Below are 476,772 nucleotides of genomic sequence, written 5' to 3' on the forward strand. Positions count from 1 at the left end.
CCAACATCTGGCTTATATCTGAGTCCATTTCTGTTGACTGCTTTATCTCCTGAAAGTGGGTTTTTAAATTTGTTTCTTTGTTTCCTGTGTCTAATGGGGTTCCAATGAATGCTGGACATTGTGTGTAGCGCAGTACTGTTTTCAGGTTAAGTTGTGCCCACACGTTGCAATGAACGCACCTCTTCTTCTGTCACGTTCTTAATGTGGCGGGGTGAGGGGGGCGGCTCAATCTAATTTAGGAGTTGAGCTGGGCTGAGGCTTTGTTGTTGCTATAGTTACTTTCATTACAGCACAGACTTCACATTCCTTTAGGAGGAAGGTGCTGTGCCCTTGTGCTTACTTAGTGTGCGGCTCGTGTGCCAGAGAGTTTTTCTGTGTTCCTGCTTTCAATTGTCCCTGCATTCTTATGCCACAGCCCTCTTTCTCTCCACTCTCAGCATTAGACTGCATGTGTGTGGAGATTCTGTGGTCCTGGTCCAGTCTCAGTCTTAGGCAGGCCCTGTGTGCCTGGGCCTTGGGAGGTGGGACTTTTTCAGTCTCTCTTGAGCCACCTCAGCCTTTTATCTATGGTCGGTCTTGGGCAAGAGTTTCCTGCTTTTTCCTCAGCAGTAGTAGAACTCAGCTTGTTATCAGTGTAGGATTCAGGGTCCAAGAGGGTTTCCTGCCTCTCCCGCAAGAATAGAGGGTTGTCTTATAGTTTCTCCACCCACAAGGAATCTTCAACCTGTGCCCTGGGAGCCAAAGGGTTTGCTGCCACTTACGCAGTGGCTTAAGGCTTTTGCTTTGTAAGATAGAAGAGCCTGAGGAAAAAGGTTTGGGGGGAGGTTTTATGTCCAACTACTAGCTGCTGCCAATTTCCTCCTTTACTCCTTCCTATACCATCCAGTGGAGCTCTATGATCTCCTGCCCTGTTCCCAGCCTTTCATCTGAGCACCACTAAGCTTGTGGGAAGAACTAGTGAGTACAATCTCCCTTTGTGCCTGAGGCACCCAACTGACAATACTTGGATTTCAACAGTTTGTTAAAATTTTTCCTGAGTTTTTTCTTACTCTGCAAAGGTCTAAACTTTGTGTTCCATTTCTCCTTGGAACTCAGGTTACTCGGTTGCCTTGCAACCTCAGCTGTCTGATATGCTCAAGAACATTTATGATTTTGTAGATTATCTGCCTTTTTTCCATTGTAAACGTGGAAGCAAAATTCCTTTCAGTTTTTTACATCCTAAGCAGAAGTACAAGTCACACTGAAATTGAAAGGCTGGGCATTTTGGGAAGTCTTAATAAGGTTGGTAAAGGGAGGAATGAATACTAGGTAGACATCCCACAGTGTCCGTTCCAGGTAAAAATATAATTAATAAATACAATTTTAGTAATAGGTTTTGTAAAGGGAAAGGTTGGCTTGCTTGTTTAAGCAGTATGTATTGATAGGTTAAGAGAGGCTAGGTAATGCTACGGTTATAAACAACTCTAACTTTTAGTAAGTTTACATTATAGAAGTTTATTTTTCACTCAAGCTGCATATCCAGTGGAGACTGTCAAAGCAGTGGAGAGTTTAGGCCTCTGTTCATTGTAGGAACTCAGAGACCTGGACTGATGAAGATTTCATCTTGATACAGGCTTCCAGGGTAACTGCAACAGTGGGAAGGGAACATGGTGCAACACATTCTGGCTTTCAAACATGTTGCTTTCATTGGCCAAAGCAAGTTAGCCACAACTAAGTTCAAAGACAGTGAAGAGCAGACCTTTCTGTCTGGGAAGAGAAAAGCCCTAGAATTATTTGGTGAACAACACTAATGAATGCCATGGGGAGGTAACTTTACCTTCCCAACCAACAGCAGAAAGATATGTGCAGTTAATGTGTGGTTGACTCAAGTTGAGCAGAATTAAATCTAAAGAAATCACAGATTAATTTTAAATTAGAACTGCAAGTAGATAGAAAGTCAGAATTTTAGCCCTTATATCAGTTCCTGTAGTGATGTGGAAATCTGCTTAATATTGACAAACTGGTTATTAATTGGCAGAGTAAGTCTGTAGCCTATGATGGTCCCTGCCACTTCAAATCCATTAAGATTCAGAATCAAATTCTTTAGTTTCTCTACAAATTCAGCTCACTTTCCCAACTTCCTTATTTGGGTTGTTGTTACCACTATTTGGCCAGTTTTCCAAACTAAAGACCCTGGCACAATTTTTATGTAGCTCCTATGTCCTGCCTCATGAGGGTACAAGATGAGGAATTCGCATGCCTTTTAATATTAAAATTAATACTTAATTTTAATACTTCTATTGTGCTTATTGAGAGAAGATCTTTCTTCCTCTCTAGAGTCCTCTTCCTCAGACAATTCCCATGATTTTAAGAATGCTTATCTGGTGTGAAGGGTCTGTCCTAATAACTACATTCACCTCTAGGAGAGAACAGTGGGAAATTTACTCAGACCCTTGAGAAATGTCATAGTCTTCAGCCACTGTTTCAATCGTGATCATATACGTAAGTGTATCAGCTTCTTATTGCTGCTATGACAAATTACCACAAACCTGCTGGCTTAAACAATACAAATTTATTATCTTACAGTTCTGTAGGTCAGAACTCTGACAGTGGTCTCATTGGGCTAAAATCAAAAGTATTGTCAGGGCTGCATTCCTTTCTGGAGGCTCTAGAGGAGAATCCAATTCTTTGCCTTTTCCACTTTCTAGAGGCTTCCCATGTTCCTTGGCTTATGGTGCCCCTCTCTCCATCTTCACGTCAGCAACATATCAAATATCTCACTTTGCTTCCATCCTCGCATCTTTCTCTGATCAGAGCCAGGAAAGGTTCTTAGCTTTAAAAAATCCATTTAATCAGATTGGGCCCACCTGGATAATCCAGGCTAATCTCCCCATATAAAGGTCCTCAATTTAATTATACCTGAAAAGTTCTTTTGCCATGTAAGGTGACATATTCACAGGTTCTAGGGATTAGGATGTGGCCATTGAGGGGCCATTATTCTGCCTGCTACAGTGAGTGTCCCTATTGAGGCCACATGATGGAGGTGGTCTGGCTACCCCATTGCAGCTGCTTTCCTCAGTGCCACAGCGACAGGATATTAGTGACTGGAATGGTTTCTAGTCTCAGCTACATTCTAGAATACCTCATCTCTTGACTTTCGTGTCCTTACTCATGATTAAAAGTAAGTCCCTATCACTCCTAGTTCTAAGACCCATCCCGTGTTAACTGACATGGAAAACTCATATTTTTTTACATTGTGTTTTTACTTTGTTAACAACAAATAACGTAATTTTACTTCACTGTTTAAAATACCTCAGTGCCTTCCCATTGTACTTGTTACAGTACTAAGCAGGCCCGGCTGACTGAGCCTTCACATACCGATCATACCAGTTTCTCCCTTGCTTATTGCACTACAATCACACTGAATTTCTTTTAGCTTCTCAAATGCACCAAGCATTTTCCTGTCACACGATTCTCACACATTGTCTTCTCTCTCTTTAGATTGTTCTTATTCACACACTTCGGCTGGCTAACACAGGTCTCAGTTTATGTCAGTTCTTCAGAGACACTTTCCCTCTGTTATGAATCTAAATTATGTCCTTCCTATTATTCTTTTTCATAGCATCTTGTCATTTTCCTTTGTCACATTTGTTTATTTACTTATTTATTTATTTAAGTGTATTGTCGGTTTCCGTAAAAGGACTCCAAGTTCTGTGACAGCAGGAAACATGCCCAGCATTTAGCATTATTTGGGTCATATAGGGAAGTATTTATTGGGTGAATGAACTCCCACTGCCACAAATGTAGGTTTTAACTCTATCCAATAAGTTTATAAATGCTTTAAAATCAGAGACTGTCTAATTAAAGTTTGATCTTCCACAGCCCAGTAGGCAGTGTCTTGGACACAGTGGTAAGCCTTCCATAAATATTTATTCAATGAATCGTGAATTACTAATCTAGATGCCACTGTCTTCTAATTCACATAGCATAATATTTCTAAAATACTGGCTCCATCATCTTAATCCCCTGGTAAAAAACCTATCCACCATTACCTATTTCATCAAATTTAGCTTTATTCACTCTCCTCACTATCAAGTTTATTTTATTTTAATTAATTAATTAATTAATTTCCAGAGAAGGAAGGATTTATTAATATTACTTGCAGCAAGTAAGGAGAACACTTGCTTTCCCAAAGCAGTGTCTCCAAGTATGTAGTATTTTATAATCCTCACAACACATTCAACACTTATACACTCTCTCAAATAATTTCTAATTGTTTCGTATGTATGAGTGCCTTCAATAAAAGGGTCTATGTCTTCTGTTTTTGCTGCCTTTTTAGTTGGGCACACAACAAAAGTGCTCAATGTCAAGGGAAGAAACCATCATTCAAAATGTGAAATAAAACGTTGATTTATTACTTTCTATGTGTAGAAAAGCACTATGCTTGTTTGACTGTCCCTCTGCTGATCTTATCTTGTTTTTGTGAAAGACAGAGTTCAGGGATTGGCTGACTTTCAAAGGTGAAAGTGGGTTGATGTCCGCTGTGGAAGCATGATTACTCTGCTGGCGAGACTGTTGACAATTGGCTGAATTTCAGAGATGTGCTACTAGAGTAAAGCTGTTGCTGTTTTGGCTAACTTTAAAAAGTGGGAGGCTGTCACTGACTGGCTGGTTTTTCAGAAGATTGTTCATAGGGTTGAGTGGCCATTTATCTATTAATTGAGTTTAAAATCACTTCTGCTCATTAGTTGTTACTGTGGCTACATAATAGGCTTTTCCTAAGAATATAGGACTTTCAATATTTCTTAAAGATATATTTATTGATTGATTAATTTTTCAGATGTAAAAGAAGAGATTTAATGGTGGTTTACCTCCACTCTAATGTTTGACCATTCAGAGGGGAGTCATGTCATTCTTTTTTTACTCCCCAAGGTATTTGTCATCTTCATTCTAACTAAGCAGGGATGATTGGGTTGAGTAGTCATATGTAGATTTGATATGAAGTGTCCTTTTTGGGCAACCAAATGATATTGATAGGGATAGGTTAGAAGTTTCTTTCAGCTTCACAACTCATGATTGATAATGTCACGTAAATTTTTAGGATTGTTGTCACATTTGGGAAAATTTCAAATAATTTTATTTGTATGACTTAATAGAGTTCAGGGCACATCAGTTTTCTTTAAACTGATGACATTCTAACCAGTTTGTTGTGGATAGCCTCATTAAATTCTGACAAAAAAGGACTTACTTTTATTGGCTAAGCATTGATAAGCACTAAACCTTTAATTTTAAAATGTATACATCCAATAATTGGAAGAATTTCTCACAGATTAGCTTTAGGTTCCCAAAGTTTCAACTTAGCTTCTCCACCACTATCCATATATTTTTGATGCTAGAACACAGGACACATTCAAATAGCTATATGGTGTCTGGCCCTGTACCTTTGTTTTATAGTGCTGGGTGGGTCAGTACAGTGGGTGGTAGGAGTATTCTTGGATGCCACTCCTACACTGGGACAGCTGAATATATCTTAACTATACCTGGGAATGACTGTGAATTACAAAAATATATCCCACTAAACTCAAGCCAAATGTATTCTTACTCAAGTTCCCTACAGTTAAATTATAAAAATGCCGTCTAGTCACTCCAACACCACTACACAAGGGGAAGTGTGATGTAGGGAAAATCAGTGAGGAAAGAATTAGAAGTCTAAAGATTGCCATTAAAATTTTTACTTTCACAAATTTTACAAAAGCATATGACCGTGTGAGCGTATTGTTAGGGCCTCTTCCAGGGTCTTGGAAAGGGCCAGTGCAAATGAAGCCCCCTGAAAATGAAGCTTTCTTAGCTTCACAGTAAATCTGCCTCAAGTTCTGGAGCCATTTTATTTACAGGGTAAAATGCAATTTTCAGAGTCTGCTCTATATAGGGCCAGTGGATACGTTGATTATAGCTCCACTTGAGACCAAGATTTAAAGAAGAGATCTTTGCCCCTTTTGTGTCAAGGGCTCCCTGCTATTTGTTTAGACTAGTGGTTCTCAAACTCTTTGGTCTCATAACCATTTCACACTCCTAAAAAGCATTGAGGACTCCAAAAAGCTTTTATGTGGATCATACCTATCAAAATTTACTGTATTAGGAGTTAAAACAAACATGTAAAATATTTATTTATTCATTTAAAAACAATAATAAATCTGTTACATGTTAAATAACATACTTTTTAATGAAAAATAACTATTTTCCAGAGCAAAAATAATTTAGTGAGAAGAGTGGTGTTATTTTACATTTCTGCAAATCTCTTTAATATCTGGCCTAATAGAAGATTCTCATTCTTATGCGTGCAATATCTTTAGAGTGAAAAAGGCAAATAAATTTTTAGTATGAAATAATTTTGCCCTGTGAACCCCCTGACCACACTCTGAGAACTGCTGATTAGCGGTTCACTATATTTATCACTGTATTTAATTTCTGGTTGCCTACTCTTCCCCAAGTACCCTCTCTATGACTATTTCTGTATCTGTATAATTAACTCCACCTCCTAGATAAGAGTTAAATTTTAATTATTGCTGTGCTTTAGAGCATTCATGGAAAACTTTAGAAACAATTTTTTTTTTCACACACACACACTGTATTTTATTTTTACAAGAGATAAATAAACTGACACCAAGCATTGTAAATGGATGACCGCAACAAAAGCAACAATGATTGCAATTACCAAACACAAAACACACTCATACTATGTCATAATATTGACATTCAGTCCAGTAATCCTCCACTGTAACAGCTCCTTTACTTTGCAGTGAAAATTGATTTGTATATTTTTTGCCTCTGAGTCCTTGTGGGATTTTTTTTTTTTTTATTCAAACAGAAAGTCACAAAAATTATACTCATCCTCATCAGTTCACTCAGTCCCATGTAATTAATTTTTTTTTTCATCTTGATCTTTTGTTAGCACTTTTATGAATTCATCAGTTTTCCATTAGAGTTCTGAAAATGCTTATTCATTCAGTTCAGCAGTATAGTCAGTTACCAGAAACCTGTACTTGTCAGAGTCTTTTCCATAAATTCCTTGAAGATGAAACCCTTTTATAGGAACATTTTTGCAAAAGCATCAGAGTACACCCAGAACTGTCTGTAAATGACAAAAGACTTAAAAATGACCACGGTTAAAGATTTGATGAAAGTTCATAATAATGCAATTGACAAGGAAATTTAGTTACTTCTGAGATATACATTTTAAAGTAATAACTAGAATTATGACTTATAACATTTTAATGATTAACAAGTCTTAGAGAAGTCTTTCTTCCCCTTCGCTGACAAGGGAAAAAATATCTCCTACATTGTCTGCTCCCTGATAGTAAGGCTTTCTTCTTTCAGAATTATAATGACTAAGGCAAATATTAGACTAAACACAACACTGGGTTCCTTATATGCTACAACACCATCTAATGCTTACCAAGCCCTTTCTGTGTGCTAGGCATGGGCTAAGTGCTTTACATACATTATCTCATTTAATTCTCACAACAATGAGGTAGGTACTGTGAGGTACCTACCGTCATTTTCATTTTGCAGATGACATACGGAGAGGTTAATGCCCAAAGTTTTACGGGACTGAGCCGTAAATTGAACCCAGAAAATCTCTGGAGCACGCAGTCTATTATCTACTGATTAAAGTATAAAAATGGGCGATAGGGCGAGATTCACATAAAAAGAGTGTAGGTAAGAGAGGGAGGTTAGTAAAGCAAAAAGCCTCAGGGCCAAGACAGCTGAGATATCAATACAGGATGTAGTGTTATTTTCCACCCGATACGTCTTTTCTGCTTTATTTCCTACGCTTCCATGTTCCTCTTCTCAAATTTAAGATATTTCCTCGCTGGTGGTTTCGTCGTTCAGGCTGACTGGGGCTGATCCCAAAATTCAGGCGCTAAACAACCTGTTGAAAGAAGCGGGGCAAATCCGAGGTAACCACGGTGACGGTGGCGTGGTGAGAACCCCGCGCAGGCGCGTTACATCCCAGGCGCGCCCGCCGGCCCCTCCTCTGGGCCTCAGACTCCACCAGCTGGTGCGGAGTCCTGGGCGTGGGGCGTGGGCCGCGGGTAGGGGTGGAGAGGGCCCGGGCTGGGCGCCTGCGCAGACGCCGGGACGCTGGTGTGATCGAGCTCACGTAGCGAGGGCTGCAGTCGCCTCCTCCTCAGCGCAGCCGTCGCAGCCTGGAGGTTATAAAAGGGCTAACTGGCTCCCTCTGCTGCCCAGTCGCGCCGCCAGCGGGCTGAGGGAAGGGATTAGTTAGCCGGCCGAGCGCAGGCGACCGGGGACTGAAGAACGCGCAGCCCTCCCGTGCCACTTCCCAGGTGAGACGCTCCTCCGACCTTGGGGACTGACGCTGAAGTCCTTGGGCAGCCGTGGCCCTTCTCGGATGGCTCTGGTGGTCTGTCCCTGCCCCCTTTCGTGTTAGGGCTCGGGCTCCCCCAGTTTACTACTACTGGCTCAGTACCTTCTTCCCTGGAGACTCGGCCCCTCGTCCTGCGCCCCGCGTCTCCTGGGTGCCCCAGAGGTCCTTCTGCCCTCCTCCGTGCTCCTCTTCCCACCGCCTCCCAGGTTGGCGCCCCCGACTGTTGGGGCTGCGGCAACATCAGTCTCCGCCCCGGGGACCAGCACTTTCTTGAATATTCCTTCCTGGGGAGGAATCACCCTGTTAAGTTTTCCGAGCTCCTCTCCTACCTGGTCCTGCCTAAAAAGCTGAGGAGTACGCGAGGGTTTTCGGCCTCCACAGCAGCAGATGGTTAGCGTGTGGCAATGGAGAGCGGTTTTTAAAGCTTATAGCTGATGGGGAAGTGCTCGGGCATTTTTATCCTGCCGAAGAGTCGTGGGGTCTGGGAAGTGGACCTACGCGGGGAAGTTCAGGCTTTACTCATCTGTTGCGCGCAGCGTTGCTGCCGGAGCAGCTGGAGGTAGCCCCGGGCGGCGAGTTTCGGGCGGCTTGGTTGAGGAAGTCGGCTGTCAGATCCTCCAGTCAACTGGGAAGCTAATCTTCTTCCTTCCTTCTTCTGCCACATAAATTTTTTAAAGGCACATGAGCTTCTCCCCTCCCCCTCTCTTTCTCTCCGCCAAGTTTGCTGCTTTTAAAAGTCCACATCAGTAAATGGAATTCTTTGGCTGTGTGAGAACTTTGAGTTACGTGGATGGCCCCCAGCTGTATGTTTTAAGGGGGAGGAAGAATGGTTCCATAAGTATGGGACCATTTCTCCTAAATAATCTATTGTATTAAATACAATCAGTTTTTAGACACTAACAATTTAGGCGTTCCGGCTAGAGTGGTGAAGACTTGGAATTTTGCACTGTTTGCTTTAAGAAAGGGATGAAGAAGAAACTAGATCTCCTTTTAGGAATTGATCGAAAAGGCCAAAGCGGCTTGCCAATTTCGACTTAACTGTTTCTGGTTTCTCTGAGAGCTATGGACTTTCCCTTGGAATGCACTCTGAAGGGATGAAATAGCCACTACTGAGTGGGGGAAGGGAAAAGACGTGGCAGCAGTGTTCTTTCATCAACTTTTGCCTTTTTTTTTTTTTTTATAGGTTCGGGGAAGAAACTTATTTCCCTTTTTAGATTTAGATGTAGCTTATGAATGAGGCTAGTCTTTTCCTAAAATAATCTGATGAAATATTCATTCCTCATAGCAGGAACACTGGAATTTAATTTATAAAACATTTAGAAGGGATTTTTCTGATCAAGTATCTATGGAAAAAATGGATACGTTAAGGAGGAAATATTTAAGAAGCTGAAAGTGAACAACCGTGAATAAGGTTTTTTGCCTTGATTTAAAATTTAGACATTCAGCGATTTTTCTTTAACTTTGACACTTAGCCTGTGAATATGATTTCTAAATCTTAACGATGAATTTCAAATTTTATCTTTTCTTTCTGTGGGAAGCATAGAAAGTTTTATCACTTACCTTTGAAAGTCATGTCAGTTTTGGTTTTGGTACATTATGCTTTAAGTCCTGCCAGTATTTTAGATGGCTGATGGCAAATGACTCTTTTTTTTAAAAAATCTATTTTATTTTGTTTATTTATTTTTGGCTGCCTTGGGTCTTCGTTGCTGTGCGCGGGCTTTTCTCTAGTTGCGGCGAGCTGGGGCTACTCTTCGTTGCGGTGCGTGGGCTTCTCACTGCGGTGGCTTCTCTTGCTGTGGAGCACGGGCTCTAGGCGCGCGGGCTTCAGTAGTTGTGGCTCACGGGCTTTGTTGCTCCGCGGCATGTGGGATCTTCCCAGACCAGGGCTCAAACCCGTGTCCCCTGCAGTGGCAGGCAGATTCTTAACCACTGCGCCACCAGGGAAGCCCAGAAATGATTCTTATAGATTTAACACAGTTATTAGGAAAAGGACTACTCTGTGTCTTTAGGTGAATAATGCTTTGATATCTTAAAATGAGTTTTCTTTTGAAGTACTGAAAATCAAGGATTTTGGTAAGCGGATAATAGTTATTGGCCATTTTGTATTTTGGTAACTAAGGTAGTAACCAAAAAAAAAAGATGAAAAAATGTGTACAACTTTAATTTATTGCAGAAAAGTTTAGACAGTGTAAAAGACTATTGAAAAAAGAAAGCTTTGTATTACCAGGGTAGTCCAGGTTGTTGCAGGGGAATCTTGGCTTTTTGGTAAGGAGGTGTTAACCTTTTCTAATAGTGCAGAGTGGGTTGTATACTGACAAGCAGTATCTTTCATAGGGCAAATGTGTTCAAGCTCCTGCTTTTATTCCAGGGATGCAGCCATAAAGCTTGTGAGCCTTCACTTCTGTGGAAGGAATGCCTTATTTTACTTAGCAGTTATTAACTGGGAGGGATGTAATTACATCTCTTAGATTTGGAAAGTGTCCCTATGAGATACATAGTAGTAGTTCTCAACCTATTTTGAGGTCATGAAGTCCATTGAGAATCTGACAGAAGGTGTGGACCCTGGGTCCGAGAATGCAAGTACACACATCTGTGTTGAATTTTAATTAGCATTTACAGATACTCTCTCCCTCCACAAGTGCATCTATAAACTGCAAAACCCTAACCCTACAAGAACCAAAAAGTAAAACGTATGGAGTAAGGGCATCTAGGTATCTTGAGGCAGGGTTTCTTGAATATTTTTGAAAATTGAGCTGGGCTTGTAAGTCTGACTGGACTTGACTGTATAGATGACCCTAATAAACTTTTGCTAAAAGGGTTTTAACAAAAGTGAGTAAGTTGGAGAATTGTTGAATTGCTAAATTACCTAGGCAGTCGTACATCATACTGGCCTACCCCAACCCCTTATATGTTGTAACATATCTTTGGTTCTACTCTGAAAGTGGAAAATACTTTAAGGTAAAGAAAAGTAAATTGCACAGGCCCTTGGCATTACACTTTATTGCTCTTCTGACAGTGAGATCTTGAATCTTATAATTACATAATGGGTGTGTGTGTGTGTGTGTGTGTGTGTGTGCATAAAAAATGAATGTGTAAGAGACAAGCCAAATAAAGTGTGTATGTGTATTTGTGAAAGCTTCATTAGTTAAAGTTTCATTTGTGTTTCTACTCAGTGAAATTTATTTGTATAAATTAAAGGTATCCTCTCATTAGTTTTCTTCTAGCCAAATATTGTGCCTCAATAAAAACTAATGACTCTCAAAGGACTTCATTAAGGTTACTCCAGCGGTTTCGAACTTGATATAATGAAAAACATTCCTTTCCCTGATGTTGCTTTGGATGATCAGTATGACTATTAGTATATTTGGTTGTGTATTGGCAAAAAATACAATATAGAGATTCATGCTTCTTACATAGTTGTCATCAGTGAATGAGTACTATCTTGGACTTCTTCCCCTTCCTGCTTAGTGTTTTATATAAATGTGTTCATGTTTTGGTTTACATATTTTTCACTTAAATAGTGATATTATATCAAAGTAGTATACTCAGCCTTTCTTGTTGAGCATTTGAGCTATTTCTTCATTATAAGTAGTGTGAAGAGAAGGCTGTAATTTAGTGCTTTATTTTATCTACCTGTTTAGCTACAGTAAACTTTAACCAGTTTTCTTTCTAGCTGTACTTTTTTTTTTTTTTAGGAAAAGAAAGAACATGACAATAAAATTCTTATATCAGTACTTTTTTCTTCCCACTAAGTGAATTTTCTAGGGGATTGGATTGGGCTCTGAGAAGATTTTTTAATCAACCTGATAACAACTAAAGCACTTTACAATTTATAAAGTGTTGTTTCATAATATTATATAATTTAATCTTTAAAATAATTCTGTGAGGTGGTTTTATATCATCCCCATTTTACAAATAAAGAAACTGAGATTCCAAGTCAAGTAATTTGCCCAAGAATTAGTAGTCAAAATTAGTAGTCAACAGTGAACATTGAGATGAAGCATCAAATGGAAGAATCTTCTGTTATGTCTATAGCAGTGAAGAAATGGATTCTATAAGCATGTTGTAAAAATTTTGGGAGAAGATGCTTTTGTAAAGTTTCTGGGGAGTAAGTAATAGAAATAGAAACTTGTAAAGTATTAATCACTAATTTTCAGATGTCTATTTTAATCTATTTTCTGTTTTTCTGAATCTATATTTTTTAAGGTTTTTCACCTCAGTACCTCGCACTATTGCCCTTATAATTTCTCAAGCTTTTCAACCATGAACTGTTTTCTGAAAAATTTTAAGAATTTCTGTTACAAAGGGAAATTTGTGTACAAAGAATGTTTAGTTTTAGAGACTGAGAGAAAAAGGTGTTTTCCTTGATTCAATATTGTGATCATTAAGTATTAGCATCTGTTACTATGTTCTGAACATTGTGCTGGAAGAATCATGATAACAACATGTTTGAATTAACATACAGAATAGAGGACAGCTACATAGATTTATATGCTTGTTTTATTTGAGAGTGTTTAGTAAATATTGATTAACTGGTTTTAAGTAGGCTCAAGACTTCTCTTACACTCTAATCTTATATTAACTGGATTTTCAGGTCTGATTCTTTCAAACAATGATCAATAAATGATCATTTTAATGCTTCTTAAACCTAGTTGTTGAATTTAGGTCCTCAAAGCATTACTTGCTGTATACATATGGCCTTTGTTCTTGCCCTCTTGTTCCAACAACCTCCCCCCTTTTTTTAAACCCAGACAAGAGTTTATTCATATTCAAAAGTTGCTTGAAGACATTCTCAAATTTGCATACTCTCAAATTTACCAGTCTTTAAACCTCAAAGATATTTTGAGAATAGATCTCAATTTACTGTTTGAATAAAAAAATCTTAAATAATGATATTTGTGAACAGTAATCATAGCTACCAAGTGATAACGTTTTATAGGTAAATAAAAACACTAACGTATGACATAATAAGGGTGATTACTAATAAAGTAATTGGTATACTGTAACAACTTTATCCAGGTATAATGGATATACAGTAAACTGCACACATTTACAGTGTGCAATTGGTATGTTTTGACAAAAGTATATACCCATGAGATTGTCAACACTGTCAAGATAAGGAACATTTTCAACACCTTCAAGAGTTTCCTCATGACTCTTTGTAATCCCTCCCTCCTGCTCCTTCCTGCCCTTTCCTCATCCCCAGGTAACCATTGATCTTTTTCTGACACTTAAGATTTGTTTGTATTTTTGAGAGTTTTCTGTAAATGGACTCATATAGTATGTACTTTGTGCAGTGGGGAGGAGGGTGTCCAGCTTCTTAAACTCAGCATAATTATTTTGAAATTCATCCACGTTGTTATGTGTTCGTTCCTTTTTATTGTTGAGTAGTATTATATTGTATGGATATACCACAAAACTTTTTTTTTTCCGTGTACGAATTGATGGACATTTGGGTTGTTTCCAGCTTTTAATTATTATAAACAGAGTTGCAATGAGCATTCGCAATTCGCAGATAAGTCTTTGGAGGAATATATACTTTCTTTTCTCTTGCATAAATATCTAGTAGTGGAATAGTAACATATGTTATAGGGAAATATTTCTTCCCAGATTGTGGCTTGTATTCATTGTTTTAACAGTGTGTTTCAAAGAGCAGGAACTGTCTCTAATCATGGACAGAATGTCTATGCAGAAAATCGGAAAGATTGTTCAGAAAGCTCCAGCCCTAATAAGTGAATTCTGCAAGGTTGAAGGACAGAATGTCAATACATAACAATCAGTTGTATTTCTATATAATAACAATGAACAATTGGAAATTAAAATTTAAAAGTACCATCTTAATAGCACCAAAACCTATGAAATATTTAGTATTAGCTTTACAAGACATGTGCAAGATTTGTATAATGAAAATTATAAGACACTGGTGGAAGAAACCAAAGAAGACCTAAATAAATGGAGAGATATGCCATATTCATGGATTGGAAGACAATATTGTTAAGACAACCATTCGTCCAAGCTGATCTATAGATTCAATGCAATTCCAGTCCAAATCCCAGCAGGGTTTCTTACAGAAAGTAATAAGCTGATTCTAAAATTGATATGGAAAAACAAAGGAACTAGAAAAAGGTAAAATAATGTTGAAAAAGAACAAAAAAGTTGGGAAACTCCTGATTTCAACTTACGTTGCTGCGGTACTCAAGGGTAAAGATAGAGAAAAGATAGATCATTGGAACAAAACAGAGAATTCAGACACACAAAATGGTCAGTTCGTTTTTGACAAGGGTATTAAGGCAATTCAATAGAGAAAGGATAATCTGGAATAGTTAGACGTTCATATGCAAAAACTGTCTTATTTGGGCGTCTGATATCCTCTGTTGGACACTGGGCAGCCCCCTGCCCAGAAATTTATATAAATCTTGGGACAGATGACATAAAGGCACCAATGGATATGAAATATGAAATAAAGTTTACTCACACAGTCAACTGAAAAAGGATTCCTCACGGAGAAGTCTTAGGTTTAGTCCAGAATGAAGCAAAAGTGAAGAAGGGCGGTTGGGTTTAATTTTTATTGTGGCCAGAAGGAGTGTGATAGTTCCCATGTGTGGGATTTACATGGTTTTAGCTTCCCACTGACGCCCAAGGAGGCAATGGCTGGGCTTTCTTACTGACTTATCCAGATGTGGGGCAAAAGGGAGAGGGAAGTGGGGCTTTAAGGCAATGAGCACTCAAACGTCAAAATAGAATACTTTTCTTTATTATAGCCTCAGTGCAAAAATTCCTCACTGTCTGTGCAAAAACTAGTTCAAAGTCGTTCGTAGACCTCGAGATATGACCTAAAGCTAGAAAATAACTTGAAGAAAATATAAGACAAAATCTTTTTGAGACCTTGGATCAGGCAAAGATTTTTTTTTTTAATCACCAAAAAATTAGACACCAAAAGCGTGATCCATAAATGAATAAATTGATAAATTCAACTTCATCAAAATTAAGAACTTCTGCTGTTTGAAACAGTGTTATGAGAATGAAAAGACAAGTCACAGACTGGGAGTTAATATTCCCCTAACACATATCTGACAAAAGACTTGTATCCAGAATATATAAAGAACTCACAAAATTCAGTAGTAAGTGAACAACCTAATAAAAATTTGACAGAAGATTTAAGTAGAAACTTTACCGAAAAGACCTATGGACAGCAAATAAATATACCAGAAGATATTAAACATCATTAGTAATTGCAGAATTGCAAATTAAAACCACACTGAGATACCAGTATACACTTAAGTGAGAAAATTAATTGAGACATTAAGAAGAATGAAAGAAAAAAGGAAAAATAACAATACCAAATGCTGATAAGAATGTGGAGCGGGCTTCCCTGGTGGCGCAGTGGTTAAGAATCTGCCTGCCAATGCAGGGGACATGGGTTCGAGCCCTGGTCTGGGAAGTTCCCACATGCCACGGAGCAACTAAGCCCGTGAGCCACAACTACTGAGCCTGCGCATCTGGAGCCTGTGCTCCGCAACGGGAGAGGCCGAGACAGTGAGAGGCCCGCGCACCGCGATGAAGAGTGGCCCCCACTCGCCGAAACTGGAGAAAGCCCTCGCACAGAAACGAAGACCCAACACAGCCAAAAATAAATAAATAAATTTAAAAATTAAAAAAAAAAAAAAAAAAAAAAGAATGTGGAGCAGTTGGAGCTTTCATCCGTTGCTGATGGCAGTGCAAATGGTATAGTGACTTTAACATTTGGCAGTTCTTTATAAAGGTAAACATATGCTTACCATACAACCCAGCATCCCTACTCCTGGATTTACCAGGAGTTTTTTAAGCTGTTTTTTAAATAGCTTTATTGAGATACAGTTCACATACCATACAATTTACCTCTTAAAGTGCTTTTAATACATGCACAGAGTTGGTGTAACCATCATAACAATCAATTTTAGTACTTCTTTTTTTATCACTCCAAAAAGAAACATCAGATCCATTAGCAATCACTCTCCTCCCCCTCCCCCAGCCCTAGGCAACCACTAATGTACTTTTTATGTCTGTAGATTTTTTTCACTTAACATAATGTTTTCGAGGTTCATTTGCGTTATACCATGTATCAGTACTTCATTTCTTTTTATGACCAAATAACATTCCATTGTATGAATATATCATATTTTATTTATTCATCATTTGATGGACATTTGGGTTGCTTCCACCTTTTTGGCTATTATTAATAATGCTGCTATGAACATTCATATACATATATTTCTGTGGATATGTGCTTTCATTTGTTTTGGGTATAGACTTAGGAGTGGAATTGTTGGGTCATATGGTAACTCTATGTTTTTAGGAACTGAAAAACTGTTTTCCAAAGTAGCTACACCATTTTACATTCCCATCAGCAGTGTATGAGAGTTCCAGTTTCTTCACATCCTTGTCAACACTTATTTTCTTTTTTACTACAGCTGTCCTAGGGGCTGTGAAGTGATATCTCATTGTGGTATTTGATTTGCATTTCCATAATGATTAATGATGTTGAGTGTTTTTTCATGTACTTATTGGCCATTTGTATCTTCTTTGGAGAAATGTCTCTTCAAATCCTTTTCCCATTTAAAAAGTGGAGCATTTTAAATTATTTTTACTGTTGGGTTCTAAGAGTTCTGTATATATTCTGGGTATTAAACTTTTGTTAGAGATATGATTTATAATTTTTTTCCCATTCTGTAGGTTGTCTTTTCACTTTCCTGAAGAATGAAAGTTTTAAATTTTGATGAAGTCCAATTTAATTTTTTCCTTGGCTTCTTGTGCTTTAGGTGTTATATCTAAGAAATTGTTGTCTAGGTGTATGTATAATTGCCTAATCAAGGTTATGAAGATTTACACCTCTTTTTTTCCTAAGAGGTTTATAGTTTTAAATTTCATAATAATCTTTGCTACATTTTGAGTTAATTTTAGGGTCAATTTAAAGTTTTCTTAGTTTATTCCCAGGTAATTAACATATTTGTTGCTGTTGCAAATGAGATAATTTTTCTGTTGCTTCCTGTGATTGGTTCTTGTTTGTGTGAAAAGGTCCTTTTCTAAACGGAATGCTCTTTCTTTCTAAATGATAATTTTTCAAGTAGTATAGCTTGCTTTAAAAATTCAGTCTTTAATGAAGTTTCATTGAAAGCTATGCTTTTGGAATAGTTTGCTTCACCACATATTCCTTACTTAAGCTTAAAAAATCTAAAATGTATATTGTACGAGATTTTATTTTCCACTTGTATCCTAAGGGTGGTGGCGAAGACACTACAGTTGCCTTTTCAGGACTTCCTCTGAAAATCAAAAATAGATGCAATTTGTTTTAGGAGCAAAAGGGATTGATGGTGGTATTATGCCAACTAGTAGAGGTGTGGTTGATCATTTGGATTTTGCTATCTCTGTCTATGATTTGAATTTGTCTCTTCACTTCAGTGCTACTTTGACTTCGTTTTTTAGCTCGCTTATTTATTTATAGAAATACAAATTTTCTATTAAAAATGTTTATTAAAATGCAGAAGTTGAGTGAATAGAATTGACTGTGATCCCAACTCTCAGATAGTTAAAATTTTTTGAGTTCTTTTAATTACTATATAAAGTTTTAAGCTTTTTACATATATATCCAAGTATATTCTAAATTAGGCTTTAAACTTTCCCATATTTATGTTTAGCACTCTCCAAATTAGAAAACAAACCTAGTTTTAAGAGTTTAGGTCTCTATCCGTGGTGGCACAGTGGTTAAGAATCCGCTGCCAATGCAGGGGACACCAGTTCGAGCCCTGGTCCGGGAAGATCCCACGTGCTGCGGAGCAACTAAGCCCATGCGCCACAACTACTGAGCCTGTGCTCTAGAGCCCGCAAGCCACAACTACAGAAGCCTGTGCGCCTAGAGCCCGTGCTCTGCAACCACAGAGCCACCACAATGAGAAGCCTGCACACTGCAACGAAGAGTAGCCCTCACGTGCCGCGACTAGAGAAAACCTGCGTGCAACAACGAAGACCCAGTGCAGCCAAAAATAATAAATAAATTAAAAAAAAAAAACAGTTTAAGTCTCTAAAGAATAGCTGCTTTTTATATTACTGCTGTTTTTTAAATATTCTAACCAATATTTATTGATATTCATGTTACGAAATACATAGTTTCATTAATATAACCAGTTTATACAACCAAGAGAAAATACTGTAAATTATTCAAATGAGAAATGTATAGACTTTGTTAATATTTGGAAATACCAGCATTTATAAGCAACAAGGAAAGCATGTATAATTTAATGTTTACTTCTTTTCCTTCTTCCCTTCCACTGCCTCTGTCCACTTTCTTCTCCCACTCAAATTCCTAAATTACAAAGACTGTGCATTTGTTTGCTAGTAGATTGGGCTGCTTGGTCCTTCTCACTGCCTTAGCCCAGGGTTGAGGTTGCCTGGGCTTCCCACAACTCTCCAGGTCTTTTCTTTTTCCATGTCCCTTGAGACACTCTTGGCAACATATCCAGCTATTCTTGAGCTCTTGCCCCACATTCAAAAGTAACATGTCTTAAGTGTCTTCGATGTGTCAGGCATCCTCCAAGGCACTTTCATCTGAAGTACTGCTGTTTTTTTGGCCGCGCCGCGCAGCATGCGGGATCCTAGTTCCCTGACCAGGGATCAAACCCGTGCCCCCTGCAGTGGAAGCACAGAGTCTTAACCACTGGACCACCAGGGAAGTCCCTGCTGATCTTTTATTACTGGCTGGCGGTCAAGTTTAGCCTCATATTTGATACCTTACCTTTTTGCTTATTCTGCTTCTAGTTAAAGGGACCACCAAATAAAAGTGGACATTATTGATGAATTTTACTAAATTGCAGGACTCTTAGTATCACTTATGGTAAATTGTTTTTCTACCCTGGGAACAAGAATCCTGAACTTTTATCCTGTATTGGGAAATGTATGCATTACTAACTAAAGTGTTTGAAATAGTTGAGAGGTATACTATACAGTTTAAAATACACAGTTTAAAAGTCAGTGAAGAATGGCACCGCTTTAATTATAAATAAGATTCATTTCTTTCTCAAATCTTCCCCTCAGCCTACATTTATTTTTAAAATGTTTCTGGTTTAGGGAAACTTGACTTTCCTAGTTGAAACAGAAACTTTAAACATTGAGTTTAACTTCAATTGTGAATCCAATTTAAATCTTTTTTTTTAATGGATTAAAATCATATTTATTCTTAAACTTTGTATCTCAGATATAGAAGTAGCATGTATTGGATCTCCAAAATTAAGAAAAACATTTAAAAGATCATTGAAAAATATCGCTTTCTAGTGCTAGGGAATAGAGAGGGGTAAATATATGAGAATTATTTACCTTATTATTTAGTTTGCCTCTAAAAATATTAACTACAGGGTTGATGAGAGAAACTGTATTAATTAGGACTCTGGCTTAAACAGAAATCCAACTCATACTAGTCCATAATGGAATTTATTTAAGTGTTGTGGGGATAGGGAGTTGTCTTAACAACAGAGGTCAGGAGTGTGATTAAACTTCAAGAATAATTGGAACATGAGAATATTTTTTTCTGTCTCTTGTCTGTCTTCTCTGCGTTATTTGCTTCATTTTAAAACCTTTCCAGATAAGCTTCATTCACTTGGTCCCTAACTTCTCCTGAGCTTTATTTATAAAATAGTTGAGGCATTCAAAGAGTGCCTGCCACTTCTTTCTCAGTTTCATTTTCAAATTTTCCAGCAAAGAACTTTGAATGGCTACTTAGGCAGGGAGAAGTATCATGCTATATACCATGACTGGTAAAACTATGGGGATGAATTAAAGATAGACTGGGGGAGTAAAAAAAGGTAGAAGGGGGCAGTTTCCAGAAGAAAGAGTAGGGGTGGTTGAGGTGCCATATAGGGAGAAACGGGTATGTGTTTTTGAAATGATCTTATCTTCAGATTACTTCTGACAGGGAAGACTTTGAACTTTGGAAGAACCTCCAAAAGAAAGCCTATGTAGCACTTTCAGTTAAGGGCAATATCTTGATTTAGAGGTTCTTTTCAACTAAATCCTGAACTGTTTTTCCATTGGAATGATGCCAAAGACTGGGTTCACTGCTCAGTTACAGAAAGTTGTGGCAAAGAGGCTAGTATAATTTCTGAGTTTTTTGTTTGTTTTTTTGTTTTTTTTTAATAACAACTCTATTTAAAAAAAATTTATTTATTTTTGGCTGTGTTGGGTCTTCATTGCTGCACGCTGGCTTTCTCTAGTTGCGGCGAGTGGGGGCTACTCTTCGTTGCGGTGCACAGCTTCTTACTGTGGTGGCTTCTCTTGTTGTGGAGCATGGGCTCTAGGCGCATGGGCTTCAGTAGTTGCAGCACACAGGCTCAGTAGTTGTAGCTCGCGGGCTCTAGAGCACAGGCTCAGTAGTTGCGGAGCACGGGCTTAGTTGCTCCGTGACCTGCGGGATCTTCCCGGACCAGGGATCGAACCCGTGTCCCCTGCATTGGCAGGCGGATTCTCAACCACTGCGCCACCAGGGAAGCCCTGATTTCTGAGTTTTTGATCAAAAGGTTGCTCATACCATTAAAGCACTCATCCATCGTATTTTAAGTGTGTACTAGAGATGCATCTCACTCTCTTTAGGAGCAGATGTATGACTAGAATTCATAGAGTTAAAACAAATGGCAATTTACAGAGGGATAATAGGGAAGAACAGAAACATAACTAGTTCTATTAGTAATCACTCTTAGTTGTCTTGGAAAATCCATCCTGCTTATATGGTAGAGACATGCTGTCTTGATGTATATACTACATTGCAGTGGCCTGAATTAGAAGCCTGAATGTGTGTTGGTCTTTTGTGTTGACCAAAAACTGTCAGAAAGATTAAAGTCTAACACAGATGTCAGGAAAACCAACAGTTGAATATGGAATTTGTATGAGGAAAAATAAACTTAAAGCTGGAGCCCTCTAAAAGAAGGCTTGGAACAGTTGTGGAAGGTGTGGAGAGACTGACTGTTAGAAAGAGCCCTGTGGAAAATTTTTTGTGTCAGAGAAAGTTTAGATTAGAATAACAAGCATTTTTTAGTCCGCCTTATTAATTTTTGAGTGATTTGTGTGGGAAAGACAAACTTTTAAATGTTGCAACTTTTTTCTTGGAAGGAAAATGTTAGACCAAAAGGCTAATAGAATTATTTGCCAGATGCCCTGTTCTAGTAATACATTGAATAACTTGAACATACAATTCAGTGAATCCTGATAACTCAAAGTCGTAAACATTTAGAATGTAGCAGAACTGTTTTAAAATCTGTTCCCAGGTTTGATTGATCTGTGAGTATGTGGGACTGGACTTTCCTGGAAGAGAAGGACTGTAGGAAAGTTTCAGATAAATAGTACACTTTGCAATTTATTTTTGTCCAGGTCTACCTGAGAATATGTTTCCCAGGTTGTTGTTGTTGTTGTTGTTTCTTTATAGTTTTAAAAATATTATATTCATGTATGTCAAACATTACATGTAATATACATGTGTGTTATAAAAATTAGATAAAAAACACTCACGAACCTACCATCTAGCCAAGAACCAAAATATTATCAGTAATTTATCTGTACTGTTTTAGCACTAAATTTTATATCAGTATAAATTTGTCTTTGTATCTTTGACTCTTCTTTGGCTTTGTTTTCTTTCCCCTTTCCTCCCCTCCCTCCCTTTCTTTCATCAGGTCCTCTCAGGGATCTGAGATTTACCTTTCTTTTAAAGGAGATTGCATCCTCTTTAACCCATTTAAATTCTATTTCAAGCTTGTTTGAGGGTTTAGAAAGAAGGTGTCTTACTTTTTTTTAATTAATTTTTATTGGAGTATAGTTGCTTTACAGTGTTGTGTTAGCTTCTACTGCACAGTATATCTTACTATTTTTATTTTATTTTATTTTATTTATTTATTTATTTATTTATTTTTGGCCGTGTTGGGTCTTCGTTTCTGTGTGAGGGCTTTCTCTAGTTGCGGCAAGCCGGGGCCACTCTTCATCGCGGTGCGCGGGCCTCTCACTGTCGCGGCCCCTCTTGTTGCGGAGCACAGGCTCCAGACGCGCAGGCTCAGTAGTTGTGGCTCACGGGCCTAGTTGCTCCGTGGCATGTGGGATCCTCCCAGACCAGGGCTCAAACCCGTATCCCCTGCATTGGCAGGCAGATTCTCAACCACTGCGCCACCAGGGAAGCCCTATCTTACTATTTTTAATAAAACCCTAATGTCTTTTGGGATGCTTTACTCTTAGTTGCATATAATGATTTGCTTTGCAAGCTGGTAACTGAATGAAGGTGGTAATAAGTGGAAGTGAGACATCATAAGTAAAGAAACCATTATGTTTTAAAAACCTGTGATTGATAGATATGCTTGCCTATTAACATGTCACTTAAGGTTTCTGAAAGAATGTGGATTAGACATAGTATTAAAACAGATTAGAGAAAGCATTCCCTAGATTAATTAGAAATTCAATGACATGTTCCAAAAAATAAGTTAAAGTAAAATGTATTTTAAAGGCAGAGAGCACCTGTTGTGTGATTTCAAGGGGTGGTTGTATCCTGTGGTTCTCAAAGTGTGATCCCCAGAGCAGTAGCAGCAGCAGCATCACCTGAGAACTTGCATAAATGATCTAGGTACCTCAACCTTTAGGTGATCTGATACAGCTAAAGTTTAGAACCACTGCTGTATAGGCTACCTTCATTTTTATTAACTAGCTTACGTTGGCATGGTAATTTGGAGTAATGCTGTGAGGGTCTGAACTTTCTATTGCAAGTGACAGAAATCCAACATGAACTAGTTTAAGAAAAAGAGAATTTACAGGCTCCCTTAGCTGAGTTGGAAGATTATTGGGATAGCTCACAGATTCAAAGCAGTAATTGTAAGAATCAGGACTGTGGAGCTTGTAAAGCTGTTCGTCTCTGCATAACTTTGTCCTGTTTATAGATTAGGTTCCTATCTATCCTTGTCAAGTGGGAAAGATGGTCACAGGCAGCTCCAGATTCACATCCTCTGAACTTAGCAATTCAGAAAGAGCTGCTTTTTACCATTTCACAAGCCCACTCCTCAACTGTTACGTTCGTGGGAATGAGAGTCAATGACTGCCTTAGCCTGGGTCATTTGTCTGTTTCTGGGAGGAAGGAGAATAGAAAAGTATGCTACTCTGACAATGTACAATAGTTCACTACTTGATACCTGGGTTGCTTTCAAATAAGCTTAACAGTCTTTGAAGCAGAGAAATCTAGAGGTTTATAGAGTTAGAAAATGGGACATGCTCAAACGTGTTAGCCACTTTATTGTGTTAGAGTGTAGTTAAGCATTTCATTAAAGGCTTACAGTGCCATAATATGGAAGTTGATGTTTTAGGTTTATTATTTTGAATAGAGTTAATTTTTGTCATTATAAAAGTAAATATAATTAGAGAAATGCAAATCAAAACTACAATGAGGTACCACCTCACACCGGTCAGAATGGCCATCATTAAAAAGTCTACAGGGCTTCCCTGGTGGCGCAGTGGTTAAGAATCTGCCTGCCAATGCAGGGGACACGGGTTCGAGCCCTAATCTGGGAAGATCCCACATGTCGCGGAGCAACTAAGCCCATGCACCACAACTACTGAGCCTGCGCTCTAAAGCCCGTGAGCCACAACTACTGAGCCCACGTGCCACAACTACTGAAGTCCACGTACCTAGAGCCTGTGCTCTGCAACAAGAGAAGCCACCGCAGTGAGAAGCCCACGCACCACAACAAAGAGTAACCTCCACTCGCCACAACTAGAAAAAGCCTGCATGCAGCAACGAAGACCCAACGCAGCCAAAAATAAATAAAAAACAAATTAAAAAAAAAGTCTACAAATAACAGATGCTGGAGAGGATGTGGAGAAAAGGGAATCCTCCTACACTGTTGGTGGGAATGTAAGTTGGTGCAGCCACTATGGAGAACAGTGTGGAGGTTCCTCAGAAAACTAAAAATATTGTAGAATTAGCATATGATCCAGCAGTCCCACTCCTGGGCATATACCTGGACAAAACTATAATTAAAAAAGATAATGCACCCCTGTGTTCATAGCAGCACTGTTCACAATAGCTAAGACACGGAAACAACCTAAATGTCCATCAACAGATGAATGGATAAAGAAGATTGGTACATATATACAATGGAATACTACTCAGCCATAAAAAAATAAAGAAATAGGATTTCCCTGGTGGCTCAGTGGTTAAGAATCTGCCTGCCAATTCAGGGGACACGGGTTAGAGCCCTGGTCCGGGAAGATCCCACATGCTGTGGAGCAACTAAGCCCGTGCGCCACAACTACTGAGCCTGCGCTCTAGAGCCCACGAGCCACAACTACTGAGCCCACATGCCTAGAGCCTGTGCTCTGCAACAAGAGAAGCCACTGCAATGAGAAGCCCATGCACTGTGACAAAGAATAGCCCCCGCTCGCTGCAACTAGAGAAAGCCCGCACACAGCAACAAAGACCCAGTGCAGCCAAAAAGAAAGGAAGGGAGGGAGAGAGGAAGGAAGGAATTTCTGCTTAAAGAAAGAAAAAAAACAACGAAATAATGCCATTGCAGCAACATGGATGCAACTAGGGGTTATCATACTAAGTGAAGTGAAGTCAAAAAGAGAAAGACAAATACCATATGATGTCACTTATATGTGGAATCTAAAATATGACACAAATGAGCCTATCTACAAAACAGAACACAGACATAGAGAGCAGACTTGTGGTTGCCAAGGGGTAGGGGGCTGGGGGAGGGAAGGACTGGGAGTTTCGGATTAGCAGACGTAAACTATTAAATATAGGATGGATAAACAACAAAGTCCTACTGTATAGCATAGGGAACTATATTCAATATTCTGTAATAAACCATAATGGAAAAGAATATTAAAAAAAGAGAGTCTACATACAAGTGAGTCACTTTGCTGTACAGCAGAGATTGGCACAACATTGTAAATCAACTATACTTCAATTAAAAAAAATAAAAACCTATTACATGATGAGAAAAAAAATAAACATTGAATATAAAAGTAAATATACCCTATGATATCTGGAAAATGCAGAGAAATAGGAAAAAATCACCTAATGTTCTCCTCTCCAGAGACAACTACATTTTGGTGAATTTCCTCTGCATATTTTCTTGCATAGTTATGATCACATTATAATGTTAATTTTTTTTTGAATTTTATTTTATTTTTTTATACAGCAGGTTCTTATTAGTCATCCATTTTATACACATCAGTGTATACATGTCAATCCCAATCTCCCAATTCATCACACCACCACCACCACCCCTGCCACTTTCCCCCCTTGGTGTCCATACATTTGTTCTCTACATCTGTGTCTCAGTTTCTGCCCTGCAAACCGGTTCATCTGTACCATTTTTCTAGGTTCCACATATATGCATTAATACGCGATATTTGTTTTTCTCTTTCTGACTCACTTCACTCTGTATGACAGTCTCTAGATTCATCCACGTCTCTACAAATGACCCAATTTCGTTCCTTTTTATGGCTGAGTAATATTCCATTGTATATATGTACCACATCTTCTTTATCCATTTGTCTGTCTGTGGGCATTTAGGTTGCTTCCATGACCTGGCTATTGTAAATAGTGCTGCAGTGAACACTGAGGTGCATGTGTCTCTTTGAATTATGCTTTTCTCAGGGTATATGCCCAGTAGTGGGATTGCTGGGTCATATGGTAATTCTATTTTTAGTTTTTTTTTTTTTATAAAGGACTTTTAGAAACCCTCTCGCAGGGTTTCTTTTTTTTCTTTTTTCTTTTTTTTAAAGAAATTCACGTTCTTTTATTTATTTATTTATTTATTTATGACTGTGTTGGGTCTTCGTTTCTCTGCGAGGGCTTTCTCTAATTGTGGCAAGTGGGGAACACTCTTCATCGCGCTGCGCGGGCCTCTCACCATCGCGGCCTCTCTTGTTGCGGAGCACAGGCTCCAGACCGCGCAGGCTCAGTAGTTGTGGCTCACAGGCCCAGCTGCTCTGTGGCATGTGGGATCTTCCCAGACCAGGGCTCGAACCCGTGTCCCCTGCATTGGCAGGCAGATTCTCAACCACTGCGCCACCAGGGAAGCCCTATTTTTAGGTTTTTAAGGAACCTCCATACTGTTCTCCATAGTGGCTGTATCAATTTACATTCCCACCAACAATGCAAGAGGGTTCCCTTTTCTCCACACCCTCTCCAGCATTTGTGGTTTGTAGATTTCCTGATGATGGCCATTTTAACTGGTGTGAGGTGATACCTCATTGTAGTTTTGATTTGCATTTCTCTAATAATTAGTGATGTTGAGCAGCTTTTCATGTGCTTCTCAGCCATCTGTATGTCTTCTTTGGAGAAATGTCTATTTAGGTCTTCTGCCCATTTTTTGATTGGGTTGTTTGTTTTTTTAATATTGAGCTGCATGAGCTGTTTATATATTTTGGAGATTAATCCTTTGTCCGTTGATTTGATTGCAAATATTTTTTCCAATTCTGAGGGTCATCTTTTTGTCTTGTTTGTAGTTTCCTTTGCTTTGCAAAAGCTTTTAAGTTTCATTAGGTCCCATTTGTTTATTTTTGTTTTTATTTCCATTACTCTAGGAGGTGGATCAAAAAAGATCTTGCTGTGGTTTATGTCAAAGAGTGTTCTTCCTATGTTTTCCTCTAAGAGTTTTATGGTGTACGGTCTTACATTTAGGTCTCTAATCCATTTTGAGTTTATTTTTGTGTATGGTGTTAGGGAGTATTCTAATTTCATTCTTTTACATGTAGCTGTCTATTTTTCCCAGCACCACTTATTGAAGAGACTGTCTTTACTCCATTGTATATCCTTGCCTCCTTTGTCATAGATTAGTTGACCATAGGTTTGTGGGTTTATCTCTGGGCTTTCTCTCCTGTTCCATTGATCTATGTTTCTGTTTTTGTGCCAGTACCATATTGTCTTGATTACTGTAGGTTTGTAGTATAGTTTGAAGTCAAGGAGTCTGATTCCTCCAGCTCTGTTTTTTTCCCTCAAGACTGCTTTGGCTATTTGGGGTCTTTTGTGTCTCCATACAAATTTTAGGATTTTTTGTTCTAGTTCTGTAAAAAATGCCATTGGTAATTTGATAGGGATTGCATTGAATCTGTAGATTGTTTTGGGTAGTATAGTTATTTTCACAGTATTGATTCTTCCAATCCAAGAACATGGTATATCTCTCCATCTGTTGGTATCATCTTTAATTTCTTTCATCAGTGTCTTTTTTTTTTTTTTTATCATACTTAAGGGCTCATCAGTGTCTTATAGTTTTGTGCATACAGGTCTTTTGTCTCCCTAGGTAGGTTTATTCCTAGGTATTTTATTCTTTTTGTTGCAACAGTAAATGGGAGTGTTTCCTTAATTTCTCTTTCAGATTTTTCATCATTAGTGTATAGGAATGCAAGAGATTTCTGTGCATTAATTTTGTATCCTGCAACTTTACCAAATTCATTGATTAGCTCTAGTAGTTTTCTGGTGGCATCTTTAGGATTCTCTATGTATAGTATCATGTCATCTGCAAACAGTGACAGTTTTACTTCTTTTCCAATTTGTATTCCTTTTATTTCTTTTTTTTCTCTGATTGTTGTGGCTAGGACTTCCAAAACTATGTTGAATAATAATGGCGAGAGTGGACATCCCTGTCTTGTTCTTGATCCTAGAAGAAATGCTTTTGGTTTTTCACCATTGAGAATGATATTTGCTGTGGGTTTGTCGTATATGGCCTTTATTATGTTGAGGTAGGTTCCCTCTACGCCCACTTTCTGGAGAGTTTTTATCATAAATGGGTGTTGAATTTTGTCAGAAGCTTTTTCTGCATCTATTGAGATGATCATATGGTTTTTCTTCTTCAATTTGTTAATATGGTGTATCGCATTGATTGATTTGTGTATATTGAAGAATCCTTGCATCCCTGGGATAAATCCCACTTGATCATGGTGTAGGATCCTTTTAACGTGTTGTTGGATTCCGTTTGCTAGTATTTTGTTGAGGATTTTTGCATCTATATTCATCAGTGATATTGGTCTGTAATTTTCTTTTTTTGTAGTGTCTTTGTCTGGTTTTGGTATCAGGGTGATGGTGGCCTCATAGAATGAGTTTGGGAGTGTTCCTCCCTCTGCAGTTTTTTGGAAGAGTTTGAAAAGGATGGGTGTTAGCTCTTCTCTAAATGTTTGATAGAATTCACCTGTGAAGCCATCTGGTCCTGGACTTTTGTTTGTTGGAAGATTTTTAATCACAGTTTCAATTTCATTACTTGTGATTGGTCTGTTCATATTTTCTATTTCTTCCTAGTTCAGTCTTGAAAGGTTATACCTTTCTAAGAATTTGTCCATTTCTTCCAGGTTGTCCATTTTATTGGCATAGGGTTGCTTGTAGTAGTCTCTTAGGATGCTTTGTATTTCTGCGGTGTCTGTTGTAACTTCTCCTTTTTCATTTCTGATTTTATTGATTTGAGACCTATCCCTCTTTTTCTTGATGAGTGTGGCTAATGGTTTATCAATTTTGTTTATCTTCTCAAAGAACCAGCTTTTAGTTTTATTGATCTGTGCTATTGTTTTCTTTGTTTCTATTTCATTTATTTCTGCTCTGATCTTTGTGATTTCTTTCCTTCTGCTAAGTTTAGGTTTTGTTTTTTCTTCTTTCTTTAGTTCCTTTAGGTGTAAGGTTAGATTGTTTATATGAGATTTTTCTTGGTTCTTGAGGTAGGCTTGTATTGCTATAAACTTCCCTCTTAGAACTGCTTTTGCTGCATCCCATAGGTTTTGGATCGTCGTGTTTTCATTATCATTTGTCTCTAGGTATTTTTTGATTTCCTCTTTGATTTCTTCAGTGATCTCTTGGTTATTTAGTAACATATTGTTTAGCCTCCATGTGTTTGTGTTTTTTACGTTTTTTCCCCTGTAATTGATTTCTAATCTCATAGTGTTGTGGTCAGAAAAGATGCTTGATATGACTTCAATTTTCTTAAATTTACTGAGGCTTGATTTTTGACTCAAGATGTGATCTATCCTGGAGAATGTTCCGTGCACACTTGAGAAGAAAGTGTAATCTGCTGTTTTTGGATGGAATGTCCTATAAATATCAATTAAATCTATCTGGTCTATTGTGTCATTTAAAGCTTGTATTTCCTTATTTATTTTCATTTTGGATGATCTGTCCATTGGTGTAAATGAGGTGTTAAAGTCCCCCACAATTATTGTGTTACTGTCGATTTCCTCTTTTATAGCTGCTAGCAGTTGCCTTATGTATTGAGGTGCTCCTATGTTGGGTCCATATATATTTATAATTGTTATATCTTCTTCTTGGATTGATCCCTTGATCATTATGTAGTGTCCTTCTTTGTCTCTTGTAACATTCTTTATTTTAAAGTCTATTTTATCTGATATGCATATTGCTACTCCAGCTTTCTTTTGATTTCCATTTGCATGGAATATCTTTTTCCATCCCCTCACTTTCAGACTGAATGTGTCCCTAGGTCTGAAGTGGGTCTCTTGTAGACAGCATATATATGGGTCTTGTTTTTGTATCTATTCAGCAAGCCTGTGTCTTTTGGTTGGAGCATTTAATCCATTCACGTTTAAGATAATTATCGATATGTATGTTCCTATTACCATTTTCCTAATTGTTTTGGGTTTGTTTTTGCAGGTCCTTTTCTTCTCTTGTGATTCCCATTTAGAGAAGTTCCTTTAGCATTTGTTGTAGATCTGGTTTGGTGGTGCTGAATTCTCTTAGCTTTTTCTTGTCTGTAAAGCTTTTGATTTCTCCATCGAATCTTAATGAGATCCTTGCCGGGTAGAGTAATCTTGGTTGTAGGTTCTTCCCTTTCATCACTTTAAGTATATCATGCCACTCCCTTCTGGCTTGTAGAGTTTCTGCTGAGAAATCAGCTGTTAACCTTATGGGAGTTCCCTTGTATGTTATTTGTCATTTTTCCCTTGCTGCTTTTAGTAATATTTCTTTGTCTTTAATTTTTGCCAGTTTGATTACTATGTGTCTCGGCATGTTTCTCCTTGGGTTTATCCTATATGGGACTCTCTGTACTTCCTGGACTTGGGTGGCTATTTCCTTTCCCATGTTAGGGAAGTTTTTGACTATAATCTCTTCAAATATTCTCTCAGGTCCTTTCTCTCTCTCCTCCTTCTGGGACCCCTATAATGCAAATGTTGTTGCATTTAATGTTGTCCCAGAGGTCTCCTAGGCTGTCTTCATTTCTTTTCATTCTTTTTTTAAATTCTGTTCCACAGCAGTGAATTCCATCATTCTATCTTCCAGGTCACTTATCCGTTCTTCTGCCTCAGTTATTCTGCTGTTGATATCTTCTAGTGTATGTTTCATTTCAGTTATTGTATTCTTCATCTCTGTTTGTTCGTTCTTTAATTCTTCTAGGTCTTTGTTAAACATTTCTTGCATCTTCTTGATCTTTGCCTCCATTCTTTTTCTGAGGTCCTGGATCATCTTCACTGGCATTATTCTGAATTCTTTTTCTGGAAGGTTGCCTATCTCCACTTCATTTAGTTGTTTTTCTGGGGTATTATCTTGTTCCTTCATCTGGTACATAGCCCTCTGCCTTTTCATCTTGTCTGTCTTTCTGTGAATATGGTTTTTGTTCCACAGGCTGCAGGATTGTAGTTCTTCTTGCTTCTGCTGTCTGCCCTCTAATGTTAATTTTTTTCTTTTTCTTTTTTGGCTGCGTTGGGTCTTCAATGCTGCATGTGGGCTTTCTCTAGTTGTGGCGAGTGGGGCCTACTCTTCATTGTGGTGCGTGAGCTTCTCATTGCGGTGGCTTCTCTTGTTGTGGAGCACGGGCTCTGGGCGCGCGGGCTTCAGTAGTTGCAACAAGCGGGCCCTAGAGCGCGTGGGCTTCAGTAGTTGTGGCTTGCAGGCTCTAGAGCACAGGCTCAGTAGTTGTGGCACACGGGCTTAGTTGTTCTGTGGCATGTGGGATCTTCCCAGCCCAGGGATCGAACCCCGTGTCCCCTGTATTGGCAGGTGGATTCTCAACCCGTGGATCACCAGGGAAGTCCCTCTTTGTTTTTTGTTTTTTTTTTTTTTTAATTTATTTTATTTATGGCTGTGTTGGGTCTTCGTTTCTGTGCGAGGGCTTTCTCCAGTTGTGTCAAGTGGGGGCCACTCTTCATCGCGGTGCGCAGGCCTCTCGCTATCGCGGCCTCTCTTGTTGCGGAGCACAGGCTCCAGACGCGTAGGCTCAGCAATTGTGGCTCACGGGCCCAGCCGCTCCGCGGCATGTGGGATCTTCCCAGACCAGGGCTCGAACCCGTGTCCCCTGCATTGGCAGGCGGATTCTCAACCACTGCGCCACCAGGGAAGCCCCCCTCTTTGTTTTGATTAGTATTTATTTATAACTTTCTGTCAGAGTGTAGTAGAAACAATCTCATTCAATACAGATTCCAGCAGGGTTGTATGATGTTTATTTTTTTCAGGAGTTCATTTTTTTACAGCAAAATTGTGAGGATGGTACAGAGATGTCCCATGTACTCCCTGCCCCAACACATGCATAGTCCCTCACCAGAATGGCATATTTGTTAAAATTGATGAATCTACATTGACATGTCATAATTGCCCAAAGTCCATAGTTTAACATTACCCCTTTACTCTTGGTGTTGTAAATTCTATGAATTTGAACTAATGTATAATGACACATATTCATGATTATGATATTGTAGAATATTTTCACTGCCCTAAAATTCCTGTATGCTCCGTCTGTTTATCCGCCCTCCTTCCATCAACCACTGATCTTTTTACTCTCTTCATAGTTTTATTTCTTCCAGAGTGTCATATAGTTGGAATCATGCAGTATATAGTAGCCTTTTCAGATTGACTTCTTTCACTTAGTAATACGCATTTGTTTCCTCCATGTTTTTTTTTTAATGGTTTGATAGCTCATTTCTTTTTAGCATTGAATAATATTCTGTTGTCTAGATGTATCACAGTGTATCCATTCACCTACTAAAGGAAATCTTGGTTGCTTCCAAGTTTTGGCTATTATAAATAAAGGTGCTATAAATATACATGTGCAGGTTTTTGTGGGGACATAAATTTTCAGCTCCATTGGGTAAATACTAAGGAGCATGATTGCTGGATCATATCGTAAGAGTATGTTTAATTTTTTAAGAAACTGTCAAACTGTCTTCCAAAGTGGCTGTACCATTTTGCAATCCCACCAGCAATGAATGAGAGTTGATGTTAATTTTTAAATCTTGTTTTTCATTTAAATTTACAAGTAAGGAATATGTTCACTTTAAGTTTCTTGACATATAACAGTATCATTAGATATTTTAAATTAAGTTGTTAAATTTGTTTAGTTGTTCATTTGATAGGCAAAAACTGGCCATCTTATTTCAATTTTTTGTGTCATTGAATACCAATGAGTGAGTTTTTATTTTTGTTTTTTGGCGGTTTAGTTAACTATAGTTCCTCTTTTGTGGCTTTCTGGGTTCTTAATCCACTTATCTACTAACATCTTAGTAGTTTTCTTACTGATTTTTAGGAGTTCCTTAAATGAGCTCTGTTTTCTTTAGTTTCCTAGTTTGTAGTTTAGTTTTTTAAAAACATACATAAACCTAAATTATTTTGTGTATATAATTCCATCTGGCTTTTGATAGGTTGTCTTATCATTTTTTTTTTTTAAAAGAACTGTTATTTATTTATTTATTTTATTATTTTTGGCTGTGTTGGGTCTTCGGTTCGTGCGAGGGCTTTCTTCAGTTACGGCAAGTGGGGGCCACTCTTCATCGCGGTGCGGGGACCGCTCCTCATCGCGGTGCGCGGGCCTTTTCACTATCGCGGCCCCTCCCGTTGCGGGGCACAGGCTCCAGACGCGCAGGCTCAGTGTTGTGGCTCACGGGCCCAGCCGCTCCGCGGCATGTGGGATCCTCCCAGACCAGGGCTCGAACCCGTGTCCCCTGCATTAGCAGGCAGATTCTCAACCACTGTGCCACCAGGGAAGCCCCTCTTATCATTTTTAAGTGTAAAAATTCTACTCTCCTTTCAGAGATCCAATAACTTTTCCTTTTGTTGTTTTTTTTTTGTTGATTATAACTCTTTATTCCATCTAGAATAAAGCAGTTTTCAAGCTGCTTTTTTGTAATTTCTGTAGGCTAATGGTTCTTGATTCATTGTGAGGTTTAAGGATGATAAAAGATGACAGAAACTTTAGGGACAAAATATATTTTAGCAATGAAAAAAATGATAAGCTCTTATCTGACAAATGTAAAGTTTCTCATCAGAGTTAAACGTTTAGACAACATTTCTGATTAGCCTTCTGTTAGTACAGCAAAAGCATTTGTATTTGCTGGAAATAACATTGATTTATGAAGAAATTATGGCAGAAATCTGTTTAAACAGTGAGAAAATTCTAGACTGTTCAGACAGCCCAGGATTTTGAAAAAGTCTTGTGCTTTGGCAGGAACCCAGGAGAGGAAGTGTCTGCATCTGCTGCACGCTAGACGCCTTCCCAAAGAGTTACTGTAAAATAGCCAAGAGAACAGTGTATTTCACTACTGTGTGGTTCTGGAAGTAACTGGAAGTTTGCAGACTTGAGGGAGGAGACTTAGGAGTACTTCCAGGATGTCAGTGTCAGTTTCTGTGGTGATCTATTTTTATTGATTCAAGTTAAGGGAAAGTGTTTTGTGTGTGTATGTGTGTAATAGGGAGTTTTCCAATGTGGACTTGAACCTGTTGCTTTAGGAGAAGTCACTTGGGAAGAGTCAGAGGTGCCTGTACAAAAGAGGAATAGGGTGACAAGTCAGAATAACCAATGGGTGTCTGTTATTGGGGCAAATGGTACTGCAGTTGTAATTTATTTTCCTGTAAGGTAATAAGGGAGAAGGACTTAAAGTCCATGTATGTTGTGGAGAAAGGAGCAAGAGAAGAGTGCTAACAGGGCCTTTGGGAAAGCAGGGTAAAAATCTTTCTGCTGGTTAGTTGATAATCTGCATCTGCCATGAAGAATCCATTCCAGAAAAGACAGCACTACGGGGGACAAAGCAAAAAAGACAGAAGGACTTTGCTGCCAGGTTTTAGAAAAAAATGCCACAGCTTTGTACTGGGCTAAGGATTTTTTACATAGAACACAGTAGATAAGAGAAAAAGCTCAGCATTGGGCCCTTTGAGAAAAATTGCTAGCTTAAATCGACAGGGTTGGTTGGTATTTTTTTTTTTAATTCTGTACAACTTTTAAAAAATAAAACAGCTTTATTGAGATATAATTCATATACCACACTGTTAACCCATGTTCATGCTTGCGTAGTTTTTAGTACTTTCACAGTGTTCTTCACCAGTTGATCGCCACAGTATATTTTAGAACGTTTTCATCACCCCAAAATCTGCAACTTTTAATTGAACTTATTTTAAAATTTAAAGCCATTGTAGGGAAAAGATGGAACAAGTTAGGAATTCAGAGGATTAATCAGAAAGCTCTGAAACCATTTTTCCCTTTAAGCATATTCTAACATTTTAGTTTATTTTACATTTATTTATTTATTTATTTATTTTTGGTTGAGTTGGATCTTTGTTGCTGTGTGCTGGCTTTCTGTAGTTGTGGCGAGCGGAGGCTACTCTTCGTTGCAGTGCGTGGGCTTCTCACTAAGGTGGCTTCTCTTGTTGTGGATCACGGGCTCTAGGCGCGTGAGCTTCAGTAGCTGTGGCTCTTGGGCTCTAGAGCACAGGCTCAGTAGTTGTGGTGCATGGGCTTAGTTGCTCTGCGGCATGCGGGATCTTCCCGGACCAGGGCTCGAACCCATGTCCCTTGCATTGGCAGGCGGATTCTTAACCACTGTGCCACCAGGGAAGTCCTCCTTTTTTAAAATAATGGCCATATTTCTCTTGTAGGTGTGCGATCCTGTAAAAGTAAGCCTCTGAAGATGATCTGGTGTATTTTAGTTGTAGGGTTTCTACTTCCCCAGTCTTTGGCTGATCCAGGCTTTTTTACTTCAATTGGTAAGTCTTAATTATTTTTTGTTGTTTTTGCATTTAAAAATTTCCATTTTTTAGTGTTTTTAGATCAGTAAAAAAAATACATTGTGTTCCCAGAGGCTGAAACATTACTTCAGTCCCTGCCCCTCTAAAAGTCTCTCTCGTTTTTAAATTCAATTTTTTTCTTTAAATTATTTTCTCTGATTACAAAAGGAATACATTTTCAGATTAGAAACTTATGAAAATTTAGAAGAGCATACCAAAGAAAATTCTCTGGTAATGAATCCACCCAGCAAATCATTTAATGTATATACTTAGTCTTTTATGTTTTCCTATATGCATACTTCATATGTCTTAAAAGAGAAGTTTTCTGTCATCCTGTTAACCAGTTCTACCCTCACATGATTGTGGAGCTAAATAAAACACAAACAAGTATTATAGTTATGAACCTAATTTTGGGATGTAAAATGATGAGTTCTCTTTTACCATTATGAATAACTAAATATGGATATTTGAATTGCAGTTGAGAAGTATACTTTTTGTTCGTGTGGTCTTTGTTTATTGAATAAAAATTTAGTTCTAAGTAGTCTCAAAACCACAAAAAGGTGAGGGGGGAGGTAGGGAAGAAGAAACATTGATCCCTGGAAAGTAAGGTTTTGAAATTAAAAAATAAATTTTTAGTTGAAAAGACAATTTGTCGATATGGTCCAAGCTTGCAGAATTAAGTAGCTTGAAAATTTGAATTGGAACACATGATTAGAAGAGTTTTTGGCTTTATTTTTATTTATCTGGTTTGAAAAAAAGGAAAAAAAGAAAAAAAAAATGATGCTCTCTCCAACATATCTGATTCATGCCAGGTAAATCCTCTGAGAATGAAGCGTTCTCAATCATTCTTAAATTATTCTAAAATACTTGTTTTGACCAGTATGGGTATTTGATTACTTTCTTCCCTTTTTCTCCTTCTAGGTCAGATGACTGATTTGATCCGTACTGAAAAAGATCTGGTGACTTCCCTGAAAGACTATATTAAGGCAGAAGAGGACAAATTAGAACAAATAAAAAAGTAAGCGAAGTGTTTTACTTATTATGACTCTGATTCCACCTTAATGTTTTCTTCATAGAGCTAAAACATTCTTTGAGTGAAAATGAAAGCCCTCTGTCTTAAAAAGCCAGTTGAAATGGCTAAAGTAGGAGCACAGAAAACAGAAGTTAGGCCCAGGCTAAGACTTCACTTGAAGAATATGGATTGAGATAAGAATATAAATGGGTATGGGTCATTGACTGACAAATTTTTTTCAATGGTTGCTAATATCTTCTATCCTCTTCTAACCTCCCTAATCAAGCCACCTTCTGGAGCAATTTTCCGCTGCTATTTATCCTTCAGTCCTATGGTTCCATTCTAGAGATTACAGTGATAAGTATAGTATTATTTAATTGATATAGTTTTTCCTTAAATGCTTATTTATTTATTTAAATTTATTTATTTATTTATTTATTTATTTATTTATGGCTGCGTTGGGTCTTTGTTGCTGTGTGCGGGCTTTCTCTTGTTGCGGTGAGTGGGAGCTACTGTTAGTTGTGTGCGTGGGCTTCTCATTGCAGTGGCTTCTCTTGTTGCAGAGCACAGGCTCTAGGCGTGCGGGCTTCAGTAGCTGTGGCACGTGGGCTCAGTAGTTGTGGCTTTGCAGGCTCTAGAGCGCAGGCTCAGTAGTTGTGGTGCACGGGCTTAGTTGCTCCGTGGCATGTGGGAATCTTCCCAGACCAGGGCTCGAACCCATGTCCGCTGCATTGGCAGGCAGATTCTTAACCACTGCGCCACCAGGGAAGTCCCCTAATTTATTTTTAATTGACTCAGGTTCATATTTAATTGACCTGAGAGTTCCAAGCCTTTGTTTAATGAGTAGCTAAGTATTCAGTTTTTTTGTTTTAAAATACAGTTTCTAGATACTGAATATAAAATTTTGCTGTAAGTTTGATTTAAATGAACATGTAACTGAAATTGGATTGGGCTGATTACTTTGTAATAATCAATTATTTGGCTTTAAGGGCCTGTAGGGAAATGAATTTTTAGATTCTTACTAGAGGGATCCAATCACAACTTTTACTAAGATAGGTAGCGTTTACTGTAACCATTTGGGAGAAACAAAACTAAAACAAAAAGTCTTGTAGTTATATTTTGATTTTGCCAAGCTAGATCTTATCTGTAAGAGAATCTTGCTTTTTAAAAATCCTTTATAATTTTACTTTTAAAAGGATTTTAAGTATAGTTTTAACTCAAAACCCTCTAATCTTTTTTGAGTGCTTTACTAGTGTTCTTCCTCATTGAGTGTGTATATGCTTTATGTAGATTCCACTTATGTCTTACATTTTTAGATGGGCAGAGAAGTTAGATCAGTTAACCAGCACAGCAACAAAAGATCCAGAAGGATTTGTTGGACACCCTGTAAATGCATTTAAGTTAATGAAACGTCTGAACACTGAGTGGAGTGAGTTGGAGAATCTGGTCCTTAAGGATATGTCGGATGGTAAGTCAGATGGTAAGACTAATGAGCCAAAAAAAAGTAGGGCTTTTTTGCGACCACCTGTAGACATGCCAGAAGAAGTGATAAATTCAGTTCCCAGAACATCAGGTGTTCAGCCTTGTAACTGAATTATTGCTGAGATGTATTTGATTTGACTAGAGTTAATTTAGTCTACATCCTGAATTCTTGATTTAAAAAAAAAGATGAATAAAAACTGGAAGTAAAGAAAAATAAAACTGTATTGTTAAAATGTAATTTCTGCTCTTCATTTAACATGGTCCTTTTTGCTTTGAAATCTAAAAAAGTGAATCAATTATTTGGCATACAGCTTCATTTCTGAGGGTAATTGTTTTCATTTTAGGATTACCTTCAGATTTAAAAAATTTTATGGGTAAGTCTTTATCTTCTAATCAATTTTTAATGTACTGGCAGTGATACTAATAAGGAAAAATGTTAGCTGTGTTTTACATAGTACTTTGAAGCTTAGGATTCTTTTGTTTAACATAGACAATAAATTTAAAAATTGAGGCTGCAAACAGTAATAATGAATGTCTTTCTAACTGAAACAATAAAATTGTAGTTGGAGTATTGAGATATTTTAGATATTTCAGTAACAGACACGGAAAACTAAGGCCAGAGTTTAATGAAGTAGAGGTATTATGCTTTAGTACATAGTGGTTATTTGTTGAATGATTGAAGGTGGCAAAAAAAAAAAAAAAGAGACAGAGAACTGAGCCAACTGTGTAGATGAAGCACTCCAAGGGTGCTTTCAGGTATTTGTGAGCAGTAAACTAAACTATTACGCATAAGACAGGAAACCTTGAAAAGAAAAATTAAGGCAAGCATTTGTGAATACTTCTTTGAGATGAGAAGGAAATAGTACCTGTGATTATTTGTTGTCATATAACACCATGAGAACATTTTTAAGGTCATATATGTATGCATTTGTATACATATATACATATGCACACACATTTATTTATTATATTTTTAAAAAATCTCAAGTATGAACTAAGTTTTTTTATAAAGTAAACCTTAAGACTTAGGCGTTTTAATCTGTGGCAGTCATCCCATAATGCTATAGTAGATATACGTTTTTTCTTTTTATTAGAGAGGATTTAAATTTAGATTTAGATTTTGTTTTGGGGCATAAAAACGTTCCAGTCTTCTGTAAAACTTGCTTGTAAAATTCCATGTGGATATTGTGACTAGGAGTTGGTCTTAAAACTAATGCTTAATATGGACTTAGGCCTCTTCCAGCTAGTTGTTCATTTGTACATTTCAATTAACATAAAAATGCCTGGCCTTTTGATGATCAAAGTATGCATAGTTGATTATAAGTAAATGAGAATGGAGGGAAGTCTTGTACCTAACTTTGATTTGCAAATGATGACACATGTTATTAAAATTTTAAATCACTTTTTTTTTTTTTGTATTGATTTCTTAAGGAGTATTTAGCATACGTTCTCCTTAGGAGTTACATAGTTATCAGTAATTAGTTTCTTAGTTTTATTTTTGCTGTATTTTATGTAAAACCTTTTAAAATTAATGTTAGGATTTATAGAGTGCAAACCTTGATTGATGAACACTATATTTAATCATTAAACAGATCTAAATATATTTTAATAAACTAGCTTACCTGATACTCTTAAATATATAATAAATGTCTCTTCCTTCTCCTTAAAGAATTCCACCAAACTTTATATATTTACACATTTATGTGATACGTGGCACATGGAAGAAGAAAACATAACTTTAAGAGCATACATTTTACTTACTGTTATCTGAAAGTATAATTGGTTGCCAATGAACGTTGTTTTCAAATCTTTAAATGTTCACTTTTCAAGCTTAGTGGAGGCTGTGTTGTGTAATTTCAAACTCTATTATGTTAGTTGATCTTTACCTACTAATACAGATATAATTTATGCAATGACCTCAGATTACTTAAGCAACATTAAAAATGGTTTGGGAAGATGAACAACTTAGAGGTATGTCAAGTCTCGTTCAGTGTATTTAATTTTTTCTTGTTACACGTGGTATGGTGGAAAATTATAATAAAATAGATTTTGAAAAATCCTTTTAAGACTCTATATTGGAAATTGGAAGTCTGTGAGTTTCTAGAGTCTTTTTTCTTCTTCCAATTTTATTGAGATATTAGTGATATACAGTACTGTATAAAGTGTACAGCACAAATTTGACTTACACACATCATGTAATGATTATCACAGTAAATTTAGTGAACATCCATCACCTCACATAGATACAAAATTAAAAAAATAGAAAAAAATGCTTTTCCTTGTGATGAGAACTCTTAGGATGTACTCTCTTAACAACTTTCATATATAACATACAGCAGTGTTAATTATTTTTATTGTGTTGTACATTACATCCCTAGTACTTACTTATCTTATAGCTGGAACTTTGTACCTTTTGACAGCCTTCCTTCAGTTACCCCGCACATCCACCTCCTGCCTCTGATAACCATAAATCTGATCTCTTTTTGTATGAGTTTGTTTTTGAAATATAATTGACCTACAACACTATGTTAGTTCCTGTTATACAACATATTGATCCTATATTTCTATACATTTCAAAATGATCACCGTGATAAGTCTAGTTCTGATATGTCATCCCCATACAAAGATATTACATAGTTATTGACTATATTTCCCACACTGTACATTTCATACCCGTGTCTAGACTCTTTTTTTTTTCCCCCCTATTTTAAGGTTTTATCTCTAACCTAACCATTCAGAGACAGTACTTCCCTAATGATGAAGATCAGGTTGGGGCAGCCAAAGCTCTGTTGCGTCTCCAGGATACCTACAATTTGGATACAGATACCATCTCAAAGGGTGATCTTCCAGGTAAGAATTATTCTGGTCTATAAAAAATCCTATCACCTGGCTTTTCCGTTCAGTCCATTAGGACAATGTTAATATAAAAAGACTTCCGTATTTTAAGATTTTTAACTTTAATTTGTTTCACAGCCTTTGAGGACAAAACAACCCTTTGTCTAGGACTGAATAGTTGTGGATAAGCTGCTAGCTTGTTACTGTGAAATCTTACAATTATAGGGACTAACTTAAGTAGGCAATTTTAGCATGTAAGAAAAAGAAACAACCAGTTTTCCAAATGTCTTTCTTTAGAATACCCAGTGTTTGTATGTTAAGTTATAAGGAAATTGATAATCAAAGTTTATATATTCAATAATTTAAAACCAAGACATGTTGAGTATGTACTGATTTTTAGTGTTCTACAGTGTGAAGCATCCTGCTTTCTGACCTATTTTTGGCAAAACCCCCTTTTTTTAAGTTACAGCTGATTTCATGGTAATTTGCTTAAATTTATTTTTATTGTGGAAAAAACATAAAACAAAATTTACCATCTTAACCAATTTTAAATGTGCAGTTTATGGTATTAAGTACATTTACATTATTATGCAACCATCATTACCATCCATCTGCATAGCTCTTTTCATCTTGTGAAACTGAAGCGCTATACTTGTTAAACGATAACTCCCCAGTTCCCACTTACACAGTCCCTGGCAACCATCATTCTAATTTCTGTCTCTATGACTTTGACTACTCTTAAGTACCTCATATAAGTAGAATCATATAGCGTTTGTCTTTTTGTGACTGGCTTATTTCACTTAGTATAATGTCCTCAAGGGTTGTAGTATACGTCGGAACTTCCTTCATTTTTAAGGCTGAATAATAATCCATTGTATGTATATACCATATTTTGCTTATCCATTCATCTGTTGATGGACACTTGGGTTCCTTCCACACATCAGCTATTGTGAATAATGCTGCTGTGAACATGGGTGTGCAAATAGCTCTTCAAGACACTCTTTCATTCTTTGAGTATATACCCAGAAGTGGAATTGCTGGGTCGTATGATAATTCTGTTTTTAATTTTTGAGGAGCCAACATACTCTTTTCCATAGTAGATATACCATTTTACATTCCCACCAACAGTGCATAAGGGTTCCAGTTTCTCCACATCCTTGCCAACACTTGTTATTTTCTTTTTTTTTTTTTTCTGATAGTAGCCACTCTAGTGGGTGGTATCTCATTGCAGTTTTGCATTTCCCCAATTATCAGTGATATTGAGCATCTTTTCATGTACTTATTAGCAGCCGCCTGTACATCTTCTTTGAAGAAATATCTATTCGAGTCCTTTGTCTATTTTTTAATTGGGCTATTCATTCTTTATTGTTGAGTTTTAGAGGTTCTCTATATATTCTGGATATTAATTCCTTATGAGATGTATGATTTGCAAATATTTTCTCCTATTCTGTGGGTTGCCTTTTTACTCCGTTGATATTGTGCTTTGTATCCAAATTTTAAAATTTTTACCAAGTCCAATTTGTTTATTTTTTCTTTTGTTGCCTGTGCCTTTAGGGTCATATACAAGAAATCATTGCCCAATCCAATGTTATAAAGCTTTTGTCCTATGTTTTCTTCTAAGAGTTTTATTGTTTTAGGTCTTATATTTAGGTCCTTGATTTATTTTGAGTTAATTTTTACATGTGGTATTAGGTAAGGGTTCAACTTCATTCTTTTGCATGTGGATATTTGGTTCTCCCAGCACCATTTGTTGAAAAGACCATCCTTTCCCCATTGAATGGTCTTGCCATGCTTGTCAAAAATCATTTGACCATATATACAAAGGTTTTTTCTGGCTCTGTATTCCATTAGTCTGTAAGTCTGTTTTTATGCTGATACACACTATTTGATTATTGTAGCTTTGTAGTAAGTTTTGAAATTAGGAGGTGTGAGTCTTCCGGTTTTGTTCTTCTTTTTTAAGATTGTTTTGGTTATTCTGGGTCCCTTGAGATTCCGTATGAATTTTAGGATGGGTTTTTCTGTTTCTGTTTTTAGTATTTTGATAGAGATTGTGTTGAATCTGTAGATTGCTTTGGGTAGTATTAACATTTTAATAATGTTAAGTCTTCCAATCCATGAACATGGGATGTGTTTTCCATTTATTTATGTTGTCTTTCAGCAGTTTTTTTGTAGTTTTCACTGTATGTCTTTCACTTCCTTGGTTAAGTTAATTCCTAAGTATGTTATGCTTAGACTTGTTTTAGTAATTTTCTTTTAGATTGTTCATTGGTACATAGAAATGCAACTAATTTTTCTGTGTTGTCTTTGCATCCTGCTACTTGGCTGAATTCATTTATTAGTTCTAACAGTTTTTTTGTGGAATCCGTAGGATTTTCTAACATAAGATAATGTTATCTGCTGGGTATTCCCTGGCAGTCCAGTGCTTAGGACTCCATGCTTTCACTGCCGAGGGTGCAGGTTCAATCCCTGGTTGGGGAACTAAGATCCCGCAAGCTGCTCAGTGTGGCAAAAAAAAAGATAATGTTATCTGTGAACAGAGATCATTTTACTTCTTCCTTTCCAGTTTGGGCACCTTTGAGCTTGTTCTTGCCTAGTTGCCCTGGCTAGAACTTCAAGTACTAAGTTGAATAGAAGTGGCAAAAGTGGGCATCCTTGTTCTTGTTCTTGATCTCAAAGGAAAAGCTTTCAGTCTTTGACCATTGAGTGGGTTTTTCAAATATATCTTTTATTATGTTAAGGTAGTTTCCTTCTATTCCTAGTTTGTTGAGTGTTTTTTATCATGAAAGAATACTGAATTTTGTCAATTGCTTTTTCTGCATCAATTGAGATGATCGTATTATTTTCCTTTATTCCGTTAATGTGGTGTATTACATTGATCGATATTCATATGTTGAAACATCCTTGCATTCCAGGAATAAGTTCTACTTGGTCATGGTGTATAATCATTTTAATATTATATGCTGCTGAATTCTGTTTGCTAGTACTTTGTTGAGGATTTTTACATCAGTGTTCATAAGTGATATTGGTCTGTAGTTTTCTTGTAGTGTCTTTTTCTGGCTTTGGTATAAAGGATAATGCTGGCCTCATAGGATGAGATAGGAAGTGTTCTTTCCTCTCTTTTTGAAAAGTTTGAGAAGGATTAATATTAGTTCTTCTTTAAATGTTTGGTAGAATTCTCTAGTGAAGCCATTAGGTCCAGGGCTTTTCTTTTGTCAGGAGACTTTTGATTACTGATTGTCTCCTTACTAGCTATAGGTCTATTCAGATTTTCTATTTTTTTCTTAGTCTTGGTAGGTTTTGTGTTTTTAGAAATTTGTCCATTTCATCTAGGTTATTCAATTTGTTGGTGTACAATTTTTCATAGAACTCTCTTATAATCCTTTGTATTTCTGTAGAATCAATAGTAGTATCCCCACTTTTATTTCTGATTTTAGTAATTTGTATCTCTTTTTTTTCTTAGTCCATGTAGCTAAAGGATTGTCAATTTTGTTGACAAAATTCTTTTCAAAGAACCAACTTTTGTTTTCATTAATTTTCTCTATTGTTTTTCTATTCTGTAATTTACTTCTCCTTTAATATTTCCTTTCTTCTGCTAGCTTTAGGTTAAGTTTGTTCTTGTTTTTCTAGCTTTTAGGTTGTTGATTTGAGATCTTTCTTGTTTTTTAATGTGAGTGTTATAACTATAAATTTCTCCCTTAGCTCTGCTTTCATTGTGTCCCATAAGTTTTGGTATGTTGTGTTTTCATTTTCATTTGTCTTTAAGTATTTTCTAATTTTCCCTGTGATTTCTTCTTTGATCCATTAGTTGTTAAAGAGTGTGTTGTTTAATTTCTGCAAAATTTGAAATTTTCCAGTTTTACTTGTGTTACTAATATCTAACTTCACATGATAATTTACTTTTGCCATCTCTCTTTTTCTGTGAGTGTGTGGCTTACCCCATTACTATCTTCTTGTCATTATCAACTGGAGAAATAAAACATATTACCTCTATCGTCATACTGAAATTGATTTTCTCCTTAAGAAAATATAGTGGGATGAGTTACTTGTTAAGATGTTTTTCTTGCTCATCTTCCTAAATTTGGAGTGAAGTATCAAGTGGAAAAACTGACCATGATATAATATTATATAAAATTTCCTTTAAGCTGGAATGTAATTTCATCAAGTTGGACTTCCAAAAAAGTACAAATTTGCACATTTTATTTTCTGTTTCTACTAATATGGTACATTATAACACTTCTGAAGATCACAGCTTTGTTTTGTTTTGTTTTTTAGATTAATTAATTAATTAATTTGGTTGCACCGGGTCTTAGTTGCGGTAAGCAGCTCCTTAGTTGTGGCATGTGGGCTCCTTAGTTGCAGCTCGCAGGCTCCTTAGTTGTGGCTTGCCAGCTCCTTAGTTGTGGTATGTGAACTCTTAGTTGAAGCATGCATGTGGGATCTAGTTCCCTGACCAGGGATTGAACCTGGGCCCCCTGCATTGGGAGCGTGGAGTCTTATCCACTGCGCCATGAGGGAAGTCCTGCCTTATGTTTTTTAGTTCACTTCTGGTTTAAAACATCAATTTGTTTAATAGATATTAACTATTTAATGTTTATTTAATATCTACTTAACATAGTAACCATTATGTTAAGTACTAGGGATGCGATAATGAATAACACTGCTTTTTCCCTTAGGGTACTTATATTATGATATGGTATGATGAATGCCTAGATGCAGATAACTTAGGATACTGTGGGAGCACATAGGAGAAAACCCAATTCTGGACTTGATAAGAGAGAGGCATAAAGTAAGACTTCCTGGAAGACAGGATATTTTTAAAAATCGAGATGTAATGGACAAGGAATTAGCTAGGAAATTGGGGGAGGGGGGAAATATAGTGGGCATGAGAAAAATATTCCAAACAGAACATGTATATAGGCCAGAGAGGAGAGAACATTTAAATCAGATATCTTACAAGTAGTTTGTTCAAGGGGTGAGTGCATGAACAGTGGGAGGGAGTTGGTTTTGTGAGAGTAGTGAGAGATGAGGCTAGATAGGTAAGCAGAAGCCATCTCCTGATGAACTTTGTAAGTCATGTGGAGGAGTTTGAAGTGTTCTGAGTGCAATGAGAAGCTATTGAAAAGTTTCAAACAGGGAGGTTATATGATTTTTGTTTTAGAAATATCATTCTGGCTGCAGAATGGATTCAGATCTGGGGGTAGGGACAAAGAAATGAGGGAGGAGGCTGTTGTAAAAATTAAGTAAGAGGTGATAGTGGTAGCTTAGGTTATTTCCAGTTTTTTGCAGGTTTCAACAGACATCTTTATGTCTTCTTGTGTCTATTCCACACATAAAAGAGTTTCTCTTGGATATAAGCTTCTCAAACTTTACTAGATGTGGCCAGATTGTTCTCCAGAGCAGATGTACCAATTAATACTCTCACCAGCAATGTGTGGGAGTTCCCATTTCTTCATATCCTTGCCAACACTTGGCTTTGTCAGATTTAAAATTATAGCAGTTGAGGTGTGACACGATAGGGATGAGGGTTGGGGGAAGGATGATTTGTTTTTTTTAATTGCCCTCCCCCCAAAATCAGAGAAATGCTTATTTCAGTGGATTTATATTGATGCCATGTAACTCCTTGATTAATTTTGTCTGTTTCTTTCTCCTTTTTGGGCCTACCTTTTGAAATGCTTTCTTGATATTTTAATATAAAATCTGATAAGTTATATGGATTTTGGCATTAATGATGCCTTTACCGTTCATATAGACTGTTCCTTTAGTTTCAGGTTGTTCCTAACCCTGATTTGTTGAGTAGATTTTTAGCTTCTGAAGATATTACACTTTTGGTGGGGGAGTGAAGTAGAAAAGAATAGCTTTATTGCTTTGCCAGAAAAAAGGGGGGACCACAGCGGGCTAATGCCCTCAAAACTGTGTGCCCCCTACACTTTTTTTTTTGGATAGAAAATGTCTTATATCTAAAATTTGATTTACTTCAGGTGGAAGTTGAATGTTCTTCTTGGTCATTTGCATCACTGTCTTGGTTAGCTGATAAGGTTAACTACACCAAGCAGTAGATTCTCTGCACATCTCTGGAGCACACTCAGCTATGAGTGTACCATAGTGCCTCTGATGCAAGATATCAACTTCCCAAGTGTATGCATTTTAAACATATTTGTCCCTTACAAATCAAGTTTTTGTCCACTAAGTGTTCCTATAAAGTGTAAGAATTTTTAAATCTCCCAGTTTATGGATGAGCCACAAAAAATGTATTTCTAAGTAAATTTTCCTATACTGTCATATAATATTATAGTTTATATTGTGATAATAAATTAAAAGGACTCTTTTTGATGTTAGTTTTAACTGTAAATTTGGGTTACTACATTCGGTTTGACGTGCTAACATCAGTCATCCATGCCACTTCCTTTGAACCAAAGGAATTTGCAGCTTATTCTTTTTTCTCGTCAAATTCTAACTATTTGTGCTTTGCATGAAAGTTTTTTATAGTCTTTTTCTGCCAGCATCACTTTCCTTATCTCATTTTCTTTGTCTTCTTGTCCATTTACTTTTTCTTCTCATGTTCTCTATTTTGCAGGCAGCCTTCCCTTTCAAATGCTACATCACTTCATTTTCATTTTCTTCTTTAATACAATTCCTAGGCATTTTGCCTTTGATAATTGTGAATAGATCAATAGGTAAGATAACCAGAGATACTTTAACTACCAAGGCAGAATAGCTAAAGATACTCTACTATCCCCATTGTGCTTTCAGATAATGTTGCCAGGATATCAGGTCATGTAAAAAATATTTCTGGTGCTCTCTACGGGTATTAATGGCATACTCTCCTCTTGTGTCTTTTGCATGTCCCTGAGAAAAAACATTCTTAATTACTGCTTTGTAAGCTCATCTTAGAACTGTATTCCAGTTCTCATAACTGAAAAATAATAGGAGAGTCAAAATTCAGTATGTTTCTTTTGTTTCTGAAATTGTGTCATGTTAAACTATTAATAAGTTAGTTTCTTGGTATCCTTTTCTAGATTAGAGTGTGGAGTAGAGAGTTAGTAACTGTCAAAATATGGATCTTCATCTTCATTTTAGTAGTACACTGATAATCAGTTACTATCCATAAGTGACTAACAGGAGGCAAAAAAAAAAAAAAGTGAATGGAGGTAGTTGTATGATTTGAATATTTAATTGTATTGGTCCATGTGATCCTCCAATGCATACATCTCCATGCTAGGACTGTGCTTGGTACTAGAATGTAACAGGTCATATCCTCAGACCAGGGCATGCTATGCCCTAGACAGTGAATGTCTGATCACTAGCAAAATGTGCCCATGATTTTATTTCCTCTTAATTTATTTCTCATGAACTCCTTTTCTGCTAGCATTAAGAACAAAACAAAACAAAACATGTTGACACCATTGGATAGGTTATAGCTAAGTCTGGTTTTAGCCAATTTACTGCCTTGTTGAAGTATAGTCAATCAAAAGTTAAGGAAAACACCATTGTATTCCTTTTTCTACCAGTTTCCTTCGTGATGTTATCAGACATATGTTTCTTTTGGTTAAATAACTAGAAGTGAATTCTCTGGGTTGCATGGTAGGTATATATTTAATTTTTAAGAAACCACCAAATTGTTGTACCATTTTATTCTCCTGTCATCACTGTATGAGAGTTTCAGTTCCTTCACATACTTGCAAACACTGTGAATAAGTCCTCCAACTATGTTCTTTGTTAAAATTGCTTTGGCTATTCTAAATTCTTTGGATTTCCATATAAATCTTAGGATCAGCTTGTCAGTTTCTACAAAAATGCCTGTAGGAATTTTTATTAGGGTTGTTTTGAATCTTGGGGAGAATTTGGGCAGCACTGTCACTTTAAAAAGATAATTTTCTAATCCATGAACATGCTATCTCTGTTTATTTAGGTCAGAAAACTTCGTATAGGAGATAAGATATTTTGACATTAACATTAAACCACTGTGAGTCTCACATTTATTGTTTGAACGTTGGTATCAAAAGTTGGAAAAAATTTTCTTTTTCTTTCTCCCCTCCTCCTTTTCCTCCTCCTCCTTCTTCTTCTACATCTTTTTCACTGAAAGCAAATTTGTCACAGGCTCAGTTTTTAATTCATATCCTATCTTTGTCCTCTTCTGTTGTTCAAAAACTTTATATTGTTTTGGTTTCTGTTATATTTAGAAATGTGTTGACAAATGAAACATGATAACACATTGTCCAATAGAGGAACATGAAACTGTAACTAGCATAGTGGGCAGTATCCATTTTGGGGTCTGACATAATACCTTTTTCATTGGATTGCCATGAGAATCAAATGAGCTAAAGCATGTGAGAACTAAAACTGAAAAATGCTGTTATTAATGTTTTATTTAAAAGCGGTGCCCAAATAAACTTTTTTAAAATTGAGACATAATTGACATATAACACTGTATTAGTTTTGGGTGTACAACATGACGCGGATATGTACGTATTGTGAGATGATCACCACAAGATGTTAACATCCACCATCACACGTAGTTACAAAAAAATTTTTTCTTGTGATGAGGACTTTTAAGATCTACTCTTCCAGCAACTTTTAAATATACAATACAGTATTATTAACCATAGTCACCATGCTATACATTACATCCCCAGGACTTATTTATCATATAACTGGGAGTTTGTACCTTTTGACCACCTTCACCATTTCTCTCATATTAGTTTTAGTTATGCAGAACTTTTTATATTCTTTCAAAGTCCAAACTATACTAATAAGGTCCACTGACAGAAGTCTTACTTTCATTTCTGTACTCCTCAACCTGTTCCTTTCTTCTTCCTATATGTAACTACCACTTTATTAGCTTTTTCATTTCCACTGTTTCTTTTTGAAAATATAAGCAAATGTATATATATTCCTATTTCCTCTCAACATCAGCAGAGAAGGCAGCATGGTATAAATACTTCGTGTACTTTGGCATTTTAATTTATTGATATGTTCTAGATAGTACTTCATATCCTATATAGAAATCTTCCTCATTTCTTTTTACAGCTGCATGTTACTCCATTTTGTGGAGTTACCATAGTTCATTTAACTGGGCACCTATTGATGGACATCTGGTTTGTTTGCAGTCTTTTGCTTTTATAAAAATAATACTTCCATTAACCTTGTGCATATATTATTTTGTTTTTTTGCTAAGTGATCTTTGGGATATTTTTTCTAGAAGTGATGCCACTGAATCAAAGAGGAAATGCATAGGAAATTTTGCTAATATTGTCCCAGTTTCCCCCCATAATGGTTCTGTCATTTTGTATTTCTAGCAGCAATATATGAGAGTGCCTATTTCCCCACAGCATCACAAAAAAAATTTCAAACTTTGAGATTTTTGCGAATCTGATGGCTCACTTTTCTTTAAATGTATACCAATTTCTTTGGTTATCTTTTTTTTTTTGGTACCTCAGACTTTTCTTTTGGAATTGTTTTCTTCCTCCTTGAAACAAATCTTTAAGAAGCCCGTGCATGTACTTTGTTTGGCTTATTATTCTCTATGCTTCCTGAATCTGAAGTTTCATGTATTCTAATTCTAGAAAATTGTCCACCAATATTTCTTTAAATAGTGCCTTTTCCACATTCTGTTGTCTTCTTCTGACACATGCTGTTGTCTTCTGTCTTCTTCTTTTTTTTTTTTTAATTAATTAATTTATTTTTGGCTGCATTGGGTCTTCATTGCTGCGCGCAGGCTTTCTCTACGCGCGCAGGCTTCAGTAGTTGTGGTTCGCAGGCTCTAGAGTGCAGGGTCAATAGTTGTGGCACATGGGCCCAGTTGCTCCACGGCATGTGGGATCCTCCTGGACCAGGGCTCGAACCCGTGTCCCCCGCACTGGCAGGCAGACTCCGAACCACTGCGCCACCAGGGAAGCCCTGTCTTCTTATTTTTTCTTTCTTGTCTTTTAACTAGAACTTCATGTGTATTCCTCCTCTCTGCTGCATCCTGGGTAGTTTATCCCATGGTAATTTATTCAGTTCTCGCTTCTAGGTTTATTATTCTCTTTTTTGTTGTGTCTAACTTGCTGTTTAACCTGACCAAGATGTCTTTATTTCATTGATAATATTTTTAATTTCTGGAAGTTCTATTTCTTCCCCCCACTCAAATCTGCCTGGTCTTTTTTAGGGTATCTTACATGTTCATATTTTCTATTTTTAAAAAATTCTTTAAACATTTTAATCATAGTTTTTTTGTATTCTTAATCTGATAACACCAACATCTGAAGACCTTGGGGGATGTCTAATACTGGTTTTTAATAGTTTCTGCTAATTTTGCTCATAGTGGCTTGTTTCATCATGTGCTTTGTGATTTTGGATTGTATGCATTTCTTCAGATTGTGTGTTGGAATATTGCAAAACCTGAGGTGAGGGAGCATTTTGCAGAGTTTAAATGTTGCTTCTGCCAGTTGTCCTATTACATTACCAACCTACGACTACTTTAAGTTAAATTCTTGGCTTTAGTTTCCCAGACCATGGAGACAGCATATGTTTGAAATGAAAACCTCCCTGAAAGTGTGCCTGTGGAGTTCTAAGGGATTGTTTTTCCCCTACCTGCAGTGAAGACTGAGGAAAAATAAGTTCTTTTGTTGTTTCTCTTTGCCAGCTGACAGAGTTTTTTTTCTAGTTCATTCTTCCATTCAAGATGTAGTTCTTCAAGGGTCTGCTTTGTCACTTTGCGTGGGCCTGAGGCTTTATCTCCTGTCCCTTTCTTGGTGGTTAAAAATCAAGCTTCTAGTATTCTGATCTGGTGCCTGCCTCCAGAGGAGACGCAGCTTCATCCTCTGCTTACCTCCCTAGGTTTCAAGTTCCTTTTGGGTTTTGGCCCCAAGAAATTTGCTTAATTCCTGCGAACTTGGCCATAGTACAAATGGATAATTGTTACATTTAATTCAGCATTTCTAGGTAGAGTCGACCCTTGAACAATGCTGGGGTTAGGGGTGCTGACCCCCTGAGCAGTTGAAAATCTGCGTGTCTTATTTTGACTCTCCCAAAACTTAACTACCAGTAGACTACTGCTGACCGGAAGCCTTACTGATAATTTAAACAGTTGATTAACACATATTTTGTATGTTACATGTATTATATACTGTATTTTTACAATTAAGTAAGCTAGAGAAAAGAAAATGTTATTAATAAAATCATAAGGAAGAGAAAATACATTTACAGTACATATGTGTACTTATTGAAAAAAATCCACATATAAGTGGACTTGTGTAGTTCAAACCCTTGTTCAGGGATCAACTGTGTTTTATATCAGAAGCAGTTCCCTCTGGGCCACCCCAGAATATGTGGTCCAGATGTAATTTTCTCTCTGTTGCTTACTTAACATGGTATACACAAAAAACAACATAAAATACTCAGACTTTTAAAGTCTCCTCTTAACTCACCTGATTTACTGTTTATAAAAATGCAGTGTTATATGGTTGCTATCATTCAGAGTATATTTTTTACATTTATTTCTTTCTATAGTTCTTTCTCTATTTTTCCTTATTCTTATGAAAGTAATGGTAATTGTACAATATTTGAAACAAATAATTAGTCAATAATAAAAAGACAAGTAACCAAATTTTTAAATGGGCAAAAGGATTTGAATAGACATTTTTCCAAAGATGATATACAAATGGCCAATAAGCATGTGAAAAGATGGTCAACATCATTTAGGGAAATAAAATTTAAAAACCACAATGAAATACTACATCATACCCACAATGGCTATAATAAAGGTGGAGAATAACAAGTATTGGTGAGGATGTAGAGAAATTAGAACCCTCATACATTGCTGGTAGGATTGTAAAAAGGTGCAGCCACTTTAGAAAAAAGTTTGGCGGTTTCTGAAAATGTTAAGCATAGAGTTGCCATAAGACCCAGCAATTCCAGTGCTACATATACTCAAGAGTAATGAAAAAATGTGTCCACAGAAAAACTTGTACATGAATGTTCACAGTAGCATTATTAATAAAAGCCAAAAAAGTAGAAACAACTCAAATGTCCATCAACTGATAAGCAAAATGTAGTCTATCCCAATGGACTAGTATTTGGCAATAAAAAGAACCTTGAAAACATTATGCTGAGTGAAGGAGTCCAATCATGGAAGACCATATGTTGTGTGATTCCATTTATGTGAGATAGCCAGAATAGGCAAATCTACAGATACAGAAAGTAGATTAGTGGTGTCTAGGGTTAGGGCAGGAAAGGGGAGATGATGGGTAGTGACTGCTTATGGTTACAGAGTTTCTTTTTGGGGTGATGAAAATGATCTAAAATTAGATTACGGTGATGGTTGTACAACTCTGTGAATATACTAAAAACTATTGGATTCTTTAACTGGGTAAACTTTATGGTATGTAAATTACATACCATTAGTGCTTTTGAAAAGGATTACTGTAGGGGAAGGGAAGAGGGGAAAGAATCAATTGAAAGGTTTGTCTCTCTTCCTGTCCATTTATCCCTTGCCCAGATTGTTGGTTAAGAGTTAGATATATCTCATATGGTGATTCCCGCTGTGTTGGAAAATTGCATGCTTCAACTTAATTGATGCTTCATTTTGGTATGATGGCTGATAATTGAAGTCTCGGGTTCTATAGGTCCCACGTTACCTATTAGCTGTGTGATCCTTGCCATGTTTCATTACCTTGTAGATTGTTCCTTTGTTTATAAACTTAGGATAATTCCTGCTTTTCCTACTTCAGAAGGTTGTTGTGAGGTTCAAATGAGAGCGAGAGAGTACTTTGAAAGCTGTGTAGTCCTAAATAAATATATAATAGTATTAAGATTCCTAAAGTTCTCTGTATTTTGTTTCCGTAGGAGTAAAACACAAATCGTTTCTAACAGTTGAGGACTGTTTTGAGTTGGGCAAAGTGGCCTACACAGAAGCAGATTATTACCATACAGAACTGTGGATGGAACAAGCACTAAGGCAGCTGGATGAAGGCGAGGTTTCTACCATTGATGAAGTCTCTGTTCTAGATTATTTGAGCTATGCGGTGTACCAGCAGGGAGACATGGATAAGGCACTTTTGCTCACAAAGAAGCTTCTTGAACTAGGTATGTTAATTTGGCCTAATTCAAGGTTAAAGATGTATTGGTGGATATATAGATATACTAATTATAATTATGTGTGACTGTATATATTTGTCATATAGCTTTGTTACTTTTTATTTGTCATAAGTCAGGAGCTCATCTGTCAGATGTACTTTATCTTTCTGTTTATCCTCTAAATAAATGGCAACTGGTCTTTCTCACCTAACAGTACTACAACAGTAGCTGTGTTTCTCTGCTCTGTACTCTTCAGGAATTTCAAAATTGGATCTAACCTAGCTAACTCAGTCAAAAATATTTGTTTACCCTGTTGCCATATTAAATATAGACTGGTGTCCTTTGAAGGAAGTTTTTGGTTTATTGCATTTCATATTCAGAAATAGTGATTTGAAATGTCAACCTTAAATAAAAAGGTAAAATGAGGCACACTCAAAATTGTCGAAAAGATGAGTTCAGTCAGTAATAGCAGAGGAATTGCATTCAGGACCTGCAAAATGTAGGAAGCTACAGGTGAGACCATTGAGGGATTGGGGTAGGCTATGTTTATGGGCAGGGAATGTAAAGAGGGGAGAGTTCAGTTAGAGTCTGTTCAAATCAAAAACAAATGGGGACTAGCGTTGAACATTCCCTAAGCAGACAAAAGCAGTCCAGTCATACAAACAAAGCTCAGTTCAGCTTACTTTTAAGACTAACTCAACCTGGGTGATTTCTTGTTCATGCCCCTGGAAACCATAAGCAACATTTCCTAAGATTGATATGAGGCAACCCCTGACCAATTCCCTATAATTTAAGAAAATTCCAATATTATCAGTTTTCTGAAAATCAGGCATTTATGGGAAATCAGTCTCTCAGTCCTTAAGTTTTGTGGTCCTGAGGGCACATGCATGAGATTTTCCATTTTATATCCTCTGGTTGAAATTCTTTCATAGAAGTAAATAGACTGGAAATATATTTGATTGTCATATTCAAATGTTAGGAAAATATGATATCTTATGAAGATTTTACCACTAGTATTTTGAACAGAGATGTAGTGTTTCTGTAAGTATGAGGCAGGGGCCACATGCATCAGAATTACTTGGATACTTATTAGAAATGAAAATTCCTTGATTTCCATGCCAGACCTACTAACTCAGAATCTGTGGTGGAGTTGTATGCTAAAAAAATTCATGTGGTCTTTTGTGTATAATGAAGCTCTAAAACTTAAAAAAAATTCTTTTTATGAATAGGTAAATATGTGTATGTTAGGAGAGTCGAACAGTTCAAAAACATTGGTCATCTGAAAATAAGCTTTTGATAATTAGGTTATTTCTTAGTTGAGTGAATTAATAAATTGAGATATTTATTCAATTACCCTTTTTTTCCCAGTATTTTTTAGTGATATTTTTCCTCCTGACTTAAAAAATACTTCATTCATTGTAGAAAAAATTTTAAAGTAGAAACAGATACAGAAGAGTCATCACTCAGAGCCAATCACTCGGAGATACCCACCAATTTTTTTTGTTTCCTCATAGTATACCCCCTCCCCCCTTTTCCCTTTCTTTTACAAAAGTAGACTCATATTGTGTGTATCACAACATATATTATGAGCAGTTTCTCAAAGACAAGAAGTATTTTACAAATCTAAGGCTAGATTTTTTAAACACTTCAATTAATGTCACAAGTGAAGTTTCTGTGTTCTGTTCTGTCTTTTTCATTTGTGTGTGCGTGGTTGTTTGGATTTTTTTTCTCCTGGATGGGTGGAGTAGTCCTCCTTTCCCCTACTAAAAGATAGCTAACAATTATGACTAGCAATTCCAAGGCAGTTAGTGGATTCTGGCTTATTTGAAAATCATATTTTTAGTTTCTCTTTTCCGTCTCACTTAGAATTTTGGGATGGAAGTCCACTCAGCCCTCAGAAGTAGACTGTGTTCTGTGTTTATAGTGTGTCTGTGGTAAAGGTTGCTTTTGAAATGTATACCTTGTCTTCCCCATGGTCATTACATTTCAATCTCAGAAAAATCTTTTCCATTGCCTCAAATAAGTGTAATAAGTAATACTTGAAAATTCATTTGACATCAAAGCTGATTAGTAACTTCTCACATGGAACATTCTCAAAGTAGAAGCGGTAATTGCTACTTTGAAATAAATGGCTGATTTCCATCTCCAGAACTCTTTTTGTATAGGGTGACTATATGTCTTGATGTGCTTGGGGCAGTACAGGTTTACACCTATTGTTTTGGTATAATAATTTTCATTAGTGCCTCCTTTCACTCTCAAAAGCATCCTGGTTTGGAAGGTAAATTTATATATTCCTCCACTTGTATATTGTTGTATTCTGATGCTTGAACAACTGTAAGCTTACTCATGGACATGCTTTCTTTCTTTTCTAATAGATCCTGAACATCAGAGAGCTAATGGTAACTTAAAATATTTTGAGTATATAATGGCTAAAGAAAAAGATGCCAATAAGTCTGCTTCAGATGATCAATCTGATCAGAAAACCACACCGAAGAAAAAAGGGGTTGCTGCGGATTACCTGCCAGAGAGACAGAAGTACGAAATGCTGTGCCGTGGGGAGGGTATCAAAATGGTAAAGTGGAAAAGCCAATTGTGTGTGTGTGGAAGTGCATGTGTGTGCGTGTTTGTACATAGTTCTAGAGAGATTTCAGAATTCTTTTATTTTTAAACTTTTGTGATAAAAATCAGAATTATTGATAAAGTATTACAGTATGCCACATCACTTTATTGAGGTGTCACACTTAATATGCTCCAACTCTTAGCAAAATAGCTTTAAAACAAAACTTGTGAATCATATACCATTACAATGCATTTTTGGTAATTATTACCCTTTTCATAGATTAAAACAGGCTTTTTAAGGTGAAGAATCAGATAATTTAAGGGAAGTGATAAAGTTTTTTCTTATATCTTAATGCAAAAAAGATTTCAGCAATCTTAAATAGAAATAATATACCATTCTAACCCACCCTGTGAAACAATGGATTTATCTATACAGTGATCTCTTTTGGTTCTGCTCCTAGTCAACCTAGACAAGATTGCCTAGTGAAATGTTTTCATCTATTTAAGAAATATTAAAACTGCACAAAGACTTTAAACAGATTTTGGCTTTAACATTTATTCTTTAAAATACTAAAATGTGTCTATAAATATCGCTTTGTTTATTGTATACCTATATTTATGTATTTGTACTCAGATTACCAGTGCTTCAGGATACTTAGTAGGTAATAGGCCAAAAATAATAAAGTTCAAGCGTGGGGAACATAGTTTTTGTTCAGCCTTAGGACTTTTCAGATCCTTTTTATGATAATGTGCATTATGAATAGGATATACTTTGTTTCTCAACATTAATTGATCATGGAATCCTTATTTAAGGAATATCATGTGGTACTAGTGTTCAGTTGAAAGCAGGCATACGTAGAAGGAGTTAGTGAATTTTTGAAGTGAGTACTTTTAAGTGAAAACATTTGAATAGTGTGTATCTTTTTCTCTACTACTGTTAAACTGAAGCTGGGTTTTATGTTTTTATGTTGATGACTTCCTGGTATTTGATGACTCACTGTTGACAGCCTAACCTCTAACAGCAAATAAGTAGATCATATTTATGTTGACATTTTTGATAAGTTTGTGGATTCCCAGAAGAACATGTTTACTTTCGCTTTGGGAGCTAATAAGTAAATACAAATTAGACTCATGAAACATTTTTTTAAAATTTCACATCTAAATATTTTAGTGTGTATCTTTTAAAGATAAGGACTCAAAAAATAACCACAATACCATTATCATGGTATTTCCAGTATCACAGTATTCATAGTAGTTCCATAGTATCATCAAATATCTAGTCAGTGTTCAGATTTCCAATAGTAAGCAGATATTTTTTATTGCCCTTAGAATCTCTTAAAGAAGAGAGCAAAATAGAACTACAGATATAAAAACAGAAGTCTGTTAATTTGCCAGTTTGTTGATGTAACACACACATGTCAACTCTGCCCCAGATCAAAAGAGCATCCTTTTTCTCAGAATAGTTAAATTCATCTCATCATCATATAAAAAACTTATTTGATATAAAACCTTGGATTTGATTCTAGGTAAATAAAGTACAAGAATAAACATGAATCATTATTTGTTTTTGTATAGTTAATAATTAAAACCAAAACTAATATTATTCCTACCTCATAATATGAAATACTTGTTTCATCAAGAGAAGAATCAGCAATGGAATAACTTACTTAGTTAATATAATACATAGATGATTGAAAGGAACATTTATTTGTTTTGTTGACCACTCTGTCTTTAATACCTGCTAGTAAAAGCACCTGGCTTCTTTAATAACTTATTTTCTCTTTTTCAGAGCTACCCATTTTCTTCTTTACTTTAAAAAAAAAATCCCTTAAATTTTTTTAAAATTGGGAGGTATTTGGGAAAACCTGGTTAGGTTTTGTTTTGTTTTCTTTTTTTTTTCTTTTAGAAACTTTCTGAGTGCTTCCCAGTTACTTTGTGAAGTTTGGAGCAGTGCTGGTCATTCATTTCATATTTCTATAAATATTTTATTATTTCTTTCATATTTACAATGCCTGAACTTTATTTTGATGAGAGAAGGGGTTAAAGAGAAACCTCACCTTTTAAAAATTTAAGGCCTACCATCTCTTCCAGAAAATAATCATTAATAAAACTTTTAAAATCCTGAAGGTCCCATTTGATGCAGAATATTTGCAGGGTACTGTTTTCTTTTGTGTGTTCTTCCTCAGATACTCTGTGTATACAGTAGCATGATTATTGTTTCTTATCTTCATAGGAACAAGCATTAAAAATACTATTACTCTAATATATTTATAATTTTTTTAACTTTATGTTTAGACTCCTCGGAGACAGAAAAAACTCTTTTGCCGCTACCATGATGGAAACCGGAATCCTAAATTTATTCTGGCTCCAGCCAAACAGGAGGATGAGTGGGACAAGCCTCGTATTATTCGCTTCCATGATATTATTTCTGATGCAGAAATTGAAATTGTTAAAGATCTAGCAAAACCAAGGGTAAATAATTTTTTTCTTTTTTTCTCTCCTCAATTTACTCTACCGGTGTTTCAGTTTTTTCCTTTGCAAGATTATAAAAATGATAATTGACGTGGCAATAAGCCCATAGATAGTTTTAGATATTGTTGTTGCAAACTAATGGAATTAACTAAGCTCTGTACCAGTTGTTCTCTGTTATCAATACAAATAACATACCTTGCAACTGGGTTTTAAGCCCTTATTTATGAAAATCATAGATGAGATTTTTTATTCACACTTGACAAATTTGTGTTTCAGCATCTTCCTGAAAAAGTTTTCTATGTACTTTGGGGTCCTTTAATCTCAGAGACTAATCAAAGACCAGCTTTTTATATCTTCTATAGTTTTATCTGAAATAATACTTGAAGTATTTTTATTCCTGTTTAGGTACATTATTACTAGAAGGATATAACTAGGTACAAACATCTTGCTAATCTGAAATAACGACATCATAGTTTTCTGACTTCAACCCACATCATTTATCTTAATAAGAAAAACAATTTATTGTAAACACAATCCTATAAACTTAGTGTTTAGCATAGAAATTCTTCTTTTGCGAGAGTGTGAGAAAGATTGCCCTTTATGCTCTTGCCTTTTTTCCCATCAGCTTGTTCTTAAAATCTGTTTGGTCTTATTGATAGTAAAATACAAACCGCCATCATTTTCATAAAGAGATTGTTAAATAAACACTAGGAATATTTTTGCTTGATTATTACACAGGAATTGGCAAATTTTTCTGTAAAGGTCCAGGTAGTGAATATTTTTTTAGGTTTTGCAGACTGTATAGCCTGTTATATAACTACTCACCTCTGCTGTTGCAGTGCAAAAGCAGCCATAGAAAATACATAAATGAATGTGGCTATATTCCAATGAAAGTTTATTTTTAAAAGCAGGTGGCTGGATGAATTTGGCCCATGGACCACAGTTTGCTGTTCCGTGTTATATCATAAAAGTTGAGTTGTCTGGATATCTGTACTGTAGAATAAACTTGAAGTCAGAATTTTTGTTGTTGTTGTTGTTAAGTTTTACTACTTTTCCAAATGGGTACTTTTTGTTTTTTACTAAAGATTACATTTTAAATGGAAAAGGCCAGTCTAATATGTATGGATGTTGTCCAAGGGAGTTCTTATAAATCTCTTAAGCAGAATGCCACTTATAATCACGTCATATTCTGTCATTCTCTTTTGGATTGTACTTCACTATTTGTGGTCAGTAAACCAAAATTACCTTGGTAGAATATTTATTAGGAATTCATTTCAGCTTGGAGATCAAGTCTTATATTTCTGGGTTTGGAGGCCTCAATCTTCAAAGTGGATGCCTCAGTTGGATTATTTGATCAAGAAATTCAATGGCAATAAAAATTTTATACTCTTTTGTTAACATCTGAATCATCCTTCATTTTTAGAAAAAAGTTTAAAATCATTATCTTGGCTGTCTTCTCTTTCTGTTTTTTAACATTTATGAGTTCCTTTCATCTGTCTTTGTGCTCATCCAAGATTATTTCACTGTTTATTTACATCTTGAAGGAAGAAAAGATGACCTTGAAACAAATTTTGAACATTATCTTTGCAAACATTTCCATCACCGAGAAAATTAAAACAAAAAGTTTGGAATGGATTATTAACTGCAAATAGCCATTCTTATAACTATAAATTAGACTTCAAATTTTAGAAATTTCTTTTCCTCACTTCACGTCCTCTAACCGTTGAAAGAAATTTAATTTCCAGTCTCTTTTGTTTGTGTACCCTCCATTCATGTGAAACAAAAACAAAAAATTTTAAAGAACTTTAAAAAATATAAAAAATTTAAAAATCAACAGGCTTTCAAGGCTAAACACAGGTGACTGGAAGTCTATGGAATTATTTTCTCTTTTTAGCCTCCTTTGTAAAAAAAAAATCCCAGAATTCTGACTGATTGGATAAATGTGATTCATTTTTTTTTTTTTGTTTTATAATGCAACTATTTTGATGGTTGGCTTCACAGCTGAGGCGAGCCACCATTTCAAACCCAATAACAGGAGACTTGGAGACGGTACATTACAGAATTAGCAAAAGGTAAGAGATGTGTATGCTGCATATTCTGCCCTCTAATGAGTGTTTTGTACATCCTACAGGAATTATTCATTTAAGGGAAGTAGGTCATTTTCAGTCTCCAGTCAAGTCACCACCTATTTTTATGCATGGATAAACTGCTTTGTGTTTCACAGGTCTTTCCCTTTAACTAGAAGTTCTGTTTTTAATATTTAATTGGTCTGTTATTTTTAGGGAGTTAATATGCTTTGCATCGCTCTTCAGGTTAGGAATCAAATATCCAGGAAATGGCTTTTATACTTGTTTTCTTTTTCTTGCCAAAGATGGGGGGAAAGAAAGCAGCAGCCTGGATTAATCTGGGAGTAGTCTTTGTTTATGTAGTTCTCTCATATTCATAAATGCTGTGGTGAATTCACATCATTCTTCATGATGATTGTATTGGCATTTGTTCATGCATCTTATAAAATAACATTGTCATTTTGGAGTAATCTATTTCTCCTGTTGGAGTTTTTATTTTAAAAAACTTGCTGACTTAAAAGCTGGCAATGGAAAGAACAGAGTTATGCTTCAGATCTCAGTCTTCCAAATGCTATTGCTTCTGAGTTTAGTTGCCTTTTACTTCACCAGAGAGATTTAACAACAGTTATAGCTTGGTGAGAGTTTTAAAAAATGAATTTAAAGAGACTAAAGAGACCACTAGTTATTCTTTTGTCAAATAATTTAAAGAACATTAAACTTCTAGATCTGAGAAAGCACCTGTGAAACCCAGTGCTATAAAAAATTTACATAGAGCTTCAAATGATTTTTTTAAAAAAAAGTGAAAGGACAATCTACAACAAAAATCTGTCAACCCATTTTCTCTTGATTTGGAAGTGGCTTTTCGTATTGCCACCTTTCTAAATGTTTTTGCTGATTCGAAACCATTACCTACCATCCAGACCAATCTGAACCCTTCCAATCACCTGTGGCTTGGCAAAACAAAACAAAACAAAAGCCCCAAATTGCCTGCTACTTGAGTAAGTCCTTGTCCTTTCTCTTTTTTTGTAGCTGAGCCGAGCTACAGTACATGACCCTGAGACTGGAAAATTGACCACAGCACAGTACAGAGTATCTAAGAGGTAAGGGAGTAATGGGAAGAATTTTAGTCATATTTGGACTGTTTTCTTTCTTTAGAATCTAATTTTCATAAAACCCATCATATGATTTCTAAGACCTAGGCTATTAGGCATAGGTATTGGATGACACCCGTGCCTGACTTTTCATGATGGATGTGGTTATGGGGCAGTTAATAGAAATTACTAGATTTTTAAATGCCTGCTGAGATATCCCAAACCCTATCTGATAAGTGAAGTTGTGTTCTCATATTAAAGTAAGGGAAGTTCCCAAAGAGTCTTCATTGAACAAGGCCTAATTTGGTCTTTGTAGTAAAGCAGGGGTTGAAAAATCTCTGGGTTACTCAGTAGCTGTAGGTAGTGAGAAAATGAATGCCTTGAAGGATTACCTAACAAATCCTCTGCAAGTCAGTTGGTTTCAAATTCTTTACTTTTAACAATATTTAAGAGAATCTCCTTAAGTTATTGGCTGATAGATCACTGAAATAATTTTTAGTAAAAGGTCACTATATAACTTATAAGTGTATATAACATATAGGAGCTCACAAAATAAGTGACATTATTTCAACAGAACTCCTTTTCCATCTACTTATTTACATAAAGGTTTCTCAGCTCTCATAAAAATGAAAATAGAAGTATCATTGAGCTGAATTCCGTCTCATTGTAGCAATATTTATTCACAGATATAATACCTAATTGAAAATAACAAAATGAGCTTTATCCATCTCATTAGGAATATTTTAATATATTTTCACTTTTTATATTTAATGATGATTGTTTAATCATGTTCTTTAGATTAATGTATACTAATTATAATTGTAATAAACCATTCTAGGAGACACTTTTTTTTTTTTTTTAACACTTAGGCCTTTATGTTATAGGAAATTTATATTTTTATCAGTTTACATAAATATTTTTCTTGTATAGAAGTATAATGTGATGAATAAAAGACTTTTGGTCATAGAAATATATCACTCTAGGACAGGCCTTCTCAACCTCAACACTATTGACATTTTGGATCAGATGATTGTTGTTTGTTGACTGACCTGAGCCTCATAGGATGTTTAGCAGCATCTCTAGTGCCCACTGGATGCCAGAAGCACCCATCATCCCAGTTGTGACAATCAAAAATGTCTTCAGACATGGCCAAATGTCCCCTGGTAGGCAAAATTCCCACCACCATGCCTGGGAACTCTACCTCTCTACCCCTGTTGAGAACCACTGTTTTAAGATAAGAATGGAATGAAAATGCAAGTTCAAGGAAAAAAAGAAAAGAATAATGTAAAATTTCCAAGTTTTTAAAAAATGCTTCATTAATGTATTCTTTATAAAGTGGATGATGGTGGGCATAAAATCATTATGGTATTTAGAGTCCACTGGATACATAAAACAAGTAATCATTTTTCAGAAATTACCACTGTTTTCAGAATGACAGAATTAAATCCTCTGAAACTCTTACGATGAAAAATTTCATTTGTCAACTAAAAATTGTGCAAAGGAGTACATAGATTTTAACAACTATCTTAGGTACTCAAACAAAAAAAGTTAACATTGTTGCTATAAGTCATAGCAAAAGTACTATAAAGGCTAGACAGAATGCATTGATTTCATTTCCTTAATTACTCTTTTTAGGCAAAGCTTTATGTCCTTCACATATTAACCTTCAGCATCCCCACACACATACTCTGATCTCCTAACTGTTTGCCCTATACCACTACCTGTCCCCTTGCCCCTAATCACATTCCTATAATGTGATTTTGATTTTAGTAACACTAATACAAGGTAAGGATTTGCAGTAACTAATTTGGATAGACATATTGAGCCATGGTTTATAATGCTTCTGTGCATAGTAAGTAACCCTCGTTTTGAGTAAGCTAATTTTCCATTTACAGAACCTTATTCATGTCTAAAAAAATGAAGCCGTTATCTATTTTTAAAAAAATAACTAAATCCATTATATATTTTATCAGATTACATGGTGTTAGGCATTTTTACTGTCATAAAGCTAGTAAGTATCTAAATTCTCCAGATTTTGCTGTTTTTAGGAATCGTTTTAAAACAAAATTTTATGAACTTAGTGTTCTAGAAGTCATTTTTGGAAATTTTCTATATATACAGTAGACCTTTTGACAAAATATTCAGCCCACAGAGTCATTGGGCTTTTACCAACAATTCAAAATAAATTACTCTCAGAAAGGTGGTCTACAAACATTTTTTCTCTGTTAGGAACTAAATACCTCTAAATATTTTGAACTTATTTTTTAAATATTATAATTTTATAGCTCTGAGAAGCAATTTTATTGGATTTTTGAGAAAGGCCCAATGATACTTCATATTATTTATAATAGCAGAAGATATTTAGCCAGTAGCATTAGAAGCATTAGAAGACTGAGTAACACTACAATAAATTCACCCAGGCTTGGCAAAGTATGCAGTGTGGGTGTGTGTTTGTGTTCAAAACAACATAGTAAAGTAGTAAAAAAAAAAGAGTTCCACAGCACAGTGATTTTCATCTTTACTCTTAAGGAAAATTGTTCATCAGCCCTTTTAAAAATAAAATATTTATGTTGAGAGAGAGCTCTTAACTGTTAAGGAAGGAATTTGCTCCATAAAATATCTAATACATTTCATATTTTAACAAATTAAAAGTTTCTACTATTTTGGAAATTTGATAGCTATGTCAAGACATTTTCTACCCATCACTGTAAATCTGAATTTGAAGATTTTACAAGTGTAATAAATGAGTGTTTTCTGTTTCCTTCGTATTTTATGCCTCTGAAGAAGGCATCTCAAATGCAAAATAGCAGAAAGAGTTTATGTGTACTGATGTCAGTTAATGTGATCCCTTTTACTCTGGGAACATCTGTATTTTGAAAGGCTCAGAAGGGAATTTCAAATATCTGTATTTTGAGAAATTTCTTAAGTGATTGCATCATCATCTGTGGAAGTAAAAATATGTTCCAGTGTTCTAGCAAATAGAATTTTCTTTGGGCAAAGTATGTGTGGAAATCCATTACTGTTTAAAAACATAAAGTTTTTTTTTTTTTTTTTTTTTAAACATAAAGTTTTAATTTACTTTATTGACTATCTGTGAACTTTTGGCAAATCATTTTCTGTCTTTTCCAATATTAAAAAAAAAGAAATTTACTACAACTTGTTAATGGAGAAGCTAATAATTTTGGCTAAATCAGAGAAATGGAATTTTAGTTTTTGAGAGGTAAACGTTCAGTTGTATGCTCTGAGAAGACAGTTTAGTTATTTGAGCTCATAAGTCCAGTTAAAGCAATATAAATAATGAGATATGCAAATAAACAGTCTATTTAGTATGATAGAAAAAGCTTCTTTGATTTTGGTGGAATCAGAATCACTTCTTGGAAGTGATTTCATTTTTTTTACTTTCAAGTACAGATTCCTACACTATGATATTTTATTATGCTTAAGATTTAATTTTCCCCATGTTAATAAGGAGCAAATACAGTGTAAAAATATATTAATATTTTTACAATATAGAGGGCAATGCAAATAGCTTTGTTTTTTTAAATTTTATTTTATTTTTTATACAGCAGGTTCTTATTAGTTATCTATTTTATACATATTAGTGTATAGATGTCAATCCCAATCTCCCAATTCATCCCACTGCCACCCGCCCCGCAAATAGCTTTGAATGATATCAGATTTTTTTTTTTAAGTGGCATAATTTTTTTTAATGAATAATTTTTTAAAATAAATTTATTTATTTATTTTTGGCTGTGTAGGGTCTTTGTTGCTGCACACAGGCTTTTCTCTAGTTGTGGCGAGCAGGGTCTACTTTTTGTTGCGGTGCACAGGCTTCTCATTGCAGTGGCTTCTCTTGTTGTGGAGCACGGGCTCTAGGCGTGCGGGCTTCAGTAATTGTGACACGCGGGCTCAGTAGTTGTGGCTTGTGGGCTCTAGAGCGCAGGCTCACTAGTTGTGGTGCACGGGCTTAGTTGCTCAGCGGCATGTGGGATCTTCCCAGACCAGGGCTGAAACCCGTGTCCCCTGCATTGGCAGGTGGATTCTTAACCACTGCGCCACCAGGGAAGTCCAAATTGGCATAACTCTTTTTTTTTTTTTTTAATTTTTATTTTTTATTTATTTTTTATTTTTTTAATGCTATTCTTGTCTGCTTACATTCTTTTTTTAATGTATGTATGTATGTATGGCTGTGTTGGGTCTTCGTTTCTGTGCGAGGGCTTTCTCTAGTTGTGGCAAGCGGGGGCCAGTCTTCATCGAGGTGCGGGGGCCACTCTTCATCACGGTGCGCGGGCCTCTCACTATCGCGGCCTCTCGTTGCCGAGCACAGGCTCCAGACGCGCAGGCTCAGCAACCGTGGCTCACGGGCCAAGCTGCTCCGCGGCATGTGGGATCCTCCCAGACCAGGGCTCGAACCCGCGTCCCCTGCATTGGCAGGCATACTCTCAACCACTGCACCACCAGGGAAGCCCTGGCATAACTCTTAACAACAGCATTGCCTTCTATTGGGTAGAACAGTGGTTCTCAGATTGAGATAACTGAAATGGATAGATCTATAGTGTTGTATAATGGTCCCACTAAGAACCAAAGGGACTGGATAAATTCCCAGTCTGGATGATTAGCCTTTCTTTGTTAACTATTAAGCACTTAGAGAAGAATTATTGAAAGTTTTGCCCTCTGTAATTGGCACTTTGGGCCCTGCATTATCTTTTGCCTTTGCAAAAAATCACATAGTGGCATTCAAGTTATATTAATCATATTTCCTTTGGAGGTTTTATAACAGTCTTCAAAACCTCCAAAATGGTGTTGTCTATTTACTTGAGCATGCCTTCCTTAGTATTAGAAATACAGTCATGCAGTGTGAGAATGTTTCTCCTTACTTAAATAAAGCATTCCAGTGATATTTTTAAAAAGCATATATTAAAAGAATAATAAAGATTTTTCAACAGTAGAAATTCATTAGAAATGAAAAAAAAAATATTGCAGTGTTACTCTGCATGTACAACTTAGCTCTCACTTTCCTGTCATTAAGAACAAAATAAATATATTTTGGGTTATCTAGTTATTAATGGAAAAAAGGGACACATACAAAATTATCTGGAGAAAGAATTCTGTTTTTCTCCTGGCACTAAATTATGTTTTGTGGAAAAAACACTGTAAAACTTAGTTGACATTTTCAATTATAATTGTACAAAAGATAAAGAATGTTATTCAAATGATTTTTTTCCTGTTACAGTAAATACTATAACTTTACATTCTAACTCAGTTAAAGCACTGGGTACTAGAAGAAAGAATGTTGATTTCTGATTACTTAATTTAATGTAGGAGTAAGACTTCCAGATCCTAAAGAATTGACAGTTAACATATTATAGTATCATTGTCTCCACTGAATTTTTAAATTTTTAAAACAACTCAGAGCTAATTTCTTCAACTACCCGATAGGTCTACAATAATGTTGCTGAAGATGGATTAGCAGTAATGCTTTAAGGGTGGGATCTAGATGAATAAAATGTTTTAAACATATGGAGTTCTCCAGCTTAGGAAAATCTTAGTATATTTTGGAGAGGTTTTCATGTAAAAGTCAAATTAAGTGAAATAACTTCCTATGTAGAACTCATTTTCCTCTCTAATGACTATGGCAGAACCACAATTAAGATAAGTTTATTTTTAAGTTGCAGTTATCAATGACTTTCTCTCATCTGAGGCTTAACTGCTAAGCCTCAAACCTTCTATTGAGATCATTTGTGATATAACAAGAAGTGCAGATTAAAACTTTTTTTAAAAAGTAAAAAAATTAAAATATTTTTGCCTCTAAGATTGGCAAAGATTGAAAAGATTGATACTGGCAAGGATTTTATGAAATGGGCACTCTCATAAACAGTTGATAGAAGTATAAATCACTGAAACTTTTTTGGAGGGCAATTTGACATCATTTATCAAATTGTAAACGTCATCTAGCAGTTCCACATCTAGGAATTTGTCCTACAGAGATATTCCCATAAGTACGCAAAGATATACAGAAATTTCTGTTACAATATTGTTTGTACTAGAGAAAAATTAGAAACAACCTTATTTAACCAGTGCTTTATTGACTGACCTTCATGGTCATTTTGAAATTAAAGGTATTTTATTTTAAAAAGAAAAGCAGTAATTTAAAAAACAATGAGGAATGGAAATGTAAAGTGTTACAGTTGCTGTGGAAAACAGGCTGGCAGTTCCTCACAAAGTCAAACATAGGATTATGATATGATGCAGAAATTCCACTTCTAGGTATATACCCCCAAAAATTGAAAGAAGGGACTCAAACAGATTACTTGTACACCCATGTTCATAACAGCGTTATTCACAGTAGTCAACAGGTGGAGGCAACCCACGTATCCATTAATGGATGAATGGTTAAACAAAATGTGGTATAAACAAATTATGGACTATATTCAGCCTTAAAAAGGAATGAAATTCTGATACATGCTATATAACATGGATGAACTTTGAGGACATTATACTAAGTGAAATAAGCCAGGTACAAAAGGACAAATATGGTATGATTCTACTTACAGGGGGTACCTAGAATAGGCAAATTCATACAGACAAAAAGTGTATAAGAGGTTACCAGGGGCTGGGAGGAGAGGGAAATGGCAAATTACTGTTTAATGGGTACAGAGTTTCAGTTTGGGATGAAGAAAAAGTTTTGGAAATAGATAGTGGTGATGGTTGCATGACTTTGTGAGTGTACTTAACACCACTGAATTGTACACTTAAAAATGGTTAAAGTGGTTAATTTTATGTGTATTTTACCATATTTTTAAAAAAATGGTTAAAGTGGTTAATTTTATGTTGTGTATTTTTTAACCACAATAATTTTTAAAAAATGAGGCAGTGCTATGTGTATTGACTAGGAAAGATGTCAGAAGTATTTTCAGGGGGAAAAAGTGTATGTGTATATTATGGTGGAAGATTGAAGGGTGGATTCTTTTTTTTTTAATTCTCTCTGTATGTTTGTTTATACACGGGGTAGAACTGTTGAGAGGATACATATCTATTTGTTAATAGTGTTTACCTGTGGGGAGTGGGACTAGGAAAGGAACTTCATACACTTTTATACTGTTTGAAAAATTTTTAATTTTGTTTATTTATTTATTTAATTTTATTTTTGGCTGCGTTGGGTCTTAGTTGCGGCACGTGGAATCTTTCGTTGCAGCGCGGGGGCTCTTCGTTGTGGTGTGTGGGCTTCTCTCTAGTTGTGGTGCATGGGCACCAGAGCATGCAGGCTCAATAGTTGTTGCACGCAGGCTCTCCAGTTGTGGTGTGTGGGCTCCAGAGAGCGTGGGTTCTGTATTTGCAGCACGCGGGCTTCTCTGTAGTTGTGGCGCACAGGCTCAGTAGTTGCAGTGCGCGGGCTTAGTTGCCCCGCGGCATGTGGGATCTTAGTTCTCTGACCAGGGATTGAACCCGTGTCCCCAGCATTGGAAGGTGGATTCTTAACCACTGCGCCACCGTGTTTGAAATTTTTATAATAAGTATTTCTTTAAAAAATAGCTTTATTGATTCACCCATTTGAAGTGTACAAGTCAGTGGTTTTTAGTATATTCAGAGACTTGTGCATCCATCACCACAATTAATTTTAGAACATTTTCATTATACTCCTTAGCCATAACCCCTCAATCCTTAGTCCTCTCCCTGCCCCAGCCCTGGGCAACCACTAATCTGCTTTCTGTCTTTATGGATTTGCCTCTTCTGGATATTTTTTATATACTACATGGACTTTTAGTGTCTGGCTTCTCACTTGGCATGTTTTCAAGGTATGGCTGAACAACATTCTTTTGTATGGATATGCCACCTTTTATCTATCTTATCTGTTGATAGATATTTGGGTTATTTCTACTTTTTTGGCTATTATGAATAATGCTGTTCTGAAATTCATGTCTTTTGAGGCACAAACGTTTATTTTGATGATGTCCTGTTTATTTTTGTTGTTGCTGCTTGTACTTTTGAGGTCATAGGTAAACCATATGCCAATTTTTTTTCTAAAAGTTTTGTAATGTTAGCTTATATATTTAGGTCTTTAATCCCTTCTGAGTTAATTTTTTTATTATGGTGTGAGGTAGGGGTCCATCTTCTTTGTTTTGCATATGGTTATCCAGTGTCCCAGAACCATTTGTTGAATATAACAAGCATTTCTTGCTTCCATAATTTTAAAACTATAAAAGTAAAAGACTGGAATGATAATTTGCTAAAATGGCAAAAGTAAATGTGTTCTTGGTAACAGGGGACTTCAGTCTGAAGAGTTAGTAAGCAAGGAAAAGATTAAAGATAGAAAGGGAGCCAATAACTGCTGGAGTAAGGCCTATGGAAAAGGTAGATTCAAAAGTATGGATAGACGCTCCAGCCTCTGAAAGGCTGAAGTACAATGCTTCTACCAAAGTACAAGAGAAAAATGTAAGAATAGATGCTTAAGAATTGGTGGTAGCAGAAAAGAGAGTTGAAGATGTCAGAAGACAGGTTCTCTTGGGTGATAGGTTCCAGGATGAAATAGGAACAGTTATTTTATCAAGATGTATTTAGTTTGAAACTTTATTAGAACACTTGCCAATCTTGTGTTGCAGTTATCTATAAAAATCAAGTCAGTAGTTGGTTGCTTATAAAATTCAAAAATCTATGAAATTGTTGCTAGGCAAAAAAGGTACATTGACATACGAGATTAGTTCTACCAGGAACTTGGTCAGAATTGGAAGAAATAAGTTCTTAGTATATTTATCAGCTACATCCTTTATAAAAATAAAATTCTTGGATTCTTCCTATTTCTGTGACACAGAGGAATTCTACTTGGCCAATCCCTATAAATTTGCATGAGATCATCAGACAAATACTTATGGTAAAGTAAAATAAATCTTGGATTAGTTCTAAGACGTCTTCAGGATTCATTCATTCAGCAAATATTTATTGAGCATCTACTATGTGCCAGGCACTATGGATATAGTGGTGAGCAAAACCAGGCAGAATTTATATGTATTTGGAACTAGTAGTTGAATGAAGATGTCTTACCTTAATCAAATAACAAATTAATGTACAATTGTTATAAATGCCACAAAGGAAGGATATGTAGTACTATAAAAACATACTGGGGTGGCTGCCTTCTCCACTTCCAGATGCATGGAGGTAGCGTCTCCCTGATGTGCTTCGGGTTGCAGGTAGTTGCCAACCCTGAGATTAATGGAGGGCTGTGAGATGCCCACGATGGTTCTGCAGGCACAGGTGCCACTACCCTCCCACCTCCCAATCTAGGGTGATTCTCATAGTAGCATCCAGTAGGTGCCCACCAAAGTCACCGTGATCCATTAGATATTAAAGGTACCACAAGCTTGATTAGTTTTGTGACGAACACTTAAGTTCTTTACATCAAAGAAAACATTGAGTATCTTAACAAAGAGACAAAGATACTTCTTTCCTCTTGGAAAGAAGAGTGTCAGCAGGACCTCAATCTTTTTTTTTTTTTAATATTTATTTATTTTGGCTGTGCTGGGTCTTAGTTGCAGCATGTGGGATCTTTAGTTGTGGCATGTGGGATCTTTAGTTGCGCCATGCGCGCTTCTTAGTTGCAGCATGCAGACTCTTAGTTGCTTCATGTGGACTTCTTAGTTGTGGCATGCAAACTCTTAGTTGCAGCATGCATGTGGGATCTAGTTCCCCAACCAGGGATCAAACCTGGGCCTCCTGCATTGGGAGTGTGGAGTCTTACCCACTGGACCATGAGGGAAGTCCCAGGACCTCAGTCTTTTGAGGAAACAGGCTGAAGAGGATTCCCATGGGGTTGGGGTATTCTGATCCCTGCAGCATCAGGGAAATGGAGTGGATGACGCAAAATAGATGGTCTGTGCTGTGGTAGATAATGTGTGCTGGCAAATGTCTCTGGACAGAAAGACCTTGGTACTGAAATAACTTCAGGGCTACGTGGCGAGCAGCATTCACAGCTGGGTGCATGAAAGTAGCATTCTTTGAAGATGTAGTTCCAGCAGTTAAGAATGGAGAAGCTGGAATGAACGTGTATATCTATTCTTCAGGGAGTGTGGGAGCACAGAAACTAGTACTTGGGCAGTGTACAGAGGAAGATATTGGTGAGTTGTCAATGTTACTTTGATACCAAGATTGGGCAAAGTGGAGAATGAGTTGCTGAATGATTGTGAACAGTATTGAGTGCTCGGTCAACAATGTCCTGTTTACGATAGACATTACCCTCGAGGCTAGTGCTACTGAGGAAGTGGACATGTATGTAGCTGTGGTGATAAGACATGACAGTGTGGGATTGACACATGATGAAAAGACTAGAGGTACATCAAATCCTTCAGCAAATTGTACTTGCCCTTCTCAACCTAGAAAAGGATTTCTAAGGAAGACAAACTGTTCCTCGAAGTTACCCCTGTTGTCTAGCTTTAATGGTAAAAGCGACTTACTTTAAAAAATGTATATGTATACACACAAATATGTATGCAAATATGTGTGTGCTCAAATTACCTTCCACAGGTATATGAGTGGAAAAAACTCAGTTCGGTGAAATGAAAACTTACTCTATTATATGTAAAAATTGTTTGAAACCACAACACTAACACTTATTGAAGGCAAAGTGTAGATATTAGAAGAAATGACTAAAATACAGATCAAATATGTCAGGTATCAGGTCACGCACCAAAATGGAAAGCTAGTTTTGAGAAGTTATTCAGAAGCCTTGCTGTTTTAAAAGCTGGCAGTGTTTCAAAGGCTTATTCCTAATAATAATAATTGCCCCCGTTTAATTGTGAAGGAATAAAATTTAGATCACAATAGCTGCATTTCACAATATTTGCTTAACTGTATACAAAAGACAAAGATATTTGCTTGTTCTCCAAAAGAGGGCAACATTAGAAAGAAAACTCACTTCAGTTTTGAACAATTGAATGTCTATTACTTAAGAAGAAGCTCTTTAAATCAGTGCACCTTTTCTCTGGTACAGTAAACAATTGCTTTACCAGTGAAAAGGTGCATTGATTTAACAGCCAAAAAAGAGATATAGTTCTTAATATTTCATGAAACAGCCCTAATCCTGTCAGTTGTTTTCATTATAGATTTTATAGTTGCCTTTCTGACCACTTCTTAGCAGTCTGAGAAAATATACTGTTATTTACTATTAAAAAAAATGATTTTACTGAAATCAGCCCATCAGATCAAGAGGAATCCTGATGCATTTTCCTCTGAAATGGATGTGAGAAATGTAAATTTTGTAATGAGAAATGTAAATTTTGTAACAGTATTATTTATCTTCGTTCACTTCTAATAGCATGTCATGTCAATTTCATGTGATTACTTAAAAACTTTTTCCTCTTACTGTTCCAAAAACAAAACAAAACAAAAACCTGGTCTGGCACAGGAGGAGTCAAGGAAGGCTCCTCTGAAGAAGAGATGACTAAAATGATAATCCAAAGGCTTAAATTTGCAAAGTTAAGCAGAAGAGTACTCTGGGTAGAGATGAGCATGTGCACTAGCCTTTGGGCAAGAAGAAACATTGTTGAATAAGTGCTACTGGGGCACTGGGAGAAAGGCAAAATACAGTGTGAGAGGCTGAGGGAGACCAGGAGGGAACATCCAGAGAGACTAAAGGAATACCTGGAGAATGAATGAGTCAGGGGGAGAGTTTCAAGAAGGATGAACATTCTGAAATGTTACTAAAAGAGCAAATACTATGAGAATGGGAAAATCTTGTTAGATTTAGTAGCATAGTAGGGTTATGGGTGAGATATTAGCAAGAGCAGTTTTGATGGGAGTGATGGGGACTAAAGCTAAATTGGAATGGATTGAGAAGTGAGGAGTCAGTGAAAAGGTTGACTTGAAGATGGAGGAGAAAGAAGTTGGTGGCTGGAGAGAGAAAGAATTGAGGGAAAGAATTTAAATTTAATTAATTTAAATTAATTTAAATTTAAATTTTTGCTTATTTATTTAATGGGAGAGTCTAAAGCCCCGTTAAAAGCTGTGGGAGGAATTATTGAGAAGAGATATTGATTATATGAGAGAGAGAAGGGCTCATCAATGATTTATGGTTCCTAAAATGGCAGGAGATAATAGAATTTAAGGCAGAGGATTGGCCTTAGATAATGGAGAGAAATCTCCTCTTGGAACTGGAATGAACTAGAATGAACTATGTATAAGGAAAAGATTGTATGGTTTCTATTTTATCTGTGACATAGGAGATGTGTAATCCACTGAGTAAAGGAGTCTGAGGTGGGTTGGGGTTCAGAATAGAGGCGAGAGAAAGAGTAAGGCCCATTTGGAGTTAGTGTTCATGATTGTTTTGTTTTTTGTTTTTTTTGGCTGCGTTGGGTCTCGTTGCTGCACGTGGGCTTTCTCTAGTTGCTTCAAGCGGGGGCTGCTGTTCGTTGTGGTGCGCGGGCTTCTCATTGCAGTGGCTTCTCTTGTTGTGGAGCACGGGCTCTAGGTGCACGGGCTTCAGTAGTTGCAGGCTGCGGGTTCAGTGCTTGTGGTTCGCGGGCTCTAGAGTGCAGGCTCAGTAGCTGTGGCACACAGGGCTTAGTTGCTCTGCGGCATGTGGGATCTTCCTGGACCAGGGCTTGAACCCATGTCCCCTGCATTGGCAGGCGGATTCTTAACCACTGCGCCACCAAGGAGGTCCCAGTGTTCATGAATTTTTAGTGGAACATATCTGCCCTATCTCATGACTTTTTCCAATACGATTTGGTGATATAGGTATAAGCTTGGAGAAAAGAAATTCATCAGGCTTGTGTTTTTTGCCAGACAGGTGAGTTTAGGCTTTTAATCAAGAATGCTGTTGAGGAATTCTCCGGCGGTCCAGTGGTTAGGACTCCACGCTTCCACTGCAGGGGCACACGTTTCATCCCTGGTTGGGGAACGAAGATCCTGCAAGCTGCGTGGCGCGGCCCAAAAAAAAAAAAAAAGAATACTGTTGAAATGATGGACCAAAGCTTGATGAGAGAAGTGAAGAAAGAAAAAGTCTGATAGACTGGGAAAAAGCATATGTAAAGGAGAGAGTTGAATTTTGCTGTGCCATGTTATTGAGCTATAGTTCCCATACCGTAAAATTCACCCTTTAAAGTATACAGTTCGGTGGTTTTTAGTCTTTTTTAGCTGTGCAGTCATCACCATTATCTAATTCCAGAACATTTTCACCACCCCAAAAGAAAATCCTGTACCCATTAGGAGTCATTCCTTAATACCGCCTTCTCGTGGCAACCACTAATCTACTTTCTGTATTGATTTGCCTGTTCTGGACATTTCATATTAATGGAATCATAATGTGTGACCTTTTGTGTCTGACTTATCTTTCTTAACATAATGGTTTCAAGGTTCATCCATGTGGTGGCATGTATCATTACTTCCTTTTCATGACACAATAATCTGTCTTATGGATATATAACATTTTATGTATCTGTCCATCAGTTGATGGACATTTGTATTATCTCCACTTTTTGGCCATTATTAATAATGCTACTATGAATACTTATGTACAAGTTTTGGTATGACCACACGTTTTAATTTCTCTTGGGTATACACCTAGGAGTGGAATTGCTAGGTCATATGGTAACTCTGTGTTTAACAATTTGAGGAACTGCCAAAGTGTTTTCCAAAGTGGCTGCACCATTTTACATTCCTACCAGCAATATATGAGGGTTCTAATTTCTTCACATCATCACCAACACTTATTATTGTACACCTTTTTGGTTATAGCCATCCTACTGGGTGTGTTGGGTACCTTTTAAAACTTTTTTATTTAGGCAAGTAATACATGAATTTTTCTTATAAAACATTAACATTATATAAATCAGGCTAAAACCCCTATGACCTTCACCCTGGCCAGTTCCTATACCTTATCTAAAAGGAACAGTTGTTTTCATTTTGATGTATGTATTTTCCAGAATTAAAAAAATTCTCAGTGTAGATAGTCCTATATAGTCTTCTTACATTAATCCATCTGTTTTCATAAAAACTCAGTAATAAATGATATTAGTTTTTTTCCCTTTCCAACCTCTAACTGTAGAATGTAACATATTTTAAAAATTATAACATCATTAGTAAAAATCGTATCAAAGAAGTAAATGAAGTAAATGCCTATAGATAAAGCCTTAATGTCCTGTATATTATGGCTTTTTAAATGACAGCTATTGGTCCTCATGTATTGAAACTTTATCAGTAAAACTAATAATTTTCTTCTTGTTTTTAGTGCCTGGCTCTCTGGCTATGAAAACCCTGTGGTATCTCGAATTAATATGAGAATACAAGATCTAACAGGACTAGATGTCTCCACAGCAGAGGAATTACAGGTAGGTAATCACATCCTACACTTCTTCAAAAGATGCTTCAGATGAGATTTTTTCTGTCACTATACAGGCAGTACTCAATTTGCATGATACTTTGAGACTGTAAAAGTGAATATATAAGCTGAAACCATATACAGTGATCTTAATAATCAGTAGGAAAAATTGTTCTGTGACCTTTAAAATTTTTTATCAAGACATTAAAAACTCTTACTGTTGAGTATAAACTTATAGGGAAATGAAAAATATGTAAAACTAGTATTTATTAAGTACACTGTGATTTTTTTTTTCATTCCTAGGCCTGTCAGGTGGCCATGGCAGTTTTTTTTTTTAATTATTTTTATTTTATTTATTTATTTTTGGCTGTGTTGGGTCTTCGTTGCTATGCACAGGCTTTCTCTAGTTGGGGCGAGCGGGGGCCGCTCTTCATTGCGGTGCGCGGGCCTCTCGTGGTGGCTTCTCTTGTTGCGGAGCACGGTCTCCAGGCGCGGGGGCCTCAGTAGTTGTGGCACGTGGGCTCTGGAGCGCAGGCTCAGTAGCTGTGGCGCACGGGCCCAGCCGCTCCATGGCATGTGGGACCTTCCCAGACGGGGGCCCAAACCCGTGTCCCCTGCATTGGCAGACGGACTCCCAACCACTGCGCCACCAGGGAAGCCCAGTTTTTTTTTTTTAAAATAAATTATTTTTTTCTGTTTTCTAGTAAGAAATAATTTACATACCATAAAATTTACCCTGGTTTTAATATTCACATGGTTGTACAATCATCACCACTATTTTCATCACCTCCAAAGAAACCCCAGTTAACTAGTCACTCTCCATTCCCCCTCCCTAGTGCCCCTGGCAACTGCTTCTCTACCTTCTGTATGTAAGTTTGCCTATTCTAAATATTTCATGTAAATGGAGTAATACAATATATGGCCTAGTGTATCTGGCTTATTTCACTTGACAGTGTTTTTAAGGTATATCCATGTTGTAGCATGTATCAGCACTTTATTCTTTTTCATGGCTGAATAACATTAACATTCTCTTGTTTGGATATACCACGTTTTATTTATTTATCAGTTGGAGGGCTTTTGGATTGTTTCCACTCTTTGGCTATTAAGACTAATGCTATTTGTCTACAAATTTTCGTACCAATGTCATTTAAATTTCTCTTGGATATAAACCTACATATGTAATTGCTGGGTCTTGTGGTAACTTTAATATTTGAGGAACTGCCAAACTGTTTTCCAGAATGGCTGCACCATTTTACAATCCCATTGGCAGTGTATGAGGGTTCCATTTTCTTCACATCCTTGGCAACACTTGTTCTTGTCCAGTTTTTTTATTAAGGTCATTCTAATACATTTGAAGTGCTATCTCATCATGGTTCTTATTTGCATTTCCCTGATGGCTAATGATGTTGAGTATCTTTTCATGAGTTATTGGCCATGTTTTTAAAAATTTATTTAATTTTATTTTTGGCTCTGTTCAGTCTTTGTTGCTGCGTGTAGGCTTTCTCTAGTTGCAGCGAGCAGGGGCTACTCTTTGTCGTGGTGCATGGGCTTCTCATTGCAGTGGCTTCTCTTGTTGCGGAGTGTGGGCTCTAGGCGCGTGGGGCTCAGTAGTTGTGGCTCGCGGGTTCTAGAGCACGGGCTCAGCAATTGTGGCGCACGGGCTCTAGAGCCAGGCTTAGTAGTTGTGGTGCACGGGCTTAGTTGCTACGCAGCATGTGGGATCCTCCCGGACCAGTGATTGAACCCATGTCCCCTGCACTGGCAGGCGGACTCTCAACCACAGTGCCACCAGGGAAGCCCCAGCCATTTTTATATCTTAGGCAAAGGATTTGAATAGAAATTTTTCAATTTTTTATTGGGTTGTTTTTCTTTTTATTGCTGAGTTGTGTTATTTATATGTTCTGAATACTTGACCCATATTAGGTGTATGGGTTGCAAATATTTTCTCCCATTCTGTGGTGTGTCTTTCACTTTCTTGATGGTGTCCTTTGGCAAAAAGTTTTTAATTTCTATGAAGTCTGATAGGTCTTTTTTTGGTTGCTTTTGCTTAAGGTGTCTAAGAAACCATTGCCTAATCCAAGGACATAAAGATTTACACCTATGGTTTTTCCTACAATTCTTATGGTTTTATTTCTTACATTCAGGTCTTTGATCCATTTTGAGTCAATTTTTTAATATCGTATAAGATAGAGGTCCAACTTCATTCTTTTCATGTGGTTAGCCAATCGTCCAGCATAATTTGTTGAAAACTAATCTTCCCTATTGAATTGTCTCAGTAATATAAAAGATTAGAAATATTGAGGATTACAGTGTTTTATTTCTTTGTAAACACTTACCAAGAATAGTTTATGTTCCTTCATCTCATTGTGAAACTTACGATACAGAGTGAGCATCTTTTCTCTTCCTTTGCAAATTGTCATACTTCTAAGTTTGGATCAGCTTTCAACATTTTATTCCTTTGTGCTTTCAATGTTGTTAAATATCTCTGAGGGATCTTTTATTGTTGATTTTTTTCCAGTCACTTCCTCTAAGACATCTTCTTCATCCTTTTCATCATGATCACTTTCCTTATGTTAGTAAGTTTACCTTCACCAAATTCCTCTGACTGCATATCTAGAGTTTCTCAAACAGCAAAAGTTAGAAGCATTTTCCTTGTCAGTCTTTTCTTCTGTGTCTCCATTTAAGTTTGATTTCTTTTTTGGCAGGGGGAGGGGGGCTCAGCATGAGGTTTTTTTTTAGTATTGGAGTATAGTTGATTTACAATGTTGTGTTAGTTTCAGGTGTACAGCAAAGTGATTTAGTTATACATATATGTATATCTATTCTTTTTTAGATTCTTTTCCCATATAGGTTATCACAGAGTACCAAGTAGATTTCCCTGTGCTATACAGTATGTCCTTATTAGTTATCTATTTTATATATAGTAGTGTGTATATGTTAATCCCAAGTTCCTAATTTATCCCCCCCCCCACCTTTCCCCTTTGGTAACCATAAGTTTGTTTTTGAAGTCTGCCAGTCTGTTTCTATTTTGTAAATAAGTTCATTTGTATCATTTTTAGATTCCATGTACAGTGATCGTATGATGTTTGTCTTTCTCTGTCTGACTTTATTTAGTATGACAATCTCTAGGTCCGTCCGTGTTGCTGCAAGTGGCATTATTTCATGCTTTTTTTTATGGCTGAGTAAAATTCCACTGATATATGTACCACATCTTCTTTATCTATTCCTCTGTTGATGGACATTTAGGTTGCTTCCTAAATGCCCAGGAGTGGGATTGCTGGCTCATACGGTAGCTCTATTTTTAGTTTTTTAAGGACCCTCCATACTGTTCTCCATAGTGGCACCACCAATTTACATTCCCACCAACAGCATAGGAGGGTTCCCTTTTCTGCACACCCTCTTTAGCATTTATTGTTTGTAGACTTTTTGATGATGGCCATTCTGACCAGTGTGAGGTGATACCTTCGTAATTTTCTTGTTTCTAGTTGTGGCCCTTTGTTTTCTTCCTAGAGAAGTTCCTTTAGCATTTGTTGTAAAGCTGTTTTGGTGTTGCTGAATTCTCTTTAGCTTTTGCTTATCTGTAAATCTGGTGATTTCTCCATTGAATCTGAACAAGAGCCTTGCTGGGTAGAGTGTTTTTGACTGTAGTTCTTTCCTTTTCATCACTTTAGATATATTGTGCCACTCCCTTCTGGCCTGAAGAGTTTCTGCTGAAAAATCAGCTGATAACCTTATGGGGATTCCTTTGTATGTTATTTGTTGCTTTCCCCTTGTTGCTTTTAATATTTTCTCTTTAATTTTTGTCAATATGATTAATACATGTCTCAGCATGTCCCTCCTTGGGTTCATCCTGTATGGGACCTTCTGCTTCCTGGACTTGGGTGACTGTTTCCTTTCCCATATTAGGGAAGTCTTCAGCTACTATCTCCTCAAATATTTCCTAAGGCCCTTTCTCTCTCTCTTCTCTTTCTGGGACCCCTATAATGTGAATGTTGGTGCATTTAATGTTGTCCCAGAGGTCTTTTATACTGTCTTCATTTCTTTTCATTCTTTATTCCTTTCCACAGCAGTGATTTCCACCATTCTGTCTTCCAGCTCACTTATCCATTCTTCTGCCTCATTTATTTGGCTATCGATTCCTTCTAGTGTAGTTTTCATTTCAGTTATTGTATTGTTCATCTCTGTTTGTTTGTTCTTTATATCTTCTAGCTCTTGTATCTTCTTGGTCTGTGCCTCCATTCTTTTCCTGAGATCTCGGATCATCTTTACTATTAATTACTCTGAATTCTTTTTCAGGTAGATTGCCTGTCTCCACTTCACTTAGTTGTTCTTCTGGGGTTTTATCTTGTTCCTTCATCTGGAACATTGTCCTCTGCCATCTCATTTTGTCTAACTCTCTGTGTTTGAGGTCCCACAGGCTGCAGGATTGTAGTTTCTCTTGCTTCTGGTGTCTGCCCCCTAGTGGATAAGACTGGTCTAAGAGGGTTGTGCAGGCTTCTTGGTGAGAAGGACTGGTCCCTGCCCACTGGTGGGTGGAGCTGGGTCTTGTCCCTCTGGTGGGCAGGGCCGTGTCAAGGGATGTGTTTAGAGGCGGCTGTGGGCTCAGGAAGACTTAAGCAGCCTGTCTGCCTGTGTTCCTGCCCTGTTGGTTTTTTGGCCTGAGGCGTCCCAGCACTGGAGCCTAAGGGCTGTTGGGTGGGGCCAGGTCTTGGCGTCAAAGTGGCAGCCTATAGGGCAGCTCACGCCAGTGAGTACTCCCCAGTGTCTCCGCCACTGGTGTCCTTGTCCCCATAGTGAGCCACAGCCACCCCCACCTCGCCAGGAGACCCTCCAAGTCCAGCAGATAGGTCTGACCCTGGCTCATATGAAGTCACTGCTTTTTCCCCTGGGTCCCCGTGCACACAAGACCTTGTGTGTGCCCTCCAAGAGTGGAGTTTCTGTTTCCCGCAGTACTGGGGAATTCCTGTGATCAAGCCCCATTGGCCTTCAAAGCCAAATGCTCTGGGGGCTCCTCCTCCCAATGCCAGACCCCCAGACTGGGGAGCCTGACGTGGGGCTCAGAACTTTCACTCCTGTGGGAGAACCTCTGTGATATAAATATTTTGCACTTTGTGGGTCACCCACCCAACACTTATGGGATTTGTTTGGATCATGAATGCATCCCTCCTACTGTCTTGTTGTGGCTTCTTCTTTGGAAGTAGAATATCTTTTTTGGTAGGTTCCAGTCTTTTTTGTTGATGGTTGTTCAGCCATTAGTTGTGATTTTGGTGTTTTCACGAGAGGAAAGGTGAGCTCAGGTCCTTCTACTCCCCCATCTTGTCCTGGAACCAAGCCCATTTAAATTTGATTTGAATTTCACTTACAGCATTATTGCTTTCCATTTCTCTGCTGTACTGTATCTTGTTGGCCAATTTCTTCTTCTAATTGTCTGTTTTTGTAAAATATCACATAGGTTTTTACTGGGAAATAAGGAAGCAGCATAACTACATGCTTTGCTGTCTGTGCATGAACTGAGTAACAGATATGCAGTGACCAATCACTGATTGATTGATAGACTTTGAAAGAAGTGACATGACTGGTCATTGATCATGATATGTAGCTGTTATTTGTATAGTAATTTGTGGACTGGAGAGCTAGTAGCAATATTTGCACTTTATGCGATTACTCACAGTTAATGTAACATGGTAACTGAATGTCCACTGTGTCGTTGGGGGTCTGGTGTTAAGGGTTAGCTAAACCATGGTATCTGAGATTTGTGCATTTTGGAAATGTGCAAAACAGGACTTCCTGAATTTAAATTTGCTTATATTAAGTTATTTACTCCATGGTCATCTACAACTTCCTTGGTACTCATTTGTTATTAAAAAAACTATGATGTGTCTTTTTCTTTCCTAATTTGTATTTATTCTCACCTGCCAAACCTTCACAGGCTCTTTCAGGCTACTTGATCTAACTTAATAGTCTGATCCAACCCAACGAAGGCATCTACAACATAAGAAGTAAAATATCCACAGTAATAATAATTTACATAGGACTTGGACTTTGCTGTGGGCAACACTTTTAATTATGTACTCATTTCATTTCATCAATAATGCTCTTTAAATTACATTCTCCTTTCATTTTCTGAGCATTTTGTCATATTGAGGTGGAAGGAGGGAGTTAAGGAAGGTATCATTATCCTTATTTTACAAATAAGAAAACTGAGGTTGTATCCAAAGTTACATTTACTGTATTGTAACTAAGAAATCTGGAACTTGAACTCAGACCAAATATTTCTCATACTTTCTTTTGCTGCTTCATGCTGGGGCATTGTCACATCCAAATGAAGTTGTCAGGGCCTTCCAACAGGAATAATTAAATTGGTGTTAACTTCTTCCCTTTTTTACCTAAGTAGAGAAAAAAAAAATATGTAGGAAACTGGATTTCATTAAAGTAGATTGGGAGTTTGCCAGCATTTTGGGCTTTGGAAAACATGAGTCTTGATTTAAATTCCCAAGGAAAGTATTTAGTGAAAATTAATAATAAAAATATTGAAATTCTAATTCTAGAAATTTTTAATTCTAAAATTCTAATTCAGATTTTAGTTTCTTATGTATTAAGGAAAACCATGTCCCCCAAACATTTGCTAAAGAAAAGCATATTAACTAAGGTTCTATAATAGCATATAGTAGCTATCCTTAGTTTTTCATCCTTGGTTTTTTAGGAACTCTTTATTGATTTAAAAAATGCTTTGCTTCTCATTTATTTAGAAGTACCTAACCATGATATATAAGAGGCCAAAATGGGACTCATAGATGTTTTTGAATAGTAATCTTGATAGTTCTTTCATTGATGTTTTGTTTCTCTCCTTCAGGTAGCTAATTATGGAGTTGGAGGACAGTATGAACCCCATTTTGATTTTGCACGGGTAAGTAAAAAAAAAGGCGAATGAAGGAGTTCCACTGAAGCTTAGGCATGACATGTTAATTCTCTTCTTTTAGTATTAAAAATTCATAGCTTATTTGGAATTTGTGGAAGCATGGTGGAATAGATATTCTGTAAAGCCTTTTAAAGCAGTGAAAAATACCTAGAGACACGGTAAAAGAACTTAGGATACTTTTAAATGCATCGCTGAGCTTTGAAGAAAGTAAAGGAAATTCTCAAAGGCAAACTGAACAGAGATAAACCTAGAGACTAAAATTAGAGTGTTTAAAGGGAGCAAAAAAGCTGAGACTGGAGGCATGTACCTCCAGGAATCTAGAGCTTTGGGGATTAACAGCTCTGTGAGAGGACCTGCTATAGTGTAGGCTACTGAACTGAGATCCCTGAATGAAACCTAAATCTCCAAAAGGATTACACCTTCAGAGAAAGAAAGAATGGCCTAGAAAATCATCTGCTTTGAGTCAAGACCCTTCAAAAGAGTTTCCTCTTGCATCCTAGCTGGAGTATGATGTGTTATGGGGAGCTTTTTCTGGCAGTTGGAAAGCAGAGGCCTGCCAACAGATACAGATGCCCCCAGGATGTTAGATACTTCAGTTATCAGATACAGAATGTAAAATAACTATATAGGTCCAGCCTAGCCTCCTCTGGGAGCGGGCAGTTGGCGAGCCCACACTAACCTGCGCAACTCTGTCCCGATCCCCGAGTTCTCACATGGTGCCCAGACAGATCGGATTGAAGCCATGGCCATTCTTTTTGCTGTTGTTGCCAGGGGAACCACTATCCTTGCCAAACATGCTTGGTGTGGAGGCAACTTCCTGGAGGTGACAGAGCAGATTCTGGCTAAGATACCTTTTGAAAATAACAAGCTAACGTACTCACATGGCAATTATTTGTTTCATTACATCTGCCAAGACAGGATTATATATCTTTGTATCACTGATGATGATTTTGAGCATTCCCGAGCCTTTAATTTCCTGAATGAGATAAAAAAGAGGTTCCAGACTACGTATGGTTCGAGAGCACAAACAGGGCTCCCATATGCCATGAATAGTGAATTCTCAAGTGTCTTGGCTGCACAGCTGAAGCATCACTCCGAGAATAAGGGCCTAGATAAAGTGACGGGGACTCAAGCCCAAGTGGGTGAACTTAAAGGAATCATGGTCAGAAACATAGATCTGGGAGCTCAGCAAGGCGAAAGATTGGAATTATTGATAGATAAAACAGAAAATCTCGTGGATTCGTCACCTTCAAAACAACCAACAGAAATCTTGCCCGAGCCATGTGTATGAAGAATCTCAAGCTCACCATCATCATCATCATCATCATATCAGTCGTATTCATCTATATTATTGTGTCACCTCTCTGTGGTAGATTTACATGGCCAAGCTGTGTGAAGAAATAAAAAAGTTATCATTAACCAAGGGTACGAGAGAACAAGGAGTTAAAAGCAATCCGTTTGATTCAAGCCTTTTAATACTGACAGACGGTGTCTGCCAGTCTCTTCAACCCTCTTCTTTCTCTTTTTTGTTTTTAATATTGTTCTGTGCCTCCAGATTTATCTTTGTCCTATCAACCAGTTTATTCCAGTGCACTTCAGACCGAACCATTTATTGCAGCAGTAGCCTTAAAAAGGCATTTTGTTTCTTTGGTTTTTTAACTAGTGTCATCTACTTATACATACATTTTTGTTTATAATTGCACAAAGCTATCACCAAGGTAGAAACCACCTGTCTTTTGAGCTGTCTGCTGAAATTATGGATGACCTTTGTGCACACAAAAGTTCAAGAGACAGATAGTATTGCTAACATCTCATCTTAATGTCCTTTGATTTTGAAGAGTTTTAAGTGCTTGGAAACAATATACATGGAGAATTGTTGTTATTTGGGGAATTGTAATTAATTGATGGTGTTTCTAGGAGCCCAAGCAGGTAAAGTATTAAACGTTTTATCTCAGGGAGATGGGGAACGTTTTGCTAGCCTCTTAGAAGCAAACAGAATTATCCTTGTCTGCCTATTATTAACTTTTAGGAAGAAAGTTTTGATCTTTCACAAACCTCGCAGAGCTTGATATCCTCTGTTTCCCCATTGCAGTTGATTTGAGAAGACAGTGGTTTAAATATTGTTGAAGGTTGTGGTTTTTTACATATTCCTTTTTCTTTGGTGGATATTTAGGGCAATTGTATAGATAATAGAATGGGTAGTGGACGGAGTGGGGAGGCACATTCCTCTGGCTCACCAAAGAAAAAGAAGAGAACCACAGTGGAAAAGCCCAAACTGAATATAGTCAGCAGTCAACTCCAGGATTTGGGTTTGACTGGTGTTGAATAATAGTTTGAGCATCCTTTGCGGTTTAGTTAAGTTCTTTAATCTGCCTAGTTTTGAAGAATTCTTTTGTGAAACTTGAGAGTAGACAGTATGATACATAGAAAGGATACAAGACATTTTAGCTAACATCCATGTAACTGCAGTGTGAAAAAACTGGAGTGTAATCATACTGCTTTGGCTACTCTGGCATCTGTTAGCTACTGTGAACTTCTAGTGTGTATCTGAAAGGACAACATTTGCTGCCCTAGATCTAATTGCATTTATTTATCAATAAATGCCGGTAAATGGACATTACATTACATTTGACTATTTTCCCAATGAAAGAACAAATTGGTCTGTAAAACCTAGTCACCTGTTTAGCCTAGTCATGTGCCTTCAATATTTATATGTGTCACATAATCTGGCACCTGCAACCTATTCTTCCATCTATACCTTTCAATTCATGCTGATTCATTTATTTGACATATATTTTCAATCCCCTGGAACTCTTTTCCTGGTGATCATGTATAGTGCAAATGTTTTTTCAGTCCTTTTTATCAACACTAATGCCTTTTAATTACATCAGCACTTCCTGTTGGAAAACACATTTGTTCCATGAAAACATTTAGCATTCCTTAATAATAATTTCCAAATGTCTTTAATCCCAAGAAAAAGACTTAAAGCTTATTTCCCTTTCTTATACACACGTGAATAAAAATGATGTGCATGTTTTAGGGATAAATTGCTTAACCATCTCTTGATCTATTTATGTATAAAGTGCTTTTTAAAGCACATACCTTGTTTTAAATGATGCACAAACTGAAGGCATTAATAAAATTTAAGAGTAGTAGAAAAAAATAACTATATAATACTTTAAAAATAAAAGAGGATAAAAATTAATGAATTCTCAAAATGATTTAACATATTTGAAAAATAAACAGAAGCTTTAGGTCAAAAAAATTGTTGAAATTTAAAATTTAGTGTATAAGTTAAACATATTAGAGACAGCTGCAGTGAATTAGTGAATTGGGCAATAAATCTGAAGAAATTACAGGACTACATTTTGAAAGACAGGAAGATAAAAAACATAAAATAGATGCAGAGGCTAGAGAATAAATAATATTAAAGCAGTTTGTTAAAAAGTTGTCCTTGCCCAAGTACTCTTGCTTAAGATCAATAAACATTTAGCGTTTTTAATAAAAAAGTTAAGTAATTTTAACATATCAAGCTATAAATTGTCATTACCAAATCTTAATTTAAGCTTTATCATAATTACATGAATTCTAAGGAATGTGCCATGTATTCTAATAAACTTCTTGATCTATTACCATTTTTTAATAAGAGTATATTCTTTGGAAAGAAAACAGTCTGTATTGTATTAAATTCCTTGACTGGTTTAATCCCAGAATCCTAGACTCTTTCTCTGGGCAGGCTAGCAAAGAATATATTTTTAGTCTCTTTTCCATCTGTTTTCAATTATAGAAAAATGTCTGAGGATCTTGGATGATGTGAAAGACTACAGTTTAAGTCCTCACATTAATGTAACTAAATTTTTTTTCTTAGCTTTTTATTTTGAAATAATTGTAGATTCCTAGGAAGTTTCCCCCCAAATATACAGGGAGATCCCATGCACCCTTCACTCAGCACCTTTAGTGTTAACATCTTGCATAACTATAGTACACTATCAAAACCAGAAAATTGGTGTTGGCACAAGCAACAGAGCTTATTCATATTTCACCAGTTATGCTCGCACTCATGTCTGTCTGTCTATACAGTTTTATTACATGTGTAGCTTTATGTAACTACCACCACAGTAAAGATACATAACTGCACCATCACTGTAAGACTCCCTTGCAGTACTGCTCTGTAGCTACATATACCCTTCTGCCTCCCATCCATAACTGCTGGTAACCACTAACCTGTTCGTCACTAAAATTATTTCAGAAATGTTATGTAAATGTTACATACGGCATGTATCCTTTAAGATTGTCTCTTTTCACTCAGCATAATTCCCTTGAGGTTCATCCATGTTTTTGCAGAACATATCAACAGGGTGTTCCTTTTTTTTGCTGCGTAGTATTCTGTGGTATAGGTATACGACAATTTTAGTTATTCATCCTTTGAAGGACATTAACGGACAATTTGAGGATATGACAAATCGATGTGTATAAATTTCTGTGTGAAAAATACATGATTTTCATTTTCCTGGAAAAATGCCAAGAGACTATACTATATTTTAATTTAGCTTTAAATAGCCAGACGTGAATTCTCCAGCCAGATTAAAGTGCTGACAGCCCAAAAGACAGTCAAGAATAGTAGCAGTGACATTTGAATGGATCATGAGTTCAAAGTAAATCTCAAGGTAAATTTTTTTTTACCCACAGAGAATTGACTTTATGAATGTAGCTGAGAGACTCATGTCTTGCTTTTTTGGAAGCTAAAACTATAGGTATTAATTTTTAAAATAATCTGTGGATAGTAGATATTGGTTCTCATTATATAGGCTAACAAATCTGTTTTTTCCCCCCAAATGGTCTTATCAAAAGTATTCAGTGTACTAGTTGAATCAACAACCAACAAATATCTGAGTGCCTGTTGTATATAGTGCACTGAACATCATAAAGGAACCTTTTGGGGCTGTTTTTAGCATACTTTTCAGCATATTAATGATGTTAGTTGCCATTGGAGAATTTGCATTACTGAATTTTATACCACTGAGTTGTGTTTTATTCACAGAAAGATGAACCAGATGCTTTCAAAGAGCTGGGGACAGGAAATAGAATTGCTACATGGCTGTTTTATGTAAGTTATAGCTAAAATTTTTAAGTTGGGATTTGATCACATGACTCATTTATTTTGATGTGTTCAGATGTTTGTTCTGTTTAGCTCTTGATTAACATCCTAGTTTAATGTTTTTTTACAACTGAGTAAAGGGAGTTAAGAATTTTTTCTTTGCATTTATAACTTTTTCAGATTCTACTTATTACAACCTGAAGAAGAAAGTTAAAATTATACCTAGTCCCACTATTTGGAGGCAGTGTGATATTTTGGAGTATGCACTGTCATCTATAGTCATCTATAATGTGTATATAAGCAACTCCATGTATTTGTAGGAATTTATGTGTATATATACACATTATCTTAATAAAATTTTATTTTGAATTTATTGATAAATATCATATCAGAAAAGTGTACAAATTTTCACAAAGTGAACACTAGCATAATCAGCACCCAGATCAAGAAATAGTGCATTAGAGCATGCTAGAAGCCCTTTCCTCAAGGGTAACCATTCTCACATTGTTCATTAGTTTCAAAACAGTATGATCTTTATTTTTTTAATTGTTTATATATTCATACATATAGAAAAAATTAAGCTTTGATCATAATATTTGCCCCAGTTATCTATTGCTGCATAACAAATCACCCCAAAACTGAATGGTTTAAAGTAACAGTTTGATTCTTATCTTTCATGGTTGTGAGGTTGATTGGGCTTCATTTATGGTTCTTGCTCTGGATCTCTCATGCATTTACAATCAGATGATGGCTGGCACTGGGGTCACCTTAAAGGCTGAGGTTGAGGCTGGTTTTTGGCCAGAATACCAGCATGTGGACTGGGCTTCCTCATAGCATGAGACTGGATTCTAAGAGCAAGTATCCCCCAAAAGGCAGTACATAACTTTTTTTTTTTCTTTTGGCTGTGTTGGGTCTTCGTTGCTGCACACAGGCTTTCTCTAGTTGCAACGAGCGGGGGCTACTCTTCATTGCGGTGTGCAGGCTTCTCATTGCAGTGGCTTCTCTTGTTGCGGAGCACGGGCTCTAGGTGCACAGGCTTCAGTAGTTGTGGCTTATGGGCTCTAGAGCACAGGCTCAGTAGTTGTGGCACACCGGTCGCTGCAACTAGGGAAGGCCTACATGCAGCAACGAAGACCCATGGCAGCCAAAAATAAATACATAAAGTAAATAAACTAAAAAAAAAAAAAAGCAGGGCTTCCCTGGTGGCGCAGTGGTTGAGAATCTGCCTGCTAATGCAGGGGACACGGGTTCGAGCCCTGGTCTGGGAAGATCCCACATGCCGCAGAGCAGCTAGGCCCCTGAGCCACAATCACTGAGCCTGCGCGTCTGGAGCCTGTGCTCCACAACAAGAGAGGCCGCGATAGTGAGAGGCCTGCGCACTGCAATGAAGAGTGGCCCCTGCTTGCCACAACTAGAGAAAGCCCTTGCACAGAAACGAAGACCCAACACAGCCATAAATTAATTAATTAATTAATTAATTAATTTTTAAAAAAAGCAAAGAAATACAAGAAAATTGATGCTATATTATTTGGTCCAATATCCATAAATGTTAGATTATTTGTGACTATTAGACTATATATTAGATAATTATATCCCCTTTTAGTTATATATAGCATTTTTATTAGATTAGTATTCATTTTTTTCATTATTTGAATGCTTTTCTCAGATGGGCCACATAGCACAACTTTTAAATTTCTTTAAAGTTAATTTTTTCATTGCTTAAGAGCTATTAGCTCTTTGATATCGATTATATATTTATCATGGTAAAATACACTTCTTTATATCACTGAATGCCTTTAGCTTTAAACTGTGGTTGATACTAAGATCAAACTCTTCTTTGGTACAGCATTTGCCTATAAATCACTTGTTTTAGATGTGACTCTTGAATATAGCATATAGTTGGATTTTGCTTTGTGATACATTAGTCTGACTCTACATTCTACTTACGTTGTTTTTGAAAAAAATCTTCACTATATGATCTGTGTTTCCCTTTGCCTCATTTTATGCATGTGCTTCTTCAGTTAATTTGGAAGGTTTGTGTTTTTATTCTAATTCACCATTAAGAATATAACTTAAAAAAAAAAGAATATAACTTTATAAATCTTTTAATCTTATATTTTTTAGTTAATATGTGTTGCTACCCTACCATGAGAAATGACAAAACTGGTTTTAGTTTATTACTTTACTCTTGGTGTTTACTTCTATTTTGTTTGAATTCACTTATTTAAATATTTATTGAATACCTACTGTTTTGAGGCTATTCTCAGCAATAAACAAAACAGATGAAAATTCCTGCCCCCGTGGAGATGATATTCTAGTGCTATAGAATACATATTTATACCCCATGTTACTTGATTTGTCAGTTTTAAATCATCTCTTTTTACCTCTGGCTATAAAAGAAATAGCTATCCCAAATTATACCCCAATCTCCCTTGCTAACTTCGTCTTTCCTTTGCTTTTATATATCTATGTAAACCTAAATAGCATCGTATTTTTTAGAAACTGACTATCATGCACAAACCCATTTATGTAAGTAGAAGTCCAGATATTCTCATTCTAGTATTTAGTATCAAATCTACCTCACAGTGGCATGTTTAACTTTATTCTACCAGCACTTTCGATAATACTCTCATCTCTTATTAGATGAGTGATGTGTCAGCAGGAGGAGCCACTGTTTTTCCTGAAGTAGGAGCTAGTGTTTGGCCCAAAAAGGTAAGCTTAGTTTGTTATTTTAATTTGGGAGGGGGGGGGTCCTCTGTATTTTTTTCCTGAGGAATATATGCACCTATATTTCATAGTCTAAGTAGTAAATAACATTTTTAAAGGTAGTATACTTAAAGACTACATTATGTCTAGGGAAAATTTTAGATATTGTACAATTTACCATGAGTACCTAAAGGTATGAACAACGAGGGATTAGTATTTAGAAGTTTTCATTTCTAAAATGGGTTCCATATGATACTTGCTATTGTAAGATGTGTTAGCTTTGGCAAATACACTTTTTTATTAAGTAACGCTGATATTAATGCTTTCATGTGATCACCAAAATTTTGTAGATTATATGATACCTTCAGAACTATATTAGAGGAAGATATAGTGCTGCCATAGAGAATTATTTCCATAGAACAGAGGAAAATTTAGTTACTATAAAAAGCAATAACCTGATACTTTGTTTGGGGATAATTTTGTATTTTCCACAGGGAACTGCTGTTTTCTGGTATAATCTGTTTGCCAGTGGAGAAGGAGATTATAGTACACGGCATGCAGCCTGTCCAGTGCTGGTTGGAAACAAATGGGGTAAATATTTCCTATATTCTCTTAATAGAATTTGTGATTTTTGTCTCTTATTTAAAAATAATTATAATTTACATCTTAAAAGAAAGTAAAAAAAAAAATCCTGACAGATTTGCCTACTATGACTTTAACACTGAAAGGGATTCAACCAAGCAAGTTTCTGATCTTAATATAAATTTGCTTTCAGCAGATCAGATTTTTTATGACATTTTTAACACTATTTCCACTTATTATTTAAGAAATGTTAATTTACTCAAAGTTGAATCTTCCTCTCATGGGGTTCACAGTTGTCTCTTGTAGTAGATACTAATACAAAGATATAAACAGAAGACAGTAACTACTTACATTTAGGGAGGCTTCTTCGAAGTTTAATTTTTATATTTAGTCTTGAAGATAGAGCAGTAGTTTTCCAGGCATGTTAGGGACCAGGGCCAGGAATCATATGAGGCTAGAGAGGTACTCTCCGGTTCATGCAAGTATAGGACTGGCCACATTAAAAAAAAAAAAAAAAAAAGAAAGAAATGGGTGAACTTGTTTTTATATAGATTTATTTAACCCCATGTATCTATTTCCGTATGTGTCACTTGGCCACATTCCACACTTCAAGTGCTTAGTAGCTACATGTGTCTAGAGGCTACCGTATTGGACATAGCAAGATTAAGGAGTGATACCTGACCATCAGGATTTAAAAGAACTCCCCTGATGATTACTAATGTTTGAGAACCACTGGACTAGAATGAAGAGAGGCTAGTGGAGGAGAGATGAGTTTAGAAGGCTGTTTTCTGTTGTCTAAATGGGTGATGATAAAAGCCTGGACTAAGGCAGCAGCAAAAGGTTTGGAGAGCAAAGAATAGATTGAAGAGATCATAGAAGTAAAATCAGCAGGGTTTGATGAATAAAAGATTGGATACACGGGTTAAGAAAGGTAACAAAGTAGTTAAGAATTAATGAGTGCTAGTTTAAATATCTTATACATGTTGATGCCATTGATTGGGTTCTATGATATAGAAGGAGGAGGAGAAAGAAATTAATTCCTTTTGGGGTATATTAAAAAACAGTATCTTGGAACAAAGGAAACTTGATGAGCACATAATATGAGAGATTAATCATAGAGTTGTGTTCACTTTTAAAATGTCTTTGTATTAGAAGTGGTATTTTGCAAACAAGTAAAACAGTGTTTTGTTCTGTCTGTACCTACATCTCAAGTCTTACATTGAACATTAGAAACTTTAGGAAATACACATGCACAGATTCTCAAATGTACATACATATATATAAAATCTTTTTTATTTCCAGCATTTAGTGAAGTTCTTAAAAAGACAGCCTAAGTAGCATCTGTCTTTGTCTGGTTTTGGTCTTGAACTTTTTTAGCCCCTGTAGAAACTTCATTATAGTCCTAGCTCCTAGGAGTTAATTAAATACTAGTTAGATAGTGGGGGACATTAATATATTATTTTCTTTCACAGTATCCAATAAATGGCTCCATGAACGTGGACAGGAATTTCGAAGACCATGCACCTTGTCGGAATTGGAATGACAAACAGACTTCTCTTTTTCTCCTGTTGTACTCTAATGTGTCTGATACACACATGTCCCAGTCTTAACTTTGAAGAGTTTACAATTGACTAACACTCCATGATTGATTCAGTCATGAACCTCATCCCATGTTTCATCTGTGGACAATCACTAACTTTGTGGGTTTTTTTTTTCTTTTAAAAGTAACACTTAAAACACCACATCTTACATATGAAACCTTAAAGTTCATTTGGTATCACAGAGGACAAAGCAAGGCAGGGTAAAAAAAAAATGAGGAATTTTTACATTTATGGTATATTTTAAAGAACTTTTTTTGGTTGGATAAAAAATACTATTTAAGCATCTGATTATAGTATTTCAGTACATCTCAGTTGGTGGGTGGTAGGCTAGAATGGTCCGTGTGATTAAGGAACAGATGCCGTATAGTATGTACCTAGGTATTATGTTTACCTAGTCTTAACTCCCTTCTGGATCTGCCTGAAGACTAGGAATAAATTAGCCCTGTAAACTGGGTTCCATACAATGTTTGCCCCTCCATATGCTATTCTAATTTGATTTTTTTTCTCCCAAGTCATTTTTAAAGTATGCTTTACTTTACCAATCCCCTTCTTTCCTAGCTCCTCTGTGGTGAATTAAATCTGAGTTACAATACTTTGATTTAAAAAAAAAATTTTAACAGAAGGTCCTACATTAAAAGACTGGGCCTTCTTAACTAAAATGATCATGACTTAGTCTGTTTCTTGTTTTTCTTAAATGACTGATGATTTTGTCCAAAAAATTTTACTGTTTTTCTTAGTGCTAATTCCTTGCCTCTTATTTCAGCTACCTACAGCGGGGGATGATGATGTTGGCATTCGGATTAAAAAAATATCGTGCCTTAGGAGACTGGAAATTTTAAAATGTACAAGTCCTTTCAATGATGAGGGAATTGATAAAAAAGGAGTTTTTCCTAAAAAGCCAAAATGTTTGTTTTTTCAATTCTGAAATGTGTTGTGACAACAGTGACCTATTTATGATCTTAAATCTTTTTTTTTTTAAATGTTTCCGTTTTCTGTGTGGTATTTTTCGTATTTAAATGTGAATGTGTGCTATAGCAATAACAGATTATTTCTTTAGAATTAGGACTTAGATTTATCCTCCTGATTTTCATTCACTCTAAAGTCACATTGTTATGGTAGAAAATTAAGGCTCTTTTCACTTTCAGATATTTAATCAATCAAAATATGTTACCTTCAAAGGGAGCTCTACAACTTTATTACTATGGTTATGGAGCTTTTACAGTAATGCTACTTAAGATTTTCTGTTGTTCAAATACATGGTATGGTAGTAGAAAGCTCTGAACCTAATGAAGTATGTTAATTGACCCTTTAACCTTTATATTTCTTATGGTGAATCATAGTTCACATAAGGGCTCTTTATCCTTTATGCAGTATTTAAATAAGGAAGAATTTGGTTAATTCTCTGGGAAAGAGGGTATTACTTCACCATTTTTTTAAAAAAGTGAACTGTGAACTTTATTTCTCCGAACTATCCTTTGTTCCACTACAAGTATTTTAGTAAGAAATATTGAGAATTAAGTTCATTAATCTAATCAGATTTTGTGACCACAGATTTTTTAAAAATCTTTTTTAGATGGAAGCAATGTAAATTCAAAATTGAAGAAATAAAATGGGTGTTCAAAGAAAGGATACTAATCCTTAATTGCCACGTGTTTTAGAAAGTAGAATAAAAAATATCTATTTCACACGGAAATAACATATTCCATAATCTTACAAATTTCATTATATTCAACCCCAAACCCCACACAGGGATTGGTAAACTCTTGTCAGTGTTAGGTCTTACAGAACCCTCCTAAGTTTCATAATTACCAACTATTTTTCTTTCCAAATGAAAAGGAGAAAAATATTCCAGTATCAAACTTTGCAATCCTTTTTTTTTATGCTGAACTTTAAAATAAATGAGGGCTAGAGCTATCATTGGAAAATGTGGAAACTGTGGTTTCCTCACCAACCCTAAGTGTCCATCCTTTAAGATTGGAAGTTTCATCATTCATTAACTTTAACCATGAGTTATCACCAGTATCACCAAGTTAACTGAAGTTAACTGGAGTTAACTGAAGTATCCACCAGAACACTCAATCAGCAGGGTAAGTAAATGTCATAACTATGTAATAACCTACTAGGATTATTTAAAAAAATAATGAAGTGACTTTAAGATTCTTCAGAAAGCTAGATGGTAAACGCAGTAATGAAAGACACAACCAACCATATACTTTGGTGAATTTATAATAAAATGGTTACTGCAATATAAAAGGATTGAGAAGAGTTGTTGTAAGCAGTAAACACACACACATATAAAAATATAATACCTTATATATGTGTGTGTATATAAGATATATATTATTGCTGCTGAGAAGAATCTAAATATCCTTACAGAGTCATGTGTTGCTGGTTATATGTAAATTCCATGCCAGGTTTCCACTTAAGTCCATATAGCTGAAAAATGAACAACCCATGTGTAGGGCCTAATGAGCTAAACAATTGAATGACTAGATGGCTGCCATTAAGAAACTTACAGTGTAATACCAAAATAACAACAACAACAAATACCCAATCATGATTAAATAACTAAATCACTTGAGAAGGAATAAACAGAATTATGAAATGGAGATTGCTAGGAGAAAGCGGAAGGAAAAATGACATCTTAGTCTGGATGCCCAGCAGCACGAGAACCAATCCCTTCTCTTGGCAGCACTTACTTCACTGGGGTAAAAGTTTGTTATTTAGCAGGAGCAGTATTGGGTAACTTAGAGAAATAAGAATGAATTGTCAGCACTAGAGAGTACTGTTTATTAAATTATCAGATTTATCAGAATGAAATAGATTTCATATTCCAATTTCCTAATGTCCTTGGATATTTTTCTACCACACTAATGAGTTTTGCAAAAGTAACTGTAGTAGAACTATAAATTTCTTGGCTGCCTGCTTTATTGACTTTTATTTGAGGACTTGGAAGTTTACTTTCTGTGTGAATGTAGCCTTCAATTAAATATACATTTTGATGCAGGAAGACTAAGTTGTAAAAAAAAAAAATTAATAGGTAGTTTTATCAAATGTGAAAGTTTAAATAAAAGGAACCACTGAAAAGGAGTGGTAGTCTTTATATCCTTCTTTTTGAGGCCTTGTTGAATTCCCATTGCAGCACTGTTCTATTGAACTCAGTTGTACAAAACAAGATAATCACAGATAAAATGAGCTCTAAAATCTGAAAAAAGAAAATCCTTAAATTTTGTCATTTGGTTGTTCCAATTCCTAACAGGCTTGTTTATAATACAAATCTGTTTTAGGCTAAGCACTTTAAAAGATTCAGAATAGAACATTTTAAAGAGAATATGTAGAGTGATGTACACCTTGACATTTCATGGCTTTTTAGGGAGATGAATTTTATCTTTAGTCAATTTCTTCTAGAAAAGGCATTCACTTATTTAAGTCTACAAAGAGCCAAAATTATTATTTTAATATCTACCTTAAAGTCATAAACGTAATTAAGCTCCATTGCAATATAGGTTTTACATGGGTTTGGATATCTCATGGGTTAAATCATATTATGTAAATAACCTTATAGTTGTTAACTCTTAGAAGATGAAATAATTAAATTCACCTATAAAGTAAGTTATGTTCTATTTTTACTTTACATTCAAAAGGCACAAAAGTTAAGGCTCTGTAACATGAAACACCTTTCAGATTTTTATCATGAGATTGGAAAAAAGTTCTTACTAAAAATAATCAGTGTTATCTTTCCCACATTCCCTTTTTAATTCTGCAACTATAGGAAAATAGTCTATGGAAAAGTTGAAGTAAGGCAATCATTAAAAGTGCTCTGAAACAGTCCTACTTAGAGTGTGGCTTGCAAAAGAGTTGCCATGGGGTTTGTTACTTACTGTTCCACAATGAGATAAGGAGATTACATCAAAATGTAAATACAGTACATCCATAACTACATGGTTTTGTTCAGTTGACTTTTTTCATAGCAAGATTATCAAGATGAAGAAAGCAGTGTGTTATTTACATTGTGGTACAAGCTCCTTATATCTCAGTGAGAACTGGCTTTAAATAGCATTGCTCTAGAACAGTACAAATTTTGTTTGATTCTACATTTTTAACAGCACTAAAGAGCTTCATATCTGTGGTTTGGATCTTGGTGGGGTAGTGGGAGCAGACTTTTTATGTCATGGCATAATGGCAAAAACAATTCAGAATATTAATTAGCTTAGCATATAATGTATCAAGGAATCAACATACTGTCCTTAGGGTGATAGATGTGGATCAACATTTCCTCTAGTTCTAAGACCACTTAAACTTAATGTGACTTATTCTTGTTGGTATAAGACATATTTAAGAACATCGGTTCTAGAGGAAGCTAGTGGACTAGGAAGCTCCAGACCTTTGTTCCCCCATGGAAACATGAAACCAGCAACTAGAGCCTGGATGAAGTAACTTTATAGAGGTCTGGAAAACAGCCAAAGGTTTAAATTAACCAAGTGAAAGCCAAGTTAAGAAAAAGCCATGTTCAAAGTGGTAGGAAATTTCACAGTGTTTTTACTTAACCTTGCCTCACCCCAAACCTGGTACAGCACAGGTGGGAGGAAGTAGCTGCCCCATTCCCAGTTTTTATCTTTAACCAGAAGGAGCAGAGCAGATCTTGTTTGTAACCTTTTAATCTGTCTGGAAGCTGCATGAAGGACTGGTCTTTTTCACTTAATTCAGAGCTCAGAAGGAAAAGGGTATAGCTGGGAAAAGCCCTGGGAAGCATCAGACACTGCTTGTTAAAGCTGCAGAGGAACGACAGACCTGGAGTAGCCTGATGCAAGAGATTACAGGTAGTGGAATACAATAGAAGGCCCTGAAAAGTGGCTGGATGAGACTTCCAGGGAAAACAAGACTTTAAAAAGCAGCCATGTATATGGGGAGATGGAGAAAAGCATCAACAAAGGTCCAGGCAAGATGCATGCCAAGAAAAGACCTTGAACCCCATGCTGATCCCAAGGATTCAAATATGCTCTTCTGCAAAGACTGGGAGAGGCTACTCTTTCAAGTACCTAACTTTCAGCACCCCCCCCCCCCACCACACACACACAAATCACAAAGCATACATAGAAACAGGAAAACATTTCTCATTTCTCCCATTCAGAGGGAAAAAATTAATTGGAAGAAACCATCCCTGAAGAAACACAGACACTGGATGTACTAAACTAAGAGTTTAAAACACCTGTTTTAAATATGCTCAAAGAGCTGAAGAAGAACATAGACAAAGAGCTAAAAGAAGCCAGAAAACGATATATGAACAAAATAAGAATATCAACAAAAGGATAAAAATTATGAAATTAGTTTAAAAGAACCAACAATAATTCTAGAGCTGAAAAATAAATAAGTGAATTGAAAAATTCACTAGAGGGGTTCAACAGCAGGTTCAAATAGGCAGAGGAATAAATCAGCAAACTTGGGGACAGGTCATTTCAAATTATCAAGTCCAAGGAGCAGAAAGAATGAAGAAAAGTGAACAGAGCCAATGGGACTTACATGACACTATCAAACAGCCCAGTATATACATTATGTGAATCCCTGAGGAAGAAAGAAAATTTCTGAGAGATCATTTGAAAAAATAATTGTCAATTATTTCCCAAATTTGTAGTCATGGATTGACAAATTCCAGAAGTTTATAAAGAATTCCAAGTAGGATAAACTCAGAGAAAACCCTGAGACATAATCATAGTACATAGTAAATCTATTCTACAAAAATGAGGGAGAAATTAAGACATTTCCAGATAAATAAAAGCTGAGGGAGTTCATTACCTCTTGACCTGCCCTACAAGAAATGCTTCAAGTTAAAAGGACTCTGGACATTGACTGGAAATCATATGAAAATATAAATATCTATAATAAAGGTAAATACATGGAACAACAGAAAAATCAACATTGTGATTTTGGTTTACAACTCCACTCTTTTTTCCTAGAGGATTTAGAAGACAAATGCATAAAAAATTATAAATATGTTAATGAGTACAATATATAAAGCTGAATTTGTGACTTCATTAACATAAAGGGGAGTGGATCTGTAAAGGGGTAGAGTTTTTGTGTGGGGTTGCAGAAACTGGTATTACTTCAGATTAGATTGTTATAACTTTAGGATGTTATGTGTAGTCCACGTGCTAACCATAAAGAAAGTATCTATAGAATATACACAAAAGGAAATGAAAAGTAATCAAAACGTGTCATTACAAAGAAAGTAAACAGAAAAGAAGGCAGTAATAGAGGAAATATAAGATATAAAGAAAGATATAAAGAAAAAATGGCAAAAGTAATTTTGCCATCCCTAGCAGTAATTACTTTAAATGTAAATGGATTAAACTCCCCGATCAAAAGACGTAAATTGACATAATGGATAAAAAACACGACCTAAGTATATGCTGTCTTAAAGAGACTCACTTTATCTAAAGACATGCATAAGTTGGAAGCAAAAGGATGGGAAAATATATTCCCTATCAAAATCCCAATGATTTTTTTTTACCCATCATAAAATTAATATGTGGGTATAGAGGGAGCAGATCTCAAGACAAAAGCTATTTATGACAAATCCACATCCAATATAATACTCACTGGTGAAAAGCTGAAATCCTTCCTGATAAAACCTGAAACAAGACAAGTATCCCCACTCTCACCTCTTCTATTCAACATAGTATTGGAAGTCCTAACCACAGCAGTCAGACAAGAAAAAGAAATAAAAGATATCCAAATTGGAAGGGAAGAGGTAAAATTATCATTATATGCAGCTGGTATGATATTGTATGTAGAAAACCCTAAAGACTCCACACAAAAACTACTAGAACTGATAAACGAATTCAGCAAGGTAGCAGAATACAAGATTAACATACAGAAATTGGCTGCATTTCTTTATGCCAACAATGAAATATCAGAAAGGGAATGTAAAAAAAAATACCTTTTAAAATCACACCCCCAAAAATAAAATACTTAGGAATAAAGCTGACCAAGGAGGTGAAAGACTTATATGCTGAGAACTATAAAACATTAATAGAAGAATTTGAAGATGATTCAAGGAAATGGAAAGATATCTCATGCTTTTGGATTGGAAGAATATTATTAAAATGGCCATACTACCCAAAGCAATCTACAGATTTAATGCAATCCCTATCAAATTACTCATGACCTTTTTCATGGAACTAGAAAAAATAATCCTAAAATTCATATAAACCAAAAAAGACACAGAATCACCAAAGCAATCCTGAAGAAAAATAACAAAGCCAGAGGCATAACCCTCCCAGACTTCAGAAGATACTACAAATCTACAGTAATCCAAACAGCGTGGTACTGGCACAAAAACAGACATACAGATCAATGGAACAGAATAGAGAGAGAGCCCTGAAATAAACCCACACACCTACAGTCAATTAATCTTTGACAAAGGAGGCAAGAATATACAATGGGAAAAAAACAGTCTCTTCAGCAAGTGGTGCTGGGAAAGTTGGACAGCCACATGTAAATCAATGAAGTTAGAATACACCCTCTCACCATACACAAAAATAAACTCAAAATGGCTTAAAGGCTTAAACATAAGGCACGACACCATAAAACTCCTAGAAGAGAAAACAGGCAAAACATTCTCTGATGTAAATCATACCAATGTTTTCTTAGGTCAGTCTCCCAAGGCAATAGAAATGAAAATGAAAATAAACAAATGGGACTTAAACTTACAAGCTTTTGCACAGCAAAGGAAACCATAAGCAAAATGAAAAGACAACTCACAGAATGGGAGAAAATAATTTGCAGATGATGCAATCAACAAGGGCTTAATTTCCAAAATACACAAACAGTTCATACAACTCAATAACAAAATAAACAACCCTATCCAAAAATGGGCAGAAGATTTAAATAGACATTTCTCCAAAGAAAACATAAAGATGGCCAATAGGCACATGAAAAGATGCTCAACGTTGCTAATTATTAGACAAATGCAAGTCAAAACTACAATGAGCAGAAGGGCCCCCCTTGTGCACACCACCTCCACAGACAACCGTCACCACATGATGGCCCAATTACAGCAGCACCGGCCACTGCTCTCTCCCCCATTCTACCTCTCCTCGACCCAACCCAGAGGGGTCAGAAACTGCTGCTAGTTTTCCAGCCTGAAGTAGGCCCAAGCTCAGAAAGGGGGGAAATTTAGAATTTAAATTAATTTGGATTTAAAAAAAAAAAAAACTACAATGAGGTACCACCTCACACCAGTCAGAATGGCCATCATTAAAGAGTCTACAAATAACAAATGCTGAAGAGGGTGAGGAAAAAAGGGAACCCTCCTACACTGTTGGTGGGAATGTAAGTTGGTGCAGCCACTGTGGAAAATAGTATGGCGGTTCCTCAGAAAACTAAAAATAGAATTACCATATGATCCAGCAATCCCACTCCTGGGCATATAGCCAGACAAAACTATAATTCTAAAGGATACATGCACGCCTATGTTCATAGCAGCACTATTCACAATAGCCAAGACATGGAAACAAGCTAAATGTCCACCAACAGATGAATGGATCAAGAAGATGTGGTACATATATACAGTGGAATACTACTCAGCCATAAAAAGAACAAAATAATGCCATTTGCAGCAACATGGATACAACTAGAGATTATCATACTAAGTGAAGTAAGTCAGACAGAGAAAGACAAATACCATGTGATATCACTTATATGTGGAATCTAAAATACGGCACAAATGAACCTATCTATGAAACAGAATCACGGACATTGAGAACAGACTGGTGGTTGTCAAGGGGGAGAGGGTTGTGGGAGGGATGGATTGGAAGATTGGGGTTAGCACATGTAGGCTTTTATATATGGGATAAGCAGCAAGGTCCTACTACTGTATGGCACAGAGAACTATGTACAAAATCCTATGATAAACCATAATGGAAAACAATATGAAAAAAAGAATGTATATATTGTATAACTGAATCACTTTGCTGTACAACAGTAATTAACACAACATTGTAAATCAACTATACTTCAAAAAAATAAATAAAATTAATATGGAATCAAAAGGGACCCTAAATAGCCAAAATAATCTTGAAAAGGAGTAACAATAGAAGTCTCACACTTCCTGATTTCAAAACTTACTACAAAGCTACAGTAATCAAAATAGTGTGATACTGGCATAAAGACATAGACAATTAGTATAGAATAGAGAGCCTAGAAATAAATCCACATAACTCAACAAAATATAACCCAATTTAAAAAAAAAGATCAAGGACTTGAATAGACATTTCTCCAAAGAAGAAATATAAATGTCTAATCAACACATGAAAAGATGCTCAACATCACTAATGACTAGGGAAATGCAACTCAAAACCACAATGAGATAAACTCTCACACTCTTTAAGATGACTATTATCATAAAAAATAAAAAATAACAAGTGTTGGTGAGGCTGTGGAGAAATTGGAATCTTCACACATCGCTGGTGGGAATGTAAAATAGTTTAGCCACTATATAGTCCTCTTCTGGGTATATATCCTAAAGTAAGGAAAGCAGAGACTCAAAGAGATATTTATTTGTACACTCACTTTAATAGCAGCAGTATTTACAAGAGCCAAAAGGTGGAAGCAGCCCAAGTGTCCATCAACAGATAAATGGATAAATAAAAGATAAAAAGGAGGACAGTTTTTAAAATAAAAAAGAAATTAATAAAACAATCCAAAAGAAAATGAAACTGAAAATAAGCAAAGAAGATCTAACAGAGATAATGGGAATCCCTAAATAAACAACAAAACCAAGTAAAGAGAATCATGCTTAAAAGTTATATTTCAAGAAAATTGTCTGTAGTATGCCTGACATTAAGCTTTTGAGTGCTGAGACATCCATTTCAAAGGCATCCATCTTGAATAACCATATTGCCAGCTATATGACACAGCTACAAGCAAAACAACTAGATAAGGAATCAGGCTTCCCCACACATGAAGTTTCCCTTTTAGAAAGCCCTGTGTCCTAGATAAATGACCACTGGAGCATACCTGCTTTTCACTTCCCATGCCCTATTCCCACTCTTATACTTGAAGCTTGCCAATAAAGAGTGAACCCACAAAATCTCAGGCACCCCACCCTCAGAACTTAATAAAGGCAGACCACCAGGTTTGTGCTCCCTCCCTCCCACTCTACCCGTGACCTACTGTGTGGCCCTTGGTAGTGCTGTGTACCCTCTAGGATATTTGAGTAATCTTGTTCTTCAAAGTTCCCTGATGGTTTTGGCTGAGGTGCTCCCTGCAATCATAGTAAGAACCACAAGGGCTGGTCCAGCCACAACATTGGCTCCAGTCCAGAAAACATCTGCAGGGGCTCCCACAAGTAATAGGGACCCAGGCAAGTGTCTCAGGCATTCCTACCCAATAGCGTCACTATCAGTAGGCTGGGACGGACACAATACTTTCTTAAGATAAAAACGTTTAAAACTATATATTGAAAGAGCACATTGTGTACCAGAGAATAACAACTCAGAATGACCAACATCAATACATACTCGTAAAATGACCAGATTTTAAAGAGCAAAAAAATTTCTTTTGAGCATTTTGGCAAAAAGACCACATTACTTATAAGGGAGAGAGAATTAGATCATTAGTAGATGTCGACAGCAACACTTTATCCCAGAAGAAAATGGATATAAAATATATTTAAGGTAGTCAAGGAAAGAAAATGTGAACGAAAGGTTTTATATCCAGCATAACTACCCTTTAAGTATAAACGGCACAGACAAATCTATCAATATGCAAGAACTCAGAAAATATTGTTCCTGTGACACTTTCCCAAGAAATCTAGAGAATGAACATCTGACACCAGAATGGAAATTAGTTAGATATGAAAGATGATGAAAATACTAATTATCAAACCCATAGGATATAGCAGCAACTACAGAAAAATATTTAACTTTTAACATTTACAGTATAAAACAAAAAAAAAGATTTAAAATTAGTGTATTTATGGTGCAGCTACTATGAAAAACAGTATCGAGGTTCTTCAAAATATTAAAAATAGAACTACCATATGATCCAGCAATTCCACTTCTGGCTATTTATCTGCAGGAAATGAAAGCACTAACTCGGAAAGATATAGGCACCCTCATGTTCTTTGCAGCATTGAACACGAAAGCAATGTAAGTGTCCATCAGTGGATGAATGGACAAAGAAAATGTGATATATACACACAATGGAATATTAATCATCCATAAAAACGTAAATTTTGCCATTTGTGACACCAGAGATGGACCTTCAGGATGTTATGTCAAGTGAAATAAGTCAGACAGAGAAAGATAACTACTATATGATCTTACTTATATGTGGAACCTAGAAAGATAAAACAACAACAAAATACCTAAACTCATAGATACAGAGGACAGAGTTAGTGGTTTCCAAAGGTGAGGGATGGGGGTGGGGGTCAAAATAGGTGAAGGAGGTCAGGAAGTACAAACTTCCAGTTATAAGATAAAGAAGTCACATGGAAAAAGTGTAACTCTGTGTGGTGATGGATGTTAATGACTTACTGTGGTGATCATTTTGCAATATATATAAGTATTGAATGATTATGTTGTACACCTAAAACTAATATAATGTTATGTGAGTTACATCTCAAAAAAAATTTATTAGTCCCAAGTGTCAGTAGTGCCAAGGTTGAGAAACCCTGATCTAAGTCACTTCACCAAGAACAGCTGAAAGAAATGTACTCATTGTGATGAAGTGCTGGTTTGAAGAACTTGTCTTTAAAATCTTCAGGTGGTATAACAGTTGAGCCTGCTAGATGTATTCATCAGATATCATGTTCTTCATCCTATTCCTTTTTTTCTTGGAACATTAAAGGTATTATAAAAACCAAAAAAAGTAATAATAAAATAAATGTATTCAACTAGAAAAATAGAGAAAATCTTTAGTAAGTATGATGGAAATAATTCGTGCTTAGATGCAAGTTTACAGCACCAAATATCTACATTAGAAAGAAGAAAGGTCCAAATTTAATAACCTGGTTTCCACTTTAAGAAGCTGGAAAAGCTATACAATGGGGAATATTACTCAGCAAGAAAAAGAAATGAAGTAGTTTCTCTGGTGGCGCAGTGGTTAAGAATACGCCTGCCAATGCAGAGGACACAGGTTTGATCCCTTCTCCGGGAAGATCCCACATGCCACGGAGCAACTAAGCCCGTGCACCTGTGCTTTTGAGCCTGCGAGCCACAACTACTGAGCTTGGGTGCTGCAACTACTGAAGCCTGCGTGCCTAGAGCCTGTGCTCTGCAACAAGAGAAGCCACTGCAATGAGAAGCCTGCGCACCACAATGAAGAGTAGCCCCTGCTCGATGCAACTAGAGCAAGCCCACGCACAGCAGCAAAGACCCAACACAGCCATAAATAAATAAATAAATAAATAAATAAATAAATAAATAAATAAATAAATAGGAAATAGATTTTTTTAAGAAAAGAAATGAAGTAGTGATACATGCTACAAGATGGATGAACCCTAAAAATATACTAAGCGAAAGAAATTCATCACCGAGGACTGTATATTGTATGATTCCATATATATGAATGTCCAGAATAGACAAATCTAAAAAAGAAAGCAGATTAGTGGTTGCCTGGGGTGGGGAAATTAGGGAGTGATGGCATTAGGTTTCTTTTTGGGTTAATGAAAGTGTTCTCAAGTTGACTGTGATGATGAAAACACAATTCTTTGAATATACCTAAAGTCATTAAATAGTACATTTTAAGTTGTTCACTTGTATGGTATGTGAATTCTGTTTCAATAAAAGTGTTGTTTTTTTTTTTAAAGACTAGAAAGGAAGAACAAATTAAACCAAAAGTAAGCAGAAGAAAACTAAGAGCAAAAGTAAATGAAAGGAAAATAGACAAACTGTAGAGAAATTCAGTGAAACCAAAAGCTATTTTCTTAAATCCATCAATAAAAATTGATAAATCTTTAGACTGATAAAGAGCCAAAAGAAAAGGAACAAATTACCAATATCAGGCATCAAAAAAGGGACATTACTACAGTTTTTACAAGCATTAAAAGGATAATGGAGGGACATCCCTGGCGGTCCAGTTGCTAAGACTTCACCTTCCAATGCAGGGGGTGAGTGTTCAATCCCTGGTCAGGGAGCTAAGATCCCACATGCCTCGGGGCCAAAAAAACAAAACATAAAGCAGAAGCAATATTGTAACAAATTCAATAAAGACTTTAAAAATGGTCCACATCAAAAAAAAATGATAATGGAAAATTATGAACATCTTTATATCAAAAATTAGACAATTTATTGACAAATTGACAAATTTATTTTATTTATTGAAATTGACAAATTTATTGAAAGAGAAAAATTACCAAAATTTACTCAAGTAGAAACAGTCTGGATAGCACCATTTCAAGTAAAGAAATTGAATTAATAATTAAAAACATTACCACATTATCCCAAGAATGTAAAGATGGTTCAATATTTTAAAAATCTGATGGCCAAAAAGCACATGAAGAGATGTTCAACATCACTAATTATCAGAGAAATGCAAATCAGAACTACAATGAGGTATCACCTCACACCAGTCAGAATGGTCATCATCAAAAAGTCTACAAACAATAAATGATGGAGAGGGTGTGGAGAAAAGAGAACCCTCCTACACTGTTGGTGGGATGTAAATTGGTACAGCCACTATGGAGAACAGTATGCAGGCTCCTTAAAAAACTAAAAATAGGGCTTCCCTGGTGGTGCAGTGGTTAAGAATCTGCCTGCCAATGCAGGGGACACGGGTTGAAGCTGTGGTGCAGGAAGATCCCACATGCCACAGAATAACTGAGCCCGTGAGCCACAACTACCGAGCCTGCGCTCTAGAGCCCGTGAGCCACAACTACTGAAGCCTGCGTGCCACAACTACTGAAGCCCACGTGCCTAGAGCCTGTGCTCTGCAATGAGAGAAGCCACCACAATGAGAAGCCCACGCACTGCAATGAAGAGTAGCCCCTGCTCAGCGCAACTAGAGAAAGCCTGCGCGCAGCAATGAAGACCCAACACAGCCAAAAATAAAATAAATAAAATAAATAAATTTTTTAAAAAGAGACTTGAAAAAAAAACCTGAAAGTAGAAATACCATATGATCCAGCAATTCCACTACTGGGCATATATCTAGAGAAAAGCGTGATTCGAAAACATACATGCACCCCAATGTTCACTGCATCATTATTTACAATAGCCAAGACATGGAAGCAACCTAAATGTCCATCAACAGAGGAATGGATAAAGAAGATGTGGTACATATATACAACGCAATATTACTCAGCCATAAAAAGAACAAAATAATGCCATTTGCAGCAACATGGATGGACCTAAGAGATTATCATACTAAGTGAAGTAAGTCAGACAAAGACAAATATATGATTTCATTCATATGTGGAATCTAATTTTAAAAAATGATATAAATGAACTCATTTACAAAACAGAAACAGACTCACAGATTTCAAAAACAAACTTATGGTTACCAAAGAGGAAACGTGGAGAGGGGGGATAAATTAGGAGCTTGTGATTAACATACACACACTACTATATATAAAATAGATAACCAACAAGGACCTAAAATAGATAACCAACAAGGACCTAATGTATAGCACAAAGAACGATACTCAATGTTCTGTAATAACCAATATGGGAAAAGAATCTGAAAAAGAATGAATATATGCATATGTATAACTGAATCACTTTGCTGTACACCTGAAACTAACATAACATTGTAAATCAACTATACTCCAATAAAATTAAAAAATAAAAATAAAATAAAATCTGTTAATTGAATCCACAGCCTTAATAAAGGTAATATTAATTGTTGGGGAAGGTGTTTGTCATCCATACATGATTTAAAAAAAAAAAACTTGGAAACTGGAAGTAGAAGGGAACCTCCTTAATCTGATTATGGGTATCTACTATAAACTTCTAATAAATATCACACTTGATTATGAAACTTGTGTTTTGTTTTGTTTTTTTTAAAAGAGAATTTAATCTTAAATCAGTATATTTACCAATATCCAGATGTGTGGTAACAAATACCAACATTTCAACTGCACATGCTATTTTCTTCCCTATATTTGACATTTTATAGTTAGCTGGAGCAGTATAAGAAGCACTGGTGGGCACTAAGGAGGCTTGGTTTCTTTTCTTTTTTAAAAAAAATTTTTTATTTATTTATTTATGGCTGTGTTTGGTCTTCATTTCTGTGCGAGGGCTTTCTCTAGTTGTGGCAAGTGGGGGCCGCCCTTCATCGCGGTGCGCGGGCCTCTCACTATCGCGGCCTCTCTTGTTGCGGAGCACAGGCTCCAGATGCGCAGGCTCAGTAATTGTGGCTCACGGGCCTAGCTGCTCTGCGGCATGTGGGATCTTCCCAGATCAGGGCTCGAACCCGTGTCCCCTGCATTAGCAAGCAGATTCTCAACCATTGCACCACCAGGGAAGCCCTGAAACTTGTTTTTAAGAATTTCAGTTAACACCACAAGTAATGTCAAATGCTTGCTAGTACTTCTTCCATTCAAAATGGTGTCAAGGTTCTGGTAAATATAACAAGAAAAAGAAAAGAGGTACGTGGCAGATAGTTCAGAAGGACTCACTCTACCTGTTTAAATTCTTATTTTGCTATACTAAATAGACTGAAAGCTACAATATTTTTAAGACTTCCTGTCTGTAGGAATCCAGGTATGTTTTACCACGCAAACACACTTGACAGCAAGGTATGGCAGTATTTGCACGTGCTAAAACTGGATCTTTTTGCAAGCTTCATGGTGGTGGCAGCTAGTTTTTCTGGCCCTTCTATGGCAGAGTTTCATAAATATTGAGTGGCAGCATTTTTCCTTGCTATGTTAGCATCCAAGCTCAGCATCTCCTACCTCTGTAGTTTTAGTGACCTAATTCATATCATTTTAAATAATCTTTTTGCTTAAATTAGACACAACTACTTATAACATACCAGTTACAAGTCTTGGCCAAGGAAAGAAATTATGATAAAAAGGAAAAAAAATTTCTCATTATTTGCAGATTATATGATTGAATATAGAGGAAAATCTGAGAAACATACTATATACAAATAACTGTAATACCAAGTTGAAATGGTATTATGAAAGTAGAGATAAAGTGCTACTTATGTTCAAAAGTAAAATTTAATTTCTAGCTTTGAGAGCCCAGTGGTGGTGGAATGATGCTAAGAGGTGGCATGCACATGGTTATGATGTATAATCTTTTAAAATGATGATGAATTCAATTAGATAGTATTTTGATGAAGACATTTGCATCAATATTTATAAGAGATATTTGCCTGTAGTTTTCTGATCTTGTAGTATTATTGTCTCGCATTGGTATCAGGGTGATACTGGACTCTTTTTTTTTTTTTTTGGCTGTGTTGGGTCGTTGTTGCTGCACACAGGTTTTCTCTAGTTGTGGCGAGCAGGGGCTACTCTTTATTGTGGTGCACAGGCTTCTCACTGCAGTGGCTTCTCTTGTTGCAGAGCACGGGTTCTAGGTGCGTGGGCTTCAGTAGTTGTCACACATGGGCTCAGTAGTTGTGACTCACAGGCTCTAGAGTGCAGGCTCAGTAGTTGTGGCATATGGGCTTAGTTGTTCCACGGCATGTGGGATCTTCCCGGACCAGGGCTCGAACCCATGTCTCCTGCATTGGCAGGCGGATTCTTAACCACTGCGCCACCAGGGAAGCCCTGGACTCTTAAAATGAGTTAAAAGTGTTCTTTCCTTTTCATTTTTGGGAAGAATTTGAGAAGGATTGGTGCTAGTTCCTTTTTACATATTTTATAGAATTCAACAGTGAAGCATCTGGTCCAGGGCTTTTCTTTGTTGGGAGGGTTTTGATTATAGATTCAATCCCAAACTAGTCATAAGTCTATTCAGATTTTCCATTTCTTTATTATCCAGTCTTCTAGATTGTGCATTTTAAGGAATTTGTCCCTTTCATCTAGGTTATGCAATTATTGGTGTACAATTGTTCATAGTACTCTTACAACCCTTTTTATTTTTGTAAAATTGGTAGTAATGCTCCCCCTTTCATTTCTGATTTAGTAGTTGAATCCTGTCTTTTTTTCTTGGTCATTTATGGCTAAAGATTTATCAATTTTGTTCTTCTAAAGTGGGATTTATTCTTGAAATGCAAGGATGGTACAATGTATGAAGTGTAATACACCACATTAATAGAATGGACGAAAAACCCACATGATAATTTCAAATGTTATAGAAAATCCATTTGACAAATTTTAACACACTTTCATGGTAAAAACTTAACAAACTAGGAATTAAAAGGGAACTTTCTCAACATGATTTTAGAAGACCCCACAGTTAACAGCATACTCAAAGGTGAAAGACTGAAAGGTTTTTCCTAAGACCAAGATACTTCTACCACTTCTATTCCCCACAGTATTGGAAGTCCTGGCCTGAGCAATTCAGCAAGGACAAGCAACAAAAGGCATTCAAATGGGAAGAGAAGAAGTTAAATCATCTCTATTCACATGTGACATGACCTTATATGTAGAAAATCCTAAGTATTACACAAAAAACCCCACTAGAACCAATAAATGGATTAAACAAAGTTGCAGGATATAAACTCAATTTTAAAAAATAGTTGCAATTATATACAATAATAATTGACAGTTGAGAGAGGAAAATAAGAAAAAATCCATTTCCAAAATCATCAAAGAGAATAAAATACTTAGGAATAAATTTACCCAAGGAGGTAAAAGACTTTCAACTGAAAATTACAAAATATTGCTAAAAGAAATTAAAGACATAAATAAATGGAAAACATCCTTTAATCATGGCCTAGAAGACAATGTTATTGAGATAATAATATTACATAAAGGGATATATATATTCAATACAATTTCTACTAAAAACCCAAAACATTTTTTGCAGAAATAAAAAACCCATTCTAAAATTCATGTGGAATTTTAAGGGGCCCCAAATAGCCAAAATAATTTTTAAAAAGAGCAAAGCTAGAGGATTCATACTTCCTGATTTCAAAGTTTACTACAAAGCTGAAGTAATCAAAATATTGTGTTATTGGCTTAAGGAAAGAAATATAGACCAGAATAGACTAGAATAAAGAGCCCACAGTAAACCCCCTCTTACATAGTCAAATGATTTTGACAAAGGTGCTAAAGCCATTGAGAGGTAGAAAGGACTCTCTTTTCAAAAAATAGTCCTGGAAAAACTGGCTATCTACATGCAAAAGAATGAAATTGGTCCTTTACCTTATACCACATGTAAAAATTAATGCAGAATGGGATTTCCCTGGTGGCACAGGGGTTAAGAATCTGCCTGCCAATGCAGGGGACATGGGTTCGAGCCCTGGTCCAGGAAGATCCCACATGCAGGGCTTCCCTGGTGGCACAACGGTTAAGAATCCATCTGCCAATGCAGGGGACACGGGTTCGAGCCCTGGTCTGGGAAGATCCCACATGCCGCAGAGCAACTAAGCCTGTGCACCACAACTACTGAGCCTGCGCTCTAGAGCCTGCAAGCCACAACTTCTGAACCCCATGTGCCTAGAGCCCATGCTCTACAACAAGAGAAGCCACTGCATGGGAAGCCCGTGCACCACAATGAAGAGTAGCCCCCACTTGCTGCAACTAGAGAAAAGTCTGCATGCAGCAACGAAGACCCAATGCAGCCAAAAATAAAATAAATAAATAAAAATTAATTAATTAATTAATTAAAAAAATATCTGGTCTTTAAAAAAAAAAAAGATCCCACATGCTGTGGAGCAACTAAGCCTGTGTGCCACAACTACTAAGCCTGCGCTCTAGAGCCCGTGAGCCACAAGTACTGAGCCCATGTGCCGCAACTACTGAAGCCCATGCGCCCAGAGCCCGTGCTCCGCAACAAGAGAAGCCACCGCAACGAGAAGCCCATGCACCGTAATGAAGAGTAGCCCCCGCTCCCTGCAACTAGAGAAAGCCTATGTGCAGCAATGAAGACCCAATGCAGCCAAAAATAAATAAATAAAATAAATAAATTTAAAAGAAATTAATGCAAAATGGATCAAAGATCTAAATGTAACAGCTAAAACTATAAAACTATTGACAAAAACATAGAGGAATATCTTCACGACATTGGATATGGCAATGCTTTCTTGGATATGACACAAAAAGCACAGTCAACAAAAGAAAAACACAAATCAATTGGACATTACCAAAATTTAAACTTTTCTGCAAAATTTAAAACTATCAAGAGAGTGAAAAGGCAATCCATAGGATGGGATGAAGTATTTGCAAATCCTATAAGAGACTAATATCAAGAGTATACAAAAACTCCTAAAACTCAACAACTACCACTGCAATTAAAAACTGGGCAAAGAAGCTTTACCCAGCTGTACAGGATACAGCCAATGAGGCCCATTTATCTCTTACTTCATCCAGAGTACTGAGTTATCAGCTGTATCACTGGGGGGGCAGGAAGAGGCCGGGAGAGTGACAAATAGGACTCTTGGATAGCATAAAAGGGATGCAAATCCTAGCCACATCAGGGACTGCATCAAGAAGCCCACCCACGAGTCACTGGGGATGCCTCCTTGCCCACTGATCCCCCCAACTCCAGCACTCTGCATGCCTCACCCATTATATCCCCACAATTTGTGGCTGGCTCTTGATGCATGTTCCTGATGATGCCTGGAATGAGCTTCGGCAGATGGCTAGTGGGGACTCACAGAAAGCCAGCCTGACTCTGCAGGCCAGGGAGAGACCAGAAGCTTAAGTTTTAAGTCTGCCCTTGGTTAAGCAAAAGGGAGGCTGTGAGCACCAGGCCTAGTGTACTGCAGGATTGAGAGAAGACATATGAGCTTAAGAATTCAGCCAAAAGAGGGAGCAGGTAGCATGGAGCAGATGCATTCAAATAATCTGATAAATGCTGAGAATTTCTAGCAGAGCTGATGGAAGGTACTTCTCTCCTGAAGCCAGTTATTAAAGACAAGAGGAGGTAACTCCTGCTTTAAATGTAAAGAGAACAATGCAAGATTTAAGGAACATAAAAAAATCAGGAAACATGACAACACTAAAGGATCACAGTAATTTTTTAGTAACTGAACCCAAAGACGTGGAGATCGGCAATTTACCAAATAAAGAATTCAAAAGAATTGTTTTAAGGAACCCCAATGACCCACAAGAAAACACAGAAAATCAATTCAATGAAATCAGGAAACAATACATGAACAAAATGAGAAGCTTAACGAAGAGGTAGAAATCATAAAAAAGAATCAAACAGAAAATCTGAAGAATGCAGTAAGTAAAAGAAAAATGCAGTAGAGAGCACCAACAGCAGGATGGATCAAGCAGAAGAAAAATAGGTATGAATTAGAAGATAGGACCTTTGAAATTATCCAGTAAGAGGAGAAAAAAGAATAGAAAAAGCTAACTTGATCTATGGGACAACATCAAAAGAAAGTCTGTGAATTATTGGAGTCCCAGAAAGGACAAGAGAAGGAGAAAGAAAGCTTATTTAAAGAAATAATGGCTGATGGACTTCCCTTGTGGCACAGTGGTTAAGAATCTGTCTGCCAGTGCAGAGGACATGGGTTTGATCCCTGGTCCAGGATGTTCCCACATGCCGTGGAGCAACTGAGCCTGTGTGCCACAACTACTGAGCCCACGTGCCACAACTACTGAGCCCGTGTGCCACAACTACTCAAGCCCGCGCACCCTAGAGCCCACGCACTGCAACTACTGAGCCCATGCGCTGCAACTACTGAAACCCATGCACTCTAGGGCATATGTGTCACAACTACTGAGCCTGCGTGCTGCAACTACTGAAGCCCACGCAGCTAGAGCCCATGCTCTGCATCAAGAGAGGCCACTGCAATGAGAAGCCCGTGCACTGCAACGAAGAGTAACCCTCGCTCGCCGCAACTAGAGAAAGCCTGTGCACAGCAACGAAGATCCAACGCAGCCAAAATAATTAATTAATTAATTTAAAAAACCGAAATAATGGCTGAGAACTTCTCAAATCTGAAGAGAGATTTGGATATCCAAGTTCATGAAGCTCATAGGACACCAAACTCTTTCAATGTGAACAGATCTTCACCCTGAAATGATACATTAAATTAAAGGAACTTAATAGATACATACAGAACATTCCACCCCAAGGTAACAATGCATATTTTCCTCAAAGTGCACATATCTAGGATATAACATATATTAGGCAAAAAAATACATCTTAATAATTTTAAGAATATTGAAATCAGATCAAGCATTTTTTTCTGACATGAATGGTATAACTGGAAATCAATTACAAGAACAAAACTGAAAAATTCATAAATATGTGGGGATTAAACATTCTACTGAAGAACCAATGGGTCAAGGAATAAGTCAAAAGAGAAATTTTAAAAATACCTTGACACAAATGAAAATGGCAATACAACATACCAAAATTATGTAATGCAGCAAAAGAAGTTCTATGAGGGAAGTTCATAGTGATAAATGCCTACACTAAGAAATAAGATAGATCTCAAATAAACAACCTAACTTTACACTTCAAGGAACTAGAAAAAGAACAAAGAACGCCCAAAATTAGTAGAAGGAAGGAAATAAAGATCAAAATGAAAATGAATGAAATAGAGACTAGAAAGACTACAGAAAAGATCACTAAAATTAAGGGCTGTTGTTTTTCTAAAGATAACAAAATTGGTAAATCTTTAGCTGGATTCACCTAGAAAAAAAGAAAGGACTCAAATAAAATTAGAAAGGAAAGAGACATTACAACTGATACCATAGAAATACAAAGGATCATAAAAGACTACTATCAACAATTATTCACCAACAAATTGGACAACCTAGAAGAAATTGATAAATTCTTAAAACATACAATCTACCAAAACTGAATCAGGAAGAAATAGAAAATATGAAAAAAGAAAACAAAAAACAAACAGTTACTAGTTGGAGATTGAATAATTAGTCGAAAACGCCCCAACAAAAATCCAGGACCAGATAGCTTCATTGGTGAATTCTACCAAACATTTAATGAAGAATGTCAATCTTTCTCAAACTCTTCCAAAAAGTCAAAGAGGAGGAAACACTTCCAAACTCATTTTACGAGGCCAGCATTACTGTGATACCAAAAACAGACAAGAACACTACAAGAAAATAACAGTACTGGCCAATATCCCTGATGAATATAGATGCAAAAATCCTCAACAAAGTATCAGCAGACAGAATTCAACAATACATTAAAAGGATCATACACCAGGGAGGTGTGGCCAAGATGGCAGAGTAGGAAGACCCTGAGCACACTTACTCCCACAGGCACAGGAAAATTACAACTATCTACAGAGCAACTATCTATAAGAACGACCTGAGGCCTAGCAGAAAAGGTTTTCCACAACTAAAGATATAAAGAAGGTACTACAAGATGATGCTGTATAGTCAAGAACCACATCCCCAGAGTAGGCGACCACAAATGGGAGGATAATCACCACATCCCCAGGGCAGGCAACCACAAATGAGAGGATAATCACAACTGCAGAAGTTCTCCTTGATGAGCGGGGAGACCGAGCCCCATGTTCTGCTCTGTAGCCTGGGGGTCCTGCACCAAGAAAACAAGCCCCAAGAATGTCTTGCTTTGAAGGCCAGTGGAGCTTGTGTATAGGAAAGCCAGAGGGCTGTACAAAGCAGAGACTCTGCTCTTAAAGGGCATGCATATAATCACACACACTCTGAGTTCCAGTGCAGAGGTAGTAATTTGAAAGGAGCCTGGGTCAGACCCACTTACTGATCTTGGAGAGCATCCTTGAGATTCAGGAGCCAACTGGAACTCCCTCTGGGGACATAGATGCCGATAGCACCATTTTGGGGGGAGCTTATTCTACTACAAGGATGCTTGTGCTGGCAAGCATCATTTTGGAGTCCTCTCTGTAGCCTATTAGCGCCAGGGGCTTACACATCCACCAACAGGCTGGCACCAGCCCTGTGACTCCCTTGACTATGCAACCAGCCATGCTGGGACATGGCCCCACCCACCAGCAGGCTGAATCCAGCCCTATGACTACACATACTGGGAAGCCAGCTGTGGTGGCACCTGCCCACCAGCAGGCCATCACCAACCCCAGGACCCTCCAGGCCACATAGGCACCTGAACTACGCCTTGACCCCATCCACCAGTGAGCTGGCAGCCACTGCATGAGTGGCTGCAGACCTGGGGCCAGCCATGCCTACCAGGACTCCCACATTAGTTGGCCTCACCACAACAGAAGGGCCCATGCAGCCCATATAGGGGGCACCCTAGAGTGTACAGCCCTGGAAACAAGAGGCAAGTGTGCTGCTGGGCCCCATAGGACATCTACATAAGGCTACTTTTCCAAGATCAGGAAAAGTAACTGACCTACATAATATATAGAAGTATACAGATAATTAGGCAAAATGAAGTGACAGAGGAATATTTTCCACATGAAGGAACAAGACAAAACCCCAGAAGAAGAACTAAGTGGAAATAAGGAATCTATCCAATAAAGAGTTCAAGGTGGGACTTCCCTGGTGGCACAGTGGTTAAGAATCCACCTGCCAATGCAGGGGACACGGGTTCGAGCCCTGGTCCGGGAGGATCCCACATGCCGTAGAGCAACCAAGCCTGTGCACCACAACTACTGAGCCTGTGCTCTAGAGCCTGCGAGCCACAACTACTGAAGCCCGCGTGCCTAGAGCCCATGTTCCGCAACAAGAGGAGCCACCACAATGAGAAGCCCACGCACCGCAATGCGTAGCCCCCACTTGCCACAACTAGAGAAAGCCCACGCACAGCAACAAAGACCCAACGCAGCCAAATATAAATAAATAAGTAAGTAAATTTAAAAAAAAAAGAGTTCAAGGTGATGATCATGAAGATACTCAATGAACTCGGGTGAAAAATGGATGAACACAATGAGAAGTTTAACAAAGAGCTAGAAATATGAAGAAGAAACAAACAGAGCTGAAAGATACAATAACGGACATAAAAAATATACTAGAAGACATCAACAATAGATTAAAGGAAGAGATCAGCAAATTGGAGAACAGAGTAGTGGAAATCAGCCAAGCTGAACAGACAAAAGAAAATAAATTTTTTTATGAGGATAGTTTAAGAGACCTCTGAGACAACATCAAGGTTACTAACAAAATAACTAGATGTTAAATATTATGCCAAATGTGTGTGTGTTGGGGGGAAGGAGTAAAACTGCAGGGTTGTTAGAATGTGTTTGAACTTAAGATAACCATATATATTTTTATATATAGTTATACTTTTATATTTGAAGCTCATGGTAACCACAAACCAAAAATATATAATAGATACATACACACAAAAGACAAAGGAATTCAAACATAACACTAAAGATAGTCAAATCACAGAGAGCAACAGATGAAGAAAGAAACAAAAGAAAAATACAAAAACAACCAGAAAACAATTAACAAAATGGCAATAAGTATATACCTCGCAATAATTGCTTTAAAGGTAAATGAACTAAATGCTCCAATCAAAACCATAGAGTGGCCAAATGGATACAAAAACAAGACCCATATATATGCTGCCTAGAGACTCACTTCAGATCTGAAGACACACACAGAAAGTGAGGGGGATGGAAAAAGGTATTCCATGTAAATGGAAATGAAAAGAAATCTGGGGTATCAATGAGACAAAATAAACGTTAAAACAAAGAATGTAACAGGAGACAAAGGATATTACATAATGATAAAGGGATAAATCCTACAGGAAGATATAACAATTGTAAATTTATATGCACTAAACATAGGAGCACCTACATATACATAAAGCAAATATTAACAAACCAAAAGGGACAAATTGATAGTAACACAATAATAATAGGGGACTTTAACACCCCACTTACATGAATGGACAGATCATCCGGACAGAAAATCAATAAGGAAACACAGGCCTTAAACAACAGCTTAGATCAGATGAACTCAAGATATATATACAGAACATTCCTTCAAAAAGCAGCAGAAAACACATTCTTTTCAAATGGGCATGGGACATTCTCCACGATAGATCACATACTCAGCCACAAAAAAAGTCTCAGTAAATTTAAGAAAATTGAAATCATATCAAGCATCTTTTCCGACCACGACACTATGAGACTGGAAATAAACTACAAGAAAAAATTTGCAAAAAACAGGCATGTGGAGGCTAAAATATATGCTACTAAACAACCAATGTGTCATTGAAGAAATCAAGGAGGAAATTAAAAAAATACTCAGAAACAAATGAAAATAGAAACAATGATCCAAAAATCTATGGGATGCAGCAAAAGCAGTTCTAAAAGGGCAGTTTATAGCAGTACAAGCCTACCTCAGGAAACAAGAAAAATCTCCCATTAACAATCTAACTTTACACCTAAATGAACTAGAAAAAGAAGAAAAAGCAAAACCCAAAGTTAGTAGAAGGAAAAAAATAATAAATATCAGAGCAGAAATAAATGAATCTGAGACTAAAAAATAATAATAATAATGATTAATGAAACTAAGAACTAGTTATTTGAAAATATAAGCAAAAGTGATAAACTTTTAGCCAAACTCATCAAGAAAAAGAGAGGTCCCAAATAAATAAAATCAGAAATGGAAGAGAAGAAGTTATAACCAAACCATAGAAATACAGACGATCATAAAAGACTACCACAAACAATTATATATCAATAAAATGGACAATCTAGAAGAAATAGATCAACTCCTAGAAACACACAATCTCCCAAGACTGAATCAGGATGAAACAAAATATGAAGAGACTGATTACCAATAATGAAAATAAACCAGTAATAAAAAAACAAAAACAAAACAAAAAATCTCCTAACAAAAGTCCTAGACCAGACAGATTCACAGGTAAATTCTGTCAGATATTTAAGAAGAGTTCACACATATCCTTCTGAAACTATTCCAAAAAAACTGAAGAGGAAGGAATACTTCCAAACTCATCCTATGAGGCCAGCATCACCCTGATACCAAAACCAGACAAAGACACCCCCAAAAAAGAAAACTACAGTCCAGTAACACTGACGAACATAGACGCAAAAATCCTCAACAAAATATTAGCAAACCAAATTCAACAATACACTAAAAGGATCATACACCATGATCAAGTAGCATTTATTCCAGAAATGCAAGGATGGCCCCATATCCACACAAAAAAAATCAATGTGATACATCACATCAACAAATTGAAGAATAGAAATCACATGATCATCTCAATAGATGCAAAAAAAAGCTTCTGACAAAATAGAACACCCATTTATGATAAAAAAAAACACCTTAACAAAGTGAGTATAGAGGGAACATACCTCAACATAATAAAGTCTATGTGTGACAAGCATACAGCCAACATCATACTCAAGGGTGAAAAGCTGAAAGCATTTCCTCTAAGATTAGGAACAAGACAAGGATGCCCACTCTGACCACTTTTATTCAACATAGTATTGGAAATTCTAGCCATAGCAATCAGAAAAGAAAAAGAAACATAAGGAATCCAAATTGGAAAGAAAGAAGTAAAACTGTCATTGTTTGCAGATGACATGATACTATATATATAAAAAAATCTTAAAGACACCACCAAAAAAAAAATTAGAATAAATGAATTCAGTAATGTTGCAGGATATTAAATTAAAATACAGAAATCTGTTTCATTTCTATACACTAACAACAAATATCAGAGGAGTTAAGAAAACAATCCCATTTACAATTGTGCAAAAAAGAATAAAATACCTAGGAATAAATCTAACCAAGAAGGTATAAGGCTTGTATTCAGAAAACTATCATACAATGATGAAAGAAATTGAAAATGACACAAGCAAATTCACATGGATTGGAAGAATTAATATTTTTAAAATAACCATACTACTCAAGGCAATCTACAGATTCAGTGCAATTTCTATCAAAATACCAATAGCATTTTTCATGGAACTAGAGCAAGTAATTCTGAAGTTTGTATGAAAACAGAAAAGATCTCAAATAGGCAAAATAATGTTGAGAAAGAACAAAGGTGGAGACATCACTGTCCCTGATTTCAACCTATGCTACATAGCTACAGTAACCAAAACAGTGTGGTACTGGCACAAAAACAGACACAGATCAGTGGAACAAAATAGAGAGCCTAGAAATAAACCCACATTATATGGTCAATTAATCTACAACAAAGGAAGCTGGGAAAAGACAGCTTCTTTAATAAATGGTGCTGGGAAAACTGGACAGTTACATGCAAAGAATCAAACTGAACTACTTTCTCACACTATATCACACAAAAATAAACTCAGAATGAACTAGATTCAGAGGTAAAACCTGAAAACATAAAATTCCTAAAGGAAAATATAAGCAGTATGCTCTCTGACATCAGTCTTAGCAATACTTTTTTGGATATGTCTCCTCAGACAAAGGAAACAAAAGCAAAATAAACAAATGGGACTATATTAAACTAAAAATTTTTGCACAGCAAAGGGAACTATCAACAAAACAAAAAGGCACCCTACTGAATGGGAGAAGATATTTGCAAATGATTTATCTTATAAGGGTTAATATCCAAAATATACAAAGAAGTCATACAACTCAACATCAAAATAAAAAACAAACAAACAAAAAACCCAGAAAACATGATTTAAAAAATGGGCACAGAAAAACAAACAAACAAACAAAAACAAAAATGAGCAGAGAACCTGAATAGACACTTTTCCAAAGAAGACATACAGATGGTCAACAGACACATGAAAAGATGTTCAACATCACTCATCATCAGGGAAATGCAAATCAAAACCATAATAAGATACCATCTCACACCTATCAGAATGGCTATTATCAAAAAGACAACAAATAACAAGTGTTGGCAAGGATGTGGAGAAAAGGGAACTCTTGTGCACTGTTGGTGGGAATGTAAATTGGTACAGCCACTATGAAAAAGAGTACAGCAGTTCCTCAAAAAATTAAAAATAAAACTACCTTACAATCCACCAATTCTACTTCTGGGAATTTTTCTAAAGAAAACAAAATCACTAATTTGAAAATATATATGCACCCCTATGTTCACTGTGTGAACATTATTTACAATAGCTAAGATGTGGAAGCAACCTAAGTGTCAGTGTATAGATAAATGGATAAAGAAGAGGTAGTATGTGTGTGTATATATACACACACACAATGGACTATTAGTCAGTCACTAAAAAGAATGAAATCTTGCCATTTGAGACAAGAAAGATGGACCTAGAGGGTATTTACGCTAAGCGAAATTTAAATCAGACAGAAAAAGACAAATATCATATGCTTTCACTTATATGTAGAATCTAAAAAACAAAACAAATGAACAGACATAACAAAATGGAAACAGAGTCATGGATACAGAGAACAAACAGGTGGTTGCCAGAGGGGAGGGGGTAGAGCTATGAGTGAAAAAGGTAAGGGAGATTAAGAGACACAAGCCTCCAGTTGCAAAAATAAATGAGTCATGGAGATGAAATGTACAACATGGGGAATAAAGTCAATAATATTGTAATAACTTTGTATGGTGACAGATGGTAACCAGACTTATCATAGTGATCATTTTGTAATGTATAAAAATATCAAATCACTATGTTGTACATGTGAGACTAACATAATATTGTAAGTCAATTATACTTCAATAAAAAAAGAAAAAGAAGAAAGAAAAAATACATAATTACTCAGAAGCTGGAATCAAATGTTTAATCTGTTGACAAAAACTGATTCTCTGATACCACTTAATGAGAACATCAGTCACGCCATTTTAAAACTTTCATATGTAAGGAAAAACAGGTGGCTAATCAGGTATAAATGAAGAATTGTAGAAAAAAAAGTTTGCTTTGAATTTGCCGGGGGTTTTTTGCTTACAAAAATTGAATTTTGATTATCAAGAGACATGTGTCTTTTATCTGTTGGTGACATATATTGATTTGTAATGCTGTCTCTTGCATTAACCTAGAAGGAGTTGCCTTCATTATTTCTTCATTTCAGCAGAAATAAATGTGGAATCTAGCGTCCTATTAAACCTCAAAAAAAAAAAAAAAAAGGATCATACACCATGATCAAGTGGGATTTATTCCAGAGATGCAAGGATGGTTAAATATCTGCAAATCAAGCAATGTGATACAGCATATCGACAAAATGAAGGATGAATATCATATAACCATCTCAATAAATATAGCAAAACAGTTGACAAAACCCAACATCCATTTATGATTAAAAACTCTCAACAAAATGGGTACAGAGGGAATGTACCTCAACATAATAAAGGCCACATACAACAAACCCACAGCTAACATCATACTCAATGGAGAAAATCTGAACGCTTTCCTCTAAGATTAAGAGTAAGACAAGGATGCTGACTATTACCACTTTTATTAACATAGCATTGGAAGTCCTAGCCAGAGCAATTAGGCAAGAAAGTGAAATAATGGCATCCAAATTGGAAAGGAGGAAGTAAAACTATCACTATTTGCAGATGATGTGATATTATATGTAGAAACTCCTAGAGACTCCACAAAAAAACTATTAGAACTAAAGACAAATCCAGTAAATTTGTAGGATACAAAAATCAATGTACAAAAATGTTGCCTTTCTATATGCTAATAATAAACTATCAGAGTAATTAAGAAAACAAACTCATTTACAATTGCATCAAAAAGAATAAAATACCTAGGAATAAATTTAACCAAGGCAGTAAAAGACCTATACACTGAAACCTGGAAGACGCTGACGAATGAAATTGAAGATGACATAAATAAATGGAAAGATATTCCATGGTCATGGATTGGAAGGATGTTAATATGTCCATACTATGCAAAGAGACCTCTAGATTCAATACAGTCTCTATGAAAATTCCAATGGCATTTTACACAGAAAGAGTACAAACAGTCCTAAATTTTGTATAGAACCAAAACAGACCTGAAAAGCCAAAGCAATCCTGAGAAAGAGGACCAATGCTGGAGGCATCACATTTTCTGATTCCAAGCTATATTACAAAGCTACAGTTATCAAAACAGTATAGTATTGGGCATAAAAACAGACACATAGATCAATGGAACAGAATAGAGAGCCTACACGTGAACCCACATATATATGATCAATTAATTTACAACAAAGGAGTCATGAATATACAATGGGGAAAGGGCAGTCTCTTCAGTAAATGGTGCTAGGAAAACTGTATAGCCACATTCGAAATAATGAAACTGTACCACTATCTTACACCATACACAAAAATCAACTCAAAATGCATTAAAGGCTTGAGCCTAAAACCTGAAACCATAAACCTCCTAGAAGAAAATATAGGCAGTAAGCTCCTTGACACTGGTCTTGGTGATGATTTTTTTGGATTTGACACCAAAAGCAAAGGCAACAAATGCAAAAATAAACAAGTGGGACTACATCAAACTAAAAAGCTCTGAACAGCAAAGAAAATGATCAACACAATAAAAAGGCAACCTACAGAATGGGAGAAAATATTTGCAAATCATGTATCTGATAAGGGTTTACTATCCAAAATATACAAGGAACTCATATAACTCAGTAACAAGAACACCTAAACAGATTAAAGAATGGATAGACAACTTGAATAGACAGTTTTCCAAAAACAATATACAGATGGCCGACAGGCATATGAAAAGATTTTCAACATAACTAATCATCGGGGAAAAGCAAATCAAAATTACATGAGATAAACTCACACCTGTCAGAATGGCTATCATCAAAAAGACAAGAGTTAAGTGTGGGCAAGGATATAGAGAAAGGGAGACCCTTATGCACTGTTGGTGGGTAAATAAATTGGTTCAGCCACTATGGAGAACAGTATAGAGGTTCCACAAAAAGTTAAAAGTAGAACTACCATATGATTACCAATCCCACTTCTGGGCATATATTCAAGGAAATATAATCATGATCAAAGAGATATCTGCATCCCCATGTTCACTGTAGCATTATTCACAATAGCCAGTATATGGAAACACCCTAATAAAAAATTATATGTATGCAACCATGAGAAAGAAAGAAATCCTGTCATTTGCCACAACATGGATAGACCTTGAGGGCATTACGTTAAGTGAAATAAGTCAAAAAGAGAAAGACATACACTTTATGATATCACTTATATGTGGAATCTAAAAAAGCAGAACTCATAGAAACAGAGAATAGAAAAGTGGTTGCCAGGGGTTGAGGGCTGGGAAAATTGGGGAGATGTCAGTCAAAGAATACAAACTTTCAGTTACAAAGTGAGTAAGTTCTGGAACTGAGGTGTTGACAGAGCCATTTCACACCAGGAGCTCTGTTCTGAAGGGCCGGGTGACAGGTCTCTGGATGTAGTACCCTTAAGCAAGTGAAACTACACTGAGCACAAAGGAAAAGAAAAAGAACTGCAATGTGTTCCACCTGAATGAAAGGAAGTTGGGTTGTGATAATATAATTCTGGATTCCATGGACTATTGTGTCTCAGAGGTAAGAGATAAAAGGAAGAGAAACAATATAGTGACTGGGCCCCACCCAACAACCTGCAGGCTCCAGCACTGGAACTCCTCAGGCCAAACAACCAGCAAGATAGGAACACAGCCTGACCCATCAGCAGACAGGCTGCCTAAAGTCATACTGAGCTCACAGCCACCTCAAAACGCACCCCTTAACACAGCCCTGACCACCAGAGGGACAAGACCCAGCTCCACCCACCAGAGGGCAGGCACCAGTCCTTCCCACCAGGAAGACTGCACAAGCCCCTGAACAAACCTCACCCACCAGGGGGCAGACACCAGAAGTAAGAGGAACTACGACTCTGCAGCCTGCAGAAAGGAGACCACAAACACAGAAAGTTAGAGAAATATGTTGTAGATGGAGGAACAAGATAAAAACCCATGAGAACAACTAAATGAAGAGGAGATAGACAATCTATCTGAAAAAGAATTCAGAGAAATGATAGTAAAGATGATCCAAAATCTCAGAAAAGAATGGAGGCGTAGACTGAAAAGGTACAAGAAATGTTTAACGAGGAGCTTGAAGATTTAAAGAACAAATAAACAGAGATGAACAATACAATAACTGAAATGAAAAATACACTAGAAGGAATCAACAGCAGAATAACTGAGGAAGAAGAACGAATAAGTGAGCTGGAAGACATAGTGGTGGAAATCACTGTCACAGAACAGAATAAAGAAAAAAGAATGAAAAGAAATAGGGACAGTCTCAGAGACCTCTGTGACAATATTGAATGCACCAACATTTGCATTATAGGGGTCCCAGAAGGAGAAGAGAAAGAGAAAGGGCCTAAGAAAATATTTGCAGAGATTATAGCCAAAAACTTCCCTAACATGAGAAAGGACACATTCACTCAAGTCCAGGAAGTGCAGAGATTCCCATACAGAATAAACCGAAGGAGGAACATGCTGAGAAACATATAACCAAACTGACAAAAATTAAATACAAAGAAAAAATATTAAAAGCAACAAGGGAAAAGCAACAAACAACATACAAGGGAATCCCCATAAAGTTATCAGCTGATTTTTCAGCAGAAACTCTACAGGCCAGAAAGGAGCAGTGTGATATATTTAAAGTGATGAAAGGGGAAAAACTACAACCAAGAATACTCTACCCCAGCAAGGCTCTCATTCAGATTCGACAGAAATATCAAAAACTTTACAGACAAGCAAAAGCTAAGAGAATTCAGCACCACCAAATCAGCTTTACAACACATGCTAAAGGAACTTCTCTAAGAGGGAAAGAGACCAGCAACTTAAAACAACCATATTATATATATATATATATATATATATATACATATATATATATATAAATAAATATAAATATATATATAAAACCTCATGGGAACTGCAAAGCAAAAAACTACAATAGATACACACACAAAAAAGAAAAAGCAACCTAAACACAACACTAAAGATAGTCATCAAATCACAAAAGAGGAAGGGAAGAAAAAAAACCTACAAAAACAAATCCAAAACAATTAAGAAAATGGCAATAGGAACATACATATTGATAATTACCTTAAATGTAAGTGGATTAAATGCTCCAACCAAAAGACATAGACTGGCTGAATGGATACAAAAACAAGACCCATATATATGCTGTCTACAAGAGACCCACTTCAGACCTAGGGACACATACAGACTGAAAGTGAGGGGATGGAAAAAGATAGCCCATGCAAATGGAAATCAAAAGAAAGCTGGAGTAGCAATTCTCATATCAGACAAAATAGCCTTTAAAATAGACTCTTACAAGAGACAAAGAAGGACACTACATAATGATCAAGGGATCAATCCAAGAAGAAGATATAACAATTGTAAATATATATGCACCCAACATAGGAGCACCTCAATATATAAGGCAAATGTTAACAGCCGTAAAAGGGGAAAATGACAGTAACACAGTAAGAGTGGAGGACCCTAACACCCCACTTACACCAATGGACACATCATCCAGACAGAAAATCCATAAGGAAACAGAGGACTTAAATGACACATTAAACCAGATGGACTTAATTGATAGTTATAGAGCATTCCATCCGAAAGCAGCAGAATACACATTCTTTTCAAGTGCACACACAACATTCTCCAGATAGATCACATGCTGGACCATAAAGGAAGCCTCAGTAAATATAAGAAAACTGAAATCATTATCAAGCATCTTTTCCAACCAAAACACTTTGAGATTAGAAATAAATTACAGGAAAAAAAACTGTAGAAAACACAAACACGTGGAGACTAAACAACCAATGGGTCACTGAAGAAATCAAAGAGGACATCAAAACATACCTACAGACTAATGACAACAAAAATACAACGATCCAAAACCTATGGGATGCAGCAAAGAGGGAAGTTTATAGCAAAACAATCTTACCTCAGGAAACAAGAAAAATCTCAAATAAACAACCTAAACTTACACCAAAATCAACCAGAGAAAGAAGAACAAACAAAACCCAAAGTTAGAAGGAAAGAAATTATAAAGATCAGAGCAGAAATAAATGAAATAGAGATGAAGAAAACAATAGATCAGTGAAACTAAAACCTGGTTCTATGAAAAGATAAACAAAATTGATAAACCTTTAGCCAGACTTATCAAGAAAAAAAGGAGACAGCTCAAATCAATAAAATTAGAAACGAAAAAGAAGTTATAACGGACACCACAGAAATACAAAGCATCCTAAGAGACTACTACAAGCAACTATATGACAATAAAATGGACAACCTAGAAGAAATGGACAAATTCTTAGAAAGCTGCAACCTTCCAAGACTGACTGGGAGGAAATAGAAAATATGAACAGACCAATCACAAGCACTGAAATTGAAACTGTGATTAAAAATCTTCAACAAAGAGAAGTCTAGGACCAGATGGCTTCACAGGCAAATTCTACCATACATTTAGAGAAGAGTTAACAACTACACTTCTGAAATTATTGCAAAAAATTGCAGAGGAAGAAACACTCCCAAGCTCATTCTGATACCAGAACCAGACAAAGATATCACCAAAAAAGAAAATTATAGGCCAATATCACTAATGAACACAGATGCAAAAAATCCTCAACAAAATACTAGCAAATCTAATCCAACAACACATTAAAAGGATCATACACCATGATTTAAGTGGGATTTATCCCAGGGATGCAAGGATTCTTCAATATATGCAAATCAATCAATGTGATACACCATACTAACAAATTGAAGAATAAAAACCATATGATCATCCCAATAGATGCAGAAAAAGCCTTTGACAAAATTCAACACCCATTTCTGATAAAAACTCTCCAGTAAGTGGGCATAGAGAGAAACTACCTCAACATAATAAAGGTCAAATATGACAAACCCACAGCAAACATCATTCTCAATGGTGAAAAACTGAAAGCATTTCCTCTAAGAACAGGAAGGAGATGAAGTTGTCTACTCTTGCCACTCTTATTCAACATAGTTTTTGAAGTCCAAGCCATGGCAATCACAGAAGAAAAAGAAATAAAGGGAATCCAAATTGGAAAACAAGAAGTAAAATGGTCACTGTTTGCAGATGACATGATACTATACATAGAAAATCCTAAAGATGGTACCAGAAAACTACTACAGATCATCAGTGAATTTGGTAAAGTTGCAGGATACAAAATTAATACACAAAAATCTCTTGCATTCCTCTACACTAACAACAAAAGATCAGAAAAGGAAATTAAGGAAACAATCCCATTGGCCATTGCATCAAAAAGAATAAAATACCTAGGAATAAACCTACCTAAGGAGGCAAAAGACCTCGACTCAGAAAACTATAAGATACTGATGAAAGAAATAAAAGATGACAGAAACAGATGGAGAGATATACCATGTTCTTAGATTGGAAGAATCAATACTGTGAAAATGACCCAAAGCAATCTACAGATTCAATGCAATCCCTATTGAATTACCAATGGCATTTTTAACAGAATTAGAACAAAAAATTTTATAATTTGTATGGAAACACAAAAGATCCTGAATGGCCAAAGAAATTTTGAGAAAGAAAAACAGAGCTGGAGGAATCAGGCTCCCTGACTTCAGACTATACTACAAAGATATAGTAATCAAAACAGTATGGTACTGGAACAAAAAGAGAAATATAGGTCAATGGAACAGGATAGAAAGTCCAGAGATAAACCCATGCACCTATGATTACCTAATCTATGACAAAGGAGGCAAGAATATACTAGATTGGCCCAAAAGTTCGTTCGGTTTTTTCCCATACGATTACTCTAGTAGTGCTTAGTTGTCTTTAACTTCATTCGAAACAATTTTGTATTGTGACAGGTGTCATATCAGCATGCATTTAAAAAAAAACTTAAAATTGGTGAATTTTAATATTGAAGATGGAAGAAAAAACACAACATTTTCTGCATATTATGCTTTTACTATTTCAAGGAAGGTAAAAATGCAACTGAAATGCAAGAAAAGATTTGTGCAGTGTATGGAGAAGGTGCTGGGATGGATCGAACGTGTCAAAAGTGGTTTGTGAAGTTTTGCGTTGCAGATTTCTGGCTGGACGATGCTCCACGGTCAGGTAGACCAGTTGAAGTTGACAGTGATCAAACCAAGACATTAACTGAGAACAATCAATGTTATACCACGCAGGAGATAGCCGACATACTCAAAACATCCAAATCATTTGCACAAGCTTCGTTATGTTAATGGCTTTGATGGTTGGGTTCACATAAGTTAAGCGAAAAAAACCTTCTTGCCCGTATTTCTACTTAAATGTAATGAAAATCTTCAGTTTTTAAAGCAAATTGTGACAGGTGATGAAAAGTGGATACTGTTCAATAATGTGGAACAGAAGAGATCATGGGGCAAGCAAAATGAACCACCACCAACCACACCAAAGGCCAGTCTTCATCCAAAGAAGGTGATGTTGTGTATATGGTGGGATTGGAAGGGAGTCCTCTATTATGAGCTCCTTCTGGAAAACCAAATGATTAATTCCAACAAGCACTGCTCCCAATTAGACCAACTGAAAGCAGCACTCATGAAAGCATCCGAAGTTAGTAAACAGAAAACACATAATCTTCCATCAGGATGATACAAGACTGTATGTTTTTTTGATGACCAGGCAAAAACTGTCACAGCTTGGCTGGGAAATTCTGATTCATCTGCCTTATTCACCAGACATTGCACCTTTGGATTTCCATTTATTTTGGTCTTTACAAAATTCTCTTAATGGAAAAATTTCAATTCCCTGGAAGACTGTAAATGGCAGCTGGAACAGTTCTTTGATCAAAAAGATAAAAGGTTTTGAGAAGATGGAATTATGAAGTTGCCTGAAAAGTGGCAGAAGGTAGTGGGAAAAAACGGTGAATATGTTGTTCAATAAAGTTCTTGGTGAAAATGAAAAATGTGTCTTTTATTTTTACTTAAAAACCAAAGGAACTTTTAGGCCAACCTAATACAATGGAGAAAAGACAGTCTCTTCAATAAGTGGTGCTGGGAAAACTGACAGCTACATGTAAAAGAATGAAATTAGAACACTCCCTAACACTACACACAAAAATAAACTCAAAATAGATTAAAGAACTAAATGTAAGGATGGATACTATAAAACTCTTAGAGGAAAACATAGGCAGAACACTCTCTGACATAAGTCGCAGCAATATCTTTTTTGATCCACCTCCTAGATTACAATGAAAATAAAAACAAACAAAAAAAACAAATGGGACCTAATTAAATGTAAAAGCTTTTGCACAGAAAAGGAAACCATAAACAAAATGAAAAGACAGCCCACAGAATGGGAGAAAATATTTGCAAATGATGCAAGTGACATGGGATTAATCTCCAAAATATACAAACAGCTCATGCAGCTCAATATCAAAAAAACAAACAACCCTATCAAAAAATGGGAAGATCTAAATAGACATTTCTCCAAAGAAGACATACACATGGCCAAAAAGCACATGAAAAGATGCTCAACATCACTAATTATTAGAGAAACGCAAATCAAAACTACAATGAGGTATCACCTCACACTGGTCAGAATGGCCATCATCAAAAAATCTACAAACAATAAATGCTGGAGATGGTGTGGAGAAAAGGGAATCCTCCTACACTGTTGGCGGGAATATAAATTGGTGGAGCCACTATAGAGAACAGTAGCCAAGACATGGAAGCAACCTAAATATTCATCAACAGAGGAATGGATAAAGAAGATGTGGTACATATATACAATGGAATATTATTCAGCCATAAAAAAGAACAAAATAATGCCATTTGCAGCAACACGGATGGACCTAGAGATTGTCATACTGAGTGAAGTAAGTCAGACACAGAAAGACAAATATGTGATTTCATTCATATGTGGAATCTAATTTTAAAAAATGATATAAATGAACTTATTTGCAAAACAGAAACAGATTCACACATTTTGAAAACAAACTTCTGGTTACCAAAGAGGAAACGTGGAGGGGGAGGGATAAATTAGGAGCTTGTGATTAACATACATACACTACTATATATAAAATAGATAACCAACAAGGACCTACTGTACAGCACAAGGAACTCTACTCAGTATTCTGTAATAACCTATATGGGAACAGAATCTGAAAAAGAATGAATATATGTATCTGTATAACTGAATCACTTTGCTGTACAGCTGAACTAACACAACATTGTAAATCAACTATACTCCAATAAAAGTTTTTTAAACATCTGAAAAAGAATGTGTATCTATATGTCTCATTCACTTTGCTGTACACCTGAAACTAACACATTGTAAATCAACTATACTCCAATAAAAATTTTTTTTAAAACGTTCTGAGGATGTAGTCTATAGCACATTGACTACAGTTCACAACATTTTATTATATATTTGAAAGTTGCTAAGAAAATTGATCTTAAATGTTCCCACCACCAAAAGGAATGATAATTATGTGAAGTGATGGAGGTGTTAACTAACCTTACTGTGGTAATCCTTGCACAATATATAAGTATCAAATCATCATGATGTACACCTTAAATTTACATAATGTTATATTCCAGTTATATCTCAAAAACACTGAGGAAAAAAACTAGGCAAAGAGGGACTTGAATAGACACTTCTCCGAAGATGACATACAAATGACCAAAAAGCTCCTGAAAAGGTATTCATTATCTATGACTAATCATTAGAGAATGCAAATCAAAACTGCAATGAGATACTACCTCATACCCATTAGGATGGCTGTTGTCAAAAAAAAAGGAAAATAACAAGCATTGGTAAGGATGTGGAGAAACTGGAACCCTTGTGCATTGCTGGCGGCAATGTAACTGGTGCAGCCACAGTGGAAAACAATATGATGACTCCTCAAAAAGTTAAATGTAGAATTACCATATGATCTAGCAAATCCAATTCTAGGTATGCACCCAAAAGAATTGAAAGTAGGGACTCAAACAGGTATTTGCATACTAATTTCACAGCAGCATTATTCACAATAATGAGTACTGACACATACTTCAGCATGGATGAACCTTGACAACATTATGCTCAGTGAAACAAGCCAGACACAAAAGGACAAATATCGTATGAGCCATTTCTATGAGGTACCTTGTATAGACAAATTCATATGGACAGAAAGGAGAATAGTGGTTGCCAGAGGCTGAAGGAAAAGAATGCGGAATTATGTTTAATATGCATAGAGTTTCAATCTGGGATGATGAAGAATTTCTGGAGATGTAAAGTGACGACAGCTGAACAACATTGTGAATGTACCTAATGTAAAGACACTGCACTGTCCATTTAAAAAGTTAAAATAGTAAGTATGAATAGTTTACTGCAATTACAAAAAAATTTAAGGTATCAAGAAATGGGGGAAAAATACTATTACTAGCTCCAGTAAGAGCTGGGTCAGCAGAGCCTTCTCAAAATTAAAGATTATCAAATATTATTTGTGACCTTGCATTTGCCAAGAGCAACTGACATTGCTTTCAGTTGTACGAACTGAAAATGAAGTTATTAAAAGTACAAATTTTAATGACCTAATAGATGAATTTACAGAAAAGCAAGTCAGAAAAATGATCAATCACATCATATATTAATGAAGTATTATATATCGCATTATATAAAATTATGACACCAAAAATATTTTTGCAGTTTATAAGCTTACATTGTTACTCAGTTATCACTATTACCCAATTATATTTTACAACAGTGATAACACAGTAAAACATTTTTAAAGGAAAACTTTATATTTTAGGTCCTTTAATGGCTCTTTTTCCCTGCTTTTTGAAAAGGAGCTCCGCATTCTCATTTTGACTGGGCACCCCAGATTATGTGACAGCTGGTTCTGACCCTCAGCTCTTATCCTTGATAGCCTGTTTATATTTGACTGAGTCATTTAACCTTTGTATCTCAGTTTTCTCACCTCTCAAACAGGAATGGTATTTACCCTCCTTCGTAGAATTGATGTGAAATTTTAAAATATATATATACACACACACACAGTGGTTTGAAAAATTTTATGTACTTTAAAATATTGGTGGCATTGTTGCTGTTCATATGATATATTTTATAACTACTACCCTTCCTGGAGTCTGAGTCTTTAGACAAATACATTTCTTATCTAAAATGAAGAAATTTAATTCATTATTTTCTCTGGGGCTTTCCAGACTTTTGAGAGAGAAGCTAAGTGACTCATTTGGTCCATAAAGCCATCGTTTTTTAGCTTAGTGATTTCATGGATGGAATTTATTTCTTCACATGACTAAAAGCAAAGTATAAACTGAAGATGATGCCAAAACACTAGACTTCGGTCAACACTTTTAAAGCCTAAAATTTCAAATAGCGATTCTGATAAACTCTCTGACTTTTAAGCAACTCAATGGAAGAACAACACTAGGAGCGCTGAGTTACCCCAGCTCTATCTCAGGGCAATCTGTAGATACCAGACGCTGCTGAGCGTAAATAAAAATACTGCTGTAAATACAGAGGCAAAAATGCCCCAGCACCAGGATGGCTTTGATGAGGAGCTCTGCCAGATTAGAGGACTGAGTCTGAGAGCCAAGCATTGACCGACGCAGAAGCTGGGGTCCTAAATCTGAACCCTCCCATCATGCACACTTACAGCAAACTCTGACAATATCCGGATCATTGGTACAGGTGACACTGTTGACCCGCCATCACTGGGGGTTTCCTGAGTCCTTTATACATCTTCCTGCATCTCCCTACCTCTCCCTAGTTACCATACGTAGGTGACTGGCTTAGGGGTGTGGCTAGGTCCTTTGTGTCAAGAGGCCTGTCCTAGGGGACCAAACTTGTAACTAATCCATAGGTTAACCAGCTGGTTGGGGATAGAATTCCAGTTGCTCCACAACTCATGCCTCTGAAAAGTTGGCTAACATCCCCCTGCTCCAGGGCCGGGGAATCCGCTCTGAAGTGTTCTCTCCCTCACTGGCCATCCCTCAGATAGGCCCTCCTACTGCTTAACCTTTGCCCTTTCTAATTGCCCTGATCTCATCCCAACCTCCAGAGCTGGGTTTAAAGTCCACCTCTGGGGAACACACAGATTGAGTGCTCCAGATAATCCCTTTCCCAGTCCTGCCTGGCATCTGGCCGGTGGGCCGTGTACCCAGACTTCCTGGGACACTGGCTGGGGTTTGAGGAGGGACCTCAGTACCTACCTGGCTACAGGATGACGCTAGCCACCAGCTTCTTGATTTTGTGGCTCAGCCTGGGGGGTGGCCTGGCTCAGAGTGACACCAGCCCTGACGCAGAGGAGTCCTATTCAGACTGGGGCCTTCGGCACATCCGGGGCAGCTTTGAATCTGTCAACAGCTACTTCGATTCCTTTCTGGAACTGCTGGGAGGGAAAAATGGAGTCTGTCAGTACAGATGCCGATATGGTGAGTGCACGGCTTCTCTTCCGGTGAGACTCTCACTGGTGGACCTGTGAACAGCCTGAGCAGGGCCACAATCTGTCATGCGCTTTTTCCTGTTATCCACCTCTTAGAGGGGTGCCAGATTCAGCAACTAAAAATATAGGACACCCAGTGAAATCTGAATTTCAAATAAACAACCAAGACTTTGTTAAAATATGTGAGATATTTGGGACACACTTATAGTGACAAATTACTGGTTGTTTATCTGAAATGTAAATTTCACTGAACTTCCTGTGTTTTACCTGGCAAACCTATTCCAAGGAGTTTTGCGAGAATTGTTTCCCTGTGGACAGTTTAATGGGTTTATTGTGAGGCAGGTAGGTACTTAGGAAAAGGTGGCAAGGGTGGGGAGAAAGAATAAGAGATGTCTTTGGGAGGTGTTCCTAGGGATGGAAACTAAGCTGAACATTCAGGGAAAATTCTGCCAGAAAACTCTGAGCTTCCTCAGTTACTCTGCTCCTAGCTTGGAAATGGATTCGCCTCTCCCCCTGAATGCAGTTCACACCTTCCTTCCAGATCTGTCAGTCTCTGATCAATTTGCCTGACCCCGCCCCTCCCCCAAGAGAGCTGTCCCTGCCTCAGTCAGCAATGGCAGTCCTTTGGTGGGTAGGATGGGTGTCTGCCAGCTGCCTCTGTCCACCAGGCATCAGGCACCAAGCAGGCCTGGGACTGTCCCTCAGGCCTGGTGTGGGATGTGGAACTGAATGGGTAGGACCTCACCTGAGTTGTAAAGAGGGTACACGGGAGCCTGCGTGCAGGCCTGGCTGCAGAAGAGCAGACCCTGTGGCCTGTCCTTCCTTCACCTCGCACTGGAATTCAGTGTAACGGGAGCAGAATGTGGAGCCCTGGACCTTGCAGCTGGGAGGCAAGGGGTAACTTCAAACGCAAACGAGAATGTTTCTGAAAGCATACACAGCCTCATACAGCATTTGCTTCACTGTTTAGTTTACCAGATGTTTCATCATGGGATTAAGAGATGAAAATGGTGAGTTTAGCCTAGCAGGAAAACACTTGAGAAATATTTTCTCCAGATGCTCAACAGATAAAACTCAGCTTGGAGAGAGACTCAAAAGAGCTACACACTTGCTGGACTCACCCAGTCTCGCAGTCCCTTTTTAACCTTTGAGCGGGGGAAATCCCTTCCTTATAAACGGGGAGTGATTAAGAGACCATGGTTAAGCCTCCAGAACCAAAAGTTTTACAGCACAGGGGCTTCCCTGGTGGCGCAGTGATTGAGAATCTGCCTGCCAATGCAGGGGACACGGGTTCGAGCCCTGGTTCTGGGAAGATCCCACATGCCGTGGAGCAACTGGGCCCGTGAGCCACAATTACTGAGCCTGCGCGTCTGGAGCCTGTGCTCCGCAACAAGAGAGGCCGCGATAGTGACAGGCCCGCGCACCGCGATGAAGAGTGGCCCCCGCTTGCCACAACTAGAGAAAGCCCTCGCACAGAAACGAAGACCCAACACAGCCATAAATAAATAAATAAAGAGGATGCATTTCAAATAGTAAAAAAAAAAAGTTTTACAGCACAGAAGCTTTCATCTCAGAGGGGAATGTTGAAAAAAGGAAGCTGCAGCGTCTTTGTGAAGATTCCATAGGGTAAATCTGTGCTAGGACCCACCTGGACCGCTAGCAATGTCTTCGTCCAAGGTGTGTTAGACTAATGCAGAGATGCCTTGCCACAGGGACTGTTCTCACCTAGTTTGCATGGATAGGGCAGGAAACGGTTAACTCACTTCAGATATTTGATCAACACTGGTGCTATTTTCCTTCCTGGAGGCAACACAAGACTTAGGTCTGTGGCTGAGCAAATAGATAACAGAAGGATTTTTTTTTTTTTAAGGGAAACGAGAACCAAACCCTCTTTTTTCTCTAGAAAAACGGCATTAAAAGATTTTAGCAAATTTTGGTTGCAAGCCTGCACCTGGGTCGGTCGATGCATCAGCCACGGGTGGGGGATGGGAATAGTCAACAGAGAGATTGCAGGAACACAAATAACTCCACTCACTCTACAAAACAGGACCTGTCTGACCAGGGGTCTGAAAAACACGCAGGAAATAGGGGGTTAAGCCTTGTTACCTCTGGAACGCAGCAGAGCCAAGAACCTGGAGGCTGTGCCCAAGCAGTACAGAACTTCTTCTTAAGTTGATTGTGGATCAAGCAGGCTTTTGAACAGATAACGCCTAATAACTAACTGAGTCTCTCTGTTTGCCTTGTGATACACTTCTTGTGCACAATGCTTCTCTTTCTCTAAAAGAAACTTGCCGTGCTGCAAATCCCCTGAAGGGCTTGTTTAAACAGACTGCTGGCCCTCACCCCTCTTATACTGATTGGGTAGGTCTGGGGTGGGACCAGAAAATTTGCATTCTTAAGTGTTCGCAGGTGATCCTGCTGCTGGTGGTCCTGGGACCACGCTTTGAGGAAAAAACTGCTTTAAAAACTGCAATTTTTTTTTTTTTTTTTTGTCAGAAGGAAAAAGTTAGCAACAGTTAGTCTACAAGAAAAAAAATTGTCATTTGGTAGGTACTTACCACTGCTTAAAACAGTGGTTCCTACCTTGCTCTGCACTTAGAATCACCTGGGGAGGGGGGGGCTTTAAAAAATGCCTGCTGCCCGAATCAATTAAATGGGAATCTCCATGGGCTGGACCTAGACATCGTTATTTTTAACGTTTCCCAGGTGATTGCAAGGTGCGACCAAGGTAGAGAGCACTATTTAAGGCGTCATTCAGCCCATAGGTTGTTCAGACAGGCAAAGGTGTATTTGTATCCTGCTAGCCTACACTAGCGTATCAATATTGCTTTCCACACTTCTTGTATCTACAATTCGTTTTCAGGTCAACACACAACATCTGAACTTGCCAAATGATGGGGCTGTAAATATAACGAGATTCAGCACGGATCAATAGCATACATGGTACAATTGGTTTAAGGTGTCTGCACTAATGTGAACACAATTCCCTCTCCCACCTCAGGAATTCTGATTCAGTAGGTCTGTGCTAGGAACTGCACACGTGGTCCTCAAACCAGACTTTGAGAAATACTAGTAATGGAAAAATCAGGGGTTTGTACTGGGGGGGCGGGCGGGGGAGTCTCATTGCTGATGACCTTGGGCAACTTACGTCTCTCAACCTTTGTTTCCTCATGTTTATAACTAATGTTAATAATACCTACCTTACAAGGTTGTTGTAAGAATTAAAGATAATATATATAAAGAATTAGTGCCATATGGAACATGGCAGGTACCAAACAAATTTTATAAATGTTATGAGAAAATCTGGTGAACAGGTTAACTATGCATTCTGATTCTTCAGATTCCCTTTCAAAATAAAATTAAAAAACATGAAATCCCAGTGGCTGGACAACACCCTCTCAGCTTCTGGAAGAGATCATCAAATGATGATTTAGGTGTTCTGTGCCTTTATGAAGGTCTCTGAGGCAGAGTTTCTGTGTCTTGTAAATCATGATTGAAGCTATTATCCACACTGTCACACTTCGATAAAAGGACCTCATGATGATTTTCTTCTTGGGTTTAGTTCTAGGAAGAAAGGTATCCTTAAATATCAGCGTTCTTATTTTCAGGAGAACTTTTTATCTGTTTGAAATCTTACAGCAAAATTTTATGAACCTGTGAGTTTATACATTTTTCTAGACAAAGAATTCACAGCCTTCATCAGATTCTTAGAGGACCTGTGGCCCCCAAAAAGAAAACAGCTACTGACTTAGAGAGCAAAGGTTGTTCTCGAGAAGGGTGAGGAAATGTCCAGGTTTGCTGGTGATGGAGGGAAGGGGTGCGGGTTCCTGAAATGTGGGACTTTAAGTACTAAAACAAGGATGGTCCCAGGCAAACCAGGACAAGTAGCTCGCCTTACCTCATGCAGTAACTTAATGTGTTTTAGTGACTGAAATAGAGTTTATTGCTTCAGTTAAATTGTCACAGTTCTGTTTTGTTCCCTTGTTGTGTTCCTCATGCTGTATTTGAGGGTTTCTGGCAGGAAGCAGGATGTGCCCTTCAAATACGGCCCTTGGACTCCTAGGTAGACCTCTAGTGGAGCACACAGAGCCACTTCTGCAGGAACCAGCTGGGTGGGGCGAAGGGCCACACCTTCCTAGGAGGCTTAACCCTTGACCTGGGTGATAAAGCCCCAGACATTTTTACTGTTGTTTTCAGTGACAAAACAGAGAGAAAAACGGTGGGGCCCGGGAGGCAGCGGACCTTCCTGCTGGTAGAACTTTCGGGTTTCATGCCTAACTCCCTCATTGGTCTTTTAAGTGTTTTGTGGTGTTTCACTTTATGCAGAAGTTTTAAATTTTCTTAAGAACCAGTCTATCAGTCCTTTTCTTTATAGCTTCTGCATCTTTTGTCTTGCTTAAAAGACCATCCTCACATCAAGATCATAACGACATTCGGCTCTTTTTTCTGTGAAAGCAGCTGTAGCTAATACGTAAGGAATGAGTGTTCCTGTGTTCTGAAAAAAACTTTTTTGTGAGCACTAAAATTTTAATTTCAAATAACTTTCATATGTCACACAATACTATCCTTGTTTTGACTTTTCCCCCAATCATTTAAAAATATAAAAATCATTTTTATCTGGCAGGTTATACAAGAACAGGCAATGGGCTGGACTTGGGCCGGTGTTTGCCAAGCCCTGATCCAGAAGATCAGATGGTCAGCCTCCCACTCCTATAAATAGCCAAAACCAAAAAATAAAATTAGTTTGTGGACATTGTACATTATTGATGCCTAGACTCAAAACATCAAACTGAAAAGACTCAACGCAACTCAAATCTGCTCCAACTGTAATATGAGGATATAGTACCTTATTTCTGTCTGGACTCAAACCATCACCTTTTTTCTTAGAACTTTTAATTCAAGCTTCAAACAGAATTTCTCCAGCTTTCGTAAAAAAAAAAAAAAAAAAAAAACTGTCATCAATATCAGGCCAGGTGGGGCGTGTCTATAGTTGGTGTCCCATTAGCTTTCAAACTGGGATATCAGAGTTTTATCTTCTGTGAGTTACCAACTGCAAAAAGGGCAGAGGGTAACTCAGGGAACTGGACTGAGTCTGCTGCAGAAGCCCTTTATCAGAGAAATTATTAAAGAGTTAAATTTCACCATCAAATTTAGACATTTGTTTCTTCATTGAAATTTTTTTCCTGATTTCTATAAAGCTAGTATAGGTAGAACATTCGTAAAAGAACAATCTGAAGAAAAAATAAAATCACCATAGTCTCACCTCCAAGAGACAATACGCTTTAATTGTATCATAGTGTGATTATTTTCATATGTGTAATTTGATTACTAATATTATTTAATACACTTTACCCATTCCCCTATTCCCAGTGCTACACACACACACACACACACATACACACACACACACACACACACACACACATGGCAGGTTAGTAGAGTATCAATGCTAAGTTATATTTCTCAAGACCTTTGAAAAGTAATGCAGGGATTACTGGTGGGCTGGTGGACTCTGTCAACAAGTACAGGACCTCTCCATTACAAATAACAAGAAAGACGAGGTGGAAATAAAATATTAAAACAAAAAACACACACTCAACCTAGAATGAAATAAAGGGAAAACTTCAAGTTCCAGAAATGAACGGGAAACAAAAAGCCAAAGTGGTAGCAGGAGCTGATGCTGCCATGGCCCTTGGGGGTGTCAGTCTGGAACACATATAGACTCCAGGGGCTGAGGAATGGGCTTTATTGCTCATACAGACAGAGGAAAAGTAAATTTCACCTGTAAGAATCGGGAAGTTGGAACTGAACAGTCTGCATAAAGCTTAGAGCCTGAGAAACTGTCTAGTCTGTTTAAAAGGGATTAGATTATTGGATTATCCAATATTCCAAGAAGTAGCAAGAATGCTTTCTGTCCACCTGGGGCTGGAGCTTGGAGGAGGAATAAAGAACATCCACTAAGAAAAATCACTACCTGGGCTCCCCTGGTGGTGCAGTGGTTAAGAATCCACCTGCCAATGCAGGGGACACGGGTTCAATCCCTGGTCTGGAAGATACCACATGCCGCGGAACAACTAAGCCTGTGCGCCACAACTACTGAGCCTGCGCTCTAGAGCCCGTGAGCCACAACTACTGAGCCCACACACATAGAGCCTGTGGTCCGCAACCAGAGAAGCCACTGCAATGAGAAGCCTGCGTACCACAAGGAAGAGTAGCCCCTGCTTGCTGCAACTGGAAAAGGTCCACACACAGCAATGAAGACTCAATGCAGCCAAAAAAAAAAAATCACTCCTGAAGCATACACTATGCATAGGTGAGGAATCTGAATCTATACAGCTGGCCTCGTGTGAGTATCCCAAGCTGAGAAATTAACATAAAGACATGTGTCTCACTTATCTTGGGACTCCTAGAGCCACAGCAAAAGCAATTAGGGACTACTCTGTAGTATGTGACACAGGGCACAGGAATTCATTTAGAAAAACAAGCCCTCCCGAAAACAATTACATACCCTTCGAAGAGATAATCCACCATGCGGGAGAGTCAGTAGACATTAAGAAATGAAACGGCATCCCAAGGACTGGAGATAATAAAAAAATAACAACATTTGAAATTATTAAAGAAATAAAAGAAGGAATAGAAAACATAATTAAAAAACAGAACTCAATGAAAACGAATACACAGATTTAAAGAAGATTTACATAGAACTCCAAGAAATGAAAATTATAGTCATCAGAAGAAAAAAACTCAGTGGATGGGTTACATAGCAGATAACCTAGCAGTTAGTCAACCTAGAGATAATTAGTAAAATGGAAAATAAATTTGACGAAGCTAGTAAAAATTCAGTACAGAGAGAAAAAGATAGAAAATATGAAAGAGAGATTAAGATATATGAAGGACAGGATTAAAAAGACTCACCATTCAGTAATAAGAGGCCCAGAAGGAGAAACTATAGAGAATGAAGAAAATAAAAAATTCAGACAAGGGCTGTGAATTCTCCAGAGGTGAAAGACACCCGAGACTTCAGCTTGTTCCAAGTCGGGTAAGGATACACAGTCCACCTATAGATACATTGTAGTGAAACTGTGAGGATTGAGGAAATTGGAATTTTTGTGCATTTCTGGCGGGAATGCAAAATGGTACAGCTGCTGAAGAAAGCCTGCTGATAGTTCCTCAAAAAGTTAAACAGAATTACTATGTGACCCAGCAATTCCACTCCTCGGGTATGTATACCCAAAAGAACTGAAAACAGATATTCAAACAAATACTTGTACACAATTATTCATAGCAGCACTCTTCACAATAGCCAAAAGATGGAAATGACCACCACGTCCATCAATGGTGGATGAATAAACAAACTGGGGTAGATCCAGAGAATGGAATATTATTCAGCCATAAAAATAATATGGATGAACTGTGAAAGATGGAGCGTGACTGCTAAAGATGGGTACGGGGATGATAAAAATGTTCTAAAATTAGATTGTGGTGATGGTCTCACAACTCTGTGAAAAGCTAAAACCCATTGAATTACACACATTAAATGGGTGAACGTATAATATATTAATTACATCTCAATAAAGCTGTCGTAGAAAAAAATGTAATGAAAAAGAGATGCAAATCATAATGGCAACTGCAATAGTTAAGTATTGTTGAGTAGCAGGTGACCCCCAAACTTAGAAGCAGAAAATAACAAACATTTATTGTATCACACAGTTTCTGAGTGTCAGGAATCTAGGGGCTCTGCTGGGTGTTTCTGGCTCTGAGTTTCTCATAAAGTTTTAGTCACACTGCCTGTTGATATTACAGTCTCTGAAGATATGACTGAAGCAGGAGATCTCCTTCCAAACTCATGTGGCTGTTAGCAGGAAGCTTTAGTTCTTTACCAATGGACATTTCCATGACAGAAGTTGTAGCCTTTTTTTTTTTTTTGACATCTTTATTGGAGTATAATTGCTTTACAATGTTGTTAGTTTCTGCTGTATAACATAGTGAATCAGCTATATGTATACATATATCCCCATATCCCCTCCGTCTTGCGTCTCCCTCCCACCCTCCCTATCCCACCCCTCTAGGTGGTCACAAAGCACCAAGCTGATCTCCCTGTGCTATGCAGCTGCTTCCCACTAGCTATCTATTTTACATTTGGTAGTGTACATATGTCAATGCTGCTCTCTCGCTTTGTCCCAGCTTACCCTTCCCAGAAGTTGTAGTTTTTTATACTGTAATCTTGGAAGCAACAAAGCTCCACTTCTGCCATATTCTGTTGATCACACAGACCAACCCTAGGACAATACACAAGGTTATGAATACCAGGAGATGGGGATCACTGAGGGCCATCTTGAAACACCATCATATACACATGTTGTACCACAGCAACAAATACCCAAACAGACTGTGGCAGAGACTGCTTATTGCCCCCCTTTTCTACATTCATAAGCCCTCCTCCCAACTTCCAGCAGGGCTCATGGCTGCCTCCATTGAAGAAAAACTTCATTTCCTAGCCCACCTTTGCAACTAGGTGTTGCCATTTGATTAAGGTCTGGTCAAAGGGAAGTAAGATGAAGTGATGTGTGTAACATTCTGGAGTGTGTTTATTAAAGAGAGGAGCTCTGACCTTTCCACCTCCTTCTTCCATCCTGCTGCTTGTAATATGGATGTGTTGGCTGAAGCTCCATCTTGGACCATGAGAGTCAGGGCTAAATTCCAGGGCTGGTAGAGCTGAAGGCTAGAAGCAGCCTGGGTTCCAGAAAGGGTCAGATTTATCATTCCAGCCTTCTGAGCCTTAATTCTGGATCTTGATGAGATATCCTATCTTGTTTAAGCATCTGAATAATACAGTATTTGGAGGTATAATAAATATATGGAGAGGGCTTCCCTGGTGGTGCAGTGGTTGAGAGTCCGCCTGCCAATGCAGGGGACACGGGTTCGAGCCCTGGTCTGGGAGGATCCCACATGCCGCGGAGCAACTGGGCCCATGAGCCACAACTACTGAGCTTGCGCGTCTGGAGCCTGTGCTCCGCAACAAGAGAGGCCGCGGTAGTGAGAGGCCCGCGCACTGCGATGAAGAGTGGCCCCCACTCACCGCAACTAGAGAAAGCCCTCTCACAGAAACAAAGGCCCAACACAGCCAAAAATAAATAAAAATTAAAAAAAATATATATGGAGAAAATTATAACTCTGTTGAAAGACATAAAGGAAGACCTAAGTAAATGGAAAGCTATATTGGGCCCATGTTTGGGAATTCAGAATATTATAAGAAAGTCAGTTGTCTCCAAATTAATCTATAAATTCAATGTATTTTAAATAAAAATCCTCATTTCATCTCTTGTAGACATAATCTACATGTCTCATATAGACTAATTTGACTCTCAAATTCATATGCAAGAGTAAAAGTCCAAGAGTAATGAAGGCAGTTTTTAAGAATAATAAGGAGGGAGGGCTCTAAAGCATAGACTTCGTACCTAAAAATTAAAACAGAAAGATGGGGTGCAAAGGGGCTTCAACTGTACTTACACCATTTAATTAAACAGAAGAAATATTTACAGCACATTTGGCAAGTTAACATTCATTGTGTTTGTGTAGTGGGTACATGGGTATTTGTTTCTTTGACTTCAGTTTTGAAATATTTCATAATGCAAAATAATTGAAAATAAAATACCTGGTAGGAGAAGACTAAAGAAAAGAAAGAGGAAATGCCATATGTCTCACTTGGAGGATTAATTCTTAGCTTATTTCCTCCGTCTTTTGTTATGTCTTGCATCTCCTACATGAGGCAAAGGAACTGGGGAAAGAACATGGGCTTTGGAGACAAACAGGATATCTGGATTTATATCCCAATTCCCCCCACTTTCTATATGACTCAGGCAAGTCACAAAACCTCTTAGCCCCATATTCCTTGTCTGGATAATGGGATAAAAATACTCACTGCAGATGACTGTCCTGAGGTCATCTCAGGTCAAGGTTATCTTTATCTATAATGACTACCCTTGACACACTGACAAAGCTTCTCTGTATGTATTTGCAAGATTATAAAATTACCCAAAAGCCATGTAGGAGAAACCAAGAAATCCAAAGCTTTTCAGATAGTTTTGCCTTAGTTCTGTGACACAGATACCTAAAATGTTTCATTGGGGTGTTTTCTTTGCCCTTTGGTAAACAATGCTTTGTCTGCATTTATGGAATCTTGCAAAATTTCCTTCACGTTATTCTAAAAAAGTTTGTGGTACTGTTTTAATTCTGATCCCTTAAGTGTATGATCAGGTCTTTGTACATAGTATGTGGTCTTACAGTGGATAAAAGAATGAGAAACCTTGAGTTTTAGTTTGGTTTTGCCACAGACCTTATCTTCAAGGTCATGCATGTAAGAAACATTAGAATTGTTAGTAAATAAGTGCTCATAAAATTCTTCAATATTAGGAGAAAAATGCCAACCTGGTCTGAAGGTTATTACTCTTTTATGATATCATCATAATCATCATCACCACCTAATTTAAGTCTGGTGAGGAGCAGTGACTTTTTCTTTTAATTAAAAAAAATTTTTTTATTTATTTATTTTATTTTCGGCTGTGTTGGGTCTTTGCTGCTGTGCGCGGGCTTTCTCTAGTTGTGGCGAGTGGGGGCTACTCTTTGTAGCAGTGCGCGGGCTTCTCATTGCAGTGGCTTCTCTTGTTGCAGAGCACGGGCTCTAGGTGTGTGGGCTTCAGTAGTTGCGACATGCAGGCTCAGTAGTTGTGATTCGCGGGCTCTAGAGCGCAGGCTCAGTAGTTGTGGCACACGGGCTTAGTTGCTCCGCAGCACGTGGGATCTTCCCGGACCAGGGATTGAACCTGTGTCCCCTGCATTGGCTGGCGGATTCTTCACTGCGCCACCAGGGAAGTCCCAGGAGCACTGACTTTTAAAGGAAAAACTGAACATGCTTTTTAGATCATTTTTATTTGATGAATGTTCCCAAATGCTTAATTTCTAAACATTTCTTCCCGCTTCTTTCCTCTCTTTCCCCTGCTAGGAAAGGCACCAATGCCCAGACCTGGATACAAGCCTCAGGAGCCCAACGGCTGCAGTTCCTATTTCCTGGGTCTCAAGGTACCAGAAAGTGTATGTACACCACCATTGTTTTCTTAGGTGATTGGTTTTAACTAAAACTAATCCAAGAGTTACCACTGATGGAACTCAACACTTATGGAATATGATTGAGAAATACGATTAGTATTTTAAATTGGATACAGAGAAAGGGAGGTAATTTTCAAGGAAAGTTTCTGATTTCCTTTTCTCAGAGGCAGCTATCCCCCAGATAAGCCGTTGTGTAGTGAACTCTGAAAGCACCAATGCAAATATCAGCTGAGCCTTAGTGACCCAAACATAACTTAATTTGAAATACATCTGACAAGTTTGACTTATTTAAATTGGTGAGACTTTCCAGTGATGTACTGGAGCAAACTGGTACTGACCAGTACCAGTGAGGGCTGATTGCTGTATCCTCAGCACTTTTGCAAGCGGCTGACTTGGTGACGGTACCGTCCAACCAACTATGTTTGGAGTATTAACATCATAGAAACCGGCAAACACACCTCCACCCATCCACATGCCCACACACACAACCAGCCACTGGCTAAACATTTATCATTTTGCCTCTGACCGTTTCTCAAACTGTCGACTTCCTCTAAAAACAAGGAATAATTAATTTCTTTTAAGACCCCTTGGAAGCCCTTTTACCTTTTTCACTTTAGAAAAGAGGTTTCATGTAAAATGTAGGTAGAAGGATTTCATATCTAAAATCATAGTTTAGCTATGTCTTTAGTTGGTGTCTTAATCAGGCTAAACGTCACTTTTCTGCTGGTTCAAAAGATTTTTGTAGTAATTTTCTAAGCAGCATAATGTTTATTCTTCTAACTAAAATGCTGCTCACCCATGTGGCATTTTTGTGCAAATTGAAAAAAAGTTCCCTTTCCTCAAGATGGTTTTCTTCCATTTGTCAGAAACTAAGCTTAATATACTGATTTTGTAAGAAAAGGAAATGCCTGCCACTGGCTGGATATTTTTCTTAATAAATATATAAATCTATGATGTCTTGTGGGAAGGTGCACCCTTAGATATGACACTCTTGTTCACTGCACAACCTGCACAGCTGTATGCCTAACCTGGTCCACAATCATCAATATGTGAATGGACACAGAAGAAAGACAATCCTTCCAAATATACATTAGAGAAACAGAGTATTTTTGGCTAATATCTTTTACTTGATATCAATTTAGTAGCTAAGGAAGTGGTGTGCACTCTATTTTGGGAGTAATGTCATTTTGTTTACTGGTACAAATATTATTTAGAACTAGTTCAAGAATTTCCAATTGAGTTGAATTGAATGATAGCCACTGTACTCATCTAATTCTGTTACCTCTGTTGTGATGTATTCTTAGGTTTAGGGGTGAGGTGCAAGCAAAGTAGTTTGCTTCAGGTATCAGATGATGGGAATTTACCCAGAATTGCTGAGTCCAGGCCTTTGCCTAGTCTAATGAGTTAGATTATCTCTTAATGTAATAATGCTTTGTTTTGGTTTTTGCTTAAAAGGGCATTTTAAACTACCAAAGTCCATATTCTGCTCTAGGTGGTCTTGTAGTAAAAGTTCAAACAAGAGAACACTTAAGGAGACCCAAGAGGAAAGGATCTATGGTAGCTGGTTAATCAATCCCCACCCATACCTCGAAACCAGATTTTCACAGCTTCCACCCAAGTCCAAGTCTATATTATGAGAAGCACTGCAAAAGATCCATGTCTATGGAAGCAACCTAAGTGTCCATCACCAGATGAATGGATAAAGAAATGTGGCACATATATACAATGGAATATTACTCAGCCATAAAAAGAAACGAAATTGAGTTATCTGTAGTGAGGTGGATGGACCTAGAGTCTGTCATACAGAGTGAAGTAAGTTAGAAAGAGAAAAACAAATACTGTATGCTAACACATATATATGGAATCTAAAAAAAAAAAAAAAGAACCTAGGGCCAGGACAGGAGTAAAGATGCAGACCTACTAGAGAATGGGCTTGAGGACACGGGGAGAGGGAAGGGTAAGCTGGGACGAAGTGAGAGAGTGGCATGGACATATATACACTACCAAATGTAAAACCGATAGCTAGTGGGAAGCAGCTGCAGAGCACAGGGAGATCAGCCCGGTGCTTTGTGACCACCTAGAGGGGTGGGATAGGGAGGGAGGGAGGGAGACGCAAGACGGAAGAGATACGGGGATATATGTATATGTATAGCTGATTCACTTTGTTATACAGCAGAAACTAACACAACTTTGTAAAGCAATTATACTCCAATAAAGATGTTAAAAAAAAAAAAAAAAGATCCATGTCTAAACTCACCCTGTTCTCATCTGTTTTACAAACCACAGAATGATTACTCCTCTTTAATCACTTATTGTATCATGTCCCTTCCTTCCTCAAGAGTCTTTATCAAATCTAACTTGCTATTTTGGATGTCAAGGCCATCTATCAACTTGCCTTTCTCCTTAATAAATCACCCTGCTAAGACCCTTGAAAGACTAAACAAACTAATTGACTTGCTCACATATGATTTGCTTATTATTTCCTTTCTTTATCTGCTGTATCTTAAGTCTACCGTCATCTCTAATAATCCTCTCAAAAAAACTCCTGTTTGATAACTCTACATGTGGCAGTCTATGAACTTAGTTTATGACACATTTGTAATTGTTTATAGGATGCTTTATAAATGTGTGTGTGTGTGTGTGTGTGTGTGTGTGTTACATTGTTGTTTGATCATAGTCCCCTTGTGGTCAGGAACTATGTCCTATCCCCACTCTACTCCTCAATACATACAAACACATATACACATACTTAAAACAGTGCTGCATGGGATGGATCCCTGATAAATGCTGGTGACCTCTTCATGAACTGAGGCTTAATTTTTCATACTTCTGAGCCTTGGAATCTTTTGTTTAAACAAAATCTCATATAGCATAGGTTTTAGTTGAATTTGCAAGTCTTGAAGCTATGCCCTCTTGCCTAACTTTCTGATTTCTATTTTTAGCACTATAGTGGCCTGTGAATTACTAAATTACTAAACCCTAAAAGAAAAAGAAGTGGGCCATTCAAAGTTATTAAACTAATAACTATATCATGATCAAAACTTAGCATCCTGTGACTGTCAACCTGATGTATTCTTTCCAGTCATCGGTGCTTCTGAATTGATCTGAATCTGTAACAGGAACTTGAGAACAAGGTAGGCAAGGTTGCCTAAGGTCCTTGGTCTAAACGTGGCATTTTCTTCCTTCACTTTTCTTCCTTCACTTTTCCTCAGATGGACTTGGGCATTCCAGCAATGACCAAGTGCTGCAACCAGCTGGACGTCTGTTATGACACTTGCGGTGCCAACAAGTATCGCTGTGATGCAAAATTCCGATGGTGTCTCCACTCTATCTGCTCTGACCTTAAGCGGAGTCTGGGCTTTGTCTCCAACGTAGAAGGTAGGAATCTTAAGTGCATCTACCCGTGAGCAGGGACTTTTGTTCCTGTTTTCACACAGAAATGTAGCCAGAGCCTTTTTACTCAAAGAGACTCAGAGCTCACTGATCTTTCTTTATAGAACTCTGTGACCAATGCAAGCAAGGGGGAAGGAAGATTCTGGGCAATCCTTCACTTAAGTTCTTGCTGTCCTGCCCAGGAGCTGCTGGCACCACTCCTGATGGACAGGGCCATACCAAAGCCTTCCCAAAGAAATAAAAATCTATCCTCTAAGGACAGAGCAAGAGTTGCCCAACTGGCTTTCGTTATCCATTCCACTGTTAAATAATTTTCCATATCAGGAATTATTCTGTATAGGACTACGTGGTTGGGTTTAAGCCTTTTTTTTTTTTTTTTCCTTATTTTGTTCTCATCAGGGAAATAATTTTAATTTAAAAATCTATCTTTTTTGTGTAAAGGTCTCTATATCTTTGAGGATAATTATTTTCAAACAACTGCTTACCTACCTAATTTCTAGCACTGATTCTGTAATTTCTTTTTCCTAATTTACCTTAGGAAAAGTTGTAATCCTTTAGTTTCTGAAGCCCGAACATTACATCCAGGTATTAGCATTGTATATTTTTAGATAGTGAAGTTTGAAATTCAGGCTTATGAAGAGCTGGCCCCACGCCACCGAGAAAGTCAGCCACAGGAAGAATCTCGGATCTTGTTATAGATCAATGTCTAGAGTGTCGTCCTGAAGTGAATGTGGGAGGGCTTGAAAATATGAATAATTAATTAGGCCCTGTAAAAGGGAGTATCAATCTATCTGTACCTACAAAAGGTGAAAAAGTGCCTGCTGCTAATCTAGGGTCAGGTCAAGTTACTCCCTCCAAGCAACATCCTATTGATTCTTTCTCCTAAATATCTCTTTGATATATCACTTGCCTGGTTACTACAGATTAACCCAATCTCTGGGTCCCATCCAATCTATTGACCCCATAGAAACCAGGTATATTTTCATACCAGACGAATCTGATCATCTCCACCCTCCGTGTAAGTCCTTCAATAGGTTCCTCTTCCTAAGGATTAAATCCAAGTCCTTAGCATGACATTCATAGCCCTTTCTGATTCAGTCTTAGCCTACCTCTCCAGCATCATCTTGCTTATTTCTGATTTCTTTCCTGACTTCTGCTATTCCAAACTATGTGGGTTGATGGCGCAAATTTTTCTGCCTCTTCAGTTCCCTCTGCTTGAAATACTCTGATCATTCATTTTTTTGTTGTTGTTCAGTTTTATTGACATATAACTCACATACTATACAATTCAACCATTTAAATGCTTTTTAAAATATGTTCACAGAGGTATGCAATCAGCCCCACAATTAACTTTAGAACATTTTCATCACTCCAAAAAGAAACTCTAGAGCCATTAGCAGTCCCACTACATCGTTCCCCTGGCTAGCTCTAGGCAACCATTAGTCTGCTTCTGCTTTCTACCTCTATAAATTTGCCTATTCTGGACAATTCATATAAATGGTATCATAAAATATGTGGTCTTCTGTGACTGGATTCTTTCACTTGGCAAGGTTTATCCATATTGTAGCATGTATCAGTATTTCATTCCTTTTTATTGCTGAATAACATTCCATTGTATGGATATAATATGTTTTCTTTATCCATTCATCAATTGATGGACATTTGGGTTGTTTCCACTTTTGGGCTATTATGAATAATTCTGGTATGAACATTTATGTACAAGTTTTTATGGTGACATGTTTTCATTTCTCTTGGATATATATCTAGGAGGGGAATTTCTGGGTTATATGGTAATTTTATGACAAACTGATTTCCAAAACAGCTATACCATTTCACATTCCCACCAGCAATGTATTATGGTTCCAATTTCTCCACATCCTTGCCAACACTTGTTATTATCTATCTTATTACAGACCCTAGTGGGTGTGAAGTTATATCTCATCGTGGTTTTGATTTGCATTTCCCTGATGGCTAATGATGTTGAGCATCTTTTTATGTGCTTATTGGCCATTAAATAACTGCTTTGGAGAGATGTCTATTCATTTGCCCCCTTTTAAATTGGGTTATTTATCTTTTTATTATTGAGTCATAAGACTTGTATATATTCTGGATGCAAATCTTTTATCAGATATATGACTTGCAAATGTTTTCTCTCATTTTATGAGTTGATTTTTCACTTTCTTGATGATATAATTTTCAGCCCAAAAGTTTTACATTTTGATTGAGTACATTTTATCCTTTTAAAAAATTTTTCTTGTACTTTTGGTGTCATATGTAAAAAGGCTTAGCCTAACTCAAGGTCAAAGATTTACTCCTAAGTTTTCTTCTAAGAGTTTTGTTTTAGCTCATATATTTAGACCTATGATACATTTTAGTTAATTTTTGTGTAAGAAAGGGGTCCAACTTCATTCTTTTGTATGTGGACATACACCATTTGTTGAAAAAGACTATTCTTTCCCACCATTTGTTCCTGCACCATTTGTTGAAAGAGACTATTCTTTCCCACAATAAATTGTCTTTGCACCCTTGCCAAAAATCAATTTGCCATAATTGCAGTGTTTATTTCTAGACTTTCAATTCTATTCCATTGATCTATGCCAGTACCACACTGTTCCTATTATTGTAATTTCGTAGTAAATTTTGAAATCAGGAAGTGTCCTTCAACTTTGTTCTTTTTCAAGATTTCTTCAGATATTCTGAATCTCTTGCATTTCCATATGAATTTTAGGTTCAGCTTGTCAATTTCTTCAAGAAATGGCAGGTGGAATTTTGATAGGACTTTTGTTGACTCTGTAAATCCATTTGAGGAGTATTGCCATCTTTTTTTTTTTTTAAGATTTATTTATTATTTATTTTATTTATTTTTGGCTGCTTTGGGTCTTAGTTGCAGCACACGGGATCTTTGTTGAGGCATGCGGGATCTTTCATTGCAGCGCGTGGGCTCTTTGTCATGGTATGCAGGCTTCTCTCTAGTTGTGGCGTGAGGGTTTTCTCATCTCTAGTTGTGGCGCGCAGGCTCCAGGGCACATGGGCTCTGTAGTTGTGGTGCACGGGTTCCAGAGCATGTGGGCTCTGTAGTTTGCAGCATGCAGGCTCTCTAGTTGAGGTGTGCAAGCTCAGTAGTTGTGGTGCATGGGCTTAGGTGCCCTGCAGCATGTGGGATCTTAGTTCCCTGACCAGGGATCGAACCCGCGTCCCTTGCATTGTAAGGTGGATTCTTTTGCACTGGACCACCAGGGAAATCCCTAGGAGTATTGCCATCTTAACAAAATTATGTTTTCTGATCGATGAACATGAATGTCTTTCCACTTATTTGGGTCTTCTTTAATTTCTTTTAACAATGTTTTATAGTTTTCAGAGCACAGGTCTTATACTCCTTTGTTTAGTTTGTTCCTAAGTATTTTATCCTTTTTGATGCTTTTTTTTCTTTTTTTTCCTGATATTTGTGACTTTATTCTTCCATTTGAAATAGCACTTGATAAGAAGACTTATGGATAGCTTTCTGACTTTACTAATGTTGTACTGTGTGAAATTGAGTAAGCTATAAATCTTTACACTTTAGTGTGTTATACATTAACTAAAACTAACATCAATCTCAGAGGGAAATCATATATATGTAGAAATCTACAAATAATGTATAAAATTATGCATTATAAAAGCAACATTAGGCCTTTAGACTGTGTTGTGTCTTTGTTGCTGCATGCAGGCTTTCTCTAGTTGCAGCAAGTGGGGGCTACTCTTCATTGCAGTGCGCATGCTTCTCATTGCAGTGGCTTCTCTTGTTGCAGAGCATGGGCTCTAGGCATGTGAGCTCCAATAGTTGCAGCATGCAGGCTCAGTAGTTGTGGCACAAGGGCTTAGTTGCTCCACAGCATGTGGGATCTTTCTGGACCAGGGATCGAACCTGTGTCCCCTGCATTGGCAGGCGGATTCTTAACCACTGTGCCACCAGGGAAATCCCTTGATGCTATTATAAAGGGAATTGTTTTCTTAATTGTATTTTCAGATAATTTGCTGATAATGTATACAACTACAATTGATTTTTGTATACTGATCTTTTATCTTGCAACCTTACTGAACTCATTTATTAGTTCCAATAAATTTTTAGTAGATTCCTTAGGCTTTTCTGTACACAAGATAATGTCATCTGCATATTGTCTTCCTTTTCAATTTAGATGCCTTTTATTTCTTTCTCTTGCCAATTGCCCTGGCTAGAACTTCTAGTACAGTATTGAATAGAAGTGGTGAGAACAATGTGGAGATTAAACAACATGCTACTGAACAACCAATATGCCAAAGAAGAAATCAGAAGAGAATATAACACACCAAGGCTTATGAGATGCAATAAAAGCAGTCCTAAGAGGGAAGTTTATAACAATAAATGTCAACATCAAAAAAAAGAAGGATCTCACATCAACAACCTAACTTTATACCTCAAAGAACTAGAAAAAGAAAAGCAAATGAAGCCCAAAGTTTGTAGAAGGAAGGAAATAAGAAAGATCAGAGTGGAAATAAATGAAATAGAGACTAAAAGGACAATAGAAAAGATCAATTAAACTGAGAGCTGTTTTTTAAAATAGTTAAAAAAAAAAGAGGATGCAAATAAATAAAATCAGAGATGAAAGAGGAAACATTAAAACTAATATCACAGAAATACAAAGAACCATAAAAGACTACCATGAAAAATTATACACCAAGTTAGACAGCCTAGAAGAAATGGATAAATTCCTAGAAACATACAACCTACCAAGAATGAATCATGAGGAAATAGAAAATCTTATCAGAACTGTTACTAGTAAGGAGATTGAATCAGTAATCAAAAATCTCCCAACAAACAAAAATTTAGGACCAGGTGGCTTCACTTTTAAAGTGGCTTCAACATTCAAAAAAGAATTAATCAGCCATTTAAATGGCTTCAACATTTAAAGAAGAATTAATACCAATCCTTCTTTCAAAAAGTAGAAGAGGAGGGAACACTTCCAAAGACATTTTAAGAGGCCAGCACTACCCTATTCCAAAACCAGATTAAGGACACCACAAGAAAATAAAATTACAGGCCAATATCCCTGATGAATACAGATGCAAAAATCCTCCACGAAATATTAGCAACCTGGTTATTCATCCCACACTTGAATAGGGAAAGCTATAGGAAACATAGTAGTGTTATTTGAGGGAGTATTCTGAAAAAAAAAAAAAAGGTAAATTTTCCATGGAGTGAGCACAGTGATGAGGGGCATTCTGATTGCTAATCATGGTATCTACCTGGAGGCCCGTAAAAGGAGGGCATCCCAAAGTGTGTTCTGCTTTACTAGATTGGATAGAAGCTCCTCTGAAAAAGCTTCTCTTAAATCTATTTTTTCATTTAAATTCTGTATTTGGATCACTGCCTCTACTTTCCTCTGGGTATCATGTTATCCTTAGAAATACGCTGCCTCTTCGAAATTACTCAGACTACTTGGGGTAGTCTTGTATATTAACCTTTCTATTTCTCTTAATCTTTTTCAAGTAGCCTGTGATTCTCTGGCTGATACTGTGTTCAACACTGTCTGGACCCTGGGCTGCCGGCCCTTTATGAACAGTCAGCGGGCAGCCTGCATCTGTGCAGAAGAGGAGAAAGAAGACTTATGAGGAAGAGGTGATTCCTTTCCCGTTTTGAGTGACACCACAGCCGTCAGTCTGGGAGATGGTAGTACGGCAGATGTGTCTCATTCTTTTTTCCAAAAGTTTGGATACCGCAAAGCAGGAGAAAGGAAACACTATTCTACAGCTGAAAAGTGAGTCATCGTTTGAGGAGAATTGGAAAAAAGACATGGAGTGATTTGAAGACTACGCTTCACTTTAACACTGGTCTCCCCAGCCAAGACATATTTGCCCGGAAATTCAGTTCTTAGTTTAAAGACTAAAACACCAGGATTCCTGGAATTAATAATTATATTCATAAGTGAAATTTTGGAGAGTCCAACCATTTGGGAGGCAATGACTTACTCTGGTCCATGTTTCAGTTGCCAGTAGGCACCTCACATTTAATAAAGTGTACTTTTTAGAAAATTTGAAAAGAGATGAATGAATTCCATTATCACCAATATGCTTCCATTTCACTTAGAAGAGAACAGAACCCAACCTGGTAAGTTCCATCAATGATAACAGTTATTCCCACTGGTGCTGAAGAGATAAGAACAAGGCAAGGTCAGAGGCTTACCTGATTAAAGCCAACGGAGGTAGAGGTCAGATGGCGTTAGGCCTCTAAGGTTCCATTTTTTTTCCTTCATTGAACTATTCCTGTTGAAATTCCCAATTACTAAGTGGTATTAGTGTCCTGTTAACATCTGAGAAGCCCTTGGTAAAAACTGCCACTGAAGACAGCTAGGAAAATCCCTGAAAACTGAGGGGAGTGAGAGACTGAGAGCCATTCCCTCAACTATGGTTCTCAGCCCTGATTGCAGATTAGAGTCACCTGAGGAGCATTAAAAAACCAAAGAATCTCTGTGGGGTGTGGTACCTAGTATTTGTATTTTAAAAACACTCCCCAGTAATTCTGATGCACCTGTGAGGCCTGAGGGCCACTAAAGTCAGGGATTGACAAATGAAGGCCCATGGGCCAGATCAGGCCCAACACCTGTTTTGGTAAAGTTTTACTGGAACGCAGCCAGGCTCACATTTGTTTACGGCTGTTCCTGTGCTAGGACAACAGAGTTGAGTAGTTGTGACAGGGCCTGTATGGCCCAGGAAGCCTAAACTAGTTACCCTTTGGCCCTTTACAGAAAAAGTTTGCCAACCTTTGATCTACATCATTTTCTCCTTTCCCTTCCTTTTGTTAATTAATTTCACTGGTTCCAATACGATGTGTTTGTTGCAGTTGTTTCTAAAAAAAAAAAAAAGAAGAAAAACTGTTTTCTGATCTTATGTAAAGCCATAAAATGAATAGGCATATTAAGAAAGCAGATTTAACTGCAGATAACATTAATCTCTGTGGTTTAGGATATTTATCTCAATAAAATTTATTAAGCACCTACAAAATAGAGTATGGTATAGTTTTATACCTTTTTCTATTGTCTTATCAGTCTGAGGGCATGGAATGCCAAATAACAGGGCATATGGTACCACATTTTAATTCTGTCTGCAGTTCAGTCATTGAACCACTTAAATGCAAGTTAGTGAATGTATTAACATTTATTAATTGAAAATAGTTTACTTAAGACAGCATAAAAACCTCAGAGGAAAATATTGTGCAGGAGAAAATCCAAATAGTATTTTTTTAGTACACACTTACAGTGATAAACTTCCAAATCTTCTATAACTACTCTGTCTTTGAATGGAAATTTCAGGGTATAATTATTGTTTACATATTTAAGGAGTCAGCGGGTATTTAAGTCATAATTTCAAGCAACTATTTAATTTTTTTAAGTTCCTAATTTGAAATACTATACCCAACTTCTGATTTTAGTCATGCTACTGCATCCAACACTAGGTGTTTTATTGCAGGAAAGAAATGGGGGGCATGGGGTGAGCTGCTTTCTTGGTGCACAGCGCAGCTTTCCACATTAGGAAGATGAAGCCCCACCTGAGACAGGTTGGTCAGCAGTGAGGTGATCTTTCCCGACACAGTGGGCTAGAGTCAGAGTGAGTCAGTTCTGGGAGTTTGTCTAAACCCACAGTATAAGGTTTAAAGCAGCGCTGTGTTCTAGGGTGTCGGCTGATGTTCTCAGAGGGCGAGGGGAGAATTCCATAGAGATAGGCAGCCAGAAGTAGGACTCGGGTGCTGGGTCACCCTAGTCCTCCCAGTCAATGCTGATGGGGCCGCCTGTCAGCACCTGGCTCTGTGGACCACTGTCATTCTCTCCTCCTACTGCCTCACGACGCATTCGCTGGTGGCAGCCCTGGGCACAGCGGGAACGCTCGTCCAGCATCCCGCAGACAAGGACCCGGCAGTGCAGGAACACTTCCTAGAAAGATCATAATGATAATGAACAAAAACAGTGAAAAGAGCTGCCACTTGGGGGCTGCTTACTAGGAGCCAGACACAATACCAAACGTTTCATATGTATTATCTCATTTCATCTAAACAACCACCCTTTGAGATAGATATCGTCATCCCCATTTTACAGATGAGGAAACTGAGACTTAGGAGGTTAACGAACTTGCCCATATTCACACATTTAGTAACGTGGCAAACACAATGAGTCATGTGGGTGATTTAAAACCCCACATCCATAACTTCTGCCTTTGTGCGGGGACACAAGAGACCTCTGTGAAGACAACATCTAATAACGTTAACATCTTGGTTCTTCACATCAAGGTCTGGGCATAACATGGGCTCCCACGCACTTCTGTGTAAAATAACAAGTTCTTTCTCCAAGCTTCTTCCTATAAGTAACTTCCCCATGCATGCTGCCTAGCTGAGGAGGAAGATCAGGGTTAGTCATCATGGTTAACAATTGTTCTAGAATAATGATGTAGCGGGACAGGACATAAATACACTTAAATGCAGTATGGAAAAGACTGTTGGTCTCTTAAACTTCCTTTTGTTTATGTGTTTCGACAACTCTACTAAAACAAAAAACAAAAACCTTCTACCTTACAGAGTATACATAGCCTCTTATAACCTCTATCCATGTATATACATTAAAAAAAAAACTATCACATTCAATTTGCATGTAAATTTTTATGACAATAGTTTTTTCATATCTCCTTTTTCTGTATTTCATTCTGCATTAACTGCTTAATATTGCATTAATTGATACACTGTTTGGTTTAAACAACACCTCTCTCATAACAGTGCTCTATAAACACATTCAACAAGTCATGTTTTACTTTTTGTTTTTGAGAAGCTGTCAGAATTGAAATTTTTAGACGATGATAATTTTATGGTTATTACACATTGTCAGACCACTTTCCAGAAAGTATACCAATTTATACTGCCACTGTATACATCGCCCTCTAGCCTTGCAAGTTGGGATTTATAATTTTTATAAATTTAATATGTATAAAATAGTCTTATAATAATTATTTTAATTGGCACGTAAGTACTATTTTCACTGAACATTTCACTATTTGTCTTTTCTGCAAATATTCTGTCCATATACTTTGCCACGTGACCACTACACAGGCTTTTTCAACCACATCTGCTCACAAGGATTTTATATTATAATCACATAGTACTTTCTTTGAACAAGCCCAGTTATTTTACTGGGGGGAGGGGCAGGTAATTGTGACATTCATGGAGGTGTTAAGCTTCTAGATGGCCAGTTTTATAGTATTTTTCATAGAGGTGATGCAGATCCTAACTGTGGGCTTGTAGAATGTGAACAAACTGGGACACCATGAAGGAAGGCTGGAGAGGAGAGATACCTTTACAAGGTAAAGGTGTTCAGCTCACCTTGTGGTCTTTGCCCACAAACTTGAAGACAGGGACCTGGAAGTGTTTTGCGAGGTGATCCCGTGATGTGTACTGCTTTACTGAGTCATCTGAAACACAGCTGGAAGTAGGGCAGGATAGCACGTAAGACTTGATTGTTTAAACAGAGGTGGAAAAACAATCCAGTCCAACGTGTTTGTTCCAAGGAGAGGCAAACTGGGTGGAGGAGGCTGGGCTGCACTCAAGATTTTTGAGAATGAAAGAAAAATGAAATCCCCTCCCTGTGAAGGCATCTTCAGACACAGGCCTGCTCATTAACGCTGTCGGTCCCGTCTCTCATTCTCTGTACCCACAAACTGGGCACAAGGACCTCCTGTTAAGTCAGTGTATTGAAGTATTAGCAACAGCAGCAACATTTGTTTCAGAGATATCTTTTGAAATCAAGGTATCTTTTTAAGGCTGTATTTTCATTTGTAATATATTGCAGGAATTCTGCATTTACGTACTTTATTATTGATTTGAGAAGGGTTTTCTTTAACTAGATTTCACTGTATTCATAGACACTCGCCCCTGAAGGGGATCCAAAGGTGAGCAAACCCCAATTTGTACAACAAAGAGCTGCATAAAGATGTCAGTTTCTTAGAGAATAACTGGATCTACTGGGGAAAATCATTCACCTCCAAAATGTTTTAATTCCTCTTTTCCCAGATTTAATGCTAAATTTTAGTTTGATAGGGCTTTGGGGTTTTAATCTCAGGTCTACCGCTTAAAGTGAAACTCCTAGGCTCGCCTCAGGATTAGTTGAGGGTAAAGAAGGGTTAGTAATGCTCCACTTTGAGGCGAAGGTTTAGTACTGATGAACCGTTTCTCCTAAAGGCCAGGACTCACACATGTATTGTCTTTTCCATTCTGAATTCAAAAGGAACTTTTTTCCTGACTGTTTTCCTTTTATGGATACTTAATAGTTCCCGTCTACCAGGCCAGTAAAAAAGTGGGATCAAATATAAAAGCCTATAAAAGTTGATACTTGGCTCCACATGCTTACAGACCACTTTCTAGTTCATTGTTAATTGCTGTTTCAGGGCAGTTGAAAAATCCAATAAAATTATTTAAAAATAAGACATCTTGACTTGTATTACCACTACTACCTTATTCCCCTAAACTGAAGAGGATCTAAACGTATAATGTGGTTTCTGTTATTTCCTGTATTTATGTACGCATTTTCATTTTCCTGAGGTTAAATGAATTTATACCATCTTCTGATTATGTTCTCTAATAAATACCTAATGCATATCTAATCTGTGTGACACACTCTGCTGGGGGCTGCACAGGAGATAGAGATGACCAATATGGTCTGTGACGTCAGGGAGCTTAAAGCCCAGTACCTATGATAACAATAGTAATGTGACATTAAAATGGCACTTTTCATGTGAATGCCTCAGCATCTTCAATTTATCTTTACCTAAAAATACTATTTTTAAAAAATTGAAGTATAGTTGATTTACAGTGTTGTGTTAGTTTCTGGTTATACATATATATTCTTTTTCGTATTCTTTTCCATTATAGGTTATTACAAGATAGTGAATATAGTTCCCTGTGCTATACAGTAGGACCTTGCAGTTTATCTATTTTATATATAGTAGTTTGTATCTGTTAATCCCAAACTCCTAACTTTTCCCCCCATTTCCCCTTCGTTAACCATAAGTTCGTTTTCTATGTCTGTGAGTCTGTTTTTGTTTTGTAAATAAGTTCATTTCTATCATATTTCAGATTCCACATATAAGTGATATCATATGAGATGTGTCTTTCTCTGTCTGACTTACTTCACTTAGTATGATAATCTCTAGGTCCATCCATGTTGCTGTAAATGGCATTATTTCATTCTTTTCTATGGCTGAGTAGTAAAAATACTATTTTTTTTTAAAGGGAAGATGTGGCAGAAAGAGTTGTTGCAGGGCAACACGTTACAGAATAGAACCCAAGACAAATTCTGGCTCTTGATTTGGTGTTTGCTGTGATTAGACAATGCTAGTTCATCAACTCCAAGTTCATGTGCTAAAAGAAAGTAACAATGGTATAGGAAAATCCAAAATAACTGATTACCCAAAAGTTGTCCAATATTTGATTTTGGAATTCAATGTTTCTTTTTTCTGGAGATAAACTTTCTAATTCTACTTTGCTTAGGTTTGCATTAAATTATTTTGCATTCTCAGAGCATATGCCAACTAAACTAGAGGGAGGTGAATCAGATGTGTTAAATATCAGCCTGAATTAAATTTAAGCTGAGGACAGTGAATAATCAAACAATTTAGAAATATAAGTAAACTGCATTATGTTTATTTTGGGGCTCTGAACTAGCCCCAGATTAGTATTATGATAAATACTCATTCAATAGTTCATTAGACAAATATTTAATGACTTACTGTAGGCAAGGCATTGAGGAGGAAGAAGAAAGGAAGATATCTAGTTCAGGTCAGAAAGAATCAGGGAAGGCTTCATGGAGGAAAGAACTCCCAATGTGTCTCGAAGGACCAGTAAGAATCAAACAGGAAGAAAAAGGGAAGAAGATTTCAGGCAGTGGAAACAGCAGGTGCAGAGTCAGGAGGGTGTAAGGAACAACAGAATTTGGGAATTGCCCATGGTTCCCTTTGGCAGGAGCAGAAACTGGAGAAGGTAGAGGTCAGAGGGCGAGGAAGAGCAAGCCAAGCTGAGAGTTGGATTTTATCTTGAGGGATTATCTCAAATGCACCATTATTGTCCTAGCCAATATTGTACTATCTAATATTGCACCGGAAATGGGACTGTTTTCCTGTGAATAGTGGAAACAGGCCCACACAGCAGTGTTTTTGAGTTCCGTCTATGCTTTTTAACAATTTTAATATCTTCCATAGCATTTTCTTGTTGTTCTGTGCGTACTAACGGCTGGAAAATTAAACATCACAGCTTCTTAGAACTGTCTAAAATAAAAATATATAGTCAGTCCTAACTGAGGGTCTGAATAACAAGCTTTATTGAGATTGCAGGTTACATGTTTTCCCAGTAAATGAGTTAAGACTATACGTTTATGTTTGCAAAAAGTAAATACGAGGGGCAGGAGAAAACTTGGGGTAAGTGAAATATTCACTGTCTTGATTGTAGTGATAGCTTCACCAGGGTGTATACGTCAGAACTTATCAAACTGTACACTTTAAATATGTACATTTATTGTATGCAAATAGCACTGCAATAAAGCTGTAAAAAAATTTGAAAGGAACCCAAATCCATTCTCCCCCAAAAGTAAATCCATTCCCTAATCTACTTAGCACTAATTATGTGACTAAAAAAAAGACATAAAAATTGATGCTTCTACGTTTCATTTTAAAACTTTGTGGAGAACCCTTTAAGATGGTAAGAAGTCTAAAGGGCTTCAGCCCCCTATGAGACTTACTCTTAGCCATCTAAAGCAGCTCAGAATGATGCAGTTTCCAGATTCTGAAAACAAGCTAAGGAGGCTACAGGAATCTGAAACTAGAAGTACTCCCGCTGATAAACAGTTAAATTTACCAACCAAAGGAAATCAAGAGGCATCAAAATGTTTTCAGCAGGGATCTGACTATATATATAATATTTTTTCTTTTGGCTGGATACCCAGGGCTCTGTGGAGCTGAGACTTGAGAGCTGGGATTTAGGAGGCTGTTAGAAAGCGTTTTACCTGTCCGGGTGAAAGATAATGAGAGCTGGAATTAAGGCAATAAGAGTGGAGAACCAGGTTGGAGTATTGCTACTTTTAGAAAGGCTTCTCAGTTGATCCTAATGTGCATCAAGGGTTGAAAATCATTGTGCAGGAGAATGATAGCAGCAGGTGAAGCTTGCCTGTGGTGAGAGATCTGGGGAGTTAAAAGCAAAGGAGAAATTTCAGTCTATCAGGCCAATTAGCAAAGGGCATGAACTGGGGCACACCTATGGTGCTCTGACTAGACTATTTGCCTTTTCTTAAGCTGCAGGTCCTGATCTGCCTGAGATATGTCCCATCTGACGTTGAGAATGAGGAAGAAACTGATGAGATACTACTATGAGTTTGGGATGTGAGTGTAATTTTCCTGGGAATGTAAGCAGTGGGCGTGGTAACTGCAGGCTTCCAGTGATACACGGAGACAAGCAAAGTTCTCAATCCAAGCATCCTCAGGGAATACGGAAATCGCCTTTGTATAAAACAAGCAAACAGAAACAAACTTCACCTGATCCTTCTTCTCCTAAAACTGACCAAGTATTTCTTCTCTCCCTTTCACTACCAAACTTCTTAAAAGAGGGGCCTGCATTTGCTGCTCCCACTTCCTAACCCTCTTGCATTTCTCAGCCCCCACTTGCCACCCATGCTCTACAATCTCTCTGGGCAGGTTAATCCTATAGTTTTGACTATAAACAGGGGCAATTCTCTGTCCTTTGTCTCTAGTCTTGACCTTGTTCCTGGGTCTGACACGCATTTCCAACTGCCCACTGAACTTCTCTGCCTTAGTATCCTGCAGGTATTTACAATACAATATTATTATTCGGAATTATCATATTCGATATTTTCACAGCAAATCTGCTTTTCGACCTGTGTCCTTTCATCTTGGTTAAGGTCATCTAGTCAGTCATACGAGCTAGACCCCTTGGAGTCATTTTGGACTCCCCTCTCCTTCACCAGTTTTTACCACCAAAATGCGCACAAATGGTTTCTGAACTAATTAAGAGCTGGCGAGAGTGCTGCGGTGGTTTTAGGAAATGACTGAGTTTGCTCTCGCGCCCAGAGGTCGGATGTGAACTGGGGCTAATCCATCGTCCAAGCAGCCTACTTACCCATCCCGGATGAGGTAGTACTTCAGGATCTCGTCGATCTTGGACGTAGGGGTGGCAAAGCAGCTCTCCACCAGGCTTTCTAAGCCATTCACGTGCACCAGGGGCTCAATGCCAAAGTAGAGGGAGTCTCGCAGCTTGAGGGTGGGAAGAGCTTCCCGGTAAGGCTCTTCGAACTCATGGTCCTTGAAGATCTCCAGAGTGAAAGGGAAGATCCCGTGACTGCGGCTCATGATTTCCAGCGGGGTGTTGCGAAGGTTGGGAACGTAGCCTTCGGAAATGGTGTACAGGCGCGGGAACTCACACGTCACAGGGATCAGCAGTTTGCTGGTCCGGATGATGATGTCGCCGCTGCTCCCTGGGGTCTGCTTGGGTAGACCTGTCACAAGGTTGCTAGCCACGATTTTGTCGTTCACCACCTGAGCCAGGCCAGGGCCAGGAGAGGAGAGTCTATGTTTATTTCCACAGAGCGCCTCAGCCCCCGCCCACCGTAACGTTCTCCAAATTTCTTTTGACATCAAAGCACGTGAGAGATTTGGTTGCTGAAGCCTGAAGCTTTTGTTTTTTTTTTTAATTGCTTCTCCTCCTTTTAGCAAGATATTTTGACTGTTAAAGAGTTTTACATACCACTTCATGGTCAACCCACACATCCCTTTGGAGTATTAGTCATAAAAACCTGAGCTATGCAGAATCAGCCAATTCAAAGCTCTGATATTTTAGAAAAGAACAGCTTCTGTCCATTATTCTTTTTCTGGAATCCTAGACCTGGTGATGGTGCTGCAGCATGACCTTGTGCTGAGCTCAACCCCACGCAGACTTCAGCTGTCGCATCTACCCAGATGATTTTTTAGTTCTTCATCTCCAGCCTTCTCTGCTCTCCTGTGCGCCAGAACCCCTGGCTCATCGTAGGGCATTTCCATTTGATTATCCACAGATACAACAAACACAATTTGCCTAAAGTGGGACCTTCTCCTCATATATCTCCCCCATGTCTCACCCCAAATCTCATTAGCTCTCTGATTTTCTCTAAGTTGGATTCAATAAATAAGTATTTGGTTGCAAGGGCCTCTACACTGATCTCCTGGGTCCAGGTCCTCATTTTTCTATCCATCTTGCCCACTTCTGATTTCATCATGACAGTGCCTGCTTAACCCCGTTCCTATGGGAAAAAGCCCAAATGTCTCACCACAGCACACAAAGCAGATGTCTGGAAGCATAGTCTCCCCCCATCTACTTTTCCAGTCTCCTTTTCCAATCAGGCTGTGTTGCCCATTCACTCAGCATAAGCCTCAAGAATTCCCGTCTCAGAGACTGGCTCACTTGTTTCCCATCTGAAATGCCCTTTCCTTTCGTCTCTGCCTGTATAAACCACACACATGCTTCCACCCCAATTCAAGTCCCACTTGTCTTGACTGTTCCAGTGTTTGTCCCTTTCTGGACTCCTATACCACCCGTCAACTGTATCACTGTCTCTTATTTATAATTTGTGTGTGTTTTTATCTCAATACTACTGTGTATGTTCCTAAAAGTCAGGAATCTTATTTCACATATCCCTCAGGCTCCCAGCACAGGGCTGTGCACAGATTCTTGTAGGAAAGTACAAACCTTTTACCTCTAACTGGTTCAATCCCTGAACTCATTTGCTACCTCATAAATGAACCATCATCTATATCAGTCACTATCTTCAAGTACAATAATTGGTCAGAGGAGACATAGCCAGCCTCCTGGTACTGGTGCTGATGCACTTAGAAAAATGTCTGCACATACTGGAGAGATGGTACTATTTGAGAACAGAAAGAGCAGAATTCTTTTTAAGCCGCTGTCCTTCCAGTGTTGGGACCACAGCACAGCAGATGCTGAATAACACATTTGTTAAATGAATGGAATATGATTTTTTGAACTCCATTCTTTTATGTGGAAATATTTCATCTATGACACAAGCCACACTGCACACCTCTGTCAACAACTTCCCAAATAACTGGATTTGGTCATTCCCCAAGGGTCCTTCAGGAAGAACCTACCTCGACCACTGTGCCACATGTCTTGAGGGAGAAGAGGATGTTGACGTGGGTGCCATTGGACACGCCTCGGCAGGAGGTGTTGGTTAGGAAGAGCTCCAGACCGCCGACCAGGTCCCTGGGGATGCTCACTTCAATGGTGTTCGACTTGCAGAACACGGGGACTGCAGGGGCAGAAACTGCTGTAAGAACCGGAAAAGTGGAACTGGGAGAAGGGAAGGAGGATTCTAGGAGAAATAACTTCTCCCTCCCACACCTTGAGCTTTTTGTTCTATCCTCAAGGAACTCTCTGAGGCTCAAAACAAATTGGTGAATAAAACCTGGACTCCTAACTCCCAAGGTTGTGGTCAAATAATGCTCCTCAAATACTATATTGTTTCCCAAATGAGAAAATACTGTATCAAAATTTCAATCCAACGAACATTTATTTCCAAGTGTGTCTAGCATAACTCCATGCACTGAAACACCTAAAGGATGAACTTTTAGCACAAACACAATTTATTGGCAACACAGAAAAAGCACTGCTTTGATATAGGCTTAAATTACATAACGCCACCGCTTTGACTTTACCATTAATTACTGCCCCATAAAACAGAGGTAAGAAAAACAGCGTTAGCGCACTTGGGGAAGAGTTCTAAATTGTCCTTGCATTGCTCAATAAACCATAAACTATAAAATTCACTTTAATTTAATATAAAAAGATTGCTCTTCCTTAGCGTTCACTTCTCTAGACTGTACAAATATTCTAAAAGGAGTACAAAGGGTACTGTCAGACAATATGTGAGGGCAGTATCAGTATATGAGGGCATATCACAGCAACGGCTTAGTATAAAGAAGTCACATATAGGTGCTCATTAAATACTTGCTGGATGAGTGAATTAATTTTCTGGACATAAATAACTAGATTTCCAGAAAATCGTTCTCAGAGGATTGTTGATGATCAGATTGTACATGTAGGGGGAAGGATCAGTTCCCAGGGCTTTCAACTTTTCATAAGCCAATTATCTGTTAGAAAAGAGAGGAACTCCATCTAAATTAAGTATTAGTTATACAACTAATAATAGAAATTAGAGAAAGAAATCAAAAGTAAAAAGCAAAGGAAACTGTATGATCTAGCAATCCTGTTTCTGGGTATAGGTCCAAAAGAATTGAAAGCAGGACCTCAAAGAGATATTTGCACACCCGTGTTCATAGCAGCATTATTGACAAGCAATCCAAATGTCCATCAACGGATGAATGGATAAACAAAGTGTGGTATACCCATGCAGTGGAACAGCTTTATAAAGGGAAGGAATCTTGTCATATGCTGCAACATGGATGAACCTTGTGGACAATTTGCTAAGTGAAATTAAGTCAACCACAAAAAGACAAATACTGTAGGAGTCCACTTATATGAGGTACCTAAAGTAGCTGACTTCATGGAAATTGAAAGTAGAATGGTGGTTGCCAGGGGCTGGAGGGAGGAAGGAATGAGGAGTCCTTGTTTTAATGGGTATAGAGTTTCAGTTTCGCAAGATGAAAAAGTTCTGAAGATTCGTTGCACAAAAATGTGGATATATATAACACTACTGAACTATACACTTAAGATTGGTTTAGATGGTAAATTTTATGTTATATTTTTTTACCACAATTTTTGAATGGTTCCAGAGTGAACACACGCTGCTAAAAGAGGTGGTGTTCTAAAAGATGAGAATCTTGACACAGTTGGTTGAGGAAGGCAGGGAGATTAAGAGGGAGGAATTAAGAGCAGAGGTTGAGCGTGTACTACCTTGGCAAGTGTGGTTATCCTCAGACAGCACCAAGCCCCGGGGACATTCACACTGATAGCCCTTCTCAGACATAAGGCAAGAATGGCTGCAGCCGCCATTGTTATTGTGGCATCCCTCAATGTCTGCAATAAAAACCAAAAGAAAAGGGAATGATATTGTAGCCCTCTTCCCCAAGAATTCTGGTTCTTGGACTGGTACTTTGCATCAGGCATTGTACTTGACTTATCACAGTATCACTGGGGCCCAACTCAGTCACTGAGACATGACATCCACAAAGAAGTTTATTAAATGTTAAAGCTACAAAGAGCAATCTTACAACACACATAGCTCTAACCATTTAAGCTGGTCATTTTGTAGAATGCCCTTCAATCCGGCTTTGTCTGTTTTTCTCATGGTTAGACTACAATTTTGGGGAGGAAGACCCGAAAGTCATTTCTTAATTTCTGTAACATTTAGTCCACCCACTTTGAAATTTTATAGAGCATTATTGATGTAAAAGGGACTGATAGAATATAAATTCACCTAGAGCAGCTAAATGGATCAGAGTTAGTCAGAGCTATTACCAATGGTTGGATCACCAGCCCCTCTCCTCAAATCTCTAGGAATAATAGCACTGGAGATATGTTTCTTGGGCTGACAGCACATTATAAAAATGAAACCTGGACAACACACTGAAAGATTCCACTCAACTGAGCTCTTTGTGACATTCCTCTTACGAGGTAGTTTTTTTAAAGTTTTCTTTTTAAAAGTTTTCCATTTTCAAAAAGCATACTCATCAAATGTGCAAAAAGGAAAAATATTCAGTTGAAAAATGAAGAAACTACCACATAATGTCATAGTTAGCGAGGAAAAATAATGACCTTTGTGGGCTCTGGATATGATCTTCTAGATCATGGGTCATCAAACTATGGCCTCCTTAAAAAAAAAAAAAAAAAAGACTATGGCCTGCTACATGTTGTTGTAAGTAAAGTTTTATTGGCACACAGTCATACCCATTTATTTCCCTATTGTCTATGGGTGCTTTCTTATTACAAGGGCAGAGTTGAGTAGTTTCAACAGATTCCATATGGTCCGCAAAGCCTTAAATATCTACTATTGTGTTTATGCGGAAAAAGTTTGCTGGCCCCTGTTTTAGAGGTAAGATAATAAAAGGGAATACGTTCAGGAATCCCCTGGTGGTCCAGTTGTTAGGACTCCACACTCTCACTGTCAAGGGCCTGGGTTCGATCCCTAGTTGGGGAAATAAGATCCTACATGCCACATGGCGTGGCCAAAAAAAAAAAAAAGGGAATGCTTTCAAATCATGTAAGATGTTCACGGAAAGATATGAGCCAATTTCCAGTTATAGTTAAAAGTCTCACTTCATTAATAATAAAAATATTAGTCCTCAGTAAATTAACTTGAGATGAATCAATTTTTGTGAAACAGGGAGAGAGAATAAATTTGCAATGAATTAACCTTTGCAAAATTTAGGAGAGATTAGGCTATCACCTGTTTATAAATCTGTACAGTTAAAAAGGATAAGAGTATTCCTATGGGTTTTTGAAATAGCTGAAAATGATATATAATGGTATAGAAGAAAGCATAAAATATGCTATAAAATGTTAAAGTCAACATTAATAGGAAATTTTTTTCTTAAAAATGGTCTTCCTTAAGTCAGTTAATTTCCCTGGGCCTCAATTTCAATATATGTAAAATGAAAGGGTTGGATTAAATGTTCACTCAGGATATTTCCAGGTCTAAAATTGCAAAGCACAAAATAAATTGAAATTCTTATTTGGTTTGAAGGATTTTAAGTCTCTTCCAAGGACATACCAAAATGTTCAGAATGGCTATATCTGCAAGTGGGATTGTGGTTAGTTATCGTTCTTTTACTCCTTTGTATTTTCTTCTATGAACATAACTCTTTCATAATAAAACAAAACAATAAAAGTTACTTTAAAATTAAAAAGAGCTTTTTATTTTAAAAAAGAAGATATGCTAATCTAACAGACTAGCTAAAGAAACAAATATGTTTGGACTCCCAATAAAATGTAAGGGTTTCCATAAAAACAAATAAACAAAAAACAAAACCAAAAAAAAAAAAAGTAGGGTTTCAAATATGAATCTTAGTCCTAAAGTGTAATTCATATTCAAATTTTATCTTCTGCTAAAATACTTTTCAGTTATGATTATTAGGTTTTAAAATTATATGAGGATTAACTTAATATTTCCAATAAAATACTCATGAGTAATTATAAATGTTCCTCATGGAACATTTCATTAATATTTAAATATTTAAAGATTATTGCATAAAATAAGATTTAAGGAGGATTCAGGACATCACTCTTATTCAATAAAATTTAAAGTACATTTAGTCTTTTTCCAAGGGACAGTAGTTTGATATCCTGGTTAATGGTCCCTGAGTTAATAATGCAAACTTTGTTGCATGAAATGAATTGTGAGTACTAGCTATGATTTTTCCTTTTGGGGTAGTATTTTATTATTTTGAATATAACTAGAATAAAGTGAAATCGTAAGCAGTATTATAATCTGTTATGCCACAAATTCAATTATCCTCTGGGACAAATCATATGTCCTCTGTAAATAATGATAATTAAGCCATTTATCTCTTCATATAATCTGCAGAATTTTTTTCTTTTTTCGTCTCTCAACTCCCAATATCATGAGATTCAGACTTATTAAAGTGGGAGTGATGAAATTTTAGTTGGGATAATTTGCAAGGGCCTTAGAGAAGGGACATTATCTAAGTTTCATGTCGTAATAGTAGACAATTTCCATTTCAATTATTTGACATACATTACAAATTCTTTTTAGTACTTAATTATATAAAATGTATACAGCATTTCTACTATCAAAAATAGATAAGTTTATATACAAATATGTTCAGAAATTATGTGAATAAAATGCGCAATAGGCTTTAAAAAAATAGATAAGTTTACTTATCTCTAAAAATGTATTAATCTCTAATAAATTCAAAGCATATGAGTAAAAAAAAATGGCTTCATGTTTTCCCAAACTTCCAAGATGGTAAGATTCACCTAGGAACTTGGTAAAAACACAAACTGTAAGGCCCCTCCCGCCCCACTGAACCAGAGTTTCCAGGAGAGAGGCCTGGGAAAGGCCAGCTTTAAAAGCACCCAGGTGGGGCTTCCCTGGTGGCGCAGTGGTTGAGAATCTGCCTGCCAATGCAGGGGACACGGGTTCGAGCCCTGGTCTGGGAAGATCCCACATGCCGCGGAGCAACTGGGCCCGTGAGCCACAACTACTGAGCCTGAGCGTCTGGAGCCTCTGCTCCGCAACAAGAGAGGCCGCGATAGTGAGAGGCCCGCGCACCGCGATGAAGAGCGGCCCCCACTCGCCGCAACTGGAGAAAGCCCTCACACAGAAACGAAGACCCAACACAGCCAAAAATAAACATAATAAATAAATAATAAATAAAAAATTTAAAAAAGAAAAAAAAAGCACCCAGGTGATTCTCAGCAGGGAAGTTTGAGAAACACTGCTGTAAACCATTTGTTATGCTACCTACCTCCATTATCTTGCTACTCCAGATGTGCCCCCTGGATGTGCAGCATAGGTGTCACCTAGAAGTTATTTAGAAACGCAGTATCTTCACCTGACCCCAGACCTACTGAATCAGAACCTGTACTTTAACAAGATCCCAGGTGATTCGTGGGCACATTAAAGTTTGAGAAACACGGAATACCCTATTTTTATACCCCAAATTAAAATGCAGCTCTTTGCCTCTTGCAAAACGCAACAGCTCCCTCCTGCTAAAGCTTGGAGACAAAATCAACACTGCATTCTGTCTGCAACATGAGCATCCTGCAATGATGCTCAGTGATGATGATTTGTGGTTTCTTTACACAGCCAGATTGTTACTCTCTTCTGACGTTGGCCAGTTTTATGAACATCAAAGAATAAGCCAATGGCTTACTGGGGGCTCCTGATGTGAATCCCTTCTTGCCCATCTCACCTTCACATGTCTTGCCATCACTTCTTAGCACACGGCCAACCCCACACTCACAGCGATATGAATTTTTGAGGTTTACACAGATCTCGCTGCAGCCACCATTGTTTTGTTCACATTCATTTTCATCTGTAGAAGAGAGACCACACCATTTACATACTGCTGAGCCATGCAGTCTTTTCCCAAGCCCCTTAGCAGAAACTCCACATCTTTTCAGATCCTGTCCATAGACTTTCTACAAACCAACTCCAATATAATCAGTTTTATTAACCTCATCTCCCCACCAAGTTATTTGTCCCTCTGCCCTCTGCTGGAGCGGGAGGCAGTTAGTTGGTTGCTTGCCAGTTCCCTCCTCAGGGCAAAACTGTTGGGGAAATGAAGTCCCCTTTGTTATTTGGGTTCACCTGCTTGTTTGTATTGGAGAGTCTCACTTTCTCCAATTCCTGAAGATTTGCTAAATAAATAAAACATAAATCAAACTGTGTTTTAAATGCATTAGAGGAATTTGCATCGCAGAAGGATATGTTGGACAGAATTTTTTGCGAAGCAGTCTTCTTTATAACATGAACAACTGCCCTCAAAATCTATTTTAAATATTGGAATATTCCCACATTGTACTTAAGCAATGATTGCTAACATTTTTGAGAATCTGATGAAGGACATGGACTCTTGCTATAAAAAAAAAAATGCACAGTTGGCAACAAATGTCAACCCCATTCCTTCTACAAACAAAAAAAGGGGAGCCTGAGGAGCTAAATTTGTCATGGCTTGGATATAGGTTATAAACCAGGGACTGGGGTTTAAATACCCACAAGGTGACAGAAGGCATGGCCTTGGGCCCACGAGAGGAGATGAGCTGGAACTGAAACCCTGCTCAAGTCTAGGACCCTGGAAAAGGTATCCCCACAATGAAAGGGGGAGGAGAAGGACTCTGCTCCGAGGCCCAGGAGAGAAGTAAGGAGCTCTCTGCCTGAGGCTCTAGGAAGGAGAAGAGCCTTCATAAACCCCAAGTTGGGCCCTGCCACGGTTGAAGTATGAACTCATAATTCCCACCTGGCATGGGGATCTTGAAACTGAGAAACTGATGTAAAATTTGGCCTGGACTGGTGAAGCTTCTGTGACAAAAGCAATCGAAAAACTCTCTGTAGTAAAAAAAAAAAAAGCTCCTCAAACCAGGTAATAAGAATGGAGTATCAGAGAAAAACAATTACAACAGAAGGTGGTTTATCATAAAACACTATGCAGGAGGAGATGATCCACTATGAGAAAGCTGACAAGATAACAAATGGGAGGCTTTGAACTGGAGAGGACAGAATAATCCAGAAAAATCCATAATACAAGGGTTTAAAAAATTACTAAACAGATAAAAGAAAGGCCAGTAACCAAAATAAAATTGTGTAGGAAGACAAGGCAGAATTGAAACAAAACAAACATACAGAACTCTTAGAAATGAAAAATATAGTTGATAAGATTAGACCCTTCATCAGAGCCCCTACTGCCTGGACAGTGGATGGTTAGAGGTGCTCGCAGCCCTCCTGGGAGTGGCCACACTGGTGCTTGGGTTCACCCTCTGTCGAAAGCCTGGATTGCTTACCTCGAGACTGATTTTCTTACCTGAGAGAGAAACACGCTTCTACTTATTGAAGCCATTGTTATCTGGGAGTTTATTGTCACTTAACAGCCTTAGATACTCTATGCCCCAGCAATTCCACTTTTATGGGTATACTCTAGAGAAAATCTCACACGTGAGGTAAGGTATCATTTTTATGTTAATTTTAAGAACACACAAAACAATGCTATATATTGTTATTGTTATATTATGTTTTTATTGTTATTTATTACATAAATAATAAAAGCATAAAAACAGGGACCAGGAGGACACACACTAACTTCAGAACAGTGCCTACCCCTGGAGGGTGAGAGAGGTAAAAGAGATGGAGTGAGATGGCTTTATTTGTATCTGTAAAATTTTATTTTAAAAAAAGGAAGAGGGACTTTCCTGGTGGTGCAGTGGTTAAGAATCCACCTGCCAATGTAGGGGACATGGGTTTGAGCCCTAGTCCGGGAAGGTCCCACATGCCGCGGAGCAACTAAGTCGTGAGCCACAACTACTGAGCCTGCGCTCTAGAGCCCACGAGCCACAACTACTGAGCCTGCATGCTGCAGCTACTAAAGCCCGTGCACCTAGAGCCTGCGCTTCGCAACAAGAGAAGTCACCACAATGAGAAGCCCATGCACCGCAACGAAGAGTAGCCCCTGCTCGCCACAACTAGAGAAAGCCCACATGCAGCAATGAAGACCCAACGCAGCCAAAAATAAACAAATAAATTTTTTAAAAAAATTTTAAAAATTAAAAAAGGAAGAAAAATTTAGCTATAAATCTGGGTACATGAGTGTCTGTTATATTATTTTCCTATACTCTCTGCCTGAAAAAAATAATTTATAATAAATAATTATAATTGTTATATGTTTTTTAAAAAACTAAAGTAACATTGACACATGCACATAAACACAAAACTTTGCCTCTAATTTCAGGGAATTCATGATCTCCCTGAAACCAACAGACAGGCCCCAGGCAGAAACTGGGGGCTTTTCCCTATGTCCCGATAGGCAGAGATGTCCAAGATAAATTGTTAAGCAAGAGATGTGTATGGTGTGTATAATATGCAACCTTTGGTTTAAAAAACGGCAAAAAATAAATAAATATGTATATTTTTATTTTTATATCTGCCTGAAGAAACCCTGGAAGCATATGTAAGTAAATAATGTAAGAGTTTACTTGGGGGACTTCCCTGGTGGTCCAGTGGTAAAGAATCTACCTTCCAATGCAGGGGACGTGGGTTTGATCCCTGGTCAGTGAACTAAGATCCCACATGCCATGGGGCAACTAAGCCTGCGCACCAAAACTACTGAGCTCACGCGCCTCAACAAGAGAGCCCGTGAGCCACCACAACTATAGAGCCCACGTGCCCAGGAGTGCATGTGCCACAACTAGAGAGAAGCCCGTGCTCCACAACGAAAGATCCCGTGTGCTGCAGCTAAGACCCGACACAGCCAAAAAAATAAAGAAAAATAAAGAAATAAAATAAATATTAAAAAAAAAAAAGTTTACTTGGGATGGAGTTGGAGGAGAGGGAAATGGAGCAAATGGGGGACAGAGAGCTAGATATTTCACTGTATACCTTCATGCTGTTTAACTTGGGAGCCATTTAAATACATTACCTATTCAAAAGTTATATTAAAACAAAAGAAGAGATGAATGAACAACTCGTGCCTTAAGAGGAAGCCAAATATTTTCCAACAGATGCGCGCGTGCACGCGCGCGCGCGTGCGTGTGTGTGTGTGTGTGTGTGTGTGTGTAGTGTGAGGGGGGTTGAGGGGAATTGTAGGAACCATCGTCCCCCACACCCCGAACCTGTTTACATTAAATCACATAGTCAAAATCAACCAGGCAAGAGCCCTAACAACTGTTATGGGAGTGCCTAACCATGCTCCATGGGATGGCCAGTGGAGTTCATTAAAGAGACTGAGGAACAAAAGCTTTTCTAAAATAAGAACCCTTTGATATCCCTTTCATCCTGATGCCCTATCCCATCCTGATCTTGTTACTCTTCTTCTGGAGGAGGCAGCTGTGGGGTAGTCCTCCCCTTTCTCTCTAGACTTGTTTTAACTCTATTTGAGTCTGAATACAAAAAGCTTCATAACACTAAACAGAAAACAGATGATCTTCAGTCCTGGGTTTTTCAACTCTATTTTCTCCCTGCTGTAGACAACAAAACATGTATACAATTGGACAACTCTGGATTTCTTACAAATAATCTGACTCCCCTTTCTTGCTACTCAGACAAACCAAAATTATATTAGTGAAGCTATAGGAGTATGTCCTTAGATAATTCTAGACCAACGCTATCCAACAGAAATACAAAGCAAGACACACATGTAATGTAAAATTTCTTAGTAGTCACATTAAAAATTTTGTTAAAAGACATTGGTAAAATTAATCTTAATAAATTTCAGGGACTTCCCTGGTTGTCCAGTGGTAGAGAATCTGCCTTCCAATGCAGGGGACGCAGGTTCAATCCCTGGTTGGGGAACTAAGATCCCACACACTGTGGGGCAACTAAGCTGGCGCGTCACAACTACTGAGCGAACGTCCCTCAACTAGAGAGCCCTCGTGCCACAAACTACAGAGCCCACACACTCTGGAGCCTGTGTGCCACAACCAGAGAGAAACCCACGCGCCTCAACGAAAGATCCCGCATGCCACAACTGAAGATCCCACATGCCTCAACGAAGATCCCACGTGCCGGGCTTCCCTGGTGGCACAGTGGTTGAGAGTCCACCTGCCAATGCAGGGGACACGGGTTCGAGCCCTGGTCTGGGAAGATCACACATGCCGCGGAGCAACTAAGCCCGTGAGCCACAGCTGCTGAGCCTGCGCGTCTGGAGCCTGTGCCCCGCAACGGGAGGGGTCGCGATAGTGAAAGGCCCGCGCACCGCGATGAAGAGTGGCCCCCGCTTGCCGCAACTAGAGAAAGCCCTCGCATGAAACGAAGACCCAACACAGCCAAAAATAAATAAATAAATAAATAAATAAATAAATAAATAAATAAATAAAGTAGTTATTAATTAAAAAAAAAAAAAGGGATCCCACGTGCCGCAACTAAGACCCAATACAGCCAAAAGATAATACATAAATAAATAAAATAAACTAAAAAAAATAGATTTCATTTAATCCAGTATGTCTAAAATATTTCATTTCAATATATAATCAATATTAAAATTATTGATATCTTTTATTCTTTTTTTGAACTAATCTTCAAAATCTGGTGTGTATTTTATACTTATAGCATGTCTCAATTTGGATGATAAATTTTCATCAGAAATGCTTGAGCTGTATTTTAGAGTCATAAAATTTACAGTTCACTCAAGTTGTCCCACACATTTTTAGTTTTCCAATGACTGAATCAAATATTAGCTTTTAAATTAAAATTAAGTAAAATTACAATTCAGTTTTTCAGTCACACAAGCCACATTTCAAGAGCTTCATAGCCACACATGGCTCGTGGCTAGTGTATTGGACAATGCAATCCCTGACTGTCCCGACACATGATATAAATTTGGCTTGAGGCTTTAGTTATGAACTAAAAAGTCAAACTCCATTCTGAGTTTTCAGAGACACAAACTGGAAAAATGATGGCGCTCTGAGTCAGGAAGAGTTTTTGATTTGTCTTTTACTCCTAATAGCCTGTTTCTACCGCAAGATGGGTTTCTTACCAAAGCATGTCTGTCTGTCGGGGCCTAGCACGGTTCCTGGAGAGCACGTGCACCCACTGGTATCCAGGCAGCTGCCGTGGCAGTCCTCATCACAGATGTCATAAAAATCTATGGAACATAAAGAGGACCTTTCATGAAGGGCGAGGACCAGAGGACACTCTCATCCATGAGAAAGCCTCATGAGTTCAAGAATGGGGTATGAATTCCTAGCCAACATCAAGAGAATTCTTCATTGATCAGGGTTTATATAACCCAATGGCAAGAGATGCTGCCTAGGGACATGTTCTGTCATTGAGACCAATGAGTCCCAACTTCAGATCCACAGGCCCTTGGGTGACCATGGACCTTCTGCAAATCTAAAACCTCAGCAAACATGAGCTGTAGATTAGATAAGCATTATGTCCTACTCTTCTATGCAGTCTATTTTTTAAATGTATACAGATTTTTATGGGATTAATAACATGAAAATTCATTTAAAAGTATTACTGATCTCAAGTGGCTTCTTCCCATTATACATCATTTAAAAAATCAATGGGCACTAAGCACAATGCTACCATATGGATGTCTGAAATATATATTAAGAAGGGGTCTTCCATGCTCAAAAAGGCTGGAAATCCACACTAAATAACGTAAGTCAACATTTCACTTTCTACTGTTCTGTTTGAATGGAGTGGAAGACAAAGTAAAACTGATCAAAGTCATAGCTCCTTTCCCTTTCTAGTCTTCAGGAATTTTTCAGAAATCTAAGAACAGACCTCAGAAATCATGATCTGGAGGTATCCATGGCCCTAAATCAATGTTCTTCAGACTCTGAGATACTACCATAACCAAATTTCTTACAGCGTTTTTCTCTTTGATGCCATATGTGGCCTTGTGGGGGAGGGAAAAGAGCCCAGGGGAAGGTACTCACAACCACAGTAGACATGAAAGCAGACGCTGGGCTTGGCCAGACGATACACATAGTAGCCTCCAGGGCAAGCCTTGACCTCCACCGTGGTGTTCCAGAGGCAGCAGTTCCCACTGAAGCTCGCACAGGCCTGGCGTTGCACAATGCCATCACCTTCCAGAGGGTGGCTGCCATTGAGCCAGACAGGTGCATGGGTTCCGCAGTGGTTTTCTGGTATGCAGAAGGTGGGCATGGCATCTCCTGCCATGCCTGTGAAGCGGTACCACTCCCCATCCACATTGTTGTCACACAGAGGGGAACCTTGAGACTCATCAAATTGGTGGTCAGTGTTCCTCCACGGCTCATTCAGGCTGATGTAAGCAGAACAAGGATCTAGGGCTGGGAATGAAAAGGACACCTCAGAGGCACCTTATGATGTTTCAGATCACAGTGGCAATAGCCTGAGTCCACCTTCGTGGTCTTACATTTTGGCTTCTTAGTTCAAGAAAGAGATAATCTAAAGTCACCAAAAGTAGCTGTTTAAGATTCCTCAAGTTGACGTAAACATATTTCATAAATGCCTTTTACATTTGAAAAATTATTTCAAATCTATTTAAGGTTTTGTGTTTGCATTGAACTAAACCTTTTATCCAGAGTAATCATCTGATAGGATAGTTGTTCAGACCAAGGGAGGTTATAGTCTCACTGAAATCTGCACTGGTCAGACTATATTTTGAGTACTGTGTTCACACCTGGAGGCTATATTTTAGGAAAGTAATGGACAAACTTGATGTCCAGAGGAAGGTGACCAGATTTAGAAGGGAGCCTAACAATTATTTACTGGGGAAGAAGCTGAGAACTACTGTTCGGAGGAAAAAAACCCAAACAAACCAACCCTGAAGAATATGCATCAGTCTTCAAAAATCTGGAACGGCTTGCGAAAGAGGAATTAGCTTTCTGTTACAATGACAAGAACAAATTGTTATGAGGAAGTGCATTTCAGTTCAGTTATCTAGTAATGGAGAGGCTGTATCACAGTGTGGTAAGCTCTTCATCTTTGGAAATTTTCAAAAAGTAGTTGGATGGTCATTTGTAAGCAAGATTTTGGATGGAATTTTGCATTAGCAGGCAGTTTGGCTTGATAATGAATGTGTAAAGCTCATTCCACCTTAGAAGGAATAGGCCTCTGGCATATGTCAGCTGCTTTGAAATACACAGTATAGTGTCAAGTAATTACCAAAGATACTCTCCATGTGAATGTTGGTACATGTTCCATCACCTTATTGAAAACACCATGAACTTTGTGTCTTCACAATTAGCCAGGGCATCACTGTCTAGAATACAGCAACATTTCAAGCATGCATTTTTAGTGCATAACTAACATGGACAAATATCTCATCAAAAACATTTTAATGACTGAATACACCAATATCCCCAGTTCACTGCTTCTCTCAATTTCAGGAAAAGATTGAATTAACACAGGCAAATTGTTCTTACAAAGAATCTATAAAATCAAGAAATTCTAGAAAGGAGTCCTAGCCAGAGTACCATCCTTCTTAATGCATGTGAGGCTGACTTAATAGATATTGTAGGCAGGGAATTCATATTAAGGCTGATATACTTTGTGGGCAGGAAATTCAGCTTCAGCAAATACTGCACAATAATTAAGTGTGGATAGGCCATGATCATAAAATCTAAATTGTCTAGAAAATATTTTGGGTTTTCCCAGTCTACATTTCAAATTCAAGTTTACTCTCAAAACTTCAGTCACATGTAGAGGAGGGTGTAGCCTAGTGCTTATGGCCCCACTGAGAGTATAATAACCGTTTGGGACAAGAAATAAGTAGGATATTGCATATTCTGGAAGTAACACTTTTGCAGAGTTACACATGCCAGGAGCAACCCTCTCCTTATAATGTCCCTGCGGTTTCCCGACTGTGCCCTAGACCATGGTTTGATGTCCCTTGAGAGGAAGAAATGTCCTCATACAGACTCTCTACCCTCTGAAAAGGGAAAAATTCCCTTCTCTGCTCTCCCAGCTGTGGTTCTCTTATGAAGACAGATTTCCAGGGCAATTTCACAGGTGATTATAAATTCATAGAAATATTTGGTTCATCTCCTTGGCTCTAATTTTATAAGACATGGTTAAGTACTCAACTTTTAATAGCTTTTACAGAAATTCCTAAACCTCCCTCAATAACTATTTCATGATTTATAAAGTTTTTCCTTAAATTTAACTATCATTTCTTGTGCTATTTGTTGAAAGTTTACTTCCTCTCGTTGTAGGTGATACATGGCACAAATAAGAGAAATTTACTATCTTCTGTAAACTAAATACATATTTTAAAAGTTACCCATGCAATATTTCCTAACATTAAATAAACCCATTCCACTCACCCCCTTTAAAGGGAGTAATTTAATCCTTTAATAATCTGGCCGCTGGCGTTAATTCCTTTTTTCAGTCTCTCAATGTGGAGCCTGGAATTCGGTATTATGCATGTTGCGTCCTGAATTGCTGACGTATATATACACACGCACACATAATTCACCCCTCAAATGAGAGAGCTTCAGAGAACAGCCTGGTGGGCAAAGTTCGAGTCAGGGGGCCCCAGCTGGCAGACAGCCGGTCAGCCTTTATTTACCAGGATGTTCGCTCGTCAGCCCGGACGTCCGTGCGCCCCCAGGGCCGGCACCTCGCCGTGGCCGAAAGCAGAGAGCAAATGTCAGCATCCCCGCCCTTTCGTCCCGGGGACCAGGCGTCCCTCACCCTCCAGGTCCGCATCCCGGGCACCGCCCCTCGGATAGTACCGGTCGCCAGATTCTGCCCCCGCACGCTCGGGCCGGAAGCCCCTCCTCTACTTCCTTCCCTCTCCCCCTTCGCTTCCCTCCGTCCCCTCTCCCCATTTCGCTTGCCCCTTCCCCCCTCCGCTCTTCTCCTTTTCTCTCACTTACCCTTTCCTCTCAGGCAACCGCACCCCCACCCAATCCCTAGCCCCCAAAGCTCTCCCTTTATCTTGCTTATGGCATTGAGTCAAACGTCCTAGAAGGTCTGGAAAAGAAATTAATAAAATAAAAAAGATCTGGGAAGGGAGAAGGTGTCTGGTGGGAGGGTACAGGAGGTACTAGAGGGAGGAGTAAGCCAGGGAAGAGAGTGGGGAGAAAGCGGAGAGGAAGTTGAGGGCAGGACCACTTTGACTCAAGCGACTCTTGGTTACTTACTGGCAGCAAATACAGGGTGATTAAACTTAGCTCAAACCTATCTTTAAGACTTTTTTAGACCAGTTTTAGATTTAGAGAATAATTGAGGAGATTGTACAAAAAGTTCCCATTTTCTGGCACCCAGTTTCCTCTATTATGAAACAATCGTACACTAGTATGGTATCTTTGCCACAATTAATGAACCAGTGTTGATACATTATTATTATTATTATTATTTTTTGATACATTATTATTAACTCAAGTCCATAGTTTAGATTTCTTTAGTTTTTGCCTGTTTTTGTCTATTCTGGCATCCCATCCAGGATACCACATGACATTTAGTCTTACATGTCTCCTTAGGGTCTCAAGCCTATTTTTAATGTTTATTCTTAAAGGTACTAGAGCAAGGCCTTAGTTACCCCGAAGAAATAGGGACAATTAAACACTGAGATTCTCAGAGGTGCCAAGAAGGATGGTTCTCGCCATCTCACTCTCTCTTCTAGTTAGAACTTAAATTCTAATGGGAAAAGGAGAGAGAAATTTGTTACAAACTGGAATTAACACTTTGCTTTGTTGGCCAGTTTTGTATCAAGTCTGGAGGTACCAAGGGGGGAGACAGTTTAAGATTCACTCAGTCTCTGCAAAAAGTCATATTTTCAGATGTCAAGACTAAGAAGTCTGATTTATCCAGATCTGTGCCTTTAGGGTCACACTCAGTCCCTTGTATTAATGAAAAAAAAAACTCTCTCCTCTGCTCTAAAAAAATTTTTTTTTCCCTCTTAAAGTTGGGACTATACAAGTGCCTAGAATATAAAGAGGTTAGGATTCCTTTTACAGATACTCCAAGAAATATTTAGCTCATGGAAAGTTGTTTGGATTTGGCAGATCCATGGAAATTTTGGATGCCCAGGCAAAAGGCTAAATGGAACATAAAATGAAATTCTCTGAAAATATATCTCCATAGGTTTTCAATGACTTTTCTTCTCCTATTCTAGAACCAGTATTTAAGATACTGGAATCTTGCTCTTAATAACCTGTACATAACAGCAAATTACTCCAACAAAAAGTACATCGTGCCAAGTACTTGACACAAGACTTACCCACTGGTGACCCAAGTGTTACTGTGATGAAGAGGCAGGTGAAGAGCAGGAACTGAAGCATCCTTTTGGACCAGCCTCCAGAGACAGACTGGAAAATCCTCTTCATTTCAGTTTTCCTTTGTCCGCTTCTTTTTCAAACACTTTTAAAAAAGGCCTCTAGGCTGTTGTGAAGAAGACTTTTCAGTACTGGTTGGGGCTTTATCAGAGGAAGAGGATGAGTGGGATAAGGTGTCCATTGCTCTGGCCTTGACCCCAGATAGAAGCACTGCTTTACACCGTCAACAGAGTTATTTTATTGATATTTTTCTTTAGGGGAAAAAAAAGAAAAACCCTCACAATCCCTCATCCTCCTATTGTTTTTTTCTCAAGACTTCCCTGCAATGAGACCTCCAGTATCTTATCCAGAAGGGAATTCTAAAAGAGGGACATCCCCTCACATCAAAATCTTGTTTTGTGACTTCAAGGAACTGATTTCATAATATTGCAGCCATAGCATTGCACATTACATGAGAATGAGATAAAGCCTAATTTTTGGAAATGATCTTTAGAAAATGTCTTGGTCAGGTGGTCAAGGAGTTTAAAATAGCACACAAAAGAGTAGTAAGGACAGGTGTGGAATGAGGACAATATTCTCTTGAAGCAAGCATCCAAGTCTGTTTTATTATGGTCTTTGGTATCAAAACTTCCTAAAGAAACAAGGTTTAAGTTGTGTTTGAGCAGCAGTATCTCATGTTTTCATAGTGCCTTTCTTCTGCAAATTTAAAATGGTTAAGTGTTATTTATTTCACTAATTCTCACACTAAGATAGGGGTAGGGGCTTCAGATTAGGAACTATTCATTAAATTGACGACACTGAAAAGTAAGTGACAAAGTTTACTAGAGTTTCATTTTTAGACAAGAGAGGGACAATGTAGGGTCCTGTATATTACATGTCACTAGACATAACCTTAATAATTACAGGTTTGGAGTTTGCCAGCTTCCTGACATCCTACAGTGCGTAGAATGAGAATTGGCAAGCACTATTACTGAAGATAATGTGAAGGGGAAGGATAGAAAGAAGGGTAGAGAATAGGTTTTTGTTTGTTGTTTGTTTTTAAATATGATATTAAACAAGGATCCACGTGAAACCAAAATTTTTCTCTCCTAATCTTACCTTGACCTGATGCTTTGGGCTTCTGTTATTCCTAAACTTTCCTCATCTATGCTTCTTTTCCTAATAACTGAATTTCTAGTGCCTGGGAAAGAAATATTATTGTCTTTTAGGAAGTAGTCCCTAAATTTGTCTTCATAATCTTTTAGCACATTTTCTTACTACACTAAGTAGCATTCAAATTACTGTGGCCCCTTTCCTCTAGGGTTTCGGTTCAGTTAAACAGTAGTGCTTACTAGGGGCCAGGTAACATGCTGGTCACGGGTATTTGACAGTGATTAAGGTAAAAGAGGTTCCCACAAGCAGACTTTACAGTCTAGCAAGGGGTTTCCACTGATTTAACTTGTACTCAGCTACTTTATCACTAATGCTAGTGGGACACAGGCAACTTGATCATTATTAGCTTATTAAGTTGCAATCTGATGGCAGCAATGGATGACTCTGGGACTAAGGAACTGTTTCATTGCAGGGTAGTGCTGCTAAGTGGCAATGGTCTTAACAGAAATAACAAAACCCTGCAATTTCCTGTCCCTGAGAAGCCATCTGACTGCTTCATATGTGTTGCAGAGAAACGGAGGACGTGTGCATGAGATAAACCCAGATTTGCTGCCAGGATTGATTGCCAGAGTCAAGGACTTTTACCAGATAGTCCTTTGGTTCTGTAAACAAGCCTTCCCAGGATGGTAGGATATTTTTCTTATTCCTATTTTTTCCTTTTTAGTTGACCAGCCCTTTCATTTTAATTTTTTACGCTGAAAAATTTCAAATATATACAAAGTAGAAAAAACAATAATGAGTACCCAGCTGCAATAATAGTTAACATTTTGTCAATCATTTATACAGCAGTATGCATTTCCAACAAATGACCTTTTTTTTTTTTTTTTTAAAGGTAACTATTTTGTTTATTGTGCATGATCTGCCATGTTAACTGCTTTATTTTTCTTTTTTTTAAGTTTATTTTTATTTATTTATTGGCTGTGTTGGGTCTTCGTTTCTGTGCGAGGGTTTTCTCCAGTTGCGGCAAGCGGGGGCCACTCCTCATCGCGGTGCGCGGGCCTCTCACTATCGCAGCCCCTCCCATTGCGGAGCACAGGCTCCAGACGCGCAGGCTCAGTAGTTGTGGCTCACGGGCCCAGCTGCTCCGTGGCATGTGGGATCCTCCCAGACCAGGGCTCGAACCCGTGTCCCCTGCATTGGCAGGCAGATTCTCAACCACTGCGCCACCAGGGAAGCCCGGCCTTTCTTTTTTATATAATCATATTGTCATTATTACAACTATGGAAAGTAGCAGTAATTCCTTAGTATCATCTAATAACTCATTCCATATTTAAATTTCCCCAGTTGTTTCAAAAATTTCTTTGTATTGCTAGTTTGAGTCAGGATTCAAACAAGAGCTATAGGGGCTTCCCTGGTGGCACAGTGGTTAAGAATCCACCTGTCAATGCAGGGGACACGGGTTCAATCCCTGGTCCGGGAAGATCCCACATGCCACAGAGCAACTAAGCCCGTGCGCCACAACTACTGCGCTCTAGAGCCCGTGAGCCACAACTACTGGAGCCCGCGCACCAAGAGAAGCCACCGCAATGAGAAGCCACCGCAATGAGAAGCCCGCGCACCACAACGAAGAGTAGACCCCGCTCACCGCAACTAGAGAAAGCCTGCATGCAGCAACAAAGACCCAATGCAGCCAAAAATAAATAAATAAAATAAATAAATTTATAAAAAAGCAAAACAAACAAGAGCTATACATTGCTTGTGGTTGGGTCTCTTAAATTCTTTTAATCTATAACAGTCCCTCCACCTCCCATGATACTTGTTGAAGAAACCCAGTCTTTTGTCCTACAGAATGTCTCACATCCTGGGTTTCACTGACCACTTCGTGTGGTGTCTTTTAGCTTCCCTTCTCTCACATTTATTTTTTATTTTTTAATTTTTTTGATAAGTCATTTTTATTATACATTATAAAAGTAGTGTTCCATAACACATTGGAACAACGTTTTTTTAAACTGGTTTTCACCACAGACAGTTTGAGAAGCACTGATTTGGATGACTTGCTTCTCATCTGTACCACTGTGATTTGACAACAAAGGTTACTTTCCCACATTAAAAAATTTTTTTTCTTGCCAATATTCTAGACAAAAGCAAGAATCACCCATACAGCACTCTAGCCTCACAATTTCTTGACTCATTTATTCCAATAAAATATACCTTCAAACAATAACCCTAGCCATATCTTGTCCTTAGTCCTCTTTAATTCTTAACTCTGAAACTCTGCTCTTGGATCACAAACTTTCATTCTCCTACCTTCTTACTAAAACTGCTCTTTACTGTTCCTACTGGAATAAACACTTTGCCTGGATATGGACTTGCTTCCCTGAATGCAATGCTTGTGCAAAAACAGCCATCCATGGACTTATAGAATGCCTTACATATCACCATGAGATTCCACACAGCATTGTTCTGATCAAGGAACTCACTTCATAGCACATGAAGTGTGGCAATGGGCTCATGCTTATGAACACTGATCTTACAAAGTTCTGCATCATCCTGACACAGCTAGCTTGATAAAACAGTGGAATGGATTTTTGAAGACTTGATTATAGTGCCAGATATGTGGCAATACCTGGTGGGGCTAGGACAAGGTTCTCCATGACAGTGTATATGCTCTAAACCAGAATCCAGTATATGGTACTTTTTCATCTACAGCCAATATTCACGGGTCCAGGAATCAAGGGGTTGAAATGGGAGTGGCTTCATTCATTATCACCCATAGTAATCCAATACTAAGATTTTTGCTTCCCATCTCTGCAAACTGAGATTCTGCTAATCCAGAGGTCTTATTAGTTCCAAAGGGAGAAAAACTTCCACCTGAGACAAAGCAGCATCCCGTTCTTCTATCACTGCATTAATTTCTTCTGCAGTTATTCTCTTTTTACATTCCTTGGTCTTGTAGATTCTATCCACAATTATAGCTCCATTCTTCTGAATAGCTATCCCTGTGTCTGCACTGTTTATTCTGTTCAGTAATTCCTGTAATTTCATGTCATTTTCTTCAGGGATAATATTTTCTAGCAGTTTTAGAGACATTTCCATATGCTTGGCTCGTGCAATTGCTTCATTTCTCTCCTCATTGGCTAACTGCTGTCGAGACATAATAGCTTCATCACGTTCCCTCTGCAAAATACACCTCTTCAACCAGAGGTGCTGTTTTTTCAGCAATTTGAGCTTCTGTTGCTTTTTCTTGGAGTTCCAGTTTAAGCTTTAGTTTTCTCTGTTCTTTATCTTCTTTAGTCAGTTTTTCTTGAAGCTTTTTATTGCTTGCTTTGCGAATGTCCAATTCTTTTAGAAGCAATGCTATTGTCTCCTCTTTAAGTCTGAAGTAACTTGACAAGGAATCATACATTTGTAACGCAAATCATTATTTCTATGTTCCATAATGTTGGATTTTTCTGTGGTGCAGTGAGCTGTCTCATCACCTAGATGAGGACTGATGACTTGAAAATTCCTTGATTTCTGCTCTGGCAGTTCTATGCCCTCATATGTAGCTTCATTAACTAATTCATTGGATTTCTGTTGCATGCTTCCCTTAGAATTCACAGGCAGTTGCTCATCTGGCTGTGTACTTTTATTTCTCCCAGTGGTCTCTTGTTCAAGATAACTATGGGTTATGTCTGGACTAATGCAACACTGTCCTGGTGTTAAAATATACTGGTTGATTATAAAATACAGGCAATGAAGGTTTCTTTCACAGCTGGATGGAAGAACAATAACAACCACCACTTATCTAGGCCCTTTTGACCAGTCGTCCATTTGTACTTCTGTTCTTTGCTCTGGCAAGGTCTCTGGGTTTTGCGCCAAGATTTGAAGCTTTGTATAGCATGGCTCAGCGTGCCTCAAGAAGCACCGCATTCTTTGCCGAAACTTACAAGTGTGAGACCTGAGACGCGCCCCGCACCGCCCCAGGAGCCGACTGCGCACTCGCCCAGAACTTCTCAGGCCCCACGCGCAGGCACCACGTCCACCAACCGACGCTCACTCGGAGCCTCCCTGCCCGCCTGGGGCTCCTCTGCGCGGGGAAGTGCGCTCGCCTGCGAAAATTCCCGCGGGCCACAACGGGAGAGCGAGCCAGCCGCCGGTGGCGCACGGGGCCCACGGGGAGCAGAGGCCTGTCACATTTAATGTTAACTCTTGTTCGTATTTTCCTACTTTTCTAAAGTATGTGCTATTAGAAATTAAAACAAAAATACTCCGGTGACAGTGAACGAATTTAATGCACAGGCAGGAGTGGGGGAAATAGATCAGTTAGGAGATAAATTAACCACTCTTCAGGAGAAATCTGAGCTAGGATAACAATTTGAGAGAGCTACCAGCGTATAAATGGTAACTGAAATTGGGGGAGGGGAATGGATGAGATCATTCATGGAAAATGGGGTCCAAGATGGAACCTTGGAGAAGCCTAATATAAAGATGTGGGCAGAGGAAGAGGATGCTGCGAAATAGGCTGAGAAGTAGTCAGAGATTTACAGAGAAGTAGTCATCACAAGAGCTGAGGGCAGTTTCAAGGCGGAAGGATTGCTCAGTGGATGATGCATTTATAAAACATACATAAATGAATATTTATAAAGCGGGTCATTTTATATTCAGTAGGGCTTGTTAAAATTAACCTATACATTTATCCTAAGGAAATAACCACATAGTGCATTTTGGAAGACAAGGAGTTTGGACTTATTTGGGGAGCAACAAACTAAAGGTTGTTGGCAGTGACAAAAATGAACGACAACCCTTAACAGTTTTGGTGAAACTGAGTTCCAAAATCTAAGAAGTTCCACATTTCTGTGAAATCTTTCCAGACAGATTTTAAAAATTCAACCTATTTGTATTTGTTTTTGTAAGCATCTACTGTGTGCTTACCACTACACCCTTACAAGCAAGATACAATAGTATGTACATGTGACATGATCTCTATCCTTTCCATTTACCATAGTCACCATACTCACCAATCCTCACTCAGTCTGGTTGTTTGATCATAGAATTCGCTGATGAGTTATGACACAGATGCCCTCTCTATGCCTCAGTTTCCTTCTCTTTAAAGCCACAGTTTGATGAGGTCAGTGGTTCGCATCAGAATCACCAGGAGCGCTTGTTGAACACAGATTGCTGGTTCCACTCCTAGTTTGATTCAGTAGGGAGTGGAGAACTTGCATTTCTGGAGAGGTAAGTTGCTGTTCCGGGAACCATACTCTGAGAACCCTTTTACTTTCTCCAGCTCTAAAAGTCTATGATCCCTTAGCAAAACTGCATTACCTATGCTCACTAATGGATTTAACACTCTCCGTTATTCACCAGAGCCTAAGAGGATGTTGTGGAATATGTAGTTATTATTTGCCTTAAAAAAAATTTTTTTTTTTATTGGAATATAGTTGACTTAGAATGTTGTGCTAGTTTCAGGTGTACAGCAAAGTGAATAAGTTATACATATACATAGATCCATTCTTTTTCAGATTCTTTTCCCATGTATGTTATTACAGAATATTGAGTAGAGTTCCCTGTGCTATACAGTAGGTCCTTATTAGTTATCTATTTTATATATAGTAGTGTGTATATATTAATCCCAAGCTCCTAATTTATCACTTCCCCCCTGTTTCCCCTCTGGCAACCAGAAGTTTGATTTCGTGATGTGAGTCTGTTTCTGTTTTGTAAATAAGTTCATATGTATCACTTTTTTATTAGATTCCACATATAAGTGATATCATATGATATTTGTCTTTCTCTGTCTGACTTACTTCACTTAGGATGATAATCTCTAGGTCCATCCATGTTGCTGCAAATGGCATTATTTCATTCTTTTTTATGGCTGAGTAATATTCCACTGTACGTATGTACCACATCTTCTTTACCCATTCCTCTGTCAATGGACATTTACGTTGCTTCCACATCTTTGCTATTGTAAATAATGCTGCAATGAACATTGGGGTGCATGTATCTTTTTGAATTATGGTTTTCTCCAGATATATGCCTAGGAGTAGGATTGCTGGACCATATGGTAGTTCTATATTTAGTTTTTAAGGAACCTCCATACTGTTTTGTTCTCCATAATGGTTGTATCAATTTACATTCCCACCAACAGTGTAGGAGGGTTCCCTTTTCTCCACACCTTCTCCAGCATTTATTGTTTGTAGGTTTTTGGATGATGGCCATTCTGACTGGTGTGAGGTGATACCTCATTGTAGTTTTGATATGCATTTCTCTAATAATTAGTGATGTTGAGCATCTTTTCATGTGCTTTTTGGCCATCTGTATGTCTTCTTTGGAGAAATGCCTATTTAAATCTGCCCATTTTTTGATAGGATTGTTTGTTTTTTTGATACTGAGCTGCATGAGCTGTTCGTATATTTTGGAGATTAATCCCTTGTCAGTTGCTTTGCAAATATTTTCTCCCATTCTGTGGGTTGTCTTTTCATTTTGTTTATAGTTTCCTTTGCTGTGCAAAAGCTTTTAAGCTTAATTAGGTCTCATTTATTTTCGTTACTCTAGGAGGTGGATCAAAAAAGATATTGCTGTGATTTATGTCAGAGAGTGTTCTGCCTGTTTTCCTTTAAGAGCTTTATAGTATCCGGCCTTACGTTTAGGTCTTTAATCCATTTTGAGTTTATTTTTGTGTATGGTGTTAAGAAGTGTTCTAATTTCATTCTTTTACATGTAGCTGTCCAGTCTTCCCAGCACCACTTATTGAAGAGACTCTTTTCTCCATTGTATATTCTTGCCTCCTTTGTCATAGACTAGTTGACCATAGGTGCATGGGTGTAGTTATTATTTGTTGAATGCAAACAACGGCTTAATATTTTCAATCTTATCTTCTTAAACCTTACATATCTTAGGGGTGTTTGTGTTCGGTTGCTGTGAGCTGCCAGGAGGCAGGACCGTAGCTGTGGAGGCTCTTAGTACATCTCACACTGCACTTAATGCAGACATTTAATACATGCTTTTTGAAATGACTTCGATAGTCTAGGTGGCATGTGATATTTTCCCATTTGGTGATCATTATAAATTTGATACAAACTCTTAAAATAATGAGTATTTGATCTTAGTTCATCCTTGAACAAGTTTCTGGAGTCCAGGAGACCACATTGGGCAATCTGGTGATCTGATATAATGGAGATATTTCCTGTTAATCAGGAGATAAGGATATTAGTGTCAGTGCTGTCCTTGGCTCTATCACGGTTGCAGAGGTCACTGAACCTCTAGTGGCTCTGGAAAACTAGGAAAATACTGACCATCTTAAGTTCAGGAAGAATTCATGAAATGCCTTGTAAAAATATAGGCTCCAGGAACAAAACTTAATTTCAAAATGGTATTTTAAAAAAATTTTTAATTAATTAATTAATTAATTAATTTTGGCTGTGTTGGGTCTTCGTTTCTGTGCGAGGGCTTTCTCCAGTTGCGGTGAGCGGGGGCCACTCTTCATCGTGGTGCATGGGCCTCTCACTGTCGTGGCCTCTCCCGTTGTGGAGCACAGGCTCCAGACGCACAGGCTCAGTAGTTGTGGCTCACGGGCCTAGCTGCTCCGCGGCATGTGAGATCTTCCCAGACCGGGGCACGAACCCGTGTCCCTGAATTGGCAGGTGGATTCTTAACCACTGTGCCACCAGGGAAGCCCCCAAAATGGTATTTTTATAAAAATTAATTTTAGAGGTAAAAATCTTTCCACCTTGAATCAGAATAAGCTTGTTTTTGTTTCTGATCTTGGTTGTTTTGCTTTAAAGAATGAGATGCTATAGTTCAAAAATTGAATAAGTATTTATTGTTCCAGAAGGTACATTGCTTTTTATACATATTTCATAAATGATACAGGATTTTACACATGTTCAATATTTTGCTATTTGTTTAAAGGACTTTTCTCCATGTCCTCCCTCCCCTTGCCTCCCACACACCCTGAAAGGATTTGCTCATTGCACTGTGCTGTTTCTTCTTAAAAACCCTGTGTACAAACAGGATAAATGGTTTAAAAATAATTCATACAACTTAACAGAAATAAATGAGGGAAGGGGGTTGAACGACTGGGGGTGGCGGGTGGGGAAGGAAGTGGGAGGAGAGATGAGAAGTGGAGACATGCATCCTTTCATTCCATCATGCCAGTGGAAGGGGTGGTGGCAGAAGCAGCAGCAGCAATCCTGGCTGGCCTTCAACCTCTGCAAGGCACCTGGAGTCTGGGTTTGTCATTTAAAGTGTTTCTCTTCATACACAATGATCCCAAAGGAGGAAGAAAAAGAGAAAGAAACCCCTTGCCACAATGAAGAGGGATGAATCATGTGAAAGAAAAAAGCCAATCAATCAGCTGTGTGGCAAGCCCCATCATCCTTTCCATCCTGCCCCCGCAGTAGTTAAAAACAGGATAGTAGACACAGATTCCTTTGACTCTTCAAGTGTGATGTCATCTGGAAATATGGTAGAAAATATTTTGATAGAGTATAAGATTAACTCCTTTTTCTCTCAATTTAAGATAAGAAAAAATAGGGTGAAGAGGGTAGGCTGAAAGAAGCCATAGAAATGTATTCCTGTACAAAGATAAATTGCACCCTTTGAGATCCACACACTTGATTTACAACTACTGAAGTGGTGGAGGTGGGAGGGCTCACAAACAGTGTGGGAGTGTGTGTCCTTCGAGATTAACAAGGCCTCCAGACAAGGTAGTGACATCTGGGTGGCCGGGAATGCTGTCACACAAACAGATTAACAGCAGTGAAACTATTCTGGTTCTGAAATGGCTACAGAGCCATGATTTTTAGCCAATTTGTAAACCTTACATCTTCCTGATTTGGTAATACAGCTGAACACTCCGCCTCTGGCTTGAGCTGTGGAGGGAGAGGGGAGTATCAATGGGATAGTTAAATAAAGGAGGGAAATCTGTCCTCCTCTTAAAGATTAATTAGTAAAAAACAAAACAAAACAAAAAAACCTCATGCAGTGTTGCCAATTATTTCTAGACAGTGATCCAGAGAACTGGAATATTGAGACATTTAAGAAGGTATGAAGGGATAATCCAAAGTGTCAATTATCAGTCATAAGTTGCTTCCAATTATCATATGGATAAAATTAGTGTACCAACAGGTGTGGGTGGTCAGAAATGGGACACAAACGGGAGAGATTCCTGGTAACTTTGCAGAGACTGGGTCCAATCTAAAATAAATGCTAATGACATGGGCTCAGACTCTGTTTGCCACCCACATATCTCGAGGGTTTGCTTTTCTGGTATATTTATTTACTGCTATGTCAAAAATAAGAAAAGTTAAATTAAAAAAAAATTTAGAGCTGAGTGGGGTGCTGGTGTGTTACTATTTTGCTGACCCTGAAAAGAAGATGCAAGAAACAACACCCCTAGCATCATTTTCTCTCAACTATAATAATAATGCATTATTTTCATCCAGAAACTGAGATTCTTGATTAAGACAGTATTCACTAAGCCCTTTGAGCTTATATTCCACAAAGCCTGATGGTCAGATTTTAACATTCCTTTCTTCCCTAAGATCCTTTTGTTTTTGTTTTTTAATTAAAGGTAAAAACCCTCTACCCCGACATGGCTCCCAGCTTCCACCTGCAATGCTTTAATTAAAAAGGCCATAGTTATAAACAGGTGTTCTTTCTGCTGGGATTCAGAGGCTCTCCGCAGATCAATCTTCCTCACCAATCTGTCGGAGGGGCAGATGTACTTGTAGTGGGTCTCTCAGTCTCTTAAGGTCCATTTCTGCCTAAAATAGAAACAAAAGGTGAGAAAACTGGCTAGTCAAGCTTTCAATGATATTACTGTCTCCTGAGAAGAGGAAATTGTCTTCCCTCCATCACTATGAGTCAGAGAAATCATCTCAATCACTCTCAAAGTAAGAGTGCCTCAGAGGCAAAGAATGTTAAAAGCACAGGACAACAAAGCGGACAGAAACAGAAGTCTGTCCTGGCAGTTTCAGCTATCAACAGAGCCTCCAGAAAAGACTGTGCAATCAACAGGGCAGGACTCAGGGGCTCAAGAATGTGGGAGCATCTGATGCACCTTGATGGCATTTCTCCAGAGAGAAGCCCTTTTACAAACTTTTTGCCTGGAGCCAGAATTCAAATTTATGCTCCTCAAGACTTTAGTTATTTGTCTAGTAGTTGTTTAAGTTTTTCACTAATCAGTAATTTTTAAAACAGGGATGTGCAGTCAACTGCAGCACTTTCAAAACTCACATGTGCTTGGGCCTCACCCCTGAGGAGTTGGATTAATAGGTTTAGGGCGGGGCTGAAGCACCTGTATTTTTAACAGCTCCAGAGATGATTCTGACGCATTCCCTTCAGTTGAGAACCACCACACAGAGCAACAGAAGGTAAGAATTCACTTAGGCCAAGGCAGGGAGATGAAATAAGCCTATTCAAAGCACAACCCCGTCACCAAAAAGGGACAGAGAAGGCGGAGAAGGTCCAGAGAAGAGTAATTAAACATTAAAGAGAATGGAAGGGCTTCCAGAGGTTTTTAAAAAATCTCTAAAGTCATGAAAGACTGCAGAGAAAAGGAATGAGGATTTCTTCACCAAAATCAAAGATATCAGAGTGAGAGGGAGGCACGATCAGAAATGTGAAAGAGGTAGCTGTTATGAAAAATAAGATATCAGTCTTTTAAAAAAGCATTTCTGGCTCAATAATCTCTGACCTGCACCTAGCAAACATTTCTAGTAGTCTCTCTCTGACCTGGATTTTATTTTGGCTCCATTGCTACCACACATCTTAGGTGAGAGATCTTTGGGTCAATTGCAGAAAGATTAAAAAAAGAGAGAAAAGTAAAAACAGACCTCTCTAAAGAAACAAAATGAAAAATATAAAAATAGGTTTAAAAATTTCAATATGCTAGTTATAAAAGGATAGATAGGACCCATTATCTTTTCACCTGCTTGTGTTATGAAACTTCCTGGAGTGGTGACCATGCTAAAATAGTCATTTTTATCAATTGAGGAATAATTTACATAGGAAGAAGAGGATTGGATCATTCTTTCAGAGTTTACCCATCTAAGTACTTGATTGTAGATGATGATGATGATAATAATGCCATACAAGATGGGGCTGGGATTTATTTTAATTTTTGTAAAACTTACCTGAGCAATTGCATCTTTGAGTTGATTGTATTTCTCTAGGTCAAAACGTGACTTTTTGGCTCCTTTATGGAAAAATAACAAGTATTGTCTGTCTCTGGCTTCTGGATAAACATATTCCTACAAAAATAAAGAAGAAATTAAATTATACTCCTTAGCACACTATCTTCACAAAATAAGCATTTACTATTGATTAGATTCAGTACACATGAGCACATATAAAGATATACTACTGACATGTGCTGTATTACATATTTATTTCTTAAACATTTTTTATTGCAAAACACACACAGAAGAGTACACACACAAAAAATGTACGTCATAAAGAATCATCATCATGTAATAAATGTTAATCATCACCAGAGAAAATAGAATACCACCAGTAACTCACAAGCCCCCTTCCTGCCCCTTTCCAATTACTAACCCCTCCTTCCCCACCAAAGTAATCACTACCTTGACTTTTATGGTAACTGTTTTCCTGCTCTCTTTACAGCTTTCTTACTTAAGCATGCATTCCCCTGAGCTCTACAGCTGAGTTTTACCTGTTTATTGAATTTTATAAAAATGGAGTCAGATAGTATGCATTGTGTATGGCTACTTTCACTCAATATCGTGTTTGTGATATTCATCTTTTGCATGTACCTGTAGTCTGTTCATTTCCATTGATATGTTATATTCTATTGTGTGGCTACATCACAATTTATCTGTTGTACTACTGATAGATTTTTGGGTTGTTTCTAGGTTTTAGCTGTTGTAAATAATGCTGTCAAGATCATCTCTGGACTTATCTTCTGTTGGGTATAAACCTATGAATGGAAATTCTGGACCACAGGGTATGCTTGTGTTCAAATTTAAGGAGTAACATCAAAACGGTTGTACCAGTTATACTCCCATAAGCAGGACATGAGTTGCCATCACTTCACCTCCTTGCCAATACTTAGTATTGTCAGTTAAAAAACGAGTTAGGCAGAAATACTACCTCAGATTCTGTTCCCTTATAGGTTATTTCAAAATATTGAGTATAGTTCCCTGTGCTATACTATAGGTCCTTGTTGGTTATCTATTTTATATAGTTTGTATATGTTAATCCCAAACTCCTAATTTATATTATTTATTTTACTACCTCATATTTTAAAAACAACTTTACTTGAGAAACCATAAAATTTACCCATTTAAAGTATAATAGTCAATGCTTTTTAGCATAGTCACAGAATTGTACAACCATTACTACAATAATTTTTAGAATATTTTCATCATCCCCCAAAGAAACCCCATACCCTTTAACATCACTTCCTATTTCCCTCTGTACTTCCAGTTCTAAGTTAACTACTAGCCTATTTTCTGTCTCTATAGATTTGCCTCTTCTGGATATTTCATAAGTGGAATTATAAAAAAGCCTGTTGTGTCTGGCTTCTTTCAAGGCTCATCTATTTGTAGCATGTATCAGTACATTATTTCTTTTTATTGACAAATAATATTCCATTAAATGGATATGCTACATCAGGGGTCCCCAATCTCCCGGCTGCGGACCGGTAGCGGTCCGCGGCCTGTTAGGAACTGGGCCGCACAGCAGGATGTGAGCAGTGGGCGAGCCAGCGAAGCTTCATCTGCCGCTCCCCATCACTCGCATTACCACCTGAACCATCCCCCGCCATCTCCTCCCCCGGGGAAAAATCGTCTTCCACGAAACTGGTCCCTGGTGCCAAAAAGGTTGGGGACCACTGTGCTACATTTTATTTATCTATTTGTTAACTGACAGACATTTGGGTTTTTTCCACTTTTTGGCTATTATGAATAATCTTGCTATGAACATTTGTGTACACATTTTTGTGTGGACACGTTTTTATTTCTCTTGAAAAGATATAGCATTTTCCTGATCACTCATGAGGCTGAGGCCTTTTCATATCCTCTTTTATATTATTGGCCATTTGCATATCCTCTTTTAGAAGTGCCTGTACAAACCTCTTGCCATTTTTTTCCTACTGGATTGTGTGTCTTTTTCTTACTGATTTGTAGGATTTGTTAATATATTATGGATATGGATCCTTTGTTGGATATACATACTGGAAACATCTCCTCCCAGCCCACTCTCCCTCTTCATGGTGCTCTTTAATAAATAGATATCCTTAATGTTAATATAGCCTAATTTATCATTCCTATTCTTTATGGTTAGCACTTTTCATTCTGTGTAAAAAGTCGTTCCCTCTTCCACAGTAACTAACATATTCTTCTATATTATTATCTGCCAGGAGCTTCATCGTGTTACCTTTTATATTTAGATCAACAATCTGTGTGGAATTAATTTTTGTTTATAGTGTAAGGATGGGGTCATTTCTTTTTTCTATATGGATATTCAATTGTCCTAGCACCATTTATCAAAAAACTCTTTCCCTGCAGTGCCAGTTTTTTAAAATCAAAAGTTCATTTATACTAGGTCTATTTCTACTTCTCTCTTTTATTCCACTGGACTATTTGTCCATCCCTGTGTCACTGTCTTACACTGCAGTACTGTAACTAAAGCTGCAGTCTTCATATCTGATAGAGTAAATCCTCTTACCTAGTTTTTCTTCAAGTGTTTATTGCTTTTCTTAGTCCTCTGTATTTCCATATACATTTTAGAATCAGTTTATTAAAATCTCTTCCCCCAACTCCAAATCTGTTGGGATTCTGACTGGGACTGCACTGAATCTAATAGATCAATGTGGATAAAACCGACATTTTTGCACTATTTACTTTTCTAGTCCATGAACATGCTATATCATTATATTTATTAACTCTCCTATAATTTTATGTTTCTCTACATAGAGGTCTTGTACATCTTTTGCATGATTTATTTATTTATTTGGTTATTTATTTATTTTTTAAACTTTATTGGAGTGTAATTGCTTTACAACAGTGTGTTAGTTTCTGCTTTATAACAAAGTGAATCAGCTAAACATAAACATATATCCCCATATCTCCTCCCTCTTACGCCTCCCTCCCACCCTCCCTATTCCTCCCCTCTAGGTGGACACAAAGCACTGAGCTGATCTCCCTGTGCTATGTGGCTGCTTCCCACTAGCTATTTTACATTTGGTAGTGTACATATGTCCATGACACTCTCTCACTTCGTCCCAGCTTCCCCTTCCCCGTGTCCTCAAGTCCATTCTCTACGTCTGCGTCTTTATTCCTGTCCTGCCACTAAGTTCTTCAGAACCATTTTTTTTTTGGATTCCATATATATGTGTTATCATACAGCATTTTTCTCTTTCTGACTTACTTCACTCTGTATGACAGTCTCTAGGTCCATCCACCTCACTATAAATAACTCAGTTTTGTTTCTTTTTATGGCTGAGTAATAGTCCATTGTATATATGTGCCACATCTTTTTTATCCATTCATCTGTTGATGGACACTTAGGTTGCTTCCATGTCCTGGCTATTGTAAATAGAGATGCAATGAACATTGTGGTACATGACTCTTTTTGAATTGTGGTTTTCTCAGGGTATATGCCCAGTAGTGGGATTGCTGGGTCATATGGTAGTTGTATTTTCAGTTCTTTAAGGAGCCTCCATACTGTTCTCCATAGTGGCTGTATCAATTTACATTCCCACCAGCATTTATTGTTTGTAGATTTTTTGATGATGGCCATTCTGACTGGTGTGAGGTGATACCTCATTGTAGTTTTCATTTGCATTTCTCTAATGATTAGCGATGTTGAGCATCCTTTCATGTGTTTGTTGGCAATCTGTATATCTTCTTTGGAGAAATGTCTATTTAGGTCTTCTGCCCATTTTTGGATTGGGTTGTTTGTTTTTTTTGATATTGAGCTGCATGAGCTGCTTGTATATTTTGGAGATTAATCCTTTGTCAGTTGCTTCGTTTGCAAATATTTTCTCCCATTCTGAGGGTTGTCTTTTCATCTTGTTAATGGTTTCCTTTGCTGTGCAAAAGCTTTTAAGTTTCATTAGGTCCCATTTGTTTATTTTTGTTTTTATTTCCATTTCTCTAAGAGGGGGGTCAAAAAGGATCTAGCTGTGATGTATGTCATAGAGTGTTCTGCCTATATTTTCCTCTAAGAGTTTTATAGTGTCTGGCCTTACATTTAGGTCTTTAATCCATTTTGAGTTTATTTTTGTGTATGGTGTTAGGGAGTGTTCTAATTTCATTCTTTTACATGTAGCTGTCCAGTTTTCCCAGCACCACTTATTGAAGAGGCTGTCTTCTCTCCATTGTATATTCTTCCCTCCTTTATCAAAGATAAGGTGACCATATGTGTGTGGGTTTATCTCTGGGCTCTCTATCCTGTTCCATTGATCTATATTTCTGTTTTTGTGCCAGTACCATACTGTCTTGATTACTGTAGCTTTGTAGTATAGTCTGAAGTCAGGGAGCCTGATTGCTCCAGCTCTGTTTTTCTTTCTCAAGATTGCTTTGGCTATTCGGGGTCTTTTGTGTTTCCATACAAATTGTGAAATTTTTTGTTCTAGTTCTGTGAAAAATGCCATTGGTAGTTGGATAGGGATTGCATTGGATGTGTAGATTGCTTTGGGTAGTATAGTCATTTTCACAATGTTGATTCTTCCAATTCAAGAACATGGTATATCTCTCCATCTGTTTGTATCATCTTTAATTTCTTTCATCAGTGTCTTATAGTTTTCTGCATATAGGTCTTTTGCCTCCTTAGGTAGGTTATTCCTAGGTATTTTATTCTTTTTGTTGCAATGGTAATGGGAGTGTTTCCTTAATTTTTCTTTCAGATTTTTCATCATTCGTGTATAGGAATGCAAGAGATTTCTGTGCATTAATTTTATATCCTGCTACTTTACCAAATTCATTGATTAGCTCTAGTAGTTTTCTGGTAGCATCTGTAGGATTCTCTATGTATAGTATCATGTCATCTGCAAACAGTGACAGCTTTACTTCTTTTCCAATTTGTATTCCTTTTATTTCTTTTTCTTCTCTGATTGCTGTGGCTAAAACGTCCAAAACTACGTTGAATAATAGTGGTGAGAGTGGGCAACCTTGTCTTGTTCCTGATCTTAGTGGAAATGGTTTCAGTTTTTCACCATTGAGAACGATGTTGACTGTGGGTTTGTCATATATGGCCTTTATTATGTTGACATAAGTTCCCTCTATGCCTACGTTCTGGAGAGTTTTTATCATAAATGGGTGTTGAATTTTGTCGAAAGCTTCTTCTGCATCTATTGAGATGATCATATGGTTTTTCTCCTTCAGTTTGTTAATATGGTTTATCACACTGATTGATTTGCATATATTGAAGAATCCTTGCATTCCTGGGATAAACCCACTGGGTCATGGTGTATGATCCTTTTAATGTGCTGTTGGATTCTGTTTGCTAGTATTTTCTTGAGGATTTTTGCATCTATGTTCATCAATGATATTGGTCTGTAGTTTTCATTTTTTGTGTACGTTTGTCTGGTTTTGCTATGAGGGTGATGGTGGCTTTGTAGAGGGAGTTTGGGAGTGTTCCTCCCTCTGCTGTATTTTGGAAGAGTTTGAGAAGGATAGGTGTTAGCTCTTTAAATGTTTGATAGAATTCGCCTGTGAAGCCATCTGGTCCTGGGCTTTTGTTTGTTGGAAGATTTTTAATCACAATTTCAGTTTCAGTGCTTGTGATTGGTCTGTTTATATTTTCTATTTTTCCTGGTTCAGTCTCAGAAGGTTGTGCATTTCTAAGAATTTGTCCATTTCTTCCAGGTTGTCCATTTTATTGGCATATAGTTGCTTGTAGTAATCTCTCATGATTCTTTGTATTTCTGCAGTGTCAGTTGTTACTTCTCATTTTTCATTTCTAATTCTATTGATTTGAGTCTTCTCCCTTTTTCTCTTGATGAGTCTGGCTAATGGTTTATCAATTTTGTTTATTTTCTCAAAGAACCAGCTTTTAGTTTTATTGATGTTAGCTACTGTTTCCTTCATTTCTTTTTCATTTATTTCTGATCTGATCTTTATGGTTTCTTTCCTTCTGCTAACTTTGGGGTCTTTTTGTTCTTCTTTCTCTAATTGCTTTAGGTGTAAGGTTAGGTTGTTTATTTGAGATGTTTCTTGTTTCTTGAGGTAAGATTGCATTGCCATAAACTTCCCTCTTAGAACTGCTTTAGCTGCATCCCATAGGTTTTGGGTCATCGTGTTTTCATTGTCATTTGTTTCTAGGTATTTTAAAATTTCCTCTTTGATTTCTTTAGTGATCTCTTAGTTATTTAGTAGTGTACTGTTTAGCCTCCATGTGTTTGTATTTTTCACAGATTTTTTCCTGTTATTGATATCTAGTCTCATAGCATTTTAGTTGGAAAAAATACTGATATGTTTTCAATTTTCTTAAATTTACGAAGGCTTGATTTGTGACCAAAGGTATGATCTATCCTGGAGAATGTTCCATGAGCACTTGAGAAGAAAGTATATTCTGTTGTTTTTGGATGGAATGTCCTATAAAGATCAATTAAGTCCATCTTGTTTAATGTATCATTTAAAGCTTGTGTTTATTTATTTTCATTTTGGATGATCTGTCCATTGGTGAAAGTGCGGTGTTAAAGTCCCCTACTATGATTGTGTTACTGTTGATTTCCCCTTTTATGGCTGTTAGCATTCGCCTTATGTAGAGGTGCTCCTATGCTGGGTGCATAAATATTTATAATTGTTATATCTTTTTTTTGGATTGATCCCTTGATCATTATGTAGTGCCCTTCTTTGTCCCTGTAATAGTCTTTATTTTAGTCTATTTTGTCTGATATGAGAATTGCTACTTCAGCTTTCTTCTGATTTCCATTTGCATGGAATATCTTTTTCCATCCCCTCACTTTCAGTCTGTATGTGTCCCTAGGTCTGAAGTGGATCTCTTGTAGACAGCATATATATGGGTATTGTTTTTATATCCATTCAGCCAGTCTATGTCTTTTGGTTGTAGCATTTAATCCATTTACATTTAAGGTAGTTATCGATACATGTGTTCATATTACTATTTTCTTAATAGTTTTGGGTTTGTTATTGTAGGTCTTTTCCTTCTCTTGTGTTTCCTGCCTAGAGAAGTTCCTTTAGCATTTGTTGTAAAGCTGGTTTGGTGGTGCTGAATTTGCTTAGCTTTTGCTTGTGTGTAAAGGTTTTAACTTCTCTGTCGAATCTGAATGACATCCTTGCTGGGTAGAGTAATCTTGGTTGTAGGTTTTTCCCTTTCATCACTTTAAATATGTCCTCTCACTCCCTTCTGGCTTGCAGAGTTTCTGCTGAAAGATCAGCTGTTTACCTTATGGGGATTCCCTTGTATGTTATTTGTTGTTTTTCCCTTGCTGCGTTTAATATTTTTTCTTTGTATTTAATTTTTGATAGTTTGATTAATATGTGTTTTGGCATGTTTCTCCTTGGATTTATCCTGTATGGGACTCTCTGTGCTTCCTGGACTTGATTGCCTATTTCCTTTCCCATATTAGGGAAGTTTTCAACTATAATCTCTTCAAATATTTTCTCAGTCCCTTTTTTTTTTCTCTTCTTCTTCTGGGACCCCTTTAGTTCGAATGTTGGTGTGTTTAATGTTGTCTCAGAGGTCTCTGAGACTGTCCTCAATTTTTTTCATTCTTTTTTCTTTATTCTGCTCTGTGGTAGTTATTTCCACTATTTTATCTTCCAGATCACTTATCTGTTCTTCTGCCTCAGTTATTCTGCTATTGATTCCTTCTAGAGAATTTTAAATTTCATTTATTGTGTTGTTCATCATTGTTCGTTTGCTCTTTAGTTCTTCTAGGTCCTTGTTAAACGTTTCTTGTATTTTCTCCATTCTATTTCCAAGATTTTGGATCATCTTTACTATCATTACTCTGAATTCTTTTTCATGTAGGTTGCCTATTTCCTCTTCATTTGCTTGGTCTGGTGGGTTTTTACCTTGCTCCTTCATCTGCTGTGTATTTCTCTGTGTTCTCATTTTGCTTAACTTACTGTGTTTGGGGGGTCTCCTTTTTGCAGGCTGCAGGTTCATAGTTCCCGTTGTTTTTGGTGTCTGCCCCCAGTGGCTAAGATTGGTTCAGTGGACTGTTTAGGCTTCCTGGTGGAGGGAACTGGAGCCTATGTTCTGGTGGGTGAGGCTGGATCTTCTCTTTCTGGTGGGCAGGACCATGTCTGGTGGTGTGTTTTGGGGTGTCTGTAAACTTATTATGATTTTAGGCAGCCTCTCTGCTAACGGGTGGGGTTGTGTTCCTGTCTTGCTAGTTGTTTGGCATAGGGTGCCCAGCACTGTAGCTTGCTGGTCGTTGTTGGAGCTGGGTCTTCGTGTTGAAATGGAGATCTCTGAGATAGCTTTCGCCATTTGATATTATGTGGGGCCGGGACGTCTCTGGTGGACCAGTGTCCTGAACTCGGCTCTCCCACCTCAGAGGCTCAGGCCTGACACCTGGCCAGAGCACCAAGACCCTGTCAGCCACACGGCTCAGAGGAAAAGGGAGAAAAAGAAAGAAAGAAAGAAAGAAAACTAAAATAAAATAAAATAAAAATAAAATAAATTAAATTAAAATTAAATTAAAAAGTTATTAAAATAAAAAATATATTATTAAAAATAAAAAAATAAAAAAGCAATTAAAAAAAAGAAAGAAAGAAAGAAGAGAGCAACCAAACCTAAAAACAAATCCACCAATGATAACAAGCACTAAAAACTATACTAAAAAAGAAAACAAAAAAAACCCACAAAAAAATGGACAGACAGAACCCTAGGACAAATGGTAAAAGCAAAGCTATACAGACAAAATCACACAAAGAAGCATACACACACACACACACACACACACACACACTCACAAAAGGAGAAAAAGGAAAAATATATATATATTTAAAAAAAAAAAAGAAGAGAGCAAGCAAATCAATAAACATATCTACCAATGATAATAAGCTCTAAATACTAAACTAAGATAAACATAAAACCAGAAACAAATTAGATGCAGAAAGCAAACTCCAAGTCTACAGTTGCTCCCAAAGTCCACTGCCTCAATTTTGGGATGATTCGTTGTCTATTCAGGTATTCCACAGATTCAGGGTACATCAAGTTGATTGTGGAGATTTAATCCTCTGCTCCTGAGGCTGCATGGAGAGATTTCCCTGCTCTTCTTTGTTCACACAGCTCCTGGGGTTCCGCTTTGGATTTGGCCCCACCTCCATGTAGGTCGCCTGAGGGCGTCTGTTCCCTGCCCAGATAGGACAGGGTTAAAGTAGCAGCTGATTAGGGGGCTCTGGCTCCCTCAGGCCAGGGGGAGGGAGGGGTAAGGAATGTGGGGCGAGCCTGCAGTGGCAGAGGCCAGCGTGACGTTGCAACAGTCTGAGGCATGATGTGTGTTCTCCCTGGGAAGTTGTCCCTGGATCACGGGACCCTGGCAGTGGCGGGCTGCACAGGCTCCCAGGAGGGGAGGTGTGGATAGTGACCTGTGCTTGCACACAGGCTTCTTGGTGGCTGCAGCAGCAGCCTTAGCGTTTCACGCCCATCTCTGGGGTCCGCACTGATAGCCATGACCCGCACCCGTCCCTGGAGCTTGTTTAGGCGGTGCTCTGAATCCCCTCTCCTCGCGCACCCCAAAACAATGGTCTCTTGCCTCTTAGGAAGTTCCAGACTTCTTCTCGGACTCCCTCCAGCTAGCTGTGGCGCACTAGCCCCCTTCAGGCTGTGTTCACGCAGCCAACCCCAGTCCTCTCCCTGGGATCTGACCTCCGAAGCCTGAGCCTCAGCTCCCAGACCCCATCCGCTCAGGTGGGTGAGCAAAGCCTCTCAGGCTGGTGAGTGCTGGTCATCAGTGATCCTCTGTGTGGGAATCTCTCCGCTTTGCCCTATGCACCCCTGTTGCTGCGCTCTCCTCCGTGGCTACGAAGCTTCCCCCCTGCTCACCTGCCGTCTCTGCCAGTGAAGGGGCTTCCTAGTGTGTGGAAACTTTTCCTCCTTCACAGCTCCCTCCCAGAGGTGCAGGTCCCATCCCTATTCTTTTGTCTCTGTTTTTTCTTTTCTCTTTTGCCCTACCCATGTACGTGGGGAGTTTTTTGCCTTTTGGGAGGTCTGAGGTCTTCTGCCAGCATTCAGTAGGTGTTCTGTAGGAGCTGTTCCTCATGTAGATGTATTTTTGATGTATTTGTGGGGAGGAAGGTGATCTCTACGTCTTACTCCTCCACCTTCTTGAAGCTATCTCTTGCATGATTTATTTTTAAAAGTCATTTTGAGTTTCATCTCTTAAAAAGTTTCATTTTCTAACTATTTGTGGCTGGCATATAGATATGCAATTCATTTATATATATTGACCTTGTATCTAGTAACCTTATAAAGCTCACTTATGAATTCTAACCAATTATCTATATACGCTCTTTAAATTTTTCTATGTACAATATCTATGAATCATGCCAATTGTTTTTCTTTCCAATATTTTCATCCTCTGTATCTTTTTCTTGCCTTCTGTACTGGCTAGGACTTCTCATTCAAAGTTGAATGCAAGTGGTACTTTTACCCTCTTCCCAGACAATGAAGGAACATTAGAACATTTCAAGTTCACTTGCCCCCTCCAGACGTATATGCTACTGTCGTATGTTTTAGTTTTTTCTGTATTTTAAATTCTATAAGAGTTTATTATAATTATTTTATACATTTAATATTCATTTAGATTCACTCACAGATTTACCATTTTCATTGCTCTTCATTCCTTCCTGCTTTTTTTTTTACTTTCCACTTGTGATAATCTTCTTTCTGCACAAAGAACACTCTCTAGTATTTCCTTTTGTACAGATCTACTGGTGACAAGTTCTCTATTCGTTTGTCTGGAAGCATCTTTATTTCACCTTTATTTTGGAAGGATATTTTTGCTGAGTATAGAATTCTAAGTTGACAGTTATTTTCTTTCAACACATTGAAGGTACCATTCCATTACCTCTGGCTTTCATTTCTGCTGTTGAGAAGTCAGCTATCTAACGGTGACTCCTTTGAAGGCAAGCCTTTCTTTTTCTTCTTTGGCTACTTTTAAGATTTCTTCTTTGTCTTTGTCTTTTGCAGTTTTACTACTGATGTGTCTAGATGTGGATTTCTTTTCCTTTATATTGGTTGTATTTGATGGAATTCTTAAATCTATAAATTAATGTCTTTCATCATTTTGGAAAATTCTCAGTCAACATCTCTGCAAATATTGTTTCTTCCCATTCTCTCTCACCCTCTCCTATATTTTACTTCTTTTTGTCTTTCCATACTTTATTTTGAATGGTTTCTCTTCTGATTTATTTCCAGGTCACTCTATCTCTCTTATGTCTAATCTGCAGTTAAATCCATCCATTAAATTTTATTTCTAGAATTTTCATTTGTTTTTTAAAGAATCAAGTTATCTGCCAATATTCTCAACCTTACCTTTTATCTCCCTGAATCTAGTAAGTATAATTATTTTAAAGGCTATGTCTGATAAATCCAGTAACTAGATCTCCTATCTGTGTCTGTTTCAAATGTCTATTGTTTCTGTAGGTGTTTTCCTGTGTATCTGCTTATTTTTTATTGTATGCCTAACTTTGTATTTGCAAAATTATTTGTAGTAATAATGTAAGGCTTAGGATATTATTATTATTATTATTATTATTATTATTATTATTATTATTATTATTAGGATAATGTTATCTCCTCCCAGGGATGATTAATGTTTTCTTTGGCCTGGAACCAGTGATATCAGCACTCTGGGATCACCAGCATTCTAGGACTACCTCAATCCAATTTACAAGATTGGGATGATCGAAAGATGAGCTACAGTCTCTGAGAGAGCCTACAACAGGTTCTTCTGTTCTACAGTAGTGGCCTTTAAAATTCCACACCAAAGCAAAAATATTTCAACCTACTTTAGCAATCCCTGGACATGAATCTCTGTGACTTGAATAGAGATATTGAATCTTGAATCTTGAATCTCTATCTCTATCTCAATGCTTCCAAGGGAGCATTGTTCTGATTACCTAGGATGCCATAACTAGAAACAGAAGTAAATATTTAATTATTGATGATGACAGATAATGAATGAATAGCGGTTGAAGGGACTGTGGAAGCTTTTTAAAAATGGATAGAATCATGGTCTGAATCAAGTAATATTGACCTAAGGGATAACTGTTGGATTAAAAACTTGAGGGAATGCCCTCTAGGTTTCATCTAAGTTGCTATTACTAGGCCACTTACCTATGTTTGCTGAGGATGTAAATGTACACACTAACTCAATTTATTCAGATCTATTCTATGCTTCCTCTTTTGGGCAACAAGCATTTACTAAGCAACTACATGCTAGACTCTCTTCTAGAAATTTGGTAATTTGGTAATAAGTGAGAAGAGATACACATAGAGCTTGGTTATGAAGGAAAGGGAGTCAGAGAGGGAGAGTTTGATAACATAGGGAACACAAAAAATATACTGGCATAAGATTCTGGAAGGGGGTAATGGGATTAAGAACAGGTGGAAGAGCTAGCCCTGAGCAGGAAAATGCCACCTCTTATTTGAATTTAAGGAAATAGTGTGAAGGTAGGTATGGTACTATTAAACTCACAGGGTTTAGGAATTTGCAAGCTTGTATCTGTTAAGCTCAATTTTCCAGGAGAGGTAGGAGGCAAAGTTAAAGGTGGGATGAGGAGCTTGATGTGAAGTCTTAGAATAACTAATGAGAGGGTTATGGCGGAAGAAAATCTAATTAGAAACACAAGCAGTGGTCCAATCCACACTATTACATGATTTTTCTCTAGCAATGTTCAGTAGCCTGGATATAGGATAAATAGCTAAATTTATCCAAGATTAGGAGTTTATAGAGTATATATGGTGGAAAGACAATGGAGCAGAGATTGAACAGAATGACAATATGGTCTAATTTGGACAGAAAAGGAAGCAACACACGAGGAAGGTGACAGAAAAAAGTTAAGAGAGATGTCAGGAGCCTAAAGGTTTAGGCATACTAAATTATTAGGCATGCTAATTTTTATTCTAAGTAGGTCCTGAATGGCCACTGAAGTAGTTTGCTGGAGTAGAATATAAATGCTGGATGTTGGAATTGAGATGACAAAGGGTATTAAAGGCTAGGTCAGTGTTTCTTAACCTTTATTCATCATTGTTCCCTTAAGTTGCCTTTTTAGATATTTTTTCCTTAATTGCCCCTCCTCCCCAAAGAAGTTTTTTTTAAAAAAATATTTAAATATTTATTTATTTATTTTGGCTGTGCCAGGTCTTAGCTGCAGCACGTGGGATCTTTGTTGCGGCATGCGGGCTTTTTAGTTGCAGCATGCATGTAGGATCTAGTTCCCCCACTAGGGATCGAACACGGGCCCCCTGCATTGGGAGCGTGTAGCCTTACCCACTGGACCACCAAGGAAGTCCCTCAAAGAAGTTTTAATACCACAAATGTACTGTGTATCTGTTTATCTGTTGTAATATCTAAGATGTTTTACTCCCCCAGAACCAATTTTCACCCCCTTGAGAGTGACCTCCCCTTTGTAGAAAACGCCTGGGCTAGGGGGCTGAATGGTGGTTCACATGCCTGCTGAAGTAACTTTGCTGAATGGCAATTCTTATTGTCAGGCTCCTTTTTCACATGATAGAAAATGGTACTCAGGTCTCACTGAAATATTAGTCAGTAAAAGTCAATATTTCACTTGATTTTATGATGTCAAGGAACCTATCTTTTGAAAATTCTTTGGAACTTAATATACTTTTGGAATATATTTAGGTTGCTAATAAATGCTCATTGAACAGTTTAAATGCTGTTGAACAGGCATTTTGTTTCATGGGTGTTAATTATGGATACTGATATGGGGAAGAATATTTAACATGAGAAACTCTATTTACATTTTATTTGGTCAATGTTTTCCTATTCACAAAAGACTAAATTGTTTACTACTGCTATTTTACAACTTGTCACTTGGGGGCAGCAAAAACATTTAGGAATCACAGAAGTAGGACAGCATTTAAATAGTAGGACAGATAGGCACTGTATTAGGCATGGTAAGGAAATAAAAATTGAAAAAAACACCTGAACGCCTTGCCTCAAAAGATATCATAGTCTAGTAGAGGGGAAAAGACATTGAACATGAATAATTATAATACAAGATGGCATAGGATAAGTGAAATGAGAGGCACAATGTGCTATAGGAATTCAGAAGAGGGACAGATCAAAGTCGGCTGCAGGGAAGTAGTCAAAGGTTCATGAAAAATAAGCATTTAAGTAAACCTTGAAATATGACAGGTAGCGATCTACAGGGAAAACCTTCCCAGTTAATAGAATGGTATGAAGTAAGGAAGGAAGTGGTGAAAAACTCAGGGCATTTTGGGGGAAATACAGACTACACAGTTGACCCTTGAACAACATGGGTTTGAACTGCACAGGTCCACTTATATGCGGATTTTTTTCAATAGTAAATACTACAGCACTACACGATCTGCAGTTGGGTGAATCCCCAGATGTGGAATCATGGATATGGAAAAACTATGGATACAGAGGAACCATGATATGGAGGGCTGACTTTAAGTTATACATGGATTTTTTTACTTCACAGAGGGTTGACGCCCCTAACCCCTGTTGTTCAAGGGTCAACTGTAATTTGATGTGTTTAAAATACCTAGTACATACACAGAGGAGCTGAGAGACATTTGGAAAGGACAGCAACCAGTTATGAATATTGGGCTAAGGAGTCTGGATTTCAGTCGATAAAAAGGATCCATTAAAGGGGTATATGAAGGACAGTGACAGGGCAGAGGAAGAGGGAAGGAAACATAGACAGACACATACACATATGTAAGCCATGTCCAGAGGTGTGGTTAGATAAGATTGATTTGGCTGTCAGCTCTGTTCAGGTAGCGTGACGAACATGAGCCAGACATGGGATTAGGTGCTAGAGACACTGGGCAAACAATAGCAGGACACGAACAGTTTACTGTCTCTTCTCCACTAGACATATTTGGGAGGCCCAGAAAGGTTAAATAACACCCTTGGGCTTTCATTTTCCCACACAAAAATAGGCCTATGACCATTGGTCTAATGACAACAGAAACAAAATGCCTATGTTCAACAGTGGCCATATAAAAATATAAGAGAAGCAACTCTCAGCTTTCTTCTGATACCTAAGAAAATAGAAAAGGTTTCTCATATCTCTCAGCTATTTCAAATACTTTTTATTCAAGGGAGCCTGGATCTGTGGTTGTATCACATATAGCAATAATAAATAAGTAATAATAAATCCTTCATACTTCCTAAAGTGACCATTATGGATTTCCAAGCTACTAAAAATACAGCACTAACAATAAAAATTAGTTCTAGACACTGATATTTAAAATATGAGCCTTGGTTGATAAAGAATAGAATAGTGATTAGATATCTAATTTTCACCTGTCTTCCATGAAGTAAAAACAACAACAAACACCTATACTCCTAATATATTTAGAAGTAGCCCAGAATTTAGTTTAACTATTTGATTAGTTATCACCAATTCTCCATTCCAAACATTCAATAAAGACCAAAAGCTTGGGACTACACCATCTGACTGCTAAATTAATCACACAGTACATAAAAAGCCAAGCCAACTGAGCAAGTTATCCTACAGCTGACCACTCTTCTCCTTTGCCTTCTTATTCTGTAGCTTACTATGATAATTTTATGAATTTAATGGTTTATATGGCTCTCTTAATAGTCTGTTTGCTCCATGAGGGCCAAAGCCATGTCATATCTATCTCTCTATCTCTAGCACTTAGACTAGTGCCTGATACATAATTGTCATGCACGTCCATGTGCACATATGTGTGTTTGTGTGAGTGATTATGTATAAAGGATAAATGATTACTTCAAGGGAACTGGCCTTAGAAAGAATATGAGAGAAAAGAGAACTACTTTGACAACCAACATTGTACTATCTCATGGAAAGTTACTTGAAGAGGAATTCTTACCTGGCGTGTCATTACAAAATATGCATACATTGCCATGGCACTTCCATAAGTGATGAAGTAGGTAACTGGCTCCATGATGTCCCAGGAATATTCCCACCAGGTAAGCCGGGCCAAAATGCCAAACTGTGTGGCCATGTAGGCAAGTCCACCCCATAGCACCAAAGTGGTCCTCTTCTCAGCTTTTCTGCTAATCTCAATTCGTACCTACAGGGCACACATGACTGGTCAACTGTAAAGCATTTTGACATAGAACCAATCTTAAACTCTTATTTAAACTGTTCAATGTTCACTAAAGAAACGGCTTGTAATCAAGATATAAGTTAGTCTCAATTCTAGGAAATATAGTTTGTCTTCCTAAATAATATCTGTAGTTTTTACTGAGTACTATTTTATAGGAATAACATTTTTGATACACTTGTGTTTCATGTTTCATCCTAGAAGTAGCTGAAAATATGGTGAAATTATGGGAGTGAATAAGCAAGTTTCAGCGGGTCTTTATCCAACCACAAGATTGCTTTCTTTGAAAGAGAGAAATAAAAACATGCCAATATTCTCTCACTGCAGCGTACAAGATTTAATCTATCATTAGTTTTTTACTCAAAAGGTCTACTAGGGGCAAAACAGCACAGTGGGTCAGAGCATGGACTCTGGATTCAGAACGGCTGAGTTCAGGCCCTGATCTGCTCATTACCATAACTTCATTAATGAGTTGTTCTGAGGATTAAATAAGAGAATACAAGTAAAATACTTAGGACAATTCCTAGCACATAGTAAATATTCAATAAGGGATGATAATTATTTTGCTATAGTTGGTACATTAAAAAATGCTTTACATTTTGAAATACCAGATTTAAATTTCATCCCCCTTCACAACAGTTCCTCAAATTTAATTTATCCAACATTTCTAATGGTCTTAAATTTAATGAAAACAACCTTGAGATATGTGTTCCTTACTTTTAAAGAAATCAGAAAAAGCACAGTATTAAGAGTATTTGTTCCCTTCCTTAATCTCTAATATAGTCTGGTTTCTTAAAATGGAAATACTTGTATTTTTATTTAAAAAAAAAGGATGACACATGTTCATTGTAAAACACTTAGGAAAGTGTAAAGAAGAAAAATCATTCATAATCCTACTATTCTATTAGCATTTGGGAATATGTTCCTTCTAATTTTTTTCTTTGTATATATGTGTGTGTGTGTGTGTTGTGTGTATGGCTATATGCATAATACACTTAAAAACTGGATCATAGTATGCACTAATATACACATTGTTTTGTAATTTACTTTTCATAAAATACCATGAAGTGTTTTCTATAGAATATTAGATCTACACGATTGTTTTTAACAGTTGCATAATATTCCATATAATATTAATTCTTAAGTTGGCTAAAATGATTATCCACCTCACTTAGAACCCTTCTTGATCAGCAATTATTCCAATCTTTGTTGTAAAAGTAGTAAGTCTGGTTAAGGGCAGTATATTTAGATCTCAAAGCTCTATGTCCATTATCAAGGCTCCAAACTATTCCTTTTTAAGTCCTTTCTTAGCTTTAATCAGAAGCTTTGTATGATTCAGTTCCCAAAACTACTGGACTAGTTTGATTGACACAATGCAATCACACAAAACTCGGAGGGAAAAAAAGCAAACATATACGCTCTGGAAAAAATACTGGTGAAAAGAAAAGTGTGAAATTTGAATCTGCACCTTTTCCAGGGGCGCCAGTTGTTCTTTGAGATCTTCTAATCTTTCGATAAGCTCCCTTTCCTTGTTTAACTGGTGCTGCTCGATGCACAAAGTAGTGTATAACTGCTGGACCAGTGTCTTTACATCATTCAGTGTTGCTGCGTTTTCATAGCTTAAGAGGTCTGAAAGAAAAATATTACATTTTTAAAAAAATGTATGCCTTAAATGAAGAGTTGCTATTCCTAGGGCTATTAATGATAAGAACAAGGCAGATTCATCCACTATAGGGGTCCCACCTTCAATGTTAAACTGAAGGAAAGGGATAGTTCCTTTTTAAAAAGCAAGAGTCTATAAATCCTAGAAAGTAAGCTCATATTTGGGCAACTTGAAAATTTTGAAGCCAACATCCACCATTATATTCTTGGAAGTATAAGTGCTACAAATGAGGCTACAAGTAATAATAATCTTCATTAGATAAAGACAAAAAATTTAAAGTAATATGTCAAAAACTAGTAGAGAGGTTTAGAATTAATCTGATTATCATGCTTATTAAAATTCTGATCTATAATTTATCTGTGGTCTTGCCATTTTAATTGGTCATTTTTTCCCTTTAGTAACTAACACTTAAGGAAAAAATATACAGTAGTTCAAATTTGCAAATACAAGGGTATAAATAAAACTATCATTATCCTAATAATCTTAGCCCCTATATATCTTCCCCCTAGCATATCAATTTTTATTTATTCCCGTTGGGCAAAGACAGAATAGCTGTATGGGTCTCAATATCAAGCTTGAAAGGGCATGAAGTTATGAGAATAACTGAAAAGGTAAAAGATTAAATAATTCTTTGATTCAATATCCTCTTCTGTGAGTAGCATGTGCTTCCAGAAATCTAAAAATTGTTTTGAAAATTTAATAAAAAGTCAGCTGATCTCAGCTGTCAAATAACTTTTTAAAAAGCACCAGAAGTAAAGCTTTTGTTTCAGAATCTTATTAGCCTTAAATGTGACATTTTGTTAGCTACAGCAGAAGGTCAGCCTTTTTCTAAATCAAAATAAGCCACAGTCAGAATTAGAAATGTGTGTATTTCAAATATTCTTCAAGGATGTCTTTTAGTACAGTTATCACAGAAATTCAATCAATAAAAAAATTCAAATAAGGGTAGCAAATTGGATTAGAGAAGAGCTGATATAGTAAAATGGGATATAGCACCTAGCATAGTATCTTGCATGCTTCAATGAATGTGTGCTGCATTAATGGCAACAGATAAAAGAACACTTTGAGTTCTAGAAGTCATCTATGTCAACAGAGTCTGCTTTGCACTGAAGTTGCAGCTCACATTCACATATGGTTCTACACTTTCCAAAGTTACAAAAAGAGAAAACTGCACTCTAGAATGTCATAGTGAAGTGGTAGAGTCCATGCCTCCTGACCCCCAGGCCTGGAACTGAGTTATGAGGCTTTTACTATATCAATATTAATATTTCTCATGCAAGCTCAGTCCTCTTTCTTTTTTTTTATTATTTATTTTATTTTTTGCTGCGTTGGGTCTTCGCTGCTGCACGCAGGCTTTCTCTGGTTGCAGCAAGCGGGGGCTACTCTTCGTTGCGGTGCGCGGGCTTCTCACTGCGGTGGTTTCTCCTGTCGTGGAGCAGAGGCTCTAGGCTCACGGGCTTCAGTAGTTGCAGCACGGAGGCTCAGTAGCTGTGGCTCATGGGCTCTAGAGCGCAGGCTCAGTAGTTGTGATGCATGGGCTTAGTTGCTCCGCAGCATGTGGGATCTTCCCGGACCAGGGCTCAAACCTGTGTCCCCTGCATTGGCAGGCAGATTCTTGACCACTGCGCCACCAGGGAAGTCCTCAGTCCTCTTTCAAAAAGATAATTTTTTAGGTAGGTATAAATTACCTATGGTAAACAAAATCCTCTCACATATATTATCCCATATTTATCCTCATGGCAGCATATAATCCACAATTTATAAATGAGGAATTTTGAGTCCTAGAGAGATAAGATTAACAAACATTTTTGTATTAGGTACTGATCTATTCACTACAGAGCGGAAAAAAAATCAAATATGAGGTGGTTTCTCTCCTTAATGAGGTCTAATAATGATATTCACAAAGCTGCACGGCTAGCAGAGAGTGGGAAAAGGTCTTCTGACTGGTAGTCCAATGACTTTTCTATTCCATGTCCTTTCTTTTTCCATTTCCACTTTCAATACCATAGTTACACTGTATTTGCTTAGAAATCCAAGGAGGGAGAAAAGGAGGGAGGAAGGGAGGAAAGAAGGAAGGGAGGAAAGAAGGAAGCAAGCAAACAAACTAAACAGACCCTCTCCTCTTCCTTTTCTTAATGAAGCACACACATGTTAATGATCAAATATGTATAGACAATCATAACCTGAAAATCTATAAAATCTGAAATCAGGCTTGGTATTTGTTTTATAAAAGAGTTTCTATTAGAATGTCATTCATTGAAGACTTATTATTTTAAAATTAATATTCATATTACGGGTTCTACTGTGTAGAAAATTTATTTTTTATATCAGTCTTTTCTTTCATGGCTTCTTCTGTGTTTTATGTTATAGGTAGAAACATATTTTTCACTCCAAGTTTGCAAAAATATTTCTCTTTTGATTTTTTTCACTATGATAAATTATAAAATCAGCAGCTAAGTGAATGATAATATACATTCATACAATGTAACACATAGCAGCTGTGAAAAAGAATAAGGAATTCTTTATGTTCTGGTATTTTAAGATCTTCAGAATACACTGTTAGGTAAGAAAAGTGGTTTTATACCTTGACATCTAGTTAAACTAGAATTATGTTTCCCCATATATCCCAAATTCCCCCAAATTCCCTGTATGGTTCTGAATTAGAGTTAGCCAAAAGAGAGATTCAAGTGAGGTTTTAGAAGGCAGAAGTGAAGCAGAAGCCATCAGGCTCTGAAGGTTGTCGTTAGTAGTGAGAGACAGATGCAGAGGTGCCTGGAGATGCCGGTGTGTGCCTGCTCTCCTTGGCTCTGCATCCACCTCTTTTTTCTCAACTGCCACCTCTGATGATTAACAGCAAATCCACGCCCACAGCCAGATGCAGCTTTCTAGAGCTGTGCTGTCCAAAACAGTAACTGCTTGCTGTGTGTGGCTATTTAAATTTAAATTATTTAAAATGAAATAAAATTTAAAATTCAGTTTCTCAGCCATACTAGCCACATTTCAAGTGCTCAGTAGGCACATGTGACTGATGGCTACCATATTGGACAGTGCGGAAATGGAACATTTTCATCATCACAGAAAGTTCCATTTGATAACACTGTCCTAGGGATCTCTCTACCAGCCCTCCTTTGCTAATTCTTCTTATCCTACTAGTTGGACGCACTTGAATTTCCAGGTTCCCTGGCAAGCTTTGATTTGTCCACATGTGCCATCACTTCAAAATTAGTAACTTTTCTCTGATCTTCCAAGCTCCCCTTTACAGACTCTTACTTCTTTACCTTCATCTACAACTGTACAAAGTCTCATTCCTATAAAAAATCTTTTATCCCACTTTATTCACATGCTTCTGCTTCCCCAATTGAACCCTGACCGACGTGAACAGTATATGTATGATATGCTATTATTTGCATAAAAAGGGAAAAAAGATTTTGCATTCACATTTGCTTATGAATGCACTGACTCTCTGATAGGAAACAAGAAACTAAGAACAATGCTTGCTGGTAAGAGGAGAAAAGGGTGGCTGTGAAACAGGGATGAGAAAATCTTTTCCCATATACTCTTTGACTCTGGGAGTTGAACATTGTGAATGCATTATCATTCAAAGCAAATAAAATTTAATGTGCTACAACATACCTTCAAACAGCAATGAAAAGACTATAAAATGATAATTCATAGGAGATCAATCTCACAGATGTCCAGTTCTAGACCTGGCTGAACACAGAGTTGTTATCTTTCTGATCAGTAAAGCCCTGGCAAACTCAAGAGACAGCTTTATTTTGTTAGATTTTCTTGACAGGAAGAATATGCTTCCAAGGTATTGTCATGGTGGAGGAAAACAACCTCAAACCCTTGACCCTGAAAAATGTGCCCACCTATTTGGAGATGAAATTATAGGAAGAGAGAAGGTAAATCTGCTAATGGCTTAACAAAAACACTTCTGGAATGATCCGTGTATGCTTCACTAAAAATGCAATTAAGATGTTTATTAATGTTTCTGCACATGCCATCAGTGCCAGGATAATTAAGGTACACAAAGACAGGGAGATGTGCAAAAATAATGGGGATTAAAAAGTCTTTTCAGCTACTATAATGGTTTGGGAAGGATTCTGGCTATCTGAGTCTCTGATAAGGTATTCATTATAGTTGGTATTTGGTTTGCCTGTTCAACATTTTCTCTCAATTACTTACATTATTAGGAGAGAAGCAAGGTCTCCAATATCCTCTGGATGGATAAATGGGGGAAAGGGCTTAGTGTTGCCAATCAAGATGAGTCTCCTTAGCACAAAAACTTTCAACGACCAGTGCTCACAGGGGAATCCAGCCATATACAGCTTTGGTAACCAAAAGAATGCAATGGAACTTGCAGCTAGCCTTGCTGCTATGACCTGCCCCCTTGTTCCATTTCAGTTTTTTCCTGCCTCTTCCCTCCAATTTTGGCATTAGGTACAAGGGTTGTCAGTACTTAGGTATTCGTAATACCTATGACTGCCAATCCCACATAAACATCAAACGTGGCTATATTAGATCCTATATGAATAAGCCCTCTATCCTCAGTGCCTGCTGAAGTATGTGAAGTTAAGGTTTACTGGTGCACAACATTCATAGAGCATTTTTAGCTCTAAAGTGCTATCCATGTACAGGGAAAAGAAAAATAGGAGAGAAAAGCGAAAATTAAAGGGGCGTAAGGAATGAGTAGAAAAAAACTGTCAAAACTTAAAAAACTATTCTGGAAAAGTTTTCCATCATTAACTATTTTAACTTTTATTAGATAAAGTATATTTGTTCCATCTGCTCCATGTATATATAAAATCCTAGTGTTCTTCTCATTATCTAACACCCAAAACCTAGTGCCTTCAACTTCTTTTCTCCATTTAGCTTTTTCACTAAAAACAGTGACAGTGTGGGGAAGAGGAGTATGTTTACTCATCTGCATGATCGGCATCCCTCCTCAAATACAGAAATTCAACTGTTCTCTTACTCACTGCAGCTGACAAACAGTGGTGACTGGGAGGAAGATAATATGATGGAAACAAAATGAAAACCTATCTTACGTTTATTTCAAAAGAAAAAAAGATTTTTTTTTACTATGTTTTAAAAATTGAGGGAGGGCTTCCCTGGTGGCGCAGTGGTTGAGAATCCGCCTGCCAATGCAGGGGACATGGGTTCGAGCCCTGGTCTGGGAAGATCCCACATGCCGCGGAGCAACTGGGCCCGTGAGCCACAACTACTGAGCCTGTGCGTCTGGAGCCTGTGCTCCGTGACAAGAGAGGCCGCGACAGTGAGAGGCCTGCGCACCGCGATGAAGAGTGGCCCCCGCTCGCCGCAACTAGAGAAAGCCCTCGCACAGAAACGAAGACCCAACACAGCCAAAAATAAATAAATAAATAAATAAATAAATAAAAATTGAGGGAAAAGTGTTTACGAACTTAAAACAGTATTATTTAAGCTTCTGTGAAAAAAGTATATAATGACATAATCACTCATTGACTAATAATAACAGAGCTGAGAGAGATTTGATGTCTAAATTTAAATATTAAAATGGTCTTTTAAAGTTTTATACTAATGTTACTATTGAGCTTATGAAATTTCATACTTCAAATAACAATTATCCCATGAATTATAGACTTCTGACCCTTGCAAACTTCACATTCTAATTGACTTCTAGGGAAGGTGGATAGATATCCCACAGTTCTGAGATACAGATAAAACAAAGAGTTGTAAGGCAGCCAAACTGATTACCAGAGAATCAAATATAATTTCTCCCCTTTTCAGTTTCTACCTTTACTTTCCTTATTCAACTTGAGAATAGACCTATTTAAAAAATTAAAACTTTCATTTCTCTTTTAAAAACACAGTATTAGACAAGATGGTTGGAATTATTCATTGATTAAAATACCTCTAGTTTTTGGTTTTTTTTTTTAATTTATTTATTTATTTTATTTTTGGCTGCGTTGGGTCTTCATTGCTGCGCCGGCTTTCTCTAGTTGTGATGAGAGGGGGCTACTCTTCGTTGTCCTGCGCGGGCTTCTCATTGCGGTGGCTTCCTTGTTGCAGAGCACAGGCTCTAGGCGCACGGGCTTCAGTAGTTGTGGCACGTGGGCTCAGTAGTTGTGGCTCGTGGGCTCTAGAGCGCAGGCTCAGTAGCTGTGGCGCACGGGCTATGTTGCTCCACGGCATGTGGGATCCTCCCAGACCACGGCTCGAACCTGTGTCCCCTGCATTGGCAGGCAGGTTCTTAACCACTGCGCCACCTGGGAAGTCCCAATACCTCTAGTTTTTGACAACATAAATCTTTACTTTCCAGATTGTTATACTTTATATAAGAATATATTAGTCAACTTTTAATATTTTACTAATGCAGTAGAAAATCAAAATAGAATGAACTCTCTAGGAAATTCACATACACACACAAAAATTGAATATAATGCCCTTTTAAGGTCTATCCATGTTGTTGCAAATGGCAGGGTTTCCTTCTCTCTCATGGCCGAATAATATTTTAGATATACACACACACACACACACGCCACATCTTCTTTATCCATTCATCTGTAGATGGACACTTAGGTTGTTTCCATAGCTTGGCTATTGTGAATAATGCTGCAATGAACACGGGAGTGTAGATATCTCTTTGAGATTCTGATTTCATTTCCTTTGGATATATACACCAAAGTGGAATTGCTGGATCATACAGTAGTTCTATGTTGGTCAAAGGGTACCAATTTTCCAATTATAAGATGAATAAGTTCTGGGGATCTAATGTACAGCATGGTGACTATAGTTAACAAAACTGTAATGTATACTTGAAAGTGGCTAAGAAAGTAGATCTCAAGTGTTCTCATCAAAAAGAAATGGTAATTACGTGAGATGATGGAGGTATTAACTAATCCTGTTGTGGTAATCATTTCTCAACATATATGTGTATCAAATCATCACACTGTATACTTTAAACTACACAGTGTTATATGTCAATTATATGTCAATAAAGCCAGAAAAAAATAAAGAGCAAATTTAAAGAACAACAACAACAACAAAACTGAGTAAAATAAGGCCTGTACTTCTGTTATTTTAAAGAGAACGTCTAGTCCAAGAATCAGGCAATAAAGAAGAAAAACATATTAGTATAGCTAATATATAGCTAACAATCCTTGGTCTACATGTTCAATTATTCCAACTTAATAAGATCTGATTCAGTAATGTCTTACTATTTAAAGGATTCTTTAACTCATTTAACTCGCTCAATATAGGATGACTACCTAAGTCAATGGGGTATACAAAAATCACAGTGCCTTCCCTCTCTGATCATTTGAAAAGAAAAGGAATGAAGAATTCAGAGAAAAGAATAATCACTTCTGGTTGGCTGGGAGTAAGAAAAAGAAAGAATGGGATCATGAAAGGCTTCATGGAAGAGCTGACATTGATGATTTTGACCTGAGGAAATAGGAGGTTAGGAAGAAAAGAAAAAGGCATCTTAGAGGAAAGGTGAGAAAACACTGAGATGGCAAAGGAAAGAGCAAAGGAACTAGAGGGTGGAGGAAAAGTAGGCATCTTTTAAGAGGAAAAGAGAAAAACTTTAAAGGTAGATGTGGACCAGATTTTGGAGGCATTCAATACTTAGGCTTTTACTTAGAACTTTTTCTACATTAGACACAATTCTCAAAAGCAGAATGGAAAATAACAAATGTCCTAGGAAGCTGATGGAGGGGGTGGTGGTGGTGGAAGGGGAATTAACGACAGCAGTGAGTGACAATGAATATCAAGGGCAAAGAGAGAAAGATGACCAAAAGAGACACACTTCAAAATGTTATTTTAGAGGGCTATTTAGTAGCATCAGTACTGTGCAAAGCCATATCGGAGTGTGGGGTGAAAAGAAAAATCAGTAAAACGAACTTTGTCTTTATTTAAATTTTTGATATTTTGTTTATCATGGATTTTTTGCATTAACTTTGGTTTTTAAAAGTAGTTCATGAAAATATTTGATTACTGAGTTTTTTGGCACCGGAGGCAAATATCCCATTTTTTCGCCTAAAAGCATATTCTTGTCCGAAGTTCCCAAGGACTACTATTGTACAATAATTGACTTTCAAACTGCTAACCTTGAGCCATCAAAAAAAAGGGGTTAATTCCTGTTACAAATGTTTAAGAGGACAGGGAATTCCCTAATTTTTAAGAAAGATTGCCCCAATAACATTATTAAAATAATAAAACTTTTAGCTTGTATGGAAGGAAGGAGTTTAAGTTATGTAGAACACTCATTTATGTGAAACAGTGACAAGAGCTGATAATAAAGCATTCTGGTGTCTATGTTTTAGTCAGTGTACTAGCGAAGTGCTACCTATATGTAAAACTTTGACTGCTCTTTGAATACTGTCTGTTTCTCAAGTTTACCCAGGGGAAAAAAAGTTCTTTCCAAAAGCTGTTCTCACATTTCTCTGGCCTTATCAAGGTTACTTGTTACCTCTCTTTGGTGGTCGTACATGATACGTTAAGTCATTAATGACCAGTTTAAAGTCGTCAAGGAGGAGGAGGTCTATCCCTGTTGAGGCAGCAACTCGAACGCCATCTGTGAAAATTTAAATGTGAAAATTTGAAGGTCATATGTCCAAAATTATTCAAGAATGGTCAGGAAAAAAGCAATCCTCAAAACAGATTTTAAAATTATGTCTTCTCTTTTAAATTTCAGTTAACTTTTTGCCTTATCCCTAAGTTCTATGCTAAACAAAGTTTATACTATCTGAGGCTTTCTGTTTTCATGGCAATCTTCTTGGTGAAGATTTAACAACGTGTTTTTCTGGAAGAACTTTATGAACAAGTGAAATAATTACATAGATGTATAGGTGTCAGCTGGAAATCTAGGGTCACCGGGAGAGGTGCATGGATGTCTATGATGGAAGTTGGTTGAGTAAAACACCCCATGTTTTCTAATATATGGTACTTTGCAGTATAGTTACTGATTAGTTGCCAATAATCCAGCAGGGGCAGATGCTAGGGTTAGCAAAGTACACCAAGCTGATCTATTATTTATATTACAAGATGAGTTGAGAATTAAGAATATTTAAAATACTTAAACTACAGAAATGTGGCAAATTAGCAACAACTGAGTAAATCCAAGGGTAAATAGGTACTTACTGTACTAGGCTTTTACATTTTCTGTAGGTTTAAAAATTTTCAAAGTGAAAGTGGGAAAAATGTAAGGCACTTAAAAAAAAATAAATGAAATGGATATCATGTCAAATGGGAATTTTTAGTGCCTTATATTATTTTCAAACCATATGTCTATTTTGTAAACATTTATGTGAAAGACCTAAGAAGATTTAAAAAGAAGGCCTAATATTTCATATCTTCAGAGATGATGGCTCAACTATTAGAAAAGTTTAGTCTACACCTAAGGTAATGACAAAAGGTCTCAAAAGTATAAATGTGATTGATGGTTCATCTTTGCCCATGGCATTATATGTGAGGTGCTTTTGAATGAGATCCCTGTGTATATACCCTTGCTAAAACTGAGCAATCATATTCTGAAAATTGGGAGAGAAATCACTGTCTCTCTTGACATTTGCTAAGCAAAAGATTGTGTCCTAAAGTTAAGAGCATGGGATTCTTTTGCAGTGGTGTGTGTGTGTGTGTGTGTGTAAAAACAATTTGGAGTGAAATGATGGGTGGGTGGGAATTAATAATGAAGGTGTATGCCCAGTAGTGGGATTGCTGGGTGGTATGGTAGTTCTATTTTTAGTTTTTTAAGGAACCTCCATACTGTTCTCCATAGTGGCTGTATCAATTTATATTCCCACCAACAGCATGGGAGGGTCCCCTTTTCTCCACACCCTCTCCAGCATTTATTGTTTCTTGATTTTTTGATAATGGCCATTCTGACTGGCGTGAGGTGATACCTCATTGTAGTTTTGACTTGCATTTCTCTAATGATTGGTTATGTCGAGCATCTTTTCATGTGCCTCTTGTCCATCTGTATGTCTTCCTTGGTGAAATGTCTGTTTAATGGCCTATGTGGGAAAAGAACCTAAAAAAGAGTGGATATATGTAAATGTATAACTGATTCACTTTGCCGTACAGCAGAAACTAACAAAACATTGTAAAGCAACTAGGCTCCAATAAAAATTAAAAAAAAAAAATAATGAAGGTGACTATACCTGGTGAATAGATTGCAACTCTGTCAATTCCCCGATCCTCTTCTTGTAGTTGTCGTAAAAACACACCAACAGAGTCTGAGATAGGTTTGAGTGTAAACTGGCAGCGTTCACGCCGGGATGGTAGCCTCACAGATATCACAGGTAACCCATTTTGATACACCACTGTCACATCTGAATGAAAAAGACCCATAACCATATGATAATTAGATTTCATTATAAGTTAAAGTGACATTATTAATCTTCTTAAATGGGGGTTTATTATTATTAGTGTGGCTTAAAATGTTTTCTAAGGTTCAAGAATATGCCCTTTAGCTTTAGTTGAAGGTTATTCCAGGAAATGGCTTATGGAAGATCATATCTATCACACAATTCACTTTGCAGAAAAAAGAAAATATGCAAAGGATTATCTTTTAAGTGGGTCAAGGAGAGGCTTTCCCAGGAATTTAAGGTAAAGTTCTTGGTATTGGTGAATACAAACCCTGAATCCATTTAGGAAAATTTTATTAAGTAGCCAGAGATTGCTGGGCCAAATTCTATACCCTGTAGAAGGTGGCTCTTGGGAGCCAGAGCTTTTTTAAGAATCTGTGGGGAATGACATGTGAAAATACACTAATAAGTGAGACTTACTCAAGGACAATCAACTCATATTTCTGTAGTACATATAATATTATATCCAAGGTGCTTGATAAGTAAGCATTCTCTTATACAATTTGGACATATTATGATATAATAAAAAACAATTCCTTTTAAGTTCTCTTGAACATTTTCCTGAGGTTAGCAAGAGGCCAAAGCTCAACTTTTGGGATTTACTAACAAAACGTTATTAAGGGAACCATTATCATAAGCTACACAACTGAAAGGATTTTCTACAACAGAACGGCACAGAATTCCTTATTTCCTTATCTTGTTCCTTAACAGTCTTGATTTATAGAACCTTAGTCCCTAAAACAAATGTCAGAATAACTCTTTCAAAATAATTTTCAAATGAATCTTTTAATAAATAAATTTTGAACCAGAATTTTTTACACAAGCAACCAAGCATTTAAAGATGATAATTTAGGAATTTCCCTGATGGCACAGTGGATAAGACTTCGCGCTCCCAATGCAGGGGGCCTGGGTTCAATTCCTGGTCAGGGAGCTAGATCCCACATGCATGCTGCAACTAAGAGTTCACATGCCACAACTAAGGAGCCCACGTGCTGCAATTAAGGAGCCCACCTGCCACAAATAAGACCTGGTGCAACCAAATAAATATTAAAAAATAAATAAATAAAGATGATAATTTATCACTAGTCTGTGAAAGGAAAACAGGGTTTGGAATCAAATCTGGTATGGAATCCAGCCAAAAATAATTAATTAATTAATTAATTTAAAAAAACCCACTTAGCATACTGCTTTAAGATGAGTGATGTTTCTTTTTTAAAAATATTTTCTAAATTAATTAATTAATTTTTGGCTGCGTTGGGTCTTCCTTGCAGCACGCGGGCTTTCTCTAGTTGCGGCGAGCGGGGGCTACTCTTCATTGCGGTGTGCAGGCTGCTCATTGCGGTGGCTTCTCTTGTTGCGGAGCACGGGCTCTAGGCACCCGGGCTTCAGTAGTTGTGGCTCGTGGGCTCTAGAGCGCAGGCTTAGTAGTTGTGGCACACGGGCTTGGTTGCTCTGCAGCATGTGGGATCTTCCCGGACCAGGGCTCAAACCCTTGTCCCCTGCGTTGGCAGGCGGATTCTTAACCACTGTGCCACCAGGGAAGTCCCTGATAATGTTTCTTTATTAGCTTTTTTTAAGAATCAAAAGATACACTCCATAAAGTTTTTAAGGATTCGTATCCCTCAAAATTGAAGAGCTGAGAGGAAATATACATAGAATAATGTTCTGGAGATTCTAAATGCCTCAAACTTTTCATAGTTGTAGTCATTTACATCTTATTTCCTCACCTGGTCTAGTAAATTATAATGCCTACAATGAATACAAAAGCCTCACACTACATTGTTTCGTGACTTAAATTTTAGAAGTAACCCTTATTGAAGCATAGTTTATAAATAACAATATACACTCTTATTTTAAATGAACATTTGATGAATTTTGACATAATAATCAAGATAAAGAACATTTCCATTAGCCCCCCCAAATTCTCTTGATCCTGATTCAAGTTAACCCCTGGGCAACTACTGATTGGATTTTTTCACCACAGATTATATTTAGTTTTTCTAGAGTTTTATACTACTGGAATCATACAGCATGTACTCTTTTGTATCTGGCTTCTTTCTTTCAGCATAATGATTCTGAGATTCACCAGTGTTGCTGCATGCATTAGTAGTTAATTTGTTTTTATTGCTGAGTAGCATTTAAAATTGTGGATACACCACAATTTGTTCAATCATTCACCTGTTGATTGACATGTGGATTGTTTCCAGTTTTGGACTGCTATGAATAAACCCTTTACGATTATTTACTCACAAGTCTTTGTGTGGACATATGGTATACCTTTTCTCATCCTTTTACGTTTAACCTACCCACGTCTTTATATTTCAAGTGGGTTTCCTGCAGGCAGCATATGGTTGAGTCTTCCTATTTTATCCAATCTGACAATCTCTGTCTTTTAATTAAAGTGTGTATATCATTAGCATTTAATAAATTATAAATATTGTTGTGTATATCTGCCATCTTGCTACTTTTCTTGACTCTACTCTTCTTCCACTTTTCTTTGATTCATGCCCTCTTTTAGATTAACTGAGTATTTTTTTATTACATTTAATCTCTACTATTGACTTATTAACTGTACCTTTTCATGTTTTGGGGTTACTCTATAGCAGGTATTGCCAAACTTTTTCTGTAAAGGGGTAGAAGACATTAAGTACTTTAGGCTTTGTAGGCCATAAGATCTCTGCTGCAACTTTAGACTCTGCACTGTGGTGCAAAAGCAGCCCTAGGCAATATGTAAACGAATATGCATGGCTGTGTTTCAACAAACTTTATTTACAAAAATAAGGAGTGCACTGGACTTGGCCTATTGGGTTTGCTGAACCCTACTCAAGGGTTTACAATATACATCTTTAACTTATCACAGTTAACCTTCAAGTAATATCATACCACTTTAGGTATAGTGTAGAGAACCTTACAACAATATACTTCCATTCCCCCTGTATTGTTCTGTATTTTATTTCTACATGTTATAAACCACACAATACATTATTTTTACTTTGATAACTGATTATACTTTAAAGAAATTTTAAAATGAGAAAAATGTCTTTTATATTTATACACATATTTACCCTCTGGTGTTCCTCATTGTTTCTGGTATAGATCCATATTTCCATTTGGTATCATTTTCCTTTTGTCTCAAGAGCTTCCTTAAACATTTCTTGTTGTGCAGATACGTTCACAATAAATTCTCTCAGTTTTGGTAAAGTGAGAAAAAGTCTTTATTTCATCTTCAATTTTGAAAGACATTTTTGCTATGTAAAAAATTCTAGGTTGGCTCTTTTTTTTTTTTCCTTTTAGTGCTCTAAAGAACTTGCCTTCTGGTTTGCACAGTATATGATAAATTTGTGTACATTCTTATCTTTGTTCCTTTGTATGTAATATGTCTTTTTTCCTCTGGCTGCTTTTAATATTTTCTCTTTATCATTGGTTTTCAGCAATCTGATTATAATGTTCCTTTCTATGGTTTTCTTTATGATTACTCTGTTTGGGAATTGTTAAATTTCTTAGCTCTGTGGGCTCATCGTTCTCATCAAATTTGGAAAAATTTTGGCCATTATTCAAATATTTTTTATGTCTCCCACCCCTCTCCTTATGGGATTCCAATTACACTTATATTACACCATGTGGTACTATCACACAGGGCACTAAAACTCTTTTCATATTATTTTAGGAGTTTTCCCCTCTCAGATTCATTCTGGATAGTTTTAATTGCTATGTATGTCAATGTCACTGATCTTTTCCTCTGTAGTGTTTAATCTGCTATTAATTCCATTTATATTGGTTTTCATTTCAGATTATTTTTCACCTCTAGAAGTTCCCTTTGTTTATTGTTCTATTTTCTATTTTTCTTCATATCATGCTTATGTTTTCTTCTCTCTCTCTGAATATAAGGGTCACATTTATAATAACTATTTTAAAATCCTTGTCTGTTAATTCCATCATTTCTGTCATTTGTAGGTCTGGTTCTGTTGACTGATTCTGGCCCCCCCACCCCCCACCCTGCAGCTTCTTCACATGCCTAGTAATTTTTGATGGGAGATTAGACATTGTGACTTTTACACTGCTGAATACCGGATCTTGTTGTATAGTTAAGTTACTTGCATATTAGCTTGATCCTCTCAGGTCTTTTAAGACAGGTCTAGAGAATTCTTTATTCTAGGGCCAATTTGGCCCCACTTCCAAGTTATGGTTCTTCTGGGAGTCTCTGCTGAATGTTCATGTATTCAGTGATGTCTCTCCTCTCTAGCTGGTGGGAAGTCAAATTATTTCTGGCTCTGAGTGAGCACTAAGAGTTATTCATTTTACAGCTTCTGGTAATTGCTATTTCCTTGGAAGTTGGTATAGCCTGGCCTTGTGGTTTAGAATTTAACCAAAGCCTCAGGCTGCAAGCTGAAGCAATGTAAGGTTAATTTCATTTGCTTCTCTTTTCTCAGAGATCAAAGTCCTGTCTTGCCTACTGTCCAATGTTTAGAAACAGCATTTTCATGTATTCTGTCTGGTGTTCTAGCTGTTGACAGCAGGACAGTAATTCCCACAGCAGTTAATCCTTTGTGGATAAATGATTTGAATTTTTACATAAAAACTAAAAAGAAGCAAAGTCAGAAATCTCTGTTTATTCCTTCCAAAAGGAGAGTCTGAGTTTCCTAAGGAAAAAGAGGCCAAAAATAGTAATATGAACTTAATACATAGCATGTACCACCTAAAGTTTTCAATATCTAAAGTAACTTGAAATTTTTGTCATTTTCTTTCTCATTTTTAAAAGAATCCTTAGCAATCTATTGTTTCCGTAAAGTCAAAGCCAGCAACATAAATATTCCTATTTGTTCTATAAGCAGTAATGATGATGGGGTCATAAAATTAGGTGATTAACTTGTCTACCTGGTGTTTTCTTCCCCCCAATCCAGTCTTCTTTCTATTGATATATGCAAAAGTATTCACACACAGATTTCAAGAAGTAGACAGAGTTGGATTTAAATAAAAGATAGGAATCTGTGAATCTTAAACACATAAAGTATGGAAGATTTCACTAATACATCAGTTTCACAGGAAAGTGCTTAGGGGTTACTGTTTTTAAATAACTGAGACAAAGTCAACAGATAAAATTAAGGTCTTTATCACTCAGTTTAACTTTTTCCTTTAAAGATTATAAAGCCTTTAAAAGGAATTATATATGAAAGCTTTGAGAAACTCTGCACGGATAGCACATTTCAGAACTGACAAACCTTTATTACAATACTGCTTTTGAAATAAATCCCCAGGTCTCCTTCTTTCCCACACACTAGATTGTAATGCAAATGTTAGATTTCTTGTTGTGCAACCAAAGAATAACAATTACCATAGTTCCTCAAGTTTAACAATATACAAAATTGCTGTTGGTTGTAGTGAAGTCACAACGGGAATTTACAAGCTAATGACAGCTGTCAGCTACTATTCTCTAGAGATAAATACTCTTTTTAAGTGTAAATTGCATCAAGTAACTTTTTGGTTGGTTAAAAAAAATCTTTTGCTTTGATTTCCATTTCAATAAATAAGAAATAATCTAAGTATGTTCTATAGCAGTGTGGTTCAAAGAAACCTAGAAATTACGGGGCATCCCATACAAATACTGAGAGACAGAATATGACAACTGATTTAGGAATAAAAATTAAAAGGCCAGGAATTTTCCAGAGTAAGAAGAGAAGTGCAAGGACAACAGACACATGGGGTTGAAGAAGTATTTAAAAAAAAAAAAAGGCTTTGGAGCATTAGGTGTAGAAAAAATCATATAATACAAATGCTTGTTATTTAGCCAACTGTTAAAAATTTATAGTAGGAAAATTAGTTGGTGTTCAAAATAATTAGTAAAATCTCCTCTAAAATATATCATTTTATGAACACTGTTACTGAACACAAGTTCGTGTGCCTGATGCACAGTGAAGCCAAACAAACCAAAACATCAGAGTATGAAGCAGAGAAAGGTTTATTGCAGGGTCAATCAAGGAGAATGGGTGGCTTGTGCTCAAAAATCCCAAACTCCCCAATGGTTTTGGGGGAGAAGTTTTTATAGGCAAAGTTTGGGGTGAGGGCTGCAGGGTTTGTGACTTTCTTCTGATTGGTTGGTGGTGAGGTAACAGGGCGGTGCCCCAGGAATCATGCGCCCAGCCTGAAGTTACCATCTTCCACCTGGGTGGGGGCCTTAGTTCCTGCAGAAGAACTCAAAGATACTGTCATGTATATTCCTTGAGGAGGAACCAGGACCCTGCCCCAAGGCTGCACTATTGCTTAACTGTTCCTCCCTTGTTTCTGCATTCCCTCCCCTCCCTGATTAGCAACAGTGTGAATCAGCCCTTTGGAACTCAGGGAAGGCTGAGGCTGAATGAAGCCCATTTTCTACAAACAAGAAACAGGGACACAGAAAGGACTTGTACCCAGGAGCCCCACAGGGTCCTGCTTGGTTTCAACATGACTGTGTATCTCTTAAGGACTTATTATGAAAGGGAACTGGTACAATAAGGAAGCACATTTAGGGTGTTTTCTGCAGAGATACTTTGAACTGAACTTTATATTATATGATGGATGATTCCAGTGGTTTATGATCTTGCCATCACCTGTTTCTTTTCTTTCCCCTTTCTGTACTATTCTGCATCAAGAATGTGAAATACAATCATAGAATTTTAGTGTTGGAAGGGTCAGAGAAATCATACAGACTAATGCCCTTCTTCTACAGCTAAGAACAATAAAGCCCAGCAAGGTTAGATGAAGTTCCTAAGGTCCATCCATGTTGTCCCAAATGGCAAGACGTCCTCCTTTTTTATGGCTGAGTAATATGCTCTTGTACATATATACCACCTCTTGTTTATCCATTCATCTATCTATGGACACTTAGGCTGCGTCAATATCTTGGATATTGTAAATAATGCTACAATGAACACAGGGAAAAAATACCTGGAAGTAGAATTGCTTAATCATATAGTAGTTCTATTTTTAATTTTTTGAGGAACCTCCATACTGTTTTCCATAGTGGCTACACCAGTTTATCAATACATTCCCACCAACAGTGCATGAGGGTTCCCTTTTCTTCACATCCTCCCCAAAACTTGTTATTTCTAGTCTTTTTGATAATAGCCATTCTGACAGGTGTGAGTGATATCTCATTGTAGTTTTGATTTGCATTTTCCTGATGATTAGTGATATTGAGCATATTTTCATGTGTCTGTTGGTCATCTGTTTGTCTTCTTTGGAAAAATGTCTCTTCAGGTCCTTTGCCCATTTTTTAATCAGGTTGTTTGTTTCTTTGATGTTGAGTTGTATGAGTTCTTTATATAATTTGGACGTTAACCTCTTATCAGATATATCATTTGCAAATATCTTCTCCTATTCAGTAGGGTGCCTTTTCATTTTGTTGATAGTTTCCTTTGCTGTGCAAAAGCTTTTTAGTTTGATGTGGCCCCATTTGTTTAGTTTTGCTTTTGTTTACCTTGCCTGAGATGTATCCAAAAAATATTGCTAAGACCTATGTCAAAGAGTGTACTGCCTATGTTTTCTCCTAGGAGTTTTATGGTTTCAGGTCTTACATTTAAGTCTTTAACCCATTTTGAGTTTATTTTTGTATATGGTGTGAGAAAGTAGTCCATTTTGATTCTTTGGCATGTAGCTGTCCAGTTTTTCCAACATCATTTATTGAAGAGGCTGTCTTTTCCCCATTGTATATTCTTGCCTCCTTTGTTTTAGATTAATTGACCATGTAAGTGTGGGTTTATTTCTGCAATCTCGATTCTGGTCCATTGATCTATGTGTCTGTTTTTGTGCCAGTACCACACTATTTTGATGTGGTAGCTTTGTAGTATAGTCTGAAACCAGGGAATATGATACCTCCAGCTTTGTTCTTCTTTCTCAAGATTCTTTTGGCTATTCGGGGTCTTTTGTGTTTCCATACAAAGTTTGGGGTTATTTGTTCTAGTTCTGTGAAAAATGCCGTTGGTATTTTGATAGGGATTGCGCTGAATTTGTAGATTGCCTTGGGGAGTATGATCATTTTAACAAGATTAATTTTTCCAATACATGAGCATGGTATATCTTTCCATTTGTTCGTGTCATCTTGGATTTCTTTCATCAATGTCTTACAGTTTTCTGAGTACAAGTATTTACCACCTTGGTTAGATTTATTCCTAGGTATTTTATTGTTTTTGATGCAATTGTAAATGAGATTGTTTTCTTAATTTCTCTTCCTGATAGTTCATTGTTAGTTTATAGAAACATAACAGTTTTTTTTTTTTTTTTTTTTTTGGCTGCACCACGTGCCATCCAGGATCTTAGTTCCCCAACCAGGGATCGAACCTGTGCCCCCTGCAGTGGAAGTGCAGAGTCCTAACCACTGGAGCACCAGAGAATTCCTGCAACAGATTTCTATATATTAATTTTGTACACTGAAATTTAACTGAATTCATTTATTAGTTCTAATAGCTTTCTGGAGGCATGTTTTAGTTTCTGATATAAATTAGGCTAACTTTTTTTTTTCTTTTAGAGCTGTTTCACATTTTACTCCTTATGCCATCTGAAATATACTTTTGTGAAATAAGAAATCAACTGTAACAGAACCATTGACTCTGCCCCTTCTCCTGATTTACAAAGCTAATTCTATCACATGTCAAATTTCCATATATGCAAGGTTTCTCTAATCTGGTCCTACAATCTTTCCTGCACCAATACTTCACTGTTTTGAGTATTATGGTTTTAAAAATACATCTTAATATGTGGTTTAGGTAAACCTTTCCCTCCCCTTTCTACTCCAAATTTATCTTAAGTATTTGTATAGTTTTATTCTTTCATATGAATTTTTGAATAAGTTCATCAGTTCCTATTGAGGTTCATATTAACACTGTAGTGAGTTTATAAATTTGTGTGAGAGAAACTGACAATTGTTACAATGTTGTTCTCGTATTCATTAACATATTATAACTCTGCATTTATTTCTATCTTTTTTTAGGTCCTTCAATAAAGTTTATTCTTCTCAATAAATGCTGTACAGATTTTTTAATTAGTTTTCATTCATAGATACTTTCAAATAATTTATTTTTAATATTCACTTCTCTGTTCATAAATATAATTCCAAAAGTCCATATCATTAAATTATGATATATTAGACAAAACATAAGATTATCATTTTAAAAGAATAAATTAAATATTATTTAGGTGATAGTAAGGCCCTTCCTTATACATTAGGGCAAAAACATCCTCAGATTTACTTAGATATGTAAAATAATTTAAAATTTCTTTAAATTATTCATAGTATATTAAAAATGCTAAATCTGTCACATGCTATCATTTGAAGAATACTCATTTTGAAAAGCAGGTAAATATTTATGTAAAAAAATCTTTTCATATCAGTATAAGAAAGCCCAATTATAGAATCATAACTTTAGTAGTTTGATAAATCCAGTCATTTGGGTCCTTCCAACTGGTAGTATAAATTAACTTAGTGAAATCAGCTATATATTTCATTGTGAACCTAAGGTGAATTAGTATTTGTACAACTGAACCTCTCTCTTTAGAACTATGTAAAAACATTTGTGTGAAGTTATTACGAGGCTTAAATGATAAAAGTTGTGAAAACACTTAAAGTTATAAATCTTTTAAAAATACATGGTATTATTGGTTTTATGTTAAATAGTAGTACAACCTATGTACCTTTCATTAAATCTGGTTCTTTTAAAATCTGTTTATGAAGATAATTAATCTCTCATAAATGTCAAAAGCATTTGTGCTAAGTAAAAGGTCATCCTCTTCCTTCCTTCCATTCATCTACTCATTCTACTGAGAATTAACTATTTTATTTTGCTTTTGTAAAAATAAAATCCTGTCCTAATATAGTGCTCTAACATATTTTTCTTTTTACGAATAATGCTTTTGGGACTTCCCTGGTGGTGCAGTGGTTAAGAATCCGCCTGCCAACACAGGGGGCATGGGTTCGAGCCCTGGTCTGGGAAGATCCCACATGCCGCGGAGCAACTAAGCCCATGCACCACAACTACTGAGCCTGCGCTCTAGAGACCACGAGCCACAACTACTGAGCCTGAGTGCCACAACTACTGAAGCCCGCATGCCTAGAACCTGTGCTCCGCAGCAAGAGAAGCCACCACAACGAGAAGCCCACGCATCGCAACGAAGAATAGCCCCCTGCTCACTACAACTACAGAAAGCCTGCGTGCAGCAATGAAGACCCAATGCAGCCAAAATAAATAAATAAATAATATTTAAACAAACAAACAAAAAAGAATAATGCTTTATATGGTGCTGCTTTGAAAGTAACTTCATTAAACCTTGACCCTTGGTCCACTTTAATTTCTGGGTGGTAAAAAGTGGAATATAATCCTGAAGTACAGAGAGTCAAGTGCAGTAGAAGAATGATGGATTTTGGAATCTCAGATTTGGTAGTACTGAATTTCTACCACAGGAGATACCTTGAATGCATGAGCCCATTACTGAATATAACTTTACCTCCGTTTCCTTACCTATAATGCAGAGTCTAATACCTCAGAAGGCTGCTTAGGAGATTCAATGAGAATATGGAAAAACGCTTGCCTTAATAGTTTTTCTTGCTTTTTCTAAAATCTACAGTCTTAAAACCCAAAGCCTAAAATCATATAAGTTTCCATGAGAAAATTTCCAATCATGCCTTTAAACCCCAAGAGAACAAAAATGACTTGTTCCACTGAGGGCAACAAGGGGAAAGAAAAAAAGCTTAAGTTATACAAACAAATTCCATGTGCCTAGGTATTTTTGGATAATAGACCTCCTTGAGAACCTGAAGAAGGTATGGATTCCCTTCTTAGACCTACTTCCTGAAAAAATTCAAAGTGATTTATACATAAAAATTTTAGATACCATCATTTTGTTGCATTGGAAAATGACTTCCTTCATATTACCTGCTATGGACTGAATTGTGATCTCCCAAAATTTGTATTTTGAAGCTCGAATTCCCCATGTGACTATCTGGAGATAGTGTCTTTAAGAGGTGATTAAGGTTAAAGGAGAAGATAAGGGTGGGGCTCTAATCTGATAGGACAATGGCTTTATATGAAGAGTAAGAGCTTTCCCCACCCCCCACCATGTGGGGACACAGTGAGAAGGTGGTCATCTGGAAGCTAGGAATAGTTCTTACCAGAGCCTAACCATGCTGGCACCCTGATCTTGGACTTCTAGTCTCCAAAACTGTGAGAAAATAAAATTTTGTTGTTTAAGCCACCCAGTCTACAGTATTTTGTTATGAGCAGACTACTGCATTGCAGTATTTTAAAAATAAATGTTTACAAAAACTGAAGCATTTTACCTCATTTTAAATCAAAATTAACAGCCATTTTCTGTTCTTTTTTTTTTAAGAAATAAAACAAAAATTTACAAATTAAAACAGAAAATAAACTTTAATTCTATATAAAAGAACATTTCAATTACAAGGCTGCTATTGTTTGGCTTGAATAAAGAAGTCACACAGTGGCCTGGTTTGGGAACATGATAACTTGGACATTATCTTTGATATCTAAAAAGGTTGTACCTTTCTGTTTTGACGAAAAGAAGTTGTAAAAACTCTGAGACTCTGGGAGAGGTATGTGGTAACAAACATAATCACAGCTCTCATAGTTCACTTCACCAGATGATGCTTGGCTAGGCATGTGCAAGGAACCTAAGATTTCTCTAAGACTCTTAGAATTGAATTCATATCACTCACTGTTTTGATGCAATATCAATAGTGAAACGATTGGAAATCCGAGTTCCAGTTTTAAGGTTTCTGAGTGGAGGTAATCTTCAAGAGCTCTAAGGTTTTTCTAATTCTTGTAGAGAAACTGACAAACCTCTCCATTCATGACTAGCCTAGAGAGAAACTTCCTACAGCAGCTGGAAAATTCACAAGGTTGTCTATTTCTACCTACTTCACAGCTACAGCTTGGTTGAAAGGGTTCATGATTTTTCTACCAAATCCATAATAATGACTGTAAGGTCTTGAATTGGAAGATTATGCTCATTCATAAAGGCCCAAATATCCCCAAGTAAATCAAGCCACAACTAAACACTTCCTTGTGATAAACTTTCTCTTCTCTTAAAAAGCAAACTCCTCTCCAAAGTTTAATCTAACAAAGGAAAAATTTCTATTTTGATTCTTTTTCTCATAAAATCTTGTTCTCATAATAGTGATTACTTCTGTGGTAGCAGGCAGGCCTTCTTTTAGGGCTGTTCAAAGTCTTCACTGCCAGTATGTGCCAATGAAAAAAACCAATGTATTATTGCAATGGGTAGAGCTCCTTTCTTCTCTGAGGCCGTATACGTATGCATGTCTCTAAGTTTGGAAGATGTGCCATCTGTTCGTAGAGTACCAAGATCTTCCTTAGAGTAAAAAAAAATTTTTTTTCCTGGTAGTTATTTTGGAAAAGAAATTTAACACTATTTCAAAGATGGTGATAGCCATTAATGTTAACAGCTTTTCTAATTTCCACAAGAAATCACATATTTGGGATTTTTCTTTGTATCAACATGCATATTAACAGACAAAAACTAGAAACTAACTCCTTAGAGCAATATCAGTAGTTTCATGAAGTCGCATGCATTCTGGACAAAAATTGGATAGTTTCCAATTCCCTCAAAACTTACTTCAAAATATTGAAACAAGTGACAGCAATCCTAGAATGGATAACATCATCTGAAATTTGACATAAATTTACTTCTGCTCCACACTAAGCCAGTTTAAATACTGTCAGCACATAAAGCTTAAACGTCTTTCCATGTTCATGTGGCTGTTTTTCTTAGCAATGTGAAAGTCAATTTTATACAAGCCTTCAAAAAAAGACTTTTGTGATGGAACACGTTCAACCATATTTTGGTATTTTCAAAATATGAAACTTCTACTTACAAAAAAAAATTCAAACTGTAGGATATATTTTTAAAATGGAAAAATAAAATGGTGTTTCAGCTTTCCCAACTTCACATTTAGGTTGATGAGAACTCTGCCCACATTAAAACACTGTGGCTTTCTCTTCTATCATTTTTCATGATTTCATTACTTTCATTTCTTTTTTGTTGTCAAGTTTTTAAAAGTTGGAATGAAAGACAGTGGTGGGGTATGTTTATGTCCTCAATATAATGATGACAATAAATATAGAATCTCCAACTGTATATGAGCAGCTATTAATAATAAAACATGATTTAAAAAGTCCACCCTTTCCCACAAATTTATTTTAAAAGTAACAGGAAAAATTCTAGAATATAAAAAGAACTCTTACAAATCAATACTAAGAAGACAGTCCATTTTTTTAAATGGGCAAAAAGTTTGGGCACTTCATCAAAGAAAATATTTGAATGGTTAATGAGTATATTAACAGATGCCCAACATCTTGGTCATCAGTGAAATGCAAATTAAAACCACAATGAAATAATACTACAAATCCACTACAATGTCTATAATCAAGAAGACTGACCATACCAAGTGTTGGGGAGGATACGGGGAAACTGGAACACTTAAACACTGTTGGTAGGAATGCAAAGTGGGACAGCTACTTTGGAAAACAATTTTGCAGTTTCTTAAAAAGTTAAGCACATGATGAAAGAAACTGAAGACCACACAAACAGTTGGAAAGATATACCGTGTTCTTGGATTGGAAGAATCAATATTGTTAAAATGACCACACTACTCAAGGCAGTGTAAAGATTTAATGCAATCCCTGTCAAATTACCAATGGCATTTTTCACAGAACTGGAACCAAAAAATTTTAAGTTTGTATGGAAACACAAAAGACCCTGAATAGCCAAAACAATCTTGAGAAAGAAGAACGGAGCTGGAGGAATCATGCTCCCTGACTTCAGACCATACTATGAAGCTACAGTCATCAAAACAGTATGGTACTGGCACAAAAACAGACACATAGATCAATGGAACAGGACAGAAGGCCCAGAAATAAACCCACGCACTTACGGTCAATTAATCTATGACAAAGGAGGCAAGAATACAATGGAGAAAAGAAAGTCTCTTCAATAAGTGGTGCTGGGAAAACTGGGCAGCTACATGTAAAAGAATGAAATCAGAAGATTCTCTAACACCATATACAAAAATAAACTAAAAATGGATTAAAGACCTAAATGTAAGACTGGATACTATAAAACTCCTAGAGGAAAACATAAGCAGAACACTCTTTGACATAAATCATAGCAATAATTTTTGGCTCTGTCTCCTAGAATAATAGAAACAAAAGCAAAAATAAACAAATGGGACCTAATTAAACTTAAAAGGTTTTGCACAGCAAAGGAAACCATAAACAAAACAAAATGAAAAGATAACATACAGAATGGGAGAAAATATTTGCAAATGAATTGACCGACAAGGGCTTACTTTCCAAAATATACAAACAGTTTGTACAGCTCAATACTAAAAAAAACCCAACCCAATTAAAAAAATGGGCAGAAGACCTAAATAGACATTTCTCCAAAGGAGACATACATGAGACACATGGAAAGATGTTCAACATCACTAATTATTAGAGAAATGCAAATCAAAACTACAATGAGGTACCACCTAACACCAGTCAGAATGGCCATCATCAAAAAGTCTACAAATAATAAATGCTGGAAAGGGTGTGGAGAAAAGGGAACCCTCCTACACTGTTGGTGGGAATGTAAACTGATGTAGTCACTATGGAGAAAAGTATGGAGTTTCCTTAAAAAACTAAAGATAGAGTTACCATATGATCCAGCAATCCCACTCCTGGGCATATATATGGAAAAGACGAAAACTCTAATTTGAAAAGATACATGCATCCCAATGTTCATAGCAGCAAGACATGGAACCAATCTAAATGTTCATCGACAGATGAATGGATAAAGAAGTGGTATATATATACAATGGAAATAATGCCATTTGCAGCAATAATGGATGGACCTGGAGATTATCATACTAAGTGAAGTCAGAGAGACAAATATTATATGATATCATTCATATATGGAATCTAAAAAAAAATACAAATGAACTTATTTACAAAACAGAAATAGAGTCAACCGTAAGATGGCGGAAGAGTAAGACGCGGAGATCACCTTCCTTCCCACAGATACAGTAGAAATACATCTACACGTGGAACTGCTCCTACAGAACACCCACTGAACGCTGGCAGAAGACGTCAGACCTCCCAAAAGGCAAGAAACTCCCCACGTACCTGGGTAGGGCAAAAGAAAAAAGAAATAACAGAGACAAAAGAATAGGGACGGCACCTGCACCAGTGGGAGGGAGCTGTGAAGGAGGAAAGATTTCCACGCACTAGGAGCCCCTTCGCGGGCAGAGACTGCGGGTGGCAGAGGGGGGAAGCTTCAGAGCCACGGAGGAGAGCGCAGCCACAGTGGTGAGGAGGGCACAGCAGAGAGATTCCCGCACTTCCCGCACGGAGGCTCGGCGCTGACCAGCACTCACCAGCCCGAGAGACTTGTCTGCTCAGCCGCCGGGGCGGGCGGGGCTGGGAGCTGAGGCTCGGGCTTCGGTCGCAGGGAGAGGACTGGGGCTGGCTGCGTGAACACAGCCTGAAGGGGTTAGTGCACCACAACTAGCCGGGAGGGAGTCCGGGAAAAAGTCTGCAGCTGCCGAAGAGGCAGGAGACTTTTTCTTCCCTGTTTCCTGGTGCGCGAGGAGAGGGGATTCAGAGCGCCGCCTAAACGAACTTCAGAGACGGGCGCGAGCCGCAGCTAACAGCGCGGACCCCATAGCAACAGGGGCGCAGAGGGAAAAACGGAGAGACTCCCGCACGGAGGCTCGGCGCCGAGCAGCGCTCACCAGCCCGAGAGGCTTGTCTGCTCCCCCGCCGGGGCGGGCGGGGCTGGGAGCGGAGGCTCGGGCTTCGGTAGGATCACAGGGAGAGGACTGGGGTTGGCGGCGTGAACACAGCCTGAAGGGGTTAGCGCACCACAGCTGGCTGGGAGGGAGACTGGGAAAAAGTCTGCAGCTGCCGAAGAGGCAAGAGACTTTTTCTTGCCTCTTTGTTTCGCGGCGCGCAAGGAGAGGGGATTCAGAGCGCCGCCTAAACGAACTCCAGAGACTGGCGCGAGCCGCGGCTATCAGCGCGGACCCCAGAGACGGGCGTGAGACGCTGGGGCTGCTGCTGCCGCCTCCAAGAAGCCTGTGTGCGAGCACAGGTCACTCTCCACACCGCCCCTCCCGGGAGCCCGTGCAGCCCGCCACTGCCAGCGTCCCGTGATCCAGGGACAACATCCCCCGGGAGAACGCACTGCGCGCCTCAGGCTGCTGCAACGTCACGCCGGCCTCTGACGCCGCAGGCTCGCCCCGCCTCCTCTGTACCCTCCCTCCCCGCGGCCTGGGTGAGCCAGAGTCCCCGAAGCAGCTGCTCCTTTAACCCCGTCCTGTCTGGGCGGGGAACAGACGCCCTCAGGCGACCTACACGCAGAGGCGGGTCCAAATCCAAAGCTGATCCCCAGGAGCTGTGCGAACAGAGAAGAGGAGGGGAAATCTGTCCCAGCAGCCTCAGAAGAAGCGGATTAAAACTCCACAAACAACTTGATGTGCCTGCATCTGTTGAATACCTGAATAGACAACGAATCATCCCAAATTCAGGAGGTGGACTTTGGGAGCAGGATATATTAATTTTTCCCCTTTTCCTTTTTTTTTTTGTGAGTGTATATGTATATGCTTCTGGGGTAGATTTTGTCTGTATAGCTTTGCTTTACAATAGCTTTATTTTACTTCACTATATTATAGCTTTCTTTCTTTTCTTTCTTTCTTTCTTTCCTTCCTTCCTTCCTTCCTTCCTTCCTTCCTTCCTCCTTCCTTCCTTCCTTCCTTCCTTCCTTCCTTCCTTTCTTTCTTTCTTTCTATTTTTTCTCCCTTTTACTCTGAGCCATGTGGACGAAAGGCTCTTGGTGCTTCAGCCAGGCATCAGGGCCGTACCTCGGAGGTGGGAGAGCCAACTTCAGGACACTGGTCCACAAGAGACCTCCCAGCTCCACGTAATACCAAACGGCAAAAATCTCTCAGAGATCTCCATCTCAACATCAAGACCCAGCATCACTCAATGACCAGCAAGCTACAGTGCTGAACACCCTATGCCAAACAACTAGCAAGACAGGAACACAGCCTCATCCATTAGCAGAGAGGCTGCCTAAAATCATAATAAGGCCACAGACACCCCAAAATACACCACCAGACGTGGACGTGCCCACCAGAAAGACAAGATCCAGCCTCATCCACCAGAGCTCAGGCACTAGTTCCCTCCACCAGGAAGCCTACACAACCCACTGAACCAACCTTAGCCACTGGGGACAGATACCAAAAACAACGGGAACTACAAACCTGCAACCTGTGATAAGGAGACCCCAAACACAGTAAGATAAGCAAAATGAGACGACAGAAAAACACACAGCAGATGAAGGAGCAGGGTCAAAACACACTAGACTTAACAAATGAAGAGGAAATAGGTAGTCTACCTGAAAAAGAATTCAGAATAATGATAGTAAGGATGATCCAAAATCTTGGAAATAGAATAGACAAAATGCAAGAAGCATTTAACAAGGACGTAGAAGAACTAAAGAGGAATCAAGCAATGATGAAAAACACAATAAATGAAATTAAAAATACTCTAGATGGGATCAATAGCAGAATAACTGAGGCAGAAGAAAGGATAAGTGACCTGGAAGATAAAATGGTGGAAATAACTACTGCAGAGCAGGATAAAGAAAAAAGAATGAAAAGAACTGAGGACAGTCTCAGAGACCTCTGGGACAGCATTAAACGCACCAACATTCGAATTATAGGGGTCCCAGAAGAAGAAGAGAAAAAGAAAGGGACTGAGAAAATATTTGAAGAGATTATAGTTGAAAACTTCCCTAATATGGGAAAGGAAATAGTTAATCAAGTCCTGGAAGCACAGAGAGTCCCATACAGGATAAACCCAAGGAGAAACACGCCAAGACACATATTAATCAAACTGTCAAAAATTAAATATAAGGAAAACATATTAAAGGCAGCAAGGGAAAAAAAACAAATAACACACAAGGGAATCCCCATAAGGTTAACATCTGATCTTTCAGCAGAAACTCTGCAAGCCAGAAGGGAGTGGCAGGATATACTTAAAGTGATGAAGGAGAAGAACCTACAACCAAGATTACTCTACCCAGCAAGGATCTCATTCAAATGTGATGGAGAAATTAAAACCTTTACAGACAAGCAAAAGCTGAGAGAGTTCAGCACTACCAAACCAGCTTTACAACAAATGCTAAAGGAACTTCTCTAGGCAAGAAACACAAGAGGAGGAAAACACCTACAATAACAAACCCAAAACATTTAAGAAAATGGGAATAGGAACATACATATCGATAATTACCTTGAATGTAAATGGATTAAATGCTCCCACCAAAAGACACAGGCTGGCTGAATGGATACAAAAACAAGACCCATATATATGCTGTCTACAAGAGACCCACTTCAGACCTAGAAACACATACAGACTGAAAGTGAGGGGATGGAAAAAGATATTCCATGCAAATGGAAATCAAAAGAAAGCTGGAGTAGCAATTCTCATATCAGACAAAATAGACTTTAAAATAAAGACTATTACAAGAGACAAAGAAGGACACTATATAATGATCAAGGGATCGATCCAAGAGGAAGGTATAACAATTGTAAATATTTATGCACCCAACATAGGAGCACCTCAATACATAAGGCAAGTACTAACAGCCATAAAAGGGGAAATCGACAGCAACACAATCATAGTAGGGGACTTTAACACCCCACTTTCACCAATGGACAGATCATCCAAAATGAAAATAAATAAGGAAACACAAGCTTTAAATGATACATTAAACAAGATGGACTTAATCGATATTTATAGGACATTCCACCCAAAAACAACAGAATACACATTTTTCTCAAGTGCTCATGGAACATTCTCCAGGATAGATCATATCTTGGGTCACAAATCAAACCTTGGTAAATTTAAGAAAATTGAAATCGTATCAAGTATCTTTTCCGACCACAACGCTATGAGACTAGATATCAATTACAGGAAAAGATCTGTAAAGTATACAAACACATGGAGGCTACACAATACATTACTTAATAATGAAGTGATTACTGAAGAAATCAAAGGGGAAATCAAAAAATACCTAGAAATAAATGACAATGGAGATACGACGACCCAAAACCTATGGGACGCAGCAAAAGCAGTGCTAAGAGGGAAGTTTATAGCAATACAAGCCTACCTCAAGAAACAGGAAACATCTCGAATAAACAACCTAACCTTGCACCTAAAGCAATTAGAGAAAGAAGAACAAAAAAACCCCAAAGCCAGCAGAAGGAAAGAAATTATAAAGATCAGGTCAGAAATAAATGAAAAAGAAATGAAGGAAACAATAGCAAAAATCAATGAAACTAAAAGCTGGTTCTTTGAGAAGATAAACAAAATTGATAAACCATTAGCCAGACTCATCAAGAGAAAAAGGGAGAAGACTCAGATCAATAGAATTAGAAATGAAAAAGGAGAAATAACCACTGACACTGCAGAAATACAAAAGATCATGAGAGATTACTACAAGCAACTCTATGCCAATAAAATGGACAACCTGGAAGAAATGGACAGATTCTTAGAAATGCACAAACTGCCGAGACTGAACCAGGAAGAACTAGAAAATATGAACAGACCAATCACAAGCACTGAAATTGAAACTGTGATTAAAAACCTTCCAACAAACAAAAGCCCAGGACCAGATGGCTTCACAGGTGAATTCTATCAAACATTTAGAGAAGAGCTAACACCTATCCTTCTCAAACTCTTCCAAAATATTGCAGAGGGAGGAACACTCCCAAACTCATTCTACGAGGCCACCATCACCCTGATACCAAAACCAGACAAAGATGTCACAAAGAAAGAAAACTACAGGCCAATATCACTGATGAACATAGATGCAAAAATCCTCAACAAAATACTCGCAAACAGAATCCAACAGCACATTAAAAGGATCATACACCATGATCAAGTGGGGTTTATCCCAGGAATGCAAGGATTCTTCAATATACGCAAATCAATCAATGTGATACACCATATTAACAAATTGAAGGAGAAAAACCATATGATCATCTCAATAGATGCAGAGAAAGCTTTCGACAAAATTCAACACCCATTTATGATAAAAGCCCTGCAGAAAGTAGGCATAGAGGGAACTTTCCTCAACATAATAAAGACCATATATGACAAACCCACAGCCAACATTGTCCTCAATGGTGAAAAACTGAAACCATTTCCACTAAGATCAGGAACAAGACAAGGTTGCCCACTCTCACCACTATTATTCAACATAGTTTTGGAAGTCCTAGCCACAGCAATCAGAGAAGACAAAGAAATAAAAGGAATCCAAATCGGAAAAGAAGAAGTAAAGCTGTCACTATTTGCAGATGACATGATACTATACATAGAGAATCCTAAAGAGGCTACCAGAAAACTCCTAGAGCTAATCAATGAATTTGGTAAAGTAGCAGGATACAAAATTAATGCACAGAAATCGCTTGCATTTCTATACACTAATGACGAAAAATCTGAAAGTGAAATTAAGAAAACACTCCCGTTTACCATTGCAACAAAAAGAATAAGATATCTAGGAATAAACCTACCTAAGGAGACAAAAGACCTGTATGCAGAAAATTATAAGACACTGATGAAAGAAATTAAAGATGATACAAATAGATGGAGAGATATACCATGTTCCTGGATTGGAAGAATCAACATTGTGAAAATGACTCTACTACCCAAAGCAATCTACAGATTCAATGCAATTCCTATCAAACTACCACTGGCATTTTTCACAGAACTAGAACAAAAAATTTCACAATTTGTATGGAAACACAAAAGACCCCGAATAGCCAAAGCAATCTTGAGAACGAAAAATGGAGCTGGGGGAATCAGGCTCCCTGACTTCAGACTATACTACAAAGCTTCAGTAATCAAGACAGTTTGGTACTGGCACAAAAACAGAAATATAGACCAATGGAACAGGATAGAAAGCCCAGAGATAAACCCACACACATATGGTCACCTTATCTTTGATAAAGGAGGCAAGCATATACAGTGGAGAAAAGACAGCCTCTTCAATAAGTGGTGCTGGGAAAATTGGACAGGTACATGTAAAAGTATGAAATTAGAACACTCCCTGACACCATGCACAAAAATAAACTCCAAATGGATTAAAGACCTAAGTGTAAGGCCAGACACTATCAAACTCTTAGAGGAAAACATAGGCAGAACACTCTATGACATACATCACAGCAAGATTCTTTTTGACCCAGCTCCCAGAGAAATGGAAATAAGAACACAAATAAACAAATGGGACCTAATGAAACTTAAAAGCTTTTGCACAGCAAAGGAAACCATAAACAAGACCAAAAGACAACCCTTAGAATGGGAGAAAATATTTGCAAATGAAGCAACTGACAAAGGATTAATCTCCAAGATTTACAAGCAGCTCATGCAGCTCAATAACAAAAAAACGAACAACCCAATCCAAAAATGGGCAGAAGACCTAAATAGACATTTCTCCAAAGAAGATATACAGATGGCCTACAGACACATGAAAGAATGCTCAACATCATTAATCATTAGAGAAATGCAAATCAAAACTACAATGAGATATCATCTCACACCGGTCAGAATGGCCATCATCAAAAAATCTAGAAACAATAAATGCTGGAGAGGATGTGGAGGAAAGGGAACACTCTTGCACTGTTGGTGGGAATGTAAATTGATACAGCCACTATGGAGAACAGTATGGAGGTTCCTTAAAAAACTACAAATAGAACTACCATACGACCCAGCAATCCCACTACTGGGCATATACCCTGAGAAAACCATAGGTCAAAAAGTGTCATGTACCACAATGTTCATTGCAGCTCTATTTACAATAGCCAGGACCTGGAAGCAACCTAAATGTCCATCGACAGATGAATGGATAAAGAAGATGTGGCACATATATACAATGGAATATTACTCAGCCATAAAAAGAAATGAAATGGAGGTATTTGTAATGAGGTGGATGGAGTTAGAGTCTGTCATACAGAGTGAAGTAAGTCAGAAAGAGAAAAACAAATACAGTATGCTAACACATATATACGGAATCTAAGGAAAAAAAAAAAAGGCCATGAAGAACCTAGTGGCAAGACGGGAATAAAGACACAGACCTACTAGAGAATGGACTTGAGGATATGGGGAGGGGGTGGGGTGAGATGTGACAGGGTAAGAGAGTGTCATGGACATATATACACTACCAAATGTAAAATAGATAGCTAGTGGGAAGCAGCCGCGTAGCACAGGGAGATCAGCTCGGTGCTTTGTGACCACCTAGAGGGGTGGGATGGGGAGGGTGGGAGGGAGGGAGATGCAAGAGGGAAGAGAAATGGGAACATATTGTATATGTATAACTGATTCACTTTGTTATAAAGCAGAAGCTAACACACTATTGTAAGGCAATTATACTTCAATAAAGATGTTTAAAAAAAAAAAAAAAAACAGAAATAGACTCACAGACATAGAGAACAAACTTATGGTCACCCAAAGGAAAAGGGGGTAAGGATAAATTGGGAATTTGGTATTAAGAGATACACACTACTGTATATAAAATAGTTAAAAAACAAGGACCTATTGTATAGCACAGGGAATTATATTAAATATCTTGTAATAACATATAATGGGAAAAAAATCTGAAAAAGAATATATATATGTATGTAAACTGAATCACTTTGTTGTACACCTGAAACATTATAAATCAACTGCACTTCAATTAAAAAATATTACGCACATACTTACCATATGACCCAGTCATTCTACTCCTAAGTATCTACCCAAGAGATATGAAAACATATATCCATACAGGATATGTAAAAGAAGCTAGATGCAAAAGACTACATATTGAATGAGTCCATTTATATGACATTTTTAGAAAAGGTTTAACTACAGAGAGAAAAAGCAGACTAGTGTTTGCCTCAGGTTTAGGGTAGAAGCAGGGATTGGTTGCAAAACGGGAACAAGAGAACTTTTAGGGGTGAAGGAAATAGTCTAAAGCTGGATTGTTACTATGCTTGCATGATGATAGGTGAATTTTATGATATATAAAATATACATCAATAAAGTTTTTAAAAAAAGGAATGGGACAAAAACCAAAGAAAAAACTGGGGCATATATCCAGTTCCCCAAACCATCCACAGACTTTACTTAGGTTAAGAATTTATATATATTATCTATATTTGGGTTAGTTAAACAGATGATTGTTTATTATTAAACAGGAATTTCAATAACTGTTCAATGCTAACATTATTTGTCCTCAAACAATTTTTGTAAGGAAATCCTACATTTTTTGTTAACTACAAAAAAGACACAGCTTTCTACTGCAATTCCCAATACAAGGCTAATTGAGTAACATTACATTTCTGGATAGAGAAATGAAGGCAGCCAGAGAGACTGTTTTTCTTGCTCTTACTCTAGCTTACCTACAGTGAAGACGTGTCCTGGTTTACCATATTTAAAATTGTCAGGACAACTCTGGGTGTCCTCCTTTTACTCTCAAAAGTGTCCTGGGTTGAATGATAAATTATACAGTCAACCTGTCTCTAACAGAATTACTTTCATCATTAATCCTTAATTTTCATTACCATGAAGGGGAACCCCTGAAAGATTTGAAAGACTTTAAATAGGCTATAAGCCATACAATCATAAAAATTTCAGTTAGTCATTTTACAATTGAGGATATGGGGCACAGAAAAATTAAAACAAGAAGCCCCAAACCACATTTTTTTGATTAAGGGTCTTTAACACTACCACAGCACTTTTTATAGAATAAGAGTTTCTGGGAACTTCCCTGGTAGAGCAGCAGTTAAGACTCCGAGCTCCCAATGCAGGGGGCCTGGGTTTGATCCCTGGTCAGGGAACTAGATCCCACATGCATATCGCAACTAAGAGTTTGCATGCCACAACTAAGGAGCCCGCAAGCCGCAACTAAGGAACACACGTGCCGCAACTAAAAGAGCCAGTGAGCTGCAACTAAGGAGCCCACCGGCCTCAACTAAGGAGCCCACGTACTGCAACTAAGGAGCCGGTGAGCCACAACTAAGGTGCCCGTGAGCCGCAACTGAGAAGGCCGCCGGCCGCAACTAAGAAGCACATGTGTTGCAACTAAAGGAGCTGGCAAGTTGCAACTAAGGAGCCCGCCTACCACAACTAAGACCCGGTGCAACTAAGACCAAATAAATAAATAAATATATATATATTAAAAAAAGAAAAGAATAAGAGTTTCTGATGGGTAAGTACTATTTCTGTACGGTAAGTACATTTTTCTCTTGGAGGTGGTAATTATTACTATCTCCGTTTCACACATGAGGAAGGAGGTTTTAAGAAGTTCATTGCTTTGCCTAAGGTTACAAGGTGGTCGAGTGGTGGAATTGGGATGCAAACCTTGATTCCAAAGCTTGACACTTAACCTCTAAGCATAATGCCTCTCATGAAAGGGAACACGGGCATGGGTACAGGGATGTGCATGTGCACCTGTGTGCAGTGTAGCCAAAGCAGTTCTTCTGAGGTTCAGTTCTTTTGAGCAGTTCAGTTGAGGTTCACGAGACTAGGGATTCCATGAGCTGGTTTGAGAGCCTGTATCATTAAGAAATTATATATAACATTTCCTATGTGTATATAACATTTTTTTTCTAGAGAGAGAATCTAGAGCTTTCACCAGATCCTCAAAAGTATTTATGACACAAGAAAAATTAAGAACCTTTTAGATTGCTTTGGTAGGGAGGTTAAACTTTTAAGATAACCTATATATTTTACATCGGCTATCATAGTCATAACTAGAAGATTTTGTCAAACAACAAAACTAACAAGCAATTATCGAGAGGCAGTATATATTAGGTATATATATTATATACTAGGTATATAAATATCACAATTATATAATGTGGTATTTTAGATTTTGTATTTTTAAAAAAAAAGGGTCAAGCCCTCACTTGCTATAGAATATGACCCAGTAGTCATAACAAGAAGCAATGAATGATGGTAGAGATGTTTACTAATGGTGGCTAAATTCTGTTGAAGTAGCTGTGTATTAAGCAGAGTTTTCATATATGCTATACCAGCCTAAGGTAAGATTAATTTAGAAGTACAACATAAGAAAGGTATATGATTTGGGAGTAGTAAGGACACTGAGTTGCATTAAATCAAATCATTTTCTGCTTCTGTTTCTTGATAATTAATACGAGTTGATTTTCTTAAGAAGGGCAATAGTATTGGTAGGAATTTTGGGAGCATCTCTTTCTCTTTTTTTCTTTTTGAAGTATGTATCCTTTTACCTCTGTAAAAATATTGTCTTCAACCCCTCACACAACATAGAGGCAACATACTAGCATTTTTGTCCTGGGGTAACATTCAGCCAGATACCCCAGTACAACTGTACATTGTTACATTACTGAAAGACTTCCATACAGATTGTTATTAGGATAATAGTAACTGTATTACATGGTAAAATTCATAATAAAAATTTCAGTATGAATTCATTAGTTCAAATTATTTGCCACTGAATATCGTAACAACTACTGGCACAAGTGTCCTGTTGTAGTGTGACTTAGTTGCCACTGAATATATATAACTTAATGAATATATATAAATACTGACCCTGAATATTTAAGTTTTCGACAACATTATAAAAACAAGAAATTTTTAAATGAATTGCTGCTAGTTCAGCAAAAGCTGAGAGGATTCAGCACTATGAACAATATTTTTATATTGGAGAAATTCTCCCTTTATTGAAACTATCCAATGATGTAATCCTGCAGTGGCAATGGAGGACAGTAATAAGACCTTGGAGTGGTGCTGGTATAGATGTGGACAGCCCCCATTTGGCTGTTTAATGGGCCAAGACAGTTCTAAGGGCAAGAGTGATACCCACCTACTGCTTTTTAATTTATATACTAATATCACTTTATCAACTCTCTATGTCTCTAAGAGATAGGAAAAAGAAAGCCAGCTACCATTTTTCATTATTTTGATTCTGGCCTATTTTTCCTTTTAACCTTTCCACACTACAAATGAGTAACCAAAAATGGATACTTCCTCCAAGTTTAGGGAATATGAGCACACTGTCTGTGTATTCCGATAACTAAACAGCTTTGGGACGGGTTCTGATAACACTGCAAATATCTATACTGATTAAATACAGGGGATCCTAGGAGTTTCAAATGGTTCATCTGAGGTTTCTTCAACTTCAGGTTTCCTTGTACATTTGCAGGATGCTCTTTCAATGGTTGCTACGCCTATGAATTAATGTTTATAAGGTTGAAGTTAGAGTTCTATCACACTAAACTTTACAAAGAGAAAATATATTTAACAGTCAACTCTAAGCAAATAGTCTGAACTGTAAATGTGTAATGCCGGGTAAAAGAAATGACAAGAAGAGTTGTAAACTTATCTCCTCCACTACTGTAAATAAAATCAAAGCTTAGATCCTCTTGCCAATTTGCATCATCATGGACTTTTCCAAAGGACTGTGGTCCCCAAGCATCTTTTTTCAATTTTTTCTCACAACAGAGAAGAGTATCACAGCCCTGAGCGTAAGGGAAGAAAAAGACAAGAAAGGACAGGAGGTTTCAGACTTTGAATTGCTTCTGTCTAGGCTCTGATACCCTGAAGGAGCTGGAGTGTTTGATCATTATCCATAGTATGAAGACTCAATGGTTAGGAAACTGCAAAGGTGGTCCTTCTGCAATCTTCACATTAACTATGTTCCCAGTTTTAAAACATAAATGGAAAGAGTTGACAGTATTATTCCATGATCTATGAAAACTTAAGTCTATTAGTTTTTCTTCCTGATCTCTCTTCTAAATTTACTATATCCTCATTCAAATTTTATTTCTCTTCTTTAGTCCCTCCCAACACCTTCTCCCTCTGACTCCAAGCCCACCTCAAGTGAAAGAGTAGGGTTTATAAATCTATATGTCAGTTTGAGAATGGGAAACAGAGTTGAAGAAAAAAAAGCATTGGACATAAAAATGGATTTGCCGAAACTCACCATCAGAGGGCACAACAGTACTGCAATAAACAACTCCACTAGGCCAAGAAGAGAGCCTCTGGTGCACCTAGAAAATACAAAAAGACACATCCATTGTCAGGACACAACAACAAATGTTATATGCATATGTGTATGTATATAATAAATAATAGCTTTTTAATTACTTAAATAGTATGTATTCTTTGAGAAAAATTTAAAAATACAGATAAAAGAAAAGTCTCTCAAACTCCTATCATCCTAAGATGATAGTGATGAACATTTTGGTTTATTTCAAGATAAACCAGTATTTCACCATAATTGTAATTTGCATTTTTTGTACTAAGAGTGATAATCTATACATGTTTTAATCTAAGAGTTAGTTGTATTTGCTTTTCTATGCACTGAGTATTTACATCTTTTGCCATTTTTTAAGTTTGGATCTTGGTCTTTGAATATTATTTTGTAGAAGTTCTTTAAATATTAAGAAAATTATCCCTTGGTCAACAAAATATGTTACAAAAATTTCCCTGTTTTTATTTTTACTTTGCTAATGGTGTTTTTGTATGCACACAATTTTCAAGTTTTAAGAGTCAAACTTTTCAATCTTTTCTGTGTGGTTTAACGGTCCTGTGTCATATATCAGCGGCTTTCCCTACTTCGAGAATACTATAAAACTCTTCCATGGCTTCTAGTTTGATTTTTCAAGTTTAAATCTTTGATTTATTAGGAATTAATTTTAGTCAGTTAAGAAGCAGCAATCCAACTAACCTCTAATGATAACACAGCTATCCCTTATATTTAATAATTCATTTTCCCCTCTTATTTGAAATGCTACCTTTATAATTTTCCAAACACCTATATGAATTTGGATCTTTTTCTGTCCAATGATCTATATGCTCATGTCATAGTAGCCACACTGTTTTAAATATCCTAGCTTTATATTTTTACATCTGGTAGGGTGGGATAGTTTCCCTTATTACTTTCCTTTAAGAATTTTCCTCGCTATTTTTGCTTATTTGTACCTCCATATGAACTTCAGAGTCAGTATTTCTAGTTACACACAGACACACACACACACACAATCAGCTTCAAAAATAACACAGCATTGTGATTAAGAGCATAGAATCTATAATCACTCCTGAGTTCATATTCTGATTCTGTAACTTACTCTAACTGCAACCTTTGCAAGTTCATTAGCCTCTTTGTGCCTCAAGTTTCTTCACTGAAAAATGGACAAAACGTAATACTAGCACCTGCCACATAAAGTTGCTGTAAGGACTAAATGATGAATACACATAAAGCACTTAGAACAGTGCCTGGCATAGAATAAGTATTCAATAAATGTTAGTTTTTTTTGTTTGTTTGTTTGTTTTGAAGTTGAGATCTTATTAACTCAATGGATTAACATAAGGAAACTGACATCTATGTGATTTTTGAGTCATTCTTAATCAGGAACCTTGTAAGCCTTTCTATTTTAGTCTTTGTGTTCCTGAGAAGCATTTAAAGGTTTTCTTTATTCAGATCTTATATGTCCCCTTTAATCTAATGTAATTCTTTTTGTACTAAGTCTTGTCCAATACTAGGATCATGACCCCTGAATTTTTTCCTTTTAGTTTGCAAATGCCTGTTAATGCTCTACCTGTCCTTTAATTTTGTTACTTTTCCTGAGTTTCTTTGTTTTAGGAATGATTCTATAGCTTTCTTTGTGATCTAATCTGGCATTCTTTTAATAGAAAAGTTTAGCCTATTTATATTTATTAATATAACGTATATTTAATGTCCTTTCAGTCGTCAAATTTTATGCTATAAAATTTTTATGTTTTTTGTTTTTATTGCTGCTCTTTCTTCTTAAAAATAGTTTACTAAATGGTCTATGTTTGCTTTGTTTTAGTTAAACACGTACTTCTAATATTAATATGGAAAGTTTTTTTTTTCTTGGATTAGTAGTCATTTTAGAGTAAGATCTAAGTTCTTTGAACTGCCTTTAAGGCCCAATATTATCTGATACCCAATTATCTCTCTGACTTCACCTCATACCACTCTCTCAATCATTCTGCTTTAGCCCCTAGGCTCTTTTCTGGTTTTTGTACGTACCAGCTATACTCTTGTTCCAGAACCTTTGCAATAGCTATTACCTCTACTTAGAATACCATTTCTCCAGAAAACTATCAAGCTCCCTCACTTCCTTCAAATCTTTGTTCACATTTCACTTTCTGAGTGAGGTCTACTCTAGCCAACCCAATTAAAAATGGCAATTCCATCAGTTGGTACTCCTGATATATATATGTATATATATATATTTTCTCTTATTATGAGCAATGATGAACTTATAGTTACGTGTCTTTTTCCCTCCCTTCTACTATCCAGTTTATTTTATTTATTATGTAACTTTTCTTAGTGTTTATCTATCTATCATCTATCTACCTATATACCTCCCCCCAACCCCACACACTTCTTTTATTGAATTTATTGATTTTAGATGACATATTTTGACAGCTTGTTAAAAAACTGGGGTTTCTACCACTTTACATCATTTGTCCTGCACCCTTCCAACTTTCGTTAGAAAACTGTCAACATTGTCAAAATTTTAAACATTCATACTCTGCTCTGCAAAACCTAATCTTCACATTTGTTTTAATCTTAATTTTATAGATTGATGGACTCTGGGCTTACTAACAATACTTTAACTGTCATTTTTCCTTTCATTTCTTGATTGGCTGAACTTCATCTTATAGAGGTAGGACTCATGGAGCTAAATTCCCTAAAGCTTGGCATGTTAAAAAATGTTTGTCTTTGCCTTTATATTGAATGATTATTTGGATTGGCACAAGATTCCTAAATTAATCTTTCCTTGAGGACTTCGTGGGTAAAGTGTTAGTGTTGATTGCTGCTTTGGAGAAGTCTGAGGCCAGCCACTTATTTTGGAGAACCAAGCTCTCTCAGCTTTGCTGGGGATCTGCAACCATATCATACGCATCCTCTCTTGGGGTCTTCTCACACACTCCCTTTACTAGATCTGGCAGCCGTTCTTCAGTATTGTGCTTTGGGATTGCAGAGAGCTCTCTGGTTGTACTGAAGATGGAGCTTGTATTTCTGTTTCTTATTCTCCTTTCTATTTCAAAGTGATTCCAAGAGAAGGAAGAAACTGCTGCCTTTACTGGGCCATTATTTATTTAAGTGGTAACTTTTTAATATGGACTTTTTCAAACTTACATAGAAGTAGAGAAAACAGTGTAATGAATTTCTTCCATTCACCCATCATCTGCTTCTATATTTACCAACATTTGGTCAAATCCGGTTCATCTATATGAACCAGGTCTTTTCCACAGAGTATCTTAAAGGAAATTCCAAACATCATATTGCTTTACCTGAAAATATTTCAGTATACATCTACTAGGCCATTTTAAAACAGGAAATCCTCTGTCTTCTATGATTTTACAGATTATCCTCAACATTAATAAAAGATGTGTTTCTGGGGCAGAGAACTAAATAAACACATGGCTGTTTATGAATATTATTTGTTAGAATGCTATAGAACATGGGTTGGCAGGCCAGCCACCAGTTACACCAGTTACAAAAGTAAATGAAGTTTTATTAGAACACAAACAAACTCATTTATTTACTTACTATCTAGAGCTCATTCATCTACTTTGACACTACAACAGCAGAATTGAGTAGTTGTGTAGTTGCAGGAGAGTTGAGTAGCTGCAACAGAGACCATATGGCCCACAAAGCCCGAAATATTTACCATATGGCCCTTTAAGAAAATGTTTGCTGATCTTTGCTGTAGAACCCCTCTGTTGTTTTGAGATAATTCACTTTCCCACTTTCCCAAAGTCTTCCCAGTCACTTCTACAATGACATTGGCAATTACAAAATATTACTTAGTAAGTGTCCACAAACACACATATAGGTCCTTTTCTTTCTTTAACCCTTCTAATAGCCTATAGTCTAATAAGGCCAATGGGAACAAAAATGATTTTGCTCTTGCCTTTTTTCTTTGAAATATGGCAACAATAACAACAACAAACAAAAGCAAAACAAAGACAAAAAAATATAAGGAAAGGAATATAAGTGTTCAAGACCAAAGAGGCACTGGCATTCTAAATTGTATTCCATGACTCTCCTAGACTGAAATATATTTTGTTGTTTAAATTGTACGTTCTTAATAAATCACAAGAAAATAGGAAGAGTTTAATATAAATACTTGACTGATGCTGAACGTTTTAAAAATATGTCAAGAAGTAAAAAAAGAAAAACATTCAGGCAAATGGCATGTATTATTCACATATTTAAATTTCATAGGCAGAGAACAAGATTAAGGTTAAGAAAGTAAATATTCAGAATGAGCAGAAATCATCAGAGAAAGAGTAAACCTCTAGGCAATCAATGCCAACTGAACAAGGTGATTTGGTGCCTACTCGGTCCCTTGAAAAGAAAATACAAGTTTATACTTTTGGTATGAGATAGTCCACATCTTTGATAAGTAACTTGAGAACCTCTAGGAAAAACAGGGCTTTGAGTGAAAGTAAAGGAAAGTATTAACAACTGCCCTGGTATTATAACCATTACCCTTAAATCTTAACCCCAGGAGAAGAAAAATGCTAGCATTATCAAGTTAAGAGTCTGAGTACAAAGCACTGTAACTTTATTTTCCTAAGTCATAAGATTCAAGATAATTTTAAAAATCAAACTTTATTATTATAAAAAGACATTCCATGACCCCAGAGAAAATTATTAAATTCAAGTCAAAACTAACTTTAAAATCCTTTAGTTCTATCATAAATTATGCAATTTCCCCTACATGCACCATTCACTGTTCAGAAGAGCAAACTCAGCAATGTATTCCTGCCAGCAACTTGGGAAGACTGTCAAGTCTAAATAACCTGTCAATACCCTGCAAATATTCACAGCCAGTTGTACATTAAACCAGAGGCGGGGAAATAGAAAAAAATAGAGAAAAAAAGAAAGAGGAAAAAGGTATTTCCATATTAACACAGTTCCCTTTATTTACGAAAATTTTGGGACCTAATTTCATTAGGAAACAAATATCTGTTACCTATGTTAAACTGTATAAAAAAATATATTAATTATGTCAAAAAAGCTTTAGATGGAATAATTATATACACTTGTCCATGGCTAAAACCTTGTTATAAATAGCCTTACTATATCATGAGTTTAGATGTCAAATGATATTCCTGTTACATTTCCCGTAGTATAACAAGGAATGCTTATGAGAATGGATCCTTTCAATACATGTTCCAAAAGTTTCTCTTCTTTAAGACCAGGGTACCCAGGTTTCAACAACTTTGCCAAACTTACCTTTAGAATCCAGTGCTTACAAGCATACTAGGATTAACAGTGTAAAACTATTTCAGGTGTTCTAAAGCAGGACACACCTATAACAGCTTCTACAATTTGGCATCAGTTTTATCCGTACCCTTGACGTAATAAAACTGTTGAAGCATTACATCAGTAATAATTTTTCACTACTTCAACTCTACCAATATACTAAAATAAGCACCATGACTTCAAACCCACAAGATATAGGAGATCTGCAGTTAGAAGAGTTGGGGCCAGCTGAAATCTTGAATTTCAACCCCAAAGTCTCAGTTTCCCCAGCTGTTAAATTAAAGACAGCAATGACAACAAAACTATTTCACAAGGCTGATTTCATTTAAGGATAAGTGACAGTATAAATGTGACAACATGTGAATGACCAACATCCTACCAAAATTTAAGATATTCAGAAATATAAACTCAAAACAAGGACTTCCCTGGAGGTCCAGTGGTTTCCACTGCAGGGGGCACAAGTTCGATCCCTGGTCTGGGAACTAAGATCCTGCATGCTGCGTGGCGCAGCCAAAAAAAACCCCCCAGAACTCAAAACAAATCAATCTCTTTAAGGGCCTCTTATTAAAAAGAATTTAGTAAGTTTAACACATTTCAAAAGCCACAACCATCTCTAAACAAAGAGATATTATACAATATAAACACCTTGTGATGTTAAAGCTAGAAACCTGAAGGTTTAAACGAGAATCTCTTCAGAAAGTACTGTAAAAAACACTTAAAGGTTTAGACTAACTACAGGGCATATTTTATTCTTCTTTCAATAACTCACCAAGGAAACAAAGTTTCTGATACAGTTTAAGTGAAAGTGGTATATTTTGTGAGTTAAATTATATAATACAGTTTAATATTGGAAAATTATTTTCTCCTTGATTATATTATTTTAAATGGTTCCTACATTTTATTATAACATTGGCAACATTTCCCCATTAGAATATATTGTTACTTCATAATGGAAGTCATGACTGAGTTTATATACCTTTGATTTTCAAGAGAATTTCACATCTACAAAACAAGGCAATATGAAGGACTTTTCGTTGTATCTTTCAATATCAGTTTTCTAATTAGGAAATGAAATCTAGCTCCCAAATTATCAATAAGGTATTTAAAAAGTAATACTTGTTCAACAACTCACAGTGCTTTGAGGATCGAACGTATATAAAGACATATGTATATAATAGCATACATGTATATAAAAGCATACAAAGCAAGACCTTAGCCACACAATCTTCACTGCTGATCGAACAACAGACTAAAATAATCAGAGCATTCAAACCTTAACCATAACTAGCTGTATATCATATCATTTAACATAATATGAATTGACATAAAGGTCATTTTAAAATCCAAGTAAATACAAATATCTATCCATTTAATAGTATCAAGAAATGCTCATTAAAGCAAATTCTCTTAAATTAGGTTTTGAAATCAATATCTAGGCTCTAAGATTGAAAATATTACCAATATTTCTAGTATATCACTACTTATTAAGTTAATTTGGTATAAATTCATTGATAAACAATGTTTCTATTTAAGATTTTGATATTACCCCAAAATTACAACCTATCGTTTATACTGCATAAGAACTAGAGTCCAATATCTATTAAAATTTCATTGTGTAGTCGAAACCCCTAGTATCTGAGGCAATTCTACACCTACGTTTGGAATGTCCTCACACCCTGATGGTTGCTACATTTTCCTTAATGGATGCACTTTTACTCTCTTGGGTCTCAGGACAGACACGTTCATGATACCAGTGCAAGGCATTTCTGCTTTACTTAAGTGACAACCTGCCTTCCCCACTGTGAACTGGTAAGTTCTCTTCTATTTTGTTCCTTTCCTTCTATTTATTAAGAACCTACACTCACTCACAAGAAAAGTAAAAATTGTGGCCCCTCTATATCATACTATCTGTTTTTTTATAACTATTATTTTATCCAACATTTTATTATGAAACTTCAAACAAACAGCAAAGTTGAATTTTACAGTCAAAACTCTTTTTACACCTTTCACCTAGACTCTATATTATCATGTTATGTATCCATCCTCTTTTATAGAAATTCTGAATTCTCGTAGTTTCTTTAATCATTTAAAAAATATATTACATTCTCTAACTCCATTTCCTCTGCAACTTTCCTGCACTGCTCCTAGATTTTGTCCATACCTGTTTTCATTTGTCACACTGTATTCTAATTATCTGTTTGGATGCCTGCCTCCCCTTCAGAGCAATGATCACCTTGAAGACTGCCTTCGTTTCTTTTTATATTGGTACCCCACCCCACTACACTAGGAGAAAGTAGAAGCTTAATTAATATTTATCTGAGTTGTCTTCCTCCTTATACCTCACTATCCTTGACATGTTTTATGACTTTGCCTTGTTATTTTACTGCTAAAACTACTCTGAGTAACAATGAAGTAATTATTACTTCTATAAGCATTTTGGGAGATATTCAGAGAACAAATTTCTTCATATATATGAAATGTCTTTTATTTTTAGTTGCTCCAGTTACAAATGTATTCCATGTTGTATTGAGATGGCCACTAAGTATACTGCTAGTTATTCTTTTTAAACAACAACAAAAAACCCAAATGCAAAATCCTTAAAACCTAGCATTTGTACCTTTCAATAATCATTTAGACAATTCAAAACAGCATACAGACTTAGATATAAAGGAATGAAATCAGAATGTAAACTACATGGGAGTGTGAACTCTCAGTATTTGTTAACTGAATAAAGGTAGCTGGTTTAAAAGATCTTTTTATTGAGAGTAAAAATGGAACTTCATTGGTTGTGCTTTTTGACTGACAGTTCAGTTTGACTATGGTTCTTTTCATCACCTGAATTAATATTTCCTTCCTTAGTATCATTAAAGTCTGTGGAATCTCAGTATATAACAATATTGGGGAAATAGGTAGTTGCATCTATAAATTAATATATTGGGATAAAACTCCCTTCTCTAAAGTGACATAAAAGTTAGGAAAACAAGAACTCTAAAAAAAAATTTTCTTTTGCAGGTTCTTATTAGTTATCTATTTTATACATATTAGTGTATATATGTCAATCTCAATCTCCCAAATCATCCCACCCGCCCCCCGCCCCGCTTTCCCCCCTTGGTGTCCATATGTTTGTTCTCTACATCTGTGTCTCTGTTTCTGCCTTGCAAACCAGTTCATCTGTACCTTTTTTCTAGATTCCGTATATATGCGTTAATACACGATATTTGAGGAAAACAAGAACTTTTAAAAGTATTTTATTTTGGCTTGATGATGAGTAAATAGGTATTAGTTATATTATTCTCTATACTTTACATAACCTAAGTATTTTGTAGTTTTTTCTACTTTGCTGGTGTCCGGAGGCTATGAGATTTCTGTGCTGGTTCTAGATAACTGCTACTCAACACGTAGTTCACGGATCTGCAGCATCAGCATCGGATGAACATGTTAGAAATGCAGGTTCTCAGGCCCTATCTCAGACTTACTGATTCATAATTTGCATTTCAACAACATGACTAGGAAATTCACATGCACATTAAAGTCTGAGAAGCATGGCTGTAGTTCATCCAGATGAGATTACATTAGTTATTACATTAGGGATACATTAGTTAGTTAGGTGTCGTAGTCTCAGACATTTTACCTTTCGCATTTATCAAGACCCCAACACAAGCAACAAGGGCTCATGGGGAGGCAACATGACATAAAAGAAAGAATACTGCATTAAGAGTTTGAAAAGCCAGATTCTAATCTCATCTCTGGTGTGTGACCTTGAACTTCAGTTCTTCTCATCTGTAAAATGAATGAGTTATACAACATACATTGTAAGGCCCTTCCAACTCTGAAAGTCTATGAATATATGAAAATAAATACTAATAGGTATTTGTGGAAATGATTCAACTGTATGTGATATCTTACGAAATTGGGCTTACTTTTAATGCTACAGGGGCCTTGTCCATCAATTACTTTATATTTATTTAGGTTTGAAAATCAACCTCTATCTTTCATTTTCACACTTGGTTTCTGAAAGATGCATAGTGGTGAATAACTTAGGAAGTGGGTGGCTGCTATTAATAATTCCCCTCACTACTTCCTTTGTTCTTGAATGCTGATAAAACACAGGTAATAGACAGGATTCATGAAAAAGTAAAATCAGATTCTGTATTTTGAACAAGAGCAGGAGAATATTTTTGTTCTTAGGAAAAACATGGCTGAAGCATTTAGAGCTGAAGGATTAGGATGTGTGACACTATCAAATAAAGCAGAAAATAATAAATAATAGTATGCCTGTATACATATATACACGTGTGTGTAAAGAGAGAGAAATAAAGCAAATGTGGCAAAGTATTAATAATTGATGAATCTAGGTAAAGGGTGTAAGACTGTAATATTGTAATCTCTCTGCAACTTTTCTGTAGGTTTGAAATTTTTTCCAAATAAAAGTTGAGAAAGAAAAATAATTAACATAAATATAATATTTACTGACCCCCAAATATCTTGTTGTATTATTCTCTCTTTTTTAAAGTATAGTGGATTTATTTATTTTTCTGAAACCTTTAAAATGCATGAGAAAAGCTAGGATGGAAGGGGAAAAAAAAATCATTATATATAAAATTTCAGTAACGTATACCCCCATATTGCTCCTATATTTTGTCTTTTAGTTACAGACTTGCTTAATTTTTTATTAGCTTAGGATAAAATAAAAGGGGAGAAAGAAGTGGTAGTGAGAAGTTGTGTCACATCTTCCTTACATTAATGAAGTAAACGATTTCAAGCCAAAAGTAGGCCTTCTGTGATTTTTATTTTCACTCTAGCTTCAGCTAATAATGAAAAAGAATGTAGTTACCACTCATGAATATAAGTAACTACAGGCTCTTTTTATTCCTCTGCAACGAGAGGGACACAACAGCTGCTATAAAAATCACTCTCTACCCTCCCGTGTATTGTGTAAGTGTAACAGACTTATACCATGAGAAGAGCAAAACATAATATGGGAAAGTAGCTATTTTGTTTCAGAATTCCTTTTTCATTTATTGTAAGTTATTGTACCTAATTAAAAACAAAATAAACATGCTGCCTACATTTCTAATGTAACTGTCCTGTGTAATTGTAAATCTCAATTTGGAATACGAGCAAAAGAATCATGTACTAGCTGACTGGTGTTCTTCCTTCATTCCTTCCAGAATTTATCCAACAGGAACACCATAAGAACAACAAATCCAGCTTCAACTAATAGGAAATTTTAAAACATTCATAAGTCTTATTTGTCTTTAACACTCTGGCCTCATATAGATACACAGATTTTGGTTAACTTTCCTCCTTTTACTATCTTTAGTGAAGGGGATTTATTTTAATTTGCTTGATCTTTAAATATATTCTTAACAAAGCTGTTCCAGGGTGTAACTTCAGATTATAAATATATTACTTAAAATTAAAACAAAGGAATAATAGTCATTAAAGGTTTTAGTAAGTACAAAGGGTAAGACCAAATATGATAGTTAAGATGATTTTCATATATAATTCAAAGCTGAAAACACTCAACCCAGAATGTTCCTCAGCCCACTCTGACTCCAGCTGACCTCTCCATCTGTTTAGGAATCACATGGGGGCCAATCTCTTAGCTAACAATTCTTTTTTTTCTTTCTTTAAAAAAATTTTTTTTTGAAGTATAGTTGATTTACAATGTTGTGTTTAAGTTCTGTTGTACAGCAAAGTGACTCAGTTATACATATATATATTCTTTTTCATATTCTTTTCCATTATGGCTTATCACAGGATACTGAATAGCTCCCTATGCTATACAGTAGGACCGTGTTGTTTATCCATCCTATGTATAATAGTTTGTATATCCTAATCCCAAACTCCCAATCCTTCCCTCCCCCAACCCCCTCCCCCTTGGCTACCACAAGTCTGTTCCCTATGTCTGTGAGTCTGTTTTTGTTTCTCAGATATGTTCAACTGTGTTGTATTTTAGATTCCACATATAAGCGATATCATATGGTATTTGTCTTTCTCTTTCTGACTTACTTCTTTTAGTATGATAATCTCTAGGTCCATCCATGTTGCTGCAAATGGCATTATTTCATTTTTAATTTTTAAAATTTTTTAAATTTTTGGCTGCATTGGGTCTTCGTTGCTGCGTGCGGGCTTTCTCTAGTGGTGGCGAGTGGGGGCTTATATTCATTGCGGTGCAAGGGCTTCTCATCGCAGTGTCTTGTTGCAGAGCACGGGCTCTAGGTGCATGGGCTTCAGTAGTTGTAGCTTGTGGGCTCTGCAGCGCAGGCTCAGTAGTTGTGGCTCACGGGCCTAGTTGCTCCGCAGCATGTGGGATCTTCCCGGACCAGGGCTCGAACCCATGTCCCCTGCATTGGCAGGTGGATTCTTAACCACTGCACCACCAGGGAAGCCCCTATTCTTTTTAATGGCTAAGTAATATTCCATTGTATATAAATACCACATTTTTTTTTTTTTTGTGGCTGCGTGGGGTCTTTGTTGCTGTGTGCAGGGGCTACTCTTCATTGTAGCGTGTGGGCCTCTCATTGCAGTGGCTTCTCTTGTTGCAGAGCACTGGCTCTAGGCATGCGGGCTTCAGTAGTTATAGCACACGGGCTCAGTAGTTGTGGCTCACGGGCTCTAGAGCGCAGGCTCAGTAGTTGTGGCGCACAGGCTTAGTTGCTCTGCGGCATGTGGGATCTTCCCGGACCAGGGCTCGAACCTGCGTCCCTTACATTGGCAGGTGGATTCTCAACCATTGAGCCACCAGGGAAGCCCAAATACCACATTTTCTTTATCCATTCATCTGTTGATGGACATTTAGGTTGTTTCTGTGTCTTGGCTAACATGTGAATAGTGTGCTGTCTTAGCTAACAATTCTGGTCACAACTTTACACAATTGAGACTGAGATTGAGAGACTAGCAGATCCTTATCTATATACAGAGAGAGGTCATTACCACTATCATTACCATCATCTTCATCTTCTAAGCATGCACAAGGTCTAAGTTTTCAAATTATTTTATTTATCCTTCGTCTGTTGTACAAAGAATTTGAGGCAACTATAATATAAACACACCACAAAATGGTGGTAAATTTTTTTAGAATTCTGAAATTGAAATTAAAAAACCAGGACCAAGAAAAATAAAAATATTAGAAAATAAAAATTGGGAGAAAAGAAGTTTTGATGTGGCCCATCAAAATCTTCAATGAGGTCAAGACTTCCCTGGTGGCACAGTGGTTAAGACTATGCTCCCAATGCAGGGGGCCCGGGTTCGATCCCTGGTCGGGAAACTAGATCCCACGTGCATGCTGCAACTAAGAGTTTGCACGTCACAACCAGAAAGTCCGCATGCTGCAACTAAGAGTCTGCATGCCGCAACAAAGATCCTGTGTGCTGCAACTAAGACTCAGTGTGCCTAAATAAATAAATATTAAAAACAAAAACAAAAACCTTCAACAAGGCTAAATTAAGTTCCATACTTGGCTCTAAGTCTCTGCAGTAGCCAGGATAACACCCTTCCCCTGCTGCCCCCCTGCCCCACAAGATGTCCATGTCCCGATCTCTGGATTTTGTTGGCATGTTTACTTAGGCAAGGGAAAATTAAGGCTGCAGATGGGATTAAGGTTGCCAATAAACTGAGTTTAAAATAGGGAGATTATCTGGATAGGACAAATGTTATCACAGGGACCTTCAAATAGAGGAAGGTGTCGCTATAGAGAACCAGAAAGATGTAAGTGTGACAAAGACCAAGAAGGACTCTCCCCAGTGTTGCTAGAGGAAGAGGCCATGGCAAGGGTATAGCCTCTGGAAGCTGGAAAAGGCAAGTAAACAGAGTCTCCCTTAGAGCCTCCATAAAGGAACACAGACTTGCTGACACCTTGGTTTTAGCCCAGTGAGACTTGTATTGGACTTCTAACCTACTGAACTATATAAGATAATACATTTATGCTGTTTTAAGCCACAAAGTTTGTTGTAATTTGTTAGAGAAATAATAAAAAACTATTACGGCCTCCTAGCCTCCAAGACAAAAAGGCGACATAATCAGTGATAATTCTCATTAATAGAAGGGACAAAGCATAGCAATTTGTCAGGAAAGGCAAATATTTTCTAGCACAAAGTTCTAAAAGAAATTTTTGATGCAGCGCTTGATATAGTAAGCTCTGAGTAATAATAGTGGATATAAGGATTCCCCCCAAATTCTGGATATTAAATAAGAAATTTCACAAGGTTGTTTCTTATATCACTTTTTGATAAAAGATGAGACTGTGTCATCTCAAAATATAATTGAGTAAAGGCAATCTTTGAGAGAGTACAATAATACAAATCAAGTTGTTTTTTTTTTTTTGGCAGAGTCAGCTTGATTTCAAAAGATTATAATTTAGAACAGCATAACATATTATGGACAATTAAGTGCAATAATTCATATAGTAAAGTTCATTTAGAATTAAGAGCTATTAATAGATCTGTAAGTTGATAAATCTCAAGATTTAAAAATTATAGAAAGATAAGCAAGTTAGAGTACTCTGTATGTTAAGTTTAAAAGAAACAAATATATACATACATATTATTGTTTTCCTTTTCACATGTATTTATATATAGTATATACAATAATATATTTAAATATTAACTATTAAAATAAATGGGAAAGATATCATTTTTATGGTAATACGCTCTGGGGAAAAAGGGTTTTGGAATTGGGGATGGGAACAAAGGTAGCATTGACTTTATTGTATTGTACTGTATATTTATTATTTATTTTCTTAGTAAAAAAGATCTGATACAAATATATCAAAATACAAATATTTAGATTAAGGGTAACTGTTTTTGTATAATTCTCCATAATCTTCTGTGTTAAAAATTTCCAAATTATTAAAAAGAAAGAAAAAAAAAAGAACAGTTTATCCTTTAAACAGTCTTTGACAAACACCATTTCTCCAGTTAGGCTTTTCAGCCTGGAAAAAAGGTAGATTTTGTTTTCTGATAAAGGCCTGGACTTTATATTAATGGAACCATACAGAATTTATTAATTTGAATTTGGCTTTTGTTATCAACATTATATGTATTACATTCATCCATGTTGTTGAGTACAGCAGTAGTTAGTTCTTTTTCATCGTTGCATATCTATGTATCCATTATATGAATCCATTGTATGAATATTCCAAAAGGGACATTTGGGCTATTTCCAGATTTGGCTAATAATGCTCTGATGAACATTCTTTACTTCTTTTGGTGCACTTATGTATGCACATCCTCTGTCTGGGTATATAGCTAGGAGTAGAATTGCTCAGTCATAGGATATTCATATGTTCAGTTTTAACAGATATAGCCAGTTTTGCAAAATAGCAGGTAACAACTTAGACACCTACTAGCGTTAAAGAGTTCCAGATATTCCATATTCTTTTTTTTTTAAATTTATTTAATTTATTTATTTATTTATTTTTGGCTGTGTTGGGTCTTTGTTGCTGTGCGCAGGTTTTCTTTAGTTGTGGTGAGCGGGGGCTACTCTTCGTTGCGATGCGCAGGCTTCTCATTGCGGTGGCTTCTCTTGTTGCAGAACACGGGCTCTAGGCACACAGGCTTCAGTAGTTGCAGCATGTGGGCTCAGTAGTTGTGGCTCATGGGCTCTAGAGCGCAGGCTCAGTAGTTGTGGCGAACGGGCTTAGTTGCTCCGTGGCATGTGGGACCTTCCCGGACCAGGGTTCGAACCGATGTCCCCTGCATTGGCAGGCAGGTTCTTAACCACTGTGCCACTAGGGAAGCCCAACTCCACATTCTTGTGAATACCTGGTATTGTCAGTTTTGTTAAATTGTGGCCATTCTGGTAGGTGTGTATGTTATCTCCGAGTAGTTTTACTCCTTGATGATTAATGAGGTTGAGATCCTTTTCCTATATTTAGTGAACATTTAGATACCCTCTTGTGAGTATCCATTCAAGACTCTCACTCAGTTTTTTGTCAGATAACCTTTTTTTCTTATTGATTATTAAATTTCTTAATATAGTTGGGATATGAGCCCTTTGTCAGATACACATATCGTTAGTATCTTTTCTCAGTCTGTAGCTTGCTGCTTCTCTCTTAATGGTACCTTGATGAACAAAAATTTTTAATGTTAATCCAATTAGCAATCTTTTCCTTTATCATTAGTACTTTTTGTATCTTATTTAAGATATGTTTTCCTACTCCAAGGTCATAAGGATATTCTGTGTTTTAACAAGTTTTATTATTTTACTTTTCACATTTATATCTATATTTTACCAGGAAGGTTTTTTTTAACTGCTGTGAGGTGAAGCCAAGATTAAATTTATTTTTTCTATATGGCATCAAATTGACCCAGCACCATGTATTGAAAGGACCATCCTCTCTCCACTGAATTGAGATGGAGGATTTGCCATAATCAGGTGTGTGGGTCTATCTCTGTGTTTTCTACTTTGTTCCATTTGTCTATTCATCTATTCTTGCACCAGTTCTACATGATCTTATTTACTATAGCTTTACTAAGTCTTAATATTTGATATTGTAAATACTTCAATTTTGTTTTTCTTAATGATAGTCTTGACTATTCTTAGCCCTCTGCATTTCCTTATACATTTAAAAATCAGTTTATTAATTCCCACAAAAATTTTTCCTGGGTTGTATACTGGATACATAGATCAATTTAGGGAGAAGTGACAATTAAACAATGTTTAGTCTTCCAAGATTTGTTTTATGGCCTAGCTTATGGTCAATTTTGGAAAACGTTCAATGTACATTTGAAAATAGCCAAGTACCTACAGTTGTTGGATGTGGTGTTGCCAGAGGCTTTTAATACCACTGAGTTAAAGCTGACAATTTTTGGTGACAATTAAAGGGCTTAACTTTGTTTGTTGCTTGACTAGAAAGCAATTCTACTCCTGCAAAGAAACATGCTGTTTCAAGAAACTGTTGTGAGGAACTTTCCAAACAGAATAAACTGCTTCCCTAAACATGGTGGGGTTAAATTCAAGCAGAAAAGCATGTTCGTTTCCTTCTGATGATTAGATAGATTTCATGTTAAGAACTCAGACATGCACATTAATCTTATTAAGGACGGAAGCAAAGGTTGGACTGGTTGTTTTACTCTTTAGAGCTACATGACTAATTGGTTTTTAAACCAGTTTTCTAGAAAGAATATACATTCTTCAAAAAGCTTATCACATATAACGGATAATACTTAAATACCAGATGAAGTTTAAAATTAGCTGATTACTTCACTATATTTTACATGAAGGGAACACTTAATTAGGAAAATATCTATCTTGTATTTCATGCAGGCTTTGGGGACCAAATGTTTTGATGAAAAAGAATTTTTTAAGCCCTTATAAACTTTTGCTCTTTGAGTTTCATAACAGATCGTTCCCTTTCTAGTCTGTTTCCTGCAATACAGAAGCCTATTGCTTCTCCTAGACAAGAGTAATGATCACAAGGGAGTTAGAAAGTTAAAAATGGGACAACGCTTTAGAGATAAAGTAAAAATTAATTTCAGTTGGCAGAATGGGCACTGAATTGAGGAATAGAATTTGATGTACAAAGTTCAAATCCTGGTGTCAAAACTGAGTTGAAAGCAGATGACTGTGTGGAATCTAGTATCATGTCAACATTTGCGGAAAAACAAACAAACAGACAGAACACATACAGGATGTGGTAGGGAATAACTACTGACCAAAACACTGTGAAACTTCATGTTATTATTGCATTAAAAAAATCCTTGTCAAATGGATGAATAAGAAGTCCAAAAGGAGACATCTACTTGACCATTTGCCAGTAAAATATCAAATAATTCCTTATTATGCCTCTCTTTCAAAGCAAAGAATGAGTAATTGTGACAATCAGCTAAACATTTGCCCTCCAGCTAATATAAGCATGAAGGCAAAGCAGCACCGAGATACCAAAAATATTTATTTCCTTCCAACAATGAAGCTGGGCAGTTCATGAGTATAGCTTGTCTAAGAGGAGAATGAGAAAAATTATTAAGAATCAAATCTAACAGTCCTTATGATACATGGCACATAATATCTTATTTCTTACTGACAAATTCTCTACAAATGTTAGCAAGCAACAGCAATAAAAACACAAAGTTTGTAAATATATATTACACACATGCACAGCACAGATGAAATATTCTTTGAAGCACAAATGTAAGGCAAATGGATCGCGCCTTTCAACAGATATTCATGGATGAAAGATGCCCACTTCAAGCACAATTATTACTTCCTGCACTGTAACGGATATATACTACTCAAATTCATAGAATAAATGGCAAACACTTTCCCTTCAAACTGATTTTCTTTTTTTTCAATATAATTTTTTAAAAATTTATTGATTTAGGGGGATTGGTTCAAGATGGCAGAGTAGAAGGACATGCTCTCACTCTCTCTTGCGAGAACACTGGAAGCACAACTAACTGCTGAAAAATCACCAACAGGAAGACACTGGAACTCACCAAAAAAGATACCCCACATCCAAAGACAAAGGAGAAGCCACAATGAGATGGTAGGAGGGGTGCAATCACAATAAAATCAAAACCCATAACTGCTGGGTGGGTGACTCAAACTGGAGAACACTTATACCACAGAAGTCCACCCACTGGAGTGAAGGTTCTGAGCTCCATGTCAGGCTTCCGAACCTGGGGGGTCCGGCAACGGGAGGAGGAATTCCTAGAGAATCAGACTTTGAAGGCTAGCGGGATTTGATTGCAGGACTTCGATAGGACTGGGGGAAAGAGAAACTCCACTCTTGGAGGGCACACACAAAGAAGTGTGCACATCGGGACCCAGGGGAATGAGCAGTGACCCCACAGGAGACTGAACCAGACTGACCTGCTGGTGTTGGAGGGACTCCTGCAGAGGTGGGGGTGGCTGTGGCTCACCATGAGGACAAGGACACTGGCAGCAGAAGTTCTGGGAAGTACTCCTTGGCGGGAGCCCTCCCAGAGTCCGCCATTACCCCCAACAAAGAGCCCACATAGGCTCCAGTGTTGGGTCCCCTCAGACCAAACAACCAACAGGGAGGGAACACAGCCCCACCTATCAGCACACAAGTGGATTAAAGTTTTACTGAGCTCTGCGCACCAGAGCAACAGCCAGCTCTATCCACCACCAGTCCCTCCCATCAGGAAACTTGCCTCTTAAATAGCCTCATCCACCAGAGGGCAGACAGCAGAAGCAAGAAGAACTACAATCCTGCAGCCTGTGGAACAAGAACCACATTCACAGAAAGACAGACAAGATGAAAAGGCAGAGGGCTATGTACCAGATGAAGGAACAAGATAAAACCCAAGAAAAACAACTAAATGAAGTGGAGATAGGCAACCTTCCAGAAAAAGAATTCAGAATAATGATAGTGAAGATGATCCAGGACCTCAGAAAAAGAATGGAGGCAAAGATCGAGAAGATGCAAGAAATGTTTAACAACGATCTAGAAGAATTAAAGAATAAAAAACAGAGATGAACAATACAGTAACTGAAATGAAAACTACACTAGAAGGAATCAATAGCAGAATAACTGAGGCAGAAGAACGGATAAGTGACCTGGAAGACAGAATGGTGGAATTCACTGCTGTGGAAAAGATTAAGGAAAAAAGAATGAAAAGAAATGAAGACAGCCTAAGAGACCACTGGGACAACATTAAACGCAACAACATTCGCATTATAAGGGTCCCAGAAGGAGAAGAGAGGAGGAAGGACCAGAGAAAATATTTGAAGAGATTATAGTTGAAAACTTCCCTAACATGGGAAAGGAAAGAGCCACCCAAGTCCAGGAAGCTCAGAGACTCCCATACAGGATAAACGCAAGGAGAAACATACCGAGACATATAGTAATCAAATTGGGAAAAATTAAAGACAAACCAAAATTATTGAAAGCAGCAAGGGAAAAACGACAAATAACATACAAGGGAACTCCCATAAGGTTAACAGCTGATTTCTCAGCAGAAACTCTACAAACCAGAAGGGAGTGGCATGATATACTTAAAGTGATGAAAGGGAAGAACCTACAACCAAGATTACTCTACCCAGCAAGGATCTCATTCAGATTTGATGGAGAAATCAAAAGCTTTACAGACAAGCAAAAGCTAAGAGAATTCAGCACCACCAAACCAGCTCTACAACAAATGCTAAAGGAACTTCTCTAAGTGGGAAACACAAGAGAAGAAAAGGACCTACAAAAACAAACCCAAAACAATTAAGAAAATAGTAATAGGAACATACATATCGATAATTACCTTAAACATGAATAGATTAAATGCTCCAACCGAAAGACACAGGCTCACTGAATGGATAGAAAAACAAGACCCATATATATGCTGTGTACAAGAGACCCACTTCAGACCTAGGGACACATACCGACTGAAAGTGAGGGGATGGAAAAAGATATTCCATGCAAATGGAAATCCAAAGAAAGCTGGAGTAGCAATACTCATATCAGATAAAATAGACTTTAAAATAAAGAATGTTATGAGAGACAAGAAAGGACACTATATAATGATAAAGGGATCAATCCAAGAAGAAGATATAACAATTATAAATATATATGCACCCAACATAGGAGCACCTTTTTACATAACACAACTGCTAACAGCTATAAAAGAGGAAACCGACAGTAACGCAATAATAGTGGGGGACTTTAACACCTCACTCACAACAATGGACAGATTATCAGGACAGAAAATTAATAAGGAAACACAAGCCTTAAATGACACAAGAGACCAGATAGATTTAATTGATATTTATAGGACATTCCATCCAAAAACAGTAGATTACACTTTCTTCTCAAGTGCGCACGGAACATTCTCCAGGATAGATCACATCTTGGGTCACAAATCAAGCCTCAGTAAATTTAAGAAAATTGAAATCACATTAAGCATCTTTCCTGACCACAATGCTATGAGATTAGAAATCAATTACAGGGAAAAAAACGCAAAAAACACAAACACATGGAGCTAAACAATACGTTACTAAATAACCAAGAGATCACTGAAGAAATCAAAGAGGAAATCAAAAAATACCTAGAGACAAATGATAATGAAAACACGACGATCCAAAACCTATGGGATGCAGCAAAAGCAGTTCTAAGAGGGAAGTTTATAGCAATACAAGCCTACCTCAAGAAACAAGGAAAATCTCAAATAAACAATCTAACCTTACACCTAAAGGAACTAGAGAAAGAAGAACAAACAAAACCCAAAGTTAGCAGAAGGAAAGAAATCATCAAGATCAGAGCAGAAATAAATGAAATAGAAACAAAGAAAACAATAGCAAAGATCAATAAAACTAAAAGCTGGTTCTTTGAGAAGATAAACAAAATTGATAAACCATTAGCCAGACTCATCAAGAAAAAGAGGGAGAGGACTCAAATCAATAAAATTAGAAATGAAAAAGGAGAAGTTACAACAGACACCACAGAAATACAAAGCATCTTAAGAGACTATTACAAGCAACCCTATGCCAATAAAATGGACAACCTGGAAGAAATGGACAAATTCTTAGAAAGGTATAACCTTCCAAGACTGAACCAGGAAGAAATAGAAAATACGAACAGACCAATCACAAGTAATGAAATTGAAACTGTGATTAAAAATCTTCCAACAAACAAAAGTCCAGGACCAGATGGCTTCACAGGTGAATTCTAGCAAACATTTAGAGAAGAGCTAACACCCATCCTTCTCAAACTCTTCCAAAAAATTGCAGAGGGAGAAACACTCCCAAATGCATTCTACGAGGCCACCATCATGCTGATACCAAAACCAGACAGAGATACTACAAAAAAAGAAAATTACAGACCAATATCACTGGTGAATATAGATGCAAAAATCCTCAACAAAATACTAGCAAACAGAATCCAACAACACATTGAAAGGATCATACACCATGATCAAGTGGGATTTATCCCAGGGATGCAAGGATTCTTCAATATATGCAAATCAATCAATGTGATACACCATATTAACAAATTGAAGAATAAAAACCATATGATCATCTCAATAGATGCAGAAAAAGCTTCTGACAAAATTCAACACTCATTTATGATAAAGACTCTCCAGAAAGTGGGCATAGAGGGAACCTACCTCAACATAATAAAGGCCATATATGACAAACCCACGGCAAAACATCATTCTCAATGGTGAAAAACTGAAAGCATTTCCTCTAAGATCAGGAACGAGACAAGGATGTCCACTCTCACCACTATTATTCAACATAGTTTTGGAAGTCCTAGCCATGGCAATCAGAGAAGAAAAAGAAATAAAAGGAATACAAATTGGAAAAGAAGAAATAAAATTGCCACTGTTTGCAGATGACATGACACTGTACATAGAGAATCCTAAAGATGCCACCAGAAAACTACTAGAGCTAATCAATGAATTTGGTAAAGTTGCAGGATACAAAATTAATGCACAGAAATCTCTTGCTTTCCTATACACTAATGATGAAAAATCTGAAAGAGAAATTAAGGATACACTCCCATTTACCACTGCAACAAAAAGAATAAAATACCTAGGAATAAACCTACCTAGGGAGACAAAAGACCTGTATGCAGAATACTATAAGACACTGATGAAAGAAATTAAAGATGATACCAACAGATGGGGAGATATACCATGTTCTTGGATTGGAAGAATCAATACTGTGAAAATGACTATACTACCCAAAGCAATCTCAGATTCAATGCAATCCCTATCAAATTACCAATGGCAGTTTTTACAGAACTAGAACAAAAAATCTTAAAATTTGTATGGAGACACAATAGACCCCAAATAGCCAAAGCAGTCTTGGGGGGAAAAAAATGGAGCACGAGGAATCAGGCTCCCTGACTTCAGACTACATTACAAAGCTACAGTAATCAAGACAGTATGGTACCGGCACAAGAACAAAAATATAGATCAATGGAACAGGATAGAAAGCCCAGAGATAAACCCATGTACCTACGGTCAACTAATCTATGACAAAGGAGGCAAGGATATATAATGGAGAAAAGACAGTCTCTTCAATAAGTGGTGCCGGGAAAACTGGACAGCTACATGTAAAAGAATGAAATTAGAACACTCCTAAACACCATACACAAAAATAAACTCAAAATAGATTAGAGACCTAAATGTAAGACCGTACACCATAAAACTCTTAGAGGAAAACATAGGCAGAACACTCTTTGACATAAATCACAGCAATATCTTTTTTGATCCACTTCCTAGAGTAATGGAAATAAAAACAAAAATAAACAAATGGGACCTAATGAAACTTAAAAGCTTTTGCACAGCAAAGGAAACCATAAACAAGACGAAAAGACAACCCTCAGGATGGGAGAAAATATTTGCAAACGAATTAATGGACAAAGGATTAATCTTCAAAATATATAAACAGCTCATGCAGCTCAATATTAAAAAAACAAACAACCCAATCCAAAAATGGGCAGAAGACCTAAATAGACATTTCTCCAAAGAAGACATACAGATGGCCAAGAAGCACATGAAAAGTTGCTCAACATCACTATTAGAGAAATGTAAATCAAAACTACAATGAGGTGTCACCTCACACCAGTTAGAATGGGCATCATCAGAAAATCTACAAACAACAAATGCTGGAGTGGGTGTCAAGAAAAGGGAACCCTCTTGCACTGTTGGTGGGAATGTAAATTGATACAGCCACTATGGAGAACACTATGGAGGTTTCTTAAAAAACTAAAAATAGAATTACCATATGACCCAGCAATCCCACTACTGGGCATATACCCAGAGAAAACCATAATTCAAAAAGACACATGCACCCCAATGTTCACTGCAGCATTATTTACAATAGCCAGGACATGGAAACAACCTAAATGCCCATCGACAGACGAATGGATAAAGAAGTTGTGCTACATATATACAATGGAATATTACTCAGCCATAAAAAGGAACGAAATTGGGTGATTTGTAGAGACATGGATGGATCTAGAGACTGTCATACAGAGTGAAGTAAGTCAGAAAGAGAAAAACAAATATTGTATATTAACACATATATGTGGAACCTAGAAAAATGGTACAGATGAACCTGTTTGCAGGGCAGAAACTGAGACACAGATGTAGAGAACAAACGTATGGACACCAAGGGGGGAAAGCGGTGGGAGGTGGGGGTGGTGGTGTGATGAATTGGGAGATTGGGATTGACATGTAAACACTGATGTGTATATAATGGATGACTAATAAGAACCTGCTGCATAAAAAAATAAATAAAATAAAAAATTTTTTTAATTAATTAATTAATTTATTTATTTTTGGCTGTGTTGGGTCTTAGTTGATGCGTGCGGGCTTTCTCTAGTTGCAGCGACAAGGGATTACTCTTCGTTGCGGTGTGCGGGCTTCTTATTGCAGTGGCTTCTCTTGTTGCGGAGCACAGGCTCTAGGCGCACAGGCTTCAGTAGTTGTGGCAGGTGGGCTCAGCAGTTGTGGCTCGTGGGCTCTAGAGTGCAGGCTCAGTAGCTGTGGCGCACAGGGCTTAGTTGCTCTGCAGCCTGTGGGATCTTCCTGGAACCCATGTTGCCTGCATGGGCAGGCAGATTCTTAACCACTGTGCCACCAGGGAAGTCCCCAAACTGATTTTCAAGGGGGAAAATGTATTTATCTTTGAGGTGGGCAGAAAAAAACATGTTTCCTTGAGTCAACAATACCATCTAATTATGATATGTTTCAATACACTATTAGTTAATAGCATTGTTTCAATGTTAAATTTCTTGAGTAATAATTATATTATGGTTACACAGAAAAATGTTCTTCCTCCTGGAAAACACAGGCTGCACTTTTTTATGGATGAAGTGTTAATGATGTCTCAAAAGCCTCAGTAGGGGAAAAAAATCATAATTTGGCAAAATGTTAACAATTAGTGAATCTATATAAAAGGAATTTGGATGTCCACTATACTATTCTTTCAACTTTTCTGTAGATTTAAAATTTTTCTACATAAAAAGTTAAAAAGGAAAGCATTTACTAAAAATCCACAAGTGCAAAGGCTGATAGGCTATTATAGACTAGAGAACTGCAAGTACTAAATACTTATACTATTCTAAGCTCCTTGAATGAAAAAACTTTCTTCTCTGACTGCTTCTTATATATATCTTGATATTTTAAACTTAGTGTGCTGATATCTAAACTTCCTGATGAGTATTTAACATGTTGGGGTGAAGCAAACAGTGGGAAATAGGAGTAGCAACAAGTGATGAAAGGACTAACAACTTGCCTTAACATTGTGCACGTGCATGCATGTGTGTCTTAGTTCTTCCTTGAAACCCTTGCCTAAAAAAATACTCTTAATTTTAGGATACATTAAGATCTTCAATATCCCAAAGCTAATCTAAGCAGAAGAGAAGGAAGGTAATAAATTCCTCTATTAATAAGTCAAATAGGAGCTGCTACAGTCATGATGGGCTATTTTGTTAGTCAAAAACACTTTGCAATATCTAAATGGAGGCCTAATGGTGACAGACTGGCAGTGGTTCAGGAGATTTACTCCTGCCCTCACTACTCTCCAATGGGAGGGTCTCAGTAATGCCTCCTTTAGTGTTTCTATATGAAATGCAGTGTCAATCCCTAAAGCCCATCTTTCATTAAATAAACATGCAAACATGTTTTCTCCTCTCTTTTCTTTCTCTATTACCACTCTCCCTTCTCACCAAAATGTCGGACTTGCACTGAAAGCTATTTCCTCAAAGCAGCTTTTCAGTTGAACTATGCAAGTTATAAGGCCTATCCTGGTTCACCCCAATTTGTCAAAATAATAAAAATTGACCTAAATCTCTCTTGCCTATTGATTTTTAGAGATGCTGGTTAGGATCCAGAAACCATTCTCTATGAGGTTCACCCACCAAATTTTCAAATGGCACTCAATATCTCAAATCCTTTCCTATCATACGGAGCAGAAAAAAGTATTTTAGATATACAACAATCAAAACTGACATCTGTTTATATACTGAATTAATGTTCTTATAAAAGGAGGAGTAAGAGCATTAAGAGCTAAAAGTTACTTTTGGGACTTCCTGGTGGTTTAGTGGTTAAGAACCTGTTTTGCAACGCAGGGGACGCGGGTTCGATCCCTGGTCAGGGAATTAAGATCCTGCATGCAACGGGGCAACTAAGCCCGTGCGCTGCAACTACTGAGCCCATGCGCCACAACAAGAGAGCCTGTGTGCTGCAACTAGAGAGAAGCCCGTGCGCCGCAAACAAAAGATCCCGTGTGCTGCAACTAAGACCTGACGCAGCCAATAAATACATACATAATACATACATACCTGACCTGATTTTTAAAAAAAAAAAAAGTTGAAAGTTATTTTTATTTCCAGTGTATAAGAACATCCAGTGCCAATATGTTTAATGTCTCTGAATAGCATCATTTAAACAATGCTGAGTCAATGCTGTCTTTACATACCTTGACATCACAAGCTCTTTGAGGATGGCCACAATATTAAATTCTCTCTCTTTTAATTCAACACTACTAAATAATTCAATAGTTGATCTTCAGTAACAATTGCAATAAATAGAAGCTAGTTGATTCTTTAATCAGGGTGTGTTAAAGGAGTTCAAGGTTCTAAAATAGAAATAATCACAGAAGTCAGAAAGGCCAAAGGAAACTTAAGTGGCTTCCCTGAACAGTACCTTCTGTTTTAATTTCATAGAGTAAGTTAGCAAAAACACTGTGAACATCATTATTACCACAACAGACCAATCATGACTTGCTCACACTTAGTCCACCCCTCCCATTAATCATTCTACATTTGAAGCACATGAAAATCTGAGAAGTCACAGAAGAGGACAAAGACCTATATTACCAAGTGAAACTTTACATTCAAAATCACATTTTTTCCATCCTATAATACAGCTAGAACAGTTGTTCAATTATAAGCTGTTTAAGTCTTTTAGGTTTTCTACTCTATTATTGCCCTATCATCTAATTCCTTTCCAAGAAGGAAGCTGAACACTGTTGATTTTGCCTATTTTCAAACAGCTATTTTCCATTTTAAATAATTGTAAAAGAATAAAACAAGTCAAAATATTATCCACATTTAGAGATTAGAATTACTACTTGATTGAATTTTTGAAGTACTTAGTACATGCAAGGCACTCAATAAACGTTAATTTCCTTTGGGATAACATTTCAGAGTCCTCTGGGTCACTCAAGTTCACTAAGTCTCCACTACTCTCCCTCTATCACTTTACTAATACAAAATAAGATACTTCCAGCTTTTACTGACATTTGTAATACTTTTCCCAAATAGATTGCAAGCCCTTTGAAAACAGAAACAGTGTCATGTACTTCTCTTAATACTAATTTATAGTAGCCACTTAGTAACTGTCATGTTAAAGACAATAATAATTCTAATACTAAGGCCATTGGCCGCTGCAAGCAACACCTAAAGAACAGATTCAAATGCTTATCCAAAATAAAATAACATTACGTTTCCTTATAAAGTATTAGCAAGCCAGCATACCTCAGGCTACTATCAAGAAGGTGGTAAGGCTGGGACTTCCCTGGTGGAAGTGGTTAAGAATCCTCCTGCCAATGCAGGGGACACGGGTTTGAGCTGTGGTCTGGGAAGATCCCACATGCTGCGGAACAACTAAGCCCCTGCACCACAACTACTGAGCCTGCACTCTAGAGCCCGTGAGCCACTACTACTGAAGCCCATGCACCTAGAGCCCGTGCTCCACAACAAGAGAAGCCACTACAACGAGAAGCCCGTGCACCGCAACAAAGAGTAGCCCCCGCTCGCCGCAACTAGAGAAAGCCCCCATGCAGCAACGAAGACCCAACGCAGCCAAAAATAAATAAATAAATAAAGATAAATTTATATATTAAAAAAAAGAAGGTGGTAAGGTCAATAAAACCAAATAATATTGGCACTCCGCAGGGAAAGGATATGTGATGAGATGAAACTAGCTAAGACTAAACGGTTTATTACTGTATTGTGTAAATGCTGCCAGGTAGAAGAGTAAGAAACAAACATACCTGAGGAGAGTCTACCTTCCAAAGTAAAAGCTTACTTACATAATCATGTTATTTGAAATGTATATATACAAGGCAACAGAGTAATAGAGGTTATAAGGAGAGAACCAACCAAACACTATTTTCTGAATCCTTCTGGATTAAACGGATTTTAGAGTGTATGCCAGGGGAGGAGTATGAAGGAAACCAACTCCAATAAGTAACTATAAATTCACAGCAATGAAAAGAAATAGAAAAAAAAAAAAGATTGACAAAAAGTTTGCTGCATAACACTTTTTGTTAATCAATCAAACTGTTAAATTCGACTATTTAAATTATGACATTATGCTACCAACTCCTCATCCTGCTTATATGGACTTGCTTGTTAGCCTGGTTTCTCAGAAGACTTTTTATAATGAAGCTCAGTAACTTCACCAGGTTATGTCTTAGGTTATGCCTTATAATTATATCCTGTATTAGCTACTCGAAAGCACACACCAACTGGAATACTTTTCAGTGACTAAAGTACAGGAAGCAAGAGGAAATTTCATTTTATTTAAATGACTACTAAAAACTCTACTATACAACCAAATGAATTCTTATTTTTGGCCCCTTCCAACACATTCTTACATGTTATTCTTAGAGTACTTAAAAGTTTTCATTGAATTATCTGAAGAAAAAGGATCTGGTGTAAAACTGAAGAATTGCTAATGAGTGATGCATCACATGACATTCTTAAAAGATCCCTCTAGATTAAAGAAAAAAATTATGAAAAATATTAAGAGCCCAGAGCAATTTTTTACCTATGTTCAACTTTAAGGAGTATTTATTGATTACATGCTATGAAAGATGAAGAAAGGAGCACATTTATACTTCCTTTTATCCCCCTTCCCCACCTGATTTGTTAATTTTATTATTTTTATAATATCATAGTTTATAAATTTATAATCTATTCTAAAAGTATAATTTCCACTGAGGGATATAAGTTCTGTAATGAAATGAATTTAATTTCTCACTGTTACACTATTTTGTCATGGTTTACTTCTGAATATTTTGATTCATCTTCTGATTATATCGTATTTTATTACGATATAATTTTTTTATTTTTAAAATTTTTAAAATCAATTTATTTATTTATTTTTGGCTGCGTTGGGTCTTCGTTGTTGTGAGTGGGCTTTCTCTAGTTGCGATGAGTGGGGGCTACTATTCATTGCGGTGCGCAGGCTTCTCATCGAGGTGGCTTCTCTTGTTGCAGAGCACTGGCTCTAGGCACGTGGGCTTCAGTAGTTGCGGCACACGGGCTCAGTAGTTGTGGCTTGTGGGCTCTAGAGCACAGGCTCAGTAGTTGTGGCACACGGGCTTAGTTGCTCTGCAGCATGTGGGATCTTCCTGGACCAGGGCTCGAACCCATGTCCCCTGCATTGGCAGGCGGATTCTTAACCACTGCGCTACCAGGGAGATCCTATAATTTGTTTTAAAAAGGTCTTATGGGTATTATGTTTGTTGAGCTTTTCCATGCTCGAGTACATTTATGTGTTGTAGTCATGCTTAAAGTATTTGGCTGGTTGAAAAATACTAGATAAACCTCAGGACATGGTAGACATTCCCCTGTTGTTTTCTAACCTTGTTTCTTGTTGAGGAAAAAGCTAAAGTTCTGTCCCCCACCCCACTATCTAGATGTCCACAGAACTCTTTCTTTGTCCTTCAAGTTCAGTAATTTGGCCAAAACATGCCTTGATATCAGCTCATCTATATTAATTATTCCCAGGCCAAAGGGTAGTCGTTTTGATTCAAGGTTTTGATTATTTCAGGAAAGTTTTTCTTCTATTATAGTTCTAAATATTTTTTCAGTTCCATTTGTTGTTTTCATTAAGAACAGAGGTTGGCAAACAGAGCAGGCAAGATCCAGCCTACCACTTGTTTCTGTACATAATTTTTTATTGGAACAAAGCCATACATAGCATCTATGGTTTCTTTTGCACTATAAGAGACAGAGCTGAATGGCTGCAACAGAAGCTGTACTGACCACAGAGGCCTAAAATATTTACTGTCTCTTTACAGAATAAGTTTGCTGACCCCATATAGATGTTAGATCTCCTTTATTTTCCCTTATCATCTTGTCTATAATTTTTATATCTTATATTTTCTTATTTAACGTTATTAAATTTCTTCAAGCCTTTCAGCCATGTCTCTGACTACATTTACTCTCTCTTAAAATTTCTAATATGATTTTCATTATTCTAATGATTTTCCTTTTCTCTTATACTTCTTTCCTGAGGTTTACCCACTGATATTTCATCTCCTTCTATTGTCCTAATATCTCTTAACATTTGTGTTGGTGAGGTTTTAAAAAAATTGTTACTATATTTTCTGTTACAGATCATAACTATAATTTCTTCGAGTCTATGAACAATGACATGTCACAACTCCAATAAAGGCTCACTGGTTAGACCTTTAAAGTATTACAACACTTACTTTTAGCGAAATCAGTATATTGCTTGGGATTCCAAGGAGGGGTTCAGACATCCTCCTGCATGTGGTCTAGATTTTATAGTATTTACAGTATGTTTCTTTCCTTTTTAAATTATTTATTTATTTATCTGTCTATCTATCTATCTATCTATCTGTCTGCACCGGGTCTTAGTTGTGGCACACGGGATCTCTGTTGCCGCATGCGGGATGTTCCTCGTGGCATGCGGGCCCTTTTAGTTGCGGCATGCAGGCCCTTTTAGTTGCGGCATGCGGGCTCTAGTTCCCCGACCAGGGATCAAACCCGGGTCCCCTGCATTAGGAGTGCAGTCTTAACTAATGGACCACCAGGGAAGTCCCAGCAAATTATGTTTCATTGTTTGTATTTTGGGGCTTAGCCTTATGCCTCGTTTCTCTAATGATGGACTTCTTTTCTATTTTCCTGTCTTCTTATTTTTAGTGAGTTTCAAAGGAGAAGGGAAGAGTAAGACTTTCTTCACTCTGCTACCTTTAACTGAAGTCTTCTCCTCACACACTATACTTTAAAATGAGTTAATCTTTTAAAGCAATAAATTATAGGCTTGATAGGTTTTAATGCATAGGGGAATGGAAGATAAAAATCCAACATCAGCAGTGTGAAAGAACTGCTTAGAAGAAACCTGTGCCAGGAACAACATTTGTTTGGAGATCTGTTCGAGCAGCTGTGCCAAATCAGTTGTATCACTTGGATTAAAAGTAGTTGCAGAATGCTGTACTCTAAAAGACTTCCATAGCATGCTTACAATTAGGTTTAGGGTTACTATTAGCAGTTTCACCTGAGCATCCCTGAAATCCCTTGTTGTACTCTTTTATTTGATTTGGCCCTCATTTGTTGACACATATGTATATAATTGCTTTCACTTTTCCATCTTCTGCCACTCTGGTTCAAATATCTCCTCCAATTTTAGAAGGTTAGATTAAGTGATTTCTAATGCTTAAAATTCTTTGGGTCTAGGTCATGCTATTAGTTATAATACACATTGTGCAGTATGAAGCTGAATTATGTTTTAAAAACGTCTATGTATTGACTTGAAGGACATGTGCCAAACAGATTTTAGGTGATTATATCTGTATAGTTCCCAAATTATTTACAGTAATCATGTATTATTTCACAATCAGAAAAAAAAATCACAAAAATATGCTGTCCATAGTGCAGATTTCAAAAGATATGGTATTCACATTAACAAACCCTCTTACATTCTTTCCCAAATTTTGCCTGATTTTTTTTTTTTTTTAAACATGCCTGATTTTTTAAAATCACCGTCTATAATTGAAGGTTTGGGTTTCTGCAGTCTTCAGAGTTGTTTACATGTAGCTCTTGAGTCTTACATCACATTGCTGGTTGATGCCTTTGCTCACAAAAGGATCCTCTGTCCCTAAGTGTTAATTTCCAAGTTGGCTGGTCAGCAGCTCTCACCAGCAGTGTATGGCTGACTATATCATTTGAATTTGTGTTCCAGTGGGTTCTATTCATCTTGCTAAAAGCTTGCCTCATTTCAGCTTCCTTCTGGGAATCTGTTTGGATGACATGAGTCATCCTCAATATATGAAATTCCAGAACACTGGGTTGGGCTACTGGACTAACAAATAGACTGTGTTCCAAGTGCTGGCAGCAGTGCGTCCTCATGCTACTTAATGTTTATTACAGCTTAGAAATGACACTGATGAAAGTGATCCGGGAATAAGATGTGACAGTTAAAGCACATTTTCAGTCTCCAAGCCACAGAGATGACTAAACTGTCAAGCTGTAGATCTTATGTTTACTCAAGGGCTGGATGTCCCGCTCCACCAATCTCCCGCAGGACACTAATAAACAGACGACATAAAACCTAAGTATTTGATAAAAAATTATTTAAAGCAGTAATGGGAAGAAAGCTCACTTCCTCTTTATATTGCTTTGCAAAAATTTGCTTCATATTGCAACAATAATACGTTTTGTTAGGTATTGTCAGAAAACAGCCCCTCACTTCAAATGCTATTTTAGAGCATATCTTCAATAATGAATACTAAAGATTATCCACTAGAGACCACCCCTGAAGCTCCTTTGCCCCTTCACATCCTGTATTCAACCTTTAAATCTCTTTATAGAATTCTGTTCTCTCTGGTCACTGATCAGAGGTCCTTTTGTCTCTTGCTCTGCCCACTGTCTCCACCTCACATCGATAATGAAGTATAAGAAACCCTGAAATTACAATTAAAAGCATTATACTTTCCATATTTTAAAAAATCACTATACACATCCAAAATGAATAGAGATAATATCGTTTCCTAAAATATAAAAAAATATATCTAATATATATAAAATATTAAATATATAAAATATAGGAAATTGCCTTCAAGTGTATCTAGCATATAAATGACAAGGAACACAGGCTTGGCTGAGGGAAATTTGTTTTTCTCCTGAAATGTAAGGAAGACACAGGGAAATGTTTTAGGTTATACCTGTAATGAAAGAAAAGACATCATTTAGAATTCTACAGGTACCAAAATTAGACTGAAAAAGCAAGTAAGGTCTTTTGGTAAAATTCTTTTAAAAAAATATTCATGCTGTCTTGAGAAATTATCATTTATCTTCAAGGATAAGTTGGTTAATATGAAATTTATTTTTCAAATATTTAAAGAGTCTCATTACTCAGTCTCTGAATACAGAGATAAAAGGAAATCATTAAACGATAAGCTCAAAGACAACTTACGCATTTTTATAACAGTGTGCCTTTTCTATCAAATTAAACCGAGTTTGAAAGATTCCTTTCCTCCTGCTCTGAAATTCAAATGCACTGGTTGAAAGAAAAGCAAACAAGGATTGGGTGGCTGCCTAATCAGGAAAAGGAAATTCAATTGTAAAAATAATCTGAATGAGTCCCACTGATCTTACAGTACAAATCTTATTAAACGGATTTATAGAAGATCAAGTTTATTGGTTGCTACCCGAATAACTACAAAAGGCACAAGAAAATGCTTATTTCATAAAAATGCCAATTCAGTTCAACAAAAAACATATATGAACACATCAACGAGATATCAACAAATGTTATTTTGGCTCATCGACACTACAACGTGAGTTTCCTTTAACATCAATAACCTTTTTCTCAAAACAACAACTATTACAAAAAAAACTGAAAGGCAGTGTGTACTTAAGTCTGATCATCTATTTTATAGTCTGTTTTTCTTACATTATAAATTATGCATTTTCATTTAAAGAAACTGGCAGTACAAGATCTGAGTTTAAACTCCTATCATAGGATGAGGCAAGGACTATTAAAAAAGGCAATATAATTGTCTTAACAGATATTGTTACAAATTCACATTGTCCAACCTTAGCTAGATGATGAAGTTTGCTCAGTAAATGCTTTCACACGTTTCTAGTAGACACTCAGACTTTTTCCCTAAAGAGCCTTACAGAAGTGCTTCCTATACCTCTCAGTAAATGACCTCACCTCTTACTATACCAAGGTCAAGATCTTCTGAAATTCACTCCCAAGACTTCTTTCTTTTCCATAGAAAAGCTTCTAAATTTTCTTTCTTTCTTCCTCTCTATCTACCTCCTTATCTATCTATCCATCTATCTATCTAATCTATCTATCTATCTATCTATCTAATAGTTGAATTACAATGTTGTATTAGTTTCTCTCTTAATCTATATCAGGAGATGAAGCATCTGTATTCCTTTTCAAAGTTAATCTCTTTACTCCTTCAGTTTTGGCTCTTTTTCCCAACCTTAAACATGTTTATTTATGTATTATACACATTCATCCATCCAACAAACTCTACCTTCACTGATACTACTGTCGACCCAAACTAGTTTTTTCACTGTCAAATTTTCCATCACCTTTTCCTCATTTCTCATATATTAATACCTTTTGGCAACATTTGACACTACTGACTACCTCCTCCCTCTTGAAATTCTTTTCTTTGAATTTTATGACGCTATAAGAATTCCTGAATTTACTTCTTGTCCTACTGTGTCTTTGATTAGTTGTCTCCTTCAATGACTATCGCTCTTTCAGCTATCCCCAAAATACTCCTTATTTAGGTCTCTTCTTTGCCTTTCTCTTGTCACACTTCATTATGCCTAGAGAGCACAATCTTTTTTAGAACTTCAAGTTATTATCACAATGAAAATAATAACTTGAGTCCTTTCTGTACTGATTTTCGGATCCAAATTTCCAATTGCTAGATATCTCTATCAAATATACCTACATTTTCTTGAACTATATGTTCCCAAACCTGTTCCACTCCTGTGTTTCCCATTTTGATTAATTAACTCCAATCTTCTGGTTATTCCCTCAGGCTTTAAGCCTCACAGCCATCTTAGAATCTTCACTTCCTACTCCTAGCCAATTCCATAGCTTATTAAGTTCACCACCACCCTTTTAGCTCCTTTTTTACTCCTTTTAAATCTTTTTTTTTTTTAAACCAACATTGGTATAATTCGGAGGTTAAGAGCACAGGCCCTGAAGTTACAAATGGATTTGATTCTCACCTCCCCCATTTACTAGCTTTGTGATTTCGAGCAAGTTTTGCTTTTGTTTTTAACTACCTCAAACCTTAGTTTCTGCATCTGTAAGTCCAGAGGTGAGGTATCAAAGGGCTAATGTATAAAAGCACTGACACTGACAGTCAAAAACACTAAAAAAAAAAAAATTTTGCTATTGTTAACTACTCCTGCAATAGCCCCCATCCTTCTAATATATTCATCAGAGTGGTACCAGTCACACCCCTAAATAAAGACAGGATGATACCATCCCCTCTTCAAAACACTTTCATTCGCTTCTCTTTGCTTAAAGGATAACACCAAAACTTCTTATAATTTTCAATGTTTTCCACAAAATAAACGAACCCAACTCTTCCTCAAAGTACTAGAAGGATACTTCCTTCTAAATCATGACCTTAAAAATGTGTGTTATTAGAGGCTTATTGTTTCCTTTATCTAACAGCTGTCTATCCCATGAATATGAAGAATTCACCTGAAAATTTAACAATTTTTTTTTCTTTGGGAAACTTTGTTCTTGTGTCAAATTGTAAAATATTTTCTTGGGATTATATAAGCCTTCTGAAGTTAGTATTTCAGATGCCCATGACTGTTCCTATCTCACAAAAAATTTCTACAGTAGATTCATCTAATTTCAGGGCAAACATTAACTTGAATCCTTTTTTTATTTGGCTGGTCATGAGCTCTGCATCAGAGCCAAAGACAAGAGGATCTGGCTGAGTTTCAGAGATAGCAGGTGGGAGAAAAGGTAAGCCAACTGCTAAATACAATGACAAAAGAAACCTAATATCCATTAGGGATATGTTGTTGTAAAATATATCTATTTTTTAAATTCATGTTATTCTTTTCCTAAGTATTTCTTACAGAAATCATTTATAATCAAGCAAAATAAAATAAGTGTGTCTAAAAATTATCATAAAGTTTCCTATTTCATCTTGCTTACTGACTAGATTGTATCTAAGTGACTGTTTCTATTTGGAAAAGTAATTAGATGTTTAAATAAGTAAATAGAATCTGGACAGAAATCAGTGATTGCTTTTCAAGTTTTTTCTTTCATTAGTTTATCTTGCTAATAATTTATAAATACACATTAACAGAATATGTTATTTTACAAATAATACATGTTCCTGGGTGAGAAAAGGGAAGAGATTCTCAGCGCCCTGCCTTCTGTTGGCCACCCCTTAGTATAGCCAGTAAACACTTAAAAGTCCAATATCAGGGACTTCCCTGCTGGCGCAGTAGTTAAGAATCTGCCTGCCGCACTTCCCTGGTGGTGCAGTGGTTAAGAATCTGCCTGCCAATGCAGGGGACAGGGGTTCGATCCCTGGTGTAGGAAGATCCCACATGCTGTGGAGCAACTAAACCCGTGCGTCACAACTACTGAGCCTGTGCTCTAGAGCCCGCAAGCCACACTACTGAGCCCGCGAGCCACAACTACTGAGCCCGCATGTCACAACTACTGAAGCCTGTGCTCCTAAAGCCCATGCTCTGCAACAAGAGAAGCCACTGCAATGAGAAGCCCACGAACCACAATGAAGAGTAGCCCCCACTCGCCACAAGTAGAGAAAGCCCGCACACAGCAACGAAGACACAACGCAGCCAAAATTAATAAATAAATAAATTAAAAAAAAAAAAAGAATCTGTCTGCCAATGCAGGGGACACAGGTTCAATCCCTGGTCCAGGAAGATCCCACATGCCGCAGAGCAACTAAGCCCGTGCGCCACAACTACTGAGCCTGCACTCTAGAGCCCACGTGGCACAACTACTGAAGCCTGCGTGCCTAGAGCCCGCGCTCCGCAACAAGAGAAGCCACTACAATGAGAAGCCCGTGCACCACAATGAAGAGTGGCTCCCGCTCGCCGCAACTAGAGAAAGCCTGCATGCAGCAACAAAGACCCAATGCAGCCATAAATAAATAAATAAATAAATAAATAAATAAATAAATAAATAAATTTTAAAAATATGGAGAAGGAAAAGGAGGTAGAAAAATCAAAGCATTAGATTCACTGTTCCAATAAACAATTTAGAATTTAGTTAAAATCTGGGCTTTGATTATTACATGATGACTAGCCTCCCTTGCTAATAAAAATGACAAAAAAAGAACTCATTTAACTTGAGCAAATTTCATTAGCTTTCTTGACTTAGACCACATTAAAAGTTACTGGCTCCAAGGAGAAGCACCTCAGTGTATATAAAAAATTGTTTTTTTCAGAAGAAGCACACTTGGCCTAATGAAAAGTCATTAAAATACTAACATTAGGTAACATCTCCCTCAAGATTCTCCTTTAGGTTTTACTTCAGCTGATTGTGTTGTTAATGAGGAACTATTAAATTACTGTTGGCACCTCCCTGGTGGCGCAGTGGTTAAGAATCCGCCTGTCAATGCCAGGGACACGGGTTCCAGCCCCAGTCCGGGAAGATCCTACATGCCGCAGAGCAACTAAGCCCATGTGCCACAACTGCTGAGCCTGTGCTGCAGAGCCCACAAGCTACAACTACTAAGCCTGCGTGCCACAACTACTGAAGCCCGCGTGCCTAAAGCCCATGCTCTGCAACAAGAGAAGCCACTGCAATGAGAAGCCTACACACTGCAACGAAGAGTAGCCAACACTCGCCGCAACTAGAGAAAGCCCATGCACAGCAACGAAGACCCAAAGCAGTCAAAAATTTAAAAAACTAATTAATTAAAAAATATAGGGCTTCCCTGGTGGTGCAGTCGTTGAGAATCTGCCTGCCAATGCAGGGGACACGGGTTCGAGCCCTGGTCTGGGAAGATCCCACATGCTGCGGAGCAACTAGGCCCGTGAGCCACAGCTACTGAGCCTGCGCGTCTGGAGCCTGTGCTCCACAACAAGAGAGGCCGTGACAGTGAGAGGCCCGCGCACCGCGATGAAGAGTGGCCCCCACTTGCCGCAACTAGAGAAAGCCCTCGCACAGAAACGAAGACCCAACACAGCCAAAAATAAATTAATTAATTAATTAATTTAAAAAAAATTAAAAATATATATATATATTATTAAAATAAATAAATAAATTACTGTCAAAGAGTCTTTCCCCCCGTCTCTAAGGATGAATCACTTTGTAATGGTATTTATGTATGGCTAAAGTCAGGTTTTTAAACTTACCTAGGTATCCAAATAATAAATGAAAATGCTGCTCCTGTGGGTGGAAAGCAGCACAATAATTCTTGTTTCTCAAGGACTTAAGAAACCACATTAATTACTAAAGCAATTGTCACTCTGTATAGCTGTGCCACACAGACTGTAAAAAAGTAAAACCTAGATAAACTGGAGTAATGCTATGAAATTCACTTCCACATTTGTGTTTTATACTGTGTTAGTGAAAAGAAGTTCTATGCAGCCAAGTGAGATCATGATAGATTATATAAAGCTCCTGTATAATTTCAGAAAGAAAAAATGGTAGAATTGAGACATCACACCACACTCAGTGATGTATGTATGATTGACTCAAAAGAATCCGAGCAGTGGTAATCAGTACCATAATCATATTTCATGTTGGCCATTTAATGTTAGCAAAACATTATCACGTAAAACCAAGGCCACTTGAATTTTACTAGTCTCGTAATATGGTTTTACAGCTGTATAGGAGTTATATCCCTCTTTAAGCTTATTTTGTACCTCTGTTACCCTTATTCCATAGATCCCAGCCCAGTGCTTTCTTACAGTTCCTTGAACTCACCAACCTTGTTCTGGTCTCATGGCCTTACATAATTTCTCTGCCTAGAATGTTCCTCATGGATTGGTTCCTTCTTGTCATTCAGGTTTCATTAAATATCCCCTACTCAGATGGGTCCTCTCTTTCTGGTCACTCAGAAGTGGCTCAACAGTCACTGTGACCACAAAAGTCTGCTTTATTTTATTCTTGGTGCTTCTCACTATGTGATTCTTATTGATTTATTTGTTTTTGTTCCCTTCCCTTCTGCCTACACCACTACTAGAGCACAAAGTTAATGACTGGTTCAACTATATGTTCCTGGCAACAAGAGGAATGTACCTAACACATAGTGGACACGTTCATTCAAATACTATCTGCAAATTTGAATGAATTATTGAATTAAAGACCTCCACATAGCTCCCTGTAAAGCCCTTCATGACCTATTGCCGACCTATGTCTCATACCAGACTTCTCCCCACTCTCTGTAAGTCAGTATACACCGCTTTTGCACTTACTTACATTCTACATTCTCCTCCTTGGGCATGGGGGTCTTTCCTCATTCAGTCCATTCAAAGAAAGACCCCAGTTTATTCCTTCAGCTGATTAATGACTATTCATTTTTGCAGATCTCAATCACTACTTCCTTGATAACCAAACTAGGACAATCCCCTTAAAATATGCTCTCAGAGTTCTCCATAGCTCTATTCTAAGCACTTAAAAATTATAACTTTATATTTAATTGCTAGATTATTTGATTAATATCTGTTCCTTTACTAGACTGTAAGCTCCATGAAAGCAGGAACCATGTTACTTTTACAGCGCCTGGCACATAGCAGGCTCTCAATAAGTATTTATCATATGTATAAATACTTGTGGAATGAAGAAGGAAAACAGGGCTTCCTTGATGGCGCAGTGGTTAAGAATCTGCCTGCCAATGCAGGGGACACTGGTTCGAGCCCTGGTCTGGGAAGATCCCACATGCCATGGAGCAACTAAGCCCGTGAGCCACAACTACTGAGCCTGCGCGTCTGGAGCCGGTGCTCTGCAAAGGGAGAGGCCGCGACAGTGAGAGGCCTGCACACCGCGATGAAGAGTGGCCCCCGCTCGCCGCAACTGGAGAAAGCCCTCACACAGAAACGAAGACCCAACACAGCCAAAAATAAATAAATAAAAATTTAAAAAAAAAAAGGAAAACAAAACTTAAGAGAATCTTCCTTAATGTAACTAAGTAGCTTTTACACTGTATAGTTTTCATTTAAGAAAATCTATTCTGAAGAAAAAAGAATGAAAAGAATCGAGGACAGTCTCAGAGACCTCTGGAACAACATTAAATGGACCAACATTCAAATTATAGGGGTCCCAGAAGAAGAAGAGAAAAAGAAAGGGATTGAGAAAACATTTGAAGAGATTATAGTTGAAAACTTCCCTAATATGGGAACGGAATTAGTTAATCAAGTCCAGGAAGTGCAGAGAGTCCCATATAGGATAAATCCAAGGAGAAACATGCCAAGATACATATTAATCAAACTATCAAAAATTAAATACAAAGAAAAAATATTAAAAGCAGCAAGGGAAAAACAACAACTAACATACAAGGCAATCCCCATAAGGTTAACAGCTGATCTTTCAGCAGAAACTCTGCAAGCCAGAAGGGAGTGGCAGGACATATTTAAAGTGATGAAAGGGAAAAACCTACAACCAAGATTACTCTTAGTTGACATCCCAGCAAGGATGTCATTCAGATTCGACAGAGAAATTAAAACCTTTACAGACAAGCAAAAGCTAAGAGAATTCAGCACCACCAAACCAGCTTTACAACAAATCCTAAAGGAATTTCTCTAGGCAGGAAACACAAGAGAAGGAAAAGACCTATAATAACAAACCCAAAACAATTAAGAAAATGGTCATAGGAACATACATATCAATAATTAACTTAAATGTAAATGGATTAAATGCTCCAACCAAAAGACACAGACTGGCTGAATGGATACAAAAACAAGACCCAGGGCTTCCCTGGTGGCGCAGTGGTTGAGAATCTGCCTGCCAATGCAGGGGACACGGGTTCGAGCCCTGGTCTGGGAAGATCCCACATGCCGCGGAGCAACTGGGCCTGTGAGCCACAACTACTGAGCCTGCGTGTCTAGAGCCTGTGCTCCGCAACAAGAGAGGCTGCGATAGTGAGAGGCCCACGCACCGCGATGAAGAGTGGCCCCCGCTTGCCACAACTAGAGAAACCCCTCGCGCAGAAACGAAGACCCAACACAGCCAAAAACAAATTAATTAATTAATTAATTAATTAATTAAAAAAAAAAACAAGACCCATATATACGTTGTCTACAAGAGACCCACTTCAGACCTACGGACACATACAGACTTAAAGTGAGGGAATGGAAGAAGATTCCACGGAAATGGAAATCAAAAGAAAGCTGGCAGAGCAATTCTCATATCAGACAAAATAGACTTTAAAAGAGAGACTATTACCAGAGACAAAGAAGGAAACTACATAATTATCAAGGGATCAATCCAAGAAGAGGATATAACAATTGTAAATATTTATGCACCCAACATAGGAGCACCTCAATACATAAGGCAAATGCTAACAACCATAAAAGGGGAAATCAACAGTAACACAATCACAGTAGGGGTCTTTAACACCCCACTTTCACCAATGGACAGATCATCCAAAATGGAAATAAATAAGGAAACACAAGCTTTACATGATACATTAAACAAGATGGACTTAATTGATATTTATAGGACAGTCCATCCAAAAACAACAGAATACACTTTCTTCTCAAGTGCTCATGGAACATTCTCCAGGATAGATCATATCTTGGGTCACAAATCAAGTCCTGGTAAATTTAAGAAAACTGAAATTGTATCAAGTATCTTTTCTGACCACAACGCTATGAGACTAGATATCAATTACAGGAAAAAATCTGTAAAAAATACAAACACATGGAAGCTAAACAATACACTACTTAATAACCAAGAGATCACTGAAGAAATCAAAGAGGAAATCAAAAAATACCTAGAAACAAATGACAATGAAAACACGATGACCCAAAACCTATGGGATACAGCAAAGGCAGTTCTAAGAGGGAAGTTTATAGCAATATAATCCTACCTCAAGAAACAAGAAACATCTCAAATAAACAACCTAACCTTACACCTAAAGCAATTAGAGAAAGAAGAACAAAAAAACCCCAAAGTTAGCAGAAGGAAAGAAATCATAAAGATCAGATCAGAAGTAAATGAAAAAGAAATGAAGGAAATGATAGCAAAGATCAATAAAACTAAAAGCTGGTTCTTTGAGAAAATAAACAAAATTGATAAACCATTAGCCAGACTCATCAAGAAAAAAAGGGAGAAGACTCAAATCAGTAGAATTAGAAATGAAAAAGGAGAAGTAACAACTGACACTGCAGAAATACGAAGAATCATGAGAGATTACTACAAGCAACTAAAGGTCAATAAAATGGACAACCTGGAAGAAAGAGACAAATTTTTAGAAAAGCACAACCTTCCAAGATGGGACAAGGAAGAAATAGAAAATATAAACAGACCAATCACAAGCACTGAAATTGAGGCTGTGATTAAAAATCCTCCAACAAACAAAAGCCCAGGACCAGATGGCTTCACAGGTGAATTCTATCAAACATTTAGAGAAGAGCTAACACCTATCCTTCTCAAACTCTTCCAAAATATAGCAGAGGGAGGAACACTCCCAAACTCATTCTATGGACCACCATCATCACCCTGATACCAAAACCAGACAAAGATGTCACAAAGAAAGAAAACTACAGGCCAATATCACTGATGAATATAGATGCAAAAATCCTCAACAAAATACTGGCAAGCAGAATCCAACAGCACATTAAAAGGATCATACACCATGATCAATGGGGTTTATCCCAGGAATGCAAGCATTCTTCAGTATATGCAAATCAATGTGATACACCATATTAACAAACTGAAGGAGAAAAACCAGATGATCATCTCAATAGATGCAGAAAAAGCTTTTAACAAAATTCAACACCCATTTATGATAAAAACCTTCCAGAAAGTAGGCATAGAGGGAACATTCCTCAACTTAATAAAGGCCATATATGACAAACCCAAAGCCAACATCGTTCTCACTGGTGAAAAACTGAAACCATTTCCACTGAGATCAGGAACAAGACAAGGTTGCCCACTCTCACCACTATTATTCAATATAGTTTTGGAAGTTTTAGCCACAGTAATCAGAGGAGAAAAAAAAATAAAAGGAATCCAAATTGGAAAAGAAGAAGTAAAGCTGTCACTGTTTGCAGATGACATGATACTATACGTAGAGAATCCTACAGATGCTACCAGAAAACTTCTAGAGCTAATCAATGAATTTGGTAAAGTAGCAGGATACAAAATTAATGCACAGAAATCTCTTGCTTTCCTATACACTAACAATGAAGAATCTGAAACAGAAATTAAGAAAACACTCCCATTTACCATTACAACAAAAACAATAAAATACCTAGGAATAATCCTATCTAAGGAGACAGAAGACCTGTATGCAGAAAACTATAAGACACTGATGAAAGAAATTAAAGATGATACAAACAGATGGAGAGATATACCATGTTCTTGGATTGGAAGAATCAACATTGTGAAAATGACTATACTACCCAAAGCAATCTACAGATTCAATGCAATCCCTATCAAACTACCACTGGTAGTTTTCATAGAACTAGAACAAAAAATTTCACAATTTGTATGGAAACACAAAAGATCCCAAATAACAAAAGCAATCTTGAGAAAGAAAAACGGAGCACGAGGAATCAGGCTCCCTGACTTCAGACTATATTACAAAGCTACAGTAATCAAGACAGTATGGTACTGGCACAAAAACAGAAATATAGATCAATGGAACAGGATAGAAAGCACAGAGATAAACCCACGCACAAGTGGACACCTTATTTTTAAAATATTTATTTATTTATTTATTTTATTTTTGGCTGCATTGGGTCTTCGTTGCTGCGTGTGGGCTTCCTCTAGTTGCGGTGAGTGGGGGCTGCTCTTCATTGTGGTGCACGGGCTTCTCATTGCGGTAGCTTCTCTTGTTGTGAAGCACGGGCTCTAGGAGTGCGGGCTCCAGTAGTTGTGGCATGCAGGTTCATAAGTTGCGGCCCATGGGCTCTAGAGCCCAGGCTCAGTACTTGTGGCTCATGGGCTTTGTTGCTCCGCAGCATGTGGGATCTTCCCGGACCAGGGCTTGAAGCATTTCCTTGCATTGGCAGGCAGATTCTTAAGCACTGTGCCACCAGGGAAGCCCCTGGTCACCTTATTTTTGATAAAGGAGGGAAGAATATACAATGGAGAAAAGACAGCCGCTTCAATAAGTGGTGCTGGGAAAACTGGACAGCTACATGTAAAAGAATGAAATTACAACACTCCCTAACACCACACACAAAAATAAACTCAAAATGGATTAAAGACCTAAATGTAAGGCCAGACACTATAAAACTCTTAGAGGAAAACATAGGCAGAACACTCTATGACATACATCACAGCAAGATACTTTTTGACCCACCTCCTAGAGAAATGGAAATAAAAACAAAAATAAACAAATGGGACCTGATGAAACTTAAGAGCTTTTGCACAGCAAAGGAAACCATAAACAAAACGAGAAGACAACCCTCAGAATGGGAGAAAATATTTGCAAATGAAGCAACTGACAAAGGATTAATCTCCAAAATATACAAGCAGCTCATGCAGCTCAATATCAAAAAAAACAAACAACCCAATCCAAAAATGGGCAGAAGACCTAAATAGACATTTCTCCAAATAAGATATACAGATTGCCAGCAAACACATGAAAGAATGCTCAACATCACTAATCATTAGAGAAATGCAAGTCAAAACTACAATGAGGTATCATCTTACACCAGTCAGAATGGCCATCATCAAAAAATCTACAAACAATAAATGCTGGAGAGGGTGTGAAGATAAGGGAATCCTCTTCCACTGTTGGTGGGAATGTAAATTGATAAAGGCACTATGGAGAACAGTATGGAGGTTCCTTAAAAAACTAAAAATAGAACTACCATACAACCCAGCAATCCCACTACTGGGCATATACCCTGAGAAAACCACATTTCAAAAACAGTCATGTACCACAATGTTCATTGCAGCTCTATTTACAATAGCCAGGACATGGAAGCAACCTAAGTGTCCATCGACAGATGAATGGACAAAGATGTGGCACATATATACGATGGAATATTACTCAGCCATAAAAAGAAACGAAATTGAGTTATTTGTAGTGAGGTGGATGGACCTAGAGTCTGTCATACGGAGTGAAGTAAGTCAGAAAGAGAAAAACAAATGCTGTATGCTAACACATAAATACGGAATCCAAAAAAAAATGTTTCTGAAGAACCTACAGGCAGGACAGGAATAAAGACGCAGACGTAGAGAATGGACTTGAGGACATGGGGAGGGGGAAAGGTAAGCTGGGACGAAGTGAGAGAGTGGCATGGACTTATATATACTACCAAATGTAAAATAGATAGCTAGTGGGAAGCAGCCGCATAGCACTGGGAGATCAACTCAGTGCTTTGTGACCACCTAGAGGGGTGGGATAGCGAGGGTGGGAGGGAGACACAAGAGGGGGAGATATGGGGTTATATGTAAATGTATAGCTGATTCACTATGTTATAAAGCAGAAACTAACACACCGTTGTAAAGCAATTATACTCCAATTAAGAAGTTAAAAAAAAAAAAAAAGAAGGTCTATTCTGGGAATTCGAATTGACCTGAGTCTTTTTTTTTTTGTTAAGAAAACATTACATGTCTAATATTAGAAAAGAAAAACATAAATTTGTTTTGGGATGTTAAAAGTTCCAAACTGATATATTAAAGCAAAGTTTCAACATCAGGTTTTTAGACTGCTTAAAAAAGTTAAACTGAAAATTGGGGGTAGTGCTAATATGTCTTAACAAAAGGAGAGATATATAAACATTGTGCCCTCTGATATGACGCAACAGGAAGTATACAGAATCACCTGAGATGTATTCTTGCCAAAAAATTGAACTAGAATGTGATTGCACCTCTACATTTAATTAACAATATGTAGGAATACAGGTGAGAGGAAAATATGTTAAAAGATATCACAAGGATTAGCAAAGTTTATAGGGAATTTCTACAGCACAAGTGATCTGATTTGTCTCAAGAAATAAATGACAAGGGGAAAAAATTTAAGTGGAAGATTCAGTTCTCAATCATACCTAGCCAAAATGATGTTCTCTTTTGTCAGATATATATTTGATAACACATGCATACAATTATAATGCACCATACCTTTTTTTCATTTTTGTTGGAAATAGCACAAAACAGAATTACTTGGTACTCCTATTTGTAGTAATACTATAAACAATGAGTGCATCTGTGTGTCAATTTGCTCTTTTTTTGCACCCAAACTTTTGACAATAAAAAACAAATTTCAATCAACCATGCTAGAGAAAAGGCTGAATTAGTTTTTGCCCTCTATAGAAAAATACCTTAAAAAACTGTTGTCATATGAAGAAGTGATAAAAGAGTATGAAGACAAAAATATGTAGGCATCAAAAAGTACTATAAAAGTGTTTCAGGAAGTTAATTAATTAAAAAATTTGTTATTATTCTGGAATATGTATTTGTTGGCTTTTGAAATGTACAAATTGTTAGAGCTCTTTTCTCATTCTAAATAAATATTCACTTATATTGCTAAAAAAAAAAGGTGAGGGAATAGGAACCTATAGATTAAAAGAGAATATAATGTATGGTCCTTGTTTGGATTCTGTTTTAAATGAACCAACTGTAATAAAACATGTATGGGACAATTAGGAAAATTTGAACAATTACTAGTTATTTGATGATATGAAGGAAATATGTTGATATTTCTAGATGTGATGATGGTACTGTGGCTACCCTTATATGTCAGAGAAATATACTGAAGTATTTTTTTTGAAAATGATATGATAAATGATTTGCATAAAACAATCCAGTATCTGTTTGTGTGTGTGCAAGGAAATAGGTGAGGGTAAAGATGAAATATCGGCCATATGGTTGATAACTGATGACGTTAGGTAATGGATACATGGGATTCATTAAGCTATTCTTCCAACTTTCACAAAAGTTTAAAATTTTCATAATAAAATACTAAGAATACAAAATGGAAGCTTAAAGTTATTGATTACAAAAAAACTAGGAGGATTGGAATTCAGTACCTACTGGGATTCTCCAAGAAAAGCCTTCAAAGACAAGCCCCCTTTCCTGAGTTTTCAGTGTGCATAGATAAATTAATAGTAGAGGATGCTACTCAGGAACAAACAGAACAATCCAGGTTCACAGGTTTGGATTTTTCTTTGTGGCAAGTATTTTTTCATTCTTTCCACTATCGCATCATTAAATGAAAGTTCTGCAGTGTCCTTAGGCTCACTGAGTCTTTATTACAATAAGCAAGCAGAAGGCAGGGGAAAATGAAAGCCAATTGGATGAAAAAATACAGGAAAAATTAGAACTGCTGCTGATTTTGTGAAGAAATGGTTTCTAAAGCAAACACACAAGCAGGAAAAAAATAACCATCTACTCTGTGAGCTATATTCTCCTCCACAATAACATAAAACAGATTATCCAGATGGAAAAACCCACCTAATTTTGCTCCTGGAAAGTATTCTAAGACTATCTTCTCTGACAATAAATCTCACAAAGAAGAATGGGGCAGGGTATTATTCTATTATAAGAGAAATAGAGAAACAATGAGTCATGAATAACACAAATGAAATACGATACAATTCTTTTGGTACATGACCTGAAGGTTGTACGGGGAATGAAACCACGTAGATTAAGCTGTAGTGAAAAGCTACTCAACGCAATTACATGGGAGTTACAAATATTTCAAAAGAAGTTTGAGTGGTGATGTTTTTGTAAAGGATTGTACAGATTTACCAGCTCACTTTTTATAGGCATTTATAGAATAAGAAGAAATATACAAACAAATATTATTTTAATGTTGAAATAAAGGCATAAAACAGAAAACAGAAGGTGAATCTTTAAAGATTATGCAAAGAAATTAACGTTCTGTTTGCTTTTAAAAACAAAGGCTGAGGGCTTCCGTGGTGGTGCAGTGGTTAAGAGTCTGCTCCGCCTGCCAATGCAGGGGACGCGGATTCGAACCCTGGTCCGGGAAGATCTCACATGCCGCGGAACAACTAGTCCCGTGCGCCACAGCTACTGGGCCTGCGCTCTGGAGCCGGTGAGCCACAACTATTGAAGCCTGCGTGCCTAGAGCCTGTGCTCCGCAACAGGAGAAGCCACCGCAATGGGAAGCCCGTGCACCGCAACAGAGAGTTGACCCAGCTCACCGCAACTGGAGAAAGCCTGCGTGCAGCCCTGAAGACCCAACGCAGCCTAAACAAACAAACAAACAAATAAATAAAAACAAAGGCTGACTATTTTGAAGATATATACATACTGAATACAGTGGCACAAGGCTGTCTCTGAGAGCAGCGGCTATCCAACAGCCTAAAGCATCTAAGTATTTGCCTTCACCATAATTTTCCTTTTTCACTCAGTTTCTGATGAAATTACAAATTTGTAGGCCTCATTTATAGGTCCCTGCCAGTTTCACTAAAGGACTTTTAAGACATTCAGAAGCCCTGACCAGAGCTATTAGCTTTGGGTCACTCATTAACCTTTATTTTCTTTTTTAAAGAAAACTCAAATAGGCTTGATTTGTATTTCAATTAAATACAAAATTATTTTTAAATGGAAATGGGGTTAACAAAATTTCTTTGTCTTGTTTATCTTTTATGCTTGCTAAACTCACTGAAAATGCTGAAGTTACTGAAGCAAAGGATAGATGATTGTCTCAAAGGAGGCAAGGAAAATCCTCAGAATACACTAAGAGTCTGCCTCTAGAACCATTTGAATCAGGAAATGCCTTTTGGCCTTCAGGATAGTACGGGCTGACCTCTCAACTGTGGAAGTTTCCATTTTTCAGTTGAGCACTTGGTATCACAACTCCTCAAAGGCCACATATGTATTCTTAAAGGAAATCTTACACGAATGTGGAAAACATGCTTAATTGAGGGTTACCTTGAATTAATTACCTAGAACCCTCAAGAAACAAGATATGTTTCCTATTTTCTTTTAGAATATTGTAGCAATTTTCAAGAAAACAAGCTGGCAAAGAATTACCAAAGATAATCTTCTAAGAAATCTGTGGGTCAGAGTCAGTCCAAGCCTCTCAAAAAGAAATTGGGCTTGTGGGAAGAACACGTGACTCGAGTCAGAAGGCCAGAGTTCTAATGTTAGCTCCATTACTGTCTAAGACCATGACCTCTCTCAAGTCCCTCACCTTTCTCTGAACTTTGGTTTTTCCATCTGTGACGTGAGGACTGGATTAGATGATTTTTAAGGTCCTGACTATAAAATTCTATCAAATCATTTTGATCCTACAGCTTCTATAATACAATCCTAGAAGATGAAAAATAAATTTATATTCAAAATAATGTCCCTGAAGTTATTATACCTGGCATTATAATCATTCAAGAAAGAGTCATATTAACACACTGTATACCTATAAAATCAACAGAATAGATCTTCTGAAAATACTTGCAGCAAAAAGGACTAGAAGTGTCCAGTTAATACTAATTATCTAGAAAATTATTTAATCAATTTGAACCCCTCACCACCTCTATTTTTAAAGCATTTTAAATTTCTACCACACAGTAATAGTTACCTAGCTTAATAGACAATATTGTATTATAACACTAGAAGTACTACAAATTTTTTAGAGGGCAGTCTTCAAAGCACTATGGATATGGTCTCTGCCTACCCCCACCTCCCCAAGTTAATGATAATATGCTAAACTTTTTGGTTTCTCCCTTCACTGAAACAGTTTTTTAAAAATCCAACACCTTGGGCTTCCCTGGTGGCGCAGTGGTTGAGAATCTGCCTGCTAATGCAGGGCACACAGGTTCGAGCACTGGTCTGGGAGGATCCCACATGCCACGGAGCAGCTGGACCCGTGAGCCACAACTGCTGAGCCTGCGCGTCTGGAGCCTGTGCCCCGCAACGGGAGGGGCCGCGATAGTGAAAAGGCCCGCGCACCGCAATGAAGAGCGGTCCCCGCACCGCGATGAAGAGTGGCCCCCGCTTGCCGCAACTAGAGAAAGCCCTCGCACGAACCGAAGACCCAAACACAGCCAAAAATAAATAAATAAATAAATAATAAAGTAGCTATTAAAAAAAAAAAAATCCAACACCTAAAATTTGTGTGCTTAATTGGATGTAAATTATATTTCAGTTAAAAAAATGTTTTAGTGCTTGCTGGCAAGATTAAAAAATCATCCAAACACAATTCAATTCAAAGATTTTCTTTAGGAAAGTACAACTTTCTCTTTTTTCAGTATTCTGTTAGAGGATGTTTGCCTTTATTTTCAGTGATTTTCAGGCTTTCAAATGAAGAGACTAACTCAGAGGACATAATTTCTAGACAGGGTAAGTCATTCAGTAAGAAAATTTTTACTTGCTGATAGATGAAAAAGAGGCTTTTCCATCTTTTTGCATTATTTGTCAGATTCACTATAAAAAAAAAAAATAGAAACTATAATGATCCAACCGTTAGATGTCTAATATATTTCAAAAGTAATTTATGACACACTTATCATATATTATTTACAATCCTTAAGATACAAATAAGCAATTCATAAAAGAATACAAATGGCCAAATAACCAGAAAAAATGTTCAATCTTAATAATGACAGTTATGAAAAACAATGAAATGAGTTGGGCTTTTCTTTAGAATAAAGAGATTTAGTAGTATCTAACAGGTGCTCTTTGCCCCAACAATTCTGCTTTCATTTTTAATACTGAACTTGTCACAAGTATATAGATATGAGTGTTCACTGGAGAATAACTTCATGAAGGCTCCAAATTTAGTTTTGTTTACCACCATGTTTTCAAAACCAAAAACAGTGCTTAGCACACAGAGGGTGCTCATTAAATATTTACTGAATGAATGAATGTTCACTATAGCACTGTTTATTATAGTGAATATTTGGAAACAATCTAAATAAATTATGATATAGCAATACAATGAAACACTATATAGTTGTTAAAAAAGAATGAGGTTGATCCACATACAAATCTTTGAAAAGAATGTATCATGGACCTCTTATGTACAAAAATTAAGTTATAAAATTAAATACAGTATGATTTTATATTTGTGTTAAAATATATAATATGATTCTGTATTTGCGCTTAAAATATATCCACACATTTGTATATGCATAGAGAAGTCTGGAATCTACATCAAACTGTTAATGGTTTTATCTCTTAGGAGAGATGACTCGCTTTTTACTCTATAACACTTTTGTATTTTCTGACTTACTTACAAATATCACATATTACTCTAATAAGAAAAGATTCCTAAAATTAAAAAAAAAATTTTTTTAATGCACATAGAAAAAAGTTCTGGGAGGATGCAATAAAAATACATTGGTTACCTGTGGATGCTGGGATAATGGGTAGCTATTTTTTCCCTTTAATGCATTTAGTTTAATAAGAAATAATGCCACACTGGGTAGTTTTCTTACTCCTTTATTCATTTCTATAAAAATCAAATTGAAACCTGCTGTATAGCACAGGGAGCTCAGCTCAGTGCTCTGTGATGACCTAGATGGGTGGGATGGAGGTGGGGAGGGAGGTCCAAGAGGGAGGGGATATATGTATACCTATAGCCGATTCACTTCATTGTACAGCAGAAACTAACAAAACATTGTAAAGCAATTACACTCCAATTAAAAAAAAAAAATCAAATTGGGAGAGTTCCCCAGTGGCCTAACGGTTAGTATATCAGGCTTTCACTGCCATGGCCCAGGTTCAATCCCTGGTTGGGGAACTGAGATCCTGCAAGCTACACTGCGTGGCCAAAAAAAAAAAAAAAAAAAAAATCAAATTGTATGTATCAAGAATATGAATTATTTTTGTAATTAGGGAAAAATAACAATAAAAAATGTCAAAACCTCAAGTTATTTAATTATGTTAATACTGTTTTGCCATCAAACTGAAGCTCATAGAGGTTAGATAACATTTACAAGGTCACATAGCTAGAAAGAGATATCTAAGGCAGTTCCCTAAGAGTTATGATTCACAACAAAAATATAACAATTATGAACATCTGTGCACCAAATAGCACAGAAGCTATTTATCATAAAGTAGAGAGAAGAGATACAAGATGAAACACACAGAAATATATTAGTAACAGGAGACTTTCACTTCTTAGACCAACATGATCAGGTAGACAAAAATAATAGGGAAAAGGCTAGTTAATCTAGTTAATAAGCTAGAATATGTATGTATATAGGTATGTGGGTATATTCTGTACCTATCAAATGTCCATGGAACATTTATGAAAACTGACCACATTAAGTCACAATGAAAATATCAATAAATTCCAAAACGTAGCAAAAATAAAGGAAACATTCTGTAATCATAGTGCAATAAAACTAGAAATTTGTAGCAAAACCAGAAAATAAAAAAGTCCTTCTGCCTGGAAGTTCAAAAACTTTTTGTTAAACAATTCTTGGTCAAAGAGGAAATAAGGATTGTTTAAATTTCCCTTTTAAGGCTTTGGCCTTGCCTTATATAGGATGCAATATCTCTATAACTGTTTTAAATGTTTCTATTCGAGAAATGTTAAGGCACTTGCGTGTAGTTTAGGGCAAAGGTAATCAGAGCATGGACCTGGCTTTCCTGGTGTTTTGTGGAAACCCCTGGTGGATCAATGAGCTCTAACAGTTACAAAGTAGCATTATTTTAAACCAATCTGTTCACTTGGGCCAAGAAACAGATACCACATCATAGGCACCTTATCAGAAGCCAGCATCTCCAGTCACCAGGATCTGTGATCCAACTGAGGGATGAATAAGTTAACAGTGTGTCCAGGTGTTATTTGGTGTTAGAGGAAAACTTGGCACAACTCCCTAGAGTTTATTTGTCTTGGAGTCTGATAGAAAGTATTTTGATATTTCCCCACTTTTTGAAAGTTTGCTTTACCTACTTCACTTTTATGGAAGACTTACATTAGTACCTGGTTTCACTAACCAAAAGAAATCTGAAGATGATTTTCATCTTTATGAAAAAAGGCAAAAAGAAAAAATAGCATTCAGTATTTGTTTTGCAATGAGCCGTGGTAGAGGCAGTGCACAACCCGAGCGATGAGAGTGGCACTGCCAACCTCCTTCCCTGGGAACCACACTCAGCATCTTGGCATCAAGCCACCAGAGCTTTCAACTGTGTCTGTGAGAATCTGTGCTTTACTTAGATTTACTTTGTGCATCCATTAGCAAGAGCTGTCCTAAAGTAATTGCTTCTTTGTTTTATGCCATTTCTGCTTACAAAGTTTCATAGGAATGCTCTACTTTTGGATACCAGTGAAACCTTATACATAAAAAGATAGGGCTTCCCTGGTAGCGCAGTGATTAAGAATCTGCCTGCCAGTGCGGGAGACACAGGTTCGAGCCCTGGTCTGGGAAGTTCCTATGTGCCATGGAGCAACTAAGCCTGTGTGCCGCAACTACTGAGCCTGCACTCTAGGGCCTGCGAGCCACAACTACTGAGCCCACGTGCCACAACTACTGAAGCCTGCACGCCTAATAAATTATTTATTTAAAAAAAAGATATACATACTTAGTACATAGTAGAATTTTAAAATGTATGCAAGCTTCAAATGGGAATTTGAAAATGGGATTTCAAAGAAACTTCATACCTGCCAAAGATACCCTAGGGTCCTGAGGGGGTCTATTTCTCACTCTCTGTAGTTAGGGGTACTGCAGGAGAATAGCTTGAAAATCACCTGGTATAGTAACTTTTTTGGTTACAATGCCAGGCAAGATCCAGTAAAGTAAACAATGAGGTAGCTTTTGTGGATAAACAAAGTAATCATAAAATTTAAAAAAAAAAAAAAAGGAAAAAATTGAGAACAAAAGTTTCAGTGCACAACTGTAGGTAACCAAAAGCACCATATAATAATGCCTCATTTGCTTGGCACAATCAGAAAATTGAGTATCCCACATAAGTGACTTTTCCATGAAACTAAAGCTTACCCTTTTAAGTATAAAATCTTTTTAAGTTTTAATTTTCCTCTGAAGAACTCCCAAAGTATTTTTACTTTAACTTTTTATTTTATTTTACGCAAATATATTGTACAATGAATCCCCATGTACCTGTCACCCAGATTCAACAATTGCTAACTTATGGTTGATCTTATTTCATCTGCCCCACACTCCATTTCCCCCACTTATATATTATTTTGAAGCAAGTTCCCAGAAGCTATATCATTTTATACACTAATATTTCAATATCTCTAAAAGATAAAATTATTTTAAAATATAATCACAATTATCATACACACACATTTTCAATTTTTAAGCAGTTTTAATGGAAATTTTTCTTAAATTTACTCATTTTAGTTATGGATTATGAAACAACTTTTATTTGACAATCCAAAGTCAATATTCCTGGAAGTGGGGTGCTGCTATATCAAAAACCTAAAACATGTGGTGCTGACTCTGAAATGGGGTGGCAGGTGGAGGCACGATAGGCCTCAAGGAGACTGCTGTTGAGAGCTTAAAGGAAAATGAGGAAAATTTCATCAGAAGCTAGAGGAAGTATATGTAGTGGTGGAAATTTTGGCAATATTGTCACCTGCGGTAATGTGGAAAAAAGGAAATGTACCTAATGAACTCAATGTTCTAGCTAAGGAGATTTTGAGGCAGAGTTTTAAAGGTGCTACCTACCTTCTTGTAGCTATCTATAGTAAAATACAAGTGGAAGAGAGAAGCTATTAAAAAAAAAAATCTACCTTTTTTCTTTTCAAAAAAATTTTAGAGGATATATAAATAACCTGGGATTTTCTGGGTTTGAAAATAACTTTTTCTCATTTCAAAACTTATCTCTACAGAAGTCAAACTATTCTCAAATTAAGAAATAGGTTCTAATGGAAATAAAAACAAAAATAAACAAATGGGACCTGATGAAACTTAAAAGCTTTTGCACAGCAAAGGAAACCATAAACAAGATGAAAAGACAACCCTCAGAATGGCAGAAAATATTTGCAAATGAAGCAACTGACAAAGGATTAATCTCCAAAATATACAAGCAGCTCATGCAGCTCAATATCAAAAAAACAAACAACCCAATCCAAAAATGGGCAGAAGACCTAAATAGACATTTCTCCAAAGAAGATATACAGATTGCCAACAAACACATGAAAGAATGTTCAACATCACTAATCATTAGAGAAATGCAAATCAAAACTACAATGAAGTATCACCTCACACCAGTCAGAATGGCCATCATCAAAAAATCTACAAACAATAAACGCTGGAGAGGGTGTGGAGAAAAGGGAACCCTCTTGCACTGTTGGTTGGAATGTAAATTGATACAGCCACTATGGAGAACAGTATGGAGGCTCCTCAAAAAACTAAAAATAGAACTACCATACGACCCAGCAATCCCACTACTGGGCATATACCCTGAGAAAACCATAATTCAAAAAGAGTCATGTACCACAATGTTCATTGCGGCTCTATTTACAATAGCCAGGACATGGAAGCAACCTAAGTGTCCATCGACAGATGAATGGATAAAGAAGATGTGGCACATATATACAATGGAATATTACTCAGCCATAGAAAGAAACGAAATTGAGTGAGGTGGATGGACCTAGGGTCTGTCATACAGAGTGAAGTAAGTCAGAAAGAGAAAAACAAATACCGTATGCTAACACATATATATGTAATCTAAAAAAAAAAAAAGATTATGAAGAACCTAGGGGCAGGACAGGAATAGAGATGCAGACGTAGAGAATAGACTTGAGGACATGCGGAGGGGGAAGGGTAAGCTGGGACGAAGTGAGAGAGTGGCATGGACTTATATATACTACCAAATGTAAAATAGCTAGTGGGAAGCAGCCGCATAACACAGGGAGATCAACTCGGTGCTTTGTGACCACCTAGAGGGGTGGGATAGGGAGGGTGGGAGGGAGACGCAAGAGGAAGGAGATATGGGGATAGATGTATATGTATAGCTGATTCACTTTGTTATAAAGCAGAAACTAACACACCATTGTAAAGCAATTATACTCCAATAAAGATGTTAAAAAAAAAAAAGAAATAGGTTCTAGGCAAACATCAAATTGAAAATGAACCTTTAAGATCCTTCATTAAGACCTTGACAAGACTTAAGGTGATGCCTTATAGATCCTTTCAAACAGAAAAAAAAAAAGGCTATCAATAAGGGCATGCCTCACAGATACTCTCCGTTAAACAACAGGGTTTCTAAGAATCTGAAGGGTCTTGTCCCGCTGCAGTCTCACTGGGAGCTCGAGGTTGAGAAGGGCTTACCTTGAAGAAATTTTTGGTGCGGGTTTGTCTAATGGAGTGAATTTATAAGCTGATTTAATAAGAAGCTCACAGAAGTTGGGATGCAGAAACTGTACCGACATGGACAGAAAAGGTCAGAAACAAAACAAAATGAAGGGAGGCTTTGGACCTCCCAAACTTCTATAAGGTTACTCAAGAGCAAAAAAAAAAAAGAAAAAAAAAAGAAGGAAAGAGACTAATAGAGACTAATTTTTTTTTTAAAGATTTATTTATTTTATTGATTGATTGATTGATTGCTATGTTGGGTCTTCGTTTCTGTGCTATGGTTTTCTCCAGTTGCGGCAAGCGGGGGCCACTCTTCATCGCGGTGCACGGGCCTCTCACTATCGCGGCCTCTCTTGTTGCGGAGCACAGGCTCCAGACGTGCAGGCTCAGTAGTTGTGGCCCACGGGCCCAGTTGCTCCGCAGCATGTGGGATCTTCCCAGACCAGGGATCGAACCCATGTCCCCTGCATTAGCAGGCAGACTCTCAACCACTGCGCCACCAGGGAAGCCCGAGACTAATTTTTAATGCAAAAGCAAGGATGACTCAGCAGAATCAAGAGCCCAGAGGGCAGAGTCAAGAATTTTAGCAAACAACCCCAAAGACACAAAGATTGAGCCTAATCAAGCAACTGGCAATATGTGTTTGGCTAGATTCCAGAACTGCTATCAATACGTGACTGCTATGTATCGCTTGTTTTTCCCTCTTTTTCAATGGGAGCATCTATCATGGTTATCCTATAGTACCTGTCCTGCCATTATATGTTGCAATGTATGTGGAGCAGATAACTTATCTCTTTAGTCACAGGCCTTCAAATAAAGAAGGGATGGTTCTCAAGGAGCTGTATGCAGGGAACTGTACCTGTGGTGCCTCATTCACACCTGGACTTGATATAGATAAGATCCTAGACTTGGAGTTGCTGCTGTAATGGAATGTGAATTGAGGATCTTGGTAGAGGAGTTGAATGTATTTTGCATGTGGAAAATGAATGCTTATGGATAGAGGGCAGACTGGAAAACTGTGTTTACTAAAGATGGCCACCACAACATATCCTATCCCACAGGTTTTTCTCACAATATGATGAAGCCAATAATTCTTTCCATCAAGAGGAGGATCTATGATTCTTCAAATCTGGGTAGACCAGTGAATATGGAAGAAGTAATGATACGACTTCTGAAACTAAGTCATAAAAGGCAACAAAGCTTCCACCTGGCTCCTTTGAGAGATTCACTCTTGAAAGCCAGTCACCATGTGCTTAGAAATTCTAGGTCACATAGAGAGGCCATATATAGATATTCCATAATACAGCCCCAGCTGAGGTACAAGCTAACAGCCAGCCCAGCCAGACATGTGTGAGGAAGACCCCATCATCATCTGACTGTAACCACATGAAAGACACCCCAAGCATGAACTATCTCGCTGCACCCAATCAACCCACAAAACCATGAGAGATAATAATATAATAACTGTTGTTGTTTTAGGTCACTAAATTTCAAGGTGATTTGTTACAAAGTAATATATAACATGAACCCAGTCTACCCCTCCTGAATAAATTAAACCCTCATGGCCACAAAAGGATACAGGACTGTTTACCTATATATTAAGTGGCCCAAGACTACTGAGCTTCTATAAAAATTTTCTGATAGTTCTTCCTTTTTCTGGTTATTCTCTTTTTGAGTGGTTTCAATAGCTGTTGCTCCTACTCAGATTACTGCAGTAAACCTTGAAAAGCAGCATAATCATCATTGCCACCAGCATCTATTGGGCACTAACCATGTAACACACTATACCTTACATGCACTGATGTCATTTAATCTTCAAAAGAAACTCCTGAGGTGGTACTACCATTATTCCCATATTTACATGGAGAAACTGAATGACTTTATCCAAGGTCACACAGCTAGGAAGCGGAATAGCCAGGATTCAAACTTGACTTCAAAGGCCCCACACTTTATTATTCATATGGTTCCTACTGATAAAGGGAACTGAGGTAGCAATCTCCTCTGGATAAAGTCATTTAAAAATGTCTGTTGCTTTTCAGCATTTAGAAAGAATTTCCCACACATAAGAAAACATGTTCAGAAGCGGAAAATTTTTTAATAAATTAATAGAATTTCATATTCTTACATAAATACGCAGAGATCAACTTACAAGTAATATACCTGCACTCAAACAGTAATTATTCAGATTAGTCGTACTTGGTGATTCATGGAATTTCAATAACTAAGGGAAAGCAAATTGGCTGAAAGCCTTCCTGATACAAACAAAAGTAATTTATCCTATATCTAAATAGGCTATATAATTAAGCAGAAACTTCAAAGAAAGAGAAAGAGAAAGAGTATAACTTTTTCAGCACTGTTTTAAAGAGAAAAACATTCTCTAAAGAGAATCCATCTAAGGACTAGCATAAAAAAACTTTGATACCCTTTCCCCTAGACTAGGTGTATAGATGGTATGGTAAAGAGAGTAATAATACAGAAAGGAGTGAAAATAATAAATACTAATGATTACAGTTTGCAGTCCATACATGGCATTAAACGAAAATTCTCTTTTGTCCATTTTGCACAACTTTAAGAGACAGGCCAGCAGCTGAGTTTTATAGACTTAAATTTGACTTGAAAACATTATAGTCATTTAATAATATAAAGATACTTAAGACACAAGACCCATCACTAATTTTAAATTGTTGGGAACAAGTAGGGCAACAAAGACAAAAAGTGCCACCCACCACTTCTTAGCCCTCAACAATGAGAAGATCATTTCTCTTAAAATACTTTCAACCCCTCCCCCATCTACAAAGACTATCAAGAGTATATCATATGAGGGCTTCCCTGGTGGCGCAGTGGCTAAGAATCTGCCTGCCAATACAGGGGACATGGGTTCGAGCCCTGGTCCAGGAAGATCCCACATGCCGCAGGGCAACTAAGCCCATGTGCCACAACTACTAAGCCTGCGCTCTACAGCCTGCAAGCCACAACTACTGAGCCCGCATGCCACAACTACTGAGCCCACGTGCCACAACTACTGAAGCCTGCGTGCCACAACTACTGAAGCCTGCGTGCCTAGAGCTCATGCTCCACAACAAAGAGAAGCCACCGCAATGAGAAGCCCACGCACCACAATGAAGAGTAGCCCCTACTCGCCACAACTAGAAAAAGCCCGCGCACAGCAACGAAGACCCAATGCACCCAAAAATAAATAAATAAAATAAATAAATTTATTAAAAAAAAAAAAGAGTATATCAATATGAACACTATTCCTTCCAGGGAGAATCAATCACTCTGAAGAATATCCACTAAACATATACCAATAGAGCAAGGCTTTCACGATTTTGAAATGCCTCTAAAATATCTGATCTATCTTTGTCAGGCCACAATATATTTCTTTGTTCCTTATTTCTCTATAATCAAAATGAAAAGCACTATTATGATTTAAATTATATACTGGATATGAGATCCTAGGAGATTACATTTCAAATGAAGTGCTATTATTCACAAAACTACTTCTGCAATCAAAGCTTTCTGAGCATAGTGGCATATAGCATGCCTAGCAGCTCTTACTGTGTAGCCAGAGCCTTCCCTAGACACAAACTTATAAATAATAAGGACCAGGGAATCCCAGGAATACCCAGGGTTATTATTTTATCAAGCAAAAAGAGATTCAATTTAACAGGAGATGGGGACTTCCCTGGCGGTCCGGTGGTTAAGACTCCGCGCTTCCACTGCAGGGGTGCAGGTTCAATCCCTGGTCGGGGAATTAAGATCCCATATACTGCACGGCGCAGCCGAAAATAAACAAATCAAACCAAATCAAACCCAACAGGAGATGTGTATTTCAACTCCACACTTACTATACTTTCATCTGCATTTACTTACAAAATAATAGAATTTGAAAATAAAACACATCAGAATTATCTTGCAGAGTTTTCTTTTTAATACCACAGTTTCTAAGAGGAGTATATATGATTCACCTTAGACCTCATTCAGGTAACAATCTTCGTATGTTTGTTTAGGCTGCTGGGAAGTATATGACACATACAACTTCCTGTGTATCTTACCCGCCACACCCAACCCCAAAGGGGGGTGGAAGAAGGGGGACAGAAAGTACTGAAAATAGACAAGTCTGGAACTAGCCTAAAGGTTACTGCCCTTCTCATTCTATTGAAAAAAGCCAACATTCACTTGATACAGATTCAGGGAACAGCTTTTCCTTCCTCTCCTTTGCTAAATTTTGCAACATGAAAGACACACACTAGAACCAGACCAAAATGCTGGACTGTAATGCTGTAGGGGTAAGAAAGATCTACAGAATTCAGAATTCTGATGTATATGTCTACAGTTTCAGTGGTCTATGACAATGCATGGCACAGAACAGGTTCCCACAAAGTCTCCTGAATTGAGCCACTGTTCAAACCAGAACCAAAGCCAGTAAATATATCAGAAGTGGCTGGTGGGCCATGTAGTGAGAAGAGGAACTGACATCCTTTTGAGGATCTCTGATCATGCTAGCTGGTCTTCAAATTTCTTTTCTAGTACTCCATATTTTATTGTGTGACTTAGATGGCTTGATGAAGTCTGAAATGCCTTTGAAAGAGGATAACTGCTTTAGTACCATGATTAGAAATATGAATCTAATTTCAGAAGCCCAGAAGGGTCACAAAGATTAATGTAGTGATAGTCTATCTTTTTCTTGGATGCAAATTTGATGGAGAATTCTGAGAGAACAGGACTCAATAGGGGTTAATAGGAACAGAAAGGGAAAGCTAGAAGCCTTGGAGATGAACTTCACCGATCTTACATTTGAATGAAGGGATGAGAGGAAGAGCTAATCCTGTGTGTCAAACATGGTTTAACCTTATTTTATCTGGATGTAGTATGAAAATGGAACAATTTCCCCATAAAACAAAATCAGAGAGAGAAAGCTCAAATAAGATGATTAGACTATAAAATAATATAAAGCTAGCATTATAAATTCTTATAGCTTCAACACTTGCTTGACATCAAGCTAAAGCTAATGTAGTTCTAAATACATCACAGAAGCTATAGACATTTGAGGAATGCCGTAATATAATGAATATGCATTAGCAATCACTCAAATTCCAGCCATTTGACTCTGTTATGTATTAAATGGTACTCATACTACCAACGACAGAATGTGAATTACATAATATTATTTAAATCTAAAACATCTTACTGCCTATTGTGCTAAGATTACACTCTTAAGTACCCTGTTTCCAAAATTGCTAGCCATTCAATCCCATTTTTGGAACTGGTCAAGTTATCCAGCATGTCAGTTCTGCTCACTTGACTGTGATAGGTTTTAAGGTCCCTAGAGTGTACCTGAGCATTGGTGAACTTAGAGATAGTCAATGGGAGGACCCAAAGAAAAGAAGTGAGAAATTACAAGCCTGCCCTCTACTTTTTACTCATCTAATACCCCAATCTCACCCCTTATAATAAGCCTCAAGGAGTAGACACAGTAGTCATTCGAGACAGGCGCACATGAACCAGTTACAGGACTCAAGGACTCTAAGCACCGTCTTATTCTTCCACTTAAGGAAAGAGATAACAAGACATAAAAGATTCAGGAAAACAGCAAAACTGGCTCCAAGACATCATGCCCCATTCTAGACTGTTGCCAGAGGAAGAAATTCAGACATACCCAATGCTTATTCTCTCGAGTCCCTACTTAGCAAATGTGAGGTTTATTCCAACAAACCACCTGGTCCGTTACAGCAGCTTTTAAAACAGGGGATGTTATAGACTACCAAGCGAGCACTCTGTTGAGTCAACTACTCAAGATGTACTACTAGGTGACAATGCAAAAATACAAAATGATTTTTTAAACACATCTTATTTACCTATCCCTTAGCAATATGGTGTGGTGTAACATTTCTAAATAGAACGCATTAGATGAAATTTACTCATCACTAGTTTGTATGTGCAACTATTTATACAGCCTACTACCTATGTGGTTTCACTACAATCCCATCATTTCAGTGCTACATTGGAAAGCAGTAACTGAGTTGTTTAACTAGCTGGAGTCATATACTCAAAGTCAACAACTACTTGTTTTGGTAATGGCCTAGATACCTATTAAATGAACAGGCCAGAATTCCCTCCACAGACTAGAGTACAGAATAGACTCTGTTCTTGTTTCCTGACAATTGTTATCACTTTCCTCAAGAAAAAGGTATCAATTCAGTATGTATTATGTACGGAGCAACACTGGGGTGCTGTGAAGAAAATAGAGAGGATTAAGCCAAGGTCTGTGATGGCTAAGAGGTTACAATCTAATTAGCAACACATGAAACAATCATAAAATGCACATACACTGGTTTATAACAATGTTTAAGTGCCAAATCAGAGGAAACTCAATGAAATTTAAATAACCAAGAGAAACTGAATTTTCAGTGAGTCAAGATTATTGTGGGCAGGGGTGACCAGAGAAGCTTTCTTGGAGGTGGGACCTCAGCTGGGTCCAGCAAGATATTTTATAAGGTGCAGGGGGCAGCAGGTTTGTCTTTCAAATTATGTTTTGTTTGGCTTAATACTAAAATCTTTTTATATTACATTATAAAGCTGATAGGAAGTTTACCCTTTTAAGTTTGAGATTAAAATATGGTCCCTGAAAAATCTTTCCCTCTCTCTATAGAAATTTTCTTGGCTATTTTGCTGTTTGAAGTTCAGAAGGTATAGATTTATAAGAGAGGGTAGGAGAGCACTAATTTGATGGTTTGCATAAGAACAAGTACTGTAGGAAATACCTAAAGCTTCAAACTCACATTTTCTACCAGTGTTGGCATGTTTCCAGGAGGACTGAATTCAGTGAGAAAACTGGAGAAACAATGTTTGTGTTACAAAATAATTTAATCCCAACAAATCTGTGAATTAGTAACTATTATCCTAATCCTTCAAATGAGAAAACTGAGGTGCAGGGAAGTTATACAGCTAAGAATCAGCACAGCTAGGATTTGAAATCAGATGTATCCGATTCTAAAAACTCATCTCTTTCTGCCATACGTGACTTGTTTTTAGGTAGCAAAAAGAATGGCTGCTCACTCCAGGCTGATGTGTTCAAATACAGCATAAAACAGTTATGTGTGTGTGTGTGTATGTCTGTGTGTATAAACCTAGCCAGAATTCCACCAACAGCTACCCTGAACTACATTAACTAAACGGGGTGACATCTCTGAACACTAATCTCATGTCTAATGAAAATATTTCTATGGCAAATCAGTCCATTATGTATCATTCTATTCTTGAACTTCTACTGCATTGCTTAATACCTTATTTAAAACAGTCTTGTTCACTTACTGTTCCATAGGCAACTTTCATCTCCTCAAATTGGTAAGAAACACCTTGTAGACAAGGACATATTCTTCTTCTTTAGAATCTGTAAAGTGCTCAATATGTTCCCATAGTATATATTCGATAAACATCTATTAATTAAGAGTTTCTGAGCAACACCCCTTTAATTTCTATAAAAAAAAAATCTCCTTTCCAAAAGGATTCCTTCAACCACTTCTACTATTAGATAACTAACACTAAATTAAAATAAGTGGCTACACATATAATGGCTTTTTTTTCTTTTTTACAAATTATACTAAGGTGAATATTGCTGCTCTTGTAGGATCTTACTTGTAATAAGACAAGGGTCAGAGATAAAGTGAGCCCTTACTTCCATGAAAGGAGCCAACAAAAATTACATAAACACTAAAAAGTGAATACAATTGCAATTCTGGAATATATGCCAACACACAAAAGAAGCTCATTTCAATTTGTCGGATAAATGCCTACTCAACAAGCGTGACTTCCTAGAATATAGTCTATTTTATATTCTGTTTCCTTAATCTGCCACTAACTGTGACAATTAGAGAATGTTTTTGGACATTGAAATATATTTCTGTAATACACTGTTTAAAAAACTCTAAAATGTATTTTTTAAATGCACATCTAGTCCCTGCATACCATCTGCAAGTTTATAAACCTAAGTGGTAGGGGGTGGTAGCAGGAGGGGAGGTGGGGAAATGTGTGGAAGCAGAGAGAGAAGAGAAAAAGAAAGTTGTAGCTTCAGTAAATACACAGCCACTAACCTTGCTGCAGAGACACCAAGGTTACTGGAAACCTGCTAGCAGTAGGACTGCCAGGTTTGTGTGGAGCTGCCACTATAATCATTTGCTTCGCTGACCGTGTGATATATGTGGAAATTGGGGAGATTCTCCTGCTGGATCGTGAAACTATATCTGCATGCTAAATATCTAAAGGAAGGAGGAGCCCTGGGGAATGGAAAAGAAGGGCAATCCCTTAACTATGTGGAATCCCAACTCCCCTGACAACAAGTTAAGACTCTGCTTGAACAGCTCTATCAAGCAAGTAAAAGACATACACTAGGAATTGGTTGATTCATGTTTTAAAATCATCCCCTATGTGCTTTTTGCTCCTCACTCCGACAAGGGCATTATCACTTTAGAGCTGAAAATATATCAGCATTTAGGAATCTCCCCAAATTCACTGGGTAGCAGGAATTCCTCACACCAGTGCCCTGAAAAGGCAAGGTCGCTCTGCAATCTACTTCAGCCAGGGAGGCAGATCGCCCAGCAGCCCTCTCACACTCACCCACGCCTACCCAGGGACAGGCTTTTCCCCAGCACTGGCTCCCTGCATAGTGCCACATTAACATTTATGGGAGCTGCTGGGTGCACAGAGGGCTTTTCCTGACAAACAAGGGCATCCAGAGATCTAATCCCTGCCGACAACTGCTTTGCAGGACTTTCTGCCCTTCTTAGACATGCCAGCAGGCAGCCAGCTTACTTAAATCTATTCTTTAACCTCTCCTAAAACTATATGTACCCAGTTAAAAAGTGTAACTACCTTCAACAAAATGCTCAAGAAAATTATGCATGGCTACAAGACAGCTTGATTTTAAGTAAGTAACTTACGCACATTAGCTTTTAAAAACCACAATTACTATCTGCATAAGACACATGCTTCTAAGAGATCTATTAAGAAAACAGAGCCACATTTTCCCAAATTTGACAGTGTTAATTTGATAAGATCTGAAAAAACAAAAGTAAAGAAAACAAAAGCCTATGTACTTCCTTTTAGTCAAATTCAAAGCAAGCAATCTCTCTCTCTCTCTCTCTGAATTAGGCATTCTCTTCACTGGTTTTCAAGAGGGAGTAGAAGGAAATATCTTAATGCAACCCCTCACAGATCCAAGTAAATGGGCTATTCAACCTTGCAGCACAACATGAAGGGTTAAGCAAGGAGCTACATCATCCAACAGTGCCTGGTCTTCCCCTGGCTTCCCTTGGATCAAGCAGCAGGGTTAATTATGTGGAAAGGCCAAAAAGGTACAGTAATTAGATATTGACTTTTGGGGGCTGGTAAATTTCAATAATGCCTATGGTTCTAGACTTCATAATAAGCTTCTATTTAACCTGCTTTTGAAACCAAAAACTCAAAGACAAAGTAAAAGAATTTTTTAAAAAAGAAAAGAAGAAAATAAAAAACAATACTGCTTTTTTTTTTTTTTTTTTGAATTTGTAGTTAATTATGAAGAAGATCCTTCCCACATGCATCTGATTTTAGGGACTTACATTTTGTTCTCCACCTCACTCCACTCTTGTGTTTTTCTTGGTATGATCTCTGCTCTCTCCCTTCCTCTGATAACACTTTGGATACTACAGCTCTCCCCATGCCCCTGCCCCAAAAGCCTCTATTCATCCTGCAATGTTTAACTTGACATGTTTTTCCCTCAGCAGAAAATGGGCTAGAAATCCCAACACTGTTCCACTAACCAAGCTCTCCTAGGGAAGAAGAAAGTGTTCACACAGTACATGCAAAAGTCTCTCAGATGCCAAAGACAGGCCCAAAGTAGTAGCATGTGGCAATTCCATATCTGAGTCCAAAACACACTCCTTCAAGGAGCCACTAGTTTGCTTTTATCACACCTTTTGTCCTAAATAATATTCTAAAATGAATAGCATCACACTTGTTTTGGACATGAGGGTAGGGGTGAAGGAACGGCAGGGAATTAAAAACCATAATCTAATCCTTCGAAATATCTAGAAGTTTCACTAGATGCACCCAGATGGCATACCTTTGTCAGGTAATAAAATCCAACTTGAAAACAATCTACACAATGACATTCTCTAGCCAAGGTGGAGCACGAGCAATGCAGTGGTTTCATTTGAACTGTTCAGTGAAGTACTTAGGGTGGATATTGATTATGCTTGAAGTGCATTCAGCAAAAAAATTCAAACCACTTGAGTTACTGTTTCTTTTTTTTTTTTGTCTGGGAATTCCCTTCACACTTTCCTGTAGAACTATAGGCTATAAATTACTCAGGTTTGCCTTAGCAGAAGAAGGGTCCAGTGAGAGACACCACCAGTCACAAACATTTCTAAATTCTCTGCATTCTTGATCATTTATCTTTTGATAAATGGGCTAGTCCCTGATATACTACTGTAGGATGTTGGCTCATGGTTAGACAGCTACACTAGAATCACAATAACCTCTGTTGTTCCTGGCTTTGCTAACTACCAGCCAAGATACAAATAAAGCATGAGTCCTACATATAAGGGACTTAAAAAACTAGTAAGGGAAACTAGACACACATCCTTGCAACGTTAAATAAGAAAACAAAAGTTAAAACTGGGTTCCTCAGAAGAGGTTGAAATTCAGTTAGACTTTTAAAAATAAGTAGGATTTAGAGAAAGAATAAAGAACATTTGGGAGTGCATGGGCTAAGGAATACATATGGTATGAAGGTGAGAATGTACCAGGCACACTATAAGTGGAAATGGACCAGTTCAAGTACTGCTACACCTCTATAACCACTTCATAACGGAGATTTTTGGGTAAACTGAGAAGGGATATGCATTCCTCTGTATTGCCAATTCTTGAGTTCCTCCCACTGAATGTGTGGTTAGGGTATATTTTGTGGAATCAGCAATGGTGAAGAACGGATCCAGGACAGAGTATGGAGAATCACGATCCAAGGACTACAGAGGGGAGTCTGTAGTCTCGGCAACAACCACTGGTTTCCCTCATGGAAGTGACCCCCCACTCTGATGAGAGTGAAAAGGAGTCTCCCCTTTTTGTGGCCTATGCATGACCACAGATCACAGTGTCCTCATTTCATTAGAACTGACCATTTGGATCATCTACAGATCCTCTCACTAAAATGGGTTCCAGGATCACTGGCCCTTCGGCCAAGCCACAAAGACTTTAACTATATCAGAGCAACCACAGGAAGGAAAAAAAAAAAAAGAAAGGAACTGACATGAAAAGTAGATAGCTATTTTTCTAAAGTATGTTTGGGAACTAAGCAACTTGTCTTTCTCATCCTTCCCTAAGAATTAGCTCAGGTTAAGCTTTCACACTTAAGTCTCAATCAATTCCCAGAAAAACAAAACATCTGCTTCTAGTACAACCACACAACCATCTGTTTCTGAAAACAGACATAAACACCCCAACTCCCAAAGCCTTGTTTTAATCAAAAATGGAATGAATGGATGATGTTTCACACACAGTATACTTTGTGTATATTTTGCCTTTGAGAATACTCACAACCTAAAACCTGGCTGGTCTTAAGATGAATTTAACCCCACAATTCATTTAAAATTATTAAATCTAAGAAACTGAAGAGGCTGTATCAAAAAGCAAAGTGTCAGCAGCAAAAAGTAACACATGGGGAGAAATTTTAAAAGCTGGCAGCCCAGGCTGAGGATATGATCAGTTTATACATCTAAACAAAGAGGTCCCTACTGGCTCCGAGTAGCCTCAGCCTCAACAACTTCTTATCCCCAAACTCCTTGCCTGACAAATTCAAACCATCAAATCTTTCCTGATTACCAATAACAAGACACCAAATTCTACAGCAAAAAGCTCTCTAACATTCCCTCCATAGTATCATCCCCCTTCACCCCATTCCAGTGTTCCAATTCTTAAAATTAAATTAAGATGGCAAAAATATCCAGAAATAAATGAATAAACTATTCATTGAATTACTATCTCTACGTGCCTGTCAGACCAATTAAATGGGCATCACAATATCACCAAATTAAAAGAACATTCTGGGGACTTCCCTGGTGGCACAGTGGTTAAGAATCCGCCTGCCAATGCAGGGGGCCCGGGTTCGAGCCCTGGTCCGGGAAGATCCCACATGCCGCAGAGCAACTAAGCCCGTGTGCCACAACTACTGAGCCTGCACTCTGCAGCTCACAAGCCACATCTACTGAGCCCGCGTGCTACAACTACTGAAGCCTGTGCACCTAGAGCTCGTGCTCCACAACAAAGAGAAGCTACCGCAATGAGAAGCCCGCGAACCGCAACGAAGAGTAGCTCCTGCTCGCCACCAACTAGAGAAAGCCTGTGCGCAGCAACGAAGACCCAATGCAGCCAAAAATAAATAAATAAATAAATACATTTAAAAAAAAACCCTATTTTCCTTCAAAATTTAGAGGTCATTTCTCCAATATTTAGTAGATTTCACTGTTGAGAAGCTTGAGCTTTGAATTCTGATCTTTTGTAGTAAAACCTGTTTTTCTCTTGATTCTGTATGATTTTCTTTTTTAAAATCATTACTATGAAATTTAAGAGGTCCTTTGATGTGGATCTCACTATGCTTGGCAACTGTTGGATTATTTCAATATAGAAACTTGTATTTCAGTTATGGAAAGTTTCTTGGAATGGCTTCTTTGATGATTTCTTCTCCTCCATTTCTACTATTCTCTATTTCTGGAACTCCTATTACTTGAACCTCTTTTGGTTATTGAATCTCTTGGACGGGTCCTCTAATTTTCTTACTCTTCTCTCCTAAATTATATTTCTTTCTTTTAGTTCTAGTTTCTTGGTCACTTCAAAACTTTTATGGAATACTCTGTTATGTTTTTAATTTCTAAAATCTGGTTTTCTGAAAGTTCCTTTTTTAGAGCACCATATACTAGATGCATTACTTTTTTTCTGAGGATTATTAGTGATATATTAAAATTTTTTTTTCCTTCTTCCTGCATAAGCTCTGTTCCCTTTAAACTGCTGTTTCCTATTTGCTTTGGCTTTGCTCATATTAAAACTGTTTCTCAAATATCTAGTGATCTTTCACTGATTCCTCATATTTAGGAGTGGGGAGTGATGGCTAAAAAGCTGATTGGAAACTTTATGAAAATAGTGGTCTTCACTGCAAAAGTGATCTGGTTGTGCTATTTCCCTGGGGATACCCACATGATTAGTATCTTTAAGTCTTTTCTTTCAGATTATGTCAGGTTCTCCAGAGAAAATTACCAATCTCTTACTTTGAAGGTAAAAGCTTGTCTGCCAATGTTCTCAGAGCCAAATGAGGGAAGCAGGCTAGAAATACCAATATTCAATACATCAATTTCCATTTATTCCTCCTCTTTCAGTACATTACCCCTGCCCTCATGGTGTCCAGGGTTCCTCATTCCAGAAAATCTCTGTTTCATTTTTTTGGGGGGATTAAATTTTCAGTTTTCTTCCAGGATGGGGGAAGAGAATCTGGGGGACTAAGTACCATGTAAAGAGATTTTCAATGAATCCTTCAACTAATTTCTCCTGTTGTCTCATTCCCATTTCACAAAGGTATTGGAAGATGTTTCAGGGTAAGCCAGGTTCCTTTTCAATTTACACCATTACTAATTTCAGGATTCAGTAAAGAAGTACTCATTCTTCTTCTCTTCAGATTTCTGAATCTAAAATTTCCAGTCCCTTCCATTTCCCTCCCCTTTCCTTTGTCTTTTGTTCCCATTGTGGATTTATGCCTAAAAAACCAAAAACCTTTGTAATTTTAGTGGAGTTTTGAGAAAGAGTGAAGGTAAATCTGTGTTCAATGAACCATCTGACTATAGTTAACGATCTAACAGTAGTCCCCCCTTATCTGCAGGGTATATGTTCCAAGACCCCCAATGGATGCCTGAAACTGTGGATAGGACCGAATCCTAGATATACTATGCTCTTTCCCATACATACATACCTATGATGAGGTTTAATTTATAAATTAGGCACAGTAAGAGAATATCCAAATTTCCAGCATCACTACTCTTGTGCTTTGGGACATTATTAAGTAAAATAAGGGTTACTTGAACACAAGCACTATGTTACCAAGACAGTCCATCTGATAACCTGGATGGCTATTAAATGACTAATGGGAGAGATATGCTGGACAAAGGGATGACTCACATCCTGGACAGGACAGAGCAGGATGGCAAGCACACTACTCAGAACAGCTCACAATTTAAAAATTATGAATTGTTTATTTCTGGAATTTTTCATTTAATATTTTCTGACCGTGATTGACCATGGGTAACTGAAACTGCAGAAAGCAAAACCATGAATAAGGGTATACTTATAAGAAAGTTGTTAACAGAATACATCCTAAGAGTTCTCACCAAAAAGAGAATTTTTTTTCTTCTTTTCTTTTTACTCTATCTATATGAAATGATGGATGTTAACCAAACCTACTGTGATAATCATTTCACAACATATGTAAATCAAACTGTACATCATGCTCTACACCTTACATTTATACAGTGATGTATGTCAATTATTTCTCAATAAAGCTGGAAAAAAATCTACCATCTTTAACTGGAAGCACCCACATTTCTTTAGATCATATCTGAAATCCAATACTAAAATCCAGGGGCAGATCAAGCCACAGAATTCCAAAAAGCTATCTTGGTGATAATAGTAACAGTAAAGTTAAGGTACACTGTCTACTATACTTTCCCCCAGCCTTTAAAATTTGCCACAAAGCCGAGAAAGAAAAAAGTATAATATTCTAATAACCATTAGGTGTTGATGGCCAAAGGTAGCTCGAAGGTTAACTTCAAGGTTTTGCGATGTTTGTTATGGTTTTAAAGAATGATAAGAGTAATGGAGGTGGCACTCATTGAAATGCATTAGCATATGCTAAATGACACACCCACAGGCACCAGGACAGTTCCAAGGCTAACCATAAAAGGCCAAAAAGTGGGCAGCGGCCCATATCCTGGAAATCCCCACCCCTTCTCCAAAATAGTTGGAATAATCCTCCCACTTGTTGGTCTATGAAATTACCCAGCCCATAAAAACTAACCACCCCGTATTTTGGGGCCACTCTTGACTTTTGAGATGGACCGCATTCTGTCTATGGAATGTGAATCTCTCTAAATAAATCCACGTCTTACCTATCAAAAAAAAAAAAAAAAAGAGTAATGGAGGTGGGGAGACATAGGGATGGACTTGAGAAGCAAATCACTTCTTTTCAAAATTTATTTTTCTAAATGTTTTCCACTGGGTACCATTTTCCTTACTGTCTTTAAGTTTCATAAAGAAAATCTATTCTGTCCCGCCCCTCAGGCTCCTTTTGGGTGGTGGGGCTGGTTGGGTTTCTGCTGTGCTGAGGCTGCTGGCTTTTGCTTTACTCCCAGCCTCTCTGGCTCTGCTGGCAGAGTCCCTGCTGACAGCCAGATTCCTAGACCCTGGGCTGCTACATTCCATATATAGGAATTTTACTCCCTGGAGTTATGCAGTACAGAGTTTGAAGGACTGTATGAATTGGTCCTTCCCAGAAATAAGCAGCTAAACATTTACTAGTTTGGAGTTTAAAGCATGTCATCATCGAAGTTTCAAAAAAGGACTTGTATCATTTTGTCACTTTCTATTCTATTTATTTTCTCTCTGATGATAGGTTTAAAAATGGGAAGACCAAATAAAGCTACTTCTGGAGATCCTTTTGGACTTGATCTTCTTCCAGAACTTCACTGATGAACTACTCACTTGGGGGAAAATTTTGATTCCCCAAAGAGTGACACAATCAGCAGTGAAACAAATATCAAGAATTTAAAGCTGTTGAGATCACTATGAAACCCTCCAAAACCTCTGAACCTTACCTGGGAGAATTGTCACTTCTGAATTATGAGTTACATGTATTTTATTACAGTTGGTACAGAAATCTACAATTTGGTGGAATCATCTTGTCTTGGAGCTTTGGGAACCCAGAATAGCCAGGAATTATCCACAAGGGAGACCCAGCCCCCGAGATGACACTGGCTCCAGCTTTTACCCTGAGAGGTTCTCAGTGTCCTTTGGTCATAGAAACTCACATGAAACAAATGCACTCAGCTGCAATTAGTGTACTAGTATTAGCCCTATCTTGGTACCCACCTGATTCAAATGATGAGAATGATGAAACTACTGATGACTTAGTACCAACTATTTTGGATAAAGATCATATATATAATCTGAAGCAGAAAAGAAAGAGGAGTAAAATGTTCTTTTGTGAAGATAATACAGAAATTAGTGAAGATTTACACACTAAATTTCTTAGGCGTCTACTAAAAACAAGAGTTGTTAATTATGAGAATTTAAGTATTTATAAAGAAGTTAATAAATAAACTGCTCCAAAGAAGGAAGGAAGGAAGGAAAGAAAGGGAGGGAGGGAGAGAGGGAGGGAGGGAGGGAGGGAGGGAGGAAGGAAGGAAGAAATCTATCTTAACTAATGAATAAATGAAACTTTTGAAAGTTTCTTAATACATATATTACACTGACCCTTCACCAGGCAAAGAAAATTCTACGATGGAACAGTATTCTAAGAAAGTAAGCTTAGGGGTGCATGGAACAAGGAAAATCTGGGGTCACTTTCCCTCAGGACTTGGGCTTCTATCACCAGTGTGAATCAAACATCTAGTGGCCTCTAAGTTATAAAAGACAACTAAGTAAAGAATGGATGGGGGATTGGAGGATTCCCTTATAACATGTTCCCAACTTTCATTGTTATTTCTCTTGTCTACCACCTCTGGCATGTGACTGTCAGGTAACAAGTGTTGGTCCAGATAATGACTACACAAAACTTGCATGCCGTGAAGAAATGGGAATACAAGCAGCCCAGCAGATTTTCTTCTCATAAACTAGTTTAAAAGCATGAATGAAATCACAGTACTGCTCAAGTAAAACAATTCTCGTTTCACTAGAACACCATACTGAGAGTCAAGAGAAGATTCTTCCCCCGCGCCACTCACCAAATTAGGAAATCACATAGAAGAATATTTTCCCCACAAATCTGCTCTCTCCCTTGTACTCCTCCTTTCAGAAAATGGTACTATCATTTAGTTGTTGAAATTATAAACTTGGCTATCATTCTTAACTTCTTCCTCCCACCTTCCTTCCTTCAGTCACCAAAAACTGTGAGTTCTAGCTTTTATATAGCTGTTAAATCCATCTGTTTCTATATCTCCAAGTCCCTGTCTCCCATCTATCCTCCACAACATAACCAAAATTATCTTTCTAAAATGCTAATCTTTTCATGTCACTCTCTTGCTTAAAACCCATTTCACTAGCTTTAAGAATTTTTAAAAGTGCAAATATTTAAGGGGAAGAACAAAAGCTGTAACAGATTTCCAAGAGTTCACTGTCATGAGCATATACTTGGGAAAGGGTCAAAAGAAAAGATATGGATTAGTAAAATGCCAGGAGGAAAGAGAGGAGCAGCAGTGGGGGCCAGGCTGTGATTAAAGCCAATGCTAAAATTAAAGGCGGCATAAAAACTATTTTTAAAAATGAGTAAATTGCCTTTGTGGCACATTAAAATTGTAATATTACTTCACACAATAACTTAGATTTTTCAATTCAATAAATATTTAATAGAGCTTCTACTACATGGAAGGCTTTGGGTTATCCACTTATTTGCAGTAGCCACCATTCCAAACACTTGCCACAATTCCACTTCCCCCATAGCCTACCCACAAGATAACACCTTCTCTGACTTCACTTAAAAACAGAGTTACAAAGTATTTATGGATGGAATAATATGTTGTCTGTAATGTGATTTAAAATAATTCTGGGAAGGGAGCTAGTGGGGGGAGGGGAAAGATATAACAAGATTAGCAAAATGTTCATATGCTGAAGTTGAATAATGGGCATGTTGGGGTTCATGGATTAATTATATTATTCTCCTCACCTTGTGTATTTTGAAATTTTTCTATGATAAGAAGTAAAACTAAACCAAAAAATATTAAAAGAAAAAGTGACCCTAGTGCTAAAACACAATGCTTTTTTCATTCAGCAAGGTTTCATACAGGATAGGTAGGTAGATTTTCGTATTTCAGGCATCGCTTTGATATGATTTTGAACCACAATTAGAAAGGCTATTCTTTCAAATTCAATTGTGTAACATAAAGACTTATACCAAAAATTAAAGAGAAAGTGTATGAGAAATCAAAGTTTATTTTCTTAGGTAACAGCTTCTGCAACTGACATATAGAAACCACATTTGCTTTAAGAAAACCTGAGTAGTGGGCTTTCCCTGTGGCGCAGTGGTTAGGAATCCGCCTGTCAATGCAGGGGACACAGGTTTGAGCCCTGGTCCAGAAAGATCCCACGTGCCGCAGAGCAACTAAGCCCGTGTGTCAAAACTACTGAGCCTGCACTCTAGAGCCCGCGAGCCAGAACTATTGAACCTGCGTGCCACAACTACTGAAGCCCGCACACCTAGAGCCCATGCTCTGCAACAAGAGAAGCCACCGCAATAAGAAGCCTGTGCACCGCAACTAAGAGTAGCCCCCACTCACCGCAACTAGAGAAAGCCTGCGTGCAGCAAGAAAGACCCAACACGGGCAAAAAAAAACACCAAAAAAAAAAAACCCGAGTAGCACCATACTTCCATTCTTTTGTTCCTTGATCCATTACAGAAAAAAAAATTTTTCTTAAAGTTAGTATCTATTTCACAAATACTTGATTTTAAGTAGTTCTGGTTGATATTATAGGATAGGCTACAGGACGTTTTGTACTTCCAATAATGAAGTTTCTATGAATATGATCATGCTGTTCTCTTTATCTCTAAAACTACCCTTGGTGTTGGTTATAATGCCCTACAGCAGCAGTGGGGGCGGGGGAGCATGGTTCAGGTGGTAATGTGAGCGATGGGGAGCAATAGGGAGCGGCAGATGAAGCTTCGCTCACTTGCCCACCACTCACCTCTTGCTGTGCAGCCCGGTTCCCAACAGGACCAGTACCAATCTGGGGCCCAGGGGTTGGGGACCCTTGGCCTACAGCAGGGTTTCTTAACTTCAGTACTAGTGACATTTTGGGCTGGATAATTCTTTGTTGTAGGGGGCTGTCCTGTGCACTGTAGTATGTTTAGAATCATCCTTGGCCTCTAGCCACTGATGCCAGAATCAATGCTGCCCCCAATCAGTTTTTGACAACCAAAAATGTCTCCAAATATCTCCGTGGGGGGTGGGAGGGTGGCAAAATTACCTCCTCTTGAGAACCACTGCCCTCCAGCAATTACACAATATAATTTTTGCTTACTTAAAAAATACCCGGGACTTCCCCAGTGGTGCAGTGGATAAGAATCCGCCTGCCAATGCAGGGGACATGCGTTCGATTCCTGGTCCGGGAAGATCTCACATGCCATGGAGCAACTAAGCCTGTGCGCCACAACTACTGAGCCCATGTGCCGCAACTACTGAAACCCGTGTGCCTACAGCCTGTGCTCCGCAACAAGAGAAGCCACTGCAAGAAGAAGTCCGTGCACAGCAATGAAGAGTAGCCCCCGCTCGCCACAACTAGAGAAAGCACCACGCAGCAATGAAGACCCAATGCAGCCAAAATAAATAAAATTAAATCTTTAAAAAAAAAATAACCTTACTTCAAAAATACATTTTCCTAATCTAAGACAGTAAGACACCCTGGAATGTGTGTATATGTTGCCATCATTACTTACAGGAACAGCTTCCTAGTCGCAGAATCATAGAAGTGTCTTAATGATCTAGTTTGATGTTCTCAATATGGACCACAGCCCAAATCTGTGGCTGTATATTCAAGAATTTAGGAGTTTTCTATAAAACATTTAAAATTTTCTGCGTTTACCACTGATGATCTTTGAAAATTTGGGTCATCTGAATGAATACTTTATAATTAAGTGTTGCCAGGATATTTGTGCCCATATTTGTATTTACCAACACAGGAAATCATCAGTTTCCCTCACTATCCTAGGCTAATGAGAAAAGTAGAGAGGCAGGCAATACAGTTGAGCCAGTAAAGGCCAAATGATATCACGATACACTAAATCAAAGATTTATAATAGTTTTAACAAAAACAACACGTCAGGAGAATTAAATTATCATCTCATGCACTGTAGTCTAGGTAGCCCAATGCAAAAGAACCTACAGTGTAGCAAGGAATAACATATTCACATGGGAAGCAGCATTTTAGTTTCAGCAAACCATTATCATTCATCATGCTGATGTTGTTAATACATTGGTTTTGTAGTTTTGTTTGTACTACACTTGTTTTGGTTTTGTAGCTCTACATGGATGTAGCAGAGGGAACTTCTATTTAGCTTCATGTTTGTCTACACTAAAGCTGAGTACATAATTAAGAACAACAACAATATAGTTTAAGTCAAGAGTTTGGATATTCCTTTGAAAGGATCTGCACAATACTCAAGTTTGAAAATTGCTGATCTAGTCCACTGTCTTCATTTTACTCAGAAGAAACTATAGTCCAATGGTATTAGTAACTTGTCCAAAAATCACACACCTAACCACTGGCAAAGAGAGCATTACAACTATAGGTCATCTCATGCACCAATTGTTATTGTATACCTCAGTGTCCTGTTTAAACAACATACTTAAGTAAACATAACTGGAAGTCTTTTCTTTTCGCATACCACATTCTAAATTGAACTTATAAACAGTGAAATAGGGCTTCCCTGGTGGCGCAGTGGTTGAGAGTCTGCCTGCCAATGCAGGGGACACGGGTTCGAGCCCTGGTCTGGGAGGATCCCACATGCCACGGAGCGATTGGGCCCGTGACCCACAATTGCTGGGCCTGCGCGTCTGGAGCCTGTGCTTCGCAACAAGAGAGGCCGCGATAGTGAGGGGCCCGCGCACCGCGGTGAAGAGTGGCCCCCGCCTGCCGCAACTGGAGAGGGCCCTCGCACAGAAACGAGGACCCAACACAGCCATAAATAAATAAATAAATTTAAAAAAAAAAACAGTGAAATAACTCAGTATTAGAGATACAGTATAAACAGACTATAGCAGTACATTATTTTACATATATTTGCCTACAAAATAAGACTGAGCTATCATTCTATTAAAAAATAAAAAAGAGTATATGGATGTTACTCTTGATCATGAGCCATCCCAAAATTCAATCCTCCAATCCCACACCTCATAAGGCTTCTTGGCATTTTAGAGGTTGCTTAAATGTTGCATTTTTTTTTTTAACAACTGTGAAACATTAGAAAAAGTTTTCTAACAATAAGGAATTGTTACATTACCAATAGTATGTTCATGTAACAGAACACTTGAATAAAGATAGTGACCATTTATTAAATGATACTGTGTATCAGATTTTGTGTTAAATGCTTCACATGACCTCATTTAATCTTTACAACAATCCTATAATTTATCTCCATTTTACAAATGAGGTTTATTTTCCAAGTCATGTGTTAAGCTGAAAAGTCCAGAATCAAAGTCTGATTCCAGATTCTGAACTTAAGCTTTATGAAAAACTGCCACGTATTAAAATTCTCATGTCAGTGTCACATGAAAATATATTCAATGTAATGCTATGTGATAAAAACAGCTTAGAAATAACATATACAGGAAAAGTCAGAAAGGTTCTATACCAAACTGTTAACAGTGAATGTATCACTAGGTCTTATTTTCACACAATTGCATTTTCTAATTTATTTGTAGTGAATAAATATCACTTGCTAAACAACAACAGAGTTTTAAATAATAAAAATCAAACCAGCCAACAGACTTAGGCTGGGCAACCTAGTCATTCAGGGCAGTCTTGGCAACAAGACCCCCATGCTCTAGTTACAAATTATGACTTAGGCTCCAAGCAGCTTAAAAATAAAAAATCTTCCTTTCCCTGTTTCTTATACTAGGTAGTCTCAGTGAGGATTTACCTATAAATAAGAAAAAAAAAAAAAAAAAGAAGAAGAAGAGAAAAGAAAAAAAGAAAGCATGTCATTTTACAAATTTTTTTCTCACATCACTGTTGAACATCTTTCATGTGATAATTACTTAATACATGGCAGTTTTCATACAGCTTCCCAATGACACAATTTGAGAATTATGCAGGAAATTTTATAACTGCATTAAATGTTAATCAGTTTCAAAAATAATACTGTATTTGTGAAACTTACTAGCTAACCATTTAAATGGAACATTCCTTTCACTGTGCTTTTAAAATCCATTTACTTCTGAAAAAAGCCTGTATTTGCTCAAAACAGAAGTCTTAGATAAGCCTGTGATGATAGAACTTATTAGCCTTTAATAGTTAATTTTAAGTCTTGGTTTTGAGGCAACAATGTAAGCAATCATATTAGTAATACAGAACAAAAAGGAAAGCATTAATTTGGTAATGTATAATAATAACCTATGGGATTATTTGTGTGAATTTAATTAAACCTTTCTGCTCTGATCTACTTCTCATTTCACTTTTAGAAACAGAAGAAAGGTGACATCAGATAATCTTAGTGCAGTCTAACTGCTAGGATATAAAACTATGAAGATGCCTAAACCTTTAAAAGTCAGACAAGTTTTTCCTGAAACAAAAATCAAAGTACTCAGAAAATACAAATATTTTATTAGCACTAGACTACCTTCACCACAGAGTTACAGTAAGTCAGGTCTTCCTTGTTTTATTAGTTTCCTATTCTTTCTGTAATAAATTACCACAAAATTAGTGTTTTAAAATAACACATATTTATTCTCTTATAGTTCTGGAGGTCAGAAATTCGAAATGAGTCTCACTGGGCTAAATAAAGTCAAGGTTTCAGTAAGGCTAGTTTCTTCTAGAGGCTCTGAGACAAGAATCTGTTTCCTTACCCTTTTCCACTTCTAGAGGCCTCCTCCATTCCCTGGCTCATGACCCCTTCCTTCCTCACATCACATCTACCACTAACTTTCATCTCCTGTTTCCCTATTATAAGGACCCTTGTGATTATATCAGACCCATCTATATATTCCAAAATAATCTTCCCAAAGAGTTTAAGAGTAGCAAAGATTTGTCACTCAGCAGTGAGGTGTGTAACTATACTGCATCAAGTCTCTGGAACTAATGAAACTAAGTATTTCACCTTCTGCTAGCTAATGCCTAAAGGCATTTTTCTATTTGATAACAAGTAACAGCAATGAAAGGCAACCTCATGGCTTAATGCTGTTATGAGCTAATCACAGATACCCTAGATCCAAAAACTACTTCACTGCATTCAACATCCAATAAGGCCCAAGGACAAATGGTTATACATTTTCAATATTTTCAACTGTTTAGGCATAATAGAAAACAGTAAACAATATATCCTCTCATGTGTGTGCTGCATGTTCTTCACTAGCTTGTAACATATATAACATATAAAAACCCCATGTAAAAAAATTACTGCAACTTTTGCTATTTTAAGCCATCTTGATATTACTACACTTTTGTATGAGTGTTAAAGACATTATTAGAGCAACATTATGCAGCTTACAAATAGATATTGTTTTCTAAATTTGTAAATAAGTTGTAAGGAAATTTAGATACTATCAAGCCACAGTTGCTATTTCAGATGAGAGCAACCAAGAAGGTAGGCCTTCCTCTACACCCAAATCCCAATTGAGGATTATGATATCTGCTAGGAGGGGCAGTCCACCTGCATTTCTCCTACTTCCACCTCTTTGTTGCAGAAGCTCTGTAAGAGACAAGAGCAGCTGAGAGGTCTGGTCCTCACTTCTTCCAGCCAGCCCCCACTTGTGGGACAAAAGTTATACCACAGCAGGCAAGTCAGGAACACTGGGATCCCAACTGCCCTTGCCCCAGCTTGCTCATTCGGTTAAAGTTTCTGCAACAGAAGACGCCCAGAAGACCAAGCAGCAGTGTCATTTCCAAGAGAAGGGGCCACTAGCTCACTCCCTACTCCAGGCAGTGGCAGAGGTTTAGCCCAGGGGTAAAGGCAGGACAGAAAAAGAGAGAAAGCTCCAAAGTGTTCCCCAAGGGAAATGACTTTATTTGGAACACAGTGTGTGAAAGTTAATAGTGAGGACACTGCAGAAGATAATAGAGATTTTGGTGGTAAGCAATTAAGAGACTGGTAAATCTTTGAGAGTAACAAGCTAGAACAGCTAGAATTTTACTAGGGAGAACCAGGGAAAGAAGCAGCTAAGAAGAGTCCTCCTGACAAAAAAACCTCACAGGGTGGCTGCAAAATTACACCTGCAGTGAGGCCCAATATTAATTGCATCAGCCTGTGGAAGAATTTATGTTACAGGCATTACTGATAATGAGCTAATTATAATGATAATGAGCAATTAGCGGAAGCTAACAGATGGGTGTGATACCTATAAAGACAGACAGCTAAACAAAGAGAACAGAGAAAGAGACAGCCAAAGAGAGCCCTGCTAAAACCACCATCATCCTAGGATGATTCTGTGCATGCCAAAGACTGTGACTTCTGAGGAACAATATCAGTAGCTACACACTATAGGGAAAACAGACTTCACTAAAATGGTCCAGACAAGCCACTAAACAAATAAACAAGTAAACAACAACATCCAATTTGGTGAATGTGTGGGAATTGGGGGTGGAATCATATCCTCAGTTGCTACAATATGTTATCTAAAATATCCAGTTTTTACTATATATAAAATAGATAACTGGGGCTTCCCTGGTGGTGCAGTGGTTGAGAATCTGCCTGCCAATGCAGGGAACACGGGTTCGAGCCCTGGTCTGGGAAGATCCCACATGCCGCAGAGCAACTGGGCCCGTGAGCCACACCTACAGAGCCTGTGCGTCTGGAGCCTGTGCTCCGCAACAAGAGAGGCCGCGACAGTGAGAGGCCTGCGCACCGCGATGAAGAATGGCCCCCGCTTGCCGCAACTAGAGAAAGCCCTCGCACAGAAACGAAGACCCAACACAGCCAAAAATAAATAAATAAATAAAATTAAATTAAAAAAAAAAAAAGAATTTATGCGCCACAGCTAAAGCCATGCTTAGATGGAAATTTTTTTTAAAAATCTGGAAAAATCTATATAAAAAAAATGGATAACTAATAAGGACCTACTGTAGGGCATAGGGAACTCTACTCAATCCTCTGTAATGACCTATATGGGAAAAGAATCTAAAAAAGAGTGAATATATGAATATGCATAAATGATTCATTTTGCTGTTCAACAGAAACTAACACAACACTGTAAATCAACTATACTCCAATAAAAATTAATTTAAAAAAATAATTAAAATAAAATGTCCAGTTTTTGGTAAGAAATTATGAAACACGCAAAGAAACAGAAAAGTATGGGCCCTACATAAGAAAAAAGAGCAAGCAACAGAAATTGCCTTTGAAAGAGTTCAGATGTTGGACTTAGCAGGCAAAGACTTTAAAACAACTATTATAAATATGTCTAAAGAATTCAAGGGGCTTCCCTGGTGGCACAGTGGTTGAGAGTCTGCCTGCCGGTGCAGGGGACATGGGTTCGAGCCCTGGTCCGGGAAGATCCCACATGCCGCGGAGCAACTGGGCCCGTGAGCCACAGCTACTGAGCCTGCGTGTCTGGAGCCTGTGCTCTGCAACAAGAGAGGCCGCGATAATGAGAGGCCCGCGCACCGCGATGAAGAGTGGCCCCCACTTGCCGCAACTGGAGAAAGCCCTCGCACAGAAACGAAGATCCAACACAGCCATAAATAATAAATAAATAAATAAGTAATAAAAAGAAACGTCAATCTTTTAAAAAAAAAGAATTAAAGGAAAAAATGCTTTAAAAAAGTAAAGGAAGCCATGATAATTTCTTGTCAAATAGACAATATCATTAAGATATAGAAATTATTTTAAATAATGGAAATTCAGGAGTTGAAAAGTATAATAACCAAGAAGAAAAATGCATTCCAGGGACTGAACAGTAAATATCAATTAGCAGAAATATCAGCAAACTTGAATATAGATGGATAGACATTGTACAATCTGAAGAACATAGAGAAAAAAGAATGAACACATATGAACAGTCTCAGAGAAAAGCGGAAAACCATAAAGCACTGCAACATATGCATGGTGAGAAGAGAGAAGAAAACTTTTTTCACAGAAGTAGAGAAAGGAAGAGAAAAAATACTCAAAGAAATAATGGCTAAAACCTTACCAAATTTGATTAAAACAATCTACACTTCCAAGAAGCTCAACAAATTCCAAGTAGAAAAGCACAAAGAGATATCATACATATACAAGACATATCATAGTAAATATCCTGAAAGCAGCAAGAGAAAAACAACTTCTCACTCACAAGGAAATCCCAAAAAGATTACACCAGATTTTTCATCAGAAATAATGAAGGCTAAAAGGCAGTGTGATGACATATTCAAAGTGCTGAAACCCAAAAAATACGTCAACCAAGAATCTTATATTCAGGGGACTTCCCTGGCGGTCCAGTGGTTGAGACTCTGTGCTTCCACTGCGGGGGGCATGGGTTCAATCCCTGGTTGGGGAACTAAGATCCAACATGCCATGCGCTGCAGCCCCAAAAAAAAAAAAAAGAATCTTATATTCGGTAAAACCATAAACCATCTTTCAAAATGAAGACAGATAAAGACATTCCCAGATAAACAAACATTGAAAGAATTAATTGCTGAGAATTCATTGCTAGCAGACCTACCTTACAAGAAATAGTAAAGGAAACTATTCAGGTTGAAAGCATATGACCCCAAAAGTAATTCAAATCCACTTTAAAAAATCAAAGATATACTATAAATGCACATTTCTTCACCTCTCAACTATTTAAAAAGCAATTATTGAATATATAAAACAATATGTATATAGTTGTATTATTGAGCCTGCAACATTTAGGAATGTAATATATTTGATAATAACAGATAAGATAAGTAAGAAGAAGCAAAGTTGTATAGGAGTAAGGAAATGACACCAAAAAGTTACTTGAATTCACAGAAAGGAAGATAACAAATGATAAATAAGAAGATTTAGTATAAGAAACTCTATAACAAAAACTTGCTTCCATTCTTCTCTCTGCTTCTTTAAAAAGCATAAAATTATATAAAGTAATTATTATTACACTATTAGGTTTTTAACATACATAGCTATAATATATATAATAACAATAGCACAGAAGGGGAGGAGGAAATAGAGCTAATTTGGAGTATATTTTGATGTTTCACTGGAATTTAGTATAAATCTTAAGTAGATGTTGGCAAGTTATCTGTGGTGAGCCCTGAGCACTCAGTAAGAAAATAATTCAAAAAAAAAATTAGTGAGAATAATCATCAAAGGAATTAAAATGTTACCCTAGAAAATATTCACGTAATGCAAAAGAAAGCAGTAAAGAATAAACAGAAGAATAGGAACATAAGACATCACATGCTGGGCCATAAAACTAGCATCAATAAATTTAAAAGGACTGAAACCATAGAAAGTACATTCTCTGACCATAAAAAATACAATCAGAAATCAATAACAGAAGGAAATTTGGGAAATTCACAAATTCGTGGAAATTAAAAAAACTTCTAAATAACCAATGGAACAAAGAAGAAATCACAAGGAAAATGAGAAGATACTTTGACATGAATGAAAATGAAGACACAACATAACAAACTTATGGAATGTAGTAGCTAAAGTGGTGCTCAGATGGAAACTCTCAAATCAATAACCTAATCTTCCACCTTAAGACCACACAGTGTACGATTCTATTCGAGAAATGTCCAAAGTAAGTAAATCCATACAGGAAGTATACTACTGGTTACCTAGAAGTGGGAGGATTGAGGGGGAAATGGGTATGCGGTTTCTTTTTGAGGTGATGTAAATATCTGAAAACTGATTGTGGTGATGGCTGTACAACTCTATGAATATACTAAAAAATAATTATATACTTTAAATGAGTGAATTGTATGGTTTTAAATTATAACTCAATAGGCTGTTAAACACACTCAAAGAAATAAACAAATAAATACAGATACTACATTACATCAATACAAACTTTTTTTTTCACATGTTAACATCTGTGAAATCAAAATGCATCTACCTTCAATGGAATCTCTCACAGCAAAGCAACAACTGGACACAGATGTCATTGCCTGTGCAAGCAAGAACTTAGTTTTCATGGAGTATCTGCAACTTCAACCTCTTTACTTCCTTCAACAAATCACTTAATGTTCATTTTAGAAAGAAATATGAGTCCTTCTGTTGAATGGACATTCCACTGACACTAAAATCAAGAAAGTGCCAACCTAGAGATTATCATACTAAGTGAAGTTAAGTCAGACAGAGAAAGACAAATACTATATGATATCACGTATATGTGGAATCTAAAAAATGGTACAAATGAACTTATTTACAAAACAGAAACAGACTCAAAGACATAGAAAACAAACTTTACCAAAGGGGAAGGAGGGAAGGATAAATTAGGAGTATGGGATTAACAGATACACAGTACCATATGTTAAATAGGTAAACAACAAGGATTTACTATATAGCACAGGGACCGATATTCAGTATCCTGTAATAACATATAATGGAAAAGAATCGAAAAAAAGATTATGTATATAACTGAATCACTTTGCTGCACACTTGAAACTAATACAATATTGTAAATCAACTATACTTCAATTAAAAAAAAGAAAAGAAAGTGCCAGCATCAAAAGGTATAGAACATATGTCAGGAGCTTGGAAGAAAACTCCAGAGACAATAGTGGAACATTTTCTAAAAACACAGGATGACACCGTATAGAAAAATATGGATATCCACAACTCTGGGTAAAAAAAAAATGATTCCCAAGACCTGGGCTCTGAATATTAAGAAGTTTTAAGGTTACCTTAAGCAATTTATTTCACTTATGTATTCCTTTTTATGTGTGTTATGTAATTTTTATATATCTAAAGAAAATTTTCAATGAGCATGAAATTTTGCATGATGAAGCATTATGTCATAGTTCAATCATTTTTTAAAATGCTACATAAAATAATGGTGTATTTTACAACTAATGGCATCTTAGAGGCAATTAAATACAGTATATTAGTAACAACAATCAATGTGAGTGGACCAAAATTGATCATTTAAGAGGCTAAAATTATCACCTTGCTAACTGAGTTCCTATAATGCACAGAGTTCAAGGTTGATTTGCCTAATTCTAATTTACTGGAATTCTAAAATGAATATTAAAGCCTAGATTTATTGAAAGGTTTTTAAATCAAGAAATGAATTACCAGAATCCCTAGTAGAGAAATTCTTCAGAACCTATTATTACTGACTATAAAGCAGATTTTTTTAAAACCTATTTTTTTTGTTTGTTTTTTAAAATTTATTTATTTATTTATTTTTGGCTGCGTTGGGTCTTTGTTGCTGCGTGCAGGCTTTCTCTAGTTGTGGCAAGCGGGGGCTACTCTTCGTTGCGGTGCTCAGGCTTCTCATTTGTGGTGGCTTCTCGTTGTGGAGCCCAGGCTCTAGGCGTGCGGGCTTCAGTAGTTGCGGCTCGCGGGCTCTAGAGCGCAGGCTCAGTAGTTGTGGCGCACAGGCTTAGTTGCTCCACGGCATGTGGGATCTTCCTAGACCAGGGATGGAACCCGTGTCCCCTGCACTGGCAGGCGGATTCTTAACCACTGCACCGCTGGGGAAGTCCCTATAAAGCAGATTTTTAAAGAGAACATGTCTATCTTGCAACCTGGACAAGAGGGGTGAATTTTTATAATACCAAAATGACGTCAGAGTCAAGTAGTTTCATTTAAGAGGATTCTAGGATGCCAGAGATAGAATGTATGAAAGATTCTATGCTAATTTTATTTTGAGCAGAAATAAATGCAATTTTAAAAAAGAAAATTATAAGTCATTTTTTTCTTATTTTCTTCTCAGGATCAAAAATTGACTACTCTTTATTTCCAATCTTCTTCTTTCCCCTTAGAAAATTTTCACTCTAACAGATAGTACATGTCATTTTAAGAGTCTTAGCATTCTCTATGTTCCCTTAGAGGTTGTTGTTTTAAGTTGATCTGATCATCTAGCATGTGCCTAAATTAAAAGAACCTAACAAGAAGAAGACAAAACAACCAGTACAATCTCTCCCAAAATGAAATAGACTTCTGTCCATTCATACACTCTGTTTTAATTCCTATGACAACTCTGAATTTTAATTTTAATTTTGCAGATAAGAAAACTAAACTTCAGAAACCTGGTGATTTGATCAAAGTCACTTAAAAAGTGGGGCAGGGGGAGAGACTCAGCACAAATCCTAAACCCTTATTTTCATTCTTTATAAATTCATCAGAACCGGGACTTTCCTGGTGGAGCAATGGTTAAGAATCCACCTGCCAACACAGGGGACACAGGTTCGAGCCCTGGTCCCAGACGATTCCACATGCTGCCGAGCAACTGAGCCCATGTGCCACAGCTACTGAGCCAGCGCTCTAGAGCCTGCGAGCCACAACTACTGAGCCTGAGTGCTGCAACTACTGAAGCCCGCACGCCTAGAGCCTGTGCTCCACAACGAGAAGCCACCACAAATGAGAAGCCTGAGCACCGCAACGAAGAGTAGCCCCCGCTTGCCTCAACTAGAGAAAGCCCACATGCAGCAACAAAGACCCAATGCAGCCAAAAATAAATAAAATAAAATAAATTAATTTTTTAAAAAAATCAGAACTTAATGTGCTAGAGACAAAAGAGGTAAAAAGAACTGATTTGAAACAAAAATGCACAGACACAGTCAAATCAAAATAGATATTTTCATTCCCTTCATAAAACTTCCAACTGAGCTCCTTTTTCAACAAGCAAGAATTCACACTGTCCTATACTATCTCTGGGTCTCTATATCCGTGTCTCAGTTTTCTTATCTGTAAATTGCAGGTAATATCTTTCCTAGGAAACCTCAGTGCTAAGAGGACCACCATAAACAGCAGAAGGAAAACTGTTTTAATTTGGAAACCCCTGAAGTCCTAAACCAACGTAATCCATTAAAATAGTTTTAAAAAACATAAAATAATCCGAATTTCAAAAAAATAATACTTTTTAATACAGAATCTATAACTAATCTGTAATGTCAGAAGCAGGTTAACTGCCATTCTGTGGCCAGAAGCAGAAAGAGATTAACTGCAAAGAGGCACAAGGGAACTTTTGGAGCAATGGAAATATTCTGTGTGACTGTGGTGGTGGTTACATAGATTTATATGCTTGTCAAAACTCAGTAATTGTACACTTAGGCTTAGTTCATTGCATGGTAAATTATACCTCAAAACAATTGATTTAAAAAGGAAAAGAAGCCACAGAATCAAGGCCAGGTGCTTTAGAAGAGTTCCCCCCCAACAAGGAACAATCTCCTGAGTAACACTTTCACATCTACTGGTTTTTGGAAAAGTATTTGATGAGCATATTTAAATCGTAAGAAATAAAGAATCGTTAATTCATAGACGTTCATTTGAAGAACCACAGAATGTTAAACAACTTGGTTTTCAATCATAATTGATTAATAAGTATCAGAAATACAGGATGAGAAGGCCATGAAGTAGTGTCTTACCAATTTTACAGAGAATCAGAAGTACTGGGAAATGGACTATAATCCTGAATGTTCAGTTTTAATACCCTAGCTATAAGATTCTGCAATCTTCTAAAAGCACATTTGAAAAAAGACAATTATTTTTTAAATTATTTAAGGGTAAGATTGAAAAGTACTTAAGGGTTTTAGGAGTCCAAGCAGCCCTAAGCTACAGATTGCTAGTTTATGACTTCAATTATCTAAATGTAATGATTAATGCAGATGATCTTCTGCTTCTTGCATATTTTGGACCTAGCAATACAGAGAGGTCATCAAAAAATAAAAGCTCATATTTGAACTTCAGAGACTGTGGCAAGCCTTGATTTTACCGTAAATTAGTAATGCTAATTAACAGGTGAGACTGCATTTAAGCTATCTGACATCCAAGAAAATCTAGTCTTGTTGGACCTTTCCTATAAGTACAAAAATTTTTTAAAGGGAAAAGAGCTACGAAAAAGGTACTTTTAATTTCAAACCTTCTCTTAATTTTATTCCAATTGATATAAACTTCAAGAAATGAAAAATATTAGTCTGGATTGTTTTTATGCTGGAAAGTTTTAGAGCTTCTGTAACTCACTGGTGAGAAAAAAGATTACTTATCCTTGATGAAGATATTTGCCTCTGATACCTGCAATACAAAGCCCTACAGGTTATTAAAATAATAATCTTTGAAACATAAGACATGTCCCAGGAAATAATAACTTTCCAGGAGGAACTGACATAAAGCAGAACAAAAGGCTAACAAACTTTTCCCTCCCTCTTACTCATTACCCTCTCCCATTATCTCTCATTTTTTATGAGTAGCTCTAATGAAACCATTTGTAGATTTTGCAACATTGTATAGACAAAACTTTTAAATAATACCTTTCTAAACTATGAGATAGTCAAATTAACTATCCTATGCTATCAACCACTGAAATTTTTATAGACTCATTTCATTTGGGCAAAGCACAGTATTTTCACTAAGACCTTTGTTCTCTGTGCCCTAATATCTAATTGTTCCTAAAGGCAAAAATCACATCAATGTAAGTCTCAGTTTTATCTCATTCTATAACTTTGTGGTCATTAATGAATCTATATTGTGGCTACTAGTCAAAGAATTTACAGTGAACTTGTGCTATATAGAAATTCAGAACCACCCTGATAAACCCCATTCTCTTCATGTAGCCAAAAAGTAACATTAATCAACTTTGAACTTCATGGCAATTACATTTCTTAGTTACTCTATGTAGACTGTGCCCCATTTTTCAATTAGAAATATTAAAAATATAACCCCAAATCTATTTAAGGGAATGCAAACCATTTAAATTCAAATTATAATTATTCCCTACTGCATACTCTTCCTCATGATAAGGTACAATTTACTGCTTAAACATTTTATAGTTTAAGCAGTGTATGTAAGAACTATTAGCCCAGTTGGTGAGCAGAAAATATTTGGACACATGTGCTATAGCATGTTATGCTACCTTTCAGCTACCAGACCAAGCGCAGACTCAACTTTCCAAATAACTAGAATTCCTAGCTATGTAATACATTAAATTGCTGTATTACAACAAGGAAAAAATACTATGTCTACATGTAAATTCCACTCTTAATCAGCAACCACCTCCCCTGAAGTTTTTTTATATCCTGAAGTAACAAGTTCCATCCGTGGTCACGATTATACTGTCCATTAAACTGAATAATGGACTACTTGGCAAGCCAGAAACTGGTTCAATCACTACAACATAACAAAGGAAAGAGAAAGTAAACTAGAATAGACTTCTACAATGCCCTGACTCCTTAAATCATTTAGTGGAAGTGAAAGCCACAGGGCAGGGAAAGGCAAAATATGTGGCCAGTCAACATTATGTATATGTGAGGTAGATGTCAAAGGGAAACAAGATTGCTCTTAAGGACAGAAAAATCTAACAGTTCAACCTCAACTGTTTTGCTTACTTACTGATGGTAAATGGCTAATTTTAGAGAAGGAAATTAAGAATTTAGGTTAACTCTCTAAAAGGCTCTTCTTTTACTTTGCATATGTGTATGAGGGGGAGAGTATTATTATTACCTTAACATATCTCAAGTTTTTCTTTCTGTACTCTTCTATGTCATATGGTATGACCCAGTCACCTAGGCCAAAAACTCAATCAACTGAATTATATATAAAGATACCTGAACAAAAGTAACAGCCTTTTCACTGCCTCTTTACCTCCAGTCTTATTCTCCCTCAAGACAGCTGAGAATGATCCATCGAAAGTGAAATCTGATGTCAACCCCCTCCTCCCCGTTTCAAATTCTTCACTGTCATGCCGTTGCCTATAAGATAAACCAAAGCTCTGAAGCATAATGTGCAAAGTCCCATTGTAATCAAATCTCTCTCCCCAGCCCTATTTCTCCCTATTCCACCATCACATACATCTTGAATTTGTGGTTCCTTGAAAATAAATACATAAATAAACAGGCCATGCTATTTCACAATTCCATATACAATATACTCATATAGCTTCCCTTAACTCAAATGGTTCTCCCCCGTTGAGACCGAACAAGCAGCCACCTCTCTATATGCCTCCTTCACCCAATTCAAGACTCAGCTGATCTCCTCCCGGAAGTTTTTCCTGGATCCCTAAAATGGGTTAGGTGCCCAACTTTTATTCTTCCTTGTGTGGTAGGCAAAATAATGCTCCCAAAATATGTCCACACTTTAATCCTGAAAAATCCATGAATATGTTACATGGTAAAAGGGACTGTATAGATACGGTTAAGGACTTCTGAGATGAGGATTTAAAATAATCATCCAGCACATATATACAATGGAATATTACTCAGCCATAAAAAGAAACAAAATTGAGTTATTTGTAGTGAGGTGGATGGACCTAGAGTCTGTCCTACAGAGTGAAGTTAAGTCAGAAAGAGAATAACAAATACCATATGCTAACACATATATATGGAATCTAAAAAAAAAAAAAAAGGTTCTGAAGAACCTAGGGGCAGGACAGGAATAAAGACGCAGACCTAGAGAATGGACTTGAGGACACGGGGAGGGGTAAGGGTAAACTGGGATGAAGTGAGACAGTGGCATGGACATATATACACTACCAAATGTAAAATAGATAGCTAGTGGGAAGCAGCCGCATAGCACAGGGAGATCAGCTCTGTGCTTTGTGACCACCTAGAGGAGTGGGATAGGGAGGATGGGAGGGAGACGCAAGAGGGAGGAGATATGGGGATATATGTATATGTATAGCTGATTCACTTTGTTATAGAGCAGAAACTAACACACCATTGTAAAGCAATTACACTCCAATAAAGATGATAAAAATAAATAAATAAAATAATCATCCAGGATTATCCAGGTGGGTCCAATCTAATCACATGAGTCCTTAAAATCAGAACACCATTCCCAGCTACAGAGACCCAAAGAGATGGCAGTGTGAAAAGAACTGGACCCCCATTGCTGCTGATTTTGAAGATGGAGGAAAGGATTATGAGCCAAAGAACATGGGTGGCTTCTAGAAACTAGAAAAGGCAAGGAAACGAATTCTCCTGTAAAGTGTCCGGAAAGGAACACAGCCCTCCTGACACCCTGATTTTAACCCAGTGAGATCCACATAAGATTTCTGACCTACAGAACTGAAGCTAATAAATTTGTGTTCTTTTAAGCCACTAAGTTTACAGTAATTTCTTACTGCAGCAATACAATCTAATATACTTAGGGACTTTTTCTATTACTGTCTGTGTCTGCTTGAGGGTGGGAACTTTATCTTACTTTAAATTGTATTCTCAGTAACCTAGCACTGTTCTTGTCTGTAGAGATGCTCAGTAGTATTTTAGAACTGATACATGTTCATTATTTAATTCCAGAGATCCTACTACTATAATTAAAACATTTTTCTTCAATTCAGAATTGGCAGCATGAACTGCTTTCATTCCTCACCAGTCATTTCAGGCACAGAGATCTATTAATACTTGTTTACTTCTTTTGACTTGTCTCCTTTTATTAACAGGATAAGTACTCACTCACTATGACACAGTCTTCTCATGGAACTTCAGGTATGCAGCTTTTTTTATCCATGTTCCTGTGTCCTACCACCTATATCAATATTTTAAAATTCGTATATATTGTCATTAGGAACATATTTTTAGTTCTATCTATCCCAATATCCATTAAGAACTACAGTTAACCCTTAAACAACATGAGTTTGAACTGCACAGGTCCACTTACACATGGACTTTTTTCAATAGTAAATACGACAGTTCTACACTATCCAAGGTTAGTTGAATCCGAGGATGCAGAACCACAGATAAGGAGGAACTGCGTACATGGAAGGCTAACTAACTACTAAGTTATACAGGGATTTTCCACTGCATAGAGGATCAGCGCCCCTAACCCCAACTTGTTCAAGGGTCAACTGTATTTTATTTATCCACAGTGTTTTTAATTTAGGTCTCCTGAGTATCTGACAAAATAAATTAGTACTGGAAGTTCATCTCCTGGATCAAGGTTTTAGAAATATTCAGAAGGTACAAAGTACCATTTTATAACCCTCTAAAATTGATGTTATTGTCCCCTCTTCAGAGGCATGGTCAATACCATAGTTCACAATGATATCAGCTAACATTTTTGAGGACATAATATGTGCCCGTCTCTGTGGTAATTGTTTCACAAGCATTCTTTCTTAAAAAATATTTATTTATTTTTTGGCTGCATCGGGTCTTAGTTGTGACACGCGGGATCTTTCGTTGTGGCATGAAGGCTCTTCGTTGCAGTGCGCAGGCTTCTCTCTAGCTGTGGCACGCAGGCTCATGAGCTGTGCCATGTGGGCTTAGTTGCCGGGTGGCATGTGGGATCTTAGCTTCCTGACCAGGGATTGAACCAACGTCCACTGCATTGCAAGATGGATTCTTAACCACTGGACCCCCAGGGAAGTCCCAAGAATTCTTAATCTTCACAATGACCCTTTGAATGTGATTCTATTACCCTCAGTGGGTTGGGGGTGGGAGCTCAGAGGTATTAAGTATCTTGCCCAAGATTAATTATACAGCTCAAAAGTCGTGGAGTTGGGAATTCAAATCCAAAGTCAATTAAAGAGTAAAAAGAAGTGAACTTTTTAGATCAATACCTATATAGCTTATTCTACTACTCAAAAATGGAATTTGGGAAAAGTCAACCTTCACACTTGACAAAGAGTTTTCAGAGTGACAGGTACCCATGAAGGTATTGCAGTGGTTATCATAAAATACCAAAAAGTACCATCATTTGAAAGTGAGAAAAGGTATCTGGCCATAACTTCATTATCTTTGTACCTTAGAATCTGTTTTCTAGGATGAAGACAGGTCAGTAAATCACATGTCAGTACTATCCATCTTTCTTATCAACTGTTACTTCCATTCTTTGAGAGATAAAAAGTAGAAAGATTCTAAATTTCAGGCTCATTTTATGGTTTAAGATTGGTTCCATATGCAACTCATTTTGTTCAACATCTTCTGATATTTCTCATGACTAATGGTTAGCACTTACACAGGCTTAAAAATGGACTGCAAAACGTTAGCAATATTGATCTTCACTTCTCTAATTAGCTCTGCAATCTTAAGTCACTTCACTAAGTTTCTGGTCTTTGCACTCTGCCTGGCATTCTACTGAGTGCAGTACAGTAGCAGAAACACAGAAGGAATTAGAGTGTAATTTAAAAGCTTCAGAGGGACTCTGAATCTCATTCCTATCACTTAACTAACTATACAACCTTGGGTAAGTCTTAGTTGCCTTATCTGTAAAATAGGGACAAAAATATCTACCACCTACAGTTCTTCTGAGGATTAAATTATTAAATACATTTTTTAAAATGCACCTAAAACAATGCCTGGTGCTAAGTAAGTACTCCTTAAATATTCCTTTCTTTCTCTTTTAAAATATATTTTATTGAAGTATAGTTGATTTACAATGTTGTGTTAGTATTATTCCTTTCTCTTAAAGTGTGACTTTTAAGTGTTAAAACCAGGATTTTCAGCGAGCCATTTCTTGAATGAAGATTTAAAAGTTTTGTAGGATTTAAAGATAATGTAATGTCAAGGGTATCTTAATCTACATGGGCTGCCGTAACAAAAATACCATAGACTGGGTGGCTTAAACAAAAGACTTATTTTTCACAGTTCTGGAGGCTAGAAGTCCCAGATAAAGGTCTGATGGGGTTGGTTTCTGGTGGTAACTTTCTTCCTGTAGACAGCCATCCTCGTGCTGTGAATTATAGTGTTCCTTCCACTTCTTATAAGGGCGCCAACCCTGCTGGATTGAGGCCCGACCCTTATGACTTCATTTAATTTTTATCGCCTCCCCACGGGGCCTGACTCCAAATACGGTCACATTAGAGGTTAGAGCTCCAACGTACGAATTTTGGGAGGACACAAACATTCAGTCCATAACAAAGAGTATTACTGTATTTTTGTACTGAGGGGCTTTTATTTTAAAGCAAATTTTATAGACCTCATTCAAACCTCATGTAAAGTTTCTGCAATGAATAGAAATACTATTATCCTACATGGAGACTCGAGGAACAGACATGGAAAGGTTAAGGAATATAACCTTAATGATACAACTGAATAGAGACAGAGTTACAAATAGAATTTGAGCCTTTTAACTTTGATGCTCATCCTATTAAATAACATTGCATTTTTCAAACTTCTATTTCTAAATGTTTTATCATTGTCCTCTCTCACATTACTTCTAAAATCTGTCTTAAAATTCTTTCAACAGAAATTTTAAGTAATATTAAAGAAACAGAAGAGTTGAAAAAAATGACTGAAGTTCTCAAAGCCAAGGAAATAGATTAAACAGAGCCACGAAAATCAGAGTTTAATTAACCTTATGGTTTTGTGATTTCTTCTTTTAGAGAAAGCCAAAAAACTGGCACATTCAGCAAAGTCATTGGCTTGTTTCTTGACCAACACTCATCAAGGATGCTAATCCACCCACGGGCAAGTTGGAGTTAGATAATTATTTCCAGAAGCTGAAAGCTGCCTATTCATGCTTGCAGAAAAAAGGAATGTATTACTTTAATAACTATATTTCACTTCCTCTGAGTGGCAGAGATTTTATAAACCATCTCTTTGAGAATCAAATACTAGAAGACACCTTTGGTCATGATACAGCATAAAGGTTACTTCAAAGAACATTCTCATGGGGTGGGGGTACACACTTCTTTAGTGGGGAAAAACACTGGCTTATATGTGATCGGTATCACTCCTCAGACTACTTTGGCTACGCATTAAGTTCCTTCCCTCTTTTTAGAGATTTTTTAAAAACCCATAAAACTAGGTGATGTTATTACAGTTTTTATGGCTTTTTAAAAATACTTTTACCCTTTAGCATTGACATGCAGGCTGGCACATCCTAGAAGAAGTGAGAAGCTTCCTCTTCAAAAATAGCAATTTTTACAGGGCTTTCTGTGCTTATGGGGGGCAGGGGAAAAAGAAATAGAGAGTTGAATCACATTGTACTTGTCTCTACCTAACCAAATTAAATAATATTTCTTTTTTTTTTTTTCAGAATCGATGTTTGTACTCTGTGCAATAATGTTGTACCTCCCTGAGTTTATTCAGCTGGAAGGGGTGGCGGTGGTAGTAGTGACTTTTTTCTTTCTAACATCCTGATTGGAGTATAATTGCTTTACAATGGTGTGATAGTTTCTGCTGTATAAAAAAGTGAATAAGCTATACATACACATATATCCCCATATCTCCTTCCTCTTGCGTCTCCCTCCCACCCTCCCTATCCAACCCCTCTAGGTGGTCACAAAGCACAGAGCTGATCTCCCTGTGCCATGGAGCTGCTTCCCACTAGCTATCTATTTTACATTTGGTAGTGTATATATGTCAATGCTATACTCTCACTTCATCCCAGCATACCCTTCCCCCTTCCCATGTCCTCAAGTCCATTCCCTACGTCTGCATCTTTATTCCTGTCCTGCCCCTAGATTCTTCAGAACCCTTTTTTTTTTTTTTTAGATTCCATATATATGTGTTAGCATACGGTATTTGTTTTTCTCTTTCTGACTCACTTCACTCTGTATGACAGACTCCAGGTCCATCCACCTCACTACAAATAACTCAATTTCGTTTCTTCTTATGGCTGAGTAATATTCCATTGTATATGTGTGCCACATCTTCTTTATCCATTCATCTGTCAATGGACACTTAGGCTGCTTCCATGTCCTGGCTATTGTAAATAGAGCTGCAATGAACATTGTGGTACATGACTCTTTTTGAATTGTGGTTTTCGCAGGGTATATGCCCAGTGTGGGATTGCTGGGTCGCATGGTAGTTCTATTTTTAGTTTTTTAAGGAACTTCCATACTGTTCTCCATAGTGGCTGTATCAATTTACATTACCATCAACAGTGAAAGAGGATTCCCTTATCTCCACACAGTCTCCAGCATTTATTGTTTGTAGATTTTTTGATGATGACCATTCTGACTGGTGTGAGGTGATACCTCACTGTAGTTTTGATTTGCATTTCTCTGATGATTAGTGATGTTGAGCATCCTTTCATGTGTTTGCTGGCAATCTGTATATCTTCTTTGAAGAAATTTCTATTTAGGTCTTCTGCCCATTTTTGGATTGGGTTGTTTGTTTTTTTGATATTGAGCTGCATGAGCTGCTTGTATATTTTGGAGATTAATCCTTTGTCTGTTGATTCGTTTGCAAATATTTTCTCCCATTCTGAGGGTTGTCTTTTCGTCTTGTTTATGGTTTCCTTTGCTGTGCAAAAGCTTTTAAGTTTCATTAGGTCCCATTTGTTCATTTTTGTTTGTATTTCCATTTCTCTAGGCGGTGGGTCAAAAAGGATTTAGCTGTGCTTTATGTCACAGAGTGTTCTGCTTACGTTTTCCTCTAAGAGTTTTATAGTGTCTGGCCTTACATTTATGTTTTTTTTTGTTTGTTTATTTTTCTTTTTAACATCTTTATTGGAGTATAATAGCTTTACAATGGTGTGTTAGTTTCTGCTTTATAACAAAGTGAATCAGTTATACATATACATATGTTCCCATATCTCTTCCCTCTTGCGTCTCCCTCCCTCCCACCCTCCCTATCCCACCCCTCTAGGTGGTCACAGAGCACCGAGCTGATCTCCCTGTGCTATGCGGCTGCTTCCCACTAGCTATCTATTTTACATTTGGTAGTGTATATATGTCCATGCCACTCTCTCACCCTGTCACATCTTACCCCTCCTCCTCCCCATATCCTCAAGTCCATTCTCTAGTAGGTCTGTGTCTTTATTCCTGTCTTGCCACTAGGTTCTTCATGACTTTTTTTTTTTTCTCCTTACATTCCATATATATGTGTTAGCATACTGTAATTTTCTCTTTCTGACTTACCTCACTCTGTATGACAGACTCTAACTCCATCTACCTGACTACAAATACCTCCATTTCGTTTCTTTTTATGGCTGAGTAATATTCCATTGTATATATGTGCCACATCTTCTTTATCCATTCATCCGATGATGGACACTTAGGTTGCTTCCATGTCCTGGCTATTGTAAATAGAGCTGCAATGAATATTTTGGTACATGACTCTTTTTGTATTATGGTTTTCTCAGGGTATATGCCCAGTAGTGGGATTGCTGGGTCGTATGGTAGTTCTATTTTTAGTTTTTTAAGGAACCTCCATACTGTTCTCCATAGTGGCTGTATCAATTTACATTCCAACCAACAGTGCAAGAGGGTTCCCTTTTCTCCATACCATCTCCAGCGTTTTTAATCCATTTTGAGTTTATTTTTGTGTATGGTGTTAGAGAGTGTTCTAATTTCATTCTTTTATATGGAGCTGTCCAGTTTTCCCAGCACCACTTATTGAAGAAGCTGTCTTTTCTCCATGGAATATTCGTGCCTCCTTTATCAAAGATAAGGTGACCATATGTGCGTGGGTTAATCTCTGGGCTTTCTATCTTGTTCCATTGAGCTATATTTCTGTTTTTGTGCCAGTACCGTACTGTCTTGATTACTGTAGCTTTGTAATATAGTCTGAAGTCAGGGAGCCTGATTCCTCCAGCTCCGTTGTTCTTTCTCAAGATTGCTTTGGCCATTCAGGATCTTTTGTGTTTCCATACAAATTGTGAAATTTTTTTGTTCTAGTTCTGTGAAAAATCCTATTGGTAGTTTGATAGAGATTGCATTGGATCTGTAGATTGCTTTGGGTAGTATAGTCATTTTCACAATGTTGAGTCTTCCAATCCAAGAACATGGTATATCTCTCCATCTGTTTGTATCATCTTTAATTTCTTTCATCAGTGTCTTATAGTTTTCTGCATACAGGTCTTTTGTCTCCTTAGGTAGGTTTATTCCTAGGTATTTTATTCTTTTTGTTGCAATGGTAAATGGGAGTGTTTCCTTAATTTCTCTTTCAGATTTTTCATCATTAGTGTACAGAAATGCAAGAGATTTCTGTGCATTAATTTTGTAACCTGCTATGTTACCAAATTCATTGATTAGTTCTAGTAGTTTTCTGGTAGCATCTGTAGGATTCTCTAAGTATAGTATCATGTCATCGGCAAACAGTGACAGATTTATTTCTGCTTGTCTGATTTGGATTCCTTTTATTTCTTTTTCTTCTCTGATTGCTGTGGCTAAAACTTCCAAAACTATGTTGAATAATCATGGTGAGAGTGGGCAACCTTGTCTTGTTCCTGATCTTAGTGGAAATGGTTTCAGTTTTTCACCACTGAGAACGATCCTGGCTGTAGTTTGTCATATACAGCCTTTACTGTGTTGAGGTAAGTTCCCTCTATGCCTACTTTCTGGAGGGTTTTTATCATAAATGGGTGTTGAATTTTGTCAAAAGCTTCTTCTGCATCTATTGAGATGATCATCTGGTTTTTCTCCTTCAGTTTGTTAATATGGTGTATCACATTGATTTGCATATATTGAAGAATGCTTGCATTCCTCGGATAAACCCCACTTGATCATGGTGTACGATCCCTTTAATGTGCTGTTGAATTCTGTTTCCTAGTATTCTATTGAGGATTTTTGCATCTACGTTCATCAGTGATATTGGCCTGTAGTTTTCTTGGTTTGTGACATCTTTGTCTGGTTTTGGTATCAGGGTGATGGTGGTCTCATAGAATGAGTTTGGGAGTGTTCCTCCTTCTGCTATATTTTGGAAGAGTTTGAGAAGGATAGGTGTTAGCTCTTCTCTAAATGTTTGATAGAATTCGCCTGTGAAGCCATCTGGTCCTGGGCTTTTGTTTGTTGGAAGATTTTTTTTTTTTTTTGGAAGATTTTTAATCACAGTTTCAATTTTAGGACTTGTGATTGGTCTGTTTATATTTTCTATTTCTTCCTGGTTCAGTCTCAGAAGGCTGTGCTTTTCTAAGAATTTATGTATTTCTTCCAGGTTGTCCATTTTATTGGCATATAGTTGCTTGTAGTAAACTCTCATGAACCTTTGTATTTCTGCAGTGTCAGTTGTTACTTCTCCTTTTTCATTTCTAATTCTATTGATTTGAGTCTTCTCCCTTTTGTTCTTGACGAGTCTGGCTAATGGTTTATCAATTTTGTTTTGTTTAGGCTTCCCAAGAACAAGCTTTTAGTTTTATTGATCTTTGCTATTGTTTCCTTCATTTCTTTTTCATTTATTTCTGATCTGATCTTTATGATTTCTTTCCTTCTGCTAACATTGGGGTTTTTTTGTTCTTCTTTCTCTAATTGCTTTAGGTGTAAGGTTAGGTTGTTTATTTGAGATGTTTCTTGAGGAAGGATTGTATTGCTATAAACTTCCCTCTTAGAACTGCCTTTGCTGTGTCCCATAAATTTTGGGTCATCGTGTTTTCATTGTCATTTGTTTCTAGGTATTTTTTGATTTCCTCTTTGATTTCTTCAGTGATCTCATGGTTATTAAGTAGTGTATTGTTTAGCTTGCATGTGTTTGTATTTTTTACAGATTTTTTCCTGTAATTGATATCTAGTCTCATAGCATTGTGGTCGAAAAAGATACTTGATACGATTTGAATTTTCTTAAAATACCAAGGCTTGATTTGTGACCCAAGATATGATCTATCCTGGAGAATGTTCCATGAGCACTTGAGAAGAAAGTGTATTCTGTTGTTTTTGGATGGAATGTCCTATAAATATCAATTAAGTCCATCTTGTTTAATGTATCATTTAAAGATTGTGTTTCCTTATCTATTTTCATTTTGGATGATACGTCCATTGGTGAAAGTGGGGTGTTAAAGTCCCTTACTATTATTGTGTTACTGTCGATTTCCCCTTTTATGGTTGTTAGCATTTGCCTTATATATTGAGGTGCTCCTATGTTGGGTGCATAAATATTTACAATTGTTATATCTTGTTCTTAGATTGATCCCTTGATCATTATGTAGTGTCCTTCTTTGTCTCTTGTAATAGTCTTTATTTTAAAGTCTATTTTGTCTGATATGAGAATTGTTACTTCAGCTTTCTTTTGATTTCCATTTGCCTGGAATATCTTTTTCCATCCCCTCACTTTCAGTCTGTATGTGTCCCTAGGTCTGAAGTGGGTCTCTTGTAGACAACATATATATGGGTCTTGTTTTTGTATCCATTCAGCCAGTCTGTGTCTTTTGGTTGGAGCATTTAATCCATTTACAGTTAAGGTAATTATCGATAAGTGTGTTCCTATTACCAATTTCTTAATTGTTTTGGGTTTGTTATTGTAGGTCTTTTCCTTCTCTTGTGTTTCCTGCCTAGAGAAGTTCCTTTAGCATTTGTTGTAAAGCTGGTTTGGTGGTGCTGAATTCGCTTAGCTTTTGCTTGTGTGTAAAGGTTTTAATTTCTCTGTCGAATCTGAATGACATCCTTGCTGGGTAGAGTAATCTTGGTTGTAGGTTCTTCCCTTTCCTCACTTTAAATATGTCTGCCACTCCCTCCTGGCTTGCAGAGTTTCTGCTGTAAGATCAGCTGTTAACCATATGGAGATCCCCTTGTATGTTATTTGTTCCTTTTCCCTTGCTGCTTTTAATATTTTTTCTTTGTATTTAATTTTTGATAGTTTGATTAATATGTGTCTTGGCGTGTTTCTCCTTGGATTTATCCTGTATGGGACTCTCTGCACTTCCTGGACTTGATTGCCTATTTCCTTTCCCATATTAGGGAAGTTTTCAACTATAATCTCTTCAAATATTTTCTCAGTCCTTTTTTTTTCTCTTCTTCTTCTGGGACCCCTATAATTTGAATGTTGGTGCATTTAATGTTGTCCCAGAGGTCTCTGAGATTGTCCTCAATTCTTTTCATTCTTTTTTCTTTAATGTGTTCTGTGGTAGTTATTTCCACTATTTTATCTTCCAGGTCACTTAACCGTTCTTCTGCCTCAGTTATTCTGCTATTGATTCCTTCTAGAGAATTTTTAATTTCATTTATTGTGTTGTTCATCATTGTTCGCTTGCTCTTTTAGTTCTTCTAGGTCCTTGTTAAACGTTTCTTGTATTTTCTCCATTCTATTTCCAAGATTTTGGATCATCTTTACTATCATTACTCTGAATTCTTTTTCATGTAGGTTGCCTATTTCCTCTTCATTTGCTTGGTCTGGTGGTTTTTTACCTTGCTCCTTCATCTGCTGTGTATTTCTCTGTGTTCTCATTTTGCTTAATTTACTGTGTTTGGCGTCTCCTTTTCGCAGGCTGCAGGTTTGTAGTTCCCGTTGTTTTTGGTGTCTGCCCCCAGTGGGTAAGGTTGGATCAGTGGGTTGTTTAGGCTTCCTGGTGGAGGGGACTGGTGCCTGTGTTCTGGTGGATGAGGCTGGATCTTGTCTTTCTGGTGGGCAGGACCACATCCAGTGGTGTGTTTTGGGGTGTCTGTGAACTTACTATGATTTTAGCCAGCCTCTCTGCTAATGGGTGGGGTTGTGTTCCTGTCTTGCTAGTTGTTTGGCATTGGGTGTGTCCATCACTGTAGCTTGCTGGTCGTTGAGTGCAGCTAGGTCTTAGCGTTGAGATGGAGATCTCTGGGAGAGCTTTCGCCATTTGATATTACATGGAGCCGGGAGGTCTCTGGTGGACCAATGTCCTGAACTCAGCTCTCCCACCTCAGAGGCACAGGCCCGACACCCGGCCGGAGCACCAAGACTCTGTCAGCCACTCGGCTCAGAAGAAAACGGAGAAAAAAAAGAAAGAAAGAAAGAAAGAAAAATATAAAATAAAATAATTTTAAAAAATGAAAGAAAATATTATTAAAAATAAAGAAAAATTTTAAGTAATAAAAAAAAAAGGAAGAGAGCAACCAAACCAAAAAAAAAAAAAATGGACAGACAGAACCCTAGGACAAATGGTAGAAGCAAAGCTATACAGAAAGAATCACACAAAGAAGCAGACACATACACACTCAAAACAAGAAGAAAAGGAAAAATAAAATATATATATATATATATATATAAAAAGGAAGAGAGCAACCAAATCAATAAACAATCTACCAATGATAATAAGCTCTAAATACTAAACTAAAATAAACATAAAACCAGAAACAAATTAGATGCAGAAAGCAAACCCCAAGTCCACAGTTGCTCCCAAAGTCCACTGCCTCAATTTTGGGATGATTCGTTGTCTATTCAGGTTTCACAGATACAGGGTACATCAAGTTGATTGTGGAGATTTAATCCACTGCTGCTGAGGCTGCTGGGAGAAATTTCCCTTTCTCTTCTTTGTTCGCACACCTCCTGGGGTTCAGCTTTGGATTTAGCCCCGCCTCTGCGTGTAGGTCACCTGAGGGCGTCTGTTCTTCGCCCAGACAGGACGGGGTTAAAGTAGCAGCTGATCAGGGGACTCTGGCTCACTCAGGCCGGGGGAGGGAGGGGTACTGAACGCGGGGCGAGCCTGCGGCGGCAGAGGCCAGCATGACGTTGCAACAGCCTGAGGCGCGCTGTGTGTTCTCTCAGGGGAAGTTGTCCCTGGATCACGGGACCCTGGCAGTGGCGGGCTGCACAGGCTCCCGGGAGGGGAGGTGTGGATAGTGACCTGTGCTTGCACACAGGCTTCCTGTTGGCTGCAGCAGCAGCCTTAGTGTCTCATGCCCGTCTCTCGTGTCTGCACTGATAGCCACGGCTCGCACCCATCTCTGGAGCTCGTTTAGGCGGTGCTCTGAATCCCCTCTCCTCGCGCACCCTGAAACAATGGTCCCTTGCCTCTTAGGCAGTTCCAGACTTTTTCCCGGACTCCCTCCCGGCTAGCTGTGGCACACTAGCCCCCTTCAGGCTGTGTTTACACAGCCAACCCCAGTCCTCTCCCTGGGATCTGACCTCCGAAGCCCGAGCCTCAGCTCCCAGCTCCCACCCACCCCGGCGCGTAAGCAGACAAGCCTCTCGGGCTGGTGAGTGCCTGTCGGCACTGATCCTCTGTGTGGGAATCTCTCCACTTTGCCCTCTGCACCCCTGTTGCTGCGCTCTCCTCCGTGGCTCCGAAGCTGCCCCTCCCCGCCCACCCCGTCTCTGCCAGTGAAGGGGCTTCCTACTGTGTGGAAACTTTTCCTCCTTCACAGCTCCCTCCCAGAGGTGCAGGTCCCATCCCTATTCTTTTGTCTGTTTTTTCTCTTTTCTTTTGCCCTACCCAGGTACGTGGGGAGTTTCTTGCCTTTTGGGAAGTCTGAGGTCTTCTGCCAGCATTCAGTAGGTGTTCTGTAGGAGTTGTTCCACATGTAGATGAATTTTTGATGTACTTATGGGGAGGAAAGTGATCTCCACGTCTTACTCCTACACCATCTTGAAGGTCCCTCCTAGTAGTGACTTCTTGTTGCTAATCTCTAGATTATTTCACCATCTCTTATTTGGTTCTCAGCTCCTCCATTACCAGTGTTACAATTTTCCTGCATAAAATTCCTTGTGTTGTAAATACCTGAGAATAGCTGAGATGGTTTCTGTCTCCCTAGTGAGATTTTGACTGATAAAACCACTTACTGGCAATTTGTATCATTTATTGCTTTTTGAAATGTTAATTAGCTTTTTCATATAGTCTGTGCTTTAATACTGAATATAACTCCTCAAGTAAAAATCTTAAGCTTGAATTTATGGATTCTGAGATCAAAATTTCTCAGGGCCCATGCTGAAATAAGGACGGAGAGTGGAGAGGGGAGAAAAGGCAGACGGTGAAGGTCAGTGAACAGAATGGATGGCAAAAGCTTCTCAGGTAATATGCTGGGTGTGCCAAAGTAATGTCAACCAGGGAGTCTCTATGGTTGAGCTATTCTTTGAATACAGCAAAAGTACCATTAAAAACAGGTAAGGGGGGCTTCCCTGGTGGCACAGTGGTTGAGAATCTGCCTGTCAATGCAGGGCACATGGGTTCAAGCCCTGGTCTGGGAAGATCCCACATGCCGTGGAGCAACTAGGCCCATGAGCCACAACTACTGAGCCTGCATGTCTGGAGCCTGTGCTCCGCAACAAGAGAGGCCGCGACAGTGAGAGGCCCGCGCACCGCGATGAAGAGTGGCCCCCACTTGCCGCAACTAGAGAAAGCCCTCGCACAGAAACGAAGACCCAACACAGCCAAATAAATAAATTAAATAAATTTAAAAAAAAAAGAATATCAGAATATATGGGTATATTGTAAAATTCCTTTAAAAAAAAAACCAAAAAAAAAACAGGTAAAAAAAACAGGTAAGGGGGACTTCCCTGGAGATCCAGTGGTTAAGACTCTGCACTTACAAAACAGGGGGTGCAGGTTCAATCCCTGATAAGGGAACTAGGGTCTCACATGTCACACGGCGCTGCCAAAAAACAAAACAAAAAACAAAAACAACCAAACAAAAAACAAAAAGCTAAGTATACCAACAATGAATGCAGCAAGCGATGATAATGCTATTATAACCTCTAAGAACCTCCACTGAATTATGAAGTTTCTTCAGAAAGGCTCCCCAAACTGGCTAATGATCCAAAAGAAATTTTTTATGTATGAGTAATTGTTAGTGGCTATAACCTAGAGCAATCTACTAAAAATGCAATTCTTAAAGCACAACACAGTACAAACATTATTTTTTTCAGAAAAAATGAATGGAGAATACTATATGGCTATGCAAACCTCTTTTAGGAATTGGTCTAGTATCCCTAAAGCAAGCACTTTGACACAATCTTTGAAAACTCCTGTCTGGCAGGGAAAAGTCCCAAGAGACCATATTGATTTTTGTTTTGTTTTTGGGTTTTTTTTTGGCCACACCACGCAGCATGCAGGATCTTAGTTCCCAGACCAGGGATCGAACCCATGCCCCCTGCAGTGGAAGCACAGAGTCCTAACCACTGGACCACCAGGGAATTCCCCCAAGAGACCATATTTAGATGACCATTGATGTTTCAGCAAATCAAACTGCTTTGACTTATAGACACAAACTCATAATGATGTAATACTAATAACAATAATAACAACAAAATATAAACTAGCACTTAAATAGTACTTACTATATTTATGTGCCAGGCATTGTTCTAAGTACTTTATATATTTAACTCATACAGTAATTCTCACAACTCATTGGGATGGGAACTATTGTTCCCCACTCCACCTCAAATTATAGACAAGGCTTAAAGACATAAAGTAAATTTCCCAAGTTCACACAGTAAGTAACAGCTAGAATCTGATCCCAGGTAGTCAGAGTCCAGAATCCGTGCTCTTAACCATTATACTATATTTTTTCCCTAACATGGTCAAGGTCATACAGCTAAGTAGGTGGTGAAGCCAGGAATTCAGTATAAGTCACACTTTGTTATGAGACATGTGGGTTATAACTCTTTAGCTCTTCCCTGCTAAACCCTCAGAAGTCTTTACCATCACACCAACAAACAATGCCTGTGAAACTGGGCAATGGGCATAACATAGTATGGGAACTCCAGTGTCATTTGTAACTCAGCCAACCTGCATGGTATACAACAGAAAGAGTAAAGTGTTTATGGTCAGAAAAACTGGGTTGAAGGTAACTTTGCAATTAATTGGCAGTATGCTATTAAACAGACTACGGGCTCTGGAGTCAGATAGACATGTTAGGTTGGCCAAAAAGCTCGCTCCATAACATCTTATGGAAAAACCCGAACGAACTATTTGGCCAACCCAATAGATTGAAATCCTGGCTTTGAGACCATTATGTAGGGTGATAAAGTTTATGCATAGAACAAAGGCACCTGGTCAAGAAAGCAAAATGGGGATGAAATTCTGCCCATGTTCAGCTCACCAAGCCATCCACCCTGGAAGGGGAGCTCCATTTTCTAGAAGAGGTGGCACCTAACCCAGGCCCTAAGCTGCTGACTAGTGTGGCAGCCCAGAAGAAGTTTCAGTTATTTTACTGGTTCACCACAGGGGGTGCCTTTTTCTATTTCAAAAGTGTCTCATAAGCTAGTGGTGACTTCCTACTCCAGTACTTACTACTAGTTAGGTAATGTGGGGCAAGTTACTTAACCACTCTAAACTTCAGTTTCCTTGTGTGGAAAAAGTGTTTGAAAATAGTACTTCCCTCATAGTGAGGTTTTGAGGATTACATAAAATGATGCAAGTAAAGTGTGTGGTACAGTGCCAGGCACTGAATAAGTGGTCAATAAATTGTAACCAATAAATTATAACAACCATGTGTAGTATCACACCTCTCTTGAGCCTCAGATTCCTCGTCTGTTCAAATGAATACCATCTACTTCATAAGCCATTTCCATGAATGTTGAATTGTGACAATAAGAAAGCATTTTATAAACTACTTCATATTTACTTATAATTTTTATCTAAAGCATTAGCAAATATAGAAAGTTCTTGGTACCTAGTGCTTAGTAAGTGCACGATGAACGTTAAACAATACTGTTGCTGTTAGAATTGACCATTTATTTAACAGTTTTACACCATATATTCATGTTTTGGGTATTACTTATTTTAGGGAGAATACTCATGCTCATGGATCATTTTAAATTGTGAGAGGAAAATTAACTCATTAGAGAGCTCTGTAAACAACACAAATTTAAGGGGTCTAAGACTAAGTGGTATCCGGTCCAAAAAAAAAAAAAAGCCACAAATCCTACAATCTATCAGGTTTGAAATAACTTCTAAAAAAAAAAAAAAGGAAAAATCATCTCAAAGAACACTAAACCTTCTTGCTTAATATTAGAACCTCTCAATAGGAAAGACTGTGTTTTATATCCACATGACACACATAAATCACCAGATTTACACATAGTGGCAAAGTTGCAGTTTCTCTGAACTTGGAAACAGTGTTCCTTAGAAACTGCCTGTTGATCCCTTTCAACTTCAAAATAGATATTTGATCCTGCTCCCTTAAGAAAAGAGCTCTTTCCACCCCTATGGCAATGTTTGGGATATTTAAAGCTTCTATAACCGTAAATTCCAAGCTTATAGTCTCACAGCAGCCATAATTCAGCTACAAGGAACATACACCACAGGCCTACAAACCAGTGGATTTAACAGGCCTCCAATTCTGCAACTGAATGATGCTAACTGTGACCATACAGCAGGAAAAACGCAAAATAAAACGAAGATTTAGATTGCTATCAGATCTAAGATTGCTATCAGATCTTATCCTTCCTCCATGTCTCTCTATCTTCCAAATGTGCTCACAAGTTTTGTTGTCATTTTGTTGCTATTCAAGGTTATTAACACCACCAGAATGCTTGCTACACATTTGCTGATACAGTATTAAAGAACGAAAAGAATGTTTTCCCAACTTTATGCCTGTATCTTCTTGGCACTCTAACAAAAAGCACATTCTATATTTACTGTGGATTATTCTCCCCATCAAGACACATTTTGATAGGACAGAGACCAAGAAGCTCTGTATTCAAATCTGAATCTGTCACTAAATAGTGTTATGTCCTCAGTAAATCATTTAACCTCTGTGAGTTTCCTCTGACATAATGTATGAAAAAGATTTTTTCTATTATAAAATGATATACATATGGAAATAATTATTTCTGCCAATACTATGTCATACAAATAGGTATAAAAATTCCTGTTTTATGCATATGTATGGCTGAGTCGCTTTGCTGTGCACCTGAAGCTATCACAACATTGTTAATTGGCTATACTCCAATATAAAATAAAAAGTTAAAAAGAAAAGAAAGTAGAATGTCCAGTGAGGAAAAAAAAAGAATCCCTGTTTTAGTTATTTCAATGCACGATAAAAGAAAAGTGAAAGTGCTTCTCAAGAATAGAAACATTCTACAAATGCAAGCCTTATGAATTCCATCATCTTTTAATTCTTTGGAATCTTATTAGAGCACCTGCTACAGGTACTACACACAAATGGCTCAATCAAAAGGTAATCATAATTTGGAAACTTCTGGAAGCATAAGTATTGACAGTTGGGATAATCAGCTTCATCAGCAATACAATCTGTTTGCCAAAACCTGCTGCATTCTTTTGGCTTGTTTAGTAGCATTTCATGTGGCGCATGCTATCCCACAAGGGCAGTAAAAGTAGAGCTTCAAATATGCCTATCCTCACATCTCTCAGGGTTACTCAGGGCATGGGATACCTCCAGTTAATAAATGAGGAAAGTCTGAGCAATCACCTAAACATATGAAATAAAAGATAAAGCCAGAAGTGGAGCAATAAATAGGCTTAATTCACTGTTATTTTTCCTAGAATGCACTGCCTTCCTTGGGGCAGGACAAACCTCCAAACTGAAAACAACAAAAAACCTCCCTGTTCTTTCTCCCAAGCTTCTTTACTACCTGAGAATCATGCACAACAGAGCACAGAAGCAAAAAAGTTTGTCCTATGAGGCATTTCAAGGGATTAACTTCATGTAATCTTTGGTTTCTACTTGGCAGCTCTACAAACTATATATAAACTGACCTCCAATAAGATCAAGGCCAGACTCATGTGACTCAAGCTTCTCCATTTGGGAAGGAAACACTAGACATCCAGCAAAATAATCTGTCAAAGGACAAGTCTCCCTGTGTCATGAACAGGCAGATGAACACGGCTGCCAAACGTCAAGTATAATACTGAACTGCTATTGCTAATGTGCACTTTCCACATCTAGAGAGGAATTATTTTCTTTACTTAATGTGCATTAATTATTACTAAAGCACAACATCTCTAATCTCACATATAAACATACCACGAAGAAATAAAACAACCACCTCAAATGGCTTTAAAAGACGACTTAGCTAGAAGCCAGAAACACAATAGTTCCAAAATTATATTCCAAAACGAAATACTTGTGTGCTAAATAGTGTACAAATATGTTGTCATTGGTACAATATTTTGCTAACAATGTACGGCAACACTGATATCACATATCACAAGTTTAAAATGGCTGCTCATCTAGACCTGAGGTCCACAGATGAAGTAAATGCTGATTTGGTTTTAAAACACTAAATATGTTTCAGCTGCTGAAATGCATCACCAATTTGAACTTATACAGAGAACATAGTCCATAAAACATAACAAAACAGTGTGCAAATTTTCACAAGGCAGAAATGAGCAATGATTTTTTTTTTTAAACTAGACGTGTGTTTAAAGTTGAAACACATAGGTTTTGACACAGAGGTTGTTATTGAAGATTTGCATCTGATAGATGATCTATGCTCCTGTGGCCATAATTTATATGAAATGTATTTAAAAACCATTTAAAGTCAAATTTAAATTTTGAAACTTTTCAAGGTATAGTCTATTCACTTTAATTTTTCTCTCTTTCATGAAAACTGTGTTATGGTTTCTGAGGAGCTGGCTGGCTGACTCTGATGGTTCACAGATGCTCCAAACCTCATCTGGGATTGTTCTCCTGTGCCATCTTCCCTTTCCTGACACGTAACAACTATTTTGGGTTCCAGGACTCAATTCCAACATATGTGCGTGGAGGGTTTTCCCACACCACCAACAAGCAATCTTGAACACTAGCAGGGTGTCCGAGAATTCAACTGAATTCTGACACTATCTACCTGGAGAGAGAGTCAGAAACTTAGGAATAGCCAGATGGAACAGATGCACAGGGCAAGGTGTGTGGGCAGGAGGGCCTCTCCAGGCAGACCATTTCCCCTGCATCTCCACATGTTCACCAACCTGGAAGCTCCAAGCAATGATCTCTGAAGCAGAAGATCTGAAAAGACAAACTAAGGACCACTGATTTCATATCAGAGGCCATTAAAAGGGCTTTTCTGATGTAATGACATTTAAAACAGTGTAATTACACAGAAAGCATTTAAAATTGATCCTGAGAGCTGATTTTAAATAGGAAATGGATTAAAGGTATAAATGGGCAACTCACAGTGGGAAAAACATGAATAGCTAACAAATATTTTTAAAATACTCTACCTCACTTGTAATCAGGAAAATGATTTAAAAGACTTTTAAGATTCCATTTCATATCCATCATATAGGCAAAAAATAAAAAGCCTGACAATAACGAGTGTTGAAAGGATATGGAACAATGTGAACTCTTAAACACTGCTGGTGAAAAAGTAAATAGCTATGACCACTTTGGGCAGCATCTGTAAAGAAAAATATGTAAACCTGTATCCCAGCAATCCTAATCACAGGCAAACCACAGAGATAGCCTGGCACATGTACCCAAGGAGACTTGTACAATAATGTTCACAGCCACATTTTTATTAGAAAAAAAACTGGAAATAGCTGCATGACTATCAATAGGTGAATAATGTTCAAAAACTGCTTGCTGAATGAATGACACTGAGGGATGAATGGCAATGTTCTCAAAGGAGGTCAGAGCCTCAGGAATCTGTAGGACAATACCAAAAAGCACAACATCCATGTCATCAGAGAGGAGAAAACGATATGGTACACAAAAATGGAAGACAAACTGTGGTACATCCATACAATCGAATACTATTCAGCAATAAAAAAGAACAAACCATTGGAACAACATGGAATATGTTGTTGGAACCACTGGAACAACATGGATGAATCTCAAAGGCATTATGCTGAGTAAAAGAAGCCAATCTCCAAATGTTACAAACCATTTTATTCCATTTATATGAAAATCTGAAAAAGGCAAAAGTATAGGAACAGAAAACAAATCAAAGGTTGCCAGGGATTAGGGATGAGAGGAGGGTTTGAGTATAACTGAGAGCACAAGAGAATTTTAGAGGTGATGAAACTGTTTTGCACTCTGACTGTTGAGGTGGTTACACAAATCTCCATGTGTGTAAAATTCATATAAATGTATACCCAAAAAAGCCAATTTTATTATATATAAACTTTAAAAGTCTGAAAAAAATCAAGATCTCCTCCAGAGATATGTATATCTGAGATTTACGATACCATATATCATATAACTTTTATACATAATACTTACGTATAAATACATAAATCATAGATCATATACTTTTATACATAATATAAAAGGCCATCATGCAGTTAGATGACGATCCACATAAATACTATGACATCTCCCTCAAAGATGGTTAACAAAAAGCCTAAACAAGGGCACTGAACAATAAAAATCAAATATGTAATCAGTCTTACAACAAAATTTTCTTAGGAGGGAAGTGCTCAGTTTTTTGTACTTGTTTTATGAAGTTAATTTGGAATTTAAAGACAATAACTTTGCACAATTAAAAGGAAACATTTTTCTGTCACAATGGTTTCATGCCTGCAAAACTTTCTTGCGGGAATGGGAGAAATTGCCAGTCTGTTAAATTAAAATTCCCTATCTTTTCCTTCTCATTCAACTTCTCAATTTCAGTGTTCCCTGAATAAAAAGTTATCTAAATCCTGAGACGAAGGAGACCCCACCCACAGATCAGGACATTAATGGTGAAAACTTCCAGAAGTTCACTTTCCACAGCCTACTAGGATTGCCTAAAGAAAAGGTAGCAAAGCTAAAACAGTGCCCTTTAACTCAGGTGACCATGTGTCCTAGTCTGTCTGGGACAGCCCTGGTTTAACACCTTCTGTGCTGACATAAGTTTTAACAGCACCTTCTTTCACCCTAAAGGTACTGAGGTTTAGACAATGAATTATATGCCCATTCTACCCTTAACCTATTTCCCTTTAGAAACCTAACTCACAAACCCTATCACCGAGACATACAAAGTAGTCCTACAAAGTGAAGTCCTTGTACTAGTTTTTTTAAAAAATGGCAGGAAAAATGAATTTAATCTAATGTGTTGTACTTACTTATTTTGTGAATTATAGCTAATAAAATTCTCTTCTTGGGATTCTATAAATAACCTGAAACTCTAGTTAATCCATACCCATAGGGTTAATACTTTAGGAGAAACTCTCCTATGAGTCACGTTGAAGAAAAACAAATCACCCATTTAAAATCTCTACCCATGTCTCCATTCTTGTTTTAAAGCCATTGAATGTGTAGAGAAGCCGGTGCTTTTTTTAAAAAATTGGAGTATAGTTGACTCACACGTTTATATTAGTTTCAGGTGTACAACATAGTAATTTGATATTTTTATAGATCATACTCCATACAAAGTTATTATAAAATATTGACTATATTCCCTGTTCTGTCCATTACATCTTTGTAATTTATGTATTTTAATACCTGATAGTTTTTACTTCTTACTCCCCTTCACCTATTTTACCCCTCCCCCATCCTTCTTCCCTCTGGTAACCACTGGTTTGCTCTCTGTATCTGTCTGTTTTTGTTTTGTTATATTTGTTCGTTTGTTTTAATTTTTAGATACTATATACAAGTGAAAACATACAGTATTTGTTTTCCTCTGTCTGACTTATTTTTCTAAGCAGAATACCCTCCAGGTCCATCCACGTTGCTCCAAATGGCAAAATTTCATCCTTTTTTATGGTTGAGTAATATTCCATTGTGTATATATACCACACCTTCTTTATCCAAGGCCAGTGCTTTTAGGGTGCTATTTGCCAAATTCTAAGGAAGCTAAATGACTCTAATATGTTATACCTCCAGATGGAAAGTTTACCTCTGTTTCTTTGATGTGCTATCATTATCAAAGAAAGGACAGGTTTCAAATTACAATTATTTCTTGAGACTATAACAAACATGGACCAGGATGAATTTCTTTTAAAGTCTATCTAAAACAATGAACTTAACTTCCTCAGGGAATGAACTACCCAGACTCCTTATATCTCCTTATCATCCACCCTTTGGACAGGTCACTGGACAGGAAAAAGTTAATACTTGCTATCATTCCTTGGTAATAGATGTGATGGGATAAAGAGAATAAAACAATAGACCTACACTGTAATGTTACGACAGCCATTAGTCACATGATAATTGAGATGTGTGGTAAGATTTTGAGGACTTAGTACCAAAAAAATGTAAAATAACTCAATTTTTTTCACCTGTTTCTTTTTACCTTTTCTAATGCGGCTACTAAAAAGTTTTAAATTACATATATGGCTGCATTATATTTCTATTGAACAGTCCTGTAATAGACTATGTTTTGATGTGTTTCCATAATTTTCATAATAACAATAGCAGTCATAATACTGAGTTAGTTAAAAAGTCTTTGCAATTGCACCAAAAGTTCCAAAGCAACAATATTATCTGTAACAAGAACAGTCCTTGTTAACTCTATAGTAACAAGCACTATACTCTCTTTAACAGATTTTAAAAAGAAGAAAATGAAAACCAAAGCAAAACTTGGAATATTTTTGAAATGTAATGCTCCTCACTTTTTTGGTTCTTTTTTTTTTTTTTCTTTTTAAAAATTTCTGGTTCAAGGAGTATTCTTAACTATTTGTCTAGGCACTGTGCAATCTCTGAAATATCTCAAAGCAACCAACCATAGATTTAAGACCACAATGGCAGCTTAGGAAACCCACATCTACAGAAGAGTGCTACGCAAGATGAGGAAGCAGAACCTCGGCCCTGTACACAGACTAAATCAGGGGTCCCCAACCCCTGGGCTGTGGACCAGTACCGGTCCGTGGCCTGTTAGGAACTGGGCTGCACAGCAGGAGGTGAGTGGCAGGCGAGCGAATGAAGCTTCATCTGCCGCTCCCCATGGCTCACCATGGCTTGTATTACCGCCTGAACCATCAATTGCATTACTGCCTGAACAATACCGCCCCCATCCCGCCCCCGTCTGTGGAAATACTGTCTTCCACGAAACCAGTCCCTGGTGCCAAAAAGGTTGGGGACCGCTGGACTAAATGTAGCAAATAGGAGACAACCTAAGTTCAAACAAAAATAAGCTCAAACTATTACTCCATAACACTTTGTCCTGCATCTCCTCCTAAACTTTTCCTTTTTTTTTTAGTTTATATTTTTAGCCACTTTTGGTCACATCTCCAGATTTAGGCTGAAAAGGCCTAAACAGTTTCATTGTTGGGTTCAGAATTCCCTTTTTTTTTTTTTTTTTTTTTTATGGATGTTTTCTGTTCCTCTTTTTTTTTTTTTTTGCTTTACTTTTATATCTATATCTATATCTATATCTATATATATGTATGTATGTCGTTATGTTTGGCTGCGTTGGGTCTTCGTTGCTGCCCGCAGGCTTTCTCTAGTTGTGACAAGCGGGGGCTACTCTTCGTTGTGGTGCGTGGGCTTCTCATTGCAGTGACTTCTCTTGTTGCAGAGCACGGGCTCTAGGCACACAGGCTTCAGTAGTTGTGGCATGTGGGCTCAGTAGTTGTGGCTTGCGGGCTCTAGAGTGCAGGCTCAGTAGTTATGGCACACAGGCTTAGTTGCTCCGCGGCATGTGGGATCTTCCTGGACCAGGGCTCGAACCCGTGTCCCCTGCATTGGCAGGCGGATTCTTAACCACTGCGCCACCAGGGAAGCCCCAGAATTCCCTTTTTATTTCCAAATTTCAAATAAAGTAACTTCATGCTTCACAACCTACCATGAAGTGTTTACCAAACTCCTAAGTAAGAGATAATAAATCAGGCCCTGCCCGATCCCCCTATATACTGACAAGTCTTGATATCTCAGAGTTGGCATTAGAAGAACCAAATAAATTCTTTCTCCTATATCCTGGCTTACCTTACATGGTAGCAATTGTGACAAATCCGCATTAATTTCAGATAGCTCCTGACATTACAATTATAAAAATAGCATAAAATCTCCAAACACAAAGCAGCTAGTATAATCTCTGTTTGGAGGCAATTTCAGATATTTCAAGCACTGAATCTTATTACATATCCTAGAAGGAATAGGAGACCTAAAAATAATGGACCTTAGACTTACTGCTTAGGACAGACAGAGCTTCAATAAATACAATTCAAATGATATATCTCTCTAGAGCCAGATTTATCCAATTTAAAAAGGAGGTAATATTTATATAGAGAGCAGGTGACATTTATGCCTCTTTGACACTTAAAGTTAACTAAAAATCTACTGTACAAAGGTTTTTTTTTTTTTTTTTTTTTTTTACAACCACAAAAAATCTTTTGGATTCTCAGGTATGTGCTATGACTTGGAGCTTCTGATCAAGTATTTTTTCCTTTTAAGTATTTTTCCTTTAAAATCTGGCCATATTCAAATATTTTATGGAGGCTTCTTCTTTTTGATTTTTGAAAAATTACAGCAGTGCTAGTGTGGTTGGTAACAGTCCTGTATTTGACTATTATAGCTAACGGTTACACCACTAGGTTCCATGCCTTACTCTATACACAGAAGGTGCTCAATAAATATTTGTTGAGTGAATAAACGAGAAGACAGAAGTATGCAAAGAAAAACCTGATGCAAGGAAACAAAATACAAGCAGAACCAGGTGGGATGCCCGTCCACTAGAAACATTAAAAATAGCTTCTCAGTATGGAATGATGAAAGAGTACTGTAGATGGATAGTGGTGACAGTTCACAACAATGTCAGTGTATTTAATGTCACTGAACTGTACACTTAAATATGGTTAAAATGGTAAATTTTTTAATATGTATATTGTAACACAATTAAAAAAAAATTAATAGCTACTCAGCCAAGTGTGACTACAGGCTTTCACAGGAAGATACTGAGCCTACGGTGAGAAATTCTGGCCATGTAAAATATTATGGTACATGGTACAGTAAAAAAAACCTTCAAGATAAGCAAAAAGGTTCTCACTGAAAAAGTTGTACTGTGAGGATACTCTGTTTTACAAAATGTCTGTGTTTGCTAAGTCCTTGTGACAAAAAGTAACATACTATGGTAGCTGTTTATGTATAAAATATTAAATACTATTTGCTCCATTGGAAGAAAAACTAAGTATACCTTTAGGTAGACAGAATTTGAGCCTTTAGATATAAACCTGCTTGCTTAAAAAACTGAATTAAACTATTCTAAGTTGTCCATAAGCTTTTCAATTTTATATATATCTTTAACTCACGTAAACTAACCACATAAACAATTTATAATATTAATATGAAGTACTTATTTGCAGATCTTATTACACAAATCCAAAAGAAGAGGGGCAGGTCAATTTAAGGAGAGAAAACTCTTAAACCAAACACCCAGTGGCTGAAAGAAAATATGAAATCTCAACTGGTGATATGGGGACTATCTGCTGACTCAGAGGTCTATGTGAACATTCTTGCAATACTCTCCAATAAAACTCAGGAACAGGTCTGGCAGAAGGAAATCTGCCCTGTAGCTCAAAGAAATCTGGTATGAACCAGATGTTTTTAAGAAAGGAGAGGGGGCCTGTGACTTTGAACAACCACCAGCCTTGCAGTTTTATGTTCTGTCTCAAAGCTGTGACCTGTCAGCCAAAAATTCTAGTATTTTCTCCTCCTCACCAAACTCTTCTGGTTTTAAGGAGCTAGTTGGCAAAATGAAATCAGTCCATTGATCAAGTCTGCACTCAGTCTGTCACTAAGTAGGAACATCATATTATGGCTAACATTAACCATCCAAAAACAAAAACAAACAAAAAAACCCTGCTTTAGATCTAGGATAGGAAAAATGAAGCCAAAAGACAGTTATTACATAATACAAAGACAAAATTTATAAAATATATAGAAAATACTTCCTATATTAAGGGTGGGTTTAAAAGGAATTGGGTTAAAATAATTTTCAAATAATAGAACAAAACAAAACAAAAAATATGTGAAGAAGATGAGTTACAGCATAATTTACGAAAAACAAATGGCTGGATTACTGGAAAGATCCCCAGAGCGTAATTATACTATAGAACGGTATCCTGCTCAGCATCTCAGAATCAGCTGCCATCATGGACCAAGAGAACTTCAAGTAGGGGTAAAGCTACTATATAGAACAAGGGTTATTTTCAAGTACAATTAGTTGTCTCAAACTCTACCATGCATATACTAATCTTTCACAGTTTCTTCACAGCTACTCTTCCAATAAGAGCCCTTCCAGCTGATAATGCAAGATCAATCTTTTTTGTTAAAGTTTCTTTCATTTGCCTCTAAGTTCATAATAAACTAATTTACATCATAAAGCTTATACTGCAAGCTTCTGGAAGTAGAAATATGACTTATATAGCACCTTAAATGAACAAGTACAAAAGAAGAAAAGTTTCCAATGATAGAACAGTGCCTGACATACAGAAGGTACTAAGTATAAATATTTGCTGAATGACTAAAGGAATGAATTATGGATAAGTTGACCATCTCCCCCTCATAATGATGTTTATGTCAAAGGGGATCGAGAAACCCTTCTCTAGACAGCTGATCTGCAGGCAAGGCCGTGAAACATAATGTGGTGACCAAGTGGCTCGTTCTCACGCTCACACTCTCTCTTGCCCCCTCACCCCCACCCCCGCCACTCACACACACATATGCATTTGATACGAAAGCCAAATATCAAGTACTTGTTTCCCCCCTTTCCCTGACTTCATGCCTTGCATAAAATTCCTAGTAGTATTTACAGCTTTGCACCCCCTAAAAATCAGCTCAGGGTTGTCCAAAGAGCAAGCAGCCATTCTAACTCTGTCTTCGGGAGAAAGACCTTTCCTAACTCAGGTTCTCTGGTGCTTTCTATCTCCTCCAATGGGTAAAATCATTCCCTGAAAATTAGCCATAGTCCTGCCCATGGTCAACAGATTCCTTTTATAATTAATGACTCTTCCTTATCCGTCATACCCATATGTGTGAAAGTTGTTGGGCAAGACATATGTCTGCCTATCTTCCACTGTGTCCTACATGAATCCTACTAGCTACAGTTTTCACACAGTGACTTTAGTCAATGAATAGGCAAGCACTCAATGTACACATGAAAATGATGGCTCTTAATTTATAAGTAACTTTTTTTATTATTTATTTATGGCTGTGTTGGGTCTTCGTTTCTGTGTGAGGGCTTTCTGTAGTTGTAGCAAGCGGGGGCCACTCTTCATCGCGGTGCGCAGGCCTCTCACTATCGCGGCCTCTCTTGTTGCAGAGCACAGGCTCCAGACGCGCAGGCTCAGTAATTGTGGCTCACGGGCCCAGTTGCTCCGCGGCATGTGGGATCTTCCCAGACCAGGGCTCGAACCCGTGTTCCCTGCATTGGCAGGCAGATTCTCAACCACTGCACCACCAGGGAAGCCCATGATGGCTCTTAATTTATAAATAAAAACACTGACCAGTGGTGACCAGTAGGTTGTGACTATAAGAGTTGTATTCATTTCTGAGCACTATTTACTTAATCAAAGGCCTAGAAGTCTAAAAAGTGGCTGAAATGTATCTAAAAATGCTGAAAAGCTCTAAAGAAAAATGGTAATGCAACAGAGTATAAATTAAATAGAACTGCAAGCCTGAAGAAACCCCCATGTTGACAAAGACGGACAGAGTACACAGAAAAAACAGAAACAAGTGGAATCAAGAACACTAATCAAACAGAAGTTTTAGATATAAATAATCCACAAGCCACAGTCAACTTGGAAGCATGGCACAGGAAACGTCAACAGTGGTGACCACTGACCGCAGGGAACATGGACACTCTTCTCACAGTACAGATGTCTTTCATTCCACCTGGTATGAAAATACCTTCCACTTTCAAAAGAAGACTGTTTCTATATGTTTATCTTTTGCAGTGAATGTCTATAAATTACAGGGGCATATTTTTGACATAATTTGCCTATGTGTATTGAAACCTATATTCAGTCATGGCCAGTTAAATGCTGCTCTCTCAAGAGTTCGATTATTAAACTCATGAACTGTTGTATCTGAGGGGGAAAAAAAGATAGTTAATTGTGTTTATAATTAAATATATGAATACATGCATTAATATTTTATTAACAATTACTGAAATATGCTGGATCAGCCCACATTATGCCAAACACAGCTAGAAACTTTTTACACATCCAGTAAGTCTTTGCCTATCAGACTTAGAAACCCTTCTCTCTCAGAACCACGCTCTCATCTCCCCACCGCCACAACTGGATTAAAGTATCTGTCCTGACAGATAGTTCATTAAGAGATACGACCACACCTGAGAGCAACACACTGGCTATCCGGGCAAAGGAGCAAATGACTCAAAGTACCTTTTGGTTTGAATTATACCAGCTTTTATGACCTCACTGGAGTCAGTCAGAAATCAAGAAAACAAATAACACCTAGGATATGCATACAGAAAGGTGTCAGAAGGCAGAAAGAAATGCAGAACTAAAAATCACACTTCTGGGCTTCCCTGGTGGCGCAGTGGTTGAGAATCTGCCTGCCAATGCAGGGGACGCGGGTTCGAGCCCTGGTCTGGGAAGATCCCACATGCCGCGGAGCGACTGGGCCCGTGAGCCACAATTACTGAGCCTGCGCGTCTGGAGCCTGTGCTCCGCAACAAGAGAGGCTGCGACAGTGAGAGGCCCGCGCACCGCGATGAAGAGTGGCCCCCGCTCGCCGCAACTAGAGAAAGCCCTCACACAGAAACGAAGACCCACACAGCCAAAAATAAATAAATAAAATAAATAAATTAAAAAAAAAAAAAAAAATCACACTTCTGAAGCTTGGTTGTTCAAGAAATTCCAAGAAGACCGATAAATAAGAAGTTTTGTTTTGGGAAAATCACTCCTAATAGGATAGTTTGACATTTCACTGTCATGATCAGCCATGAACTATGGAGCTTCCTATTTTGAGGTAAGAGAATAAAAAGCTTCACACTAGAAGGGAAAAAATCATGATGAGAGAGAATACACTTTTCCAGCTATTATTAAGTAAAATACAGCAAGGTGAAAAAAAACACTGACTGACAGGTTCAAAGCAGAGTACCATTAAAAGTCTTAATTTTCTTCACTGGTTAACTTCATATACTAAGCCTACTTTAAGGAGAAAGAGGCTGAATAACCACAGCTGCCCCCTGCCCCCAGCCCTACTCCAGCAAAAAGTCAGACTACAGGAGCATAAGAAGTTGGCTTTCTTTAAAATGAAATTTTCCCCTCTATCTCATAAACAGAGCAGCCTGAAGGACTGCTGCAAGGAAGGCTATTAAAATGCTAAATTTGTCTAGAACTGAAATTAACACTTTTTAGCTAGAATTCAAAGAAAACAGGCATATATATATCTAGTCTGACTTTATCATCTTTCCAATTCCCAGCACTTCTGATTTGTGAAAACCCTATTTGACACAATGTAATTTTACAAGATTCAAATTATGCTAAACATAATCTCAAATGTTATTTTTAAAGTGTATAAAAGGGAATGGTCTATCTCAAATCTTAATATGGACTACAATGTATACTCATTATTCCAGCCTTTTCTTTTTCGGCAGCTAGTCACTAGTAGTCAAAAAAATTTTAAGGAAAGTTACTCCTAGACACTCCAATTTACAGTTCAGACTTCAGTAATTCAAACAATTTCCTGTGCCTCTACTATGAGCAGCATATCCCTGTGGCACAACATTTAAGCCTAGGTATTTATACTAAGTGCACATATTACTTGCCTTCTAATACATATCCAAATATACTTTTGTCTCTAGCTGAATACAATAATAAGGGGGTATTCAAATAATAGTACAAATTACTGGGGCCTTGAATAAAGAGCTGGGGTCTTGAAGGACGAACAGCATTTTGACCAATAGAAAGGGTCAGGAGGACAGCCGACATAAAAAGAGGCCATGAACAAAGACAGAACCACAAGGCGTGTCTCAGGAATCTAGCACAGCAAAAGCCTGAGTTGCTAAAGGGAGAGAAGAAAAAAGAAGAACCTGGAAGGTTAGACTGGGTTCAAACAATGAAGGACTTTCAATACCAAAGCCCACGAATTTTAAGCTTTATTCTCCAGGCAACAGGCAGAAGAGTTTAAGCAGAAGGGTGACCATTAAAAACTGTGTACCAAATACAGAATTTCCACAGATAAGAAATTACAAGTTTCATATAACATTTCCTCACGTTCTGTTATTTCTAACCCTGAACTACTGAAATATGAAGGAACGTCAACACTATAGCTATCAGTACTCAACATTTCTTTTTTCAAGACAAAAATCCACATTCCCTTGCTTAGGATAAACTTTCTAGGAAGGCTTTGTCTTTTTGTCCCATTTTACCTGAAACAAACAGCACAAACCAGAGGAAAAAGTAGAGGCTTTTCTAACATTTGCTCAGTCTGAAAGCTAAATCTGGCACATAGGGTACACACTACTTTATTACTATATATGACTGGTGCTATTCCCCACTCCATGAGGCTATTTTTGATTTGTTGAACATATAACTAAGGGAGGGATGAGTGGGAGGAATTTCTCAGTGCCTCCAGAGAACTTACCCATAAAACTTTACTCCTTTCCTCCCCCTTTATCTTCCTCAGAAAAACTTTTTGATGACTATAATTATAAGCTTTATTCCATTAAGAGAGCTAGAAAGCTTTCCAGTGGTTTTATATAACAGACTATAACTCTGTACCCAGTTCTAGTCTAACTTTTCTCATTCTTTTAAATTATTACAGGATGTCTCCAGCTGCACTAACTCCCAGAAGCCTGCAAGTCCTCATGACTACTAAAGCAGCAACTGTACCTACAATTGTACCTACCCCATCTATACCACCGCTTATCCCTACTCCTATGCCAACTTACAAGTATTAGACAAAGAATTGTTAGCGTGTAATCAACAGCCTGTTGCACCTGAAGCCTATATAAAGGAATTGCCCACTCTTGAAAATCAGATAAAAAGTTAAGAAGCAGAAAAGGGGGAAACACTGACAACTTTCCTCTTGTGGAGTTCATACAGGGTTGCTTCCCTTATCCCCTCCTTTTAAGCTTTAAATTATAAAACCTCTTACAATTAGGTTATGTGTTGTTTGAGGTCTGGGGCCATGGCCTAGCAATGTGGGTCTTTTACATGGAAGGTACAGAATAAGTCAGTTTTTTCTTAAGTATTTTTCTTGAATAAGTATTTCTTGAATTGAGGTTTCTGCTCATCTGTTTTACCACTTTTGTTCCTATCCTGCTCTAACAGAAAGCTCCTACTATTACATTCGTGATCACCCTTCTTTGTTTTCTTACTTCCAAGACACAGTTACTCCTTAACATCTCTGAGACCCAAATCATGAGTGGAAAGTTGGACTTTTCATTTGGACATTTCACTATTATGGTACTAACTGAAGAATTCCTAAAGTTTGGAAAAAGCAAGTTATTTTCAAGAAAAATGTTTGTGGCCATTTAGAGTTTAAGCCACAAGTCACATGCCCTGTATGCTTCACTAACAAGACTAAGAAGCTTTACATAATACTGTAGTGAATTATAAATAGGTTCTTATAGAAACTTTTGATAAACATTGAAAGCAACCAATCTGTGAAAGCACTTTGATCAAATGCTAACACAACCATTTCTTCTTGTACTACAGTTTCTAACACCAAACAACTTCATGTTGACATCAAGCAACAATGTCCAAGATCATCCACCACTTAACTGCTAAATTCTTGGCCTAAAAATCATCAAAAGGGTACTGTTAAGCTAAGGCAAAGGAGTATGGTAATAAATCTCTTCCCTGACAAATGTTACGGATTTTAAAATACATGAGAGAACTGCAGCATTTAAATCATTAAAATCCAAAGCTAAGGGGCTTCCCTGGTGGCGCAGTGGTTAAGAATCCACTTGCCAATGCAGGGCACATGGGTTCGAGCCCTGGTCCAGGAAGATCCCACATGCCGTGGAACAACTAGGCCCGTGCGCCACAACTACTGAGCCCGCGAGCCACAACTACTGAAGCCCGCATGACTAGAACCTGTGCTCCGCAACAAGAGAAGCCACCGCAATGAGAAGCCCGCACACTGCAACAAAGAGTAGCCTCTGCTCGTTGCAACTAGAGAAAGCCCACGCACAGCAACAAAGACCCAACACAGCCAAAAATAAAATTAAAAAAAAAAACAAAACCAAAGCTAAAATTTACTAAGATAATAATGAGGGGGAGGAGATGTGGCTCAGAGTTTTTGTTTACAACCTATTTACTAAGGCAGCTTAGCAACATTTCTCCTAATACCTCCCGGAGGCAAATGTTGGTCATAACCCATCTTTCCCAACAAGAATAAAGGGCCAACACTCGGTCTCCAGGGGATAAAATAGAACCATCTGAGAGAAAACAAAAGATGTCTCTGTTGGAAGGAAACATTTTCCTAAGAGAATGCAACAATTTTTTCCCCTCTCATTTCTTTTTAGAACTATCAGCCTTTGCAACTACAGGGGTACTAGGCAGCAGTCAATGGGGGAGAAAATGAATCACAGAAATTAGTCAGAATCTTACTATTTAGTTATCTAATAATCCAGACCTGAGGTTGGAGGTAAATCTGAGCATGCAGAATGATCTGCCAAAGCCCAACCAACTTTCACTGTCACCATCCAGAGAACTACTAAAAGGAACAAAGGCAAGCATTAAGCAAAGTACTCTCCCAAAGGCATAAAAAAAATCATGTACCCAACCTCCATGTGTACACACACCTCTCAATATACATAAAGGGTTTTAAACACTAAAAATGCTTATACTAATTTACTGTTACATTTGAAACTTTAAAAATTAAAGTATTAAGTTGTGCTGATTTGCAAAACAAGAACATTTATGGCTGTCCTTGCTTTTTTAAAAAATGGTATAATACATAATAATTGTAAAAACTGAAATTAAATACAGAAATACATAACATGGAAAGTGACAGTCCCCTGCAACTCATCCCCCAAAGACAGCAATCATTAAAAGTTTAAACCTCAGGTTCTTATAATGTTCTATACTTACAAAATCTCAAGGTTGAGGATCCATATAGGTTGTATGTATAATGGAGCACCTCCTCCACTCCCAACAGAGATACTAAAATACACTACAATATCCCTGGACAGTGTTCAACCAGCCTCTGCTTGAACAAATCTTTTGACAAGGACCTGATTACCTCCCAAGGCATTTCACAACAGCCTTTATTCTAATACTGAGTGGCTATTACCTTCCTGTCAGATCATTCTGATTTCTCTCTTGAGTACGTGTGCTGTTAATGTGCAACCATAAAATAAGGTACCCAGAAATGAACACAGTACTCTGGAACAATCATAGTCCTTATTCTGGACACTTTACTTCTATTAACAGAGCTCAAATCACACTGTGGACTCATATTGAACATTCTGTCAAATGAAACCCCCCCTGGTATTTTTCATGTTATTTGCTGTTAAACCACATCACATCTAGCTACAATTACACTTATTTTTTGAATCATACGTGGATTTTTACACTTATTGATGTTCAACACATCTTGATCATTTAGTCCATCCTTTTAGTCTAATAACTATTTTCAATCTCTATTTTGAAAAAACACATTAGCTATACAACTTATTGCCAGCTATACGGATTTGCAAAGCAAGTCATCAATAGTTCATCCATGTTAATAAAAATGTTGAATGCGAAAATACTTTTCACCTATTAAAAAAGGACTGAAATCCTGATAAATGCTACAACATGGATGGACCCTGAGAACATTATGCTTAATGAAATAAGCCAGACACAGAAGGAAAAATATTGTATGATTACACTTATATGAGGTACCTAGAATAGGCAAATTCATAGGAACAGAAAGAAGAGTAGAGATTACAAGGGGCTGGGGTAAGGGAAAGCTATTGTTTAATTGTTAGAGTATTTGGAGGGATGATGAAAAAGTTTTAGGTATAGTGATGACGTATTTAATGTTTCTGAATTGTACACTTACAAATGGTCAAAATAAATACTATGTTATGTATATTTTACCACAATAAAGAAAAAAAGGAATGAAGTATTGATACATGCTGAGTGAAAAAAAGTCCATTTTGAAAGGTTACATACCTCATAAGCCCATTTATACAACATTCCTGAAATGACAAACCTCTAGAAATGGATAACAGATTAGTCATTGCCAGGGGTTAGGGAGTGGGGAGCAAAAAGATGGGTAGGATTTTAAAAGGACAAGAGGAAGGATCCTTATGGTGATGGAACTGTTCTGTATCTTGACTGTGGTGGCAGATACAGAAGCCTACACACGTAATAAAATTCCATAGAACTAACGCACAGACACACAAATGAGTAGAAGTAAAACAGAAAATCTAATAAAATCCCGGGATTGTACTGATGTTAATATACTGGTTGGGATATAGTACTACACTTTTGCAAAATGTTACCACTGGGGGGAAATGGGTAAAGGGCACGCTGGATCTCTCTGCAGTATTTCTTACAACTGCATGTGAACCTATAATTATCTCAAAATTAAAAGTTTAATTTGAAAAAATAAGTAAATTTTAAAATGCTGAACAGAAGATGAAAAGTATAGTGTCTGCCTATTGCTACCATGTTCCCACTGTCTGTTCTTATCATGGTCAGTACAACTAGAACATCCCACCATTAGACATATGCATTCTTTTTATCAGAATTCTTTGGGTTTAACTAGTTATAAGTCCACTTAATTATAAGAATGTAAAGTCCTCATTTTTTCCCATCTTGTTTACAAAGAAATTATTATAACTTTGGTTCAATATCCAATACCTTAACTTTAAATTTTTCAAAAATAACTTAGTAACTATACTATGTCTAAAGCACAGTGCTATCCAATATATTTCCAAGAGAAATATGTGAGCCACGTATACAATTTTAAATAGTCTAGAAGCTACATTAACAAAAGAAAGAAAACAGGTAAAATTAATTTTAATAAAATATTTTAACACAATATATCCAAAATGTTATCATTTCAACATCTAAATAATCTGATGTGTATTTTATACTTACAGCACATCTCAATTTGAACTAGGCAAATTTCAAGTAACCTGTGGCTAGTTACTACCACAATGGACAGCACAGACAAAGCATTTCACTCAACTACTAGTTTCACAACTCTATTTAGAAAGAACATTAGGGTACTCTGCAACTATTACTTCCTTCTTTAAAAAATATTTACAATTTTTTTTTTTTTTTGCCACACCGTGCGGCATGTGGGATCTTAGTTCCCCGACCAGGGATCGAACCCGTGCCCCCTGCAGTGGAAGCACGGACTCCTAATCACTGGACCACCAGGGAAGTCCCTAATATATTTACAATTTTTTAAATCCATTTTTAATCATCTATTCTAGAATTCTGCCTATGTCACTAATCTCTCTTTGGTCTGCAAATCTACTTTCTTCTCTTTCTCAGAAGAACCATCTTCAATTTTCAAGTATTTCTCTCATTTTCTAAGATTTCTCAGATAATTTCACATGTAAGTTATCTGTACCACAGATAACTTCATATGTAAGTTCTTCATATATATAAGAACTTCATGTAAGTTCTGACTACCATGTAGTTTATTTTTTTCTGGGATAACTCTATGCGCTCCTACAGGCTCTTCACTATCCTCAGACTATCTTTTATTAGTGTCATTTTCATCCTTCAAGTCAAAGGAGGTTCTTTATCTGAAATGTGAATAAGAGGTAAGAAATCATGCTTTCATTGTCATCTGTTTTAACATCATTAAATATAAATAGCAATCCTATACTTACTTTTTCCTATTATTCCACAGTTTAAAAAATGTTTTTGTTGTTTTTGTCTGTTTAGACGCATCATCTCATTTTGAGCTCATTCTGATAACAATCTAAAGTCACTCTTGATTGAATATCCTCCCCACTGGTCTTTTGTAAATGTCTGTTTTAGATCTGGGTAAAGCAAGAAATTTCTTTTGTAGTATGCATCAGTCTTTAAAGAGTCCTCTTCCAGTTCTTACTCATAATTTCCAATTAACATTGCTATTATTTACTTTTGAGGGATTCTTCTTTCCTTCTTGTACCACATTCTCATTTTAAGCCTCTGTTCACAGATTCCTATTTTTGAGTTATTTAAATGTAACTTTCAAAATAATTTCCCAAGTTTTCTTCAACAAGCACATTTTACCATTATAATAAAAAGTTAATTAAAAAAAAAAAGTACGTCCAGATTTGCTTTGTCTACCTTCTGTGAAATTATATTATCAGAAAGTCTTGTCAAGATTGAGCTAAATAAGACTAAGACCATCTAAATCGAAACATATTATATAGCAGGTACCATCAACTGAGCACTAGCTTATATGCTTTTCATACGTTGCCTCAACAACCTTACCAGGTAGATTTTATCCATCCCTTTTTATAGATGAGAAGACCAATGTTTAGTGAGATTAAGGTGGCTTGTCCAAGGTCAACCAAGGAGAAAATGGTAGATTTTGAAACTCAGTCTGGCACCAAAGCCTGTGTGAGCTCTCTCTACCTTTCTTTCAGTACTCTTTACAGATATTCTATTTATTTTTTCCCATTTAATACTAATCAGGCATAAGAGCTCTTACTGAAAGATTACACTCATTAAACCCACTAAATGTAGAGAAAAAAAAATCAAAAGGACGTTTTTGGTCTCATGGATGCTCTCTCCTGTAATTTAATCAAGCTGAGAATACACTTAACAGTCTCCATTTGCTACTACAAAAGATGGTACATATGATAGCTATGTAAATCATTCTTACGGTCCAGTTAAACCAGTTATGAATTCTTTGAATACCCAAATTCATTTTGAGGGAGAGCAAAACAAACATAATCTAAATGTTACACACAAAACCTTGCAATACTAGGTACAAATGTTTCTTATATTCCTGGTAAGGGAATGTGCTGAAGGAGTGTGCCAGAAACCAACAGCATTTGTTTGACACATTTAGTAGTCATGCCTTCCTTGCTCAGTCAGATTCCCACAGGAATTAATGGGATTTAATTCAATTCACCAGATCCTATAACACTTGATCAAAATTTATAGTGCTTTATAATTTCTTCCATTTATCTGTCTGTACATCAACAATCTCCATTTTACTTTTTAAAAAACATGACTTACTCTCTTTATGACCAACACTTTAAAAAACTGAAAGACACTGAAAAGGACACATGACTGCCTTCTTTGAGAAAAGATTCTCTGAGTTATCAGTTTGAAAAATGAATGGATGATAGATTCATAATGAAGAAAAGCTTTAAAAAGGCATTCCTACTATTATGACTCAACAAGAGAAAGACAAACAACCCAAAGTAAAATTGTGCTAAGGATTGAATAGGCATTTCTCCAAAGAAGACATACAAATGGTTAATAAGCAAATGAAAGTATGTTCAACATCATTAAGTATTAGGGAAATGCAGATCAAAACCACAAAGAGATACCACTTCACACCCACGAGCATGGCTAAAATAAAAAAGTCAATAACGAGTGTTGGTAAAGATGCAGAGAAATTAGAACCTTCATAAATTGCTGTTGGGATTGTAAAATGGTGCAGCCTCTTTAGCAAATAGTTTGGCAGTTCCTCAGAAAATTAAACATAAAATTATCCTATGACCCTGCAATTCTATTCCCAAGTATATACCGAAATGAAAACATACATCCACAAAAAAACCTGTACAGGAATGGTCATAGCAGCATTATTCGTACTAGTCAAAAATGGAGGGCTTCCCTGGTGGCGCAGTGGTTGAGAATCTGCCAACACAGGGGACACGGGTTCGAGCCCTGGTCTGGGAAGATCCCACATGCCCCGGAGCAGCTAGGCCCGTGAGCCACAATTACTGAGCCTGCGCGTCTGGAGCCTGTGCTCCGCAACAAGAGAGGCCACGGTAGTGAGAGGCCCGCGCACCACGATGAAGAGGGGCCCCCACTTGCCACAACTAGAGAAAGCCCTCGCACAGAAACAAAGACCCAACACAGCCATAAATAAATAAATTAAAAAAAAAAAAAAGAAATACAACCAAATTAATTAAGAAAAAAAAAAATGGAAACAACCCAAACATCATTTAACTGATGGATAAATAAAATATGTATGTCCACACAATGAAATATTATGGATTATATTATGCAATAAAAAGAATGAAGTATTGAAGTATGCTATAACGTGGATGAACTTTAAAAACATTATGTTAAGTGAAAGAAATCAGTTACAAAAGCCCATGCATTGTGTGATTTCATTTAAGTGAAATGTTCAGATTAGGAAAATCCGTAGATATAAGAACGTAAATTAGTGATTACCAGGGGATGGATATAGGAGGGAATGGTCAGTGACTGCGAATGAGTACAAGATTTCTTTCTGTGGTGATGAAAATGTTCTGGAATTGGATAGTGCCGAACTCTGTGAATATACTTAAAACCACTGAACTGTATACAAAAGGTGAAAACTATGGTACGTAAATTATATCTCAAAAAAGCTGTCACTTAAAAAAAAAAGAGAGATTCCTATCATTTGACACTGAAGTTAAGGACAGCCATAGCCTCCCAATATCCATTCCATGGGTGCTCACTGACAAGAATACCAGACTGGAATAAAAGACTCTAAGTCTAAACGAGGTAGTAACTTTTGTTTTCTCACAGGCTTGTTCTCTGTACATCTTTAATTATTAACATTTTTGGCCATTTAAAAAGGATGAGACAAATGATTTTTTTTTCCTTTTAAATACTCTGAAGAGAAATAAATACAACCAAACATACCAGAAAAAAAAAAAAATCACAGCTGTTTTTTGAGCTCAGAAAAATGTCTTTAGACATTCTGCTCTAACTATATCTTTTCTGCCTTCTTTTAGACTGTATTCTTCTAATTGTCATTTCTAATAATGTCTGCTGGCCATATCCTGCAGGTACTTTCCAGAGAATGCATCCTTGTACAGTTTCTGAATATGACCTCCTTATCCTAAATATGCAGAAAGTTTTAACATAGTTTCAAAATGAGAAGATAAAATCTCTTTTCCTTGTGTGCATATCCCTTGGATTTTTCCAGTACTACTTTTGTAAGATCATACAAGATAATGCATGTGAAAGTTCACGGTGGGCAATGTTAATTGCTGTAATGGCTGATGCCTCAATAACTATTTCACCTTTTCCCCATTGTGCAGTAGCAGTACCGTTTTTGAATTTGACCCTTGTCTCACATGTGAGCTGTGATTAGCCTAAGCTAGTAGTTTTGAAACTGCCAGACATGACCTATTCAACTGTCAAAAAATCAGTTTAGTAGAGGGAGAACCAATTTAAAAAAAAAATAAGTGTAATACAAAAAATATCAGAGTTCATTGTGCAAAGTAAGGATGAGTACTATTTCATAGAATGATTGTTAACTTGTCTGTGTATGTGTATATGTGTGTGTACTGAATTTTGATGTAAAATATATTTCTTGTGGCTTGTAGTTGATTTCTTTTTAAAAAGGAGTCTAAAAAGCCGTTTTCTATCACTTCATTATATAATGCAATTCTTTAATAGGAAAGATCTGTCAGTACTATTTGGGGTTGGAGACTTTTGCTAATCTGAAGCAGTCACTAGAGCTAGCGCATTACAAGTAACTGTAACCACAAAACACTGTTCCTGTACATCAAGGGAAGAGGGATAAAGAAGCAATTTATTTCAAGGCCCACCGGCTTGGGGCACTGGAATGAAAACAGAAGGCTTAATCCCAATACCTACTGGCACATAGTCTTTCTAGTATTTGTTATCTTTGCTGGAAACCTCATGCTGTTCTCCTCCTAAACAGTATATAAATGATTTCAGTCACTCCATGATATCCAACAGCTTATGGGGTTTAATAACACAGAAATCTCTTTCTTTTCTCCACATCTATAATTATAGCCCTACTCTCAACAGGACATCTCAGGGGAAGAAAAAGGAAGTAAGATGAGCATCTTCAAACTTCCATTAAAACAAAACCATCTCTCCATAATCTCACACTATAATCCCTCACAGTCAACACACTCCAGCAATATCAGCCATCCTTCTGTTCCTCTAATAGGCCAACCTCATTCACTATCTTGTGCCCCAGCCCCTCAACCTGATCCCAAACCAGGGTCTTTTCATTGTTCCCTCTACTGAAATATTCTTCACCCTTATCATTACATGGATTTCTTCTTGTCATTTAGGTCTCAGCTTAAGTACCTTGACCCCAGAAAGACCTTCACTGTACTCAAATATAAATTAAACCTGCAACCCTCTCTACCATATCAGATTCCCCGTGGTTTTTAACTACCTAGCACCTTTAAACAGCTTCCATGTTTGGAGAATTTCTCATCTCATAAGTCCTGCCTCTCCACGTCAGAAGTCAGAAATTCACTTTCCCAGCCTCTCTTGCAAACAGGAAGCAGGTATGTGACCTATGTTCTGTCCATCAAACACATCCACATGACATTCCAATCACAAATATGATACAATGGAGACACCATGTTTTGGAATCCATTCTGAAGAACATTTCAGAGAAATATCAGCTTTCTTTCAGACACAGAATTGGCAAAGGTCCTGGCAGTTGCATCTCATACTCAGCATAGACAATGCAAATTCAAATACCTGTTCTCAGTGGCAAAAGTGGTAGAGTCACCAGTGGTATAATTTGGGCAATGTTCCTAGCTAAGTAGCGTCCCTCAACAGATGAATGGATAAAGAAGATGTAGTGTACACACACACACACACACACACACACACACACACACACAATCAATGGAATATTACTCTGCCATAGAAAAGAATGAAATAATGCCATTTGCAGCAACATGGGTGGACCTAGAGATTGTCATACGAAGTGAAGTAAGTCAGACAAAGAAAGACAAATATTGTATGTTATCACTTAGATGTGGAATCTAAAAATATGATACAAAGGAACTTATTTACAAAATAGAAATAGACTCACAGACATAGAAACTTATGGTTACCCAAGGGGAAAGGGGGGAATAAATTTAGGGATTTGGGATTAACAGATACAAGCTACTATATATAAAATAAACAGCAAGGACTTACCATAGGGAACTATATTCAATATCTTATAATAACCTATAATGAAAAAGAGTCTGAAAAAGAATATATACATAGCTGAATCACTTTGCTATACACCTGAAGCACTGTAAATCAACTATACTTCAATTTTTAAAAATGGGAAAAAAATTTTTTTTCTGTTTTAAATAACTAGAGGGGGTTCTGCCATTTGCAACTAAGGTATCAGATTCATTCTTCGTAAATGTTTTCATCAGATTCTTACTGTCTGCTATTTTCTTATTAATTATTTTATTTATTGGCTGCCTCTCCCCACAAGAATATAAACTCCATGAGGACAGGGACATCGTCTAGCTTGTTCATCTCCATATATCTAGTATTTAGAATAGTGCTGCACATACAAGAGGCATTCAATAAAAACTAAAAAACAAAACAAAACAAAAAACAAAAAAAACCTCTTTACTGCTACATAAATGCATAGTACTTGGGAATCAGTTTGAAGAAATTCAAAATATCAGTGCTATAGGAGTTAAGAGGTAAAAAGGATCAGTGTGGATTGGAGATGTCAGAGGCTTCATGAAGGAGCTGGCACCTGAGTACTGAAAAGATGGACTGTATCCATCTTTCTACAGTGGTGTAGAAGGGGAGATATATGACTTCTAAAGGATGAGAACAAATGAATAGCACTGGGAATGAGTGTGGCAAACATGAAATATGGAATTAAGGAAAAGTGTGTTGAGCTGGGTGGAAAAAATCTTAGATATGCAAGATAGGCAATATTATGAATGGCTCTGAATGCCAGGCTTGGGGAATGGTATATTTGATGATGTTTCAAGAACATTAATCCTCAATGAGCATTTTCATCTATTCTTTATTCTAGATGTTATCAGCTGTGTAAAACTACAACAGCTACCCACACATTTTCTACAGCATTCCCTTTATGAACATTGGTGCTCTATATTTATCTGTTCAAGCTGAGAGACTACCAGAGAAAGAGATTCTTTAATTAATCCTCCTGTAACCAAGCGAATACCCAATTTAAAGATAAAAATCTATTACCAAAATGGCCTTTATTTCCCAACCTCATCCCCAAAGTTAGATTTTAAAAACTGTCTCAATTCCATTTACTCTCTAGTCTATTAGACTATTACACTGGTACCAAGTACATGAACTAGAGCTTTGAGTAGGGAATTTTATTTTGTATTAAAGCAACACAGCCACCCAGAACACAGAAAGACAGTTTTATAAGGATAACTCTTCAGATAAAGTCTTTTAAGAATCCAGCAAATCCTGTAACTAACAACTACAAAAAGGCTACATAATTATATTTTACGGTCTTCCATGAATCAGCAGGGACCTTAGAAAGACTCTCTTACGTAGTTGGTTTTAGAAAACAATCTGACAGTAATAATTAAATATTACTAAATATACATATATCATACGTATACATCCTTTAAACCAGCAATCCCACTCCTGATTGCTGAGGAGTGGGAAGTCCTGAATGTGGGACTTCCCTGGTGGCGCAGTGGTTAAGAATCCGCCTGCCACTCTAGAGCCCGCGAGCCACAACTACTGAGCCCGTGTTCCACAACTACTGAAGCTCACGCACCTAGAGCCTGTGCTCCACAACAAGAGAACCCACCGCAATGAGAAGCCCGCGCACCACAATGAAGAGTAACCCCTGTTTGCCACAACTAGAGAAAGCCCAAGTGCAGCAACGAAGACCCAATGCAGCCAAAAATAAATAAATTTATTTAAAAAAAAAAAAAAGAGGGCTTCCCTGGTGGCGCAGTGGTTGAGAATCTGCCTGCCAATGCAGGGGACACGGGTTCGAGCCCTGGTCTGGGAAGATCCCACATGCCGCGGAGCAACTAGGCCTGTGAGCCACAATTACTGAGCCTGCGCGTCTGGAGCCTGTACTCCGCAACAAGGCCACGATAATGAGAGGCCTGCGCACCGCGATGAAGAATGGCCCCCACTTGCCGCAACTAGAGAAAGCCCTTGCACAGAAACGAAGACCCAACACAGCCATAAATAAATAAACCCAAAGTTTAAAAAAAAAAAAAAAGGGCTTCCCTGGTGGCGCAGTGGTTGAGAATCTGCCTGCCAATGCAGCGGACACGGGTTCGAGCCCTGGTCTGGGAAGATCCCACATGCCACGGAGCAACTGGGCCCGTGAGCCACGATTACTGAGCCTGCGCGTCTGGAGCCTGTGCTCCGCAACAAGAGAGGCGGCGATAGTGAGAGGCCCGCACACCGCGATGAAGAGTGGCTCCTGCTTGCCACAACTAGAGAAAGCCCTCGCACAGAAACGAAGACCCAACACAGCCAAAAATAAATAAATAAATAAATTTTCAAAATGGGAGGAGTCATTGTATGCATTTCATAGAGTTATTGTGAAGTGGATGTGAGTTACTGCATGTAGATTTCTTAAAAAAAAAAAAAAAAAAAAAAGAATAATTGTGCCACAAAAGATGAATACTACAATGTTCACAGCAACAAAAATGGGAAACAAAGTAAATGTTCACGGGCAAGGAATTAACTAAATAAACAATGGTACCAGCTGCACCAGGGAGTAATCTCATATATAATGCCATATTTTATATACCCATTAAATGAATGACTTAGAGCCACACTAATTGACTTAGAGGAAGTTCTACTAATTATTACTGAGCGAGAAAAACAAGATACAGAAAAGAAGGCATAATATGATCCAATTTTATAAAACAAAGTTAAATGAAAAACACTAAATACATGCATGTAGGAGAGTGTGTGTGTATGGATAGGTAGGTAGACAAGAAAGAGATAGGATAAAGATTCAAGTATGGAGAAAAATAAGGAAGGATAAATACTCATGGTTACCTTGGAGCAAAATGGAACAAAAAGAGAGAAAGGAAATTAGGCAAGAAAGGAGAAAAGAAATAAATTCACAGTTATATAAAAATATATGTAGACATTGAAATTAATATCTTTAAAATAAAAACAATATGGAAATTTAAAAGAAGCGTTTTTAGAAAGCAGCTAATCTAACCTTCCTGATCATCCAAACATTCATTTATTCAACACTAAGTGCCTATTTTGTGCAATGAACAGGAACAAGGGTTGGTATCTCCTTTCCAGTAACAGATCTAATAACAAAGAATCCATCTAGTCCCAAGGATACCCATTCAGTGTTAAAGCTGACATAATCAAAGAAAATTCTTGCATGTGTTTAGCTGAAATTTGCTTCTCCATAAGGAGAAGGAATGAATCTAATCTAACCTCCATGCACATAATTGTCTTCAGATATTTTAAGGACTAATATTTTATTCACTCAGCAACTACAGGTAGCTCCCTACTTTCATACATAATACAGCCCTTAAAATGTGCCTAGAAGTTGAATGTGTAGATTCAGACTTAAGGGATTTAAATGATAAAAAAAAAAAAAAGGAGCTCCTATTAAATCACAAAGAAAAAGACCAATATCACTATAATACTTAATAAATTGGAGATCTGGTGCACAGAGAAACAAACAAACAAAAAACAGTTCTTTAAATAATGCTCAACTTCACTTACTTAATGCAAATTAAATATACATTGAGGTACCATTTTTTCACCAAAGAGCTCCTGTTAAATCACAAAGAAAAAGACCAACATCACTATAAGACTTAAGAAATAGGATACGTGGTGCACAGACAAAAACAAAAACATAAACAGTTCTTTAAATAGATGTTCAGGAACTTCCCTGGCAGTCCAGTGGTTAAGACTTTGCCTTCCAATGCAGGGGATGCAGGTTCAATCTCTGGTCAGGGAGCTAAGATCCCACATGCCTCACAGCCAAAACACCAAAACATAAAACAGAAGCAATATTGTAACAAATTCAATAAAGACTTTAAAAGTGGTCTATGTCAAAAAAAAAAAAAAAAGTGGTCTATGTCAAACCAATCTTTAAAAAAAAAAAATAGATGTTCAACTTCAGTCACTTGATGCAAATTAAATATACACTGAGGTACCGATGTATATTTAGACACAGTTTGGTGTTGTTATCGAAAGTTGGTAACACTTTACAGGGGCAAAGATGTAAGCAGACAGTAATTCTCATACCTTCTGCTTTTAGGAACACATTCTATAATCTCACACAGGAGCAATGATGAATGCACAAAGTTATTTACTATAGCAATGCAAATAATAGCAAAAAAACTGGAAACAAATGTATAACAGAGGGAACTAATTTTTTTTTTAGTACAAGTACACACCTACATGAAAGAATCCCAAGCTATAAAAACACCAGATAGGGCTTCCCTGGTGGCGCAGTGGTTGAGAGTCTGCCTGCCAATGCAGGGGACGCGGGTTCAAGCCCTGGTCTGGGAAGATCCCATATGCCGCGGAGCAACTAGGCCCGTGAGCCACAATTACTGAGCCTGCGCACCTGGAGCCTGTGCTCCGCAACAAGAGAGGCCGCGATAGTGAGAGGCCCGCGCACCGCGATGAAGAGTGGCCCCCCCTTGCCGCAACTGGAGAAAGCCCCCGCACAGAAACGAAGACCCAACACAGCCATAAATAAATAAATAAATTTAAAAAAAAAAAAAAAAAAAAAAAAAAAAAAAAAAACACACCAGATAGCAATTCTAAAAGAAGAGTTTATATGATGATTATTTCTTTTTTTTCTTTTTTTTTAAAATTTATTTGGTTGCACCGGGTCTTAGTTGCGGCAGGCAGGTGCCTTAGTTGCAGCACGTGGGCTCCTTAATTGTGGCACATGGGCTCCTTAGTTGTGGCATGCAAACTCCCAGTTGTGGCATGCATGTGGGATCCAGTTCCCTGACCAGGGATCGAACTCCGGCTCCCTGCATTGGGAGCGCAGAGTCCTATCCACTGCACCACCAGGGAAGTCCCTATACAATGATTATTTCTTAATATTCTTTTTTTTTTAATATAGTCAATTTACAATATTGTGTCAGTTTCAGGTGTACAGCAGAGTGATTTGTTTGTAGATTATATTCCATTATAGGTTATTACATGATATTGAGCATAATTCCCTGTGCTATACAGTAAATCCTTGTTGCTTATCTATTTTATGTACAGTAGTTTGTATCTGTTAATCCCATACTCCTAATTTGTCCCTTCCTGCCCCTCCCGTTTGGTAACTATAAATTTGTTTTCTATGTCTGTGAGTCTATTTCTGTTTTGTAAATAAGTTCCTTTGTATCATATTTTTAGATTCCTCATCTAAGTGATATCATATATTTGTCTTTCTCTGTCTGACTTACTTCCTTAGTCTGATAATCCCTAGACCCATCCATGTTGCTGCAAATGGCATTATTTCATTCTTTTCTATGGCAGAGTAATATTCCATTGATGTGTGTGTGCGTGTGTGTGTGTATGTGTGTGTATCACATCTTTATCGGTTCATCTGTCAGTGGATGCTTAGGTTGCTTCCATGTCTTGGCTATTGTAAACAGTGCTGCTATGAACACTGGGGTGCATATATCTTTTCAAATGGTTTTCATTTTTTCTGTTTATATACCCAGGAGTGGGATTGCTGGATCATATGGTAGTTCTATTTTCAGTTTTGTAAGGAGCCTCCATACTGTTTTCCACGGTGGCTGCACCAATTTACATTCCCACTAACAGTGTTTGAGCGTTCCCTTTTCTCCACATCTTCTCCAGCATTTATTATTTGCAGATTTTTTTTTAATTTTTTATTTATTATTTATTTATTATTTTTATTTTTGGCTGTGTTGGGTCTTCGTTTCTGTGTGAGGGCTTTCTCCAGTTGCGGCAAGTGGGGGCCACTCTTCATCGCGGTGCGTGGGCCTCTCACTATCGCGGCCTCTCTTGTTGCGGAGCAGAGGCTCCAGATGCTCAGGCTCAGTAGTTGTGGCTCACGGGCCCAGTTGCTCCGCGGCATGTGGGATCCTCCCAGACCAGGGCCCGAACCCATGTCCCCTGCACCGGCAGGCAGATTCTCAACCACTGCGCCACCAGGGAAGCCCTATGTGCAGATTTTTTGATGACAGCCATCCTGACTGGTATGTGCGGCTTTGCTTTGCATTTCTCTAATTAGCAATGTTGAGGATCTTTTCATGTGCCTGCTGGCCATCTGTACGACTTCTTTGGAAAATGTCTATTCAGGTCTTCTGTCCATTTTTTGATTGGGTTGTTTGTCTCTTTTGAGTTGTATGAGCTGTTTGTATATTTTGGATATTAACCCCTTGTTGGTCGCATCATTTGCAAACATTTTCTCCCATTCCATAGGCTGTCTTTTCCTTTTATTGATAGTTTCCTTTGCAGTGCAAAAGCTGTTAAGTTTAATTAGGCCCCATTTGTTTATTTTTGCTTTTATTTCTTTTGCCTTGGAGGCTGATCTAAGAAAATATTGCTATGATTTATGGTAAAGAATGTTTTGCCTATGTTCTCTTCTAGCAGTTTTATGGTGTCATGTCTTACATTTAGGTCTTTAAACCATTCTGAGTTTATTTACAAAGTATACTGTGTGAGGGGATGTTCTAATTTCATTGTTTTACATGCAGCTGTACACCTTTCCCAACACCACTTGCTGAAGAGATTGTCTTTTCTCCATCGTATATTCTTGCCCCCTTTGTCATAGATTAATTGATCATAGATGTGTGGGTTTATTTCTGGGATCTCTATTCTATTCCATTGATCTTTGTGCCTGTTTTTGTATCAATACCACATTGTTCTGATTACTGTAGCTCTGTAGTATAGTCTGAAGTCTGGAAGGGTTATACCTCCAGGTTTGCTCTTTTTTCTCAGGATTGCTTTAGCAATTCTGGGTCTTTTGTGGTTCCACATAAATTTCAGAATTATTTGTTCTAGTTCTGTGAAAAATGTCATGGGAAATTTGATAGAGATTGCATTAAATCTGTAGATTGCTTTGGATAGTATGGCCATTTTAACAATGTTAATTCTTCCAAGCCAAGAGCACTGGATATCTTTCCATTTCTTTGAATCATCTTCAGTTCCCTTTATCAGTGTTTTATAGTTTTCAGCATATAGGCCTTTCACCTCCTCGGTTAAGTTTATTCCTAAGTTTTTTGTTTTGTTTTGTTTTGTCTTGTTTTGATGCAATTTTAAATGGGATGGTTTTTTCACTTTTTCTTTTCTGCTACCTTGTTGAAATCATTTATTAGTTCTAATAGTTTCTGTACGGAAATTTTAGGGTTATCTATATTGAGTATCATGTCATCTGCAAATAGTGACAGTTTTACCTCTTGCTCTCAGTTTGGATACCTTTTATTTCTTTCTCTTGTCTGACTGTTGTGCCCAGACTTCCAACACTATGTTAAATAGAAGCAGTGAGAGTGGGCATCCTTGTCTTATTCCTGAATTTAGTGGGGAGGCTTTCAGTTTTTCACCATTGAGTGTGACGTTGGCTGTGGGTTTGTCATAAATGGCCTTTATTATTATGTTGAGATACGTTCTCTCCATACCCACTTTGAGTTTATTTCTTAATGTTCTTGATTACCAAATCTATAGACAGAAGGATAAGCTTTCCAAAAGCCACAGAGGAACCTGACAGTCTTTTTTTTTTTTTTTTTTTTTAACCTGACAGTCTTTACTAAAATAGCGAAAGGTTTCAGAAGACAGCATCTCAAACAGATGAACTTTTAAAGATGCTTTAAATAACTTTATTGTAATTTGTGGCTGTTACTTTTGAGTGTATAAGAATGTGGTCAGGACAGTAACCAATTCTGTTCACACAGTAACACACAACAGAAGGATCATCACAGGGGTGTTTTTGTTGTTATTGTTTTCAATTTTCCTGAAACTTTTTTCAAGGGGAAAGAATGTTTATTCTTTAAAATTCTCAGTGTCTTACAGTTTTCTGCATACAGGTCTTTTGTCTCCTTAGGCAGGTTTATTCCTAGGTATCTTATTCTTCTTGTTGCAATGGTAATGGGAGTGTTTCCTTAATTTCTCTTTCAGATTTTTCATCATTAGTGTATAGGAATGCAGGAGATTTCTGTGCATTAATTTTGTATCCTGCTACTTTACCAAATTCATTGATTAGCTCTAGTAGTTTTCTGGTAGCATCTTTAGGATTCTCTGTGTATAGTATCATGTCATCTGCAAACAGTGACAGTTTTACTTCTTCTCCGATTTGGATTCCTTTTATTTCTTTTTCTTCTCTGATTGCTGTGGCTAAAACTTCCAAAACTATGTTGAATAATAGTGGCGAGAGTGGACAACCTTGTCTTATTCCTGATCTTAGAGGAAATGGTTTCAGTTTTTCACCACTGAGAATGATGCTGGCTGTGGGTTTGTCATATACGGCCTTTATTATGTTGAGGTAAGTTCCCTCTATTCCTACTTTCTGGAGAGTTTCTATCATAAATGGGTGTTGAATTTTGTCAGAAGCTTTTTCTGCATCTATAGAGATGATCATATGGTTTTTCTCCTTCAATTTGTTAATATGGTGTATCACATTGATTGATTTGCGTATATTGAAGAATCCTTGCATTTCTGGAATAATCCCCACTTGATCATGGTGTATGATCCTTTCAATGTGCTGTTGGATTCTGTTTGCTAATATTTTGTTGAGGAGTTTTGCATCTATGTTCATCAGTGATATTGGCCTGTAGTTTTCTTGTTTTGTGACATCTCTGTCTCGTTTTGGTAACAGGGTGATGGTGGCCTCATAGAATGAGTTTGGGAGTGTTCCTCCCTCTGCTATATTTTGGAAGAGTTTGAGAAGGATAGGTGTTAGCTCTTCTCTAAATGTTTGATAGAATTCACCTGTGAAGCCATCTGGTCCTGGGCTTTTGTTTGTTGGAGGATTTTTAATCCCAGCCTCAATTTCAGTGCTTGTGATTGGTCTGTTTATATTTTCTATTTTTTCCTGGTTCAGTCTCAGAAGGTTGTGCTTTTCTAAGAATTTGTCCATTTCTTCCAGGTTGTCCATTTTATTGGCATATAGTTGCTTGTAGTAATCTCTCATGATCCTTGTGTTTCTGCAGTGTCAGTTGTTACTTCTTTTTCATTTCTAATTCTGCTGATTTGAGTCTTCTCCCTCTTTTTCTTGATAAGTCTGGCTAATGGTTTAACAATTTTGTTTACCTTCTCAAAGAACCAGCTTTTAGTTTTACTGACCTTTGCTATCGTTTCCTTCATTTATTTTTCATTTATTTCTGATATGATCTTTATGATTTCTTTCCTTCTCCTAACTTTGGGGGTTTTTTGTTCTTCTTTCTCTAATTGCTTTAGGTGTAAGGTTAGGTTGTTTGAGATGTTTCTTGTTTCTTGAGGTAGGATTGTATTGCTATAAACTTCCTTCTTGGAACTGCTTTTGTTGCATCCCATAGGTTTTGGGTCATCGTGTTCAAACTGTCATTTGTTTCTAGGTATTTTTTAATTTCCTCTGATTTCTTCAGTGACCTCTTGGTTATTTAGTAGCATATTGTTTAGCCTGTGTTTGTATTTTTTACAGATTTTTTCCTGTAATTGATATCTAGTCTCATAGCGTTGTGGTCGGAAAAGATACTTGATATGATTTCAATTTTCTTAAATTTACCAAGGCTTGATTTGTGACCCAAGATATGATCTATCCTGGAGAATGTTCCATGAGCACTTGAGAAGAAAGTGTATTCTGCTGTTTTTGGATGGAATGCCCTAGAAATATCAGTTAAGTCCGTCTTGTTTAAGGTACCATTTAAAGCTTGTGTTTCCTTATTTATTTTCATTTTAGATGATCTGTCCATTGGTGAAACTGGGGTGTTAGAGTCCCCTACTATGATTGTGTTACTGTCGATTTCCTTTTTTATGGTTGTTAGCACTTGCCTTATGTATTGAGGTGCTCCTATGTTGGGTGCATAAATATTTACAATTGTTATATCATCTTCTTGGATTGATCCCTTGATCATTATGTTGTGTCCTTCTTTGTCTCTTGTAATAGTCTTTATTTTAAAGTATATTTTGTCTGATATGAGAATTGCGACTCCAGCTTTCTTTTGATTTCCATTTGCATGGAATATCTTTTTCCATCCCCTCACTTTCAGTCTGTATACGTCCCTAGGTCTGAAGTGGGTCTCTTGTAGACAGCATATATATAGGTCTTGTTTTTGTATCCATTCAGCCAGTCTATATAGTACCAAATGTAAAATAGATAGCTAGTGGGAAGCAGCTGCATAGCACAGGGAGATCAGCTCGGTGCTTTGCGACCACCTAGAGAGGTGGGATAGGGAGGGTGGGAGGGAGACTCAAGAGGGAGGAAATATGGGGATATATGTATATGTATAGCTGATACACTTTGTTATAAAGCAGAAACTAACTAACTCCATTGTAAAGCAATTATACTCCAATAAAGATGTTAAAAAATAATAATAATAAAATTCTCAAATGTGCCATCAACAAAGTCTATTTGGAAATTGTATTATAAACACAAGCAATGTACAGCCACTCTTTGGAGTATTATGCTGTCATTAAATGTTCATGACAAGTTTGTTAAATATTTGGTAAAAGGCTAAGCAAAGGAAGCAGAATATAGTTACATACTTTTATGTTGTATATAAAGATCAATGATTCTTTTATCAGAGTCAAGATGAACTCCATGAAAAAATGTGTGGGAGCTTCCCTGGTGGCGCAGTGGTTAAGAATCCGCCTGCCAATGCAGGAGACACAGGTTAGAGCCCTGGTCCAGGAAGATCCCACCTGCTGCAGAGCAACTAAGCCTGTGCACCACAACTACTGAGCTTGCGCTCTAGAGCCCGCAAGCCACAACTACTGAGTCCTCATGCCACAACTACTGAAGCCCGTGCAACTAGAGCTCATGCTCCGCAATAAGAGAAGCCACCACCATGAGAAGCCTGCGCACCGCAACGAAGAGTAGCCCCCACTTGCCACAACTAGAGAAAAACCTGCACGCAGCAATGAAGACCCAATGCAGCCAAAAATTAAAAAAAAAAAAAAAGTCTGGAAGGAAATACATAAAAATGTTAACAGTGATTGTCTCTCAGTAGTATTTTCTTCTTCCTCCCATTTTTCTGTATATCTCAATTGTTATATAATAGATACAAGCTTTTAAAATGGATAATAATTCTGACTGTGTTAGAAAAAATAAGAATCACAGCATCAGACACAGGAACAGAAAACTAAGTTTATCTCTGTTCTCTCTGACAAATTTGGTAATTATTAAAAATGTTGTTATTAAAAAAATCTGTATCTCTGTACCTTTCCCTCAATTTTGCTATGAATCTTAAACTGCTCTAAAAACAGTCTTAATTTTTTTTAAAAACTCCAGAAGATAAACATTTTCTGAAGACAAAAGTGACAGAACAAAGGAAGTTAAGCATTCATAAAAGAAAGGGGGCTTTTTCTCCAATGTTCAAAAGTCTGTAGGAAAGAAATACTGCAAATTTTATTTGGTGTCACTCAAGAAAGTAACACATACACTCATAAAGAAAACCAGACTTTTTCTTCATTTCTTAATTGTCTGCCAAGAAGCGACAGCTTTTAGTTCAAGTCATCCTTTTCTCTGACCTTTGTGAATCAAACCCCAAAACAAAAATGGGTTAATATGGTTACACCCAAAAGATTAATTTGAAAAAAATAACTCTGGTTATCATGTTTTCAATTCTTACTGCACTGGAATTTTACTTGTAAAAATACTTAAGTGTAAAAGAAAGAAAGAAAGAAAACTCTGGTTAGTAACTACAGTTCAATCTTGCCACCTCAATGTAATGTTTGTCTATGCCTAGACTAAGTCAAGTGGTAGGTTGAATTCCACTTCAGCATAAAAAAACAGGCAGCAACTGACATCAAGAGGAACAGGCAGCATCTAGTTCATGAGAAGTCATACACCTGCTAAATTATAATAAACTCAGTATGCTAAACTGGTCTATAAATCAATATTTATACATAAAAATGTCCCCATAAACCCATTTTAATCTTTGAATAAAGTGTACAAATTCCATTTTCTCATTACTTATCACAGATATTCAAACTCACAATGATGTTGTTATGAGATTAACACACTACCAAATATACAGTTTTCCATAAATATTGTTGCATTCCTCATAAGGAGCTTAAGTAAACAGTAATTTCAAGTTGCAATTACCAGTGACAGGCCCAAACTGATTTGTTTATATGTATTTCAGATATTTTCATTTCAACCAAAATGAAATGCTTCATTTTCAGTCTCAACAGCAAATATAACCATTATCCCCACCTACAGAAAACACTGCTTAGAAAAAGCAATAATGCATCACTACAGGATGGCATCAGACAGGTACAGAAACACTGCAGTGTATTTTGGAAATCATCTCAGGACAACCAATAAAATAAAAATTAAAAATTCGTTCCATACAAAGGATGTTCCCAGATGGGAAAATACACACACTCAATTTACATCTTTAAAAGAAGTACATATTAACTCATTCAACAACTTTTTGAGTGCCTATGTGTTAGGCATTCTTTTGGGTGCTAACGATTATATAGTGACGAAAATGCTCCTGCTCTAATGAAAGGTATAGGAAGGGAAAGCAAGTAATACATAAACATATTATATGTTGGAAGTGCTAAGAAAAATAAAGCAGAGTAGTGGAGAAAGAGAGTGGTGAGTAGATGTAGGGGAAAGACTACACATTTACATAGGAAGATCACAGAAAATATCTGAGTACACTTGAGAGAGAAAAAAAAAACAAGCAAACCTGCATGTATTCAGGAGAAGAGCATTCTAACTAAGAAAACTACAAATTCAAAGATCCTGTGAGGTGGGTGCATGTCTGGCATGTTTGAGGAACAGTAAGGAGGGCAGTATCACAAGAATGGAGTGGGTAAGGGGGAAAGAAACAGCAGCTGGGGATGAGACGGGGAACCAAATGTTCAGCAGTGGTAAGATGGAGCTTGCTGGAACCAGCTGAAGAGCAGACTGTTATACATTCTAGAACTTTGAATCCCATAGTGGGAACAATTATAGCACAGAAATAGGCGTATGCTACAAATCAGAAGCTTTGCCTTCTCCAGAGATCCATTTTATCAGCACACTCCTGCCTGGAGGCCACTTAACATACTTTGTCTTTCACTCTGAGTGAGATCTGAAGCTGTTGGAATGGTTGTCTTCTGCCTGATGTCATCACTTCCACTGCCTGAGTTCTGACCACGGAAAACAAAAGGCAAAAGCAGGGAGGCTAATTTGGAGGCTGTTGTTATAATCTAGGTGAGATATTTTGGTGGTCTAAAACAAAATGCCAGTGGTGAGACAATGAGAAGAAGTCAACCTAAGTGTTCATCAACAAATGAATAAAGAAGATATGGCATATACATACAATGGAATATCATTCAGCCATAAAAGAATGAAATTTTCCCATTTGCAACAACATGGATAGACCTAGAGGCTAGTATGCTTAGTGAAGTAAGTCAGACAGAGAAAGACAAATACTGTATGTTTTCACTTATAAGTGGAATCTAAAAAAGAAAACAAATGAACAATTATAACAAAACAGAAATAGACTAACAGATACAGAGAACAAACTTGTGGTTACTAGTGGGGAGAGGGTTGGGGTGAGGGGCAAAATAGGGGTAGGGAGTTAAGAGGTACAATTATTAAGTATAAAATAAATAAGATATAATGATGTAATGTACAGAACAGGGAATATAGCCCATATTTTATAATAACTCCAATCACAATGAATGAATTCCAAACAATGAATCACTATGAATCACTATGTTGTACACCTGAAACTAATATAATATTGTAAGGCAACTACACTTCAATTAAAAAAAAAAAAAGTCAGGGCTTCCCTGGTGGCGCAGTGGTTAAGAATCCGCCTGCTGATGCGGGGGACACGGGTTTGAGCCCTGGTCCCGGAAGGCCCCACATGCCACGGAGCAGCTGGGCCCGTGAGCCACAATTACTGAGCCTGCGTGTCTGGAGCCTGTGCTCCGCAACAAGAGAGGCCACGATAGTGAGGCCCGCGCACTGCGATGAAGAGTGGCCCCCACTTGCCACAACTGGAGAAAGCCCTCACACAGAAATGAAGACCCAACACAGCCATAAATAAATAAATAAATAAAATTTAAAAAAAAAAAGTCAAACTCTTGATATAAAGAGCAGTTCTGATGTGAATCAGCATGTGACAATAGTTATCAAGCTTCCTGCTTACAAATCAGTGATACGTAGCTCTAAGTTAAACACGTCATTCCTGGTTCTGAATTAAGAAGCACAAAGAACTAAGACAGAGTCTTAGATTAGATGTACATTATATATCTTCAGCTATTAACAATTCTATTATCATTTCAAATGATCAACACATACACTTATTGTTATATACTGCAGGGGATATAAAAAACCCTATAATCCAAGCCCTCAACCTCAAGGAGGTTAAAAATCTAAAGACTAAACTAAATCATTCATATATTAAAAAATACAGATTCAAGGCAATAAAAGTAAAACAATATGTGGTCAGGCTAGTGAGTATTCTATAAACTGCAGGGAGGAGGCAGGGAGGGAAAAAAAAAAATCACTGAACAGATGGAACTTGAGCTAGGCACTGAAGGATGAATAGAATGAGACTGTGAGAGAGGGAAGAAAGGAACAAGCAAGGGCCTTCCAAGCTGTGGATCTGCAAAGTGAAAGAGCTAGGATGAAGGTGGAAATGTACTTGGTGGTTAGGCATGGGTCTACTCAAGGCATTCAGGAGACAGAAGTTACAACTATAACTTGTACTAGCTTGGGCATGTTATTTGGAACCCTCCACCTCTATTTCCTCAACAGTGGTAATTACAGTACCTACTTTATAGGAATAAATTAAATAAAACTATGTATGTATGGTGCATCACACAACCTGGAAGTTAATAAGCAATCACTGGTTATCAAAACAACATTATTATTAAAGGTGGAAAGATAGACTGGAACTCAATTTTAGAAGGTCCTGAATATCAGACTAAGGAATTTGTACTAAATCCTAAAGGTGGTGTCAACCAAAAGTTTTGTGGGAGGAAATGCTGATTGACTGCAGAGGAAACACTGAAAGTTTAGATGCTATTTAGACAAAAGTCCAGACTCACGATAAGAGTTTAAATGCAAGTAAGGATAGTGATAATGGGAACACAAAGTACAAGATAAGTGAGATGAGAAAGGTAGACTCCAACTAAGATTTAGTTACCAAATAAAAGGGTGGGATACAGATATAGATATTACAGGTTTAGTTCCAGACCACCACAATAAAGCAAACATTGCAATAAAGTGAGTCACATGAATTTTCTGGTTTCCCAGTGCATCTGAAAGTTCTCTTTACTGTACTGTTCAGTGTGCAATAGCTTTATGTCTAAAAAAAATGGACATACCTTACTTTAAATATACTTTATTGCTAAAAAATGCTAACCATCATCTGAGCCTTCAGCCAGTCATAGTAGTAACATCAAAGATCACTGATCACAGATCACCATAACAAATATAATAATGAAAAAGTTTGAAATATTGCAAGAATTACCAAAAAGTGACACAGAGACATGAAGTGAGCAAACGCTCTCAGAAAAATGGTGCTGATAGACTTGCTCAACGCAGGGTTGCCACAGACCTTCAATTTGTAAAACACGCAATATCTATGAAGCACAATAAAGCAAGGTAAAATGAGGTATGTAGTACTGAACTGCACACTTAAGAAACAGTTAAGAAGGTAAATTGTGTGTTATGTGCATTTCAACCACAATTTTCTTAAGAGTAAGAAAGGGGTGCAAAGGAAAAAGGAAGAGCCAAAAAATAATTGTAATTCAACAAACTGGAAGAACAAAAGGTACCAATAAGAAAAAAACAGTAAAGTCAAGAAAAGGGGTGCCATTTGGGAAAAGGACTCTACATTCTGTTTAGGTTTGAAAGCTCACTCACTGATCTAACGACAATCAGAGAGAAGGAGAAATTCCAGCATATATAAACACACCAATACACCCAAGTCACAACTACTTGGCTTATAAGTTTTTTCCATAATAAAGAATGGACGGACAAGCCTCATCCAGCAGAGGGCAGACAGCAGAAGCAAGAAGAACTACAATTCTGCAGCCTGTGGAACGAAAACCACATTCACCCCAGAAAAACAAGTGAATGAAGTGGAGATAGGCAACCCTCCAAAAAAAGAATTCAGAATAATGATAGTGAAGATGATCCAGGACCTCGGAAAAAGAATGGAGGCAAAGATCGAGAAGATGCAAGAAATGTTTAACAAAGACCTAGAAGAATTAAAGAACAAACAAACAGAGATGAACAATACAATAACTGAAATGAAAAATACACTAGAAGGAATCAATAGCATTATAACTGAGGCAGAAGAATGGATAAGTGAACTGGAAGACAGAATGGTAGAATTCACTGCCATGGAACAGAATAAAGAAAAAAGAATGAAAAGAAATGAAGACAGCCTAAGAGACCTCTGGGACAACATTAAACGCAGCAACATTTGCGTTACACGGGTCCCAGAAGGAGAAGAGAGAGAGGAAGGACCTGAGAAAATATTTGAAGAGATTATAGTCAAAAACTTCCCTAACATGGGAAAGGAAATAGCCACCCAAGTCCAGGAAGTGCAGAGTCCCAGGCAGGATAAACCCAAGGAGAAACACACCAAGACAGAAAGTAATCAAACTGACAAAAATTAAAGACAAAGAAAAATTATTAAAAGCAACAAGGGAAAAACGACCAGTAACATACAAGGGAACTCCCATAAGATTAACAGCCGATTTCTCAGCAGAAGCTCTACAAGCCAGAAGGGAGTGGCACGATATATTTAAAGTGATGAATGGGAAGAACCTACAACCAAGATTACTCTACCTGGCAAGGATCTCACTCAGATTTGACAGAGAAATCAAAAGCTTTACAGATAAGCAAAAGCTAAGAGAATTCAGCACCACCAAACCAGCTCTACAACAAATGCAAAAGGAACTTCTCTAAGTGGGAAACACAAGAGAAGAAAAGGACCTACAAAAACAAACCCAAAACAATTAAGAAAATGGTAACAGGAACATACATATGGATAATTACCTTAAATGTAAGTGGATTAAATGCTCCAACCAAAAGACACAGGCTTGCTGAATGGATACAAAAACAAGACCCATATATATGCTGTCTACAAGAGACCCACTTCAGACCTAGGGACACATACCGACTGAAAGTGAGGGGATGGAAAAAGATATTCCATGCCAATGGAAATCAAAAGAAAGCTGGAGCAGCAATACTCATATCAGATAAAATAGACTTTAAAATAAAGAATCTTATGAGAGACAAGGAAGGACACTACATAATGATCAAGGGATCAATCCAAGAAGAAGATATAGCAATTATAAATATATATGCACCCAACATAGGAGCATCTCAATACATAAGGCAACTGCTAACAGCTATAAAAGAGGGAACCAACAGTAACACAATAATAGGGGGGACTTTAACACCTTACTTACACCAATGGACAGATCATCCAGACAGAAAATTAATATGGACACACAAGCTTTAAATGACACAATAGAGCAGATAGATTTAATTGATATTTATAGGACATTCCATCCAAGAACAGCAGATTACACTTTCTTCTCAATTGCACACGGAACATTCTCCAGGATAGATCACATCTTGGGTCACAAATCAAGCCTCGGTAAATTTAAGAAAACTGAAATCATATCAAGCATCTTTTCCAACCACAGCACTATGAGATTAGAAATCAATTACAGGGAAAAAAACGTAAAAAACACAAACACATGGAGGATAAACAATACATTATTAAATAACCAAAAGATCAGTGAAGAAATCAAAGAGGAAATCAAAAAATACCTAGAGACAAATTACTACAAAACCCTGATGATCCAAAACCTACAGGATGCAGCAAAAGCAGTTCTGAGAGGGAAGTTCATAGCAATACAATTCTACCTCAAGAAACAAGAAAAATCTCAAATAAACAATCTAACCTTACACCTAAAGGAACTAGAGAAAGAAGAACAAACAAAACCCAAAGTTAGTAGAAGGAAAGAAATCACAGAGATCAGACCAGAAATAAATGAAATAGAAACAAAGAAAACAATAGCAAAGATCAATAAAACTAAAAGCTGGTTCTTTGAGAAGATAAAAAAAAATGGATAAAGCTTTACCCAGACTCATCAAGAAAAAGAGGGAGAGGACTCAAATCAATAAAATTAGAAATGAAAAAGGAGAAGTTACAACAGACACCAGAGAAATACAAAGCATCCTAAGAGACTACTACAAGCAACTCTATGCCAATAAAAAGGACAACCGGAAGAAATGGACAAATTCTTAGAAAGGTATAACCTTCCAAGACTGAACCAGGAAGAAATAGAAAATATGAAGAGACCAATCACAAGTAATGAAATCGAAACTGTGATTAAAAATCTTCCAACAAACAAAAGTCCAGGACCTTCCAGGCTTCACAGGTGAATTCTATCAAACATTTAGAGAAGAGCTAACACCAATCCTTCTCAAACTCTTCCAAAATATTGCAGAGGAAGGAACACTCCCAAACTCATTCTATGAGGCCACCATCACCCTGATGCCAAAACCAGACAAAGATGTCACAAAAAGAGAAAACTATAGGCCAATATCACTGATGAACGTAGATGCAAAACTCCTCAACAAAATACTAGCAAACAAAATCCAACAACACATTAAAAGGATCATACACCATGATCAAGTGGGATTTATCCCAGGGATGCAAGGATTCTTCAGTATATGCAAATCAATCAATCTGATACACCATATTAACAAATTGAAGAATAAAAACCATATGATCATCTCAATAGATGCAGAAAAATTTTTGACAAAATTCAACATCCATTTATGATAAAAACTCTCCAGAAAGTGGGCATAGAGGGAACCTACCGCAACATAATATAGGCCGAATAAGACAAACCCACAGCAAACATCATTCTCAATGGTGAAAAACTGAAAGCATTTCCTCTAAGATCAGGAACAACACAAGGATGTCCACTCTTGCCACTATTATTCAACATAGTTTTGGAAGTCCTAGCCACAGCAATCAGAGAAGAAAAAGAAATAAAAGGAATACAAACTGGAAAAGAAGAAGTAAAACTGTCACTGTTTGCAGATGACATGATACCATACATAGAGAATCCTAAAGATGGCACCAGAAAACTACTAGAGGTAATCAATGAATTTGGTAAGCTGTAGGATACAAAATTAATGCACAGAAATCTCCTGTATTCCTATACACTAACAATGAAATATCAGAAAGAGAAATTAAGGACACAGTCCCATTTACCACTGCAACAAAAAGAATAAAATACCTAGGAATAAACCTACCTAAGGAGGTAAAAGACCTGTACTCAGAAAACTATAAGACACTGATGAAAGAAATCAAAGATGACACAGACGGAGAGATATACCATGTTCTTGGATTGGAAGAATCGATAATGTGAAAATGACTATACTATCCAAAGCAATCTACAGATTCAATGCAATCCCCAGCAAATTACCAGTGGCATTTTTTACAGAACTAAAACAAAAAATCTTAAAATTTGTATGGAGACAAAAAAGACCGCAAATAGCCAAAGCAGTCTTGAGGGAAAAAAACGGAGCTGGAGGAATCAGACTCCCTGACTTCAGACTATACTGCAAAGCTACAGTAATCAAGACAATATGGTACTGGCACAAAAACAGAAATACAGATCAGTGGAACAGGACAGAAAGCCCAGAGATAAACCCATACACCTATGGTCAACTAATCTATGACAAAGGAGGCAAGGATATACAATGGAGAAAAGACAGTCTCTTCAATAAGTGGTGCTGGGAAAACTGGACAGCTACATGTCAAAGAATGAAATTAGAACACTCCCTAACACCATACACAAAATTAAACTCAAAATAGATTAGAGAGCTAAATGTAAGACCGGACACTATAAAACTCTTAGAGGAAAACATAGGCAGAACACTTTATGACATAAATCACAGCAAGATCTTTTTTGATCCACCTCCTAGAGTAATGGAAATAAAATCAAAAATAAACAAATGGGACCTAATGAAACTTCAAAGCTTTTGCACAGCAAAAGAAACCATAAACAAGATGAAAAGACAACCCTCAGAATGGGAAAAAATATTTGCAAACAAATCAATGGACAAAGGATTAATCTCCAAAATATATAAACAGCTCATGCAGCTCAACATTAAAAAAACAAAAAACCCAATCAAAAATAGGCAGAAGACATAAATAGACATTTCTCCAAAGACATACAGATGGCCAAGAAGGACATGAAAAGCTGTTCAACATCACTAATTATTAGAGAAATGCAAATCAAAACTACAATGAGGTATCACCTCACACCGGTTAGAATGGACATCGTCAGAAAATCTACAAACAACAAATGCTGGAGAGGGTGTGGAGAAAAGGAACCCTCTTGCACTGTTGGTGGGAATGTAAATTGATACAGCCACTATGGAGAACAGTATGGAGGTTCCTTGAAAAACTAAAAATAGAATTACCATATGACCCAGCAATCCCACTACTGGGCATACACCCAGAGAAAACCATAATTCAAAAAGACACATGCACCCCAATGTGCACTGCAGCACTATTTACAATAGCCAGGACATGGAAACAACCTAAATGCCCATCGACAGATGAATGGATAAAGAAGAAGTGGTACATGCATACAATGGAATATTACTCAGCCATAAAAAGGAACGAAATTGGGTCATTTGCAGAGACATGGATGGGTCTAGAGACTGTTATACAGAGTGAAATAAGTCAGAAAGAAAAAAACAAATATCATATATTAACGCTTATATGTGGAACCTAGAAAAATGGTACAGATGAACTGCTCTGCAAGGCAGAAATAGAGACACAGATGTAGAGAACAAACGTATGGACACCAAGGGGGGAAAGTGGCAGGGGTGGTGGTGGTGGTGGGGTGAACTGGGAGATTGGGATTGACATGTATACACTAATATGTATAAAACAGATAACTAATAAGAACCTGCTGTATAAAAAATAAATAAAATAAAATTCAAAAATTCAAAAAACAAAAAAAAGAATTGATAGACATTGTGACTTGGTTTCTCTATCTAATACAGACTAAAAAGAAAAGATGTCTTTTCTGAGGCATTCCCCAAACCTTGTTACAATAAAGAGCGGCCATTAACACCTACTTTATTCATCTCATTATACAAAGAGGACTATAACAGCTCCAGTAACACAATGGCACTTTGATAACCCTATAATTCAGACACCATATATTCTAGGATATAAGGTTAATTTGTTCAGTTTTTTTCTCCATATAACCCGCAAATGTTAGCAGTGAATTTTCTGTGTGTGTTTTTCAGAGTTGCTATTACTTTTGTACACTTTTTTCTTTGAAGAATAACATAAATACAGAAAAATATATAAGCTTGGTGAATTTTCACAAAGTGAACACACCCACGTAACCAGTACTCAAAACAAGAAACAGAACATTACTAGCACCTCAGGAAGCCCCTTCATATCCCAATCCAAACACTTTCGCCATCTCCCACAAGGGTATTCAATCTCCTGACACCAAATAGTTTTACCTGTTTTTGAAATTTATGTAAATGGACACTCTTTAGTGTCTGGGTTCTTCTGCTCAATATTATATTTGTGAAATTGACACCTTATTATATATAGCTGTTCTTTGTTCACTGTGATCAGTGTTTAACATTCATTGTGTGATTATGCCAGAAACTTACCTACCCATTCTACTGTTGATAGGCATTAGGAAAATTCCAGTTTGGACTACTACAATTAGGCCCACTATGAACATTTTGTCCATCTCTTCTGGTGACTATATGCACACAATTTTGTTGTATATAAATCTAGAAGTGGAACTGCTAAGTCACAGAACATCCATGTGTTTAACTTTGATAAATAACTAATAAACTTAAGGAAGAAAATAGTTTAAGGTCTTTACAGAGAAATTTGAATGATTAATGATTCATCAGAAGGTGCTGACTTCAAAAACTACTTTCAGAAGGATACACATACTGAAATAGGACAGTTGACCCACACTGCTTCCAAAGAAAGCAATTTACTTTTGAATATTTTCACCAGCAATTCTGCATGTGACAATAACAGAAATAACCAAGTCTGTCTTATCCTTTCTGGAATTGATGATGCTAAAAATTTAGGATCAACAACTGAAAAGCCATTATTACCAATAAGGTCAAGTAACCACCTTCTCGACAAGTTACAGAATATAAATGTTACAAGTCAGAACTCTGCAGCAGTTAAGCCTGTACTCATTTAATCACACTCCTGGAAATTAAAAGAGACTTCAAAACTAGTTTAACCTTTAGGTGGTCATATAAATGCCTTCTACATCAGTGAACACACTAATAAAAATTCATTTAATCCCGGAACAGAAAAAGAATATTATGCAAAGACTAAGAGAATCTGAATAAAGCATGGACTTTAGTTAATAATAATGTATCAATATTGGTTCATTACAAAAAATATGTATATATAGGTTCATTAATTATAACAAATGTACCATACTAATGTAAAATGTTAATAATAGGGGAAATGGGGATGGGGTATATATGGGAATTCTGTGTACAATCTTAGCCATTTTCCTGTAAACTCAAAACTGTTTTAAAATAAAATTTATTTTTAAAACTCCATTTAAAACTCTGTAACGTAATCTGCAGATTGTAATACACCTGCTAAACTCTTCTCAGAATGTAATCCAAATGCACTTTGAGAGCTGAAAGACACCCATACAGACATACATACACACACGCATACATACAATCCTGCTATCTGTGAGCTTAGACACATAGATACATGCAGGAAGCATTCTATCTGTGCCAATTTTAGTTTTGCTCCTAGCTATAAAATTATTATCAAGGCTCAGACTTCTTTTTATTCCAACTAACCTAACCTTTTTTGAGTATACACTATAAGCACTTAGTGATTCATTAAGAAGCAATTCCCCAGTTATCGTCAAATGATACAAGTATCTAAACTCCAAGTAAGGTCAATTCTCCAATATATCATTTCTTTGTGGTTTAAATCATTGAGTCTTTGCTTTTACTTCACGGAAAATAAAGGAAAAAGACTGTGCCTTACAGCTAGTAAGGAAAACAAGTAGCCCTAACATGGTATAAGGCCTAGTAGAAGGAACCCTGGGCAACGAGGCAGGAGACCTAGCTTCTAGCTTCAGTTCTATGTCTAATCTGCGACCTAATGAATTCAACTGCGGTTCTACCAAGTTTATATCTAAATACAAATTGAAGTTTGGTTCTTTTATAGCAGAAATCAAACTTTTTCTTTAAGAGCCAGGTATTTTAGGCTTTGTGGGTCACATGGGCTCTGTTGCAACTCAACTCTGTTGCTGTAGTGCAAAAGCAGTCATAGACAACATGTAAATGACAAATGTATCTATTCCAATAAAACTTTATTTACAAAAACAAGCAGTGGTCTCGGCTGTAGTTTGCCAATCCCTATTCTGTAATATCAGGGGCAAGAAAATCAATTGGCAAGATTGATTTTGTAAAACTACATCATGAATGCACACTGAAATAAACTGTGTTTTGTTGGCAGGGAGAAAATGCTTATGAATCAGGATCTTCACATACCTGAGAATGTTCAAGTTTCCCCTGCGTGAACAGGTCACATCACCAATACCTAAGACAGAGCAGGAAAACACTCTCCCTTACATGGTTGTTAATGACATAACAGGGGGTGTGTTAATTTACATAGGCAAAATTTACAAGGTGACCTGCAAAAGTAAAATACCAGGTTTTAGCAACTTCAGCAATAAATACAGAAACCCAAACCTCATTAACACCAACAGTCACTTCTTCCTTACAGTAAGCTAAATAAATTCAGAAAATTGCCAAGGTCATTGGCTTCCCTGGGAGAGCTGTTCAGTTTCCATGCAACTCAAGTGGTTTAGACCAGCAGACGCTTGGTCATCCATAACCTGTTAAATTTCCAGGAGGCCAGAGTAACTAACTGTTTGTGCTAACGCAGAAGCTCTGATTCATTCTGGGATGGGACAGGGGTTGCTCATCGCTATAAATGGTCTAATCAAGCCAAGATCAGATCTATCCTCCCTTAGGGTCTACCTTAGTAAAAATGTTCCATTCTGTGATAGTCACCTTGCTAAATGCAGCATCATGTTAGCTACCAGGTATTCAATAGCAGGCTGGAGCAAAGAGCCGGCCCACAAGGATCAAGCAAGTGCCTTTTTAAAAACTAATCTTAAGGAGTTCGAGTTCCTCTCCATGGCTTTGCAAAGTAAGCAAAAACCATGCCAAATAGTAAAAAAGGCACTTACTTGACTCCCACAGTCCAGCTCCACACTCTAGCAGCTAAGATGTCACTGGCATGGTACATGGAGAGTGAGGTGGAAACGATATCTTGCCAACCACTGTAGGAATGGTAGTGAAAGACCTAAAAGAATAGAAAAAAGTAAAGTCAATGTCAAAGGTAAAGGCCTTCCTGAGCCTGCTGACATGGGTACCTCAGCATATAATGCCGAAAAAGAAAAGAAAGTCTGAAAAGCTCTTGTTTAAGTCATTCTTAGCTGCTGCTTATTACAAGTTACCCTTAGGACAAGAGGGCACTTTTAAAAGAATATGAGTTATAACCTAGAATAAATCCAGACTGGTTATGAGAAACTCTGAAATAATACTTTTTTTCTTCAGAGAAAGAAAGTATTAAATCTTAGATAACCACATAGTAGGCTCATAGAGAAATAAAAACAGAGAATCTGAAGCAACAACTCATAAATCAATACTTCTAGAAATAATATTAAGGGGAAACTTTTTTTCACCCCACCTGTACCCTTCCAGCATTTGAAAAACAGATAGAACCCTGATAAACTATGAAGAAATAAGAAATAGTTTTAAAAACTTAAGGGGTCCCTGGCAATAGAAGTCTCAGGCTACCCAGGTTCGTTCAGCAACTTTCATTAATTTCAGAAACAAGTTTACAAAACTTAGAAATCTTGGTACAGTTAAAAAAAAAAAAAATCCAATTCAATTGCCTAGCTATACAACTCTCTGGTTTAGGAGTCCTGTTTTAAAATGCTTGACTCTTGGCCAATTAGTCAGAGATCATTCAAAAACAAGAATAGCAATTTTTAAAAGCCTGTTTACATACCTATCTCCTCTCTCCATACCTACACTATTTATGGGTGAAATAATTTGTGGAAAAAAATTAGTGTAATTTGCAAGAAAAATAGCAACAGTGATACAACAAAAATCATTCTTAATTAGCAATATCCTCTCTCCTCTTTCCATCTAATTATTCCTACCAAAACAAAACAAACAAAAAACACTCTTCTTTTACTTGGAGGTCCATTCAGCACCCTTTCCATCAGAACCACAATGGAAAAAACAGACAGTTGAGTTTAATCATTCTTGAGGCATCAGAATCCATCCAATAAGAAAAAGCAAATAATTTAAGTTTTCATTCTAAATAAATTATAGCCAAAAGACTATTCTTGCACTAGCCCTTAATTCTAATATGCTTAAAGTTGGGTCACTTTTTTAATAGATAGTCTGGTGATTCAAATTGCCTAGGCCTCAATTAATTTAACTAGAATGAGATATTCACTGTTAATAGCATATCTGACCACACTACATCTTGGGTGCCTAACTAATGTTTTCTTCTTAATTTTGGCTTGTGTTTGCTTTGCCTTAGCTACAGTCCCTGGAAAGCATCCCATTTATTAGTGTTTCCCTCGCTGCATCAGCATTTCTGGTTAATGCATTATAGCAAATCATTTGGAGGGAAACCTGAATGAAGTTCTGTATTGTGTATTCTGCAAAATTGTTCAAACCATATCAAATATATTGCAAATAAAAGACAGCATGAAACTGGGAAGAAAAAATATTTATCAGAGATTTTTTAAATCAATGACTACAAAGAAAGAATATACACTGACATATATATATATGATTTATTACTAAAACAAATACTTATTTCACACCAACTACCTTCCTCAAAAAGAAGTACTTCCCCTCAGACCCACACCTTGTTTTTCCCTTACGTCATCAAAACCATGACACAATCCAAGAACAGTTTTGTTTTTAACCATATAAGTGACATATCCTTTTACAAAATAAAGCAGGTAGTTCCAAATTGCAAATTATTCCAAACACAGAAAAGAAACAATGAATAAATACCAATAAGTTTTCATCCACAGCTTGTCTGCGCTTGAAAAATCTGAGAATTTTAATAGAACTAACCAAGCTTTTGCTGCAGCTCAGTCCCTCATGAGCTCACTGTAATATAGCAGATGCTGTTCTGCATTTCGTACAAGATACGTTCATCTGTGTAATGAAACATTACTCTTCTCCGCCTTCTCTGGGGAAGTATAAAGGGTTTTCCCAGGAAAACGATAAATGAGGACATTCCACACCAAAAGAGGAAACTGGCTTTTTTGAAAGTCAAAACAACATTCCTAATCTAACTTTTAAAATGACATAACATATTTCTCTTTCCTCTCCCCCTAAAACATTCAGCTAAAAAGGCTTTCAGTCAACAGGAGAATAGTTAAACATGTGCACTAGAGAAAGAAACACCACATAGTTAAAAATGAATGAATCAGAACCACAGGTATCAACTACATAATTAAAGTATTAAGCAAAAAAGAACAAATTGCATAAGGATATTATACAGTATAATATCTTCTAAATAAGGTTTAAAACATGTTTACAATATTGTATGAGATATATGTGGCATAAACACATGCACGGGAAACACCGAACTGGAGAGAATGTTACTTTTGGGAAAAGGGGAGAGGAAATAGGATTGAGGAAGGAAGCTTGGGGTAGCAATTACAGTTGTATTGTTTAATTTCTCAAGCTAAAGGAAATACATTATTCTACTTGTTTTTATAGATATTACATACTTCATAATTTAAAAAGAAAAGACTTTCCCCTTATATGTTTGACTGAACACAACATAATTTCCTTATGAAGGACATCCACCTTCCCCAGCCCCACCCCAAAAAAACAACAACCCTCTGTGTTGCTATGGCCTTTCCAAGTGAGCTTCTCTGAGAGCCTGCTCCCCAGTAGTTACTTTCTGTCTATTCTTCTGTTAGTGCTGCTACTTTCTGATGCTGGCTGTGATGTGACCTCCGATCCGTAACTCAGAGCCTCAGCTTGTCTCTACTTTTAATCTTACCAAGAATACTTGTATTAGGCAAGAAAGCTATTACACATAGTTCCCTTTCATGTTCCCCCTTTTACTGCTAAAAGCTCTAGCAATCATTAAAAAGAGAGCCATTATGTATCTAAAGCTCACCAGATTTTGTGGCACTTGGCCAAGCTATGAACTCTATAAGTAGTTGATTCTGAATCAGTCTACCAATGCAGTCTGAGATATTAAAATTAAAGAAAGTACTGACTGGAGTTCAATTCTCCTTTTAATAAATGAATATTCCAAAATTCTGTAATATGGTATACTACAATTCTGTTCTACCATCTCAACTGTGCATGAACAACATTTTGTTTTGAAGCTTAAGTCAGAGCTAGAAATGGAAAAAATAAATTTCATTTTCTTTGGGGTTAAAATGAGAACAAAATAAGGAAACAAAACCCAATTATTAACATGCATATAGATGAGACATTCACACAGCGTATACCCTTGGGATCCCCTCAGAAACAAACAAACAAACAAAAAAAAAATCACTACTACCTCTTTCTGCTCAGAAAACTCATTTTTCCTGTCTGCTCAGCAGCTTCTATTCCCAGCACTCAAAGATCAGGGAAAGAGAGGTAAGAAAGAGAAACTGACAGAGATAGACATAAGCTGGTATTCTTCTGTATACAAAAGAAATGTTATTCCATCAAAACCAAATCAAAAACTTTCAATTTTCTTATTAGGTTTTTACTATTTTTTCCACTCCATTCAATCTATCTTTAAATACTTCTTTAAAGTATTCTGATATCTATACTGTTTTAAAATGAAAAAAGAGGTTTTTATCACACTTGGCCACTTGCCACAGCCCTGCTTCACAGCAGCTAGCAGAATTCTGGCAGTACAAGATACAGGATACAGTAGGGGTAGAATGGAAAAACAGAAGATTAGCTCCAAAATAAACACTTCCAAAAATCTGTCATCTTTGGAAATATATATCTGTAGGGAATCTAGAGTTGGCAGCACCTTGTTCAAATAGTTCCTTTCTCTCTTCGGCAGTGCCCAGCCCTTCACTCTTCTCTCTTCTCCCTCACTTGCTCCAAATACCTGCTAGGTAGTTGTCATTGTGTCAATTTCTTAAATTACCTATAGCATAACAGCATTACAATCTTTTTCCATTACTATTTTTACTTAGCGTTTTATACAGCCATGCTTGTTTCAGCACAATCTGTGCACTCTTTTAAGATTATTAGCTGCTGCCTGAATCAAAGAAAAGTAATTCCTTCTTCATAGTTCTATGATTCCTATTACTGCAGAATCTAGGCAGAGAACAAGATGATACACAGCTGCATTATTCACCAGACTGAAGAATTTAGACAATGGTCCCTAGGACTTTTTAACTCAGTGTTGGACTCTCATTTGTCCAACACTGACTGAATGTCTACATTCATGACACTGTATTAGACTCAGTTCACAGAGTTTGGGAGAACAGACTACTACCGGCAATTAATCACTTGTTAAGATTTTCCCACTGGGGATTCCTGTAGTGTAAATACAAAGAAACATTTTCTGTTTCAGGCTGGCAGGCCAGAACTCAGAATTAACAAATTACTAGCACAGTCCTGTCTCCCCTCAAACACTCCAGCATTAACTGCTTTTTTCCTCCTCCCCTCTCTCCAACTCTCTGAATTCCCCACATCTTCACCTCTTCCCCAACTCCCTCAGCAGTTTGAACTGGAAAAAGAAGAAAAATGAGAAAGATGGGAATAAAGGCTTGATGAATTATGAGGAATGCAGGGTAAATTGTTCATCAAGATGTCAGAAAGTAATTATGCAAACTGTCCTGAAAAGGAATTGGAAGGCTCTTTTTCTTCACTTCAAGCCCTTGGCCCTTGTGAGAATAAGCAAATATATGTCCGTCTGTTTATGATTTTATACAAGCTACCCAATGAAACAACATAAAAGTTACTTGTCAAGTGTTATATAAAAATACATACATAACTTAGAATTAAAGAAGCCCTTTAGGCTCACCTAATCAAGCATCCTTATTTAATCAACAAAAATAATAGGATCAAAGAGGTTACATCACTTGCTCAAGGTCAAACAGCAAGTTAATGGAAGAGAAAGGAGCAGAACCCAGACCCCTAACTATTATACCACATGGCACCTAATTCTCTTCAATTACTTACCCTTTATTTTGGTGACTGCGAAACACACACACACACACACACACACACACACACACACACACACACACACTCTTACCACTTCCATCTTTTCATTTATTTAACTATCTCAGAAAACTATTAGAAGATTCTGTGATGGTACAGCTATTCTTTGCTCCCATAAGATTTCAAAAGGTTCATCAACTACATCTCAAATACAATCTCCTCTGGTAGAGCAGATACTGTAATGTCTCTAAAAAATTGTTATAATTATCAAGTAAATACTTACCTTTGTATTATAACACCTAGAAGACCAAAGAATTATGTGCTCTCTAAATAAAGCAATCCAGTAAGGTCCAGTCAATTAAAATGTTAGAGAATCACTCCAAATAACTTGTTCTCAATTTTATATATATATAGTAATGCTCTTGAGAAACTGGAGTGGCAGAAGCAGTAGGAATCTTGTGTATCTACATTTATAATATGGGAAGAAAAACTGCTAAAATTTTACTAAGATTTCATGCTTAGGAATGGCTAGTTATGTTGTTTGTTTTTTAAAAAGTAAGACCATCATACATATAATGGTTACTATTCCCTAAAGGGAGTCAAATATTACAAAAATGGAAAGTTAGAGAAGACAAAGTTCAAGAAAATTACTCAAAAGTATTCCTCTAGTTAATGAACATACTGTTAAGAGTTTCTGCTTTGGGAGAGTATAATACACAGGACACATTCTTTCAGCAAAGATTTGCTGAGTGCTCATCATGCTATGTGAACTTTTTCATACTGCTATGCAAATCTTCCAGATTCTGATAGTATGAGGTAGGGGTGGGGAGGCAGAAATAAGGGGATAAGGTGGGTGTCTGATTTTATATATAAAATTTTTAATCATTTAAAAATAATTAAACCAGATTTTTTTTTAAATACAAAAGTAGAGGTGTAGAAAAGACAACAAAGAAGCATATTTCACACGATGATAAAAAGGAACACGCAAAAAAGGTCAAGAAATAAAATTTCAGTACCTGAGTAACACAGTAACACAGGTCTGGAATTGAACTGTCTTTCTACCTAGTACTTAGTAGCTGAGTGATAGAACTTGACAATTGGTTGTGGACTATCAACTCTACTTCCTAAATCTCCCTTCTCTCTATTCTCTTTTCTCCATCCTCAAGGCTGCTGTCCTAGTTCAGACATCTTTTGCCTGGTCCATTAAGATGTTCCTTACTGGTGTCTGTCTTTCCAGTCCCATCCTCTCCAATTAAGCCTTCACACTGCTGCCACTGTGACCTACCTAAAAGCACAAACATAACCATTTGATTCCCTTACTTGAAATTCTTCCAATGCTCACCTACTGACAAGTAGTATTTTTCCCAACTGTGGCTTAAATTGTAGAATCAATTTAAATGAGTCCCAACCAGAACTTCCTTAAGAAAAGAGAACAGAAACTATGCATACATAGTAAAAATATTGTTTCATGAGACTTTTCCTAATTTTATGCATACATGCATGTGCTCAATCATAACATAAAAGGTATTTCTACTGTGGGTTGAGTTTTTTAAAAAACCACTGAACTACATCATAAAATGTCAGCTCCTTCACAAGTCCTTTCACAATCTGATCCCTCACCACAGCAAGTGGTGAAGAGACAGGCTCTGTAGCCAGACTACTTGGGTTTATATGCTGGGTATGCCACTCGCTAGCTGTGTTATCCTAGGCAAGTCATTTACTAGCTATGTGTCACTAACTGACTGTCTGGGCAAATCACTTAACCAATCCGATGCAACTCAGTTTCACTATCTGTAAAATGAGGATAATAACAATACCTACTCATAACAATATCTACTCATAGTGTGTCACAAGAATTAAGTGAGACTGTGTACACTGCTTGGCACATGGTGCACTTCATAAATATTAATTATTATTGGTATCACTGCTACTGTCCAGCCTAATCTTCAGCTATTCTTGCCCATATCCAGTTGTAACAAATTACTGGCTGTTTCTCAAATACATCATACTCCCTCATATTGTCATGTTAGATACTAATGCTACCTGGAATATGAACCAACCGTTTCAGTCCCCCACACATTATATTTCCTCATATTTCAGCTCAAGCAAGGCCTCACCAGTGAAGCCTTCCCCAACATCCTCGGGTAAGTCTAAGTGCTCCCACTGACCTCCATAGGGAAAAAAAAAAGCACAGCCAGTTACAGCCTTGTTTATAGTCTTGTCTCCTGGCCAGACTGTGAACTCTTAGAACCACAACAGAAACATCTCTCCTTACCAGCACAGTGTCTCACAGAGTAGGAGTTCCACAGATATATTCTGAATGACTCTAGGTATTAACCTTTCTAGGTCTTTATTTTCTCATCTGTACAATGGGGATGGTATTTTGCCTGAAGGGTTGTTGGGGAGTATACTATACAATGCTATAAAAGTGTTTGATATAGATGCAATGCTCAGTAATTACCAGGTTTACTGGGTGGGACTTTTTAGAATCTTAAACTAAATTTCAAAGATTTGGAGGGGGTGTGGGGTAGGCATAATACCTTAGACTCTTATCAGTTAATACCTGGTGGGGAGGGTGGAGAAAGAGATTTAAGAAATGTAGTCAGTGGGAGGGATGGTGAGGTCTCTTGGAAAAAACTGCAGTAGATGCTTGAGAAAGGAACAAAACTGAAGGAGCAGGTGCTGAAAAGGAAGGAAGACCCACACTGACAACCAGCATGGTACAGCTTTAATTCTAGCCAGACGTAGGCTTAAATCCCAGCTCCAAAACATTTGTCCATCTTTGCATCCCTATCATTAAAACAGTTTATGACACGTAAGAAGAAATGAACCTATCCCGTCCTCAATTTCCTCAAACTAGCACAATATATCAAACTAGCACAATAATACCTCTTATAGGGTTATGGTGAGAATTAAACATGGAAACACAGTGCCTTTAGCTCTTAGATGCTTTCTTCTATATCTACTCTATCTTTACAGGCCAGGTAGTTCAGCTAACCTATTTGCTCTCCTGTTATTTTATAAACTATCAGTTGCATTAACTTTCTCTAAAGTTTAAAGCAGACATTAATATTCTTAAACATCCTGTAACACCATTTACTATAGGTAAGTAAGAAGTATTATACAAAGTGGGCCTGTCTGAGAAGGCAAAAAAAGAATTTAAAAAATCTTGAAACCTGTAAGGTAGTACGGCTCAGGACTGTACATTTGAGACTGCCCTCTGGATAGCATCATACACCCAATGGGCTCTGCTCAGCAATTTTCTGGTGATTATTACAAGTGCTCTCCCCAAAATAAAGTGGACAATAAATTTAAAAAATGTAAAAACTGAAAACTTTAGTAACGAAGCATAAAAGGTAAACACCTCACTCTTTTGGATTAATAAATATTATTAATGTCATTAAAGAACTTTTGGAAAAGCCGCTTATTTTTAAGAGAGATGTCAAAATGCAATGTCATATTATCCAATTATTCCAGACTGTATTAGAAAAAGTTCAGTTTTAGTATGCTATTAGACCCAGTCGGTGATATAAATGACCAAGTTATGCTCTTATCAATTAAAAAAAAAATCAAGTCTGTACACGGTTTAGGAGTCAAGAATTCACTAAACTTATTAAAATTACTTTGCTTGAAGTCAACCTTCATTTTTACACAGGCTGTCTCAATGTAAGTGTTTAACAAAGTGCAGTGAAATAAATAAACAGATTGTTTCCCTTTTGTGTTCAGCTGCAGAGGTCAAGTTTTTATCAGATGTCCTCAAGCTTGATCTAAATCAGGGAGTAACTATTCAAGATTCAGTTTGACTTTAGGGTCTTACTGGAAGAATCTGACCCCAATTCACTTTTTTTTTTTTTTAAAGGAGGTTTTTTTATTCAAAGGTATAACTGGATAAGTAGATTTGTTTACAACCATTCTTACGAAATATTAAAAAAAAAAATACAACCAACTTCTTTGCAAATAGCAGACACAGACCTCAACTATGATGACCTAATTTTTGGTGGATAATGTACATGATTAGGCAGAAACGGGCAAGCTCACACTGGTAGATTAACTATCTCAGTCAAAACTCTGCTTGTGGCTCCCGCTTCTTGATCAATTTCTGTTCTCACTTCATCTTCTACCATCTTGTTGACTTCCTGATCGACTCCCCTGTCGACTCTGTCTACCTGACCGGCCACCAGATCGACCACCTGACCGGCCACTTGACCAGCCACTCCTCTATCTGGAATTAGAAGATGTGTTTCCATCATAATATTCTTCAATTTCAGGCAACTTGGCTGGCACTGAGAGTACCCAGTCTGAATCACGCCACTCTGCCTGTAACCATTCTGACTCAGTTGTGGGAACATCAAAGCAAATGCCCATATTTCCTTTTAGGAGGCACATTCTGGTAATTTGGGACATAGCATTACTACTCAACTTTCTGTTAAGTTCTTTCCAAGCACAGCTAACATCCTGTATTTCTTCTGGGCTTCCAGAGTCATGGTCACAACCCCCTTATCAGAGGTGATCAAAGAACGTGGTTCAAAACTTGATGCGCCAGAGATGTGGGCTAATGCTGCAGCCAGTGCATCCACTGCCCCTTTCTCTTCTATCAGTCTCTGAGCTGGTGGTCGGAAAAAATCAACAGCAGCATAAGAAACGGAAGCCAGAGACCTGATGGCATCCATGCTTTTAGATTTAACTAAATCCATTGTAGAAGGAACACCTACACATTTAAAAGTAATTCCTGCTTTTTGTTCCACATATCTTAGTTGACCTCTTTCTCTTGGTTGATAAAAACACATGCAAATCCCTGTCCAGCCAGCTCTATCTGTGCATCCAGAGCGATGAATATAAGACTCAACATCCTGTGGAGGTGAACTCTGAATAACCAGATCAACCTCAGGAATGTCCAAACCACGGGCAGCAACACTGGCTGCCACCAAAACTACCCTCTCTGAAGCCTTTCAGTGTAATTTCTCTTTGTGACTGTGCGATGTCGCCATGTAAACACTGGGCGTTCTGTTTTATGTGTGGATTCATGGCCATATCAGTTACATTCTTTTTGGTCTCACAGAAGATAATAGCCCTCCCTTCAGACCCACTGTAGACTTGAAGGACATCTCCAATAACTGCTGGCCTCTGAGATTAATGGCACTGGATGGTCAGATGTTCCACAGTAGTTGCAGCCTTTTGAGTCATTTTCCCAACAAGGTCAACCTGTTCGTATCTGGATTTCATGTATTTTTTTGCAACTTTGTATACCCACTGTGGGCAAGTTGCAGAAAAATGTAAAGTCTTAGGATTGTCTTCAGAATCAGTTTTGTAGGATTCGTGGATAGTATCTTCAACTTGTTCAGCAAAACCTAAATCTAACATTTGATCCACTTCATCCAGCACAACGTGGCGCAGTTTAGAAAGATCTAATCGGCCGCTCTGCAGATGATCTTTGATACGAGCAGGGGTCCCAACCAAGATGTCAATACCATTTCAAAAATGATTAATTTGGCTTTGATACGATGTTCCACCATAAAAACACGCCACACTGAGTTTCCTAGTTATATCTTTGAAGTCTTTCGCTACTTGGTTTGCCAGTTACCTTGTAGGAGCCAAAACAAGTACCTTTGGTGAGCGGCTTTTTTTAATTGTCTCTTGATTTCTTTGGAGTCTTTCAATCAAGGGGATGGCAAAAGAGAATGTCTTTCCTGTTCCTGTCCGTGCTTGAGCAATTAAATCTTTTCCTTCATATACAGGACCAAAAGTCTTAACTTGAATAGGAAAGAGATATGTTACCCCTAGACCTTTCAGAAGCTTTATAGTCTCTTCAGAAATAGGGAAATTGGAGAAGGCTCCTTCCTTCTGTTCACGTATTAGGGTCTCTTCTAGTTTATTATCACTTGATTTATGAGTAGAACTATCTAAGGATGACACTCGCTTTTATTTTCATATTCATCAATATCTCCATTTGACAGATCTTTTCTTCTTGACTTATGAGATTTAGAAAATTCATCTGAAAGTCTATGACATCCTTCCTTGGTGTCAGATTTAGCTTCTCTTTCGTTTTAGCTTTTTTTTTTTTTTTTTAATTTTATTTATTTATTTATTTATGGCTGTGTTGGGTCTTCATTTCTGTGCGAGGGCTCTCTCCAGTTGCGGCAAGTGGGGGCCACTCTTCATCATGGCGCGCAGGCCTCTCACCATCGCGGCCTCTCTTGTTGCGGAGCACAGGCTCCAGAAGCGCAGGCTCAGTAATTGTGGCTCACGGGCCCAGTTGCTCCGCGGCATGTGGGATCTTCCCAGACCAGGGCTCGAACCCGTGTCCCCTGCATTGGCAGGCAGATTCGCAACCACTGCGCCACCAGGGAAGCCCGTTTTAGCTTTTTTTGGGTTTGGGAGCATCCAGGTCATGTGCAACACCATTTTCTCTTGTTTCTGATTTCTCATCTGAGTCATAATGGTGCCTTGACTTCCTTCTATCACTCCAGCATTGTGTAATATGTTTTCGGCTTATCTTGTTTAAATCTTCATAACAACGCTATAAGGGAAGTACAAGTCCATAATCCCTTATCCGAAATTCCGACATCCACAGAGCTCTTTTGCCTCTCCTTCCTCTGGCTCTCAGTCTCCTCCAAAGGTGCTTCCAGCTCCATAATGTCCCCGCAGAGGAGTTTCCCAGGCATCATTCGCCGACACCGCTGCCGCCGCCTCCCTCTGGGCAAGGCGGCCACAACCACCTGCGGGCAGCGACAGGGTGAAAGGAAGCGGGGGCAGGGCGGCCTCCCAGACAGGGTCGTGCATCACTTCCCCCAATTCACTTTTAAAAACCAGTCTCAGCTTAATCATTTTTAGAATGAAACACAGAATTTTGTAATTTCATAGGAAAAGAACTTAATGGGAAAACCAGCAGATGTGTGAGCCATTTTCAGCTCTGCAGTAACTTGCTGGGCTACCAAGGAAAAAGCCACTTTACTGTTCCTGAACTTTTATTTCCTTAACCTTGTCTTGTCGAGCTCTAAATTTTAGGACTCTTTTAAGTACATGTCTTCCATGGTAACATCTTAGTTTTCCTAATAACATGTTGTTCCAGTATTGTATTAATCAGTCAAATAAAGAATAGAGGATTCCCCTATATTGAGTGGTTATCTTGAGATCTTAAAAGGTAATCTTGTCCTTAATCACAGGAAAACAAACAGTAATTTTTTAAAGAAAACCCAAGGCGCACAAGGCTAGAATATAAAAAGAAATAAAAGCAACATCTTAGTAGTTACTCAGACTATGGTATCAACGAAGTGCTACTACAGAAGCCCATGACCACTCCTTGATTTCCCTTTCAAACAGTAGGCAGCCCCAAAACCAAATTTCACATTCAATTTGTCTTCAACATACACCATTCTTTTTTTTTTTAATTAATTAATTAATTTTTTGGCTGCATTGGGTCTTCATTGCTGTGCGCCGGCTTTCTCTAGTTGTGGCGGCGAGTGGGGGCTACTCTTTGTTGTGGTGCGCAGGCTTCTCAGTGCGGTGGCTTCCCTTGTTGCAGAGCACGGGCTCTAGACGCACCGGTTTCAGTAGTTGTGGCACACAGGCTTAGTTGTGGCATGCGGGGTCTAGAGCACAGGCTCAGTAGTTGTGGCACATGGGCTTAGTTGCTGCGCGGCATGTGGGATATTCCTGGACCAGGGCTCGAACCCGTGTCCCCTGCATTGGCAGGTGGATTCTTACCACTGCACCACCAGGGAAGTCCAACATACACCATTCTTTTTTTTTTTTTAATTTATTTATTATTTATTTATTATTTATCTTTGGCTGTGTTGGGTCTTCGTTTCTGTGCGAGGGTTTTCTCTAGTTGCGGCAAGCAGGGGCCACTCTTCATCGCGCTGCGCCGGCCTCTCACTATCGAGGTCTCTCTTGCTGCGGAGCACAGGCTCCAGACGCGCAGGCTCAGTAGTTGTGGCTCACGGGCCTAGTTGCTCTGCGGCATGTGGGATCTTCCCAGACCAGGGCTCGAACCCGTGTCCCCTGCATTGGCAGGCGGATTCTCAACCACTGCGCCACCAGGGAAGCTCCAACATACACCATTCTTGATGCTGCATTTCTATTTAGATTCCCTCTTAGAGTTCCATAAAGCATAAAATAGAGCCCCTTGAGACTCAGAAAAGTTCAAATCATCAGAATTTGTTGACTAAATCCAAATTTACTCCTTCGACTATTTTATGGGGTTCAAAATAAGCAAGATTTTAAGATAAAGTTTCCATAATAAGTCTGCTCTAAGCATATTTATCCACAACCTTCAAAATCTTAACATTATCGTCAACTAAAACAACAATAAATCTAGACTCTGATTCAAACATGTATTCCTAATAATCTGGGTATTCATCATACTTTTGCTTCTTTGGGTAGAAAGTGTGTACCACTGTAGAGCTAATCCAATGTTACCAACTCTCTGCATCAGTCCACCATAAAGAAGCGTAATATACAACCAAAGACAGCACTGGCAATACCAAACTTAAAGCAATAACCCAAATGTACCTAAGCAACAGGTCATTAAACAAGTCAAACCAGGGGAGGAAATAGAGCACACCTTTTCACTGGCAAGCAGACAAAAGGGTGCGTATTCAATTAATGCTTGTCTGAGTGTTATCTATGTACCTAGTACTGCTCTGAAGTCTGTGAGAGACAAAAAGGTAACAAGATACACAATCGCTGCCCAGTAAGATAAGGTACTCACAAATGAAACATTTAGAGAACAAGCCAGTGTCAATCTGTGTCCTGAAAATAATAAGTCCTATCAGCATTCAGAGAAGACAGAATAGAACAATGGAAAGGGATTAAGAGCTAGGAAACACACACATGAAGATTCAGACTAGGATTTCTCCCTGAATCCACCTCCATTTAAAAGAATTTTTATCCCAGATGTCATTAACCACAAACATAACAGAAAAGTCACTTCCCTCAGTTCCCATTAGGTCCATTTTCTCATCTGTAAAGTGAGGAAGTTAGATTCAAACAGGAGTCAAAGGTCACAGTCTCTCACCTAAAATGAAACTTAGAGGTTAGAGGGGTGGTTAAGACTGAAATTCCGCTACAAAAACTGCACAGACATTTAATATGGGTATATGAGACACTGGCTTAAGTACAGTGGAGTATTTGTACTGGGTGGATCTGGCAAAGTAAGACTTAGCCAGATCATGAGGAGCCCAATTAAAGAACTGGGACTTACCTCTGTGTCAGGCAATGTAACCTCTGTTAAAACTTTCAGGTTAAACTGAAATGACATCACTGCCAAAGAACTACAATGTGTAAAGTAAAAAGGGACAGCCACAATCTATAACAGTATAATGACAGACTTAAGTAAGAGATTTAGCAATTCAGCATAGCCGTTGACCACTAGGAAATGCCAACAGTCAGGCTGTCATAATCAGAGATGAGACAGTTTGATTTAGCAAAGGAATTACACAGCTCACAATAAAGGCAGTTCCCCTCAAAGAATCATCCTTGAAAATAGTCACCTTCACTAACCACACAGAAAAGCATGTAACAAACATTTTACATCAGACTCAGTTACAGTCACAAGCTGGGAAGCAATAACAGGCTCTTCACATAGGAAAGAAAAAATTACACTAGATGGTGCTATAAATACTGAATAAGCCCCTGCACCTTTTCTCCTATTTACTCAGTTGAATGATGTTTTAATTGGGGGGTGGAGGGGGGGGTACAAGCTATGTTTTATTACTTTGCAATCACATTTACCTATATTAGTTGAACTGTATTGCTCTGGACTTGTTCTTCAAACTTGGAAAAAATGAATTTCAAAAAACATACCTCTCAAGCAAAAAATTAACCAGTACTATAATTGGTTATGTCCCCCTGGCTCTAATTTACCATACCTACTACAGCAGAACAAAAGTGGCACAAGCAGGACTTGTGATCTAGTCCAACACAGAGTGCCATCTGCTGCACATACACAGGATGTCACCTATGCAAGATTCAACCTTAGTGTCTCTCAGGGACCTTTATAAGAGCCAGTGGTTTGTTCCTATATTGCCTAATACATGTGCCTCAAACCAACATAGGAGAATTCTCATTCATAGGGTTTTGAAATACCAGTACTTTCGTAACAAACAATAGTAAGTTTTATAAGGGAGGAGAAAGATGTGAAGGAGCAATTGCACTTTATAATAAAAAGAACACAATAAGGGGGTCAGAATATCTGGAGTGGGTGGGAGTCCTAGAACTGTTGTATATTCATCGTGTAATCCTGGCCAAGTCTCTCCCTTTCTGGGTCTTAATTTCAAGCATAAAATGTCAACAGTTAAACAAATCTCTAAGAGATACCTTTCAAATTGAGTCTTGTGAGGAATCATAGAATAAGAGATGGAGACAGCTAAATACATGATAGCTTCGGAGCAATCGTAGAAAAAGAAAAAAACTGTTTACATATTTTAAATAATCAGGCACAACTTTTTTTTTTCAAAATCTTACAATTGTAAGTTCATTTGCAAGTCACCATGCTTACAACACTTCTGCCCTTCAGAAATAACACTTCATTTTAGCTGTGCTTTCACCTCAAATTCAGCACATCACTTTTATCCACCCCAGAATAGCACAGAAAAACACTTTCATGAAGTACCCGCACAAGGAAGGCACTCACAGACTGACAGATTCACACAGTGGAAAATATAAAAGGCACTAATTTCAAAATGCTAAATGAATACCACACCCAAATAGTCTTAAAAACAAACTGTGAAGTCAGAAGATGTATTATCAAAATACAGAGATAAAGACAACTTGGGAAATCTTTAAATAGTTTGAGGGGGAGGGGAATGCAATCAGATTTTTGGATTGCCTTATGTTTTGTTTTGTTTTGTTTTTAAAGACAGTCAGATGTTTCTATTTATTTATTTATGGCTGTGTTGGGTCTTCGTTTCTGTGCAAGGGCTTTCTCTAGTTGTGGCAAGCGGGGGCCACTCTTCATCGCGGTGCGCGGGCCTCTCACTATCGCGGCCTCTCTTGTTGCGGAGCACAGGCTCCAGACGCGCAGGCTCAGTAATTGTGGCTCACGGGCCCAGTTGCTCTGCGGCATGTGGGATCCTCCCAGACCAAGGCTCGAACCCGTGTCCCCTGCATTGGCAGGCAGATTCTCAACCACTGTGCCACAAGGAAAGCCCTCTGCCTTATGTTTTTAAGAGAACAAAACACATAACTGGAGGCTATGAAACATGCAAATCTAAACTGAACTGTGCAAAGCTCGGCTCTCACCCAAAAGCTTCAGCAAAGCAATATGTCAGTATGCCAAAATGAAGAAGTACAGTTTTCTCATAAGAACGAGGATAGGGTCCATACCTATGACTAATAATAACAATACCATCTTGCATTTAAAGAGCATTAGTTCTTTTCACTGCTCTTTCAGACACTTAATTTTATGCTGTCATCAGTCTTGGGGTATCCTCTGAAAAGCTCCAGTTCAGTTTCCCCTCAAGAGCTATGTGATCAGAACAAGACAGGTGGGTGTATTTGTTGAGAGCTGAAGATCCTAGTTTCTGCTATCAGGCTGTCTGCAGTGATTCTCTTATTACCACACTATACAACTTAGCCCTAGGAAATGAAACCTACACTCTTTCTCTTGGAGTTGGCCAGAGACCAACAGTATGGGTCTAGAAAGTCCAAGGGAAGAGAACCTGCTGACTTGTTAGGTCAAGAACCCCATGCATGCCAAGTTGATCTCTTGCAACTGAAAAAGAAACACACACACACACACACACACACACACACACACACACACACACAGACACCAAGGCTGTTCAAATAGAAACTCCTGTGCGTTGCCAGCCAATGAAAGCCAGCAATAACTGGTTAATACAACCACCAAATCCCTGCCACTGTGAACAACTTGTCATATTCTCTTCCCCTCTGCCTGCTGCCCACCTTCCTTCTTCAGGCACACGTGAACAAGCTTATAAACCAGCCCTCCAAAAGGACCACCGAGGACCTTTAAGGAACTAAGAGGTTGGAGCTTGCCTTCTGAAGCAATGCAGCATCCATCGCAAGGGTGCTGTTCCCCATGCCCACACGCAGGAAGTCACATAGGGGGATAAAGTTTGATTTTCCGTCTTGCCCGTTCCCAGAGGGTCGAGAAGAGAACTAGGGAGCGGCCCCGCTGGGGTCCTGGGTTGCCCTCCAGGGGACAGTTCCCAGCAGTATGGCACTGCCACTCTCCTGACACATACACAAGGCAGCCGCGGCAACTCAGGACACCCCAACCCGCCTGGAGGAGGAGGGAAAGGGGACAACTTGAACGGGGCTCAGTTCGAGAGCAATGGGGCAGAGCTGTTAAGTAAAAAGGAGGGAGGGACCGAGATCGGGGGCGGGTCAGAGAGAGGTTCAAGTCCCGTCCCTTCCCCGCCCTGGTGTCCCCGGTCCTCCGGGAACATCCCTGCCGTCGCCCCTCCTCCTCCTCCTCTCGGCTTCCTCCGCCCTGCCTTTTTTCCTGGTTGCAGCCGCAGGCGCCTGAAGGGCACGGCGGCTCCTCGGTGCCCGGCAACCTCGAGAGTGGCCGCGAGTTGAGGTAACTCGCCCGCTGCCCCGGCGGCCTGCCCGCCGGCGGATCCCACACGCCAGCGCCGCCCCGCCCTCCCCGGAGCCCTCGGGCGCGCTCGCTCACCGTCCGGTGGTGCTGCTGCTGCCGGTGGCGGCTGACGCCCAACGCGGGGAAGCAGCCCACAGTCAGCGCTCCGCAGCCGCCGGCGCCTCCGCCGCCTCGGGAGGAGAGGAGCAGCAGGAGCGATCTACCCGCGGCGGCCGCCATCTCTCAACTGGAAACGGCGCCGACCCAGGCAGCGCAGCGGACGGCCGGGGCGGAGCTAAGACCCGCCACTCACCGGCGCCGGTCCAACTGTCGCCCTTGACTGAGTTGATGAGGCGGGGCTTCTTGCAAGGCCCAATCGACAGGCGGGAGAACCACACTAGAGACTGCCTGTCACTTCCAGAGTTACCTATTGTGGGACATAGTCAATTACGGGCAAATTCTAGGGAACCGGTAATTGGCACCCGAGCCCCTCAGAATAGCAGCAATAGAGATGGCATATTCGATTCGGCTAATCCTCACCAAAGATACAGCTAAGATAAGGGTAACTGGGGAAATGGATATTTGTACAAAGCTCTGTGCTTCGTGTTTTAAGTTAGCAAAATAGACACCAAATTAGTAATCATTAGCTAGGTATGTTGGAACTCCCAACGACACGCCCAGAGTTATCATTCATAACTAATGGTATTTGGATATGCTGAAATTATCCCATCATGGAGTGATCTAATGACTGTGATATGTAGCATAGTACAGGAGGGGTAGAATGATTATGATACCAAAGTCCCAGAATGAGTACATGTTATCAAAGTGAATTAACAGACCTGTATACATTTCAGATACTCAGTTCACTTTTACAGCACCTTTATACTGATATTCTTACACTCTCCAGAAGCAACACTCTATTTTCTTACCACTTTTGACCTTATGTGCACTTATTAAACTATAGAAACAGAGCATGCTGATAATGTAATAAAAATCACGTACAGGTTACCTTAATGAATTTTCATAATTTAGCTAAATTAGCCATTAGAATACACTTTGGAATAACCCTTTCTCTTGAAAAATCCTTCCACAGAGACAAGCTCATAATGACAGCTCACTGAAGACTGAAAGAAAGGAGATTTGAGGTTCCTGAATTTCCTCAGAAGAGGATTTCCTTGCTGTCTGCTTATTGTTATGAGCTAGTTAATTCTCACACCTCCTTTTAAAATCTGGAGCAGGAAAACAGTTTGGTAAGCAAATAAAAGTATTATCCTAAATTTTGGGAAACATCTTTCTAGTGTAGCCTAAGGTGATAAATTTAAAACAAAACAACAGGCACACAATTTTATTGTATCACTTATTCTAATAATATTCTTTCAAGTTTGACTGAAATGTTACTTTTTTGGCCAAGAATAGGTAAATAATGAAGTGGAGCTTTTAGTTTGTTTAATCCTTCCACCCACCCCAGAACTGTAAGATGATTGGCTTCTCCAGGTGAGACACTCAAACCACTCACCCAAAAGGCATTTATTGCTCAACGGTGGAACATGAGAGCTCAGGAATGAGATAAGCCCCCCATTCAACAGCTGCACACACTACTCCCCCTAGTTGGAAATCTGTGACATTCCTGGGGTAACTTCACTTACAATCATTTTCCACTCATCTATATTTATCCCATCTGCATTTTATGTATTTACCCATGCTCTGCCATTTCCCCTTCTCTCCTGTCCCTTTACACCTTCTTACTAGTATTACCACGGGTTTTAGTTTTGTTTTTACTTTCTGTCTTCGCAAATTTGGCTATGAATCAGTATTGTGCCCTCCACTCCATCTTACGCTTTGAAAAGTTCTACTGGAATTGCCTTTCCCCTATTTATCAAAATATGAAAATGAGACATGCATCCTGCATTACTGAGATTTAGTTCTGTGGATTTGCAAAAGAACCACGATAGTTTTTTTTTTTTTCAAGTGCATACATCTGAAACTGGAGGGATTACCAAAAGCTTTCTCTTTATTTACCAAAATGTGTCATCTTTTATCTACCAAGATGATACCATTGATTAACCACAGGTAGGCTGCGTATTTTGAGGATCCACTGACTAAACTGAGTTCTAAGAATCCAGGGATAGAAATTAATCTAAACAAATGTCAATTATCTCTTCACAGAGAAAACCTTTCCACAGCTGCAAAGGACATATCTCATACCAGCTGGTTGGCTAGGCCAAATAAGGAGAAAATGTACATAGCTCAATAGAAAGTCATCCTCTAGACAGATAGTGGTTTCTGGAAGAATAAACAAAAAAAAAACAAAAAAAAAGTTACCTCTGGGAAATTTTAAGGGGTAGCTATCCTTTTGAATGGTTTAACTTTTTCCCATCTGCATGTTATTTTTATTATTACAAAAATATGTTCAGTGAAACCTACATGACTGCAGAATTGTTTTCTGTGCCAATCCTTAAAACAGGTTGATCTTTTCTTTTAGCTAAAACTAATCAGAACAGATTTTCTGGAGCGTGAAACTCTAACTAGATTCCCTACTAAAATGTACACTAAAGTCAGCTCCAAAGTATGACTCAACTCAATGGAGTATTTGCCTAAGCATTCCAGAATAGCCAGGGTAGGTGACGCACACAGTTTATTGACATGAACAAGAAAACATGGGGGGCTTCCCTGGTGGCGCAGTGGTTAAGAATCTGCCTGCCAATGCAGGGGACACGGGTTCGAGCCCTGGTCTGGGAGGATCCCACTTGCCACGGAGCAGCTGGGCCCGTGAGCCATAATTTCTGAGCCTGCACGTCTGGAGCCTGTGCTCTGCAACAAGCGCACCGCGATGAAGAGTGGCCCCCGCTCGCCGCAACTAGAGAAAGCCCTCGCACAGAAATGAAGACCCAACACAGCCAAAAAATAAATAAATAAATAAATTTATAAAAAAAGAAAAAGAAAACATGAAAGGGATCTGCTTAGAGATCTGGGGGCTATGTTTCATGGTTTACTGATAATATGAGTTATTCAAGTGAAATCAGCAATTCTTAAAAGATCAAAAAAAGTATGTGAAGGAGAGGGAGAAGAAAGGGGTTTTAGCCTTTAAAGAAGTATCATAAACCGCAGCTTAGATCTGTTTTCTGGTGATTTGGCTTCACTATTTTTCCAGATGTCATTATTCCTATTTTTTTATACCTACCCATCTGTAGAAGGACTCAAATACTCAAACCCCACAACATAGCTTTTCCTGGCTATAGCAATATCTGGTCTGACTTCATCAAACACATACACACATTTTTTTTCCTTCCTTATTTTTGTTTTTCTCCTTTTCTTCCCCCTTTAATAGAGACTGCAACCTCCCACTGGATCATTTACATGCTTTATATACATAATTTACATAAATATGTTTACATACCTCCTCTTAAAACTTTTGTGTGGCAAGAATTTCATGCCCCGGCCTCCAAAGGATGACTGACTCCATATTCATTTATAACTTAGTGACCCTAATCTAACATTCTTTTAGGTCAGAAACATCCAGTCTGCAAGTTTATTTATTTATTTATTTATGTCTGTCAAGCACACAACACCGGGAAAACATTGAGTTGAGGAGGGCAGGGCTTGTTCAAATATGACTGTCTTTGTTCATATTTCTCAGGATCTGAGAGGTTGGCAGCTAAGTTTCACACTGTCCTTTTTAATCGATTCTTTTTAAAATAAATTTATTTATTTATTTTTGGCTGCGTTGGGTCTTCATTGCTGCACGCGGGCTTTCTCTAGTTGCGGAAAGCGGGGGCTACTCTTCGTTGTGGAGCTCGGGCTTCTCATTGCAGTGGCTTCTCTTGTTGCAGAGTACGGGCTCTAGGTGCGCGGGCTTCAGTAGTTGTGGCTCACGGGCTCTAAAATGCACGCTCAGTAGTTGTGGCACACGGGCTTAGTTGCTGCACAGCATGTGGGATCTTCCCAGACCAGGTCTCGAACCCATGTCCACTGCATTGGCAGGCAGATTCTTAACCACTGCACCACTAGGGAAGTCTCTCCCACTGCTCTTTTTGTGTTATATTGGCCTGTGGCCTCCTATAGCCTTTGCTATTTAGTAGACCTTTGGAGTCAGGAAGTCTTTTGTCTCTATCTGAAGGGATCCAAAGGGGCGAGACACTGATTCTGCACTTGAATAAACCACACCTCCTAAGTGCATAGGAATTCAGCACACATTTTTATGGAACCCAACACTATCCATTCCAGAGTATTCAAAAGTGCCCCCCAAAATCCTAAGAACATTCTCTGACAAGGCTGAATTACAACAAAATTCCAAATTGGTAAAGGGTTCCCCTCTCTCAGGACTCTCCACGTATTTACTACCCATACCCTGAACATGCCCTGACCTTCCAACCTCCAACTCTTTGCTCCTACTGTACCCATAAGTCACCTGTTCTATTCTTCTGAAGACCAGCTTGGCTTCCTCTGAGAGGAAATGCCCAGGTAAAATTAAATTCTCAGAATTTGTTGTTTGACTTTCTATCACAGTACTTTGGTACTTGATGTGACCTGGTCTGACAATGAGGCTGCCACTCCCTTGAGTATCCAAACTATTTGATTAGACTAATCTGCCTCGCTGGGCCACAGTCCCCTTCTTCTCTCACTTTTTATGTGTATTTTCTATCAGAATTATTTATGTTACTATCTTTCTCCTACACAGCTCTTCCAGGTTAGAGTTGCCAATCTGGCAAATTACTTTAAGCTGACTTTTTAGATGATAAGTACTTCTTGGATTGCCTCTTTTACACAACATTTACATTTAGAGGACTCTCCAATGCTAATAGGCAAAATAATTTCACAAAGAATGGCAGGTCTAAGAAAATTATTCTCAGGTGAGATAGTCCATTAATAGTCTTCAAAAATTCATCAAATACCTAGTCACTTCCACCTGCCTATTTCAATGTCAGATACATCTTTATATTATGCTGGGTGTTGCCCAAAGTTCAGCTCCTCTGAAACTGAACTAATTTAGTGTCAAATGCTGTATTCATTATCCATTTCTATGTAATGTATATAATCTTCATCAGTACTTTTATACGTGAACACAAATTCTGGGCTATGGGTTGCACTTGGTGGGAGGCAGAGGGTGGAGGAAACTGTGGGTGTGAGACTGGTCATTGCCAGTTAACAACAGGTGCGAATGCTGCTCTTTAAATTTAGCCACTGCACTTGGCATCTTGTCTCTCAGCCATCACTTACGGCAACCACGGCTGATTTGGAAAGGATCAAGGAAAGGATGACAGAAAGAGTCACGTTTATTAAAAGGCAGAGAGAAACAGTTTTGTTCTCTTTTCTTTAATAAAAACTAGGGCTTCCCTGGTGGCGCAGTGGTTGAGAATCTGCCTGCCAATGCAGGGGACACGGGTTCAAGCCCTGGTCTGGGAAGATCCCACATGCCGCGAAGCAACTAGGCCCGTGAGCCACAATTACTGAGCCTGCGCGTCTGGAGCCTGTGCTCCGCAACAGGAGAGGCCGCGATAGTGAGAGGCCCGCGCACCGTGATGAAGAGTGGCCCCCACTTGCCGCAACTAGAGGAAGCCCTCTCACAGAAACGAAGACCCAACACAGCCAAATAAATAAATAAATAAATAAATAATAATTAAAGGTGCTAATAATTTAAAAAATAAAAAATAAAAAAATAAATGCTAATTTCAAAATACATTCTCTAAAAATTTGTTAAAAAAAAAAAAAAAAGGGCTTCCCTGGTGGCGCAGTGGTTGAGGGTCTGCCTGCTAATGCAGGGGACACGGGTTCGAGCCCTGGTCTGGGAAGATCCCACATGCCGCGGAGCGACTAGGCCCGTGAGCCACAACTACTGAGCCTGCGCGTCTGGAGCCTGTGCTCCGCAACAAGAGAGGCCGCGACAGTGAGAGGCCCGCGCACCGTGATGAAGAGTGGCCCCCACTTGCCTCAACTAGAGAAAGCCCATACGTAGCAACGAAGACCCAACACAGCCAAAAATAAATAAATGAATTAATTATTTAAAAAAAAAAAAAAAAAAAAAACTAGCCTAAGGAATAAAAAGCAGCATGAGACTTGGAAAGTGTAAAGACAGCTTAGAGTGAAAAGGGGAAGAGATAATAATCATTAACAAATTGTTCTTAATTAGGCCCTTTAAAATCATTCCAGCTCCCAAAACTTGGGAGCCAAATTATCTCAAATTTGGGTGGAGACTAAGAAAATAATTACTATTAATTGAGAGTTGGGATAAGAGTAGGGGACAAGAACTGAATGAGTATAATTTATTTATTCATTTATTCAATCAGTCAATCAAGAAAAATAAATTGAATGCCTATTATATGCCAGGCAATATGCTAGGAGAAATTTTCCAAAATTCACATTTTCTGCATCATGTATTTCTTTTTCTAAAATGCTCATTTATCCATCCTAACCTTGAAATGGGATCAATTCTTCCCATAACATTTATATATCACTCAAAATTCCTGAAAGATCCCTTGAGTTATCTCAGAGCATCAATATAACATGAATTTGAAACATATTACTAATGTAATAACCACCACACCCAACAACATTACTAGGAAGACGTATGAAGAAATTGTAGTTTTTGCTATCAATGTGTAGTAGGGTTCAGTTCTACTTAAATAATTTCTGTTTTACTGCTTAGAGTATAAACAATATTTAGTCTCAGAGCATTTTAAGAAGACATTTCATTCCTATCTTCATGCCTTGCTTTGCTTATATGTATATATTAGTTTGAAACAGGGCCCTTTGGCTTATCCAGCATCAGAGGGAATAACTTGTTCAATAAACTTGTTAAAATTTAAGCAAGGTTTATAGCATTTATAGATGCTCCTACTTTAAGGCCCTGAAGCAATTAGACCTATTACCTATTCAATCAAAAACACAATTATTGTCAAGAAGAAAATTTCACAAATACCTCTAGATTATAAACCCAGGAGAGCACGTGAAAGGATCCAAACTCAGAATCCCAAGTTAATTGGGAAATGCCATTTTTATTAATTCCCATGATGTAGAACCCACTTAAGAGGATTTGAGAAAGATTGTAAAGATTTGATGGTTCTTTTAAAATGGACTTTTCTGCTTTCTTATCAATTTTGTATTTTAGAAGGTGAAAAAATATAAACAAACACAAAAAACTTCCTGTTTGCCAACATGTGTCCTTCTCCCAGAAATAATCCTGGGAAATGAATGAACTTTTAAATTAAATTTTACATATAGGCCAATTTTTAAAAGTAAAACCCTAGTTAGTCATTTCTGGAATGCATCTTTTAGGATGGTAATTCTTGATCTTTGTTCCATCTTGGCAGATAAATTTTTCACACATGCTCATCACAAATAATAGCTCACTAAAAGCATCTGAATAAATAAGACAAACTTTGGCTTATACAGATTCCAAGTGTGTTAGTTGTAACTACATTGTGCCCAGATGTCTCTGTGTATTAAAGTATCTGAAATATTTCTTAAATATAATAAAAGAGTTTCTTCTGTAACTTCAGCAGTGGCTTTCCCTGAGTTTCAAGAAATTCATTCATTATTTCAATAAATAATGTGATTTGTTGGTTGAGTTGCCACAGCTAACAAAATAAAGGCTCTGGTCTCACAGAACTTAGTGTTTAATGATAAGAGATAAGGAAAGCAGGAGAGTATTGTAGGAGGGCATCTAACCCATTTTTGAGGATCTGGGAAGGCATCTCAGGGGAAGTAATATTTGGTGAGATCTGAAAGAGTAGTAGGAGTAAATGCCAAAGAGTCACTAGATGGGAGAGGCAACAGGAGCAGGTTACATAGGACTTTATAAACCCTATTAAGGAATTTTGATTTTACCCAAAGAGCACAGATAAGTCTCAAAGGATTATAGAAATGGGAGACATTAGAGAATAGTTGGAGACTAGAAAGACTAAAGGCAGGGAGACAAATTAGGAGATCTAGGCAAGAAATACCAGTGGCATGTTTTATAGTATTGGCCATAGGGAAAAACAGATTAATTTGAGAGAGACTGTATAAGAAGTTGAATTGAAAAGTATTGGTAATTAGTAGGATATTAGTGCGTGGGAAGGAAGGAGAGTCAAGTGTCAAGGGAGACTTCTAGGTGCCTCACTTGGGCAACTGGGTAGATGCTCATGCCATACACTGAAAGAGGAAACACAGAAAGAAAAGATTTGCTAGGGCAAGATGATGAGTTCAGTTTTGAAAATGTATGTCAGGTGCCTTGAGACATCCCAGCAAAAATATTCATCAGACATTTGGTTTTTTGAGTCTAAGACTCATGAAGGACATCTATGCTATAGAAATAGATGTGGGGGTCATCAGCATATAGATAGTTGGTAATTGAAGCCGGATGACCCCACCAAGGATGAGTATGCAGAAGAAAAGAAGATCTAAGAAATTAGTTTCCATTTAATGTGCTTCCATAATATGTGCTTAACAAATATTTGATTTGAGTAAATGAATAAAAAACATGTCAATAAAATCTAGAAGGCCTTTTTAATATTTGCACAGGAATTTTTCAGGTGACTGACATTCACTGGCCTCAGATAGTGGCAATGATTGTTTGGTTTTCAAAAATGTTCTGGGCTCCTGAAAAAGTTTTTTAAATCTAATGTAAGATTCTTATTTTATCACAATGACAGTATGTGTAAAGTTCCCAAGCTGAGTTCTAATACTTCAGAAAGAAGCAAACTTACATACTCAGCATAATTCCCTGCACATAATTCATGCTCAATAAACATGTATTTAGGGCTTCCCTGGTGGTGCAGTGGTTGAGAGTCTGCCTGCCAATGTAGGCGACACGGGTTCGAGCCCTGGTCTGGGAAGATCCCACATGCCGCGGAGCAACTAGGCCCGTGAGCCACAATTACTGAGCCTGCGCGTCTGGAGCCTGTGCTCCGCAACAAGAGAGGCCGCGATAATGAGAGGCCCGCGCACCGCGATGAAGAGTGGACCCCGCTTGCCACAACTAGAGAAAGCCCTCACACAGAAACGAAGACCCAACACAGCCATAAATAAATTAAAAAAAAAAAAAATTAAACTTTAAAAAAAATAAAATAAAAAAAATAAACATGTATTTAAAGAGATTTGTGGAATGAATGAATAAACATGAATGAAATACATATTCCTATCTTCTCACAGTAAAGAAAGTTTTTTTAATATAAATTTATTTATTTATTTATTTATTAATTTATGGCTGCGTTGGGTCTTCGTTGCTGCGTGCAGGCTTTCTCTAGTTGCAGTGAGCAGGGGCTACTCTTCATTGCAGTGTGCAGGCTTCTCATTGAGGCGGCTTCTCTGTTGTGGAGCACGGGTTCTAGGTGCGCAGGCTTCAGTAGTTGTGACATGCAGGCTCAGTAGTTGTGGCGCACAGGCTTAGTTTCTCCGCGGCATGTGGGATATTCCTGGACCAAGGCTTGAAATTGTGTTCCCTGCATTGGCAGGAAGATTCTTAATGACTGTGCCACCAGGGAAGTCCCAAAGAAAGTTATAGTACTTCTACTCCACTACTCTTATATTTGTTGAGGTACTACAATAAGAACAACATAGTAATTCAGTCCCTAGGAACATTTAATCAAAAGAAGCACATCTGAACTATTAAGGCTAACTGGGCATATTGAGAGAGAGCTGGGGTGATATATCCAACAAAGAACTCATGTTCAAAATATATATAGAGCTCTCACAAATCAATAAGAAAAAGGCAGCAACTCAACAGAAAAATGGGCAAAAGACTTGAACAGATAATTCACAAAAGAGGAGATCAAAATAACCAGTAAATGAATGAAAAGGTGTTTGAGTTCATTCCCCATGGGGGAAATGCAAATTAAAAACCACAATGCAATAGTACTTCAAGCCCACCAGAATAGTTAAAATGAAAAAGATGAAAAATATCAAGTTCTGGTAAGGCTATGGTACAATCTCAACCTCCATTGTTGCTCATGAGAGTTGTAAATTGGTACAACCACTGTACCAGTCACAGTACGTACATTCAGGAAACAGAAACCACACCAGTTACTTGAAAAGAGACAATTTAATATAAAGAATTGTTAATAAGAGCCTCTTCTCTAAGTTTTAATAATTCTAACCATTTTCCTTTGTTTTCTCAGCCCTAGGGATTGTAGCTGCTTCCTGCAGTTGCTACCTAATGATTTATTCAAGTTTTCTTTTTACCCTTGTTAACATCTTTATATCTAGTTAACAATTATTTATACTAAATTGTCTCTGTTCATGTAACTGGTATAGTTTTTTTCTCCTGATTGATACAGAATTGGTACCAGGAATGATCCAGGAAACAGACCCACAAATATGGGATTTAAGGATTGTTATGATCAAGTCATTGGGCTTGACTACAGTGCTGAGCTCCTTGCCAAAAAGAAACATGATGCTAGTAATCAGTGACATGCAGTATATTCACACAATCAAATTATGACCTATGAGTGAATGTGATTATTTGCCTGCTGAGACAAATGTCTTGGGGGCTCCAAGTGGCTGCTGCATTTTAGCAATGTGGCAATAATGCTGACTCCTAGGACTCTCGTGTGGCCGATGACCCAGAAATCTAAAGGTGTAGGTTCTCATGTTACTGGGAGTAGAGGTACAGCGGCACTGGTTTGAGGATTAAAATTGTACAACTCATATCCTGGTAGCGAGCAATGATCCTCCCACACACAATGGGAGCATTTCAGACTTAGTGATCTTTCTGGGAAACTATTCTGTGCACATGGGAGGGATAATTGAGCTACTTAATTCAAGACTGGCCAAATTTCTAAAACAAAATTTTCTATTACAAACATAAAAAATAGAGATTGAAAGATGGAAATAGAAAACACCTTAGAAATAATCTAGTCCTATACTCTGACTGGACCAAAAAAAAAAATTTTCTTTTAAGGAGACTCAGAGAAGTGAGTGACTTAGCCAATCAAGAATTAATCTAGTAGCAGAGTTAGGATGAAATATGCCATCACCAACTACTGAGGACTTACTAGGTGTCAGGCACTGTGCTGAGTGCTTTCATATGTATTAGCTTATTTAATCCTCTCACTAACATTATGACATAGGTATTAGTATTCCTAATACTAATTAGGATGAGGAACAACAGATGAGGAAATTGAGGTTAAGTGATTTGTCCAAGTTCAGTACCAAAACCCAGGAATGAAGGACTCCAGCTCCTACACTCTTAACCATTAACATAATCTGCCTCTCTGGAAGCCAGCATTATACTACATTGATTTAAGTTCAATATAATACTCTTTAAGCTACAATTTAGCATTGCTTCCACCACCTGCCCGCCGCCAGGCTAATCAGTTTGCAGTGGGAAAAAAAGCAACATAGAAGGTTAGACGTGAAAAAGGGTTTTCTAATTCAGTCTCTTAGTCCACAGTGAAGTCATTGAAATCTAAGCACGCAACTGACTTCCCCAATGCCAAAAGCTGTTTGGTGGTGAAGGCGGAACTGTGAGCCAAGTTTCCTAACTCTCAAGGCAGTCCTCTTTTCACTATACCACAAAATCTTCCCCTCCCACATTCTCTTCTTTCAGAAGTTGGTATTGGTATAGGGTCCAAAGTTCTTGTTTACTCTTTAATTGGACTGGCTGATATGGGACAGGCAAGGTTGTTCATTAAATGTACAGAGTTTCTACTTCCTGGTCCATATTCAATGCCATCTCCAGATAGACAGCTACTGTGTGCTGTGCTAAAAAGTCGCCTCTGTTTTCAAACTGCTTCTCTACATTCGTTTTACCTTGATACCTCAAACCCTCACATTGTTTGCTCCTTTGGGTTGGAACACTGGAAAGATACTTTATTAAAATACCAATGGACAGTATAACTAAAAGAAGGTCTTCCTTAGCTGGAAATCGTTTACGTAATTAGTACTCGTCTCTCAGAAGAGTACTGGAGGAGTGGGACTCTGGAAAGACTAGGATTTTCATGGCAGGATCCAATAGCATAGGATGACCTGAGAGGTGTGAGGTAGGTTACAGTGGGAACAGCAGTGACGGGTCGTGACCCTATGAGGCCACTGAGCACCTGGGGAAGGTGGGAAAGAACTGAAAGTCAGGAAGTGGTTTGGAAAAGGGGTGGAGAATAGAGCATCTTTGTACAAATTAGCAAAAGAGGCCCCTTGCACATCTTGGAGAATGGAGCCCAGACTGGATTTCTACCCTCACTGGCCCCCTCGTACACTGACCGACCAGTTATGACAGACTTGTATAAATCACATCCATCATAATGTTGCTGAGCGGCTGCCCTGCCTGCCACCCCTGCTGTTGCTACTCTTTTCCCAAGATAGCTACAGAAGAACAGAAGAGAACTAACGTTCACAGTGCTGGCCACCGTCCTCAATTTACTGAGCCCCTACTCTGTGTAGTCACTGTCTTCACAAAAAACTCAGTGAATTAGATATTATTTCCCCAACCTTACAGATGAGAAAAATAATAGCCCAAAGAGTTTAAGTACTTTCCCAAAGGCACATAACTAAGAAATCATTCGAAGAGGCTAAGCACTCTGTGCAGAGCTGAATCAAATTGAGATCTGACTCATGCTTATTTTGTCTCACTATACCACGCACCTATACAGAAAATTGCTTTCCTAGAATTTGTGTAGTTGTACATTTTCAGTTATGCCAACCCTATTCTTTACTACAAAGCATTGAGCTTCAGTGGTCTAATTTATCACAGGTAAGCACATAGGTTTCTCATTGGTAAGTGGACCATCTGGCAGGCAGCATGTGGAAGCAGACCCTTTGGCAAGGTGATAAGAAGGTTAATTAAGTCTAGATTTTAGAGTATTTTTTAACCTGAAAGAAAGAAATATTGTTAGAGATAATATTGAGTACTAGTTATTTGCAAGGTTTTGGGCTGTGTTCTACATAAAAACTACATTATAACTTCTTGTTTAATCTTCACAATATCCCTATGAGGAAAATACTATACTAGCCCCCATTTTTCAGATGAGAAAATTGTGACATTGAGAAGTACCTTGCTAAAGATCCCCTGGCTGGTAAGTAGTGAGGCCAAGATCTAGGATATCTGACACCAGAGTCCACACACTTAACTTATTCCACTATACTACCTCTCCTGGTATGGAATAGTTCAGGACGTGGTCTCAGAGTAAATCCTATAGAAACTTAGACTATTAGCTCCAAAGTAATCACTCTGAGCCCACCGAGAGTAGCATCATGATAAAAATACAAATAAAAAAGAGATTTGATGTTTTCAAAATAATTTCTTTGCTACATTAATTTCTTTGTTATGTTTTAGTGTACTAGATAGTCAGCACCTTCGGGGCAAATGCCATGTCTTTGATTTTTTTCTGTTTCCTTCACTCACTTAATCATTATTGAATGATATTGAGATTTTGCTATGGAGAAGGCACTACAGTGCCTAACACTGAGGTTGGTGTATAATGGAGAACATTCAAATATTTATTTGGTTTATTGATTGGTTAGAGAAGGCAGAGGCTTTACCTCAAGTTCTCTAGGTGTAGTCCCATAGGAATTAATAATTAATGATTTTGATAATTTTATCACCAAATCACTGAGACAACATTTCACTGGGTAGGGGTTGAGTTAGAATTTATGTTTCATGTGACAACTTGTGAATTGGTGGTAGTCAGAAAATGCTCAATAATTATAACCTTTCTAGGGAGTAAGTAAATTGAAAATAATACTTGCTTGCATTTTCCTCTAAAATTTAAAGGCTCTCTGATATGTTAGCCTGCAGTAATATCAAAACTTTGTAGCTCAGTTTATCCACTAGGGTCCTCTACCTTGTTTTAGAAAGTATAGGAAATCCTTTATTTATAGCAAGTCAACTCACAGTTCTCACTTCAGGACTCTGCCTGCAACCGTCAAGTTCAACCTACAGTAGTACCCTTGGCGAACCCAAAACAAACAGGCATATGGTGCCCAGCACTTTTGAGGAAATGCATTTCTACCATATTGCAACAAAAATACCCACAATCTGATATCTAATGTCTACACTTTGCTGAAGAAATATGCAACAAGAAAAATAGGGATGCAAAACAAATATTCTTGAATCTATTTCTCAAAAAGCCATTGAGTAGCCTAAAGGTTATCTAGACATTGCCTTAAAGGTAAAAATTAAAGTATTGCCATGGCCTTCTGTGACATAGTAGAAAGGGTATCAGAAGTGATTTTGGAGATCTAGATTCTAAACCCACGTCTAACTACTATGCAATCTGTGTGACCTTGGGCAAAATACTTAACATGTGCTTCCTTACCTGTAAAACAACATTCTCCTCTCTGGGTTGTTGTAAAGGTTAAAAATAATAATAATGTACATAAAGCTATGTGGCACCTTTAAAAATATCAGTTTAATCAAAACCAGAAATTTTATGTTAAAGATGTTTCTCTTTTTTTTCCTTCTTTTTTATACAGCAGAAAAACCAACAAAAGTTTAATAACATATATATGCCCTGTATATATGAGAGATACCCAGGGAAACTAATGTTTCTTCATCTACTAAATTGTTGTCAAAAACTAGGAAAAGAATTATGGAAGATAATAAAGTCTTTGTTCATTTGTCCCCCACCTTTCTGGAGTTCTGATTTATATGAGGAGTTTCACCACTGAGGAAGTCTACATGAGATTTATATCTCTTCCAGCAGGGCAAAATGTCCATGCCCTTGAAAATACATGAGAAGAGTACCACGTGTCAGCTTATATAATGAGAACTCAGCTCACTATAGTGTATCTCTTAGAATATTTTTCATTCGGTGAAGTGTTCTGTTTTGTTATTGAGGTGTAGTTGATTTACAATATTAGTTTCAATATTAGGTATATGACATTCTAGAGTTATTATAAAAGTTAAAGTTTAAAGTTATTATAAAATATTGGCTATGTTCCCTGTTCTATACAATATATCCTTGCAGCTTATTTATTTTATCCATAGTAGTTTGTACCTCATAATCCCCTACCCCTATCTTGCCCCTTCCCCTTCTCTCTCCCCACTGGCAGCCACTAGCTTGTTCTCTATATCTGTGAGTCTGTTTCTGTTTTGTTATATTCATTCATTTGTTTTATTTTTTAGATTACACATATAAGTAATAACATACAGTATTTGTCTTTCTCTGACTTATTTCACTAAAGATAATACCCTCTAGGTCCAACCATGTTGTTGCAAAGGGCAAAATTTCATTCTTTTTATGGCTGAGAAGTATTCCATTGTATGTATATTCCACATCTTCTTTATCCATTCTTCTGTTGATGGAACTTAGGTCACCACCGTATCTGGACTATTGTAAATAATGCTGCTATGAACATTGGGGTGCATGTATCTTTTCGAATTAGTGTTTTTGTTTTCTTTGGATATATTCCCAGGAGTGGAATTGCTGGATCATATGGTAGTTCTATTTTAGTTTTTTGAGGAACCTCCATACTATTTTCCACCAATTTACATTCCCATTTTCTCCACAAGGGTTCCATTTTCTCCACATCCTCACTAACATTTGTTACTTGAGGTCTTTTTCTTTTTTTTAAATTTATTTTTTTTTGGCTGGATTGGGTCTTTATTGCTGCGCGCGGGCTGTCTCTAGTTGCGGCAAGTGGGGGCTAGTCTTTGTTGTGGTGCACAGGCTTCTCGTTGCAGTGGCTTCTCTTGTTGTGGAGCATGGGCTCTAGGTGCACAGGCTCAGTAGTTGTGGCATGCGGGCCCTAGAGCGCAGACTCAGTAGTTGTTGCACACAGGCTTAATTGTTCCTCAGCATGTGGGATCTTCCCGGACCAGGGATCAAACCTGTGTCCCCTGCATCAGCAGGTGAATTCGCAACCACTGTGCCACCAGGAAGTCCCATTTGTGGTCTTTTTGATGACAGCCATTCTGACAGGAATGAGGTGATACCTCATTGTGGTTTTGATTTGCATTTCTCTAATAATTAGCAATGTTGAGCATCTTTTCATGTGCCTGTTGGCTATCTGTATGTCTTCTTTGGAAAAATGTCTATTCAGGTATTCTGTCCATTTTTTAAATAGGTTGTTTTTTTTTTGATATAGAGTTATATGAGCTGTTTACATATTTTGGATATTAACCCCTTTTCAGTCACATTATTTGCAAATATTTTCTCACATTCTGTAGGTTTTATCAATGGTTTCCTTTGTTGTGCAAAAGCTTTTAAGTTTAATTAGGTCCCATTTGTTTACTTTTGCTTTTGCCTTAGGAGACAGATCCAAAAAATGTTGCTATGATTTATGTCAAAGACTATTCTGCCTAGGTTTTCTTCTAGGAGTTTTATGGTTTCCCATTTTACATTTAGGTCTTTAATCCATTTTGAGTTTATTTTATTTTATTTTTTTTATAAATTTATTTATTTATTTACTTATTTTTGTCTGTGTTGGGTCTTCGTTGCAATGCATGGGCTTCTCATTGCAGTGGCTTCCCTTGTTGCTGAGCACAGGCTCTAGGCACACGGGCTTGAATGGTTGTGGCACGTGGGCTCAGTAGTTGTGGTGCACGGGCTTAGTTGCTCCGCGGCATGTGGGATCTTCCTGGACCAGGGCTTGAACCCATGTCCCCTGCATTGGCAGGCAGATTCTTAACCACTGTGCCACCAGGGAAGCCCATTTTGAGTTTATTTTTGTATATGGTACAAGAAAATGTTCTAATTTCATTCTTTCATGTAGCTGTTCAGTTTTCCTGGTACCACTTATTGAAGAGACTGTGTTTTTCCCCATTGTATATTTTTGCCTTCTTTGCCACAGATTAATAGACCCTATGTGCCTGGTTTATTTCTGGGCTGTCTATTCTGTTCTTTTGATTTATGTGTCTGCTTTTATGCCTGCACCATACTGTTTTGATTACTGTAGCTTTGTAGTACAGTCTGCAATCAGGGGGCATGATACCCCCAGCTCTGTTCTTCTTTCCCAAGATTGCTTTTGTTATCCGGGGTCTAGTGAAAAGTTTCTTGATTTCTGAATTATGACTGGTCTCATTCATCTGAATCTACCAAGTTAAGCAATAGATTTCCTAAATGTAAGACAAAAGATGACCCTCCCCCCTTTCTCTTCTATATTTTCTTCTCCTCCTCTGGCCTATTCTCAGACTGACACAATGGACTAGCCAACCCATTGAAAACCTGAGCTCTCTAGCTTGCTGATTCACACCGTCTTTAAGCAAAGAGATAATTATTTTTAACTTGTAATGTCTTTTTTTCTAGTTCCTAATGAGCTTCAGTCAACCAAGGTCCTTTTTCACATTACACAAGTAAACACTTAAATAACAGAAGAAATATGACAACGTCCAAAAAGAATTTCAATTTGAGATTGTTTTCCTTTAGAGATTGTTAAAATATGAATTATTCTGTCCACCTATAATGAAAAGTTAACTGAACTGACACTGGTTAACCTCTAATAGCATTACGCTGCCACTTTTTGATGAAGTCCAGTAACTTAGTCCTGCAGCTTAACAGCAGGATCAGTGGGCAGAGAGTTAGAAGACTTGGACTCTATTTTCATTTCTAGCTCTGGCTCATTACCATTACTTTGCCCTGACCATCTTCTGTTACTACTCAGAATCTCAGTTATATTAGCAGTGCAGAGTGATCTGGAAAAACCACCCTGTAAGCTAACAACAAAGAGGATGCAGCGGTCTTATTCCTACAATTGATGTACCATTATGGTCTCAGGCAAGAAATTGTCTAACTTGGTGCCTCAGTTTCTTTATCTGTAAAAACATGATAAATTATTTGCTCCTCTTTCCCCCAGTTTCCTCACAGAAATACAGTGATGGAAATTGTATCAGTGCTATAAAAGATTTTTGAGGGACTTCCCTGGTGGTCCAGTGGCTAAGACTCCATGCTCCCAGTACAGGGGGCCCGGGTTTGATCCCTGGTCAGGGAACTAGATCCCAAATGCTGCAACTAAGAGTTCGCATGCCGCAACTAAAAGATCCCGCATGCCACAACTAAGACCCAGTGGAGCCAAATAGATAAATAAATAAACAAATAAATATTAAAAAAAAAGATTTTTGATCTCTTTAGACTGTTGCCACATAAAGAGAAATGTCCTTTTTATTATATCTACTGGTATTTTTGGGTACCAATGCTCCCTGAGTTTGAGACATCAATTCTACTTAGAAAAGAGTACTATTTATACTGCCATTCTTTGCAGAATCTTTGCAAAAATAAAATAGGCTATGGAGAATATGCTTTAAGAAAACAAAATTATTCCACAAAATTTGTGATTGTTGGCAGTTAAAAATTCTGATTCACATTATCACCCCTAATCATATTAACTTGAGGGAGACTGCTTATTAATTCAGAGTTGTCCATAGCCATCTTGTCTAGCTAGCAAATACCAGCTAACAAATGAGGATACTACTCAGTTGATCCTAGTTATTCCAGGATTTTTGTAAGTGCCTGAAAAAAGTGTGTAGGTAGTGAGGGATCTTAAAATCTAACCATTGTTGACAGCTACTCTATTTAGGTTTGTGTGTGTCAAACATAAGAATTTTATAGGGATATTCACCTATCTCATGTAGATAATAGGAGGGTTGATAGATAACAAGTAATAACCTATCTAATTGCTAAAAGAAGTATTATCCTTACAATGCCCATTTTAATTTTTAATGATTGTGATGATAATGCATCTTGTTATACAATCTCTTTGTCACATTAGAGAACTAGCAAATCCAAAACTCAGACAGTGAAGGAGAAACTTCTCAGACTGAGTCAGAAAATCATATTAATTCAAAGACAGGTCTGAAACCGAAAGGTAAATTTAAAGGAATAGAGGAACATAAGTACCAAAAAAACAAACAAACAAAAAAAAAACCTCAGCCAAGGAAGACCCAAGATGTAGAGCTAGCCTGGTAACTGACAGAGATCCTTGCAGGCTGGTCAGAGCTGTAGGTGCCTGGTAACAAGTGTTGAGGATTAATCACTAGGAAACTGGTGAAGGCAGGAAATCCAGTTACTAAGGTAGGAAATCCAGTTACTTTGGTTACAAAAAATACAGAAAGAAAACCTGTAAAACTCCTTGAGGACAGATCTTCATTTATTCATTCAATAAATATATATTAAGCACCAGTGTATGCCAGCCACTATTTTAGACAGTGGGGAATCAGCAGTGAACAGAACAAAGTTCACTGGCCTTGTGCAGCTTATATTTTAGTTAAGGGGGAAGCAGAAAATAAACAAACAAATAAGTAAAATATATGGTATGTCAATAGAAATGAGTCTATGGAGAAAATTTAAGTGGCCAATTCTGGGAGTGGGAAGTGGGGTTGCAATTTTAAATAGGGTGGTAGAGAAGGCCTCACTGCGACGAGGGCATAAAAGCAAAGACTTGGACAAGACAAGAGGGAAGGAGAGAGTCATGCAGCTAAGGAAGAGTGTTCTAAGCAGAGAATACAGCAAATGCAAAGGCCTTGCTTGAAGCAGGATCCTGCCCAGCACATCTGAGGAAAAGTAAGGAGGCCATCATATTTGGAGCAGAGCAAGGAAGGGGGAAGAATAGGAAATGATGTCAGAGAAGTAAAGAGAGAGACACACCAATTATTTTGGGCCCTGAAGATCATTGTGAGGACTCTGGCTTTTACTTTGTGTGAAATGAGAAACTATAGGGGATTACTGAGCAGAGGAAGGGCACAACGTGACTTACCAGTTAAAAAGGATCAGTCTGACTATTGTTTTGAGACTAGATCACAAGGAGGCAAGATGGAAGCAAGACCATTTAGGATACTATTCCAATAATCCAGGTGTGGTAGAGGGGTAAGAAGTGATGGGAATATGGTTATATTCTGAAGGTAGAGCCATCAGGATGTGCTAATGGACTTGAAGTAAGAGGGAAGAGAAAGAGAGGAGTCAAAGATGACACAGACTTTAGGCCTGAAAAACTTGAAAACAGAGTGGCTGTTTATTGACACAGGGAAAATTGTGGGAGGGGTCTTAACTACTTTTCATCCTTATGGTCTAGAACAATGGGAAACAAATGGGAATGTTCAGTGCACACCAGTAATCTAATCTGAATCTAGTTTCCATGTATTTGAGATGAGTTGTTCTGATAGAAGACTGACTCATTTGAGTTACTAAACTAGGGCTTGGTTCTAGAATCTGGGGCAAGGTTAAAACCATTGGTATGTTAGAGCTAAGTTGTTCTAGCTAGCAAGAGCCAATTGCTATTTTCAGGATATTATTGCAAGCCAGGTGTTAAGCATAGCCATGTTTTAAACTTAAGTATATACACTTACAGCTAGAAAATTATATTAAATACAAAGGTAAAAATATTGAAATTCATTACTTCCTAATTATTTTACTACATTTTACTATTATCTGTGCTCTTGAGGTTATTTATGTTTGTTGTGTCTATATGATAGAAATACTGTATAATAGTGTGCTACTGTGCATCTCTTCCCAATTCTGTGTTCAGTGATGTTATGTCAGTAGCTTTAAATTGGCCATGGTGTGAGTATTTACAATACAAAAATTGGCAAATGCTACAAATGAGGGCTCCCCCGTCCTTCCCCGTCCCCAGAGCTGGTTAAATCTGTAAGTTAGAATTTAGTGGTACCAGCTTTGAAGGCAATGATAGGGGATGAACCAACATATTTACAACATTTATATTTTGTAAATATACACATGTATAGGCACTGAACATGGAGTATTACAGTATGGTTTTACAGGAAGTCTTCCCTGTTGGGGCGAGGGAGGGTGGAGGACTGAGGAAATTGTGGTAGGAGACAGACACACAAGGAATTCCACGTAAGGAAAGAAAGGCCTTAATTACTGACCAAACTAGGAATTGCTAAAAGAGATTAGCATCTATATTCAATCAATGCCTTAATAGAATTAATCCTAGAACAAATTACAAACTGTTAACAAGGGAGATTAACAGCTTTGGACTGCTTATTTGTATACCTGATATTGCAAGGGATGAAGAGAAAATGGGGATGAGTCAATGCCGTGAGTAGTGACTGCATATTTGTGAGAATTTCCTATATCCAGAATTTTATATTATGTTGTTAGGCCTTGTAAGAAAGAAACAGTAAGGATACTTAAGAAATTGTCTAAGTATTCCTGTGAGCCAGCTAGAAAAACAATACAGTTTAGTCTTACTATATATATATATATATATATATATATATATATATATATATATACACACACATACACACACACAGAGTATATATATAGATATATATACACACAGAATACATATGGACAACAATGAAAAAGCGCAGCATTTGGTGATTCATTTCTCAAGAGAAGCAGGAATAAAAATATCTATATTAATTGCAAACATGGTAATTAAAAAAACAAAAACTTGAAAATGACAAAGGAGACTATGAAAAAAATACGTCTTTGATCCCCAATTTTCCCCAAATCTTTCCACTTCACTGTTTCTAAATGTTCCCAAAAATGTTCTTTTTTCCCTTCCTTAAATATATTCATTCTCCATTTCCCATTCTCCCCTACTGGCTTTTTGTTCAAAGCTTTAATCTTTTTTTACTTAAAATGTTTTCATAAGTTGTTTTCCATAGCTCGGTAAAACTTCCTATTTAGCAGAATCACTTGGTTTGCGCATTAGTCTTGTTTTGCCAGACATATTTATGTGTATGGGGATGTGGAATTACTGAGTCAAAGGATAGGAACATTTTGATGACTTATGGGTTTATCAAAACTTTAGTCAGGAATTCCCTGGCAGTCCAGTTGTTAAGACTCCAGGCTTCTACTGCAGGGGGCACGGATTCGATGCCTGGTTGGGGAATAAGATCCCGCAAGCCGTGTGGTGCAGACAAGAAAAAAAAAAAGACTTTAGTTATGTATGAAAGTACTGTTCATTGTACCCTTGCTTATTTGATATGATTGCTTAAAATATTTATAAGTTCCTAAGTGAAAATGGATACTTTAATATAGTTTTAGTTTGTACTTCTTTGATTACTAAACAATATTTTTTTCTACATTTTTGATCACTAATATTATGTCTTTTTGCTCTCCATTTCTTTGAGGCCTAGTGTACTTTTATCAATTTATATGAGCCCTTTAGACAGTTACAGAAAGATAGAGAAGATGAAAAGGCAGAGGGCTATGTACCAGATGAAGGAACAAGAAAAAACCCCAGAAAAACAACTAAATGAAGTGGAGATAGGCAACCTTCCAGAAAAAGAATTCAGAATAATGATAGTGAAGATGATCCAGGACCTTGGAATAAGAATGGAGGCAAAGATTGAGAAGATGCAAGAAATGATTAACAAAGACCTAGAAGAATTAAAGAACAAACAAACAGAGATGACCAATACAATAACTGAAATGAAAACTACACTAGAAGGAATCAATAGCAGAATAACTGAGGCAGAAGAACGGATAAGTGACCTGGAAGACAGAATGATGGAATTCACTGCTGCGGAACAGACTAAAGAAAAAAGAATGAAAAGAAATGAAGACAGCCTAAGAGACCTCTGGGACAACATTAAACGCAACAACATTCGCATTATAGGGGTCCCAGAAGGAGAAGAGAGAGAGAAAGGACCAGAGAAAATATTTGAAGAGATTATAGTCGAAAACTTCCCTAACATGGGAAAGGAAATAGCCACCCAAGTCCAGGAAGCGCAGAGAGTCCCATACAGGATAAACCCAAGGAGAAACACGCCGAGACACATAGTAATCAAAGTGGCAAAAATTAAAGACAAAGAAAAATTATTGAAAGCAGCAAGGGAAAAACGACAAATAACATACAAGGGAACTCCCATAAGGTTAACAGCTGATTTCTCAGCAGAAACTCTGCAAGCCAGAAGGGAGTGGCATGATATACTTAAAGTGATGAAAGGGAAGAACCTACAACCAAGATTACTCTACCCGGCAAGGATCTCATTTAGATTTGATGGAGAAATCAAAAGCTTTACAGACAAGCAAAAGCTAAGAGAATTCAGCACCACCAAACCAGCTCTACAACAAATGCTAAAGGAACTTCTCTAAGTGGGAAACACAAGAGAAGAAAAGGACCTACAAAAACAAACCCAAAACAATTAAGAAAATGGTCATAGGAACATACATATCGATAATTACCTTAAACGTGAATGGATTAAATGCCCCAACCAAAAGACATAGACTGGCTGAATGGATACAAAAACAAGACCCATATATATGCTGTCTACAAGAGACCCACTTTAGACCTAGGGACACATACAGACTGAAAGTGATGGGATGGAAAAAGATATTCCATGCAAATGGAAATCAAAAGAAAGCTGGAGTAGCTATACTCATATCAGATAAAATAGACTTTAAATTAAAGAATGTTACAAGAGACAAGGAAGGACACTACATAATGATCCAGGGATCAATCCAAGAAGAAGATATAACAATTATAAATATATATGCACCCAACATAGGAGCACCTCAATACATAAGGCAACTGCTAACAGCTATAAAAGAGGAAATCGACAGTAACACAATAATAGTGGGGGACTTTAACACCTCACTTACACCAATGGACAGATCATCCAAAATGAAAATAAATAAGGAAACAGAAGCTTTAAATGACACAATAGACCAGATAGATTTAATTGATATATATCGGACATTCCATCCAAAAACAGCAGATTACACGTTCTTCTCAAGTGCGCACGGAACATTCTCCAAGATAGATCACATCTTGGGTCACAAATCAAGCCTCAGTAAATTTAAGAAAATTGAAATCATATCAAGCATCTTTTCTGACCACAACGCTATGAGATTAGAAATGAATTACAGGGAAAAAAACGTAAAAAGGACAAACACATGGAGGCTAAACAATACGTTACTAAATAACCAAGAGATCACTGAAGAAATCAAAGAGGAAATCAAAAAATACCTAGAGACAAATGACAATGAAAACACGACGACCCAAAACCTATGGGATGCAGCAAAAGCAGTTCTAAGAGGGAAGTTTATAGCTATACAAGCCTACCTAAAGAAACAAGAAAAAGCTCAAGTAAACAATCTAACCTTACACTTAAAGAAACTAGAGAAAGAAGAACAAACAAAACCCAAAGTTAGCAGAAGGAAAGAAATCATAAAGATCAGAGCAGAAATAAATGAAATAGAAACAAAGAAAACAATAGCAAAGATCAATAAAACTAAAAGTTGGTTCTTTGAGAAGATAAACAAAATTGATAAGCCATTAGCCAGACTCATCAAGAAAAAGAGGGAGAGGACTCAAATCAATAAAATCAGAAATGAAAAAGGAGAAGTTACAACAGACACTGCAGAAATACAAAGCATCCTAAGAGACTACTACAAGCAACTTTATGCCAATAAAATGGACAACCTGGAAGAAATGGACAAATTCTTAGAAAGGTATAACCTTCCAAGACTGAACCAGGAAGAAATAGAAAATATGAACAGACCAATCACAAGTAATGAAATTGAAACTGTGATTAAAAATCTTCCAACAAACAAAAGTCCAGGACCAGATGGCTTCACAGGTGAATTCTATCAAACATTTAGAGAAGAGCTAACACCCATCCTTCTCAAACTCTTCCAAAAAATTGCAGAGGAAGGAACACTCCCAAACTCATTCTATGAGGCCACCATCACCCTGATACCAAAACCAGACAAAGACACTACAAAAAAAGAAAATTACAGACCAATATCACTGATGAATATAGATGCAAAAATCCTGAACAAAATACTAGCAAACAGAATCCAACAACACATTAAAAGGATCATACACCACGATCAAGTGGGATTTATCCCAGGGATGCAAGGATTCTTCAATATATATGAGCCCTTTATATAAGAAAGATAATAGCCCTTTAGATTTAGTAGTTTTTGCAGATATTTTCCCATTCTGTTATTGCTTATTCATTTTGGTTACTTAAAGAAAATCTGAAAATCTGTTCATATTTTCCTTTGATTTTTAAAAAAATTGCTGCTAAGTATAAAAAATAATCACCGTCCAGAGGCTTATTACACATTCCATTCTATTTTTTTCTGGTTTTTTATTGCTTAACCATAATTTTATACCTACTCTTTAATTCATCTGGAATTTATTTGGATGTATAGTATGAGAAGCTGATCTAAGCTATTTTTTCTAAATTGATAACCATTCCAAAATGGTCCTTTTTCTCTACTGATTTATGAAATCTCCTGTATCACACAGTAAGTTCCTGTACGTAATGGGACTATTTCTGCACTAGGCTATTTTTTTAATGTGTACTTCCCTGTTTTAATGTAGTAGTTTGGGTATATTATTATATTCAGTTGGCTTAGTCCTAAAAATTTTTTTTCTCTTCTATTATTTGCATTCTTATTCTCCCACATCAAGTTTCAGAATCATTGTACCTATTACAAAGACTTTGATAGTAACAACAGTCTTTTTTTCTTTGCTAGAACAATGTTATTTCCCCAATATTACTAATTATATTAACAATTACTTATTAGGTTAACCACAAGGAAAGAAGTCTATAAAGTTAACTCATGCTATTGAATTCTACAGTATTGTCTGAAACAATACCTCTATGTCTCGGAAGTTTGATGGAAGAAGATTTTTTAGGACTTAAAAGTGACAAAAACATCTATGCAAAGTTCTCCCTGGGAAGCTCTCTTATGATTTGCAAGAAGAAATATTTCTCTTTGAAGCAAATAAATAAAAAAAATAAGAAACTCAAAGTGATTGAAAGTATAAATTTACATGTCTTTGAGTATACTATATATCTTGCAATAAACCTTTCACAATGCTCCTGAAACTTAAGCCTAAGCATTGTGAACAATTTAACAGTAGAGCTACTTTTACTCATTGTCCTAATTCAAGTTATTTCCACATACGTTAATTTGCCTACAAATCACTTAGAGCCTCCTAGAAGTTAACAAAGGAAAGATTTTCTTTCTCAATTTTATTTTTTTTCTAAAATAATAAAATTCTTAGATACCATGTAGAAATTGAGAGATGTTAAGAATCTCTATAAGACTCTTAATTATGGTACATATTTCTTGGTACTTAAAAAAGTGAAAATTGTACTCCCATGTTCATTTCAGTATTACTCACAATAGCCAAGATATGGAAACAACCTAAGCATCCATTGATGATGAATGGATAAAGAAAATGTGGTGTATATATATACAATGAAATATTATTCAGCCTTTAAACAGAAGGCAACCTTGCCACTTGTAACAACATGGATGAATCTCAAGGACATCATCCTATGTGAAATAAGCAAGATGCAGAAATACAAATACTGCATGATCTCACTTATATGTGAAATCTAAAATATTCAAACTCAAAGAAACAAAGAGTGATGGCTGCTAGGGGCTGAGAGTAGGGGGAAGAAATGGGGACATGTTGGTCAAGGGATACAAAGTTCCAGTTATGCAAGATCTAATGTACAATATAACTATAGTTAACAATACTATATTGTATATTGTATACTTGAAATTTGCTGAGTGTAGATCTTAAGTGCTGTCAACACACACATACACACATACACACACACACACAAAAGGTAATTAGGTGAGGTGATGGATATGTTAAGTATCTTGATTATGATGATTATTTCATGATGTGTATGTATATCAAAACATCAAGTTGTATACTTAAATATATACAATTTTTAAATTGTCAATTATATGTCCATAAAGCTGGGCGAAAAAAGAGAAAATTAAATTCCATTGTCCTAACATGAACTACTTACTTAGCGTTCATGCTTTTGGATAGGTCTCTACAGAGCTCCACTATGTCATCTTTTCTTTAATATATAACTCAGGTGAAAGGTAATAGAAACATTCACTTTGAAGTATTTTCCTAGGAGTCTATGGTAATGCTTTAGAGTCTTATCCACAGTTGTTCCTAACAATGTTTAAGTTTCTTAATTATGTGACAAATGCATTAGTTCTCCAAAAATAACCAGGAAACTGGACTTGCCCCATAGCAACCGAGCTGTTTTTTTGTAAAAGGAAAGCATAAGGCATGAGCGGGCACTCACAAAAAGCAGCTTCATGTGCCCTACATCTCTTTTTCAAAATGATTCTATCAAAGATATTTCATTATATTATTGGCTTCTGTTATAATTGGCTCCCATTTCAAAATAAGCTGGCTACATTGGAAAAGTATGTCAAGAGTGTCCAAGACTTATTAATTTATATGTTCCCTTTTGTCATTTTAAAAGTCTTTGAGATATGGTTTCATTTTCTCATCTTGCTTTCAAAAGCCCTTGCTTATGAAACATATATCTTCTGCTTTTGATTTATCAAGTTTCTTTACACTGAATATTTATACATTTTTCTAGATCTCTGTAATTACTTGATTTCCGGTTACTAAACCTTGCTTTGTTATCCTAAAGAATAAATGGTGTCTGCTGTGGAACTGGGTTTACTCATCCAATTGAATAACCACACCCTTATAATTAGAGATTTGGTAGTCATCAGAGAGTGGTACAGTCAGCACCAAAATAGTACACCACAGGTACTATTTTTTTTTTTAAGAGAACATTTTTTTTTTCAATTTTATTTATCTTTGGCTGCCTTGGGTCTTCATTGCTGCGCGCAGGCTTTCTCTAGTTGCGGCGAGCGGGGGCTACTCTTCGTTGCGGTGGGTGAGCTTCTCATTGCGGTGGCTTCTCTTGTTGTGGAGCACGGGCTCTAGCCGCGCAGGCTTCAGTTGTTGCTGCACACGAGCTCAGTAGCTGTGTCCCGCGGGTTCTAGAGTGCAGGCTCAGTAGTTGTGGCACACGGGCTTAGTTGCTCCGCGCCATGTGGGATCTTCCTGGACCAGGGATCGAACCCGTGTCCCCTTCATTGGCAGGCGAATTCTTAACCACTGCACCACCAGGGAAGTCCCGTAAACACTATTTTTTAATGAATTTGGAAACTAGTCAAGAGGCATCTCTTGACTAAACACTGGGGACATAATGCTTATGTTACGGAACCAAATTTGGCTCCTCTTGCCGAATGCAGTAAAGCCAATCTATTTTTTTTTTTTTTAATTGAAAAACTTCTATATTTTTTTATTTTTTTATTTTTTAAACATCTTTATTGAAGTATAATTGCCTTACAATGGTGTGTTAGCTTCTGCTTTATAACAAAGTGAATCAGTTATACATATACAATATGTTCCCATTTCTCTTCCCTCTTGCATCTCCCTCCCTCCCACCCTCCCCATCCCACCCCTCTAGGTGGTCAGAAAGCACCGAGCTGATCTCCCTGTGCTATGCGGCTGCTTCCCACTAGTTATCTATTTTACATTTGGTAGTGTATATATGTCCATGCCACTCTCTCACCCTGTCACATCTCACCCCACCCCCTCCCCATATCCTCAAGTCCATTCTCTAGTAGGTCTGTGTCTTTATTCCCGTCTTGCCACTAGGATGGAGTTAGAGTCTGTCATACAGAGTGAAGTAAGTCAGAAAGAGAAAAACAAATACAGTATGCTAACACATATACACGGAATCTAAGGGAAAAAAAAAAAAAAAAAAAAAAGGCCATGAAGAACCTAGTGGCAAGCCAATCTATTGACCCTGGGCTGTGGTGAAGAAAAGAGCTATGTTTATAGCAGGGCGCCAAGCAAGGAATCCAGGTCAGCTAGTGCTCAAAATACCCCAACTCCCAGATGGGTTTCAGGAAAACCTTTTTAAAGGCGATGTAAGGTGTGGGGTGGTGTGGGGGGGTCCCAGGGTATGTGATCAGCTCATGCACAGTTCTCTGATTGGTTGATGGTGAGATAACAGGGTGGTGTCACAGGGGTTAACATTATCAATCCCTCCTCGGCCATGTGCTCATCAAGTAGTTAATTTCTTCCGTTTGGTGGGGGTTTTAGCATCTGTAAAACAACTCAGGAAATGTGCATCAGCTGCTATTATCCAGGTACTTCAGAGCGGAGTTAAAGCAGAGGAGCTAAAGCTGAAAGTGTTCTGGGGGAGGGGTCTGTCCTGGGAAGGCCCCACAGGGTTCTGCTCAATTGTGCTTTCTCTTCATTTCTATGAAATTAATAAGCTTAAAATTTGGTAAGAAAGATCTCATGGTTACAAAAGTACTACTTTCTATGCTTTCTACAGCTCAAAAAATCTGCTTCTACCTCACCTACAATAATCTGCAACGGTTTGAATTATGCCAGGAAAATTTAGAAAAAGGGGAGAGTGATGAGGAATCAATCAATGTAAGATTTAGTGCTTTTTCAGAAAACAACCAAAAGCTTTTAAGAGCTGTCTGCAGCAACAGGGGTGGTTAAGTAAATTATAATTAACTTACACAATGGAATATTACATGGTTTTAAAAATAATGATTAAATATGTCTTTATTGACATGGAAAGATATTTATGATACATAAATTGATGAAAGGAGCTTATAAAAAACAGGATCTCACTTTTGTTTAAAATAAGGAAAAAATAGCACTTGTATATATGCATGGGAAGAATATCAAAAAGATAGTTTGTGGATGTTGAACTCAATATAAGTTTAATTTTCTTCATATTTTCTGATTTTTTTGCAATGAGCATTTATTACTTTCATAATCAGAAAAACAAGAAGGATATTTCTACTTTAAAAATAGTATGTATGAGGTTTTGTTCATAAGAAAACAAGTGCTCTCACTCTCTCCATCTTTCAATTCTGCTTGCCTCTAATTGGCTTACTACTACTTACGGGTTCACTACTACATACAGGTTCTAGTCCCAAAGTGGGAAAGACGACTGTCCCTGGCTCCAGACTCCAAAGCTGTATCTACAATCGACTCTAACAGATAGAGACAATCTTTCCTATTAGCTCCAGCAGAAAGTCATAGGGCAGGCTGAGTGTCTTGACTTGGATAAGGAACTAAAATGTGGAGGGGAGTGAGTAGGAGCGAATAAGGGATGTAATCATTTTCTGATGGGACAGGTCTTGGTCACTGTACACCCCCTACAGCCTGTGACGAGAAGGAGTCTACATTGAGTTGGTTCCCAATGGGAAAGAGGAGTTTCATCATCTGAAGAAGGAGGAGGAAGTGATGCTGGAAGGACTAAAATAACAGATATCCATTGTAACATTCATTATAGACTCTCGTAATAATAGTGACAAAAATGAAGTTCTTAAAGAGTTCCCAGAGTTTTTCAGTGTTTGGGAATTGGGAATCACCATTCAACACCTAAATTACAATACCTATTCATTCAACAAAATATTCATCAAGTATCTACTATGTGCATAGTAGTCTATCTTACTGGGATGAGTAGTAAACAAAAAACAAACAAAATATTCCTGCCCTCAGGGATCTTATATTTTCAACATCATTAACAACTCTAAAACATGAGTCTGAAATTGGCCTCTGGCTGGAAATTTTATTGCAGTAGTTGAGATAAAAGAAAATGCAATTTGGCTTTCATATAATTATTTTCTTTTACTTGTCTGTGAACACCATAATAAGATCCTATCCTTAAAAGAAACCAAGCTGAGATGAGTCATGAGATTTACAAGCAAGTTAGAAGAGTACAGGCTTTTGTGCCTTGGAATTAATAGAATATTGCATTATCTAGACACACCCCAGGGTGTTCTGTAGCACCCTTGAGCTTTAACTTCTGGGTTACCTAACCTGCCCTTACAATGACACTGGGCAAACCAATCTTGTGGTCTATATTTAATTTCAAGCAAAAAATCTTTTTACAGTTGACTACGGTAGCAGTGAGCAAACTTCCTTTTTCAGGTCAATAGGTTAATGTACATGGTCAGAACAAAAATATCTTGTTCTGTTTTGTGTCTTGTTAGTGTTTACCTGCTATAGACTGAATGTTTCTGTTCCCACCACCGCCCCCCCCAAGCCCTAATCCCCAATATGATGGTATTTCAAAGTGAGGCTTTTGGGAGGTGATTAGGTTGTGAGGGTGGAGCTCTCATGAATGGGATTAGTGTCTTTATAAAAGAAATCCCAGAGCTCTCCCTTGCCCCTTCTGCCTTGTGAGGACACAGCAAAAACATGGCCATTGGTGAATCAGGAAGTGGTTCTCACCAGACACCTAATCTGCTGGTGCCTTGATCTTGGTCTTCTCAGTCTCCAAAACTGTGAAAAATAAAGTTTTGTTGTTTAAGCCACCCAGTCTGTGGTATTCTGTTATAGCAGACCAAACAGACTAAGACTATTTTTGGTATAGCAAACACCTAACTCCGAATTTTAAAAGCTTTGGAAGGAAAACAAAAACAAGTTTTGGGGACTTCCCTGACAGTCCAGTGGTTAAGACTTCCCCTTCCAATGCAGGGGGTGCGTGTTCGATTCCTGGTCAGGGAGCTAAGATCCCACATGCCTTGGGGCCAAAAAACCAAAACAGAAGCAATATTGTAACAAATTCAGTAAAGACTTTAAAAATTGTCCACATCAAAAAAATCTTAAAAAAAAAAAAAGTTTTGGCAAATGTATCATTTCACTTTTTTTTTTAAAAATCTTGAAGAACAATTATAATTTCCTAATGCAGTGATTCTCAGCTTTGACTACACATTAGAATCACCTTTTAAAATCACCGCCTGGAGGGGTGGGATGGGGAGGGTGGGAGGGAGGGAGATGCAAGAGGGAGGAGATATGGGAACGTATGTATATGTATAGCTGATTCACTTTGTTTTAAAGCAGAGGCTAACACACCATTGTAGGGCAATTATGCTTCAATAAAGATGTTAAAAAAAAATAAAAAAATAAAAATAAAAATAAAAATACTGGGATGGGGGTGGAGGGTGGGGATTAGGCATTGATGTCTTTTAAAAAGTACTGCATGTGATTTTAATATAATATGTAATATAATAGCTAGGCTTGAGGACTATCTAAAGGGTAAGACATACCCACTGTGGTGGGGACGGGGAGTGAATATTTTTAGTCTAGAACACTTGGGTATGTTTGTTTTATTGCCAGTCTGACTTTCATCAATGAATCACTTTAATTCATCATTTATCCACCTTCAAAAGAGGGATAAATGATCCCACATCCATTCATCCATTCATCCATCTGTCTTCCTTTCATTCTTTTTCTTTCTTTTTCTCCTTTTCTCTTTCTCTTTCTCATTCACTCATTCAATCAACAATTCATCAAACCAGCATTTAATAGGGTAAGTACTGTGCTAGGTACTAAGGATACAGAAATCGAATTCATACTTTCATTCAAGTAGTAGTTTCATTAATGAGGTAGCATATAAATTAGTCATCCTGAGATTCTCAAATGAAGTTCAATTTTTAAAAAACAGTTGCAAAAAATATACACCAATCTTTCCCCTGCTTGATTTACTTTGCAAAATCTTGTGTTGAAGCTTGAGTTGTTGTATTAGGCAAATATAAACATTCCTGACCTATCGTACTTTCAATGAGTCATAGTAAGCTCTATATCTGCACAGTGTAATTTTCAATCTTTCGTATATTGAATGAAAGGAGGTAAATGCCTATAATTCATTAGGTTCTACATAAGAAACGATTTATTTTCTTTTATCTGGCCGTGCCCAGCGGATTGAGGGATCTTAGTTCCCTGACCAGGGATTGAACCTGAGCCCCCCCCCCAACCCACCCCCCACCCCCCACCCCCCCGCCCCGCGCAGTGAAAGCTCCGAGTCCTAACCACTGGACTGCCAGGGAATTACCATAAGAAAAGATTTAGAGATACTATCAACTTTAATTAGGAATTTTTCTAATTTAAGACTCCTCAGATGTTTTGGGGATATTTTGTGAAGTTCTGTTACTGCCGATATACCAAATCCCACCCGGAGTCCAGCCATGTAGCTTCATCTTCGGCTCCTAACCAATTCCAAAATCAGGTTACTATGTAGATGAAGGTGGATCCCTGAATACTTAAAGGTAAGCAGATACTTTCCTCTGGACTGTTCATGCCATTTCCTCCATTTTTAAGCTCCAAGTTGCAGCATAGCAGCTGGTCAAAAACCACTTCTGTGGTCCGAGACTAGGACTGCCAGATCCCTCCTAGGAAGTTGGACGTAATCATTACTATTGAAGTATGACACATATTTAAAACTAAGAACAGGGCTTCCCTGGTGGTGCAGTGGTTGAGAATCTGCCTGCCAATGAAGGGGACACGGGTTCGAGCCCTGGTCTGGGAAGATCCCACATGCCGCAGAGCAACTGGGCCCGTGAGCCACACCTACTGAGCCTGCGTGTCTGGAGCCTGTGCTCCGCAACAAGACAGACCGCGATAGTGAGAGGCCCGCGCACCGCGATGAAGAGTGGCCCCCGCTTGCCGCAACTAGAGAAAGCCCTTGCACAGAAACGAAGACCCAACACAGCCAAAAAGAAAGAAAGAAAGAAAAAAAAAAGCCATAGAATAATTAAAAAAAAAACTAAGAACAAATGCAGGCTTACCTCACCCACAGAAGCACCACAATCATGTCTGATACAATAGTGCACCCACCCAACACCCAAAAGCAAAAGAGAAATATTTTGAATTAAAATCAACATCAGTAGGAAAACAGCGCAGGGTATAAAGAGAGAACACTCTTCCTGCCAAGAACAGATTCAAAGCTAACGGGTTCCAAGAGAGCAAGCCTCATCCACAGCATGAAGTTCCCTGTAACCTGATATTTGATATAGGTACTATCATAAAATTATATAGTTATTATGAAGCATGAGTTTGCTCACAAGAAGAAAAGTACAATCAAAGGGAAAAAAGGAGAGTCAACATGAAGAGAATAAAGTAATTCTATATCTAGGGGCAGATGGATTTACATTTTTGAGATATATAATCATTTGGTACTCACCATGAATAAATCACTGTGGCCTGAGAAATAATAATAACAGTTACTACTACTAATAATAATAACTAACAATCACTGAGCACTTATTTTATGCCAGGCACTGGTAGTGCTTGACATGCATTATCTTATTTAATCCTCACAACAACCTTATTTACTATTATTCCTATTTTCCAGATGAGAACAATGAAGCTCTGTGAATTTATGTGACTTGCTTAAGTAACACAGCTTGTAAATACCCAAGCTTTGATTTGAAACCCAGACCTGTCTGACTCCAAAACCCATGCTCTTAACTATTACACAACTCACTCTCCTAATTTACAGCTAGAGATTACGTAGCTAAACCAACTGGCTCAGAGGGGCTTACAGTACTTTTAAGACTTTTGTACTTTTTGTAACTACTCTGGGTCTTTTGCATTGTATCTGTCACCAGTAATAAACAAATCTCTAATGCTGATACAATACCCTGGCAGGTAGTTGCAAATGGAAGCAATTTGCAGCTGCTGAGTGTACACTGTACAAAGTTAGGGATTGCAGCAAATTGGGTACATATGTGAAGCAGAAAGCAAAGCACATCAATATATATTTCGGTGACTAATTACTAGAAAGAATATTGCTAAGACTAATTGCTCCTCTTTAAAATAAAAAAAAGGGAGCTAAAAGTTATGTTTAAAAAAACTATTTGTTCTCACTTTGTATTGAAAAGTAGTAAACACACACACACACACACACACACACACACACACTCACACACACAATCTCCAGACAATCTTGGACATTGTTAGCTTCATGGGGTTATTAGGTATGTTGTGCTAAAGTAGCAGCTTCAGTCTCTATTGGGGGGATTTATACTAGTAATGTGATAGGGAAGTAATCAATTTTCAGGGAACTTTTAAAAAATGAAGATTCTCTGGCAATGGCAACTCTATTGTATTGCACTAAATGGAATGAGCTGACTTCATTAGGAGTTGATCATGAGTTGCTAGGACAGGTTTTGGCCCATGATTTACATTTCCATATGCTTGAACAGCCTACATACATCCAATTTAGGTTTCTATTCAACCTCTGAATTTTAAAACTTTTCTTTTGTTATAAAATCCACCACCCATAACCTTCAGTTTAACATATTTCCATGATACTTAACTTCCATGTGTATATTGGAAGGTTTAAAAAAAAAATCACTGTATCAGGAAAGGAGAAAAAGAATTTCTGAGAATGAGCTTCAGGAGATATAAATGTGTAACTTGCTTTGGCAACCTCTTGAAGTGTATACACACGAACATTTCCAATAAATATAGGAAACTTTTGACTAATGGCTACAGGCTGTATACCCTGTGTTGGCTGTGGTGTCTGAAAATCGAGGGTCACACCCTCAAAGTTGATATTGCTGCTAGGTGCCCCAGTAGCATAGTTGAATCTAAGTATGGTGATACAGGGATATTACAGTTTAGCAACTGTTAGAAACCTAGCGCAGTGCTTCTCCCACTTTATGGTGCTCAAGAACAACCTAGAGAGCTTGTTAAAGCAGATTATTAGTCCCCACCTCAGAGAATCTGATTCAGTAGGTCTGGGGTGGTATAGAAAAATTTGCATTTCTGATGATCATTTTTAGGTGAGAGGGGAGCTGCCTATCCAAGGACCATGCATTGGTTAGTACTGATATAAAAGAATCTGTAAATAAAAAAGTTCACAAATTCTGAACTTTAATCACATTCCTGAGTGCAAATCTGATGCCTATAGAAGGTACACTTCAGAGAAAGGAGAAACTGGCAAAAGGTATATATTTCTTGGCTGGATAGAGTCATGATTCTTAGAACTGTAAAAAGCTCTATGTATTCAATAGAGAACCTTCTTGAAACATTTATAAAGAAAGGGCCATTTGCTATATGATGATACTGGGATGATGTATAAAGAAATTAATGGGAGTGTTTGTTGAGTTGATGGGTTTAGCCATAAATTAGAGAAATAATTCAGCTTAAAGCAAATATCCTGATTCTAAGCCCTTCTCGGTTGTATTTTGACGTTTCTGGACCTGTGGCTAGACCAGCAGCAGCAGCATCACCTGGGAATTTGTTAGAATTGAAATCCTTGGGCCACACCCCAGAGTTACTTAATTAGAAATGCAGAAAGTAAGGCCCAGCCACCTGTGTTTTAACAAGCCCTCCAGGTGATTTTAATACACGCTAAAGACTGAGAATCACTGCCAGACTAGGGGTTCTCCGATTTAGTGTTCATCACAATCAGAATCATCTGGAGTATTTGTTTAAAATACAAATTCCTGTTCCTTCCTCAGTGTGGGCCTAAAATTTTAAAATACTTTTGGGAATTTCCATGTAGACAACATTTTGAGAAACAGTGCCCTAAACCAGAGGCTTTCAAACGTTTTTGACCAGGACCCACACATTACATCAGGATTTAGTGAATATAAAAATATTTATAACTAGGGACTTCCCACAACTAGAGAAGGCCCATGCACAGCAAGGAAGACCCAATGCAGCCAAAAATAAATAAATATATTTAAAAAAATTTATTAACTAAAACAAGAGTTTCACAAAATAAACTAACACAACACTGTAAATCAACTATGTTTCAATAAATTTTTTTTAAAAACTGAAAAAAAAAAGAGTTTCACAAAATAATACTTACTCTTGTACATGCAATGCACTCTGATATTTTCTATTTCATTTAAAAAATGCTGGTGGCAGAACCACTAAATTGATTTCATGACCCATTAATGGGCTGCAACCGCAGCTTGAAAAACATGCCCCAGATCAGTGCTTCTCAAACTTTACAACTGGGATGGGGGTGGATTCAGTACATTTGAATCACCTAGAGATCTTGTTATAATGCAAATTCTAATTCAGTAAGACTGGGATGGGCTTGAGAGTCTGCATTTCTAACAAGCTTCCAAGTGTTGCTAATGCTGCTGGTTCATATATTACCCTTTTAAGGGCAAGGCCTGAACTACAATGCAAGAAGGTAACAGCAAACTTGATTCCTTTCCCTGTCATGAACCTACCTCTATGATAGTGAGCTTTAGAAGAAATTGCATCTAGACTAGACTAGTGGTATTATCCTGTCCAGATGTAGTGGACAGTGAGTTGTCCTTTAACATCACTGCCAGTAGTAACGGGGTTCAAAATCTCAGTCTGTGTGGGTGTATGTAGGCACTGATTCTCAAAAGATCATGTCAAATTAGTGCATTCATGAGAACCCAACAGGAGATTTTCGTCATTTATCATCTATCTGACTTAGTACCAGAATTGGAAAAATAAAAGACTAGGATCACTTAGTTCTAGAACAATGATATGTGTATCTTGTGTCACATTATTAAAATACCCCTTCATGCATAAGTGAGGAAGTTCAAAGGAGATGGTGGTACATAGAGAAGTCAGGGTATTGCCAAGGTCACCACCTAAGTGAATTCACAGGCTAGGATCTAGCCCTCAGTTTCAAAGGCTCAGAGGCCTCATATGTCAGCCACACAATGGTGTCAAGACACTCAGAGGGCTGTCTGATATTAACCTAGTTCATAGAAACTAACGTAAAATAAGAACACTTGGATTATTTATCTCACAATGAAAAGTATAATTGTCAAGAAAACTAACCCTTGTAATCCTTTCTCATCATTTAGGAAGTTTACATGGGAAGGCAAATTATAATTACAAGGTTGCTGGGTGAGCATGGAATCAGAGAAAAAGAAGTTTGCTAAATATTTCAAATGTTTATGCATCATCTCCAGAATAGAGCACTTGCTACAGGGCACCGTTTCACTTGGCCAGGCTTTAGACAGGCACTGCCATTGTCAGTCTCTGAGAGCCTTTATTTTCTAGACTCCTGTGGCTGAATGATCCACATTCTAATTGAATCGTTCTTTAACCATATTAGTACAGTTAGTCAGTACATCAAGTGTTCTGTATCTTTCAGATATGTATCTATCTACATATTATTTCTGTGGTCTCTCCGAGAGCAATTTAATATCCATTTTTTTTTGAAAGACATCTCATTTGCTCCCTTTTATTAACTACCATAGGTTTAACTATTAGACTATTAGCATCGAGGAAATATCATTCTCTCCCTATTTTAGTCTAAATATTTTCCATTCTTTTAAAAACTTTTATTTTTATCAAATTATTATAATACATAACATAGGTTTAAAGGTCAGTAACACTAAAATGATTATAGCAAAAAATGATAGAGCACTGCCCCTCCTCTCCCAACACTTTCCCTGCAACTAGCTACCCAGAGGCAGCCATTTTCAACTTTTAAAAACTATTTCTACTGGCACTTACCTCCATCCATATTTCTAAATAATATATTTATGCTATTATTTCTTGAGTTTTCTAATTTAGACATTATTTACTAACTTCTTTCTATGGAAGATGAGGATTTGGAAATCTTATACCTACACCCACACATTTACTTCTCCTCTTTCTTAACTCAATTTAATTATGATGTTTCATGAAGTCAATAATTAGTGTTTACATGATTAGGATTAAATAAATATTATTAATTGCTAAGCCATGAGATATACTATGAGAGCATTTCCTTATATAATTTCTTGGCTTTCCGGAAGTTAATGATTGCCTCCCACTTCTCCCAGTTAGCTGTTTAAAAAAACAAACTTAGAATGGTTTTAGATTTACAGAAAAATTGTAAAGATAGTACAGGGGGTCTCCTAAACTATATCCAGTTTCTCTTACTATTAACATCTTACATTAGTATGGTATACTACTGTTACAATTAATTATTATTATTATTTTTTTTTAATCCAAATTTTGCTGCAAGAGACCATAGTTCTTTTTTTTTTTTTTTTTTAATTTTATAGCTACTTTATTTATTTATTTATTATTTATTTTTGGCTGTGTTGGGTCTTCGGTTCGTGCGAGGGCTTTCTCTAGTTGCGGCAAGCGGGGGCCACTCTTCATCGCGGTGTGCGGGCCTTTCACTATCGCGGCCCCTCCCGTTGCGGGGCACAGGCTCCAGACGCGCAGGCTCAGTAGTTGTGGCTCACGGGCCCAGTCGCTCCGTGGCATGTGGGATCTTCCCAGACCAGGGCTCGAACCCGTGTCCCCTGCATTAACAGGCAGATTCTCAACCACTGCGCCACCAGGGAAGCCCTACAATTAATTATTGTTACAATTTATGAACGAATGTTGATAGGTTAAATAAAGTTCATAATTTATTCAGATTTCCTCAGTTTTTACCTACTGTCCTTTTTCTGTTTCAGGGTATCATTCTGCTTTGCAGTCATGTTTCTTTAGGTTCCTCTTGGACTTACATCTGACAGTTTTTCAGACTTCCCTGTTTTTGATGACCTTGACAGTTTTGAGGAGTACTGCTCAAGTATTTTGTATAGAATGTCTCTGAATTGGGATTTGTCTGATATTCTTCTCATGGTTAGACTGGGGTTATATGTTTCTGGGAGAAAGACCAAAATGGTAAACGGACATTTTCATCCTTTCAATATGCTCACTATATCTGGTTGTTGTTGTTTTTGCTGTTGTTGTTTTTCCCTCCTAGAGTAATTTCTTCTAGAAACCTCTGCCCTGCTCTAATTCGGATGTGGTGTTGTCTCTAGGCCTACTAACTGTCATCCTGAGGTTCAATTTCACAGCTTTCCTTTGGATTCTCTACACCTTCCTTCTGTATTGAATTTCTGTTTCCTGGATCTCTTTTCTTCCCTTTTTTTTTGGAGGGGGGGCGGTTAGTTTTGCATTTGGGTATCCTCCAGTAGTCTCCTGAGAAAAGTATAAAGGAGATAAATTTTTTTGAGTCCTTGAACTCTGAAATGTCATTATTGTTACACTTGATGGATAGTTTTGATGATTTTGTTATATTATTTATTTGATCCTTTCTTCCATTCTACCTTTTCTGTTCTCTCACAGTCCCTGGATTGATTTTTTTCATTTTCTTATCTCTTCTCTCCTATGCTTCACCTCTGACTTCTTGTGTTACCTTCTAGGAAATTCCTTTAATCTTTAATTATATCATATGTCTAATTTACCAGTTATTTATTGTTCTTTAAATGTTTTCATGAATGAAATATCTTCTTTTATCTGAGGAAACTAATTTTTAAAAATATTTTCTTCAGCTCCCTATGCTCTCTCTGTTTACTCCAAGACACTTTTCTCTGCGTCTATTTCTGGCTTTCTTGTTAACAGAGTTTCTTCACTTTTCTGGTGATTCTTGAGTGTCCATTCATATTTAAGAGTGAGGGACTCAAAGACCTGATTGTAAGTTTACTGTGTATGAGTGAGGCTTGTTGCCTAGCGGGCATTTCCATAGGGGGAGAGGCTGGTCAGAGGCATCTGCCTGGGGACTCTCTGACTGGGTACTAACGTTCCAGGAGTTGAGTGGGAAGGGGGCAATTTCAGGATTTGGGAGACTCACTTAATCCTCTTTTTATGTCTCATCTGGGCCCTCTACGTTGCCTCATATCTCTGACCTCAAGACCTTTCTAGTTCAAGAGGATATTGCTAGAGTGGACAAGGGATGCTTGTTGACTCTGCCAAGGGGACAGAGAGGATCTGTGGGTCTAACACTCATTGTACATTAGAATTATCAACCTACTCACCTGTTTTCAGCTCACCTCTCAGCTTCTGATATATCCGATACCTCCAATTCCTGAACTTTTTCAGCTTCTGCAACATAATCTGCTTGCTTCTTGTTGGCTTCTCGTTTGGCAAGACAGATTTCAATTTCTTTTTTTAACAAATTAGTTTTATCAGATTAGTGACTGGTCTTCCATCCACTTGCATCATCTTGGTCTCCTCCCTTTCCATCTTCATCCACATCTAATAAGTCATTGGAACCTTTTGATTCTACCTTCTAAGTATCAGTGAAATTCACCACCCCTCATCTCTCCATTCCCATTGTCACTGTTTTAGTTTAGGCCTTCAACATTTCTCTCTTACACTGTTGCAATAAAAGTCTATGTCTATGTGGTTTTTTAAAAAAATTTGTTTCATTTATTTTTTGGTTGTGTTGGGTCTTCGTTGCTGCACGGAATTTCTCTAGTTGTGGAGAGCGGGGGCTACTCTTCTTTGCAGTGCGTGGGCATCTCATTGTGGTGGCTTCTCTTGTTGCAGAGCACGGGCTCTAGGCGCGCGGGCTTCAGTAGTTGTGGCTCAAGGGGTCTAGAGCGCAGGCTCAGCAGTTGTGGCACACGGGCTTAGTTGCTCCACGGCACGTGGGATCTTCCCAGACCAGGGCTCGACCCGTGTCCCTTGCATTGGCAGGTGGATTCTTAACCACTGTGCCACCAGGGAAGCCTTGTCTATATGTTTTTAATCTTTTTCCATATCCCCAACTCCCCCAATTTTCTTTCTAAAACATAAATCTGATTGTTTCACTCCTTTGTTTAAAATTAAAGAGTTTCCCACTACTTACTAGAATAAATTCCAAATTCTTCATACACAATTCCCCTTCAAAATCTGGACCCTGCATTCCTTTCCCAGTCTCATTCCTTGCCACCATCCCCAATGTGGTAGTCTACATTGCAAAGCAAACTACTTGTCATTTCCTGACACACCTTCAATACCTTTCAAAACTCCTTTCCTCTCCCTAAACATCCTTCCCTTTTCCTCTTTCTGGCAGAGTATTACTCATCCATCCAAGCTCAGACCAAACATCAACATCACCTTCGAGAAGACTTTCCCAATTTCCCAAATGAATTAAGTCATTCTCTCCTCTACACTCTTACAGCACCTCTCACAAACCTCTATTATAGTCTTTTTACATTGTGCAGTGATTGTTTATGAGTCTATTTCTCACACAACCTATCCTATGCATCTTTGTACCCTCCTTTTCCCTACCCACCATCCATCTCTCAGCTTGCAGCATACCTAGAACATAGTAACAGGCAACTTACATGTATTGAGAACTTGGGCTCTTAATAAATATTTGTTTAATAAATGAAGGCAACACGTGAGAGATCTGAGGAAGTCTGAGAGTTCCTACCCTTAGGGTTTCCTAAGGTCCTAATTATAGGGGTTTACACAAAAATATACTTGCAGGCACATGTGTGCACTTCCTTAATCGTGACTCATAACAAGACAGGCATATGAATTTCAGACTGGGAAGGCTATAACTTATGCAGGCCTGACTATAAGGCGTTTTGAAACTGGCTAGAATGTAATTTCCAGAAAGTGGGAATTTTAATCACTATGTTTACTGTTATATCATCAGTCCCTGGTACATAGTAAGTACTCATGCTAATTAGGGTACCAACAGGAGACAAATGGCACACTCAGAATAGGATAACTTGAGGAGAGACCATTTGTAAAGGGATAGGTGGAATGCAGGGGAGCCGCAAATGATAGTGAAGTAACCCAGGGTTTCTAACAGTGAGAAACCTTACAACCACCCTAGGTCTAAAGGGAGAGGTTATGTAGAGTGGGCTCTTCTGCCTTGAGAAGAACAATGACTGTCAGTCACAGACACCTAATGGTTAGAATGGCCATGACCATGAGGGTAACCACAGTCCAAATCACAGTGTTCAAAAGCATGTGGAAAAATTCAGGTTTAATGGCTGGCATTAAAGCATAAGGACTCTAACTTAGTATGGGGATCAAGCAGTAGGAATCTCTGAGCCAAGGCTGGCTGATATGTGGCACCACCAACCTTTCTCTTTTACATCCCCCAACCTGGCCCCCAAGGCAGACTTTCTTTGTCAGTTATGGTTCTCTCCCCCACCAGAAAGAGCCCTCTACTACCCAACACAGTGCTCCAGGCAGTGACTACCAGTAACGTGCTGTTACCTTATATGAAACCTATTTGCCAAACTGGTTCTGGTCATATAAGGATAGAAGTAGGGTTAGTAGGATCTTTCCAGTTTGTGGAAGGTCCCTAGGGATACAGAGTTTGGGTCAGCTCCAGGGAGAAGGGACTGCCAAGCACTACACTAAGCAGATTTTTTTTCTGAGCCCCAGACAGCCAGGCCAGGTTCAAGTTAGGATACTGATCCTAAGGGAAGAAATAATGCAAATCAGCAATCAAATTAAAAATTCTGCAGACTGTCAAAACAATGAGAGTTGAGGAAAAGGCATACAGTAGGTATATAGGATATGTTTTCAAAGCAAGATTGATTTCAGACTCATCTGCTGGTGGAAATGGTATTTCCAATATATTATTAGGCATGATGCGGATTGACTCTGAAATTCGGTGTGACTGAACTCACTGAGTTAGAAGATCTTAGGCACCTGCAGCTAAGTAGGGCAAGATAGGGAAAGGAGTAATAAACTGCTTTCTTTTTTCTTCTCCCCTGCCTTTAAAATTTTTTTCTAAATTAAGCCAAAAACTTTTGCTGTGAATAATTAAAACAAGCATATGAGATCATAATAACTACCATTTACTGAGTATCTAGTACTATGTTTTATGCTTTAGATATGCTCTCATTAATCTGCATAACAACTCTATAAGGTAGATATAAGTATACTTAATTTACAGATGAGGAAATGGGAGTTTAGAGTAATAAAGCAAATGAGTAGCAGCTTTAGGGGTTTGATCCAAGCTTATTTGGCTTTAAAGCTTGTATTACTTCTGATACTTCAGCTGCCTATGCTATCTTATTGAGACTGTGATTTCAATCAACCTCAAGTCTTGGATTCCTCAAGGTCATCATCATAAATGATGAGAACAAGCAAGCTTAATGTGATAAGGCCATAGGAGAATGGATATTAGTGTATTACCAAATGTTAGCATGGTTAAGAATAACAAGAATATTTTATTCATCCTTAACTTTTTTCATTTCAATTATTGTACTTGCCGTACTCAAAGTACTTTCTAAGAGAAATCATCTCACTCATGGTTCCTGATGACAGAGCAATCAGTACTTTGTTACTTTTCTCTTTCATACTTCCCTTGCCCAGGTGTGTGGCCCAGGGACAAGCATCTGTCCTAAGAGCTGCCAGTCTTTACGCTAGCCTGTGTCTTCCCACACAGCCTGGCATGAAAAACAAAACAAAACAAATTGAGTCAATTGCCTCAGATTTTCTCACTCAAATATTGGAATTAGCAAATACAGAGAATGTCAGGAAATGGTAGAACTAGAGCCATGGTGGAACATGGTGAACTGAAGGAGAAGGTGTAAAATAAAAAACAAAAACAAAAACAAAAGAGAAACAAGTATGTAACTCAGGATCCTAACAAAAAACTTGACATGTGCAAATGAGGATAAGGTGAGGAGAGTTTATCTACAAAGGAACTAATGACAAATGTGTGGGCAGGGTGTAGGGGAACCACAGAGATAGTGGAGGAACCCAATCTAAGTAGCAAGGGAGCTATTACCACCCCTACACCTGAAGGGGCAAAGGAAAGAAGTGGTTGGAAGGGGAGAGCTGTGTAGAGTGAGTCATCTTGAGAGGAGCGGTGGTCTATGGTTGAGGGATACAGTCTGCCTAAAGTAACCTTGCAGAGAGGAAGCCAGGAGAATAAATACACTGAGCTCATTCTGTTGATATAATCTGTAAGGGCCAGGCTTCCGGGAAAGAGAGCATTGTGCAGAAGGCTGAAGAGTGGATCCGGAAGGGCAAACGGAAGATATTTTAGGTACAGCAAGATAAAAAGAGAGAATAAAACAATGGGTAGAGGGAAGACAATAGAGTAGACATGTAGAAAGAAAAAGAGAAAGAGAGAGAGCATGCTGCCCACAAGAAAGACTGAAAGGACAGCTAATTCTTAGAGTTGCCTCAGATCCTGCTGACTTTCCAGTTTGAAATCCAGTTCCAGTTTTAGTCTAAGTGTAGCTTTACAATAGACTCTCTTTCTTTAAAATAGCCTACGAGTAATTCTCCATTTCTTGCAACTCCAAAGCTTAATAAAATGCTGGGTACAATGAGAAAAGTTTATTCCTTTTAGAAATTCTGCAAAGATATTGGAGACAGGTAGGCTACCTACTGAGAAAGAATCATAACACTCTCCTCAGCTTTTTGTAAAGTGTCCAGATTTTAAAATAAAGGTGTCAGTGTTGTAAAAGCCACTAGAAGTCAAATTGAGAAATTATTAAACTGACCTAATTAAATGAACTCTCTTGAATTATGGACAACATAGGCTGCTCTTTGAAAGAATCACAGATCATTCTACAGGAAATTAAAACAACAATAAATTTTTCTTTAATTGTCTCCCTCCTCCAGCTTGATTTATTTATTGATATACTAAACTGCTCATGTTTAAAGTGTACAATTTGATCGGTTTAGATACATGTATTCATCACCACAGTTAAAATAACAACATTTCCATCCACTCCAAAAATTTCTTCATACCTCTTTGTAGTCCTGCCCTCCCTCTCTACGCACATCCCCAAGCAATCACGAATCTACTTTCTGTCACTATACATTAGTTTGCATTTTCTAGAATTTTATATAAATGGATCAAACCGTATATATTCTTTTTGCCTGCTTTTTTTTCACTCTGCATAATTATTCTGAGATTCAACTATGTTGTTGTGCAAATCAATGGTTCTTTTTTTTTTTTAATTAATAGCTACTCTATTTATTTATTTATTTATTTATTTTTAGCTGTGTTGTGTCTTCCTTTCGTGCGAGGGCTTTCTCTAGTTGCGGCAAGCGGGGGCCACTCTTCATCGTGGTGCGGGGGCCACTCTTCATTGCGGTGCGCGGGCCTCTCACTATCACGGCCCCTCCCGTTGCGGGGCACAGGCTCCAGACGCGCAGGCTCAGCAGTTGTGGCTCACGGGCCCAGTTGCTCCGCGGCATGTGGGATCTTCCCAGACCAGGGCTCGAACCCGTGTCCCCTGCATTAGCAGGCAGATTCTCAACCACTGCGCCACCAGGGAAGCCCAATGGTTCTTTATTATTGCTAAATTATTTTCCTTGTATGGCTATACCTCAATTTGTCCATTCATGTATTTTTAAAAATTGAGGTATAATTGACATGCAACATTATATTAGTTTCAGGTGTACAACATAATGATTTGATATTTGAACATGTGAAACTGGCACCACAATAAGTTTAGTTAACATCCATTACCATACATATTTACAGAGTTTTCTTCTGTGATGAGGACTTTTAAGATTTACTCTCTTAGCAACTTTCAAATATATAATACCGTATTATTAACTATAGTCACAATGCTGTACATTATACCCCCATGACTCACTTATTTTATAACTGGAAGTTTGTACCTTTTGACTCCTTTCACCCATTTCATCCCCCCCACCTGCTGCCTCTGGTGTCCTCCAACTGTTCTCTGTATCTATGAGATCATGTGGTATTTGTCTTTCTCTGTCTGACTTATTTCACTTAGCATAATGCCCTCAAGGTCTATTCATGTTGTTGCAAATGGCAAGATTTCACTTTTCTATGGCTGAATAACATAATTGCCATATTTTGTTTATCCATTTATCCATTGATGAACACTTAGGTTGTTTCCACATCTTACCTATTGTATATAATGTGGCAATGAACATGGGGTTGCAAATATCTTTTCAAATTAGTGCTTTTACTTTCTTAATGAATACCCAGAAATGGAATTGCTGGATTGTATGGTAGTTCTATTTTTAATTTTTTGAGGAAACTCCATACTGTTTTTCACAGTGGTTTCACCAATTCACATTATTGGTAACAGTGCACAAGGCTTCTCACTTCTCCATATCTCCACCAACACTTGTTATTCATCTTTTTAATAACAGCCATTCTAATAGGTATGAGGTGATACCTCACTGTGGTTTTGATTTGAATTTCCATAATAATTAGTGATGTTGGGCATCCTTTCATGTGTCTGCTGGTCATTTGTATGTCTTCTTTGGAAAAAAGTCTGTTCAGATCTTCTAACCATTTAAAAATTAGATTGTTCTTTTTTTTTTGCTATTGAGTTGTATGAGTTCTTTATATATTTTGGACATTGACCCCTTAGATAAACAATTTGCAAATATTTTCTCCCATTCAGTAGGTTGCCTTTTCATTTTGCTGATGGTTTCCTTTGCTGTGCAGAAGTTTTTTCTTTGATGTAGTATCACTTGTTTATTTCTACTTTTGTTACCTTTGCTTTTCATGTCAAATCCGTACAAACGATCACCTAAACTACTGTCAAGGGGCTTATTGCCTGTTTTCTTCTAGGATTTTTATGGTTTCATGTCTTACATTCAAGTCTCTAATCCATTTTGAGTTAATTTTTGTGGTATAAGCTAGTGATCCAGTGTGTGGCTGTCCAATTTTCCCAGCACTATTTATTGAAGAGACAGTCCTTTCCCCATTGTGTATTCTTGGCTCCTCTTTCATAAATTAATTGACCATATATGTGTTTATTTCTGGTTTATTTCTGGGCTCTCTATTCTGTTCCAAAGATCTTTGTGTCTGTTTTTATGCCAATATCATACTTTTTGATTACTATAGCTTTGTAATATAGTTTGAAATCAGGAAGCATGATGCCTCCAACTTTGTTTTTCTTTCTCAAGATGGCTTTGCTATTCAGGGTCTTTTGTGGTTGTCCATTCATGCAGTGGTGAACATTTGGCTTGTTTCCAATTTTGGCTATTACACAACTGTCAATTTTCAGGTAGGATTAGGAATAATATTTATCTGGAAGACCCAGAGATGTTAGAAGAAATTGCTTCAGTAAATGGAAATTCAAAGCACTGGACTTGGAGTCAGAAGATCCGGGTGTGGGTCTTTGGACCAACAACTTTAAATGTGTTGAACTTTGATTCCCTAATTTGTAAAAGAAGATTAATAATACCTGCCTTGAGGAGTTTTGTGAGGATTAAATAAAATAATTCATACATTTAAACTTTCTTTAAAATATTAACTTTGCACTGTGGTAACCTAAATGGGAGGGAAGTCCAAAAGGGAGGGGATATCTGTATGTGTACGGCTGATTCATTTTGTTGTGCAGTGGAGGCTAACACAACATTGTAAGGCAACCATACTCCAATAAAAATTAATTAAAAAATAATAATTACAATAAAATAAAATATTAACTTTGATCACCATGAAAGTAGAGGGAAGAACATTGAGAAGTTATGGCAAAACCTTTTTACTTTTCTAGGACTCCTGTATTGAAGACCAAAAGACACTATCAAATATGGCTTTGAGCAAAACAATAAAATATGTTGGTCATGTCTCTTTCTCTTTTGTCCTCCACCTCCTCCCCCTCCCTTTCTCTTCTTCTTCCCTTCTCCCTCCTCCTAGCTGTTATTGTTGCAGGATGTCTCTTTCTTCTTGAGGACAAGATCCATTTCTTTTCCTCTGCTTTCATATTACTTAATATGTTATTCTTATATTAGGTTCTCCATGAATATCTATTGAGGTAATAATAAGTACTCATATACTGTTTTATAGATGATAATGCATTTTCAGATACATTATCTCATTCTTACACTCAAAATTCTCCAGGGAAGTAGGATGGCAGATAATATTATATCCTCACTATCAGAGGAGGAAACTAAGGCTCAGAGAGGTTAAAAACTAGCAGAGATAACAACCTAGCTCTGCTTCAAATGCCAACTCAGAGTGCCTTTCCCCTTGGCACACAGCCTACCAACATTCTTGACAGAATTCAGGTGGATACTTCAGTCTCCAGTTAGTACTAATGTATAAAATCTTTGCAGGATAAAAGACTGAACTTTATTTTTAGAAAACTAACAGTTGGTGGTATTTTGACGCTTGCACTGCAAAATATGCTTTTACAGGGAAACAAAGGAGATCTGAAATGTTCAGGATATAGTATTAGGACTGTAACTATTTGCAAAATTTGAGATACTATTGAGATACTATAACTATTATTCTCCTTCATCCTAAATACAATTCTCAGCAAAATAAGAATTTATACTATAAAGTACTCCACATCAGGTAAAAGTAATTTCTTTCTGGAATATTGTTTCTGATTTAACCAGTATATAAACATTGACTGAGGATCATTTCCCACTTTTACTTTTCTCTTTTTATCTTATTTTACTTAGAACAGTTTTTTTACCTATTGCAAAGGTGTAATGATTGATAGTACACAGTACATCTATTTTGCATTGTTATCTGTGTAGAAAGTTCAGGGTTTTCATTTTCTTTTGGGCTAATCTTCCCCTAACTCTCTCTTGCGGGAGAATTTTTTTCCTGTAGATAAAAGAACAAGAAGTGGTTGGGGATCCTTCTTAGATAATCACTTGTATTTCTATTGCTTCATCTTAATTTAGATGTTATCCCATAGGATCTAAATTGGTACTTTTTATGGTTATCACATGACAAAGAGCTTAGCAACCTGATATCGGATAAGCAGTACTACGTATTATTCAAAATTAAAGTTGTTGATACTATTACCGTAAGTTCTTATTTTGAAAATTTAATTAGAAGTATTTATTTATAAAGAGGGACTTAATCTAGCTGAATTACAATAATTCTACCTCCTTCTCTAATAAAAGTGAATTGTTGAGGAGATGTAAAAATGGTGATAAATTCTGGGGTAAATTGTTTTAATTCATTTTCATATATCATAGAGTCTGAGTTTATAACAAGGGTTGTAAAATATTTTTTTCTCAAAATCTAGAAATTCTATAAACCTATTGCTAATTTTTATTAGTTTGATACTAAATGCTCCATTAGTTAAAGAATGCTGATAGTTTCAAACTCCATAGAATTATTGGCTGTATTTTAAATGCACTAGATAATGCACCTGTCTTGTTCTAGACATTGATGGCAATCCCACAATACATTAGCCTGGTGAAATGAAATATTTTTCAAACCAAAATTGAGAGATTAAGAAAGAAAGAACTAATAAAGTTATAGATAGAAATCCCAGAGATAAACCCACCCACATATGGTCACCTTATCTTTGAAAAAGGAAGCAAGAATATACAATGGAGAAAAGACAGCCTCTTCAGTAAGTGGTGCTGGGAAAACTGGACAGCTACATGTAAAAGAATGAAATTAGAACACTCCCTAACACCATACACAAAAATAAACTCAAAATGGATTAGAGACCTAAATGTAAGGCCAGACACTATAAAACTCTTAGAGGAAAACATAGGCAGGACACTCTATGACATACATCACAGCAAGATCTTTTTTGACCAACCTCCTAGAGTAATGGAAATAAAATAAAAAATAAACACATGGGACCTAAGGAAACCATAAAGAAGACGAAAAGACAACCCTCAAAATGAGAGAAAATATTTGCAAACGAAGCAACTGACAAAGGATTAATCTCCAAAATATACAAGCAGTTCATGTTGCTAAATATCAAAAAAACAAACAACCCAATCCAAAAATGGGCAGAAGACCTAAATAGACATTTCTCCAAAGTAGACATAAGATTGCCAACAGATACATGAAAAGATGCTCAACATCACTAATCATTAGAGAAATGCAAATCAAAACTACAGTGAGGTATCACCTCACACCAGTGAGAATGTCCATCATCAAAAAATCTACAAACAATAAATGCTGGAGAGGGTGTGGAGAAAAGGGAGCCCTTCTGCACTGTCGGTGGGAATGTAAATTGATACAGCCCCTAGGGAGAAAAGTACGGAGGTTCCTTAAAAAACTAAAAATAGAACTACCATATGACCCAGCAGTCCCACTACTGGGCATATACCCTGAGAAAACCATAATTCAAAAAGATACATGCACCCCAATGTTCATTGCAGCACTACTTACAATAGCCAGGACATGGAAGCAACCTAAATGTCCATCGACAGATGAATGGATAAAGAAGATGTGGCACATATATACAATGGAATATTACTCAGTCATAAAAAGGAATGAAATTGAGTTATTTGTAATGAGGTGAATGGACCTAGAGTCTGTCATACAGAGTGAAGTAAGTCAGAAAGAGAAAAACAAATACCGTATGCTAATGCACATATATGGAATCTAAAAAAACAGTACTGATGAACCTAGTGGCAGGGCAGGAATAAAGACACAGACGTAGAGAATGGACTTGAGGACATGGGGGTGTGGGAAGGGGAAGATGGGACATAGTGAGAGAGTAGCACTGACATATATACACTACCAAATGTAAAATGGATGGCAAGGGGAAGCTGCCACATAGCACAGGGAGATCAGCTCAATGCTTTGTGACAACCTGGACGGGTGGGATAGGGAGGGTGGGAGGGAGGCCCCAGAGGGAGGGGATATGAGGATATATGTATGCATATAGCTGATTCACTTTGCTGTACAGCAGAAACTAACACAACATTGTAAAGCAATTATACTCCAATAAATATATTTATAAATAAATAAATAAACAAAGTTATAAAGCCAACTACTAGAAAAAAACAACTAAAACTGAAGGGAGAGAAAATAAGGAAAAGCGAGAAGTAATTTAAGAGTGCTAAATTTTGTATCTTTCATAATTAGCAACCAATATATATTGTTGAAAGTTGATAAATCAAGAAATGGAAATATCTTTATTTTTATTTTGTACCTTGCAGTACTGTTTAAAAAATTTTAGTCATGTGCATATGTCACTTTTTTTAATTAAAAAATTAAAACACAGCAAAGTACTATTTTTTTAATGTGACTTAGCTAGAGCAAGTATTCTGAGCTCTGATTTCCCATCGCTAAACTAATTCAGGAGACAGGGAGGCAGCTTCCCAAGGGATGTGGCTGTACTTTAACTGCTACTCAGAATAAAGGCTTATCTAGGCTGTGGAGCTGTGTTCATTACTCCTCATTGGGAAACTCTTCCTACCTACGGCATAACGATGGTAAGCAAGGGGAAAAAAAGGGGTGGTTTTCTAGCCCCTGGTCAAGAAGTAGTCCCTTGGAAGAGAAATATTTAACGTGTTTGTGGAGAAATAGGACAAGCAAGGGTTGGATTCACAACAATATATGGTTAGTATTGCTGACTAAATGCTTTAGCTTAGAAAGAAATTAAGTTTTTTTTTAAAATTTATTTTTATTTTATTTTATTTATTTTTGGCTGTGTTGGGTCTTCATTGCTGCACGCGGGCTTTCTCTAGTTGTGGGGAGTGGGGGCTACTCTTTGTTGCGGTGCACAGGCTTCTCATTGCAGTGGCTTCTCTTGTTGTGGAGCAGCACGGCTCTAGGCGCGGGGCCTTCAGTAGTTGCAGCACGTGGGCTCAGTAGTTGTGGTGCACGAGCTTAGTTGCTCTGCGGCATGTGGGATCTTCCTGGGCCAGGGGTTGAACCTGTATCCCTTGCATTGGCAGGTGGACTCTTAACCACTGCACCACCAGGGAAGTCCCAAGAATGATTATTAAGATCCCCAAAACATCACCCTGTTACTTCACCACCAACCAATCAGAAGAAAGTCCATGAGCTGCAATCCTCACCTCGTATGTTGCCTTTAAAAACACTTCCTTGAAAACCATTTGGGGGTTCCGGTCTTTTGAGCATTAGCTGCCCTTTCTCCTTGCTTGGCACCCTGCAAACAATGCTGTAATTTCCTTCACCACAACCTGATGTCAGTAGGTTGGTTTTGCTGTGTGGTGGGCCAACAGATCCAAGTTCAGTTCAGTAATATTGAGATTTCTTCAGTTTTTTACTGAATGCCCTTTTCCTGTTCCAGGATCCCAACCAGGATACCAAGGCTGTCTTACTTTTAATGATGTTCATTTTGACCAGTAGATTCAAGTGTTTTCAGGTAGATGGATCCATCATAAAGTTCTCCACTCAACCTTCCTCTTAATGGTTTTAGCATCTATTGGTTATCATGGCCTAGGTCCATTATTTCATTAGGAGCTGCATAATTTAAAATTCTATGATTTCTCCTGTAAGTATTAGCTAGAATTCTCCTATAAAAAAGAACTTTCCATTCTCAGGTACTTGGTTACTTTTGAAATACTGAACAATTTATCTTGCATAGATTTTAATGGTTCTAAATGTTAATGATTCTAATATACCCATGTGATATGTGTGAGAAATTCCAATTACTTTTTTTTTTTTTTTTAAAGAAATTCACGTTTTTAATTAATTAATTAATTTATTTATGGCTGTGTTGAGTCTTCGTTTCTGTGCGAGGGCTTTCTCTAGTTGCGGCAAGTGGGGACCACTCTTCATCGCGGTGCGCGGTCCTCTCACCATCGCGGCCTCTCTTGTTGCGGAGCACAGGCTCCAGACGCGCAGGCTCAGTAATTGTGGCTCACGGGCCCAGTTGCTCCGTGGCATGTGGGATCTTCCCAGACCAGGGCTCGAACCCGTGTCCCCTGCATTGGCAGGCAGATTCTCAACCACTGCACCACCAGGGAAGCCCCCAATTACTTTTAACTTTTAAATTATTTGCACAAAAGTACAAAGAAAATGTCTTATACTGCTAGTCAAAAGCTGTGGCTTTCATCTTCCTCTAAGTAATTTCTGCCATTTATGAAGACTGACCAAAAACATGTTGCAAGGATAATTGTTAAGTTGCCTAAAAAAGAAAACGACTATAGTATATTTGTTTTGAGCCAAAAAATTCCAGGCACTTAACTGGTATTAACAATTAGTCCTCACAGATGTTTTAAAACTTAGTTATAATAAATACTATTCTTATTTAATTTGCATGATGTAGCGACAAATACCATAATAGATTATGGCTGAGGAATTGAGACCCAGAGAATTAAAGAAAGTGGCCTAAGGGATTTCAGTACTATAAATACACAGAATTATTAAAGAGAATTAGTAATAAAAATATAAAAGAATATAACCCTTCTACAAACGTATGGCATGTCACTTGTTTCCCTTCAACCAAATACTGTACAATCTACCTGTGTAGAGCAAACTTAATTTTCTAATAGTAAAATATATTACATATTAGAACCATTGAAAAAGAATAAATATCTAGTAATCAATCAAAAAGGGTTTCCAATAAAACAGTGGCCTCTTCATATTCCCCATGTTTCACTATCTACTTTATTTTCCTCACAAATATAGACACCACAATTGTTTAGAAATTAAGAGTGCATGATCCAGGACTTCCCTGGTGGCGCAGTGGTTAAAGATCTGCCAGCCAGTGCAAGGGACACAGGTTCGATCCCTGGTTCAGGAAGATCCCGCATGCTGCAGAGCAACTAAGCCTGTGAGCCACAACTACTGAGCCCACATGCCACAACTACTGAAGCCCACATGCCTAGAGCCCATGCTCTGCAACAAGAGAAGCCACCGCAATGAGAAGCCCACGCACCACAATGAAGAGTAGCCCCTACTCGCCACAACTAGAGAAAGCCCGCGTGCAGCAACGAAGACCCAACGCAGCCATAAATAAATAAATAAATAAATAAATATTTAAAAAAAAAGAAATTCAGAGGGCATGATCCAAATTTTTAAACACACATGTAAGATGGGGTCCTTGGCTAGTTCTTGAAGGAACTTTCCACATTGTCTACCTCATGAACATATTACTGGAAAATATGTTCCTAAAATTGGGGCATATACTCTATTGAATATACTACACTTACCTGATTCATGCTAATGACCTGTGGAGGTAATAGCTGAGAGCAAGAGAAACTTAGAATGCATAGTGAAGGAGGGAAATGAGGAATACTAGTTGTGACCTGAGATTAACTGCTGTTGTGGGAGACTGTAGCTTGTCCCACTAATCTTCCTTTCCTAGGTTTCCCCTTAGGAAAAGAAGTCCACAGGAACCATGGCAAATCTACTTCCCAAACATACATGAAGTAATGGATTTGTGCAGAACAAGAGGTTTACTGTGGTAGCCACTGAGGTACCACACTCAGATCTCCCTTTAAGAGATTCTGCTGCAGGAGCCTAGCTGATTGACAATTGATACACTTTCGGCTCTCATGCTTTTGGGTCAGGCCATACTTCCCCTAGGCTACTCCCAGCCAATGAGCACAGCAGGGTGTAAGAACCAGTCCATTCCTACACAAAGCAGGATTCCTTTAACTGGCAACTTCAGCTCAGGGACTTCCCATTGGCCTGGGTGAGATTTTCTCTGAATTGCTCTATGGTTTGAGGCTCTTCCCACACAATCCTTCCTTCCCTCTCTCCTGTCACAGGTGTTAGACCTGCCTCACTCTCCCTATATGCCCCTTCTCCTTTCCCCTTTGTCTTTCATAAGCATTCTCTCCAATGAATCCCTTATACATCAGATTTCATCTTGCTGTCTGCTTCTCCAAGGATTCAAATTGACACATGTTACATAAGAATTTAGCCCCCTGGGTTAAACTCACAACTGTTTATAGCAAGTATAAACAATTTCTTGGAAAACTATATAGACAAATAGATGGCTTAATATTAGAATACATACTTTAACTTAAAAATAATGTTAATGCAAATATACATGTAAATTATTGAATGGTTTTAAGGTCTTAATTAGCAATCAGAATATCTCCTGGGTTTGATCTTAGAAGGTGTATTTAGCCATCATTTAAGCACTGTTTTCTAGTTTTGGGGTGGTGTGATTATGTATAGCAGAATTCTTCTCCATTCAGAATCAAATTCTACTCTCTCACTTGTTCTTAGCTCTTAAGGGTGGCTATGAGATATTAAGGACCTGTATTTCTACGTGCCGTTAAGTAATGCATATCAGCAGAAGTAAAAACAGAAAGTAAAAGAAGGAGAGGTCAATCATAGTTCATGGTTTATTCATATTTTATAGTGCAAAGCAAACAAAAATGGAAACAGCAAACCCTGGGCATCCTCAAAGCCAACTGATACTGGACCTAATTCACCTACCTTGTGTCTCAAATACCATTCTATACCATGCTGGGAAAGCTGTGGATTCCTTGAGGGTATTTGTCTTGATTTCCTAAAAGAAAAAATAAAGTCATGGTCACTTGGCTTTTTTTTCCTCATCATGTGACAA

At 37.5% G+C, this 476,772-nt stretch overlaps 4 protein-coding genes and 5 pseudogenes across 6 annotated transcripts; 5 read left to right on the forward strand and 4 right to left on the reverse strand.

The window, feature by feature from the left end:
* The first annotated feature begins 8,130 nt into the window (after positions 1 to 8,130).
* P4HA1 (prolyl 4-hydroxylase subunit alpha 1) lies at positions 8,131 to 94,121 on the forward strand. Of its 2 annotated transcripts, none has more exons than XM_059899551.1 (15): positions 8,131 to 8,330; positions 35,226 to 35,333; positions 36,276 to 36,372; positions 37,683 to 37,834; positions 40,561 to 40,698; positions 53,509 to 53,748; positions 56,115 to 56,311; positions 58,594 to 58,770; positions 60,772 to 60,842; positions 76,146 to 76,245; positions 83,089 to 83,142; positions 88,196 to 88,261; positions 90,896 to 90,964; positions 91,453 to 91,549; positions 93,013 to 94,121. In XM_059899551.1, exons 2-15 carry the CDS (start codon positions 35,258 to 35,260, stop codon positions 93,081 to 93,083), a joined length of 1,605 nt encoding a protein of 534 aa, XP_059755534.1. In that variant the 5' UTR covers positions 8,131 to 8,330; positions 35,226 to 35,257; the 3' UTR covers positions 93,084 to 94,121. The 2 variants fall into 2 exon arrangements, with proteins under 2 accessions (XP_059755534.1, XP_059755535.1); XM_059899552.1 differs by lacking the exon at positions 60,772 to 60,842 and adding an exon at positions 61,866 to 61,936.
* On the forward strand, positions 71,690 to 72,295 carry LOC132350851 (enolase-phosphatase E1-like; annotated as a pseudogene).
* Positions 83,857 to 84,658, forward strand: LOC132350379 (vesicle-associated membrane protein 7-like; annotated as a pseudogene).
* Positions 94,122 to 134,182: 40,061 nt separating the features above from the next.
* Positions 134,183 to 155,817, forward strand: PLA2G12B (phospholipase A2 group XIIB). Of its 2 annotated transcripts, none has more exons than XM_059899671.1 (4): positions 134,183 to 134,475; positions 145,489 to 145,565; positions 148,805 to 148,970; positions 154,492 to 155,817. In XM_059899671.1, the coding sequence occupies exons 1-4, from the start codon at positions 134,265 to 134,267 to the stop codon at positions 154,611 to 154,613; spliced, it is 576 nt and encodes a 191-aa protein (XP_059755654.1). In that variant the 5' UTR covers positions 134,183 to 134,264; the 3' UTR covers positions 154,614 to 155,817. The 2 variants fall into 2 exon arrangements, with proteins under 2 accessions (XP_059755654.1, XP_059755655.1); XM_059899672.1 differs by having other exon boundaries at positions 154,495 to 155,817.
* An 882-nt stretch (positions 155,818 to 156,699) lies between these two features.
* Positions 156,700 to 181,437, reverse strand: OIT3 (oncoprotein induced transcript 3). Its single transcript, XM_059899670.1, has 9 exons — positions 181,377 to 181,437; positions 177,103 to 177,477; positions 176,193 to 176,300; positions 170,922 to 171,044; positions 166,942 to 167,064; positions 165,177 to 165,337; positions 163,159 to 163,574; positions 158,362 to 158,461; positions 156,700 to 156,928 (listed from the first exon to the last, which is right to left on the reverse strand). Exons 1-9 carry the CDS (start codon positions 181,435 to 181,437, stop codon positions 156,755 to 156,757), a joined length of 1,641 nt encoding a protein of 546 aa, XP_059755653.1. The 3' UTR covers positions 156,700 to 156,754.
* Positions 181,438 to 185,349: 3,912 nt separating this feature from the next.
* LOC132350446 (mirror-image polydactyly gene 1 protein-like) lies at positions 185,350 to 186,336 on the reverse strand (annotated as a pseudogene).
* A 3,968-nt stretch (positions 186,337 to 190,304) lies between these two features.
* On the reverse strand, positions 190,305 to 421,693 carry MCU (mitochondrial calcium uniporter). The gene is made up of 8 exons (XM_059900385.1): positions 421,535 to 421,693; positions 248,833 to 248,899; positions 221,575 to 221,745; positions 219,885 to 219,989; positions 211,235 to 211,395; positions 209,530 to 209,733; positions 193,644 to 193,760; positions 190,305 to 192,272 (listed from the first exon to the last, which is right to left on the reverse strand). The coding sequence occupies exons 1-8, from the start codon at positions 421,676 to 421,678 to the stop codon at positions 192,195 to 192,197; spliced, it is 1,047 nt and encodes a 348-aa protein (XP_059756368.1). The 5' UTR covers positions 421,679 to 421,693; the 3' UTR covers positions 190,305 to 192,194.
* Positions 319,847 to 320,631, forward strand: LOC132351016 (glycoprotein endo-alpha-1,2-mannosidase-like; annotated as a pseudogene).
* Positions 412,948 to 415,553, reverse strand: LOC132350533 (ATP-dependent RNA helicase DDX50-like; annotated as a pseudogene).
* Positions 421,694 to 476,772: the final 55,079 nt, after the last annotated feature.

Source organism: Balaenoptera ricei, chromosome 16 (assembly GCF_028023285.1).
Source record: "Balaenoptera ricei isolate mBalRic1 chromosome 16, mBalRic1.hap2, whole genome shotgun sequence".
In the NCBI taxonomy this organism is placed as follows: domain Eukaryota; kingdom Metazoa; phylum Chordata; class Mammalia; order Artiodactyla; family Balaenopteridae; genus Balaenoptera; species Balaenoptera ricei.

Bases quoted from the DNA above. Each gene is read 5' to 3' on its own strand.
- P4HA1 (XM_059899551.1), top strand. From the start codon at position 35,258: ATGATCTGGTGTATTTTAGTTGTAGGGTTTCTACTTCCCCAGTCTTTG. The intron at 35,334-36,275 runs GTAAGTCTTAAT...TTCTCCTTCTAG, and splicing joins AGGCTTTTTTACTTCAATTG to GTCAGATGACTGATTTGATC. The intron at 53,749-56,114 runs GTATGTTAATTT...CTTTTCTAATAG, and splicing joins AAAGAAGCTTCTTGAACTAG to ATCCTGAACATCAGAGAGCT.
- PLA2G12B (XM_059899671.1), top strand. From the start codon at position 134,265: ATGACGCTAGCCACCAGCTTCTTGATTTTGTGGCTCAGCCTGGGGGGT. The intron at 145,566-148,804 runs GTACCAGAAAGT...ACTTTTCCTCAG, and splicing joins CCTATTTCCTGGGTCTCAAG to ATGGACTTGGGCATTCCAGC. The intron at 148,971-154,491 runs GTAGGAATCTTA...ATCTTTTTCAAG, and splicing joins CTTTGTCTCCAACGTAGAAG to TAGCCTGTGATTCTCTGGCT.
- OIT3 (XM_059899670.1), bottom strand. From the start codon at position 181,437: ATGCTTCAGTTCCTGCTCTTCACCTGCCTCTTCATCACAGTAACACTT. The intron at 163,575-165,176 runs GTAGGTTCTTCC...GGCCTGGCTCAG, and splicing joins CATGTGGCACAGTGGTCGAG to GTGGTGAACGACAAAATCGT. The intron at 158,462-163,158 runs GTAAGTAGGCTG...CCCTACTTCCAG, and splicing joins TACTACCTCATCCGGGATGG to CTGTGTTTCAGATGACTCAG.
- MCU (XM_059900385.1), bottom strand. From the start codon at position 421,678: ATGGCGGCCGCCGCGGGTAGATCGCTCCTGCTGCTCCTCTCCTCCCGA. The intron at 211,396-219,884 runs GTAACAAGTAAC...TTTTTCTTTCAG, and splicing joins TGTACGACCACCAAAGAGAG to ACCTCTTAAGCTATGAAAAC. The intron at 192,273-193,643 runs GTAAGTTTTACA...TTTCTATTTTAG, and splicing joins TCAAAGATGCAATTGCTCAG to GCAGAAATGGACCTTAAGAG.